This window comes from Engystomops pustulosus, chromosome 5, assembly GCF_040894005.1.
Source record: "Engystomops pustulosus chromosome 5, aEngPut4.maternal, whole genome shotgun sequence".
NCBI lineage: Eukaryota > Metazoa > Chordata > Amphibia > Anura > Leptodactylidae > Engystomops > Engystomops pustulosus.
In genome coordinates, this window is record NC_092415.1 from 110,571,256 (window position 1) to 111,110,566 (window position 539,311).

General features: G+C 43.9%; 4 protein-coding genes and 1 long non-coding RNA gene across 10 annotated transcripts; 1 reads left to right on the forward strand and 4 right to left on the reverse strand.

Moving 5' to 3' along the window:
- Positions 1-23,060: 23,060 nt before the first annotated feature.
- On the reverse strand, positions 23,061-383,356 carry ADAMTS16 (ADAM metallopeptidase with thrombospondin type 1 motif 16). Of its 5 annotated transcripts, XM_072152917.1 has the most exons (23): positions 382,959-383,356; positions 382,760-382,862; positions 345,008-345,324; positions 303,660-303,960; positions 293,650-293,849; positions 284,148-284,231; positions 252,908-253,067; positions 249,092-249,197; positions 247,998-248,135; positions 203,704-203,857; positions 194,649-194,744; positions 153,763-153,911; positions 146,749-146,921; positions 145,137-145,267; positions 144,333-144,456; positions 140,554-140,798; positions 132,824-132,965; positions 130,696-130,822; positions 60,778-60,979; positions 57,475-57,666; positions 48,206-48,430; positions 36,186-36,330; positions 23,061-24,713 (listed from the first exon to the last, which is right to left on the reverse strand). In XM_072152917.1, the coding sequence occupies exons 1-23, from the start codon at positions 383,010-383,012 to the stop codon at positions 24,598-24,600; spliced, it is 3,684 nt and encodes a 1,227-aa protein (XP_072009018.1). In that variant the 5' UTR covers positions 383,013-383,356; the 3' UTR covers positions 23,061-24,597. The 5 variants fall into 5 exon arrangements, 3 of the variants coding, with proteins under 3 accessions (XP_072009018.1, XP_072009020.1, XP_072009019.1); XR_011855811.1 differs by lacking the exons at positions 23,061-24,713; positions 36,186-36,330 and adding an exon at positions 50,664-50,846 and having other exon boundaries at positions 48,329-48,430; XR_011855812.1 differs by lacking the exons at positions 23,061-24,713; positions 36,186-36,330; positions 60,778-60,979 and adding an exon at positions 50,664-50,846 and having other exon boundaries at positions 48,329-48,430.
- LOC140133903 (zinc finger MYM-type protein 1-like) lies at positions 50,853-53,666 on the reverse strand. The gene has a single exon (XM_072154591.1). The coding sequence runs from the start codon at positions 53,664-53,666 to the stop codon at positions 51,375-51,377; it is 2,292 nt and encodes a 763-aa protein (XP_072010692.1). The 3' UTR covers positions 50,853-51,374.
- On the reverse strand, positions 273,163-276,268 carry LOC140133153 (uncharacterized). Of its 2 annotated transcripts, none has more exons than XM_072152916.1 (3): positions 274,228-276,268; positions 273,846-273,978; positions 273,163-273,767 (listed from the first exon to the last, which is right to left on the reverse strand). In XM_072152916.1, exons 1-3 carry the CDS (start codon positions 275,472-275,474, stop codon positions 273,471-273,473), a joined length of 1,677 nt encoding a protein of 558 aa, XP_072009017.1. In that variant the 5' UTR covers positions 275,475-276,268; the 3' UTR covers positions 273,163-273,470. The 2 variants fall into 2 exon arrangements, with proteins under 2 accessions (XP_072009017.1, XP_072009016.1); XM_072152915.1 differs by having other exon boundaries at positions 273,163-273,773.
- A 31,453-nt stretch (positions 383,357-414,809) lies between the features above and the next one.
- On the forward strand, positions 414,810-479,779 carry LOC140134153 (uncharacterized). Its single transcript, XR_011856091.1, has 3 exons — positions 414,810-414,945; positions 478,204-478,280; positions 478,493-479,779. It is a non-coding gene; the product is annotated as an uncharacterized lncRNA (long non-coding RNA).
- LOC140133904 (uncharacterized) lies at positions 430,231-434,808 on the reverse strand. The gene has a single exon (XM_072154593.1). The coding sequence runs from the start codon at positions 434,732-434,734 to the stop codon at positions 431,810-431,812; it is 2,925 nt and encodes a 974-aa protein (XP_072010694.1). The 5' UTR covers positions 434,735-434,808; the 3' UTR covers positions 430,231-431,809.
- Positions 479,780-539,311: the final 59,532 nt, after the last annotated feature.

Sequence of the window (539,311 nt, forward strand, 5' to 3'; positions counted from 1 at the left end):
GGTGGAGGTGGACTTTAAAAACCCGGAGCCAAGCAAGGTAAATGTCGGACTCTGAGTTGTGCCTTTTCAGGTCGGTATTACTATATGTGTGTGCAGGGGGCCATTACTATATATGTGTGTGCAGGGGACCATTACTATATATGTGTGTGCAGGGGGCCATTACTATATATGTGTGTGCAGGGGGCCATTACTATATATGTGTGTGCAGGGGGCCATTACTATATGTATGCCGCTGTAATGGAGATCGGGTGATGCCCTGATATAGAGCTGCACCCGATCTCCCAGAGAGGAGAGGCTCCGTACTGCTCTCTACCTCTGCCTACAGGTACAGGACCTGCGGTGATGACTGATCACATGCTTCTTACGTCACCACAGGTCTGATACTGCCGTGCTGCGCTGGGACAGGGTAAGAAGAAGGGGAATGAGGGAACTGTGTGTGTGTGTATCTGGATGGATGATGCAGAGCTGTTTGTGTACCTGGATGGATGGTGCAGAACTGTTTGTGTACCTGGATGGATGATGCAGAGCTGTTTGTGTACCTGGATGGATGATGCAGTGCTGAGTGTGTACCTGGATGGATGATGCAAAGCTGAGTGTGTATCTGGATGGATGATGCAAAGCTGAGTGTGTATCTGGATGGATGATGCAAAGCTAAGTGTGTAACTATGGATGATGCAGTGGTGAGTGTGTAATTATGGATGATGCAGTGGTGAGTGTGTAACTATGGATTATGCAGAGCAGAATGTGTAACTATGGATGATGCAGAGCAGAGTGTGTAACTATGGATGATGCAGAGCTGAGTGTGTAACTATAGATGATGCAGAGCAGAGTGTGTAACTATGGATGATGCAGAGCAGAGTGTGTAACTATGGATGATGCAGTGGTGAGTGTGTAACAATGGATGATGCAGAGCTGAGTGTGTAACTATGGATGATGTAGAGCTGAGTGTGCATCTGGATGGATGATGCAGAGCTGAGTGTGTATCTGGATGGATGATGCAGAGCTGAGTGTGTATCTGGATGGATGATGCAGAGCTGAGTGTGTATCTGGATGGATGATGCAAAGCTGAGTGTGTATCTGGATGGATGATGCAAAGCTAAGTGTGTAACTATGGATGATGTTGAGCTGAGTGTGTATCTGGATTGATGATGCAGAGCTGAGTGTGTAACTATGGATGATGCAGAGCTGAGTGTGTAACTATGGATGATGCAGAGCTGTTTGTGTAAATATATGTCTGTCTGTGCTGTGCTTTAGTGAGCCCAACAGGGATATTTTAATTGGTGTAAAATATATTTTTCCTTCTTTTGGAAGCCTAAATATGGGGTGCGTCCTATGGTAAGAAGCGTCTTATAGTCCGAAAAATACGGTATATATGTGTGCAGGGGACCATTACTTTATGTGTGTGCGCAGGGGACCATTACTATATGTGTGTGCAGGGGACCATTACTTTGTGTGTGTGTGTGCAGTGGGCCATTACTATATGTGTGTGTGCAGGGGCCATTACTATATGTGTGTGGGCCGGGGACCATTATTATATATGCGTGCAGGGGGCCATTACTGTATATGTGTACAGGGGACCATAACTATATATGTGTGTGCAGGGGGCCATTACTATATATGTGTGCAGGGGGCCATTACTATATATGTGTGTATTTATACACACTGGGTATATGTTGTAATATACTACAGGGGAGCCAATTGTCCCATTTGTCTTCCTAAATGTTTCCAATAATACTTAATTTATATTTTCCAGTTAGTAAAACAGATCCAGGCTTTGGCAGATGGTACAAGGCTGGATGTTTTCGAGCAAATTGTTTCCTAGCTGTTCATGAATAATGAGAAGGGAAATCCAATCTTGACAGGAACCGTATCCATTGATTTTTTGGTGTTCTTTAAAAGCATCACTTGCTTCACAATGAACAATCATATAATTGTCCCTTCACTTCTTTTGTTATGCTTAGTGTAAGGTTCCTCTTCACACCCCATTTCTGCTATATATGTAATGACCATGTAGCTTCTTATTTGGAGAAAGTGCCTTGGTTTATTAATAAGTGGAAATAAGATTTACATACTGTAGGTCACTTACAGCAGAGCAATGTGTTAAAATCTTCTTCAGAGTTTCATAGTTCCTTGATATTAAATAGAACTATATACACTCACCGGCCACTTTATTAGGTACACCTTGCTAGTAACGGGTTGGACTCCCTTTTGCCTTCAGAAGTGCCTCGAATCTTTGTGGAATAGATTCAACAATGTGCTGGAAGAATTCCTCAGAGATTTTGGTCCATATTGACATGATGGCATCACACAGTTGCCGCAGATTTGTCGGCTGCACATCCATGATGCGAATCTCCCTTTCCACCACATCCCAAAGATGCTCTATTGGATTAAAATCTGGTGACTGTGGATACCATTTAAGTACAGTGAACTCATTGTCATGTTCAAGAAACCAGTCTGAGATGATTCCAGCTTTATGACATGGCGCGTTATCCTGCTGAAAGTAGCCATCAGATGTTGGGTACATTGTGGTCATAAAGGGATGGACATGGTCATCAACAATACTCAGGTAGGCTGTGGCGTTGCAACGATGCTCAATTGGTACCAAGGGGCCCAAAGAGTGCCAAGAAAATATTCCCCACACCATGACAACACCACCACCAGCCTGAACCATTGATACAAGGCAGGATGGATCCATGCTTTCATGTTGTTGACGCCAAATTCTGACCCTACCATCCGAATGTCGCAGCAGAAATCGAGACTCATCAGACCAGGCAACGTTTTTCCAATCTTCTACTGTCCAATTTCGATGAGCTTGTGCAAATTGTAGCCTCAGTTTCCTGTTCTTAGCTGAAAGGAGTGGCACCCGGTGTGGTCTTCTGCTGCTGTAGCCCATCTGTCTCAAAGTTCGACGTACTGTGCGTTGAGAGATGCTCTTCTGCCTACCTTGGTTGTAACGGGTGGCGATTTGAGTCACTGTTGCCTTTCTATCAGCTCGAACCAGTCTGCCCATTCTCCTCTGACATCAACAAGGCATTTCCGCCCACAGAACTGCCGCTCACTGGATGTTTTTTCTTTTTAGGACCATTCTCTGTAAACCCTAGAGATGGTTGTGCGTGAAAATCCCAGTAGATCAGCAGTTTCTGAAATACTCAGACCCGCCCTTCTGGCACCAACAACCATGCCACGTTCAAATCACCTTTCTTCCCCATACTGATGCTCGGTTTGAACTGCAGGAGATTGTCGTGACCATGTCTACATGCCTAAATGCACTGAGTTGCCGCCATGTGATTGGCTGATTAGAAATTAAGTGCTAATGAGCAGTTGGACAGGTGTACCTAATAAAGTGGCCGGTGAGTGTATATATATATCACATATAAATTTGATAGATGCTCCTCTAGCATACAATCCATAACCATTTTACTCCAACTCCATTGTCACTAGAATGGTTTATTGGTAAATAATTTATTTAATGAAGCTCAAGAATAAATTCCTGAAGCATGGAAGAAATCAGAACCTGAATCCATTAGGGATTGGATTCTTAGGGTGGAGAATACCAGAAGACTAGAGGAGTTTACAGTCTTCTTACATCACAAATATGTAACATTTTGTTAATTTTTGAATTTGTGGTTCCAGTTAAAAAAACAAACAAAAAAACTAGAGATTCTGAAAGGCATACTGAAGCAAAATATCAAATAAGGGGACTGTAGGACATTGGGATAGAATATCTTTTGCTTTTTATTTTTTCCCTAGGGAGGTGTGGGGAGGGTAATGTTTGTAAAATGTATGTATAAATGTTAAATTTATACATAAAGAAGTTAAAGTTAAGTCATAAAGAAGTTAAAAAAGAACTATTTCAGGGACATGTGGTAGCAAAATGCTTCTTGCCCTTCCTGCTCTCTAACATTTACAAAATTAATTTCATAGATTAAAGGGGTTTGCCCATTAAAGAAATTTCTCAAATTTTAATCCCCAGTGCTGATTACTCAATAAAGATCATTTTAACCCCCCACTTTACAACATTACTTTATTGTTTTATTGCTGTTTTAGCTTCTATAACTCAGTGATGGTCACTGTAAAATTGCAGAGTGTGGGTGGGGACTTTCTGTGCTATGAAATGCTGTGTGCTGACAATGTGTTTAGATTATCAGGGTACAGGGTTTATTTATACTTCTATTTAGCTTCCGAACATTCTACTAGCAGCTGACACATATAAAAAGTGAGATGAGACTGATTAGAGATGAGAGCTGATGAGATCCATGTGATGGATATAAAACACAATGACAGTCTCAGCTGTGCTAATTCACATAATCAATAAACATACAGTAAGCTCTGCTATAGAGACCTTATCTGTCTGTAGATTCTAGAGTAAGTCTCTTCACACTGCTGCTTGCCGGCAAAAAGTGTCTGTGTTTGAGATGGTCTTGTAATTCAGGGGGTAGGGGTAGGAGGCAGAGAGCACTGCAGTGTGCAACTAAGAGAAGCTATTCATGAGAAGATTTACAATTTTTGGTGTGGCCAGGGACAGCCAAAATTGGAAACACTAGGACTGATAGAGACAGGTTGGAATTATATCTGTGAAATGCTGTATTTTTGTTAACAGTGAATTAGGGAATGTGTTTTTTTGTTATTTTGAGTATATTTAAGAGTATTGTCTTCGTGGAAATACTCCTTTAAACAAAAAAAAAATATGTCTTTCTCCCTCTTCAAAATACTTTCCAACTTGGTTTGTCTTATTTCTGTACAATAAAGTGTTATCTAGCAAACATTAAAAGCTGATCGCTTTTGCCCTAACAATTTGTCACACTCTTTTAGCTATGGACATGGAAAGTTGTAATTTAATCTTAATGGACATGCTACATTGAGGAAAGTTATAATTCCAGATCCAGATGGGGAAAATGTCCATCAACTTACATATATAAAAGCGCTGAAATAATCAAGAACAGTTTTATATATCCACAAATAGAGGCTAAGAGACAACTAGTGAACAAAGTGTGATATACTATTATTAATGTACTGGTAGTCTGTAGAGATGAGCGAGCACTGAAATGCTCGGGTGCTCGTTATTCGAGACAAACTTTTCCCGATGCTCGAGTGCTCGTCTCGGATAACGAGCCCCATTAAAGTCAATAGGAGACTCGAGCATTTTTCAAGGGGACCAAGGCTCTGCACAGGAAGCTTGGCCAAACACCTGGGAACCTCAGAAAAGGATGGAAGCACCACGGAAATGGACAGGAAACAGCAGGGGCAGCATGCATGGATGCCTCTGAGGCTGCTTAATCGTACCATTATGCCAAAATTATGGGCAACAGCATGGCCATGACAGAGTGACCGAATGAGGCTAGATAGCATCTAAAACATGCAATAATTGACCCTGACACTATAGGGGACTGCATGCAGAGGAAGCAGCGGCAGGCTAGAGAGTGTCATGGCGACATACCCTAAATGAACTCAGGCTTCACCAAAGGAGGTGAGCAAGAAGTGCTGAAATGATTTCCTATGTGAACAAAAGGTTGACGGTATATTTAGTCGATAACACAGCATGGTGGCGACATAGTGACCAAGTTCCATAACATATCTGGTGAAGCACCCGAAAAATGAGCCTAACACAGCTCTTTTGATAAGGGGACGACATGTGGAGGCAGCCATGGAGACGACTTCCATGATTAAGAGCGACAGTATGGGGCATCCATATTGCACTGCTATGATTGCAACTTCAGGTGTTCTGCATGGCGGCGACAGATGGGCCGAGTTCCACTATGTATCTGGTGAAAGACCTGAAAATTCTGCCTGACACAGCTCGTTTGATAAGGGCACCATGTATGGAGGCAGTGAAGTAGTAGTAGATTAAAGGTGCTGCAGTTAAAACTATGTTAGTTGGATCTTGGTATGGAGCTGGCGCTCCGCTGCCAGGCGAGCTTTCGCCAATCCAAGCCCCTGTCTCTCGGCTACTCCCCAAACAGCACTTCTAAGAACCTTTTGTATAAGATCAAGTGTAGTAATGTTCTTATATAGTAGAGTACTATAGCTAGAGCCAGTTGGCCCTGGCAAAAAATAGCCAGTTTCCTCTGCTTTAGTGTACAAAGAGGAGGAGAAGGAGGACAATGAAGAGGAGAAGTGCATACATTATTCAGGTTGAGCTTCTTTCACCTGGTGGAGAATGGAAATCCTGAGAAATCCAGGCTTTATTCATCTTGATAAGCGTCAGCCTGTCAGTCGACAGGCATGTACGCTTATCGGTGATGATGCCACCAGCTGCACTGAAAACCTGCTCGGACAACACGCTAGCGGCAGGGCAGGCAAGAACCTCCAAGGCGTACAGCGCTAGTTTGTGCCACATGTCCAGCTTTGAAACCCAGTAGTTGTAGGGAGCTGTGTAATCATTTAGGACGATGGTATGGTCAGCTACGTACTCCCTCACCATCTTTCTGTAAAGATCAGCCCCACTCTGCCGAGACTGGGGACAGGTGACTGTGTCTTGCTGTGACATAAAACTGGCAAAGGCCTTGTGAAGCGTACCCCTGCCAGTGCTGGACAAGCTGCCTGCTCGCCTTCTCTCCCTCGCTACTTGTCCCGCAGAAGTACGCCCTCTGCCGCTAGCGCTGTCAGAAGGGAAATACTGTTTCAGCTTGTGCAGCTTGGTATTCATGCATTCTCACACTCCTTTCCTCTCCAGGAATGAGAGTGGAAAGATTTTGCTTGTATTGTGGGTCCAGGAGAGTGAATACCCAGTAATCGGTGCTGGAATAAATTCTTTGAACGCGAGGGTCACGGGATAGGCAGCCTAGCATGAAATCTGCCATATGCGCCAGAGTACCAACACGCAAGAATTCACTCCCCTCACTGGCCTGACTCTCCATTTCCTCCTCCTCCAACTCCTCTACTTCTGCCCATACACGCTGAACAGTGAAGGACTGAACAATGCTCCCCTCTTCTGTCTCGCCAACATTCTCCTCCTCTTCCTCCTCATCCTCCACCTCCTCCGATATGCGCTGAGAAACAGACCTGAGGGTGCTTTGGCTATCAACAAGGGAATCTTCTTCCCCCGTCTCTTGTGATGAGCACAAACCTTCCGACTTCATGCTGACCAGAGAGTTTTTCAACAGGCCAAGCAGCGGGATGGTGAGGCTGATGATGGCGGCATCGCCACTGACCATCTGTGTTGACTCCTCAAAGTTACTCAGCACCTGACAGATATCAGACATCCATGTCCACTCCTCATTGTAGACTTGAGGAAGCTGACTGACCTGACTACCAGTTCTGGTGGAAGTTGACATCTGGCAGTCTACAATCGCTCTGCGCTGCTGGTAAACTCTGGATAACATGGTTAATGTTGAATTCCATCTCGTGGGCACGTCGCACAACAGTCGGTGAGCGGGCAGTTGGAGGCGGCGCTGCGCTGCCCTGAGAGTGGCAGCATCTGTGCTGGACTTCCTGAAATGCGCACAGATGCGGCGCACCTTCGTGAGCAAATCAGACAGATTGGGGTATGTCTTGAGGAAACGCTGAACTATGAGATTTAACACATGGGCCAGGTTCAGCGGTGCCAGCCACAGATCAGTCTGCGCCGTGATGATCTGTAATAGCTCTTGGGCGGTGTGCCTTTAATCGCCTAGGCTCAGCAGTTTGAGCACCGCCTGCTGTCGCTTAGCGATGGCACTGCTGCTGTGCCTAGAGCTACCATCTGATGGCGGTATGCCCACGGATGGTAATTCGGAGGAGGAGGTGGAGGAAGGGTGGGAGGAGGAGGAGGCATAGTAGGCCTTTGAGACCTGGACCGAGGTAGGCCCCGCAATCCTCGACGTTGGCAGTATATGACCAGCCCCAGGGTCAGACTCGGTCCCAGCCTCCACCAAGTTAACCCAATGTGCCGTCAGCGATATACAGTGGCCCTGCCCGGCAGCACTCGTCCACGTGTCCGTGGTCAGGTGGACCTTGTCAGAAATGGCGTTGGTCAGGGCACGGATGATGTTGTCTGACACGTGCTTGTGCAGGGCTGGGACGGCACATCGGGAAAAGTAGTGGCGGCTGGGGACCGAATACCGAGGGGCGGCCGCCATGGGGGTTCTCTACCAGCCTATAGGGCAGCATCTCCAGGCTAAGCAGTTTGGAGATGTGGACGTTGAGGGCTTGGGCGTGTGGGTGGGTTGCACTATACTTCCTTTTGCGCTCCTTTTGCGCTCCAGCGTCTGGGGTATGGAGAGCTGAACGCTGGTAGATGCTGTGGAGGATCGTGGAGGCGAAGATGGGGTTTTCGCACGGGAGGTGTTTGGGCCGGGGTCCTGGGCAGGGGGCTGACTAGCAGACACAGGTGAGACAAGAGAATCGCGGCACTCACCAATGCAGTCTTCAAATTTTATTCACAGATATGCAGGTAATACAGGACGCCGACAAGCGGCAAGGCGACGGGCCGTTTCGCGCTCAGTAGCGCTTTCTCTAGCCTCTGACGTCATCCTTCCGGGGCGTGCGCATTATAAGCGCGAGCCCCGAGAGGTTGTCATACATACAAACTTGGACGATCGTCCATAACATACAGTGTGTTTAAAAACAATAACAGTTAAGAAGATACAGAAGAAAAGCACATTTTTCCTGTGTAGAATTCAATAAGTTTTTTTGCAGATTGACTAGCAGATTACACAGGGGAAGGAGCAGTGGTGTGCCCGGCCGGAGGTGAACGGGCTTGGTGCCATTGAGTGGGGTGTTTAGCATTCATATGCCTGCGCATACTGGTGGTGGTTAAGCTAGTAGTGGTGGAACCCCGGCTGATCCTGGTTTGGCACAGGTTGCACACCACAGTCCGTCGGTCATCCGGTGTTTCTTTAAAGAACCTCCAGACTTCTGAAAATCTAACCCTCGCCACGGGAGCTTTACTACGTGAAACATTTGGCGCTGATGCACCAGCTCTGGCCCTGCCTCTCCGTCTGGCCCCACCACTACCTCTTCCAACCTGTTCTGGTATAGGACTCGCCTCCGTCTCAGAAGCACTGTGTTCACCCGGCCTATCAACCCAGCTTGGGTCTGTCACCACATCATCCTCCGATCCCTCAGTCTGCTCCCCCTCGGACTTCCTGCCCTGACAACAACTTCACCACTGTCTGACAACCATGTCTCCTCATCGTCCGACACCGCTTTACACATCATCTTCCACTACGTCAATAATGTCATCATCACCCACAGACTGCGACCGGTGGAAAACCTGGGCATCGGAAAATAGCTCAGCAGCAACCGGACAAGTGGTTTGTGACTCTGGGAAGGGTCCAGAAAACAGTTCCTCAGAGTATGCCGGTTCAAATGCCAAATTTTCCTGGGAGGGGGCAGACTAGGGGGAAGGAGGCTGAGGTGGAGGAGTGCTGATTTCAGTGACATGGGTGGACTGCGTGGAAGACTGACTGGTGAACAAATGGCTAGAAGCATTGTCCACAATCCACGACATCACCTCTTCGCACTGTTCTGGCCTCAACAGTGCTCTACCACGAGTCCCAGTAACTTGAGACATGAACCTAGGGAGTGTAGCTCTGCGGCGCTCCCTCATCAGCAGGTGGTGTCTCACCCCGCCCAGGACCACGGGGTCTGACCCCTGCAGTAGTTGAACGCCCACGTACACGCCCTCATCCTCTACCCTAAGCCCTCGGGTTAAACATTTTCAAAATTAAAGTGTAAACTGTAAATTTTTTTTGTTTTTTGTTTTTTTGTGTTTTTTTTTTTAAACAAAACGATGCTATCCTATTGCTATGGCTAGTTTCTAAACTACACTGACAGCACACAACTGGATTTTGTGCTGTGCCTGATGACTTTGAGTTCTAAAAAATATAAAAATATGGATATGTGTGTCACTAAGAGCTAAACACAACGGTCGCAAGTCTCCCTGCAAATTCCTCACAATATGGTACTAGCTGCACTACTAGTGCCAGCAAGCCCAGCCACAAGCAAATCAAAAAAAAAGGAAAATATAACGCTATTGTAGTTCTAAGTAAGCCGTTGGGGTTCTCCTATGGCGATTTTCTAGCCTACACTGAAAGCACACTGCTTTGCCAGATTACTTTGCGTTATAAAAGTAAATAAACGTAAAAAAAGTAAATGAGCAGACTGTGCCTAATTCAAATCAAACCCCTAATAAATTGTCCCACTTCGGTGTTTGAGGTGGATATGTGTGTCACTAAGAGCTAAACACAACGGTCGCAAGTCTCCCTGCAAATTCCTCACAATATGGTACTAGCTTCACTACTAGTGCCAGCAAGCCCAGCCACAAGCAAATAAAAAAAAAATATATAACGTTATTGTAGCCCTAAGAAGGGCTGTTGGGTTCTTGTAGAATCACTCCTGCCTAACACTATTCTAATAGAACACCCTAACGCTTTCCCTGACCAGCAGCAGCTCTCTCCCTAACGGCATCCAGACAGAGAATGATCCGAGCAGCGCGGGCAGGGGCTAGTCTATTCCAGGGTCACCTGATCAGGCCAGCCAACCACTGCTATCGACGTGTAAGGGTACCACGTCATGCTGGGTGGAGTGCAGAGTCTCCTGGCTTGTGATTGGCTCTGTTTCTGGCCGCCAAAAATCACAACGGCGGGAGATGCCATTTTCTCGAGCTGGCGAAATACTCGTCCGAGCAACGAGCAGTTTCGAGTACGCTAATGCTCGTACGAGCATCAAGCTCGGACGAGTATGTTTGCTCATCTCTAGTAGTCTGATGTTTTTTTCAGGGGATCAGTTTAATGAATTGAATAAAGGTAGTATTCTAGCATCGTGTTTTTCAAACTATGAGTCCCCAAATTCTTAAATGGGGTTTTTAGAACTTTAATATCAATAGCCTATTTTTTGTATAAGCCATCATTAGTTGCTACCTGTGCAATTAAAAAATAACAGGCAAAATAGTGTTCCTGAGTTTAAAGAGAAACCAATAAGCCACAATAGGGGTCTTTTAATCCAGTAGTTTTGCTTTCATAAACAAACTCAGTAATAATGGCCTAAGTAATAAATGCTGACCAGGTGACAACCCTAGTATAAGAACAGTGGGGGTCCGACACCCAACGTAGAGAAAATGAAGAATTCACGGTCCAGCCAGGCTCCGAACACCAAGGAATTTTTATTTTTATTCAATTCATGTACAAAACTTCAGTAATCCACTCGGATAGACAGTATCGCCTACGCGTTTCAGACAGTATCCCTGTCCTTAGTCATGGCTATATTACAAACACAGGTTGCTACATATAAAGCTCAGTACAATTGAGGGTACCACCCATTTTTTACCGCCCACTTCCGTTACCGCCCCCTCATAAGAGGAAATATAACAATAAACAATAAGTAATAATAAGGATTCTAGGTATATCTGATGTCCAGTAATAATGTACTTGTGAGCAATTCATACGTCCAAATTGCATTTTACAGAGGAGTCCATATAACCCGATACCGATGCTATGGGCGGAACATAATCGGTCATGTGACTTGGATCGCGTGACTGATCATGTGATTTTGTGACGTATCTTGTTTGAAGTTGCCTAGCAACCCGAGTGTATGCAGATCCTGGACATAAAAGTACCGGCCAACAGGTAAATCGGGCGGGGAAGAGCCATGGTGGAGGGTAGTTCCGTCGGCATCGCAGCGGAGGTCCCAATTGGTATCCCCAGAACAACTAGGTTCGGTTGCACGTAGCAGAGATCTTCGCCGCACGGCCGAGAGAACCCCTCGACCAGGGTGGGTGGCATCGAATCTGGGACAAGCAAAAGACATAATGTTAAGCAACCTGGGAGTATAACAAATTAAAATCAACAATGTAAAAAGAGAAAATTACATAATATCTTACTTAAAATAGGGTATGGACATTGGAATATAACAATGATAAGTACATTGCAGTTGAATAAGAGCAGTCTTGGGTCATCACCACTAGAACATATAATTATTTGTGAATTTTGTGGGAAAAACACAAGATTAGTAATGGTACATTAATTCTTTTTTCATATTGAGACCCTGAGGGTGACACGTTTCTAAAGAGAAGATCCAAAATGCCTCTCTATTAGCCAGGCGGACTTTCATGTTTCCCCCCCTAGTATTTATGTGGACCTTCTCTATAGCATAGGTTGTGAGAGAGCTAACCTCCCCTTTATGGGCAACAACAAAATGTTGTGAGGCACCTGAGAGGTTGCGGCCCATGGGATTCTTAATGTCACGTACATGTTCCAGAAATCTGGTTTTAAACTTGCGGGATGTATGTCCAATGTACATGAGGTTACATAGATTGCAGTGTATAATATATACTACATTAGTAGAATTGCAGTTTAGAAGCTTTTTGATAGTAAATACTTTTGAGCCATCACTAGAGGAGAATGTTTTCTTTTTGTTTTCTTCAAAATTGCAGGTTTGACACCGGGTAGCTCCGCATCTAAAAAAGCCTTGAGTGGAAAGCCACGTTGGTTTAGGTCGTGTAGAAAACAGGGAGGGGGAAAGTAAATTCCCCAAACTTTGGCCTCTCCTGGAGACAATTCGACACCCATTCTCAAGAATATTTTCAAGTACAGGGTCTGTTCTCAACAGGGGAATGTGTTGGTTCACAATATTGGAAATAGCCTTAAACTGAGGACTATATTGTAGAACCAAAGTGGGAGTGTACATAGAGTCAGGGTGTCTGGTTTTACTACAATTTAAATCGTTTGATTGTTGTGGGTAAATAAGATTACGTCTACTTTTGTTCAAGGCTCTAGTAAAGGCTCTTTTGAGTGACCATTTTGGGTAGCCTCTGTTTCCGAGTCTGTCGCATACTTGTGTTGCCTCTTGCTGAAAAGTGGATGTATCGCTACAATTTCTCCTAATTCTTATTAGTTCTCCTACTGGAATGGCCTGTATAGTGTGAGGTGGGTGTTGAGATTTTGCATGTAGGATTGTATTGCCCGCTGTCGGTTTGCGGTAAGTGTTAGTAGTGATTTGGTTATTGTCCACAGTGCCGTGTAAGGATAAATCAAGAAAGGAGATGTTCGTGGGATGAGTAACATATGTAAAGCTTAAATTGAATGTATTATCATTGATGTAGTTTGCAAAGAGTGGTATGGCAGGCACACCACCACGCCATATAATAAGGACGTCGTCGATGTACCTGCCATACCACTCAATGCACTCGAGGAAAGGGTTGTCCGGGGAGTAGATGGTAAGTTCCTCCCACCAAGACATTGTTAAATTGGCCAGAGATGGAGAAAATTTGGCCCCCATACTCACCCCCTTTGTCTGGAGATAAAACGTGTCATCGAACATAAAAAAATTATGTGTGATGAGAAAATGACAGGTCATAATAACAAACTCCTTAAAGTCTGGTGTATATGTAGTATATTTGTCCAAATGGAATTGAAGTGCCCTAAGGGCAACACTGTGGGGAATGGAGGTATATAAAGACACTACATCACAACTCAACCAATGAAAGTCGTCCTTCCAATGAATTTTATCTAATGACCGCAAGACATCACGGGAGTCTTGAAGAAAACCCGGGGCTCGTCGTACCAAGGGTTGTAGTACCCAATCAAGCCAGCTGCACAGATTCTCGCCAAGGGACCCGATGCCCGAAACGATCGGACGCATGGGGGGCGGTGTGATCCCCTTGTGGGTTTTTGGAAGACCATGTATTATGGGTATCACCGGGTCCTCCACGAAAATCTGCTCCAGCTGGCTTTGTGTGAGAGCACCCAGGCTCACACCCTCCTCCAGGAGCTTTTTCAATTCTTTGTTAAAACATTTGGTTGGGTTCTCATGCAATTTTCTGTATGTACAAACATCATTAAGAAGTAATAAGATTTGTTCTTTATACATGGTTTTGTCCATCAATACAACTGAACCCCCTTTATCGGACATTTTTATAGTGACATCCTGCCAATCAAGAATTTCCTTTAAGGCTCGTCTCAGGGGAGGAGGGAGATTGTGAACCCTACGTTCTTGAGAAGAGGGGGAATCTTTCAATAATTTGAGGTCTCTCTCCATTCTCTCCTGAAACAAGTCCATGCAGTCTACACGAGAGTTAATTGGATAAAATCTTGGATTTCCAACCCTGAAATCACCAACATATTTGTCACAATTATGGTTTACAACATTGTCACTTAAAGACATTAAACATTGTAATGTAAGCTGGTCCCTGAAATCCATAGCCACAAATGCATTTTGACTTACTTGAGGATTTTGGGAACTCTCAAGGTCTGAGGCGGATCCTTTATTTACATCGAAAAAATGACGTTTAACCGTTAAGTCTCTGATGAATTTGTTAATATCGCATAAAGTAGAATAAATGTCAAAGTCCTTGTCAGGTACAAAGTTAAGTCCTAGTGAAAGGACCTTGATTTGATCAGACGAAAGTGTGTGTCTTGATAAGTTGACTACATCCAGATCGCTTACTTCGGTTTTTTGCTTCTCAGAGTCCAGGAGGGGATGCCATTTATTCCTACGGTGTTTCCGCCCCCCTCTGCGTTTTTTGGGGACCTTTTATTTCTTTTCTTTTTGAAGTATGACGTAGATTTAGGGGTATTGTTGCCTTGTTCAGACTCTGACTCCTGAGTTAGATATTCAGAAGAGTCCTGGTCAGATGACAAAAAGCCCACTTTTTGCGTTTTATCACGTTGATACCTTTTGTGCGGTTTTCTGAGAATAGATCGGGGAGTATGAGGCGGTCTTTCCCACCGTCCCCACTCATACACCTGTTGGTTTTCATAATCAAATTCGTCCCTTTGAAACTTTATCTTTTTAGTTGTGGCGATTTTCTCTTCAATGCAGGAAATGTGTTGCGTCAGTTGCTGCATTTGAGAATCGAATTCCTGTTCCGTAAGGTTGTGTTTTACATTTGTTTTAGCCTGATCAATATCAGCTTGTAGCTCTTTCAATTTGATTTCTTCATTGTTAACAATTAAGTTCATGAGTTTCAGCGAACATTCCGATAATATGGCATTCCAGTTTGTGGTAAACTCATCTGAGTAGACAACTGAGGGGATCTTTTTCAATCTTAAACCCCTCGGGATAAACTCTCTCTCTATGTACGCTTTGAGAGTGGTTTGGTCCCACCAAATACGAGTTTCGTGTTCCATTAGCTTCTCAAGCATTTTATAATTGTCTCCAGATCCAAGATGTGAGCCGCGTGCATCACTCTGGCTTGAGAACACTGACACCCAACACCCATACTGAAGGCTTACAGAAAATTCCTGCTGTCCCACGATATGTTGTTTTTATAATCAGCAGTAGCATTCTATTTTTTTAAAAGTGTTTATTTTTGGGTTTTTTTGTAACATTTGTAAGAACAACAGTAGTCCAACTTAATACAGAAATACAGTATCATACATACATTGCGGCATCAATATTTTGACAGGAGTGGCGTGCCTTGGCCTTATAAACCTAATTAGACACAAATATTTCTGCTAGATATGATATAATATAAATGGAATGCTACCGCAGCCCATGCTACCTACACACTCATACAACACACATACAGCAACAACAACACCATACATTCGCTTCCGCCCCCCTTGACACATCAGGTGGGATTAAAAGTGTTAGAAACAAGAGTCAATACCCTTGTGAGGGTCAAAGTAATGATTATGTGTCCATAATAATTATATGCTTTATGATTGTATACATGTGCCCTTTGCCCTATATTTTTGTACACTGTCTGTTATGAAATACAGAGCTTTTCCCTTACATCAGTTTTAACCAGACATGCAACTGTCAGCGAAACTCAAGTCTTATGATCAAAAAGCAGATGTTTGTTAAGAATAGCATCAGCATCCAGACTAGCGGTCGATTTACTGTAGACAACGGTGACTGGAAATTCCCCTGGCATAGCAACCAAGGCCTAGTTTTGAGGACCAATCAGCAGGGGTCGGGGACCAGACATATATGCTTAGCTATAACCAATTATAATGATTTTAATGTATGTAACCACACCTTTTTGTAAGGGTATAAGAAGCTATGTATCAGGAAATAAAGACACAGTTCATTTCTCTTTTCTGTACGGCAAGTTAGGAGCATGAACTTAGGATAAAACAGAACTTCAGTCTTCTGTCTTTTCTTATCAAAACGTGCACGCATGCTCAAATAATTTGGGGTGTCTGAGAGAAGAGTGTATTGGCGGTTTTGCGCTGCCCCGTCAAATGGTGCCGAAACCCGGGACGTTGCCAGCTGATACCGTTCACCCGAGGACCCGAGCCAGAGGACGGGGGACGAACGCTTGTCCACACCAATAGAGGACCGCGCTGCCTCACTGAGTCACGGTAAGTTAATGCATATTATATATGTGTTGGACTTCCCTGTGACCATTGGTGTGGAATAAGTTAGTAGCTTCTGATACTCTTCGGGTCTAAGGGCTGATTGTCTGAATGGTGAGACTGACATAACGGTGATCACTGAGCTACGTTTAGAACTGATACATAGTGACACTTCCCTATGGTGTGTCACTGAATCACCACGCCTCATTCTCTCAGGCACTGAGTCAGACCTCTGGGTGGAAAGTCAAAGTAAAAGGCTTCATTGTGACATATAGAGTCTCTGCCCCCCTTCTGTAGAAGCTGGGGAGGAAGTTTGCAGACTGAGAATAGTACAGATTGACATCCTCTGTTCTGGGGACATTGGGCACTGGTTACGTGTCCGGGATTGTTTTTATTATTTTATAAGGGGGGAGGGAAGGGAAAGGGAATTAAGGTGGTCTAGGTTAGAGACCGGGAAAATAGCATTGGCTCACTAGGAGACCGGCTGATTAAGGTACCGAGGGAAGCACGGTTTTTGAGCTTTAAATAGCTCTAACAGGTGTGTGATCAGAGTTTTTTTGGTAGCGTAGGGACTTTATTATTTTGCTGACACACGACGGTGAGCCGGGGCCCCTGCGTTGAGTGAGTAGCTACACCAACGTGTACCTTGTTGGAACATGATGTTAGGTGTGTTTAAGAAAGTGCATACACTCCCCGAGGGAGCAGAGACTGCAGTCAGGTTTGTTGAAAAACGGGAAGGAAAAAAAAAGTATGTTAATAATTGTGTTAGGTTGTACAAGTATGTTGATATGCCCTCAAAGGGAAGGCTGTAGCCTTCAGTGTGGAAACAAATTCTAACCACAAGTAGAGGTGAGTTAGAAGATAAGGGCATATTGGAAGCCGCTCAGGCTCACTACAGAGTGGCCAGAGCATTGCAAGTTGAAGGATGGTCAGAAGTGCAGGGAGATGATTGTTCAACAAAAGCAGAAGTGCTATATGGATATGTGAAGCTTTCAGATAGAGATGTGAAATGCGGAACCAAAATGGCGACAGTGCCATTTGCCCATCCACAGCCCTATAATGGCGGCCAACCCGGTTTGGAAGGGTGGACCTGTAGAGTGTGTGGTTTACAAAACCTGGAATGGGCGGAGTCATGATAAGAATTAGAAGAATTAGAATTAAAAGGACGTTTTTCTGGAGGGAACCACTGGTGCGCTAGCGATAGTTCAGTGCAGATAAGTGAAAGATGTAAGTAGACAGAAGGTTGTTGAGTTAAGTAGGACTGATGGAAAAGTGCAAGTCGATATGATGGAACAGAAGGGCTGGTAGCATTGGTTTGAAAGTTTTGGGATGTGCTAAAGGATCTGATGAATGTACAAGTGAGGAAAAAAAAAAAAAAAAAAAAACTTGATTAGATTTGCAAATAGATATTTAGAGCCTCTGACTTTGACAGACGGACACCAGGACAGAGTGACAGGAATCCTTCAGAGTGCCCGTTGAGAAAGAGACAGGTGATAAGGGACATTTCAGAGATTTTGATGTGTAGAGAATTTGAGAAAAAGAGATTTTATTCCTTGACGGCTAAATTTCTCCATAGCTGTTTGTAATTGGTGTCTGAGAACTGGCCTTGAAGCGATCAGTGTTGTGCTTAGGAGAGAACAGACAGTGACTTTGCAAGTGCAAGTTTACAAGAAGGGGGGGGGGCGACAGAGGGAACTCACTGTGATTGAAAGACAGAGGGAAACAGAGACCAGTGTTTCACAGACCACACCAAAGTATGACTGACAAAAGTTTCGATTCCGGACGAGCCCAGCTCAAGGGGGTGTGCTTCCACTTGCTGGGAGGAGACATTACTGAAGTGACTAAAGTGAGTGGCCATATTCTAATAGGGGGGCGGTAACTAACGAGGACGTCAGCAAGTACATCCCCCCAGACAGCTTCTCTTATTGTCAAACCCTCCCCTGCTAACTCAGTGATGATTTTAACCCATTCACAGTCAAGAAAAAGACCCAGAAATAACAGCTGGATACATGTAGGATGGTCCATGATCTCCAAGCTGCCAATGAATGTCCCACACTGGCAGCAGTCCCCGAGAGTGACAAATTATTCACTGTTATTGATTTGGCAAATGTTCTCCTTTCTATGCCCCTGCATGAAAATTGCCAGTACCTATTTGCCTTTACCAGTTCAGTATTCCAGTATATCTGATGCAGATTCCCACATGGGGGGTAAAACTCACCCAGCAAATACCCCACGGCCCTACAGGGAGTAGACTGGCAGACTAGCCCCTTACTGGATGTTCTCCTTTTCAGTATGCGGAGGACCTACTGTTTTTGTTTCCCAGGATGCATTTATTGACCTTATGTGTTTTCTGTTCCAGAAGGGTTGCAAAGTTTCCAGAGACAAGCTCCAGTACTGCCAGGAGAAGGTGGTTTTCCCAGGCCACTGCTTCTCAGCCACAGGCAGACACCTGGCACAGGGAAGAAAGCTGGCTGTCCAGAATATGCCCCTGCCCTGAGGCCCTAAGCCTCTTCACATGTTTCTAGGACTGGCCAGCTCCTGCAGGCCTGGGATAAGGTCTGCTGCCCCCAGCCTGATGTTGCCCCTTGATAAACTGAATTGCCTCTTCCCCATTTGCCCTTAGTCAGGAGGCAATTGATGCATTCCATATCCTTAAGCTGTCAAATCCTGTCTGCCCCGGCCCTAGGCACATCCCACTGAACCAGATATTTTATTTTATTTCGCTTTGAGTATCCAGTCCATGCCACAGGTGTCTTAGCCCAGGAACATGGTGGCCTCCTCATTGGCCCACTATTAGGCCCGGTTAGACTCAGTCGTGAGGGGGGCCCCTCATGTGTCAGTAGCTGCAGCCAGCAATCTGCTCAGCAAGGCCAGTGACCCTAGACCCTAGATCACTCAGTTACAGTGCAAACCCCACATACCTTGCACAGTGTCCTTACCCAAGTATAGCTCAAGCATCTGAGCAAAGGCCAGACAGCTCAGACTCCAGTGTGCACTCCTGATGCCCCAGGACACACTGATAAGGTGCACAGCTCTGAATCCTTCATTCTGTCACCAGTCTTCCAGGATTCAGAGGGGGGGAGAGAAGGGTGATTAATGCAGATGTTGAGTTTTTTCTCATAGATGGCTCCAGGTATGCAGGAGAAGACAGATGGTTCTATGCTGGATATACAGTGGTCAGTGGCGCACATGAGGTAGTACAAGCAGAACCACTCCCTCCACACAGGTCAGCGCAGGAGGTGCAGTGACGGCACTCAGGGAAGCGCTACAGCTGGTGGAAGGTAAAAGGGCAAACATCTATACTCAAGGTATAGTTCTGGGGTCTAAACACGACCATATGGAAGGCTAGAGATTTCCTCACCTCTGCAGGGAACCCCTTTAAGCATGGCACACTGATTAAAGAGCTTAAGGATGCTCTCTTACTTCCAAAAGAGGTGGGGATAGTAAAAGCAAAAGCACACACAATTTGGTAACTCTACAAGCCAAGGGCAAGGATGTGGCTGACAGGATGGCGAAGGCAGCTGCACAGATGGAGCCCAGAGACTGTCCTGAAGTCTCAGCGGTGAGTTCTGAGCTAAAAGTTTGATCCACAGGTGTTCCAGTCCCTGGTGGCCCGAGTGTCATCAGAAGTGAAGGAAGTGTGGAGGAAAGCTGGAGCCCAGATGACGATGGGACCTGGATGCTGGGAGAGAGGGTGTGCCTGCCCGGAGCCCTGCACCCGACAGTAAGTCAAGTAGCCCACAGACACACACACATATCCAAAATGGCCATGCTAGTGCTCATAAACCGCAAGTGGTTTGCCCGGGCATTACTACCCGTCACTAGACTAGTGAAAGCCTTTATAGTCTGTGCCCGCCACAACCCGGGTAAGGTGGTAAAGACCCCACAGAAGGTGACACCCAAGCTGCTGTATCCCTTCCAAAGACTGCAGATGGATTTTATCCAGCTACCAAAAAGTGGTACGTAGGAATACGTGCCTGTGTGCATTGATCTCTTTCCAGGGTGGCCAGAAGCTTCTGCCATGACCAAGGCTATTGCTGGAGCCGCAGCCAAGAAGGTGGTGAGTGAGATTTTTCTGCAGGTTTGGACTTCCAGAGACCATAGAGTCCAGTCGCAGAACCCACTTCACTGGACAGGTAAAGACCTGAAACCTTGTCCCTCCTGGGTGTAGAACAGGCGAGTGCTTTCCTGCTGCCCACCATTCAGTTAGGACCACCTCCAACAGAAAGATGGGATTGTCCCCCTTTGAAGTACTTTTTGGCTGCGCACCCAGACTAGGCCCCTACTTCCCACAGACCCTATAGCTGATGGCAGGAAACAAGGTGGAACATGCCACACAGCTGAGCCAGGCCTTGGAAAAGGTCGGCAAAAGTGTTTCTGATTCCTTTTTCAGATCCAGACAGAGACCTCAGGACGCATAACTTGAAGCCCGGAGACTACGTGGTGGTAAAGAGACACTAGAGAGAGAGTCTGGAGCCTCGCTACGATGGTCCTTTCCAAGTCCTGCTGACCAATGACATGTCTGTGCAGCTAGAGGAAAGCCACGCTTACTATTGCAAACTTACTTATTCTTCCTGCTAGCTGGTCTCTTCTGACTGACTGTATGCTCAGGGACACCCCAACCATGACTATCATTGTATCTGTAGGGCTGACCAGGATACCCCCAGGGTAGGAGACTTTACCTACGGTTGGTGCAACAAGACAATGACCTTCTTTACCATTGACAGCACAGGTAACCCTGTATTAGCAGTGTCTGATGTGTACTGGATTTGTGGGGATAGGAGAGTCTGGTCAGGCCTAGAGGCTGGGAAGGTGAGTGTACGGTGATAAGATTTGTGCATTCCTTCCTCGTGATCCCCAGGGATAAGGTTGATCAGACACATAAGAAAAGGTAGAGAATCCCAAAGGATTCTGAAGGTCTAAGAGAAGCACCAAGATGACATAGTTTATATAGATACACCAAGGGAGCACCAAGGGGGGTCCCAGATGAGTACAAGGCCCACAATCAGATATGGGCAAGTCTAGAGTCCATTATTCCCCAGAGAGCGATGAGCAAAAATGTTGGTTTGGTTAACTGTTTTTATTGTGATCAACAGAGATTTGTGAATTATATTCGAGATGCTTCCCAGAACCGCATGACTCTGGACATGATCTTTGCTGAGAAGGGAGGAGTCTGTAAGATGGTGGGAGTGGCTTGTTGCATGTACATCCCAGATGACATCGGACCCTATGGATCCATTAACCATGCTTGTGAAAAGATTGAAGGACTGTCCAGGGAACTCAAGAGAAACTCTGGGGTGGACACTTTGTCATTCACTTTGTGGTTGGGGGATTGGAAGGGTTTCCTTTAAGTGGGGGTGATATTGGGGATTGTGATTTTGCTTTTGTCACTTATTGCGGGTTGTGTGGTCCCCCTCATCAAATCCACCATGTCCCTGATGGCCGTCCAGGTAAGAACCACGACAGGAGTGCCCGGAGTGGAGGATGATGCTGCCTGTTGGAGAACCAGCCTGTTTACAAACCTATGAACTAGGGGAACTCAGTGATGTGATTTGAGTGTGCAGACCTGTAACCCCTGAGTGACCAGCCTCCAGGGGATCTGGTGAAGAGGTAACAAGTCCAGCAGGTAAGGGCTTAGCCTACCTGTGGGTACCTGGAGTTTGAGGAGGTCACACAGGATGGAATTACAGGCCAGCAAAGCTCAAAAGGGGGGAATTGTGAGGGTCAAAGTAATGATTATGTGTCCATAATAATTATATGCTTTATGATTGTATACATGTGCCCTTTGCCCTATATTTTTGTACACTGTCTGTTATGAAATACAGAGCTTTTCCCTTACATCAGTTTTAACCAGACATGCAACTGTCAGCGAAACTCAAGTCTTATGATCAAAAAGCAGATGTTTGTTAAGAATAGCATCAGCATCCAGACTAGCGGTCGATTTACTGTAGACAACGGTGACTGGAAATTCCCCTGGCATAGCAACCAAGGCCTAGTTTTGAGGACCAATCAGCAGGGGTCGGGGGCCAGACATATATGCTTAGCTATAACCAATTATAATGATTTTAATGTATGTAACCACACCTTTTTGTAAGGGTATAAGAAGCTATGTATCAGGAAATAAAGACACAGTTCATTTCTCTTTTCTGTACGGCAAGTTAGGAGCATGAACTTAGGATAAAACAGAACTTCAGTCTTCTGTCTTTTCTTATCAAAACGTGCACGCATGCTCAAATAATTTGGGGTGTCTGAGAGAAGAGTGTACTGGCGGTTTTGCGCTGCCCCGTCACCCTTACACAGCTTTACGCGGGGTGTTACACCACCTTGCCCAAATCAGGTCAAATTTTTGCGGACAACCTCTGTGTTGATAGACTGTGTAGTGGGGTACAAACTTTTTTATTAGTAGGATCCACCGCTTTAAGGTGGGGGTGTCATGATCTTTCCATGACATTACGACTACCTTACGTGCATAATAAAGGGCAAATCTACAGAAGATCTTATCATAATGTCCATGAACTAACTCATTAATTATACCCAGGAGGCAAACTTTGGGTGACAGGACTCGGGGCATGTCAAAGTGTGAATGCAGAAATTCCATAACTGCGGCCCAGAATGGCTGAACCCTGCTGCAGGACCACACACAGTGGAGAAAGGACCCACTGGCAGCCTGACATCGGAAGCAAGTGTCCTCCTCTATAACGCCTATACGATGTAGTTTTTCAGGGGTATAGTAAATGCGATGAAGGAACTTTGTTTGGACCAGAGAGTCCCTAGCGCTTACAATGTTTTCAAAGAAGGATGATTGAACTTCTTTCCATTCCTCATCCAAAAGGTCTGGGATATCTTCCCTCTAGTGGAAAAGGGCCTTATCGAAGGGCCTTCTACGCGTGGACTGAAGAAGAGTGTAAGATTGGGTGAGTGGTCTAGACAACTCCGGGGAACTCAGTAGTTTTTCTAGAGAAGTCAACTGTACAGACAAGTTGAGGGAGCCAAACTGTGCTTGGAATGCATGGCGCAGCTGGAGGTAGTGAAAAGAAGCTATTGTCGGTAGGCTAAATTGCTCACTTAATTAGCAGTAGCATTCTATGATAGGCAATAGGACAGTGTGCTTTCCATGAGCACTTTGGATAGCATTCTTATGGGCTATAGAACACAGTAGACACCGTTATGGCTGGCAGCGTCATGAAGGGACCATTAAGATACCTATGTTTTTTGCCAAGGAGGTGCTCTAAATTAAACAACAGTCCAAATGTTCAATATTGTCAAAAAAGATAGGAAAACAATTGGCATTCACTACAGTACTCCTTGTAAAATTTTTTCCTTTATTTCATCCTTTTAAAAAGATATGCAACTAACACAGGGGAGAGGGTGTACAGCCGGAGCACTTTTCTGGGACAAGTCTTTACGCGCATCTCCAAGCGCTTCATTTTGCCTGGGCACCAGCAATCTGACGGGCTAGGTAAGCTATGAGCATAGGTTCATAATCAACCAACTCTCATAACATTAAAACAATCACCAAATATTTTCATTAAAAAACAATTTTCATTAACAAACAAGTTCATAAATATTTATCAATAAACTTTACACAGTGTCACCCTTGCAGAGGTATTCACAATCATGGTAAAGCTGTTATTATACTCTCAAATACATTAAAGATTAGTGAAGATTGTAGCACCAAAACTGTAATCCAGTTATTTTCTGCATTACTATACGTATTTTCTGATTTAATCCTAAATACTGACATTTAATGTGAAGGAGCCGAATATTATTACTAAGCAGTGATATCATGAATTGATGTAGTACCTTTACAGTGACAAGTTACATTTATGAAAAAGGAGAAAAATCTCTTTAAAATTACACAGAACTGAAGGATAAGACATTTCCAGTGTCCTTAAATATGCTAGCACCAATAAAACACACTGGTTAATCAAGACGGCTGCCAGTATTACAGTGGAAGCATTGAATGCAGTCAATGCAAAATGGTTAGATTTTACAGCAGGTGATAATAAGCGCAGCATGGACATTTCCTTATGAGCACTTGCATCCAGCTGTCGGAAGTGCTCTGTAATGACAACTTGGAAGGGAACACTGATGGGTATAAGACAAATGTTCATTTTAGCCACAACCCTCATACAAAACAAGTCAGGCAAGATGAGCCTTTTACATTTGTTCTGCCCTTCTTTCATGCAGTTGTCCCAAGTGCTATCCAACATGAAACAATCAGAGTTAAGTGACCAGTATACAAGGGAAAAACTTTTACAGTATTACTTAAAATACTATTTTCTACCTATAGTTTATGGGCAGAAAATGCTTCCATCATGAATATTGGATCTTAAGTCATATCTTCGTTCTTTCCAGTATTCCAGTAAGTTTGGTATTACAGACTTGACTTGAAGCAAGATCTACAACACTGCATGCCATAGAATTTGTGCCCACATACTCCATGCTGAGGTACCAGATGACACCAGTTATAAAAATCTTTACAGGGCATATCTGGAAATAAAGAATAAATGGTTTAGGTTTTTAAATACATGCTAGATCATCTGCAATATTTTTCATATATCATTTTAAAGATATTCCAAGTGCTGCATTTTTTGACAGAGCTGAACTCTTGAACCCTTAAAGGGAACCTGTCACCAGGAGACCTCGATTTTAGCCCTCCACACTTCCCCATAGAGCACTGCATGTACACTGCTAAACATCTTTTATCGCAAGAATCGGCTTTACAGAGAAAAAGATAACTTATATTTTACCTTTGAAAGACCTGTGCAGTATGACTACTCCAGTCGTCAAATGGGCGGGGTTGAAGAGGAGTATATTCCCCCCCACCCTCGGGAAACGTCTCCTCAGTGTCTCATTTTCAAATCAATATTTCCAACCCCTCATCTTCATTTGAACGCCCCCTTGCTCGGCCCTACTGTTGACGTCACCTACTCACGTCCCGCCTGCAACTCTCGCTGACCGCAACTCTCGCTGACCGCGTCTGGCATTCTCGTGCCTGCGCGGTCAGCATCGCTTGTGCTGTGCGCACAGACATGCGCAGATGAAGCAGTGCCAGCCGCAAGGTCCCCGAATTCATCTGTGCATGCGCCACACTACGCTGACAACTCGCCCTAGGTAGTGTGGCGCATGCGCAGATGAATTCGGGGACCTTGCGGCCGGCACTGCTTCATCTGCGCATGTCTGTGCGCACAGCACAAGCGATGCTGACCGCGCAGGCGCTAGAATACCAGACGCGGTCAGCGAGAGTTGCGGTCAGCGAGAGTTGCGGTCAGCGAGAGTTGCAGGCGGGACGTTGGTAGCAGGGCCGCATCTGCCATGAGGCGAGATGAAAATCTCGCTTTAGGCGGCAGAATGCGGGTCCCTGTAAAGGGCGGCGAAATTCGTCGCTCTAAAGTGGGCGATTCGGGCGTCCATTAACGCCCGAATCGCCCACCAGCTAAATAAATCGCGCCTGTCTCTTTAAGACACAGGCGCGATTTATATGCGGAGCGACGCAGCGCCTTTCCGGCAGCTGCGTCGCTCCGTTCTAAGCAGTGACACAGGCGCCATGACGTCATGGCGCGGCGCCTGTGTCACTGTGCGGAGCCGCGTCTCACAGGAGAGCACACCGGAGCCGCGGCGAGGGAGCAGCTGCCTGCAGGTGAGTAGGATTTTATTATTTTTCATGTATTTAATTAATTGTGGCTGATAATTAATACTGCGGGGGAGGGGGGGGGGGCTATATATATCATATGGGGCCAGAATTATTTTAAACTGGGGGGGGGGGGGAATCATGGAATGCTATTTTATTTGGGGCTATAATTATTTCTTTATTACTGGGGGGGATGCAATATATATTTATATTATTTGGGGCTATACCGTAATTATTTTATACTGGGGGGAATGCTATATATATATATTATTTGGGGCTATGATTGTTTAATACTAGTGGGATGCTATAGATATTATATGGGGCCAGAATTATTTTATACTAGGGGGGGGGGGGTGCTGTATATATTATATGGGGCCAGAATTATTTTATACTAGGGGCGGGGGGGTTCTGTATATTTTATTTGGGGATTTGGAGCTATAATTATTTTATACTGGGGGGGATGCTATAGATATTATTTGGGGCTATAATTATTTTATACTGGGGGGATGCTATAGATATTATTTGGGGCTATAATTATTTTATACTGGGGGGGGATGCTATATATATTATTTGGGGCTATAATTATTTTATACTGGGGGGGTGATGCTATAGATATTATTTGGGGCTATAATTATTTTATACTGGGGGGGGGATGCTATAGATATTATTTGGGGCTATAATTATTTTATACTGGGGGATGCTATATATATATTATTTGGGGCTATAATTATTTTATACTGGGGGGGATGCTATAGATATTATTTGGGGCTATAATTATTTTATACTGGGGGGGGTGATGCTATAGATATTATTTGGGGCTATAATTATTTTATACTGGGGGGGGGGATGCTATAGATATTATTTGGGGCTATAATTATTTTATACTGGGGGGGATTCAGTATATATTATATGGGGCCAGAATCATTTTATACTGGGGGGTGCTGTATATATTATATATCACTATATCACTAAGCTGGGGGGTTGTATATGGGATACAGTATATTACTATGCTGGGGGGGCTGTATATCGGGTACAGTATATTACTTAGCTGCAGGGGCTGTATATGGGATACAGTATATTATATGTATATAGATTTTATCCCTATATAATGAAGGGATGTGTTATATGTGGGGTAGCGTGCGGTCATTTGTGTTGTGAGGGGTATATATTATTTAGGAGCGCAGTGTTGTTTTCCAGGAGACTTTATACTGTAAGTGACTGTGGTATTTTTAGGGACGCCGGGTGGAGATGCTGCACGGAGCTGAAGATATCTGCCCGTGAATTCAGCCGTGATACGTCATGGATTGGAGAACCCGGAATAAAGTCCTCCTGATGGAAGAGATTGTCATCTATAAGGTACTAGATGCCACTAATGACTCCCAGATCCTGTAGTCAGTCACACAGTGTCAGGGAGCTGTCTGTAGGGTTGTTAATTGTTAGTAAAGTTTAAGGATTTACTTAACAGGGAGTGGGGGGGGGGGGCAGCATTTTAATATTCGCCTCAGGCAGCAAATATGCTAGAATCGGCCCTGGTGAGTAGGTGACGTCAACAGTAGGGCCGAGCAAGGGGGCGTTCAAATGAAGACGAAGGGCGGATGAGGGGCGGTAATATTGATTTGAAAATGAGACACTGAGGAGACGTTTCCCGAGGGTGGGGGGGAATATACTCCTCTACAACCCCGCCCATTTGGCGACTGGAGTAGTCACACTGCACAGGTCTTTCAAAGGTAAAATATAAGTTATCTTTTTCTCTGTAAAGCCGATTCTTGCGATAAAAGATGTTTAGCAGTGTACATGCAGTGCTCTATGGGGAAGTGTGGAGGGCTAAAATCGAGGTCTCCTGGTGGCAGGTTCCCTTTAACACCATTCACAGCACATGTATATAAGTACAGTTACATCAGACACCCAACAACAAAGATAATTACAATAATATTCTGTCTACCTAATTCCTCAATACAGTGGTTAATAGCACCCAGAGCATCTGACATCAGCCATTTCACTCTTGTGAATGAATAACTATTGTTATCTAATTATTATTAGAAATCTACTTTATTAACTCTGGTGACGTCTACTTAGCACTTGGAGTTCGTTTTGTGCTGAAAAACTCTGCTTATACACGAGTATATACGGTACTCACAAAAATAACTACCGTATATACTCGTGTATAAGCCGAGTTTTTCAGCACAAAAAATGTGCTGAAAAACGTCCCCTCGGCTTATACACGAGTCAATACTTTAAAAAAATAATTAAAAATGGACTAAAAAAAAAAACTTATTTACTCACCCTCCGGTGGCCCCGATGCGCAGCGCTGCTCCCCCGATGTCATCGCGGCTCGTCTTCAGGCTTCCCGGCTCCTCTTCTTGCTTCCGCACCGTCTTCTGTCTTCTTTAACATCTTGCTGGGCGCCGCTATTGTTCTTCTCCTGTGCGGCGCCTTGTATGACGTCAGCAGCGGCGCAGCGGCGCCCAACGCGATGTTAAAGAAGACAGAAGACGGTGTGGAAGCAAGAAGAGGAGCCGGGAAGCCAGAAGACGAGCCGCAATGACATCGGGGGAGCTGCGCTGCGCATCGAGGCCACCGGAGGGTGAGTAAATACGTTTTTTTTTTCTAATTCTGGGCTGACTGTATACTAGTGGGGGGACGCTGTATACTACTGGGGGGCAGGCTGGGTGGCTGTATACTACTGGGGGCATGCTGTATACTACTGGGGGGCAGGCTGGGGTGGCTGTAAACTACTGGGGGGCATGCTGTATACTACTGGGGGGCATGCTATATACTACTGGGGGGCAGGTTGGGGTGGCTGTCTACTACTGGGGGCAGGCTGGGTGGCTGTATACTACTGGGGGCTGGCTGGGGTGGCTGTATACTACTGGGGGCTGGCTGGGGTAGCTGTATACTACTGGGGGCTGGCTGGGGTAGCTGTATACTACTGGGGGCTGGCTGGGCAGTGTGCATACTACTGGGGGCTGGCTGGGCAGTGCTGTGTACTACTGGGGGCTGGCTGGGGCAGGCTGAATACTACTGGGAGCAGGCTGGGGCAGGCTGTATACTACTGGGAGCAGGCTGGGGCAGGCTGTATACTACTGGGGGCAGGCTGTATACTACTGGGGTGGCTGTATACTACTGGGGGCAGGCTGGGGTGGCTGTATACTACTGGGGGCTGGCTGGGGTGGCTGTATACTACTGGGGGCTGGCTGGGGTGGCTGTATACTACTGGGGGCTGGCTGGGGTGGCTGTATACTACTGGGGGCTGGCTGTGGTGGCTGTATACTACTGGGGGCAGGCTGTATACTACTGGGGGCAGGCTGTATATTATAGGGGGCTGGCTGGCTATATACTTGGCTGGGTCTGTGACCAATGCATTTCCCACCCTCGGCTTATACTCGAGTCAATAGGTTTTCCCAGTTTTTTGGTTGTAAAATTAGGGGTCTCGGCTTATACTCGGGTCGGCTTATACTCGAGTATATACGGTAAATAAAAAGGCCTTAATAAAAGACATTGCTGAACACGTCAGTCTTATTCTTGTGTGTCCGGCTTGAGTTTCGCTAGTGTGGCTTCATCTGGGGCTTAGCTACCATCTTGTTTAACCACCCTTTATGTAATCCAAGCAATCATTTGTTTTCTTACATGCAATTTTGTAAACACATCCTAGAATCATAAAACATAAAGATACATATAACCACATAACCAATTTTAACCTCTTATGGACAAACCCATCTCCAATTAATCATCCTAAAACCAATTTAAAAACCACTTTAACTCAAAATCCACATAGAGACCTAAAGGAATTAACTTTTTTTACTGTACAAATCAAGAAAGTCTCTCTTTGGCTCATTTTTTAAATTGAATTTCCCCCCTCCAGTGTTTATTTACTTTCTACATCAAAATGAAATTTACCTACCTTGGGATTTTGGTTATGAACTTCTGCATAATGTGCTGACAAGGAATGATCTAATTTTCCTTTCCGTATGTTTGTAACATATTTCTAAAGTTTCTTATTATCTTGTTTATGACCCCCGTGGTATCACAGGTAGTACAATCTTTCAATCAAAATTCTTTTTTTCCATCTCATGACTTGTTATACCTCCTACTACTCTGATGTTCCCAAAATTCTTACATGGTTTACATTTAAGACACGGATAAAAACCAAAACTGTACACAATATTCCATGTGTGGTCTGACCAGGGATTTGTATAAGGGCAAAACGATGTCTTCATCATGAGAATCAATTCCTCTCTTGATGCATCCCATGATTTTATTTGCTTTAGCAGCAGCCGCTGGTAACTAAAATTAAGTTTACCGTCCACCAATACCCCCAAGACTGACCCCTGTGGCACTCCACTGGTAACGTCAACACAATCTGAGAATGTGCCATTAATGACGACCCTCTGTTTTCCAATCAGATTAGTCTGACAGGACCGATCTCTCATAAACCCATGCTGATACTGGGTTATAAGGTTATGTACAGTAAGATACTCCAGGATAGCATATCTAACAAACCCCTCAAATATTTCCCCACAACAGAAGTTAGACTCACAGGTCTGTAGTTTCCAGGATCGCTTTTTGATCCTTTTTTGTATACTGGTACCACATTTACTATGCGCCAGTCCTGTGGAACATAACCAGTCCTCAGGGAATCTTCAAATATTAAAAATAATGATCTGTCTATCACGGTACATAATTCATGTAGAACCCGGGGGTGTATGCCATCTGGCCCCGGTGATTTATCTATCTTAATGGTTGTGAGGCAGCGCCATACCTATTCCTGGGTTAAACTGTTCACATTCCAAAGAGAATTTGCATCAATTCTCATTGTGTCTTCCACCAGGGGATTTTCCTGGGTAAAGACAGTCAAGGAGGCGACATTCAGTAGATTGGCCCTTTCCTCATCTCCTTCCACCATGACCCCCATGTTATTCCTAAGAGGGCCCACACTCTCCATTTTTAGTTTCTTATCATTTATATACTTAAAAAATAATTTGGGATTATTTTGCTCTCCCTGGTAATATTTCTCTCAGTCTCTATCCTCTAGCCTTTATCTGCTTTTTACAGGATTTATTTTTCTCTCCATAATCCTGTAATGCCTCATTGCTTCCTTCATGTTTTAGCACCTTAAATACCTTATCTTTCTCGCTTATTGCTTTCCTTGAAAGACTAATTAGCCATATTGGCTTTTTCTTGTTCCTCTTATGATTTTTCCATATGGTATGTGTGTCTCACAGGTCTTTTTTTACAATATTTGTGAAAAAGTCCCATTTTTTTTGGGGGGGGGGGGTTGTCTTTGAAAACATTATCCCAGTTTATGCCTATAAGGTCTTGTCTTAGTTGCTGAAAATTTGCCCTCCTGAAGTCTAGTGTGTTGGTTGCCCCTCCACTAATGCTCTTAGTAAAGCGTAATACAAAATCAATGATATTATGATTACTATTACCCAGTGTGATAAATTGAGAGGTGTCATTTGGGAAAACCGCTATCTGTCATACAGGCAAGGGTGTGTGGTAAAATCCCTGGATTTGTCTGCAGTAACCCAAGGGTTAATGCAGGCATGTGGTAAGCAGGAGTAGTCTGTTTGGTCTATGTTGGCCTAGCTAGCATAGACACCTTTGTAATGTCCATACTGGGTCTGCTTATTATGGAGTAGGGGTAGGCTGGTAGTGGGACTCCTACTCCATCCGGGCTTCGGTCCTGGGTTTCTGTATAGCCCACAGGTGCGGGTCACAGACCTCGTTAGAGCCTGATTTAGTCTGCAGGCCAGAAGCAGTAGGAGAGGCACTACCTGGAGAGCTGAAGACTGGACCATGTTCACACAGCAAAGGTAACTGAGTGCCTCCTGATTTTCTGCTGGCCAAGAGCGTGTGCCAGGCAGCCTGGTACATGTACAGTTAGGTGCTCTTAATGTATTAGGCAGTGCCCAGCCGGGCAGGGTTTATTTTTGTACTTTGTTATCTGCCTAAGCCAAGGCTGAATTTGTGTTTTTGACAAAGAAGTGTGAATAAACTCTCGATTTTTGGACTTTAACTCTGCGTATGTCCCTGCTTCCTCCACTGCTACAAAGCATCTACCAGAGCAATTCTCCACACCAGGTTCCCCCCAACCTATAAGGTCCAGCAGTGCCCCCCTCTTGCTGGCTCCAGGACTAGTTGTGACAGGCTATCTTTGAAGGACCTGCAGGTTTCTGCCCCCCAGTCAATATCTGGGTAATTGAAGTCCCCCATGATAAGTCCTTCACCATGCTTTGAAGCTGCATCCATTTCACTTATCAGCATTTCCTCTGCTGCTTCCATTATATTTGTAGCCTTAGAACAAACCCTAGTAATATTTTATTATTCTTTTTTCCTCCCCTTATTTCCACCCATAGGGACTCCACATTTTCATTTGCATCACCTATGTCCTCTCGCACGACGGGCTTGAGGCAAGAATTCACATATTAAAAAAACCCTCCCCCTTTTTTATTTATACGATCATTTCTAAAAAGACTATAACCATCTATAGTAACCGCCCAGTCATAGTTACTGTCAAGCCATGTCTCGCTAATACCCTTGCTCTATTTCTCTGGCTGCTCTGTCTTTGATCTACTTCTTATATTGTTTCACTATGATTCTCTCCTTAAGCATATTAGCTTGGATTGTGTAGTCCGTGCATTTGGTACAGTTTCTTTTTATGTGTTTCAGTTGGTCTTGGTACGTTATTTAGCCATGGTTTATAATGACAGCTATTTGATTCCATGTAACTGTTACAGTACGTTTTTGTGTACAGGTGATGTTTTTCCTTAATAATTTCAAAAACTGAAAAAGTAAAATGTAGATTGTGCTGATTATCATTCATATATATTTTGATGGATTCACATTTTTGTATTTATGTCGCTCTGCCATACAATTAGTATATTGTTAATAAATCAAATAGTGTAAAAATGGATTGGTGCAGCTGAAGACCTCTCTTCCACCGAGATGGCCATTTACAGATTCACATAACTAGGGGCAAATTTAACCACCATAGCTTTACCACCAGTCTGAAGGTAGAAAGATCTATTCTATCAAAAGTAAATATTCTGTAAACCAAAGAGTCCTAATAAATTTTTGTTTCTAGCATCTAATAGAATTATTTCTAACACTTTCTTAACCACTTCGCGACCGCCCGCCCTGTATTCACGGCGGCGGTCAGGTCGCGCTGCATGGAGAGGGCTCACGGACTGAGCCCTCTCCACAGCCGGTAAGTCTTTGCTGCATATTGCAGCAAAGGCTTACTGGTAACACCTGCGATAGGTGATAGCTGCTGGCAGCCTCAAAAAGATAGCGGCGCATGGGCGCCGCCATCTTACCTGGGATCGCCGCTCCCCGTGACATCGGGGGGGGGGGGGGGGAGGGCGACGATCCGTTTCCATGGTAGCCTCGGGTCTTCCGAAGACCCGAGGCTATTTCGTTTTAACCCCTTCATTACAATGTGCTGATAGCACATTGTAATGAATGAGGAGGAAAATCCCCATATACTGGCATACTGTAGTATGGCAGTATATGATAGGATCGATCAGGCAACCTAGGGTTAAAGTACCCTAGGGAGTCTGAAAAATAGTAAAAATAAAAAAAAGTAAAAAAAAAAAATTTATAATAAAAAAACCTAAAATTTCAAATCACCCCCCTTTCCCTAGAACTGACATAAATATAAATAAACAGTAAAAATCATAAACACATTAGGTATCGACACATCCAAAAATGCCCGATCTATCAAAATATGATAACGGTTTTTCAATGAGTTTAACCCCGTAACGGAAAATAGCGCCCAAAGTCGAAAATGCCACTTTTTTGCCATTTTGAAAAATATAAAAAAAATATATAAAAAGTGATCAAAAGGTCGTACAGTCCTAAAAATGATATCATTGAAAATATTATCAAATTTTGCAAAAAATGACATCGCCCACAACTCTGTACACTAAAGTATAAAAAGTTACCGTATTTTCTGGACTATAAGACGCACTTTTTAGCAAGAAAAAATCTTGCTAAAAAGTCCCTGCGTCTTATAGTCCGGAGGTCAGGAGTCCAGCACTGCCAGATCCTCCTGACCTCTGTAAGGCAGATCGGGTGATGCTCTGATACAGAGCTGCAGCCGATCGCCCAGAGAGGAGCCTCCGATGTCCTGAAGGACCTGTGGTGATGTCAGAATCATGTGACTGATCACATGATTCTTACATCACCACAGGTCTCATACTGCCATGCCGCCCTGGGACAGGGTAAGAAGAAGGGGAATGGGGGAAGAATATGTGTGTATATGTATAGGTTAGCAGAGTGTGTGTATAGGTGGGCTGAATGTGTGTATAGGTGAGCAGAGTGTGTGTATAGGTGAGCAGAGTGTGTGTATAGGTGAGCAGAGTGTGTGTATAGGTGAGCAGAGTGTGTGTATAGGTGGGCTGAATGTGTGTATAGGTGGGCTGAATGTGTGTATAGGTGAGCAGAGTGTGTGTGTATAGGTGAGCAGAGTGTGTGTATAGGTGAGCAGAGTGTGTGTATAGGTGGGCTGAATGTGTGTTTAGGTGAGCAGAGTGTGTGCATAGGTGAGCTGTGTGTGTGTATAGGTGAGCTGTGTGTGTATGTGGATGGATGATGCAGAGCTGAGTGTGTATAGGTGAGCTGAGTGTGTATGTGGATGGATGATGCAGAGTTGAATGTGTAAATGTATGTCTGTGTGCGCTGTGCTTTAGTGCGACCAACAGGGATATTTTAATTGGTGTAAAATATATTTTTCCTTTTTTTTAAGCCTAAATCTGGGGTGCGTCCTATAGTAAGAAGCATCTTATAGTCCGAAAAATACGGTATTAGCGCCAGAAGTTGGCAAAATCAAAAAAATAATTTTTGTAGAGGAGGTTTTAATATTTGTAAATGTATGAAAACATTATAAAACCTATACAAATTTGGTATCCCCTTAATTGTACCGACCCAAAGAATAAAGTAGACATGTCATTTGGGGCGCTCAGTGAAAGACGTAATATCCAAGACCACAAGAAAATGGCGCAAATGCGCTTTTTCACCATTTTCACTGCATTTGGAATTTTTTTCCCGCTTCCGAGTACATGGCATGGAATATTTAATACCATCACTATGAAGTGCAATTTGTTACGCAGAAAACAAGCCACCACACAGCTCTTTATGTGTAAAAATAAAAAAGTTATAGATTTTTGAAGGTGGGGAGTGAAAAATGGACATGAAAAAACAGGAAAGGGCCCGGTCCTTAACCGGTTAAATTTGTCTGCGGAGTTGTTTTTTGTCCATGATGACTAGGGCATGTCTGCTTGTCTGCTTGTTTTATTATGATTAATAAAACAGTTAAATGTTTCTACACAGTCATTATTTGAAACATTCAGAATAAATCATGATTTTTTCTTTAAACCACCTTATTACTTTATGTTTTTGTAGAACATCACTTTTCACAAGGGCTGAAATTTACTTGAAGCCTTTGGTCAAAAGGCTAACATGGGCTGAAGTGGTGTTTTTACTTTAGTTAAAAATCCCATTACCATCCTGCATTTGGAGAGATAGACATAGCAACAGTTTTTATTTTTATCTTTAAGGGAACCCGTCATCAGCAATTGGTCTATTAAATCACTTCTAGAATATTGTCAAGCAGTGTAACACCATCTGTTTCTTTCATGGCCCAATGTGGTGGCTTCATCCAGAAAATCCTGCTCAGCAGCTTGACAACATACTAGTAGTGGTTTATTAGGTCAATTTCTGCTGACACTTTCCCTTTAAATGTAAACCGTGTTAGTATAAAGGGAACATCAGTGTAGCAGGGAGTATAACAAGTTTTAAGTCATCAGATGAAAGCAAAGAATTTTTATTGAATGATTGTACTACCTTAGAACATTTTGCAAAAGTTTATAACCAGAATCCCAAGGGAAGTAAATTTCATGTGAAATTGGATTTGTAAACTAAAAAATTAATTCCTTTGCCTCTCAAGATCCGAGGCTGTCATGCACCCGCTGATGACGTCATTGGGGGGGGGGGGGCATTGTTCGTATCCAAGATGGCGGCGCCCACGCAGGGTGGTAATATGCAGCAAACGCCCATCTTTTGTGGAGAGGACTCATAAAAGAGAGTCGCATGTCGGTAAGGGGTTAAAAGATAGAAGTTGATACATCACATGATGGACATTAAAAGATCTTAATGAAACCCATAGACTAATTAGGTTGCATGGGAGATTCAACACAGAACTATTGTGCCATGAAAAACTGCACAGCTAGTTGCACTAATGTGTTTGTGATTTTTAATTGAAAAAGGCTCCTAATAGAATAGTATGCTGGCGCCAACTATTTCAACCTTAATAAATAGTGGACACCACTTACCTTTTTTTTCAGGGGGACAAAATTCAGTGTTGCATTCTTGTGATGATATTGGTTTTTGACTAAAAAGGCAACCATTGGAAGATCTTCCATGACTAAGACAATGTACTGTACGTTCCTGAATTCCTCCCCCACAGCTCACAGAGCACTGAAAGAAAAGACATCTGAATGACACTGAAGACACCGAATCAAAAATAGCCAAAAGGGGTTTGCCCAATAAAGAAAGTTCTCAAATTTTAACTATCAGTGATATTTACACAACAAACATAATTTTTACCCCTTTACTTTACAGTTTTACTCAGTTTTTTTTGCTGTTTTAGCTCCTATAACTCAGTGATGGTCAGTGCAAAATTCGAGAGTGTGGTGTGGGAGATTTGGCCCAGTAGAGACCGTGGTAGCGGGGTGCTGTGATGCAGTTCAAGACAGTGACACCAAAGTACAGTCCAAAACAGGTCTCGCCTGCGTTTATTGTAGCAGCAAAATAAAACAGCCTTTACATTCAGGCATTAAACAAACAAAATCCTACCCGTCAGGGTGCTAACTATACAGGTGTTCACTAACTCACCACTATACAAAATCACTTGGCTGCTCCAGGCACAGAGGTCAGGGCTGTGTGCTCTCCAGCCTCCTTCCAGAGAGAGACAACACTTCCAGCTCTGCTGAGCAGTTTAACCCCTTAAGGACGGAGGGTTTTCCGGCTCATTTCTCGCTTTCCAACTTCAAAAATCCATAACTTTTTCATTTTTCCGTGTACAGACCTGTGTGAGGGCTTATTTTGTGCGTAACAAATTTTACTTTCCCGTAATGTTATTTATTTTAACATGCCGTGTACTGCGAAGCTGAAAAAAAATTCCAAATGTGGAAAAATTGAAAAAAAACCGCACGTGCGTCACGTTCTTGTGGGCTCAGTTTTTACGACTTTCACTCTTCGCTCCAAATAACACGCCTACTTTATTCTTTGGTTCGGTGCGATCGCGGTGATACCAAATTTATATAGGTTTTATTGTGTTTTAATACATTTTCAAAAATTAAACGAATGTGTACAAAAAAGAAAAAAAATTTTTTGCCATCTTCTGACGCTAATAACTTTTTTATACTTTGGCGCACGGAAATGTGTGAGGGGTCATTTTTTGCGAAATGAGGCGACGTTTTCATTGCTACCATTTTGAGGTCTGTGCGACATTTTGATCATTTTTTATTTCATTTTTTATGTTATGTAAAAAGGTGTAAAAGTCGCATTTCGGACATTTGGGCGCCATTTCCCGCCTCGGAGGTCACCGCCGGCCGTAACCGTTTTTATATTTTGATAGATCGGGCATTTTGGGACGCGGCGATACCTAATATGTCTGTGATTTTTACTGTTTGTTATGTTTTATATCCGTTCTAGGGAAAGGGGGGTGATTTGAACTTTTAATATTTTATAAATTTTTTTTATTTTTTAAACTTTTTTTTTTCTTTTTTTTTCACTATTTTTTAGACCATCTAGGGTACAATAACCCTAGATGATCAGATCGCTCCTACCATATACTGCAATACTACAGTATTGCAATATATGGCGTTTTTGCAGGTCTTACATTACAATGAGCCACTGGCTCATTGTAACGAACCTGCATAAACCATGTAGCCTCGTGTCAAGAGAAGACCCGAGGCTACCATGGTAACCGATCGCCGCCCCCCGATGACGTTCGGGGGCGTGGCGATCGAAAAAAAGATGGCGGCGCCCGCGCGCCGCCGTCTTTTAAACGCCGCCCGCGACTTTGCGGGCGGCGTTTAGAGGGTTAATAGCCGCGATCGGTGCAAGCACCGACCGCGGTTATTAGCGGTGGGGGTTTTGTGCAAAATGCAAAAACCCCCACCTCTGTATGAAGAGGACTCAGCCCGTGAGCCCTCTTCATACTTCCCTTATACCTCTGCGCCGTAGAGCTACGGCGCAGAGCGTTAAGGGGTTAAAAAAAAGACTGATTGGGCTGCTCCCATCACCTGTGTCCAAGGTGCTGGACACCCAACCTCAGCACTAAGGCCTTGCATAATAGCAAAACCTAGGGGAAACATACCGCCCATCCACAGTTAACCCCTTCAGTGTCTCACATACCCTCCCCCTCTGTTTGACCCTGTGGGGGCGAACACTTTTGGCCATCAGACAGTGGGTACGAGACAGGGCATCGGCATTCCCATGCAGCTTTCCCGCTCGATGTTCTACCGTGAATTTGAAATTCTGCAACATTAGGAACCACCTTGTGACCCTGGCATTCCTCTCTTTGGCCTGACTCATCCAGGTGAGGGGAGAGTGATCGGTCACTAGTGTAAACTGTCGCCCTATCAAGTAATACCTCAGGGATTCCAGAGCCCATTTGATCGCCAAGCACTCCCTCTCAACTATACTGTAGTTCTTCTCAGGAGGTGTGAGCTTGCGGCTCAGGAATGTCACGGGATGTTCCTCACCCTCCACTCCTTGGGACAGGACAGCCCCTAAGCCCACGTCAGAAGCGTCAGTCTGCACAATAAAGGTCTTGGTGAAGTCAGGGGTGATCAGTACCGGTCCCTCGCACAAAACCGTCTTAAGTCGCTGAAACGCCCCCTCAGCCTCTTCACTCCACTTTACCATCACCGCCCTGCTACCCTTGGTCAGGTCAGTCAGGGGTGCCGCTATGGTAGCAAAATCGGGGATAAATCGGCGATAATAGCCCACTATGCCTAGGAAAGCCCTCACTTGCTTCTTGCTCATAGGTCGTGGCCACTGCTGGATCGCCTCCACTTTATTTACTTGGGGTTTGATGACACCTCGCCCAATACGGTACCCCAGGTAACGGGCCTCTTCCAGACCCAGTGCACATTTTTGGGGGTTCGCTGTCAACCCTGCTGCCCTCAGGGAGTCTACCACTGCTTGCACCTTGGCCAGGTGACTCTCCCAATCGTTACTATAAACTATGATGTCATCCAGATAGGCTGAGGCATATCTCCGGTGAGGTTTTAGCACGAGATCCATTAACCTCTGGAATGTGGCGGGAGCCCCATGTAGCCCAAAGGGGAGTACCACGTACTGAAAAAGCCCATCAGGGGTAACAAAAGCGGTCTTCTCTTTGGCCCTGTCAGTAAGGGGTACCTGCCAATACCCTTTTGTCAGGTCAAGGGTGGAGAAGAACCTAGCCTGTCCAAGTCGTTCTATCAACTCGTCAACCCTGGGCATGGGATAAGAATCAAATTTGGACACCTCGTTCAACTTCCTAAAGTCATTGCAGAACCGTAGGGAACCATCAGGTTTGGGAATCAACACAATAGGACTCGACCAGTCACTTTTAGACTCCTCGATAACCCCCAGGTCTAACATCTGCCTGACTTCTTCGGATATGGCAAGCCGGCGCGTTTCCGGGACCCGGTAGGGTTTTTGGTGTACCCGGATGTGGGGTTCGGTTACGATGTCATGCTTGATGACTGAAGTACGTCCTGGTAACTTAGAGAACACATCCACATTTCGGAGCACAAACTCCTTCGCTTCCTGAATCTGGGCCCTGGAGAGGGACTCCGGGATCTGTACTTCAGGCACCTTGGCATCGGGTACACCTACCTCCGGTGTCACCTTCTTGGGGACAGACGCTTTTTCTACTCCCACGGCTATCATTGACTCTCTTTCCCACCATGGCTTTAGGAGGTTTACGTGGTATATCTGTTCGGGTTTCCTCCTCCCCGGCTGAGATACCTTGTAGTTAACCTCCCCCACTTTCTCCATGACCTCATATGGTCCTTGCCATTTTGCCAAGAACTTGCTCTCAACGGTGGGCACCAGAACTAGCACTCTGTCGCCTGGGTTAAAGGTCCTGAGTCTGGCTGACCTATTGTAGACCCTAGACTGGGCCTCTTGTGCCCTTGTCATGTGCTCCTTTACAAGGGGCATTACCGCCGCTATGCGGTCCTGCATAAGGGAGACGTGTTCTATCACACTACGGTGGGGGGTCCTCTCCTGTTCCCAGGTCTCCTTGGCTATATCCAAAAGCCCACGTGGGGAACGGCCATATAACAGCTCAAAGGGTGAGAAACCCGTGGAGGACTGGGGAACTTCACGTATGGCAAACATCAAATAGGGCAACAAACAATCCCAGTCCTTCCCATCCTTGCTGACCACCCTCCTTAGCATCCCCTTCAAGGTCTTGTTAAACCTCTCGACTAGGCCATCTGTCTGAGGATGATACACAGAGGTGCGGAGCTGTTTAACCTGCAGTAACTTACACATCTCCTTCATTACCCTAGACATGAATGGGGTACCCTGGTCAGTCAAGATTTCCTTGGGGAGGCCTGTGCGTGAGAATACCTGGAACAGCTCCCTAGCAATATTTTTGGAGGAGGTGTTCCTTAATGGAATCGCCTCGGGATACCGCGTAGCGTAGTCCAGTATAACCAGGATGTATTGGTGCCCCCTTGAGGATTTGACTATGGGGCCAACCAGATCCATTGCAATCCGTTCAAATGGCACCTCTATGATTGGTAGCGGGACCAAAGGACTCCTGAAGTGGGACACCGGGGCAGTAAGTTGACACTCAGGGCAGGAGCTACAATACCGGTTTACCTCCTCCCACACCCCGGGCCAGAAAAATCTCTGCAGGATCCTCTCCCGGGTCTTCTCAGCACCTAAGTGCCCTCCCAGCACATGTTTGTGTGCCAACTCTAGCACCAGCCTACGGTGAGATTGGGGTACTACAAGTTGCTCAACCTCCTCACCCCGTATCTGGTCGACCCTGTATAACAGCTCCCCAACAATCACCATTCGGGGGTATATTTTGTCAGCCCCTGGTATTTGGAGTACCCCATTTATCACCTTAACATTCTCCCGTGCTTTAAACAAGGTAGGGTCCTGTAGCTGTGCAGCCCCAAAATTCTCACGGGAAAACTCAAGGTCCGGCATGTCGGCCACCTCCTCGTGGCCCTCGACCTCACCAGCTAGGACCTCTAGGGGAGAGAATTCATCACATGGGGTCACCCCTACTGCTGGTGTGGGTACATCGGCCTCAAAGGGTTCAGGGGCCAAGGCCGGACATACCTGACGTCCATTATCTGCAACAGCACCTGAGGTGGGTCTTCGTCTCCAGAGGTCCCAAAACACCGGTAAGTCTCTGCCGATAATAGCCTCATGAAACAGGGTCCCCACCACCCCCACTTCATGGGTAATAGTACCACAAGGTGTATGCAGGTTGATGACAGCAGTGGGATATTCGCGAGTGTCCCCATGTATACACAACACTCCCACTTTACGCCCACTGTACAGTCCAGGATCAACCAAAGTTCCCCGCACCAGAGTAACCAGACTCCCTGAGTCTAGCAAGGCTTCCACCGTGTGACCACCGATTGTGACCATACACACTTGGGGTTCTGCATCCGTGACTGACTCGGCAGCCAGAACCGGCCGGGCAAACAGTGACATTCGCCGGGTCTGGTTGCAGTCCATTGGCTCCACTGACAGGGGACAGTTGGCAGCAATATGGCCCATTTCATGGCATCGCCAGCACTGGATACGGCTATGACCTCTGTCACGAGCCTCACTGGGTTTCTGTGTATCCAAGCCCCCCAGTGTACCCCCTCCCAACCTGACCTGTTTCCCTTTTTCTGCAGTAGCAGTCCTACCAGATGGTTTAATGGCCTTGTCACTGGCACTGCTTCGTGTGGGAGGGATAAGTAGAAGATCCTCCGTAGCCCAATATCTCTCTACTAGGGACACGAGTTCCTCAGCATTTGTGGGACCGGCCTGTCCAACCCACCGCTGGAGCCGAGAGGGCAGAGAACGGGTGAACTTGTCAAGAACCACTCTCTCGACCATCTGTGCTGGGGTGCAGTCATCGGGTTGTAGCCACTTCCGGACAAGATGGATCAGGTCATGCATTTGGGAGCGCGGGGGTAGTTTTTCAGAGTATGCCCACTGGTGGACCCGGCTGGAACGAACTTGAACGGTGACCCCAAGACGAGCCAGAATCTCCGCCTTTAGCTGGGGGTACTCACGGGCCTCCGTTTCACTCAGGTCGTAGTAGGCCTTCTGCGATTCGCCGGTCAGGAACGGTGCCAGGACATCTGCCCACTGCTCAGCTGGTAACTCCTCTCGCTCAGCTACTCGCTCGAACACAGTGAGATAAGCCTCCACGTCGTCGGTCGCCGTCATCTTTTGTAAAGCCTTCTGCACTGCAGCCCGTGCGGAATGCTGGACAACCGGGTACCCTTGCAGACCAGTATGGGACCCCTCAGTAGTCGTCGCTTGCGGTGCTGCCATAACGCCAGAAAACTTTTCCATCATCAGCTGGAACATGGCTCGGGACTCTTCCTGCTGCTGGCGGGACCTCTCCTCCTGCAGCTGGAACATGGCTCGGGACTCTGCCTGCTGTTGCTGGAGCATGGCTCGGGACTCTGCCTGCTGTTGCTGGAGCATGGCTTGCTGCTGTCGGGACCTCTCCTCCTGCTGCTGGAGCATGGCTTGCTGCAGCTGTCGATTAGCCTGGGAATCTTCCTGCTGCTGCTGCCAATTAGCTCTGGCCTCCTCCTGCTGCTGGCGGGATCTCTCCTCCTGCTGCTGGAGCATGGCTTTAATAAAGTCCTCCATCTTGGCTTTATCCTGCAATTTGCCTGCTGCTTTCACCCAGGCCATGCAATGTTGCAGGATGTAGCGAGCCTTTCAGGTGTGTGTCTTTTTGAACTGCCCGCAATCCGAAGCACCATATGTGGGAGATTTGGCCCAGTAGAGACCGTGGTAGCGGGGTGCTGTGATGCAGTTCAAGACAGTGACACCAAAGTACAGTCCAAAACAGGTCTCGCCTGTGTTTATTGTAGCAGCAAAATAAAACAGCCTTTACATTCAGGCATTAAACAAACAAAATCCTACCCGTCAGGGTGCTAACTATACAGGTGTTCACTAACTCACCACTATACAAAATCACTTGGCTGCTCCAGGCACAGAGGTCAGGGCTGTGTGCTCTCCAGCCTCCTTCCAGAGAGAGACAACACTTCCAGCTCTGCTGAGCAGTTTAAAAAAAAGACTGATTGGGCTGCTCCCATCACCTGTGTCCAAGGTGCTGGACACCCAACCTCAGCACTAAGGCCTTGCATAATAGCAAAACCTAGGGGAAACATACCGCCCACCCACAGTTAACCCCTTCAGTGTCTCACAGTGGTCAGACACTCTCTGATCCATCTAGTTCTGTGAGCTGACAATTTAGTTACATTACCAGGGCCTACACTTTTATTTAGCTTCTGAACATTAACTAGTATAGCCCCGGTACCCCTGAGGACGCCACGTGCAGTGGCGAAACATGTCGGGGGGGCTAGTCTGTGATTTACTATTTTAGACTCAGCAGAGTGCCGAAGTGGTCCGCAATCTAGCGCTTATACAAATCGAATGTGTGATGGAATGACTGGAAACTATCTATAGGGCAAGAGATAGGAATTTTACTCCCACCTCCCCCCCCTCCCCTTAGCTGGTTGAGGCCATGCAGTAGGAGTGTTGTTGGGCTTTGGATGTACCGCATCACAGTCTACATATAGGAGATCTGAGGGATCATATGGGAGTGAGACCACACAGCTGGGTTATAATCTTATGACCAATTGCCCTATATGTTCCACACCATCACCCTTTTCCATCTTTGTGCATCTGTCTGATAGTTTTAGAATTTCACCTATAGTTAAATGATCTCTGATCCATCACTGATTTTTTTTTTTTAAAACTAATTAGAAATAAAAGTTAAATTTTATGTGACAAATGGGTGGTACTGTCCTTACAGGACAAATCCAGTTTCCTTCTTGATATTGAACAGAACATACACCCAGTCACCCTGGTCAAAACAAATAGCTTGATCATCAATTCTTTGTTAACTAGTATCTGACACATAGAAAAAGGTAGATGAGAGATGATGAGGTCCATGAGATGCATTTAATACACAATGGGGGACATTTCTACTAGTCAAATTGTCTAATTTTTGTAGTTTTTGCGAGTTTTCGCTGCGACTTTTGCTGTCATTTTTCGAGTGCACCTTGGTCTGCACCATGTGCAGTGTGCCTTATGCATCTTTATTTTCCAGATGTTCCATGCGACTTTTCACTTATGTTTCGCTTTTTTTGCTTATTGTTTTGACTTTTTAGGAACAAATCTGCACCTGGTCCAGGGCAGGTGCAAAGGAAGGATTTTTTTATGGACCCTATTTTAACATGTAAATTGGAATTATTTGAAAAATCTTGTTTGAAAAATCTGAAATTTTAGCATTTACATTTTTTAAGTTTACTGGTTATTTCTAAGGGAGAGGTCAAATGTAGCGTTTTAATTGCACTTTGAAACCTATTACAACAGCTGAGGAGAGGTAATTTGCCCAATTACATTACTGTTAACATTTGCATTTACAAACATGTTAACATATATGTTTAGAACATATAATTTAGCGAGTTTATAACATGCAATGGTTACATCTTAGTCTCCTAATTTCCTATTAAGAATATTTACTAAGGTATCTAACTTGGAATAATTCCTATTTAGTATCAGACAGTCTCTTTATCTCTGTTAGGGAAGCCCATTTTTCACTGAATTGTTTTACATGTAATACCTCACCTCCGGTAGTTAATATCTTTTCATATCTATAGTAGGTGGTAAGTATCTCGATTATATTTTTCAGGAGTGGAGGTTCACACTGTTCCATTTTGATGTAAATTCAGCACAAGTGGCTGTGAAAAGTTTATCTATTATCAATCTTATTTTTATTGAAATGACCTCAGCAGCCAGATTCAGCAATGCTACCTGTGGGCTGGGCAAATCTCAATACCAGATATGTTAGTGACAATAGTAAAAATACTATCCCAAAGTTCCTTTATTCGGGGGCAAGACCACAGAACATGTTAAATGGCAGCCGTCCTCCCACTCCTCTCCAACATTTATCACTATAAGTATGAATCCAGTAAGTAGGCAGTACTCCAAAGAAAATAGAAAGGGGTGAGTCTTTTATTCCATCAGTACAACGTATCGGTGTAGGCACACACCTTTGTCAAGCCAGACAAGCTTGACAAAGGTGTGTGCCTACACCGAAACATTGCATTGATGGAATAAAAGACTCACCCCTTTCTACTTACTTCGGAGTGCTGCCTACTTACTGGATTTATATATTGGGACCCCAGCCAAGGGGTTTCGGGCTATTTGCACCCACCCAGGTTTGTGCTGCTCTGAACTTTCCTTTTAAGTATGGGAAGACACTGCAGGAAACAGAAAGAAGAAACTATTCATAAGTCCTGCCTGACCCTAAAGTCAGAAGATTTATGGTCCCGGGGCAACTGAAATTGTGTACACCAGTACTGATAGAGACAGGTTGGAATTATATCTGTGAAATGCTGTATTTTTATTAATATCAGTAAATTAGAGAATTTGTTATTTTGTTATCCTGAGTATATTTAAGAATCATTTCTTTGTCTGAATAATCCTTTAAAGACTTTCTGCGTTTTACAGTACAAGGTTTTTCCCACCTAATCTTGTAATTCTTCCATGGCGGCATGCAAGTCAAAAAGTATTTAATTTTGCATGTTGTACTTGGGAAGTGGGAAAAAAAATGCAGTGAAATTAACGAAAAAACACATTTGAGAAAATTTCTTGTGGGCAATGTTTCTTTATGGTTTTCACTGTGTGCTGAAAATTAGTAATCAGTACAATTACTAATGATGAAATCAGTACAATACTAAATTTATATTGGTTTTAGATTTGGACATATTCTGATTTACCTTTTCATAATTTGTTGTATGGAGCTTTGTTAAGTGTCATTATTTTGTAAGGCGAGCTAACGTTTTTATTACTACCATTTTGGGAAGTGTACGACCTTAAGCTCATCATTAATTATAATTTTTGTGATTTGCAAAGTCTCCAAAAAAGGCAATTTGGACATATAGGTGCTATTTTCTGTTATGGGTTCACCACTGGTTATATCTTTTGATAGATTGGGATACCTAACATGTTTATGATTTTTATTTATGATGTTTATTTTTATATCACTTCTAGGGTAAGGCAAGTGTTTTGAAATATTGGGTTCTTTTGTTTTTTTTATTTTTAATTTTTTTTCTGTTTGTAAACATCCCCCTGGTACTGTAGGGCAGGGATGGGCAATTAATTTTCCCATGGGGCCACAGCAGAAATTGAAATGGTTAGGGAAGGGTGGACGAATATACTTAACTCAGTTCTACCCAATACCTTTATACCGTTTACAGCATATAACCTATCCCAACAAAACGGTAAAATAAAACATTACAATGAAATGGAGGACCTAATTTCATCATTATTTAATGGTGGGGATAGGGCCACTCAGGGATAGTTAGAAGGCTGAGTGTGGCCCATACAATGCCCAGATCAGCTCTAGGGAGTCTGATCCTTCCTACCATATACTGCAGTCATACGGTTTGATCAAAGATTGGCTTACAATCTTCAGAACTTTTATACAGTCTCTGGCCTCATGGCGATGGATCGTTGCACCCTCATGATGTCATGAAGAACAAAGATCCCTGCCAAAATGTTGGTGCCTGCGCCCACTTTTTAATGCAGCAAACACCAAGGATGTTTGAAGAGAGCTCAGACTGTGATGTACTGTACTACTAGGTCACTTGCTGTTAAGGTGTTAACATGATGTGTTTTGATGTATACACAAAGAAATCCAGGACCACTACAGGCAATGGCTATTGGAAAGTAAAACTGCAGCTTTACTCAGCAAAGTGCTACTATGAGACCCTCCTTCCAAGATAAAAATATTAAGAATTACAGAACTGGGCTGTCAAGATTAGAACCCCCTTGAAAATTTTTAATTAGTTTAAATGGTTATTTCCTGCAAAGTTTGGTATTCAAAACCTCCAATTTTCCTGCAAGCTCAAATTCAATTATGTTTATATGTTAAATCCCCTTTGCATGTTTAAAGAAAGAAACTAATAAATTAAATAGATCACATTTAGTTAAAAACTTCATAAATATTGTAAATTGTGTTCAAAAGCATCCAGAAGTTCTGTATCCAATAAAGATAGTATATCACCACTGCTAAAATCTATCTCTCATAACAATTGGCATTTATGCAGTAACACACAATATCCTTAGAAACAATGTGATTCCTTACACAGCACTGGACTCCACTGATGGACAGCTACTAAATAAGACATTAAGAATCCATACAAAAATGTATCATGAGCTCAAGAATTATGATTTGCTGGATATATGACCTGATCATTAGTCACTTTTATGAGACATGAGTAAAAATATGATATTCAAGCATTTTGGAAAGAATATTCACTTATTGTGCTTTTGTTTATAGAGCAGCCTAAAATGATGATAGTAGAGTGCCATATATAATATCTACTATACAGATTACTGTATTCATGATAATATGTTTCATACATATCACTTATCCTATATATTTTGTAGCATATTACTTTAAAAAGCGTCTAAAGGCAGTTTTGACCAAAAGCTGCTGACAGTGTTAGGTAGCAGCCCTGTAGATCTGTGTAACCATACCATTGTGTAAGCAGTTAGTAGCATCAGTACTGTGAAAACTGTGTTCATGTTCCAGGATTGCAGGTGCATTGAGGGCACTAGGAGAATAATTGCATTTTTCTCAGCATTGTTGCTACTAACAATACACACAAATGTATACTTACTCAGATCTCCAGGGTTTCTACCCAGCACTATCTGAAACTTTGTATGGTCAAAACTGCTGGAAAACTGAGAAAAATTATTATCTGGCAGGTGCAGAGGGTGATTCAAAATATTAAATAATGTCTACAGCAGCAGAAGGGTATAAGGGAAACCCCTGATACAGACATGAAACGGGCCTGAGGCTGTACTCACAACTCTCCTGCAAACTGCTCACAGTTTTCACACTACTGCAAATCACTGGCCAGGAGTAACATCAAATACCACGCCAAACAGGAAAAGTGAGTGTAAAGCTTTTAGATTTTTTTTTTTTACATCAGCGTGTGATCTCTGTCAAAAAACCTCAGTTTCAAAGACAACCTATTTTGTGTCAGAATAATGAAACATACTACGTTACCTGAGACCATGGAGAAAAGTACCAAGCTCCTTGGGGATGAATAAGTACAGACTGAAATGTAGATCTTGGACAATCATGCTGTTGACAGACTTTTCCAAGCTCCACACTTGGTTTATCTAGGTGTGAACATCTTCTTGTGAATAGATCTCTTGTTTTCCCTGAGACATGCTTTTCTATACATTGAAATGTTCTTTTCTGAACGCCTTTGCCGCATGTAACAGAGCACTAACGAAAAAAAACAAATGCACAAACTTACCACAAAAATAGACATGAATTATAAGAAGAAACTACTAAAATAGGTATTCTGATCTGATCCTTTTATGGACTATCAACATATAGTGAATCCCACTAGAGGTGTCCCTGCAGAGCCGACAGACACAACTTAAACCTGCTTTTTTGGTTATGAATAGCAGATTCACATGCCCCCCCAATCTATCACCTTCTTATCACCAAAAATGTAATTGTTGCATTGCCAGGAACACTGGTAGTGGATCCTCTATACCACCACAATGATGTAAGCTGGCAACTTGGGCCCGCCGCAAAGCAGGTTGGACTTGCTGCGGCGTGGTGCCACCAGGTTGTTCCGGTGCGCTACTTTGTCCGCGGCCAAGGCGCAGTACAGAATTGTAAGGCAGGAGGTCGAGATGGGCAGCACAGAATCGGAGATGGGGATGTAGCAGTAGGCCAGGACAGGCAGCACAAGATTAGAGTCAATAACGGAATCGGGGTCACAACAGGAAAATTGGAATACAAGCAGAGGGCATAGACAAGCTTTCTCTAGGGCTGTGAGGCTGAGGGACATGATAAGCCTTCTGTTCTACCACTGAAGGGGATATTCACAATGTGGTAAAAATCTTCTTCTGCAGAGGTATCCACATTTTCTCAGTTAAAGAGATTGTTTTGTTCTCTTGTGTCTCAGAACAGATTAATGGGGTGCTAGGCATCAAACCTTCACCAATCAGGTCATCCGGGACGGTGTTGACAGCCAAGAAGCTGTCAAGACTACAGTAATAAGACATTTATATGTTTCTTTTAATTAATACCTTTGCACAAAACCTTTTCTCATATAGCTTTTTTGAGTATAGCTGCTGTCCAGCATAAATAGCTTTTTATTTTTCTTGTCAGGTATGTTGTATGATGAGTTTCTATTAGTGGGAAGAAGTGACACTTTAAATTTTGCTACTGTGGTGAAGAAAATGGTCTTTTTCAATAATATATTTTTGGAGGACGACAAAGGAATTTTTTCCCCATTTTTTCCATTACTGGCTGCATGTCATAACAATAGTATACTGTAATCACAATTGTAGGGTGACAATGTCTTACAGAGGAACCTGGGGCACCCATAGATTAGATGCCGTGTTCGCAACAGGATATAGCATCTAAGGATTTAACTGCCAGGATGAAAATTCCTCTGAGCCTGGGGACTCCGGCGCCCAGGCTAAGAAACTCTTATATAAACAGTGTATGTGGCAGTAAGATTCTAATTACAAACATTTTTATTTTCACTGGAGAACCCTACAATTGTTAAATAGGCATGCAATTTGTTTGCCAACAATTTTATCCAAAAACTAAAAATGATGAAAAATACAATGTTGTTAAAAAAATGCTGTTCAAGCTTTCAAGGCCATCTGCCATCATCATACCATAAAGTTTAGAACATGCATGCTAGAAGCAACAGTGTAAAGTAATAGAGCTATATGATATAGACTATAAATTTGTATATATCAATGTATAATACCTCTTAAAAGGTTACTCCCTCTTGGATTAATCTTTGATAATGATAAAGGTTGCCAAAGTATAAAAAATGAAAGCTGTATTTTTAATGTATCCCAAATCTAAATTTAGACCTCTATCTATTATGCTAATATGCTTAGCTGTTCATATTCTCATGACTAAATTTGCGTTTGATCTTGCAACCACTTTTCAAATCAGTCTGCAGTATGGTAAATCCATAACTAGGATTACCGTAGTAAAAGTACATACCCCAGTGTTATATTATAGAGAAAATATCTAGGAAAGAACAATGGCTTTCACTTGGAGTACTAATGTGACAAAGGTAAAAAAGCATAGATTGAAGTGTATTTCTCAATGATGGATACAAGGGGTGGATTAAGACTACCAGGAACCCTGAGCTGTATGAATATTATAACCCCTACAAGTTTAGAATTTACTTCCTACATATGAAACTAGAATCAAGCTTTTTGGGGAACGGAGGATGCAGGGGCGTTGCTAGGGTCTCAAAACATCCGGGGCACGGGCCCCAGGAATTTTGAAATAAGTTACTGTACTTCTTTTACCCATTTTAAACCTGTAGTCAATATACTAACAATGTAAAATGTTCAATACACCAACCCACACATAGCACAACCAATAAACCATCATAAAATGCTGTACAAACTTTGGGGAACAGTTGGCATAAGCAATTCATAAATATATCATAAAATTGATTAAAACTTACCAGAATAAAGATTCTGCAAACGAAAGATGCATTGTTTGTGGTTCCTGAAGGTCTCATTACCATGAATTATCTAGAATCCATGTTTCTTTTTAATTTTGTAGTAAAAACTAGCTCATTTAAATGCAATTGTTGGAGGAGTAATATGAGTCTGTTATATGGTTTGGACAGAACACATTCAATCTACTGTAAGATAATGTGAAGTAGGAAAAAAACGTCATAAAAAAGTGCCATTGCTGAAAGTAGCCATAACAATAGGAATCTACCTTACACTGCACTTGAATAAATGTTCACTTTAAGGGCTCATTCAAACATGTATGTGGTGCATCTGCAAAAAATACATCTGCTTTCTATTTGTTTTTTGTCAGTATTATATCGACCGCCGTTTATTTTCACATATGATCTACTTAGCAAAAGAAAAAGGACATGTGAATAGCCAGAAAGACAATTAAGGGTCAGTATGCTATCTTTGCAGCATAATGATGTGAAAAATGGATGAATCATTATACAACAGGCTTAGCTCTTTGAATGCATCCTACAGTCAAAATAGATATCATGACCTACAGTAACAAGAGAAGCCGTTGAGAACCATTTATTAAATATACTGCAAACCTATGTGCCAAACATAATATCACAACATAGTATACAAAAATGTTGTTAATTTTGCACAACCAACTGACTTCACTACAATAATAAATTTGAAGGGTAGATAAACTATTTCTTGTGAACTAGTAGGTGACGCCTTTTGTGTTTATTGGCAAAACGATCAATGACGGCTTCATCTGTAATTGAATTGAGGATTTTTTTCTCTACTGAAAGGATGGCTAGATGATTGAGTCTGGACTGACCCATTGTCTGTCTTAGCCAGTTATGAAGTCGTCGTAGTACTGAAAATGACCGTTCACAGCTGCAGCTACTTACTGGGATAGTCAAGACTATTTGAATAACTTTCTTTAGCGTTGGAAACATAAGTGGATCCAAGTCATCATACAGAGTGTTCATTGTGAAATTTGTTTCAACTTCATATTTCCTTGACAAAAATTTTTTTGCCACAAGCACTTCTTCTTGTTGTAGTTCAATTTTATAATGTTTAGCCAATGCATGCAAGTCAGAGGAAAGAAAATTTTTGGATTGTGGATTGCATGCTTGAATCCCATTGAGAATGTCTGGTTTTATGCTAGAAAATCGGTTGTCCAGTTCAGAGAGCATTCTGTCTAAACATGGATAAAATAAATGTTGTGTTAGTGCATCTAGCATATTTAGCTCTTCCCTCATGCCACATGTTGCTTGAGCTACAAAGTCATCCATTTTTTTCTGTTTTCTCCGTGGTGCTTTGGGTTCTGGAATGGGTATGTTGTTTGCATTAAACAAAGCTACTGATTCATTGTATATTTCAGTTCCTTTTTCAAGTGTTCTCATATTGTATAATGTTTGGTACACTGCCTCTTTATAATTAACTGCAGTTGCTAAGTCTAAATCTTCTTTTTGCAGTAATCTATGGAAACCTTCGGTTGTAGACAGAAGGGAATTAAACATAAACAGGCAAAAAACTGTAGACAACTTTTTCATGCAAATGAGTAATCCCATTGCGACAGGTGATCTTATTTCTGAAAGGCATTGAACAACAGGAGAGTAATTTACAATAACTGCCTTTACGGATCGAATCTGGCAGGACCAGCGGGTGTCTGAGAGTTGGACAAGCTGGCTTGCACCTAACCCTAAACTGCTCTGAACATCAGTAAATTTGTTATGATGTACAAGGGAGGTTGTAAAAAATGCATATAATGTTTCTAAAGTTTCAAAAAAATCCTTAGCTTCTGGTACTGCTTTGCAGGTATAACAAAGAACAAGATTTAGCTCATGGGCATAGCAATGAACATAGATGGCTTCTGGATGATTTTCTTGAAATTTGGCTTGTACCCCACCACTTATGCCACTCATAACAGCTGCACCATCATAGGTTTGTGCAACACACAGTATCTTTTCTAATCCATGTTCCCTGAGACTATTCTCTATGGAAGCTGCTATAGTCTGGGCATCAAATTCTTTTAACTCTTTGAATCCAAGAAAATGTTCCGTAGGTACGCCATTTTCAGGTGTAACACATCTCACACAAAGTGCTAATAATTTTCTGTAGCGACCATCCCTGGCTTCATCAGCCATTACAGAATACATTCCTGCTTTCTTAACATTGCTAACTAATTTGGCAATAACTTCATCTGCACAGGACTCAAGAATTTCATTTTGTGAAGATGGAGATGTGTAGGTAGCATTATTCGGTGGACTGTAGTTTTGTAGAAAGGGGTCAAATGTCTTCAATAAATTTAAGCACTCTAAAAAGTTCCCTTTATTTAGACTGCCATCAGTCTCATCATGGCCATGAAAGGGTATTCCACTTCGGCCAAAAAATTGCACTATGCCAATTAGCCTGGCCATATAGTCACGCCTCTCCCTTATCTGACTCTCTGAAGCAATATTAAGCTGATCTACTATGCTTCCATGTTTTTGATAGTCTTTAAATGCACACCAGCCCTGTGTACTAGATATATGTGATGTTGAAAGTTCATGTTCTTTAAAAGAATCCAGAGCTCGCTTCCAATTTTTGAAGCCTCCATGACTAAGTAATGCATCTTTATTATATCGTTTCTGTTGATGACCAAATTGTCTACATGGGAAACAAAAGGCTGCATTTTGCTCAACAGAATACTCAAGCCAGCTATGCTTCTCAAACCAGTGATATTGGAAAGAACGTTTACGCTGCCCATATTGTTCAAAAGGAAACTGTGCTAGCTTCGGTTGCATTGGGCCTTTCTCACGTTCACCAAGATCTGAGGGCAAGACTGCACTTGTCAGGGCTTTAGATCTGCATGCTGGTTCTGTATCCTCTATCTCATCTGTCTCAGTTGCAGAGTTAGAACTGTGCTGTGCTTCATTTTGTTTTCCCTGTTCCTGGGATATGGTGCGTGTAGCTAAATTTTTTCCAGGAAAATAACTTCTAATATCCATATTTAACTATATGCTGCACTGACATAAAAAAAAAAGAAAAGAGAAACTGATTCCTATATATATATATATATATATACTGTGGGGAAACTAATTATTTCATACACTGATGTTTTTGCAAGTTTCCCACTAACAAACAAGAGATCTGTAATTTTTATCATACAATTTATAACTTTTTTATTTTTCCATGTAGAGAGCTCCGGCCAGCTTGTTTTCTGCATAACAAATTGCACTTCATAGTGATGGTATTTGATATTCCATGCCGTATACTGGGAAGCGGGAAAAAAATTCTGAATGCAGTGAAAATGATGAAAAAACACATTGCGCCATTTCTTGCGGGTTTGGATTTTACGTCTTTCACTGTGCGCCCTAAATGACAGGTCTATTTCATTCATTGGGTCAGTATGATTACGGGGATACCAAATTTGTACAGGTTTTATAATGTTTTCATACATTTACAAAAATTAAAACCTCCCGTCCAAAAAAAAATTCTTTATTTTGCCGTATTCTGGCGCTAATAACTTTTTCATACTTTGGTGTAAAGAGCTGTGGGTGGTGTCATTTTTTGCGAATTTTGATGACGTTTTCAATGCTTTTATTTTTAGGACTATGTGACCTTTTGATCACTTTTTATAGAATTTTTTATTTTTTTCAAAATGGAAAAAATGTCATTTGCAACTTTGGGCGAAATTTTCCGTTAGGGGGGTTAAACACAGTGAAAAAACGTTATCATATTTTGATAGATCGGGCATTTTCAGACGCGGCGATAACTAATGTGTTTATGATTTTTACTGTTTATTTATATCAGTTCTAGGGAAAGGGGGGTGATTTGAATTTTTAGGTTTTTTTATTATAATTTTTTTTTAACTTTTTTATTTTTAATTTTTACTATTTTTCAGACCCCCCTAGGGTATGATCCTACCATATACTGCCATACTACAGTGGCACAATGTAACAGATAGCCTAAAACATGATAGCCTCAGATCTTTGAGTGACCCGAGGCTGTCTTGGCAACGGATCGCTGCTCCCTGATGACGTCACGGAGAGCGACGATCGGAGCCAAGATGCCGGCTGCGATCAAAGGGTTAACAACGGATGTTTGCTTCATTGTGAAGCAAGCACCCAGTGAGTATGAAGAGGGCTCAGCATGTGCAATAATTTGTACAGGTACGTCTTATTGCGCTATGGGGTTAAAAGACAAATTCTTGCTGGTTGGTTGATTAAATACTTATTTCATGCAATAAAATGCTAATTTATTATTTAAAAATTATACAGTGTGATTTTTTTTGTATTTTTTTAGATTTTGTCTCTCAAAGTTAAAGCGACCTATGAAAAATTTTTTAGACCTCCTCATTCTTTGTAGGTGGGAAAACATGCCAAAGCAGCAGTGGATCAAATTCTTATTTACCCCTATATACACAAGTACTGTGAATAACTATGTACAACTAAAATGGGTTACCCTGAATGATACCGCATTAGACACTGGGGTCAACTGATGTAAGGCTCCCCATCAGTCATATTAAAAGTTAAAATGTATTTTTAGGGTTTTATTCAACTTAGTCCCTTAGCAAACAAGCCATTTTAGATCTTCAGGACGCAGCCAGATTTTTCAAATCTGCCATGTGTCACAATACGTAGATATCATTTAACCCCTTAAGGACGCAGGGTTTTTTTCGCTCATTTCTCACTCTCCACCTTCAAAAATCCATAATTTTTTCATTTTTTCGTGTACAGAGCAGTGTGCAGGCATTTTTTTTTTCGTGCATAATAAATTTCACTTTCCTGTGATGTTATTTAATATTCCATGCCGTATACTGGGAAGCAGGAAAAAAATTCCAAATGTGGAAAAATGTTTAAAAAATGCATGTGCGTAACATTCTTGTGGGCTCAGTTTTTACGACTTTCAGGGCACGTTCACACGTTGCGTTTTGACCTGCATTTTCATTGCGTTTGTTACGCATATACAACAGCTGAAGAGAGGTGTTTTGCCTAATTACATCACTGTTAACATTTCCGTTTACAAAACGCATCGTAAATGTGATGTTAACGCATGCGTCAACAACGTGTTAACATATGCGTTTTGTTAACGCATGTGTTAACATTGCATTTACAAATGTAAACGCTAATGTAATTAGGCAAATCACCTCTCATCAGCTGTTGTATATGCGTTTCAAACGCAATGAAAACGCGACCAAAACGCAACGTGTGAACGCGCCCTCACTCTGCGCTCCAAATAACACCTTTACTTTATTCTTTGGTTTGGTGCAATCGTGGTGATGAAATTTATATATGTATGCCCTATAGTCATATGTTTGTGTGTTGATTTTCACTTTTTCAGATTATATGTGATTTTTACAGTGGATGGGGCATTTAGGGGACTTTTACTATTTTTTATTAGCTATTATTTTTACAGTTTTTTTTTCTCTTGTACCTTCACTTCTCACTGTACCTCCACAATACAATGTATTAACCCCAGTGTAACCCCAGAATCCCCAGTGCCAAGGGCTATACTTGTCAGGGAATAGTGCACTTGTCAGATTCTGTGTATTGTGGGGGTACCATGGTGCCATAAAGTTTATTATGGCAGTACAATGTTCATATATACGGTTTATTCTGGAGTTACAGTGGTCAGTTTCTGAAAAAACCCTTATAACTACATAACACCTTATATCTGACCACAGTAACTTCAGAATAAACCGTATATATGAACATTGTACTGCCATAATAAACTTTATGGCACCATGGTACCCCCACAATACACAGTATCTGACAAGTGCACTATTCCCTGACAAGTATAGACCTTGGCACTGGGGATTCTGGGGTTAATACATCGTATTGTGGAGGTACAGTAGTGACTTATAGTTTCTTGTAGGGGTACAGTGCTCATATACATTTTGGTGGTTTAGTATATATCCTTGTATCTGACCACTGTACCCCCCTGTATATACACTGTACCCCACTGAATACACTGACAACTAAATCACATTACTGTACATTAAATTACATTACGAGCGCCCCCACAGCTGTTACCTCTCCTGTCACTGTCAGTCCACTGTACAAATGACAGAAACCTGTGGCGCGACGGAGATCACAGCAGCTGATTGGAGCTCAGCTAATTGTTGATGTTAAGCTGCATTGGCTGAGCTCCAATCATCTCCGACTGACCTCTCAGCTGCTGGGCAGATTAACTCATGCCGGGCTGAGCTCCAATCATCTCCGACGGACCTTTCAGCTACTGGGCAGATTAACTCATGCCGGGCTGAGTTTAGAGCCGGCAAGACATTCGGGGCACCGCTCTTTAGATCCGGGGCACGAGCCCATTTTGCCTGCTTTCCATCTGCAATTTCAAGACCTATGAAGAACCTTCCAAGGTCCTGAAATGGACCTTGTGGCTCTTTCTCAGTATAAAATTTGGTGGTTTGTTTGGGTGGCCATGGGTCCCCTAGGAGGCTGGGGCCCCAGGCTACTGCCCAAACCCATTTTATAATCCATTACTGGGCAGAAGTGATTTAAAATGATATGCTCACTTTATCTGTGTGAGTAAATAGCTTAACAATCATATATTTTTGATGTAGTGCAGTCTGGTCCTCTGGATACATATTCAGCACAGGTATACGGTGGAATGACCATTTAAAAATGCCAACACTGAACATTCTTAGGAAAATCAATAGGTGCATATGTATGTAGATGGCGCCAGTTGTTCTTCACAATATTCATCATTGTTTGCATTTCAAAGCTACTTTGACACTCTAGGAAATCTAAGTGAAAATAGCATATGCCATTATAAATGTTACTAATGGCACTGTCTTACCTTTGACCAGCTTGTCACCAACCATTGTAGCTCCTTGGATTTGCAGCGTTTAATATGACAATTCTCTTGAGTTTTGGGCTTAAACTCAGATGTGCAGGCCGAGTCATGGAGAATCTGAGCTTGTAGGAAAGGGTAAGAACTCTTGCAAACCACAGATCGCTTTCTCCAGCCTTTGCCACAGGTTTGAGAGCACTAATAACATAGCAATAACCGTGCATTAATGGTTATTTTCATTTGTAGTCTGTACATATGTTACAATGAGAGAACAGCAAAAATGCCCTAATATTATTATATGTTGTGTATAATACCAGCCTATTTCTGTGGCTTTTGACTTCTGTATATTACTGCAATATCTGCATTGCAGATATTTATATATCTGGTAGATATTTATAGAAGATCTACCCCTCTATTATAATACAGCACTAATATAAAAAAGGATACCTCTCAACCACTTAAGGCAGAGCCCTTTTCATACACTGTGGGTGTTTATTGCAAAATGCAGCAAACTCCCACCACTAACATCCGATAACATTTTGAGACCCCGTCAGACCGTTTTCGTGATTTGTGGGGGCCACCGATCAGCAATTTAGCCCCTATCCCGTTGATAGGGCCTAACTTGATTGGAGGGAAAACCTCTTTAAAGGGTTTAATATATTTGGGTTTCCATCCTGTCCTATTTGAACCGTGGATTAGACAAGATTAAATCCTGTCCTTTTAGATGAGAAAAGTCTTTCCCAAAAAGACTTTGGCAGCTCAAGCACATATACTTCGGCAGCTCAAACTTGTGTAACCATAGTATCTAATGGGAAAGGACAAAAACATTATAATGAATAGCAAATACGCTGGAGATAAAAAGTAGGGAACAACACACAATTTCCTAAATGTCAAGGTTATTGTGTATTCCTATGTGCAAATTTTCTAACGAGTGTAAATTAGCAGTATTTTAAGATTATTTCATAAATTGTATATAAATTCTGAAGCAAAGAATAAAAACAAACCATATTTAACTGGCAGCCTTATTTTCCTATTTTCACCGACCTGCAAAAATTGTGTTCCATTCCAAAGTGAATGAAACCCTCCAGCAGCAGGTTGGCTAGATCAGTGATTTTCAACCAGTGTGCCGTGGCACACTAGTGTGCCGCGACACATGGTCGGGTGTGCCGCGGGGAAAGTTCCCCAAACTATGGTGCCCCCTGTGTTTTGTTTCACGATGAGCAGTCACAGCTTCTTACAATGTAGGAGACGTGTACAATAACACATGCGCAACAAAATGACGTCACCGAGGCCGGTGCATCATCCATTTGCCCACCGCCAAGGTAATGCCCACCAATAATGCTGACTATATGAGCTTTTGCCTGAGTATATGAACTGTAGGCAGAATACTCAGCATATGAGCTGGTACTTTTAGTACTCCAGCAGTATACTGCATATAACAATGAGAAATGTAAAATGAGAAATACTATAGTCATGAGGCTGGAGTACTACAAATACCAGCTTATATGCTGAGTATATGAGCTGGCACTTGTACTCTGGCCTCATGGCCATAGTACTTCTCATTGTACCCCTTTATTTTGCAGTATATGAGCCACATAATAATCAGCACCATATACTAAAAACAGGGAGAAACTGAGAACTGTTGAGGAAGAGCTTCGTGTGCATCTTTCCACCATTCCTGCCAGGATATCCCTTTTGTGTTTATCGAAACAGGCCCAGGTTTCACACTGAGTGAGTAAAATAAATTTAGAATCTATATTATTAACTTTATGTATAATATGACTGTTTTAGTGTCATTTTGTGCTATTTTGGTTGGTGATGTGCCCCAGGATTTTCTAAGTATAAAAAGTGTGCCGCGGCTCAAAAAAGGTTGAAAATCACTGGGCTAGATCAAGGCCAAAGGGGTGAAGTTGGTGGTTCTAAGTCTGTGATTTGTAGAATATTCCATCACTCAATTTCCCCTGCCCATCATTAATTGGCGCTGGCCATTTCCCATGAGGCTATTTATACCTGCCTCTCCCATCTAACCCTGCCAGATCTTTGTGCCTCACAGCCTTAGAGAAAGCTCTGTTGCGATTTGCCTGCGTTCCAGTGTCTCCTGCGTTCCAGTGTCTCCTGCGTTCCTGACTCCCTCCGTGTTTCTGTGTTACCTGACCTCCTCCGTGTTCCCGTGTACCAATGTTCCTCCGTGCTGCTGTCATGTGTGCCGTGTTCCCGTACCCCTCTGCTTGGACCTCCTGTTGCTGACCCCAGATTGGACTCTGACGTTGCATCTATGCCACCTGCCCTGACCCTGTGCCTGGACTGTGACCTCAAGTTTGACTGCTGTTTCTGTACTTCAACCTACACCTGAGGAACAACCTGGTGGTACCACGCCGCAGCTTGTCCAATCCGCTTTGCGGCGGGCTCTGGTGAAAACCGGGTACCACTTAGACTCCGGTCCCAGGTAGTGGCTTGAGTCATCGTCCGCAGTGGTCCAGAGGATCCACATCCCGTAAGCCTGACATCCCCCAAGAAGACAGGTTGCCCTCAAATGACAAATACAAGAGAGGACAGGATAATGCAGAGATAATGCAGAGTTATCTAATTGTTAACTGCTGCTGGAATTGGTTGTCACTAGAGCACTGAACAGGATAAGGATCTGTCTTCATCATACAGGGTCTCGACTTTTTTGTGCATTTAAACTGAAAGCCCACTCTGTACAGTTTAAACCTATCATTAGCAGAACAAATCAAAAGGCTAGTTTCATTTTTGCAAATGAAAATGTTGTATGGATCCACAGTTCCTTTTAGTGATGAAAGCAACTTTAATTTATTTGGATCTGATGAGAAACAGTATGTTTGTCGACAAACTGGGGAAAGACGGAACAAAAAGTGTGTAAAGAACTGAACGGTGGTGGAGGAATGGCCCCACACAGCAAAATGGGTAAAGCCGTTCCTTGAAACAGGAAACATTAAAACAATGAAATGGACAGTCCAGAGTCTAGATCTAAACCCAATAAAAAACCTCAGGAAAATCCTTGGAGACAAAGAATGGCCAACAACAGTCAAAGCACTGAGGAAGAGACTGGAATGTTGGTGGACCAGAGCAATGTGAGAGACTAGTGATGTCCTGTGACCGTAGATGTTCTGAAGTAATTCAAACCAAACAACTGTACAACATTTCTGAAAAAATCAAGTCTTCATACATTGTTCTCCAATTTTGATCTACAGTGTATGTATGTTATAAGCATTTAAATGAAGAACAGTGGAATCTGGAAAAAAGTTAAATTAAAGTTACCCTAATTTACAAAATGAAATGTTTTATTACCTCTGACCAAGGTCCAATACTCCATGCTTGGGGACAGCTCTGAATATTACACGTTTGTCTGTTGGGTGGTGGCACTGTGGCACACAGTTTGTTAGGCACTGTTTCCATTTTGTAGTTTGCCTTCTGTTTACAAAAAATTTGTCTAAATTGTTCACCAGTTCCACATGTGTGACTACATGATGACCAGTTTCCAGCAGACCAACTGTTAAGAAAAAATTATAAATATTTTTTAGTTTCACTAGTACATGAAGGTAACTGCAATTTTAAAATTCACATGTTGTGCATGAAGCCTAGTCTGCAAGCATCATGTTAAAGAAAAGAGAGAAACTGAGCTGATTGATGCCTTGTGAAAGTATTCTGCCCCCCTTGAACTTTTCTACCTTTTGCCACATTTAAGGCTTCAAACATAAAGATATAAAATTATAATTTTTTGGTGAAGAATCAACAAAAAGTGGGACATAATTGTGAAGTGGAACGAAATGTATTGGATAGTTTAAACTTTTGTAAAAATAATAAACTGAAAGTGGGACGTGCTATATTATTTGGACCCTTTACTTTCAGTGCAGCAAACTCACTGCAGAAGTTCAGTGAGGATCTCTGAAAGATCCAATGTTGTCCAAAATCACTGATGATGATGATAAATATAATCCACCTGTGATGGGCGTTGCTGCATATCGCAGTAAAGACCCATCGTTAACACCCGCGGTGGGTGCTTGCACCGATCGTGGGTGTTAACCGCCGTCGCCGGCGGCACTTAACATGTGGCGGCGCATGGGCCACCTTACCCTCGATCGTCGCTCCCCCAAATGTCATCTCGTGAGACCCGAGGCTATCTGCTTTCTGAGTATTCGTTACAATGAGCCAGTGGCTCATTGTAACGTATACTGTGCTGAAATGCCATATACTGCAATACATTTGTATTGCAGTATATGGTAGGATCGATCGGACCATCTAGGGTTAATGTACCCTAGATGGTCTAAGAGATAGTGAAGAAAAAAAAAAGTTTAAAAATGTAAAAAGTTAATAAAATATTAAAAGTTCAAATCATCCCCCTTTCCCTAGAACTGATATAAAACATAATAAACAGTAAAAATCACAAATACATTAGGTATCACCGCGTCCCAAAATGCCTGCTCTATCAAAATATAAAAATGGTTACGGACGGCGGTGACCTCCGAGACGGGAAATGGCGCCCAAATGTCCAAAACGAGACTTTTACACCTTTGTACATGACATAAAAAATGTAATAAAAAATTATCAAAATGTCGCACATTCCTCAAAATGGTAGCAATGAAAAAGTCGTCTCATTTCGCAAAAAATGACACCTCCCACAGCTCCATAACCCCAAAGTATGAAAAAGTTATTAGCGTCAGAAGATGGCAAATTTTTTTTTTGTACAGATTCGTTTAATTTTTGAAAATGTATTAAAACACAATAAATCTGTATAAATTTGGTATCACCGCGATCGTACCGAACGAAAGAATAAAGTAGAGGTGTTATTTGCAGTGAAGAGTGAAAGTCATAAAAACTGAGCCCACAAGAATGTGACACACATGCCTTTTTTTTTTTCAATTTTTCCAGATTTGGATTTTTTTTCTGGCTTCCCACTACATGGCACGGAAAAATAAATAACATCACGGGAAAGTAAAATTTGGTATGCACAAAATAAGCCCTCACACAGCTCTGTACACGGAAAAATGAAAAAGTTATGGATTTTTGAAGGTGAAGAGCGAGAAATTAGCGAAAATACCCTGCGTCCTTAAGGGGTGAATCAAATTTCTGTATAAATACACCTGCTCTATTATAGTCTCAGGGTTCTATTTAAAGCGCAGAGAGAATCAAGAAGACCAGGGAACACAGCACGCAGGCCAGTGATACTGTAGCGGAGAAGTTTAAAGCCGGGTTTGGATACAATAAGATTCCACAAACTTTAGACATCCCAAGGAGCACAGTGCAAGTGATCATATTGAAATGGAAGGAGTATCAGACCACTGCAAATCTACCAAGATCCAGTCGTCCCTCTAAGCTTTCATTTCAAACAAGGAGAAGACTGATGCAGCCAAGAGTCCCATTATCACTCTGGATGAACTGCAGAGATCTACAGCTGAGGTGGGAGAGTCTGTCCATAGGACAACAATCAGTTGTACGCTACATAAATCTGGCCTTTATGGATATCTTTGAGAAATGGCTTTCTTTTTGACACTCTTCTATAAAGAGCCTCTTTTAAAGTTTGCCACAAGCCACCTGGGAGACATACCAAACATATGGAAGAAGGTGATCTGGACAGATGAAACCAAAATCAAACTTTTTAGCGACAATGCAAAATGATATATTTGGCGGAAAAGAAACACATCACCCTGAACACAGCATCCCCATTGTCCCCATGGTGTTGGCAGCATCATAGTTTGGTCCTGCTTTTCTTCAGCAGGTACAGGGAAGGTGGTTAAAACTGATGGAGCCAAATACAGGACCATTCTAGAAGAAAACATGTTGGAGTCTGCAAAAGGCCTTACACTGGAATAGAGATTTATCTTCCAACAAGACTATGATCCGAAACATGAAGCAAAATCTACAATGGAATGGTTCATAAATAAAAATATCCAGGTTTTAAAATGGCCAAGTAAAAGCTCACAATCTTTGGAAAGAGCTGAAAACTACTCTTCACAAAACCTCTCCATCCAATCTCACTGAGCCCGAGCTGCTTTCCAAGCAAGAACGGGCAAGTATTTCGGTCATTCAATGTGCAAAACATATCCCAAGTGACTTTCAGCTTTAATCACAGCCAAAGGTGGCGCCACAAAGTATTAACCTAAGGGGGCTGAGTAATATTGCACGACCACTTTTCAGTGTATTATTTTTTACAAAAGTTTAAAATATCCGATAAAGTTTCTTCCTTTTCACTACTCAAGATCAGACAGATGGAAAGACAGATGTTATATTGAAACAATAAACTTTATTTTAGTGTAGTCAAACAGAATCATAAAACCAATTAAAATTCCCACGATTGGGGAAAGAACAATTGAGCCCCCAGTGTTCAGCCTCAGTACAGAGTACATAGAAGGTGTGACAAACAGTAGTACATAAATATTGGCATAAATATAAAGTGCTTTGTGAGGATAATGTAAGTCACATTACCAGATAACAAATGCCAGGCTGGAGAGACCGGGGGGTCACAGGTGCCCCACGCGTATCGCCCGTCAAGCAGGCTTCCTCAGGGAGTAGTGGGTGAGAGTTGCTCACCTCTTTAAATATGTTTCAGCTCTGTCAGAGCACGGACGCCGGAGTGAAGAACGCCCACTTTCGGTTGTAGAACCGGAAGTGAGGTCAGTGGAACGCACCGAGCGCTACATGGAACGCACAATGCGTTCCCAATAGTCATATGTGCGTGTCACATATGACAAAATGTGTTTCGCCTTGTTGAAATGAAAAAGAGGTGAGAATAAAAATAGCATGCCACCAATCTGATAAAAGCGCCAGCATAAATGCATATGGGTGGAGGAAAGGGTATATTAGTAAGACTTTATAAAATTGTCAGTTCATAATGGTAATGAGATAAAGTAGGTGAATTTATATAGAAGAAAGTGTAAACGCTGTTTCAAATATTTCATTCATCAATATGTGCAAAATAAGCCATGTACAGAGTTAAGGTGCAGTCTTAAAATATAAAACAAACAAAAATATTAATATTATAAAAAAAAAAAAAAAAAAAATTTGTGCAAAAAAGCAAAAAGCAATCCTACCTCGTGGTTGATGATCGTGTATAGGGCCTCGACATCCAGCGTGACCAGAAGGATTGGAGATGTAGCTGTGAACCGGTTCAATTGTTGGATCAGGTGCATGGTGTCCCGGACATAGGAATTCAGCCTATGCACCTGATCCAACAATTGAACCGGTTCACAGCTACATCTCCAATCCTTCTGGTCACCCTGGATGTCGAGGCTCTATACACGATCATCGACCACGAGGTAGGATTGGGGGCAATTGCCTACTATTTGGACAAACAGTGGTCTACCGACAGACGGCACGACTCTTTCCTCTTGGATCTTCTATCCCTGGTCCTGTACCAGAACTATTTTGCATTTGACCACGCTTACTACAAGCAGGTCTCTGGGACAGCCATGGGCGCCAGATGCGCCCCGTCCTACGCAAACCTGTTTTTAGGATGGTGGGAGAAGAAGGTCGTCTATCGCCTAGAGGCTTTCAAGCACAGGGTGGTTGGATGGTACCGGTACATAGACGACATTCTCCTCCTATGGATGGGTTCAAGGGAAGAATGTTAAGGCTTCATCCTGCATCTTAACACCAATCCTTGGCACATCAGACTCACCTCCCATATCTCAGAAACCTCAGTTGACTTTCTGGACATTACTATCTCTTATGATCATCCCATCCTTTCTACTTCATTATTTCGGAAAACAACCGCCACCACATTTTTCCAGTTTCCACCCACAGCATATGAAGAACGGAATCCCAACAGGACAATTTCTGAGATTAAAACGAAACAGCAGTGCTGAGTCTGATTTTAAACTTCATGCCAGGGACCTGGCTTCCCGATTCAGGGATCGAGGATATCCGAAAAAAATCATCTCAGGAGCCTTCACACGTGCGAAGAACAGTAACCGCAGTGACCTACTTCAAGCTAAAACTCGCCTTGCGGATTCCAAAACAAGGTTAGTCACTGTTTTCAATAATCAGTGGAGTGAACTATACAACATTCTACACCGCAACTGGGGAATTCTCAAGAGTGACGAAAGACTTATTCCCTTCCTTTCAGAGAAACCGCAACTCACTGCATGGCATGCAAAAACCTGAAAGATGCCTTGACCAATAGTCATCTCCAACGATCGTCTGTTCCCTTGGGTAGAGGAAGGGTTCGTCTGGTTCGTTTCCTTGCGGTAACTGCTCCATCTGCTCCCATTTGATCCGGACCACAGAATTTGATGATCCTACCCGCCATGGTAGATTTAGAATCAGAGAGTACATCCACTGTAAGACGAAAGGCGTGATTTATGTTTTACTTTGCCCCTGCCCAAAATTGTATGTGGGTCAAACCACCCAAGAACTACGCAGAAGATGCCAACAGCACCTCTTGACCATCAATACCGCGGTCGCCGATTTACAAAAGGGCAAAACCTTAACATCAGTAGCCTCCCACTATTTACAGTATCATAAAAGCCGTACTCAGGATCTTCATATCATCGGTCTAGAAAAGATACAACATAACTTCCGAGGCGGCAATATTATCCCTCAACTTTTGAGGAGCGAATCAAGGTGGATCTACACTCTGGATACAGTAGCCCCAAGAGGCCTCAACGAGGAATTACTATTCACAGGTCATTACAAGAAATAATTAACACTTATTTTGCACACTTGTTTCAGTTATGTGTACTTATGTGGGCACTTCTTTGCCTTAACCTGCACCAGGAACATTGCGGTTCCTTGGTTGTGTTCTCTTTATAAACCTTGCACTTTCACCCTGTCTTCATCCCCTAGAGTTTCACTTTGTGTAATCTCTCATCATGTCGATCTCACCACTATCACATCACCTTATTCTTTGACTCACTCTTTTTGCATACTCAGTCTCTCCATTTACTATCACTCCTGGACCCCCTAATTGAATTTGATGGGCCCCCTACATTTGTGTGTTTTTTCACATGAACTAATATGGTTTTCTCTTTTTTGTCTTTCACTCGGATCTAGGTATCACGCCACATCTACTTACTAATTGGTTGTTTTCCTTGAAGATGCCCCTTCCCCCTACTCAGTGATTTGACCTAGTGTATTCCTGCAAGACCTGGACATCATATCCATCAACCTCTTGGATCTTTGTATGCTTTCCATCTGTGCTTGTAAATTGACATTCCTCCTTTCGTCCCCTGCATCAGCATCTCCCCCTCCTTCTCTCTTGATTGCATCAACAATTCTCATCCTTAAAAATCAATGTCCATACTATTGTTGTTTCCATTAGGACATACCTCTCTCTCTAACATTAGGTTGGATCTCTGCCATTACTAATTATACATGTATATATTTATATCTATTAATGCATCATTTATTTACTAGTATATTGAGATCATTTTAGGAATCCATATATACATATACTAGTACTCTATTTGCTGATTATTCTACAGGGTAATTTTCTCATTCAGCTCTGTCGGGGCACGCCTGCCCAAACTTTTTTCGCCAATTTTGACATAGATTTTCTCTTTGACCATATGTCCATCCATCTTGGTCGGCCACCATTATATTTACTTACCTTACGTACCAGCATGTGCATTTTGAGGTAGTATTTGTCTGTTGCTTTTTAAGATTATCCGTCTTATGGGCTGTTCCGGCCCGGTTTTGTAGTGTTGATACATCTCTATTTTATAATTTTCGCCGATTGTTATGTCCTCAACGGGCATTTGCTATAATGCATCACTCTTTTGCTGTGTGTATTGCACCATTGTTCCAGCAGTATTTGTTTCACTTTTTCTGGTGACTTGATCCGTTTTTTCTAATATTTAATACGACTTTAGATCTCTCTGTGATCTTCAATCGCTTGTAATACTCGGAACATATTGTCGACCGTTGAAATATAGTCGCCCATAATACTTCTAACACATTGTCGACCATCGAAATACAGTCCTCACTATATTTTTTATGCCGTATGCTGGTTTGATATTTGATACGAGTCATATTTGTAGCATATCGTTGTTATATATTATAATATATATATATATATATATATATATATATATATATATATATATATTATGTTATATATACTATAACATATTATAGTCCGTACCATACTTTTCACGTCGTATTTCTGCTTGACATTGATATGATAAACTTCCAGGCAACCTTTGCTGGTCCATTGTTTATACCAGCACACTGGGATTTTCTGTATTTTGCTTCTATGGTTCTTACTATTTTGTTAGTGACACCGCCAGTGTCCGTTATTTGCTTTTTTGCACAAAAATAATTTTTTTTTTTTTTTTTATAATATTAATATTTTTGTTTGTTTTATATTTCAAGACTGCACCTTAACTCTGTACATGGCTTATTTTGCACATATTGATGAATTACTTAATGAAATATTTGAAACAGCATTTACACTTTCTTCTATATAAATTCACCTACTTTATCTCATTACCATTATGAACTGACAATTTTATAAAGTCTTACTAATATACCCTTTCCTCCACCCATATGCATTTATGCTGGCGCTTTTATCAGATTGGTGGCATGCTATTTTTATTCTCACCTCTTTTTCATTTCAACATGGCGAAACACATTTTGTCATATGTGACACGCACATATGACTATTTGGAACACATCGTGCGTTCCATGTAGCGCTCGGTGCGTTCCACTGACCTCACTTCTGGTTCTACAACCGGAAGTGGGCGTTCTTCACTCCGGCGTCCGTGCTCCGACAGAGCTGAAACATATTTAAAGAGGTGAGCAACTCTCACCCACTACTCCCTGAGGAAGCCCGCTTGACGGGCGATACGCGTGGGGCACCTGTGACCCCCCCGGTCTCTCCAGCCCGGCATTTGTTATCTGGTAATGTGATTTATATTATCCTTACTAAGCACTTTATATTTATGCCAATATTTATGTACTACTGTTTGTCACACCTTCTATGTACTCTGTACTGAGGCTGAGAACTGGGGGCTCAAATGTTCTTTCCCCAATCGTGGGAATTTTAATTGGTTTTATGATTCTGTTTGACTACACTAAAATAAAGTTTATTGTTTCAATATAACATCTGTCTTTCCATCTGTCTGATCTTGATTTATAGTTTCAGATGTTGTTACTATTATCTTTTGACCCATTTTTTTTGCAAGTTCCTTTTCACTACTGTGTCCCTGTTGTTTCTACACCAAACAATTACAATTTTATATCTTTATGTTTGAAACCTGAAATGTGAGAAAAGGTGGAAAGGTTCAAGGGTGGCGAACACTTTTGCAAGGCACTGTAGTTTTGCTAAGAGGAGACAATGTAATTTGTATTTTTTATCTCAATTCTTTCTTAGATTGTCCAGTAAGCAGTCCTATCAAAGACTAACTGATATTCCACTATGAAAAAACCTTCACAACGGCACTTGACAGGAGGGATTGCCCACCTCTCCAGGGACAGGAAACAACTTGGAATCAATTTAAAGGTGTCCCTCCTCCTTGTTACTCAGTGTTTTCCGAGGAGTTTAGATATTTGAATACTTTATTTACAAACGAATATTACATAAATCAGTTTTTCTTCTAGTAAAAATAGCATTTCTTTGCAAGTGTCTAATAGTTCTCACTTTTGTTGATATCCAGTCTGGCAGAACTTTTTTTTAACCTGGATGGGTGAGTCTCCAGGTCAAGGAAAGAAGAAACAGAACAAACACACAAAGAGCTAACCTAGTGTAGTAGGTTAGTCAGTGGGTGATAACAATTGAATAAGATGCCTTCTCACCTTGTTGCATAAGGAATATGCATATATATCAATAGCAGGCAGAAATACAGGATCGCAGTAGAAATGTGCTGCAAGCCGAAAGGTAGTAGTATATACCAGCGCTCAAAACATCTTTGGCAGTCAAACATATTGTCCAGCGGATAAAAAATGTTTATTAAAACAATAAAAATTATACAGCAACAGGTTTCATCTCAGTACTTGAGCCTGTTGGGCATAAAATTACATACATAGTGTCACCTTAATATACACATGTTAATCCATGAAAAACCCGGGATATATGTCATCCATCCGGGTCATATAACAATAGTTACTAGTTGACGGTCAATGAAAGCCTGAAATAGATCACGTGTTCAGATTCAACTCTTGTAATCCCATTCCGCTGAAAAAAAAGCTGAAGGTTTTCAAGTGTCGTTGCAAGGCTATGGAAGCCTAGACTGGACAAAAAAAGCTCATGTCTGCCAGTCTGGCCTCCCATATCATTTACTTTGACACATTTAAGTTTGAGTTGTATCTCCTGATTATATCTCTTAATAGATATGAGTTATGTCTTCTAATCTGCCTCTAAAACTGAGGAAAGGCGTAAATTGACTATATAATGCATACGTAAAAGATTCTATTTATCAGGGGTTACCGTAAATACAGCTAAATGGTTAATAAAAAGACATGGTATAAAACATAGCTATGTTGTATACAAAAGAGAGGGGAATGTAATACATAAAAAGACGAGAACATACTGCTACATAGATTCAATGACTTTGGGGATATAAAGTATTAAGTTTAAAAATCCAGTATGATTCCCTCCCATTTGGTGTTGGTTAGTGAAATCTGCTCTATCAAGGTTAAGATTAGATGGTGGAAGGAACAGTTTTTATCTACATCTATATTTTATCTATATCCACTATCCTTTGGACAATTGGGAAGAATTGTACCAAGACACATGACTATAAGGACCACTTTTTAATCTTAAAGAAGCGTTTCTCAGAGAAAAGATTCCCAAAAAAGATAATAATAGAAGCGTGTGAGAGAAATCTGGGACGTCAACAAGATGATTGTTTGATATCCAGACAAACAACAACATCTGAATATTAATCTGACATGACTTATGGCCATAACTTTAACATGTGAGCTTTTTTGTCCCATCTAGACTTTGGTAGCTTTCGGCTTTTTTCGGGGTATCGGGATTGCGAGATCCGAATCTGAACAGGTGATCTATTTCAGGCTTCCGTTGATTGTCACCTAGTAAAACTAAATGCTTAGTAATTAAACATATTCTTTCGTTTGCCATAATACTTATCAATATAGTTAAACACTCTAATATCAGAAATCCCTCTTTTTTTGGCTAGAGGTTTTATATAAGACATTATTATTGTCTGTTATTATTATATAACCAGGAACATATTGATGACATCACATTTCCTGGGATTTTCACGAATGAACACGTGTATATTAAAGTGACACTTACCCGGTCCATTCGCGATCCCGTGGTGCGTTGTCCGACGCTGATTCGGGTTCTGCTGGGATCCACTAAGGTCGTGCGCCCGATATCCACTAGGTGTCGCTGCTGCGCTGAAATCCGCCGGAGTTCACCATCTTCGTCTCGGTGCACGTAAGTGCTATTCTTGCAACACAATTTTTTAAAAAAATTCTGCTGTTTTTCTGAATCCGTCGGGTTTTCCGATGGCCACGTCCCCCCGATTTCTGTTGCGTGATAGCCGGCGCCGATGCGCCAAAATGCCAAGGCAAGTCGGCGCAAATCGGAAATGATCTGGAAACCCGACGAAAATGCGTGATTCGGACCCTTAGTAAATGAGCCCCTATTTATGTAAAACCTGTTGCTGTATAATTTTTGTTTTAATAAACATTTTATATACACTGGACAATATATCCGACTGACAAGGACTATTTTAAGCCCTGGCATATACCGCCTTACTACCTTTGGGCTTGCATCACTTTTGTTGAGACAGCCATAAAAGAAAATGTTTTCAGGGAGAACTCCAGATTCTCTATTAGTTTTGACAGGAATTGGGCTGCTATATGGGATGATTTTTATGCCATTTAGATCTAGAAAGGCTGATACCTCTGCAATCACTTTGAATATTCCTGGGGTATCACACGGGTGTGGTACTCTGAGCTGAAAATGCTTGATCATCCACATCATGTGGACGGCAAATATAGCAAGTGCTGCAAGTTCTTTTAGATTGGAAAATGGCTATAGGCTTTTTCGCAGATGCAGTTAACATAAAGTCTTTCTTGTTCAGGAGAAAAGTTGCCAATCCCCTTCTTTCCAGATCTTCCATTCTTTCAATATTCGACCTTGTATGTGTGCATGAATTGGTAAAACCTTTGTTTTCCTATCTTCTAGACCCGGAAACATACAATCTTGCACAGAAAGCAGTTCTACGAGGTCTTCCAAATTCATTGTTGCCCTGACTGCTCTTATGACTCTGTGTCTTTTATTTGGAAGAGTGTTCAACCCCTTAAGGACGCAGCCAATTTGTAGCTTAAGGCTCAACCCCATTTTTTGGATTCTGACTTGCGTCTCTTTATATGGTTATAACTTTTGAACACTGTTACTTATTAAAGCAATTCTGAGACTTTTTTTTCCCCACATGTTGTACTTCATTTTAGTGGTAAAAGTTGGCTGATAAGTTTTGCGTTTATTTTCCAAAAAAAGAAAAAATGATGAATTTTGAAAAATTTCACTTTTTTGAAATTAGAAATCATTACATTTTCAGGTAGATAGATTTACCACCCAAATAAGTTGCTGAATAACATTTCCCATATGTCTACTTTACATTTTCATAATTTTTGAAATGTCTGGATAATTTATTTTGATGTTGCGCCGCTTACAAATCGAATACCGATTTTACATATTTTCGGAATTTACTCTTTTGCAGATAAATACTGTTTTGAATGAAATTTTACATATTTAGCATCAAAACCCCCTATATAATTAACCCATTTTCAAATCTGTACCCCTCAAACTATCAGAAACCGCTTTTAGGAAGATTGTTAATCCCTTGAGATCTTCATAGTAATTGAATCAAAAAGGAGGTGAAATTTAGAATGGTCAAATTGTGCTGATTATACATTCATTTAGCCCTAAAATTTACACATTTCCAAAAGATAAAAATAGAAAAACCACCATACAATTTGTTCTGCAATTTCTTCCGAGTACAGTGAGCCCCAACATGTGGCTGTGACTTGTTTTATGGGTGCACAGCGAGGCGCAGAAGGGAAGGAGCACCCTGCAGCTGCCAGGATTTTAGTTTTCTCGTTGCCTCCTTTTGTGGGCTATAAAATTTTCGCTTTTTCGTTATTGGGGCCATGTGATGGCATTTTTTTTTGCAGGATGAGATGCTTTTTCCAGTGTTGCCATTCTGGTGTTGGTATCACCTATTGTTGAAAATTTAGGAACTTGTTTTTGAGGGCCGGAGTAGAAAAGTATCAATTCTGGACTGGACTTTTTTTTTCGTTTTCACCGTATAGCCTAATAATCATGTTATCTTTATTTTACAGGTCGATACAATTATGGGGATACCATACATGAATATTTTTTCTTAGGTTTTACTAAATTTGTCAAATAAAACCCTAATGTAGGAAAAATCTATCATTTTTGCATTGCCGTCTTCCAAGTGGCATAACATTTTTACTTTTTTGGCTACAGAGCTGGTTGATGGCTTGTTTTTTGCGGGACATGATGTACTTTGCACCACTATCATTTTGGAGTACATATGTTTTTTTTATCATTTTTTATTGCATTTTTTGTAAGATTGAATAGGTAAAAATGAAAATTTTTGGTGTGTTTTCAACAGTTTTTTTAACGGCGTTCATCATACGGGTTCAATAATGATTTACTTTTATTCTACGGGTTGTTACGGACACGGTGATACTATGTATGTGGGTGTTTTATTATGATTTAGACTTTTTTTGGGTTATAGGTCTCTTTATATGTTATGGGGCTTATGGGCATTTTTAGTGATTTATTACTTTCATTTTTATTGAAAAACATTTTTTTTAACTTTTCTTTTTACTACTTCCACCATGGGACATGAACAAGCAATCATCTGATTGCTTGTTCATGATAATATCCTGCAATACTTATGTATTGCAGGGTATTATCAGTGTCAGCCTATGCACTTGCATAGGCTGGCACTGTGCCAGTAAGATGAGGTCACAGACGTCATTTTACTGGCAATGCCTGCAGGCAGTGCTGGGTACCAGATCGGACCCCAGCACTTCCATAGCAACGATCGGCACCCCCCAGTGGCATGTTAGATGCCGCGGTTGGGCTGACCGCGGCATTTAACGGGTTACACACCTGTGGTCGGAGCCCACTCTGATCACGGGTGTTTCACTGGGGTGCCGGCTATTAGTTATAGCCGGCACCCAGTGTTTCCTGATGCCGGTTCGGCTCCGATCCAGAGCCGAGCCAGCATCAGCTCCGCCACAGAGCGCTAAGGGGTTAAACTTGCCAAATCTTCTCCGTCACCTACATCTTGGGAGAGAATCACTCCCTCTCCCCGGAATCTGGATCAGTAGGTCTCAAAGAATCTTCAAAATGAACCAGAGTTAATGTGGATAGGTCTGGCAAATTTTTATGTTTCCCTATAGCAACACTATAGATTTGTCCGCTACCATGCTTTGCATGCATATAGAACATAACCCCTTCTTGTAAGATGAAAAGAAGGACTTCTAGCAGATTCCATGTTTCTTGATTGAAGTATTCAGTGGAGTGGTCTCCTAAATATATACACATATTTTTTGCCCCCTCAGGAATTTGAGGAACCTGAACTGCCCATGCCTACCCTCCAGGAGGGACTTACACCTTGGAGCCAGGAAGAAGGCCAAGCCCCTTGCAAATTCTGCTCCCTGCTGTAACCCTCCAACGCCCTGCCATATGACGGACGCTGGGATCAGCGGGACTGCAGAAGCAGGATTCCAAGTATTCAAGGGACAAGAAACAATTGAGGAACATTGGAGGGGGGCCCTTTAAATTGCTTCCAAGTTGTATTCTGTCCCGGGAGAGGCAAGGAATACCTCTTATCAAGTGCCATGGTGAAGGTGCTAGAAAAAGATCAAGTTCTTAAGGAGTAGCATCTGCTAGATGGAAAAAGCAAGTTTTAAAAATATTTTTTTCTTATTTTGCAGGAGTCATCAATTACTTCACAATGGATTACATTAGAAGATTATACCTATAAAATAGAACATCACTACATCAACTACTGATTATAGATGAAGTCACCACTTATACACTATACCTCCCTCCTCGCATCATGCCACGAAAACAATACAGTAGACCTCAATAAATTGGCTGTATACAATTGCTTGAGGCCGCTATAAAGAATATTAGTAAATGCAGTTAACAGAGCAGACTGTGTCAACCCAAAAGTTTTAAAATCCAGTCTTCACAGAGACCTACAAAGTTTTGTCTGGGGTTACATTTATAAAATATACACTTTTGACTTACATAAAAATGTAACTTAATAAAAACCTCCAGAGCCTATCTTGCATGTAACCCGGGGATTGCCTGTATTTTTTTTATATTATATATCACCCTGACATAAATATATATATGAACCCTGACATAAATTTATAAAGCAGGTCCATCAAACAACTTCACATACATTCATACATACATGTAAACATAGCACTAGGCCCCATGCACAAACCGTATTGGGGGCTGCTCAGATTAGATTGTGACACTCATAGAGGTCTATTACACCCAGTAATGATGCAACACTTTTGTATTGCCACAAAAGAAAGAGCAGATCCTGTTTCTGCCCGTTTTGTGACACAGCCTCCCACCTATGTATGGCGATGGGAGCGATGAGTAGTGCTCACCCCTCCCATCTCCACCCGGCCTTGTTATGGCCTGGCAGTACACACAGTTCTGTGCGTGGGGCCTTATGCTGGAAAATACAAGAAAAAACTATTAGTTAAAATACTACTAATAATTGTCATGGGTGCTCATGTTCCTCCATGTACCCTCGCTGCGGCTCCTCCGCCGGACTCACCTGTCCCAGTTCCTGCTTGTCATCGGGCTGCGGTGCGTGTTCCCACCTCCTAGGACGCGTGCACTGGCTGTCAAACATTTAAAGGGCCATCGCACCACTGATTAGTGCGCTGGCTAAACATCTCCACCTTATAATCCGGCACCTCCCTTCCTGCCTAGCCAGATCTTTGTGCCTCACAGCCTGAGAGAAAGCTTCCTAGCGAGTATTCCTGCGTTCCTGTGTATTCCTGTGTTCCTGTGTATTCCTTCGTTCCTGTGTGTTCTTGCTCCTGAGTCCTGTGTTCGCGTATTACCAATCTTCCTCCGTGTTGCTGTGTTCCTGTGTCCCGTGTGCCTGACCTCCCGTTGCTGACCCCGGACTGGACTTGACCTAACGTCTCTGTGGCCTGCCTTTATCCTGTGCCTGGACCTGACCACGAGACTGTCTTCCGTTAAGGTACCTCAACCTCGGCTACCACCGCGGGCTAGTCACACATGTGGAACGACCTGGTGGTACCCTGCTGCAGCAAGTCCAACCCGCTTTGCGGCGGGCTCTGGTGAAGACCAGGTGCTACTTAGACTCCGGTCCCAGGAATTTTTGAAAATAGATACATTTCTAATTAATATTATACAATGTACATGCAGTATTTATAGCCAAGATTCACAAACAAGCAGTGAGAAAGTTTTAACCCTTACAGGACCCTTTTTAGTTTTTGTGTTATTGCTTTTTACTCCCCTCATTCCAAAAGCAATAACTTTTTAATTTTTAAGTTGTAAATTGATGTAAATTGTAGTTTTTAGTGCAATTCCAAGTACAGTGAAATTGACAAAAATTACATTTGTGGCGTTTTCTCTTGGGCTCTATTTTTATGAGTTTTATTCTGTGCTACAAATGACACTTTATTTTTATTCTTTGGGTTGCTACTATCACAGCAATACCACATTTCTATAGGTTTTATTGTTGACATTTTGGTACGTGGTGCTACCTATCATGTTTATGATTTTTACATTTTATTTTTATATGTGTTCTATGGAAAGGGGGGTGATTTAAACTAACCTTTAAAAAAATGTTTAAATATATATTTTTTTAAATTGACTTTTTTTTTTTTTTACTATTATTTCAGAAGTTAACCCTGCAGGGTCTGATTGCTTATACTATATACTGCAATACCACTGTACTGCTGTATATAGCAATTTTACTGCTGATCTTTTATAGCTTGCAATATGCTGGCTATAAGAAGTCAATGAGACTGTAGCCAGCATTCAACTAATGGGCGTCCAAAATGGCGACACAAATGGGAAGTTAGGTGCCATGGTCGACTGTAGCATTTAACAGGTTAACTACCACAATCGGTGCCAGGACCAACCGTGCAGAAACGGTCCTAGTCCTAGACTCTAGACTCAAAATTAGGTATACACTGCACAACGCTTTGCTCCCAAGGTGCACCTCACAACTGACACATGTTACATGAACTTAACTTCTCAATGTGTTAATGTTTTGCAGGCTGGTCCCGAGGCAGGAAGCACTCTGGTTCCCATTCTTTCCCCATCCCAGATTGCCCCACATGATTCCTTACCTACAATTGCCTTTTCCTACTCAATTTCCTCCGCTCCCGCTTCCTCATCCATTTAGCACAACACCTGCACCACTGGTTTGGTCAACGCCATGGAAAAATATCAACAGGCCTTGCTGAATCTCATCTGTCTGGGCAAAAAACCACATACCACCAAGGAAACTGTGGACTGGGATCCAGTAGCCGACAGAAAATTGTTTGCTTCCTACGAACCTCAAGTTTGGCAAGGAGGTGTATGACGACAGCGAGGTTGGTGCACGTCCCTTGCCTTGCGCATGTACTGAACTTGGTGGTCCTAAGTTTGCTGGGCAGCTACATAGTCCTGCTGGAATGGTAGCTTAGGTGCATGACTTGTGTTTACATTTTCTGCATTCACACCCTGCTGCTGCCCGCCTATCTACACTGTAGAGGAACTTGGCCTGCCCAGCCACCAGCTCATATGTGATATACAAACTTGGTGGGATCCTTTTTTGCATATACTGGAAATTCTGTGTCAGCAGCAGCAGACAATTGTTGAATTCCAGCTGTAGATCGCCAAGCTGAGTGATAATAGTTATTAACAGCACTTCACCACCAACGACTGGGCCACATTTGTTCACCAATATGGTGGGCACTAGAGATGAGCGAACATGCTCGTCCGAGCTTGATGCTCGGTCGAGCATTAGGGTACTCGAAACTGCTCGTTGCTCGGACGAATACTTTGCCCGCTCGAGAAAATGGCAGCTCCCGCCGTTTTGCTTTTTGGCGGCCAGAAACAGAGCCAATCACAAGCCAGGAGACTCTGCACTCCACCCAGCATGACGTGGTACCCTTACACGTCGATAGCAGTGGTTGGCTGGCCAGATCAGGTGACCCTGGGATAGACTAGCCGCTGGCCGCGCTGCTCGGATCATTCTGTCTCTGGATGCCGCTAGGGAGAGAGCTGCTGCTGGTCAGGGAAAGCGTTAGGGTGTTCTATTAGCTTACTGTTAGGCAGGAGTGATTCTCAAAGAACCCAACAGCCCTTCTTAGGGCTACAATAACGTTATACTTTTTTTATTTTAATTTGCATCTTTTACCATTTTGTGAGGAATTAGCAGGGGGACTTGCTACCGTTGTGTTTAGCTCTTAGTGGCACACATATCCATAGCAAAGACCGAAGTGGCAAAATTCAGTAGGGGTTGGATTTCTATTAGGCAATAACTCAGTGTCATCTCATCTGGCATAGTAGTGTGCTTCCTTTGATACTTGGCTAGAAAATAGCCATAGGAGAATACAAATAGCTTCTTGAAGCCTACAGTAGCGTTCTATATATTTGATTTCTGGTTGATCTGCTGGTGGCTGTAGTTTCTGCAGTGCATGTACTTGCCAATTCTGAGCAATTTGTAGTGAGACTTGCGACCGCTGTGTTCTGCGCTTAGTGGCGCACATATCCATAGCAAAGGCTGAAGTGGGAAAATTCAGTAGGGGTTGGATTTCTATTAGGCAATAACTCAGTGTCATCTCATCTGGCATAGTAGTGTGCTTCCTTTGATACTTGGCTAGAAAATAGCCATAGGAGAATACAAATAGCTTCTTGAAGCCTACAGTAGCGTTCTATATATTTGATTTCTGGTTGATCTGCTGGTGGCTGTAGTTTCTGCAGTGCATGTACTTGCCAATTCTGAGCAATTTGTAGTGAGACTTGCGACCGCTGTGTTCTGCGCTTAGTGGCGCACATATCCATAGCAAAGGCTGAAGTGGGAAAATTCAGTAGGGGTTGGATTTCTATTAGGCAATAACTCAGTGTCATCTCATCTGGCATAGTAGTGTGCTTCCTTTGATACTTGGCTAGAAAATAGCCATAGCAATAGGATAGGATTGTTTGGTTCTAAAAACTCAAAAAAAAACAAAAAACACAAAAAAAAACAAAAAACACAAAAAAACACACAAAAAAAAAAAAAAAAAGTAAAAAAAAAAAAAAAGTTATAACTCTCATTTTAAAAATGTTTAACCCCAGGGCTAGGGGTAGAGGACGAGGGCGGGGACGTGGGCGTCAAACTACTGCAGGGGTCAGAGGCCGTGGTCCTGGGCGGGGTGAGACACCACCTGCTGATGAGGGAGCAGGGGAACGCCGCAGAGCTACACTCCCTAGGTTCATGTCTGAAGTTACTGGGACTCGTGGTAGAGCACTGTTGAGGCCAGAACAGTGCGAACAGGTGATGTCGTGGATTGCTGACAATGCTTCGAGCAATTTGTCCACCACCAGTCAGTCTTCCACGCAGTCCACCCATGTCACCGAAATCCCCACTCCTCCAGCTCCTGCACCTCAGCCTCCTCCCCCCCAGTCTGCCCCCTCCCAGGAAAATTTGCCATTTGAACCGGCATACTCTGAGGAACTGTTTTCTGGACCCTTCCCACAGTCACAAACCACTTGTCCGGTTGCTGCTGAGCAATTTTCCGATGCCCAGGTTTTCCACCAGTCACAGTCTGTGGGTGATGATGACCTTCTTGACGTAGTGGAAGTGTGTAAAGAGGTGTCCGACGATGAGGAGACACGGTTGTCAGACAGTGGGGAAGTTGTTGTCAGGGCAGGAAGTCCGAGGGGGGAGCAGACTGAGGGATCGGAGGATGATGAGGTGACAGACCCAAGCTGGGTTGAGAGGCCGGGTGAACACAGTGCTTCTGAGACGGAGGAGAGTCCTCGACCTGAACAGGTTGGAAGAGGCAGTGGTGGGGCCAGACGGAGAGGCAGGGCCAGAGCTGGTGCATCAGCGCCACTGTCAACTAGTGAAGCTCCCGTGGTGAGGGCTCTTGCGGCGAGGGCTAGATCTTCAGAAGTGTGGAGGTTCTTTAAGGAAACACCGGATGACCGACGGACTGTGGTGTGCAACATTTGCCAAACCAGGCTCAGCAGGGGTTCCACCACTACTAGCTTAACTACCACCAGTATGCGCAGGCATATGAATGCTAAGCACCCCACTCAGTGGCAACAAGCCCGTTCACCTCCGGCCGTGCACACCACTGCTCCTTCCCCTGTGTCAGCTGCTAGTCAGCCCCCTGCCCAGGACCCTGGCCCAAAAACCCCATCGTCGCCTCCACGATCCTCCACAGCATCCACCAGCGTTCAGCTCTCCATACCCCAGACGCTGGAGCGGAAACGCAAATATAGTGCAACCCACCCGCACGCCCAAGCCCTTAATGTGCACATCTCCAGATTGCTTAGCCTGGAGATGCTGCCCTATAGGCTAGTAGAGACCGAGGCCTTTCGCAACCTCATGGCGGCGGCCGCCCCTCGGTATTCGGTCCCCAGCCGCCACTACTTTTCCCGATGTGCCGTCCCAGCCCTGCACCAGCACGTGTCAGACAACATCATCCGTGCCCTGACCAACGCCGTTTCTGACAAGGTCCACCTGACCACGGACACGTGGACGAGTGCTGCCGGGCAGGGCCACTATATATCGCTGACGGCACATTGGGTTAACTTGGTGGAGGCTGGGACCGAGACTGACCCTGGGGCTGCTCATATACTGCCGACGCCGAGGATTGCGGGGCCTACCTCGGTCCAGGTGTTTCAGGCCTACTATGCCTCCTCCTCCTCCCACCCCTCCTCCACCTCCTCCTCCGAACTACCATCCGTGGGCACGGCGCCATCAGTCGGTAGCTCTAGGCACAGCAGCAGTGCCGTCGCTAAGCGACAGCAGGCGGTGCTCAAACTGCTGAGCCTAGGCGACAAAAGGCACACCGCCCAAGAGCTATTACAGGGCATCACGGCGCAGACTGATCTGTGGCTGGCACCGCTGAACCTCAAGCCGGGAATGGTTGTGTGTGACAACGGCCGTAACCTGGTGGCGGCTCTGCAACTCGGCAGACTGACACATGTGCCATGCCTGGCCCATGTGTTAAATCTGATAGTGCAGCGTTTCCTCAAGACATACCCCAATCTGTCTGATTTGCTCACGAAGGTGCGCCGCATCTGTGCGCATTTCAGGAAGTCCAGCCCAGATGCTGCCACTCTCAGGGCAGCGCAGCGCCGCCTCCAACTGCCCGCTCACCGACTGTTGTGCGACGTGCCCACGAGGTGGAATTCAACACTGACCATGTTATCCAGAGTTTACCAGCAGCGCAGAGCGATTGTAGACTGCCAGATGTCAACTTCCACCAGAACTGGTAGTCAGGTCAGTCAGCTTCCTCAAGTCTACAATGAGGAGTGGACGTGGATGTCTGATATCTGTCAGGTGCTGAGTAACTTTGAGGAGTCAACACAGATGGTCAGTGGCGATGCCGCCATCATCAGCCTCACCATCCCGCTGCTTGGCCTGTTGAAAAACTCTCTGGTCAGCATGAAGTCGGAAGCTTTGCGCTCGTCACAAGAGACGGGGGAAGAATATTCCCTTGTTGATAGCCAAAGCACCCTGAGGTCTGTTTCTCAGCGCATATCGGAGGAGGTGGAGGTGGAGGAGGATGAGGAGGAAGAGGAGGAGAATGTTGGCGAGACACAAGAGGGGACCATTGTTGAGTCCTTCACTGTTCAGCGTGTATGGGCAGAAGAAGAGGAGTTGGAGGAGTTGGAGGAGGAGGAAATGGACAGTCAGGCCAGTGAGGGGAGTGAATTCTTACGCGTTGGTACTCTGGCGCATATGGCAGATTTCATGCTAGGCTGCCTATCCCGTGACCCTCGCGTTCAAAGAATTTATTCCAGCACCGATTACTGGGTGTTCACTCTCCTGGACCCACGGTACAAGCAAAATCTTGCCACTCTCATCCCTGCAGAGGAAAGGAGTGTGAGAATGCATGAATACCAGCAGGCCCTGGTGCACAAGCTGAAACAGTATTTCCCTTCTGACAGCGCTAGCGGCAGAGTGCGTAGTTCTGCGGGACAAGTAGCGAGGGAGAGTAGGCGAGCAGGCAGCTTGTCCAGCACTGGCAAGGGTACGCTTTACAAGGCTTTTGCCAGCTTTATGTCACCCCAGCAAGACACTGTCACCTGTCCCCAGTCTCGGCAGAGTAGGGCTGATCTTTACAGAAAGATGGTGAGGGAGTACGTAGCTGACCATACCATCGTCCTAAATGATCACACAGCTCCCTACAACTACTGGGTTTCAAAGCTGGACATGTGGCACGAACTGGCGCTGTACGCCTTGGAGGTTCTTGCCTGCCCTGCCGCTAGCGTCTTGTCCGAGCGGGTTTTCAGTGCAGCTGGTGGCATCATCACCGATAAGCGTACACGCCTGTCGACTGACAGCGCTGACAGGCTGACGCTTATTAAAATGAATAAAGGCTGGATTTCTCAGAATTTCCAATCTCCACCAGGTGAAGGAAGCTCAACCTGAATAATTGATCCACTCCTCCTCCTCCTCCTCATTTTCCTCCTTCTCCTCCTCTTTGTACAGTAAAGCAGAGGAAAATGGCTATTTTTTGACAGGGCCCACTGGCTCTTGCTATACTTCATGCATTTAATTTTTCTGGAGGGCCACCTACCCGGTCCTCTGTTTGAAACAATTTTTGTGAGTGCCACATACAGGCACTCAATCTATTCCATTTTTCTGGAGGGCCACCTACCCGGTCCTCTGGTTTGAACAATTTTTGGGACTGCCACATACAGGCACTCAATCTATTCCATTTTACTGGAGGGCCACCTACCTGCTCCTCTGGTTTGAAGAATTTTTGGGACTGCCACATACAGGCACTCAATCTATTCCATTTTACTGGAGGGCCACCTACCTGCTCCTCTGGTTTGAAACATTTTTGGGACTGCCACATACAGGCACTCAATCTATTCCATTTTACTGCAGGGCCACCTACCTGCTCCTCTGGTTTGAAGAATTTTTGGGACTGCCACATACAGGCACTCAATCTATTCCATTTTACTGGAGGGCCACCTACCTGCTCCTCTGGTTTGAAACATTTTTGGGACTGCCACATACAGGCACTCAATCTATTCCATTTTACTGCAGGGCCACCTACCTGCTCCTCTGGTTTGAACAATTTTTGGGACTGCCACATACAGGCACTCAATCTATTCCATTTTACTGGAGGGCCACCTACCTGCTCCTCTGGTTTGAAACATTTTTGGGACTGCCACATACAGGCACTCAATCTATCCCATTTTACTGGAGGGCCACCTACCTGCTCCTCTGGTTTGAAACATTTTTGGGACTGCCACATACAGGCACTCAATCTATTCCATTTTACTGCAGGGCCACCTACCTGCTCCTCTGGTTTGAACAATTTTTGGGACTGCCACATACAGGCACTCAATCTATTCCATTTTACTGGAGGGCCACCTACCTGCTCCTCTGGTTTGAACAATTTTTGGGACTGCCACATACAGGCACTCAATCTATCCCATTTTACTGGAGGGCCACCTACCTGCTCCTCTGGTTTGAAAAATGTTTGGGACTGCCACATACAGGCACTATCCAAATTAAATTGTCTCCATAGCAGCCTCCACACGTTGTCTCCATTGCTACCTCCAAAAGTCGTCCATATAGCTGCCTCCATACATCGTCCCTTTATCAAACGAGGTGTGTCAGGCAGAAATTTGGGTTGTTTTCATGGATTCCACATCAAAGTTGTTAACTTTGTCGCCACCCTGCTGTGTAATCCACAAAATATACTTGCAAACTTTTACCATTTAGGGATATTATTTCAGCGCTTCTTGCGCATCTGTTTACATTCCCCTCACCCGCCATATCCTAAACTTATAAGAACGCTACTACACTTGATCTTATACAAAAGTGCTGTTTGGGGAGTAGCCTAGAGACAGGGGCTTGGATTTGCGAAAGCTCGCCTGGCAGCGGAGCGCCAGCTCCATGCGCATCATGCGCTTCTTGCGCATCTGTTTACATTCCCCTCACCCGGCATATCCTAAACTTATAAGAACGCTACTACACTTGATCTTATACAAAAGTGCTGTTTGGGGAGTAGCCTAGAGACAGGGGCTTGGATTTGCGAAAGCTCGCCTGGCAGCGGAGCGCCAGCTCCATGCGCATCATGCGCTTCTTGCGCATCTGTTTACATTCCCCTCACCCGGCATATCCTAAACTTATAAGAACGCTACTACACTTGATCTTATACAAAAGTGCTGTTTGGGGAGTAGCCTAGAGACAGGAGCTTGGATTGGCGAAAGCTCGCCTTGCAGCGGAGCGCCAGCTCCATGCGCATCATGCGCTTCTTGCGTATCTGTTTACATTCCCCTCACCCGGCATATCCTAAACTTATAAGAACGCTACTACACTTGATCTTATACAAAAGTGCTGTTTGGGGAGTAGCCTAGAGACAGGGGCTTGGATTGGCGAAAGCTCGCCTGGCAGCGGAGCGCCAGCTCCATGCCAAGATCCAACTAACATAGTTTTAACTGCAGCACCTTTAATCTACTACTAGTTCACTGCCTCCATACATGGTCCCCTTATCAAACGAGCTGTGTCAGGCAGAATTTTGGGTTGTTTTCATGGCTTCCATGTTAACTTTGTCGCCACCCTGCTGTGTAATCCACAAAATATACTGGCAAACTTTTATCATGTACCGATATTATTTGAGCACTTCTTGCTCACCTCCTTTGGTTCCTCTCTGCCACCCATTGGTTTGAAGCCTGAGTCCATTTAGGGTATGTCGCCATGACACTCTCTAGCCTGCTGCCGCTGCCTCTGCATGCCGTCCCCTATAGTGTCAGGGTCAATTATTGCATGTTTTAGATGCTATCTAGCTTCATTCTGTCACTCTGTCATGGCCATGCTGTTGCCCATAATTTTGGCATAATGGTGCGTTTAAGCAGCCTCAGAGGCATCCATGCATGCTGCCCCTGCTGTTTCCTGTCCATTTCCGTGGTGTTTCCATCCTTTTCTGAGGTTCCCAGGTGTTTGGCCAAGCTTCCCTGTGCAGAGCCTTGGTCCCCTTGAAAAATGCTCGAGTCTCCCATTGACTTCAATGGGGTTCGTTATTCGAGACGAGCACTCGAGCATCGGGAAAAGTTCGTCTCGAATAACGAGTACCCGAGCATTTTAGTGTTCGCTCATCTCTAGTGGGCACCAATTTTAGCGCTGCATAGCCATCTTTCAAGCCTGCTTCAAAAAGCTCTTCTGGCCATGATGGAGGATGTAGTGGTGGCACAGGGGGAAGAAGATGAGGAACAGGTGTCAGGCCAGCTCACACATGGTTTGTAGGGTGGGTTGCTGCACTGTTCAGCCAGGTTACACTTTTGGAGGAGGATGAGTTTTTAGAGTAACACCTTGAGCAGCTCACGGATGTCAATAAAGCTTGGCTGGGGAGATGCAGAGGAGGAGTAGGAGACAATTCCCACGGAGGACAGCTCGTCCATTTCTCTGGGTAGCCTGGCCCAAATGAGCCACTATATGATCCAACACCAACACCAAAGTAGCCAGGTTAAACATCAGTTCCAAGTACTATTGGCCACCCTGCTGGATGTGGTAGCTTTCTTAATTCCAAAAGCAGAGCGTGAGAAAAACGAGGGAGTGCTAGCACTTCATGGAGAAGGACGTGTGATCTGCAGGTCCCTCACCTGGTCACCTTTTGTGCGCTCCATAGGCATCACCACCCGGGTAGGACAGACCAGAGAAGGTCCCAAACGGGGCAAGACCCCTCCAGGACCCTTATCAACCCCGGGCCACTTTCTCCACGTGCATGGACTGGCACAAATCGATCAGCGGCAGCCGGCACCCCACCCTCTGTTCCGCTCTCGGCGAGATGACAACCAAACTCCTCCAGGCCAGTCGCCTTCTCGGGACCCGGCTCCACAGAGAAAGACACCAGTAAGGAGCTCTCCCCCAAACACGGCGCCCCTTACTCGGGAACAGATAGAAACCCTGCCCCGCCTTCCATCTTGGGCAGCAGTGGCAGGAGTGAATGGCGCGGTCTCCCACTTACACATGCATCAGGAGGGTGTAGGCCGCACTGAAGCCATAGATGACGGAGGGGCTGTAGAGACCCCACAACCGGAACTGTATACACTGGGGAACCCCAGCATGATGGAGTTTCCTCCCCTCCTCCACAGGCCAGAGACTTTTCCCCCACCAGAGCACCCCACCGCAGCCTCCCCCCTACACAGTCATCAGGAGGGTGGAGAGCCATTTAGGGGCATACATTGGCTAACGGCTGGGGAACCCCCCAAGAACCCCCCTGAGCTAAACAAAGAATGCAGGCCCAAAGGCAGGCCCTCTGATCCAATACAGCAGGTCATCTTCAGAGAATACGTTGCAACGATTATTTCAAGAGGCAAGGCATCTCTACAACCAACATGCCAGACACCAGCACGGAGGCAAATTGGGCCACTTTATTAGGTACACCATGCTAGTAACGGGTTGGACCCCCTTTTGCCTTTAGAACTGCCTCAATTCTTCATGACATAGATTCAACAAGGTGCTGGAAGCATTCCTCAGAGATGTTGGTCCATATTGACATGATGGCATCACACAGTTTCCACAGATTTGTCGGCTGCACATCCATGATGCGAATCTCCCGTTCCACCACATCCCAAAGATGCTCTATTGGATTGAGATCTGGTGACTGTGGAGGCCATTTGAGTACAGTGAACTCATTAAAATATGTAGGGGACCTAGCACAACCTAAACTTTATACAATGTCTATCGGCACATATATAGCAATATATGAACTGGAAAGAAAAAAGAGGAATGTGCCGTATGACAATACAAGAGTAAACCTTTATTCAATACAAAACAAAGCAAATCTCCCAGCATAGGGATGATAGAAGACATAAAAACATTTAAAAATGTACCAAGTACATATCAAACCATATAGTTGGTACTGCCAGGTAAGGCAGTCCAACAAACCATTTCCTCCACCGACAAAAAGGAGGTATAAGAACCACCCTTGATGGTATATAGGTCAAACAAATAATATCTTAGTAGGCACACAATACAAGCTCTAATATAGATAATACAGTAGTAGAAATATCACAATGGTCTTAAAAGCAATGTGCTATCCCTATTGTATCTAAAGGTAAGTCAAGAAGAGCGTATATGTGAAGTGTCCATACATTACAAGTCAGTAAGACAGGTCAGGAGGCTGTGTGGGACAAAGTCCCATGCTGTCCACAGTCAGGGTGGTTCGGTCGGTGAATTGGAAAGGGAGGGCTCCCCACGCGTTCCGTCCCCAAATGGAGACTTCCTCAGGGGTTGAAGTGCCCTTTCAGACATCAGACCCCCATATATACCCCCCGTCGTACCTGCAAACACCTGCCAGCTTGATTAGCATGTCTACCGGAAGTGACGTCTTCCAGCGCCGAAACCGGAAGTGACGTCTTTAAAGTAGTCTCTAGTATTCTTTATATCGCCGAATCTCACTAAATGCCACAAATGATCCAACCTTTAAAGACTGCACTAGTCCTTGTGTCCATTGTCCCTTGCGAACCAGAGGAGGACATGCGCAATGAGTATTTGTATATCTGTTGCTTAACAACCAAATCTCGCGACACTTACTGAACTTTGACACTGGATGACATCACTTCCGGTTTCGGGGCTTGAAGACGTCACTTCCGGTTTCGGTACTGGAAGACGTCACTTCCGGTTTCGGCGCTGGAAGACGTCACTTCCGGTAGACATGCTAATCAAGCTGGCAGGTGTTTGCAGGTACGACGGGGGGTATATATGGGGGTCTGATGTCTGAAAGGGCACTTCAACCCCTGAGGAAGTCTCCATTTGGGGACGGAACGCGTGGGGAGCCCTCCCTTTCCAATTCACCGACCGAACCACCCTGACTGTGGACAGCATGGGACTTTGTCCCACACAGCCTCCTGACCTGTCTTACTGACTTGTAATGTATGAACACTTCACATATACGCTCTTCTTGACTTACCTTTAGATACAATAGGGATAGCACATTGCTTTTAAGACCATTGTGATATTTCTACTACTGTATTAACTATATTAGAGCTTGTATTGTGTGCCTACTAAGATATTATTTGTTTGACCTATATACCATCAAGGGTGGTTCTTATACCTCCTTTTTGTCGGTGGAGGAAATGGTTTGTTGGACTGCCTTACCTGGCAGTACCAACTATATGGTTTGATATGTACTTGGTACATTTTTAAATGTTTTTATGTCTTCTATCATCCCTATGCTGGGAGATTTGCTTTGTTTTGTATTGAATAAAGGTTTTCTCTTGTATTGTCATACGGCACATTCCTCTTTTTTCTTTCCAGTTCATATATTACAGTGAACTCATTGTCATGTTCAAGAAACCAGTCTGAGATTATTCCAGCTTTATGACATGGCGCATTATCCTGCTGAAAGTAGCCATCAGATGTTGGGTACATTGTGGTCATAAAGGGATGGACATGGTCATCAATAATACTCAATATTGGTACCAAGGGGCCCAAAGAGTGCCAAGAAAATATTCCCCAAACCATGACACCACCACCATCAGCCTGAACCGTTGATACAAGGCAGGATGGATCCATGCTTTGATGTTGTTGACGCCAAATTCTGACCCTACCATCCGAAGGTCGCAGCAGAAATCGAGACTCATCAGACCAGGCAACGTTTTTCCAATCTTCTACTGTCCAATTTCGATGAGCTTGTGCAAATTGTAGCCTCAGTTTCCTGTTCTTAGCTGAAAGGACTGGCACCCGGGGTGGTCTTCTGCTGCTGTAGCCCATCTGTCTCAAAGTTCGACGTACTGTGCGTTCAGAGATGCTCTTCTGCCTACCTTGGTTGTAACAGGTGGCTATTTGAGTCACTGTTGCCTTTCTATCAGCTCGAACCAGTCTGCTCATTCTCCTCTGACCTCTGGCATCAACAAGGCATTTCCGCCCACAGAACTGCCGCTCACTGGATGTTTTTTCTTTTTCGTACCATTCTCTGTAAACCCTAGAGATGGTTGTGCGTGAAAATCCCAGTAGATCAGCAGTTTCTGAAATACTCAGACCAGCCCTTCTGGCACCAACAACCATGCCACGTTCAAAGGCACTCAAATCACCTTTCTTCCCCATACTGATGCTCGGTTTGAACTGCAGGAGATTGTCTTGACCATGTCTACATGCCTAAATGCACTGAGTTGCCACCATGTGATTGGCTGATTAGAAATTAAGTGTTAACGAGCAGTTGGACAGGTGTACCTAATAAAGTGGCCGGTGAGTGTAGGTATTGCAATTACAGGAAAACGTGGCCACTCAAGCTGCCATCATACGAGAGATGAACCGACACATTGAGGATCTTGCTATTTGGGGGCGCTGCAACAATATTAGAATCCGGGGAGTGCAGAGCCAAGAGGAGCTGAGAATGTTAAAGGACTTCTGGAAGCTTTATTCAATCAAATCCTTGACCGGCCCTCCAGCTCATAAGATTAAATTTGATAGGTCCCATAGAGCCCTGGGCCTGCGCGGCTCAGCAATGAGCACAAGAGAATGTGCTGCGTAATGGACTATGAACTCAAAGAACAAATGATGAATGATGCTTGTTCAAGCTATTCTTCACCCAATACAGTGTAATACAGATTCACGTTAAATGCCCGTGACACGCCGGGGTCGTGCTCTTAGGGTTTAACACCTGAAATCTCCGATCGCCAGTGTTAGAGGCGGGCGTCCCACCATGCAGTAATGCAGTAATGCTACGTCAAATGTCGGGAATGGGTTAAAACCATTGCTGGCCAAGCTACGTGAAAATGGAATCCCATTCCCCTTTGCTTTGATGGCTACTAGAAACGGTCATACAGCACTACTGCACACCTATGCTAATTTACACACCTTCTGTCGTGCAATCGACATGGAAGTCCGGGATATCCAGGACTGGGATGTATTGTCACCCCCAGCGGCCCCACCCCCTAAATGGTCCCAGGTGCAAAGAAAAAGGAATCGCCCATCACCTTGTCACGCAGCCAAAAGGACTCAAACACTTGAATCTCATTACCTGGAGAATTTTTCCCTTAGCCTCGGCCCAGAAGGGTCTCGGTCCTACATTGAAGCTATGCTGACTGGAGGGCTTTGTAGATGAAAACCTTTTACATAAATATAAATTTAAGTTGAAGACATGCCTCCTTTACCAAATGGCATCCCTGGTTGGTGTTGTGGAGGCCGTGGTTCTCTTACGGTATCCACAGACCACCATTAAGAACGCCCTCACCAAAACCAGTCTACATAGACGCTGCTTGATTATGGCTGACACTCCACGTATTATTTTGTCTTTGTTACATCTCCTTTCGCACCGATCCTCTTGTGTTTTTCCCCAGGTACCACTATCCGCTATCAGACAGGAGATGGAGACCATCCCCCAGCATGATGAGATTTTCAATTTGTGATGACATCCATCCCACCGGGGATGAGAGGTACCATTGGCTTCCCCTTAACCCGCCGCCAGCACAATGGTTAAACTACTGACATTAAATGTAAAAGGGTTAAATTCGAATGCTAAAAGACGCATGGCCCTACTGGAGATGCAAGCACAAGGGGCAGAAGTGGTGATGCTTTTTGATGCTTCAGGCTCCTGCATACATGGCTACGGGAGAAAGACACCAGGGAGGTGTAGGTTTACTAATTGCGGCCTACTGCAACATTACTAGACTCTAAGCGTAGATATGCCATCATACACGGTTCACTCAAGGGGATCCCTATCACACTATGCAATGCCTATGCCCCCAACACGGGTCAATTAAGATCCCTCAAACATGTCTTCAGGCGATTATATAAATTTCCCCCAGCAATACTACTCATGGGGGCTGACTGTAATCTATCCTTTTCAGCACACATGGATCGCTTAGCGGCACAAAACATACCGCCCTCCCCCAATTTCCTCAGACTTGCAAGAGATTTCCGTGTACTTCTCAGACAACAAGGCCTTTATGATCTATGGAGGGTAGATAATCCAAGGGACCGCTCCTTTTCCTTCTATTCCCACATGGGAATATTCGCCACATGGCACGCACATACTAGAATAGATTACTTCTTTGGCTCCATACAAATTCTGCACATTATGAAAAAAGCTTAGGCCCAATCACATGGTCAGACCAGAGCGTGGCACTGGAAACTCAATGGGGGTCATTTACTAAGGGCCCGATTCATGTTTTCCCGACGTGTTACCTGAATATTTCCGATTTGCGCCGATTTTCCCTGTATTGTCCTGGGATTTTGGCGCACGCGATTGGATTGTGGCGCATCGGCGCGGGCATGCTTGCGACGGAAATCGGGGGGGCGTGGCCGTGCGAAAACCTGACGGATTCGGAAACACCGCTGCATTTAAAACAATAAGTGTCGCTTGGGACGCGCTTACCTTCACTTGGTCCAGCTCGGTGAATTCAGATGCTTTTCGGCGCAGCAGCGCCACCTGGTGGACGGTGGAGGAACTGCCTTGATGAATCCCGGCCGGACCCGAATCCACCGCAGAGAACGCGCCGCTGGATCGCGAACGGACCAGGTAAGTAAATCTGTCCCAATGAGTCCCTTTTGAAGAAGCCCCTCCAACGGGATGCGTTGGCCACGGTCATCACAAATCATTTCCAGACCACAGCTGAATCAATGTCATTGCTGACTTGCTGGGAAGCCCATAAGATGATGGTCAGGGGGGAATGCATTTCGCTGGTAGTGGCTATGAAAAAAGAACACACAAAGACTCAGATAGAATTACAGGCTCGACTCTGCTCCCTGGAAAGGGCACTTCTTATAACCCTGACTGGACCCCTCCTCAAAAAAGTGGTAGAGGTTAGGGCCAAATAAAAAGAGCTAACAATCGTACGCACAGATAAACTCCTGCTCTACTCTAAGCAAAAATATTGAAAAATATATGAAAGCGGCAATAAAGCAGATACCCTCTTAGCGAGACAATTGTCAGAGAAATCCAGCAGATCAACAGCCCATTCCATCTGACGCCCAGACAGATCCATATCCTATGATCCCCAGGAAATATCAGATATTTTTTATGCTTACTTTTCTAAACTATATAACCTACCAAACTCGCTACCACTCGAACCTGTCTTATGTGACTCCCAAACTGACTCTTACTTGCTGTCATGCAACCACACCCCCTGCCCTCCCCAAACGCACTGACCTCCCTTAATGCTCCTATTGAAACTGAAGAATTGATCGAGTTCTTGAAATCTCTCCCCAATGACAAATCCCCGGGTCCGGACGAACTAACATGCTTATACTAACAAACCTTCCAATCACCCCTTACCCCCTCACCTACTTCTACACCTAACTGTACAACACCTTTCTCCAGGGGACATTGGTCCCACAGGAAATGTCTCATTCACACATCACTCTAATTTCCAAACCTGATAGGGACCCATTGGATTGCTCAAACTATTGGCCCATTGCATCATTAAATGCAGACTATAAGATTTTCACAAAAATAGTAGCCAACAGGCCAACAGCCAACAGGCTAATTCATAAGGATCAAATTGGGTTTGTCCCGTCCCGTCAGGCAGGAGATAACACCAGGCAGACCATAGATCTGATTGAGGTAGTGAACCAGTTGAAAAGCAAAGCCCTTCTCTTAAGCCTAGACGCAGAGAAGGTGTTTGACCGCCTAGGATGGTCTTTTATGCTATGGACTATGCGGGCCTATGGTTTGCATGGTCCATTCTTAAATGCCATAGGGAATCTGTACTCTCTCCTCTTCCGCCTCAATCAAATTACCCCATATTAAATCACCTAGATTCTCAACACGCAACGGGACATGCCAGGGATGTCCTTTATCCCCTCTCCTTTAAATTTTATGCATTGAACCATTAGCGGTAATTATTCGACTATCTGTAAATGTTAAGGGAGTGCTAGTCAGGGACAAGGAATTTAAATTCTCTGTTTGCGGACAACATCCTATTGACTCTCAGCCAACTACATACATCACTCCCCAACCTAAACAGATTGCTAGATACCTATAGCAGAATATCTGGACACAAAGTCAACATTAATAAAACTGAAGTCTTACCTCTCAACTTCCAGCAAAATACACTCGCCTTAGTGAAAGCCAATTACAGCTGCAAATGGCAAACATCATCCTTAAAATAGCTGGGCATTCGACTCAGCCCCGCTTATAAAACACTATACTCTCAAAATTATCCTTCCCTTTTGACTCTGTGAAGAGCCTATTGCACAAGTGGAGCACACTACCGATTTCCTTCTTTGGCAGGATCTCGGCAGTCAAAATGTCTATCCTCCCAAAGTTAATGTGTTATGTCTAATCCTTACCGACCCCAATCCTCCTCAAAATACTCCGAGGCATACAGGCCTCGCTTATGCACTTCATATGGGCACATAAGCGCCATAGGTTGGCACATACGCTTATGGTACAATCCAAAGATAGAGCTGGTCTTGGGGTGCCGGGCCTGATTAAGTATTATTGGGCAGCACATTTGCTTAGAGTCCCAGCATGGTCCACTCTCCTCACGTATTCCAAATGGTGGAGATAGAAAAATTGTGGAGTATTCCAGTACACCCCAACACCTAACTCTGGGCAACGGCCACTCCCCACCTGCACTATCACTTCTAGGCCACATGAAACACACTAAATCCATATGGCTAAAATGCTGCAAATTATTTCCCTTGGAATCTACCCATTCCCCTATGACAGTGATGGTGAACCTTTTAGAGGCGCGGAGGCTCTGCAGTGATGTCTATGGAGTAGCGTATAGACATATGTTTAGCAGGACAGGAGGAGGTTCATCAGCGGCGGCGCGCATGCCCACAGGAACGGCTCTGCATGGCGCATGTGGCACGCATGCCATAGGTTCGCCATCGCTGCCCTATGACATCCTTCTTGTACAACCTACGTCTCCCGTCGAAACTCACAGGTCCCATGTCCCGGCCATGGCACCTTAAGGGCCTGTTTCGCTTTGCTGACATCACTGATGGCAGCTCCAAAACTATACTAGATTTCCCCGACCTCATGGATAGATTTAACTTACCATCTTCAGGTATGTAAAGCTACTTACAAATCAAATCATTTTTATAGCTAAGAATGATTACATGAAAAATGGGAATCTTTCCTGGGAAGAGAACTCCAACTGGAGACATGGCAGCAAGTATGGGACAGGGCAGTTAAAGCATCTGAGTGCATTCAATATAAAGAAAACCAGTATAAGTTGTTAATGCTTTGGTACTACCCACCTGAATTATTACATCATATATACCCTGATTCTCCTGATGTTTGCTGATGTGCCACACATATTCTGGCTTTGCCCAACAATACAACCATACAGGACCACGGTTACTAATATCCTATCCTTAGTTCTTAAATGTGAGATCCCCATGTAACCTAGTTCCTGCCAACCCACAACACCTTCCCGAGTAGAGAAGAATACAAGAAATGCTCCCTCTAGAACACCTCACAGCACTTCTGCACAATACTGTAGAAACATTTGATATGGGCCCCTTGGGATGATTACTCGACTGGTCAAAATGTCTGTTAAAATGATAGCTTCCATGCCAGGAAGTGCCCACTAGTTAGCTACCTTAGATACTACCATACCACCTATACATACCCTTTCCCTTATGTCTCTAGTCCGTTGTCTGATTCCCCCTTTTCGATTCTTTTCTCTGTTTGTTGAAGATACTTTTTGGGAAATTATCTTGGAGGCATTTCTCTTCTCCATACATATTGGTCTGTGTCAGTTGACATGACCCTGTTATTTTACTTTGGTGAAACACTGACAATATGATGATAAGTTGCTTCTTATGCTTATGTAACATTATGAATATTGTAAATGCCAGAAAAAAAGGAAAACTCAATAAAAACACAGTTATTAAAAAAAAAAGAAACAAGGGAGTACAAACGCGAATTGGTGCAGGCACTTCTGGCAGAGTTCTCATATGACATTGATAGCTCAGGGAGCAATGGGAGGAGGAAGTTGCCAGCACAACAGGGACACCAGCACAACCTTGGTAGAGAGAGTGAGAGTGTACACATTGTGAAATGCCATATTTATTTCTCCTCGACCTCCACCACCACCAGATATGTCCCAGAAGGCAGACTTTGACTCACATGGTGGATGATTATCTTTCCACACATCTACTGGTACTAAAGCATGGGTTCTCACCTTTCAATTTTTGGGTGTGAAAATTGGATATGTGGCCAGAGCTTGAACTCACAGCCTTGCAGGTGCTCTCCTGCCTTGCGGCAAGTCTGCGGCCAGAGCGTGTGTTAAATGATTGCCAGAGAAGATATTTTGTAGATGTGCCTTGGAAATACAGGGTGAGTCTTTCACTTGTCATCACCGACCAGAAGATATAACTATCTACAGCCGACATGAACATCCTCGCATTCATTAAGATGAACCAGACATGGACCCCATACAACTTGGCTGTGCCAGGGTCTGAATACGTTGGTAGAGATTGAAATCTGCATTATCAGAATTTAAACTTGAAACCGACAGATTCTGCAATACCTGAAATTAAACTTAAAATTGACAAATTCTGTAGTTCTTGAAATTTACAAATTCTGCAGTAGCTGAATTCTAACTGGGTCTGAATACCCAGAGAGCCTTTAAAGAGGCAATGTGAAAACCAAAACCCTTCCTCTCACTGTGCTTAAAGGTCAGCAAATGACCTCATAAACTGACAACAGAATATTGTGAAGCTGCACAACACCTTCTAGTTTTTGTTTCTTTCATGCTCCAGTGTGGTGGCATCATCCAGAAAATCAACTTTGAAGTGAGCTGTAAACTGCTTGCTTAAAGGAAACCTACCACTTCTGAAGGTAGGTGTGAGATGTAAACACCAGGCACCAGCTCACCCTGAGCTGGTGCCGGAGCTTACCTTAGCGAGTGTTTTAAACCGCTATATCGCGGTTTAAACACATTTTGATTTACAGCCCCGAGGCAGCTTCGGCGCTGCGCGCAGCCGTGCACGCGTGACGCCTCCGGCACTTCGTATGGAGGCGCGCGCCGAAGTTACCTCGCGGACGTAAATCAAAATGTGTTTAAACCGCGATATAGCGGTTTAAAGCACTTGCTAAGGTAAGCTCCGGCACCAGCTCACCCTGAGCTGGTGCCCGGTGTTTACATCTCACACCTACCTTCAGAAGTGGTAGGTTTCCTTTAAAGTCAAGGAGGAGAGCTTAGCACTGGAAGCAAGCTTTGAACACATCCTCCTCTGGGATTGAAATCATGCGTCTGACTTCAGGAGATCTGATTAGTTAAGTCTCTATTTGTAGGACAATAAATTACAGTGGAGGGAACTTTTTGAGGAAGAGAGATCTTGACTTGTTAAAATCTCTCACTACTTGACTATATACAAGAACTTATAAACATGATGTGGAAGGTGTTCATCTACTTGACAACATACTGGTTGTCAGGGCTGTGAGTCTGTGGACACTCTGGACCATCGCGGGAGATAATACTAGCCGACACCTTGGACCGGAGTCTAAGTGGCACCTGGTCTTCACCAGAGCCCTCCGCAAAGCGGGATGGTCTTGCTGTGGCGGAGTACCACCAGGTCATTCCAAAGGTGCGACTATCCCGCGGTGGCAGCCAAGGTAGTAATGCAGGAGACAGTCTGTACCCAGGATGAAAGCAGGAGAACAGCACATGAAGGCACACTAGGACTCAAGTCAGGAAACACAGGAGCTGGCACATGGATCAGAAACGGACTGGCACACGTATCAGGAATAGAGATGAGCAAGCACTAAAATGCTTGGGTGCTCATTATTCGAGACAAACTTTTCCCGATGCTCGAGTGCTTGTCTCGAATAAAGAACCCCATTGAAGTCAATGGGAGATTCGAGCATTTTTCAAGGGGACCAAGGGTCTGCACAGGGAAGCTTGGTCAAACACCTGGAAACCTCAGAAAATGATGGAAACACCACGGAAAAGGACAGGAAAAATCAGGGGCAGCATGCATGGATGCCTCCGAGGCTGCTTAATCGCACCATTATGCCAAAATTATGGGCAACAGCATGGCGATGACAGAGTGACCGAATGAGGCTAGATAGCATCTAAAACATCCAATAATTGACCCTGACACTATAGAAGACGGCATGCAGAGGTAGCGGCAGCAGCGGCAGGCTAGAGAGTGGCATGGCGACATACCCCAAATGGACTCAGGCTTCAAACCAATTTTAAAAATTCCTTTTGGCGAGGATAACGTGTAGCGCTGTATGTATCAGTATTTTGCCTGGTTAAGGAGGCAGAGAGGAACCAAAGGAGGTGAGCAAGAAGCGCTGAAATTATTTCCTATGTGAACAAAAGGTTGACGGTATATTTAGTCGATAACACAGCATGGTGGCAACATAGTGACCAAGTTCCATAATGTATCAGGTGAAACACCCAAAAAATAAGCCTGACAGCTCGTTTGATAAGGGGACGACATGTGGAGGCAGCCATGGAGACGACTTCCATGATTAAGAGCGACAGTCCATATTGCGCTGCTATGATTGCAACTTCAGGTCTCCAGCAGGGCGGCGACAGATGCGCCGAGTTCCTGAAAATTCTGCATGACACAGCTCATTTGATAAGGGGATGATGTGCTGTATTTCCTCTCGAGCTCCAGCATCTGGGGTATAGACAGTTGAATGTTGCGCATGGAGACATTGGTGGATGCTGTGAAGGATCGTGGAGGCGAAATGGACAGGAAACAGGAGGAGCAGTATACATGGATACCTCTGAGGCTGCCTAATCTTGGAATGGAGCTGGCGGTCCGCTGCCAGGCAAGCTTTCGCATGTCCAAGCCCCTGTCTCTCGGCTCCTCCACACCCAAAATGGGCCTGGGGGCCAGAACCGTTTACACAAAGCAGGCGGGGGCTACAAACAGCACTTCTAAGAACCTTTTGTATAAGATCAAGTGTAGTACTGTTCTTATAAGTAATTGGCTTGGTTATGGCGGGTGAGGGGAATGTAAACAGATGCGCAAGGAGCACTGAAATAATATCGGTAAATTATAAAAGTTTGGCAGTATTTTTTGTGGATAACACAGCAGGGTGGTGACAAAGTTAACAAGTTTGATGTGGAAGCCATGAAAACAACCCAAAATTCTGCCTGACACAGCTCGTTTGCTAAGGGGACGATGTATGGAGGCAGCTATATGGACGACTTTGGGAGGCAGCTATGGAGATGATTTGGGGAGGTAGCAATGGAGACAATTAAATTATGGATAGTGCCTGTATGTGGCAGTCCAAAAAAGTTTTCAAACCAGAGGTCCGGGTAGGTGGCCCTCCAGAAAAATTAAATACATAGAGTACTATAGCTAGAGTTGCCAGTTGGCCCTGGCAAAAAATAGCCAGTTTCCTCTGCTTTAGTGTACAAAGAGGAGGAGAAGGAGGAAAATGAGGAGGAGGAGTGCATACATTATTCAGGTTGAGCTTCTATCACCTGGTGGAGAATGGAAATCCTGAGAAATCCAGGCTTTATTCATCTTGATAAGCGTCAGCCTGTCAGCGCTGTCAGTCGACAGGCGTGTACGCTTATCGGTGATGTTGCCACCAGCTGCACTGAAAACCCGCTCAGTCAACACGCTAGCGGCAGGGCAGGCAAGAAACTCCAAGGCGGACAGTTCGTGCCACATGAAACCCAGTAGTTGTAGGGAGCTGTGAGATCATTTAGGACGATGGTATGGTCAGCTACGTACTCCCTCACCATCTTTCTGTAAAGATCAGCCCTACTCTGCCGAGACTGAAGACAGGTGACAGTGTCTTGCTGGGGTGACATAAAACTGGCAAAGGGCATGTACAGCGTACCCCTGCCAGTGCTGGACAAGCTGCCTGCTCGCCTACTCTCCCTCGCTACTTGTCCCGCAGAAGTACGCCCTCTGCCGCTAGCGCTGTCAGAAGGGAAATACTGTTTCATCTTATGCACCAGGGCCTGCTGGTATTCATGCATTCTCACATTCCTTTCCTCTCCAGGAATGAGAGTGGAAAGATTTTGCTTGTATCGTGGGTCCAGGAGAGTGAATACCCAGAAATCGGTGCTGGAATAAATTATTTGAATGTGAGGGTCACGGGATAGGCAGCCTAGCATGAAATCTGCCATATGCGCCAGAGTCCCAACTCGCAAGAATTCACTCCCCTCACTGGCCTGACTGTCCATTTCCTCCTCCTCCAACTCCTCTTCTTCTGCCCATGCACGCTGAACAGTGAAGGACTGAGCAATGCTCCCATTTTCTGTCTCGCAAACATTCTCCTCCTCTTCCTCCTCATCCTCTTCCACCTCCTCTGATATGCGCTGAGAAGCAGACCTGAGGGTGCTTTGGCTATCAACAAGGGAATCTTCTTCCCCCGTCTCTTGTGACGAGCGCAAAGCTTCTGACTTCATGCTGACCAGAGAGTTTTTCAACAGGCCAAGCAGCGGGATGGTGAGGCTGATGATGGCGACATCGCCACTGACCATCTGTGTTGACTCCTCAAAGTTACTCAGCACCTGACAGATATCAGACATCCACGTCCACTCCTCATTGTAGACTTGAGGAAGCTGACTGACCTGGCTACCAGTTCTGGAGGAAGTTGACATCTGGCAGTCTACAATCGCTCTGCGCTGCTGGTAAACTCTGGATAACATGGTTAAAGGGGTATTCCCATCTGGGCATTTACATTTAATTAAATTCATTTGCCATATGTAAACATTTCTTCAATTGGATGTTATTAAAAAAAATGTTCCTGTGTGAAGATAATTTCTCATAAATGTAGTTATTCTGTCCCTTAGAAACGAAATACTTTCCTCGGATACGACCACGTCATACTCTGGCAGCGGTGGCCAGACTTGCGTTATAGAGTCCTGCCAAACCACCAGGATTCAGCGATCATTACCACAGGACGGCGGTGCGACATGTAGTAACTCCCGGACATTTTATATACAATAACCTTTTGTTTCTTTGTGCACTCAATCTATCAGACGTGGCCGTATCCGAGGAAGCTAGCTCGTTTCTAAGGGATAACATGGCTACATTTATTAGAAATTATCTTCACACAGGAACATTTTTTTTTAATAACATCCAATTGAAGAAATGTTTATATATGGCAGATTAATGAAACTGAATGTAAGTGCCCAGATGAGAATACCCCTTTAATGTTGAATTCCACCTCGTGGGCACGTCGCACAACAGTCGGTGAGCGGGCAGTGAGAGGCGGTGCTGCGCTGCCCTGAGAGTGGCAGAATCTGTGCTGGACTTCCTGAAATGCGCACAGATGCGGCACACCTTTGTGAGCAAATCAGACAGATTTGGGTATGTCTTGAGGAGCCACTGAACTATGAGATTTAACACATGGGCCAGGCATGGCACATGTGTCAGTCTGCCGAGTTGCAGAGCCGCCACCAGGTTACGGCCGTTGTCACACACAACCATGCCTGGCTTCAGGTTCAGCGATGCCTGTAATAGCTCTTGGGCGGTGTGCCTTTTATTGCCTAGGCTCAGCAGTTTGAGCACCGCCTGCTGTCCCTTAGCGACGGCACTGCGGCTGTGCCTAGAGCTACAGACTGATGTCGCCATGCCCATGGATGGTAATTCGGAGTAGGAGGTGGAGGAGGGGTGGGAGGAGGAGGAGGCATAGTAGGCCTGAGAGACCTGGACCGAGGTAGGCCCCGCAATCCTTGGCGTCGGCACTATATGACCAGCCCCAGGTTCAGACTCGGTCCCAGTCTCCACCAAGTTAACCCAATGTGCCGTCAGCGATATATAGTGGCCCTGTCCGGCAGCACTCGTCCACGTGTCCGTGGTCAGGTGGACCTTGTCAGAAACGGCGTTGGTCAGGGCACGGATGATGTTGTCTGACACGTGCTGGGGCAGGGCTGGGACAGCACATCTGGAAAAGTAGTGGCGGATGGGGACCGAATACCGAGGGACGGCCGCCGCCATGAGGTTGCGAAAGGCCTCGGTCTCTACCAGCCTATAGGGCAGCATCTCCAGGCTGAGTAATTTGGAGATGTGGACGTTGAGGGCTTGGGCGTGTGGGTGAGTTGCACTGTATTTCCTCTTGCGCTCCAGCGTCTGGGGTATAGAGAGCTGGACACTGCGCATGGAGACATTGGTGGATGCTGTGGAGGATTGTGGAGGCAAAGGTGTGGTTTTCACAAGGGAGGTGTTTGGGCCGGGGTCCTGGGCAGGGGGCTGACAAGCAGAGGCAGCAGATGACACAGGGGAAGGAGCAGTGGTGTGCCCGGCCAGAGGTGAACGGCCTTGGTTCCATTGGGGTGTTTAGCATTCATATGCCTGCGCATACTGGTGGTGGTTAAGCTGGTAGTGGTGGAACCCCTGCTCATCCTGGTGTGGCACAGGTTGCACACCACAGTCCGTCGGTCATCCGGTGTTTCTTTAAAGAACCTCCAGACTTCCGAAAATCTAGCCCTCGCCACGGGAGCTTGACTACGTGAAACATTTGGCGCTGATGCACCAGCTCTGGCCCTGCCTCTCCGTCTGGCCCCACCACTGCCTCTTCCAACCTGTTCTCGTCGAGGACTCGCATCCGTCTCAGAAGCACTGTGTTCACCCGGCCTATCAACCCAGCTTGGGTCTGTCACCTCATCATCCTCCGATCCCTCAGTCTGCTCCCCCCTCTGACTTCCTGCCCTGACAACAACTTCTCCACTGTCTGACAACCGTGTCTCCTCATCGTCCGACACCTCTTTACACACTTCTTCCACTATGTCAACAATGTCATCATGACCCACAGACTGCGACCGGTGGAAAACCTGGGCATCGGGAAAGAGCTCAGCAGCAACCGGACAAGTGGTTTGTGACTTTGGGAAGGGTCCAGAAAACAGTTCCTCAGAGTATGCCGGTTCAAATGCCAAATTTTCCTGGGAGGGGGCAGACTGGGGGGAAGGAGGCTGAGGTGGAGTAGCTGGAGGAGTGCTGATTTCGGTGACATGGGTGGACTGCGTGGAAGACTGACTGGTGGACAAATTGCTCGAAGCATTGTCAGCAATCCACGACATCACCTGTTTGCACTGTTCTGGCCTCAACAGTGCTCTACCACGAGTCCCAGTAACTTGAGACATGAACCTAGGGAGTGTAGCTCTGCTGCGTTCCCCTGCTCCCTCATCAGCAGGTGGTGTCTCACCCCGCCCAGGACCACGGCCTCTGACCCCTGCAGTAGTTGGACGCCCACGCCCTCGTCCTCTACCCCTACCCCTCGGGTTCAACATTTTCAAAATTAAAGTGTAAACTGTAACATTTTTGTGTGTTTTTTTGTGTGTTTTTTTGTGTGTTTTTTTGTATTTTGTGTTTTTTTTTTAACAAAACAATCAGAAGGAATCACACAGCAACCACAGAAGATGATTATGATTGCTATGGCTAGTTTCTAACCTACACTGACAGCACACAACTGGACAAAAAAAACTAAAAAATAAAATAAAAATCGGCAGACTGTGCCTAATTCAATCAAACCCCTAATAAATTGTCCCACTTAGGTGTTTGAGATGGATTTGTGTGTCACTAAAAGCTAAATAGAACGTTCGCAAGTCTCCCTGCAAATTCGTCACAATGTGGTACTAGCTGCACTACTAGTGCCAGCAAACCCAGCCACAAGCAAAGAAAAAAAATATTCTAGCCCTAACAAGGGCTGTTGGGTTCTTGTAGACTCACTTCTGCCTAACAGTAAGCTAATATAACACCCTAAAGCTATCCCTGCAGCAGCAACTCTCTTCCTAACGGCATCCAGACTGAGAATGATCCGAGCAGTGTGGGCAGGGGCTAGTCTATTCCAGGGTCACCTGATCAGGCCAGCCAACCACTGCTATCGACGTGTAAGTGTACCCCGTCATGCTGGGTGGAGTGCAGAGTCTCCTGGCTTGTGATTGGCTCTGTTTCTGGCCGCCACAAATCTAAACGGCGGGAGATGCCATTTTCTCGAGCTGGCGAAATATTAGTCCGAGCAACGAGCAGTTTCGAGTACGCTAATGCTCGAACGGGCATCAAGCTCGGACTAGTGTGTTCGCTCATCTCTAATCAGGAACACAGGAACAGACTGGCACACAGGACAGGAACACAGAATACACAGGAAAGCAGGATACACAGAAACACAGGATACACAGAAACACAGGATACACAGGAACGCAGGATACACAGGAGGGCTTTCTCTTCAGGGAAATGGCTTGCAGATACGGCGGGGAATGATGGGAGCCACGGGATTAAATGCAGCCCCGGAGATGGCCAGCCCCAATCACCTGTGCGCTGGCACTTTAAATCTTGCAGTACCATCGTGTGCGGGGCCTAGTCCGGATGAGAGCGGGAGCGTGGAGATGTAAGACCACAGGAGCGGGGCCGGGCAGCGGAGAGGAGCACGGGTGCACCCGTGATCCGCGGTATGGTGTGCCCGTGACACTGGTAGTGTATTATTAGGTCAATTTCTGCTGAAAGGTTCCCTCTAATCCATTTAGTAAATAACTGAGTATGAATACCCAAAGCACCTATAACCGCTGTGACATTAACAGCATTGTTTTTTATACATTTTTTCTATTTTTGTTATATTTATATTTAGTTATATTTTAGTACTTTCACTAGCCCTTTTTGAGCAGGGCAACTGCCCGATAACTTGAAGAATTTAGAAAAACTTCCTGCTCTCCAGCAAGGTACTAGCAGACAAACTCTTCTTTATGCACCATGATTAAAGCTTGTTAGGTCAAGGAGAAATGCATTGGTCATGGGGGTACGCCTGACTGGCTAGGGAAGGTGCCCTGGGACTAGTGGCTGGGGTTTTATGGTAGTAGGGGGAGGGGGGTTGTTGTGCTGAGTCATTTACCCCTCTTTTGTCTACCTCATAAAGTTTTCCCCTCCCACTTAGACATAGGATTTTTTAAAGCTGCTCCTCTCTACCTCTTCTGCAGATTGTTGCACCAGAGCGGCCCTGCCTCCCCTTTTTAATTGAGGTTGTTCATATGTTTATCTATGTTTGTTATTTCTTATTACATGCACTAAGTCACAGCTGGCAGAAAGTGGAAATTTGGAGGAGAACTTTCGGTTGGCAGACTTGCCGGATGGGAGTCCAGCTGGCATACAGCAGCCGAGCCTGATGAGACTGAAGCGATAAAGTGCCTTAAGAGTTTTGAAATGTTATACAGAAAAATAAAGCTGTGACCTTTTTTCACCCAGCAAGGAGTAGTGCTTTGTGTTATTTATGGGTATGTTGGATAAAAGGGGTTTATTCTTTATCATTGATGGGCCCATGTTTGGTTGTATGTGGTATGCTTAAGTATCATGCCATCCAGTCTCATGTTCCTACCTACCTGTATTTGTGACTTTCATCTAAAATCCTAACAAAGAAGAGTTTGCTACAACCTTGCTGGAGTTCTGGAGGTTTTTCCAAGTTCTTTAAGTTTTACCCTGCTTCATGGATAACAATGTGCACCTGCACAGCAAGCAGCATTTTTGGGTGGTAAAATTCGAGTACCCATTAACTTCAATGGGGTGTCGGTCAAAGTTTATGCCGAAGTCCGGGTCCCGAAATTTCTTCCTATTAATTTGCCTTTGTACCCAAATTTTGACCCACTTGCTCAGCAGAGAGGTTAGACAGGACAAAATATAGGTCCCAAGAAGGGGATGGCAGTTGCCATTTGGACTGTAATTAGTCAGCTTTGAAAACATTTTTGATTAAATGATTGCCAGAGAAGATATTTTGTAGCTGTGCCTTGTAAAGACTGGGTGAGTCTTTCACTTGTTGGTGAGGTGGGGTCCTGCATGGGGTGGTGTGCCTGGCTCCATTAGACATGAATCTGTGGTCTACGACCTGTGTATGTCGCCAGTGTAATGGTCAGTGAGGTCGTTGGCAAGAGTCAGCAGTGGTGATGTCGCTGGAGCGGCATGGTTGCAGCATTGGTGTGTGGTTATTGTTGTAGTGGTTTTGTTTACCCCTATGGTATAGGAACAATCATCGCAAAGTAGCTACCAGCTGATTATGGTAGAAATATTCTACTCAGAAAAAGGAACAACTATTCTCTTGAATGCAGGAGTCACATGAAAGTGATTGAAGGACAATTACATGGCCCATTGACTAAAGACTGGCACAGCATGGACATAGGGAGTAATGAGGAAAGAAAAGCCTAAATACATCTAGTTAAGCTTTTTCTTAATTAAAAAAAAAAAAAAAACAGGGGATCAGGAGGGATAAATAGATTAACCCCTTCCCGCACCCTGACCTAATTCTATGCGGTAGCCGGGATCCCGCAGTAACAGCCGGGATTGTGATTATCTCAATCTGTCTTTTTTACGCTATAGTGACCCTCCGTGCAGGGCAAGGACCCCAGGGCCGCCTATAGTAGCAGCCTGTTAGGATCGTGATTACAGCACGATCTAACAGTGCAGCTGTCAGTCTATGCAGGATGCATAGGCTGACTACTGTATGTAATATGCTGCAATACGTTAGTATATGATCATTTGTTCATATCCCACCTTGGGACAAAATAAAGCAGCAAAAAAAAGTTTAAAAAAAAGTGCAATTAAAAAAATTATTTAAAAAGAATAAAAGTCCCCTGAAGTCCCATCCCATGCAATAATAAAATAAAACATTAAAATGTGAAAATCACCCCAAAAAACAGCACATCATAACGTCCAGTTCAATAAACAACCCGTACAATAAAATAAAATTGGCACTGAACCTGTACGTGAACGCCAAAACCTCCCCAAAAGAACTTTATAAAAACTATGAAATCTGACCTCATAAAAAGTGCATAAAAAGTGATCAAAAAGTAACATTTAGCCTGACATGACACCAAGAAAAAGTACAGCTTGTCCAGCAAAAAATAAGTTCGGAAACAGCTCTGTAAACAAAAGAATATAAACGTTATGCCCATTGTTTCAAGGCGATGCAAAAACAAGCAAATTTCTGTTCTATGTTCTGCAAAACAAGGTAACTATAAAAATAAATGATAAATGGGGATCCCCGTAATCGTGATGACCCATAAAATAAAGTTAACACATTATTTTTATGGTACGATGAACGTCTGGGAAAAAATATATTAAAAACAAGAATTAATGAATTTTTTAACCACCACCAACAAAGAGTTAATAAAACCTGATTATTAGCTATTCAACCCTCCCCATAAATGATTTACCTGAAAAGTTTATCTTATCCACAAAAAATGAATCCCCATATGTCCAAATTACAAAAAAATAACCAGCAGGTGGTGTGTGCAAAAAAGATGGAGGGAGAGGTATTGAATCTCCCTGGGGCAACCCCTTTGGTGTCTGTAGTATGAGTCCCTGGGTAATGGATAGGGCACCCTTGGTGTTACAGCCGTGTCCAGGGAACAGACGGAGGCAACGTTGTGCAAAGATAACTAACAGTTCTTTATTGGAACAACTGTAGGCAATGGGCCAAACGATCTAAAAACAGATACCGGATTACTGGAGGGCTTCTGGATTACTGGAGTGGTCATGGAGTAAGGGATAGATTCACCAGCCTGGAAGTAACTGTAGGCTCGGATGAAGCTGTGTCCAGATGTGGATTCTGCAGCTTGTCCTGGGATTAGTTCTGTGTCTGTGCTAGTGATGCACAGACACTGTCTCCTTCTTTCAGTTTGTGTCCTGGAAGATGTGCTCTCTAGGAGAGCTGGAGCTGCTCATATGTTGAGAGCATGTGCTCAGAAGCAAGGCTCAGGCCTAAGAGAGCTTGCCCCTTCCTGTCCAGGGGTTTTGTTAAACTCTGGTCATGTGGTGGCTCACTCTCCAATCACACTCCAGTTTACAGGTTGAAATACAATTGGATGATAACTTTCAGATAGTATTTACATGCTATAATTACTTATTCTCTCCTGTCACAGGACATGACATGGAGGTCTGACATGGAGAGGGACACTTTAGCAACACCTACTTAACCCTTTGCATCCGCAGGGGTGTTGCACCTACATTTTCTTTTAACCCCTGTGAAACATCTAAAGGGTTAACACACTTCTTAAAGTTGATTTTTCACACATTGAGGGGTGTAGTTTCTAAAATGGCATGATATATGGGGTGTTAGGCCTCTCAAAGTCACTGAAAGCTGAGCAGGTGCTCAAAAAATTGCACCAACAAAAACAAAAAAAGAGAGGATGCATAAAAAGCCACTTCAATGTAAAGCAAACATTTGGGAAATGTTATTTATAAAGTTACTTGGGTGTTATGACTATGCAACACCCCTGTCAATACATGGGCAAGGGAGTAGTTGCAAACAGCGCCCTCTCCAGGTAAAGAGCTGACAGAGGGAGTCGCGAACCCTCCAGGAAGGTTCCAGAACCAGAGTTTTAGGTATTAGCAGAAGATATCTTTTTTGGACAGTTGGGTTACCCCAAGTTCCACCTTTAGGATATGTCATTCTTCTGTCTCCTCCTTATAGGCAGGGCTATCTATGTCTTAAAGGGGTTGGCCACTTTTCAAAAAATCTGTTCCATTAGATATGTCTCTGCATTTATTTGTACTTGTGACCTTATTTGATAGCTTCAGCCTTTCCCTGTTCTCACCATGATGCCCTTTGAATATATACAAAACTTCCTCTCTCTCACTGTTCTAGGCCGTCCTCATGCCATCTCCTACTATAACTTTCTACTCACAGTCCATCCTGACTGACAGAGACAGGAACAGGAGGGGCATGATGTCATACATTTTCTGCTCCAGCTCTTCCTATTCATCAGTGCTTAGACATGTAAACAAAGAATCATGGATAGTTTGCACACAGCACAAAAGTAAGTAGCATGAATGATTAATTACTTCATGAACATTCAGGGTTTATTATTGAGGCAGTAAAGGCAAATGGGCAACTTATGTGGGCAACATCTTTAAAATGGAACCTGTCGTCCCCTTATCCTGGAGGAGACATGAGCATAAAAATATGCAACAAGGATCTCTGGGGTACATGCATTATACATCACAAGGTACGGTTGTTAGGTTTAGGGGGGATTGGTAAGTTCTACCTAACTTGTCTTTATGTGATTGTGCCTAGGCATGTTAACCCATTTGTGCTTGTGTTGCCTGAAGGATGATCAGAAAACAATGGGGCAGATTTATCAAGCAGTCTGAAAGTCAGAATATTTCCAATTGCCCATGGCAACCAATCACAGCTCCCCTTTAAAATATTCATGAGCACTGGTGAAATGAAAGCTGAGCTGTGATTGGTTGCCATGGGCAACTGGAAATATTCTGACTTTCAGACTGCTTGATAAATCTGCCCCAATGTGTCCATACAAATTAAAATATCAATTTAGGGAAAATAATAAATAAACAATAAATTAATCCATCACATAATATTCTATTAACTAGTTTGGTAGCTATCACCATATGGGTGATGATAGTCTGTTGCACGGTGGGAATTTACCTATCCCTATCAGCAGTAATGCAGTGGCAGGTGAAGATGCTTAATGTCTAAAGGAAAGCCAAGTCATAAATCTAGTGAACACCAACTGCTCATATGAAAAACACATCTCCATACAGGAAAACAAATACCACAGTTACATAGCAAACTGGGATAAATGGCCCCAACCATCAAGGGTGAACTTTGGTATACACCTCCCAGCATCAGGTCACAGTTGTATTGTTTAACTATTAAGATGTTATTGACTGTTTTTCAATATTACACTCCACACACTATTCAATAGCAAAACTATTATTCTCATATGAATAAGGAAAAATGGATGTATTATAAATACAATATATTGAGATACTATAAGAGGAAATTAATACATGTTTATGTCACTCATTATATTTAATTTTGATAAGATATATACTACAACACTGCATCTTGTCGTAATGTATTTGTACTTTTGTTTTTGCTTGTTAAAAAACTCAATAAAAACTGTTTAAATAAAAAAAATAAATAAAATAAACGCTTTGTTGAACCTGAAAAAAAAAAAAAAATTCTATTAAGCCAAACTCACAAGGATAACCCCTGGCAGAAAAACAGAGTAATCTATAAAAATAAATAAAATATAAGGATGTGATACACATAAAACAATTTAACGGAATTTAAGGAAGTCCTTGGTATCCCCCTTCCACTTGTGCACTTGTCCATTCATTACTTTCATAACAGTAGAATGTAATTCAATATTACATTCATGTTTTATGAGCCTATCATTTTTGGGTATTTAAATGTATTTATCCTTTAGTTCATTGCCAAAAGTCTAGAACAACTATATGTTGTGCCCAGTGGTGAGATTAAAATTTTTAACATCAGGCTTTCTGCTTTGCAAGTGAGAATTCTACTCTAATCAGCAATTACAATATTTTAAATTCACTTTATATTAATATGATTTTAAAATTAACCTTTTTCCATCCAAATGTAATTTAATTTATATTTTCTCAACTTTATAGCCTTCTAGCCTGGAATTTAAAATACACATTTAGTTCACTATGAACAAAATTGTTTACATACCTAACTGCAGAGAAAATTTTTGTATAGATCTATATGCTCTCATGTACAGACAAATATAGACTTTTCGATATCCCATAAATACAAAAATTTTGTTTAGATCCACAAAATTTATAAAAATTGATGAAAAGTTCATACAGTCCTCAAATTGGAAGCAATATAAATGTCAGCCCATCTTGCACCTTACACAGCTCTGTATACTGAAGTATGAAAAAGTTATTAGCATGAGAAAATAGCGAAATGAAAAAAAAAAAACCTCTGCAGCAATGAGGGTGGGGCAAGTGCTCCTTCAAAATGCAACAACCTTTGAATCTCCAGCACTCCGATAAGGGGCTCCAATAACACACCCATAGCCTTTCTGGCTCAATAAAATAATTTTAATCCCCTGCCAACATGTGATGTAGTAGTGCATGGGGAGGGCTGACTTTTGCTTAATATTGCAGCAAAGGCTTACTGGTAACACCCGCGATCAATGCTAGCACCGATTGCATGTGAGAACCCCCTGATGGTCGCCGGCAAAGCTGCCCGGGGCCTTTAAAACAATGGCGGGCCATGGGCACCGCTATCCTGTCAAAGATCGTCGCTCCCCATGACATCATCGAGGAGCAGCGATCGATCGTCATGGCTGTCTCGTTTTAACTCTTTCATTACAATGTGCAATCCTCATATCTTTTGTTTACGCTGGCCCCGCCCACTAACAGACCTCACTGAATGGTGGGGTGCGTGAAATGGTGAGAAGATCTGCAGTTTCCCACACAGTGCTCACAGCTTAATACACCATGCAGTGCAAGGGACAGCATTCTGGAAAAGAGATGAAGTGGACAGGAAGAGGACTTCCTGTTTGCTCAGGCAGAGAAGGAAGTCATCAGTTAAAAGAAGGAGGCATGGTTCAATGGCAGCCTGGAAGTAAACTAGACTCTTCTCTTCAGAAGGTGACTCATGTCTACGCATTTGCATATCAGAAAAATGGCAGTAATTAAGGCACAGTGCCACAGTGGCAGATAATTTTATGGAAAAGTATGATATGGAAAATAATTTTAACCCTTAATCAGCAGGTATAACTGGTGTGAGGGGTAAAATTCTGGTGATTGGTCTTCTTTAAAGAGATACTCCAGTTATTTTTTTCCACACATGTTCATTGTACAAACTTGTTACTCCCAAACATTAGGTATTAATTTCATTATTGCATTTTCCTTGGACTCATCTTGTCCGTCAGGTCATGTGATCTCATTCAGATTTTTCCAGAACTATATAGATTTTGCTTATCTGATCGGAGGTCTCTCTCTCTTCCTGATGATGCATTTGCCTCACAGGCTCTCCACAGGAGGAAGCACACACTCTATGATAGCAACTGATAATCATAGAGTTATAATTAGTTACAGAGTTACAGAGTTATAATGATGGAGATTATACTGCAGCATCCTGAATATGCAAAGTTTCTAGAAGAACATAGGAGAGGTGGTACACACTGAAATTGCAACTGAGAGTGACATATAAGTGCTTATTGAAAAGGTTGATACTGTGTTTTGTTTGGTGTTATAAAATCACATCATAATTCATCAATCGTTTACTGTTATAGATTACTATTTTATATTACCTAGTAAACTATATTAAATATAATTCCTCTAAAGGTAATATGATTTTACTGTAAATTGTGGGATTTTTTCCAGGTGTGGATGAATCAGGAATTGCTATTGTTTATGGAAATGGAGACAGTGATTATGTTAACCATGATCTTTAAGGTCATCAGTGTTATTAGGAAACACCTGTTACTCCATAAACAAAGGGAAAAATAGACTGCAGGATTTGGTGATTATGTGGGAAAAAAATTATATGCTTGAAAAGTGATGAATATTAGTGAGGTAGCTGCCAGAATTTCTACTACTGCTATAAATCTAACATATCTGTCTAAGCACAACATTGGCCAGCAGAATTGGAAATTACTGCTTGTACATGCTTGGTTGAAATGATTCCACTAAGTTCTTTTTCCTCATGATGTAATAAAAAAGAAGTGAATGTTAAATCTTAGAGATTTATACTACTAGACTATTTGTTGCTATCCTCTAGTTGATATTCACAGAACACATTTTGGTAGGGAACATTGTAAACTTCTCAATGCTGACATTGTTTAGTGGAGAAAATGACTAAAAATAATTTTAGCAAATTGGATTGTTATACAACAGAAGCTCAAAGAACTAAAAAAAACTATTAGGTCAATAAGTACACTAGAAAAATGTAATAATATATATTAACAGAGAAAAAAGTGTAATCCACATGGTCTTTATGGCAGCGAGGTAAATTGAAAAATAGTTATTTATTTATACACATAAAACTTAAACATTTCGGGGGTGGACCACCCCCTTCATAGGGTCTGTAAATTACACTCTTAGGGGAGTATTGATGGAAGAAGAGTTGGTGGTTTCCCCAGTCAGTGCTCACCAGAGACCTTACCAACTGCATACCGGTCTAGCTATAAAGCTTCTATATAGCTTGCACTGCACTCTTCTTCCATCAATATTACCTTCCCTAAGAGTGTATTTTACGGACATGATGATGGGGTGGTCCACTCCTGAAACCCGTAGTCCTTCTTACGTATAAATAAATAACTATTTCTACAAACTACCTTGGTGCCTTAAAGACCGTTTGGATATCCAATCTCACCCATTTTTTTCCCTCAATCTATACAATTTTTCACAACCTAGAATGCTGTTTTCTTCCTCCCTAATTAAAGGGAATGTGTTGTCAGTTTCGACCATGCAAGACAGCAAACAGTGTTAAGTAGCAGCCCTCTTCTTAAACAAAGAGCAACATTCACAGCCAGTGTTTGATAATGTCCAATAAATGTCTTGGTTAATTTAGATTTAACCCCTTAACGCTCTGCGCCGTAGCTCTACAGCGCAGAGGTATAAGGGATGTATGAAGAGGGCTCACGGGCTGAGTCCTCTTCATACAAAGGTGGGGGTTTTTGCATAATGCATAAAACCCCCACCGCTAATAACCGCGGTCGGTGCTAGCACCGATCGCGGCTATTAACCCCCCCCGTTGCCGCCGGCAAAGTCGCCGGTGGCATTTAAAAGACGGCGGCGCGCGGGCGCCGCCATATTTTTTTCGATCGCCACGCCCCCGAACGTCATCGGGGGGCGGCGATCGGTTGTCATGGTAGCCTCGTGTCTTCTTTTGACACGAGGCTATCTGGCAGCTGCAGATTCGTTACAATGAGCCAGTGGCTCATTGTAATGAATGTGCTGCAAAAATGCCATTTATTGCAATACAGAAGTATTGCAGTATATGGTAGCAGCGATCTGACCATCTAGGGTTAATGTACCCTAGATGGTCTAAAAGATAGTGAAAAAAAAAAGAAAAAAAAAAGTTTAAAAAATAAAAAAATTAATAAAATATTAAAAGTTCAAATCACCCCCCTTTCCCTAGAACGGATATAAAACATAATAAACAGTAAAAATCACAAACATATTAGGTATCGCCGCATCCCAAAATGCACGATCTATCAAAATATAAAAACGGTTACAGGCGGCGGTGACCTCCGAGGCAGGAAATGGCGCCCAAATGTCCGAAATGCGACTTTTACACCTTTTTACATAACATAAAAAATGAAATAAAAAATGATCAAAATGTCGCACAGACCTCAAAATGGTAGCAATGAAAACGTCGCCTCATTTCGCAAAAAATGACCCCTCATACATCTCCGTGCGCCAAAGTATGAAAAAGTTATTAGCGTCAGAAGATGGCCAAAAATTTTTTTTCTTTTTTGTACACATTCGTTTAATTTTTGAAAATGCATTGTGAGACACTGAAGGGGTTAACTGTGGATGGGCGGTATGTTTCCCCTAGGTTTTGCTATTATGCAAGGCCTTAGTGCTGAGGTTGGGTGTCCAGCACCTTGGACACAGGTGATGGGAGCAGCCCAATCAGTTTTTTTTTTTTAAAACCGCTCAGCAGAGCTGAAGTTGTTGTCTCTCTCTGGAAGGAGGCTGGAGAGCACACAGCCCTGACCTCTGTGCCTGGAGCAGTCAAGTGATTTTGTATAGTGGTGAGTTAGTGAACACCTGTATAGTTAGCACTCTGACGGGTAGGATTTTTTGTTTATTTAATGCCTGAATGTAAAGGCTGTTTTATTTTGCTGCTACAATAAACGCAGGCGAGACCTGTTTTGGACTGTACTTTGGTGTCACTGTCTTGAACTGCATCACAGCACCCCGCTACCACGGTCTCTACTGGGCCAAATCTCCCACATATGGTGCTTCGGATTGCGGGCAGTTCAAAAGACACACACCTGAAAGGCTCGCTTCATCCTGCAACATTGCATGGCCTGGGTGAAAGCAGCAGGCAAATTGCAGGATAAAGCCAAGATGGAGGACTTTATTAAAGCCATGCTCCAGCAGCAGGAGGAGAGGTCCCGCCAGCAGCAGGAGGAGTCCCAGGCTAATCGACAGCTGCAGCAAGCCATGTTCCAGCAGCAGGAGGAGAGATCCCGCCAGCAGCAAGCCATGTTCCAGCAGCAGGAGGAGAGGTCCCGACAGCAGCAAGCCATGCTCCAGAAACAGCAGGAAGAGTCCCGAGCCATGTTCCAGCTGCAGGAGGAGAGGTCCCGCCAGCAGCAGGAAGAGTCCAGAGCCATGTTCCAGCTGATGATGGAAAAGTTTTCTGGCGTTATGGCAGCACCGCAAGCGACGACTACTGAGGGGTCCCATACTGGTTTGCAAGGGTACCCGGTAGTCCAGCATTCCGCACGGGCTGCAGTGCAGAAGGCTTTACAAAAGATGACGGCGACCGACGTGGAGGCTTATCTCACTGTGTTCGAGCGAGTAGCTGAGCGAGAGGAGTTACCGGCTGAGCAGTGGGCAGATGTCCTGGCGCCGTTCCTGACAGGCGAATCGCAGAAGGCCTACTACGACCTGAGTGAAACTGAGGCCCGTGAGTACCCCCAGCTAAAGGCGGAGATTCTGGCTCGTCTTGGGGTCACCATTCAAGTTCGTTCCAGCCGGGTCCACCAGTGGGCATACTCTGAAAAACTACCCCCACGCTCCCAAATGCATGACCTGATCCATCTTGTCCGGAAGTGGCTACAACCCGAGGACTGCACCCCAGCACAGATGGTCGAGAGAGTGGTTCTTGACAAGTTCACCCGTTCTCTGCCCTCTCGGCTCCAGCGGTGGGTTGGACAGGCCGGTTCCACAAATGCTGAGGAACTTGTGTCCCTAGTAGAGAGATATCGGGCTACGGAGGATCTTCTACTTATCCCTCCCACACGAAGCAGTGCCAGTGACAAGGCCATTAAACCATCTGGTAAGACTGCTACTGCAGAAAAAGGTAAACAGGTCAGGTTGGGAGGGGGTACACTGGGGGGCTTGGATACACAGAAACCCAGTGAGGCTCGTGACAGAGGTCATGGCCGTATCCAGTGCTGGCGATGCCATGAAATGGGCCATATTGCTGCCAACTGTCCCCTGTCAGTGGAGCCAATGGACTGCAACCAGACCCGGCGAATGTCACTGTTTGCCCGGCCGGTTCTGGCTGCCGAATCAGTCACGGATGCAGAACCCCAAGTGTGTATGGTAACAATCGGTGGTCACACGGTGGAAGCCTTGCTAGACTCAGGGAGTCTGGTTACCCTGGTGCGGGGAACTTTGGTTGATCCTGGACTGTACAGTGGGCGTAAAGTGGGAGTGTTATGTATACATGGGGACACTCGCGAATATCCCACTGCTGTCATCAGCCTACATACCCCTTGTGGTACTATTACCCATGAAGTGGGGGTGGTGGGGACCCTGTTTCATGAGGCTATTATCGGCAGAGACTTACCGGTGTTTTGGGACCTCTGGAGACGAAGACCCACCTCAGGTGCTGTTGCAGATAATAAACGGCAGGTATGTCCAGCCTTGGCCCCTGAACCCTTTGAGGCCGATGTACCCACACCAGAAGTAGGGGTGACCCCATGTGATGAATTCTCTCCCCTTGAGGTCCTAGCTGGTGAGGTCGAGGGCCACGAGGAGGTGGCCGACATGCCGGACCTTGAGTTTTCCCGTGAGAATTTTGGGGCTGTACAGCTACAGGACCCTACCTTGTTTAAAGCACAGGAGAATGTTAAGGTGATAAATGGGGTACTCCAAATACCAGGGGCTGACAAAATATACCCCCGAATGGTGATTGTTGGGGAGCTGTTGTACAGGGTCGACCAGATACGGGGTGAGGAGGTTGAGCAACTTGTAGTACCCCAATCTCACCGTAGGCTGGTGCTAGAGTTGGCACACAAACATGTGCTGGGAGGGCATTTAGGTGCTGAGAAGACCCGGGAGAGGATCCTGCAGAGATTTTTCTGGCCCGGGGTGTGGGAGGAGGTAAACCGGTATTGTAGCTCCTGCCCTGAGTGTCAACTTACTGCCCCGGTGTCCCACTTCAGGAGTCCTTTGGTCCCGCTACCAATCATAGAGGTGCCATTTGAACGGATTGCAATGGATCTGGTTGGCCCCATAGTCAAATCCTCAAGGGGGCACCAATACATCCTGGTTATCCTGGACTACGCTACGCGGTATCCCGAGGCGATTCCATTAAGGAACACCTCCTCCAGAATTATTGCTAGGGAGCTGTTCCAGGTATTCTCACGCACAGGCCTCCCCAAGGAAATCTTGACTGACCAGGGTACCCCATTCATGTCTAGGGTGATGAAGGAGATGTGTAAGTTACTGCAGGTTAAATAGCTCCGCACCTCTGTGTATCATCCTCAGACAGATGGCCTAGTCGAGAGGTTTAACAAGACCTTGAAGGGGATGCTAAAGAGGGTGGTCAGCAAGGATGGGAAGGACTGGGATTGTTTGTTGCCCTATTTGATGTTTGCCATACGTGAAGTTCCCCAGTCCTCCATGGGTTTCTCACCCTTTGAGCTGTTATATGGCCGTTCCCCACGTGGGCTTTTGGATATAGCCAAGGAGACCTGGGAACAGGAGAGGACCCCCCACCGTAGTGTGATAGAACACGTCTCCCTTATGCAGGACCGCATAGCGGCGGTAATGCCCCTTGTAAAGGAGCACATGACAAGGGCACAAGAGGCCCAGTCTAGGGTCTACAATAGGTCAGCCAGACTCAGGACCTTTAACCCAGGCGACAGAGTGCTAGTTCTGGTGCCCACCGTTGAGAGCAAGTTCTTGGCAAAATGGCAAGGACCATATGAGGTCATGGAGAAAGTAGGGGAGGTAACCTACAGGGTATCTCAGCCGGGGAGGAGGAAACCCGAACCGATATACCACGTGAACCTCCTAAAGCCATGGAGGGAAAGAGAGTCCCTGATGGCCGTGGGAGTAGAAAAAGCGTCTGCCCCCAAGAAGGTGACACCGGAGGTAGGTGTACCTGATGCCAAGGTGCCTGAAGTACGGATCTTGGAGTCCCTCTCCAGGGCCCAGATTCAGGAAGCGAAGGAGTTTGTGCTCCGAAATGTGGATGTGTTCTCTAAGTTACCGGGACGTACTTCAGTCATCAAGCATGATATCATAACCGAACCCCACATCCGGGTACACCAAAAACCCTACCGGGTCCCTGAAGCGCGCCGGCTTGCCATATCCGAAGAAGTCAGGCAGATGTTAGACCTGGGGGTTATCGAGGAGTCTAAAAGTGACTGGTCGAGTCCTATTGTGTTGATTCCCAAACCTGATGGTTCCCTACGGTTCTGCAATGACTTTAGGAAGTTGAACGAGGTGTCCAAATTTGATTCTTATCCCATGCCCAGGGTTGACGAGTTGATAGAACGACTTGGACAGGCTAGATTCTTCTCCACCCTTGACCTGACGAAAGGGTATTGGCAGGTACCCCTTACTGACAGGGCCAAAGAGAAGACCGCTTTTGTTACCCCTGATGGGCTTTTTCAGTACGTGGTACTCCCCTTTGGGCTACATGGGGCTCCCGCCACATTCCAGAGGTTAATGGATCTCGTCCTAAAACCTCACCGGAGATATGCCTCGGCCTACCTGGATGACATCATAGTTTATAGTAACGATTGGGAGAGTCACCTGGCCAAGGTGCAAGCAGTTGTAGACTCCCTGAGGGCAGCAGGGTTGACAGCGAACCCCCAAAAATGTGCACTGGGTCTGGAAGAGGCCCGTTACCAGGGTTACCGTATTGGGCGAGGTGTCATCAAACCCCAAGTAAATAAAGTGGAGGCGATCCAGCAGTGGCCACGACCTATGAGCAAGAAGCAAGTCAGGGCTTTCCTAGGCATAGTGGGCTATTATCGCCGATTTATCCCCGATTTTGCTACCATAGCGGCACCCCTGACTGACCTGACCAAGGGTAGCAGGGCGGTGATGGTAAAGTGGAGTGAAGAGGCTGAGGGGGCGTTTCAGCGACTTAAGACGGTTTTGTGCGAGGGACCGGTACTGATCACCCCTGACTTCACCAAGACTTTTATTGTGCAGACTGACGCTTCTGACGTGGGCTTAGGGGCTGTACTGTCCCAAGTAGTGGAGGGTGAGGAACATCCCGTGACATTCCTGAGCCGCAAGCTCACACCTCCTGAGAAGAACTATAGTATAGTTGAGAGGGAGTGCTTGGCGATAAAATGGGCTCTGGAATCCCTGAGGTATTACTTGATAGGGCGACAGTTTACACTGGTGACCGATCACTCCCCCCTCACCTGGATGAGTCAGGCCAAAGATAGGAACGCCAGGGTCACATTGGTGGCTCCTAATGTTGCAGAATTTCAAATTCACAGTAGAACATCGAGCAGGAAAGCTGCATGGGAATGCCGATGCCCTGTCTCGTACCCACTGTCTGATGGCCAAAAGTGTTCGCCCCCACAGGGTCAAACAGAGGGGGAGGGTATGTGAGACACTGAAGGGGTTAACTGTGGATGGGCGGTATGTTTCCCCTAGGTTTTGCTATTATGCAAGGCCTTAGTGCTGAGGTTGGGTGTCCAGCACCTTGGACACAGGTGATGGGAGCAGCCCAATCAGTTTTTTTTTTTAAAACCGCTCAGCAGAGCTGAAGTTGTTGTCTCTCTCTGGAAGGAGGCTGGAGAGCACACAGCCCTGACCTCTGTGCCTGGAGCAGTCAAGTGATTTTGTATAGTGGTGAGTTAGTGAACACCTGTATAGTTAGCACCCTGACGGGTAGGATTTTTTGTTTATTTAATGCCTGAATGTAAAGGCTGTTTTATTTTGCTGCTACAATAAACGCAGGCGAGACCTGTTTTGGACTAAACCTTGGTGTCACTGTCTTGAACTGCATCACAGCACCCCGCTACCACGGTCTCTACTGGGCCAAATCTCCCACAGTATTAAAACACAATAAAACCTATATAAATTTGGTATCACCGCGATCGCACCGAACCAAAGAATAAAGTAGGCGTGTTATTTGGAGCGAAGAGTGAAAGTCGTAAAAACTGAGCCCACAAGAACGTGACGCACGTGCGGTTTTTTTTCAATTTTTCCACATTTGGAATTTTTTTTCAGCTTCGCAGTACACGGCATGTTAAAATAAATAACATTACGGGAAAGTAAAATTTGTTACGCACAAAATAAGCCCTCACACAGGTCTGTACACGGAAAAATGAAAAAGTTATGGATTTTTGAAGTTGGAGAGCGAGAAATGAGCCGAAAAACCCTCCGTCCTTAAGGGGTTAATATTTTAACAGTCTTCCTCATCTTTCTGTTCACACCTAAAAATTGACCCACAGCAACTTGCTATTGCAAGGCTTTAAGCAGGAGGTGACCGCTGAGCTTACAGTGTCATTAGCAGGTTGCAAAAAAGATACAGAGAGACTGTATGAGCCACAAGAAGGCAGAGAAATTGAAATCCTTCGATGACACACTAATGATCGCTTCATTGTGGTTAATGCCCTCCAATCAATACCACACAATGATGATTGACACCACACAACTCCAGGCACATTCAAGGGAGGTAATAGACACCCAAGTGTAATACCAGACTATACAAAATGGTTTTCGTCAGTGTGGTCTGCGTAACAGACAACCTAAAGGTTACCAGACTAGATCACTATCATTTGTATTGGTCAAAAAGCATCACTAGATGAGGGACCCCAATGGTGTTCAATGATGAAAGTTGCCAATTGCCAACTATATTTGAAATTCAATGAGAGCGATATGCCACTTTGTGTCCAATCAATACACAACTGCCGAACACTTATGGTACAGTGAACACCCATACTATTTACATATCATCATCTTTATGGATGACAATGCATCTGCTCCTTGAGATAAAGAATTGCTAGTGGAACCTATTAAAACCTATGGGATCAGCATGAAGAAGTTTGTTATTTTGTATCCCAGATCTTCAATGACACAAGAGTTGCCCTTAAATAAGTTTGCCTCAATGAAATCCAAGAAAGCAGAGTATCTTGTTTTTGTTGCCTGAGATTATAGAGCTACCATTTAAGAATAAGAATGTGCAACATCCCCCACCGGGGCCTAGCCTTTTCTTGGGGCCTGTAGTCAGCCGGGGCCCGCAGTACCCGAGTGGCTGGCGGTTGCGGCCTAGGCACGCTAGTGTCACGGTGCCTGGTATGGGGAACGGGAGGGCTGTCCTACAGCCTGGCAGGTCTCCAGCAGGGTGGTGTTGGCAAGAAATGATGAGGGAGAGGCTGCTATAGCGGTTCTCCCTGGGGCAACCCTTTGGTGTCTAGAGTATGAGTCTCTGGGTGGTGGACAGGGTGCCCGTGATGGTGACAGCCATAGTAGCAGGGACCAGACGGAGGCAGACATTGAACAAAAATAACTTACAGTTCTTTATTGTGACCGAAAGGAACAGAAGCAACATGCCTTGACAGAATGGTAGGATGCTGGAGATGTAGTTGGAGGGAGCCACAGGATGAATCATCAGCCTGGATGCAAAGGGAAAGCTGGGAAATAGCTGTGTCCTTGTAGGATGCTTCAGCTTTATCCTGGATTGCTTCAGGTATCACCCTTGAAGGTAGGATGATACCCCTTTCCTCACTCACTAACTCACTATTAGCTCCACTCTTCAGGCAGGGAGCTGGGCTCACCTGCTCTTGGTCTGGTGTGCTGGCTGCACAGACTTGCTTAGCTGAACTGAGCTGTGTCAGCTTTAGCCTAAGACTGACTTCACTGGACTCATTCCAGTCGTCTTCTGCTTTTAGAAGTTTCCTGACCAGGGGTTTTGTTACTCCCACTGGTCAGGTGGTGGCTACTCCTCCAATTACATCTCAGCTCACAGAGAGTGTAACACATGTGATTGGCTGACACATATGACATCACACAAAACACTTAACCCCTGCCTTACCAGGCAGGTTCTACCACTGCAGTGTTCCCCTGTGTTATCTAGGGACTATGTAGTGACATGTTGTGGGGCCGATCAGACCCTACACAGGCTGCAAGCTACATGGTGGGACGTATTCGCTAACACAGCTCTGCCTTGCATCGGCGAGGGTGTTGCAAATGGATTTGGTTGACCTTATATTAAAAGACTGCTAGGTGAGATGAGTATAACCCAACTATAGTAGGTTATGCCATATATTTTCCTGAGGTGGGTCACCTAAGGTGGTGGCACCAACTGTAACCCTTTTCCTTTGGCCAAGGAACTGATGATGCAATGAGTGAATCCAGCAATTAATCCAGACAATTCATTTATTTATATGTACCAAGAGGTGTTTTTTTCTGTACATGTATACAGTGGGGAAAAAGTATTTAGCCAGCCACCAGTTCTGCAACTTCTCCCACTTACAAAGAGGAGAAAGGCCTGTAAGTCAAATGTTGCTAGACATTAATGAGGGGGAACAGGACTGATCCACCTCTCTATATGTGCATTAAAAGTAATAAAGGAGCACTTGTGCAATACACTAATGAAATGTTTTTGTCTATTACCTATTTGTATTTGCTATTGATCCATTGTACCTGATCTATTGGAACTGTACTCCTTGATTTTGTGTTGTATTATTCTTTTGCAACAAAAAAGGTCCTTTTGACCTATAAAAATGTACTTTTATTTCATTTACTATATAAAAAACATCAAGTGAGATCTATAACATGTGTATAGGTATACACAGTTTTTACAGTAGGCTAGGATAGTAATAAGGCGAGCTTGTATGTAAATGTGGTAACGTTTTAATATTTATTTCAAGGTGGTGTTAGCAATTGTGGGGTACTGTGGCCCTGTAGATAATCTTAAAGTATGTAAAATCTCCAGCTGAGGCTTATATAGAGGTTTTGGTACAAAAGTGCTATGTACCGACAATTTACACTTATTGTGCTGTTGAGACTAAAATTCATGGATGAATTCACACTCTGTGAATATCATAGGTTTACAATTTGGGGATGCTTAGCCCCTAAATAGACCCTCAAGTTATGATAAACCTCTAGCTGGAGTTCATATAAAGTAAATAGATTACTCTTATTGTCCTGAAGGCTAGGACTTGAAAGTGAATTTACGTTCAGCGAATTTACTATATATTTGTGTCTTTAAATTCAGACTTTCAGCCGAAATGTAAGTCTGTCTGTGGCTGAACACTCGGCATTCACCTCAATAACCCTAAATCAATGGTTTATCAGGCAGCATTCACCTCAATTTTTAAATTGTAGATTTAACACCACCGTGGTCGGTGGTCCTTGATTTTAACTCATGCACACATTCATACAATTCAGTCTCGCACTGGTCCTATTAATTATAGAAAGACAATGGTCTAGCTGTCGCTGCAGTTCGACCCTAGATCAATATTCACCCTTCACCTTAACACCACTCATTAAAATGCAAAGGCTCAAGCAGCCACCCTGACATGTTTTGCCATCGACATGGCGTCCTCGGGCGATAAAGAAGAACTGCTTGGTAGAAACACGACTTGTCGTTTGGAGAAGAGTGAATGCTGAGGTGCATCCAAAGAACACCATACCTACTGTGAAGCATGGGGGTGGCAACATCATGCTTTGGGTCTGTTTCTCTGCAGAGGGACCAGGATGACTGATCAGTGCATATGTAAAGTGCATTTGGTTTCGTAAGAAGAATTTCAAGGTCCTGGAGTGGCCTAGCCAGTCTCCAGATCTCAGCCCTTTAGAAAACCTTTGAAGAAAGTTTGTAAGTTCATGTTGCCTAGCGACAATCTTAAAATATCACTGCTCTAGAGGAAATCTTCACAGAGGAATAGGCCAACAAACCAGCCAACCTTGTAAAGACTTAAAGAAAACGTTTGAAATATAAAAAGTATTAAGATGAACTTTCGTTATTGACCACATATTTATTTTACACCAAAATGTGACAAAAAAAAAAAAAATCAGACCGTGCACAATTGGTGGCTAACTAAATACTTTTTTACATACTGTACATGTATTTATGTATGGTAATGATGAAATCAATTTTAGTGTTTGGTTTTTATAAATGGTTAATAACTTTTTATCAAAATTTGGATAAACCAATAGTACAATGGTCACTAGAAATTTCTTATGATTGCAAAGTGCTTCCTTTTCTACTTAGTTTGCATCTTGATGTCCATCCTACTTTGTTCTTAATCTGCTTTTCAAATCTGTAAGGGGGGTATGTATTATATGCCGGCAGTCCTGCGCCAGCGTATGATAGTGGCTATGCCCCCCGCGTCCCGTCAGATACATCAAGAGGCTTAGGTATCTTGATTTATCTCGCGGGCGGTATGACCACTGGGCAAAACTACTGCAGGTGCGACCTGGTGTAGTTTTACCAAGTCCCTCTACGCCCCCTCCGTGCCCACATGGCGTGGTAGTTTCTGTAACAATCTACACCAGTAGAAGCATTGATAAATCTCCTCCCAAATGTGTATGTGTGTACCTTACCCTACAAGAGCTACACATTTTTCATTCTGCCATCTCTTTTGCATATATGACCACTGGACTGTTACTTTGGACTAGTGGCATGGTATGTATCATGTTGTTTCAATAAATTATTAACCTATTTAAATGATGGACCATACACGAGGTACTGAAATTCATTGCCATGTTTAGATTTTGTAAAGGACTCACAATTAGAGATGAGTGAGCACTAAAATGCTCGGGTGCTCGTTATTCGAGACGAACTTTTTCCGATGCTCGAGAGTGGCATGACGACATACCCCAAATGGACTCAGGCTTCAAACCAATTAAAAAAATTCCTTTTGGCGAGAATGACATGTAGCATTGTATGTATCAGTATTTTGCCTGGTTAAGGCGGCAGAGAGAAACCAAAGGAGGTGAGAAAGAAGTGTTGAAATGATTTCCTACGGTATATTTAGTCGATAACACAGCATGGGGGCAACATAGTGACCAAGTTCCATAACGTATCTGGTGAAACACCCAAAAAATTAGCCTGACAGCTCATTTGATAAGGGGACGACATGTGAAGGCAGCCATGGAGACGACTTCCATAATTAAGAGCGACAGTATGGGGCATCTATATTGTGCTGCTATGATTGCAACTTCAGGTCTTTCACCTGTCCAAGCCCCTGTCTCTCGGCTCCTCCCCACCCAAAATGGGCCTGGGGACCAGAAGCGTTTACTTTGAAAAAAGTATAATTTTCAAAGCAGGCGGGGGCTACAAACAGCATTTCTAAGAACCTTTTGTATAAGATCAAGTCTAGTACTGTTCTTATAAGTAATTGGCTTGGTTATGGTGGGTGAGGGGAATGTAAACAGATGCGCAAGAAACGCTGAAATAATATCGGTAAATGATAAAAGTTTGCCATTATATTTTGTGGATAACAGAGCAGGGTGGCGACAAAGTTAACAAGTTTGATGTGGAAGCCATGAAAACAACCCAAAAATCTGCCTGACACAGCTCGTTTGCTAAGGGGACGATGTATGGAGGCAGCTATATGGACGACTTTGGGAGGCAGCTATGGAGATGATGTGTGGAGGTAGCAATGGAGACAACGTGTGGAGGCAGCTATAAAGACGACGTGTGGAGGCAGCTATAAAGACGACGTGTGGAGGCAGCTATAAAGACGACGTGTGGAGGCTGCTATGGAGACAATTAAATTTGGATAGTGCCTGTATGTGGCAGTCCAAAAAAGTTTTCAAACCAGAGTAGCAGGTAGGTGGTCCTCCAGAAAAATTAAATACATAAAGTACTATAGCTAGAGCCAGTTGGCCCTATCAAAAATAGCCAGTTTCCTCTGCTTTAGTGTACAAAGAGGAGGAGAAGGGAGGAAAATGAGGAGGAGTGCATACATTATTCAGGTTGAGCTTCTTTCACCTGGTGGAGAATGGAAATCCTGAGAAATCCAGGCTTTATTCATCTTGATAAGCGTCAGCCTGTCAGCGCTGTCAGTCGACAGGCGTGTACGCTTATCGGTGATGATGCCACCAGTTGCACTGAAAACCCTTTAGCGGCAGGGAAGGCAAGAACCTCCAAGGCGTACAGCGCCAGTTCGTGCCACATGTCCAGCTTTGAAACCCAGTAGTTGTAGGGAGCTGTGTGATCATTTAGGACGATGGTATGGTCAGCTACGTACTCCCTCACCATCTTTCTGTAAAGATCAGCCCTACTCTGCCGAGACTGGGGACAGGTGAAATCTGCCATATGCGCCAGAGTCCCAACTCGCAAGAATTCACTCCCCTCACTGGCCTGACTGTCCATTTCCTCCTCCTCCAACTCCTCTTTTTCTGCCCATACACGCTGAACAGTGAAGGACTGAGCAATGCTCCCCTCTTCTGTCTCGCCAACATTCTCCTTCTCTTCCTCCTCATCCTCCTCCGATATGTGCTGAGAAACAGACCTGAGGGTGCTTTGGCTATCAACAAGGGAATCTTCTTCCCCCGTCTCGTGTGACGAGCGCAAAGCTTCCGACTTCATGCTGACCAGAGAATTTTTCAACAGGCCAAGCAGCGGGATGGTGAGGCTGATGATGGTGGCATCGCCACTGGCCATCTGTGTTGACTCCTCAAAGTTACTCAGCACCTGACAGATATCAGACATCCACGTCCACTCCTCATTGTAGACTTGAGGATGCTGACTGACCTGACTACCATATCTGGTGGAGGTTGACATCTGGCAGTCTACAAACGCTCTGCGCTGCTGGTAAACTCTGGATAGCATGGTTAATGTTGAACTCCACCTCGTGGGCACGTCGTGAGCAGGGCAGTTGGAGGTGGTGCTGCGCTGCCCTGAGAGTGGCAGCATCTGTGCTGGACTTCCGGAAATGCGCACAGATACGGCGCACCTTCGTGAGCAAATCAGACAGATTGGGGTATGAACTATGAGATTTAACACATAGGCCAGGCATGGCACATGTGTCAGTATGCCGAGTTGCAGAGCCGCCACCAGGTTACGGCCGTTGTCACACACAACCATGCCTGGCTTCAGGTTCAGCGGTGCCAGCCACAGATCAGTCTGCGCCGTCATGCCCTGTAATAGCTCTTGGGCGGTGTGCCTTTTATCGCCTAGGCTCAGCAGTTTGAGCACCGCCTGCTGTCGTTTAGCGACGGCACTGCTGCTGTGCCTAGAGCTACCGACTGATGGCGCCATGCCTACGGATGGTAATTCGGAGGAAGAGGTGGAGGAGGGGTGGGAGGAGGAGGAGGCATAGTAGGCCTGAAACACCTGGACCGAGGTAGGCCCCTCAATCCTTGGCGTCGGCAGTATATGACCAGCCCCAGGGTCAGACTCGGTCCCAGCCTCCACCAAGTTAACCCAATGTGCCTTCAACGATATATAGTGGCCCTGCCTGGCAGCACTCGTCCACGTGTCCGTGGTCAGGTAGACCTTGTCAGAAACGGCGTTGGTCAGGGCACGGATGATGTTGTCTGACACGTGCTGGTGCAGGGTTGGGACGGCACATCTGGAAAAGTAGTGGCAGCTGGGGACCGAATACCGAGGGGCGGCCGCCGCCATGAGGTTGCGAAAGGCCTCGGTCTCTACCAGCCTATAGGGCAGCATCTCCAGGCTGAGTAATTTGGAGATGTGGACGTTGAGAGCTTGGGCATGTGGGTGAGTTGCACTGTATTTCCTCTTGCGCACCAGCGTCTGGGGTATAGAGAGCTGGACACTGCGCATGGAGACATTGGTGGATGCTGTGGAGGATTGTGGAGGCGAAGGTGTGGTTTTCGCACGGGAGGTGTTTGGGCCGAGGTCCTGGGCAGGGTCTGACTAGCAGAGGCAGCAGATGACACAGGGGAAGGAGCAGTGGTGTGCCCGGCCGGAGGTGAACGGCCTTGGTTCCATTGAGTGGGGTGTTTAGCATTCATATGCCTGCGCATACTAGTGGTGGTTAAGCTGGTAGTTGTGGAACCCCTGCTGATCTTTAAAGAACCTCCAGACTTCCGAAAATCTAGACCTCGCCACGGGAGCTTGACTACGTGAAACATTTGGCGCGGATGCACCAGCTCTGGCCCTGCCTCTCCGTCTGGCCCCACCACTGCCTCTTCCAACCTGTTCTCGTCGAGGACTCGCATCCGTCTCAGAAGCACTGTGTTTACCCGGCCTATCAACCCAGCTTGGGTCTGTCACCTCATCATCCTCCGATCCCTCAGTCTGCTCCCCCCTCGGACTTCCTGCCCTGACAACAACTTCACCACTGTCTGACAACCGTGTCTCCTCATCGTCCGACACCTCTTTACACACTTCTTCCACTACGTCAACAATGTCATCATGATCCATAGACTGCGACCGGTGGAAAATCTGGGCATCGGGAAAGAGCTCAGCAGCAACCGGACAAGTGGTTTGCGACTCTGGGAAGGGTCCAGAAAACAGTTCCTCAGAGTATGCCGGTTCAAATGCCAAATTTTCCTGGGAGGGGGCAGACTGGGGGGAAGGAGGCTGAGGTGGAGGAGCTGGAGAAGTGCTGATTTCGGTGACATGGGTGGACTTCGTGGAAGACTGACTGGTGGACAAATGGCTAGAAGCATTGTCCGCAATCCACGACATCACCTCTTCGCACTGTTCTGGCCTTAACAGTGCTCTACCACGAGTCCCAGTAACTTGAGACATGATGAACCTAGGGAGTGTAGCTCTGCGGCGTTTCCCTGCTCCCTCATCAGCAGGTGGTGTCTCACCCCGTCCAGGACCACGGCCTCTGCCCCCTGCAGTAGTTGGACGCCCACGCCCTCGTCCTCTACCCCTACCCCTAGCTTTCGGGTTCAACATTTTCAAAATGAAAGTGTAAACTGTAAATTTTTGTTTACCTACACTCACAGCACACAACTGGATTTTGTGCTTTGCCTGTGATGACTTTTAGTTTTGAAAAAAAAAATTGGCAGACTGTGCCTAATTCAATCAAACCCCTAATAAATTGTCCCACTTAGGTGTTTGAGATGGATATGTGTGTCACTAAGAGCTAAATAGAACGTTCCCAAGTCTCACCGCAAATTCCTCAAAATAAGGGACTAGCTGCACTACTAGTGCCAGCAAGCCCAGCCACAAGCAAATGAAAAAAAAATAAAATATAACGCTATTCTAGCCCTAAGACGGGCTGTTGGGTTCTTGTAGACTCACTCCTGCCTAACACTAAGCTAATGTAACACCCTAACGCTATCCCTGCAGCAGCAGCAGATCAAGCAGCGCGGGCAGGGGCTAATCTATTCCAGGGTCACCTGATCAGGCCAGCCAACCTGATCAGGCCAGCCAACCTGCTATCGACGTGTAAGGGTACAACGTCATGCTGGGTGGAGTGCAGAGTCTCCTGGCTTGTGATTGGCTCTGTTTCTGGCCGCCAAAAATCAAAACAGCGGGAGATGCCATTTTCTGGAGCTGGCGAAGTATTCGTCCGAGCAACGAGCAGTTACGAGTACGCTTATGCTCGAACGAGCATCAAGCTCGGACGAGTGTGTTCGGTCATCTCTACTCACAATACAAAATACATACATTATTGAACAGATCTCTCTGAGCTGATGAGGCCACCAACCCTGAAAAGCTCCATCAGGGTAACTCTGCAACGGATTCAAAATTCAATTTTGCCAATAACAAGCTGCAAAATGTTTCACCAGATTCACCAGACCCATATCCATTTCTTTCTTGGCCTGGCTTTGTGCACATCAGACATTTCTGCTTTAAAGTTGTAGTATTATGACATCAGTTGGAATTTATTTAACATGACAAATATATTTGTCTCAAGTGCATTGTAAAATATGCTGTGTAACACCATTAGCATAAATTCATAAAGTCTTCTGCATTACCAAAGTCTCTTAAAGCCCCACTGTGCCCAGTGTATACTAAAGTAACTAGCAGATATCAGACTGACAGCATATGTTCCTTTCTAAATCAATTCCCAGTAAGTTGATGCTGCTCTCTGCTATCTCCAGTGTGTTACATTACACTGATTATCCCCAATGTCGCCATTTTTCATTTGATGTAAGCTATGAGAGTAATTAAGAGCAGAAAGAGCACCTCAGAGACTCTTATTTTAATAGGAAGACTCGAACATATACATATAGATTGCTGGAAATGAAGTTGCTATTGAAATGTTCTGACTATAACTAAAGCTAAAGGAAAATAGCTAGAAAATACATTTAAATTAAATAAAAAACAGCAAAAACATACATTTTCCATATTTGTATGCACATCTGGCTATATTACACATTACTTACTTACATACACTTTTTCCTTACAGCACTTTTTCCAAAGATCTACCACTATACTGGCTTCTTTCTTTCACTGGTTTTCTATAAATTACATAGAGCCTGAGCACAACATCACATAACCAGCAAAGACAGAACTATCTCTAGTAGCTGGAGGTGCACTGTGGTTATACTCCTCATCTATGTTCTCCTCATTAAACGGAGAAACCATAACTGTACAAGTATTTCCGGGAAGGCATGGATGTCACCTTGTTCATAATAACTGTGACAGGCAGTGAAGGATTAAGTGTCCCATGGGCCCTGGGCTGTTCACACAACTAAGGTACCCCAGCATCCAAACCAACATGTGCCTGGATGTTAGGGCTACTACTTTATATGCTCTATAAACTCTAAATCCTCTATATCCTCAATCTTGTAGTGTTCATAAAAGTAATTTAATGACCAACTTCAATCATGAATACCCTATTCCAGTGATGTCGAACCTTTTAGAGACCAAGTGCCCAAACTACAACCAAAACCCAATTATTTACCCTGATGTGCCAACGTGTCATTTTAAGCAATAACTTATTGCTACCTGTTCTTCCACTTCTTTAATTGTATTGGCCACCTGAGGCCACCAAAACAGTTTAAACAAGGTGGGCAAATTCAGACTACCATTGTAGCTTCTCTCCAGGGTCTCTCTGTTTAGAAAGAATGGTGGGTCCAGCAGGATGACCTCCAAAGATAATGCAGTTCTATCAACACCTTCTCACTTTTCAAGCAGTTCCAAACAGCCAATGAAGTTTTGCTGTAAAATAGTGCTGAGCGCAGCATCTCATAAATTGCCTAGGACTGCATGAAGATTTAATGGATTTGTTCCTGTTTGGTGAACTCTGTCCTGGGGTGATGGCCTGAGTGCCCACAGAAAGGGCTCTGAGTACCACCTCTAGCACCAGTGCCATAGGTTCGCCATCACTGCCCTATTCAATCTTATACCCTATCTATTTAGGAAAGCCTATCACTTCATGAAACCATCCGAAACTACCGTCCAGAAAAGTTCTCCCAAACCGTGTAGGAGATCTGGACAGCTATACCTGGCTGGTCCAGCCTCTGTGGGCTCTGCAGCTGAATTCCCTCCTTCCACCCCTGGAAGCATCCCAAGGCCTAATCTCCTCCCCCTGAAGACACCACCGCACGCAGTCCCTATTGTTTTTTATATCAGGGACCCTATAACCCCCAACCCATATAATGTGTCGTTTTCAGAAGCTCCTGGTCTAAAATGCCCACTTTACTGCAATTCCTCCCTTTTCTGTAACTCCCTCCTGATAGTGCTGCTTTTCTGCTCTCTTGTCTTTGGCCTTTTCACTATGATGAAAAAAAATCTTCATACAGTAAATACTCGCTTATAAGCGAAGGCTTATATAATAATGTGTCTACTAAAATGTCCAGCAGGAGCCGCACCTCACAGCAGAGCCCACGTTAATGTAATGTCCACTGCAGAGCCCCCCTTTAATATGTCCACAGCAGAACCCCCTTTAATGTAGTGTCCAAAGCGGAGCCCCCTTTACAGAAATGTCCACAGCAGAGCCCCCCTTTAATATGTCCACAACAGAGCCCCCCTTTAATATGTCCATAACAGAGCCCCCCTTTAATATGTCCATAACAGAGCCCTCCTTTAATATGTCCATAACAGAGCCCTCCTTTAATATGTCCATAACAGAGCCCCCCTTTAATATTATGTCCACAGCAGAGCCCCCCTTTTATGTAATGTTTACAGCAGAGTCCCCCTTTAATGAAATGTCCACAGCAGAGGCCCCCTCCAATGTAATGTCCACAGCAGAGCCCCCCTTTAATAACTCATAACCACTATGTAAATATCATCCTGACACTGTTTGGATCTGTATAAACTATGTTCATGTCTGTGTTTTGAAGACTATGAGCACAACCATTAAGGTTCATCAAATGAACACCAAAATTCTGGAGTAATTTGAGCCAAAAAAATCACTTTACTGACTAGTACAAAAAGGATTGAAAAAAAGTGCAGTCCGCTAGACCAACTATAGATGTTGCAAAGTACTACTTGACAGTTTTAAATTGCACCAGACTTATCAAGCATCAGACACAGTGATAAATTGGATGCAGCAGAAGATTGTCTAGTCGTCCTCTGCACTGGTATAATGTGTGACACAAATCTACCCCCTTGATAATCTCCCCCTTGTGTTCCATCATTTATTATCTGTGCAGATTTCTGACTTACCTTGGACTACAGCTTTGTAAATTGCAGGGAACCCGACCTGTGATTGGTCGACTCTTTGCATTACAAAAAGAAATATTAACCTGAATCCGCATATCTCTGTAGCATGCTTCTTTGGTGTTCATGTAACCTACAATGGATTCAAAATAAAAGTATACTTATACCAGTTGGCAATTTTATATTGTACTAAAGTAAATTGTGGCATTGTGCAGTTTTAGGCGTTGTGCACATGAACATCAGCTAGCATTTTTTTTTTACAGCCAACGCACATGCCCACGGCCATTGCTTGCTTAACGAAAGTGTGGTATAAGGTGTAGTATAATCCACTTGGCTTCTTATAATGGTTTTCCATTCAGTAAATTATACACCACAGACAATAAAAGTGGCTGTTCTGGCTATAAGATAGTTGAGGCTAAAAGAACATAAAAAGATAATTAACAACATACATAATTAGTTGCAAAAATCTCATCATCCAATTTCCGCACCAACTTTTCTGTCACACATAAATGAAAAACAACATAATACTATTCTTTGTTTCTGCTCATTGACATCTCTCATTAGCAAAATGCTAGGTCAAAGACAACGCAGAAAGGGTTTCTGGGTGAGGGCCAACTCCAAACAAACATTATATTGTTCTATGGTGCAGCAATTAAAGAAAGCATAGAAATCATTAAAGCTGCCCTATCTCACATATGATAACCTTGTGCATATCATAAGATCTTGATTTCTCACTTCTTTGAGAGGCACCTAACTATCTCTTACAGATGTATGACAAACCATTTGACTGTTCCAGATAGTAGGCATATGAACTGTGAGTCTGACTAAGGGGTTTGTAACTCACAGTCTTTATGATTTTAACCCTTTCTAAGCCAGTCATTTTGTAACAATAGGTTGAGAAGAGACTTTGTTCAAAATCTGATCTGAACTCCTTCCCCCAAAAATAACTATTGAAATAATAAGCAACATTTTAAGCTGTTAACCTGCTGATCAGTGGAAGTCTTACTAAGTGGACCTGAACAAAATGCTGCCATTATTACCTATGGAACTGCAGTAGATTGGCAAATGCAATATTATTGTTGCATGAAAGCACTGGCAACCAACAGTAATGGACCCGAATCTGAACTCAAAAAATCTTTTAAGATCCAGTAACGAACAAAAGCCTCCAAAAGTAACACCAATGATAAATACTGTATATCATTATTCTCCATTAAAATGAGTAAGCACTGAGGAAAATTTGGAAAATAAAGTAGCAGCCTTGGTCTCTAGAACAATGTCAAAAGAATAATACAATTTTTCTGCCTGATCCGCATCATATAAAGAACATTTAGGTCAGCCTCCATTATTATATCCAAAAAAAATAAGGAAAAGTGATATACAGTCAAGAGAAAAAAAAAAATCTTTGGTTTTAAATTTTGCATATAAGTATAAAATTACTAAAAAGCTCCTGGTCCTAGAGTGCACTAATAATTTTCCAACTACACCTATTAGAGTTCAACTCCTATGGTTTATTTACAGTGTACAATTTGCTTGGGCTAAAAAGCTTTTGGCTCTTTTAGTGTCATTAGAAATCTATATGGTGATGATATCTGCATTCTCAAAACATTTACATCCATATTAAAATTGATGAAGGTTCCAAAAAATCTTAATATTAAATTCTTTCTATTCTATATATAGAATCAATCATCAAACTTATTGAAAGCACATCTTAAAAACATAATCAAATAAGGTAGTTTCAAGAGATACAGATCATTTTTTTAGTAGTTTGGGAAAATGTATAGCGAAGCATGTATGAGAACAAATATACTACATTTTTGTCTGGTATATCATTTGGTAGCAAATACAAAGCTTGCTATATTCAGGAATATTATTGGCTACCACTCACCTATAGGATCAGAGGTCCTTACATGACATGCGTTGGTCACTTACAAACTCCCAAACACAGGAAAACTTTTGTTTAATAAAATATATTGCAGTTTGGTTAAACATTATGTTACACTTTTAATGAAAGGTGCTTGCTTAAAGTCTTAACTCAAGTATAAATAAAACCAAAATGTGTTTTTAACCTGAAAACTAAAATTTTTACTAATAAAATGATCTGTGCAGTAAAGAAAATGCTAAAACAACACTGTACCTCCTCCGCATGATGCAGAACATTCTGAGCGAATAACTGCCCATGTGTAGTTGTGCTTTTTTTGAATAGGCCTCTTCTCATTCTCTTGTTTGGGGATTGAGAACTCCCACATTATTCCAGGGTTTTTACCTTGCAGTAGAATCTAGAATAATAGATGATATGTTTCAGTTTATTGGTGCATGGTTTGTGTTATGCATGCAATTAAAAAATTGTAGGTTACAGTTGAATACTAGTGGTACGCCACATCTTGCCTAAAGCTGCTTAGAGTACATCCAGCACTATTTATCTTATCCAAATCTAATTTCCCATAACAGATGTAGTTATTTACATGACTGTTCTATATGGTTTGGATACTCATAAAAGGGAATAATGTGGCAGAGAAACATACACTTTATTTAATCTGTAACTTTGGGGGTTTGGGAAACAACTATGGATTCTGTCTAACCACAGGAAGTGGGACATCTGACTCCTGTTCTCCAGATAGGTGTGTAATCCTTGTGTAATCCTTTAAGACCCAGTTGATAGAGAGTGAAAAGTTGAGTATTTTGAGATTTTATGATCTCTACATACCACTATTAACTTTTGATAAAGAAACAATTTATAGTACCTGCGCCAACAAATTTAGAACAAATTAAAAGAAATTAAAAGATTGACATGAAAGTGTGCGTAGAGTAACGCAGCTATGGTGCCTGCATTACACACTATACTCATACACAAAGCCGCTACTCCTAGGTAACTGTAGCTAAGACGAAATGGGATTAACCAATCGCAGTTCGGTGTATTGATGTACGTGTGTGTTAGTAAAGGTTGGTACCTGCACTGAAGCTGCAGTTGTTACTCTCAGACTGGATGATCCGGGAAGAAAACTTTCTTTGCACAATTGTAGTATAGTCCGTCCTGTCACTGCGTCATGCAACTAATCCATTTGGAGTTTGTCGCAAGCAAACTGGACAGTACTCACTGCGTGAGGAGTGGAGCTCCGGCCGGTAGCTACACACTCCAAGCACAGTTCCGGTGAGTTCCGTACGGTGACGTCACCAAGATTACGGAAAGTCCGCCAACGCGTTTCAGAGACCAGTGCTGTCTCCTTCGTCAGGACTGTCCGTCACTGTGTGAGCAGTGTGTTTTATACTACTGTCAGATCGAGTCAGTAAAGCAGGAAGTGTGTGAGTGTAAACAGTCATTTGACACTATTCCATATATGTATAGTAATGCTATCAGCTAAAAACTTAATTCCTTTATTATTTATTTCTTTGCAATTTTTTTTAAAACAAAATATACTAAAAATATGTATAGACAATTAAAAATTCTAAAGAAATCCGGACTCATGCCGGACTTACAAATCAATTACATAGGAGACTGCATAAAATTCATCCTTAATCACAATTACTTTAAATATGAGGATTCATTTTATTTACAGACCTGGGGTACGGCCATGGGGACCAGATTCGCACCAAGTTACGCCAATTTATACGTGGGAAGATGGGAGGACACCTACATTTTTTCCACGGGCGGACTTGCTGCAAATCTGGTCCTCTGGCGTAAATTTATCGATGACGTGGTGTTTGTGTGGTCAGGGGGAGAGGAATCACTTTTAGAATTCTTCAACAATATGAATAAAAACGAGTACTTCCTGGAATTCACGGCCACCTTCAGCCGGGAGTCCATTAATTTTCTTGACATAACCATTTACATTGAAGATGTGACGATTGAAACCAGGACATTCAACAAACCTACAGATAGTAACAGCTTTATCCGAAAAACCAGTGGTCATCTTCCAATTTGGCTAGATGCCATACCAAAAAGTCAATTTCTGCGCCATCGCAGAAATTGTACAGACCTAGAAATATTCAAAGAGGAAGCAATAATGTTACAACAAAAGTTTATCAATAAAGGATACAATGAAACTCCTCTCAAAAATACTGAAGCAATGGTTACAAAAATATGCAGATCTGAATTATTGAAAGATTGAGAAATGACAAGAGAAGAAAACACAAATAGGAAGGAAATAATGGAAAAGAACCAGATAGACGTGCCCATCATAACTCAGTACACACAGGACCAAAAAATTCTTAAGAATATTATAGCTCGCCACTGGAATATTTTGTCCCAGGATAAAATAATAGGCCAATACCTATCAAAGAAGCCAAAATGTATTTTTAAAAAAGCTAAAAACATTGGAGGCCTTGTGGCCCCGACTGTAAAGTTTGTAAAAAATTCTGTGACATCTACAAAGGAAAAAAATTTCCTACAAAATAAAGGCTTCTTCCCATGCAAACAATGTATGGCATGCAAGATCACCAAAAATAAAAAAAACCATTAAAACATTTGGTCCTAGCGATTGTATGGATAAGTACAAAATTAAAAGTCAATTAACTTGCCGAACAAAGGGAGTTATATATTGTATTATATGCCCCTCTAATAAACTGTATATCGGCCGAACAAAGAGAATGCTGAAAGATCGCATCAACGAACATAGAAGAAATATCGAGAAACGAGTTGAGGAACACCCTTTATCAGACCACTATAAAAAATTCCATCAGGGACAATTTGAAAAAACACTATTTTTTGCCATAGAAAAAGTTCAGAGAAACTGGAGAGGAGGAGACTATGTCTCAAATGTCGCGCTCAGAGAGTAAATGGATCTTCTCACTGGTCCCAGTTGGGTTGAATAAAGAGATAGAATTATTTGCATTTGAGTAAAAATAATCACAGCCCATACAGAGAAGACATCATTAGGAACACGGACACACTCCCAATTGCAGCCTCCGATCCATATATATATCCTTTTATATATTTCTAATTTTTAATTGTCTATACATATTTTTAGTATATTTTGTTTTAAAAAAAATTGCAAAGGAATAAATAATAAAGGAATTAAGTTTTTAGCTGATAGCATTACTATACTTATATGGAATAGTTATATGGAATAAATTTACGCCAGAGGACCAGATTTGCAGCAAGTCCGCCCGTGGAAAAAATGTAGGTGTCCTCCCATCTTCCCACGTATAAATTGGCGTAACTTGGTGCGAATCTGGTCCCCATGGCCGTACCCCAGGTCTGTAAATAAAATGAATCCTCATATTTAAAGTAATTGTGATTAAGGATGAATTTTATGCAGTCTCCTATGTAATTGATTTGTAAGTCCGGCATGAGTCCGGATTTCTTTAGAATTTTTAATTGTCTATACATATTTTTAGTATATTTTGTTTTAAAAAAAATTGCAAAGAAATAAATAATAAAGGAATTAAGTTTTTAGCTGATAGCATTACTATACATATATGGAATAGTGTCAAATGACTGTTTACACTCACACACTTCCTGCTTTACTGACTCGATCTGACAGTAGTATAAAACACACTGCTCACACAGTGACGGACAGCCCTGACGAAGGAGACAGCACTGGTCTCTGAAACGCGTTGGCGGAACTTTGTCCCTCCGGACTTTCCGTAATCTTGGTGACGTCACTGTACGGAACTGACTGGAACTGTGCTTGGAGTGTGTAGCTACCGGACGGAGCTCCACTCCTCCACAGTGAGTACTGTCCAGTTTGCTTGCGACAAACTCCAAATGGATTAGTTGCATGACGCAGTGACAGGTAGGACTATACTACAATTGTGCAAAGAAAGTTTTCTTCCCGGATCATCCAGTCTGAGAGGAACAACTGCAGCTTCAATACAGGTTAATATTGGTTAATCCCATTTCGTCTTAGCTACAGTTACCTAGGTGTAGCGGCTTTGTGTATGAGTATAGTGTGTAATGCAGGCACCGTAGCTGCGTTACTCTACGCACACTTTCATGTCAATCTTTTAATTTCTTTTAATTTGTTCTAAATTTGTTGGCGCAGGTACTATAAATTGTTTCTTTATTTTGAGTGGTCCCTTGTTTTAAGCGACCTATATTGTAGATCGAGGGCAGGTCACGATCTATTGTTACCAGCGACAGCCTCTACCAGTACACTCATTAAGGACTTTCCCACACAGCAAGCGCCAAACCCGATCATTAACTTTTGGAATTATTAACTCTGACAATATGACAATTGGCATTTATTGAAGCGTCCAGGCAGCTTTTACAACATCTTTACAGTTTGATAAACTCTGACCTGAAGAATATTCTGCAATGACTTCAAAAGAAATTTGGTCACCTCCTACCCCCTCCTCCTGCATCACAACTTGGAAACAAATAAACTGAATGGCCCTGTGACCTAGTTAATCAATGGGAGGTTCTGAGACCTGAACTAAACAGAGATCTTATTAAAACAATATGAGATACAGGAAATAGTGTTCACGCTATGGGGGCTTCTAAGAAAAGCTGGGGTGTTCCATATTTCTGCCACCCCTAGGGAATCAGGATTTACTTTAATTTGTATGTTTTTGTTATTTCTATCCCTTTTTATTTTATAACAGTTTTGCCGTGTTGTGTGTCATTTTATTTTGTAATTCTTTTGTTTTTAACATTTTTTTATGCACTGACGAACTTTTTGTTATTAAAGATTTTCACTTTAATTTTGGTTCCTGTATGCTCTGCGAACTCATAGCCTTGTGAAGAATGGTTAGCTGTGTGACTGCTAGAGAACTGAGTGTGCATGTTTAGTGGTGTGACAAGGTGACTGCTTGAGAAGCAAGAGCGGATGTAGAATGGGATACTTATTGGTCCCAGTATAAATAAGTGGTGGTAGCGAATCATATCCAGAGTGCTGGAGCTGTGTGAGGTGTGATTTATGCTCAATTTGTGACCTGAGTGAAAGGTGAGCGCAAGTTTGAGTAGGCTAAATTAACCTGTACAGTCACACCTCAAGTCACGTGATGACAGAGCGGCGTCCTCACCGTGACATATATATACTTAAAGGAAACCTACCACTTGTAGTGGCAGGTTTCCGATGGCAATACCGGGCACCAGCTCAGGGTGAGCTGGTGCCGGAGCTTATTTTAGTTAGTGTTTTAAACCGCGGTATCGCGGTTTAAAACACTTTTTAAACTTTATAGCCGGCGCAGGCAGGTACGCGCTCGGCGCTTACCGTGCACGCGGCTACATAGGAAGTGAATGAGAGCCGCGTGCACGGTAAGCGCCGAGCGCGTACCTGCCTGCGCCAGCTATAACGTTTAAAAAGTGTTTTAAACCACGATACCGCGGTTTAAAACACTAACTAAAATAAGCTCCGGCACCAGCTCACCCTGAGCTGGTGCCCGGTATTTCCATCGGAAACCTGCCACTACAAGTGGTAGGTTTCCTTTAACTCCACCTAATAATTATCTTTTAGTATTGAATGGCAGTAGGTTTTACATTTCCTAGCACCATTTGACTGCCAGATGATTAATTTGAATGGGAAAAAGTTAATAGCTAAATTACGTTACATCACTTAAACTGTATTAAGTACTTGTTTGGACATTCTGTACTGAATCTGCAATCTCAATTTCCTTGCTACATGAAACAAAAAAAAGCTACGAGTACAGACCAAGCTGCCAATATAATTATTAGCCTGTTTCATAAAACAAATATTGATTTACAAGCGCATAACGTCAGACTTTCTGACAGCTTAATACAAGATCTACTATTTATTTGGTACAGGCAGTATCACTTAGACTTCGTGTCATACATTGCTGGTGAAAGGGAATGCATTATAGAAGAAGGTTAATATGTGTATTGTTCTTGTAGTGTAGCTAATCCCTCTGCACATCAAATGGTCAAAAATTTAATGTGATAAACTTTATAATTCATCAGATTTTTAGCTCAGTTTTACATAGATAATGTGCTGTTTTTCCATCATCTTTGTGGTCCATGTTTTCACCAATGTTAGTGTTGTCTTATTTTTATAAACTCAATGGTAGTCCTCTTCCAATATCATACCAAAACATAAAAGACGCAAGTCAAGTAAGTCCAACCTTTAAGAATTACACAAATGTTTTTACTCCATACCCCGTGATATTTTTTCTCTCCAGAAAGGCATCCAGGCCTCTCTTGAACATGTACATAGAGTCCGCCATAACAACCCAAATTTTGTAATCTGTCATTGTATTCTAGTCCCCCCATTCCCCTAATAATCTTGGTTGCTCTCTCTGCGACCGTTCCTGTTCTTCTATGTCCTTTTCATACAGTGGTGCCCAAAACTGTACACAACATTTCATGTGTGGTCTGACCAGGGATTTATATAAGGGCAAAACTATGTCTTTATCATGAGAATCTTTTCCTCTCTTGATACATCCCATGATTTTATTTGCTTTAGTAGCAGCTGCCTGGCTCTGGTCACTAAAATTAAGTGTACTATCCACCAATACCCGCAAGTCCTTTTCAGCTTCAGTTTTACCAAGCAATTGATTGTTTAGAACATAATAATACTTTTTGTTTCCATAGCCCAAGTGCATAACTTTACATTTATCTACAGTAAACCTCATCAACCATTTCTCTGCCCACTCTTCAAGCTTCCACAAATCCCTCTGTAATGCTAAACTATCGACCTCAGTATTCATTACTTTACACAGCCTAGTATCATCTGCAAATATTGAAACTTGACTGAGTAAACCCACTACAAGGTCATTAATAAAAATATTAAAAAGAAGTGGCCCCCCAATACTGACCCCTGTGGCACTCCACTGGTAACATCAACCCAATCTGAGACTGTGCCATTAATGATGACCCTCTGTTTTTTATCACTAAGCCAATTACTTACCCAAATACACAGATTTTCCCTTATTCCCAGCAGTCTCATTTTATGTACCAACCTTTTATGCGGCACGGTGTCGAATGCCCTTGAAAAGTCCAGATGTACAAGTATGCATTCCCACTATGAAAATAAATTGCTACCCCTGCACTTAGCTGCCGTTATCCCTCCGCCCCAATGCGCTTTTCACTTGATGCTTCTTCAGGGGGCGTGTTCATGGTCAAACTCTGCATATAGCGCCTAGCCTGCTACCATTCCATGCAAGAAATGTTGCAATTCCCTTATTAGGTGTTGAAGTACAGATATTAACTTGGCCCAGTTATCCCCTACCATGTCACTGTGGACCAATAGCCCCCCAATAATGCAGGCATTTCTTGGTTTTGTTATAAAGAATCTAAGGGGTTTATTCACCATGTGCTGGTGCTTGAAGTATGATGAAGTCTCCAAAGGATACATCAGGATACTCCAGTGACCTGATGAATCAGGTGATTGGCTTTCCCTGCCTGGAGTTGAACTGCTCCTTGACCAACAAACAATGAGTCTTAAACGTTCCGAGGCAATAGCGGGTGCCCAGACATGGGGCAGGAATGCTCCACAATAGCCCACTAAGCCACTGGCCACACCACTTCATGGCCATCTGATGTGGAGGTAGCATAAAGGGGAAATTATTGCAATTACTGGCATTCATTAGTAACAAGCCAGGAATTGCCAGGTAAAGACCTGGAGGAAGGTGATAGCAATTAATGTGTTTGTAAAACAGGAAACATCTGATGCATTAATCATTGATTAGCTGGTGGAGGCTTTAGAGGATTTTCTCAAAAGTAAAGAGTGTCTCTGGGACCAGACATTTTCCTTCCAAGGATGTGTGGGAAGTAGAGAGATTATTGAACCCATAACTGCATTAATTCAAAAGTCTGGTTGAAACCTTAACAGACAAAAAAATCATATATACAATAGTGTAAATTTCTCAGGAATATGCATTCTCTATCATTGTGCTTGGCAGAGCCTACATGTGTTTGCAGACAGGTTCAGAAGAAATAGCCTTTAGCCACATGGGAGAAGAAGGACTTACTTCTATGACTATAGTTTCATTTGTTGGTCCAGCAGAAATCAAAGTCTCTGGATTATTGTAACGTCTTTTGTATTCAAAAACTGATCCAGCAAATATATATTGGCCTGGCCAGTCAATGGTCCAGTATCCATTTAGGTAGTATCTTTTCTGTGTGTTACGTACGGAGATGTAAGAGGTAGAAATATTAATTTCAGAAACACGAATGCCACGAGCTCCAGCAGGAATTGTGACCAATGGGTAGTATTCTAAAACAAACATAATATATATATATATAATTCTATGTATGAACATCAAAATACATTTTTCAAGCGATATATAGTGTAAAATGAAAAAGAATCAGTGGCATCTGGTTAAAAAAAATAACATGGGCTATATTCCCTTGCCACTACGTTTCAGCTTCTAACCGATACCTTTGTCAAGCTTCAGTTAGAAGCTGAAACATAGTATAGTGGCATTGGAATAAAGCCAATTTAAATACTTTCAATTTTTTATTTTATATGTGAGGACTTGCCTTACCTCTTTGACCAGCACCCTCTTTTCTGTAGCAGTGCTGCAATAGTTTTTGTATTATATATATATATTATATATATCCATGCATACTGCTCAAAAAATAAAGGGAACACTTAAACAACACAATACAACTCAGAGTAAATGAAACAGTCTATTTAGCAAGTAACACTGATTGACAATCAATTTCACAGGCAATTAGCAAGATACACTCAAAGAAGTGGTTTTGAAGGTGGGGACCACAGACCACTTCTCAGTACCTATGCTTTCTGGCTGATGTTTTGGCCAATTTTGAATGCTGATGGTGCTTTTACACTCATGGTAACATGACACAGACTCTACAATCCACACAAATGGCTCAGGTAATGCAACTCATCAAAAATGGCACATCAATGCGAGTTGTGGCAAGAAGGTTTGTTGTGTCTGTTTGCTAGTGTCCAAGGCTGGAGGCGCTACCAGGAGACAGGCCAGTACACCAGGTGACGTGGAGGAGGCCGTAGGAGGGCAACAACCCAGCAGCAGGACCGCTACATCTGCCTTTGTGCAAGGAGTAACAGATGGAGCAATGCAAGAGCCCTGCAAAATGACCTCAAAAAGGCCAAAAAATTGGCATGTCTCTGCACAAACGGTGCAGAAACCGACTCCACGAGGATGGTATGAGGGCCGGACGTCCACACATGGGGGTTGTGCTCACAGCACAACAACTTGCAGGACACTTGGTATTTGTCAGAGAACACCAGGATTGGAAAACTTGCCACTGGCTCCCTGTGCTCTTCACAGATGAAAGCAGGTTCATACTGAGTACATGTTACAGAGTATGGAGATGCTTTGGAGAGCGATCTTTTGCCTGCATGACAGTGGGTCAGTAATGGTGTGGGGTGGCATTTTTTGGGAGGTCCGCACAGCCCTCCGTGTGCTCACCAGAAGTAGGCTAACTGCCATTAGGTACAAAGATGAGATATCACCTTATGAGACCATATGCTGGTGCAGTTGGTCCTGGGTTCCTCCTAATACAGGACAACGCTAGACCTCGTGGCTGGAGTGTGTCAGCAGTTCCTGCAAGATGAAGGCATTGAAGCTATGGACTGGCCCACCCGTTCCCCAGACCTGAATCTGCTTGAGCACATCTGGGACATCATGTCTCACTCCATCCAAAGTTGGACCAGTCTGTAGTGTATTTTTCCACTTTAATTTTGTGTGTGACTCCAAATACAGGCCTCCATTGGTTAATAAATTTGATTTCCATTGACAATTTTTTTGCAATTGTGTTGTACATTCAACTTTGTTCAAAACAAAGTATTCAATGAGAATATTTCATTAATTCAAATGTAGGATGTGTTATTTCAGTGTTCCCTTTATTTTTTTAAGCAGCATATATATTTATATATAAAATCCAAAAAATGAAGCAGCACTCCAGATACAAAAAGATTAAAAGTGAAGTACAGTTTATTCCAAAACTGTCGATGTTACAGTGTGTTACCACTTTTCTCAAGCATTGTGTACTCCATAGTGAAGAAGCATAAATACCATATGTGTGAGTGTCTTATCATTAACTCTTAGTAAGCCATAGCAATACATTTATATTAAAAAATATCAATTTTTACAATAAATACATGTCCAAAATAAGTGCAAAAGGTAAATAAAGTGCAAGTGCTAGATAAATACCAACATAAAATCCTAAAGAATATGATCGCATGACCTATTTGTGAATCAGCTGGTGCATATATTAGTTATCGGTACCTGGCTTCTAAATATGTATGTGCATGCGCAGTCCGGACAGCCCTAACAAGTCAATTATCAGTATTAAAAGATAATAATCATGATAGATCTATTAAAGGGACCCTTCCCCACAGTATGGTGACAGTAGAGTCATTGTAGAACCCTGACTTTCAGATGAACCCTAGTTACAGACAGACCTCTCTGCCCACTATGACCTACGGTGAAGCTCTTGTGATGTTTCACTTTAGTCCCAGGCTGCATTGATCCCCTGTAAGGTGTCTGTAATAAAGCTTTATTATTCATCCTTGTTCTTATTCAATCCCCAAAATTTTTTTTTTGGAGCTACAATTATATAATTTACCAGTTCCACTTTACATACAGATTCAACTTATGAATAAACCTAAAGATTTTATCTTTTATATAACCCAAGGACTGCCTGTAACAAAGTTTTTGCCAGATTTACTAATATCTTCTAAGGTTTAGACAGTATGAATTTAGACTAGATTATTACCAGATTTGATGCAATAAAGTCATGTTTACATCCGCTTCCATATTTTTTTGGTTTACAGAATTTCTCTACATTTTGTTTTCAAATTCAGTTTATTGTTTTTTTTAATATTTTCATGCATAAACGCAGTCATATAAAGTGAAACATTAAAAAAAGGGGAACAGGGAAATATGCCACCCTGATTTAAAGAGTACACATATTTATTACAAAAAGAAACATTTAAATATCAAACATGAGATTAGGCGGCCTTAAATCATCTACCTGAAATCAAAAACAGCAAAAAGTCCAAGGGAAGAAAACAGGAAGGTGGGATGCAATGTATAATTTACTTCAAAGAAGGGGAGGAGAGTGGACTATTCTCCTCCGTTAGGTGTCGTTTGACACGTTGGTGTCAAAAAAGGAGAACTAACAAGACCAAAGCTGCTTACAGCTACTGTGTTTCCTCTTGTTGTATGCAGATAGTTCCTCTAATTTAGCTAGTTGAGTAACTTTACGTATCCAATGCCCTGCTGAGAGGGCCAGTACGGAGAGATTAAAATTTGGCAATTAGATGATGTTTCCATAATTTCCTAGAATACAAATTAGACTGTGTACAGTAGGAGAGGAGATGATGGAAAAGAGAAATTATGGGGTAATGTAAGGGGAACCTAGGCAGATTTTCTGCATTAGAGTACAAACTTGTTACCAGAAATATCTGATTGCAATCCCACTATAAGTGGACATAAGAGCCTACAGCTTTGTTACATCTCCAACAAGTCTCTAGGATATCACTGTCTATTATATGTAGAGCATATGGAGTTTTGTATCATCTGGACTTTAACTTAAAACATTGTTAAGTTAATTTTTATATTCGACTAGCTGTTCTTTAAACTTTTTGAACTTTGTGAATTCAGTGGAGACTGGGGTGATAAATTACATAAAAGTTTTTCATGACAGTCTTTCACATAAGTTTTTGTGTAGCAAGCATGGATTTTCTTCTAAACTTATTTTCTAATTTGATGGCGTTATATAAATAAAGATTATTATTATAGTACATTTTACTTACGATTAGAGTAGTGCTGTTTCTTATACTGGCTTCTATAGGTCTTGCAAGTTGAATTGTCTCCTTTGCATACACCACATAAATCATATACAGCATTAGATCCAAGGGTCTGGTCACAACCAATGGTCTGCCAAAAAAGGGCTGTTAGTAAGTTTCTTCTAATCTAGTTATCTCAAATACCATTAAATCATATTTTTTACTTTATCAGTTATAAACATAATTGGTAAATAGTCATTAGACAAATTAGGTAGATGTGATATTTTAAATAAATGTTGACAAATTTTGTCACCAAATATTAAAATGTTGACTTACATTTTTAAGCAGACTTTGCATATTAACAAGCTCTAGTATTATGAAAAGGTCAAAAATTATAAATTATGAATAATTAAGCATTTATTGGTATGCACTAAAAACACAAAAAAGCATAATATGTGCGTACAGATTCAGACCATCAGAGAATACAGGTGGCTGAAAACTTACACCCACTACAGTCCAGGTAAGAACCGAAACATGCACACTTACAACGGGTATACAATGTAATGCAAATATGAAAAGATATAAATAGACCGATCAATTTCACCACTATGTGTGCTGCCAGGTGAAGTCGCCATTTTGGACACAGGCACAAGGTTGATAGGTAACAGTTGTTGTACTATTATTATGCATGAATATACATTAATACCATACAATACCAGCAAAAACAAGTGGTATGAAATGTTAACAGTTCTAAACATACTATGCACAGAAATGCCCACAGAAACAGCAACATATGTCCTCATATTCTGTGTGGACTCTGTTCCCTCTTACCTCACAGATGCCATCAATGCATACATTGTTACTGTGTTCAGAACATCGTGTTCCATCTTTCACTTTGTTTGATAAGGAAAAAAAGAAATCAAAGCCTTCCGCAATACAGTACAGTTTACAGTAATCTTGTTCTGCAATTTAAAAAACTGTATAAATAACAACATAGTAGCAATGTTTAATGATTTTGGTGGTTAAAACTTATGCTTTGTGAACAGTAGGGTTAAAGGAAAGTAGATCTGATGGTAGATTCCTCTTGCCTTCCTCTGCCCTAATCTGTAATTTAATAATCCTGGAACCCAACCAAACTAGTTGAAAAACTTTATTTTAGTAATATGTAAATTAACTGCTCAGCAATTTCCGTCAGCTACATTGAGATGTATGGAGCAGAACGGTCATGCACGGCTGTCTGCTCCATTACTCTTTGGGAGCAACTAGTAGTCCAACTAAGGTAACTGGGAACCCCAACGGACCCCTTGTTTTCGGAATCTGTAAGGGGCTCATTAATGAGATCCCCAAGGATCAGCAAGTTAGGCCCTGTCCAGTGGATAGGGCCTAACTTTGATTGGTAGGCAAACCCATTTAAAGCAGATCTACCATCAAACTCAAGCATGATAAACCAAGGACATGTACTCATAGATCCAGGCACTGTGAATGTGGTTATCACCTTAAATTTGTTATCCATAAAATAAATTTAAAATTATGCTAATGATGGGTGATGGTGGGTGTTACCAGAGCCCCTCAAGCTGCAGAGTCACAGGCTGTTACAATGAACAGCATATCTCATACTCCTCCCTCTAGCAGCAGCAAGCAATTCAGGGGGAGGGGAGTCCTACTCGAGGGGCACTGGGAACACCAACCACAGTCCCTCAGACTCACTAGCATAATTCTAAACGTTTATTTTAGATGGAAGAGGCGATGGATAACAAATATAAGAAGATAACCACAGTCACGGATCTATGATTAAGTTTCCCTGGTTTATCATGCTTGATGTTGATGGTAGATTTTCTTTAAACCCAACCTGCACGATAATAATAACAAAATTGTACTAGGGGTTGTTACAAGTCTCTAAATACTATGGAACATGCAAAGAATGTATTTTAAAGAGAGAGAAAATAATCAAATAACAAATCTATTCAATGCCTTCTATCTCCTATGAATGACATGATTAGAAATAACTAGAGATGAGTGAACTTAATATCCACATTGTTTGTGTGTGCTAGACATAATACCGGATTGGGGTCCAGCTAGCCAATCTAGCAAATTGATGCCCCTTACGACTAGCCATGGCTATGGTTGATCAGGAGTGACCACCCTTATATAACAGTGACAATCATGTAGATGAAATTTCAACAAAATATTATCTGCACAGAAATTGAATGTGGACTCAAATTGTGAAATAGCAGGATGCAAAATCTAATGCAGATTTTCTCTGTGGACTTTACCCCACTTGTACTGAATACAGATTCACCTTATATTTTCATCCAGATACAGCCAAGGATGAGAAAAAGTAGAAAAGTTTGTATAACTTTTAAATGTATAGCTCTCATACAGCTGGCACAGTATTACAAATCACAGAACAAGACAAAATAACGGTTACAAACAATAATGGTACCTTCCATACGAGTGTAGGGCTTCCAGTTGTAGTACCAGCCTCGGAAAGGTTTACTGTTATACTCTGCACACTGTTGGGCTCTATAGTCAATGCTATTTTTAGGACATTTCTGAGTGTTGCAAAGTTTAAATGATCGGGAAGAACCTTCACAGAATTTTCCACCATGAAATGGTCTACACCAAAATAAGAAAAAAATTAAACATTTATCTGATTTGGAAAATGACTGACATAGCTATATATTGAAAATACATAAAACATAAATCCTGCAGTATGATGGCTCAGGGTTACTATGGCTCATCTACCTGCCCCAATTAAAGAATAGGTGCAGTTTGCCTGTGGAGTGTGCAGAGTACCTGGCTTACCAGAGTGCATTAACTTTTTTTGGTGCACCTTTAACATGGAGTATGCAAAACAATCCTGTCAGACACTGCATGATAAATGTGGCACATGGTCTGACTGTGCACTAGAACACTCCTTCTGATGCAGAATTTTGTGTCACGTCGGGGATAGTGCACTTTATAAATAAATGTGCAGACAGTTTGCACTGAAATGAATGTGCAAAGTTAGACAGAAAACTGGTACTAGGGTTTTAATAAATGTGGGCCACTGAGTTGCAAGATTCCCAAAAACTTGTGTTGAAGGATGACTGTGTGGACAAAGGACCATGAGTATGTGGATGACGGACCATCACTTGAGTTCTACGATGATGATGAAAAGCCAACTGCTGTGGCTTTCTGTGATATACAGATGGAAAAGGAGGGCAGCAGTAAGGGCATAGCGGTAGAAAGTGCCAGGGGTGATGATGAGGTCCCAAACCCAACCTGGATCAAAGGCAATGATAGTTTGGATGAAGAAGTGGTAGCACAACAGTCAGCCCACAAGCACGACTTTTCCTGCTACTGCAGAGCGCATCCATGGACTCACTAAGCCTGCCCACCGGGTTTCTGCGGTGTGCCACTAGTCTATGGCAGTGGATAGTCTCAACAATCTGAGCACCCAATGTATTACCAGGTACCAAGGTGAGACACCATCACGCCTGTTCACACTATAGCTTTCTATCTCCAAATAAAGGAGAGAATGAGGATATTTGGGCCATGTCCTGCACAAGCTCTGAGTATTTCCAAAATGCTGGTCTTTGAAATGCTCAGAAAGGTGCAGGTGAAGAGTGTAAAAAAATCATATGGCAGCAGTGGTCCTACAGGCCATGTCTATACTGCACCAAAAGGTTGTGGACAAAATCAGGTGTGCGCTGCTCAGTGCCATTAGTCCTCAGGTGCACATTACATCACCTTAACAGGTGGCTGATCCCAAGGCAGGAAGTGCTTTGTTTCTAATTCTGCCATCACCCAGGATTGTGGAACAGCACTCTTTGCCTCTAGTTGCCGTCTCCTCCTACCCCACTTTCTCCTCTCCCGCTTCCTCATCCACTAAGTGAAGCCCTGCCTGCACCACCAGTTTTAGCAAAAAATGTGGGGAAATGGCATCAGGTCGTGCTGAAACTCATCTGTCTGGGCAAAAGACTACACATCACCATGGCCGATTCTAGCCCTCCTGCCCCCATTCCCGGAAGCCTAAACCTGATCCCCTGCTATATTCGTCTCACTCAATTTATAGCAAAATCTTTAACCTCTTACCACATTTGGACATTACTGTACATCCAGTTGCGTAGGGGGGACTATGAGCCCTCTTCATACTCAGGTGTTTGCTGCACAATGGAGGAAACACCCTTGGCTAACACCTGTGATCGGGGGTGTAAACCCTTTGATTGCTGACGGCAACATATTATAATGTTTTTTCATGCCACTTATTTGCCATTTTGCTAAATATAAGATCAATAATTCAATAAAAAGTGATCCAAAGGCCGTACAGTCCTCAAAATGGTAGCATTGAAAATGTCTTCAAAAGTCGCAAAAAATTATACCTCCCACAGCTCCGTACACCAAAGTATGAAAAAGTTATTAGCGCCAGAAGATGTCAAAATGAAGAATTTTTCAATTTTTGTAAATTTATGAAAACATTATAAAACCTATACAAATTTGGTATCTCCATGATTGAACTGACCCAAAGAATGAAGAAGATATGCCATTTCGGGCACTCAGTGAAAGCTGTTAAATCCAAGCCCACATGAAAATGGCGTGAATGCGGTTTTCCATAATTTTCACTGTATGCAGAAATGTTTTCCTGCTTCCCAGTACGTGGCATGGAGTATTAAATACTATCATTATGAAGAGCAATTTATTAAGCAGAAAACAAGCCATCACACAGTTCTTTACATGGAAAAATAAAAAAGTTATAGATCTTTGAAGGTGGGGACTGAAAAATGAAAACGCAAAAACAAAAAAGGGTTAAACAGCGCCCACACCGTAATCAAGCAATTACGACAATGTAACTACACAGACTAACACCTCACCTCAGATGTCAGTCAGTGACATCTAGTACATTACAGGTGACAAACAGCTCCATCAGGAAGAGAACTTTATACCATTTCTTGCAGCCATGGTTTATCACTGTTGCTTTCATCCTCAGACGTCTTCAACATGCAGCACATTTCTACACTGTGTCCTTAACCCCTTAAGGACGCAGCCTGTTTGCACGTTAAGGCTCGGTACTTTTTTTAGGAATTTGACCAGTGTCTCTTCATGTGGTAATAACTTTTCAACACTTAAACATATTCCTGTGATTTTGAGATTGTTTTCTTGTGAGACATTGTAGTTTATGTTAGTAGTGTCATTTCGGTGATCCGTTCCCCTTTTGGGGGGTAAAAATTCAAACATTTAGGAAAAAATTAAAAAAAATTACTATTTTCAAAGTTTCAAATGTTATACTTTTTAGACAAAAAGGGACACCACAATTTTTTTTTGTAGAAACCTTTTGCCATTGGTCTTCTTTTTATATCCATTATTTGTTTTACGTTTCCATATTTTTATGGATGTGAGAAGGTTTGAAGTTTTAGTAGCAACTTCTCAGTTTTTCTTGAAATTTGAAAAATGCTAACTTTTTGGTGATCAATTCAGTTTGGAAGTGCCCTATAAAGGCTTCTGTACTACATACAATTTAGATTTTCCAGCTTCGCAGGGCCCGTGATGTGCCAGTGCAATGGAAACCCCCAACAAATGATACCATTTTGGAAACTAGACCCCTCAAAGAATTTATCTGCGGTTATAGTGCAGAGAAACAATAGTATTGCAATTTATCAAATATACCATTGAAGTGACAAAAGTATTTTGCCCAACTCATGCCACTAGGGAAAAACACATCAAAAATCATTCTGTGGGTTACCCCGGTTAGGGCAATACCCCATAGTCTCAATAATCTGTAGGATGGAGACACGGCAGGGCTAAAAAGGGAATAACTTGTTGGAGCACAGACGTTGTACATTTTTTCTTCTTTTTGGCATCATGAAAGATTTGTAGATGCCAATAGGGGCCAGTACAGTAGAAACCCCTAAGAACTGACCCTATTTTGGATACTACACCCCTCCTCGAATACTGGGGCAGAAATCTACAGGCTGGGCACATGGCAGGGCTCAGAAGGGAAGGTGCGACATGCAACATGATGTATAAAGCTGCGCATAGTACATCAGGGTAACAACAGGGTACTCTAAAAATCCAGGAATGTATGATAAATTCGGAAGCAATCTTTCATACATGGCCCTGGTTTTTCTGGGCATGTCTCACAGTGATGAATGGTGTCCTTCCGAATACAGTTTTTGGAGCACACCCTTCACCTCTTCTGTGACCTTCCTTTCTTGGAAGTTTGGGAACTACTCCTGGAAAGTGCTGCCCTGGTACAATACGTGATGTGGCCTCACTTCCAGAAGTGTGGCCTCGCTTCCAGAGTCGCTGCATAGTGCCCTGCTACCTTTTAAGTTTTTGCCCGAGCAGTGACTTAGGGAGACCTCTCTGATTTCTGCGTACAGTGCCGCATGTCGCAATATTTCTGGAAGCGAGGCACTTGAACAGGGTAGTGCTGGTGTATAAATTGTCCAGGTAGAGGTGGCAGCCCTGGTTCAGCAGTAGGTGCACCAAACCCCACACTATCTTCCCTGTAACACCCAGGAAGGGGGGTGGGCATTCTGGGGGCACAATAGCGGAGTCCCTCCCTTCATATACCCTGAACTTGTAGGTATACCATGATGAACTTGGGCACAGCTTTTAAATCTTCACGCCATGCCTTGACCTCTTACTGGGCAGGTACTGGTGGAATTGAAGTCTCCCTTTGAATTGTACCAGGGATTCGTCTATGCTCACATGTTTGGCAGGGGTATATTTACCTGGGCAAACTTGGCACTAAAATGATCTAATATGGGCCTGACCTTAAATAAACGATCATAACTGGGGTCACCTCTGGGTGGGCACTGTGTGTTGTCGGTGTAGTTCAAAAACTTATGGATGGCTTCAAAGCGCTTCCTGCTCATTGCCATGCGGAACATCGGGGTGTGGTACAGTATGCCTGTGCTCCAGTAGTCCCTGATTGCGGGCTTCTTTACAATCCCAATAAGAAGTATTATGCCCCAATACAGGGGTCCACCTGTAGGGTTGTGCATAAAATGAAGTGGGGTTTTGGGCAATATGCTGTGCAGCGTAGAGATTGGTCTGGAATACAATTAAATACAACAGCTCCTCATCAAAAAAAAACTTTAAAAAGTCCACAGCTCTGAGCCCTGCCGTGTCAAAATTGATTCCAGGTTGGCCCAAAAAGTCAGGGACTTGAGGGGTAAAATTATCTGGGGCTGCCCATGTGGGGTCAGTTGACGTCCCAGGCACTTTAATCGCAGAAGTCCCTGGAACCATACGGTGCCTTCCTGGGGGTCCTTCCAGGTCACTGGAAGATGAGCAGGAGGATGATGATAGGTAAAAGGGGACATCATCCCCACTAGCTGACTCAGCGTACAGAGAACGTACACCAGAAAAATTAGATGGTTTGCACCCAACTACAGGGATAAACCATACCAATAGAAAGGAAGTTGATCAATATAATGATAAAAATACAAAATGTATTGAAGTCAATTTAAAAATAGAACATCACAGCAGGGTAGTTACTTATAGGCTTACAGTAAATAGGAGATATGAAGTGTTTAGTGCACAGCCAGAAAGTGCAATACATCACAGGCGGTCATAGTAAGAAACAAGTAGATAAATACATCAAGCGCGCAGAGGGTACAAGTAACAGAATACCTGGTAAGTACGGCGTATAGAGGCACATAAAAGGGGGGACGCTGCCCAGCATCTCCCCGACAGGTGTTTCGTCCGTCAGACGCGCTGGATTTATTTATCTACTTGTTTCTTACTATGACCGCCTGTGATGTATTGCATTTCAATACACAATAGAAACGCATCATGTAAACGGAGCCTTAATAGTCTATATACAGCCCCCCACACAGTGACTGTATACATCCCCTCTCTCACACACAGTCAATATACAGCCTTTACACAGTTTATATACACACCCCCACACACAGACTATATGCAGTACAGCTCACCACCACAATGTTTCCAGAATTTTGCCATTAATAAAATAATAAAATGAATGCTTACCTCCATGTTCCCATGCCGCTACAGTCTCCCCTCTTCACCCGGCTCAGGTCTCTGTGGAGGGATGCCTGGGTGCTCCAGACCTTACAGACCGGTTCAACATCTTTTCTGCGCCGCTCTGCACATCAATGGCATCGTTGAGACACATATGCCATTGATACTTCTCACACAGTGCGTGATTTGCCACTGGCTGGTCCGTACTTGTGGTGGGTGTTTCAGATGGCTGCCCAAATCACCCACAAGGGGAAATTCTGTTGCCTCCCTCAGGGCTGGTTCATGTTCTGCCTGAAGAACATGTTTTTGTGTCCCTATTTTTTAATTTCCAAATGTCTGTTTCTATTTCTTTATAAGATATTGAAAAAAATTATAGGTAGAATAGTAGAATATAACTTTACATATGCTCGAATGGCAATAGTTCAATTCCAGCTCAAAAACGTCCCTGTGACTTGAAGTAGTGACCAACAACACTTCACCACCAATGACTGGACCTTCTTAAAGGACATTTGTGGCCACCAATATGGCCAGCACTGAACACCATTATCAGTGCTAGCATCCCCATCTTCTGCCTTCTCGATAAAGCTCCTCTTCAGGAAGAAGAAGAGGTACAGGTGTCTGGCCAGTCCACACATGGCTCGCATGGTTGTTTGCTGGGCCAGGGGACAGTTTTGGAAGAGGAGGAGGGGGGAGTTGTTTTTCTCTCAGAGTGAGCATCTCTCACAGGGTTTACCAAGACCAAGGTGAATGTGGAGGAGTCGTCACCTTCCACCAAGGACAACTTTTTCCTGCCTCTGGGCAACTTTGCAACTTTGCCCACCTAAGCCAGTACATGCTGCAGTGTCTGTGAAAAGGATAGTCAACAGGGCTGTTGGATCCACTATACAAGATTAGTGTAGCATCTTTAATTCCACCAGTAGATCATGACAGGAAAATCAGGGAGTACAAGTTGGTGGAGGCACTACTGACATTGTTCCCACCCGACATTGAGAGACTGTGTTCAGGGTCTGAAGTCTGTGATCTGTAATCAGAGTCAAGTCCATGTCCTGACCCAAATTATTTAATGCTCATCACATACGGTTGATTAAACAACAATTGTTAAATCAAGCCCAGCTGTGGAAAATATTGGAGTTAATGGATTTGGCCACTTTGATATGCAAGACCCTATTAGGGTGTTATACTTAGCCTGGTGAAATTTCTTTTTAGTGGTCAACCTCTTCCACTCTATGTATTCTTCATAGATGGGCTTGACTTTACAATTCAAGAGACAATCACTACTGTGTTATAAGGTCTCCTTGGGTTAAATTATGTTTCAGCTATTTATTTGTGTTAATGCATGTGCTGATTTTTTATACCAAATCTTGATCAGTATTTTTCATCAATATTTTGAAGCTAAAATCATAAATAGAACATAAAACAAATACATCTTGCGTATACACAATTTCTGGGGGATAAAATGAAAATGCAATTAAAAAATTATAAATACCGTGGGTTATTACACTGACGTTCTTTATACGAGACACCTCCACCACATGTTCTGGAGCATGGTGACCAGCTGGACCAGTGAGACCATTGACCATTTGTGGGCTTGGGACCTTCATCGCCATGTTTCACGCACTGACCTCTTCGGCACCACTACAAAACATCATCAATTCAAATGAAGTTTTTTTTACAACCCTTACAAATTTGTTGAGAGAACTTTAGTTGGTGGAGAAAAGGCCACAAATGACTATAGAAAAACAGTTTTTTTCCAGTTGAGAAAAGGGGTATGTCTATATCAAATTTTAAGATTTTTTGGCTGCACAAAACAAGATGTCATTTGAAAAACAGAACATCATGCACTATTATAGAAGCCATGACAAGTATCTTAATAATTATAATTTTTGGGAGACAACAGAATATATTTCATACCTAGAGATAGGTGAAAGAGATGCAATCAGGTTCGCCAAATTCTCAGAGAAAATTAGATTCAAACGGAATCATAACGAATCATGGCATGTGACCCAATGGTACGTCACATCACGAGTGCGGGTGTATGGAGAGGGATCACGGGCTGAGCCATCTCCATAACCGGTAAGTCTTTGCTGCATATTGCACACGGGTGTTAACCCGCCGATCGCTGCCGGCGGCTTCAAAAGAATGGCGGAGCATTAAAATTTGCGAAAAGTGACACCACCAACAGCTACGTACAACAAATTTAAAAAACAGTTATTAGCGCCAGAAGATGGAAAACTTAAAAAAAATTTTGTAAATGTATGAAAACATTATAAAACCTATACATATTTGGTATCCCTACCGCCATACAGCGAGGGACACTGCCGTCACACAGCGAGGGACACTGCCACCACACAGCGAGGGACACAAATAGTATTCTGTCAGTCGCACATGCGCCACAAACAGCGTTTTTAAGTCGCGCATGCGCCACAAATCGCCACAGATTGCGCAGGCGCCAAGGGAACCCTCTCTTGCCTCCGCGATACCGGAAGTGATGCACTACGACATCCGGCAGATGACACGCATCGCGGCCACATGGAACACACGGTTCCGGTTAGCGCCCGACCACAGCTGTTGCAGGACCGCTTTGAGGGCTGGGCGGACTATTTATTCTGTGCCCCCACACTACCTGGTTACCCCTGAGGAAGCCTGGTGACCCAGGCGAAACGCGTGGGGATTAGTGCCCCCAGCGCCACATTTGGATGTTCTTTATCCAAGGTAATATACAGACTATTTTCATCTTTATATATTTTTTCAGATGCTATATTGATTACATCTTGATATATACCATCCACTAAACTTACTGTGTTTTACTAAGATATAGCCTGTATATACCCTCTTTACATTATAGACCACTGTGCGCTGGGGACAAGGGTACTTTGTACAGCACCTTAGGTGCTTTTTAATTGTTTTTATTCTTTCTTTGTGTATCTATGTTAATTAATAAAATTGTTATATTTATCCGTCCATGGGCATCCGCTTGTTTCTCTATTTCTCTACATATTTGTTCTGGATGTTCTCCTTTATCCTTTGACCCATAACTGTTGGGCAAACAGCGAGGGACACTGCCGCCACACAGCGAGGGACACTGCCGCCACACAGCGAGGGACACTGCCGCCACACAGCGAGGGACACTGCCCCCACACAGCGAGGGACACTGCCCCCATACAGTGAGGGACACTACCCCCATACAGTGAGGGACACTGCCGCCACACAGTGAGGGACACTACCCCCATACAGTGAGGAACACTACCCCCATACAGTGAGGAAGACAGCCATATAGTGAGGGACACTAGCCCCAAACAGTGAGGAACACTACCCCCATACATTGAGGAAGACAGCCATATAGTGAGGAACACTACCGCCATACAGTGAGGAACACTACCCCCATACAGTGAGGAAGACAGCCATACAGTGAGGGACACTAGCCCCAAACAGTGAGGAACATTACCCCCATACAGTGAGGAACACTACCCCCATACAGTGAGGAACACTACCCCCATACAGTGAGGAAGACAGCCATACAGTGAGGGACACTAGCCCCAAACAGGGAGGAACACTACCGCCATACAGTGAGGAAAACTACCCCCATACAGTTAGGAACACTACCCCCATACAATGAGGAATACTATTGCCATACAGTGAGGAACACTACCCCCATACAGTGAGGAACACTACCCCCATACAGTGAGGAAAACTACCCCCATACAGTGAGGAAAACTACCGCCATACAGTGAGGAACACTACCCCCATACAGTGAGGAACACTACCCCCATACAGTGAGGAACACTACCCCCATACAGTGAGGAACACTACCCCCATACAGTGAGGAAAACTACCCCCATACAGTGAGGAAAACTACCCCCTCTATTTCTCTACATATTTGTTCTGGATGTTCTCCTTTATCCTTTGACCCATAACTGTTGGGCAAACAGCGAGGGACACTGCCGCCACACAGCGAGGGACACTGCCGCCACACAGCAAGGGACACTGCCGCCACACAGCGAGGGACACTGCCCCCACACAGCGAGGGACAGTGCCGCCACACAGCGAGGGACACTGCCGCCACACAGTGAGGGACACTACCCCCATACAGTGAGGGACACTACCCCCATACAGTGAGGAAGACAGCCATATAGTGAGGGACACTAGCCCCAAACAGTGAGGAACACTGCCGCCATACAGTGAGGAACACTACCGCCATACAGTGAGGAACACTACCCCCATACATTGAGGAAGACAGCCATATAGTGAGGAACACTACCGCCATACAGTGAGGAACACTACCCCCATACAGTGAGGAACACTACCCACATACAGTGAGGAAGACAGCCATACAGTGAGGGACACTAGCCCCAAACAGTGAGGAACACTACCCCCATACAGTGAGGAACACTACCCCCATACAGTGAGAAACACTACCCCCATACAGTGAGGAAGACAGCCATACAGTGAGGGACACTAGCCCCAAACAGGGAGGAACACTACCGCCATACAGTGAGGAAAACTACCCCCATACAGTTAGGAACACTACCCCCATACAGTGAGGAACACTACCCCCGTACAGTGAGGAAAACTACCCCCATACAGTGAGGAACACTACCCCCATACAGTGAGGAACACTACCCCCATACAGTGAGGAACACTACCCCCATACAGTGAGGAACAGTACCCCCATACAGTGAGGAACACTACCCCCATACAGTGAGGAACACTACCCCCATACAGTGAGGAAAACTACCCCCATACAGTGAGGGACACTACCCCCATACAGTGAGGGACACTGCCGCCACACAGTGAGGGACACTACCCCCATACAGTGAGGGACACTACCCCCATACAGTGAGGAAGACAGCCATATAGTGAGGGACACTAGCCCCAAACAGTGAGGAACACTGCCGCCATACAGTGAGGAACACTACCGCCATACAGTGAGGAACACTACCCCCATACAGTGAGGAAGACAGCCATATAGTGAGGAACACTACCGCCATACAGTGAGGAACACTACCCCCATACAGTGAGGAAGACAGCCATACAGTGAGGGACACTAGCCCCAAACAGTGAGGAACACTACCCCCATACAGTGAGGAACACTACCCCCATACAGTGAGGAAGACAGCCATACAGTGAGGGACACTAGCCCCAAACAGGGAGGAACACTACCCCCATACAGTGAGGAACACTACCCCCATACAGTGAGGAAAACTACCCCCATACAGTGAGGGACACTACCCCCATACAGTGAGGAACACTACCCCCATACAGTGAGGGACACTACCCCCATATAGTGAGGGACACTACCCCCATACAGTGAGGGACACTACCCCCATACAGTGAGGGACACTGCCGCCACACAGTGAGGGACACTACCCCCATACAGTGAGGGACACTACCCCCATACAGTGAGGAAGACAGCCATATAGTGAGGGACACTAGCCCCAAACAGTGAGGAACACTGCCGCCATACAGTGAGGAACACTACCGCCATACAGTGAGGAAGACAGCCATATAGTGAGGAACACTACCGCCATACAGTGAGGAACACTACCCCCATACAGTGAGGAACACTACCCCCATACAGTGAGGAACACTACCCCCATACAGTGAGGAAGACAGCCATACAGTGAGGGACACTAGCCCCAAACAGTGAGGAACACTACCCCCATACAATGAGGAACACTACCCCCATACAGTGAGGAACACTACCCCCATACAGTGAGGAAGACAGCCATACAGTGAGGGACACTAGCCCCAAACAGGGAGGAACACTACCGCCATACAGTGAGGAAAACTACCCCCATACAGTTAGGAACACTACCCCCATACAATGAGGAATACTATTGCCATACAGTGAGGAACACTACCCCCATACAGTGAGGAACACTACCCCCATACAGTGAGGAACACTACCCCCATACAGTGAGGAACACTACCCCCATACAGTGAGGAACACTACCCCATACAGTGAGGAACACTACCCCCATACAGTGAGGAAAACTACCCCCATACAGTGAGGAAAACTACCCCCATACAGTGAGGAAAACTACCCCCATAAAGTGAGGGACACTACCGCCACACAGTGAGGGACACTACCGCCACACAGTGAGGGACACTACCGCCACACAGTGAGGGACACTACCGCCACACTGTGAGGGACACTACCGCCACACAGTGAGGGACACTACCGCCACACAGTGAGGGACACTACCGCCACACAGTGAGGGACACTACCGCCACACAGTGAGGGACCCTACCGCCACACAGTGAGGGACCCTACCGCCACACAGTGAGGGTCACTGTGGCCACACAGTGAGGAACACTACCGTCATACAGTGAGGGACACTACCGCCACACAGTGGGGGACACTACCGCCACATAGTGAGGGTCACTGTCGCCACACAGCGAGAAACACTACCGCCATACAGTGAGGAACACTACCGATCTGATCTGTGTTCCGATTTTGTGCTGCATTTTTTATCTCTGCTGTGACCAAGACCATTATTAGTTTGTAAAGCTTGTTTTGTGTTCTCACTTTGGCATGTGTAGGGACTGCCTTCTAGTTGTGTGGGACAGTGAGGGACACTACCTCCATACAGTTTAGAATACAGCCATACAGTGAGAAACACTACTCCCATAGAGTGAGAAACACTACTCCCATACAGTGAGGAACACTACCCCCATACAGTGAGGAACACTACCCCCATACAGTGAGGAACACTACCCCCATACAGTGAGGAACACTATCCCCATACAGTGAGGAACACTACTGCCATGCATCTGATCTGTGTTCCGATTTTGTGCTGCATTTTTTTATCTCTGCTGTGACCAAGACCATTATTTGTTTGTAAGGATTGTTTTGTGTTCTCACTTTGGCATGAGTAGGGACTGCCTTCTAGTTCACCTAGGATATGCTGATGCAAGCAGGCAGAGGATAGTTAAGGGCTCTGTTCAGGGCTCACTGTCTTGTTTGTCCTCCCCAAATCCAGTCCCTTCATTACAAACACTCTTGAAAAACCCCACAAAAAAATCAAGTCACTTTACATCACATCACTATAGTTTATACTTCTCCAAAGTTTTGCAAGTTTTGTATGCATAGCGAACCTGAAGATATTGCTGGCTTAGTCCATGCCTCAATCCTATAGGTACAGTTGAAAAACTATTTAACACAATACAATAACCTAGATCAAAAGTATGCAAATGGGCCCTTTCCCTTTAAAACTTACAGTTAGGTGTGTACTTAAGTCTGTCTGCAGGACCCATTTGCATGCTTGAGAGAGGGGGAGGACTCCCGAAATGTAGCAGGCGTGAGCACAAGCCGATCTCATCTGCCCGACTAAGTTTCTGCTAAATGTTTGGAGTGGATTGCTGTCTGATGAACTTTTGAAGGATTACGAATGGACTTTACATTCATGCACAGTATCAGTTTTTGGTATGTGTCATTTTGTATACAAATGCTTAGATAAAGAAAGATATTTTGCATCACTTATCTGGATATCTGATTGTCTTCTCGGTCAGGCCTAAAACTTAACTTTTAATAATTGAGTAAAAATGTAACTTAAACTAAACTAAATTCACACACATTTTTAAAACTGCAGAGGAGGGTTGCAGATAATGGTATGGTGTCGCCTATGAGGTGAGTATCAACTCAGAATATATTGTATGTTAGTCGATCCCTGCAGTGATCGTACTCATTTGCAACCACACACTTGCGCTTAAAACACACACTCTAGCCCCCCCGACATGTTTCGCCGGTTAGACCAGCGTCATCAGGGGATCGGGGCTACTAGTTTGTGGGAGGAGCTAAGGCTGGTATAAATGACTTCTAGGTGGGACTTAGACACGTTGTTAGCCAATAGGAGGTACTTTGTTCTTATTGTGTCCCAGTAACCGTTGCCGACAGGTAAGTCGGCCAATGGGTACCGGGTATATGTATAGTGTCCCTCCTGTTATACAGGAAGTGACCTGATAGTTATGAGACCATATTGCGATTGGTCAGCTGGTCAGTTAACCCTTTATATTTATTTTTACCCCCATCCAATAAAGTTTCTCAACGGAGGTGTATGTGTATTGACTGCGCGTACCTCAATTGGTCATCCACCTCGCATCATCCGTTTGCGCCCTATCCTTATTGGTGAGGGATGCAGCCTATAGGATCGCAATCTTACTTACCACAAATTCTCGCGAGGGTTACGTGCTGATGTCAATGTGCGCATGCGCGTGGAGATAGAATTCTTTTCTCCACCCTATTCCTCCGTGCTAGATACTGTTGTGGGCATTGCGCATGCGTGAGGAGATAGAATGTTTTACTGCCCTATTCTTCAGCACTGATTGTCGCTGTCGGCTTGGCTCATGCGCACAGAGAGAAAACATATTTTATCTTTACTTTCAGCCGCCCCATTTGCTCAACAATGAGCAACACTCACTAGGACTGAGAGAGTGGTCATTAGTGGTATGAATATAGTTTTATTATTAATAAATTGCTTGGATGTTTTTTTCGGAGGGGATGAATATGCTTGAGTATGCTTGAGTATAAATCGTGTCTTTGTACGACTATTGTGCCCACGTAAGTCTTTTTTATTCTTATTTATTTATTTATTATTTTATTATTTTATTATTATGTTATTCTTCATGGGATCATCGTGGTATTATAAATGTAATATCTGTATCATGGTTGGATTAGCTTGTCTATACACTGGCAAACCAGGGTAGCTAAAGGGTCGAATTTGTTAACATACAAGGAGCCATTGCATAATATGCCTGTACGTGGCTAGGGTGCCCACATAGGTGCCCGGGAGAAGAAAGTCCCTGGTGCAATAGATGAATCACTTTAGGGGCCTCATTTAAATGATGACCTGCATTAGATATCCTCATATGAGTCATATGTATAACAGATAAACTACGATGTGTCCCCTAGAGTAACTTTTGTCATTATTGTGCCTTTATTGTAATAACTCCCAAAGTTGTGTGATTCTTGAGCATCAGGTAAGTTATTAATCATGTCTTTAGTTGTACCAACATTCTACTGCCAACAGATTAATTTAATCTACAGAAATGCCGAATAGGAGAAGCCTTCATTTAGGCCTCCAGGGTTTAGAGTATTTAATTGGTGAATCCATTTCGCTTCAGTTTGGAGTAACTTCCGATCGATGTTACCGCCTCTGGGTCCCAAGGTGACTTTGCATAGGCCCCAAAATTGAATAAGATTGGGGTTGCCGCGATGGAATTCTTGCATGTGCCTTGCTATGGGTACATCTGCATTAGTACGTATCGAGCTCAAGTGCTGCGAGATCCGGCGTCTAAATTCTTGTGTGGTCTTGCCCACGTATAGCTTGGGACAGGGACAGGAAGCTACATATACGATGTTCTTGCTTCTACAATTTATGAGTTGTTTGATTGTATATTCCCGATTGTCAAGTGGGTTCTTAAATGATCTGATTTTTCCCCTGTGGACGATGCAGTTTTTGCCCTCAAGTACTTAAAATCAGATCATTTAAGAACCCACTTGACAATCGGGAATATACAATCAAACAACTCATAAATTGTAGAAGCAAGAACATCGTATATGTAGCTTCCTGTCCCTGTCCCAAGCTATACGTGGGCAAGACCACACAAGAATTTAGACGCCGGATCTCGCAGCACTTGAGCTCGATACGTACTAATGCAGATGTACCCATAGCAAGGCACATGCAAGAATTCCATCGCGGCAACCCCAATCTTATTCAATTTTGGGGCCTATGCAAAGTCACCTTGGGACCCAGAGGCGGTAACATCGATCGGAAGTTACTCCAAACTGAAGCGAAATGGATTCACCAATTAAATACTCTAAACCCTGGAGGCCTAAATGAAGGCTTCTCCTATTCGGCATTTCTGTAGATTAAATTAATCTGTTGGCAGTAGAATGTTGGTACAACTAAAGACATGATTAATAACTTACCTGATGCTCAAGAATCACACAACTTTGGGAGTTATTACAATAAAGGCACAATAATGACAAAAGTTACTCTAGGGGACACATCGTAGTTTATCTGTTATACATATGACTCATATGAGGATATCTAATGCAGGTCATCATTTAAATGAGGCCCCTAAAGTGATTCATCTATTGCACCAGGGACTTTCTTCTCCCGGGCACCTATGTGGGCACCCTAGCCACGTACAGGCATATTATGCAATGGCTCCTTGTATGTTAACAAATTCGACCCTTTAGCTACCCTGGTTTGTCAGTGTATAGACAAGCTAATCCAACCATGATACAGATATTACATTTATAATACCACGATGATCCCATGAAGAATAACATAATAATAAAATAATAAAATAATAAATAAATAAATAAGAATAAAAAAGACTTACGTGGGCACAATAGTCGTACAAAGACACGATTTATACTCAAGCATACTCAAGCATATTCATCCCCTCCGAAAAAAACATCCAAGCAATTTATTAATAATAAAACTATATTCATACCACTAATGACCACTCTCTCAGTCCTAGTGAGTGTTGCTCATTGTTGAGCAAATGGGGCGGCTGAAAGTAAAGATAAAATATGTTTTCTCTCTGTGCGCATGAGCCAAGCCGACAGCGACAATCAGTGCTGAAGAATAGGGCAGTAAAACATTCTATCTCCTCACGCATGCGCAATGCCCACAACAGTATCTAGCACGGAGGAATAGGGTGGAGAAAAGAATTCTATCTCCACGCGCATGCGCACATTGACATCAGCACGTAACCCTCGCGAGAATTTGTGGTAAGTAAGATTGCGATCCTATAGGCTGCATCCCTCACCAATAAGGATAGGGCGCAAACGGATGATGCGAGGTGGATGACCAATTGAGGTACGCGCAGTCAATACACATACACCTCCGTTGAGAAACTTTATTGGATGGGGGTAAAAATAAATATAAAGGGTTAACTGACCAGCTGACCAATCGCAATATGGTCTCATAACTATCAGGTCACTTCCTGTATAACAGGAGGGACACTATACATATACCCGGTACCCATTGGCCGACTTACCTGTCGGCAACGGTTACTGGGACACAATAAGAACAAAGTACCTCCTATTGGCTAACAACGTGTCTAAGTCCCACCTAGAAGTCATTTATACCAGCCTTAGCTCCTCCCACAAACTAGTAGCCCCGATCCCCTGATGACGCTGGTCTAACCGGCGAAACATGTCGGGGGGGCTAGAGTGTGTGTTTTAAGCGCAAGTGTGTGGTTGCAAATGAGTACGATCACTGCAGGGATCGACTAACATACAATATATTCTGAGTTGATACTCACCTCATAGGCGACACCATACCATTATCTGCAACCCTCCTCTGCAGTTTTAAAAATGTGTGTGAATTTAGTTTAGTTTAAGTTACATTTTTACTCAATTATTAAAAGTTAAGTTTTAGGCCTGACCGAGAAGGCATCTCTCTGCCTCAGGGCAGAATAGTTTATTAAGGTTATAGAAAGCCTTGGCAGTCCTAAATGGGCTAATCCTCGTGTTTAATTTCTGATATCTGATTGTCTGCATGAGTGGCAGTAGCCCTCCACCACACTTACTACACCAAAATGCCTTCCATTCTGTCCCAAAGAGTCACTATGCCTTCTCTTTGAGAGGCAGGGATTAATGGAAAATAATCATCTCCATTCTTCACATCTACATTTTCATTTATAGTGGTTGTTGTTAGAAGTTTAGTGAAGTTCACTCAAAGTAGCAGCATGTTTGTTTCAGTGCTGTGAGCACAATTATTGTGTCACTGTATTTTCTGCTCACCAAACATTCAGATTTTGCACAGGTCTGACTGTTCATGGAGCAGATAATATAGTTATTTGTAGAAAATGGAGAGACTTTGCAAAGATCCTCTTGTACCTAGGCCTGTGGCCAGGACAGGGGGGAATCCTCTACGCCTAGAGGAGAGGCGATTTTACCATCACCATAAACAAAGGTTCTTTACAGTAAGAGCAGTTAGACTATGGAACTTTTTGCCACAAGATGTTGCAATTGCTGAAAATTACAACATGTTAAAGAGGGACCTGGATGCCTTAATGGGGAGCAATAATATCACAATAATTTCTCTGCATAGTGTCATTTGGCATCAGTCTTGCAGTGTTTTTGCCTTCTTCTGGGTCAACATGGTGTAATTTAAAAGAAACCAACCACCATGGATCTACTTATTAAGGTAGATCCGATGGCAGGTTCCTCTAATGTAGAGTAGTATAGCCCTTTATAGGGCTAATTCTTTTGTGGCCCATAACTTTTATAAATTTTAATTCCCCCAATATTAAAATTTTCTAAAGAGGCTAATATACTACTTTATATTAGAGGAACCTGCCACTGGATCTACCTTAATAGGTAGATCCGTGGTGGTAGGTTTCCTTTAATATGATGAACTGATGTCTTTTTCTAACCTTATTTAATATGATCCTATGAAACAGCATAAGAGATTGGCGGTGAACATAAGAGATGTTACTAGTGATCGTCCAGCACAGAGAAAACCTACAAGCCTACAAGTTAGGCGATACGCGTGGGGCGGTTTTCTCTGTGCTAGAGGATCACTGGTAACATCTTTTATGTACTAAGCTTTATAGCAAAGTTTTATTGTCTATGTGTTGTTTCCATTCATAAGTGTGTTACTGAAATTGTGTTGGGTCACCTCTAATGTACTGTTTGGCATTTATCCCTATATAATATTTACCATTTATACACTTACAAGGTCTTTCCCCTCACACAATTTCAATTTTTATACCTGTTACCTTGCTTTTGTACATGGAGCACACATTTTATAATGGCTTTTTCTATCATGTACACTCGTCCATGCACAGTAGGTATTTTTACCATGATTTGTGTTTTTAATTGTTTTTGATATTCTATTTTTGGTTGCTCAATAAAATTACTTGATTACTTGTACGCATCCTCTTTTTCTTTGTTTTTTATGTACCTATTTGCTTGAGATGCGGTTTTGAGTTATCTCTTCACTCACTTTTTGTATAGCAACGCATCGCCACTCCCTGATGACGTCACATGGAGAGACAATCCAAGCCAACATGGCGGCCCCCAAGCACTTTACTGGTCACATTTTGGCGGTTATACATTCATTTAGCCCTAAAATTTACACATTTTCAAAAGATTAAAAGAGAAAACCCAGCTTAAAATTTGTTATCCAATTTATCTTAAGTACAGAGACCCCCCACATGTGGGCGTGACTTGTTTTATGGGGGCACAGCGAGGCGCAGAAGGGAAGGAGCACCCTGCAGCTGCCAGGATTTAGTTTCCTCATTGGCCCCTTTTGTAGGCTATAAATTTTTAGCATTTTCATTATTGGGGCCATTTGATGGCATTTTCTTTTGTGGAATGAGATGCTTTTTCCGGTGTTACCATTTTGGGGTTGGTATCCACAATTGGTAATTTTTTTTGAGGGCAGTAGTAGAAAAGCATCAATCCATATTGGATATTTTACTATTTAACAGCATTCATTGTGCGGGTTCAATAATTATTTACTTTTATTCTATGTGTTGTTACGGATGTGGTGATACTATATATGTGGGGTTTGTGTTCTGATTTAGACTTTTTTGCACATTATGGGGCAGATTTATCAAGTGTATGAAAATCAGAATATTTCCAGTTGCCCATGGCACCATTCACAGCTCCCCTTTTAAATATTCATGAGCACTAGTAAAATGAAAGATGAGCTGTGATTGGTTGCCATGGGCAACTTGAAATATTCTGACTTTCAGACACTTGATAAATCTGCCCCTATATGTTTATATGTTATGGGGCTAATGGGCATTTTTATTGATTTATTCATTATTCATTATTGAATAACATCTTTTTAACACTTTTTGTTTTCAATAAACTTTATTGAGATTAGTAAATGACAAAGTTCAGAGTATTCACTAGAAGTTCAGATATAAACCAAATCAATAAATATATCTTAAAGCAAACAAAGGCATTATGCATCCAAAAGCACAGTCAGTTTGCTTATTAATAGCCTCACCATGTACAAAACAAGATTAATGTTGATGTAAAGGCCAACTCCCTTTATGGGATGCATAGAAAAAGTGTCATTTAAGTCGATGTCTCTATGAAATAGATACTAACATTTACCACACTAAACATATAGGATGCAAAAAGACAAAGGAAAACACACTAGGGAAAGAGGGGGATGAGAAAAGGAGAGAACAATGGGAGAGAACACATAAGGGAAGAAGAAGAGGGGAAAAGGGAATGCAAATAAATCAAAAGTAATTCCAAGTTATCTACTGTTTAGTTAGTACCTGGGAGGTAGATGACATAATAGAGATCAACATCTCCCACTATCCAAGAGGCAAATTCCGTTGAACTGCGGAAATCAATCCACGGGGTCCAAATCTTAGTGAATCTATCAATCTGTGAGTCCGCCAGCCCCTCCATGGCTCTCATCTCCTCCATTCTCATGATGTGATTCATGGCTTCTGCCCACTGATCCCTTGTTGGGCAAACACTGGACTTCCAGAGTCTGTTAATAATCTGATGTGTGGCAGAAATGCAGTGCCTCAAAAAGCCTTTTTTTTATTGCCGAAATGGAGCCAGGAATCATAGATAGAGATGAGCGAACATGCTCGTCCGAGCTTGATGCTCGGTCGAGCATTAGGGTACTCGAAACTGCTCGTTGCTCGGACGAATACTTCGCCCGCTCGAGAAAATGGCAGCTCCCGCCGTTTTGCTTTTTGGCGGCCAGAAACAGAGCCAATCACAAGCCAGGAGACTCTGCACTCCACCCAGCATGACGTGGTACCCTTACACGTCGATAGCAGTGGTTGGCTGGCCAGATCAGGTGACCCTGGGATAGACTAGCCGCTGCCCGCGCTGCTCGGATCATTCTGTGTCTGGATGCCGCTAGGGAGAGAGCTGCTGCTGGTCAGGGAAAGCGTTAGGGTGTTCTATTAGCTTACTGTTAGGCAGGAGTGATTCTCAAAGAACCCAACAGCCCTTCTTAGGGCTACAATAACGTTCTACTTTTTTTATTTTAATTTGCATCTAGTACCATTTTGTGAGGAATTAGCAGGGGGACTTGCTACCGTTGTGTTTAGCTCTTAGTGGCACACATATCCATAGCAAAGACCGAAGTGGGAAAATTTAGTAGGGGTTGGATTTCAATTAGGCACTAACTCAGTGTCATCTCATCTGGCATAGTAGTGTGCTTTGATACTTGGCTAGAAAATAGCCATAGGAGAATACAAAGAGCTTACTTACGCATACAGTAGCGTTCTATATATTTGATTTCTGGTTGATCTGCTGGTGGCTGTACTTTCTGCAGTGCATGTACTAGCCAATTCTGAGCAATTTGTAGTGAGACTTGCGACCGCTGTGTTCTGCACTTAGTGACGCACATATCCATAGCAAAGACCGAAGTGGGAAAATTTAGTAGGGGTTGGATTTCAATTAGGCACTAACTCAGTGTCATCTCATCTGGCATAGTAGTGTGCTTTGATACTTGGCTAGAAAATAGCCATAGGAGAATACAAAGAGCTTACTTACGCATACAGTAGCGTTCTATATATTTGATTTCTGGTTGATCTGCTGGTGGCTGTACTTTCTGCAGTGCATGTACTAGCCAATTCTGAGCAATTTGTAGTGAGACTTGCGACCGCTGTGTTCTGCGCTTAGTGACGCACATATTCATAGCAAAGACCGAAGTGGGAAAATTTAGTAGGGGTTGGATTTCAATTAGGCACTAACTCAGTGTCATCTCATCTGGCATAGTAGTGTGCTTTGATACTTGGCTAGAAAATAGCCATAGGAGAATACAAAGAGCTTACTTACGCATACAGTAGCGTTCTATATATTTGATTTCTGGTTGATCTGCTGGTGGCTGTACTTTCTGCAGTGCATGTACTAGCCAATTCTGAGCAATTTGTAGTGAGACTTGCGACCGCTGTGTTCTGCGCTTAGTGACGCACATATCCATAGCATAGACCGAAGTGGGAAAATTTAGTAGGGGTTGGATTTCAATTAGGCACTAACTCAGTGTCATCTCATCTGGCATAGTAGTGTGCTTTGATACTTGGCTAGAAAATAGCCATAGCAATAGGATAGCATTGTTTGGTTTTAAAAACTCAAAAAAAAAAAAAAAACACAAAAAAAAACAAAAAAAAGTTAAAAAAAAAATAAAGTTATAACTCTCATTTTAAAAATGTTTAACCCGAGGGCTAGGGGTAGAGGACGAGGGCGGGGACGTGGGCGTCCAACTACTGCAGGGGTCAGAGGCCGTGGTCCTGGGCGGGGTGAGACACCACCCGCTGATGAGGGAGCAGGGGAACGCCGCAGAGCTACACTCCCTAGGTTCATGTCTCAAGTTACTGGGACTCGTGGTAGAGCACTGTTGAGGCCAGAACAGTGCGAACAGGTGATGTCGTGGATTGCTGACAATGCTTCGAGCAATTTGTCCACCGCCAGTCAGTCTTCCACGCAGTCCACCCATGTCACCGAAATCGCCACTCCTCCAGCTCCTGCACCTCAGCCTCCTCCCCCCCAGTCTGCCCCCTCCCAGGAAAATTTGGCATACTCTGAGGAACTGTTTTCTGGACCCTTCCCACAGTCACAAACCACTTGTCCGGTTGCTGCTGAGCTATTTTCCGATGCCCAGGTTTTCCACCAGTCACAGTCTGTGGGTGATGATGACCTTCTTGACGTAGTGGAAGTGTGTAAAGAGGTGTCCGACGATGAGGAGACACGGTTGTCAGACAGTGGGGAAGTTGTTGTCAGGGCAGGAAGTCCGAGGGGGGAGCAGACTGAGGGATCGGAGGATGATGAGGTGACAGACCCAAGCTGGGTTGAGAGGCCGGGTGAACACAGTGCTTCTGAGACGGAGGAGAGTCCTCGACCAGAACAGGTTGGAAGAGGCAGTGGTGGGGCCAGACGGAGAGGCAGGGCCAGAGCTGGTGCATCAGCGCCAAATGTGTCAACTAGTGAAGCTCCCGTGGCGAGGGCTCTTGCGGCGAGGGCTAGATCTTCAGAAGTCTGGAGGTTCTTTAAGGAAACACCGGATGACCGACGGACTGTGGTGTGCAACATTTGCCAAACCAGGCTCAGCAGGGGTTCCACCACTACTAGCTTAACTACCACCAGTATGCGCAGGCATATGAATGCTAAACACCCCACTCAGTGGCAACAAGCCCGTTCACCTCCGGCCGTGCACACCACTGCTCCTTCCCCTGTGTCAGCTGCTAGTCAGCCCCCTGCCCAGGACCCTGCCACAAAAACCCCATCGTCGCCTCCACGATCCTCCACAGCATCCACCAGCGTTCAGCTCTCCATACCCCAGACGCTGGAGCGGAAACGCAAATATAGTGCAACCCACCCGCACGCCCAAGCCCTTAATGTGCACATTTCCAGATTGCTAAGCCTGGAGATGCTGCCCTATAGGCTAGTAGAGACCGAGGCCTTTCGCAGCCTCATGGCGGCGGCCGCCCCTCGGTATTCGGTCCCCAGCCGCCACTACTTTTCCCGATGTGCCGTCCCAGCCCTGCACCAGCACGTGTCAGACAACATAATCCGTGCCCTGAGCAACGCCGTTTCTGACAAGGTCCACCTGACCACGGACACGTGGACGAGTGCTGCCGGGCAGGGCCACTATATATCTCTGACGGCACATTGGGTTAACTTGGTGGAGGCTGGGACCGAGTCTGACCCTGGGGCTGCTCATATACTGCCGACGCCGAGGATTGCGGGGCCTACCTCGGTCCAGGTGTTTCAGGCCTACTATGCCTCCTCCTCCTCCCACCCCTCCTCCACCTCCTCCTCCGAACTACCATCCGTGGGCACGGCGCCATCAGTCGGTAGCTCTAGGCACAGCAGCAGTGCCGTCGCTAAGCGACAGCAGGCGGTGCTCAAACTGCTGAGCCTAGGCGACAAAAGGCACACCGCCCAAGAGCTATTACAGGGCATCACGGCGCAGACTGATCTGTGGCTGGCACCGCTGAACCTCAAGCCGGGAATGGTTGTGTGTGACAACGGCCGTAACCTGGTGGCGGCTCTGCAACTCGGCAGACTGACACATGTGCCATGCCTGGCCCATGTGTTAAATCTGATAGTTCAGCGTTTCCTCAAGACATACCCCAATCTGTCTGATTTGCTCACGAAGGTGCGCCGCATCTGTGCGCATTTCAGGAAGTCCAGCACAGATGCTGCCACTCTCAGGGCAGCGCAGCGCCGCCTCCAACTGCCCGCTCACCGACTGTTGTGCGACGTGCCCACGAGGTGGAATTCAACACTGACCATGTTATCCAGAGTTTACCAGCAGCGCAGAGCGATTGTAGACTGCCAGATGTCAACTTCCACCAGAACTGGTAGTCAGGTCAGTCAGCTTCCTCAAGTCTACAATGAGGAGTGGACGTGGATGTCTGATATCTGTCAGGTGCTGAGTAACTTTGAGGAGTCAACACAGATGGTCAGTGGCGATGCCGCCATCATCAGCCTCACCATCCCGCTGCTTGGCCTGTTGAAAAACTCTCTGGTCAGCATGAAGTCGGAAGCTTTGCGCTCGTCACAAGAGACAGGGGAAGAATATTCCCTTGTTGATAGCCAAAGCACCCTCAGGTCTGTTTCTCAGCGCATATCGGAGGAGGTGGAGGTGGAGGAGGATGAGGAGGAAGAGGAGGAGAATGTTGGCGAGACACAAGAGGGGACCATTGTTGAGTCCTTTACTGTTCAGCGTGTATGGGCAGAAGAAGAGGAGTTGGAGGAGTTGGAGGAGGAGGAAATGGACAGTCAGGCCAGTGAGGGGAGTGAATTCTTACGCGTTGGTACTCTGGCGCATATGGCAGATTTCATGCTAGGCTGCCTATCCCGTGACCCTCGCGTTCAAAGAATTTATTCCAGCACCGATTACTGGGTGTTCACTCTCCTGGACCCACGGTACAAGCAAAATCTTTCCACTCTCATCCCTGCAGAGGAAAGGAGTGTGAGAATGCATGAATACCAGCAGGCCCTGGTGCACAAGCTGAAACAGTATTTCCCTTCTGACAGCGCTAGCGGCAGAGTGCGTAGTTCTGCGGGACAAGTAGCGAGGGAGAGTAGGCGAGCAGGCAGCTTGTCCAGCACTGGCAAGGGTACGCTTTACAAGGCTTTTGCCAGCTTTATGTCACCCCAGCAAGACACTGTCACCTGTCCCCAGTCTCGGCAGAGTAGGGCTGATCTTTACAGAAAGATGGTGAGGGAGTACGTAGCTGACCATACCATCGTCCTAAATGATCACACAGCTCCCTACAACTACTGGGTTTCAAAGCTGGACATGTGGCACGAACTGGCGCTGTACGCCTTGGAGGTTCTTGCCTGCCCTGCCGCTAGCGTCTTGTCCGAGCGGGTTTTCAGTGCAGCTGGTGGCATCATCACCGATAAGCGTACACGCCTGTCGACTGACAGCGCTGACAGGCTGACGCTTATTAAAATGAATAAAGGCTGGATTTCTCAGAATTTCCAATCTCCACCAGGTGAAGGAAGCTCAACCTGAATAATTGATCCACTCCTCCTCCTCCTCATTTTCCTCCTTCTCCTCCTCTTTGTACAGTAAAGCAGAGGAAAATGGCTATTTTTTGACAGGGCCCACTGGCTCTTGCTATAGTACTTCATGCATTTAATTTTTCTGGAGGGCCACCTACCCGGTCCTCTGTTTGAAACAATTTTTGTGAGTGCCACATACAGGCACTCAATCTATTCCATTTTACTGCAGGGCCACCTACCTGCTCCTCTGGTTTGAAACATTTTTGGGACTGCCACATACAGGCACTCAATCTATTCCATTTTACTGGAGGGCCACCTACCTGCTCCTCTGGTTTGAAAAATGTTTGGGACTGCCACATACAGGCACTCAATCTATTCCATTTTACTGCAGGGCCACCTACCTGCTCCTCTGGTTTGAAACATTTTTGGGACTGCCACATACAGGCACTCAATCTATTCCATTTTACTGGAGGGCCACCTACCTGCTCCTCTGGTTTGAAAAATTTTTGGGACTGCCACATACAGGCACTCAATCTATTCCATTTTACTGCAGGGCCACCTACCTGCTCCTCTGGTTTGAAACATTTTTGGGACTGCCACATACAGGCACTCAATCTATTCCATTTTACTGGAGGGCCACCTACCTGCTCCTCTGGTTTGAAAAATGTTTGGGACTGCCACATACAGGCACTCAATCTATTCCATTTTACTGCAGGGCCACCTACCTGCTCCTCTGGTTTGAAACATTTTTGGGACTGCCACATACAGGCACTCAATCTATTCCATTTTACTGGAGGGCCACCTACCTGCTCCTCTGGTTTGAAAAATTTTTGGGACTGCCACATACAGGCACTCAATCTATTCCATTTTACTGCAGGGCCACCTACCTGCTCCTCTGGTTTGAAAAATGTTTGGGACTGCCACATACAGGCACTATCCAAATTAAATTGTCTCCATAGCAGCCTCCACACGTTGTCTCCATTGCTACCTCCAAAAGTCGTCCATATAGCTGCCTCCATACATCGTCCCTTTATCAAACGAGGTGTGTCAGGCAGAAATTTGGGTTGTTTTCATGGATTCCACATCAAAGTTGTTAACTTTGTCGCCACCCTGCTGTGTTATCCACAAAATATACTGGCAAACTTTTACCATTTAGGGATATTATTTCAGCGCTTCTTGCGCATCTGTTTACATTCCCCTCACCCGGCATATCCTAAACTTATAAGAACGCTACTACACTTGATCTTATACAAAAGGTTCTTAGAAGTGCTGTTTGGGGAGTAGCCTAGAGACAGGGGCTTGAATTGGCGAAAGCTCGCCTGGCAGCGGAGCGCCAGCTCCATGCGCATCATGCGCTTCTTGCGCATCTGTTTACATTCCCCTCACCCGCCATATCCCAAACTTATAAGAACGCTACTACACTTAACTTGGTGCAGGCTGGGACCGAGTCTGACCCTGGGGCTGGTCATATACTGCCGACGCAGAGAATTGCGGGGCCTACCTCGGTCCAGGTCTCAAAGGCCTACTATACCTCCTCCCACCCCTCCTCCACCTCCTCCTCCTCCGAATTACCATCCGTGGGCATGGCGCCATCAGTCGGTAGCTCTAGGCACTGCAGCAGTGCCGTCGCTAAGCGACAGCAGGCGGTGCTGAAACTGCTGAGCCTAGGCGATAAAAGGCACACCGCCCAAGAGCTATTACAGGGCATTCCACATCAAAGTTGTTAACTTTGTCGCCACCCTGCTGTGTAATCCACAAAATATACTTGCAAACTTTTACCATTTAGGGATATTATTTCAGCGCTTCTTGCGCATCTGTTTACATTCCCCTCACCCGCCATATCCTAAACTTATAAGAACGCTACTACACTTGATCTTATACAAAAGGTTCTTAGAAGTGCTGTTTGGGGAGTAGCCTAGAGACAGGGGCTTGGATTGGCAAAAGCTCGCCTGGCTGCAGAGCGCCAGCTCCATCCCAAGATCCAACTAACATAGTTGCAGCACCTTTAATCTACTACTAGTTCACTGCCTCCATAATAATAATAATAATAATCTTTATTTATATAGCGTCATCATATTCTGTAGCGCTTTACAAATCATAGGAAACAAATACAAATGTAATGTAACAGAGCACAACATTTGTATGGAACAACAGGAGTGAGGTCCCTGCTCGCCAGAGCTTACGGTTTATGAAGATGATGGGGTAACACGAGGTAAAAGAATATTTAATGGTCAAGCCATTCTTCTTAGGGAATAGAAAAAAATATAATAAATGGAATTGCTGTCGCTTGAACCACTCAGCCGTCATCTTATATACCAGGTCCAGGGTGAATGGGACTGCAGAGAAGTCTGGTGCCTGTTGGTTGCTGGATAACAGATGGGAGGACGACACAGGACGGGTTAGTAGAAGAGTTAAAACTTCATGCAGTTAATGAGTGTTATAGGCTTGCCTAAAGAAATGGGTTTTAAGAGCACGTTTGAAACTTTGGAGGTTAGGTATTAGTCTGATAGTCCGGAGCAGAGCATTCCATAGAATTGGTGCAGCTCTAGAGAAGTCTTGGAGACGCGAGTGGGAGGTCCGCACTAGGGTAGAGGTTAATCTAAGATCACTGGCGGATCTAAGAGCACGGGTTGGGCGATAGACTGAGATAAGAGAGGAGAGGTAGGGGGGTGCAGCATTATACAGAGCTTTATGGATGAGGGTTATTATTATTTTAAACTGTATTCGAAAGGAGACTGGCAGCCAGTGCAGCGACTGGCATGAACTGTAAGCATACATGGTCCCCTTATCAAACGAGCTGTGTCAGGCAGAATTTTGGGTTGTTTTCATGGCTTCCATGTTAACTTTGTCGCCACCCTGCTGTGTAATCCACAAAATATACTGGCAAACTTTTATCATGTACCGATATTATTTGAGCGCTTCTTGCTCACCTCCTTTGGTTCCTCTCTGACACCCATTGGTTTGAAGCCTGAGTCCAATTAGGGTATGTCGCCATGCCACTCTCTAGCCTGCTGCCGCTGCCTCTGCCTCTGCATGCCGTCCCCTATAGTGTCAGGGTCAATTATTGGATGTTTTACATGCTATCTAGCTTCATTCTGTCACTCTGTCATGGCCATGCTGTTGCCCATAATTTTGGCATAATGGTGCGATTAAGCAGCCTCAGAGGCATCCATGCATGCTGCCCCTGCTGTTTCCTGTCCATTTCCGTGGTGTTTCCATCCTTTTCTGAGGTTCCCAGGTGTTTGGCCAAGCTTCCCTGTGCAGAGCCTTGGTCCCCTTGAAAAATGCTCGAGTCTCCCATTGACTTCAATGGGGTTCGTTATTCGAGACGAGCACTCGAGCATCGGGAAAAGTTCGTCTCGAATAACGAGTACCCGAGCATTTTAGTGTTCGCTCATCTCTAATCATAGACAATAGCCCAATCTCTGGAAGTTGTGTGATAGTATCTGACCATAGTTTATTATAAAGTGTAAAGACAGCTCCCCACAAGTCTCTGACCACGGAGACTTGTGTGGCTTGCGACACAATTTAAAAGTTAAGTCCCAATCACTTGGATAGTCCGACGGCGCCGATGCCCCAAAATCCAGACAAGCAAATTTAAAGGACAGGCACTACCCATGTATACACGTATATGTGGGCCCATGCATTCCAATAAGACTATATAATCCGAACAAAGCAAGAAAAGGGTAGGATAGGTACACAGGGTTGAACATAAAGCAACAACATTTTTTACTATTTATGCACAAAAGGTAAGACACAATCACCACAGGACAACAATAAATATAAAAACACTTAAAAAGTACGCCAGGGAGGTGTACATGACTGCCAAGAGTACAGATGACCATATAGAGCTAAAGTGCAAACAGTATAATGCATAGAGGTTAAAATAACCAATGCAGCAAAGCTCAAGTGTAACAATACCTACATGCCTAGTATATACAATACCATATTTAGTAAAGTGTAGCAAGTGTGCAAGGCAGGCAGGTATAGGCAGTAAGTGAGGGGGGTAGGCAGACCCCACGCGTATCGTCACCTATTTGGAGACTTTCTCTGCGGTAAGTGCCACCAGAGTACAGATGACCATATAGAGCTAAAGTGCAAACAGTATAATGAATAGAGGTTAAAATAACCAATGCAGCAAAGCTCAAGTGTAACAATACCTACATGCCTAGTATATACAATACCATATTTAGTAAAGTGTAGCAAGTGTGCGAGGCAGGCAGGTATAGGCAGTAAGAGAGGCAGTGCCCCAAAATCCGATCGTGTGTGCGAAAACGGAAATTGTCGGAATATCCGACGATAGTGCGGTCATAGTATAGTATCATAGTATCATAGTATATAAGGCTGGAAGGAGACGCAAGTCCATCAAGTCCAACCTTCAAGAATTAAATAAATGTTTTATCCCCATAACCCGTGATATTTTTGCTCTCCAGAAAGTCATCCAGGCCTCTCTTGAACATGTACATAGAGTCCGCCATAACAACCTCCTGCGGCAGAGAGTTCCATAGTCTCACTGCTCTTACAGTAAAGAACCTTTGTCTATGGTGATGGTAGAATCGCCTCTCCTCTAGGCGTAGAGGATGCCCCCTTGTTCTGGTCACAGGCCTAGGTATAAAAAGATCTTTGGAGAGATCCTTGTACTGTCCGTTCAGGTATTTGTACATTGTAATGAGGTCTCCCCTCAGTCGTCTTTTTTCTAAACTGAATAATCCCAAATTTTGTAATCTGTCAGTGTATTCTAGTCCCCCCATTCCCCTAATAATCCTGGTTGCTCTCCTCTGCACCCGTTCCAGCTCTACTATATCCTTTTTATACACTGGTGCCCAAAACTGTACACAATATTCCATGTGTGGTCTGACCAGGGATTTGTATAAGGGCAGAACTATGTCTTTATCATGAGAATCTATTCCTCTCTTGATACATCCCATTATTTTATTTGCTTTAGCAGCAGCCGCCTGGCTCTGGTCACTAAAATTAAGTTTACCATCCACCAATACGCCCAAGTCCTTTTCAGCTTCAGTTTTACTAAGTAATTGACCATTTAGAACATAATTATACTTTTTGTTTCCATGGCCCAAGTGCATAACTTTACATTTATCTACATTAAACCTCATCAACCATTTCTCTGCCCATCCCTCAAGCTTCCACAAATCCCTCTGTAATGCTAAACTATCGACCTCAGTATTTATTACTTTACACAGCTTAGTATCATCTGCAAATATTGAAACTTGACTGTGTAAACCCACTACAAGGTCATTAATAAAAATATTAAAAAGAAGTGTCCCCAATACTGACCCCTGTGGCACTCCACTGGTAACAGCAACCCAATCTAAGAATGTGCCATTAATGACCACCCTCTGTTTTCTATCACTAAGCCAATTACTTACCCAGATACACAGATTTTCTCCTACTCCCAGCAGTCTCATTTTATATACCAACCTTTTATGTGGCACGGTGTCAAATGCCTTTGAAAAGTCCAGATATACAACATCCACAGCGTCCCCCAGATCCAGTCTTGAACTTACCTCCTCGTAGAAACCAATCAGATTAGTCTGACAGGACCGATCTCTCATAAACCCATGCTGACGCTGGGTTATAAGGTTGTGCACAGTGAGATACTCCAGGATAGCATCTCTAATAAACCCCTCAAATATTTTCCCCACCACAGCAGTTAGACTCACGGGTCTGTAGTTTCCAGGATCGCTATTTGATCCTTTTTTGTATATTGGTACCACATTTGCTATGCGCCATTCCTGTGGAACATAACCAGTCCTCAGTGAATCTTCAAATATTAAAAATAACGGTCTGTCTATCACCGTACATAATTCATGCAGAACCCGGGGGTGTATGCCATCTGGCCCAGGTAATTTATCTATCTTAGTGGATGCGAGGCGGCGCCGTACCTCTTCCTGGGTTAAACTGTTGACATTATAAAAAGAATTTACATTATTCCTCATTGTGTCTTCCACCAGGGGATTTTCCTGGGTAAAGACAGTTGAGAAGGCGACATTCAGTAGATTGGCCCTTTCCTCATCTCCTTCCACCATGACCCCCATGTTATTTCTAAGGGGACCCACACTCTCTGTTTTTAGTTTCTTATCATTTATATACTTGAAAAATAATTTGGGATTATTTTTGCTCTCCCTGGCAATAATTCTCTCAGTCTCTATTTTTGCGGCCTTTATCTGCTTTTTACAGGATTTATTTTTCTCTCTATAATCCTGTAATGCCTCATCACTACCTTCACGTTTTAGCACCTTAAACGCTTTATCTTTCTCGCTTATTGCTTTCCTTACAAGACTAGTTAGCCACATAGGGTTTTTCTTGTTCCTTTTATGCTTTTTCCCATAAGGTATGTGTTTCTCACAGGACTTTTTCAGAATATATGAGAAAAAGTCCAATTTTTTGGGGGGGCTTTTGTCTTTGAGAGCATTATCCCAGTCTATGCCTTTAAGGTCTTCCCTTAGTTGATGAAAATTTGCCCTCCTGAAGTTTAGAGTGTTGGTTGCCCCTTCACTAACGTGCTTAGTAAAGCGTAATACAAAATCAATGATATTATGATCACTATTCCCCAGGTTCCCCCCAACCTGTAGTTTTGATACCCTATCAGGTCTGTTGGTTAGGATAAGGTCCAGCAGTGCCCCCCCTCTTGTTGGCTCCAGGACTAGTTGCGACAGGTAATTGTCTATTGTTGTTGACAAGAACCTGCTACCTTTGAAGGACCTGCAGGTTTCTGCCCCCCAGTCAATATCTGGGTAATTGAAGTCCCCCATGATAAGTACTTCACCATGCTTTGAAGCCGCGGACCCTTAGTAAATAAGAACCATTGAATCAAATAGTCATAATGGTGCCTCCTGACTTTCCTCTGATGACAGCTTTTGGTGGCGACCCACAATTTTATTAAATTAATATTATGGTTTGTATTATAAAAAGTTATACAACTTTCCAATACACTAAAAAGTGTCCATTCCTTACAATTTTCTAGATCTCTGCTTGCTGTCATTCTATAGAAATCTTTTATGTTTACTTCCGATGCTCAGCTTGTTATAACCCACAGCTCTGATTACTCTCTATGATACTAACGAGCCGTGCACCTGTGTGACCATGGTCAAATTTTGAGGGTGTGGTCACACGTCGCGTTTACTGCATTCATTTAAAAACGCATTGCTACAGCTGAAGGGAGATTTGCCTAATTAAACAGCTGTTAACGCTTGCATGTACAAAATGAAAGTGTTAACGCTTGCATTTACAAAATGAAAGTGTTAACGCATGTGTTAACATCGCGGTTAACACATGCATTTTGTAAACGCAGGTGTTAACAGCTGTTTAATTAGGCAAATCTCCCTTCAGTTGTAGCAATGCGTTTTTAAACGCATGCAGTAAACGCAATGTGTGACCTCACCCTGAAGGTTAAACTTGTTCAACAACTGTCATTCACCAGTCAGTACAAGTCTTTTATCTGATAACCCCTTAACGACTTGGCCTTTTTTAGTTTTTTCACTTACATTTTTCACTCACCACCTTCAAAAATCTGTAACTTTTTTATTTTTTCATGTACAGAGCTGTGTGATGGCTTATTTTCTGCATAACAAATTACACTTCACAGTGACAGTATTTAATATTCCATGCCGTGTACAGGGAAGCGGGAAATCATTCCAAATGATGTGAAAATGGTAAAAAAACACATTTGCGATGTTTTCTTGTGGGCTTGGATTTTACAGCTTTCACTGTGCGCCCCAAATGACATGTCTACTTTATTCTTTGGGTCCGTGCAATCGCGTGGATACCAAATTTGTATAGGTTTTATAATGTTTTCATACATTTAAAGGGAACCTGTCACCAGGGACCTCATTTTTCACTAAAGACATATTGTAAAAGCCCATGACACCAGCAGTGCAAATCTGCCTTTCTGCCTTTTCTAAGCATTTGCATTACAATATAATTGTGTGTTATAACTTACTCTTGCATCCTGACAAAATCCTGGGGTAGTCACAGGGGCTGGCATTTCAAAAAACAACATGTGGCTTGTCTGTTACCCACTCCTCAGAGCTTGGCCCCCACCTTTGTGCTCCTGTCTAGATCCTCCTCCTGCTTCTTCTCAGGGGTCACAGCCTGGTCAGCCTGACATCAGTGGCGGGGGGACAAGCTGTACAGGAGCACAAACATGGAGGCAGCCTGCAGCTCAGACAAGTCACCAGCCCCAGCCCCTGGACGCGTTACTCCATGCGCAGAAGAGAGAAGGAATGAGCCAGGAGGAACACAGAGCCTGAGGTGAGTTTCATTTTTTTTTAATGCTGTCCACGTCCCCTCTGTCAAGAAGAGGGCAAGATAGAGCTGCAGCACAGCTGCCGGCTGGTTAAAATCAAAAAGGGACGACAGCCGGCCGGTTAAAAATAAAGGAGGGGAATGATATGAGCAGCAGGAGGGCAGATTAAATATAAAAATGGGCATTATATGGCACCAGGAGGGCATTAAATAGCAGCTGGAGGGCATATTAAATATAAAAAGGGTCATGATATGGCACCAGGACCGCATAGGGCATACGGGGGCATGATATAGCAGCAGGTGGGTAGATTGAAGGGGTTTTTCCACGAAAGTAAAATTCTCACATTTCAATCCCCTAGCAATGTTAACCCAATAAAAGTAATTTTAACCCCTTACTTTCTAATTTTACTCAGTGTTATTGCTGTTTTAGTTCACTGTCTAGGCTGCTCATTGCAATATTCCAGAGTTTGGACGGGGCCTCTCTAAACAGACACATTACTGTATTATCCATCAAGTTCTGTGGGATAACAATGGGATTACATTATAAGGGTACAGGTGTATATACTCTTTCAGAGGCGGACTGGCAATGTAACCCACCGGGAGAAATCCTGGTGGGCCGATTGGTCTAGTGCCGATGGGGCTGGTCTGAGACTGGTCTGGGGCCGGTCAAAAAGTAATCTACTTACCTACTACTCATCTACTGATGCTCCTCCGAAGCTCCAGTGATGTGGCCCGGCCGGCAGTGACAGGTCCGTGTGGACCGGTGTTGCACAGACTGTGACGTCAGCAAGCAGCGGATGTCATAGTCTGTGAGCCATTGACGGACCTGTCACTGCCGGCCAGACGGCATCAGCCAAGCTTCGAGGGAGTGTTGGAAAGGTGAGTAGATGTTTTTTAATTTTAATGTGTTGGGCAGGGGACTGGCTGTATACTGAGGGGGGAGGGGCAGGCTGGCCATATACTGGGGGGGGCTGTATACAGGGAAGGGGATGGCTGGCTATATACTGGGGGACTGGCAGGCTGTATATTGGGGAGGGGCTGGCTGGCTTGATATATACTGGGGGGACTGGCTGGAAATATAAAGGGTGGGCTGGCTGTATAATGGGAAGGGGCTGGCTATATACTGGGGGGACTGGCTGGCTGTATACTGGGAAAACTGGCTGTATACTGGGGGGGCTGGTTGTATACTCGGGGGCCTGTCTGACTTTATGCAGGGGGGCTGGCTATATATTGAGGGGACTAGATGGGTATATATAGGGAGGGCTGGCTGGCTATATACTGGAGGGACTGGCTGGCTGTATACTAGGGAGCTGGCTGAATACTGGGGAGGCTGTCTGGCTATATGTATTGGGGGCTGGCTATATACAGGGAAGAAGCTGGCTGGCTATATAATTGGGGGGGGGGGCTGGCTGACTATATACAGGGGGGCTGGCTGTTTCCTGGGGGCTGTACGGCTATATACTGGGGGGCTGGCTGTATACTAGGGGGTGTCTGGCTAGATACGGGGAGGGCTGGCAGTATACAGGGGAGGGGATGGCTGGCTATATACTGGGGGAACTGGGTGGCTTTATACTGGGAAGGGGCTGGCTGGTTATATACTGGGGGGGCTGGCTAACTATATACTGGGGGGTTGGTTGTATACTGGGGGGACTGGCTGGCAATATACAGGGGGGCTGCTATATACTGGGGGCTGTCTGGCTTTATACTTAGGGGACCTGCTAGCTGTATGCTGGGGAGGGGATGGCTGGCTAGCTATATACTGGGGGAACTGGCTGGCAATTTAAAGGAGCCTGGCTGATAATGGGGAGGGGCTGGCTATATATTGGGGAGACTGGCTATCTATATACTTGGGGTATGGCTGGCTGTATACTGGGAAGACTGGCTGTTTATTGGGGGGCTGGCTGTATACTCAGGGCCTGTCTGGCTATATGCAGGGGGGCTGGCTATATACTAAGGGAACTAGAGGGCTATATATAGGGGGTGCTGGCTGGCTATATACTGGAGGGACTGGCTGTATACTAGGGGGCTGGCTGAATACTAGAGAGGCTGTCTGGCTATATGCAGTGGGGGTTGGCTATATACAAGGGGGTCTGGATTTATACTGGGGGGTGGTGTTCTATGGCATAGTAGTACTAGGAATAGTAGATATATTCCTGCACATAGGGGGCAGTATTATAGTAATTATGAGAAAAAATATGAAAAAATACCGGCAACAGGCGAAAAAGTAAAAGTAACAAATTTTATTACAAAATCAGTGTTAAAAAGTGATCAATGGAAGAAGAAAAATGGTTACGTGTTACGGACCATTCAGATGAGGTCCTTATTCATACCTGCATTCATCTAGTGTGAGACCGAAAGAAAACATGTCAGGAAAGAGAGACCTCCCTCCTACGGAGCCAACATGAAGGAAGACTAATTAACAACACATGGCTAAGAACAGAAAACATAAAAACTAGGTAAATAAATGTATAATCGCTTTTGTAATTTAAACTTGCATTATAGCAGGTGCATAAGGAAAAAATCCACCCAGTCTCCTTCATATGTAGACTTCTAACCCTATCGCCACCTCTTTTATTTTAAGGGACATGATCAATAGCCGTAACTCTGAGACTAGAAATATTACCCGAATGAGTATCATGGAAATGTTTAGACAACCCAGTGATGGTTACGAGTGCTAGATATAGTACGTGGGTTAGCACCAGTAATGTGCTCTGATAACCAATTTTCTGCAAGTACACCCAACATATTGAAGATTACAAGAAGTGGATTCGGCCAAAAACACCACAAATGTAATTTTGCAATTCATATGTCTATGAATTTTGAAATGTTTACCATTGGCAGCAGAAGTGAAAGAAGATGTTTTATGCATAAATTTGCAAATGTTGCATCTGCTGCCTCCGCAGCAGAAACTGCCTTTAAAACTTAACCAAGTGGTGGTGGCATTAACATTAGAAAAGATGTTGGGCGATAACACAGTGGCTAGTGTAGGAGCGCGACGTTATACACACATAATGCCATGAATAAATTTTTTTTTAAAAGGGTATCTGTTTCAAGAATAGGTATTTTCTGATAATAGAAGTATTAAGTGCTAAACGTCAGTTTAGAAGACATGCAATATTTAGTGAGCTTGTCTAAGAGATGATGAGAGCGGGCATGTAGATCAACGATGCGTTTTGCACGTTCACAACCGGCACGAGTGTATCCTCTATGATTGCGGCGATTAGTCATAACCTGACTTTCAGTTTTATACGTAGCATCAATAGATGATACACGCTTTGCTAAAATGAATTCCCTGATAGGTAGATTGCGGGTGGTGTGGCGTGGGTGACAGCTTTCTGCTCTAAAAGTGGTGTTTACACTATTAGGTTTATGGTACAGGCAAGTATGTATCTTAGTTTGTTCTATGTGACCTGTAAGTGTGATATGCAAAAAGGAAATGTAAAGAATTTTGATTAATATAGGTAATGAACGACTGTCTCCCGGTGCGAAGATCACACCTGCTGTACCATTTGATTCAATGGATGTAAGGGTTAGAATGGTGGAATAAATATTTCTCCACCCAAAACGCCATGTAGAGGTTGGCGAGGGAAGGAGGTTGGCGAGGGAAGAAAAACGGGCGCCCATAGGACTGCCGGAGACCTGCAAGAAAAAATTGTCATCAAACATGAAATAATTATTACATAATAAAAAAGTTAATACTGTAACTATAAATTCTTGCAGGTCCATGGCATTATAGTAATTATATTCCTATACATAGGGGGCAGTATTATAATAGATATATTCCTGTACATAGGGGGCAGTATTATAGTAATTATATTCCTATACATAGGGGCAGTATTATAGTAGTTATATTCTTGTACATAGGAGGCAGTATTATAGTAGTTATATTCTTGTACATAGGGGGCAGTATTATAGTAGTTATTTACATTTGAAGATACAAGAATCCAGCACAAATCTTCATATAATTGAATTCCTTTATTGAGACATCATTTAAAACATGATGGCTAGACAAAAATCCCCCTTGTCTTGGCTAACATTAGAGTTCTAGACACGAGATATTTAAAATACAGACTAGCCAATCATAGAGCATGCTAATGCAACGTCACATCCTCTCATATCCATGCATATAAAAAACATTTATATTGCACGTTTAACATAAAGAGGCAGATTTACTTACCCGTCCCTGCGCGATCCCTGAGGTGCTTTGTCCGACGAGGATAAACAGCTGCTGCGATTTACTTACAGCGTGTGCCTGATATCCTGCATCTGTTGCTTCCCCGCTCAGGTCCGCCGGAGTTCACCTTCTTCTTCCCACTGCATGTAAGTGCATTGCTTGGGACAGAATTTAAATGTTGAATCCCACGGTTTGTCCAAATCAGTCGGATCATCCCACGGCCCTTCCCCCCGATTTGTGTCGCATGAAAGCCGGCGGAATTGAGCCAAAATACGATCGCGTGCGCCAAAATTCCCTGTTAAATGCAGCGCAAATAAGAAATCGCCGGAAATGCGGTCTATGGACCCTTAGTACATGTGCACCATAGTATTGTATAAGAGACAAAAATGTAACAATTAATATATAGAAATCAAATCATCTCTAAAATTCATAACATTTGGGGTGCAGGCAGGGGCGCACCTGCCATGAGGCGAGTTGAGATTCTCGCCTCAGGCGGCGCGCCTCCTGCTAGATGAGGGGGCGGCGTCGGGCTCCCATCTGCCGGCATGTCCTCTGGCCGCCACATGGATCTGCCCATCGCATCAACCCGCCTGCTGGCCGGCACGCTCCCCCGCCCATCAAATCCACCTGCCCGCACATCGCCCCGCGGCCCGCCCATCAGATCCACCAGCATGCCGGCAGTTCCCCATGCGGCCCGCCCATCACATCTTGCCGCATGCCGGCACTTCCCCTTCGCGGCCCGCCCCCAACACATCGCCCCGCGGCCCGCCCATCACATGTCCCCGCATCCCGATACCTACCCCGGCGGCCCGCCCCCAACACGTCCACCCGCGCGCACATCGTCCTGTGGCCCGCCCATCACATCTCCCCGCATGCCGGCACTTCAACCCACGGCCCGTCCATCACATACACCTGCCCGCCGGCACTTTCCCCCGCCCGCCAGCACAGGTACCTACCCCAGCCCAAAGTCCCCCGCCCTCCAAATGCCCGCCGGCACATCCACCTGCCGGCACAGGTACCTGCTCCAGCACTAAGTCCACGCTGGTTCCCCCCAGGCTCCGATTCACCACCCCCCCTCTCCGGACCGATTCCCACCTCCCCGGCAACCCCCCACCCCCTGGAGGACAAGGCTGATGATGAAAGAAGAAAAAAGGTAAGATAACTTCTATGTATGTTTGTATATGTAAGTATGTATGTATGTATGTATATATATATATATATGTCTGTATGAATGTCTGTATAGATGTGTGTTTGTATATATGTATATTCTGTAAATGTATGTGTGTGTATATTTGCTGTATATACTGTTTATATATGTGTATTTGCTGTATGTATACTCAGTATGTATGTGTGTACATTCAGCGTGCCACCATGTAAAATATACTATATGGCAGCACCCTGTATGTATTATATGGTATATGGCGGCACGCTGTATGTATTATATGGTATATGGGGGCACGCTGTATGTATTATATGGTATATGGCGGCGCGCTGTATGTATTATATGGTATATAGGGGCACGCTGTATGTATTATATGGTTTATGGTGTCATGCTGTATGTATAATATGGTATATGGTGGCACGCTGTATGTATAATATGGTATATGGTGGCACGCTGTATGTATAATATGGTATATGGTGGCACGCTGTATGTATAATATGGTATATGGGGGCACGCTGTATGTATTATATGGTATATGGCGGCACGCTGTATGTATTATATGGTATATGGCGGCACGCTGTGTGTATTATATGGTATATGGGGGCACGCTGTGTGTATTATATGGTATATGGCGGCACGATGTATGTATTATATGGTATATGGCGGCACGCTGTATGTATTATATGGTATATGGCGGCACGCTGTATGTATTACATGGTATATGGTGGCACGCTGTGTGTATTATATGGTATATGGCGGCACGCTGTTTGTATTATATGGTATATGGGGGCACGCTGTGTGTATTATATGGTATATGGCGGCATGCTGTATGTATTATATGGTATATGGGGGCACGCTGTATGTATTATATGGTATATGGCAGCACGCTGTATGTATTATATCGTATATGGCGGCACGCTGTGTGTATTATATGGTATATGGTGGCACGCTGTATGTATTATATGGTATGTGGCGGTACGCTGTATTAATTTTATATTATATGGCAGCACGCTGTATGTATTATATGGTATATGGCGGCATGCTGTATGTATTATATGGTATGTGGCGGTACGCTGTATGTATTATATGGTATATGGGGGCACGCTGTATTGATTTTATATTATATGGCAGCGCGCTGTATGTATTATATGGTATATGGCGGCACGCTGTATGTATTATATGGTATATGGCGGCACGCTGTATGTATTATATGGTGTATGGCGGCACGCTGTATGTATTATATGGTATGTGGCGGTACGCTGTATTGATTTTATATTATATGGCAGCACGCTGTATGTTTTATATGGTATGTGGCGGTACGCTGTATTTTATATTATATGGCGGATTGTTGTATGTATTTTGTGCTTTGTAGTAGCTCGCTGTGTGTATTCTGTAATACGCGGTAGGATGTTCTATGTATTTTGCATTGCTTTATTTTCACATTAAACCAATATGATAGCGTCTGGTCCTGACACTCCATGATATATTACATATATGGAGTCCGGGGGGGGGGGCGTCTTTTTATAGCTCGCCTCAGGCAGCAGAAAGGCTAGGTGCACCCCTGGGTGCAGGTATTAAAGATAAATATCCAAAATGCCTCAAGTTTGCGGAGTTTCTCCACCCAGTCCCCACCTCTGTCTGGTCTTTTAACCCGTTCTAGACCAAGAAAGGAGAGAGTATCCACAGACCTTCTATGTTTTTCAATGAAGTGGCGAGTGGCCCTAACACTCCACTTTTTTTCTTTGCTACATCAGATATGTGTTAACTTCTACGATCCTTATTTTTTTCTTAAGTTTTTCCCCTCCGGGAGACACATTTCACAACATCTTTTAGCACCTCTTGTCGAATAGGATCATAATTAAGAATGGGTAAATATTTATGAATAATGGAGCATATTTCTTTATAATTATTACTGTATTTTGTAGAAAAATCAGATTTTTAGTGCAATCTATGGTTTTCTTATTTGATGTGAATATATCTTTCTGTGTGAGGTGTCGGGTAATATTTTCAGCTCTATGTTTGTATAGGTTATTTTTTAATTGATCTTTTTGTAACAAAAAAGTGTTGTCTCTAGAACAGTTCACCCTCAATCTGTGCAACTCCCCCACCAGAATTGATTTAATAGTATGGGCTTGGGTGGCAGCTAGTGGCTTCAAGAATAGAGTTCACAGATTGTGGGTTTTTGTAGGTCTCTGTGTGAACTGTGCCCAAAACTGAATCCCCTTCAAGGGTTAAATCCAAAAAGGAGATAAATTGACTAGATTGTTCTCCAGTGAATTTTAGGTTACATCAATTGTTTATATATTTATAAAATGCACCAAATTGACTGGTCCCTGCCAAATAATGAGGACATCATCTATAAATCTGCCATACCATAATATTTGTGACATAAATGGGTTGTCAGAGTAATAAATGAAGTCCTTTTCTCCCCAAGCCATGAAAATATTTGCTATGGATGGGGAAAACCTTGACCCCATCGGGGCGCCTTCAATTTGTAGAAAAAAATCATTATTAAAACTGAAGGAGTAATTGGTTTGAAAATGATATTCTACTGCCATAATATTGAATTCTTTTAGTTTATCATCACATCCACTGTATTTCTCCAAGTGATGGGACAATGCCTTAATGGCTAGGTGGTGAGGTATACATGAGTAGAGGGCAACAACTTCGCATGTCAACCATGTATAGCCCTTAGAATTTTAGAAAGCAATTGTAGTATTGGAGGTATAAAAAGTAACTTCTTACAAACAAAGAATGCCCATATATGATATTAGACGTAATAATAATATACTAATACGTAAAACTGACAAAGAAAGAGCTCTGGTAGTATTAGACTCTAAACTATATGAAAGAACTATATACTCCATGCTTCATCAGGAAGAAACATACCAAAAATTAAAAGAGGATCCTGTTGATATGTTTAGTATTAAACTTTCTAAACTTTTACAAGAAGGAGTTAGCATGGGTGCCCTTAATACTAAAGAATATGAACATATTGCAGCTACACATCCTGTTACCCCCATCTTCCATGGCCTCCCAAAGATTCACAAACCTATTTCCCCCCTCCACTCAGGGCAATAATTGCTGGCATGGGTTATTTAAATGAAAACCTCAGTAAATGGGTTGATATCCACTTATAGCCATTGGTATGCAGAATTCCAGGTTTCCTTAAAGATACTTCATAAGTTTTCCAGGCCATGAAATGAGATTAAATGGCAGGAGGGCAATACATGGGTGACATGCAACATTGTTGCCCTCTACTCATGTACACCCCACCTCCTAGCCATAAAGGCATTGTCCCATCTCCTGGAAAAATACAGTGGATGTGATGATAATCTAAAAGAATTCATTATTATGGCAGTAGAATATCTTTTTTAAACCAACTGATAATGCGCACCAAACTACACGACAAGCTGCACAGATGGCGCACAAAAAAAAAAAAATAGATAAGGGCACCCCTACAGCACTCTGGAAAAAAAAATAATACCAGGCACAAAAAAAAACAAAAAAACCTATGTGCACTGCACAAATGCACCTAGCCTGCCCTAAGACAACCTAACTACTGCTAAAGATACTGTGCAGTGCTATTCACACGGCACACTGAAAAGTGCGTCCAGTGCAGAACAACGCTAACACAGCGGACTGAAAAGTGCATTTGGGTTCTTAAGGGACAGACAGGAGATGTGAAAAACGGAAGACAAGGGAACACACAGGACGCAGGAGGGAACAGATAATGAACAATAAGGATCAGATAGGAAAATAGTGTTTTGGTGCAAACAGTAACGCTCTACTCCTCTCTCCAGCGATACCAAACCAAAATGGAGCTGCTGGAGGAAGAGGATTGAGCTAAAAATAGGTTTTCAGCCTATAAATGCTTCAATAGCCCAATCAAGGTTGACTGGCCATTTGCAGCGATCCGGTTGGTCGGGTGACGTCAGCAGGAGGTTCTCCTGCCTCCGCCACGTGCGTCCCACCGCGATGCTTCCATGTCACGTGAAGTGGTGGCACTGAAAAGCCCGGCTGCCTTAACGCTAATCGCAGGAGCACTAAGGGATTAATGACTTGGCGGATGATTCGGGTTCTACTGGGATTCACTAAGGTAGTTCCTCTGACGTGCACCAGGTGTCGCTGCTGCACTGAAGTTCATCAGAATGCACTTAACTTCACCGTCCTATCGTGGGTGCAGGTAAGCGCGTGTCAAGCGACAGTATTTTTTAAAAAATGCGGTGGTTATTCTGAATCTGTCGGGTTTTCGTACGGCCACGCCCCCCGATTTCCGTCGCGTGCATGCCGGTGCCGATGCGCCACAATCCGATCGTGTGTGCCAAAATCCTGGGGCAATTCAGGAAAAATCGGAAATTTTCGGATAACCCATCGGAAAAACGCGATTCGGGCCCTTAGTAAATGACCCCCAATAGGTCACACTAATCAAGCTGTTCATTTTACCTGTGCTCATGAATATTTTAAAGGGGAGCTGTGATTGGTTGCCATGGGCAACTAGAAATATTCTAACTTTCAGACAGCTTGATAAATCTGCCCCAATATTTCATATTCCATGCCGGGAAGTGGTAAAATGTGTGAAAAAGGCATTTGCACCATGTTCTTGTGGGCTTAGTTTTTACATCTTTCACTCTGCTCTCCAAATTATGTTTCCTTTATTCTTTCAGTCTGTACGATCATGGAGATACCAAATTTATATGGGTTATCTTGTGTCTTGATACATTTAAAAAAAAAAATGAAAGCCTTCTTTACGAAGAAAATTCTTAAATTTTACCATCTTCTGAAGAACTTTTTAATACTCTTATGTACGTTGTACTTTTTAATACTCTTATGTATGTTGCAGGACATTTTCTTTGCTGTAATGATCTTTTGATCATTTTTTATTAAGATTTTTCTATGTTGCAAAATCGTGAAAAAAGTGGCGATCTGAACATTTGGGCAGTATTTTTCCGTTGCAAGGGAATAACTTATTATATTTTGAAGTGGCAATTCCTAACATTATGATTTTATTTGTTTATTGTTATATCAGTTCCAAGGAAAGGGGGATCGCGGGTGTTACTGGTAAGCCTTTGCTGCAATATGTAGCAGAGATTTACCGGCTGTGAAGGGGGCTCGACCCGCGAGTCCTCTCCAAGCACCGGGACCCGGCGCAGGTCGGGAAGGGGTTAATTATACAGCATGCACAAACTCAGACTAAGCACTACCACGCCCTTTTAGGCGCACAGTTTTAAAAGTGTCTAATAAAGTGCAACTGTAACACAAAAGTGGCGCAAAATACTTAATACAAATAATTTAATACATAAATACATGTGCAAGCTCCAAGGACCTTCTTTTTAGTGCAAAGACAGACAAAAGACTGGCACAGCAAGAATAATACATTACTCAGAAATATAAAGGGAACACTTAAACTACACATACTATAAAAAAGTTAAAGATCGGTTAAAGTTAAAAGTTAAAAAAGTTAAATACGGTGGGGAGTGAAAAATGCTAATTAAAAACAGGCAAGGTCTGGACAAACCTCTATTTGTGTATAAAAAAGGCAGATGAACTTGTAAGATCAGATATACGTGCTCCAATACAACAGAAATTATGTACACAGAAGAAAAGCACATATGGGTGCCTGTCATGTCAACACTGTACCTCCATTATCAAAGGGTTAGAGGTTAATCACCCCCGGAAAGGTTTCCCTATTCCTTTAAAAGGATTCTTTACGTGTTTATACGTTAAAATGCCCTTGCGGGTTAGTATACATTCGTTTACAAATGTGAAGCTCATCCAGTATAGCACAACAATGTGGGTTATGGCAAGGAGGTCTGTGGTGGCCAGAAGCTGGAGGCGCTACCAGGAGACAGGCCAGTACAACCGGTGATAGGGAGGGGGCCGTAGGAGGGCAACAACCCATCAGTAGGATCGCTACATCTGCCTTTGTGCAAGGAGAAACAGGAGGAACACTGCCAGAGACCAGCAAAATGACCTTGGCAGGCCACAAATGTGCATTTGTCTGCACTAACGGTTATAAACCAACTCCATGAGGATGGTATGAGGGCCCAACAGAATTTGCCAGAGAACACCAAGATTGGCAAATTTGACACTGGTGCCCTCTGCTCTTCACAGATGAAAGCAGGTTCATACCGAGCACATGTTACAGAGTCCGGAGATGCTGTTGACAGAGCGATCTCCTGCCTGCAACATCCTTAAGTTTGGCAATGAGTCAGTAATGGTGTGGGGTGGCATTTCTTTGGAGGGCCGCATAGCCCTCCATGTGATCGTCAGAGGTAGCCTAAGTGCTATTAGCTACCAAGATAATATCCTCAGACCCCTTGTGACATATGCTTGTGCAGTTGGCCGTGGATTCCTCCTAATGCTGGACACTACTAGACCTCATGTGACTGGAGTCTGTCAGCAGTTTCTGCAAGATAAAGGCATTGAAGCTATGGACTGGCCCGGTCGTTCACCAGACCTGAATTCGATTGAGCACATCTGGGGCATCATGTCTCACTCCATCAACTGTCACGATGCACCACAGAATGGGCAGGAGTTGGCAGATGCTTTAATCCAGGCCTGGGATGAGATCCCTCAGGAGACCATCCACAACTTCATCGGGAGCATGCCAAGGCATTGTAGGGAGGTCATATAGGCATACAGGCATGTGGAGGCCACACACATTTTCCACTTTAAAATCCAGGCCTCCATCAGTTAAGAAACTTGATTTCCATTGATTTTTTTGTGATTTTGTTGTCAGCACATTCAACTTTGTAGAGAACAAATTTTTCAATGAGAATAGGTCATTCATTCACATATATGATGTGTTATTTAAGGGTTCCCTTTATTTGGGCAGTGTATATATATGGGCCACTGTGATAAACCAAGGCACAGTTCACACCAACATTTAAATCTCCATTCCCTACCTCCATTAAAAAAATAAAGAACGGAAGTTTAACACATCAGTTAAAAATCTTAAGGACATCAATGTAGGCAGTCGTGCATTTTACATCTGTTTTGTGACAAAAAAAGTGTGCACACTAACACTCCTAGCTGTTCATGCCACGTATGCCGCATACTAACATCTAAATTTCTTTCTCACACTATATATATATATATATATATATACACATATATATACACATACAAACATCTATAATCTATCATCCATATAGATACACACACACACATAGAAAGATAGCTAGGTAGATAATCCAAATACAGCTTGAAGGCTCCATTCACATGAACGTATGGGGGACGTATATACGGCGTATTTACGTCCCCCATATACTTCAATGGCCTTCAATGGTGTACAGGAGACGTACCATTTCGTAGCCTGTTGAAAGTTAGGACATGTCCTATCTTTCTACAGAATACGGCGCTGAGCCCTATGTTACTCTATGGAGAGGAGCGGGGGGGGGGGGGGGTCCGTATAGAGAGCAGCGCTTAGCCTAAGTTGTTCAGTAAGTTACTGTTTGTTGGAATCTACCATCAAGATCAAACATAGATAAACCAGAGATACTTTTAATAGATCTGATAGGGATTTTTTATGCAGGGCCCCAACAGCCCTCTTGAATTCTGTAAGGAGAGTCCTAATTAACCCTTTGAGGGAGGATGACATAGCTGCCGGCAGCGAGATGACAGAGTAAATGAAAGACACAGTCCGGTCTTCCGATGCACTCAAAACCAACTGTTTATTTCAAAAAACCCCAGCTGTATTTTAATACAGAGAAATCAGCATTTTGGGTGTTGTATGAAAGGAGATAAGGCAATTCGATTCCATTGGACATCAGCACATTCTGGGAAAAAAAGTTAATTAATTGTGCTCAGTTATCAGAGACCTTGTACACAGATATTGTTTATACTAATTTGCTGAAAAGAATAAGATAAGTGTACTCCAGAATCATAATATAATCAAGGACAGACTGGCTTCTTATTAAATGTCAAAGGGTATTAGCTGACAGGCGAGCAAACAGGTTACATAAAATGAAGTTTGAATCATGACATTAACTTGACAATGGTCAGGGAACATGGCCGCTGTATCTAAGATGGCGGACAGTAGTCAAGATGGCGTCAGAAAACCAGTGCGACCTCCTTAACAGATCCATCTGTGGAATGCTACCAGAGCCCCTTTGTGATGTAGCTTCACAGACTTCTATACTGTGCAGCAGACAGAGGGAGGAAGTGCCATGGGAGCAATGAGAGGGGGAAACCTGATGAAAGTTAATTCAACAAGATAGGAGGCCCTGGATAACAAATATAAGAAAATTATCAAAGTCACGGTGCCTGAATCTATAAGTAATTGTCCCTGGTTTATACTAAATTATGGTAAATTTCCTTAAAATGAGTTACAATTAGGACGGGTGGTATAGATTGTTTGCTTGGAAGTCCCTTAGCTTCAAAGGTGTTAGCCTATTTTTCCAGATGTGAAGTGATTTATATCACTGTGAGTTCAGAAAATACTACAATTTTTTATGTTTTCCAATCACAATTTCCTGTCCTTATTTTATCTCTATTTTATCTCCACTCTCTGGGGTCATTTGAACACAGTCCAGGCTTCTCGTCACATGCTTAATCTATTAACCAACTGTATTGTTATATAGACGCACAAAGAGTATGGCTGTTGTTTCATCAATGTTTCATCATTTCATGGTATAAATGGAAAGAGACGCATGCCTTGAATAATATTTGAAAGCAATATATTTCAGATAAAAGATGTCCATCACTTATATGGAATGGTAAATCCTATAAATAATGTCTTATTGTAACCTTGCCTGTGATGAAAATTAGTTGACTGTTGAAAAATGAACAGAATATTCTAAAGTTTTAGAATAGGAAGTGTCAGACTATATTGGTTTGGTGCATAGATCATGACATGGGAAATTTAAGTAGTTCTCTTACATAAATGTTTATTCTCTGGCATATCAGCTTGTCCAGTCTGAATTGGACGCCAGAAGGACAGGCAGAAGACATCCCAATGTGGCGAGTGTATTTCCGGATATGCTATTGTAAGCTGAGTGCAGTAGCACAGTTTTGTTGCCCTGCTAGACCAAATTTCTTTTGGTCTACTTTCCGCCATTTTATAGTGCTTAAAAATGGCTACGACACATTAATTGTGTCGGAGTTTTCACTCCACCAAAGCCACGCCCCTTTTTGGAGCAGGTGGAAAAAGTCATTTTTTATGGTGCCACCAGCTAATAAATACATCGGAAAAAAGAACATGCGGTGGGCACCACAAAACTGGCAGAAACGCCATAGTAAATCTCACCATTGACAAAATGCTTTAAGACATTCACTCTATTACATAGGATATTTTCTTACCATATTGTGCCCACATGTTGTACCTTCTGCTGCTGGCATGAATTTTGTCTCACATTTTTTTCCAATTCTTTGACACCAAAGTGCTTTACAAATATCCTATTTTAGAATAAAACAGAAAAATAAAAAGCTTGGACTAATAAATATCTCCAATGGGTGCTGAGTTTTCCAATATAATTTCCTGTGGATCTACAGTTGGTATAGTAAGTATTCAGACCTTTTTAAATGTTTCACTTGTTGTTTCATTGCAGCCAATTAGTAAGATCCAAAAAGTTAATTAATGTACACTCTTGAAAAAAAACAGCAATGTAGATATTTTTTCAATTTCATTAAACCAGATAAACTAAAATGTTACATGGTTATAAGTATTCAGACCCTTTGCTCAGTATTGAGTAGAAGCACCTTTTGGGCTATTACAGCCATGAGTCTTTTTGAGAATGGATTTGGGGATCCTCTACCATTCTTCCTTGTAGATTATCTCCAGTTCTCTCAGGTTGGATGGTAAATGTTGGTGGAGGCAATTTTCAAGTCTCTCCAGAGATGCTCAATTGGGTTCAGGTCGGGGCTCTGACTGGACCAGTCAATGGTCAATCTTCGTCTTATCAGACAAGAGAATCTTATTTCTCATAGTCTAGGAGTCCTTCTTGTGTTTTCTTTACCAGCTCTGCCTGGTAGAAGACTAATGTGAGAGGAACAAAGTCAACTATCTCACTACTGCATCTCTGAAGCTCAGCCACAGTGATCTTGGGGATCTGCTTTACTAGAGATGAGCGAACATACTCGTCCGAGCTTGATGCTCGGTCGAGCATTAGCGTACTCGAAACTGCTCGTTGCTCGGACGAATACTTCGCCCGCTCGAGAAAATGGCAGCTCCCGCCGTTTTGCTTTTTGGCGGCCAGAAACAGAGCCAATCACAAGCCAGGAGACTCTGCACTCCACCCAGCATGACGTGGTACCCTTACACGTCGATAGCAGTGGTTGGCTGGCCAGATCAGATGACCCTGGGATAGACTAGCCGCTGCCCGCGCTGCTCGGATCATTCTGTGTCTGGATGCCGCTAGGGAGAGAGCTGCTGCTGGTCAGGGAAAGCGTTAGGGTGTTCTATTAGCTTACTGTTAGGCAGGAGTGATTCTCCAAGAACCCAACAGCCCTTCTTAGGGCTACAATAACGTTATACTTTTTTTTTTTTATTTGCAGCTAGTGCCATATTGTGAGGAATTTGCAGGGGAACTTGCTACCGTTGTGTTTAGCTCTTAGTGACACACATATCCACCTCAAACACCAAAGTGGGAAAATTTATTAGGGGTTTGATTTCAATTAGGCACAGTCTGCCATTTACTTTTTATTTTACGTTTATTTTTTTAATAACTCAGTGTCATCTCATCTGGCATAGTAGTGTGCTTTCATACTTGGCTAGAAAATAGCCATAGGAGAATCCAAACGGCTTACTTACGCCTACAGTAGCGTTATATATATTTGATTTCTGGTTGATCTGCTGGTGGCTGTACTTGCTGCAGTGCATCTACTAGCAAATTGTGAGCAATTTGTAGTGAGACTTGCGACCGCTGTGTTTTGCACTTAGTGACGCACATATCCATCGCAAAGACCGAAGTGGGAAAATTTATTAGGGGTTGGATTTCAATTAGGCACAGTCTGCCATTTCCTTTTTTATTTTACGTTTATTTTTTTAATAACTCAGCGTCATCTCATCTGGCATAGCAGTGTGCTTTCATACTTGGCTAGAAAATAGCCATAGGAGAATCCAAACGGCTTACTTACGCCTACCGTAGCGTTATATATATTTGATTTCTGGTTGATCTGCTGGTGGCTGTACTTGCTGCAGTGCATCTACTAGCAAATTGTGAGCAATTTGTAGTGAGACTTGCGACCGCTGTGTTTTGCGCTTAGTGACGCACATATCCATCGCAAAGACCGAAGTGGGAAAATTTATTAGGGGTTGGATTTCAATTAGGCACAGTCTGCCATTTCCTTTTTTATTTTACGTTTATTTTTTTAATAACTCAGCGTCATCTCATCTGGCATAGCAGTGTGCTTTCATACTTGGCTAGAAAATAGCCATAGCAATAGGATAGCATCGTTTGGTTTTAAAAACTAAAAAACACAAAAAAAAACAAAAAACACAAAAAAAAGTAAAAAAAAATTAAAGTTATAACTCTCATTTTCAAAATGTTTAACCCGAGGGCTAGGGGTAGAGGACGAGGGCGGGGACGTGGGCGTCCAACTACTGCAGGGGTCAGAGGCCTTGGTCCTGGGCGGGGTGAGACACCACCTGCTTATGAGGGAGCAGGGGAACGCCGCACTCCCTAGGTTCATGTCTGAAGTTACTGGGACTCGTGGTAGAGCACTGTTGAGGCCAGAACAGGTGATGTCGTGGATTGCCGACAATGCTTCGAGCAATTTGTCCACTAGTCAGTCTTCCACGCAGTCCACCCATGTCACCGAAATCGCCACTCCTCCAGCTCCTGCACCTCAGCCTCCTCCCCCCCAGTCTGCCCCCTCCCAGGAAAATTTGAACCGGCATACTCTGAGGAACTGTTTTCTGGACCCTTCCCACACTCACAAACCACTTGTCCGGTTGCTGCTGAGCAATTTTCCGATGCCCAGGTTTTCCACCAGTCACAGTCTGTGGGTGATGATGACCTTCTTGACGTAGTGGAAGAAGTGTGTAAAGAGGTGTCCGACGAGGAGGAGACACGGTTGTCAGACAGTGGGGAAGTTGTTGTCAGGGCAGGAAGTCTGAGGGGGGAGCAGACTGAGGGATCGGAGGATGATGAGGTGACAGACCCAAGATGGGTTGATAGGCCGGGTGAACACAGTGCTTCTGAGACGGAGGAGAGTCCTCGACCAGAACAGGTTGGAAGAGGCAGTGGTGGGGCCAGACGGAGAGGCAGGGCCAGAGCTGGTGCATCAGCACCAAATGTGTCAACTAGTGAAGCTCCCGTGGCGAGGGCTCTTGCGGCGAGGGCTAGATTTTCAGAAGTCTGGAGGTTCTTTAAGGAAACACCGGATGACCGACGGACTGTGGTGTGCAACATTTGCCAAACCAGGATCAGCAGGGGTTCCACCACTACTAGCTTAACTACCACCAGTATGCGCAGGCATATGAATGCTAAACACCCCACTCAGTGGCAACAAGCCCGTTCACCTCCGGCCGTGCACACCACTGCTCCTTCCCCTGTGTCAGCTGATAGTCAGCCCCCTGCCCAGGACCCTGGCACAAAAACCCCATCGTCGCCTCCACGATCCTCCACAGCATCCACCAGCGTTCAGCTCTCCATACCCCAGACGCTGGAGTGGAAACGCAAGTATAGTGCAACCCACCCGCACGCCCAAGCCCTTAATGTCCACATCTCCAGATTGCTTAGCCTGGAGATGCTGCCCTATAGGCTAGTAGAGACCGAGGCCTTTCGCAACCTCATGGCGGTGGCCGCCCCTCGGTATTCGGTCCCCAGCCGCCACTACTTTTCCCGATGTGCCGTCCCAGCCCTGCACCAGCACGTGTCAGACAACATCATCCGTGCCCTGACCAACGCCGTTTCTGACAAGGTCCACCTGACCACGGACACGTGGACGAGTGCTGCCGGGCAGGGCCACTATATATCGCTGACGGCACATTGGGTTAACTTGGTGGAGGCTGGGACCGAGTCTGACCCTGCGGCTGGTCATATACTGCCGACGCCGAGGATTGCGGGGCCTACCTCGGTCCAGGTGTTTCAGGCCTACTATGCCTTCTCCTCCTCCCACCCCTCCTCCACCTCCTCCTCTGAACTACCATCCGTGGGCATGGCGCCATCAGTCGGTAGCTCTAGGCACAGCAGCAGTGCCGTCGCTAAGCGACAGCAGGCGGTGCTCAAACTGCTGAGCCTAGGCGATAAAAGGCACACCGCCCAAGAGCTATTACAGGGCATCACGGCGCAGACTGATCTGTGGCTGGCACCGCTGAACCTGAAGCCAGGCATGGTTGTGTGTGACAACGGCCGTAACCTGGTGGCGGCTCTGCAACTCGGCAGACTGACACATGTGCCATGCCTGGCCCATGTGTTAAATCTGATAGTTCAGCGTTTCCTCAAGACATACCCCAATCTGTCAGATTTGCTCACGAAGGTGCGCCGCATCTGTGCGCATTTCAGGAAGTCCAGCACAGATGCTGCCACTCTCAGGGCAGCGCAGCGCCGCCTCCAACTGCCCGCTCACCGACTGTTGTGCGACGTGCCCACGAGGTGGAATTCAACACTGACCATGTTATCCAGAGTTTACCAGCAGCGCCGAGCGATTGGAGACTGCCAGATGTCAACTTCCACCAGAACTGGTAGTCAGGTCAGTCAGCTTCCTCAAGTCTACAATGAGGAGTGGACGTGGATGTCTGATATCTGTCAGGTGCTGAGTAACTTTGAGGAGTCAACACAGATGGTCAGTGGCGATGCCGCCATCATCAGCCTCACCATCCCGCTGCTTGGCCTGTTGAAAAACTCTCTGATCAGCATGAAGTCGGAAGCTTTGCGCTCGTCACAAGAGACGGGGGAAGAAGATTCCCTTGTTGATAGCCAAAGCACCCTTAGGTCTGTTTCTCAGCGCATATCGGAGGAGGTGGAGGTGGAGGAGGATGAGGTGGAAGAGGAGGAGAATGTTGGCGAGACACAAGAGGGGACCATTGTTCAGTCCTTCACTGTTCAGCGTGTATGGGCAGAAGAAGAGGAGTTGGAGGAGGAGGAAATGGACAGTCAGGCCAGTGAGGGGAGTGAATTCTTACGCGTTGGTACTCTGGCGCATATGGCAGATTTCATGCTAGGCTGCCTATCCCGTGACCCTCGCGTTCAAAGAATTTATTCCAGCACCGATTACTGGGTGTTCACTCTCCTGGACCCACGGTACAAGCAAAATCTTTCCACTCTCATCCCTGGAGAGGAAAGGAGTGTGAGAATGCATGAATACCAGCAGGCCCTGGTGCACAAGCTGAAACAGTATTTCCCTTCTGACAGCGCTAGCGGCAGAGTGCGTAATTCTGCGGGACAAGTAGCGAGGGAGAGTAGGCGAGCAGGCAGCTTGTCCAGCACTGGCAAGGGTACGCTTTACAAGGCTTTTGCCAGCTTTATGTCACCCCAGCAAGACACTGTCACCTGTCCCCAGTCTCGGCAGAGTAGGGCTGATCTTTACAGAAAGATGGTGAGGGAGTACGTAGCTGACCATACCATCGTCCTAAATGATCACACAGCTCCCTACAACTACTGGGTTTCAAAGCTGGACATGTGGCACGAACTGGCGCTGTACGCCTTGGAGGTTCTTGCCTGCCCTGCCGCTAGCGTCTTGTCCGAGCGGGTTTTCAGTGCAGCTGGTGGCATCATCACCGATAAGCGTACACGCCTGTCGACTGACAGCGCTGACAGGCTGACGCTTATTAAGATGAATAAAGCCTGGGTTTCTCATAATTTCCAATCTCCACCAGGTGAAGGAAGCTCAACCTGAATAATTTATGCACTCCTCCTCCTCCTCATTTTCCTCCTTCTCCTCCTCTTTGTACAGTAAAGCAGAGGAAACTGGCTATTTTTTGACAGGGCCCACTGGCTCTAGCTATAGTACTTTATGCATTTAATTTTTCTGGAGGGCCACCTACCTGCTCCTCTGGTTTGAAAACTTTTTTGGACTGCTACATACAGGCACTCAATCTATTCCATTTTTCTGGAGGGCCACCTACCTGCTCCTCTGGTTTGAAAACTTTTTTGGACTGCCACATACAGGCACTATCCAAATTAAATTGTCTCCATAGCAGCCTCCACACGTTGTCTCCATTGCTACCTCCAAAAGTCGTCCATATAGCTGTCTCCATACATCGTCCCCTTATCAAACGAGGTGTGTCAGGCAGAAATTTGGGTTGTTTTCATGGATTCCACATCAAGGTTGTTAACTTTGTCGCCACCCTGCTGTGTTATCCACAAAATATACTGGCAAACTTTTATCATTTACCAATATTATTTCAGCGCTTCTTGCGCATCTGTTTACATTCCTCTCACCCGCCATATCCTAAACTTATAAGAACGCTACTACACTTGATCTTATACAAAAGGTTCTTAGAAGTGCTGTTTGGGGAGTAGCCTAGAGACAGGGGCTTGGATTGGCGAAAGCTCGCCTGGCAGCGGAGCGCCAGCTCCATGCGCATCATGCGCTTCTTGCGCATCTGTTTACATTCCCCTCACCCGCCATATCCCAAACTTATAAGAACGCTACTACACTTAAGTTGGTGCAGGCTGGGACCGAGTCTGACCCTGGGGCTGGTCATATACTGCCGACGCAGAGAATTGCGGGGCCTACCTCGGTCCAGGTCTCAAAGGCCTAGTATACCTCCTCCTCCTCCCACCCCTCCTCCACCTCCTCCTCCTCCGAATTACCATCCGTGGCCATGGCGCCATCAGTCGGTAGCTCTAGGCACAGCAGCAGTGCCGTCGCTAAGCGACAGCAGGCGGTGCTCAAACTGCTGAGCCTAGGCGATAAAAGGCACACCGCCCAAGAGCTATTACAGGGCATTCCACATCAAACTTGTTAACTTTGTCGCCACCCTGCTGTGTAATCCACAAAATATACTGGCAAACTTTTATCATTTACCGATATTATTTCAGCGCTTCTTGCGCATCTGTTTACATTCCCCTCACCCGCCATATCCCAAACTTATAAGAACGCTACTACACTTGATCTTATACAAAAGGTTCTTAGAAGTGCTGTTTGGGGATTAGCCTAGAGACAGGGGCTTGGATTGGCGAAAGCTCGCCTGGCAGCGGAGCGCCAGCTCCATGCCAAGATCCAACTAACATAGTTTTAACTGCAGCACCTTTAATCTACTACTAGTTCACTGCCTCCATACATGGTCCCCTTATCAAACGAGCTGTGTCAGGCAGAATTTTGGGTTGTTTTCATGGCTTCCATGTTAACTTTGTCGCCACCCTGCTGTGTAATCCACAAAATATACTGGCAAACTTTTATCATGTACCGATATTATTTGAGCGCTTCTTGCTCACCTCCTTTGGTTCCTCTCTGCCACCCATTGGTTTGAAGCCTGAGTCCATTTAGGGTATGTCGCCATGCCACTCTCTAGCCTGCCGCTGCTGCCGCTGCATGCCGTCTTCTATAGTGTCAGGGTCAATTATTGGATGTTTTACATGCTATCTAGCTTCATTCTGTCACTCTGTCATGGCCATGCTGTTGCCCATAATTTAGGCATAATGGTGCGATTAAGCAGCCTCAGAGGCATCCATGCATGCTGCCCCTGCTGTTTCCTGTCCATTTCCGTGGTGTTTCCATCCTTTTCTGAGGTTCCAAGGTGTTTGGCCAAGCTTCCCTGTGCAGAGCCTTGGTCCCCTTGAAAAATGCTCGAGTCTCCCATTGACTTCAATGGGGCTCGTTATTCGAGACGAGCACTCGAGCATCGGGAAAAGTTCGTCTCGAATAACGAGTACCCGAGCATTTTAGTGCTCGCTCATCTCTATTCTTTACCTTTCTCACCAAAGCTCTTCTCCCACGATTGCTTAGTTTGGCTTGACGGCCAGGTCGAGGAAGAGCTGTCGTCGTCCCAAACTTCTACCATTTAAGGATTACGGAGACCATTGTGCTCTTAGGAACATTGAGTTCTGCAGAAATTCTTTTGTAACTAAGGCCAGATCTGTGCCTTGCCGCAATTCTGTCTCTGAGTTCCTTAGACCTCATGATTCTCAAGTGCTCCGACATGCACTGTGAGCTGTATGTCTTTCATAATCAAATCCAATCAGTTAAATTAAACATAGCTGGACTCCAATGAAGGAGTAGAATCATCTCAAGAAGCATCAGAAGGAAATGGACAAAATTTGAGTTAAATATGAGTGTCACAGCAAAGGGTCTGAATACTTATGACCAAATGAAATGTCAGTTTTATAAACAGGAAAACTGACATTTCATTTAAGTTAATAAATATTTCAGTTTTTTAGATGGGGTGCAGATGGGGCGTACATTAATGAGCCCAAACTTGGCTGCAATGAAACAAAGAGTGAAACATGTAAAAGAGTCTGAATACTTTCCATACCCACTGTAAACCAGGTCCATGGTTGATCATGTGATGTCACACAGCTCTGATTACTCCCTATGATACAAATAAGCCGCAATGGACATATTTGGGTCCTTTAGAAGTAAATGTAGAAACTTACTAGCTGAGATCTAGAAAACTGTGGGGAATTTATACAAATATTGTAAAATGTTTCACTTTCCATTATACACAATATGTATTTGCTGAAAAAGGAACACATCTTTAATTAGTTGAAATAAAATGATCACTATATGACATTAACTCGTCCCCATCTTCCCACTGACGAAAGATGCCAGCGGACGTGGGTCCCGAGTTTCCAAATGTCTTTCAATGTTGCTGCGATTCCTCCTGCTCCCATGCTGATTGCAGGAGCGGGTTTCCAGATGTCAGACAAAGCGAGAGACCCTGGAAAGAAGGTAGAAGTGATTTATTACTGCTTACGCCTTGTCCTTTCTTCACTACCTAGCTCTAAAGTGCTAAGCAGTGAATGCAGGAGCTCTCATTGCCACTGGCTCTATAGACCCAGTGGTCATCTGAAGGAGTTATTCAGAGCTTCTGGATCTGATCAGACATCAGCCCCCCCAAAGTACTAAAAAGGAAAAAAAAGGTTCTTTATTGTTTTTATTTTAACTATCCATGTGTGCCATGACAAAAATGCCATAAATATTGGTTTATTGGGTACTGAAACTATGCCAGTTAGGCTATTAACTGTCAAATGGCGGGTCCTGGGCTGCAGCAGGCAGTATGGCTCCACCCATCTGTCAGTAGAGAGACAAAAATAGTGAAATTGATTTGGCAGAAATGATGAGGAAGAAAGAAAAAATGCTACTTTGCAATTCCCTTCACAAAAAAACTAGTGTATGCACATACAATTCTCAATTCAGGACCATGTGACTTCATCTCAAGGAATTGCAGATTTAGTGTCTCAATACCGCAAAATATATGAAGAACCAAATCTAAGAAGAGCTAAATGTGCATGGGCAGATATCTTGCCTTTTTAAAGTCCAGCATACATAACTTGGCCTTCTCTCCAAACTGCCACTTGCATTGTGTGTTGGCATCATACAATTCTCCTGGCAGCTTTTCAGGATATTTATATTCTTTCCCTGGCTTAGGATCATCAGCAAGGCAAACGGCTTGGGAAGAACTGCAAGAAAAAAATTGCCAGTAATGTAGAAATATTTCATTAATTGTCTACATAAATATACAATTAGGAGACAATTATTAATAGCTGCTTAATTATTTATTCCATAATCATCACTCGCTCCAGCCTCCTGAAAAATCCTGGAAACACAGCGATGCACCGCCGGGACACTTCTACCCCAGATGTGACCTGATCAGGCGCAAGCTACAGGCAGTGCACAGGTGTGGGGCAGCAAAGCCCCACGTTGGCCCGCTGCACAATCTGGAACCTCCCCATCCACACGCATTTGTTCAGGCATACAAGCTGTGATAAATGAGGCCCAATGTGCCACTGGCAGAAGTGACATAGCCTGGAGTCTTGTATAAACTCCAGACTCTCATAGCATTTGATCATATCTCCCTGATAACATTACAGGTGAGCGATGATCAGAGCCAAGCCTGCAGGTGTAAAAATGTAAAAATTGACAGTGAAGCAATGTTAAACAATTCTCCCTTATGTGTTATATTTGTTTTGGTATTTAATATAACTAATATTGGAAAAACAGAACAGGGCTCTGTTCTACATGCTCTTCTCTTTTCCCTCTATCGCTCCTATCATACTGAAAACCAAATCTGCTAAGGGTTTGTATCATCTTAATGCTGATGATACCCAACTGTAAACTTCTGCACACAAGATCATACATACCTTACTGTAAAACACTAGAGATTAGATCTCTGCAATTTCTAACATTATGGCCTCCCTGTACCTGAAGCTTAATGAGTAACCACCAGTAAGACTAGTCACGTTTCGCAACTAGAGCAAGCGATTTGATGTTCCAGATACAATACACTCTAAAATAAGTAGGGCCAGGGTATTTTGGATCTAGAATAGATTACAAAAATAATCATTAATATATATAAAATATATATCATTAATAGCTATGCACATGTACTAAAAAAGAACTCATCTATAAGAACTACAGATGTTTGGTGCAGAATTAAATCTTAACATGAATTCACAGCTCAGGTTCATGCCCTGGGAGTATCGGAAAAAACTTCTACATGCCGAACCTCACCCGATGATTTTCTAGAAGTGTTTTGGAGCATTGGAAACGGGCCGATCCTTTGGTAGCATATTTTTATGGTAACTTTCAATATCGTTAATATGTTCTAAAAATCCTATTTTTAGTTTTTTGACAGTAGATCCTATATACATTAAACCACAGTGCTTACATCTATTTGCATAATTGACATATGTACTATTGCAATTAACTTAACGTGAAAGTATTAGATGTTACCTTAAACATTTTAGTTGGAACAACATATTGACAAGTTTTACAAGGATGAGAACAGCATCTGTAAAATCCCTTTTAGTGTAACCAAGTTGTCTCTTTCTGGCCCCTGGGAGGGCACATGCTTGGTAAAATTAGATTACCCAAGGCAGGCCTTTCCTTGGTACAATTTTACAGCCATTAGCCATTAGTATTTTAGCCTAATCTTGATCCTCTTAAAATACTGAGGTGATTATCCTCTATATTTTAAATACCGTATATACTCAAGTATACGCCGACCCGAGTATGAGCCATGGCACCTAATTTTAACACAAAAAATTGGAAAAATCTATTGACAAGTATAAGCCGACGGTGGGAAACACATTGGTCACATGCCCCCAGTATATAGCCAGCGCCTGCCCCCAGTATATGGTCAACAGCCTATGTCCCCCAGGATAAAGCCAGCAGCCCTCTAATATATAGCCATCCCCCTGTCCCATTGAATATAGCCAGAAGCCGTTTGTATATTATCAGTAGCCCCTTTGTATATCGCCAAGGCCTGCCCCCCAATATATAGCCAGCAGCCCCCTTTTATATAGCCAGTGCCTGCCCCCTTGAATATAGCCATCAGCCCTTTGCGCCCAGTATGTAGCCAGCAGCTCCCTTGTATATAGCCAGTGCCTTCTCCCCAGTATATAGCCAGTGCCTGCCCCTGTAGATGCTATTTTCTAGTGGTATAAAGGACCTCCGATGACGTCATGATGATGTGACCAGGCCCTTGTGTGGGAGGACCAACTAAAATTTACACAGGAAGTCTGGAGATTCTGTGGAGAGGTGGCTGCCATGTGCTGCTGAGGAGAGAAGGAGAGGCAGATGTGAGGGTATGTGAGGGTGCAGGCTGTGTGCCATGGAGGGAACGTGGGGGTGCAAGCTGTGTGCCATGAAGAAAATTTGGGAGTGCAGGCTGCGCGCCATGGAGGAAATGTGGGGGTGCAGGCTGTGTGTGACATGGGGGGATGTGGGGGTGCAGAATGTGTGCCATAGAGGGTATGTTGGGGTGCAGACTGTGTGTGACATGGAGGGTATGTGGGGGTGAAGGCTGTGTGCCATGGAGGGAATGTGGGGGTGCAGGCTGTGTGTGACATGGAGGGAATGTGGGGGTGCACGCTGTGTGTGACATGGAGGGAGTGTGGGGGTGCAGGCTGTGTGGGACATGGAGGGGGGTGCATGCTATATAAGGAGGAGGGGCTGTGGTTGTGGTTGTTCCCATAAATGATGAGTGCAATTATTTTGTTACTTTACTTTTATGAACCTTCCTTATTTTTTCCTCTTTCAGATCAGTGGACTGCGTTGAGGATGAGGATTTTTTTGTTTTATGAAATGGTCACTCAGGTTATCCAGAAAGTTTTTTTGTTTGAAAATGCTAAATTACATATTGCAGTCATCAGATATAATAAAGCAGCAGCATTACCAGGGTAGGAGCCCCTGTTGATACCAGCCTGCACCCACCCCAGTGCTTTACTCTCAGATAACCTCACTTGTGATAGTAAGAGAGTTGAGCTTTTTTTATCTTTCTTATTAGTGGCCGCCGCGTGCGACCGGAATTGAGAGGAGCTCCTGTGCACCACCCTGAATTGCCACTTTCATGTTAGCCTTTAAGAATATTACTTAACTAAATTTAAAAAAATATAAATATATAAAAAGATCTTGTTGCACAGCACTGTTACCACTGGTAGTAAGAAATTATTAAAATTAAAATATTTATTAACCCCTTATCACCGACACTAGTTTTCAGCTCAATGACCAGACTCGATTTTTAAAATCTGCCCAGTGTCACGATAATTGGTTATAATTTCGGAACACTTTAACATATCGAGGAGATTTTGAGAATGTTTTCTCGTGATACATTGTACTTCATGTTATTTTTAAAATTTAAGTGATAGGTTTTGCATTTTGGTCTGAAAAAAAAGGAAAATTTGGCAAAAGTTCGTAAAAATTCTTCGTTTTCCAAGTTTGAAATGTTCTGCTTTCCGGACAGGAAGGAAAACTACCCAAAAAGCTTGATAATTTACGGAATGTCTGCATTATGTTGAGATGATATTTTATGCGTCCTCATTTTTCTAGGATGTTATGAGGCGCAGGACTTTAGGTGCGATTTTTCTCATTTTCATGAAAATCCCTAAAACTCACATTTTGAGGGACAACTCAGCTTCCAAGTGACTTTGAAAGGCCTAAATAATAGTTAAACCCCATAAATTACCCCATTATAGAAATGTCACCCCTCAATATATGTAAAACAACTTGAGTCTATTAACCCTTTAAGTGTTTCACATGGGTTAAAACAATGTGGACCTGCGATTTAGAAACTTTAGAATTTTTGGGGAAAATAAATTCATTTAGGCCAAAACTGATGGTTTCATAATAAATTAAATGATGAAACGCTCTGCAACATTTGATGCCCAATTTCTCCCGAGTGTAATGATACCCCATATGTGGTGGTAAACTGCTTTATGGGTGCAAGGCTGGGCATAGAATGAAAGCAGCGCCATTCACATCAGATTTATATTGCCACATTGTACAAGCTATAAAATTTATTTTTTTGGTAATGCGAACATATGAGGGCTTATTATTTGCAGGATGAGATACAATGTATAGATTATAAAATCTCACGAATAAGCTTAAGACCCCCCAAAATAATTAACTATTTCAAGGGGAGAATAATATTTTATGTTTATTCTCTGCTTCATTAGGATTGCAGTGATACCTCATTTATATAGTTTTTCTTATCTTTGCCCAATTTTACTGAGCAAAACCAATATTGGAGGAAATCACATTTTTCAGGGCCATAACTTCTGTATTTTTCCGTTGTCAGATCTGGTTGAGGGCTTATTTTTTGCATAAAGGGTTGTTCTTTTCAGTCGTATCATATTAGGGAACGTAACTTTTTTTTATCACTGTTCAGAGAAGTTTTTTGAGGTTTTTTTTTTACGTTGTTCACCGAGTGGGTTCAATATTGATTTAGATTAATTGTACAGATTAAGACGGATGCGGTGATACGAAATATGTACGTTTTCTTGTGTTTTTGTGTTTTATATACTTTATTTGCATGTTATGTGCGGGGAGATTATGAGACTTTTATTTTATTTATTTAATAATTATTATCAAATGATTTTTACTTTTTTTTTAACATTTTCTACACATTCTATATTTGGGCTTGAACAAGCGTTCATCCGATTGCTTGTTCAAGCCCTTACACTTCAATACACTTGTATTGCAGTGTAAATTGTAAGTAAACTGAACATGCGGAAGACAGAACCCGGCGAGAAGAGGAGCCGGAAGCCTCGGGGCACTTGTTGGACCCCGGGGCAGCGGCAGGAGGGATCGGATCCCCCGGTAAGCACATACTGGGGGGGGGGTCCAATCCGCGGGGAACATACTTACACGCCGCGGTCATGCTTGACCGCGGCGTGGAAGGGGTTGAACACCCAGGATCTGAGTTTTTCCGATCTTGGGTGTTAGTGCTGGGTCTGGGCTGTGATATCAGAGCCCGACACCGGCACTATACTGACCGGATGTCCCAAAATCTTCTGATGCACCGCCGTAGAAAGGCGTCGCGTCAGAAGAAGCACCCTTAATGACCGCCTAGAATCCAGATAGGGCGGTCATTAAGGGGTTAAATTTATTTTGTGTGTTCTATGAGCTTATGAGATATTATATAAATAAAATTTTACATCATGCTGTCTTGATTTTTTTTTTTAGTACATGAGTCACTTAAGGGGAACCTGTCATCACATTTGCACATATACAGTCAGTGACTGGTTCCTATAGAGCGCTAATAACTGACTGACACCCTTTGCTTAACCCTTTCCAGCTCTGCGTCCGATCTGAGCCGAACCGGCATCGGAGCATACGGGTGCCGGCTGTAACTAATAGCCAACACCGCAGTGTAACACCCGCGGTATAACTTTTTCGGGGGGCGCCGATCGTTGCTATGGCAATTCTGGGATCCGATTTGGACCCCAGAGTTGCCTGTAACAAATACCTGAAAGATGGCGCCTCTGACGTCATCTTACAAGCACAGTGTCAGCCTATGCATGTGCACAGGCCGACACTGCTAATACCCTGCAATACATCAGTATTGCAGAGTATTATCATGAACAAGCAATCAGATGATTGCTTGTTCATGTCCCATGGTGGAAACTGTAAAAAAAAGTTATTCAATAAAAAATAAAGAAATCAATAAAAATGCCCATAAGCATAAGTCTAAATCATAACACAAACCGCACATATATAGTATCACCGCGTCCGTAACAACCTGTAGAATAACAGTAAATAATTATTGAACCCGCACAATAAAAGCGTTAAAAAAAACTTTTATAAGCCCTCCAAAAATTATGATTTTTACCTATTCAATCCCACAAAAAATGCGATAGTGATAAAAAAAACATATGTACTCCAGAATGATACTGGTGAAAGTACAACATGTCCCACAAAAAAGCCATCAACCACCTCCGTAGCTATAAAAGTAACAATGTTATGCCACTTGGAAGACGGCAATGTAAAAATGCTAGATTTTTTCCCACATCAGGGTTTTATTTGACAAATTTAGTAAAAGGTAAGAAAAAATATTCATGTATGATATCCCTGTAATTTTTTATAGACCCATAGAATAAAGGTAACATGATTATTAGGCTTTAAAAAAGTAAAAATCCAATACAGAATTGTTGCTTTTCTACTCCTGCCCTAAATATTCAACAATAGGGGATACCAACCTCAAAATGGTAACACTGGAAGAAGCATCTCATCCTGCGAAAAAGAATTCCATCACAATAACGCAAAAGCTGAAATTTCATAGCCTACAAAAGGGGCCAATAAAGAAACTAAAATCCTGGCAGCTGCAGGGTGCTCCTTCCCTTCTGCACCGCATTGTACGCCCATAAAACTAGTCACGGTCACATGTGGGGGGTCTCTGTACTCGGGACAAATTGTAGAACAAATTTCATGGTGGATTTTCTCTTTTCATCTTTTGTAAATTTGTAAATTTTAGGGCTAAATGAACGTATAACCGTCAAAATTTGACCATTCTAAATTTGACCTCCATTTTGATGTAATTACTATGAAGATCTCAAGGGGTTAACAATCTTTCTAAAAGCTGTTTCTGATAGTTTGAGGGGTGCAGATTTGAAAATGCGTTGATTATATAGGGGGTTTTGATGCTACATATGTAAAATTTCATTCAAAACTGTATTTATTCCCAAAATAGTAAATTCTGAAAATCTGGAAAAGCGATATTCGATTTGTAAGCCACGTGACGTCAAAATAAATTATCCAGACATTTCAAAAATTATGAAAATGTAAAGTAGACATATGGGAAATATTATTCAGCAATTTACTTAGGTGGTAAATCTATCTGCCTGGCAAATTTTTTTAAAAAAAACAATTTTTTCTTTGTTTTTGTAAATAAACGCAAAACTTATCAGCCAAAAATTTACCACTTAAATGAAGCATAACATGTGAGGAATAAAACAATCTCAGATACTTTGATAAGTAACAGTGTTCAAAAGTTATAACCATATAAAGCGACGCAAGTCAGAATCCAAAAAATGGGGCTGAGCCTTAAGCTACAAAATGGCTGCGTCCTTAAGGGGTTAAAATTGTTTCGCTTATATCCACAGAAATCACCTTTTATCTTATATTACCTGGCATCAGAGGGGGACGTGTCCTGCTCGGCCGGCCTCTCACATCTACTCCTCCCCATAACTTATCCCTCCTTACTGGTCATAGTTCATGTCATGTGACCAGAGCGACATCTCATATCCTTTAGCATCTTAATAATAGCAAACCGTATGTATCTGACTACATGAAGTAACAGCAGCCTTCATGGAGTTCTACTTCTCTCTATCCTCCATGGTGGCTGCTGTGATTTCATGTAATCACATACATGGTGCACAATTTGCTATTCTTAGAAAGCTGATAGACCTGCGATGATGACACCGGTCACATGTCATGAATGTAACAAAATGCACCGTGTAAAAAGATTGACATAATATTTCCCATCTGTACATAGAGCTTTATATGTCTGTAGTTGAATATTAGCAGATAGCTCCTAAGAACAAGGAGGAAGAGCAGTGATTTGAAGAGACACAGAATAATGGGGTGTGGTTCACTGGTATTTCAGACTATTCTCCTGTCTCAGGAGAGTCAGAAAAGCTAGTTTGCATATCAGAAAAATGGCTGTAATTTAGGTACAGGGCCTCATTAGCAGCTAAATTTAGGTGATATAGGGAGGACTTGTAACCCTTTATCAGTAGACAGTGTTAGTCAGGGGGGGGGGCAAAATCTGGTAACAGGTCCCGTTTAAATTCCTAAAGTGGCGGCATTGGCTGCTGCTGGTGGATCCTGTGGCTTCCAGCATTTTTAATTACCTCTGTATGTACTAAATGGTACACGGGGCTTATTCGCAACTAATCCTCTGCCATGCGCACTGGTAGGGATGTTGCATTTGCTTCCAGATTCTTCCTCCCAGTAACCTCATGGGGGAGCAACAATCGTTTGCATTATAGTGTGCCAGGCAGAGTCAGAGCTGGAGATCTAATGCAAAAGTTATTAGCGTCAGAAGATGGCAAAATGAAGAATTGCAGAGTATTATCATGAACAAGCAATCAGATGATTGCTTGTTCATGTCCCATGGTGGAAACTGTAAAAAAAAGTTATTCAAAAAATAAAGAAATCAATAAAAATGCCCATAAGCATAAGTCTAAATCATAACACAAACCGCACATATACAGTATCACCGCGTCCGTAACAACCTGTAGAATAACAGTAAATAATTATTGAACCCGCACAATAAAAGCGTTAAAAAAAACTTTTATAAGCCCTCCAAAAATTATGATTTTTACCTATTCAATCCCACAAAAAATGTGATAGTGATAAAAAAAAACATATGTACTCCAGAATGATACTGGTGAAAGTACAACATGTCCCACAAAAAAGCCATCAACCACCTCCGTAGCTATAAAAGTAACAATGTTATGCCACTTGGAAGACGGCAATGTAAAAATGCTAGATTTTTTCCCACATCAGGGTTTTATTTGACAAATTTAGTAAAAGGTAAGAAAAAATATTCATGTATGATATCCCTGTAATTTTTTATAGACCCATAGAATAAAGGTAACATGATTATTAGGCTTTAAAAAAGTAAAAATCCAATACAGAATTGTTGCTTTGCTACTCCTGCCCTAAATATTCAACAATAGGGGATACCAACCTCAAAATGGTAACACTGGAAGAAGCATCTCATCCTGTGAAAAAGAATTCCATCACAATAACGCAAAAGCTGAAATTTTATAGCCTACAAAAGGGGCCAATAAAGAAACTAAAATCCTGGCAGCTGCAGGGTGCTCCTTCCCTTCTGCACCGCAGTGTACGCCCATAAAACTAGTCACGGTCACATGTGGGGGGTCTCTGTACTCGGGACAAATTGTAGAACAAATTTTATGGTGGATTTTCTCTTTTCATCTTTTGGAAATTTGTAAATTTTAGGGCTAAATGAACGTATAACCGTCGAAATTTGACCATTCTAAATTTGACCTCCATTTTGATGTAATTACTATGAAGATCTCAAGGGGTTAACAATCTTTCTAAAAGCTGTTTCTGATAGTTTGAGGGGTGCAGATTTGAAAATGCGTTGATTATATAGGGGGTTTTGATGCTACATATGTAAAATTTCATTCAAAACTGTATTTATTCCCAAAATAGTAAATTCTGAAAATCTGGAAAAGCGATATTCGATTTGTAAGCCACGTGACGTCAAAATAAATTATCCAGACATTTCAAAAATTATGAAAATGTAAAGTAGACATATGGGAAATATTATTCAGCAATTTACTTAGGTGGTAAATCTATCTGCCTGGCAAATTTAAAAAAAAAAACAATTTTTTCTTTGTTTTTGTAAATAAACGCAAAACTTATCAGCCAAAAATTTACCACTTAAATGAAGTATAACATGTGAGGAATAAAACAATCTCAGATACTTTGATAAGTAACAGTGTTCAAAAGTTATAACCATATAAAGCGCCGCAAGTCAGAATCCAAAAAATGGGGCTGAGCCTTAAGCTACAAAATGGCTGCGTCCTTAAGGGGTTAAAATTGTTTCGCTTATATCCACAGAAATCACCTTTTATCTTATATTACCTGGCATCAGAGGGGGACGTGTCCTGCTCGGCCGGCCTCTCACATCTACTCCTCCCCATAACTTATCCCTCCTTACTGGTCATAGTTCATGTCATGTGACCAGAGCGACATCTCATATCCTTTAGCATCTTAATAATAGCAAACCGTATGTATCTGACTACATGAAGTAACAGCAGCCTTCATGGAGTTCTACTTCTCTCTATCCTCCATGGTGGCTGCTGTGATTTCATGTAATCACATACATGGTGCACAATTTGCTATTCTTAGAAAGCTGATAGACCTGCGATGATGACACCGGTCACATGTCATGAATGTAACAAAATGCACCGTGTAAAAAGATTGACATAATATTTCCCATCTGTACATAGAGCTTTATATGTCTGTAGTTGAATATTAGCAGATAGCTCCTAAGAACAAGGAGGAAGAGCAGTGATTTGAAGAGACACAGAATAATGGGGTGTGGTTCACTGGTATTTCAGACTATTCTCCTGTCTCAGGAGAGTCAGAAAAGCTAGTTTGCATATCAGAAAAATGGCTGTAATTAAGGTACAGGGCCTCATTAGCAGCTAAATTTAGGTGATATAGGGAGGACTTGTAACCCTTTATCAGTAGACAGTGTTAGTCGGGGGGGGGGGGGCAAAATCTGGTAACAGGTCCCGTTTAAATTCCTAAAGTGGCGGCATTGGCTGCTGCTGGTGGATCCTGTGGCTTCCAGCATTTTTAATTACCTCTGTATGTACTAAATGGTACACGGGGCTTATTCGCAACTAATCCTCTGCCATGCGCATTGGTAGGGATGTTGCATTTGCTTCCAGATTCTTCCTCCCAGTAACCTCATGGGGGAGCAACAATCGTTTGCATTATAGTGTGCCAGGCAGAGTCAGAGCTGGAGATCTAATGCAAAAGTTATTAGCGTCAGAAGATGGCAAAATGAAGAATTTTTTTTTTTGTACACAAGATGTTAATTAAAAAAAAAAGCCGTAAAAACAGCCTACAAGAAAATGGTGCAAATGTGTTTTTCATCAATTTCACTGCATGCCATTTTTTTTCCAGCTCTCTAGTACACGGCATGGAATATTAACTACTGTCACTAGAATGGACAAATTCTGCCTCCCGGTCCGTCACAGACACCATGACGTCAGCCGCAAGCTGACATTATAGTGTGAGCCGATGCGGCGGACGTCACAAAGACTGTGACGGACCGGGACCCGATGTCGGAGCCGCGATGGATGCCAGTGAGCGTCAGAAGGTGAGTTCACTTTTTGTTATTTTCCTTTACTCGAGCATAAGCCAAATTAGGGTGTTTCAGCACATTTTTTGTGCTGAAAAACTAGGCTTGTGCTCGAGTATATTTGGTAATTATTAATACGGCTGTGTGTGTGTCCGTGTGTGTATATATGAGCGATACCCCAACTTAATTCTGTAATCGACAACTTAGATTAAGGTCTACTTGTTTGTCGTTGTCTTCATCAGGTTTGTATATATGTATTCCCCCTTGCCCTACCCTATCCCACTCCCCCCCCCTCCTCTACTCTTTCTCTCTTTCCCACTTTAACTTCTACCTCTTGGATATCATCTTGACTGATTGGCCGCTATCTTTCTGCTCTTTCAATGTCAAGGTTCTCAATGCCCCAGCTAAGAGGGGACAAATATTATACTGGTGCAATAAACAGAAGGTTCTTCTAGCCCTCGTTCAAGAAACCCATTTTGTAGCCAATGCTGTGCCGGCCTGCCCAACATATCTATACTCCAAATGGTTCCACTGCCCACATCGAAAGACAGGTGGGGTCTTGATAGCATTTCAAAAATCTCTCCTAAATGTTTTGATAGACCTTAAAGGGAACCTACCACCCCGATTATACCTATAAAGGTAGAAGGGGTGGTAGGTGGATGGATGGGACGTGAGAATAGCCCTTTTTTGGGCTAATCCTCAGGTCCCGGGTGTCTTTTACAAAACTTTATTACATCTATATGCAAATTTTTTTATGTGGCTACTGGGGCGTGGAGTAGCCGGACATTAGGCTACTACTCCACCTACCAGGAAATCTTCGGCGCTTAGCTCCTGGTAGCTGCGCGCCCTCGTCCGAGTCCCCCGGCTACTGCGCATGCGCAGTAGTTCCGGCCACAGAGCCGCGGCCGCGCAGCCGAAGGCCTGCGTTCTGTGCATGCGCAGAACGCATGGGACCTGGACGAGTAGCTGGTAGCTGCGCGCCGAAGATTAACTGGTAGGCGGAGTAACGCGGCTACTGGGGCGTGGAGTAGCCGCAACTAGTAGCCTCATGTCCGGCTACTCCACGCCCCAGTAGCATAAATTTTAATAAAGTTTTGTAAAAGACACCCGGGACGTGAGGATTAGCCCAAAAAAGGGCTATCCTCACGTCCCATCTATCCCCCTACCACCCCTTCTACCTTTATAGGTAGAATCGGGGTGGTAGGTGCCCTTTAAATATGAAGATAATATATGATATGATCTAATAAAAATCAGCATTGATGGTGCTGTTTTTACCATTGCTATCGTCTATTTCCCCAACTCAAAGCAGGTCTTTTTTTCTTGTCACAGTCCTTCATTCCCTGGCAGAATTTGCAAATGGTTTGAATATCGTTCTGGGGGGAGACTTTAATATTGTAGGTGCCCTGTCTTCTTTGCCAAATGCTGCAGGCAGAAAATTGAATTTCGAGGTTGATATGTGGCACACATTACACCCGTCTAAAAAAGACACACACAATTCATACCACAGGCTTGACTACCTATTCCACTCACACAGATTACTGGACATGTTGCCAAGGTGCTCCATTGATACATTCTTGGGGTCTGACCATGCACCTGTCTTTGGATCACTAGAAGGTTTACCTTTTCTGGGCCAAAAAGGGACATGGCGGCTCAATGATCAGTTGTGCACTGAGGAGGTGAAGGCCGCAATTCAAACCGCATCGGAGAGCCCCCCTCCTCTTAGCGACTCTACACCAGTCTCTATATGGGAAACCCTTAAAAGCAAATTACAAGACATTCTCATATCCCATGGGGCCAGAGTGAAATGAGAGAGGGTCCATAAACTTAAGGCATTGCCAACATCTTTAGCTGATAAAGAATGTGCCAACAAATCTACTCCCTCTGAGATTCTGAAGGCTGAAATTTCCTCCATACGACAGGAAGTTTTGTCCATTCTCCATCAACAATATTGTTGCACCAGAGAGCATATGCAGAAGGGCTTCTTTGAATATGGGGATAAATGTGGAGCATGGTTAGCCAAAGCAATTCATCCACCTACCCATTTCCATCCAGTACCCATATACTCTCTATAAACTCTGGATGAATTTTCCAAATTTTACTCTGAGCTATATAATATTGGAAACAACCAATCTGGGTCCTCCAATCTCCCCACCTCAGTTATCGATAGCTATCTGGAGACAAATTAATTGCCCAGTATTCCAGATGCAGAGGCCTCCTCCCTGGAAAATGACTTCTTGGAAGAAGAGGTCGCATTCGTCATAAAAAATCTTAAAACTGGTAAAAGTCAACGCCTTGACGGTTTCTCTCCTAGATTTTACAAAGTATGTAAGCTGAAAATAATAACTAAAACTTTCAATGTGATTTCTGAGAATTGCCCTTTTTCAAACCAAGCCCTGCAAGCTTACATTACGGTGATACCCAAGCCGGGAAAGGACCAGACACATAGGGGCTCATTTACTAATGGTCCGCGGACCGCATTTTCTGATTTCCATTTTGCACCGAATTGAACAGGGGTTTTTGGTGCATGCGAGCGGATTTTGGCGCAATTTGCGGCAACTTTCATGCGACGTAAATCGGGGTGTGGCCGTCAGGCAGCCTGACGGATTCAGACTACGCACGGGACTTAAAATTCAAATTGTGTCGCAAGACACGCACTTACAAGCACCGGGAAGAAGAAGGTGAACTCCGGCGGATGCAGGAAATTGGGCGCACTAACTATGTGAATCGCGCCAGACTTCATCTTCGTCAGACCGTCCGGATCGGGGATCGTGACAGGACTGGGTAAGTAAATTTGCCCCAATCTGGTAATTGCCCCACAATATCCCTGCTAAATGTGGACAATAAAATATTTTCTAAGCTTTTAGCACTCCAACGTCAGCCCTTCATCCCCTCCTTGATACATAAGAAAAAGTGGGGTTTGTTATGGGACTCGAAGCCAGAGACAACACAATCAAAACCACCTCTCTAATTTCTGAGAATTGCCCTTTTTCAAACCAAGCCCTGCAAGCTTACATTACGGTGATAAGCCGGGAAAGGACCAGACACACTGGGGAAGATTTATCAAGCGGTCTGAAAGTCAGAATATTTCTAGTTGCCCATGGCAACCAATCACAGCTCCCCTTTAAAATATTCATGAGCACTGGTAAAATGAAAGCTGAGCTGTGATTGGTTGTCATGGTCAACTAGAAAGATTCTGACTTTCAGACAGCTTAATAAATATGAACATATAATCCAGCACACCTCCAGTCGGCACGGCACCCACCTTGTTCGAGAAGGCACAGGTCACAAATAAACAATTCGATGGTCCAGCCAAATTCCAAATGTCGTTGATCTTTATTTCATTAAAATCTTTACATCCACAGTGCTATTACTTTTCCCACCAACACGTTTCAAACGGTCACGGCGTTCTTAGTCATGGTCTGCCTGAGCTCAGTCCTGTGTGCAAATTTATCCCTTGAATAATTGAATCACCTGAGATAAAGGGTGGAGGTGTGGGCGTGATCGATTTGCACAAAGGTACTGTGTCCAGACAGAAAACATCATACATTACACCTTTTTGTGGAAACATAACAAACAATATCTGACATATCTAACAATATAGTTTCTTTAAATACATAGGAAAATGTAAAATGATGGAAACCTTTTGATGCTGCCGGTTGCCTGGATAACTGAGGCGTCGCTAGAAATGAGCATGTGATCAATCATGAGATCTTCTGTCTAATAATGTTGCCGGTTGCTAGGGTAGCTGGGGCGTCGCTGGAAACGAGCATGTGATTAGTCATGTGATACTCTGGCTGATGTAACTTGTTGACTGCCGGGTGATCCATTTCACTATTTGATCATATATAGTAAGCATTCTTCCTTTGAATGATAGATATTGGCTAGATCCATAACTTGGGGGCCTAATAGCTTAATAAATATGCCCCATTGTGGTAATTTCCCCCAATATCCCTGCCAAATGTGGACAAAATATTTTCAAAGCTTTTAGCGCTCCAACTTCAGGGAAGCCAGGGATCAAAACCACCTCTCAAATAGCAAGGGCACAGACCTCTGGAACCCCCATGTGTCTATTATCCATACCGTTCAAAAAGCCTTTGATCGCGTACACTGGGGGTTTCTGGAGGCAACATTGCGTTCAACTGGCCATCATATAACTGAGACAATATGGCTCTATATCGGGGTCCATCTGCTAAAGTCATGGTCAAGGGGGCACTTTCACTGCCACTTTCCATCTCAAATTGGACTAGACAGGGATGAACTTTATCACCTTTTCTATATATCTTAGTAATGGAATCCCTGGCCGTCACTCCTCGGAACAGATGACATACTCTTATCTCTTAGATCTCTCTTCCAGCAATACTGATGGAGTCTGACACCTTTGGGAAACTCAGTAACTTCAAAATTAATCTACAGAAGTTGGAGATGCTAAACTAGTCACTCTCTCCGACAGAAGTATCACACTTAGCCTCAGTCTTCCCTTTCAATCATGAGCCGTTATTGAAAGCCATAACTGTTGATCTAAGTGGCAATCATTGGCCCTATCTTGGTTTGGGAGAGTTATAGTACTAAAAATGGATATTCTACCCCAACTCCTATATCTATTCCAGACTGTACCCATGGACATCCCTCGAAACTTCTTTTTGTTCCTCCATCAATTGGCTCGATATTTATATGGCGAAGTTCCCTCCCTCGAATAAGAAGAAGTCTCCTTATACAACCCAGGATAGCAGGGGTGGGTGGGGATGCCGGACTTCATATCCTACCATAGAGCAGCCATAGGCTCCTGTGTGCTGGATCTTTTCCACCACAAACCAAAAAAAGCTTTGGGTCAGTTCAGTAATGGAACTATCATCCCCTACATTTGTTGGTTTTATTCCTGGTTACCACAATCCAGTGCACTACAGTCTCTCCAGACATCATCTGCCCTGAGCGGGATTTTACAAGCTTGGAGAAAATTTGTTTTTAACTACAAATAGTTTCTGTTCCGGGACCCTTAACCCCATTGTTAGGTAATCCACAATTTACTCCAAGGACCCAAGCTTGCTCTCTCCTGGAGATAGATAGGGCTTCCTAGAATTAGAGATGTGGTAGATGAAGGTGAAATCCGCCCTCTAGTGGACATAGGCACTGGAAATGTGCCATGGAAATGCAATTGCGGCACTTCATCATCTCTCTGGCACCCATACCAACTCTTACATCTACCCTTACTACATTTGAAGAACTATGCCTCACTAAAACTCAGCTCCCCCATACCATTTCACTATTGTATGGATTGTTTTTGACAAGGGAGACAGGGGACTCGAAACCATACTATGTCAGGACCTGGGAGACGGCTCTGGATAAAGAACTTATCACAGAGCAATGGTCTACTGTATTCCTCATGACTCATCTTCTCTCGCTGTCCTGCAGACTTCAGGAACTTAACTTTAAGATTCTCTCACATTGTTACTGCACCGTTTAAGCTGAGACAAGTCAGATTTCGAATCAGTGCTGGTGATGCGAGAGCGGCACAGGTACAATGCTACATATCTGGTGGAGTTGCCCTCTCATCGCCCCCCTGCGGCAGAACATTAACCAGCTATAAAATGCATTGACCAAATCATGTGACCTTTACAGCGGAACAGGCCCTACTTTCTGCTCTCTCAGGACCTTTCAAAAAAAAAAAAGGATCTTCTTCTTGTAGTTACTCGTCAGATTACACCCCACTGCTGGAGATCCTAGGTTCCTCCCTCCAGGGTTGCTTCCCTGAACCACATCTTCAGAATGGAGGAGCTGAGGGCCATTGATGGTGGCAGAATCACACAATTCTACACTACATGGTCCAACTTGATAACTTTCAGGGAATCTCACTCCTTTGCAACTTAGGTCACATGTGGGTCAGTGCCCTAAGGTAATATCATGTAATACTTTCTCCTTCCTTTATCTATTTTCTTCTTTGTTCTCTCCTTTACCTTCTCTTTCCCCAAACACCCAACTTGCCCCCTTTTTTTTTATTTAACCCAATGTTCAACCCTATCCTTAACTATCCGAATATTTATCGGAGGCGACAAGTTTATATTCAGGGCTTGTTACATCCCATATGATCTGCTAAATGCCTTAATTGCCTTATTTTCTAACCCGAACGTGAATTCATTCTACTTGTCATCTACTTCCGAGGCACAGGTCAATTGTACTGATCATTCTACAACTGCTTCCTGATTAGGATTGATATGTTTATTGTATTATGTTTGTTTCAATAAATGTTTATTGACTGTACAATAATTTAAAAAAATGGAAACTGAAACAGAAGTGTGCAACTTTGTGGGGCTACAGCAGATTAAGGAGGTGTGGATAGGGCTAGGTTATCATTGGAGCTTCTTCTCGGAGTCCCACAATTCTTTCTGCCCGGGGGACCCTGTAAGAATCCTTCATGGATAATCTGCATTTCCCCTCCTTCTTTCAACACTATTGGCATCCTTAGAATGCTGGTACGATTTAAAGCTGTGGCAGAGGAAATAGGAATAAGTTCCTACTTAAATTGCCTTATTGGCACTTTGTGATAACTAAGTGGTTTTCAATTTAGTTTGGGCACTCAGTCTCTAAAAGGTAGGTTGCCCTGAGGAAACCAAAAATACGGTAATGAAATAAATTGTAGAAAATTCTAAAAACCTAAAAGTTGAAGTTCATAAGGTCATACAGTCCCCAAAATGGTTAGCAATGAAAACATCAGCTCATTCCGCAAAATTGACACCTTACACTGGTCCAAACACTGAAGAAAAAAGTTATTGGCCTACGAATATGGCCAAATAAACAGAAAAAAAAAAAACTAAAGAAAATGGTGCAAATGTGTTTTCACATAAATTTTACCACATTTGGGCGAATTATAAGGAGTTGCCCTCACAGTGGGGCACATTTACTTACCCGCCCGTGTCGCAATCTCCGATCCGGACTGTCCGACAATGCCACAATCCATGTAGATCATGCGCCCTATATCCTGCATGTGTTGCTCCCCCGCTCAGGTCCGCCAGAGTTTACCTTCTTTTTCCCAGTGTATGCAAGTGCATGTCTTGTGACACAATTTAACAATTTTGACACAGCCCTTTTTTAAATGCACCACGAATCGAAAATAGTGGGAATACCCGGCGAAAATGCCGTCCATGGACCCTTTGTAAATGAGCCCCAGTGTGTTTGTGTTAGGGGAATAAACTGAGGAGATATGGTAATTATGGTGGAAAGGGAGTGAGGGTTCAGAGGGGGTAGTCATTGTAAGACTTTGAGAGCTAATGGTATGTTTTGGGGGTGGGGAGCTTGCATTTAGCAGAGCTATCTTTGTGAACATAGCAGAATCTGTGTCCATGAAAGTATCAGAGCTGTCTGTAAGAGGGAACACTTAAGAGATTTCTATGTGTGCATGTAGCGGAGCTATTGCAGAGAAGTGTGTGTGTGACCACCAGAGAATTTTTAATGAGAGCCAAATATATTGAACTCTTTACTTAATATAAAAATCTGTGGTGTGTCTTATGGTCTGAAAAATATGGTATATATTTGTCAGTAATTGAACTTAGAGCATAAGAGGTACAAGATTCTCTAATAAAGTGGAAAACAGCCAGAAATGAAATCCAAGAAATGCTTAAAAATGACAAAACACTGACAGCTGGGTAACCAAGATAAACTTTGGAAGATTTATAATATATAGTCAGTTCACTGGGAAACTTTATATGTGTAAAGTGAAAAGAAACTTGTACAAACATGTTTTTTAATCTCTATGGTTACAGGAAAAAGAACAATGCTTAGTGGTTTTTGTAAGGACTATTGATGGCATACTTTACAGGGGGTAGCAAACACAATACAAATGTTTCACTCGGCTGATTATATTTATTAATAATTGCAGTACAATGCTATGTAAATTCATTGCCTGCAATGATGAATGAAATCTAAACAGACACAATGCTGGAGATGTAGTGTCCTCTTAAGGACACAGCTCATTTTCACCTTTAGGATTTTTCAAATCTGCTGTGTGTCACGATGTACAGTTATAATTTTAGTTTATTTTAGACTGCTTTTACATGGCATGCTCTACTTTACACTAATGCTATAGTGAAAATTTGGTAAAAATGTCTGATTTCTACATGCTATGCTCATCTTACAGTTAGTCTAACCGCCCAAATTGCTAACTAATATTAACCATATGTCTGCTTTATGTTGATATAAATTTTAATAAGTTATTTCATTTCATTTTATTAGGATGTTAGGAGGCTTACAGTCCAAATAGCGCTTAACCAAGTAGATTTTTACATTTTGACAATAAGGAGCACCATAGAGCTTTTAGAGGGGAGATTTTAATTATGTTTTCCGGTGCCATTATGCATATGAAAAGTTACCTGAGGTACCAGAATAGTGAAGCCTCCACAAAGGGAAACTACACCACTCCGAATTTATCAAAGGTTATATTGAGCTTTTTACCACCACAGATGTTTTATAGAAAGTACAACACTTGCTGGTATAAGTGGAAATCTTTTCCCAAAAAAACCTTGCTTAAACCCTTAAATTTTTATTTTTTAGAAGGGGTTAACAGGTAAAAGCACCTCATAGTTTTCTAGAATGCAGTAATATCCTACAAGTGGTCACAAACTGCTGTAGGGGTGCACTACAGGGCTCGGAAGGGAAGGAGCGTCTATTGGCTTTTGTAGGGCAGATTTAACTGGAACCGATTTCAGGTGCTATGTCCCATTTGCTGAGCCCCTAAGATAGTATTACTGTAAAAACCTCCTAAAGTGGACCCATTTTAAAAAGTAGCCACCTCAAGAAATACAGTAACGCTATATTTGGGGCCAAATACCCCAATGTATGCCGTAATCGATTTTTACCCCATATTTGTGTTTTATACACCAAATACTATAGAGAACATGTTTCGTATGTGTTATGGGTCAGTTACAGCTATGGTGATATCCCTTTTATAAAGCTTTTTCATGTCTGACTTTTTCTATGTAAAAAAAACTCATTTGGAGAGAAAATCCCTTGATTTTGCATTGCTGTCTACTAAGTGGTGTAACCTTTTTATTTATTTTTTTGCTGATTGAGCGGTTTTACTTGTTGTACTTGTTATTGGTATCATGCAGTGGTAAATGCTAATATCCATCCAGCTAGCCAAGCTAGTAATTCAGGCTTTATTTTGTACTATTTTGTTAGGATTCACGATGGGCCATCAGAAGCAGCTTTGCTAGAAACAGTATCCACTGCAAACATTCCCCTAGAACAAATCCAACATGCTCAACCCACAGGTGTGGGACTGTTTGTTCATGAACAGTTTGCAGTATACTTGATGTCACCAGAGGGGGCCATTCCTGGGCAGATAGCAACAATTGCAAGTGGCAGATATTAGTTTGGAAATTATATTAATTTATTTTCCTTGCAAATTTTTGGGTACGTTAAGCATGAGGCCCTTTGATGTGGTTTGCAGCCAGATCTTGTTGCAGTGAGCTCTGCAGATTTTTGTGGCAGATAACCTTTAACCCCTTCCCGACATTTGACGTAATAGTACTGCATGGCGGGAGGTGCGTTCCCGCAAAATGCAGTACTATTACGTCAAGCTTCTGGCGCCAGGCTCCTGAACGGAGCCGGCGCCAGAAGCTGCGGGTGTCGGTGCCGTAAAAGTGACTTTTTTGGGAAAATTTTCATTTCTTTCCTTTTTGGGACCTAATTGAAGCAAACACCTGTAGGGGAAAATACACATATTACACCTTGCTAAATTCTCCAAAGGGTGCAATTTCCAAAATGGTGACACTTGTTGGGGCTCCCCTCTGTTTTGGTACCACTAGGGCTCTCCAAATGCATCCTGACACATGTAAAGGATGATTGTCAAATCTGGCTTCTAAAAGGCCAACGGCCCTCTTTCCCTTCTGAGCCCCACTGTGTACCCATACAACATTTTATATGCAAAAGTGGCGCAGTTCTGTGCTAAGGAGAAATAGTTGTACACATTTATGGGGTTGTTTCATTTTTTATCCCTTGTGGCTTACAAAAATTTGGGGTAAAAGTGACTTTTTTGAGAAAATTTTCACCTTTTTTCCCTTTTGGGGCCTAATTGAATCAAACAACTGTTGGGGCAACTACACAAATTACACCTTGCTAAACTCTCCAAGTGGTGTACTTTCCAAAATGGTGTCTCTTGTTGGGGCTTTCCTTTGTTTTGGTACCATTATGGCTTTCCAAATGCATCCTGACACATGAAAACTTTTTCAGCCATATTTGCCCTGCAAAAACGAAACAATGCTCTTTCCCTTCCAAGTGCCCCCCTGTGCCCGTACAGCAGGGTACAGTGACAAAATGGGTATTTGCATACTCAGGAGGAATTGCCCTCAACATTGTAAAATGCATTTTCCTTTTTAACCCATTGTGAAGGTGCAAATTTTAGTGTTCAATGAATCTATAGTAAGATAAAATTACATTTCTCTAATTTCACTTTCATTTATCTTCCACCCTCATGAAACGCTCATAGGGTTAACAAAATTCCTAAAGGTTGTTTTGAATATTTTGAGGGGTGTAGTTTCTGAAATGGTGTCATTTGTGGGGGTTTCCTGTCATGTAGGCCTTATAAAGTCACTTCTAACTAAATTGACCCTCCAAAAGTAGGTTTTGATGATTTTCATGAAAATCTGAAAAATTGCACCTAAAGTTATAAGCCTCCTAACATCCTAAAAAAAGGAAAAGATGTTTGAAAAATGACGCCAAGTTAAAGCAGACATATGGAAAATGTTAATTATCAAGTTATTTTAGTGATATGCCCAACTTTTCAAAAAGTAGAAAATTTTGAATTTGGAAAACATTGTTTTTTTCAAAAATGTTGCCAAATTTCCATTTATTTCATAAATAAATACTAAATATATTGATTACATTTCTCAACCAACATGAAGTACAATGTGTCATGAAAAAACAATCTCAAAATCAACTGGATATGTTAAAGCGTTCCAAAGTTATAACCACTTAAATAGACACATGTCAGATTTTAAAAAATGGGCCGTGTCAGGAAGGTGAAAAGTGGCTTCAGCGTTAAGGGGTTAAAAGAAGCATCAGAAAAGCGAGTGTGTGAGCTTGGCGGCGAGTGTGCACTGATCCCAAGTGTGTGCAGTGTCTTAAGTGTGACTTAGGTTTAAGGGACGGAGTACTTTTTGGATCCAGCAACAAATAGATAAGTGCATCTACATTTTTATTTGCTGATATTCATTGTGTGATTTTTATTGCAACCAAGTAGATCTGAAGGTATTTTACTTGCATAATCTGTATATTGTGTGGGGGGTATAGGGAGGCATTCACCTTGCTTATCTAGACAGTATAGTCACAGGTGCTGCCTAATTAATAGTGGGGTGTGGCTATCTAATTAGCAGCCTTTATATACTTCTGTGGTCAGTTTGTTTAGTGGTTTGCAGCCAGATCTTGTTGCAGTGAGCTCTGCAGATTTTTGTGGCAGATAACCTTTAAAAGAAGCATCAGAAAAGCGAGTGTGTGAGCTTGGAGTCGAGTGTGCATTGAGCCGAAGTGTGTGCAGTGTCTTAAGTGTGACTTAGGTTTAAGGGACTTAAGTTTGAGGGGCTTTAGCAGGTAACTGCTGTATTTTGTGTTACTTCGACGGTAAATTCTTCTTTCTGTGCATATTTCTATTGTAATCCCCATTAGAATAATGGACTCCATAAGTGGCATTGCTATACAGTGTACATCCTGTGCCATGTATGCTTTCCTTGAACAGCCGTTCGAGGGGGAATACTGCTGTGTGGGGTGTGTGAAAATTGCTCACCTGGAAGCCCAGATTCTGGATCTAAATGAGCAAGTTTCAAGGCTGCGGGCAATTGATAATATGGAACGAAGTTTGCTGCTCCTGGAGCACAAACTCTCTGGGGAAGATGGGTGTGGGGAGGGAAGTATGGAGGTGCAGAGTGAGGGGGCAGCAAGTTGGGTAACATGTAGAAGGCGGGGTAGAGGGAAGAGTTGTAGAGAGTCTAGTCCTGATCTGGTGCACCCCAATAAGTTTGCCAGACTGGCGGATGAGGGGGATATCAGCTCTGAGGTAGCAATGCCGCAGAAAGACGTGGCCACTAGCAACCAGGGGAATGTCTGCTCCAGTAAGAAGGGTAATGGGAGCACAGGCAAGGTCAGACAGGTGCTGGTAGTGGGAGATTCCATTATTAGGGGAACACACAGGGCAATCTGTCACAAAGACCGTGCATACCGAACAGTGTGTTGTTTGCCGGGTGCTCGGGTTCGGCATGTTGCGGTTCGGGTTGACGGATTACTGGGAGGGACTGGTGAGGAACCAGCGGTCATGGTCCACATTGGCACTAATGACAAAGTAAGAGGTAGGTGGAAGGTCCTTAAAAATGATTTCCGAGATTTAGGCCATAAGCTCAGGGCAAGGACCTCAAAGGTAATTTTCTCCGAAATACTGCCTGTACCACGTGCCACACCAGAAAGGCAGCGGGAGATCAAGGTGGTAAATAAGTGGCTCAAAAGTTGGTGTAGGAAGGAGGGTTTTGGGTTCACGGAGAACTGGACTGACTTTTCTGTTGGCTACAGGCTCTACAGTAGGGATGTTTAGTGAGAAGAGTGTGGCAAGAGTGGACAGGGAAACAAAAAGCGCTAATAGTGTCACACCGTTTTAGAGCTAAAGTTTGGGTAGTAGCGAATATTGAGCTCACCGTGTGGTGTTGTGCTAGAATAGGCACAACACTATGAGATAGCGTGTAGAGTCACGGAAGGTCTGGTGCAGCCTCTTGATGGATAGACTTCTGTTTGGTTTGGCCAAACCACTCAGGATTTTCTTGACAGATTTGTAGGATTAGTAATCCAGTAAGGTGGCGCACTCAGAGTGGAGTTAGTATATAGATTTTAATAAAAGTCTAAAAACACAACGCGTTTCGGGGTCCAAGAAACCCCTTTATCAAGTGAACAGAGACTAAGAAGGTACATAAAAAACATATAGGGTAGAGAAGTCAAAATTTAGAAAAAACATTTCGTTTAGTTCAATGAGCATATGTTCGTGAACATGTAAGAAATAGATCTATATACAATAAAATATGTCAAAATCTTATATATAAGACAATATTTAAATACATGAATAAATAAATAAATATATGTAAACATATGAAAGATAAAAAGTATAAAGATAAAAAGTATAAATGCATAAATCTGTATAAATTTATGTTTATATACGGAGGGTGTACCTTTCGAATAAGCGGCATTTACATTAGGGGGTGACCAGCTATGAGGGGTCTTTTTGGGCTTACCTATAATGAAGAGAAGATTCGGGTGCTCCGATCTCTTTAAAGACGTGGCGGGGTATGTCGGCTTTTATCTCCTTATGTCGGGGAGCGTCTCATGCCATAATTTCTTGTGCGCATGCGCAGGTGATCCTGGTAACCAAAAAGATGTCGGCCAGGGAGGTTGCGACAGATAATTGGGCGCATGCATGCAGAAGGTTCGTGTATGAGCGGTATTGTCGACCGCAGAGGTGGCGACAAATATTGGGCGCATGCGCGCAGAAGGTTCACGTCTGGACGGTATTAGGGTATGAACGGGGGATCATAAATAGCACTGGACAATCAGTAGGAAGGTCAGATTTAAACTATCGCTGTGTTTTTGTTAGATGGGTTTTTTTTTAAAAAAGTCAGCTTTAAAGATATTTTCAAAAGAATGCATAAAATGGGTATATGAATGGGAACTGATTGCTGGGATGCTTGAATGGGACGATAATAGATTAAATATAGCACAGGTTAATGTGGAGAGGGGAATGAAGGAGATTGTCGAATGATATTATAAATGGTGTTAAAAATTGCTACTTTCTAGGGTTTCATTCAGACCATTAGGGACTAGGCTGTTCATCTTAAAAATCCAATACATTTCCCTTTGGCAGAGTTTATTGTATCTACTGTTTCCAGGTGGAACCTGTTCTATGGGGGTAACAGTAAAAGATGAAAAATCGTTTTGATGATACAAGTGCCCGTGTCTAGAGACACTATGTTTCAAGAACCCATTTGTAACATTACTGCGATGTTTATTGATCCTTGCATTTAATTGTTGGATTGTGCGTCCAATATATTGTAGCCCACATGGACATTCAAGCATGTAGATCACGAAAGGGGTACAGCAATGGGCACAAAATTCGCCCCGAGTTTCGCCAACCTATATATGGGTGAATTCGAGTTCGAGTTCATCATGAACAACCCAAAATGGTGCAACAACATTATATACTACAAGAGGTATATAGATGACCTCCTGTTGATTTGGAAAGGAACTGAGGAAGATATACAATCCTTCGTAACCACTATCAATCAGAACGACTGGGGTCTCACATTCACACAATCAACATCAAAAACAAAAATAGAATTTCTTGACCTATATCTTCAAATAGAAAACAATAGAATCACCACCGAGACCTTCTTTAAGAAGGTCGATAGTAATAGTTTTCTACATTTTAACAGCTCACATCATTACAAATGGAAAAAGAATATCCCGTTTAGCCAGTTTAGAAGGATAAGAAAAAACTGCTCTGAGACCAAGAGTTTCCAAGCTCAAAGCAAAACACTTATCAATAGATTTAAGGATAAAAAGTTTCCTAACAAAATTGTCACAACAGCCTTCAAAAGGGCTGAGCAACTGTCACAAAAAGACTGCCTTGTCTCCCGAAAAAAGCCTTCATCGGAACATACACCACACAAGAACCGCAAGCTGAATTTTATTACCACCTACAATGATAACCATCAATACCTAAGAAGAATCCTTGAGAAGCATTGGCCTATTCTGTTGGACGATGCCTACCTAAAACCTCAAATCTCCACCCAACCCATCATTACCTATAGAAGGTCCCAAACCCTAAAAAATATTCTAGCCCCAAGCAAGCTCCGGAATACCAACGACAAAAAAACTATTAACACTTTCCCTTCCAAATCCATTGGGAGCTACAAATGTGGCCAACCCAGTTGTAAATGTTGCCTGAATATAAGCCATCGGGCCAAACATTTCAAATGTAATACCACAAACGAAACGTTTAACATCAACTCCTTCCTAAACTGTGCGTCTACTTTCGTGATCTACATGCTTGAATGTCCATGTGGGCTACAATATATTGGACGCACAATCCAACAATTAAATGCAAGGATCAATAAACATCGCAGTAATGTTACAAATGGGTTCTTGAAACATAGTGTCTCTAGACACGGGCACTTGTATCATCAAAACGATTTTTCATCTTTTACTGTTACCCCCATAGAACAGGTTCCACCTGGAAACAGTAGATACAATAAACTCTGCCAAAGGGAAATGTATTGGATTTTTAAGATGAACAGCCTAGTCCCTAATGGTCTGAATGAAACCCTAGAAAGTAGCAATTTTTAACACCATTTATAATATCATTCGACAATCTCCTTCATTCCCCTCTCCACATTAACCTGTGCTACATTTAATCTATTATCGTCCCATTCAAGCATCCCAGCAATCAGTTCCCATTCATATACCCATTTTATGCATTCTTTTGAAAATATCTTTAAAGCTGACTTTTAAAAAAAAAACCCCATCTAACAAAAACACAGCGATAGTTTAAATCTGACCTTCCTACTGATTGTCCAGTGCTATTTATGATCCCCCGTTCATACCCTAATACCGTCCAGACGTGAACCTTCTGCGCGCATGCGCCCAATATTTGTCGCCACCTCTGCGGTCGACAATACCGCTCATACACGAACCTTCTGCATGCATGCGCCCAATTATCTGTCGCAACCTCCCTGGCCGACATCTTTTTGGTTACCAGGATCACCTGCGCATGCGCACAAGAAATTATGGCACGAGACGCTCCCCGACATAAGGAGATAAAAGCCGACATACCCCGCCACGTCTTTAAAGAGATCGGAGCACCCGAATCTTCTCTTCATTATAGGTAAGCCCAAAAAGACCCCTCATAGCTGGTCACCCCCTAATGTAAATGCCGCTTATTCGAAAGGTACACCCTCCGTATATAAACATAAATTTATACAGATTTATGCATTTATACTTTTTATCTTTATACTTTTTATCTTTCATATGTTTACATATATTTATTTATTTATTCATGTATTTAAATATTGTCTTATATATAAGATTTTGACATATTTTATTGTATATAGATCTATTTCTTACATGTTCACGAACATATGCTCATTGAACTAAACGAAATGTTTTTTCTAAATTTTGACTTCTCTACCCTATATGTTTTTTATGTACCTTCTTAGTCTCTGTTCACTTGATAAAGGGGTTTCTTGGACCCCGAAACGCGTTGTGTTTTTAGACTTTTATTAAAATCTATATGCTAACTCCACTCTGAGTGCACCACCTTACTGGATTACTAATCCTACAAATCTACAGTAGGGATGGGCTGCACCTCAATGGGGAGGGGGCCGCTGTTTTAGGGGAAAAAATGGCTAGAAGGTTGGAGGAGTGTTTAAACTAGAGACCTGGGGGGAGGGCAACTACACTTGTGCAGGGCAAATAGACAGTGTACATAGAGAGCTGGGAAGAGTCATAGTCCATGGGGGAGGAAGGGGGGCTGGAATGAGATTGGGGAATAAGGACAAAAGGAATACGGACAGGGAAAACCTTATAAAGTGTATGTTCACAAATGCCAGAAGCCTCACAAACAAAATGGAGGAACTGGAACTCTTGATGTTGGAGCGGAAATATGATATAGTGGGTATCAGCGAGACATGGCTGGACAGTAGCTATGACTGGGCTGTTACTATAGATGGTTATAGTCTTTTTAGAAAGGATCGTATAAATAAAAAAGGTGGAGGGGTTTGTTTATATGTGAGTTCTTGCCTCAAGCCCGTCCTGCGAGATGACATCAGTAACGCAAATGTGGAGTCCCTATGGGTGGAGATAAGGGGAGGGAAAAAGAATAATAAAATATTACTAGGGGTTTGTTATAAGGCTCCAAATATAATGGAGACAACAGAGGAAATGCTGATAAGTGAAATGGATGCGGCTTCAAAGCATGGTGAAGTACTTATCATGGGGGACTTCAATTACCCAGATATTGACTGGGGGGCAGAAACCTGCAGGTCCTTCAAAGGCAGCAGGTTCTTGTCAACAACAAAAGACAATTACCTGTCGCAACTAGTCCTGGAGCCAACAAGAGGGGGGGCACTGCTGGACCTTATCCTTACCAACAGACCTGATAGAATATCAAAACTACAGGTTGGGGGGAACCTGGGGAATAGTGATCATAATATCATTGATTTTGTATTACGCTTTACTAAAAGCGTTAGTGAAGGGGCAACCAACACTCTAAACTTCAGGAGGGCAAATTTTCAGCAACTAAGGGAAGACCTTAAAGGCATAGACTGGGATAATGTTCTCAAAGACAAAAGCCCCCCCCCCAAAAATGGGACTTTTTCTCATATATTCTGAAAAAGTCCTGTGAGAAACACATACCTTATGGGAAAAAGCATAAAAGGAACAAGAAAAACCCTATGTAGCTAACTAGTCTTGTAAGGAAAGCAATAAGCGAGAAAGATAAAGCGTTTAAGGTGCTAAAACGTGAAGGTAGTGATGAGGCATTACAGGATTATAGAGAGAAAAATAAATCCTGTAAAAAGCAGATAAAGGCCGCAAAAATAGAGACTGAGAGAAATATTGCCAGGGAGAGCAAAAATAATCCCAAATTATTTTTCAAGTATATAAATGATAAGAAACTAAAAACAGAGAGTGTGGGTCCCCTTAGAAATAACATGGGGGTCATGGTGGAAGGAGATGAGGAAAGGGCCAATCTACTGAATGTCGCCTTCTCAACTGTCTTTACCCAGGAAAATCCCCTGGTGGAAGACACAATGAGGAATAATGTTAATTCTTTTTATAATGTCAACAGTTTAACCCAGGAAGAGGTACGGCGCCGCCTCGCAACCACTAAGATAGATAAATCACCTGGGCCAGATGGCATACACCCCCGGGTTCTGCATGAATTATGTATGGTGATAGACAGACCGTTATTTTTAATATTTGAAGATTCACTTAGGACTGGTTATGTTCCACAGGAATGGCGCATAGCAAATGTGGTACCAATATACAAAAAAGGATCAAATAGTGATCCTGGAAACTACAGACCCGTGAGTCTAACTGCTGTGGTGGGGAAAATATTTGAGGGGTTTATCAGAGATGCTATCCTGGAGTATCTCACTGTGCACAACCTTATAACCCAGCGTCAGCATGGATTTATGAGAGATCGGTCCTGTCAGACTAATCTGATTGGTTTCTACGAGGAGGTAAGTTCAAGACTGGATCTGGGGGACGCTGTGGATGTTGTATATCTGGACTTCTCAAAGGCATTTGACACCGTGCCACATAAAAGGTTGATATATAAAATGAGACTGCTGGGAATAGGAGAAAATCTGTGTATGTGGGTAAGTAAATGGCTTAGTGATAGAAAACAGAGGATCGTCATTAATGGCACATTCTCAGGGATCCTCTACGCCTAGAGGAGAGGCGATTCTACCATCAACATAGACAAAGGTTCTTTACTAGAGATGAGCGAACATGCTCGTCCGAGCTTGATGCTCGGTCGAGCATTAGGGTACTCGAAACTGCTCGTTACTCGGACGAATACTTCGCCCGCTCGAGAAAATGGCAGCTCCCGCCGTTTTGCTTTTTGGCGGCCAGAAACAGAGCCAATCACAAGCCAGGAGACTCTGCACTCCACCCAGCATGACGTGGTACCCTTACACGTCGATAGCAGTGGTTGGCTGGCCAGATCAGGTGACCCTGGGATAGACTAGCCGCTGGCCGCGCTGCTCGGATCATTCTGTCTCTGGATGCCGCTAGGGAGAGAGCTGCTGCTGGTCAGGGAAAGCGTTAGGGTGTTCTATTAGCTTACTGTTAGGCAGGAGTGATTCTCAAAGAACCCAACAGCCCTTCTTAGGGCTACAATAACGTTCTACTTTTTTTATTTTAATTTGCATCTTTTACCATTTTGTGAGGAATTAGCAGGGGGACTTGCTACCGTTGTGTTTAGCTCTTAGTGGCACACATATCCATAGCAAAGACCGAAGTGGGAAAATTCAGTAGGGGTTGGATTTCTATTAGGCAATAACTCAGTGTCATCTCATCTGGCATAGTAGTGTGCTTCCTTTGATACTTGGCTAGAAAATAGCCATAGGAGAATACAAACAGCTTCTTGAAGCCTACAGTAGCGTTCTATATATTTGATTTCTGGTTGATCTGCTGGTGGCTGTAGTTTCTGCAGTGCATGTACTTGCCAATTCTGAGCAATTTGTAGTGAGACTTGCGACCGCTGTGTTCTGCGCTTAGTGGCGCACATATCCATAGCAAAGGCCGAAGTGGCAAAATTCAGTAGGGGTTGGATTTCTATTAGGCAATAACTCAGTGTCATCTCATCTGGCATAGTAGTGTGCTTCCTTTGATACTTGGCTAGAAAATAGCCATAGGAGAATACAAACAGCTTCTTGAAGCCTACAGTAGCGTTCTATATATTTGATTTCTGGTTGATCTGCTGGTGGCTGTAGTTTCTGCAGTGCATGTACTTGCCAATTCTGAGCAATTTGTAGTGAGACTTGCGACCGCTGTGTTCTGCGCTTAGTGGCGCACATATCCATAGCAAAGGCCGAAGTGGCAAAATTCAGTAGGGGTTGGATTTCTATTAGGCAATAACTCAGTGTCATCTCATCTGGCATAGTAGTGTGCTTCCTTTGATACTTGGCTAGAAAATAGCCATAGGAGAATACAAACAGCTTCTTGAAGCCTACAGTAGCGTTCTATATATTTGATTTCTGGTTGATCTGCTGGTGGCTGTAGTTTCTGCAGTGCATGTACTTGCCAATTCTGAGCAATTTGTAGTGAGACTTGCGACCGCTGTGTTCTGCGCTTAGTGGCGCACATATCCATAGCAAAGGCCGAAGTGGCAAAATTCAGTAGGGGTTGGATTTCTATTAGGCAATAACTCAGTGTCATCTCATCTGGCATAGTAGTGTGCTTCCTTTGATACTTGGCTAGAAAATAGCCATAGGAGAATACAAACAGCTTCTTGAAGCCTACAGTAGCGTTCTATATATTTGATTTCTGGTTGATCTGCTGGTGGCTGTAGTTTCTGCAGTGCATGTACTTGCCAATTCTGAGCAATTTGTAGTGAGACTTGCGACCGCTGTGTTCTGCGCTTAGTGGCGCACATATCCATAGCAAAGGCCGAAGTGGCAAAATTCAGTAGGGGTTGGATTTCTATTAGGCAATAACTCAGTGTCATCTCATCTGGCATAGTAGTGTGCTTCCTTTGATACTTGGCTAGAAAATAGCCATAGGAGAATACAAACAGCTTCTTGAAGCCTACAGTAGCGTTCTATATATTTGATTTCTGGTTGATCTGCTGGTGGCTGTAGTTTCTGCAGTGCATGTACTTGCCAATTCTGAGCAATTTGTAGTGAGACTTGCGACCGCTGTGTTCTGCGCTTAGTGGCGCACATATCCATAGCAAAGGCCGAAGTGGCAAAATTCAGTAGGGGTTGGATTTATATTAGGCAATAACTCAGTGTCATCTCATCTGGCATAGTAGTGTGCTTCCTTTGATACTTGGCTAGAAAATAGCCATAGGAGAATACAAACAGCTTCTTGAAGCCTACAGTAGCGTTCTATATATTTGATTTCTGGTTGATCTGCTGGTGGCTGTAGTTTCTGCAGTGCATGTACTTGCCAATTCTGAGCAATTTGTAGTGAGACTTGCGACCGCTGTGTTCTGCGCTTAGTGGCGCACATATCCATAGCAAAGGCCGAAGTGGCAAAATTCAGTAGGGGTTGGATTTCTATTAGGCAATAACTCAGTGTCATCTCATCTGGCATAGTAGTGTGCTTCCTTTGATACTTGGCTAGAAAATAGCCATAGGAGAATACAAACAGCTTCTTGAAGCCTACAGTAGCGTTCTATATATTTGATTTCTGGTTGATCTGCTGGTGGCTGTAGTTTCTGCAGTGCATGTACTTGCCAATTCTGAGCAATTTGTAGTGAGACTTGCGACCGCTGTGTTCTGCGCTTAGTGGCGCACATATCCATAGCAAAGGCCGAAGTGGCAAAATTCAGTAGGGGTTGGATTTCTATTAGGCAATAACTCAGTGTCATCTCATCTGGCATAGTAGTGTGCTTCCTTTGATACTTGGCTAGAAAATAGCCATAGGAGAATACAAACAGCTTCTTGAAGCCTACAGTAGCGTTCTATATATTTGATTTCTGGTTGATCTGCTGGTGGCTGTAGTTTCTGCAGTGCATGTACTTGCCAATTCTGAGCAATTTGTAGTGAGACTTGCGACCGCTGTGTTCTGCGCTTAGTGGCGCACATATCCATAGCAAAGGCCGAAGTGGCAAAATTCAGTAGGGGTTGGATTTCTATTAGGCACTAACTCAGTGTCATCTCATCTGGCATAGTAGTGTGCTTCCTTTGATACTTGGCTAGAAAATAGCCATAGCAATAGGATAGGATTGTTTGGTTTTAAAAACTCAAAAAAAAACAAAAAACACAAAAAAACACAAAAAAACACAAAAAAAAACAAAAAGAAGTAAAAAAAAAAAAAAAGTTATAACTCTCATTTTAAAAATGTTTAACCCGAGGGCTAGGGGTAGAGGACGAGGGCGGGGACGTGGGCGTCCAACTACTGCAGGGGTCAGAGGCCGTGGTCCTGGGCGGGGTGAGACACCACCTGCTGATGAGGGAGCAGGGGAACGCCGCAGAGCTACACTCCCTAGGTTCATGTCTGAAGTTACTGGGACTCGTGGTAGAGCACTGTTGAGGCCAGAACAGTGCGAACAGGTGATGTCGTGGATTGCTGACAATGCTTCAAGCAATTTGTCCACCACCAGTCAGTCTTCCACGCAGTCCACCCATGTCACCGAAATCCCCACTCCTCCAGCTCCTGCACCTCAGCCTCCTCCCCCCCAGTCTGCCCCCTCCCAGGAAAATTTGGCATTTGAACCGGCATACTCTGAGGAACTGTTTTCTGGACCCTTCCCACAGTCACAAACCACTTGTCCGGTTGCTGCTGAGCAATTTTCCGATGCCCAGGTTTTCCACCAGTCACAGTCTGTGGGTGATGATGACCTTCTTGACGTAGTGGAAGTGTGTAAAGAGGTGTCCGACGATGAGGAGACACGGTTGTCAGACAGTGGGGAAGTTGTTGTCAGGGCAGGAAGTCCGAGGGGGGAGCAGACTGAGGGATCGGAGGATGATGAGGTGACAGACCCAAGCTGGGTTGAGAGGCCGGGTGAACACAGTGCTTCTGAGACGGAGGAGAGTCCTCGACCTGAACAGGTTGGAAGAGGCAGTGGTGGGGCCAGACGGAGAGGCAGGGCCAGAGCTGGTGCATCAGCGCCACTGTCAACTAGTGAAGCTCCCGTGGTGAGGGCTCTTGCGGCGAGGGCTAGATCTTCAGAAGTGTGGAGGTTCTTTAAGGAAACACCGGATGACCGACGGACTGTGGTGTGCAACATTTGCCAAACCAGGCTCAGCAGGGGTTCCACCACTACTAGCTTAACTACCACCAGTATGCGCAGGCATATGAATGCTAAGCACCCCACTCAGTGGCAACAAGCCCGTTCACCTCCGGCCGTGCACACCACTGCTCCTTCCCCTGTGTCAGCTGCTAGTCAGCCCCCTGCCCAGGACCCTGGCACAAAAACCCCATCGTCGCCTCCACGATCCTCCACAGCATCCACCAGCGTTCAGCTCTCCATACCCCAGACGCTGGAGCGGAAACGCAAATATAGTGCAACCCACCCGCACGCCCAAGCCCTTAATGTGCACATCTCCAGATTGCTTAGCCTGGAGATGCTGCCCTATAGGCTAGTAGAGACCGAGGCCTTTCGCAACCTCATGGCGGCGGCCGCCCCTCGGTATTCGGTCCCCAGCCGCCACTACTTTTTCCGATGTGCCGTCCCAGCCCTGCACCAGCACGTGTCAGACAACATCATCCGTGCCCTGACCAACGCCGTTTCTGACAAGGTCCACCTGACCACGGACACGTGGACGAGTGCTGCCGGGCAGGGCCACTATATATCGCTGACGGCACATTGGGTTAACTTGGTGGAGGCTGGGACCGAGTCTGACCCTGGGGCTGCTCATATACTGCCGACGCCGAGGATTGCGGGGCCTACCTCGGTCCAGGTGTTTCAGGCCTACTATGCCTCCTCCTCCTCCCACCCCTCCTCCACCTCCTCCTCCGAACTACCATCCGTGGGCACGGCGCCATCAGTCGGTAGCTCTAGGCACAGCAGCAGTGCCGTCGCTAAGCGACAGCAGGCGGTGCTCAAACTGCTGAGCCTAGGCGACAAAAGGCACACCGCCCAAGAGCTATTACAGGGCATCACGGCGCAGACTGATCTGTGGCTGGCACCGCTGAACCTCAAGCCGGGAATGGTTGTGTGTGACAACGGCCGTAACCTGGTGGCGGCTCTGCAACTCGGCAGACTGACACATGTGCCATGCCTGGCCCATGTGTTAAATCTGATAGTGCAGCGTTTCCTCAAGACATACCCCAATCTGTCTGATTTGCTCACGAAGGTGCGCCGCATCTGTGCGCATTTCAGGAAGTCCAGCCCAGATGCTGCCACTCTCAGGGCAGCGCAGCGCCGCCTCCAACTGCCCGCTCACCGACTGTTGTGCGACGTGCCCACGAGGTGGAATTCAACACTGACCATGTTATCCAGAGTTTACCAGCAGCGCAGAGCGATTGTAGACTGCCAGATGTCAACTTCCACCAGAACTGGTAGTCAGGTCAGTCAGCTTCCTCAAGTCTACAATGAGGAGTGGACGTGGATGTCTGATATCTGTCAGGTGCTGAGTAACTTTGAGGAGTCAACACAGATGGTCAGTGGTGATGCCGCCATCATCAGCCTCACCATCCCGCTGCTTGGCCTGTTGAAAAACTCTCTGGTCAGCATGAAGTCGGAAGCTTTGCGCTCGTCACAAGAGACGGGGGAAGAATATTCCCTTGTTGATAGCCAAAGCACCCTGAGGTCTGTTTCTCAGCGCATATCGGAGGAGGTGGAGGTGGAGGAGGATGAGGAGGAAGAGGAGGAGAATGTTGGCGAGACACAAGAGGGGACCATTGTTGAGTCCTTCACTGTTCAGCGTGTATGGGCAGAAGAAGAGGAGTTGGAGGAGTTGGAGGAGGAGGAAATGGACAGTCAGGCCAGTGAGGGGAGTGAATTCTTACGCGTTGGTACTCTGGCGCATATGGCAGATTTCATGCTAGGCTGCCTATCCCGTGACCCTCGCGTTCAAAGAATTTATTCCAGCACCGATTACTGGGTGTTCACTCTCCTGGACCCACGGTACAAGCAAAATCTTCCCACTCTCATCCCTGGAGAGGAAAGGAGTGTGAGAATGCATGAATACCAGCAGGCCCTGGTGCACAAGCTGAAACAGTATTTCCCTTCTGACAGCGCTAGCGGCAGAGTGCGTAGTTCTGCGGGACAAGTAGCGAGGGAGAGTAGGCGAGCAGGCAGCTTGTCCAGCACTGGCAAGGGTACGCTTTACAAGGCTTTTGCCAGCTTTATGTCACCCCAGCAAGACACTGTCACCTGTCCCCAGTCTCGGCAGAGTAGGGCTGATCTTTACAGAAAGATGGTGAGGGAGTACGTAGCTGACCATACCATCGTCCTAAATGATCACACAGCTCCCTACAACTACTGGGTTTCAAAGCTGGACATGTGGCACGAACTGGCGCTGTACGCCTTGGAGGTTCTTGCCTGCCCTGCCGCTAGCGTCTTGTCCGAGCGGGTTTTCAGTGCAGCTGGTGGCATCATCACCGATAAGCGTACACGCCTGTCGACTGACAGCGCTGACAGGCTGACGCTTATTAAAATGAATAAAGGCTGGATTTCTCAGAATTTCCAATCTCCACCAGGTGAAGGAAGCTCAACCTGAATAATTGATCCACTCCTCCTCCTCCTCCTCATTTTCCTCCTTCTCCTCCTCTTTGTACAGTAAAGCAGAGGAAAATGGCTATTTTGTGACAGGGCCCACTGGCTCTTGCTATAGTACTTCATGCATTTAATTTTTCTGGAGGGCCACCTACCCGGTCCTCTGTTTGAAACAATTTTTGTGAGTGCCACATACAGGCACTCAATCTATTCCATTTTTCTGGAGGGCCACCTACCCGGTCCTCTGTTTTAAAAAAATTTTTGGGACTGCCACATACAGGCACTCAATCTATTCCATTTTACTGGAGGGCCACCTACCTGCTCCTCTGGTTTGAAACATTTTTGGGACTGCCACATACAGGCACTCAATCTATTCCATTTTACTGCAGGGCCACCTACCTGCTCCTCTGGTTTGAACAATTTTTGGGACTGCCACATACAGGCACTCAATCTATTCCATTTTACTGCAGGGCCACCTACCTGCTCCTCTGGTTTGAACAATTTTTGGGACTGCCACATACAGGCACTCAATCTATTCCATTTTACTGGAGGGCCACCTACCTGCTCCTCTGGTTTGAAACATTTTTGGGACTGCCACATACAGGCACTCAATCTATTCCATTTTACTGCAGGGCCACCTACCTGCTCCTCTGGTTTGAACAATTTTTGGGACTGCCACATACAGGCACTCAATCTATTCCATTTTACTGCAGGGCCACCTACCTGCTCCTCTGGTTTGAACAATTTTTGGGACTGCCACATACAGGCACTCAATCTATTCCATTTTACTGGAGGGCCACCTACCTGCTCCTCTGGTTTGAAGAATTTTTGGGACTGCCACATACAGGCACTCAATCTATCCCATTTTACTGGAGGGCCACCTACCTGCTCCTCTGGTTTGAAAAATGTTTGGGACTGCCACATACAGGCACTATCCAAATTAAATTGTCTCCATAGCAGCCTCCACACGTTGTCTCCATTGCTACCTCCAAAAGTCGTCCATATAGCTGCCTCCATACATCGTCCCTTTATCAAACGAGGTGTGTCAGGCAGAAATTTGGGTTGTTTTCATGGATTCCACATCAAAGTTGTTAACTTTGTCGCCACCCTGCTGTGTTATCCACAAAATATACTGGCAAACTTTTACCATTTAGGGATATTATTTCAGCGCTTCTTGCGCATCTGTTTACATTCCCCTCACCCGGCATATCCTAAACTTATAAGAACGCTACTACACTTGATCTTATACAAAAGGTTCTTAGAAGTGCTGTTTGGGGAGTAGCCTAGAGACAGGGGCTTGGATTGGCGAAAGCTCGCCTGGCAGCGGAACGCCAGCTCCATGCGCATCATGCGCTTCTTGCGCATCTGTTTACATTCCCCTCACCCGCCATATCCCAAACTTATAAGAACGCTACTACACTTAACTTGGTGCAGGCTGGGACCGAGTCTGACCCTGGGGCTGGTCATATACTGCCGACGCAGAGAATTGCGGGGCCTACCTCGGTCCAGGTCTCAAAGGCCTACTATACCTCCTCCCACCCCTCCTCCACCTCCTCCTCCTCCGAATTACCATCCGTGGGCATGGCGCCATCAGTCGGTAGCTCTAGGCACAGCAGCAGTGCCGTCGCTAAGCGACAGCAGGCGGTGCTGAAACTGCTGAGCCTAGGCGATAAAAGGCACACCGCCCAAGAGCTATTACAGGGCATTCCACATCAAAGTTGTTAACTTTGTCGCCACCCTGCTGTGTAATCCACAAAATATACTTGCAAACTTTTACCATTTAGGGATATTATTTCAGCGCTTCTTGCGCATCTGTTTACATTCCCCTCACCCGCCATATCCTAAACTTATAAGAACGCTACTACACTTGATCTTATACAAAAGGTTCTTAGAAGTGCTGTTTGGGGAGTAGCCTATAGACAGGGGCTTGGATTGGCGAAAGCTCGCCTGGCAGCGGAGCGCCAGCTCCATGCCAAGATCCAACTAACATAGTTTTAACTGCAGCACCTTTAATCTACTACTAGTTCACTGCCTCCATACATGGTCCCCTTATCAAACGAGCTGTGTCAGGCAGAATTTTGGGTTGTTTTCATGGCTTCCATGTTAACTTTGTCGCCACCCTGCTGTGTAATCCACAAAATATACTGGCAAACTTTTATCATGTACCGATATTATTTGAGCGCTTCTTGCTCACCTCCTTTGGTTCCTCTCTGCCACCCATTGGTTTGAAGCCTGAGTCCATTTAGGGTATGTCGCCATGACACTCTCTAGCCTGCTGCCGCTGCCTCTGCATGCCGTCCCCTATAGTGTCAGGGTCAATTATTGGATGTTTTAGATGCTATCTAGCTTCATTCTGTCACTCTGTCATGGCCATGCTGTTGCCCATAATTTTGGCATAATGGTGCGATTAGGCAGCCTCAGAGGCATCCATGCATGCTGCCCCTGCTGTTTCCTGTCCATTTCCGTGGTGTTTCCATCCTTTTCTGAGGTTCCCAGGTGTTTGGCCAAGCTTCCCTGTGCAGAGCCTTGGTCCCCTTGAAAAATGCTCGAGTCTCCCATTGACTTCAATGGGGTTCGTTATTCGAGACGAGCACTCGAGCATCGGGAAAAGTTCGTCTCGAATAACGAGTACCCGAGCATTTTAGTGTTCGCTCATCTCTATTCTTTACTGTACGAGCAGTGAGACTGTGGAACTCTCTGCCGCAGGAGGTTGTTATGGCGGACTCTATGTACATGTTCAAGAGAGGCCTGGATGCCTTTCTGGAGAGAAAAAATATCACGGGTTATGGGGATAAAACATTTATTTAATTCTTAAAGGTTGGACTTGATGGACTTGCGTCTCCTTCCAGCCTTATATACTATGATACTATGATACTATGATGTACCGTAGGTTGCACGCTTACAATTTGTTTTTGTTTTGAAAAAAAAAAAAATGTTGTTAAGAGAAGAAAAATAGTATGTTATCAAAAGGCTTTTTCAATAAAAGTAAAGACCTCATAAATTCCAAGGGCAAGTTTTTAGGTGTATGTAATTTTTTGAATTATAAGCAAATAACTACCATGGATTTCATATTCAGAAAAAACTGTCAACTAAGGCTAAACATAGGGTTGTTTCAGAAAAATAAAACAAATATCCTTTTTAAGGAAACTAGATGTTGAAGGACCAGAACCTTCTTTTTTATGAGGGACCAGAATACTGAACCTGAGGTCGTGGTGGTTACTGAACCTGAGGTCGTGGTGGTTACTGAACCTGAGGTTGTAGGGGATACTGAACCTGAGGTTGAGGTGGATACTGAACCTGAGGTTGAGGTGGATAATGTCAGATAGGGCTGCTGTGGTGGATATTGATGTTCAGCATTACCAGAAGACCACCAATAGTGATTATTAAGGAGGATGCCTTAAAGGGGTTTTCCCACGAAAGAAAATTCTCACATTTCAATCCCCTACTGATGTTAACACAATAAATATCATTTTAACCCCTTACTTTACAATGTTACTCTGTGTTATTGCTGTTTTAGCTCCTATCATTCCCTCGACTATATAAAAATTGTCTTAGATGCATGCACAAGCACAGATCCAATGTTATATGGAGTCTTTGCTAGCTAGTGTTCCTTTGTAGTACTCCATTTATTGTGTTACTTGATTTATACTTAAGCAGTTGAAAATCACTATGTAATGTGCACACTGGTTTAACTGATTTGTTTTGGGGAACTTACATTTCCAGGAAAACAGGAGTTTACCCAGCTTACTATTTTGTAAAATGATAATTTGATAGTGCTCCTGTAGCGAAAAACATAGCAGGCACAATATCCTCCCTGTCACTAAGCAAATGGGCATAAAGAGAGACTTTTAAGAGGCACTATAAAACAATCAAATACTTCAAGAAAATATTCCAGTCATTGAACTGGCAGTTTAAAGATCCTGGGAACATTGGAGAAAGGGGATTCAATAAAAAAATATAACAAATGTTAGTCTCTGAACAATGGGGGACATGTATCAAACTTCTGGCTTGCCTTTTTCTTTAATTTTTGAGACTTTTGATGGTTCTTATGCTCATTCGCAACTTTTTTTGCGCCATTGTTTCATTTTCTGCAGTGTTCTCTGACTTATCAGCTTTATCCAGTAGTAAAAGTTGCAACTTAAAAAAAAAAAACATTTTTGAGAAAATTTACGGCTGACCCTGACCAGGCGTAGAAATTAGCTGGGAAACAGTTTGCAACTTTTGTTTTAAAAAGTCACTACAGACTAAACGCCACATGTATCAAGAAAGAAAAACCGCTAAGATATATCTGACCAGCAGGAAAGCCAAGAAAAGTCTCAAAAACAAATGGAAAAAACTAGACTTATGATACATGTGCCCCAATGTATCATAACTAGAGATGAGTGAGCACTAAAATGCTCGGGTGCTCGTTATTCGAGACGAACTTTTCCCGATACTCGAGTGCTCGTCTCGAATAACGAACCCCATTGAAGTCAATGGGAGACTCGAGCATTTTTCAAGGGGACCAAGGCTCTGCACAGGGAAGCTTGGCCAAACACCTGGGAACCTCAGAAAAGGATGGAAACACCACGGAAATGGACAGGAAACAGCAGGAGCAGCATGCATGGATGCCCCTGAGGCTGCTTAATCGCACCATTATGCCAAAATTATGGGCAACAGCATGGCCATGACAGAGTGACCGAATGAGGCTAGATAGCATCTAAAACATGCAATAATTGACCCGGACACTATAGGGTACGGCATGCAGAGGCAGCGGCAGCAGCGGCAGGCTAGTGAGTGTCATGCCAACATACCCTAAATGGACTCAGGCTTCAAACCAATGGGTGGCAGAGAGGAACCAAAGGAGGTGAGCAAGAAGCGCTGAAATGATTTCCTATGTCAAAAAAAGGTTGACGGTATATTTATTCGATAAAACAGCATGGTGGCAACATAGTGACCAAGTTCCATAACGTATCTGGTGAAACACCAGAAAAATGAGCCTGACACAGCTCGTTTGATAAGGAGATGACATGTGGAGGCAGCCATGGAGACGACTTCCATGATTAAGAGTGACAGTATGGGGCATCCATATTGCTGCTATGATTGCAACTTCAGGTCTCCAGCATGGCGGCGACAGATGGGCCCAGTTCCATTATGTATCTGGTGAAACACCTGAAAATTCTGCCTGACACAGTTCGTTTGATAAGGGGATGATGTGCTGTATATCCTCTTGTGCTCCAGCGTCTGGGGTATAGAGAGTTGAAAGTTGCGCATGGAGACATTGGTGGAGGCTGTGGAGGATCATGGAGGCAAAATGGACAGGAAACAGCAGGGGCAGTATGCATGGATGCCTCTGAGGCTGCCTAATCTTGGGATCATGGAGGCAAAATGGACAGGAAACAGCAGGGGCAGTATGCATGGATGCCTCTGAGGCTGCCTAATCTTGGGATGGAGCTGGCGGTACGCTGCCAGGCGAGCTTTCGCCTGTCCAAGCCCCTGTCTCTCGGCTCCTCTCCACCAAAAATGGGCCTGGGGGCCAGAAGCGTTTACTTTGAAAAAATTATAATTTTCAAAGCAGGCGGGGTCGTTTGAATATTTCACCTAGGAATAATGGAATAGCATAGCGGTTCTATTTTTAATAGTTTTTTCGTAAATGGTTCCATGATTAAGAGCGACAGTATGGGGCATCCATATTGCACTGCTATGATTGCAACTTCAGGTCTCCAGCATGGCGGCGACAGATGGGCCGAGTTTCATTATGTATCTGGTGAAACACCTGAAAATTCTGCCTGACACAGCTCGTTTGATAAGGGGACGATGTATGGAGGCAGTAAAGTAGTAGTAGATTAAAGGTGCTGCAGTTAAAACTATGTTAATTGGATCCAAGACCCTGTCTCTCGGCTCGTGGACAATGTGTGGAGGCAGCTATAAAGACGACGTGTGGAGGCTGCTATGGAGACAATTTAATTTGGATAGTGCCTGTATGTGGCACTCCCAAAAATTGTTTAAAACAGAGGACCGGGTAGGTGGCCCTCCAGAAAAATTAAATACATAGAGTACTATAGCTAGAGCCAGTTGGCCCTGGCAAAAAATAGCCAGTGTCCTCTGCTTTAGTGTACAAAGAGGAGGAGAAGGAGGAAAATGAGGAGGAGGAGCGCATACATTATTCAGGTTGAGCTTCTTTAACCTGGTGGAGAATGGAAATCCTGAGAAATCCAGGCTTTATTCATCTTGATAAGCGTCAGCCTGTCAGCGCTGTCAGTTGACAGGCGTGTACGCTTATCAGTGATGATGCCACCAGCTGCACTGAAAACCCGCTCAGACAACACGCTAGTGGCAGGGCAGGCAAGACCTCCAAGGCGTACAGCACCAGTTCGTGCCACATGTCCAGCTTTGAAACCCAGTAGTTGTAGGGAGCTGTGTGATCATTTAGGATGATGGTATGGTCAGCTACGTACTCCCTCACCATCTTTCTGTAAAGATCAGCCCTACTCTGCCGAGACTGGGGACAGGTGACAGTGTCTTGTGGTGACATAAAACTGGCAAAGGCCTTGTAAAGCGTACCCCTGCCAGTGCTGGACAAGCTGTCTGCTCGCCTACTCTCCCTCGCTACTTGTCCCGCAGAAGTACGCTCTCTGCCGCTAGCGCTGTCAGAAGGGAAATACTGTTTCAGCTTGTGCACCAGGGCCTGCTCATGCATTTTCACACTCCTTTCCTCTCCAGGGATGAGTGTAAAGATTTTGCTTGTACCGTGGATCCAGAAGAGTGAATACCCAGTAATCGGTGCTGGAATAAATTCTTTGAACACGAGGGTCACAGGATAGGCAGCCTAGCATGAAATCTGCCATTTGCGCCCAACTCGCAAGAATTCACTCCCCTTACTGGCCTGACTGTCCATCTCCTCCTCATCCAACTCCTCTTCTTCTGCCCATACACGCTGAACAGTGAAGGTCTGAGCAATGCTACCCTTTTCTGTCTCGCCAACATTCTTCTCCTCTTCCTCCTCATCCTCCTCCGATATGCGCTGAGAAACAGACCTGAGTGTGCTTTGGCTATCAACAAGGGAATCTTCTTTCCCCGTCTCTTGTGACAAGCGCAAAGCTTCTGACTTCATGCTGGCCAGAGAGTTTTTGCACTGTACTTCCTCTTGCGCTCCAGCGTATGGGGTATGGAGAGCTGAACGCTGTGCATGGAGACACTGGTGGATGCTGTGGAGGATTGTGGAGGCGAAGGTGTGGTTTTCGCACGGGAGGTGTTTGGGCCGGGGTCCTGGGCCGGGGGCTGACCAGCAGAGGCAGCAGATGAGACAGGGGTAGGAGCAGTGGTGTGCCCGGCCGTAGGTGAACGGCCTTGGTTCCATTGAGTGGGGTGTTTAGCATTCATATGCCTGCGCATACTGGTGGTGGTTAAGCTGGTAGTGGTGGAACCCCTGCTGATCCTGGTGTGGCACAGGTTGCACACCACAGTCCGTCGGTCATCCGGTGTTTCTTTAAAGAACCTCCAGACTTCCGAAAATCTAGCCCTCGCCATGGGAGCTTCACTACGTGAAACATTTGGCGCTGATGCACCAGCTCTGGCCCTGCCTCTCCGTCTGGCCCCACCATTGCTTCTTCCAACTTGTTGTCATCGAGGACTCTCCTCCGTCTCAGAAGCACTGTGTTCACCCGGCCTATCAACTCAGCTTGAGTCTGTCACCTCATCATCCTCCGATCCCTCAGTCTGCTCCCCCCTCGGACTTCCTGCCCTGACAACAACTTCACCACTGTCTGACAACCGTGTCTCTTCATCGTCCGACACCTCTTTACACACTTCTTCCACTACGTCAACAATGTCATCATCACCCACAGACTGCGACCGGAGGGAAAACCTGGGCATCGGAAAAGAGCTCAGCAGCAACTGGACAAGTGGTTTGTGATTCTGGGAAGGGTCCAGAAAACAGTTCCTCAGAGTATGCCGGTTCAAATGCCAAATTTTCCTGGCAGGGGGCAGACTGGGGGGAAGGAGGCTGAGGTGGAGGAGCTGGAGGAGTGCTGATTTCGGTGACATGGGTGGACTGCGTGGAAGACTGACTGGTGGACAAATGGCTAGAAGCATTGTCCGCAATCCACGACATCACCTGTTTGCATTGTTCTGGCCTCAACAGTGCTCTACCACGAGTCCCAGTAACTTGAGACATGAACCTAGGGAGTGTAGCTCTGCGGCGTTCCCCTGCTCCCTCATCAGCAGGTGGTGTCTCACCCCGCCCAGGACCACGGAAATGGACAGGAAACAGCAGGGGCAGCATGCATGTATGCCTCTGAGGCTGCTTAATCGCACCATTATGCTAAAATTATGGGCAACAGCATGGCCATGACAGAGTGACCGAATGAGGCTAGATAGCATCTAAAACATCCAATAATTGACCCTGACACTATAGGGGACGGCATGCAGAGGCAGTGGCAGCAGCGGCAGGCTAGAAAATGTCATGCCAACATACCCTAAATGGACTCAGGCTTCAAACCAATGGGCACATTGGACACATTTTTTCAATGCAATGTATCATCAACATCATGGAAAAGAGAAATGAAAAACATAACAATACCTCAAAAATGTATACAAGTACTGTCGGCTACAGGGAGACCACGAGAAAACCCCATTATGTCCTGCCAATGTTGGAGACATTATGTTGCCTTCTGACTTCTTACACTCATTTCCCTCTCCATCGTGGACCATCCCAAAACTGGAAAACAACATAGAAATAAGTGAATTGCTTTACATCGGTTGGATGTACCCCCCACAAAGACCGTTTTTCCTTCAGGATGTAGCACTTTTTAGGAATATAGTATTCTAAAAGCCCATGCTTATTTTTCCATCATTGTAGTTGGTTGAGGTTTAATTATTTGTGTGAAACTGTACTTTTTGGTGGTGTCCATTTAGGGTACTTATAATCAAATAATTATATTTTATTAAGTCTTTCAGGAGGCAATGAAAAAAAACTTGCAATTCCTCAAGCTTTGGAGCCAAGTCCGCGCAGCCGCCGACTCTGCATAGATAGTCTATGCAGACCGCGGACAAGTGCGCGCAGCTCCTGGCAGATCTTGTAGTAGGAGGATCCAAAGAGGCTACTGGGATGTGGAGTAGCCGCACCGTGTAGCTTCAGCACCGGCTACTCCATGTCCCAGTAGCCTCTTTCAGATATTTGTAAATTAGGCGATAAAAGATTTATTAAGTTACAGGCCACTCAATGATTAGCCCTAAAAAGGGCCCCCATGTCATTCATTAATTGAACCTGCCACCGGATCTACCTTAATAGGTAGATCTGAGATGGTAGGTTTCCTTTTAGCTTCCGATTGTGAAGAGTTGTGAGGCACATAACTGCTACGACCAGTAACAACGTAGGAGGTCCAACACTGGTTACCTACAGGGATACATGTTTTATTATGTTATTTGTGCACCATGGGGGTACTTGAAAGTTTAAAAAAGAAAGATTTTAGACAATTGATTTAATAAAATTGCATTAGCCAAACTAACCACTTCACAGTGACCTTATGCTGTTAGCGTCCTTAATCTTATTGTTGAGACATTACACAAGATACATTGCACAACATCCACAGAAGACCCAGCACCCCAACAACCCCATTCTCCTGGACTCCAATACCACATTCAATATGATATAGAAATATAAAAACAGCTTACTTGTGACCTGACTCGTGAGCGATGGTAAATGCGAGTCCTAGCCCAGTGTCCTCATTAATAGTGCAGCTACGATATTTACTGCACATACCACTAATTGGAGCAAAACCTGTAAAATCAAAATGGACATAGATATTTCACCCACTACAATATATACAGTATAGTTGTACCCCTTTTAATTTATGCAGTATAGTGTGCAGAAAATGGAAGCATAATGTCAATGCAATAAACTAATAAATGTTGCAGCAAATACAGATTACTGTTTGGATGTTATACCATTTTTCAATACAATTTTGCTATGAATTTCTCAGTTATTAACTTCCAGTGGCTATAAATCTGTCTATGATCATGTGATAGATAGTGATGAACAAACATGGCGTGTCCCACACCTACGACCCCGAAGCGGGAAAATGTTGTTCAGGCTTTGGAAAACCGCGGAAAGCTGGTTGATTGACTGCCGAGGTCCCAATTCACCAGCTTTCAGCCCCATAACAGCCACAACCATGCTGAGAAAGCGCATGGCTGTGATTGGCCAGGCAGGAAATGCAACTCATTGGCATTACTAGAGTGTGGCTGAAGGGATAAGGTAGAGGAGGTGGAATCGGAGACACCTCCCACAAAGGACAGCTTGTCCTTGCTTCTGAGCAGCCATGCCCACGAGACAATACATTCTGCAGTACCTGCTCAACGACACCTGGATAGTCAACATTGACAAATACTGGGTGACCACCCTTTTGGATCCATGCTACAAGGATAGCATAGCATCCTTATTTCCACCGGTAGTGCGCGAGAGAAAAAGCGCACTACCGGTGGAGGCAATACTGGCACAGTTCCCATCCGGCATTGAGAGATCAGCGGCAGCACAAGGAGGCGGAAGTTGCCAAGTAGCAGTACAGCCTCTCTTTCATTAAGATGAGCCAGGCATGGATCCCACATGACTTGGTTGTGCCAGTGCCTGAGTGAGTGGTTAGAGAATCCAATTAAGTCAAATACCGCATCAGCTAGTTTAAAAATTTAAATTGTCAAATTCTGCATATCCTGAATTCCAAATTGAAGATGATGAAATACTCCTTGAGCAGGATTTTAACCCCAGTGAGAGGAAGGTATGTGGATTTCCCATAGCTTCTTTTATCTCTATGAGAATAACTGGGTCTGAGCACCTTAAACCACCATGAGAGGAAGGGTTTATGGGTTTTTCCCATTGCTTCTTTTCACGTTATGAGAATAACTGGGTCTGAGCACCTTTAACACCCAGAGGAAGGCTTTGTGGTTTCCCATCGTTTCTTTAATCGACTATGAGAATAACTGCATTTGAACACACAGATCGTTTTAGGCTTAGTGACATCAACAACATTTTATTTATTTTTTTACATTTTTAGTAGGATTATTTATATATTTTTTGTGTTCTTATTTTAAGGGCTTTCCATAGCCCATATATAACAGGGCAATTGACCTGTTATTAGCATAATTTTGCAGCCCCCTACAGCCATACAGCCATTTAACCCTTTCAAGACCTGGCCCTTTTTTGTTTTTTCATTTTCATTTTTCACTCCCCATGATCAAAAATCCTTAACTTTTTTATTTTTCCATGTCCAGAGCTGTGTGACTTGTTTTCTGCGTAACAAATTACACTTCATAGCGATGGTATTTATTATTCCATGCCGTGTACTGGGAAGCGGGAAAAAAATTCTAAATGCAGTGAAATTGATAAAAAAGTGCATTTGTGACGTTTTCTTGTGGGCTTGGATCTTACGGATTTCACTGTGCACCCCAAATGACATGTCTACTTTATTCTTTGGGTCGATGCGATTACAGGGATACCAAATTTATATAGGTTTTAGAATGTTTTCATACATTTAAAAAAATGAAAACCTCCTGTACAAAAATTTTTTGGGGATTTTGCCATCTTCTGGCGCTAATAACTTTTTTTTACTTTGGTGTACAGAGCTGTGGGTGGTGTCGTTTTTTGCAGATTTTGATGAGGTTTACAATGTTATCAATTTTAGGACTGTTCGACCTTGTGATCACCTTTTATTTATTTATTTTTTTTAAATGACAAAAAGTGCCATTTTCGACTTTGGGCGCGATTTTCTGTTACGGGATAAAACGCAGTGAAAAACAGTTATCATATTTTGATAGATCGGGCATTTTTGGATGCGGCAATACCTAATGTGTTTATGATTCTTACTGTTTATTTATATTTATATCAGTTCTAGGGAAAGGGGGGTGATTTGAGTTTTTAGGGTTTTTTATTATAATTTTTTTTTTTTACTTTTTTTTATTTTTACTATTTTTCAGACTCCCTAGGGTACTTTAACCCTAGGTTGTCTGCCATACTACAGAATGGTAGTATATGTGTATTTTACTACTCATACATTACAATGTGCTGATAGCACATTGTAATGCATGGGTTAACCCGAAGTAGCATTCTTTTGAAGCCGCTGGCAGCTTTGCTGGCGCCGATTGCGGGTGTTACCGATAAGCCTTAGCTGCAGTATGCAGCAAAGACTTACCGGCTATGGAGAGGGCTCAGCACGTGAGCCCTCTACATGCACCCGCGGCCAACCCGTGACGTGCTATTACGTCAACAGGTTAAGGGTATTAAGGTTTGTTTGCTTTCAGGTTTAATTTCGGATCAAGTCCAAGTCCTGAACCTAATTATTTTCTGGATGTTCAAACATACTCGACGAACCCGAATTTCAGCAAACCCACTCCTCACCTAGTGACAGACAAACAGGTACACGGCTCTGATAACTGACAGATGCAACTGCAACACGTCATGAAGCTGTCTGTCCATCACTTTTTGCTATGGCCTGGATTTATTTCCTGGAAGTGTAATAAGAGCTGAGATAAAGAAAAGTAGAGAAATTCATATTGAATATATATGGGAAAAGGTAATATCATTTCATTATACAAACAATACCTTTTTTGGCTGAAACCTGAACCCTCTTAATTACTTTACAAACTAACTGTTTTAGTCCTTCATAACCAAGACATTTGAGTATCCTCTGTCCAAAACCAAGAGGCTTGTGCTCCCCCTTATTCCACATGACAATTCATAAGGGGTAGTTTAGCACAGTTTTTTTTCTTATGTTTGTCGTTGTTTTGAGGCAGTTGTAGCACAACAATTACAAACATAGCAACTTCCATTGCGCCACATAGGACAGTGCAAAGTTACTTTGGCATCTACCCTGCTTGCGCTAAATTCATTATTTGCAGCCATATACTATTTGACTGAATTCATGAATAGCAATTTATACAAATTCCCATTAAGGCGCAAGTTTTGGTGCAAATTTATGCCAGTCCCTACACTGGTCTATGTTGTTACTATTGATGGGGTTTATTGCGACTTTTCATGTGACGGTTGTAAACATCCCACACAGCCAAAACACTGCTAGCAGATTTATCGGGGCCAAAGCCACTTTAAAGGGGTTGTGTGAGGGTATAGAAAAAACCTTTGGGTTGCCGGGATGGGGTGGGGTAAAAGAATAAATAAACATGTACTTATGACACTGACCAGTGCTGCGATGTCTCAGATCCTTGCCCCACGTGGGCACAAAAGTCACGCTGCATTCAGCTTCTGGCCGGCCAAGATGGTCGGCCACACGGGTGGACGTGGCGAGTTACCTCGGCCAACCGGAAACTGAATGCAGGGCAGCATCCATGCTCCTGTTTGTTTACATGCGGCACGGACTGGAAAAATCGCAGCACAACATTGATCCCCATAATCTACTTTCAATGATATATTTCAATGGACAGTAGAACTACAGACTCCAAGAAATGCTGCACTGTGGAATAAGTGTGGTAAAAAAAACCCACCTAATGTGTCACAAGGTTCATTCTTCCAGGAACATATATCCAATCCAGTAAGAAGGATGGCATGATCATGTCGACTGCTATCTTTTCCCATGAGCCCAGACTGCCATTGGCAAAAGCTGCTTAGTGTTTGATCGGCATGATGATTTATTACCAGACCAGGCTGAGACAGAAATAATGAATACACTGTATTACACATAAATTATGACATCTATGACAGTACTAAGCTAGCTGTCATGATTCACACTTGTACATTGCTTTTCATTCATACATTGCTTAACAAAGCACATCATACATCATTTAATAAAATGTGTGATGCAATAGGCTATTAATACTTACTGTTAAGGTTGTGATAAATGTCCAATGTTCTCAATAAAATGATTAGTGATCAGAATGCCTAATATGTGTGAGTAAAGCATTGACTGTCTTTGTAATGTGTAGCCTATGCTTCAGTAAGCATAACAAATGATATCGCCCTGTGTATATAGAAGAGTTCACAAATAGAATAGTGCTGTTAACACAATCAGACTGAACATGCTGTGTGCGAAACTTGTGGAGATGGGTGCACTGAGGTACCACAGAGGACAGTCCTAGCACCTTTGCCGTTTTGTGTTTATACGGCTAACATAAGGCAGAACATACACTCACCGGCCACTTTATTAGGTACACCATGCTAGTACCGGGTTGGACCCCCTTTTGCCTTCAGAACTGCCTCAATTCTTCGTGGCATAGATTCAACAAGGTGCTGGAAGCTCCTCAGAGATTTTGGTCCATATTGACATGATGGCATCACACAGTTGCCGCAGATTTGTCAGCTGCACATCCATGATGCAAATCTCCCGTTCCACCACATCCCAAAGATGCTCTATTGGATTGAGATCTGGTGACTGTGGAGGCCATTTGAGTACAGTGAACCCATTGTCGTGTTCAAGAAACCAGCCTGAGATGATTCCAGCTTTATGACATGGCGCATTATCCTGCTGAAAGTAGCCATCAGATGTTGGGTACATTGTGGTCATAAAGGGATGGACATGGTCAGCAACAATACTCAGGTAGGCTGTGGCGTTGCAACGATGCTCAATTGGTACCAAAGAGTGCCAAGAAAATATTCCCCACACCATGACACCACCACCACCAGCCTGAACCGTTGATACAAGGCAGGATGGATCCATGCTTTCATGTTGTTGACGCCAAATTCTGACCCATCAGAATACCATCCGAAGGTCGCAGCAGAAATCGAGACTCATCAGACCAGGCAACGTTTTTCCAATCTTCTACTGTCCAATTTCGATGAGCTTGTGCAAATTGTAGCCTCAGTTTCCTGTTCTTAGCTGAAAGGAGTGGCACCCGGTGTGGTCTTCTGCTGCTGTAGCCCATCTGCCTCAAAGTTCAACGTACTGTGCGTTCAGAGATGCTCTTCTGCCTACCTTGGTTTTAACGGGTGGCGATTTGAGTCACTGTTGCCTTTCTATCAGCTCGAACCAGTCTGCCCATTCTCCTCTGACCTCTGGCATCAACAAGGCATTTCCGCCCACAGAACTGCCGCTAACTGGATGTTTTTTCTTTTTCGGACCATTCTCTGTAAACCCTAGAGATGGTTGTGCGTGAAAATCCCAGTAGATCAGCAGTTTCTGAAATACTCAGACAAGCCCTTCTGGCACCAACAACCATGCCACGTTCAAAGGCACTCAAATCACCTTTCTTGCCCATACTGATGCTCGGTTTGAACTGCAGGAGATTGTCTTGACCATGTCTACATGCCTAAATGCACTGAGTTGCCGCCATGTGATTGGATGATTAGAAATTAAGTGTTAACAAGCAGTTGGACAGGTGTACCAAATAAAGTGGCCGGTGAGTGTATGTATATATTATATATTCATTAAGGGGTGCTATATATTTGGTCAGGGTAGCACTGTATGTAAAATCATGTAACATAATAACGGTAGGATATATTGGATTTATTAATTATATGATACAATAGATTACTTTGCATCATGTAAACCAAATGTTGGGGAGGGGCTGTATTAATAAATTAGAGGTGTTGTATATTGATGGGGGTGCTGTGCATGCTATAATTCCAGTAGAATATATACATATATAATGAAGGGATGTTTTATATGTGTGGATCATGTGGTCAGTTGTGTTGTGAGGGGTATATATTATTTAGGAGCACAGTGTTGTTATCCAGGAGACTTCATAAAGTAAATGACAGTGGTATTTTTAGGGACGCTGGGTGGAGATGCTGCACAGAGATGAAGGCATCTGGCTGTGAACTCAGCAGTGATACATCATGGATTGGAGAGCACGGAATAAAGTCCTCCTGATGGAAGAGATTGTCATTTATAAGGTACTAGATGCCACTAATGACTCTCAGAACCTGTAGTCAGTCACACAGTGTCAGTGCGTTGTCTGTAGGGATGTTAATTGTTAGTAAAGTTTCAGGATTTACTTAACAGGGAGCCGGGAGGGGGGGGGGGGGGGCATTTTAATATTCGCCTCAGGCAGCAAATATGCTAGAATTGGCCCAGGGTACAGATGTATATACACTTTCATCTGGTGTCTGACATTGTAATGGTTTCTTACACACAGAAAGTGATGAGACAGATCAGAGATGAATGAGATGCCTATTTCATGGAGGGTGACAGACTTTTACACTGTTACACTGTGAGCCCTGCTACATCTCACAGACATGTGCCTGCCTTCCCCTGCCCCTGGATCACTTATCTCCTTGTAGTTTGCAGCTCCTCTCTGCTCACCATGTGCTGAAAGGAAGTGAATCAGTGAGTCCTTGCAGGGGGCGTGGCTACAGGCTTAGAGCAGAAAGACACAGAAACTCAGCAGCATGGATTCACACAGGAATTCAAGATGGCGGCCCGACAATAAAGTCAGAAGACACTGTGCCGTGTCTAGGGGCAACTGAAATTGTATACACCAGGACTGACAGAAATAGGTTGGACTTATATCTGTGAAATGCTGAATTTTTGTTAATAACAATGAATTAGAGAATGTGTTATTTTGCTATCCAGAGTCCCGAGTGCTATACTGAGTAAGAAACTTGTCTTCGTGGGAATACCCGTTTAAACGCTTGCCCCAAAAACCTGTTTTACCCTTCTGACAGAGCCCTATTATTAAAAGTTACAAGTTATATTGAAACCCACGTTATGTTGTGCACTTTTTTTCAAAATAGCCCTACATGTACAGTCATGGCCAAAAGTTTTTAGAATGATACAAATGTTAATTTTTACAAAGTCTACTGCATCAGGTTTTATAATGGCAATTAGCATATACTCTAGAATGTTATAAAGAGTCATAAGCTTAACAGCAATTTTAAGGCCTGCCTTAAAAGGAGCAGATAACATCGTTTCAGTGATTGCTCCATTAGCACAGTTGTGGGTGTTGATGAGGACAGGGATGGATATCAATCTGTCATGATTAAGTAAGAATCACACCACTGGACACTTTAAAAGGAGTCTGGTGCTTGGCATCATTGTTTCTCTTCTGTTAACCATGGTTATCTATAAAAAAAACATGTGCAAGCACAAAACTGGCCTAACAGGGAAGAGTATTGCAGCTAGAAAGATTGCACCTTAGTCAACAATCTATCGCATCATCAAGGAATTCTAGGAGAGAGGTTCCATTGATGACAAAAAGGCTCCAGGGCACCCAAAAAGGACCAGCAAGCACCAGGACTGTCTCTTAAAAGTGTTTCAGCTTGGGGATCGGGCTACTGGCAGTGCAGAGCTTGCTCAGGAATGGCAGCAGGCAGGTGTGAGTGCATCTGCAAGCACTTTGAGGCGGAGACTCTTGGAGCAAGGCCTGGTGTCAAGGCAGCAAAGAAGCCACTTCTCTCCAGAAAAAACATCAGGGACAGACTAATATTCTGAAAAAGATACAGGGAGCGGACTGCTGAGGACTGAGGTAAAGTCATTTTCCCCCTCTCAACATGACAGCACCCAACCAGAGAGAGAGGGATCCGCCTCCAAGGACAGGAAATCCGAACTTTAAAAGGTGTAGTATACCCCATCTCCTTCAGTGGCTTCCTGTTCCTGACGGGGGATCCAGGGCGCCTCGGTGAGGCTCCGAATCGCAATGAGAGGGGGAATGGGAGTTTCCCGGTACCCCGACGGGGTTAAAACAGTGAAGGCTGCGAGTCACAGCGATAGTCTGTGGGGGTCGATGGAGTGTTGGCGGCTGAGGGAGACAGCCTCTCTCCGTCTCCGGAACACAAGCCGGGAAGGTGGCGTCGGCTCCACTTCCGTTAGAGACCGGAAGTGACACACTGGACGGCGTCCCACGTGTTGGATGACGTCAGTAGCGGGAGATTCAAATGGGAGATCCCACACAGGAGTCCTGTGTGTAATTCTGCACCCACAGCCGGCCACAGGATCTACTCCAACAGTCTGATATTGTGTTTGAGGACGCTGGGTAAAGTACTCTCCACCAGACGAGATGAGTTCTAACGAAGGTGGTAGAGAATCTGTGGACACCACTACGAGGGAAGAATCGCATAGGGTAAAATCCACTGTAAAATCATGTTCCAAGGGTTAGGAGAAAAAAAAGAAAAAATTTTTTCCCATTCATGAGAACATTTCTTCCCTTATCAAGGCGGAATGGAAGAAATCAGACAAAAAAGTATTTGTCCCGAGGGCAATGAAAAGGAAGTATCCATTCCCGGAAAAGGATACAGAAGTATGGGATAAAGCGCCAAAGATGGATGTTGAGGTATCCAAAGTCTCCAGAAAAAGCACACTCCCAGTGTAAGATTCAGGCTTACTCAAGGATCCCATGGACAAAAAGGCAGATCGTTTTCTGAGATGTTCCTGGGAGGCTGCCACAAGCACGTTTAAAATAATATTGCTGCAACATGCGTCTCCAGATGACTATTTGTATGGCTTTCCCAACTGGAAGAAAAAATTAAGACAGGTGCTTCAAGATCGCATCTCATTACAGAAGTTACCACTGCACAGAGGGCCTCAGCCTTCTTAGCAGATGCTTCGGTGTACGCTCTTCGGTTGTCAAGGGCTTTATCAAATTCAGCAAGAAGGGCTTTATGGCTGAAGAATTGGGCAGGTGACCTAGCATCAAAAAGCCATTTATGCAGTATCCCTTGTGAGGGAGAATTCCTGTTTGGGTCCACTCTAGATAATACCTTAGAGAAGGCGGCAGACAGGAAAAAGGGGTTCCCCAGTGCAAGACCTCAGGAAAGAAAATTTTTTCGTTCCTCAAGGAGATTTAGATCCCCACAGAGATCCGGAGATAAGAAGGAGGTCTGACGATCCTCTAGAAAATCTAGAGGCTTCATGTTCTCAAGACTCCAGCAAAAGCCCCAGTCAGCAATGACTCCAGGGGACCAGTAGGGGGAAGACTTTCCTTGTTCAGGGAGGAGTGGATGAAGATCACAAGGAGTGGCTGGATCCTGGGAATTATCCAGGTTGGTCTAAGGCTACCCTTCCTATCCCCCCCCACAATTCTTCAAGATAACATCTGTGTCTGGGCGAGTAGCTCAACAGACTCTAGAGACAGAGGTGAGGTCCCTGTTGGAGAAAAATGTGCTCAGCAAGGTTCCACTTCAGGAGCAGGGAACGGGATTCTACTCAACTCTGTTCTTCATAAAGAAACCAGATGGCTCCCTCCGTACCATCATAAATCTGAAGCCACTGAATCGCTACCTGCGGGAAGACAGGTTCAAGATGGAGTCCATCAACAGTAAACTTGCTTTTTCAGGGCTGTTATATGGCTTCTATAGATCTGGCAGATGCATACTACCACGTCCCCATTCATCCAGACAGCCGGAAATACCCGAGAGTGGACGGTAGTATTGGATGGCAGGATCAAACACCTTCAATTCAGGGCACTGCCCTTTGGAGCAGCTATAGCTCCAAGAGTCTTCACGAAACTAATATCCAAGGTGGGAGCCTATATCAGGGAATCTTTGTACCATACCTCAACGACTTTCTGCTGATAGGAAGCTCAGTGGAGAAATTGGAGGTCGAGATAAAAGTGGTGCTGGAGATTTTACACCGCCTAGGTTGGATGGTGAATCTGAAGAAGTCCTCCCTTATACCCGCCAAGTCAAAGATCTTCCTAGGCATCCGGTTGGATTCCAGTTACCAAAGATCCTTCCTTCCACAGGACAAGGTTCTGAAAATAAGAGCCTCAGTGGAAAGGTTATACAGAGAATCATCCCCTACAATAAGAGAAATAATGAGGATTCTGGGTCTCTTCACAGCAGCAATTCCAGCAGTATCTTGGGCGATGTTTCATGCAAGACAATTACAACTATTCATGTTAAAGAAATGGAACGGGGACCAGTCCAGTCTAGACTGCAGGATGGTGCTTCCTCAGAAGATTTTAGAATCTCTAGATTGGTGGTTAAGGGAAGAAAACCTCCAAGTAGGCAAACCATGGTGAGAGGAGAATCCTCTATCTATGGTTACAGATGCAAGTTCCTGGGGTTGGGGAGCCCAGGTGAAGGACCTCCTGTTCCAGGGGACATGGAGCGAGGAGTCCCAGAGGATGTCTTCAAATTACAGGGAGTTAAAGGCCATTCTAGAAGCGATCAAACAATCATTGCCGGTAATTCAGGGGACAGAACTGAAGATCGCTTCGGACAATGTGACGGCAGTGGCATTTGTGAATCGCCAAGGAGGTACCAGGAGCGAATCTCTAATGAATCTTTTGAATCAGATCTTCAGGCTGGCAGAGACCATCTTAAGATTTGTGTCGGCGATCCACATAAGGGGCAAGGACAATCTGGAAGCGGACTTCCTAAGCCGTCATCTTCTGCGACAGGGGGAATGGTCCCTAAACCAAGAAGTTTTTTTCAAGATAGCCAGGCTCTGGGGTTGGCCAGAGATAGACCTGTTCGCCACAAGGAAGAACAGACAAGTCAGGCTCTTCTGCTCCCTAGACCCGAAGGATCAACCGTTGAGTCTGGATGCTTTCTCGATAACATGGGACTTCAACCTCTCGTATGCATTCCCGCCTCTGTCAGTCCTTCCTAGAGTTCTGAGGAGAATAAGGCAAGATCAGGCCAGAGTCATTCTTATAGCCCCCTTCTGGCCCAAGAGGGCATGTTTCTCAAAACTGAGAGAACTATCGGTGTCAGATCCTTGGATCCTCCCAGAGAGACAGGATCTTCTCTCCCAGGGACCAGTATTTCACCCACAGATTGCGAGTCTCCATCTGATGGCCTGGAATTTGAGAGGCGCATCTTGAAATCAAAAGGCCTCTCAGATAAGGTATTTACAACCCTGAAAAAGAGTAGGAAGGTGGTTACCTCTAAAATTTATTTTAGGGTCTGGAGAGTGTTTTCAGATTTCTGCAGTCTGGAGCAGATAGATTTAGGTCATCCAAATGTGGCTAAAATACTAGATTTTCTGCAGGATAAGGGTTTAAAGCCGGCCACACTTAAAGTGCAGATTTCAGCCCTTAGCTCCCTGTTCGATTCTCCCTGTAGCCTCTCATCCCTGGAAAGCCCGATTCAAAAATGCAGCATCTCGTATGACTCCATTTAAGAGATGTACAGTGCCCCCATGGGACCTCACACTGGTCTTAAATTATTTACTAAAAGAACCATTTTGAGCCATTTAACCATTTTAATGAGCATGACTATAAGGTAATTTTCCTGGTGGCAATCACTTCACTTAGAGTGGGAGAAATCTCGGCTCTATCCTGTAGCGCACCTTTCACTAAGGTATTAGATGATAGAGTGTTGCTTATGACAGACCCGGCCTTTTTACCTAAAGTAGCCTCTAGGTTTCATAGATCCCAACAGATTAGGCTTCCACCCATCTGTAGTAACCCATCTTCGGATAGAGAGAAAGAATTCCGTAAACTAGATGTAAAAAGAGCTATTGAAATCTATTTAGCCAGGTCTGAAGAATGGAGGAGTTCTGACAGTCTATTTGTCCTTTTTGGAGGCAAGAATAAGGGGAAAAAGGCCTCAGCTATGGTTATATCCAGGTGGATCTGGCTGACTATTAGTTCATCTTATGTGGACGCAAAGCAGCCGGTACTGGAGGGATTAAAAGCCCATTCTACTAGAGCAGAATTTAGAGAGGTGTCAGTTAGCCAGATTTGTCAGGCTGCCACTTGGTCCTCTCCTCACACTTTCTATAGGCACTATAGATTGAACTTAGAGGGTGCACAAGAATTATCTTTTGGGCAAAGAGTACTAGCTCCGGTGATCCCTCCCTAACTTTTCGATGCTATTCTCTCTGGTTGGGTGCTGTCGTGGCGAGAGGGGGGAAAACGGTAATTACTCACCGTTAATTGTGTTTCCTTGAACCACGACAGCACCCTGGATATTCCCACCCTTGTAATTTTTTTTTTCTCTCTCCTCACACTTTGGGTGTTTAGTAATTTATGTGTGTGTCACACGGGTCTGATGATGAGGTTGAATGAATACGGTGGTCAGAAATAACCAAGCATTAAGTCCCATGCAGTCTCTGTAATCCACTGTAGGAGATGGGCGTACCGCACCTTTAAAGTTTGGATTTCCTGTCCCTGGAGGCGGAGCCCTCTCTCTCTGGTTGGGTGCTGTCGTGGTTCAAGGAAACACAATTACCGGTTTCTCTGATGAATCCCCTTTCCAATTGTTTGGAACAAATGGAAAACAGTTTGTTTGGAGAAGACAAGGTGAGCGATACCACCAGTCTTGTCTCATGCCAACTGTAAAGCATTGTGCAACCACACATGTGTGGGGTTGCTTCTCAGCCAAGGGAATCAACTCTCTCACAGTCTTGCCTAAAAACACATCCATGAATAAAGAATGGTACCAGAATGTCCTCCAAGAGCAACTTCTTCCAACCGTCCAAGAGCAGTTATCAACGGTGATAACTAAGTTGCTCAGGGAACAAAACAGAAATTTTGGTCCCATGGCCTGGAAACTCCCCAGACAAAAAAAAAAAATTGTGACATAATGAAAGCATTGATTGTGCAGGAATGGACTACTTATCAGTCAGGATTTGGTCCAGAAGCTGATTCTAACTGTCAATAAAAGCTTTTGTTACTCATAATATGATTGCATTTGTCTTTCTATATGTGATCAAACATCTGACAAACACACATAAAAACCAGAGGGCAACAGATCATGTGAAAATATAATATTTGTGCCATTCTTAAAACGTTTGGCATGACTGTACTGCAATATAGGTCTGCTTTAATTTGGTTACATTAAATAAAATATATCCAAGCACTTTGTCTAGCTCCTACACAAAGTGCTTGTATAGTGCAAAACAGGCAGGATGTTATTTTGTACTAAAATTTTAGATACTGCACCCCTTAAAATATATTAAACAGGTTTTAGGAAGTGTGTTCATGCTTTAAGTGTTTCAAAGGGAGTTAAAAATTAATTGGCGAGATATTTAGAAAACACCACATTACACCCCGAATGGAATTAATTAGAGATGAGCGAACACTAAAATGCTCGGGTACTCGTTATTCGAGACGAACTTTTCCCGATGCTCGAGTGCTCGTCTCGAATAACGAACCCCATTGAAGTCAATGGGAGACTCGAGCATTTTTCAAGGGGACCAAGGCTCTGCACAGGGAAGCTTGGCCAAACACCTGGGAACCTCAGAAAAGGATGGAAACACCACGGAAATGGACAGGAAACAGCAGGGGCAGCATGCATGGATGCCTCTGAGGCTGCTTAAACGCACCATTATGCCAAAATTATGGGCAACAGCATGGCCATGACAGAGTGACAGAATGAAGCTAGATAGCATCTAAAACATGCAATAATTGACCCTGACACTATAGGGGACGGCATGCAGAGGCAGCGGCAGCAGGCTAGAGAGTGTCATGGCGACATACCCTAAATGGACTCAGGCTTCAAACCAATGGGTGGCAGAGAGGAACCAAAGGAGGTGAGCAAGAAGTGCTCAAATAATATCGGTACATGATAAAAGTTTGCCAGTATATTTTGTGGATTACACAGCAGGGTGGCGACAAAGTTAACATGGAAGCCATGAAAACAACCCAAAATTCTGCCTGACACAGCTCGTTTGATAAGGGGACCATGTATGGAGGCAGTGAACTAGTAGTAGATTAAAGGTGCTGCAGTTAAAACTATGTTAGTTGGATCTTGGCATGGAGCTGGCGCTCCGCTGCCAGGCGAGCTTTCGCCAATCCAAGCCCCTGTCTCTAGGCTACTCCCCAAACAGCACTTCTAAGAACCTTTTGTATAAGATCAAGTGTAGTAGCGTTCTTATAAGTTTAGGATATGCCGGGTGAGGGGAATGTAAACAGATGCGCAAGAAGCGCATGATGCGCATGGAGCTGGCGCTCCGCTGCCAGGCGAGCTTTCGCAAATCCAAGCCCCTGTCTCTAGGCTACTCCCCAAACAGCACTTTTGTATAAGATCAAGTGTAGTAGCGTTCTTATAAGTTTAGGATATGGCGGGTGAGGGGAATGTAAACAGATGCGCAAGAAGCGCTGAAATAATATCCCTAAATGGTAAAAGTTTGCAAGTATATTTTGTGGATTACACAGCAGGGTGGCGACAAAGTTAACAACTTTGATGTGGAATCCATGAAAACAACCCAAATTTCTGCCTGACACACCTCGTTTGATAAAGGGACGATGTATGGAGGCAGCTATATGGACGACTTTTGGAGGTAGGAATGGAGACAACGTGTGGAGGCTGCTATGGAGACAATTTAATTTGGATAGTGCCTGTATGTGGCAGTCCCAAACATTTTTCAAACCAGAGGAGCAGGTAGGTGGCCCTCCAGTAAAATGGGATAGATTGAGTGCCTGTATGTGGCAGTCCCAAAAATTGTTCAAACCAGAGGAGCAGGTAGGTGGCCCTCCAGTAAAATGGAATAGATTGAGTGCCTGTATGTGGCAGTCCCAAAAATTGTTCAAACCAGAGGAGCAGGTAGGTGGCCCTGCAGTAAAATGGAATAGATTGAGTGCCTGTATGTGGCAGTCCCAAAAATGTTTCAAACCAGAGGAGCAGGTAGGTGGCCCTCCAGTAAAATGGGATAGATTGAGTGCCTGTATGTGGCAGTCCCAAAAATGTTTCAAACCAGAGGAGCAGGTAGGTGGCCCTCCAGTAAAATGGGATAGATTGAGTGCCTGTATGTGGCAGTCCCAAAAATGTTTCAAACCAGAGGAGCAGGTAGGTGGCCCTCCAGTAAAATGGAATAGATTGAGTGCCTGTATGTGGCAGTCCCAAAAATTGTTCAAACCAGAGGAGCAGGTAGGTGGCCCTCCAGTAAAATGGGATAGATTGAGTGCCTGTATGTGGCAGTCCCAAAAATGTTTCAAACCAGAGGAGCAGGTAGGTGGCCCTCCAGTAAAATGGAATAGATTGAGTGCCTGTATGTGGCAGTCCCAAAAATTCTTCAAACCAGAGGAGCAGGTAGGTGGCCCTCCAGTAAAATGGAATAGATTGAGTGCCTGTATGTGGCAGTCCCAAAAATTGTTCAAACCAGAGGACCGGGTAGGTGGCCCTCCAGAAAAATGGAATAGATTGAGTGCCTGTATGTGGCACTCACAAAAATTGTTTCAAACAGAGGACCGGGTAGGTGGCCCTCCAGAAAAATTAAATGCATGAAGTATAGCAAGAGCCAGTGGGCCCTGTCAAAAAATAGCCATTTTCCTCTGCTTTACTGTACAAAGAGGAGGAGAAGGAGGAAAATGAGGAGGAGGAGGAGGAGTGGATCAATTATTCAGGTTGAGCTTCCTTCACCTGGTGGAGATTGGAAATTCTGAGAAATCCAGCCTTTATTCATTTTAATAAGCGTCAGCCTGTCAGCGCTGTCAGTCGACAGGCGTGTACGCTTATCGGTGATGATGCCACCAGCTGCACTGAAAACCCGCTCGGACAAGACGCTAGCGGCAGGGCAGGCAAGAACCTCCAAGGCGTACAGCGCCAGTTCGTGCCACATGTCCAGCTTTGAAACCCAGTAGTTGTAGGGAGCTGTGTGATCATTTAGGACGATGGTATGGTCAGCTACGTACTCCCTCACCATCTTTCTGTAAAGATCAGCCCTACTCTGCCGAGACTGGGGACAGGTGACAGTGTCTTGCTGGGGTGACATAAAGCTGGCAAAAGCCTTGTAAAGCGTACCCTTGCCAGTGCTGGACAAGCTGCCTGCTCGCCTACTCTCCCTCGCTACTTGTCCCGCAGAACTACGCACTCTGCCGCTAGCGCTGTCAGAAGGGAAATACTGTTTCAGCTTGTGCACCAGGGCCTGCTGGTATTCATGCATTCTCACACTCCTTTCCTCTGCAGGGATGAGAGTGGCAAGATTTTGCTTGTACCGTGGGTCCAGGAGAGTGAACACCCAGTAATCGGTGCTGGAATAAATTCTTTGAACGCGAGGGTCACGGGATAGGCAGCCTAGCATGAAATCTGCCATATGCGCCAGAGTACCAACGCGTAAGAATTCACTCCCCTCACTGGCCTGACTGTCCATTTCCTCCTCCTCCAACTCCTCCAACTCCTCTTCTTCTGCCCATACACGCTGAACAGTGAAGGACTCAACAATGGTCCCCTCTTGTGTCTCGCCAACATTCTCCTCCTCTTCCTCCTCATCCTCCTCCACCTCCACCTCCTCCGATATGCGCTGAGAAACAGACCTCAGGGTGCTTTGGCTATCAACAAGGGAATATTCTTCCCCCGTCTCTTGTGACGAGCGCAAAGCTTCCGACTTCATGCTGACCAGAGAGTTTTTCAACAGGCCAAGCAGCGGGATGGTGAGGCTGATGATGGCGGCATCGCCACTGACCATCTGTGTTGACTCCTCAAAGTTACTCAGCACCTGACAGATATCAGACATCCACGTCCACTCCTCATTGTAGACTTGAGGAAGCTGACTGACCTGACTACCAGTTCTGGTGGAAGTTGACATCTGGCAGTCTACAATCGCTCTGCGCTGCTGGTAAACTCTGGATAACATGGTCAGTGTTGAATTCCACCTCGTGGGCACGTCGCACAACAGTCGGTGAGCGGGCAGTTGGAGGCGGCGCTGCGCTGCCCTGAGAGTGGCAGCATCTGGGCTGGACTTCCTGAAATGCGCACAGATGCGGCGCACCTTCGTGAGCAAATCAGACAGATTGGGGTATGTCTTGAGGAAACGCTGCACTATCAGATTTAACACATGGGCCAGGCATGGCACATGTGTCAGTCTGCCGAGTTGCAGAGCCGCCACCAGGTTACGGCCGTTGTCACACACAACCATTCCCGGCTTGAGGTTCAGCGGTGCCAGCCACAGATCAGTCTGCGCCGTGATGCCCTGTAATAGCTCTTGGGCGGTGTGCCTTTTGTCGCCTAGGCTCAGCAGTTTGAGCACCGCCTGCTGTCGCTTAGCGACGGCACTGCTGCTGTGCCTAGAGCTACCGACTGATGGCGCCGTGCCCACGGATGGTAGTTCGGAGGAGGAGGTGGAGGAGGGGTGGGAGGAGGAGGAGGCATAGTAGGCCTGAAACACCTGGACCGAGGTAGGCCCCGCAATCCTCGGCGTCGGCAGTATATGAGCAGCCCCAGGGTCAGTCTCGGTCCCAGCCTCCACCAAGTTAACCCAATGTGCCGTCAGCGATATATAGTGGCCCTGCCCGGCAGCACTCGTCCACGTGTCCGTGGTCAGGTGGACCTTGTCAGAAACGGCGTTGGTCAGGGCACGGATGATGTTGTCTGACACGTGCTGGTGCAGGGCTGGGACGGCACATCGGGAAAAGTAGTGGCGGCTGGGGACCGAATACCGAGGGGCGGCCGCCGCCATGAGGTTGCGAAAGGCCTCGGTCTCTACTAGCCTATAGGGCAGCATCTCCAGGCTAAGCAATCTGGAGATGTGCACATTAAGGGCTTGGGCGTGCGGGTGGGTTGCACTATATTTGCGTTTCCGCTCCAGCGTCTGGGGTATGGAGAGCTGAATGCTGGTGGATGCTGTGGAGGATCGTGGAGGCGACGATGGGGTTTTTGGGCCAGGGTCCTGGGCAGGGGGCTGACTAGCAGCTGACACAGGGGAAGGAGCAGTGGTGTGCACGGCCGGAGGTGAACGGGCTTGTTGCCACTGAGTGGGGTGCTTAGCATTCATATGCCTGCGCATACTGGTGGTAGTTAAGCTAGTAGTGGTGGAACCCCTGCTGAGCCTGGTTTGGCAAATGTTGCACACCACAGTCCGTCGGTCATCCGGTGTTTCCTTAAAGAACCTCCACACTTCTGAAGATCTAGCCCTCGCCGCAAGAGCCCTCACCACGGGAGCTTCACTAGTTGACAGTGGCGCTGATGCACCAGCTCTGGCCCTGCCTCTCCGTCTGGCCCCACCACTGCCTCTTCCAACCTGTTCAGGTCGAGGACTCTCCTCCGTCTCAGAAGCACTGTGTTCACCCGGCCTCTCAACCCAGCTTGGGTCTGTCACCTCATCATCCTCCGATCCCTCAGTCTGCTCCCCCCTCGGACTTCCTGCCCTGACAACAACTTCCCCACTGTCTGACAACCGTGTCTCCTCATCGTCGGACACCTCTTTACACACTTCCACTACGTCAAGAAGGTCATCATCACCCACAGACTGTGACTGGTGGAAAACCTGGGCATCGGAAAATTGCTCAGCAGCAACCGGACAAGTGGTTTGTGACTGTGGGAAGGGTCCAGAAAACAGTTCCTCAGAGTATGCCGGTTCAAATGGCAAATTTTCCTGGGAGGGGGCAGACTGGGGGGGAGGAGGCTGAGGTGCAGGAGCTGGAGGAGTGGGGATTTCGGTGACATGGGTGGACTGCGTGGAAGACTGACTGGTGGTGGACAAATTGCTCGAAGCATTGTCAGCAATCCACGACATCACCTGTTCGCACTGTTCTGGCCTCAACAGTGCTCTACCACGAGTCCCAGTAACTTCAGACATGAACCTAGGGAGTGTAGCTCTGCGGCGTTCCCCTGCTCCCTCATCAGCAGGTGGTGTCTCACCCCGCCCAGGACCACGGCCTCTGACCCCTGCAGTAGTTGGACGCCCACGTCCCCGCCCTCGTCCTCTACCCCTAGCCCTGGGGTTAAACATTTTTAAAATGAGAGTTATAACTTTTTTTTTTTTTTTACTTTTTTTTTTTTTTTTTGTGTGTTTTTTTTGTGTTTTTTGTTTTTTTTTGTGTTTTTTGTTTTTTTTTGAGTTTTTAGAACCAAACAATCCTATCCTATTGCTATGGCTATTTTCTAGCCAAGTATCAAAGGAAGCACACTACTATGCCAGATGAGATGACACTGAGTTATTGCCTAATAGAAATCCAACCCCTACTGAATTTTGCCACTTCAGACTTTGCTATGGATATGTGCGCCACTAAGCGCAGAACACAGCGGTCGCAAGTCTCACTACAAATTGCTCAGAATTGGCAAGTACATGCACTGCAGAAACTACAGCCACCAGCAGATCAACCAGAAATCAAATATATAGAACGCTACTGTAGGCTTCAAGAAGCTATTTGTATTCTCCTATGGCTATTTTCTAGCCAAGTATCAAAGGAAGCACACTACTATGCCAGATGAGATGACACTGAGTTATTGCCTAATAGAAATCCAACCCCTACTGAATTTTCCCACTTCAGCCTTTGCTATGGATATGTGCGCCACTAAGCGCAGAACACAGCGGTCGCAAGTCTCACTACAAATTGCTCAGAATTGGCAAGTACATGCACTGCAGAAACTACAGCCACCAGCAGATCAACCAGAAATCAAATATATAGAACGCTACTGTAGGCTTCAAGAAGCTATTTGTATTCTCCTATGGCTATTTTCTAGCCAAGTATCAAAGGAAGCACACTACTATGCCAGATGAGATGACACTGAGTTATTGCCTAATAGAAATCCAACCCCTACTGAATTTTCCCACTTCAGCCTTTGCTATGGATATGTGCGCCACTAAGCGCAGAACACAGCGGTCGCAAGTCTCACTACAAATTGCTCAGAATTGGCAAGTACATGCACTGCAGAAACTACAGCCACCAGCAGATCAACCAGAAATCAAATATATAGAACGCTACTGTAGGCTTCAAGAAGCTATTTGTATTCTCCTATGGCTATTTTCTAGCCAAGTATCAAAGGAAGCACACTACTATGCCAGATGAGATGACACTGAGTTATTGCCTAATAGAAATCCAACCCCTACTGAATTTTGCCACTTCAGCCTTTGCTATGGATATGTGCGCCACTAAGCGCAGAACACAGCGGTCGCAAGTCTCACTACAAATTGCTCAGAATTGGCAAGTACATGCACTGCAGAAACTACAGCCACCAGCAGATCAACCAGAAATCAAATATATAGAACGCTACTGTAGGCTTCAAGAAGCTATTTGTATTCTCCTATGGCTATTTTCTAGCCAAGTATCAAAGGAAGCACACTACTATGCCAGATGAGATGACACTGAGTTATTGCCTAATAGAAATCCAACCCCTACTGAATTTTCCCACTTCAGCCTTTGCTATGGATATGTGCGCCACTAAGCGCAGAACACAGCGGTCGCAAGTCTCACTACAAATTGCTCAGAATTGGCAAGTACATGCACTGCAGAAACTACAGCCACCAGCAGATCAACCAGAAATCAAATATATAGAACGCTACTGTAGGCTTCAAGAAGCTATTTGTATTCTCCTATGGCTATTTTCTAGCCAAGTATCAAAGGAAGCACACTACTATGCCAGATGAGATGACACTGAGTTATTGCCTAATAGAAATCCAACCCCTACTGAATTTTCCCACTTCAGCCTTTGCTATGGATATGTGCGCCACTAAGCGCAGAACACAGCGGTCGCAAGTCTCACTACAAATTGCTCAGAATTGGCAAGTACATGCACTGCAGAAACTACAGCCACCAGCAGATCAACCAGAAATCAAATATATAGAACGCTACTGTAGGCTTCAAGAAGCTATTTGTATTCTCCTATGGCTATTTTCTAGCCAAGTATCAAAGGAAGCACACTACTATGCCAGATGAGATGACACTGAGTTATTGCCTAATAGAAATCCAACCCCTACTGAATTTTCCCACTTCAGCCTTTGCTATGGATATGTGCGCCACTAAGCGCAGAACACAGCGGTCGCAAGTCTCACTACAAATTGCTCAGAATTGGCAAGTACATGCACTGCAGAAACTACAGCCACCAGCAGATCAACCAGAAATCAAATATATAGAACGCTACTGTAGGCTTCAAGAAGCTATTTGTATTCTCCTATGGCTATTTTCTAGCCAAGTATCAAAGGAAGCACACTACTATGCCAGATGAGATGACACTGAGTTATTGCCTAATAGAAATCCAACCCCTACTGAATTTTCCCACTTCAGCCTTTGCTATGGATATGTGCGCCACTAAGCGCAGAACACAGCGGTCGCAAGTCTCACTACAAATTGCTCAGAATTGGCAAGTACATGCACTGCAGAAACTACAGCCACCAGCAGATCAACCAGAAATCAAATATATAGAACGCTACTGTAGGCTTCAAGAAGCTATTTGTATTCTCCTATGGCTATTTTCTAGCCAAGTATCAAAGGAAGCACACTACTATGCCAGATGAGATGACACTGAGTTATTGCCTAATAGAAATCCAACCCCTACTGAATTTTCCCACTTCAGCCTTTGCTATGGATATGTGCGCCACTAAGCGCAGAACACAGCGGTCGCAAGTCTCACTACAAATTGCTCAGAATTGGCAAGTACATGCACTGCAGAAACTACAGCCACCAGCAGATCAACCAGAAATCAAATATATAGAACGCTACTGTAGGCTTCAAGAAGCTATTTGTATTCTCCTATGGCTATTTTCTAGCCAAGTATCAAAGGAAGCACACTACTATGCCAGATGAGATGACACTGAGTTATTGCCTAATAGAAATCCAACCCCTACTGAATTTTCCCACTTCAGCCTTTGCTATGGATATGTGCGCCACTAAGCGCAGAACACAGCGGTCGCAAGTCTCACTACAAATTGCTCAGAATTGGCAAGTACATGCACTGCAGAAACTACAGCCACCAGCAGATCAACCAGAAATCAAATATATAGAACGCTACTGTAGGCTTCAAGAAGCTATTTGTATTCTCCTATGGCTATTTTCTAGCCAAGTATCAAAGGAAGCACACTACTATGCCAGATGAGATGACACTGAGTTATTGCCTAATAGAAATCCAACCCCTACTGAATTTTCCCACTTCAGCCTTTGCTATGGATATGTGCGCCACTAAGCGCAGAACACAGCGGTCGCAAGTCTCACTACAAATTGCTCAGAATTGGCAAGTACATGCACTGCAGAAACTACAGCCACCAGCAGATCAACCAGAAATCAAATATATAGAACGCTACTGTAGGCTTCAAGAAGCTATTTGTATTCTCCTATGGCTATTTTCTAGCCAAGTATCAAAGGAAGCACACTACTATGCCAGATGAGATGACACTGAGTTATTGCCTAATAGAAATCCAACCCCTACTGAATTTTCCCACTTCAGCCTTTGCTATGGATATGTGCGCCACTAAGCGCAGAACACAGCGGTCGCAAGTCTCACTACAAATTGCTCAGAATTGGCAAGTACATGCACTGCAGAAACTACAGCCACCAGCAGATCAACCAGAAATCAAATATATAGAACGCTACTGTAGGCTTCAAGAAGCTATTTGTATTCTCCTATGGCTATTTTCTAGCCAAGTATCAAAGGAAGCACACTACTATGCCAGATGAGATGACACTGAGTTATTGCCTAATAGAAATCCAACCCCTACTGAATTTTCCCACTTCAGCCTTTGCTATGGATATGTGCGCCACTAAGCGCAGAACACAGCGGTCGCAAGTCTCACTACAAATTGCTCAGAATTGGCAAGTACATGCACTGCAGAAACTACAGCCACCAGCAGATCAACCAGAAATCAAATATATAGAACGCTACTGTAGGCTTCAAGAAGCTATTTGTATTCTCCTATGGCTATTTTCTAGCCAAGTATCAAAGGAAGCACACTACTATGCCAGATGAGATGACACTGAGTTATTGCCTAATAGAAATCCAACCCCTACTGAATTTTCCCACTTCAGCCTTTGCTATGGATATGTGCGCCACTAAGCGCAGAACACAGCGGTCGCAAGTCTCACTACAAATTGCTCAGAATTGGCAAGTACATGCACTGCAGAAACTACAGCCACCAGCAGATCAACCAGAAATCAAATATATAGAACGCTACTGTAGGCTTCAAGAAGCTATTTGTATTCTCCTATGGCTATTTTCTAGCCAAGTATCAAAGGAAGCACACTACTATGCCAGATGAGATGACACTGAGTTATTGCCTAATAGAAATCCAACCCCTACTGAATTTTCCCACTTCAGCCTTTGCTATGGATATGTGCGCCACTAAGCGCAGAACACAGCGGTCGCAAGTCTCACTACAAATTGCTCAGAATTGGCAAGTACATGCACTGCAGAAACTACAGCCACCAGCAGATCAACCAGAAATCAAATATATAGAACGCTACTGTAGGCTTCAAGAAGCTATTTGTATTCTCCTATGGCTATTTTCTAGCCAAGTATCAAAGGAAGCACACTACTATGCCAGATGAGATGACACTGAGTTATTGCCTAATAGAAATCCAACCCCTACTGAATTTTCCCACTTCGGTCTTTGCTATGGATATGTGTGCCACTAAGAGCTAAACACAACGGTAGCAAGTCCCCCTGCTAATTCCTCACAAAATGGTAAAAGATGCAAATTAAAATAAAAAAAGTAGAACGTTATTGTAGCCCTAAGAAGGGCTGTTGGGTTCTTTGAGAATCACTCCTGCCTAACAGTAAGCTAATAGAACACCCTAACGCTTTCCCTGACCAGCAGCAGCTCTCTCCCTAGCGGCATCCAGAGACAGAATGATCCGAGCAGCGCGGCCAGCGGCTAGTCTATCCCAGGGTCACCTGATCTGGCCAGCCAACCACTGCTATCGACGTGTAAGGGTACCACGTCATGCTGGGTGGAGTGCAGAGTCTCCTGGCTTGTGATTGGCTCTGTTTCTGGCCGCCAAAAAGCAAAACGGCGGGAGCTGCCATTTTCTCGAGCGGGCAAAGTATTCGTCCGAGCAACGAGCAGTTTCGAGTACCCTAATGCTCGACCGAGCATCAAGCTCGGACGAGCATGTTCGCTCATCTCTAGAATTAATCAATGGGTAAAGTGAGCATTTTAAAACTACAGGTGTATCATTAAATTGGTCTGAAAAAAATGTGTAATAAAAAGTTAAACAAAAATTGTGAATTAGACTCACCGGTAATTCGGTTTCCATCTAGTTCTCCATGACGGCCCACTAGGAGGATGACCCTTGACCTCTGTAGGGACAGGAAGCAGAGAGGTTAAAAGCCTCCCCCCCACATCCTCCCGCCAGTGTCTACCAAATAACTACACCGGTGGAAGATACAACATATTTTTATTCTGTCTTGTTTGAATCACATACAGAATTTTCAATAAAGTGAAAGAAACATGGGAGGGAAAAATATATAGGCCGTCATGGAGGACTAGATGGAAACCGAATTACCGGTGAGTCTAATTCACAATTTCCATAACGTCCCCCATGACGGCCCACTAGGAGATCTACAAAATTATTAGAGTTAGGGTGGGACCACAGCCTGGAGAACCTTCTGACCGAAGGCGAGATCCTGTGAGTTGGGTAAGTCCAGCCGATAGTGTTTTGCAAAGGTGGACGAAGAAACCCAGGTGGCAGCTCTGCAGATTTGTTCAAGAGAAGCGCCCCTCTTCTCTGCCCAGGAGGCGGATATGGCTCTGGTGGAATGGGCTTTAAGGTTAGGAGGAACTTCTTTCCCTTGTTCTGTGTAACAAGAGGCTATGGCAGTCTTTAACCATCTGGCGATCGTGGTTTTGGATGCCTTTACCCCTTTGTTCTTCCCCTGAAACTGAACAAAGAGATTGTGATCTTTGCGCCAGGGTTTTGTAGCTTTTAAGTACTCTAAGACTGAGCGCCTTACATCCAGGGAATGCCACTCCAATTCCTTGCTTGAAGAAGGATTCCCGTAGAATGATGGAAGAATTATTTCTTGATTCTTGTGAAACCTGGACGCCACTTTGGGAACAAAGCTTGGATCCAGAGTCAGAGTTATCCTGTCAGGGAGAATACACATATAGGGTTCTCTAATAGAAATGGCTTGGAGTTCCCCCAGCCTTCTAGCTGAAGTCACAGCTACCAATAAGGAAGTCTTTAAAGTTAAGTTTTTTATACTAGCGTCCTTTAAAGGCTCAAAGGGAGGTCTGGAGAGAGCATCCAGAACCAGGGAGAGATCCCAGGAGGGAACCCGCTTCAGAATCTGGGGCCTAATTCTATTTGCAGCAGCAATAAATCTTTTGACCCACCTGTGGTCCGCCAGGGGATGGTCGAAGAATGCGCTCAGAGCCGAAATTTGGACTTTCAGAGTGCTAGTAGAAAGACCAATTTCTAGTCCTTTTTGCAGGAAGTCTAGTACCTGTAAAATATTTGGGTTAGACTGAGAGGGGGGATTAGCCCCACAAAAGGTCACAAACTTTTTCCATATCTTATGATATATGGCGAAAGTAACCTTTTTCCTACTTGCCTTCAACGTAGTTATTACAGCTCGAGAGAGACCTTGGGACCTTAGGAACTCGAACTCAGGATCCAAGCCGCCAGACGGAGTCTTCCTGGATCGGGATGGAAAATCGGACCTTGGTATAGAAGGTCCTTCTGAATCGGTAGAATAAAAGGTTGCTGGACAGATAGGGACCTCAACAGTGGGTACCAGCTTCTTTTTGGCCAGTTTGGGCAGATCAGGATCACCCTTGACCGGTCGAGCAAGATTTTTCTGAGTACTCTCGCAATTAGGGGAATTGGGGGAAAGGCATACATGAGACTTCCGCTCCAACGATGGCTGAACGCGTCCAAGTGGTCTCTGGACTCGCCGGCCTCCAGAGAGAAGTATTGTTGGCATTTTGAATTCTCCCTCGTGGCAAATAGGTCTATTTGGGGCATGCCCCAGACGCTGGTTAGATGTAGGAAGATCTCCTGGTTGAGACACCATTCGTTCGGTAGGATCTCTCTCCTGCTGAGATAATCCGCTTCTCTGTTTAGGGATCCCTTCAAATGAGTGGCAGAGATGGAAAGGATGTTTTCTTCTGCCCACTGGAAGATGGTACGAGCCAGACTCGATAATACTGGGGATCATGTACCCCCTTGTCTCCTTAAATAGGACACTGTCGAGACGTTGTCCGAGAGAATGTGGATATGATGATCCCTCAGATAGGCTGTGTTCGATCTTAGCGCTTCCCAGACCGCTCTTAACTCCCTGTAGTTTGAGCTGTTTTTTGCTTGGGCTAGAGTCCAGGACCCTTGCTCGTAGTGGGAAGGAAGGATTGCTCCCCAGCCTGAGCTGCTTGCGTCCGTCACTATGGTGATGGTTGGGAGGTGGTGCCAACATACCCCTTTCTCTAGGTTCCTTAATTCCATCCACCACAGCAGGTCCCTCTTTACAAAGGAAGGAATCCGGATCTTCTTGTCTAGACCTGAAGACTTCCTGTTCCAGAAAGTTAGGATCCAATTCTGAAGGATCCGAGTATGGCTCTGACTCCAGGCGACCGCAGGTAGGCATGCTGTGAGGAGCCCCAGGATCTTCATCGCCTGTCTGACTGGTACAGAGTCCTTCCGTCTGAATGAACGAATCTGATGCTTTATGTTGGATATTTTCTCCTGAGGAAGAAAAGACATTTGGTGAGTTGAGTCTAGAATGATCCCTAGAAAGGTCTTTCGAGTGGAGGGTACTAAACTTGATTTTTTCAGGTTGATTAACCACCCCAACTCTGTTAAAATTCTTAGGGAAGACTCTCTTGCCAAAATTAGTTTTTGTTTGTCTTTCCCTATAATTAGCAAGTCGTCTAGGTAAGGGATGATTGATATGTCTTGTAGTCTTAAAAAGGCTACCACCTCCACCATGATCTTGGTAAAGACCCTTGGAGCCGATGAGATACCGAATGGAAGTGCACGGAATTGAAAGTGTAAGACAGAGCCCTCGGGAGAGAGAACCGAGAATCTTAGGAATCTCTGAGATGAGGGGTGAATAGGTACATGATAGTATGCATCTTTTAGATCTAAAGTGCACATATAGGAGTCTGTGTGAATAAGTTGGGTAGCTGTTCTTACCGACTCCATGCGAAATCTTCTGTAAACGATGAAGCGGTTTAGTTCTTTCAAGTTGATAATTAGGCGATTTGATCCATCTGGTTTTTTGACAAGGAACAACGGGGAGTAGAATCCCAATTTTTCTTGTTCTTGAGGGACCGGCACCACCACTCCCATGTGGATTAGATGAAATACTTCCTGCCAAATGAAGGAATGTGTAGAGTGAGAGAGAGATGGTAAGGGAGCGACAAACCTTGGAGAAGGGGGGGGTGATGAGAACTCTATCCTGTAGCCCGATTCCAAGATAGACAGAACCCAGGGATTCGAGGTGACCTTTGTCCACTGGGATAGGAATCCCAGGAGACGCCCCCCCCCACTCTGGCGTCATTGTTTCTTGTTTCCTGGACCCTCTGGGAGGTTAGAGAAAAGGAAACCCCTTCCCCTTCCTCCTTTGGGATAACTCCACCGTCCTTGCTTACCTTTGCCACGGTAAGTCTCTCCGGTGTTCCTAAAAGGACGAAAGGAAGATTTCTTGGGTATTGTTTTGGACTCTGGAAATCCCCTTTTTCTGTCAGACGCCTTTTCAAGTATAGCGTCCAATTCGGGTCCGAACACAAAGTCCCCGGAGAAAGGAATGCTGCACAATTTGGATTTAGAGCGGATGTCCCCGCTCCACTGTTTCAGCCATAAGGCCCTCCTGGTGGCATTGGTAAGAGCTCCTTCTTTTGCAGCAAACCTTATTCCTTCGGCAGATGCGTCAGCAAGGAAGGCAGTAGCTGATCTTAACAATGGTATGCTTTCCAGTAAGTCTTCTCTGGGAGTACCCTCCCGGATATGGGACTCTAATTTCCCCAGCCAGAAATATAGTGTTCTTGCCACCGAGGTGGCTCCTAAGTTCGACTTTAGGCTTAGCATGGAAGTTTCCCATGCTTTCTTTAAAAGAGCTTCAGATTTCCTGTCCATCGGGTCTCTTAACTGAGCCGAATCTTCAAAGGGCAGGTCCATCTTCCTAGAGACCTTGGAAACCTGTACATCAACTTTGGGGAACGAGTCCCAATCCTTTGACTCTTCAGGGTCGAAGACTAAGCGTTTCCTGAAATTCTTAGAGACCGCGATTTTTCTCTCAGGGTCTCTCCATTCCTGACTAATTAGTCCCCTAAGGGTATCGTTGAGGGGAAAAACACGCTGTTTCCTGGCTTTGAGTCCCCCAAATAGTTCATCTTCACGAGAAAGAGGGGGTTCCTCGTCCTCGAGGTTCAATGTATCTCGCATATCTTTCAGAAGATCGTCCAGATCCTCATTTTGGAATAAGTAGCGGGAGCTTGTTGCCTGCTCACGATCCTGATGATCCTGGTCTCCCGCCAGAGAGCAGGAAGGAGAGTCTGAAATGCACCCCTCTTCTTCCTCTGAGGAGGAAGCCGATACTATCCGAGCTTTCTTACGTGGGGGGGCTCCCTGCGTAGCCGCCGCCACTGAAGAAACCACTTTCTCGTCTATAAAGGACTTAAGCTCGTCCATAAAAGACGTTTTCTCCTCCCGCATAAATTCTTCGATGCAAGGTTTGCAGATCGGTTTCTTATAGCCTTCTAGTAGGGTACGGAAGCACATACTGCATCTTTTAACAGGAATCCTGCTTTTTTCAGGTTTTTCTCTACTCTTTTCAGACTTTCCTGATTTCTCTTCCTTGCCTTTCCCCTTAGAAACTTGCTCCTAGGGAAGGAAGGCAAAGAGACAATGACTTGGAGCTCACAACAAAAAATAATTGTATATGTTGCCATACAGCACCACTCACGTGCACCGGGGGGTGGAGTAGGCCCAAGTCTGCCTCATCAGCCATTATGATGTCTGGGACGGCCAGCCAAGAAAGAAACAAGTCATAGACCTCAGACCAACTGACTACCCGCTTTTGAGGATTTAAATACCTTCATGGGGAGCCCATCCCCCTGCCGATGGCCTCCTCCGCGTCCCGCGCCCGGTCCGCGGTCACTTCCGGTCGCGACCGGAAGTCGTCATCGATCAGGGGGAATTCTGGGAAACGTAGTTCCCTGCGTCCGCGCGAGAGTCTGGAGGACCAGCCCGCCGGAGAGGACGCCAGCCGGACAATGTTTCCGTCCAGGGAGAGCCCGCAGCCGCCGGGCTAACCGAGGATCTGTCCGGAGGGGAACTTGGACCGCAGTCGGCGTAACCCCAGGTAAGGTTGGTAAGTATGGAGATCCTTCTCCGTTTTTTTTTTTTTTTTTTTTTTTTTTTAAAACGTCCCCCCCCCCCCTAGGAGGAGAGAGACCCTCTCTTGACCTGACCCCTGTAGGGACAGGAAGACACTGGCGGGAGGATGTGGGGGGGAGGCTTTTAACCTCTCTGCTTCCTGTCCCTACAGAGGTCAAGGGTCATCCTCCTAGTGGGCCGTCATGGGGGACGTTATGGAAATAAGCCACATTAATGCTTCATGCACAACAATTGTTTGGGACCATGTGGTAACAGTTGTTTCAGTGGCTAGCATAGGTCCACATTTACTTCTATGTACTTGGCTATGGATTCCATGTCCCTGTGCTGGACCAGACAACCGTATTTTGGCATTGGCATGTGCATGATTTACTGGATTTGGAATGTGAGCGATGCAACAGATTGGCCACGAACAAGGGACCATGTAATAATGAAAACTTGTCCTCTAGGACCTTTTGAGCGCAAAACCCCAATAAGAGAGAACAAGGCCATCTCCACCAGAGGGAATTAAGCCATGAAAGCATAGCATAAATGTAGACAGTAAAACATTTCCCGCTAAGGAAATTAAAAGGGGATACGAATTGCCTCCACAGAAAGGTTCTGAACTTGTGAAACATTGACCAGGTCCTTATCAGTCCATCAAGACTCATCAAGCGAGTAAGCCAAGTGGGGCAACCTTGGGTGTGACAAAAGGGGGATATAAAAGGGAAAAGGGTATATGAAAATAAATATGAAAAGTAGCTAGGTTTATATTCAAACGGTTCCAGAATTGGCCACAGAGAGCATAGGTAGGGAAAATGGACTAAATGCAACTTGATATCAGGTATTATTAAGAGCCAGATTATCAATATACAAACTTACAGACCCAGGAAGTAGAAAACAGCTCATTCACAAGGAACTACCCTATCATTCAAGGAGCTATACAATAAAGATGCCCATTTGATGAATTGGGGGCCGAAACCAAACTACTCCAACATGTCAAGAAGGGAAGGGCATCCCACAGAATTAAAGGCCTTGGTGCATCTCGAAAAGCCAAGGCCTAGTCCTGCTGCTTCCACCAACCCACCTGAGAAATGACTTTGGCAAGTCTAATGTTATCTGAAGTACAAGGGCCTGGTTGGGGTGTATAATCTCAGTTATTGCTTGCTTAAGCGATTCACCATAATCTTGGTAACACTAATTAAGAACTTAATAGTCATTATTAAGCTGCTATATAGGGAGATATGGGCGTCTGGGTCCTTACCTGATTTTAATAAGACTACAATAGTAGCATCATTCAGAGAAGGTGGTAGGCTACACCAATCAGATACTTCCTGATAAACAGACTGTAGATGGTCAACACTCTCAGAATAGAAGTTTGCATAGGACATAAAATCAAAATATGCAGAGATCTGCAGGGATATGGGAAAACCTAGACACAGACACCATCTAAGTTTCTGTTACATTTGCAAAGTCTACCCCATGTATGTATCCGATCACATAAAAATCACAGCATGTCTCCATAGAGGATGGAAGGAGTAAAAATCCATGGACTCAGGAGGTCAGAGGTATGGTGCAACCTTTCAACTTTCATACTTCATCATGAAGTGCTATTGATATTATCTACTTTATCTACAATTGCTCTATGGCAGTGATGGCGAACCTTTTAAAGGCCGAGTGCCCAAACTGTAACCCAAAACCCCGCTTATTTACCGCGGGGTGCCAACTAAAAATTAAAGCAGTAACTTATTGCTCCCTTTTCAACAACTTTCAATCATATTGGCCTCCTGAGGAGAGCAACACAGTAGAAAGATGGACAATTTTCATCATTTTAACTTCTTTCCAGTTTCCCTCTGTACACAGATAATTCGGCCCTGTCTATTTCTCCTTCTTCCTACAGTCTCAAAGTAGCGAAGTAAGTATCAAAATATGACTGAAAGCAGCATCTTTTAAGTTGCTTGGAACTGCAGGAAGATTCTTTGAGTCCTGTCTGGTGTGCTGGGGTGATGGGGTGATGGCCCGGGTGCCCACTAAAAGGGCTCTGAGTGCCGCCTCTGGCACCTGTGCCATAGGTTCGCCACCACTGCTCTATGGGAACCTGTCACTTTCTGTATTTGTGAAAATGTGGTGACAGGTTCACTTTAACATGAGAAAGCACCGCACTTACATGGAGTCCCCAGGCCCTTCATGTTGCAAGAAAGGACAGAACACCCCAACATCTTGATTATCAACAGCCTTATGACCAGCCCTTTTGGAGGACTTGAAGGATTTTGGGTTTGTAAAGATGCAATATTCTAGAAATCATACACATAGAATGACCAACATCTCTTGCTATGACTGATAGGGTCACCCCTTTGGCCTTCATCTGTACAACCTGCAGCCAGAGGGTTTCGGTCACTTTGGAATGGCACACCATTTTTGCAAAGTCAGTGAAACAAGGAAAGTTAGGCTAGTTAAATAGGGTTTGCCAGTTAATTAAGGAAATTAGCACATTAACACCAATAACTTGCAGTTATCTGGAAATTTTCTCTAATTTTGATTGGTGTTCTTTTGTGCTTTAGAATATATATATACAATTTATAACTTAAACTACTGCTATTGTACACATTAGGAAATATTAAAGGAAACCTACCACTTGGGATAGGGCTTATAAGCTGGACATGCCGTGCACCAGCTCAGCGTGAGCTGGTCCCGGCGCTTATCTCCATTATGTTTTTAAACAGTTTTAAAGTGTTTTAACAGTTTATTAATGTTTATATCCTTACTGGCTTTCCCGCACTGGGGTCCGCGCTCGGCGCACCATGCGCGCGACCGTGCGTGCATCTGAATAGGAAGTGGTAGCGGGCATGGTGCGCCGAGCGCGGACCCCGGTGCGGGAAAGCCAGTAAAAATATAAACATTAATAAACTGTTAAAACACTTTAAAACTGTTTAAAAACATAACGGAGATAAGCGCCGGCACCAGCTCACCCTGAGCTGGTGCACGCCATGTCCAGCTTATAAGCCTTATCCCAAGTGGTAGGTTTCTTTTAACATAGCACTACACAATGACCTTGATATTTAGGATATTGTGTGTTGTTCTCTAATTTTGCTCTCCAGTGTAGATAACAATAGCTTGTGGGTCAATGAAAAGAAGTTTCCTTCAGATTGATTCCCCTATGAAGGCACAACAACACAGAGTTATCAGTACCGCGTGAGAGGAAGACCTTAATGCCCAAAACAATGGTTGCACGGCAGGCAGTCATCCGCTTCTGCAGGAGAGGGGAAGAAAATGTATTATTATCCCTTTATTATCTGCAGTCTGGTTAGTAAAGCCATGGAATGGATCAAATTTCTTTCTATCAGCTTCTGCTTCACTTGTACAAAGGATGCTCTCTAGCGTTATAGTCAGGATAGAAATCAGAGAATATATATATATATATATAGTTCTGTTCTTAAAATGGAGCTGACTAACACATCTATAAGTGGTGTCCTGATCTTTGCAATTAAAGGGAAACTGTAACCAGGGACCTCATTTTCGCTAAAGGCAGGTTACAGAAGCCCATTACGCCTGCAGTGCACAAATGTCTTTCTGCTTACTTTGCACCCTGGCAGAATCCTCTGTGTAGTCCCAGGGGTTGGGCTTTGGTTTGGATGCATTTCAAAAAACAACAAGTGACTTACAAGTCTGTGCTGCAGACTCCTCAGCTCTCAGTCCCCTCCTGAGTGGTCCTGTACAGCTCCTCCCTCACAAAGGTAGGGACCGAGAACTGAGGAAAGAGCAGCATAGATGTCACATGTTGTTTTTTGAAATGCATTTAAACCAAAGCCCAACCCCTGGGACTACACAGAGGATTCTGTCAGGGTGCAGGATAAGTTAAAACATACACTCACTGGCCACTTTATTAGGTACACCTGTCCAACTGCTTGTTAACACTTAATTTCTAATCAGCCAATCACATGGCGGCAACTCAGTGCATTTAGGCATGTAGACATGGCCAAGACAATCTCCTGCAGTTCAAACCGAGCATCAGTATGGGCAAGAAAGGTGATTTGAGTGCCTTTGAACGTGGCACGGTTGTTGGTGCCAGAAGGGCTGGTCTACTGGGATTTTCACGCACAACCATCTCTAGGGTTTACAGAGAATGGTCCAAAAAAGAAAAAAACATCCAGTGAGCGGCAGTTCTGTGGGCGGAAATGCCTTGTTGATTCCAGAGGTCAGAGGAGAATGGGCAGACTGGTTCGAGCTGATAGAAAGGCAACAGTGACTCAAATCGCCACCCGTTACAACCAAGGTAGGCAGAAGAGCATCTCTGAACGCACAGTACGTCGAATTTTGAGGCAGAAATTGGACAGTAGAAGATTGGAAAAACGTTGCCTGGTCTGATGAGTCTCGATTTCTGCTGCGACATTCGGATGGTAGGGTCAGAATTTGGCGTCAACAACATGAAAGCATGGATCCATCCTGCCTTATATCAACGGTTCAGGCTGGTGGTGATGGTGTTATGGTGTGGGGAATATTTTCTTGGCACTCTTTGGGCCCCTTGGTACCAATTGAGCATCGTTGCAACACCACAGCCTACCTGAGTATTGTTGCTGACCATGTCCATCCCTTTATGACCACAATGTACCCAACATCTGATGGCTACTTTCAGCAGGATAATGCGCCATGTCATAAAGCTGGAATAATCTCAGACTGGTTTCTTGAACATGACAATGAGTTCTCTGTACTCAATGGCCTCCACAGTCACCAGATCTCAATCCAATAGAGCATCTTTGGGATGTGGTGGAACGGGAGATTCACATCATGGATGTGCAGCCGACAAATCTGCGGCAACTGTGTGATGTCATCATGTCAATATGGACCAAAATCTCTGAGGAATGCTTCCAGCACCTTGTTGAATCTATGCCACGAAGAATTGAGGCAGTTCTGAAGGCAAAAGGGGGTCCAACCCGTTACTAGCATGGTGTACCTAATAAAGTGGCCGGTGAGTGTACAATTATATAGTAATGCAAATGCTTAGATAAAGCAGAAAAGCATCTGTGCTATGCAGGTGTGATGGGCTTCTGTAACCGGTCTATAGTGAAAATGAGGTCCCTGCTGACAGGTTCCCTTTAAGCACCAGGTGATACAACCCAGTAGGCACATTTCACTACGTAGGCAATGGAGTACAGGGCATCTGGTAAAAGTTCTGTAAGCCAGCTTTCCATTATAAATTCTTCTGGGGCTCTGCAGTATGTTGAGGTGAGGGAGCTGAGGAAGTAGATGCTTGGTCAGAGCTAGGCATGTGTCATGTTAGTGCTGCAGACAAAATCTTTCAGCTGTTCAGCTACCAAGGAATCCTCATGGAGGGTCTTTTGTTATGGCTGCAAGTGTCACCACTCTTACCACGCTTATCCCTCAGGTTGTTGGTATTTTGAGCCCACTGGGATTTAGAATGGGTAAATTAGGATGACAGCAAGGAGCTAGTGAGGCACACATCCTTTCACATTGGCCCACAACCCCCCCCCCCCCCTCCTTCTGCACAGTTTAAAATGGCTTAATGCAGAGTTATGTAAAAATGTGTTAAAATAACCTTGCTACTTGACCATTCCTGGTCCAGCTACCAGCTCATAGGCCTTTTAGGCTGTTGTTATATATAGTGCTGTTCCTGGTGAGTGATTGCTGTAGGCCACTGGTCTCAGTGGTGACCTCTACTGTACACTTACAGCATGTCACTGACTGATCTTTGAAGGCACTTGTCATTTGTATTGGGCTCACTGCTGAAGCCATTGATTTGCTGTAGCTGTGACCTGGCACCTTATATTACAACAGCCTAATGGGAGTTTTAGGAATTTGCACCTGGTAATGTTCTTGGAACAGAGGGGACAGGTAAGCATAAATGCATCTATGAGTAAAACCTAAGAAAACCCTTTAAGGTTTGCAAAAGTGTAATTGTTCTTTAATAAATAAGAAACAACTTTACCTGCTCATCTTCCAGTAGAATAAGACCAGTTATGGCAATGTTAATGTTCCCACCAATTGTTCCATCTTTGAACAAAGCGGATACCTAAAACACAAGGCATTTAGAACTTAAACATTACAGACTGAAGTAAAAAGTGTGACAAAATTCTGTAACAAAAGGGGGTATTCAGGCTTGTATGCCAGTTTTCATTCTTACAACCCCAGATATGATTGCAATTTCTGGCACACGGCTTTCCCCCCTTTTTACCACCTGCACGCCAAGTGTTTAAGCCCCACACTTGCTACAGCCAGCAAACTTACAGCTGCCCCACCAAATACATCAGGAGGCTGGAGGTGGCATAAGATTAATCCCCCATTGGCTCTATTCATACCATTTATAAAACATTATGTTGTATTTTGTAGTTGTTTGCTTAACATTATCATTTTGTTGTAGTACTGACTAGATGCAACAATGTTTCCATAACTGAACTCATTTACCTGCAGTCTTTTTAGACACCATCCAGATTCTCAGATTTCTATGTTTGTCATAATACATCAGGAGAACATTAACCTGCTAGGAGGAGTGTGTAATAATCATCCTCACTCTATTTTCCTGATAAATCATCACTTGACAGAGATCATAAATCAATCTAAGCAATCATAAATCTACAGCCAGGAGATTGCCTGTCATCCCCATTATTGTAGTTGTGTACTAAGGCCTCAATCACATAGCCATTCTTTTTTGCCTTATGCCAGAAACCAGCAAACATCCCTATTTAGTTCTATGGGCTCAAGCACATGACAGTGGATTTCACAGCCCTGTGCATGAGCCAACTGCGTAGGTTTTTTCCACTGTCATCAAGTGCATGTGCTTCGTATCATATGCAGCGGTTGTCTTTTCAAAATAGATGTACGACTGCTGCCAGCATAGCTGAAGGGTAGAGGTAGGGAACCTATGGCTCTGGAGCCAGATGTGGCTCTTCAGATGGCTGGATCTGGCTCACAGACAAATCACTGATTAATAGAAATGGGCACTGTGTACATCTAAGACACACATAGAGCTGATCACTGGATGCAGGCAGGTATGTTACCGCTGCCTGCATCCTTTGTGTGACACAAACACGCCTCCAAGACGACCGCTGTCTAGATAAGGAAAAGAAGGGTAAAGGTGTTGGATTGGCTAAGCAAGTCTCCTAACCTGAAGCCTATTGGGCATCTGTGGCCATTCTCTAACAGACGGAGGAGTACAATGGGGCAGATTTACTTACCCGGTCCAGTCGCGATCCATTCGGGTCTTCCGGCGATTCACAAAGGTAGTTCCCCCGATGTCCACCAGATGTCGCTGCTGCGCTGAATTACATCGGAATGCAGTCAAGTTCACCAAGCCGGCCGGGTGCAGGTAAGCGCGTGTCAAGCGCGCGCGTGCGGCAAAATCTCGGGGCAATTCAGGGAAAATCGGCGCAAAACTGAAAAATTCGGGTAACCCGCCGGAAAAACGCGATTCGGCCCCTTAGTAAATGACCCCCAATGTCTAGCATTCATCACATCTGTAATGTCATCATAGAGGAATGTAAGAGGATTACAATGTCAACCTTGGAAGCTCTAGCGAACTCCATATACAAGAGAGTTAAGTCACTGCTTGAAAATAATGAAGACCACACAAAATATTAACACTTTGAGCACAATTTGGGAATTTTTCTCAGTATTTTCAAACAGTTTTGAAACAGTTGGAGTCAGTAAAGGGCCACAGAAGTCTTTTACCATTGATGTGACATCACCACTGCAAGTAGTATTTATGATATCGTGTTGGACTAACGCAGAGTAAATGAGTATATGTTATTTTTTAGACCATCCTCTGCTATACAAAAAATGCCTAACAAGCCCTCTAAGATCAACTCAAAAATTGCACACTTATTTCAACGGTTTATATTTTTAACGATTTAAATAATTAGCCTGCTGCTTTATCATAGGTTTATACACTCACCGGCCACTTTATTAGTTACACCTGTCCAACTGCTCGTTAACACTTAATTGATGCCAGAGGTCAGAGGAGAATGGGCAGACTGGTTCGAGCTGATAGAAAGGCAACAGTGACTCAAATCGCCACCCGTTACAACCAAGGTAGGCAGAAGAGCATCTCTGAATGCACAGTACGTCGAACTTTGAGGCAGATGGGCTACAGCAGCAGAAGACCACACCGGGTGCCACTCCTTTCAGCTAAGAACAGGAAACTGAGGCTACAATTTGCACAAGCTCATCGAAATTGGACAGTAGAAGATTGGAAAAACATTGCCTGGTCTGATGAGTCTCGATTTCTGCTGCGACATTCGGATGGTAGGGTCAGAATTTGGTGTCAACAACATGAAAGCATGGATCCATCCTGCCTTGTATCAACGGTTCAGGCTGGTGGTGGTGGTGTCATGGTGTGCGGAATATTTCCTGGGCACTCTTTGGGCCCCTTGGTAGCAATTGAGCACCGTTGCAACACCACAGCCTACCTGAGTATTGTTGCTGACCATGTCCATCCCTTTATGACCACAATGTACCCAACATCTGATGGCTACTTTCAGCAGGATAATGCACCATGTCATAAAGCTGGAATCATCTCAGACTGGTTTCATGAACATGACAATGAGTTCACTGTACTCAAATGGCCTCCACAGTCACCAGATCTCAATCCAATAGAGCATCTTTGGGATGTGGTGGAACGGGAGATTCGCATCATGGATGTGCAGCCGACAAATCTGCGGCAACTGTGTGATGCCATCATGTCAAGATGGACCAAAATCTCTGAGGAATGCTTCCAGCACCTTGTTGAATCTATGCCACAAAGAATTGAGGCAGTTCTGAAGGCAAAAGGGGGTCCAACCCGTTACTAGCATGGTGTGCCTAATAAAGTGGCCGGTGAGTGTAGATTCCTATCCTTAGATAGACAAACTTTTTACTCTAATGTTAATATTAATTATTTTTAGATTTTTGTAAAATAATCAGATTATCTCCCCTAAAAGGGGGTTAGTCAATAATTAAATCTGGATAATTATGTAGAGTTTATGCCCCGTGAGGTGAACTGTACCGGTATTCCTTTATGTGTTTTAATCTTAGACTCTACTAATAGTATTGATTAGTTATATGGATATACTGGTAGGTTGATTAGATTGATAGCTCCATTGTGGACAGGGACCAATTTGACAAGCTTTGTGTAGCACTGCGTAATCTGTGTGTTCTATATAAATAAAGGAATTATTATTGTTATTTATATGGATTTATAGGAATTTTATTTGTATGAAGAGTCATTGTTTTAGATTTTATTTCTTTTGAGATTCCATGTGTGTTTCAAAAAATCCCTGGATTAAGTAAGTGTCCCTGGATTATCATGCATGAGCTCGCTCAGTTTTGGCTTGTGATTCTAAGTGGCTAGTGAACTTAAGTGAGTTGAAAAAAGCGGAGTTTTGTGTGTGTTAAGAGTGAATCTGTTGTTTGGGTGATTGTGGACTGAGTATACAGGTAATAGCAAGGCACTTTTCTTAGTGTCACAATTTAAATAGATTTTTTTTTTTTTTTTTTTCCTTTCTTTGCCTGGTCTGCTAATTGGGAGGAGGGATTAGTGTTCACACCTGATAAATTAAGGTCTAGCAACTCACTTTTGAGCTCGCTCAGTTTTGGCTTGTGATTCCAAGTGGCTAGTGAACTTAAGTGAGTTGAAAAAAGCGGAGTTTGAAAAAGAGAAGTCCACAGAACTGTAAGTAATCTACATTTTATATCTCTTGATTTATATACTCATCACAGTTTTGTAACTTGGATATGGCTAGCAAGATTGGTGGTATGCTCCAGTGCACACTCTGCCACATGTATACACTGCTGGAGCAAGAGTTCGAGGGTGAATACCGCTGTGACAGATGTGCCCATATTTTTCTACTAGAAGCTCGTGTTAGAGATCTGGAGGAAGATATTGCACGGCTGCGAGCAATTGACAATCTTGAGAGGAGTATGCTGCTCACTGAGCAAGCAATAAGCGGGGTAGAAGTGGAGGGTGGAGAGGAAAGCCAGCAGGGCCAGGTGGGTAGCTGGGTTACTATAAATAGAGGGAGTAGGAAGGGGTCAAAGAAAAGGAAGGCCAACTCTGACTCTGAACATCCAAGCAAAATTGCAAAATTGTGCAGTGATGTAAGGACGTCAGTGTCAGAAATGGCAGCCCTAGCGGATCCTGCTCTCCCTCACAGCCGGGGGAGCAGACCAGCTAGTAGTAGGGTGGATGGGAGTGCAGGCAAGCCAAGGCAGCTAGTGGTTGTAGGGGACTCTATAATCAGGAAGACGGATAGAATAATTTGTCGCCAAGACCGCCTCAACCGAATGGTTTGCTGTCTCCCTGGTGCCAGGGTTCGGCATGTGGTGGAAAGGGTGGATAAATTACTGGGAGGGGCTGGGGATGACCCAGCTGTCGTGGTCCATGTTGGTACCAATGACAGAATAGATGGTAGGTGGAGGAGCCTGAAGAATAATTTTAAAGAACTAGGTTCAAAGCTTAAGAAAAGGACCTCCAAGGTAGTATTCTCCGGAATCCTACCTGTGCCATGCGCTACACAGAGCAGACAGCGGGAGCTCAGGGAGTTAAATGCATGGCTCAGATCCTGGTGTAGAGCAGAGGGATTTGGGTTCCTAGAGCATTGGGCTGACTTTTCACTGGGGTACAAGCTGTTTTCTGCAGATAACTTGCACCTAAGTGGAGGGGGGGCTGCTGTGCTGGGGGAGAGGATCCTAGCAGGGGTGGCGGAGTATTTAAACTAGGATCGGGGGAGGAGGAAAAGGAAGACACTGAAGGGGTAGACAGGTCAGAGAGGGGGCAGGTTATGTTGGTGGGTGGTGAGGTGGGCGGTGTATGTGGGACCAAGGCGGTGGATAAGGAGATCCACAAGTTACAGAACGGTGGTGAGGATATATGTACCAGTAAATTTACTTTAAATCAGACAAATAACTGTGGAAAATTAAATTGTATGTTCACAAATGCCAGAAGTATCTCAGGCAAAATGGGCGAGCTTGAGGCTCTGATATTAGAGGAACAGTTAGATGTTGTTGGTGTAACAGAGACATGGCTTGATGCATCGCATGATTGGGGTGTTAATATTCAAGGTTTTACACTCTTTCGGAAAGACAGGGCAAATAGGAGGGGAGGTGGTGTATGTCTGTATGTCAGAAGAGACTTAAAAGCGATTGTGAATGAGTCAGTGGTCTCAGAAGAGTGTGAGGAGGCTGAAACTTTGTGGGTTGAAATTCAAAGCCAAGAGAGCTTTGAAAAAATTATTTTGGGTGTAATTTATAGAGCCCCTAACATCTCTGAGGAAATAGAGGGTCACCTATATAAACAGATGGAGAGGGCTGCACAGGAGGGGACCGTAGTGATAATGGGAGACTTTAACTTTCCAAATATAAATTGGGGTCAGGGCTCGTCTTCATCTACGAAGGGGAAACATTTTATGAACATTCTTCAGGATAATTTTATGGTGCAGCTTGTAGAAGATCCCACAAGAGGTGACGCATTGTTGGACCTTGTGATTTCTAACAATGAGGAGATTGTCCAAAATGTCAGTGTCAGGGAACCCCTTGGGAACAGCGATCATAATATAATTATTTTCCTCTTAAACTTTAAAAAGCAGAAACAGGTGGGAAAATCGAAAACTTTGAATTTTAAGAGGGCTAATTTCCAAAAATTCAGGGCTGCAATACAGGATATAGACTGGGATCAGATACTGTCACATGGTGATACTAATGTTAAATGGGAGAAATTCAAATCTATCCTGGGTTTTTATACTTCTAAATTTATTCCAATAGGTAACAAGTATAGACGGGCTAGATCACATCCCGCGTGGCTTACAGCTACAGTTAAAAGGGCAATTAATGAGAAAAAGAGGGCATTTAAAAAATATAAATCTGATGGGTCACCAGAGGCTTTCAATACTTACAAAAAACTTACCAAAATCTGTAAAAAAGAAATCAAATCAGCCAAAATACAAAATGAAAGACAGGTGGCTAAAGATAGCAAAACAAATCCCAAGAAATTTTTTAAGTATATCAATGCAAAAAAAAATGGGTCAGAACAGGTTGGACCCCTTTATTCTGAAAATGGGGCATCGGTGACTGGAGACCAAGAGAAGGCGGAGTTACTTAATAGGTTTTTTAGCTCCGTTTATACAATAGAAGAGAGAACTTGTGACTTGGGTGGTGCCAGTGCGGGTCATGCACCCTGTAATATACTAGACTGGCTAAATGTAGACATTATCCAATCTAAGCTCAATAAAATCAATGTGTACAAAGCTCCTGGACCAGATGGGTTACACCCCAGAGTTCTTAAAGAACTCAGTTCTGTTATTGCTGTACCACTGTCTAAAATCTTCAGGGATTCCGTAATGTCTGGTGTGGTGCCAAGTGACTGGCGCAAGGCAAATGTGGTGCCAATATATAAAAAGGGCTCTAGAACTTCGCCAGGCAATTACAGACCTGTAAGCTTAACTTCCATTGTGGGGAAAGTATTGGAAGGGTTAGTAAAAGACTACATACTGGAGTATGTGACATCAAATAGAATAATAAGTGATAGCCAGCATGGGTTTACTAAGAATAGAAGTTGTCAAACTAACCTTATCTGCTTCTATGAAGAGGTGAGCAGATGCCTGGATGGAGGAGCAGCTGTGGATATTGTGTTCTTGGACTTTGCAAAGGCATTTGACACTGTTCCTCATAGACGCCTGATGGGTAAAATTAGGGCTATTGGTTTGGCAGAAATCATTTGCAATTGGATTGAAAACTGGCTGAAGGATCGTATCCAGAGAGTTGTGGTCAATGATTCCTACTCGGAATGGTCACCAGTTATGAGTGGTGTACCTCAGGGTTCTGTGCTTGGCCCACTACTATTTAATATATTTATTAATGATATAGAGGTAGGAATTAATAGCACTGTGTCTATTTTTGCAGATGACACCAAACTGTGTAGTGTAATACAGTCTATGGAGGATGTACATAGGCTGCAGGGTGACTTGGACAAACTGAATGTTTGGTCATCCACTTGGCAAATGAGGTTTAATGTGGATAAATGTAAGGTTATGCACCTGGGGGGCAATAATCCAAAGGCAAAATATGTCCTTGGGGGAGTAAATCTGGGAGAGTACCTTGTTGAGAAGGACCTGGGGGTACTAGTAGATCATAAATTGAATAACAGCATGCAATGTCAATCAGCTGCCTCTAAAGCTAGTAGGATCTTGTCGTGTATCAAAAGTGGTATGGACTCTCGTGATAGGGATGTAATATTACCCCTGTACAAGGCACTGGTTCGGCCTCACCTGGAATATGCTGTCCAGTTCTGGGCACCGGTCCATAAAAAGGATGCCCTGGAGCTGGAGAGGGTTCAACGTAGAGCCACAAAAATGATAAGGGGTATGGAGGGTCTTAGTTATGAGGAAAGATTAAAACAACTAGATTTATTTAGTCTGGAAAAGAGACGACTACGAGGGGACATGATTAATTTATTTAAATATATGAATGGTCCATACAAAAAATATGGTGGTAAGTTGTTTCAGATTAGATCAAATCAAAAGACGAGGGGGCACTGTCTCCGTCTGGAGAAAACAAGGTTTAATCACCGGAGGCGACAGGGCTTTTTTACTATGAGAACTGTCACTCTGTGGAATAGCCTGCCTCAGGCGCTGGTCACAGCAGGGACAGCAGAGAGCTTTAAGAAGGGTCTAGATGCCTTTTTACACCTAAATAACATTGATGGTTATGTTATATAGAATTGTTTCCCCTAAATCCCTTCCTCATCCAATCCCTTCCCTCCCTTGGTTGAACTTGATGGACAAGTGTCTTTTTTCAACCGTATAAACTATGAAACTATGAAACTATGATTTTGATGTAAGATTTCCTTTAAATCCTCAAATGCCAGTTGCATTCGGCCCAGGAGAAAAAACAAACAGATATAAAAAGCAGGCGCACAAAGCCAGACTTATGATAATTGTGTCCTCTTAGAGATTTTTTTATCTGGGGCTCAAACCCCTAATCATTGTAAAGGTGACTTTCAAGTTATAGAGTCTTTGTATTCCAGCTTGGAATGGAGTAAACCAGGAAAGACACACTGTCCTTTCTGAAGATTAGCTCAAGGACTCCTTTATTCTCTTTGGCACTGAAACTCTTATCTGGAAAGTCATAACACACTCTGCAAGGGGCGTGCTAGTACACAAACAGGCAATACTATTGGGTGGTTTGACCCTGGAAATTCAACACTATTGGATGTAAGCACACAAAGGAATGTAGAACCATTGGCTGTCTTCACATAAACAAAATGCCCAGGTGTTCACCTGGATACCTTCCTCTAGGTGGTGCTAGCGAGCACTAAGTCTTTGTGTGCTGAGGGACTATCCCCACCCAACAAGTTTTCACTACACAGTTATATGAAATGAATGCTGAGTCTTTAAAATGTCCAGTGTGATATCCTTAACAGTCCTGATTATGTTAGGATAGTATATAATAATTAAGGGTATATAGCAGTGATGGCGAACCTTTTAGTGTCAGAGTGCCCAAACTGCAACCCAAAACCCCCCTTATTTATTGCGAGGTGCCAACCAAAAATTAAAACAGTAACTTATTGCTCCCTGTTCTTCAACAACGTTCAATCATATTGGCCTCCTGAGGACAAGATGGAAAATTTGCATCATTTTAGCTTCTTTCCAGTGTCCCTCTGTACACAGAAAATTGTGGGGCCAGCAGAAGGTTTCCAAACCCAAGTAGCGAAGTGCCCACAGAAAGGGCTCTGAGTGCCGCCTCTGGCACCCGTGCCATAGGTTCGCCACCACTGGTATATAGTATATCAATTAATTTATTGAAGGGTTGTGGTGTATTATTTTATATATGTCAGAGCAGAGTATGGTCAATTGTGTTCTAAAGGGGTTTTCCCATGAACAAAAGTTAGGCCCTATCCACGGGATAGGGCTTAACTTGCTGATCAGTGGGGGTCTCAGTGATGCCTCAAAGGTGAACCTTTCATGGTGACTTGGGACACTATGGACCAGTCTTAATTCAACATTTTTTATATATGGCTGGAAGCTCTCCCATTCACACACAGCACCCCCTTTTACCGCATTCTTCAATGACTGTCAATGATGTGGCACCTACATACACACACCAGTAAAAGGTGTGTGACTGTTAATGTATACAAACTAAAGCTGGCAGGGAAGGATACTGCCTTTATTATATAGTAAAGCTCGCCTAGCCAATGCTCAAATATATTTGCCTTTAATATAAAAAAAGATCTCAAAGATAGTCTACCAATACACATTTTAAATCAACTGTCCATTGAGCAATTCTGAACAAAACTATTTAAAAACTAGTTACAGTAAGCCCACATTCATGTTTGTACTGTAACTTAAGATGAATTTCAATATTTCTACAACTATTGGTGATGTGTTACGACAAAGTGCAACAGGAAAACACTGTAAAAATGATTTACCCCAAAGGTGACTCATGTGAAAGAATTGCAATCATACCATATTGAGAATTGTCAAAACGTAGGTAGTGATGTTATCATGTCCATGATTTTGCATCATTGTTTTGTCAATGACAACAAGAGTTTCCACATTTAATAGTCTGTTCCTCTGTGACTTTGCTAAAGACCGTTTTACCCTTCCTGGGTATTTGTATTCATCAGGTAAAATGTAAATGTCTTCTTTGGGAGGTTTAGGCATGACTGAGAAAAAAGGTAAACAAAATAAATGAATCCAATGCTTTATGTATTAGCTCAGTTATAACTGTGATAGGTGCATTGACAAACTTAGTTCTGGCACAGATTGTGAAATGTGTACGGAGACTATATATTTTAAGGAAAATTTTAATCCAGTACTAAGCAGGTGTACATCAAAATTTACTCATTAAAGGGGTATTCTCGTCTTGGCATTCACATTTAGTTTACTTAATCTGCCATATAAAATCTAATTGAAGAAATGTTTATATTTAAAAAATGTTCCTGTGTAAAGATAATTTCTCATAAATCTAGTCATATGGTCTGTTAGAAACAAGACTGATTCCTTGGATCCGACCATCTCTGCTGGAGGTATTGTATAAGGAAACAAGTTACTGTATATCCTACAGCCGTCCTGTCATATCCGAGGATGCTATCTTGTTTCTGTGAGAAATTATCTTCACACAGGAACATTATTCTTAATAACATCCAATTGAAGAAATGTTTACATATGGCAAATGAATTTAATTAAATCGGAACGCCCAGATGGGAATATCTCTTTAAAGTATTCTTTATTAAAAAAAAAAAAAAAAAAAAAATTATATATATATATATATATATATATATATATATATATATATATATATACATACATACATACATACATATACATATATTACCGAAGACCAAGATGTTTAAAAGAAATCTTTTTTTTTAAAGAAATCTACTATTTTAAATCTTTACAAACAACACACCTATATTCCAAAAATATAAAGCAAAAAACAATGTCACATGATCCACATGGACCAGTTTGATATTACTAATTTTTTTTATGTAATTCATACTTATTATTTGTTGAACCAAACATTGTTACATTTTAAATTTAGGATTGTTCTTTTGTAAATGAGAACTGAATTGTTATCAAAAACATAAAAACTATTCATAGTGCAGAGAATGCGACTCGACAGTCGCCTTTACCAAACATCTTACCATTCGTGAGATTAGTATGGCATGAAACAGAGAGTATACAGTGATTGCTGGGGGAGCTGTATACAGTTATTGCTGGGGGAGCTGTATACAGTGGTTGCTGCGGGAGCTGTATACAGTGGTTGCTGGGGGAGCTGTATACAGTGATTGCTGGGGGAGCTGTATATAGTGATTGCTGGGGGAGCTGTATATAGTGATTGCTGGGGGAGCTGTATACAGTGATTGCTGGGGGAGCTGTATATAGTGATTGCTGGGGGAGCTGTATACAGTGATTGCTGGGGGAGCTGTATATAGTGATTACTGGGGGAGCTGTATACAGTGATTGCTGGGGGAGCTGTATATAGTGATTGCTGGGGGAGCTGTATATAGTGATTGCTGGGGGAGCTGTATATAGTGATTGCTGGGGGAGCTGTATATAGTGATTGCTGGGGGAGCTGTATACAGTGATTACTGGGGGAGCTGTATACACTGATTGCTGGGGGAGCTGTATACACTGATTGCTGGGGGAGCTGTATATAGTGATTGCTGGGGGAGCTGTATATAGTGATTGCTGGGGGAGCTGTATATAGTGATTGCTGGGGAGCTGTATATAGTGATTGCTGGGGAGCTGTATATAGTGATTGCTGGGGGAGCTGTATACAGTGATTACTGGGGGAGCTGTATATAGTGAGTGCTGGGGGAGCTGTATACAGTGATTGCTGGGGGAGCTGTATATAGTGATTGCTGGGGGAGCTGTATATAGTGATTGCTGGGGGAGCTGTATATAGTGATTGCTGGGGGAGCTGTATATAGTGATTGCTGGGGGAGCTGTATATAGTGATTGCTGGGGGAGCTGTATATAGTGATTGCTGGGGGAGCTGTATACAGTGATTGCTGGGGGAGCTGTATACAGTGATTGCTGGGGGAGCTGTATATAGTGATTGCTGGGGGAGCTGTATATAGTGATTGCTGGGGGAGCTGTATATAGTGATTGCTGGGGGAGCTGTATATAGTGATTGCTGGGGGAGCTGTATACAGTGATTGCTGGGGGAGCTGTATACAGTGATTGCTGGGGGAGCTGTATATAGTGATTGCTGGGGGAGCTGTATATAGTGATTGCTGGGGGAGCTGTATACAGTGATTGCTGGGGGAGCTGTATATAGTGATTGCTGGGGGAGCTGTATATAGTGATTGCTGGGGGAGCTGTATATAGTGATTGCTGGGGGAGCTGTATATAGTGATTGCTGGGGGAGCTGTATACAGTGATTGCTGGGGGAGCTGTATATAGTGATTGCTGGGGGAGCTGTATACAGTGGTTGCTGGGGGAGCTGTATACAGTGATTGCTGGGGGAGCTGTATATAGTGATTGCTGGGGGAGCTGTATATAGTGATTGCTGGGGGAGCTGTATATAGTGATTGCTGGGGGAGCTGTATATAGTGATTACTGGGGGAGCTGTATATAGTGATTGCTAGGGGAACTGTATATAGTGATTGCTGGGGGAGCTTTATATAGTGGTTGCTGGGGGAGCTGTATATAGTGATTGCTGGGGGAGCTGTATATAGTGATTGCTGGGGGAGCTGTGTACATTTTATACTACATGGCTGTACGCTGTATGTATTTTGCATTGCTTTATTTTCACACCAAACCAATATGATGGATCTGGTCCTGACACTCCCTTATATATTACATATATGTTGGGGGGGGGGGCGTCTCTCTATGGCTCGCCTCAGGCAGCAGACAGGCTTGGTACACCCCTGGGGGCGAGAGTATTCTTTTGAAAAATCACACGCGGAGTAGGGACTTCCCGAGGGTGAGGGGGAAACCACACAGCACATGTTATTCAAAGGTAATATATAAGCTCTGTAAAACTGATTTTTCATACAAAAAATGTTTAGCAGTGTATGTGCAATGCTCTATGGGGACAGAGGGGGTGCTAAAAAGGGGTCTCCTGGTGACAGGTTCCCTTTAAATCCTCCAAAACCCAGAAAAAGGAGTCAATTACCACAATTGATAAACATTATATAAATTCAGTATAAACCCACTATAATTACAGTGCCTTATTTGGCTTCTTTTTGTGTGAGCTTTTGCATTTTCTCTGTTTCATGCCATACTAATCTCATAAATGGTAAGAAGTTTGGTAAAGGCGACTGTCGAGTCGCATTCTCTGCGTTTTTATGTTTGTCTGAGTTTTTATGTTTGTGATAACGATTCAGTCCTCATTTACAAAAGAGCAATCCTGAGTTTAAAATGTAAAGTGTGAATTACATTAAAAAAAAATATAAATATCAACTACCCCTCTTCAACCCCGCCCAGATGGTGACATGACAAGCCACACAGCACATGTCAATCAAAGGTAATATATAAGTATTGTAAAAACGATTTTTCAAACAAAAATGTTTAGCAGTGTATGTGCAATGCTCTATGGGGACAGGGGGGTGCTAAAAAGGGGTCTCCTGGTGACAGGTTCCCTTTAAAGAGAGCCTATTATCAAGGAGGTAATGCTTACATGGACATGTTCCAATAACCCACATGTTCATTTAAAAAATGCATTTGTCAGCAACATGAATAAATCCAGTGGATTTTTTAATCAATTAAAAAGCACTGGATTTATTCTTATCGTTGCCAAAGGCATTTTTGACATAAACATGCCACAGACAACCTCTTCATAATTACCAAAGCGATTTTATTTTTGTCACGTTACACTTCATGATAGTGCTAAATTTTGTTTGCTTGAGAAAGACACTGTGGCCCACATTTACTAAAGCCCATGCACCATGTCTGATTTGGCACATTTTTTTTTAGTGCAAACTGCTTGCACATGTATTTATAAAGTGTCTGCTCTATACCCAATGCAACACAAAATTCTGCACTGAAAGGGGTGTTTTCGTCCAATTATAGGAAGCATCAGATTCTTAAAGAAGGGGCACCAGAAATTTTTTTTTCACCTTTAACTGCGTTGTCTACTTTTACATATTCTCAATGTTATTATTTCCTGATCTTGTAAGGATAAATGCACAAGTTTGTTAAAGAATACGGCTGCAGTACAGTACATAAGCATTTTTCCGTGTCAACAATGTACACACAGTTAAGTTAACAGTTCCGGTTAATTTTGAAATGGAGGTTAAACAACCCCCTGTTTGAAAAGTTCCAAAAAAGGATGGCAAGTGTCTATTCTGAACATAAATATGCCAACTGTATTCTGTTAACTTAAAGGAAACCTACCATCAGAAATCATGGTAGATCTGATGGTAGGTTCTTATTAATGTACTAATGGGGCGAATCGATTTTAACGAAGTGGAATTCTATATGAATTTCACCAAAAATTTGATTCATCATGAAGCCGAATTTTACAATGATTCTCGGGAACAAAGTTTTTTTCCCCCTCTTTTTTCAGCTAGATGGGCGCGAGCACAACGTGTTACATGGGGCAGAGAACTCTGGGAAGGAGAAAGGAACACCCACAATGACATCTGCAGACCTGTAAACCAATCAGCAGCAGGCAGGCTTATGTGATGTCACACAGGCTCTGTCGGCTATTTGCAATCCCCGCATTTTACACTGCATGTGCTGTCTGTAGCGTCTAGCTGCTGCTACTGTACTGTGCAGTAGCGATTCTTGCTCCAATCTCTGTATGGATCTGTATAACCCAAATAGCAGTTCTGTTTAGTGACAAAATCGAATAGGGAGAAATCTGTTTCACATTCATGCATCTGCAGTAGTGATTTGTGGACGTCTCACTGGTTGTCAGTTGTGGGGAATCTATATAAAGCAAATTCCCATACCTTTTTGGGGCTATAGTTTAGAGCCAGATTTACGTGTCAAATCCACGTAGTTTATAAACCACTATGTCAGACAGATAGATGGCAGGTGGAGCAGGCAGAGGTTAAAGCACAGTAAGGGGACGTCGCAGCAGGGGTGACTCTGTGAGGCCAGAACTGCCGTTGTCATCTAGCGGCAGTGTGTTGATCAACAACCCAAAGGTTGTTGAATGGATGACTACTTCATCCAATTCCTTAAAAATATCACATCTGACAACCCCAGCCAAGAGTCCGTGGGTTCCTCAGATACAACAATTAGTTGGCATGGCCCAGGAGCAGGTCAGCGGCCCTCATCTGTCCTCAACCAGCCTCTGTACTGTTCCTTTCCCCCAGCCAGAGAGCTACTAGGTGGTCTGGGCTCAGCACCACTATTCAGCGAGGACAAAGTGTTGAGGACAGTCAGCAGCTGCTTGGCAGTGAAGAGGTGGGGCAGACTTCCGCTGCTTCCTGCAGTAGGCAGGCTGTGCATACTGACACCGGTGAGGAGAGTAGCATTGACCGGGAAATGAAAACTGACAATGATGTAACCGATCGCACTTGGGAGCTGGGTGTAGCAGGAGATTCATCATCGTCAGGCGAAGAGAGTCAGCTTGCGTGTCAGGCAGCAAGTCGCTACTGTGGCCGTGAGTCAGCAGGGTGGCAGCAGTGCGAGGACGGGAGCCAAACGTCTGCGGGGTACAAATCAGATTCGCAGGTCCAAGTAAGCAGTGGCACAGGGGGTCAGCGAGGCAGCGGCAGTAGTAGTGCAGAGTGTTGGCGGTAAAATTACCACCTCGGCGGTGTGGCAGTTTTTTGTAAAGACACCAGAGGAGCCGAGCGTCGGTATATGTCGTATCTCCGGGTAGAAAGTGAAGCGTGGCCAGGGAGCCAACGTTGGCACCACGGCCCTGCGCCAACACATGCAGTGTCACCATTCAATGGCCTTGGAGAAACGGGTGTCAAATGTGGTCCATCCTGCAGGCGAAACAACAGCAGCAGCACCTAGTGCCACACATGCTGTTTCAGCAAGTCAAGGCTCTGCCGAAGGAAGCTGTTTGTCTTTCACATCATCTCCCGGTCCAGATGCTCCTGCTCCTTGCTACGTGTAGGTCCTAATTAAATGAAACACCTTTATGGACAAATGCACATATTACACCTTGCTAAATTCTCTAAGGGGTGTGCTTTCCAAAATTGTGACACTTGTTGGGGTTCCCCTCTGTTTTGGTTCCACTAGGGCTCTCTAAATGAATCCTGACACATGTAAAGGATATCTGTCAAATTTGGCTTCTTAAAGGCCAACGCCCCTCTTTCCCTTCTGAGCTTTACTGCGTAACCATACAACATTTTTTTTGCATGTGTGGGGCAATTTTATACTCAGGAGAAATACTAGTACACATTTTTTGGGGTTGTTTCATCTTTAATGCCTTATGGGATACAAAAATTAGCCGTAAAAGTGACTTTTTTGGGAAAATTTTCATCTCTTTCCTTTTAGGGACCTAATTGAAGCAAACACCTGTAGGGACAAATACACACATTACACGTTGCTAAATTCTCCAAAGGGTACACTTTCCAAAATGGTGACACTTGTTGGGGTTCCCCTCTGTTTTGGTACCACTAGGGCTCTCCAAATGCATCCTCACACATGTAAAGGATGTCTGTCAAATCAGGCTTCTAAAAGGCCAAAGCCCCTCTTTTCCTTCTGAGCCCTTCTGTGTACCCATACAACACTTTATATGTACAAGTGGTGCACTTCTGTGCTTAGGAGAAATAGTTACACATTTATGGGTGTTGTTTCATCTTTTATCCCTTGTGGCTTACAAAAATTTGGGGTAAAAGTGACTTTTTTGAGAAAATTTTCACCTTTTTCCTTTTTGGGGCCTAATTGAATCAGGGGCAAATACACAAATTATACCTTGCTAAACTCTCCAAGGGGTGTACTTTCCAAAATGGTGTCTCTTGTTGGGGCTTTCCTCTGTTTTGGTCCCATCAGGCTCTCCAAATGCATCCTGACACATGAAAACTTTTTCAGCCATATTTGCCCTCCAAAAAGGAAACAACACTCTTTCCCTACCAAGTACCCCCCTGTGCCCGTACAGCAGGGTACAGTGACAAAATGGGCATTGGCATACTCAGGAGGAATTGCACTAAACATTGTTAAATGCATTTTTCTTTTTAACCCATTGTGAAGGTGCAAATTTTAGTGTTCAATGAATCTATTGTAAGATAAAATTACATTTCTGTAAGTTCATTTCATTTTTCACCCTCATGAAATGCTCATAGGGTTAACAAAATCCCCTAAGGTTGTTTTGAATATTTTGAGGGGTGTAGTTTCTAAAATGGTGTCATTTGTGGGGGTTTATAAGTTATAAGCCTCCTAACATCCTAAATAAAGGAAAAGATTTTGGAAAATGATGGCAAGTTAAAGCAGACACATGGAAAATGTTACTTATCAAGTTATTTTAGTGATATGGCCAAAATTTAGAATTTTGAAAACATCGTTTTTTTCAAAATTTTCACCAAATTTCCATTTATTTCATAAATAAATACTAAACATATTGCTTAAATTTCTCAACCAACATGAAGTACAATGTGTCACGAAAATACAATCTCAAAATCACTTGGATATGTTAAAACGTTCCAAAGTTATAACTACTTAAATAGACACGTCAGATTTTTAAAAATTGGCCATGTCAGGAAGGTGAAAAGTGGCTTTGGCATTAAAGGGTTAAATGTTAAATCCTGCGCTCAGTCCGAATCCGTCGGATCGTCCGACGACCCGCCCCCCGATTTCTGTTAAATGAAAGCCAGCGCCTATGCAGCAAAATCCGGTCGCATGCAACAAAATCCCCTTCTAAATGCCTGTTCCGGAGGCACAACCCCAAAAAAGTCGGAAAACCTGATGGAAATGTGGCCACGGGACCCTTAGTAAATAAGCCCCATTATGTTTAGCTGAATCATAAGTCAAGTTGCAGTTCTATTATAAAAGTGAGCACCATTTCTTTCATAAAAGGAATTCAACTTGCGATTTTATGCTGTTCCATTCAAAGTTTTTCATGAATTTCTTTATAAAACAAACTGTCACAGTTCTGTGTTGCCATCATCATGTTTTATGGGCTGTTTCAGGCACTGCTTGGTTTGTTCTTTTAAATTTTTTTTCCAAGTGGCTTAGTTTTAAATTTTGCCCCATTTGTGGATTGCACATTGTAGAAATGATCCTTCACTGTGTGAAGTTAAGTGAGCCTTGCTACTTGTTTAGATGGATCAGTTGCATCCTTCATCTCTCATTGCATTATCTATAAGCATAACATGTTGTGGTAAAAGTATAAAATAAGACCAATATTTATTGAGTGAAACTTTCCCCCAGTCCTTAAATTACAATTAGAACATGAATGGAGACAAGATGTCTGTAATTTCAGTTTGTCGAGGAAACCTACACATCAGGGAAAATCCACACACAGTGGTGGATCAAAATAATTATAGGGTCGAGTTCACACCTCACAAATATTATGTTATAGATGTGACACTCTAGTAAGGATAAAGACACTAGGCCAAATATCTCTCTACCCCCCTCTGTGTTCCCTCTCCACCATGAGTAGCAAATGCTTATTGATACAGACTTTCCCATGAGTGTGTACCATGACTGCTTAGGATGTCAAAACGATACTTCAAAGTCAGCCTAGTCATAATTCATAGATTTCAACTCTGTCTTAATCTATGTAATGGGTCCTTAGTTACCTCTGGGGTATGGAGCGCCAAGGATTTTGGAGTCAGAAAGTCAAGCCAAATAGGTTTTAGACAATTGGTCTAACATTTCATAATGGTGTTTGGTATGGTTGTATTTGTAAATTCATGCTGGGGAATGTAATATCTTCTTCTTAGGAGACCCCTGGAAGATGATATGGCATAACATGTTCATAAGCCCACACCCTGGTACAGGTTTAACCATGCCCCTTTCAAAATCACAAAGAGGGCAAGAATTCTTAGCTGGGTTTCACAGCTGTGGGTAATTTCACTATTGCAGTAGTAAAGCTATTTGTTTTATTCCCTTTTTATTTTACTGTCTGTCTATGTATATATTACATGAATATTGTTTTGTAACCCTTTTATCTGATGTATCTTTTATGTTTCATGCGTGTACTGCACTTTATGTATAACATTTTAAAACTTAATTAGGATTAAGTATCTGTTCAGATAATTGGATTTCCAAATTGTTGAGGGACTTATTTGCCTTCTCATTTATTATATTAATCAAAGAAAGAAAGATGAGTAGTGGCAGTGATTTCAGTGAGTGCTAAGCATAAGAGAGTATGATTCAGAGTAAAGGTCCCATCTTGCATAACTGGCTCTCTAGCGTAGGTGCACCCTGTCATGTCACTCAACAGTGGGGGGTTTGTCACACATATCTATAGCAATTCAGTGGCTTGCAGAAAGTTGGTGGAATATTTTTCATTGTAATAAATGTTTTATATACTAATTGGCTAAAAATGATTTTTATGGTATGTGTTGTCACATATTAATTGTAAAATTATATTTATTTATTTTACTTATTATTACAATAAAAGGAAGCCTGTCATGTGGATCTAGAACCACAAGCCACTACCAGCCTATTAAATAGGATAGTGAGCAGATCAAAATGATGTCCTTTCATTTTCTGGTTGATTCAGAGTAACAGCTGAAAAAAAGAACTATGAACTCTGAATAAGTCATAAGAAGTCACAATGGTGGAGAACCCTTTCCCTCATGGCATCAATGATGTCCCAAAGACCTACTATATCATCATAAGCCATCTGCAGCAGCTAGCACCCACCTGAACTATGGTACATCAATCAAGAATAGAAGGGAATCCCAGTATTACTCTTCTCCAATCCTGAGATTCTGTATATGTTATTAGAAAACTGCATTAAAAGTTCTTTCTCTAAACTAAATTTCTTACAATATAGGACAACAATGTTCACCTGTTTTCTAGAACAGTGACAGGATAATGGTGTTTGAGGGCCTAAATCATCATGACAGGTTCCATTTAAAGTAAAAATATAAAAATATGTCCTTACATACATTTCTTGCGTCTTCCACAGTAGTGCTGGTTGTTACGTCTTCCTTGTCTGCGGTCCATGTGCCGATTTTCTCGATACAATAGATTTGTATAACTGTTGTAAATCCCATTATTATCTTCCAGTTCTTGGTGTCCTCCAGATAGAGATACCACATTTTCCTTGTACATTCGTTTGTCAATTGATCTTTTATATAGAACATGGGGCTGATGACCATCTGAAGTGGAGTAGTTGTGTTTGAGTGCAATATGCTCAGGCAGTGGTTTTAAAAAATAGTCAGTCTCTTCTGTTCTTATTAATCCTGACTAAAAACAGAAAATGTATTTAATCACAAACATCAAAGTCAAAGTAAGTCAACTAAAATAAGAACTATTCAAAACTATAAGTTAACTGGGTTTTTCTGTTTAAATACATTTTATAAAGGTGAAAATAATCTGTTGCAATATAGATTATAAAGTGTCTGAAAAACCCCACCTTGGCTTATACACAAGTCTATAAGAAATTAAACTTACATACTCACCTTCTGGCGCAGCTCCCTGATGCTCCGTGCAGCTCGCTGCAGCTTCTCTTTTTTCTTCTTTCTGCTGTACTAGCTGGCAAAGCAACGGCCATGCTGTGCTTTCCCTAGAGTTTTCATTTTGGTGAGTTTTCACCTTTTTAATTGATTTTATTTATCTTCTGTCCAGTCTTTTTGTAATGATAATGAATAAGGAGAATATTTATTTAATGGCATGTTTTTTTGTTGCAGTTGAAGATATTGTAGTGTGACATTGCTCGAAGATTGTGGCTAAAAAAATTGTTATTCTATCTGCGATACTGCATTGTTATAAATTGGGCAAATAAAGAAGTTCCTACAATGGAAATGTGGATATGAACTGTAAATTATTCACTGCAATGTGAGAAATTTTCACCTCTGTGCAGAAGTTCAAGGAAACTGATAACATTTGGAAAAAATTGTGTAATCATATGAGAGAAGCGGAACACTGCAGTATACTGCAGCAGTGGTGCAAAGAGCACCACCCTGGTGAAAAGGTGGATCCCTATTCTTTAGACTAGTCTATTGATCTGTAGTTTAGAAGCTTGTAATTTTGCAGTATTCCAAGCAATGGCCAGGACATAGGTCCAATTTGGAAGTGATCCCTTGTTAAGAAGGGGTGGACTGGGAAATTAAAGTGGCCCAGGAAAAATATCTGAATTTGGCCTCATGCTGTGGGTGGAGTCAAATGAAGTGAGGTTATGTAATGTGGGTGGAGTTCTGAAACTTATAGGCACAGCCACATAGTTGGCAGATGATCGTAATGTAAAACAAGAATAACTTCTTGCCATTTAGGAGGGCCAACATTCAATTAGGTAAAGAATAGCACTGTTAGATCGGGCTGGAGCTCCTGATGTGTCTGAGAGCGGTGGAAAGGCAGGGACTACATGCACCGATTTATCATAAGAGTGTAAAAGAAACTTAGGTGTGAACTTACTTACAAGTATAATCATAAACTCATGTAAATCAGTGGAAAAGATCCCGATTAGCCAAATATAAACACATGCATACAGTACATAAAAATATACAAACTCAAATGTAAATGTTCATACAATGTAAGTATAAATGAAGCAAACTTCACATACTTTTTATGAAGACTAACTGCATTGGAAGAAGAATCAATGTCCAGATGAGCTGCTGCAGCTGTCTGGAGAGGCTGAAAGATGCATGCTGGTGTGTTTAAACTCCTGAACAGCCTACTCTGTCCTGGCTGCATCCTGCTGTTTGAAGTCTGCTTTATGTTTGTGAGGGAAGGAGTCACAGTAGTACTGTGACTGGCAGCAGAGCAGAACTCCGCTTTGCTTTCATCATGCATCAGGCACAAAGGTGCTGCGGACCCCAGAACTTCTTAGTAAGAAAGCTACTGTGCATTGGCTGCCCTCCTGCACTTGGTCCCAATATTAGTTTGCTGACTGGGAAGATTACCGGTGGAAATAATGACCAGTCTACCTTTGTATGTAAGTATTTATTAGTCAGAAAGGGCAATCTCTAGCAATCTTTACAGGATTACACCATGAGAGTGAGGAGTAGGCCATGTCTGACCGATATTAGCATGGAGGAAAGTCGTGTATACAATAAGGCACCCAGTGATTAGGATTACCTAGTTCCGCCGCAAGAGCAGTATTAGAATAACGTCCCTCATCACTCAGTAAGTCTAAGATTTCGGAGGAGACAGGCCAGATTGTATCCTTTTTAACGTTGGGCAGCTTTATCCCAGCTTGTTCTTTAGGTTGCAACTTACTTTAGAAGCTCACAGGAAAAAGGTGAAAGACAAATGGAGAGACAGTTATTATCACTAATGTTCTGTGATGTAAAGTAGAAATGGATGAGAAATGAAGCCTTGTATACATACTATTGATAAGGGTTTAGAGAATGTATGCCCTGACTAAGCCTATTTGGTCTGTTACCCTACTATGGCATCCCCAGCATACACAGTTTTTTGTCATCTATCAGCAATATGACTTGGGATGGGTGAAGCACCAGGTGTGGCCTAATAGTGTATAACACTAATAGTACTAGGGAATACTAGTCAAGGCTGAGCAGCCCTTGACTAAAACAACTTGCCAGTGGCTAATCAGATTGGGCAATATGGTCTCTAGTCAGTTAGCCATCATTCTAGATATGGTTTTTCAGAGCCATGTTTCTTGAAAGTTACTTTAATGTTTATAGAAAAGAAGAAAAAGGATCAGCACCTTCGGATAACAGATGAGCCAAATACACTTAAGATAATGAAGGATATATTTATCATACGACGGTTCATGATAGCCCCACCGCTGCATTTTCGCAGCGCAATACATCAAGACGCTTCCACCTCTTGATGTATCAGGCAGGGTGCTGCGCAGTGTTTATTCTACACCAGGCCCTGAAAAGTCACCAGCAGCAGCAAATGCGCAGGTGCGGGGACAGTAATGCCCAGCGACGGCCCACTCCCAGCCGGCCGTGCCCCCCAATTCACGCCCCAATGCCGTGAAGGTGGCAAAATAATCACAAGTGTTAGCAATAAGCTAGCATTTTATTGTTTCAGGGCTGCTACGCCACTGACATGGTGTAGAGGCCCTGATAAATGTGTCCCAATGTGTATATAAGCAAAGAGACAGTGATGTGTCAAAAATGCAGTACATTTCTATTGTATCATACAGATAAAAACAAAAAAAGACATGACAACACCAGAACAGATAAAAGCAATTAAAAGGTAAAAAAATACCATGTTCTAACAAAATAGAGAAGTTTCATATGATAATGCAAAACTTTCATGAAAATATTTAGTATAGTAATATATCATATACAGCACAGACCACAGTTTGGACACACCTTCTCATTCAAATAGTTTTCTGTATTTTAATGACTATAAAAATTGGGTATTCACACTAAAGGCATCAAAACTATGAATTAACACATGTGGAATTATATACTTAACAAAAAGTGTGAAACAACTGCAAAATATGTCTTATATTCTAGTTTCTTCAAAGTAGCCACCTTTTGCTTTGATTACTGCTTTGCACACTCTTTACCTGTTGAAGCTCATCAAAAGAATGCAGTCACCAGAAAAGGTTTTCACATCACATGTGTGCCCTGTCAGGTTTAATAAGTGGGATTTCTTGCCTTATAAATGGGGTTGGGACCATCAGTTGTGTTGTGCAGAAGTCAGGTGGATACACAGTCCTACTGAATAGACTAGAATTTGTATTAGGACTAGAAAAAAAAGTAGCTAAGCAAAGAAAACGGGTGGCCATAATTACTTTAAGAAATGATGGTCAGTCAGTCCGAAAAATTGGGAAAACGTTGATAGTGTCCCCAAGCGCAGTTGCAAAAACCATGAAGTGCTACAAAAAAACTGACTCACATGAGGACTGCCCCAGGAAAGGAAGAAAAGAGTCACCACTGCTGACTGAGAAGGATAAATTCATCCGAGTCACCAGCCTCAGAAATCGCAACCAGGTCAATACCACACAGAGTTCTAGCAGCAGGCACATCTCTACAACAACTGGCAGGCTTTGGTGGTAAAATAGCTGCTAGCTGCCACTGGTAAGAACAGGCAACAAGCAGAAGAAACTTGTTTGGGCTAAAGAACACAAGGAATGAAAATTAGACCAGAGGAAATCTGTGCTTTGGTCTGATGAGTCCAAATTTGTGATCTTTGGTTCCAACCAGTGTGTCTTTGTGCGACGCAGAAAAGGTGAACTAATGGAGTGTACATGCCTGGTTCCCACCATGAAGCATGGAGGAGAGGGTGCTTTCCTGGTGATGCTGTTGGGGATTTATTCAAAATTGAAGGTATACTGAGCCTGCATGGTTTAGTTGGACCATCATTTATTTTATTAACAGGACAATAATAATTCCTTTATTTATATAGCGCACACAGATTACGCAGCGCTGCACAGAGCTTGCCAAATCAGTCACCTGAAACAAACCTGGTGGCTATGTAAGGGCTATTTGACTAAGAAGGAGAGTGATGGGGTGCTACCCCAGATGACCTGGCCTCCACAGTAACCAGACCTGAACCCAATCGAGGTGGTTTGGGGGGAGCTGGACCGCATAGTGAAGCAAAAAGGGACAAAAAGTGCCAAGCATTTCTGGGAACTTTTTAAAGACTGTTGGAAGACCATTTCTGGTGACTACCTCTTGAAGCTCATCAACAGAATGCCAAGAGTGTGCAAAGCAGTAATCAATGTAAAAGGTGGCTACTTTGAGGAACCTAGAATATAAGACATCTTTTATTTTGTTTAACACTTTTTTGTTAAGTATATAATTCCACATGTGTCAATTTATAGTTTTGATGCCTTCAGTGTGAATTTTTATTGTCATAAAAAAAAAAGAAAATTCTTTGAATTTTTGTCTGTACTGTACTGTAACTCCAACCTGTCTCTATCAGCCCTGGTGTACACAATTTCAGTTGCCCCTGGTTCTTCTGACTGAGGGTCGGAAGTCATCTTAGTTTTCTGTCTGACAGCTGTGGAGCTGAGATTTCTGTCTCTCTCTGCTCTCTTCTCCCCTTGCATTCCAAGATGGAGCTCCCTCACTGATACACATACACTGACCTCCTGCTGGCAGTAGCGTGAGGAGTGTAAACTACACACAGATAAGTTCTTTATCTGGGGAGGGGAAGGAAGGCACAGCAGATCTAGAAGTTTGTTGGGGAATAGCATAGATGTAGAAGAGCTAAATGTGTCATTGTGTGTAACAGGCATTTCATGGATCTCTTATGGCTGTCATTTGACATTTTCTAATACAGCTTCTCAGAACACTGCACATGGGTCGCAGGGGAACCCAGGACATGCACGTTCTTACTAGTGCAAAGTCAGAAAGAAAACTGGTGCAAACACTTTAATAAATGTGGGCCACAATGTACAACAAAAATTTCTCTTTTTTTTTCTTTCATTTAGCAGAATGCTCTATTTAACCACTTGCCAACATGTGACGTAGTATTAGATCACATGCCGGCTGTGGGTGTATGGAGAGGGCTCACGGGCTGAGCCCTCTCCATACAAGGTGGGTGTTTGCTGCATATTGCAGCAAACTCCCACCGGTAACACCCACTGTCCTCTGGCAAAGAATGCAAACCCTGGTGCGGCATGGGCGAGGGACGCCGACCGGTTGACATGATAGCCTCAGGTCTCTGGCAAACCCGAGGCTGCCAGTGGCTCATTGTAGTGCATACTGTGCAAAAATGCCATATACTGCAATACAGTAGTATTGCAGTATATGGTAGGAACAATCAGAGCATCTACGGTTAATGTACCCAAGTGGGTCTAAGAAATAGCAAAATAAAAAAATTATATATAACAAAAAACCCTAAAAATTCAAAATCATCCCCCTTTCCCTAGAACTGATATAAATATAAATAATGATTAAAAATCCCGATCAAAATATAATAACGGTTATTCCCGGTGTTTAACTCCTTCATCGAAAATACCACTTTGCAATTTTCAAAAATATTAAAAATTCTATAAAAAGTTATCAAAAGGCCATACTGTCCTACAAATTGTAGCATTGAAATCTTCACAAAAGTCGCAAAAAATTACCCCACGCTCCATTCACCGAAGTATGAAAAAGTTATTAGTGCCAGAAGATGGCAAAATGAAGAATTTTTTTTCTGTACAGGAGGTTTTAATTTTTGTGAATGTATGAAAACATTATAAAACCTATACAAATTTGGTATCCCCATAATCGTACCGACCCAAAGAATAAAATGACATTTTGGCGTACACTAAAAGCCGTAAAATCTGAGCAGAAAACAAGCCCTCACACAGCTATTTACATGGAAAAAATTAAATAAAAAAGTTATGGATTTTTGAAGGTAGAGAGTGAAAAATGAAACGCAATAACCAAAAAGGCCTCCGCGGGAGGGGGTTAAAACTCACTGAAAAACATGCAGATGTATTTATATATTTTCTTACGTAACCAAGTTAAAATATCTGAAACAAAATATTTAATACAATTAATTGTCAGATGGTTTTGGAGATTACTTTATGCATAGTTATTCACTTCTTCTGTTCACAGGTAAGCACTACTGAAGTAACCATTAGTTGATTTTTCATATTGTGTTTGGGGAAGGGGATGTTGTAAACATTTTTCTTATATACTTCATAAAGAAATTCTGCTTAGTTTGTACAGAGAAAAGCTGCAATGTGTGTACGATGTTATCTCTGCGTTGTGTTAACCCTTTCTGCCATCTCCCAGGCAGCAGCATGCTATGAGCAGTATTTTCACCCAGCTGATAATGCAGGGATTAAAACTCCCATATAATAGCTGTTTAACAAAAGCTTTTCAGACACAATCTCTATGGGAGGCAGTTACTTGATTTTTTTTACAAACACAGAAGTATATTAGAAAAATATTCACCACAACCCCCATCCCCACACACACACACACAAAATATAAAGTATCTATAACAAATAATATAATAAATCTAGGACGGTGTTGAATATTTGTTTTCAAGTTGGCAAGAAAATTTAAATCAGATGGACAATAAAACTACCTTAGTCTTTTCAAAATGTTCATGGTATCATTTAAAAGGGGTCAGGTTTTTACCTATGTCTAAAGGAGTCATGTGGGTGGTTGCCAGATGAGGGGCATGGTTTTTTTTTTTGGTACTTCCTTTACTTGTTACTGTAGTAAAGACTAGATAATACCAGTGGTGTCCTGACATATTTAGTGTTGATAAACTTTTAGTTTGAATACATCTTAAATAGAATAAAGCATCTATTTTAAGAAAATATTTTTCAGATCATGAATAACAAGGATAACTTTACCACAGCTCTAAAATTCAAACATTTGTTAACTTTAGATACCATTTTAAGTTAATATGGCTAGTATAATGTGGTTCATTATTAAGGTCATAACATAATTATCTTCAGAATGTTAACAAAGAATGTTCATCCACTTAAGTGGCTCAGGGTCAGATTTGAAACCCTTTGTAGAAAATGTAATTTTGATATATTTTTAGAAGCCTTTGTTAATTATTAAGTATATAAGAAATGGTTCCTTTTTATAGTGCTATGTATATTTGGGAACTGGCAATAAAACTACTTTTACCATATGTTTTGATAAAATATCACCTATAATTCAATCTTGGTCGTTTTCTGAACATAAATTACATGGCAGAATAACATGCTCATTGTTCATTCATGTGCTGCCTGCAAGAATTTCAGAGAGACCAGCAATTAGCCGAGATCAATGCAAATAATTTTAGTATATAATTGGGGCAGTACATTCCATGGTATAGCAAAAGTCTAGTATCAAAAAACTGTGACTTAGAAATAAAAGTATAATAAGCAATAATAAGACTAATAGATAAACCATGCTAGTTCAAAATTTGCTTAAAGGGAACCCGTCACCACTATTTTCACAAATACAGGTAGTGGCAGGTTCCTATAGAGCTCTAGTAACTATCTGACACCCTGCTTTTAGCTAAAAATTGTTCCCCTCAGATCCCCATAAAATCAGAGTTATAATCTTGCCTGGTATCTATGCAGCTTTGGAGCGAGTCCACGGGGGGAAGTAGCCTAATGTCATGTGACCAGGGTGACAACATCAAAGGTCCTTGAGCTACTTAATATGAAAACTATACCCCGTGTACATATCTGACCACACAAAACCATCACAGCAGCCTCCATGGACTTCTACTGCTCTCCATGCAGCCTGCTGTGATTTCATGTGATAAAATATGCTGTGATTTCATGACATATATGCTTAATGTACAGTTCCTAATGCTATAAAAGCTATAGGACCTACGATGATGTCACCCTGGTCACATGACATTATAGCAGCATACAGAGATAGGGATGGAGAGAAGCTGCTGGATTCAGCCCGAGGAGGCCACGCCCACCTGGACTCCATGTAGCCATGCTTAGTTACCAGATAAAACTATAAAGTTGAATATATGGGAATCTCAGGGGCATAATTTTTAGCTACAAGCAGGGTGTCAAATAGTTTTTAGAGCTCAATATGAACCTGTCACTACCTGTATTTGTGAAAATAGTGGTGACGGGTTCCCTTTAAAGAACTCTCCACAAATAGAAAAAAAGTGTATGACCAGAGATGTTCATGAAACAGTTCTACTGTATTCTGTACAGTTTGATTTCCTTTAAACCATACCAATCACATGGATTAAGTGGTTTTAACCCAAGCATACTGAAACAGGATCCATTCTTCATTTAGCCTTTTTATAGCTTAAGGCTCAGCCCCATTTTTTGTGTTCTGACATGTGTCACTTTATAAGGTTATAACTTTTGAACACTGTTACTTATCAAAACAATTCTGAGACTGTATTTTCCTCACATGTTGCACTTCATTGTAGTGGTAAATGTTTGCTGATTTTGCATTTATTTACAAAAGAAAAAATGAAGAATTTTTGAAAAATGTGCCATTTTCTAAAATTCTAAATCATTGCATTTTCAGGCAGATAGATTTACCACCTAAATAAGTTGCTGAATAACATTTCCAGTATGTCTACTTTACATTTTCATAATTTTTTAAATGTCTGGATAATTTACTTTGATGTCATGCGGCTTACAAATCGAATATCGATTTTCTGTATTTGGAGAATTTACTATTTTGGGGATAAATACTGTTTTGAATGAAATTTTACATATTTAAACACCAAAACCCCCTATATAACCAACCCATTTTCAAATCTGCACCCCTCAAACTATCATAAATAGCTGTTAGGAAGATTGTTAATCCATTGAGATCTTCATAGTAATTACATCAAAATGGAAGTGAAATTTAGAAATCAAATTTTGTCATACATTCATTTTGCCATAAAATGTACACATTTGCAAAACATAAAAAGAGAAAACCCATCTTACAAATTATTATGCAATCTTTCCCTAGTACAGAGACACCCCCCCCCCTTCCCCACGTGTGGCCGTTACTTGTTTTATGGGTGCACAGTAAGGTGCAGAAGGGACCTGCAGTTGCCAGGATTTTCATTTCCTTATTGGCATTTTTTTTTTGTGGGATGAGATGCTTTTTCCAGTGTTCTCATTTTGGGGTTGGTATCCCCTATTGTTGAAAATTTAGGAACTTTTTTTCTTTGAGGGCAGGAGTAGAGAAGGATCAATTCTGTATTGGATTTTTTCCTTTTTTTTTTTCGTGTTCACCTTATAGCCTAATAATCATGTTAACTTTATTCTATTCAATACGATTATGAGGTTACCATACTTGAATATTTTTCTTACGTTTTACTAAATTTGACAAATAAAACCCAAATATGGGCTATGGAGCTGGTTGATGACTTGTTTTTTGCAGGACATGTATTTTGCAACAGTATCAAATCGGGAGTACATATGTTTTTTTTATCACTTTTTATTGCATTTTTTGTGGGATTCAATAGGTAAAAATCATAATTTTTGGCGGGTTTTTAACAATTTTTTTAAACGGAATTCATCGTGCAGGTTCAATAATTATTTACTTTTATTCTATGGGCTGTTACGGATGAGGTGATATTATATATGTGGGGTTTGTCTTATGATTTAGACTTTTTTGTGTTATATGTCTCTTTATATGTTATGAGGCTTATGATTTCATGATAATACTCTGCAATACTGACACACGGGAGCCTCTGAGGCTCATTTGCATATTTTTAGGTTTAAAATCCTTTTTCACAATTAATAAGCCATTAACTTCTAAATGCAGAACAGATTCAGTTTTAGAGGATACCCACTAAAGTGTAAGTATGCTTGGTTTAAAACCACTAAATCCATTCGGTTGATTTCCTTTAACATGCCAGCTACTTTGACTGTATATATGAAACTATATGAAATAGGAAATTGGTTAAAGTACTTTTAACAGAAGTTGTTGCAAAGTACAAAATGCTGAATAAAGTACCTTATTTCATTTCGCTGTGCCCCTCAAGTGAGTATGATTTTATATACATTCATTCAAATGATATGGCCCTAAAAAGTTCCCCAGGGGGGGGTAAATTTTTATTTTCAAAATGTAACACATCCCAAAGAAAATAAGATTACTGTATATTTGGCTATAATGAGCAAATTCACATATAAAATTAGGAAGTGGTAGCCTTGACTCATTCCTATATCAAGGACCTATACCTTGCTGACCCAACAAATATTGACGCAGAAACATTTTTTTGCTCTCTTACCATGCCTGGGGTTACAGACAATTATAGGGAGAAGGTCTCCATGCTATTGAGATTAGATGCCAAAAAGGCCTTTGATAAAATTATCTTGGACTTTCATTTAGGCAACTATGGGGCGCAGGATTTTTGGTAGGACTTTTCAGAGCCCTACTATACATGGGCTCCCACACTACGATAACAGTCAATGGCCAAAACTTTCCGCTGTGAGACAATTTTTGGGGAACCAGACAGAGCTCACTCCTTCTGTTTAACCTCCCCCTATTACATATCCTTCCCCCCTGATAAAGGCAGTAGGACTTTTCACTTCCAACAACCCTACTTTCAGGGTCAAAACTACATTAGGAAACAATAATATTTGGGGATCAACCCTACAGTACAACTTACAGGACAGTAATCATCCACATGTGTACAAGACAATGCGGTCTGTGCTGTCCTAGTGCACTACTTGTACACTTTACATAGTGAGGTAGCTTTTGTTGTTTAAGATAACTGCCCTTAGCATTCTGAGGCCCAACACATTTCTTTCTACACCTTGTAGGTTGAGGGGTTTTTGCACTGCCATCTTCATTTTTGCAGGAACAAGAACTAGAGAGCGGAGATCAGCTAGGCGCTAAGCATGTCTCCAAGGAACCAACAGATAGAGTTTCAAAAATAGTATTTTATTCATACGAAATAAAATTTAAATAAAATGGTATAAAAAGTCTCTGCTACGCGTTTCGGCTCTGTACGAGAGCCTTCGTCAACTTCATTTTTGGAGAACAAATTGTTGTCATCTCTTGCATAACCAAGAACTGCAAATTTACCATTTCCTTTCTAACCAAGATTAGTCTTCCTTTTCTTCTTTATTGAGGATTAGCATTTGATCCCATAACTTGGACTTTGGGGTGTACACTTGCCCCTTTACCTGGATAATACACTTGATTGCAGTTAACATTGAGAAATGGTGGACTGACTTCTTCCAATGGTTTACCTCTGGATTTCTTAGAAGGAACGGAGTGGAATGGAGTAGGGGTTATTCAGCTTCATATCCATGTACTGCTGTGGTCTCCACAAGTTCTTCCACTCTTCAAGTTGGTCTGGCTTCAGCCTGGTCACATTTTTGTGAGATTATTGGTGCAGAATCACAGGTGAATATCATGCATTTCTTGTCTTGGCCTTGGAACTTATACATATGAGCATCCAACTCGCTTTCTTTGTCAAGCTCCTTTTTACGGGACAGACAATGCAAGACATCAGTAATTTCAGTATGCTTCTGCAATATGTGCCTCTTCACTGCAGGTTTTTTGGCAAAGCGAACATAGCAGAAACAGCATTCATAAGGTTTTCCACCTGAAAAACTTTATTTTTCAAAAAAGTCTTTTCAGTTTGTATGTGACTTTCTTGGCATTGTGCACACTCATTTATAAAATAAACCTCCTCATGGACCTTAGGTGCAACAGACCTCTGGTAATTATTGGATATTTTACCTTCTTGGTCATCAACCAATGGCAATGACAGTGGATCCTGACATTCCACAGATTCCGGGGTACGAAAGCATTTTATGGAACATACACTCACCGGCCACTTTATTTGGTACACCTGTCCAACTGCTTGTTAACACTTAATTTCTAATCAGCCAATCACATGGTGGCAACTTAGTGCATTTAGTCATGTAGACATGGTCAAGACAATCTCCTGCAGTTCAAACCGAGCATCAGTATGGGGAAGAAAGTTGATTTAAGTGCCTTTGAACGTGGCATAGTTGTTGGTGCCAGAAGGGCTGTTCTGAGTATTTCAGAAACTGCTGATCTACTGGGATTTTCACGCACAACCATTTCTAGGGTTTACAGAGAATGGTCCGAAAAAGAAAAAACATCCAGTGAGCGGCAGTTCTGTGGGCGGAAATGCCATGTTGATGCCAGAGGTCAGAGGACTGGTTCAAACTGATAGAAAGGCAACAGTGACTCAAATTGCCACCCGTTACAACCAAGGTAGGCAGAAAAGCATCTCTGAACGCACAGTACATCGAACTTTCAGGCAGATGGGCTACAGCAGCAGAAGACCACGCCGGGTGCCACTCCTTTCAGCTAAGAACAGGAAACTGAGGCTACAATTTGCACAAGCTCATCGAAATTGGACAGTAGAAGATTGGAAAAACGTTGTCTGGTCTGATGGAGTCTCGATTTCTGCTGCCACATTCGGATGGTAGGGTCAGAATTTGGCGTCAACAACATGAAAGCATGGATCCATCCTGCATTGTATCAACGGTACAGGCTGGTGGTGGTGGTGTCATGGGGTGGGGAATATTTTCTTGGCACTCTTTGGGCCCCTTGGTACCAATTGAGCATAGTTGCAACGCCACAGCCTACCTGAGTATTGTTGCTGACCATGTCCATCCCTTTATGACCATAATGTACCCAACATCTGATGGCTACTTTCAGCAGGATAATGCGCCATGTCATAAAGCTGGAATAATCTCAGACTGGTTTCTTGAACATGACAATGAGTTCACTGTACTCAAATGGCCTGCACAGTCACCAGATCTCAATCCAATAGAGCATCTTTGGGATGTGGTGGAACGGGAGATTCGCATCATGGATGTGCAGCCGACTAATCTGCGGCAAATGTGTGATGCCATCATGTCAATATGGACCAAAATCTCTGAGGAATGCTTCCAGCACCTTGCTGAATCTATCCCATGAAGAATTGAGGCAGTTCTGAAGGCAAATGGGGTTCCAACCCGTTACTAGCAAGGTGTACCTAATAAAGTGGCCAGTGAGTGTATATCAGTAGGCCAATATACATTGTCAGGCTCTTTATAGGCCTCATCACCATGGCAAACCGGGTCTACAATATTGGCACTTACAGCCCACTTGAGCTAACCTCCTCATTACATGTGGCCGCACCTTTACGTGCCTGTTCACACTCTGCATTTACCTCAATAGTCTCCCTGAAAGGAGCCTGAAATGAGAAAAGTCTTTGCTGAATATGAACTCGACCTCTAGATCTGCAAGGATTTCAAGTCAAAGTCCCCAAACTAGTTTTAAACTAAATGCATACACAGTTCTTCCAGTCCCGAGCTTGCTACTCAGAAACATCAAGATGCCTGCGGTCAGTTGTAGCCAAATTGCACGGTGTGGAAAGTGAATTTACTGGTGTGCTGGTGAATTGTGCCAATTTGCCTCAGGAGACGACAATCTTGGACCTAATGTATGCTATGGCACAAAATAGCACATGAACTGTGTTGCAGCAGGATTTTAAGGGCAAGTAGCCCCATGTGAGAGACTGTCTCTTATGCTTGTGGTGTCTGAGAAGAGAGACACGGACCCATAGATCGGTGTTTGCTGCTGGAAACACTGTGGGGCTGCAAAAAGTTTGTTGGTGGGTGGAATCTCTCAATTTGTGAGGCTAAACTGTCTTCAGGAGGTGTCAAGAAGGATAGGGAAAACCATATAAAGTGTATATACACAAATGCCAGAAGCCTCACAAATAAAGATGAGCGAGCACTAAAATGCTCGGGTACTCGTCTCGAATAACGAGCCCCATTGAAGTCAATGGGAGACTCGAGCATTTTTCAAGGGGACCAAGGCTCTGCACAGGGAAGCTTGGCCAAACACCTGGGAACCTCAGAAAAGGATGGAAACACCATGGAAATGGACAGTAAACAACAGGGGCAGCATGCATGGATGCCTCTAAGGCTGCTTAATCGCACCATTATGGACAACAGCATGGCCATGACAGAGTGACCGAATGAGGCTAGATAGCATCTAAAACATGCAATAATTGACCCTGACACTATAGGGGATGGCATGGAGAGGCAGCGGCAGCAATGGCAGGCTAGAGAATGTCATGGCGACATACCCTAAATGGACTCAGGCTTCACCAAAGGAGGTGAGCAAGAAGCGCTGAAATGATTTCCTATGTGAACAAAAGGTTGACTGTATATTTGGTCGATAACACAGCATGATGGCGACATAGTGACCAAGTTCCATAACGTATCTGGTGAAACACCCGAAAAATGAGCCTGACACAGCTCGTTTGATAAGGGGACGACATGTGGAGGCAGCCATGGAGACGACTTCCATGATTAAGAGCGACAGTATGGGGCATTCATATTGCGCTGCTATGATTGCAACTTCAGGTCTCCAGCATGACGGTGACAGATGGGCCGAGTTCCACTATGTATCTGGTGAAACCTGAAAATTCTGCCTGACACAGCTCGTTTGATAAGGGGATGATGTGCTGCATATCCTCTCGTGCTCCAGCGTCTGGGGTATAGAGAGTTGAAAGTTGCGCATGGAGACATTGGTGGACGCTGTGGAGGATCGTGGAGGCAAAATGGACAGGAAACAGCAGGAGCAGCATGCATGGATGCCTCTGAGGCTGCCTAATCTTGGGATGGAGCTGGCGGTCCGTTGCCAGGCGAGCTTTCGCCTGTCCAAGCCCCTGTCTCTCGGCTCCTCCCCACCCAAAATGGGCCTGGGGGCCAGAAGCGTTTACTTTGAAAAAATTATAATTTTCAAAGCAGGCCGTGTAGTTTGAAAATTTCACCTAGGAATAATGGAATAGCATAGTGGTTCTATTTTTAATTGTTTTTTCGGAAATGGTTCCATGATTAAGAACGACAGTATGGGGCATCCATATTGCGCTGCTATGATTGCAGCTTCAGGTCTCCAGCATGGCGGCGACAGATGGGCCGAGTTTCACTATGTATCTGGTGAAACACCTGAAAATTCTGCCTGACACAGCTCGTTTGATAAGGGCACCATGTATGGAGGCAGTGAAGTAGTAGTAGATTAAAGGTGCTGCAGTTAAAACTATGTTAATTGGATCCAAGACCCTGTCTCTCGGCTTCTCCCCAAACAGCACTTCTAAGAACCTTTTGTATAAGATCAAGTGTAGTAGTGTTCTTATAAGTTTGGGTTATGGCGGGTGAGGGGAATGGAAACAGATGCGCAAGAAGCGCTGAAATAATATCGGTAAATGATAAAAGTTTGCCAGTATATTTTGTGGATTACACAGCAGGGTGGCGACAAAGTTTACAAGTTTGATGTGGAAGCCATGAAAACAACCCAAAATTCTGCCTGACACAGCTTGGTTGATAAGGGGACCATGTATGGAGGCAGCTATATGGACGACTTTTGGAGGCAGCTATGGCGATGACGTGTGGAGGTAGCAATGGAGACAACGTGTGGAGGCAGCTAAAAAGACGGTGTGTGGAGGCTGCTATGGAGACAATTTAATTTGGATAGTGCCTGTATGTGGCAGTCCAAAAAAGTTTTCAAACCAGAGGAGCAGGTAGGTGGTCCTCCAGAAAAATTAAATACATAGAGTACTATAGCTAGAGCCAGTTGGCCCTGGCAAAAAATAGCCAGTTTCCTCTGCTTTAGTGTACAAAGAGGAGGAGAAGGAGGACAATGAGGAGGAGGAGTGCATACATTATTCAGGTTGAGCTTCTTTCACCTGATGGAGAATGGAAATCCTGAGAAATCCAGGCTTTATTCATCTTGATAAGCGTCAGCCTGTCAGTCGACAGGCGTGTACGCTTATCGGTGATGATGCCACCAGCTGCACTGAAAACGCGCACGGACAACACGCTAGCGGCAGGGCAGGCAAGAACCTCCAAGGCGTACAGCGCCAGTTCGTGCCAATGTCCAGCTTTGAAACCCAGTAGTTGTAGGGAGCTGTGTGATCATTTAGGACGATGGTATGGTCAGCTACGTACTCCCTCACCATCTTTCTGTAAAGATCAGCCCTACTCTGCCGAGACTGGGGACAGGTGACAGTGTCTTGCTGGGGTGACATAAAACTGGCAAAGGCCTTGTAAAGCGTACCCCTGCCAGTGCTGGACAAGCTGCCTGCTCGTCTACTCTCCCTCGCTACTTGTCCCGCAGAAGTACGCCCTCTGCCGCTAGCGCTGTCAGAAGGGAAATACTGTTTCAGCTTGTGCACCAGGGCCTTCTGGTATTCATGCATTCTCACACTCCTTTCCTCTCCAGGGATGAGAGTGGAAAGATTTTGCTTATACCGTGGGTCTAGGAGAGTGAATACCCAGTAATCGGTGCTGGAATAAATTCTTTGAACGCGAGGGTCACGGGATAGGCAGCCTAGCATGAAATCTGCCATATGCGCCAGAGTCCCAACGCGCAAGAATTCACCCCCCTCACTGGTCTGACTCTCCATTTCCTCCTCCTCCAACTCCTCTTCTTCTGCCCATACACACTGAACAGTGAAGGTCTGAGCAATGCTACCCTCTTCTGTCTCGCCAACATTCTCCTCCTCTTCCTCCTCATCCTCCTCCACCTCCTCCGATATGCGCTGAGAAACAGACCTGAGGGTGCTTTGGCTATCAACAAGGGAATCTTCTTCCCCCGTCTCTTGTGACGAGCACAAAACTTCAGACCTCATGCTGACCACAGAGTTTTTCAACAGGCCAAGCAGCGGGATAGTGAGGATGATGATGGCGGCATCGCCACTGACCATCTGTGTTGACTCCTCAAAGTTACTCAGCACCTGACATATCAGACATCCACGTCCACTCCTCATTGTAGACTTGAGGAAGCTGACTGACCTGACTACCAGTTCTGGTGGAAGTTGACATCTGGCAGTCTACAATCGCTCTGCGCTGCTAGTAAATAAAGTCGGTGAGCGGGCAGTTGGAGGCGGCGCTGCGCTGCCCTAAGAGTGGCAGCATCTGTGCTGGACTTCCTGAAATGCGCACTGATGCGGTGCAACTTTGTGAGCAAATCAGACAGATTGGGGTATGTCTTGAGGAAACGCTGAACTATGAGATTTAACACATGGGTCAGGCATGGCTCATGTGTCAGTCTGCCGAGTTGCAGAGCCTCCACCAGGTTACGGCCGGTGTCACACACAACCATGCCTGGCTTCAGGTTCAGCGGTGCCAGACACAGATCAGTCTGCGCCGTGATGCCCTGTAATAGCTCTTGGGCGGTGTGCCTTTTATCGCCTAGGCTCAGCAGTTTGAGCACCGCCTGCTGTCACTTAGTGATGGCACTGCTGCTGTGCCTAGAGCTACCGACTGATGGCGCCATGCTCACGGATGGTAATTCGGAGCACTCGTCCACGTGTCTGTGGTCAGGTGGACCTTGTCAGAAACGGCGTTGGTTAGGGCACGGATGATGTTGTCTGACACGTGCTTGTGCAGGGCTGGGACGGCACATCGGGAAAAGTAGTGGCGGTTGGGGACCGAACACCAAGGGGCGGCCGCCGCCATGAGGTTTCGAAAGGCCTCGGTCTCTACCAGCCTATAGGGCAGCATCTCCAGACTAAGCAGTTTGGAGATGTGGACGTTGAGGGCTTGGGCGTGTGGGTGGGTTGCACTATACTTCCTTTTGCGCTCCAGCGTCTGGGGTATGGAGAGCTGAACGCTGGTGAATGCTGTGGAGGATCGTGGATGCGAAGATGGGGTTTTCGCACGGGGTCCTGGGCCGGGGTCCTGGGCAGGGGGCTGACTAGCAGATTACACAGGGGAAGGAGCAGTGGTGTGCCCGGCCGGAGGTGAACGGCCTTGGTGCCATTGAATGGGGTGTTTAGCATTCATATGCCTGCGCATACTGGTGGTAGTTAAGCTAGTAGTGGTGGAACCCCTGCTGATCCTGGTTTGGCACAGGTTGCACACCACAGTCCGTTCGTCATCCAGTGTTTCTTTAAAGAACCTCCAGACTTCTGAAAATCTAGCCCTCGCCACGGGAGCTTGACTACGTGAAACATTTGGCGCTGATGCACCAGCTCTGGCCCTGCCTCTCCGTCTGGCCCCACCACTGCCTCTTCCAACCTGTTCTGCTATAGGACTCGCCTCTGTCTCAGAAGCACTGTGTTCACCTGGCCTATCAACCCAGCTTGGGTCTGTCACCTCATCATCCTCCGATCCCATAGTCTGCTCCCCCCTCGGACTTCCTGCCCTGACAACAACTTCACCACTGTCTGACAACCGTGTCTCCTCATCGTCCGACACCTCTTTACACACTTCTTCCACTACGTCAATAATGTCATCATCACCCACAGACTGCGACCGGTGGAAAACCTGGGCATCGGAAAATAGCTCGGCAGCAACCGGACAAGTGGTTTGTGACTCTGGGAAGGGTCCAGAAAACAGTTCCTCAGAGTATGCCGGTTCAAATGCAAAATTTTGCTGGGAGGGGGCAGACTGGGAGGAAAGAGGCCGAGGTGGAAGAGCTGGAGGAGTGCTGATTTGGACTGCGTGGAAGACTGATTGGTGGACAAATGGCTAGAAGCATTGTCCGCAATCCACGACATCACGTCTTCGCACTGTTCTGGCCTCAACAGTGCTCTACCACGAGTCCCAGTAACTTGAGACATGATGAACCTAGGGAGTGTAGCTCTGCGGTGTTCCCCTGCTCCCTCATCAGCAGGTGGTGTCTCACCCCGCCCAGGACCACGGCCTCTGACCCCTGCAGTATTTGGACGCCCTCGTCCTCAACCCCTAGCCCTCGGGTTAAACATTTTCAAAATTAAAGTGTAAACTTTAAAAAAAATTTTTTTGTTTTTTAAACAAAACGATGCTATCCTATTGCTATGGCTAGTTTCTAACCTACACTGACAGCACACAACTGGATTTTGTGCTGTGCCTGATGACTTTGAGTTCTAAAAAGAAATAAACGTAAAAAAAAAAAAATCAGCAGACTGTGCCTAATTCAAATCAAACCCCTAATAAATTGTCCCACTTCGGTGTTTGAGGTGGATATGTGTGTCACTAAGAGCTAAACACAACGGTCGCAAGTCTCCCTGCAAATTCCTCACAATATGGTACTAGCTGCACTACTAGCCACAAGCACAAGCAAACCAAAAAAAAGTAAATATAAAACGTTATTGTAGCCCTAAGAAGGGCTGTTGGGTTCTTGTAGAATCACTCCTGCCTAACACTATTCTTTTTTTTTTTTTTTTTTTATATATTTTTATTTCACACTAATTAATACATCACATACATGGAATGAAAAAAAAAAAAAAAAAGATAAAAAAAAAAAAAAAAAGATACAAAAAAAAGATAGAAAAAAAAAAAAAGATAAAAAAAAAAAAAAAAGATACTGCCTAACACTATTCTAATAGAACAACCTAACGCTTTCCCTGACCAGCAGCAGCTCTCTCCCTAGCAGCATCCAGACAGAGAATGATCCGTGCAGCGCGGGCAGGGGCTAGTCTATTCCAGGGTCACCTGATCAGGCCAGCCAACCACTGCTATCGACGTGTAAGGGTACCACGTCATGCGTCATGCTGGGGGGAGTGCAGAGTCTCCTGGCTTGTAATTGGCTCTGTTTCTGGCCGCCAAAAATCACAACAGCGGGAGATGCCATTTTCTCCAGCTGGCAAAATACTTGTCCGAGCAACGAGCAGTTTCGAGTACGCTAATGCTCGAACGAGCATCAAGCTCGGACGAGTATGTTCGCTCATCTCTAGTCATTATCCTATATCCGGATGATATCGTAATTGTTTGCTCCGAACAGTTCAATATCTTTTATACACTATATTTTCTTTAACATCTTGCCACCCGAGGACGAACTATATTGTCCTCACGAGCTGAGCTCTCTCCATACACAGCGGGTAACGGCTGTATAAAACGGCCAACACCCGCACGTCACTGCCGTTAGCTGACACCGATCGCGGCAGTTAACCTGTTAAGTGCCTCGGTCAAACCCGACCGCGGCACCTAACTTACCGTTACATGAGCGCTGCCTTGGATGGCTTATCGCCGACCCCTGGAACGTCACCGGAAGGCGGCGATCGGTTGCTATGGCAGCCTAGAGTCTCATTGAGACTTGTAGGCTTGCCAGGTGCAATGATTTATAATAGCCAGCAGAGGGCAGGCCATTAAAAACCATAGTAAAATAGCTATATAATGCAATACAATAGAATTGTAGTATATAGTATTAGCAATTGGACCCTGCAGGGTTAAATTACCCTGGAGGATCTAAAATAATGGTAAAAAAAAATTAAATTTTTTTTAAAAAATATGAAAAAATAGTAAAAAAAAGTTAAAGTTTAAATCACCCCCCTTTCCCTAGAACTGATATACCATATATACTCGTGTATAAGCAGAGTTTTTCAGCACAAAAAATGTGCTGAAAAACATCCCCTCGGCTTATACAGGAGTCAATTCTTGTAAAAAAATAATTAAAAATGGACTAAAAAAAAAAATAAACTATTTACTCACCCTCCGGTGGCCCCGATGCGCAGCGCTGCTACCCCGATGTTATTGCGGCTCCTCTTCTGGCTTCCCGGCTCCTCTTCTTGCTTCCGTGCCGTCTTCTGTCTTCTTTAACATCGCGTTGGGCGCCGCCATTGTTCTTCTCCCGTGCGGCGCCTAGTATAACGTCAGCAGCGGCGCGTCATACTAGGCGCCGCACGGGAGATAACAGTTGCGGCGCCCAACGCGATGTTAGAGAAGACAGAAGACGGCGCGGAAGCAAGAAGAGTAGCCGGGAAGCCAGAAGAGGAGCCGCGATGACATCGGGGGGGCAGCGCTGCGCATCGGGACCACCGGAGGGTGAGTAAATAGTTTTTTTTTTTTTTAATTCTGGGCTGACTGTATACTACTGGGGGCATGCTGTATATTACTGGGGGGCAGGCTGGGGTGGCTGTATACTACTGGGGGCATGCTGTATACTAATGGGGGCAGTGCTGTATACTAATGGGGGCAGTGCTGTATACTAATGGGGGCAGTGCTGTATACTACTGGGGGCAGTGCTGTATACTACTGGGGGCAGGCTGTATACTACTGGGGGCAGTGCTGTATGGCAAAACATACAAAACATACTACTGGGGGCAGTGCTGTATACTACTGGGGGCAGGCTGTATACTACTGGGGGCAGGCTGTATACTACTGGGGGCAAGCTGTATATTATAGGGGGCTGGCTGGCTATATACTTGGCTGGGTCTCTGACCAATACATTTCCCACCCTCGGCTTATACTCAAGTCAATAGGTTTTCCAAGTTTTTGGTGGTAAAATTAGGGGTCTCGGCTTATACTCGGGTCGGCTTATACTCGGGTATATACGGTAAATATAAATAAACAGTAAAAATCATAAACACATTAGGTATCATTGCTTCCCAAAATGTCCGATCTATCAAAATATATTAGCAATTTTTCCCAGCATTTAACCCCGCAAATTGGTGCCCAAAGTCGAAAATGCCACTCGTTTGCCATTTTGAAAAATATAAAAAATTCTATAAAAAGCGATCAAAAGCCCACACAGTCCTCAAAAAGAAAGCATTAAAAAGTCATCAAAAGTCGCAAAAAATGACACCACCCACAGCTCCGTGCACTTAAGTATGAAAAAGTTATTAGAGCCAGAACATGGCAAAATGAAGAATTTTTTTTTTTGTACAGAAGGTTTTAATTTTTTTAAATGTATGAAAACATTATAAAACTTGTACAAATTTGGTATCCTCGTGATCGTACTGAACCAAAGAATAAAATAGACATGTGATTTGGGGTGCTCAGTGAAAGCTGTAAGATCCAAGCCCACAAGAATTCGGCACAAATGCGTTATTTCATCATTTTCACTGCATTCTGAATTTTTTTCCTGCTTCCCAGTACACGGCATGGAATAATAAATATCACCACTATGTTACGCAGAAAACAAGCCCAAACAGAGCTCTTTACATGGAAAAATAAAAAAAAAGTTACAGATTTTTGAAAATGGGGAGTGAAAAATCCACAAACACAAAACATCCAGAACAGCTCTTCAAGGTCCATGATTACTATGTAGTGAGATTCATATGCAACATCCCCCACCGGGGCCTAGCCTTTTCTTGGGGCCTGGAGGCAGCCAGGGCCCAGAATACCGGAGTGGCTGGCGGCTGCAGCCTAGGCACGCTGAGGTCACGGTGCTTGGTATGGGGAACGGAGGGCTGTCCTACAGCCTGGCAGGTCTCCAGCAGGTGGTGTGTGCAAGAAATATAGAAACAATAAACAATTAAATAGGAGTCTGTGGCAGCGACGCAGCTCCCTCCACCTCCAACTCTTCTGGGGCCCGGTCATCACCTCATTGGTAAGCAGCTGCTTAAGGTACATCTTCCGTGGGAGCCCCCGGATGGGGCGCATCCACCGAATCATCTCCCACCATGGAGGACCCTTGAGATCTGTGCCCGCCTGCAGCTGCAGAGACAGCCGGGCTACTCTCCTGGACCAGACCCGACACATGAATGGCGATGGGACCCACGCTGACGATCACCGTAGATGCAGCACTCACGTGGGTCACTGCCTGGGAATTTGCAGCCTGAGAGGAACCAGAAGACTCTGGCCATCTCAGGATCAGGGATCCGGATCACACCAGCCGCCCAGGGTCATCAGGGCCCCTGCAGCAGGAATAACTCGATCCAGTCCTCGGCCCTCAGATTGTGGAGTCGCTCCGACAGATCAGGCCGCTTGATGGACCGACGGGGAATAAAGACCTACCGTCCCGTGTAGCCTTGGGTGACAAAACCAAAGCCTCGCTGCTGGTCAAAGCAGAGGAACTGGCCTGTGGTACTGTTGTGCTGGAAGCCCTTCCTTGAGCGGCCTGCCATAAACCACTGGGCCTCCCTCTCCCGACGTTGCTGGCCCGAGACAGCATCTCGGAGATGCCGGTGGAGAGCCTCACAGTCTCGGGCATCACAGGTATGCAGACAGGAGCCAGAACTGGAGCAGACACAGCCGGAGGATCTGTAGCAGCAGCCGGAGCGGTAAGGTATGCTCGACCGCAGTATGCCCTGGAACAGGCTCCGGAGTAGGAGTCGAGGCCTCCCCACGTGGCGCCGCCGCATGGGCCCGGAGAACCATCATGGTACCCAGGAGAGGAAGCAGGAACCGCCCGGGTAGTCCATGGCGCTTCATCACGGAGACCACAATGACGGTCTCAAACACTTCTAAGAACTCTGGTGCCTCGGCAGAGGGTAGAAACCAAGGACCAGAAATGATACTGACCTCTCTGCACAAAGTCCACAGGAGTTCTGGCTTTGTGATAAGGTGTGGCAGGAAATCCACTTTGCGCTAGAGGGTGGAGTCGATGTCTTTCCCGCCAAGAATTGTGGCAGGCTCTATTTCTTCCTGCACCACAGCAGGCGGGGTTTGCGCCATCCGCGCATGGGTGGAGCTTGGTTAGTCACCCGGATTTCCCGCCAGTGAGGATTTTGGCGGGCTGGAGCTCCTTGCTGCGCCACACAGTCTTCCAGAGGTTAACATTTTAGGTGCTGCAGCGCCGGATGTAGTAGAGCTGACAAAGTTCTTTGGCAGGGATTAACCTCCTGAGTGCTGGAGCAACGCTCAACAGCATGTGGCGATGCAATGACACAGTCTATGTTGTAAAGCACAAATCACGTGGGCTTAAACCTGGATGGCAGCAGGGTTAGGCAGTACAGTTTTTCAATAAAAGGACAGTATATAGGCACAGAAGTAGATATCCGATTTGTGACGCTACTTGCAACATCCCCCACCAGTCTTTTCTTGGGGCCTGGAGGCAGCCGGGGCCCAGAATACCTGAGTGGCTGGCGGTTGCGGCCTAGGCACCCTGATGTCACGGTGCTTGGTATGGGGTCCTGCAGTCTGGCAGGGCTCCAGCAGGTGGCTTGTGCAAGAAATATAGAGGGAGAGGGTGATGTACTGGTTCTCCCTGGGGCAACCCGTAATATATGTCCCTGGGTGATGGACGGGGAGCCCTTGGTGGTGATACAGCCATATCCAGGAATCAGACGGAGGCAACTTTGTGCAAAACAACTCATGGTTCTTTATTGGAACAACTGCAGGCAACGGCCTTGTCACAGTTCGGAGTGGATGAACTGTCAGAGTCTCTTTGGGAGCAGAGTCTGTGGACCCTCTGGACCACCACGGGCGGTGATGGAGCTAGCCCCAACCCGGTACCGGAGCCTAAGTGGCACCTGGTCCCGCAAGGCGGGGTGGTCTTGCTGCGGCAGGGTGCCACCAGGTCATTCCATGGGTGTAACTAGGCCCACTGTGGCAGCCAAGGTAGTACAGCAGGAAATGCAGGAAACAGTCCAAACCTGAGATGACAGCAGGAAACATGGAGGAACACTGGTAACGCTGGCACACAGAGGAGCACTGGTAATGCTGGCATGGACTGAAGATTCCGCTGGACAGGAATCCTGGAAGGCACAGCAGGACAAGAACCCTAGAAGGCACAGCAGGACAAATGAATGGCAGGAACATGGAGGAACTCTGGAAACACAGGAACACAGAGGTACACTGGAAACACAGGGAACACTGAAGGGCTTTCACTTAGCAGAAAATGATGCTGAAGATACAGGAGTGTCCGAGAACCCTGGAAGGGCTTTCACTTCAACTGGAAACACACTAAGAAGCGAGGTCTGGAAAGCTTGGAAGTTCCTAGAGAATGCTGAAGATCTGGCGGGGAGTGAAGGGAGGTGCCGAATTATAAGGGCGAGCCAGATTAGTGAGCTCCAATCACGTTTAACCCAAGCTTTCCAGTAGATTTAACACATTTCTAAATGGTGCCAGTAGTTAGTGCAGAATGTTCTGCAGATAAGAAACCCTCATATGGCTTGTAAATGGAAAATGCATTAGCACAAATTATTTTTTAACCCCACAATGACTGCCTGATCGACTTTTGATGGCTGTCATTTAGGGCACTATTTAAGGGTACTGGTTAACCCCTTAGACACTTCGCTCAAAAACTGATCGCCCTCTGTCACCCATCGGCACCCTGGGATAACTAGATACCTGTTAGCACACTGCACTACACAAATAGTTCAGTGTGCAACAGCCCTGCTAACGTATAGGCAAGGGGATAGTTGCTACCTGTCAGGCTCCATATAGTGAATCTGATCAACTCACTCAAGGGATAATGCAGGGCGATCTCAGTTAATTTTCAGCTGTAGCCTCTGTCTGAACAGGCAATAGTTAAGTGGGTGTAGAATGTTATCCAATTATGTGGCTGTATAGTAAACTGGAGTGTGATTGGAGAGGTGCTACCACCTGACCAGGGGAGAACATAAAACCCTGTGCAGTGGGAGCACAGGGCTCTTTTCCACCAGCTCTCTTGGAGAGCACATGCTTTACAATAATGTACTGAGTGAAGAGAGAGACAGTGTTCAGTACACCTTCAGTGCTGACACTTAACCTAATCCCAGGACCAGATTCGGGAAGCCCAAACACATCTCCATCCAAATTCTCCCCGCCTGGTAGTGCCTCTCCATGACCATTCCATTATCAGAATCTGCTGTTAACCTTTTAGGCCCGTTGCCTGCGACCTATAGTTCAACAAAGAACCGCAAGTTAATTTGCACAACTTTGCCTCTGTCTGATCCCTGGATAAGGCTGTCTACCACCATGGCCTCCCCATCCATTACCCAGGGACCAATCTTACAGACACTCAGGGTTTGCCATAGGGAGAATCAGTATATCAGCCTCTTCCTACATATTTCTTGCACACACCACCTGCTGGAGACCTGCCAGGCTATGGGACAGCCCTCCAGACCCGATACCAAGCAGTGAGACATCAGTGCACATTAAACCGCAATCACCAGCCACTCCGGTATTCTGGGCCACGGCTGCCTCCAGGCACCAAGAAAGGGCTATGCCCCGGTGGGGGATGTTGCAAGTACATTACATAAGAGATCAAATGAGTTCATGTGAGTGTCCCATTCTGCAACAAAGTAATAGAATTTTGTGGCGCAGCTACACTTAGGCATCATGCAACACAAATCAGGGGACGTAATCGTGCTTAGTCAGATCGTGAACCTGATTTACCGTGCAAAGTCTGTTGCACTCCCTATGTTAAAGTTGCATTAACATGCATTGCATGTTAAAATTGGTAAACTCTGTCAGGGCAGTGCAGGGAAGCACCGGATTCATGAAGAACGGGCACCAGAAATCAGGAAACTGGCGCTCTCTGCATCATACACAGGCTTAATTGCATTTAGTGCCGTTTGCACTACTCTTAGTAAATGTTCCCCTATGTGTCAGCAGAGGCGAGTTCAACATTCATTTAGATAGCATGGGAGCTATTACCACAGCATCTGAAGAATTCCCCGTGGGTTCAGCACTCCTTCCCAGCTCCCTACATGCTGCTACCAAAGTAGTGGGAAGGGAGCTGGGTAAGAGAGGTTTTGCTCCAGGATTGTAATCCTGGGGTGAATCCTGCACTGGCTATTCATGTCCAAAGTGTATTTTGTCCCACTAATGGTGGAGCATGCTGTAGTCAAGGATTGAAAGAGGATATCCAAAAAAAATGAAAACTGCTGAAACTTTTTGTTGCTGTATCTCACCCTCCCTACTAATCTGTCTTGTAAATAAAGGACCCAGAGTAGTATAATTTTCAATAAATGACAATGACACATTAACTCTAGGTTATGGGGTTTTCCCCTTCCAAGAGCTGGCATGTTATTAGATCATGTGACGAGGGGTTGACTTCAAGCTGCTGTTTAACCCCCCTCAGTCACTGCAGCTGCCAAAAGTAACATATTTGTACTGACCTACATATGCACTATTTGACAGTTTGGCAACCCGTGCTTGATTAAAAAAAAAAAAAAATAAGACCAATGATTAAAGGGGTTGTCCACTTTCAGCAAATAATTGATATGGTTTGTGTAAGGAAAAGTCATACAATTTTCCAATATACTTTCTCTATCAGTTCCTCAGTGTTTCCTAGATTTCTGCTAGCTGTACCTCTATAGAAAGCTTACTTCCAATAGATAGAATCTGTCCATGGCTTGTGATGGACAAACGAGACGTAATTATCATACAGCTCTGATTACTCTCTATGATAATAACGGCTCGTGCACCTGCGTGACCATCACACAACAGGGACAGATTTATATCCACCAGAAGTAAACACAGAAGTTTCTACAGCCGGACAGCGAGCAGATATGAGGAATGAGGAATTGATACACAACGTATATTGAAAAATTGCACGACTTTTCATTATACAAATAATATCAATTATTTACTGAAAGTGGCCAACCCCTTCAGAGTGAATTTATGCAGGTGTTTTAATAAATGGCTAAAAAAATTAAATAATATTTCCAATGCTAAAAACAATTATATTGTCAAATTTACATTTACAATGAACGGAATATATCCTCTCTCTCACAATTATGTCCCCACTCCCCAGTAATTTCTACTTCTAGTAACAAAGCAATTTAACATGCATTAAGGCATTCATTAAAAGACATCTGCTCCTCCTCTGAAAGAAAACTGGCCAACACTTAAGATCAATCACCTTCTCAAAGAAACAACAGGACATTTTAGTTAGAGCTGGAGTTGGAAAAGTAAATAAAATTGAAGAGATCTTCTTTGAGAACTTCACAGGACTGGTCATTATCTATGGCGTTCCCATGGTAATGGGGTTGTTACGGACATTGTTTGAACAGTTAGAATACAAAAAAGAAAGTGTTATATGGACATAACCGCTGCAAATCTACAGCAACAGAACAAAATTGTGTGATAAAACTCTCATGAAATCCACAATTCTACAGATTAAAAATATTTCTCAAATTTTATTCTGTGCACTTAATCATATCACTACAATTATAAAAATACACTTCTAATCAGCTTTTGGGCAGAGAAAACCATACTGTTTTCCCTTCAGCTATACATGGAAGCCAGTTACTGGCTTTCTTTATTCTGACACAAAGCTGAGAACTCCCTCTACGATGTTCCTAATGGGTCTTATGTACAGGGTTTATCATGTTGACAAACCCTTTTTAATGTTACAACCTATAACACAAAATGAAGAGGTTTCAGATGCCAGCCACAGGATAAAATAATAATATTAACCCCTTAAGGACGGAGGGTTTTTCGGCTCATTTCTCGCTCTCCAACTTCAAAAATCCATAACTGTTTCATTTTTCCGTGTACAGACCTGTGTGAGGGCTTATTTTTTGCGTAACAAATTTTACCTTTCCCGTAATGTTATTTATTTTAACATGCCGTGTACTGCGAAGCTGAAAAAAAATTCCAAATGTGGAAAAATTGAAAAAAAAAACGCACATGCGTCACGTTCTTGTGGGCTCAGTTTTTACGACTTTCACTCTTCGCTCCAAATAACATGCCTACTTTATTCTTTGGTTTGGTGCGATCGCGGTGATACCAAATTTATATAGGTTTTATTGTGTTTAAATACATTTTCAAAAATTAAACGAATGTGTACAAAAAAGAAAAAAATTTTTTTCCATCTTCTGACGCTAATAACTTTTTCATACTTTGGCGCACGGAAATGTGTGAGGGGTCATTTTTTGCGAAATGAAGCGACGTTTTCATTGCTACCATTTTGAGGTCTGTGCGACATTTTGATCATTTTTTATTTCATTTTTTATGTTATGTAAAAAGGTGTAAAAGTCGCATTTCGGACATTTGGGCGCCATTTCCCGTCTCGGAGGTCACCGCCGCCCGTAACCGTTTTTATATTTTGATAGATCGGGCATTTTGGGACGCGGCGATACCTAATATGTTTGTGATTTTTACTGTTTATTATGTTTTATATCCGTTCTAGGGAAAGGGGGGTGATTTGAACTTTTAATATTTTATTAATTTTTTTTATTTTTTAAACTTTTTTTTTCTTTTTTTTTTCACTATCTTTTAGACCATCTAGGGTACATTAACCCTAGATGGTCAGATCGCTGCTACCATATACTGCAATACTTCTGTATTGCAATATATGGCATTTTTGCAGCACATTCATTACAATGAGCCACTGGCTCATTGTAACGAATCTGCAGCTGCCAGATAGCCTCGTGTCAAAAGAAGACACGAGGCTACCATGGCAACCGATCGCCGCCCCCCGATGACGTTCGGGGGCGTGGCGATCGAAAAAAAGATTGCCCTGTTTGCGAGCATCATCCAGAAAATTCAAAGTTCAAATATTAATGTTGATGTTCAGCTGCTTGACAACATAGTAGTAGTGGTTTATTAGGTCAATTCCTGCTGGCAGTTTTCCTGTAAGAAATTATTAAAGAGGTGATTTTTGTTATGTATCTTTTGTGACCTTTATCATGCAAGATAAAATTAGATTCTTTACTACAGGCAGTCCAGGGGTTATGTTCAAGATAGGTTCTGTAGGCTTGTTCTTAAGTTGAATTTGTATGCAAGTCGGAACTGTATATTTTATAATTGTAGCTCCAGACAATTTTTTTTGGTCTCTGTTACATTTGGATTTTAAAGATGTTGGGTTGTCAGAAGAACCAGGATTAATAATAAATCTTCATTACAGACACCTTTAATAACTGTTATAGCTGTTTATTGTAGTCGAAGGCTAAAGTACAGTATATTACCAATTACCAGAGGGCTGTTACTAAAGGTCGTCTGTAAGTCAGGTGTTCTTAAGCAGGTGACCGCCTGTATATCGATGCATCTGATCACAAATTCTGTCAGTTTCTGTTATGATTATTGCATAAAAAGTAGAGATGAGCGAGCACTAAAATGCTCGGGTACTCGTTATTCGAGACGAACTTTTCCCGATGCTCGAGTGCTCGTTTCGAGTAACGAGCCCCATTGAAGTCAATGGGAGACTCGAGCATTTTTCAAGGGGACCAAGGCTCTGCACAGGGAAGCTTGGCCAAACACCTGGGAACCTCAGAAAAGGATGGAAACACCACGGAAATGGACAGGAAACAGCAGGGGCAGCATGCATGGATGCCTCTGAGGCTGCTTAATCGCACCATTATGCCAAAATTATGGGCAACAGCATGGCCATGACAGAGTGACAGAATGAAGCTAGATAGCATCTAAAACATCCAATAATTGACCCTGACACTATAGGGGACGGCATGCAGAGGCAGCGGCAGCAGCGGAAGGCTAGAGAGTGGCATGGCGACATACCCTAAATGGACTCAGGCTTCAAACCAATGGGTAGCAGAGAGGAACCAAAGAAGGTGAGCAAGAAGCGCTCAAATAATATTGGTACATGATAAAAGTTTGCCAGTATATTTTGTGGATTACACAGCAGGGTGGCGACAAAGTTAACATGGAAGCCATGAAAACAATCCAAAATTCTGCCTGACACAGCTCGTTTGATAAGGGGACGATGTATGGAGGCAGTGAACTAGTAGTAGATTAAAGGTACTGCAGTTAAAACTATGTTAGTTGGTTCTTGGCATGGAGCTGGCGCTCCGCTGCCAGGCGAGCTTTCGCCAATCCAAGCCCCTGTCTCTAGGCTACTCCCCAAACAGCACTTCTAAGAACCTTTCGGATAAGATCAAGTGTAGTAGCGTTCTTATAAGTTTGGGATATGGCGGGTGAGGGGAATGTAAACATCTGCGCAAGAAGCGCTGAAATAATATCCGTAAATGAAAAAAGTTTTCCAGTATATTTTGTGGCTTACACAGCAGGGTGGCGACAAAGTTAACAAGTTTGATGTGGAATGCCCTGCAATAGCTCTTGGGCGGTGTGCCTTTTATCACCTAGGCTCAGCAGTTTGAGCACCGCCTGCTGTCGCTTAGCAACGGCACTGCTGCTGTGCCTAGAGCTACCGACTGATGGCGCCATGCCCACGGATGGTAATTCGGAGGAGGAGGAGGTGGAGGAGGGGTGGGAGGATTTGGAGGTATAGTAGGCCTTTGAGACCTGGACCGAGGTAGGCCCCGCAATCCTCTGCGTCGGCAGTATATGACCAGCCCCAGGGTCAGACTCGGTCCCAGCCTGCACCAAGTTAAGTGTAGTAGCGTTCTTATAAGTTTGGAATATGGCGGGTGAGGGGAATGTAAACAGATGCGCAAGAAGCGCATGATGCGCATGGAGCTGGCGCTCCGCTGCTAGGCGAGCTTTCGCCAATCCAAGCCCCTGTCTCTAGGCTACTCCCCAAACAGCACTTCTAAGAACCTTTTGTATAAGATCAAGTGTAGTAGCGTTCTTATAAGTTTAGGATATGGCGGGTGAGGGGAATGTAAACAGATGCGCAAGAAGCGCATGATGCGCATGGAGCTGGCGCTCCGCTGCTAGGCGAGCTTTCGCCAATCCAAGCCCCTGTCTCTAGGCTACTCCCCAAACAGCACTTCTAAGAACCTTTTGTATAAGATCAAGTGTAGTAGCGTTCTTATAAGTTTAGGATATGGCGGGTGAGGGGAATGTAAACAGATGCGCAAGAAGCGCTGAAATAATATCCGTAAATGGTAAAAGTTTGCCAGTGTATTTTGTGGATAACACAGCAGGGTGGCGACAAAGTTAACAACTTTGATGTGGAATCCATGAAAACAACCCAAATTTCGGCCTGACAAACCTCGTTTGATAAAGGGACGATGTATGGAGGCAGCTATATGGACGACTTTTGGAGGTAGCAATGGAGACAACGTGTGGAGGCTGCTATGGAGACAATTCAATTTGGATAGTGCCTGTATGTGGCAGTCCAAAAAATTTTTCAAACCAGAGGAGCAGGTAGGTGGCCCTCCAGAAAAATGGAATAGATTGAGTGCCTGTATGTGGCAGTCCAAAAAATGTTTCAAACCAGAGGAGCAGGTAGGTGGCCCTCCAGAAAAATGGAATAGATTGAGTGCCTGTATGTGGCAGTCCAAAAAAGTTTTCAAACCAGAGGAGCAGGTAGGTGGCCCTCCAGAAAAATGGAATAGATTGAGTGCCTGTATGTGGCAGTCCAAAAAAGTTTTTAAACCAGAGGAGCAGGTAGGTGGCCCTCCAGAAAAATGGAATAGATTGAGTGCCTGTATGTGGCAGTCCAAAAAAGTTTTTAAACCAGAGGAGCAGGTAGGTGGCCCTCCAGAAAAATGGAATAGATTGAGTGCCTGTATGTGGCAGTCCCAAAAAATTGTTTAAAACAGAGGACCGGAAAGGTGGCCCTCCAGAAAAATTGAATAGATTGAGTGCCTGTATGTGGCACTCCCAAAAATTGTTTAAAACAGAGGACCGTGTCGGTGGCCCTCCAGAAAAATTAAATGCATAAAGTACTATACCTAGAGCCAGTGGGCCCTGTCAAAAAACAGCCAGTTTCCTCTGCTTTACTGTAGAAAGAGGAGGAGAAGGAGGAAAATGAGGAGGAGGAGGAGTGGATAAATTATTCAGGTTGAGCTTCCTTCACCTGCTGGAGATTTGAAATTAGGAGAAATCCATGCTTTATTCATCTTGATAAGCGTCAGCCTGTCAGCGCTGTCAGTCGACAGGCGTGTACGCTTATCGGTGATGATGCCACCAGCTGCACTGAAAACCCGCTCTGACAAGACGCTAGCGGCAGGGCAGGCAAGAACCTCCAAGGCGTAGAGCGCCAGTTCGTGCCACATGTCCAGCTTTGAAACCCAGTAGTTGTAGGGAGCTGTGTGATCATTTAGGACGATGGTATGGTCAGCTACGTACTCCCTCACCATCTTTCTGTAAAGATCAGCCCTACTCTGCCGAGACTGGGGACAGGTGACAGTGTCTTGCTGGGGTGACATAAAGCTGGCAAAAGCCTTGTAAAGCGTACCCTTGCCAGTGCTGGACAAGCTGCCTGCTCGCCTACTCTCCCTCGCTACTTGTCCCGCAGAACTACGCACTCTGCCGCTAGCGCTGTCAGAAGGGAAATACTGTTTCAGCTTGTGCACCAGGGCCTGCTGGTATTCATGCATTCTCACACTCCTTTCCTCTCCAGGGATGAGAGTGGAAAGATTTTGCTTGTACCGTGGGTCCAGGAGAGTGAACACCCAGTAATCGGTGCTGGAATAAATTCTTTGAACGCGAGGGTCACGGGATAGGCAGCCTAGCATGAAATCTGCCATATGCGCCAGAGTACCAACGCGTAAGAATTCACTCCCCTCACTGGCCTGACTGTCCATTTCCTCCTCCTCCAACTCCTCCAACTCCTCTTCTTCTGCCCATACACGCTCAACAGTGTAGGACTCAACAATGGTCCCCTCTTGTGTCTCGCCAACATTCTCCTCCTCTTCCTCCTCATCCTCCTCCACCTCCACCTCCTCCGATATGCGCTGAGAAACAGACCTAAGGGTGCTTTGGCTATCAACAAGGGAATCTTCTTCCCCTGTCTCTTGTGAGGAGCGCAAAGCTTCCGACTTCATGCTGACCAGAGAGTTTTTCAACAGGCCAAGCAGCGGGATGGTGAGGCTGATGATGGCGGCATCGCCACTGACCATCTGTGTTGACTCCTCAAAGTTACTCAGCACCTGACAGATATCAGACATCCACGTCCACTCCTCATTGTAGACTTGAGGAAGCTGACTGACCTGACTACCAGTTCTGGTGGAAGTTGACATCTGGCAGTCTACAATCGCTCGGCGCTGCTGGTAAACTCTGGATAACATGGTCAGTGTTGAATTCCACCTCGTGGGCACGTCGCACAACAGTCAGTGAGCGGGCAGTTGGAGGCGGCGCTGCGCTGCCCTGAGAGTGGCAGCATCTGTGCTGGACTTCCTGAAATGCGCACAGATGCGGCGCACCTTCGTGAGCAAATCAGACAGATTGGGGTATGTCTTGAGGAAACGCTGACCTATCAGATTTAACACATGGGCCAGGCATGGCACATGTGTCAGTCTGCCGAGTTGCAGAGCCGCCACCAGGTTACGGCCGTTGTCACACACAACCATGCCTGGCTTCAGGTTCAGCTGTGCCAGCCACAGATCAGTCTGCGCCGTGATGCCCTGTAATAGTTCTTGGGCGGTGTGCCTTTTATCGCCTAGGCTCAGCAGTTTGAGCACCGCCTGCTGTCGCTTAGCGACGGCACTGCTGCTGTGCCTAGAGCTACCGACTGATGGCGCCATGCCCACGGATGGTCGTTCGGAGGAGGAGGTGGAGGAGGGGTGGGAGGAGGAGGAGGCATAGTAGGCCTCAAACACCTGGACCGAGGTAGGCCCCGCAATCCTCGGCGTCGGCAGTATATGACCAGCCGCAGGGTCACACTCGGTCCCAGCCTCCACCAAGTTAACCCAATGTGCCGTCAGAGATATATAGTGGCCCTGCCCGGCAGCACTCGTCCACGTGTCCGTGGTCAGGTGGACCTTGTCAGAAACGGCGTTGGTCAGGGCACGGATTGTGTTGTCTGACACGTGCTGGTGCAGGGCTGGGACGGCACATCGGGAAAAGTAGTGGCGGCTGGGGACCGAATACCGAGGGGCGGCCGCCGCCATGAGGCTGCGAAAGGCCTCGGTCTCTACTAGCCTATAGGGCAGCATCTCCAGGCTTAGCAATCTGGAAATGTGCACATTAAGGGCTTGGGCGTGCGGGTGGGTTGCACTATATTTGCGTTTCCGCTCCAGCGTCTGGGGTATGGAGAGCTGAACGCTGGTGGATGCTGTGGAGGATCGTGGAGGTGACGATGGGGTTTTTGTGGCAGGGTCCTGGGCAGGGGGCTGACTATCAGCTGACACAGGGGAAGGAGCAGTGGTGTGCACGGCCGGAGGTGAACGCGCTTGTTGCCACTGAGTGGGGTGTTTAGCATTCATATGCCTGCGCATACTGGTGGTAGTTAAGCTAGTAGTGGTGGAACCCCTGCTGATCCTGGTTTGGCAAATGTGGCACACCACAGTCCGTCGGTCATCCGGTGTTTCCTTAAAGAACCTCCAGACTTCTGAAAATCTAGCCCTCGCCGCAGGAGCCCTCGCCACGGGAGCTTCACTAGTTGACACATTTGGCGCTGATGCACCAGCTCTGGCCCTGCCTCTCCGTCTGGCCCCACCACTGCCTCTTCCAACCTGTTCTGGTCGAGGACTCTCCTCCGTCTCAGAAGCACTGTGTTCACCCGGCCTCTCAACCCAGCTTGGGTCTGTCACCTCATCATCCTCCGATCCCTCAGTCTGCTCCCCCCTCGGACTTCCTGCCCTGACAACAACTTCACCACTGTCTGACAACCGTGTCTCCTCATCGTCGGACACCTCTTTACACACTTCTTCCACTACGTCAACAAGGTCATCATCACCCACAGACTGCGACTGGTGGAAAACCTGGGCATCAGAAAATTGCTCATCAGCAACCGGACAAGTGGTTTGTGACTGTGGGAAGGGTCCAGAAAACAGTTCCTCAGAGTATGCCGGTTCAAATGGCAAATTTTGCTGGGAGGGGGCAGACTGGGGGGGAGGAGGCTGAGGTGCAGGAGCTGGAGGAGTGCCGATTTCGGTGACATGGGTGGACTGCGTGGAAGACTGACTGGTGGACAAATTGCTCGAAGCATTGTCGGCAATCCACGACATCACCTGTTCGCACTGTTCTGGCCTCAACAGTGCTCTACCACGAGTCCCAGTAACTTCAGACATGAACCTAGGGAGTGTAGCTCTGCGGCGTTCCCCTGCTCCCTCATAAGCAGGTGGTGTCTCACCCCGCCCAGGACCACGGCCTCTGACCCCTGCAGTAGTTGGACGCCCACGTCCCCGCCCTCGTCCTCTACCCCTAGCCCTCGGGTTAAACATTTTGAAAATGAAAGTTATAACTTTAATTTTTTTTTAACTTTTTTTTGTTGTTTTGTGGGTTTTTTTTTTTTTTTGTGTTTTTTAGTTTTTAAAACCAAACGATGCTATCCTATTGCTATGGCTATTTTCTAGCCAAGTATTACAGCACACTACTATGCCAGATGAGATGACGCTGAGTTATGAAAAAAATAAACGTAAAATAAAAAAGGAAATGGCAGACTGTGCCTAGTTGAAATACAACCCCGGGCCCTAATAAATTTTCCCACTTCGGTCTTTGCGATGGATATGTGCGTCACTAAAACACAGTGGTCGCAAGTCTGACTCCAAATTGCTCCCAATTTGATAGTAGATGCACTGCAGCAAGTACAGCCACCAGCAGATCAACCAGAAATCAAATATATATAATGCTACTGTAGGCGTAATTAAGACGTTTGTATTCTCCTATGGCTATTTTCTAGCCAAGTATTACAGCACACTACTATGCCAGATGAGATGACGCTGAGTTATGAAAAAAATAAACGTAAAATAAAAAAGGAAATGGCAGACTGTGCCTAGTTGAAATACAACCCCGGGCCCTAATAAATTTTCCCACTTCGGTCTTTGCGATGGATATGTGCGTCACTAAAACACAGTGGTCGCAAGTCTGACTCCAAATTGCTCCCAATTTGATAGTAGATGCACTGCAGCAAGTACAGCCACCAGCAGATCAACCAGAAATCAAATATATATAACGCTACTGCAGGCGTAATTAAGACGTTTGTATTCTCCTATGGCTATTTTCTAGCCAAGTATTACAGCACACTACTATGCCAGATGAGATGACGCTGAGTTATGAAAAAAATAAACGTAAAATAAAAAAGGAAATGGCAGACTGTGCCTAGTTGAAATACAACCCCGGGCCCTAATAAATTTTCCCACTTCGGTCTTTGCGATGGATATGTGCGTCACTAAAACACAGTGGTCGCAAGTCTGACTCCAAATTGCTCCCAATTTGATAGTAGATGCACTGCAGCAAGTACAGCCACCAGCAGATCAACCAGAAATCAAATATATATAACGCTACTGTAGGCGTAATTAAGACGTTTGTATTCTCCTATGGCTATTTTCTAGCCAAGTATTACAGCACACTACTATGCCAGATGAGATGACGCTGAGTTATGAAAAAAATAAACGTAAAATAAAAAGAAACTGGCAGACTGTGCCTAATTGAAATACAACCCCGGGCCCTAATAAAATTTCCCACTTCGGTCTTTGCGATGGATATGTGCGTCACTAAAACACAGTGGTCGCAAGTCTGACTCCAAATTGCTCCCAATTTGATAGTAGATGCACTGCAGCAAGTACAGCCACCAGCAGATCAACCAGAAATCAAATATATATAACGCTACTGTAGGCGTAATTAAGACGTTTGTATTCTCCTATGGCTATTTTCTAGCCAAGTATTACAGCACACTACTATGCCAGATGAGATGACGCTGAGTTATGAAAAAAATAAACGTAAAATAAAAAGAAACTGGCAGACTGTGCCTAATTCTACTCAAACCCCTAATAAATTTTCCCACTTTGGTGTTTGAGGTGGATATGTGTGTCACTAAGAGCTAAACACAACGGTAGCAAGTCCCCCTGCTAATTCCTCACAATATGGTACTAGCTGCAAATAAAAAAAAAAAAAAATTATAACGTTATTGTAGCCCTAAGAAGGGCTGTTGGGTTCTTTAAGAATCACTCCTGCCTAACAGTAAGCTAATAGAACACCCTAACGCTTTCCCTGAGCAGCAGCAGCTCTCTCCCTAGCGGCATCCAGACAGAGAATGATCCGAGCAGCGCGGGCAGCGGCTAGTCTATCCCAGGGTCACCTGATCTGGCCAGCCAACCACTGCTATCTACGTGTAAGGGTACCACGTCATGCTGGGTGGAGTGCAGAGTCTCCTGGCTTGTGATTGGCTCTGTTTCTGGCCGCCAAAAAGCAAAACGGCGGGAGCTGCCATTTTCTCGAGCGGGCGAAATACTCGTCCGAGCAACGAGCAGTTACGAGTACGCTAATGCTCGATCGAGCATCAAGCTCGGACGAGTATGTTCGCTCATCTCTAATAAAAAGCCAATGCCGACTTTTGTGTGAATTACATATAGTATTTACTGTAGGCCTTTAACAGTGGCTAGAAAATTGGCATATGAATGCTATGGCCTTTGATTCCCATCAGGTAGTGGAGTTGAATGCGTGATGCACTTCTCATACAGTCACACATGGACCACAATGTCAGTCCAATAAATTTGAAACAGAACCTTACTGTATATGGTTTAAGTTTCTAATAATCTGCCTCCTTTGGGCTTATTTCATATCCAGTTACATTTTTTCACTAGCACAATAGCAGTTAACTAAGACAGGAATGTAGGGTTATTAAATTATCTGGGTTGCAGACATGTGGATGGCTTTATTAATGGTTTACACTGCATCTTAAATATTCTGTTAATACCGGTATATATTGTTCATTTACTTTTCACACATGCCTAAAACAAAGTGCCATAATGTCTTCGGTCTTTTCCTTTCTTGGTCTGCACCACTGCTTACCTAGCAAAATGACCCATTCAAAAATATATTTTAGGGATAGGGTATAATCTATTAGGTACAGTAGTGGGAGGCTACTGGTAGTGGTAGATATCACAGCTGTGTTTACATTGCATTTTAAAAGGCATTACTAGGCCATTGCTTTCCCCAGAATATAACAATAGGTCATCTTTTTGCACATCTCCTGTGTGTTTCATTCCTTTGACATTCCTCATAGAAGTCTAGTCCCAACTGTGTGCTACCAATTGCTGGCATCCGTACACACACTGACAGCCCATGCTGATTTCACAATTTCAGGGAACCTAAAGAATCCTTGGCTATACTTTTTGTCATCCCAACTGCAACATTTGCGTGGGTGGGGAGATCCCTCCGGAGGCTTAGCCTATAGGGTACTGATGAGAAGGTAACAGAGTTATTAGGTATGGAAGAATATATTTTTGTTCCCCTATCTGGCCAAATATATTGTATCCAAAACTAGGCAAACTTAAACAAATTGGATTAGTAGAGGAGTTAAATACTTGAAATTTTTTTTGATGGGGCAATATTGAGGACATTTGAACAACTACAGAAAGAATTTAATATGCCACAGTCTTGTTCTTCTGAATTTTTCCAACTTCATCATACAATTACGCAGCAGGAATGCACAATATCAATTAAACAGGCCACTAATAACCCAGTATTACACGTGGTAAGTACAAAAGGAGACACTAGGGGGAGCATCTCATGGCATTATTCCCACCTTAGGGAGAGATTTCTTATTAAATCTCCATTGAGGGTTCGTGCTGAATGGGAAACAGATATTGGAGAGATAACAGATGATCAATGGCAGTATGTGTTAGACTCTCTCCCTAAGGTCTCGATCAATGAGGCACACAATCTTTCTAATCTTTACCTTTTCCACATACTTTATACTTTTACTCTGGTACAGTTTTTTAAGATGAAGTGTAGGAGAGATAGATGTTCCAAATATGATGTGGCCAATGCAGACCTTATTCATTTAAAGTGGAACTGCCCTAAAATCCGTAGATAATGGGAGAAAATTCTCAACCTAATTGATAGGATTTATACAACTAATGTTCCAAGACCACCTCTAACATGCATTTTGGGGTATGTTGCTGATCTTAATATAGTAAAGGGTCACAAGCTTGCCATTTTACGTTTACTATATTTAGCTAAAAATTTAATTGCCTAGAATTTATTACTAGAGTTAACTTATTCCTACGATTGGAATTTAAATTTGTTTATCAGAAAAGAAATGCCCTCAAGAAATTTGGATCAATATGGCACACCGGACTTGCGTTGATCAGAGAAAGAATGATTGGTAGAATCCCTGGTTGAGAGCTTAAGTATAATAGTGAAAAGTGATACAGCAACACTGTGACCCTCAACATTATACACTGTACACTCATTGGCCACTTTATTAGGTACACCTGTCCAACTGCTCGTTAACACTTAATTTCTAATCAGCCAATCACATGGCGGCAACTCAGTGCATTTATGCATGTAGACATGGTCAAGACAATCTCCTGCAGTTCAAACCGAGCATCAGTATGGGGAAGAAAGGTGATTTGAGTGCCTTTGAACGTGGCATGGTTGTTGGTGCCAGAAGGGCTGGTCTGAGTATTTCAGAAACTGCTGATCTACTGGGATTTTCACGCACAACCATCTCTAGGGTTTACAGAGAATGGTACGAAAAAGAAAAAACATCCAGTGAGCGGCAGTTCTGTGGGCGGAAATGCCTTGTTGATGCCAGAGGTCAGAGTAGAATGGGCAGACTGGTTCGAGCCGATAGAAAGGCATGACGACTCAAATCGCCACCCGTTACAACCAAAGTAGGCAGAAGAGCATCTCTGAACGCACAGTACGTCGAACTTTGAGGCAGATGGGCTACAGCAGCAGAAGACCACACCGGGTGCCACTCCTTTCAGCTAAGAACAGGAAACTTTTCTTGGCACTCTTTGGGCCCCTTGGTACCAATTGAGCATCGTTGCAACGCCACAGCTTACCTGAGTATTGTTGCTGACCATGTCCATCCCTTTATGACCACAATGTACCCAACATCTGATGGCTACTTTCAGCAGGATAATGCGCCATGTCATAAAGCTGGAATCATCTCAGACTGGTTTCTTGAACATGACAATGAGTTCACTGTACTCAAATGGCCTCCACAGTCACCAGATCTCAATCCAATAGAGCATCTTTGGGATGTGGTGGAACGGGAGATTCGCATCATGGATGTGCAGCCGACAAATCTGCGGCAACTGTTTGATGCCATCATGTCAATATGGACCAAAATCTCTGAGGAATGCTTCCAGCACCTTGTTGAATCTATGCCACGAAGAATTGAGGCAGTTCTGAAGGCAAAAGGGGGTCCAACCCGTTACTAGCATGGTGTACCTAATAAAGTGGCCGGTGAGTGTATATACTTGAACTGTACTGTATTACAATACATTTATATATTTATTATAATATACATTTAGCAATTTACCAAACTCTGGTAAAAAAAAAAAAAAAAAAACCTTGGTTAAAAAAAGGAAAAAAAAAATCACTTGCGATTAGGAGATATGTAATTGGTTAATTATATCTAATCTAAACTTGGTACTCGCTTGAGGGATGAAAATGTTTTTTAATGCAAAAAACTAATTTAAAAAAATGAGTCATGTAAATCTTTATATGCATATTAGGTCCAAAGTGTGGCATCTCTGAATTAGCTGCTCATTGAAGAGCAAATCAAGCTTCCATTTCAATAATCTTCATATAATTTACAATAAACATAGTAGACATCGAAAACAAAAATTTTTCCACATTCGAAGAGCAAGCACCGTATTATGTTACACTTACCAGGCCACTGCATGTTGAAATAGCAACTGTTGAGTGCTTTCGGGACAGCAGTGTTCCCTGATAAAAACAGTAGTCATGGGATGAATACACTTCTGCAGACTTGGTCCTTCCATTTTTAAATGTCTGTACTGTAAATCCTGGAACCATTAAGTTATTTGCAGCTTTTAATTCCAGATGGAAATCCTTTCCAAATCCATGAATTTTAAGATGAACAGGTCCCATTTCTGCTGATCTCTTGCTTCTATGATGGTGGTTAATGTCATGTGTGATGTAGTTCCCATCTCTGTCCACTTCATAAGCCTCAACAATATCAAATTCTGTTAGTAACAGGAAATGAAAGTAAAGTTAAAATACAATTCAATCAATCAATCAATAAATGTGAAAGAATAAAATTATCGAAAAATGTGTTATTCCACGGTAACATTATTAATGTTTGCATTGCAGAGTGCGATACTTGTCTATTATAAATATTTCACACTTGTGGGATTTATCTGGTTTCCTGTATTGATGACTCCAAATATTTTTCTTCACATCCCTTTTACAGTATGGCAGAACATACATCCCACAAGAGATAGGCATATCAAATGATGTACAAATATACCATATTTTTTGGACTATAAGACGCACAAAAAATCCTTCTATTTTCTCGGAAATCAAAGGTGCGCCTTATAGTCCAGTGCGCCTTATATATGAACCATACTTACAGACAACAGCTGCCTTGAACTGTGCACAGGTCTGCCACCTGCCGGTCATACATCCTTATAATCCGTTGCGCCTTATATACAAACCTAGACATTTTAGCAGGCATTTATTGATGGTGCGCCTTATAGTCCGAAAAATACGGTAGTTCTAACTGCAAAATGGAAGACAATAATACACCAAGATTGTCTCATTTCTCATGTACACAACCTAAAGACTATGAAAGTGGTATACTATTCCACCTATTCTATTCACATGCAGCCATTTCCATTACCTATAGAGAATGATATAGGCTACACAAAAATCACAACAAAATTAGATGGCTCAACATGTCTCTTTGGCAGTGTTTTTTAATCCTCAGGTATTTGTAGACTTCTATTTAAAGTTCTGACAATTGGATGTTAGTCATTCCATACAGGTGGTCCATAAAGAAGTTTTTAAGAGCCCTGAATTTAAAGGGATGTTTAAAGGGGTATTCCTATCTGGGCATTAACATTTAATTTAATTCATTTTCCACATGTAAACATTTCTTCAATTGGATGTTCCTGTGTGAAGATCATTTCTCATAAATGTAATCATGTTGTCCCTTAGAAACGAAATGGCGTCCTCGGATACGACTACCTCACATTTTGGCACCGGTGGCCAGATATGCGCTATTGAGTCCTGCCTGACCACCTGGCTTCAGCGATCATTACCATAGGACAGCTGTAGTATGTGCAGTAACTCCCGGACATTTCATATACAAAAACCTTTTGTTTCTTTGTGCAATAACTCAGCAGAGGTGGCCGTATCCAAGGAGTCAGTCTTGTTTCTAAGGGACCATAAGACTACATTTATGAGAAATTATCTTCACACAGGTAAATATTTTTATAATAACCTCTTATTGAAGTAATGTTTATATATGGCTGATTAATGAAACTGAATGTGAATGCCCAGACGAAAATACCCCTTTAATGATCCGTCTCTAAAAGGGATGTTCTTCTTTCAGCAAATAAATGTTATTGTTTGCACAATAAAAAGTTATATAATTTTCCAATATATTTCTTTATCAATTCCTCATGATTTTCTACCCAAGATCGAGGGACCCAAGATCAAGGGACCTGAGATCGAGGGACTTAACCATCACCATGACTGCCTCAGGTCTTTAGAAGGCCCAAGGCTGTCTTGTTTCTGGCAATCTATTACAATGTGTGATTTGCATATTTGCAATCAATGGCAGTATCAATCAGACAACCTAGGGCAGTGATGGCGAACCTTTTAGAGCCCGAGTGCCCAAACCTCAACCAAAAGCCACTTATTTATTGCAAAGTGCCAGCGCAGTAATTTAAGCAGTAATTTATTTCTCCTTGTTCATTGACAACTTTCAATCGTTCTGCCTCCTTAAGACACCAACGCAGTTGAAAGAAGGAGGGCAAATTCACCTATCATTGAAGGAAGGTTCTGCAGGAAGATTCTTTTGAGTGCTGTCTGGTGAACTTCATTCTGGGGTGATGGCCTGGGTGCCCACAGAGAGGGCTGTGAGTGCCGCCTCTGGCACCAATGCCATAGGTTCGCCACCACTGACCTAGGGTTATACACAGAAAATGAGTTATCCCAATCAGTACACGGAGATAGAGTAATACAAACTTAGCAAATAGCACAGAAAATGTACAAAGTATGGATCACTAGGTAAACCTTAACAGATTCTTCATCTGGGGGTGGTTATCCATGTCACCGGAGTTTGTTTGTGATTCAATATGGGTAAGAAACATTACTTCTTTTGACAAACTATTGTTCTGAGCATTACTGGGAGCTTTTATTTGCAATTTGGTTAATTGTGACTATAGATTTTTAGTCATACTTTAAATTGATGCTCGCTTCTAGTGCTCTGTTAATGTTTACCCAGTGATCCCTCCTTTCTAAATTTTTAGTCCTATTTGCGTGTAAGTTTGTATTACTCTATCTCTAGAGTACTAATTGGGATAACTTATTTTCCGTGTTCTAATACCTGTGGTTAGTAAACATTTTTTACTGGTTTATTATATCTATAAAGATTGATTTTTAACCAATATAAAAGTAATCCTTGTTTTTTGGGTTATATCTAGAGATGAGCGAGCACTAAAATGCTCGGGTGCTCGTTATTCGAGACGAACTTTTCCAGATGCTCGAGTGCTCGTCTCGAATAACGAGCCCCATTGAAGTCAATGGGAGACCCGAGCATTTTTTTAATAAAACTGAACAGTAAAAGAACAGTGCAAAAAAAATTCCAGGTGTTTGCAGATGTTTTACTTGTAAGAACACATTGAAATAACACTATTCTTCACTTTGCAGGTGTTCGCGCGTGTCTCCCGCTAAGTTAGGAGATGTGCACGAACATCTGGAATGTGAAGAATAGTGTTATTTCAATGTGTTCTGCACTTAAATGGTCCTGTATTCACTGTTTTTAATGTTTTAATTCTATTCTTCACATTGCAGGTGTGCGCGCGTGTCTCCCGATAGGTTCGGAGATACGCCCGCACATCTGCAAAGTGAAGAATAGTGTTATATCAATGTGTTCTGCCCTTAAATGTTCGTGTTTTCACTGTTTTTAATGTTTTAATTCTATTCTTCACATTGCAGGTGTGCGCGCGTGTCTCCCGATAGGTTCGGAGATACGCGTGCACAGCTGCAAAGTGAAGAATAGAATTAAAACATTAAAAACAGTGAATACAGGACCATTTAAGTGCAGAACACATTGAAAGAACACTATTCTTCACATTCCAGATGTTCGTGCACATCTCCTAACTTAGCGGGAGACACGCGCGAACACCTGCAAAGTGAAGAATAGTGTTATTTCAATGTGTTCTTACAAGTAAAACATCTGCAAACATGTGTAATATTTTTTTTTTACAATAAAAATACTTTTATTCAATTTAATTGATTAATTTACTGCTCGATCTCGAGCCGGCGAGATACTCGTCCGAGTAACGAGCCGGTCCGAGTATGCTAATACTCGACCGAGCAGTATACTCGGACGAGTATACTCGCTCATCTCTAGTTATATCCCCAGTAAAATCATAAACATGTTAAGTATAAATGTGTCCCAAAATGTCCAGCCTATCAAAATATGATGACAATTATTTGAAGTGTTGAATCCCTTAATGGAAAATAGCACCCAAATATCCGAAACGCCACTTTTTCCCCCCATTTTGCAACATATAAATAATTTAACAAAAGTGATCAAAAGGTCTTAGTTATCAAAATTGTAATAATGAAAATTTAAGCTCATCTTGCAAAAAATAGCACCTTACGCAACTCCATACACCGAAGTATGAAAAAGAGTAATGTCACTCTGGTCACATAATATGAGCTGTGACCAGTAAGGAGGCATAAGGCAAGGGGAAGATTAGATGGGAGGGTCTGGCCGAGCAGAACACGCACCACTCTGATGCCAGGTAAAAAAAAAATAAAAGGTGATTTAAGTGGATGTAAGCAAAACAATTGAGCTAAAAGAAGGGTGTCAGTCAGTTAATAGGGCTCTATAGGAACCTGTCACTGGCTGTATATGTGCAAATTTGGCTTCAGGTTCCCTGTCACGTCATAGTACTTCCTGGTGCTGGAGGGGGGTGTATGAAGAAATCTCAGGAGCTGAACTCTCTTCATACATAGCGGGTGTCGACTATATAATACAGCTGCACCCGCCTGTTACTGCCATGGTCGGTGCTGGCACTGATCACGGCAGTTAACCTGTTAAGTGCGGAGGTCAAACCCGACCACGGCACCTAACATACCATTTCTTGGGCGCCGCCATCTTGGATGGCCGATTGTCAGCCCCCCTTCATGACATCATCAGAGGGCGGTTATTGGTTGCCATGGTAGCCTACACTCTCATTGAGACTTGTAGGCTTGCCATGTGTAATTATCTTTAATAGCCAGCAGATGGCAGGCTATTAGAGATCAGCAGTAAATTTGCTATATACTGCAGTACAGTAGTATTGCAGTATATAGGATGAGCAATCAGACCCTGCAGGATTAAAGTTCCTTGGAGGGTCTGAAATTATGGTATTTTTTTTTTAATTTAAAAAAAAATATATATAAAAGAAAAATGTAAAAGAATTAAAAGATTTAATGACCCCCCCCCCTTTCCCTAGATCATATATAAAAATAAACAGTAAAAATCAAAAACATGATAGGTATCACCACGCCCCAGAATGCCTGTTCTACCAAAATCTAAAAAAGATTATGAGAGCCCGTAAACACTGTAACAGAAAATAGCGCCCAAATCGCCACTTTTTCCATCCATGAATATTTGAATAAAGAATTAATAAAACAGTCATATTTGGGCCCCAAATTCATATAAATTAATACAGCACGCACTGCAAAAATGAACACCAAATAACACCTCGCATAGGTCCATACACCAAAGTGTGAAAAAGTTATTGGTCTCAGAATTTGCCAAAATGGCAAATATTTTTTATGTACATTGTTATGTATATTTTAATTTTTCAAAATCTATTAAAAACTAATAAAATCTATATAAATTTGATATCCTGTGATCTTCCCGACTGAAAGAATAGAGAGAAAATATCATTTGGAGCGCAGAATAAAATACGTAAAAACAGAGTCCACAAGAAAAACCCCACAAATGTGTTTTTTTTTCAATTTCACCACACTTGAAAGCTGAAAAAAATTCCAAGTACATTGCGTGGAATATTTACCCCTTAAGGACGCAAAACAATATAAATCATCCTCATTAGCGGGCCATTGCCGCATGAAGACGATTTATATCGTCTTTGGGATCGCGCTGGCACACCGCAGCAGGAATTACATACAGCCTGGTCCCTGCTGCGTCTGGCCGACATGGAGATTGTTTAACTCTTTAACTGCCACAATTGCGATCGCGGGTGATGGGGGGTTGCCATGGCAGCTGGAGGGGCCTGACAAAGACCTCCGTGTCTGCCATGTACGGTGGCCTTTGAGATCCAGTGCAAGACTGGGTCTCATAAGCAAAATGCCAGTTAAACACTGACAAGCACAATACATTGCAGTACAGAAGTACTGCAATGTATTGTATAGGGGATCAAGATATCCCCAGTGTAAGCCCCCTAGTGGGACAGTAAAGTAAAAAAAAAATGTATACATAAATAAAATAATGACAAAACACCTCCCTTTCCCATATTTACACTTTTATATACAATAAAAGAATTAAAATGACCCCCTAAACACAAAATTGGTATTGTTGCATCCGTAGCGACCTTGGCCAAGCATCTATTACATTGGTATACCCTTATTGTCAGGTGTATAAAAAAATAAAAAAACTAACTAAAATTGCAATTTAGTGCTTCCTACCACCCAAAACAGGTAATAAAAACCAATCAAAAAGGTTAGAAGTACCATATAATAGTACCAATCCAACCGTTACCTTTTCCTGCAATAAACAAGCCCTAATAATCCTCTTTTGATTGAAGAATAAAAATGTTATCGCTCTCAGAATAAGGAGGCACTTAGGCAAATGCGGTTTACATAAAAAGGTGTTTTTATTTGCTAAAGTAGTAAAATATAAGAAAAGCTGTACATGTTTGGTATCTTTATATGTTTAAATTAAAAAACAAGTACAGTTACAGTTACAGGAGAGAGTTAATAAATTTGATTCATCAGGCTATTTTTACCATAAAAATAAACACATTGGAAAATTCAAATCTTCCCACAAAAAAACAAGCATTTATTTGCCCATGTCAGATAAAAAATAAAAAAGTTATATCTTTTGGAATTTGAGCAGGAAAAAAAATGTAAAAGAGGTCTGTGTCCTTTTTAGGCCTGTAAGGGTGAAAATTGCTCATTTGAAGCCCAAATTTTGGATATAAATGACAAAGTTACAAGGCTGCGTGCAACTGACAATATGGAGTGGAGTGTGCTGCACAAACTCACTGGGGATGATCGGTGTCGGAATGGTAGTATAGAGGTTCAGAGTGAGGGGGCAGCTAGTTTGGTAATATGTAGAAGGTGGGGTAGAGGTAAGCGTTGCAGGAAGTCTAGTACAGATCTGGTACACCCCAATTAGTTTGCCAAGCTGGTGGACGAGTGGGATATCAGGAAAGGGGTAATGTTGCAGCAGCAAGACATGGCCTGTAGCAACCAGGGGTCAGTTTGCTCCAGTAAGAAGGGTAATGGGAGCACAGACAATATCAGACAGGCACTGGTAGTGGGAGATTCTATTATTAGGGAAACAAACTGGGCTATCTGTCACAAAGACCGTGCATACCGAACAGTGTGTTGTTTACCAGGTGTTCAGGTTCGGCATGTTGTGGATCGGGTTGTCCAATTACTGGGAGGGGCTGCTGAGACACCAGTCATGGTCCACATTGGCACCAATGACAAAGTAAGAGGTATGTGGAAGGTCCTCAAAAATGACTTCAGCGATTTCAGCCATAACTTGAGGTAGTCTTCTCCTTAATACTTCTTGTGCCACATGCCACACCAGGAAGGCAGCGGGAGATCAGGGAGGTAAATAAGTGGCTCAAAAGTTAATTTAGGATGGAGGGGGTTTGGGCTCATGGAGAACTGGGCTGACTTTGCTGTCGGCTACAGGCTCTACAGCAGGGATTGGCTGCATCACAATGGGGAGAGACTGCATCTGTTTTGGGGTGAAAACGGTTATAAAGTTGGAGGAGTATTGTACAGAGCAAGAAAGTGTAGATAGGGAACTTGGAAAAGACATGGAATATGGGGGAGGAAGGGGGGCTGAGGTGAGATAAGTGAATAAGAACCAAAAGAATAGGGAAAACTGTATAAAGAGCATAAACACTTATGACAGATGCCTCACAAAAAATTAAAGAAGTGGAAGTCTTAATGTTGGAGGGCAAATGTGATATAGTGGTGAAACATGGCTGGACAATAGCTATGACTGAGCTGGTAATTTAGTTAATTATATGATCATTTCTAAAATATATATACAGGTGGTCCCCTACTTAAGGACACCTGACTTACAGACAACCCATAGTTACAGACAGACCCCTCTGACCTCTGGTGAAGCTTTCTGAAAGCTTTACTATTGTCCCAGACTGCAACAATTAGCTGTAAAGTGTCTTTAATGAAGCTTTATTGATAATCCTTGGTCCCATTACAGCAAAAAATGTTTAAACTCCAATTGTCACTGGGGCCAAAATTTTTTTTTCTGGATCTACAATTATAAAATATACAGTTTCGACTTACATACAAATTCAACTTAAGAACAAACCTCCGGACCCTATCTTGTACGTAACCCGGGGACTGCCTGTATATATATATATATATATATATATATATATATATACCGTATATACTCGAGTATAAGCCGACCCGAGTATAAGCCGAAACCCCTAATTTCAACACAAAAAACTGGGAAAACCTATTGACTCGAGTATAAGCCGAGGGTGGGAAATGCATTGGTTACAGCCTCCCAGTATATAGCCTGCCCAGCCCCTGTAGTAGGAAAAAAAATAACACTGTACTCAGACAGAAGAGGACCTACAGGTGATGTCAGAAAGGTGAGTTTTGATTTTATTTTTTAGTTGACTCGCGTATAAGCCGAATTAGGGTTTTCGTGCTGAAAAACTAGGCTTATACTCGAGTATATAAGGTATATATATATATATATATAAAAGTGGGAGGGTTTTTTAATATGAAATCTTGCCTCACTCAAGCCTGTCCTGCGAGAACACATTGGTGATGAAAATGAAAATGTGGCATCCTTATGGGTTAAGAGGGGAGGAAAAAGGAATTTAAAAAATGTTATAAGCATTTGTTATAAGGTTCCAAATATAATGGAGGCCAAACAGGAACTGTGGGTAAGTCATATAGATGCAGCCTCAAAAGTACTCATCATAGGGAACTTCAATAACCCTGATATAGTCAGAAACCTGTAGATCCTTCAAAATGCAACAGGTTTTTTTGTCAATAATAAAAGACAATTACAATTACAAAATTACAGGTTGGGGGCCACCTGGGTAATAGAGACCAAATTGATTTTGGTCACAACACTCTTAGCTGATGAAAATGTGCTCTCCTGAAGTTAAGGGAGAACCTTAATTGCACAAACTAGGACACAGTACTCAAAAACAAAAGCATCCAAAATAGGGACATTTTCAAAAATATTCTAAAAAGGTCCTGGGTAACACATATGCCATGTGGGAAAATGCATACTAGAAACAAGAAAAAAAAAAGATTAACTAGTACAGTAAGGCAAGCAAACAAGAAAGATGAGGCATTTAAGTTGCTAAAAGATGAAGGTAGCAATGAGGCATTACAGGACAGAGAGAAAAATCAATTCTGTAAAAAAAGTGTTAAAAGCAGCAAAAATAGAGACTGAAAGAAATATTGCCAAGAAAAGCAAAATATTCCTAAATTATTTTTCAAGTGCATAAATGACAAGAACCTAAAAAAGGAGACAGTGGGTTCCCTCTGAGGTATAACCTAGGGCTCATGCTGGAAAGAGCCAATCTATTGAATCTCACCTTCTCGACTGTTTTTACCCAGGAAAATCCCACGGTGGAGGATATGAGAAGTAATAATATAAATTATCTTTTGAATGTCAACAGTTTAACCCAGAAAGAGGTTCAGCGCTGCCTCAAAACCAGTAAAATAGACGTACACCCCTGGGTACTCCATAAATTGTGTACTGTGATAAATAAACTATTATATTTTATATTTAAATATTTATTAAAGTCAGGTTCTGTTCCACAGCACTGGGGCATAGCAAATGTGGTGCCAATGTACAAAAAATGATCAAAAAGCAATACTAGAAACTACAGACCTGTAGAAAATATTTGTGGGATTTGTTAGAGATACTATCCTGGAGTATTTTACTGTACATAACCGTATAACCCAGAATCAGTATGGATTTTTTAGGGATCAAACTAATCTGATTGCCTTCTATGAGGTGGTAATTTCTAGTCTGAGAGGCTGTGGATGTTGTGTATCTGGACTTTTTCCAAGGCATGAATGGCACATACTGTGAGGCAAGAACTGCCGTTGTCATCTAGCGGCAGCGTGTTGATCATCAACCCAAAGGTTGTCGATTAAGGACTAAGTCATCCACTTACTTCCAAAAAAACATCTGCCAACCCCAGCCTAGAGTCCCTGATTCGTCAGATACAACAGTTAGTTGGCATGGCCCAAGAGCAGTTCAGCGGCCCACACTTGTCCTCAACCAGCCTCTGTCCTGTTCATTTCCCTCAGCCAGAGATCTACTAGGTGGTCTGGGCTGCTGCCACCTCCCCACACTATCATTGTGCCACACTGTGGCCTACCAGGTTGCTGCCGGCTCTAGAATTTGGAAGCTGGAGGAATGTGCGGAGAAATGTTTATGCATTTGTGGCAGGATAACATAAAAAACTATTATGTTCTAAACAGTCAATTTCTTGGTAAAACCGAAAAAGACTTTGGGGGTATTGGTGGGTGGTAAACTTCATGTTAGTGACTAGAGCCAGGCAGCTGCTAATAAAGAAAATAAAATTGTTGGATGTATCAAGATAGAAAGAGTTTCTCAAGACAAGGACATTGCCCTTATACAAATCACTGATCAGACCACTCATGGAATATTGTGTACAGTTTTGGGTAGCAGTCTAAGAAAAGGACACATTAGAACTGGAACGAGTACAGAGCAGAGCAACCAAGATAATTAGGGAAATGGCAGGGGGGTTGGGCTAGAATAGAATGACAGATTGCTAAAATTTATTTGGGTAATTCATCTTAGAAAAAATACAACTGAAGGGCAGACCTTATGTACAAATACCTGAATATGGATCTCTCCAAAGATCTTTTTATACCTAGGCCTGTGACTGGGACAATGGGCATCCTCTATGCCTAGAGGAGAGGTGGTTCTACCATCTCCATAGACAGGGATTATTTACATGTTCAAGAGAAGCCTAAGTGCCTTTTTGAGGAAAAATATCATTGGTTATGTGGAAAAAACATTTGTTTAATTCTTAAAGGCTGGACTTGATGGACCTGCATCTTTTTCGAATCTTATATATACTATACTATGAACAGTGCTCCCACACAGAAGCCAATACAGTCATAGTGGCCCACACAGTAGCCAATAGCCCCAGTGTCTATAATCCCATGAATAATATTGTCAGGATCAGCGGTAGTGGATCTTGTATACCACCACGAATGATGATGTAAGCTAACACCTGGGACCAGAGTCTGTTTCCTTCCTTGATTAATGATCACCACATTTAATAATCCTCCCTCAATGCCCCTACAATAAGTATCCCGTAAATGTGACCCATACACAAAATCATGCCCCAACACCAAATGTCCACTGATTATTCTGAATAATTCCCACTGAAAGGAGCCCTCACCTAAAAATAACCTTATAATCTTAACTTATGCCCCCAGAATGTCCCCTACACAGTGATGACCCCAAGTCACAATTGCCCCAACAGTAAGTAAATTATGACCCAGACTAAAGCCCCCTTATTGTTCCCCCAATACACACTGTATGATCACTATAGCACTTCTCCTGCTTCAGACCCTGGTAGCAAGCTGTTTGAAGCTCAATGTAGTGATGACTTTGACTTATGCAGAGCTCACTGCCACATAGTAATGATGGCCACCACCAATGCTGGAGACATCAAAGAGAGTGCTATGCATCAGCCTTTGTGACCTGGTGATGTTACGGTGTGGGAAGGTGTGTCTAGTCAATACAGAACCAACTTACACTTTGTAAATGGTACAGTGACAAGCTTAAACTGCTTGAATAACATCATGAATCCAGCCATTGTGCTTCTGCAGGAATATCATGGTCCTAATTTCATCTTCATAGCTTTCATAGCCGATGGAGACAGGTATACTTCATATGATGTGACCTGTATTTTCATTGACCAAATGCAACCTTAAACCTTCACCAGAAAGTCAAATACCCTTAACTTTTTGTGAATAGCATAAATTTACTTTGCATTTTCCATTCTTTTTCCCCCCACTGTAAAGTCTCAATAACTCAACTGTCTAAATAACAGTAAAATTTTACCGACTTCTCAGATGTTGTCGACAGATGTTGTCTGACCAAAGCATCTGAGGAATCAATGGCCTGCAACTGGATTTTTCTATAATCATGGAACTGCCACATGCTCTCTGCTATGTAAAACAGGAGATATTCAGCAGTTTTGGGGTTCACTCAAAACTGAACAGACATCATCTGCTCCCCCCCTGTACCTAAGGCAGCGGAGCGCAGGAGCTATTTTCTTTTGGGTCCTATGGTTTTGTTGCTCTCTAAGCACAAGCTACTTTGGCATGGGGTGAGCAGCATTGACTACTGCAGAAGAACTGTGACTACTGGGCATGGAGGCAGGCAGCACTGGCTACTGGGACATGGGGACAGGCAGTACTGGCTACTGGGTCAGCACTGTGACTTTTGGGCACGAAGGCGGGCAGCGCTGGCTACCGGGACATGGGGGCGGGCAGCGCTGGCTACCGGGACATGGGGGCGGGCAGCACTGACTACTGGAGCATGGGGCATGCAGCATGGGCTACTTGGGCAGCACTTTGACTACTGGGCATGGAGGCAGGCAACAGTGGTTACAGAAGCAGCACTAGAAACTGGGGCAGCACTGGCTACTGGTGCAACACTTGCTACTGGGGCATGAGGCAGGGAGCACTGACTACTGTTGCAGTACTGGCTATTAGGGCATGGGGCAGGTAGCACTGGCTACTATAGCAGGACTTTGACTACTTGGGGGCAGATTTGCGACTACTTGAGGGAAGCACTGGCTGCTGGGGCATGGTGACAGCACTGTAACTACTTGGGGCAAAACTGGCTACTGGAGCATGGGGGAAGCCATGTGACTACTTGGGGTAGACCTTTGACTACTGAAGGCAGCTCTGGCTACTGGGGGCAGGTGCTGTGACTATTGCCACTGTTATGGCATAACTATGATCTCCAGATGAACAACAGATCACTATTAACAAATTTTCACAAATTAACATGACCTTAAAGGGAACCTGTCACCAGGAGACCCATTTTTAGCACTTCCCCAGTCCCCACAGAGCATAGTAAATACACTGCCAAAGTGTTTTTGTATTAAAAATTGGTTTTACAGAAAAGAAGATATGTTATATTGTACCTTTCATTAGCATCTGCTGTTTGACTAGGCAGTTGCCTTTTGGGAGGGACTGGAAAGGAGCAGTTTCCCCCCACCCTTGGGGGACAGCTTCTCCATGTGACCTTTTCAAATATATGAAAACACCCATCACTGGGCTTAGCAACGCCCCCTGCTCCTCTACAGCCAATCCCGAGTGTGGGGAGTTATTCATATATTTGAAAAGGTCACATGTTTCCCAAGGGTGGGAAGGAACTGCTCCTTTCCAGCTCCTCCCAAAAGGCAACTGCCTAGTCACACAGCAGATGCTAATAAAAGGTACCATATAACATATCTTTTTTTCTGTAAAACCAATTTTTTATACAAAAACACTTTGGCAGTGTATGTACTATGCTCTGTGGGGAATGGGGGAGTGCTAAAAATGGGTCTCCAGGTGACAGGTTCCCTTTAAAATCAGGTTTTAGGAATCCCATGGACATGACATAACCTTTTCTTTTCCCCATTTTCTCCCCTACCACAACCATGTATATGCCTACCATGCGCTGGTATACAACAAAAAAAATTGGTCATAAAAAGGTAGAGGAATGAAGTAGAAAATTCAATTGTCATAAGTAAATCGTAACTTTTAATCATTGCTTCTAAAATACATTAAAAACCACTTGGTAAAGTGTGGTTAGGGATACTCAGCCTTGTCATCATGCAGTCTTAATCCATCTACCCATTTAGCATCGTGCAATCAATGGACTAATCTCATAGGACACAGTCCCCCCTCAATGCCTCACATAACTCGGTTCATCATTTTGTAGCCCTGGACCAACAGTAATCAGGACATAAAAAAGGTAATTGGATTGATCTCACCCGTCTTCAATGCGTGGTCTCCTGATCGAGCGGTGCCGATCCAGATGTACAGGACCTATTATGCCCTACGATCAGCTGATGTCCTGACCCTGCAAAATACTCCCGCCCTGACAAGAACGGTCACAGTACTGTCCCTGGCGGATTCTGTTTGTCCCTAAGTTCTAATCCCTACGCATTTCATGTGTTGTGTGACACACTCATCAGGGGAATGAATTAGTATAGTGGACAGTGCAGCATTGATTCTAAGTACAGCTGTTCTAGCTCCACTTCAACGGCTTAAAATGAATTAGAAACGAGCAGTGGCTCATAGTATACACAATCTAGCATGGTGATTTGGTGTATTGGTTGTGGGCGCCACAGTCTCGCGCACTTACCACTTTTAAAGTTGATATCGACCTCCCCTGTATCCATTCCCGAACCCGATAGGCTAAGGACACTGCTCCGTCATAGAGTTGGGAGGAGTTACGATCAGGCAGACTCAGCATGGGCATGCAGTCAGCCTCCCTCGTCATCATACCCAATACGCCCCCTCTCCTCTCCGTTAAGATGCTTCATTCCATGCGTCATGTAAGTAGGAGGGGAAGGGTGTGCTGTTTTGTGGTAACATAGACACATCTGAATTATGCTAAATGCTCGCTTTATCACTGCATATTCACTATATGAGGGCATGTTCCATTCCACACATTATTTGCCCTCAATATATGTATGCATTTTAGCGCAGCCAATTGGATTATAACTGGCAAGGTAAGTTGAACATATGTTTATCAACAATATGCAGAATAAGACTTTCAAAAAGAGACTACATAAAAGAACAACCATTACAATTACTCTGAAACTACAAGTGGAGTTAGAACAGCCATACTTAGAATCAAGGTAGCAGCGTCTACTATACTAAATCATTCCCCTGATGAGTGCATCACACAACACATGAAACGCGTGGGAATCAGATATTAGGGACTATCAGATTCTGCCAGGGACAGTACTAGGGGCCGTCCTTGTCACGGTGGGAGTATTTTGCGGGGTCAGGACATCAGCTGATCGTAGGGCATAATAAGTCCTGTACATCTGGATCGGTACCGTTCGACCAGGAGACCAAGCATTGAAGATGGGTGAGATCAATCCAATTAACTTTTTAATGTCCCGATTACTGTTGGTTCAGGGCTGCAAAATGATGAACCGTGTGATATGTGTTATTGTTAAGCATTAGGACATGGTGAGGCATTGAGGGGGGACTGTGTCGTATGAGATTGGTTCATTGATTGCACAATGTTAAATGGATAAATGGATTAAGACAGCATGATGACATGCATTTTTATTGACTAGGTGGTTGATACTATACCGAGTGGTTTTTAATGTATTTTAGAAGCAATGATTAAAAGTTACAATTTACTTATGATAATTGAACATTCTGCTTGATTCCTAATTGATTTTTTGGATGTACTTTGACTTGAGAAACAAGATGGCCAACAGGGTAACTTTTTCTGGCTTGTCTTGATTTTACAAGGATAAAAAGGTGGAGGAGTTAAAGATAAAATGAGGAATCTAACTTTTTTGTGTTTCTTTAGAACTGAGTTTGGGTGGGATAAAGTTGACGTATCCTTCACATAGGAGAAGATCAAAGAGAATCCCTTTGACCAAAGACGTCATGTGTGAGTTGCCAGATTTACAGTAAGTGCTGGAATTACACATTAGCTCACAATTCTGCACTCAGTACACAACACAAAGCTTGGTTTTGGTTCTGTTTTCATGTACTTATTTATACATGTCATATACACTCACCGGCCACTTTATTAGGGTACACCTGTCCAACTGCTCGTTAACACTTAATTTCTAATCAGCCAATCACATGGCGGCAACTCAGTGCATTTAGGCATGTAGACATGGTCAAGACAATCTCCTGCAGTTCAAACCGAGCATCAGTATGGGGAAGAAAGGTGATTTGAGTGCCTTTGAACGTGGCATGGTTGTTGGTGCCAGAAGGGCTGGTCTGAGTATTTCAGAAACTGCTGATCTACTGGGATGTTCACGCACAACCATCTCTAGGGTTTACAGAGAATGGTCCGAAAAAGAAAAAACATCCACTGAGCGGCAGTTCTGTGGGCGGAAATGCCTTGTTGATGCCAGAGATCAGAGGAGAATGGGCAGACTGGTTCGAGCTGATAGAAAGGCAACAGTGACTCAAATCGCCACCAAGGTAGGCAGAAGAGCATCTCTGAACGCACAGTACGTCGAACTTTGAGGCAGATGGGCTACAGCAGCAGAAGACCACACCGGGTGCCACTCCTTTCAGCTAAGAACAGGAAACTGAGGCTACAATTTGCACAAGCTCATCGAAATTGGACAGTAGAAGATTGGAAAAACGTTGCCTGGTCTGATGAGTCTCGATTTCTGCTGCGACATTTGGATGGTAGGGTCAGAATTTGGCGTCAACAACATGAAAGCATGGATCCATCCTGCCTTGTATCAACGGTTCAGGCTGCTGGTGGTGGTGGTGTCATGGTGTGGGGAATATTTTTTTGGCACTCTTTGGGCCCCTTGGTACCAATTGAGCATCGTTGCAACACCACAGCCTACCTGAGTATTGTTGCTGACCATGTCCATCCCTTTATGACCACAATGTACCCAACATCTGATGGCTACTTTCAGCAGGATAATGCGCCATGTCATAAAGCTGGAATCATCTCAGACTGGTTTCTTGAACATGACAATGAGTTCACTGTACTCAAATGGCCTCCACAGTCACCAGATCTCATCTTTGGGATGTGGTGGAACGGGAGATTCGCATCATGGATGTGCAGCTGACAAATCTGCGGCAACTGTGTGATGCCATCATGTCAATATGGACCAAAATCTCTGAGGAATGCTTCCAGCACCTTGTTGAATCTATGCCACGAAGAATTGAGGCAGTTCTGAAGGCAAAGGGGGGTCCAACCCGTTACTAGCATGGTGTACCTAATAAAGTGGCTGGTGAGTGTATGTCTGTATACATATACATACTTGGCCATTATGATAAAAATGGTTGTCCAGACTTTTATATTTCTTATTTGCCAGTGGAGCGGGGAGGGTGTAGAAACAAGAAAGCAGTTGTACTTACCCCCTCTGATGTTCACAGAGATGCAGCAGTGCCGTCATGACCACAGGGTGCTCCCTCTGTAGCCTCTGCCTGTCTAAGCATTGCCTGTAGCGGATGCTTGTCTGGTTGTAATGTTACTGCTGCATCTCTGTATACACATAAAATCCAAGGGTGATGTGAGCCACAGTGCTGGACCGGAGCGCCAGAGACCAGATAGCTTTAGTTGGCTTAGGGTAAGTGGGACTAGGTTTAGTTGGCTAATGGCTAGTAGGTACACTTAGGTGGTTACATATAGTAACACAATTCATGCACAGTGTGGAGTAGTTTCTCCGGATCGCATGTGCACATGTAAAACCCATGGTGCATATTCCCGATTGCATGAGTTTCAGTGAAAATCCATATGCAATCGGTAGAAACTCCTCACCATGGAGATGATGATGCGCTGCAATTCACATGCATTGATCAAAATGCATCAAACACATTAGTGTTTTTTAAGTAGCAACATGTGTTTTGTCTTAACATTAACCCCTTCCCACACCTTGCTGTAACTGTATGCAACATCCCCCACTGGGGCCTAGCCTTTTCTCTAAGCCTGGAGGCAGCAGGGGCCCAGAATACCAGAGTGGCTGGCATTTGCGGCCTTGTGGTCACGGTGCTTGGTTTGGGGACCGGAGGGCTGTCCCACAGCCTGGCAGGTCTCCAGCAGGTGGTGTGTGCAAGAAATTAGATGAGGGAGAGGCTGATGTACTGGTTCTCCCTGGGGCAACCCCTTAATGTCCATGGTATGAGTCCCTGGGTGGTGAATGGGGGAGCCCTTGATGTTACAGCCGTATTAGGGACCACACGGAGGCAACGTTGTGCAAAAATAACTTACAGTTCTATATTTGAACCAACAGCAGGCAACGGCCTAAACGATTCCGTACAAATGGCCGGATCACTGGGAAGGATCCGGAGTACTGGAAGTGCTCATGGAGAGTGAACCTCAGGAGTTTGGTCATCAGTCTGGTTGCAGATGCAGGCTGGGATGTAGCTGTGTCCAATGCTGGAAGCTGCAGCTTTAGTCCTGGATTGGTCGAGTGTCAGCCCTGATGGTGGACTGACACTGTGTGTGCTCAGGTAGATGATCTAGATGCTCCTCAGTCAGGAGCTGGAGAGAGCTTGTCTCTTCCTGTCCAGAGGTTTTGTTACTCCCTCTGGTCAGGTGGTGGCTCACTCTCCAATCACACTCCAATTCACAATGAAGCATGTAACTGGGTGATAACATTATTAAATAAGATTAACCCTTGCCTATCCAGGCAGTATTTACTGCTGCATATTACCTCTTGGTGTACTGAATGGTACAAGGGGCTTATTCGCAACCACTCCTCTGCCATGCGCATTGGCAGGGGTGTTGCATGTACGTCATAAGGTGCGGGTAGTTATTGCACCATGACGTACAGTTATATCATGGTGATCACCCAGGTTTAAAAGCTTAGCCAGGTTCCCGCAGTAACAGCTGGGATCGCAACTATCGTTGTGGTATCTATAGGGCATTACAGGGACGATTGCCACCCAGTGCGGGGCATGGAGGTGACAATCATTACTGTGACCTCTGGTTAAGCTCTCTGGATGCTTTACTTTAGTCCCAGGCTGCAATGATAACCTTTAAGGCGTCTGTAATGAAGCTTTACTGAAAATCCTTGTCCCCAGAGAGCACAAAATTTTGAAAATACAAAAAAATGTTTTCTTGGATTTACAATTATAAAATAAACAAGTTCCAACTTACATACAAATTCAACCATACCTTTTGGGACAAAAAAAAAAATTCTAAACTGCGCCCATTGCCCCACCCCCGAACATATTATTATATCGACTTTAATGGCCCCAACATAGAATAATGCCCCTTCCTGTGGCCAACCCCCTAAGCACCCATATAAAACCCAAAGAAATGCCACACCATTACTGACCCACTGCCAAACCAAAGGCAGTGAGCAGGCAGCAGCCTCTCCACAGACTCGTGTCTTGTCACATGTGCTCAGTTTCAGCATACTTTCAACTGTGAAGAGCACAGGACGCCAGAGGCGAATTAGCCAATCCTGTTATTCTCTGGAAAATGGCAAGCGTCCTGCATGGTGTTGGACTGTGAGCACAACCCCCATATGTGGACGTCGGCCCCTCATACCATCCTCTTGGAGTCGTTTTCTAAACTATGTGCAGACACATGCACTTTTGTGGCCTTCTGGAGGCAATTTTGCAGGGCTATGGCAGATCTCCTCCTGTTCCTCCTTGCACAAAAGCAGAGGTAGCAGTCCTGCTGCTGGATTGTTGCTGTCCTACGACCACCTCGACATCTCCTTGTGTACTGGCCTGTCTCCTGGTAGCGCCTTCAGCCTCTGGACACCATGCTGACAGACACAATAAACCTTCTGGCCACAGCTCACATTGATGAGCCATCCTGGATGAGCTGCACTGCACTTGAGTGGGTTGTAGAGTCTGTCTCATGCTGCCACGAGCACCACCAACATTCAAAATTAACCAAAACATCAGCCAGAAAGCATTGGTACTGAGAAGTGGTCTGTGGTCCCCACCTGCAGAACCACTCCTTAGTGACCTGCTAGAGCTGCTTCCTCTGTGTGTCTTGCTAATTGCATTCAGAATTGTTTGTCAACCAGTGTTCACAGAAGTTTGATTATTTGGAGTTATATTGTGTTGTTCCCTTTATTGAGCAGTGTATATCCACTTGCTGGATGTTAGAAAGTTCATGTGCTCTGTATGAGTGTAGCTTTTATATATGTGCTCTGGTTGCACCATTATACATGTACATTATGTTTGAACATATCTTTATCCGGTATATTCACTTGGAACATGTCATGCACACAGTTAATTAGTCCTGTTCACGAAATGCAACCTCACAATACACACCTCAGTTATGGCAAAATATCATGATATGTGATGCAGAACCTTACAAGACACACCTGAGCTGCTGCAGATCTGCATAAGACACACCTGAGCTGCTGCAGATCTGCATAAGACACACCTGAGCTGCTGCAGATCTGCATAAGACACACCTGAGCTGCTGCAGATCTGCATAAGACACACCTGAGCTGCTGCAGATCTGCATAAGACACACCTGAGCTGCTGCAGATCTGCATAAGACACACCTGAGCTGCTGCAGATCTGCATAAGACACACCTGAGCTGCTGCAGATCTGCATAAGACACACCCGAGCTGCTGCAGTTTCTCATAATGCCACACCTGAGATAAAAATTCGCACTAACATATTTCTAGAAGGGTAATAGTACTCCTCTTACTATTTTTGAGGAATATTTTTAGCCGGGAAGGAGTATGAAATTTTCAGTAATACAAGTATATAACTCATAGCTGTACATAATGTTGATAGACGCTAATTATATAAGAAAATCATGTGTCAGTACCTTCTGTGTTTAAATAGCAAATTGAGGAAGTTATAGTGATGTTACATCATGCATTGCCCAGACTGGAGCTGACGCCACCAACCCCCCCAACCACAGTCGCCGAAACCTCCCACCACCACAATGCGGCCCGCCGAAACCTCCCACCACCAGACTGTGGCTAACGCCGCTGACACCAAACGACAGACTGCGGCTAAAGCACAATGTATCCCCGTCCCCGTGTGACCTGACTGTGGCAGCCGCCGCCGAGCCCCAGTGGCCAGACTGCAGCTGACACTGCAAATCCATAATAGTTGCTTTGTAAAATGCTTTTTTTAAAAGGAATTTTGGTTTATTTTTTTTGGTGTCTGTGTTGGGGGGAGACGTTTTTTTTTTAGGTTTTTTATTAATTGAATTTGCGTCTTTGTCATTTTTTACGTGATTTTACTGTTTATGCAGTCCTGTTTCACATACACCTTATGCCACCTCAGCACCCGCCAGACACGCAGTCCTATATAACATAAACCTCATGCCACCTCAGCACCCGCCAGACACGCAGTCCTACGTAACATTCACCTAATGCCACCTCAGCACCCGCCAGACACGCATTCCTACGTAACATACACCTAATGCCACCTCTGCACCTGTCAGACATGCAGTCCTATGTAAAATACACCTCATGCCAACTCAGCACCTGCAAGACATGCAGTCCCATGTAACATACAGGTCTTCCCTCACCTTATCACATCCACTCCTGTCAAGCCCCCTCACCTCCATACACATGTATGCACACAATACCTGTACACATTCTACTTGCAGGCAGCAATTACAGCTCTACTTCCTGTGAGGAGACTGAAGTAAGCCACGCCCCTTTCAGGAGGCTCCGCCCCTCCCGTGACATCACGGCTACCAGTGCTGTAGTGTGTGCTGAGCAGAGCCGGCCCGCGCGCTGCCAATGTAATGTCCTGCACACCATTGCTGTGTGCTCCGGACTGCTCAGCCCACACACTACAGCCAGGGATAATTGCCAAGCGTACTTTTACGCTTGGCAGTTATTCTGGGGAGTAATGGCGCCTCATCATGCGTCTATGACGCTTGGTGAGGCGTTAATGCGATCTCTGCCTGAGACACCATAGAATATAAGACATGCCTGAAATGCTACAGAATATAAGACACACCTGAGCTGCTACAAAATATAATAAGACACACCTGAAATGCTACAGAATATAAGACACACCTGAGCTGCTGCCGATCCTCTTAAGACCTGAGCTGCTGCAGAAACTTAATTAGACACGCCTGAGCTGCTGCAGAACATAACAATTCACACCTGAGCTTCTCAAGTACCTCATCAGTGCACACCACATCCCTTGCTTATTTGAACCTATCCCCATCCTTTCTTTTCTTGGCTTATTTATTGTTCAGTCTGCCCCTGAATATTGGACATTTTGCAACTTCCCTCTTTTATGTAAAATCTCACCCGTTTGCCTATAAAAAATTTTACACTCAGATAACTCAGATAAAGTCAGATAACTTTTCACATGAAATTAGTCAAGTTTAGGGGTAACCCTATCTTGGTTTCCATAGTACCCAGAAACTTTTTGGAACATATTAAACGTAAAAATCTTATCTTTTAAATCTGTCCAAGATTACAGCTCTGTGAGCTACAGAACTGGACGTACATGCAGTTAAAAATAAAAAAAAAGCAAGAACTGGATCTCTATCTGCAGCTTACATTTCCAACTATGGCCCATATTTATCAAAATGTGGTGCAAACTGCCCTTGTGCCCTCATCTGCAATTTATGCCAGTTAATTCAATAATGGCGCACAGTGTTCAATTATCTGGTGCAATCAGTGCCATCAGCTTTGGAAAGTCTTCACACAGTTGCACCATTTTCTTTTTGGTGTACTTTCATTATACAACGGGCGACACAATTGTGTTGAGGTGCCGTAATAAATGTGTCGCAAACTAGGAACACACACTAACACACCCCTTTCGGTGAACACTTATCAAAAGTGTCAAAATAATAGTAAAACCCCATAAATTACCACACTATAGAAAGTTCACCCCTCAACGTATGTAAAACAACTTCTACTAAGTCTATTAACCCTTTAAGTGTTTCACATGGGTTAAAAAATATGGACTTGCAATTTAGAAACTATAGAATTTTTTTGGAAAATACATTTCATTTAGGCCAAAACTGACATATTCAGAATAAATTAAATGATGAAACGCACTGCAACGCTTGATGCCCAATTCCTCCCGAGTGTACTGATACCACATATGTGGTGGTAAACTGCTGTACGGGCGCACGGCCGAGTATAGAATGAATGGAGGCGCCATTCACAGCAGATTTGTATTGTCACATTGTACGACCTATACATTTTTTTTTTTTTTTTGGTAATGCGAACATATGAGGGCTTATTTTTTTATGGGATGAGATACAATGTATAGATAATTTATTTTGGGAGTCTAAAGCTTATTCATGAGATTTTATTAACTATTTCAAGGGGGACACAAACAAAATCATAGTATCATAGTATCATAGTATATAAGGCTGGAAGGAGACGCAAGTCCATCAAGTCCAACCTTCAAGAATTAAATAAATGTTTTATCCCCATAACCCGTGATATTTTTTCTCTCCAGAAAGTCATCCAGGCCTCTCTTGAACATGTACATAGAGTCGGCCATAACAACCTCCTGCGGCAGAGAGTTCCATAGTCTCACTGCTCTTACAGTAAAGAACCTTTGTCTATGGTGATGGTAGAATCGCCTCTCCTCTAGGCGTAGAGGATGTCCCCTTGTCCTGGTCACAGGCCTAGGTATAAAAAGATCTTTGGAGAGATCCTTGTACTGTCCGTTCAGGTATTTGTACATTGTAATGAGGTCTCCCCTCAGTCGTCTTTTTTCTAAACTGAATAATCCCAAATTTTGTAATCTGTCAGTGTATTCTAATCCCCCCATTCCCCTAATAATCCTGGTTGCTCTCCTTTGCACCCGTTCCAGCTCTATTATATCCTTTTTATACACTGGTGCCCAAAACTGTACACAATATTCCATGTGTGGTCTGACCAGGGATTTGTATAAGGGCAAAACTATGTCTTTATCATGAGAATCTATTCCTCTCTTGATACATCCCATTATTTTATTTGCTTTAGCAGCAGCCGCCTGGCTCTGGTCACTAAAATTAAGTTTACCATCCACCAATACGCCCAAGTCCTTTTCAGCTTCAGTTTTACTAAGTAATTGACCGTTTAGAACATAATTATACTTTTTGTTTCCATGGCCCAAGTGCATAACTTTACATTTATCTACATTAAACCTCATCAACCATTTCTCTGCCCATCCCTCAAGCTTCCACAAATCCCTCTGTAATGCTAAACTATCGACCTCAGTATTTATTATTTTACACAGCTTAGTATCATCTGCAAATATTGAAACTTGACTGTGTAAACCCACTACAAGGTCATTAATAAAAATATTAAAAAGAAGTGGCCCCAATACTGACCCCTGTGGCACTCCACTGGTAACATCAACCCAATCTGAGAATGTGCCATTAATGACCACCCTCTGTTTTCTATCACTAAGCCAATTACTTACCCAGATACACAGATTTTCTCCTATTCCCAGCAGTCTCATTTTGTATACCAACCTTTTATGTGGCACGGTGTCAAATGCCTTTGAGAAGTCCAGATATACAACATCCACAGCGCCCCCCAGATCCAGTCTTGAACTTACCTCCTCGTAGAAACCAATCAGATTAGTCTGACAGGACCGATCTCTCATAAACCCATGCTGACGCTGGGTTATAAGGTTGTGCACAGTGAGATACTCCAGGATAGCATCTCTAATAAACCCCTCAAATATTTTCCCCACCACAGCAGTTAGACTTACGGGTCTGTAGTTTCCAGGATCGCTATTTGATCCTTTTTTGTATATTGGTACCACATTTGCTATGCGCCATTCCTGTGGAACATAACCAGTCCTCAGTGAATCTTCAAATATTAAAAATAACGGTCTGTCTATCACGGTACATAATTCATGCAGAACCCGGGGGTGTATGCCATCTGGCCCCGGTGATTTATCTATCTTAGTGGTTGCGAGGCGGCGCCGTACCTCTTCCTGGGTTAAACTGTTGACATTATAAAAAGAATTAACATTATTCCTCATTGTGTCTTCCACCAGGGGATTTTCCTGGGTAAAGACAGTTGAGAAGGCGACATTCAGTAGATTGGCCCTTTCCTCATCTCCTTCCACCATGACCCCCATGTTATTTCTAAGGGGACCCACACTCTCTGTTTTTAGTTTCTTATCATTTATATACTTGAAAAATAATTTGGGATTATTTTTGCTCTCCCTGGCAATATTTCTCTCAGTCTCTATTTTTGTGGCCTTTATCTGCTTTTTACAGGATTTATTTTTCTCTCTATAATCCTGTAATGCCTCATCACTACCTTCACGTTTTAGCACCTTAAATGCTTTATCTTTCTCGCTTATTGCTTTCCTTACAAGACTAGTTAGCCACATAGGGTTTTTCTTGTTCCTTTTATGCTTTTTCCCATAAGGTATGTGTTTCTCACAGGACTTTTTCAGAATATATGAGAAAAAGTCCCATTTTTGGGGGGGGCTTTTGTCCTTGAGAGCATTATCCCAGTCTATGCCTTTAAGGTTTTCCCTTAGTTGCTGAAAATTTGCCCTCCTGAAGTTTAGAGTGTTGGTTGCCCCTTCACTAACGCTCTTAGTAAAGCGTAATACAAAATCAATGATATTATGATCACTATTCCCCAGGTTCCCCCCAACCTGTAGTTTTGATATCCTATCAGGTCTGTTGGTAAGGATAAGGTCCAGCAGTGCCCCCCCTCTTGTTGGCTCCAGGACTAGTTGCGACAGGTAATTGTCTTTTGTTGTTGACAAGAACCTGCTACCTTTGAAGGACCTGCAGGTTTCTGCCCCCCAGTCAATATCTGGGTAATTGAAGTCCCCCATGATAAGTACTTCACCATGCTTTGAAGCCGCATCCATTTCACTTATCAGCATTTCCTCTGCTGCCTCCATTATATTTGGAGCCTTATAACAGACCCCTAGTAATATTTTATTATTCTTTTTCCCTCCTCTTATCTCCACCCATAGGGACTCCACATTTGCGTTACTGATGTCATCTCGCAGGACGGGCTTGAGGCAAGAATTCACATATAAACAAACCCCTCCCCCTTTTTTATTTATACGATCCTTTCTAAAAAGACTATAACCATCTATAGTAACAGCCCAGTCATAGCTACTGTCCAGCCATGTCTCGCTGATACCCACTATATCATATTTCCGTTCCAACATCAAGAGTTCCAGTTCCTCCATTTTGTTTGTGAGGCTTCTGGCATTTGTGTACATACACTTTATATGGTTTTCCCTGTCCCTATTCCTTTTGTCCTTATTCCCCAATCTCATTCCAGCCCCCCTTCCTCCCCCATGGACTATGACCCTTCCCAGCTCTCTATGTACACCGTCTATTTGCCCTGCACAAGTGTAATTGCCCTCCCCCCAGGTCTCTAGTTTAAACACTCCTCCAACCTTCTAGCCATTTTTTCCCCTAAAACAGCGGCCCCCTCCCCATTGAGGTGCAGCCCATCCCTACTGTAGAGCCTGTAGCCCACAGAAAAGTCATCCCAGTTCTCCATGAACCCAAACCCCTCCTTCCTACACCAACTTTTGAGCCACTTATTTACCTCCTTGATCTCCCGCTGCCTTTCTGGTGTGGCACGTGGTACAGGCAGTATTTCGGAGAAAATTACCTTTGAGGTCCTTGCCCTGAGCTTATGGCCTAAATCTCTGAAATCATTTTTAAGGACCTTCCACCTACCTGTTACTTTGTCATTAGTGCCAATGTGGACCATGACCGCTGGTTCCTCACCAGCCCTTCCCAGTAATCCGTCAACCCGATCCGCAACATGCCGAACCCGAGCACCCGGCAAACAACACACTGTTCGGTATGCACGGTCTTTGTGACAGATTGCCCTGTGTGTTCCCCTAATAATGGAATCTCCCACTACCAGCACCTGTCTGACTTTGCCTTTGCTCCCATTACCCTTCTTACTGGAGCAGACATTCCCCTGGTTGCTAGCGGCCATGTCTTTCTGCAGCATTGCTACCCCAGAGCTGATATCCCCCTCATCCACCAGCCTGGCAAACTTATTGGGGTGCACCAGATCAAGACTAGACTCTCTACAACTCTTCCCTCTACCCCGCCTTCTACATGTTACCCAACTAGCTGCCCCCTCATTCTGCACCTCCATACTTCCCTCCCCACAACCATCTTCCCCAGAGAGTTTGTGCTCCAGGAGCAGCAAACTTCGTTCCATATTATCAATTGCCCGCAGCCTTGAAACTTGCTCATTTAGATCCAGAATCTGGGCTTCCAGATGAGCAATTTTCACACACCCCACACAGCAGTATTCCCCCTCGAACGGCTGTTCAAGGAAAGCATACATGGCACAGGATGTACACCTTGTAGCAATGCCACTTATGGAGTCCATAATTCTAATGGGGATTACAATATAAATATGCACAGAAAGAAGAATTTACAGTCAAAGTAACACAAAACACAGAAGTTACCTACTAAAGCCCCTCAAACTTAAGTCCCTTAAACCTAAGTCACACTTATGACACTGCACACACTTGGGATCAGTGCACACTCGCTGCCAAGCTCACACACTCGCTTTGTTAATGCTTTTTTTTAAAGTTATCGGCCACAAAAATCTGCAGAGCTCACTGCACAAGATCTGGCTGCAATTTTTATTTTGGATTGTTAGCATTTTTTTTCCCCGGCTCACCGTAATGTAAAAATAATATTTTATCATTATTCTCTGGTTCACTACGATTGCGGTGTAATCTCATTTATATAGTTTTTCTTATTTTTGCTCAATTTTCCTGAGCAAAACCAATATTGGAGAAAATCGCATTGTTTTTACTATTGACAACTTTTCAGGGCCATAACTTCTGTATTCAGATCTATTCTGTTGTCAGATCTGGTTGAGGGCTTATTTTTTGCGAAAACAGTTGTTCTTTTCAGTCGTATCTAGAGATGAGCGAGCACTAAAATGCTCGGGTACTCGTTATTCGAGACGAACTTTTCCCGATGCTCGAGTGCTCGTCTCGAATAACGAACCCCATTGAAGTCAATGGGAGACTCGAGCATTTTTCAAGGGGACCAAGGCTCTGCACAGGGAAGCTTGGCCAAACACCTGGGAACCTCAGAAAAGGATGGAAACACCACGGAAATGGACAGGAAACAGCAGGGGCAGCATGCATGGATGCCTCTGAGGCTGCTTAATCGCACCATTATGCCAAAATTATGGGCAACAGCATGGCCATGACAGAGTGACAGAATGAAGCTAGATAGCATGTAAAACATGCAATAATTGACCCTGACACTATAGGGGACGGCATGCAGAGGCAGCGGCAGCAGGCTAGAGAGTGGCATGGCGACATACCCTAAATGGACTCAGGCTTCAAACCAATGGGTGGCAGAGAGGAACCAAAGGAGGTGAGCAAGAAGCGCTCAAATAATATCGGTACATGATAAAAGTTTGCCAGTATATTTTGTGGATTACACAGCAGGGTGGCGACAAAGTTAACATGGAAGCCATGAAAACAACCCAAAATTCTGCCTGACACAGCTCGTTTGATAAGGGGACCATGTATGGAGGCAGTGAACTAGTAGTAGATTAAAGGTGCTGCAGTTAAAACTATGTTAGTTGGATCTTGGCATGGAGTTGGCGCTCCGCTGCCAGGCGAGCTTTCGCCAATCCAAGCCCCTGTCTCTAGGCTACTCCCCAAACAGCACTTCTAAGAACCTTTTGTATAAGATCAAGTGTAGTAGCGTTCTTATAAGTTTAGGATATGGCGGGTGAGGGGAATGTAAACAGATGCGCAAGAAGCGCTGAAATAATATTGGTAAATGATAAAAGTTTATTAGTATATTTTGTGGATAACACAGCTGGGTGGCGACAAAGTTAACAACTTTGATGTGGAATCCATGAAAACAACCCAAATTTCTGCCTGACACACCTCGTTTGATAAAGGGACGATGTATGGAGGCAGCTATATGGACGACTTTTGGAGGTAGCAATGGAGACAACGTGTGGAGGCTGCTATGGAGACAATTTAATTTGGATAGTGCCTGTATGTGGCAGTCCCAAAAATTTTTCAAACCAGAGGAGCAGGTAGGTGGCCCTCCAGAAAAATTGAATAGATTGAGTGCCTGTATGTGGCAGTCCCAAAAAGTTTTCAAACCAGAGGAGCAGGTAGGTGGCCCTCCAGAAAAATTGAATAGATTGAGTGCCTGTATGTGGCAGTCCCAAAAAGTTTTCAAACCAGAGGAGCAGGTAGGTGGCCCTCCAGAAAAATTGAATAGATTGAGTGCCTGTATGTGGCAGTCCCAAAAAGTTTTCAAACCAGAGGAGCAGGTAGGTGGCCCTCCAGAAAAATTGAATAGATTGAGTGCCTGTATGTGGCAGTCCCAAAAAGTTTTCAAACCAGAGGAGCAGGTAGGTGGCCCTCCAGAAAAATAGAATAGATTGAGTGCCTGTATGTGGCAGTCCCAAAAAGTTTTCAAACCAGAGGAGCAGGTAGGTGGCCCTCCAGAAAAATAGAATAGATTGAGTGCCTGTATGTGGCACTCCCAAAAATTGTTTAAAACAGAGGAACGGGTCGGTGGCCCTCCAGAAAAATTGAATGCATAAAGTACTATAGCAAGAGCCAGTGGGCCCTGTCAAAAAATAGCCAGTTTCCTCTGCTTTACTGTACAAAGAGGAGGAGAAGGAAGAAAATGAGGAGGAGGAGGAGTGGATCAATTATTCAGGTTGAGCTTCCTTCACCTGGTGGAGATTGGAAATTATGAGAAATCCAGGCTTTATTCATCTTAATAAGCGTCATCCTGTCAGTCGACAGTCGTGTACGCTTATCGGTGATGATGCCACCAGCTGCACTGAAAACCCGCTCGGACAAGACGCTAGCGGCAGGGCAGGCAAGAACCTCCAAGGCGTACAGCGCCAGTTCGTGCCACATGTCCAGCTTTGAAACCCAGTAGTTGTAGGGAGCTGTGTGATCATTTAGGACGATGGTATGGTCAGCTACGTACTCCCTCACCATCTTTCTGTAAAGATCAGCCCTACTCTGCCGAGACTGGGGACAGGTGACAGTGTCTTGCTGGGGTGACATAAAGCTGGCAAAAGCCTTGTAAAGCGTACCCTTGCCAGTGCTGGACAAGCTGCCTGCTCGCCTACTCTCCCTCGCTACTTGTCCCGCAGAACTACGCACTCTGCCGCTAGCGCTGTCAGAAGGGAAATACTGTTTCAGCTTGTGCACCAGGGCCTGCTGGTATTCATGCATTCTCATACTCCTTTCCTCTGCAGGGATGAGAGTGGAAAGATTTTGCTTGTACCGTGGGTCCAGGAGAGTGAACACCCAGTAATCGGTGCTGGAATAAATTCTTTGAACGCGAGGGTCACGGGATAGGCAGCCTAGCATGAAATCTGCCATATGCGCCAGAGTACCAACGCGTAAGAATTCACTCCCCTCACTGGCCTGACTGTCCATTTCCTCCTCCTCCAACTCCTCCAACTCCTCTTCTTCTGCCCATACACGCTGAACAGTAAAGGACTCAACAATGGTCCCCTCTTGTGTCTCGCCAACATTCTCCTCCTCTTCCTCCTCATCCTCCTCCACCTCCACCTCCTCCGATATGCGCTGAGAAACAGACCTAAGGGTGCTTTGGCTATCAACAAGGGAATCTTCTTCCCCCGTCTCTTGTGACGAGCGCAAAGCTTCCGACTTCATGCTGATCAGAGAGTTTTTCAACAGGCCAAGCAGCGGGATGGTGAGGCTGATGATGGCGGCATCGCCACTGACCATCTGTGTTGACTCCTCAAAGTTACTCAGCACCTGACAGATATCAGACATCCACTCCTCATTGTAGACTTGAGGAAGCTGACTGACCTGACTACCAGTTCTGGTGGAAGTTGACATCTGGCAGTCTACAATGGCTCGGCGCTGCTGGTAAACTCTGGATAACATGGTCAGTGTTGAATTCCACCTCGTGGGCACGTCGCACAACAGTCGGTGAGCGGGCAGTTGGAGGCGGCGCTGCGCTGCCCTGAGAGTGGCAGCATCTGTGCTGGGCTTCCTGAAATGCGCACAGATGCGGCGCACCTTCGTGAGCAAATCTGACAGATTGGGGTATGTCTTGAGGAAACGCTGAACTATCAGATTTAACACATGGGCCAGGCATGGCACATGTGTCAGTCTGCCGAGTTGCAGAGCCGCCACCAGGTTACGGCCGTTGTCACACACAACCATGCCTGGCTTCAGGTTCAGCGGTGCCAGCCACAGATCAGTCTGCGCCGTGATGCCCTGTAATAGCTCTTGGGCGGTGTGCCTTTTATCGCCTAGGCTCAGCAGTTTGAGCACCGCCTGCTGTCGCTTAGCAACGGCACTGCTGCTGTGCCTAGAGCTACCGACTGATGGCGCCGTGCCCACGGATGGTAGTTCGGAGGAGGAGGTGGAGGAGGGGTGGGAGGAGGAGGAGGCATAGTAGGCCTGAAACACCTGGACCGAGGTAGGCCCCGCAATCCTCGGCGTCGGCAGTATATGACCAGCCCCAGGGTCAGACTCGGTCCCAGCCTCCACCAAGTTAACCCAATGTGCCGTCAGCGATATATAGTGGCCCTGCCCGGCAGCACTCGTCCACGTGTCCGTGGTCAGGTGGACCTTGTCAGAAACGGCGTTGGTCAGGGCACGGGTGATGTTGTCTGACACGTGCTGGTGCAGGGCTGGGACGGCACATCGGGAAAAGTAGTGGCGGCTGGGGACCGAATACCGAGGGGCGGCCGCCGCCATGAGGTTGCGAAAGGCCTCGGTCTCTACTAGCCTATAGGGCAGCATCTCCAGGCTAAGCAATCTGGAGATGTGCACATTAAGGGCTTGGGCGTGCGGGTGGGTTGCACTATATTTGCGTTTCCGCTCCAGCGTCTGGGGTATGGAGAGCTGAACGCTGGTGGATGCTGTGGAGGATCGTGGAGGCGACGATGGGGTTTTTGTGGCAGGGTCCTGGGCAGGGGGCTGACTATCAGCTGACACAGGGGAAGGAGCAGTGGTGTGCACGGCCGGAGGTGAACGGGCTTGTTGCCACTGAGTGGGGTGTTTAGCATTCATATGCCTGCGCATACTGGTGGTAGTTAAGCTAGTAGTGGTGGAACCCCTGCTGAGCCTGGTTTGGCAAATGTTGCACACCACAGTCCGTCGGTCATCCGGTGTTTCCTTAAAGAACCTCCAGACTTCTGAAGATCTAGCCCTCGCCGCAAGAGCCCTCGCCACGGGAGCTTCACTAGTTGACACATTTGGCGCTGATGCACCAGCTCTGGCCCTGCCTCTCCGTCTGGCCCCACCACTGCCTCTTCCAACCTGTTCTGGTCGAGGACTCTCCTCCGTCTCAGAAGCACTGTGTTCACCCGGCCTCTCAACCCAGCTTGGGTCTGTCACCTCATCATCCTCCGATCCCTCAGTCTGCTCCCCCCTCGGACTTCCTGCCCTGACAACAACTTCCCCACTGTCTGACAACCGTGTCTCCTCATCGTCGGACACCTCTTTACACACTTCCACTACGTCAAGAAGGTCATCATCACCCACAGACTGTGACTGGTGGAAAACCTGGGCATCGGAAAATTGCTCAGCAGCAACCGGACAAGTGGTTTGTGACTGTGGGAAGGGTCCAGAAAACAGTTCCTCAGAGTATGCCGGTTCAAATGCCAAATTTTCCTGGGAGGGGGCAGACTGGGGGGGAGGAGGCTGAGGTGCAGGAGCTGGAGGAGTGCCGATTTCGGTGACATGGGTGGACTGCGTGGAAGACTGACTGGTGGACAAATTGCTCGAAGCATTGTCAGCAATCCACGACATCACCTGTTCGCACTGTTCTGGCCTCAACAGTGCTCTACCACGAGTCCCAGTAACTTCAGACATGAACCTAGGGAGTGTAGCTCTGCGGCGTTCCCCTGCTCCCTCATAAGCAGGTGGTGTCTCACCCCGGCCAGGACCACGGCCTCTGACCCCTGCAGTAGTTGGACGCCCACGTCCCCGCCCTCGTCCTCTACCCCTAGCCCTCGAGTTAAACATTTTTAAAATGAGAGTTATAGCTTTAATTTTTTTTTAACTTTTTTTTGTGTTTTTTTTTTTTTTTTGTGTTTTTGAGTTTTTAAAACCAAACAATGCTATCCTATTGCTATGGCTATTTTCTAGCCAAGTATGAAAGCACACTACTATGCCAGATGAGATGACACCGAGTTATTAAACAAAATAAACGTAAAATAAAAAAGGACAAATGGCAGACTGTGCCTAATTGAAATCCAACCCCTACTAAATTTTCCCACTTCGGTCTTTGCAATGGATATGTGCGTCACTAAGCGCAAAACACAGCGGTCGCAAGTCTCACTACAAATTGCTGACAATTGGCTAGTAGATGCACTGCAGCAAGTACAGCCACCAGCAGATCAACCAGAAATCAAATATATAACGCTACTGTAGGCGTAAGCCGTTTGGATTCTCCTATGGCTATTTTCTAGCCAAGTATGAAAGCACACTACTATGCCAGATGAGATGACGCTGAGTTATTAAACAAAATAAACGTAAAATAAAAAAGGACAAATGGCAGACTGTGCCTAATTGAAATCCAACCCCTACTAAATTTTCCCACTTCGGTCTTTGCAATGGATATGTGCGTCACTAAGCGCAAAACACAGCGGTCGCAAGTCTCACTACAAATTGCTGACAATTGGCTAGTAGATGCACTGCAGCAAGTACAGCCACCAGCAGATCAACCAGAAATCAAATATATAACGCTACTGTAGGCGTAAGCCGTTTGGATTCTCCTATGGCTATTTTCTAGCCAAGTATGAAAGCACACTACTATGCCAGATGAGATGACGCTGAGTTATTAAACAAAATAAACGTAAAATAAAAAAGGACAAATGGCAGACTGTGCCTAATTGAAATCCAACCCCTACTAAATTTTCCCACTTCGGTCTTTGCAATGGATATGTGCGTCACTAAGCGCAAAACACAGCGGTCGCAAGTCTCACTACAAATTGCTGACAATTGGCTAGTAGATGCACTGCAGCAAGTACAGCCACCAGCAGATCAACCAGAAATCAAATATATAACGCTACTGTAGGCGTAAGCCGTTTGGATTCTCCTATGGCTATTTTCTAGCCAAGTATGAAAGCACACTACTATGCCAGATGAGATGACGCTGAGTTATTAAACAAAATAAACGTAAAATAAAAAAGGACAAATGGCAGACTGTGCCTAATTGAAATCCAACCCCTACTAAATTTTCCCACTTCGGTCTTTGCAATGGATATGTGCGTCACTAAGCGCAAAACACAGCGGTCGCAAGTCTCACTACAAATTGCTCACAATTGGCTAGTAGATGCACTGCAGCAAGTACAGCCACCAGCAGATCAACCAGAAATCAAATATATAACGCTACTGTAGGCGTAAGCCGTTTGGATTCTCCTATGGCTATTTTCTAGCCAAGTATGAAAGCACACTACTATGCCAGATGAGATGACACTGAGTTATTAAACAAAATAAAAGTAAAATAAAAAAGGAAAAATGGCAGACTGTGCCTAATTGAAATCCAACCCCTACTAAATTTTCCCACTTTGGTGTTTGAGGTGGATATGTGTGCCACTAAGAGCTAAACACAACGGTAGCAAGTCCCCCTGCTAATTCCTCACAAAATGGTACTAGATGCAAATAAAAAAAAAAAAAAAGTAGAACGTTATTGTAGCCCTAAGAAGGGCTGTTGGGTTCTTGGAGAATCACTCCTGCCTAACAGTAAGCTAATAGAACACCCTAACGCTTTCCCTGACCAGCAGCAGCTCTCTCCCTAGCGGCATCCAGACACAGAATGATCCGAGCAGCGCGGGCAGCGGCTAGTCTATCCCAGGGTCACCTGATCTGGCCAGCCAACCACTGCTATCGACGTGTAAGGGTACCACGTCATGCTGGGTGGAGTGCAGAGTCTCCTGGCTTGTGATTGGCTCTGTTTCTGGCCGCCAAAAAGCAAAACGGCGGGAGCTGCCATTTTCTCGAGCGGGCGAAGTATTCGTCCGAGCAACGAGCAGTTTCGAGTACGCTAATGCTCGAACGAGCATCAAGCTCGGACGAGCATGTTCGCTCATCTCTAGTCGTATCATATTAGGGAACGTAACTTTTTTTTATCACTTTTTAGAACATTTTTTGTGATGGTGTTTGATGAAAAATTTTATATATTATGGGAAGTTTTTCGAGTTTTTTTTTTACGTAGTCCACCGAGCGGGTTCAATATTGATTTAGATTTATTGTACAAATTAATACGGACGCGGTGATACCAAATATGTACGTGTTTTTGTGTTTTATTTACTTTATTTGCATTTTATGTGTTACTGGGGAGATTATGGGACTTTTACTTTATTTAATTATATTATAAAAAGATTTAATTTCTTTTTTTTTAACTTTTTTACATTTTCTACTTCTTGGTTTGAATAAGCGATCATCCGCAATACACTTGTATTGAAGTGTATAGTGTAAGTAACTGAGCATGCCGCGCATGCTCAGTTACTTACAGCCGGGTCCTGCCAGGAAGGCAGAACCCGGCGTGGAGAGAAGCCTGCATCCTTGGGTCATTCGTCGGGACCCAGGGCAGCGGCAGGAGGGATCGTATCCCCCGGTAAGCACACCGGGGGGGTCCGATCCACGGGGGGACACTTGCACGCCGCGGTCATGCTTGACAGCGGCGTGCAAGGGGTTAAACACCCGGGGTCGGAGATTTTCCGATCCCGGGTGTTAGTGCCGGGTGTGGGCTGTTATATCACAGCCCGACACCGGCACCAGCGAGACCCGGGGTCCCAAAATCTTCTTCTGACACGCCGCTGCAGAAAGGCGTACGCGTCAGAAGAAGTACCCTTAATGACCACCGTAAAAAGCCGATACGGCGATCATTAAGGGGTTAAACAATTTCCAATCTTCCGCTCTGTATATCACTGCAAATAGTGTAGATTTGAACTGTGTTAGCCATGGGGAGCAGAAGAAGAGTGAAGAAATCAAGTGACACCTTTTTGAGACTGAGTATATTTGATGGCTGCAAAGTGATATTTTCACTTAGAGTATATGCTCCACATCAATTAAAAACCAATGACGAGAGACAATTTAAAGAGGACATATCACACAAATTTTCAGCACTAGGAGCTGCTTACTAAAGTGTGCTTGAACAAACGCTGCACTGTACTGCGGCAGGGTACAGTGTAATTGTCGGACAGCTTGCAAAGCTGTCCGACGTATTGATGAGGGGGCGGGGTTAAGGCATGGTTAGGGGCAGTCACCACCAGCCTATGGAACGAGCGGAGCAGTCCGGGGAAGAGGCAGCGACGATTACATTGTACCCCGCCGCAGTATTTGATAGCGTTACCGGAAGTTTCCGGTAACGCTATCACTCTAACACTGCGGCGTTTGTTCAAGCACTAGGAGCTGCTTAATTTAGTAAACAGCCCCTTTAACACCTTGAACATGTACAGACTCACAGCTAAATCTAAAGTATTAATCAGATAATACATGTGCAGCCTCCATAAGGTTAAAGAGAACCAGTCAGGCAAAAATAACCCCCCTAAACTAAATATATTTTCATAAAATGCCATTAGAAAGCCTTGCCTCTACCCCTTCATTGTCCCTCTACACACCTGTAAACTGAAGCAATGAGTTCCTAAAGCTGTATGCAAATGACCCGTGAAATGTCCAATGACTCATTAGCATATTCAAGCTGTCTAGCTTATTCATGAGTGGGAGGTACAGCCACACCCCCAGTGCTTGACTGACAGCCTGTATAATAGTGTGTTGGCTCCTCCATGTGCTTGCTAGTGGCCATGCCCCTTGCAGCCTGTGTGTGTGTGTGTATAGGAGAGATACAACAGCTCCAGGCAGCCATGTTACAGCAGAATATGTAAGATTCATGTGTAGCTGATGTCTGTGTCTCTCACCTGTATATTAGGAGGATGCAGCATGTCAGCAGATGCAGCACACACACTAGCAATGCTTTACTATACATTACACACAGACATGAGCAGGGGGAGGAGAGAGGAGGGGTAACAGGAGTGACATCACTACCTCTCACCATGCGACCAGCTTGATTTACATAATAAAGAATAGATGATTTTATAATGATTAATGTATGAAATAACTAGATAAAGGCTGGGATAGGATCCTTGTGAGCTGCTCCAACAGGTAGTAGTGACAAGACTAGAAACACATATGATGACAGGTGTCCTTTAAGTTACTGATTAATTAGAATTTATGCCAACAGAATCATGGGAAGGAACTACATTTTGAGTTGATAAGGGATGTAAAGTCATAAAGAATTATAGATTTGGGATAGATACCTCAGTAAATTATTACTGTAAAATAAATGTAATTGATCATACATCCTTCATCTTACCATGCAACATGGTAATATTACTATTTCAGTATGAAATCACTGTTAGATGAAACCAGATGAAATAAGGCATTCATTTAGCTGAACAGCATGATCTAATACATAATTAATCACACTCATCTATTCAATAAACCTCCATATTATCTGAATAAAACATGCAACTCTTTTATTGGTTTTACCCTTGTTATGAACGAATACTTTCAAAAAAGTCTAATAAAATAAAGAAAAAAAGGCTTCCACTATATGTGTATACACTTTAGGATACTAAACACATTGTGACTAAAAAAAATTATAGGGGATATATTTTGCCCCTAGCAAGCAAAAGATTCCAAAGCAAGTTGCAAATAGTAGTTCAATCAGTACCCCCTAGTGGTTGTTAATCAATGCAACATCAGCTACATAACAGGATACTGTAAATGCAGAATGTTCTTGTACCAATTTAATATCTTCCTTTATGAGCTTCTTTAAAGTATATTTGTGCTAAATGTAAACTTGGCAGATGATTCATACTGTTTACATGTTGGAATGTATAATGACTTCTTACTATACAATACAACAGGTTTTTAATAAAAAATAATTGTGAGTTATGTGGCACACAGAACAGCAATAAAATTTAAAAAGATGCATTTAACAAAATTGGTACATATTATACCCTCCAAATGTGTTTACTGTACATAGACTGCGACCTACACTACCAAAAGAAATACATTTCCTACAAATATCGTAGTAAGTAACAAAGTAAATCACACAATCTATTGAGCTGCACACACAGAGCAGACAGATCATTATGCAAAAAGAAATGTGGCCTTGGCAGAATTACTAGAATGTTACTGCAGCAACTACTGTCAGGAGTCAGTCAAAGCGCTCACAAAGCAGGACTCTCTGGAAATAAAGTGTTCATAAAGTGTGTCCAGCACCATCTATGGCAGTGAAAGCAATGTAGATTGTTAATATTGACCTTCTAGTTGCATCCCAATATAATGATTGCACATCAATATTAGTGGTTGTAATTTTTCAGTAGAAACTTAGGAATACTATGCAATGCTTGTTTAGTTACATCTATGATATGTTGTCAAAGGTTTCTAGCAACCCATAGTTAAAATGTTAAACAGTACCTAGAATGTATACTATGGAGTAAGACCACTTGCACAGCTAGAACATATTTAGGTAGGCTGATACTCACCAGCATGCTCAGTTACATCCAATATATCATTGTGTAGAGCCATGGATAAGGACAGGCTTCCCTTTGCCTGAGATGTCCTGTGTACAGAATATACAGGTGCATTCTGGAGGTGCCATCAAGGAAAAGAAAAAAATGTGCTGTTCAGTTATCTTGCTGGTACTAGGACATCTAATAAAAAGGAATAAAGGACCAGACTCACCTTACATAACGCAAGTGCAAGAAGCAGGGGATATATACCAACAATAATAGCCATATCTCCTGCATATATCCTGCAGTCTGTAACCAGGTAGCTCCCCTTATCTCTCCAGCGGTGGTCTCAGATATGCTTATTTACTTATATATATATGCTTACAGATAAGCATATAGAATTCATTACTGTGTACAATGATTTCAATTTACTTAGCTATAATGTTAGCCTCATACTCTACAAAGTCTTATGTAGTCTAGTGATCCAGCAATGTATATTGTGGCTAGAATTACAGCGGCTGCTGCTGTCTTGATCTCTGTCTGGAACAAGGATTCCTATTACTCGTCCAAGTCCCCATGTGTGTGAGTGCAGCAGCTCTTCCAGCCGGCTCCTGCAAACCAATCAGTGCCTGCTCTGTGCAGGGGGCTGTGCAGCTCTGCTGGGCTACTGCTATTAACCCCTCATTGCCTGCTGATTGCAGGTACAGGGGACAACATAGGAGAACATACATAATTATCACCCAGCACTGACATTTGTTAGCAGCAGATATATTGTACATGTAGCAATCCAAATAGTTATCTTATAGGTAATATAATGTCCCCACATACTTTGATATATGGATGGACTTTGTGGAGAGTTGGAATTTTAGTTATTTCAGCAAAGTAAGAATTTTACAGTTTTACTTGGAAATAACATTAAAACCCATTAGATATATACAACCAGAATGTGATTTCACTGCAATATCTTGTAGTGAAACACATGTGATTGGTAATCTGCACCTGGTGTTCTGTATTGTTTAAATACATGCATTGCATCAAGAAACGCAACATTAGCACAACGTGTGACCGCACTCTAAGGGCGCGTTCACACGTTGCGTTTTGGTTGCGTTTTCATTGTGTTTGAAACGCATATACAACAACTGATGAGAGGTGATTTGCCTAATTACATTACCGTTTACGTTTGGAAACGCAATGTTAACGCATGCGTTAACAAAACACATGCATTAACGCGTTGTTAACGCATGCATTAACATTGCGTTTACGATGCGTTTTGTAAACAGAAATGTTAACAGTGATGTAATTAGGCAAATCACCTCTCCTCAGCTGTTGTATATGCGTTTCAAACGCAATGAAAACGCAGGTCAAAACGCAACGTGTGAACGCACCCTTAAGGACACTGCCAGTTTATAGTTTTGGATTCAGTTTTGGATTCAGACATGTGTCACTTTATGGTTATATGGTTATAACTTTCAAACACTATTACTTATCAAAACGATTCTGAGATTGTATTTTCCTCACATGTTGTACTTCATTTTAGTGGTAAATGTTGGCTGATAAGTTTTGCGTTTATTTACAAAAAAAAAAAAATGATGAATTTTTTGAAAAATTTGCCATTTTCAAAATTTGAAATCATTGCGTTTTCACGCAGTTAGATTTACCTCCTAAATAACTTGCCGAATAACATTTACCATATGTCTACTTTACATTTTCATAATTTTTGAAATGGCTGGATAATTATTTTGACATCACGCGGGTATCGATTTTCCATATTTTCAGAATTGACTATTTTGGGGATAAATTCTGTTTTGAATGCAATTTTTCTTATTTAATGTCAACCCCCCCCCCCCTATATAATCAACCCATTTTCAAATCTGCACCCCTCAGACTATCAGAAACCACTTATGGAGGTGAAATTTAGAATGGTTACATTTTGTCGGTTATATGTTCATTTAACCCTAAAATTTACACATTTCCAAAAGATAAAAAGAGAAAATCCACCTTACGATTTGTTATGAAATTTCTCCCGGTTACAGAGCCCCCCCACATGTGGACGTTACTTGTTTTATGGGCGCACAGCGAGGCACAGATGGAAAGGAGTGCCCTGCAGCTGCCAGGATTTTAGTTTGATACTATATATGTGAAGTTTGTGTTATGATTTAGACTTTTTTTTGTGTTGTATGTCTCTTTATATGTTATGGGGATTATGGGCATTTTTATTTATTTATTGCTTTATTTTTTTTAATAACATTTTTTTTTGTACTTTTTTACTATTTCTACCATGGAACATGAACAAGCAATCGTCTGATTGCTTGTTCATGATAATACTCTGTGATACTGATATGGCAGGATATTAGCAGTGTCAGCCTATGCTGACCCCCCAAAGGCAGGTTAAATGCAGTGGTCACGCTGGCATTTAATGGGTTAAACACCCACGATCGGAGCCCACTCCGACCGTGGGTGCTACATTGGGGTGTCAGGTGTTAGTTACAGCTGGCACCCGTGTATCCTGATGCCGGTACGGCTCAGATCTTGAGATGAACCGGTATCAGCTCTGCTTCCGATATATTGGACGGTGAGCATTAAGTCACTGCGCTCACCATCCGATATATCAGACACAGAACTCTAACAGCTTAAGACTAGAGATGAGCGAACATACTCGTCCGAGCTTGATGCTCGTTCGAGCATTAGCGTACTCGAAACTGCTCGTTGCTCGGGCAAATACTTCGCCCGCTCGAGAAAATGGCAGCTCCCGCCGTTTTGCTTTTTGGCGGCCAGAAACAGAGCCAATCACAAGCCAGGAGACTCTGCACTCCACCCAGCATGACGTGGTACCCTTACACGTCGATAGCAGTGGTTGGCTGGCCAGATCAGGTGACCCTGGAATAGACTAGCCCCTGCCTGCGCTGCTCGGATCATTCTGTGTCTGGATGCCGCTAGGGAGAGAGCTGCTGCTGGTCAGGGAAAGCGTTAGGCTGTTCAATTAGAATAGTGTTAGGCAGAAGTGATTCTACAAGAACCCAACAGCCCTTCTTAGGGCTACAATAACGTTATACTTTTTTTTTTTTTTATTTGCAGCTAGTACCATATTGTGAGGAATTTGCAGGGGGACTTGCTACCGTTGTGTTTAGCTCTTAGTGACACACATATCCACCTCAAACACCAAAGTGGGAAAATTTATTAGGGGTTTGATTTCAATTAGGCACAGTCTGCCATTTACTTTTTATTTTACGTTTATTTTTTTAATAACTCAGCGTCATCTCATCTGGCATAGCAGTGTGCTTTCATACTTGGCTAGAAAATAGCCATAGGAGAATCCAAACGGCTTACTTACGCCTACAATAGCGTTATATATATTTTATTTCTGGTTGATCTGCTGGTGGCTGTCCTTGCTGCAGTGCATCTACTACCAAATTGTGAGGAATTTGTAGTGAGACTTGCGACCTTTGTGTTTAGCGCTTAGTGACGCACATATCCATCGCAAAGACCGAAGTGGGAAAATTTATTAGGGGTTTGATTTCAATTAGGCACAGTCTGCCAGTTTCTTTTTATTTTACGTTTATTTTTTTAATAACTCAGCGTCATCTCATCTGGCATAGCAGTGTGCTTTCATACTTGGCTAGAAAATAGCCATAGGAGAATCCAAACGGCTTACTTACGCCTACAATAGCGTTATATATATTTTATTTCTGGTTGATCTGCTGGTGGCTGTCCTTGCTGCAGTGCATCTACTACCAAATTGTGAGGAATTTGTAGTGAGACTTGCGACCTTTGTGTTTAGCGCTTAGTGACGCACATATCCATCGCAAAGACTGAAGTGGGAAAATTTATTAGGGGTTTGATTTCAATTAGGCACAGTCTGCCAGTTTCTTTTTATTTTACGTTTATTTTTTTAATAACTCAGCGTCATCTCATCTGGCATAGCAGTGTGCTTTCATACTTGGCTAGAAAATAGCCATAGGAGAATCCAAACGGCTTACTTACGCCTACAATAGCGTTATATATATTTTATTTCTGGTTGATCTGCTGGTGGCTGTCCTTGCTGCAGTGCATCTACTACCAAATTGTGAGGAATTTGTAGTAAGACTTGCGACCTTTGTGTTTAGCGCTTAGTGACGCACATATCGATCGCAAAGACCGAAGTGGGAAAATTTATTAGGGGTTTGATTTCAATTAGGCACAGTCTGCCAGTTTCTTTTTATTTTACGTTTACTTTTTTAATAACTCAGCGTCATCTCATCTGGCATAGCAGTGTGCTTTCATACTTGGCTAGAAAATAGCCATAGGAGAATCCAAACGGCTTACTTACGCCTACAATATTGTTATATATATTTTATTTCTGGTTGATCTGCTGGTGGCTGTCCTTGCTGCAGTGCATCTACTACCATATTGTGAGGAATTTGTAGTGAGACTTGCGACCGTTGTGTTTAGCGCTTAGTGGCGCACATATCCATCGCAAAGACCGAAGTGGGAAAATTTATTAGGGGTTGGATTTCAATTAGGCACAGTCTGCCAATTCCTTTTTATTTTACGTTTATTTTTTCATAACTCAGCGTCATCTCATCTGGCATAGCAGTGTGCTTTCATACTTGGCTAGAAAATAGCCAAAGGAGAATCCAAACGGCTTACTTACGCCTACAATAGCGTTATATATATTTTATTTCTGGTTGATCTGCTGGTGGCTGTCCTTGCTGCAGTGCATCTACTACCATATTGTGAGGAATTTGTAGTGAGACTTGCGACCGTTGTGTTTAGCGCTTAGTGACGCACATATCCATCACAAAGACCGAAGTGGGAAAATTTATTAGGGGTTGGATTTCAATTAGGCACAGTCTGCCATTTCCTTTTTATTTTACGTTTATTTTTTCATAACTCAGCGTCATCTCATCTGGCATAGCAGTGTGCTTTCATACTTGGCTAGAAAATAGCCATAGCAATAGGATAGCATCGTTTGGTTTTAAAACTAAAAAACACAAAAAAACACAAAAAAAAGTAAAAAAAAAATTAAAGTTATAACTTTCATTTTCAAAATGTTTAACCCGAGGGCTAGGGGTAGAGGACGAGGGCGGGGACGTGGGTGTCCAACTACTGCAGGGGTCAGAGGCCGTGGTCCTGGGCGGGGTGAGACACCACCTGCTGATGAGGGAGCAGGGGAACGCCGCAGAGCTACACTCCCTAGATTCATGTCTGAAGTTACTGGGACTCGTGGTAGAGCACTGTTGAGGCCAGAACAGTGCGAACAAGTGATGTTGTGGATTGCCGACAATGCTTCGAGCAATTTGTCCACCAGTCAGTCTTCCACGCAGTCCACCCATGTCACCGAAATCGGCACTCCTCCAGCTCCTGCACCTCAGCCTCCTCCCCCCCAGTCTGCCCCCTCCCAGGAAAATTTGGCATTTGAACCGGCATACTCTGAGGAACTGTTTTCTGGACCCTTCCCACAGTCACAAACCACTTGTCCGGTTGCTGCTGAGCAATTTTCCGATGCCCAGGTTTTCCACCAGTCGCAGTCTGTGGGTGATGATGACCTTCTTGACGTAGTGGAAGAAGTGTGTAAAGAGGTGTCCGACGATGAGGAGACATGGTTGTCAGACAGTGGTGAAGTTGTTGTCAGGGCAGGAAGTCCGAGGGGGGAGCAGACTGAGGGATCGGAGGATGATGAGGTGACAGACCCAAGCTGGGTTGAGAGGCCGGGTGAACACAATGCTTCTGAGACGGAGGAGAGTCCTCGACCAGAACAGGTTGGAAGAGGCAGTGGTGGGGCCAGACGGAGAGGCAGGACCAGAGCAGGTGCATCAGCGCCAAATGTTGCCCGTAGTCAAGCTCCCGTGGCGAAGGCTAGATTTTCAGAAGTCTGGAGGTTCTTTAAAGAAACACCGGATGACCGACGGACTGTGGTGTGCAACCTTTGCCAAACCAGGATCAGCAGGGGTTCCACCACTACTAGCTTAACTACCACCAGTATGCGCAGGCATATGAATGCTAAACACCCCACTCAGTGGCACCAAGCACGTTCACCTCCAGCCGTGCACACCACTGCTCCTTCCCCTGTGTCAGCTGATAGTCAGCCCCCTGCCCAGGACCCTGGCACAAAAACCCCATCATCGCCTCCACGATCCTCCACAGCATCCACCAGCGTTCAGCTCTCCATACCCCAGACGCTGGAGCGGAAACGGAAATATAGTGCAACCCACCCGCACGCCCAAGCCCTTAATGTCCACATCTCCAGATTGCTTAGCCTGGAGATGCTGCCCTATAGGCTAGTAGAGACCGAGGCCTTTCGCAACCTCATGGCGGCGGCCGCCCCTCGGTATTCGGTCCCCAGCCGCCACTACTTTTCCCGATGTGCCGTCCCAGCCCTGCACCAGCACGTGTCAGACAACATCATCCGTGCCCTGACCAACGCCGTTTCTGACAAGGTCCACCTGATCACAGACACGTGGACGAGTGCTGCCGGGCAGGGCCACTATATATCGCTGACGGCACATTGGGTTAACTTGGTGGAGGCTGGGACCGAGTCTGACCCTGCGGCTGGTCATATACTGCCGACGCCGAGGATTGCGGGGCCTACCTCGGTCCAGGTCTTTCAGGCATACTATGCCTCCTCCTCCTCCCACCCCTCCTCCACCTCCTCCTCCGAACTACCATCCGTGGGCATGGCGCCATCAGTCGCTAGCTCTAGGCACAGCAGCAGTGCCGTCGCTAAGTGACAGCAGGCGGTGCTCAAACTGCTGAGCCTAGGCGATAAAAGGCACACCGCCCAAGAGCTATTACAGGGCATTCCACATCAAACTTGTTAACTTTGTCGCCACCCTGCTGTGTAATCCACAAAATATACTGGCAAACTTTTATCATTTGTCATTTGTCATTTACCGATATTATTTCAGCGCTTCTTGCGCATCTGTTTACATTCCCCTCACCCGCCATATCCCAAACTTATAAGAACGCTACTACACTTGATCTTATACAAAAGGTTCTTAGAAGTGCTGTTTGGTGAGTAGCCTAGAGACAGGGGCTTGGATTGGCGAAAGCTCGCCTGGAAGCGGAGCGCCAGCTCCATCCCAAGATCCAACTAACATAGTTTTAACTGCAGCACCTTTAACTACTAGTTCACTGCCTCCATAATAATAATAATAATAATCTTTATTTATATAGCGCCATCATATTCCGTAGCGCTTTACAAATCATAGGAAACAAATACAAATGTAATGTAACAGAGCACAACATTTGTATGGAACAACAGGAGTGAGGTCCCTGCTCGCCAGAGCTTACGGTTTATGAAGATGATGGGGTAACACGAGGTAAAAGAATATTTAATGGTCAAGCCATTCTTCTTAGGGAATAGAACAAAATATAATAAATGGAATTGCTGTCGCTTGAACCACTCAGCCGTCATCTTATATACCAGGTCCAGGGTGAATGGGACTGCAGAGAAGTCTGGTGCCTGTTGGTTGCTGGATAACAGATGGGAGGACGACACAGGACGGGTTAGTAGAAGAGTTAAAACTTCATGCAGTTAATGAGTGTTATAGGCTTGCCTAAAGAAATGGGTTTTAAGAGTACGTTTGAAACTTTGGAGGTTAGGTATTAGTCTGATAGTCCGGGGCAGAGCATTCCATAGAATTGGTGCAGCTCTAGAGAAGTCTTGGAGACGCGAGTGGGAGGTCCGCACTAGGGTAGAGGTTAATCTAAGATCACTGGCGGATCTAAGAGCATGGGTTGGGCGATAGACTGAGATAAGAGAGGAGAGGTAGGGGGGTGCAGCATTATACAGAGCTTTATGGATGAGGGTTATTATTTTAAACTGTATTCGAAAGGAGACTGGCAGCCAGTGCAGCGACTGGCATGAACTGTAGGCATACATGGTCCCCTTATCAAACGAGCTGTGTCAGGCAGAATTTTGGGTTGTTTTCATGGCTTCCACAACAAACTTGTTAACTTTGTCGCCACCCTGCTGTGTAATCCACAAAGTATACTGGTAAACTTTTATCATTTACCAATATTATTTCAGCGCTTCTTGCGCATCAGTTTACATTCCCCTCACCCGCCATATCCTAAACTTATAAGAACGCTACTACACTTGATCTTATACAAAAGGTTCTTAGAAGTGCTGTTTGGGGAGTAGCCTAGAGACAGGGGCTTGGATTGGCGAAAGCTCGCCTGGCAGCGGAGCGCCAGCTCCATGTCAAGATCCAACTAACATAGTTTTAACTGCAGCACCTTTAATCTACTACTAGTTCACTGCCTCCATACATGGTCCCCTTATCAAACGAGCTGTGTCAGGCAGAATTTTGGGTTGTTTTCATGGCTTCCATGTTAACTTTGTCGCCACCCTGCTGTGTAATCCACAAAATATACTGGCAAACTTTTATCATGTACCGATATTATTTCAACGCTTCTTGCTCACCTCCTTTGGTTCCTCTCTGCCACCCATTGGTTTGAAGCCTGAGTTCATTTAGGTTATGTCACCGTGCCACTCTCTAGCCTGCCGCTGCTGCCGCTGCCTCTGCATGCCGTCCCCTATAGTGTCAGGGTCAATTATTGGATGTTTTAGATGCTATCTAGCTTCATTCTGTCACTCTGTCATGGCCATGCTGTTGCCCATAATTTTGGCATAATGGTGCATTTAAGCAGCCTCAGAGGCATCCATGCATGCTGCCCCTGCTGTTTCCTGTCCATTTCTGTGGTGTTTCCATCCTTTTCTGAGGTTCCCAGGTGTTTGGCCAAGCTTCCCTGTGCAGAGCCTTGGTCCCCTTGAAAAATGCTCGAGTCTCCCATTGACTTCAATGGGGCTCGTTATTCGAGACGAGCACTCGAGCATCGGGAAAAGTTCGTCTCGAATAACGAGTACCCGAGCATTTTAGTGCTCGCTCATCTCTAGTTAAGACCCCTCACAGTTGAATCTTTTTATTTCCAGAATAATATAGCAGTTACTAAGAAACTGCAGTAATCTGATTTGTTCCTGTATCTAGTAACTGGAATGCTGTAGGGGGAACCTCCATTGCAACATTGTTTGTGGCTTTAACCATTTGCTCACTTGTGCTTATACTAAATAATAAAATTACAACAACGCACACTGCTTCTGCTGAGCAAGCACTCAACAATGCTTTGAAGACAGCAATATTGGAATTTATCAACAAAAAATTCTTTATGTTAGAAGCATATTTTATCCGTCCTCTCCTTTTTCTAGGATGTTATGAGGCTTAGAACTTTAGGTGCGATTTTTCAAATTTTTATGAAAATCGCCAAATCTCACATTTTGAGGGACAACTCAGCTGTCAAGTCATTCCAAAAAGCCTAAGTAATAGTAAAACCCCATAAATTACCCCACTATATAAACTACACCCTTTAATGTATGTAAAACAACTTCTATTAAGTCTATCAACCCTTTAAGTTCTTCAAATGGGTTAAAACAAAATGGAAATGGAACAAAATGGAATTTTGTATTTTGGAATTACAGGCGGTCCAATACTTAAGAGCACCTGACTTACAGACGACCTCTAGTTACAAACGGACCTCTGGATGTTGGCAAGTTACTGTACTTTAGCCCTAGACTACAATAAACAGCTATAACAGTTATCAGAGGTGTCTGCAATGAAGCTTTATTGTTATTCCTGGTTCTTATGACAATCCAACATTTTTAAAATCCAATTGTCACAGAGACCAAATAATTTGGCTGGAGCTACAATCATTAAATATACAGTTCCGACTTACATACAAATTCAACTTAAGGACAAACCTACAGAACCTAACCTGTATGTAACACAGGGACTGCCTGTACATTCATTTAAGCCAAAAATTACACTTTCATAATGACTAAAATGATGAAACGCTCTGCAAAGTTTGATGTCCAATTTCCCCCGAGTGACCCATATGTGGTGGTAACCTCCTGTTTGGGTGCACGGCCGGGTATAGGATGAAAGCAGCGACATTCACAGGAGATTTGTATTGTCACAATGTACACAATGTACACAACTTGATGTTGATCCATGTTCAAATAGTGTTTTTGGTCATCGCCCATGCGCGTACACCTCACTCATTTGACGTGTGGCCTATCTTTGGTATCCCTTTGAAGTTTTTCTAAGTCAATGATAACTACATGACACTGTGGTTATGTGTGCATTGCAGTTTTAAGTACTGTAGCTGTATAAGTTTACATTATTTAAATGTTTGCCTTCGACCTTACTGTATTGGTAATGTACACTAAACCTTAACATGTATCACAAAGCAACTATGTCAAATTTATAGGGACACATTTAGAGCAGCTCATATGACAGATGAATGCTACACCGTTGTTTCGGAAATAAAATATTTTTGCTTTCTGCATCCATGTGATCCCTTACTCTTATCAAAACTTGACCATCTTGCTGACATCAGTGGACGTGCCTATGTGTTTCCTTGAAATAAAGCAGCAGTGGACTGCCAGACGCAAGTGATGACAATGGGTGGTTTTTAAAAAAAAAAAAAAAAAACGGCAATAAAAAAGGATTACTTATGTTTGTTTTTTTTTTTTTTTTAAAGGAAAAAATTTTATTTTACAAACATAACCCTTGCAAATTAAACAGGTAATAGGGAGCAACTACTTTAAGGTCCTATTGCTGTAACATCAAACTGATATGTCAGTCTGAAAAAATACATATGATCCTTATTTGTACAGCTGATAAACCTGTAATTATCATTTTTCAAAAATTTGACAAGTCAGCCTTTTGTTTGCAACACATGAACATTTGTCAATATTTAGAACTGTTACAGCAATATGTATTTCTTTAAAGTCTCCACAGACCTTTGGTGAAGCATGTTGAATAATTGTTTTATTGTATTCGTTTACTTCTTGTTAGGGATCAACGGCCATGGATCTTTTCCCATTGTTGGCTCATTTTGCTAATGAGGAAGTCGGTGATCAGCCTTTGGTGGCGACCCAACATAGGCGGCCACGTCTGTTCCACGAAAGATTTGAATTGAATACATTGCTAGATAAGGAAGTTATTCGCCATTTCAGATTAGATCGTACAGCTATTCATAATCTATATGAGCAGATAAAAGAATTATGTGATCGCAAAACAAAACGTTCACATGCTCAGGATGGCCTCTTAAAATTACTTACAGTCCTGTATTATTTGGCAAGTGCAAGCTTTCAGCACTGTGTGGCGTCCAGGTTTGGAATAACCCAACCAACCTTCAGTAGAAATTTGCACGAGATTGTTGGTCTATTGCACAACTTAGCACCTACTTACATAAAGTTTCCATGTGAAGATGAAGAAATTAGACATGTGGAAGATGAGTTTTATCAATTCACCGGGATGCCAAATGTAATCTCTTTAATTGATTGCACACATATTGCACTAGTGCCACCGGCAGCTTGTGAGGATATCTACCGAAACCGGAAATTTTTCAGATCCATCAATGTGCAATTTACATGTGGTCCAAATTTGATGTTCACGGATGTTGTAGCTAAGTACCCAGGAGCCACACATGATGCATTTATTTTTGAAAATAGCTGCCTTTGTAACTTAATTGAGCAGTCCTGTTTTGGTGATGCCATTCTTTTAGGTAAACTACCTTTCATAATTTGCCCAAAAATTCATGTTGAATTTCAATTGCTAAATCAATGACATATTGCTTGGCAACGATTAGTATGATCCCTAATTACTAACCTTTTTTACAATTGTAGGTGACAATGGGTACAAATTAACACGGTGGATGATGACCCCGTACCTCTCACCAATATCCCAGCAAGAGAAAAACTTCAATCGGGCTCATTGCAAAACCAGATCACGCATAGAATGTGCTTTTGGACTTTTGAAAAGCCGTTTCAGATGCCTCGACCATTCTGGGGGGGCTTTTCTATATGCACCCGAGACTGTATGCAAAATAATAATTGCTTGTGCTGTTTTGCACAACATCTGTATAGCTCGCAATTTGGACATTGACATTGCAAATGACCTGCTTGAACAAATTCCTTTCCAAGGTGATACGGAAAGGTTTTAGACCCCAGCGGGTCAACTGGTGCGTCGACATATTACCGAAACTTATTTCTAGATTGGTGAATAAAAGTATTAGTAAAATATGTTTATGTTGCAATGTAAATGTTAATTTCAATGTGTTTGTGTGCTGAATAAACACATAAATGAAACGTATTTTGACATACTTTATACACATTACACAATATACGACACCTGGCAAACAGTGGTAGAAAATATATACTCAGTAGTGAAATAAATAATATCATATGCTATAGGTTTATTTATATAAAGCATATACAACATGGTAAATACTAATGGATAGACAAGCAGTAGACTGTATTTGACATTTTGACACCCATCTTTCAAAATTCACAATGCCAAGTAAGCTACAGTAATGTGGAGGAAACCAACTGCAAAAAACATTACCTTGGGTGTAATACAAAGCCACATACAATTAAGTAGCATTGTACGTGTATCGTACAATTTAGAAAAAGGTCCCTTTAAGCAGAAAAAAAATGAGGGTTTATTTTAGTCAAGGCCAAACGAAAATTTTGTCTAGTGTAAAGCCGCATGTCTGTATGTGAATTTTTTTTGTATACTAATATTGAAAGTTCAGTCTTACAAAGTAAACTGCAGTTTGAAATGTAAAATCTATGGAGAATCAGCTAATAATGGACCAAAAAAAACACGCACCTAATAGGAACTCACCACGGGTCTAGTCTACATTGAGGAATTAGCAAGGCTGCATGTCTACTGTACAAATGTGTAAGCTTTTCAAAATATAATTTTGAATTCTTGCTTCAAAAAAGGATAAACTGCAAATATTGCTGACAAATATTTTGGCCAATTAATACAAGCGCCTTGGTGGTCTTTAACTTAATAGTTGTTTACTAAAATTCACTGGCATATGTTATTGTATATATATATCAAGAAATTCGTTATTTAGGAAAAAAATTTGGCCTTCAAATGGGAAAATGCTTTTAACCCCTTCCCGACATTTGACGTAATAGTACTGCATCGCGGGAGGTGCGTTCCCGCAAAATGCAGTACTATTACGTCATGCTTCTGGCCAGAAGCTGCGGGTGTCAGCTATATATTATAGCCGACACCTGCCTCTAACACCCGTGATCGTAGATTTATCCGATCGCGGGTGTTAACTCCTAACACGCTGCGGTCGCGCTGACCGCGGCGTGTTAGGGGGAATTTAAAGTGAATCGGACCCCCCCGCGGCGCTTACCGGGGGGGTCCGCTGTTCCGATCGCAGCCCCGGGACTGCCGGTGCCCGGGGCTGCGCGATCTCCTTCCTGTAGCCAGGTCCTGTCAGAAGGCTGTAACATTATTGGACCTGCTCGGTGAACGCTGTAAAAACAAACCCCGAAAAACACGACAAAAATGTACATTTTTCATAAAATCTCTGCACAAAAAAGTGATCAAAAAAAGTTATGTGCGCCAAAATGGTACCACTGAAAAGAACAACTCAACACGTAAAAAATAAGCCCTAAACTAGCTCTGTCAACCAAAAACTATTATAGTTACGTCTCCGAATAGATGGCGATGCAAGAACAAATGAGATTTCCTCTATATTAGTTTTTATCCAGTAAAATTGTAAAAATAAATAAACTATATAAATGAGGTATCACTGTAATCGTAGTGATCTGTAGAATAAAGATAATATAGTATTTTTAATGTACGGTGTACGACCCCCAAAAAATACAAAAAGAAAGGAAACCAAAATTGACAATTTTCTTTTCCTCCATACATTCAAGAGTTAATAAAACCTCATCAATTAGCTAATGACCCACTAAAATGAAGTATTTGTAAAGTGCATCTCATGTCGCAAAAAATAAGCCATTATATGTCCAAATTGCCAAAAAAATAAAGATTGTATAGCCAATAAAAAGTGACAATGCATAATCTGCGCTGAATGGCGCAGCTTCCCTTCGTTGCCCTGGCGTGTGCCCATACAGCAGGTTACCACCACATATGGGGGATAGGGTATCAAATTTTGTGGAGCGTTTTGGTATTTTATCCACCGAAAATGTAAATTTTTTGAAAAATACATTAATTTAGCCCAAAAAATTTCCCTTTCAAAATTGCATCCGATTTTGTTTTAACCCCTGTAAAACAATTAAAGGGTTAACAAACTTCATAAAAGTTGTTTTACATACGTTTAGGGGTATAGTTTCTATAATGGGGTTATTTATGGGGTTTTACTTTTATTTAGGTCTCTAAAAGTGACTTGAAACCTGAGCAGGTCCCTCAATAGCAGGATTTTGCGTTGTTTATAAAAATGTGAAAAATTGCACCAAATGTTCAAAGCCCCGTAACATCCTACAAAAATAAGACTATGCATAAAAAACCATGTCCACATAAAGAAGACATTCGGTGAATGTTAGTTATTAAGTATTTTTGCGGTTATGACTATGTATGGAAAAAGTAGAACATTTTGAAGTTCGAAAATCAAGAATTTTTCCAAATTTTCACCAAATATCTGATTTTCTCATAAATAAATGCAAAACATACCACCAAAATTTTTCAACTAACATGAAGTACAATGTGTCACAAGAAAACAGTTTTAAAATCACTTGGATATGTTTAAGCGTTCCGAAGTTATAACCACTTATAGTGACACAGGGAAGATTTGAAAAAATGGGCCGTGTCACGAAGGTGAAAAGTGGCTTCAGCGTTAAGGGGTTAAAAAATATAACTGCAACCCCCGTACACAATCACACTCTGGCTGTCCTGCACAGCAAAGGAATTTGCAAACTAAGTCTGTTTTTTGAGTAAAAATTAAAAGGGAAAAAAAAATTAAAAAATTGAATATATGAAGATCAAAAGCAAATAGTGCATTTAAATTAAGATCTTTGGAAGTTATGCACCAATGTAAGGCAACAATAGGTGCCTGCGGAGTGCTTATGCACAACAATGTTTACTTGCTACGTTTTTTGGGGGGCAGAATGGATTTTGACACCGTTTTCAGGTCCCCCGTATTTGTGCCAGAGCTGAAACGTGCTTCAAGATTTGCATTCTTTGCAGTACTACCTAGCTCCTTTTTGACAGCAAGTAAAAAGGAAGCATTTGTTAATTTGCTTTCTGAACTTTGGCCATAGTTACCTTCAAATATCTGTGTTTCGTCACTATCAAAAAGCATAAGGGTATGTTCCTTGTTATGTCCTGTATTTAACTGCACTGCAGGCATGTGTACAGCTGTTTGTAACTGATTTTCATGGAGAGTCTGCTGTTTCTAAACGTTTTTTCCTAATTGTGAACTTTGGTGAAGATTTGTTTTGGAATTGCTTTCGAGCATACTACGTTTATTTGGAATCACAGTATACTTTAAAGGCATTCCTAAAGATTTACCTTTGTTTATGAAAGTAGAAATATGTTGGTTTTTTTTTTCTCCTGCTATGTCCAAAGTTGTACAATGTTGCGAAACATGTGAAGTAGACTTTTTTTTTTTATTGCCACTTTCCTCGAATGTTAGTGGTGAAGTCAATACTCCATTTTGCACATTAGATGGAGTTTCCTTATTCTCTCCCTTAAGTTTATTAAGTGGAACATTTTTGATAAAAGTGACATTTGGCAATTGTAACGAGTGGTTAGACATCATATGTTTGCGTTGCGTCTATTTTGGGGGAACTTAGATTTTGCAAATGATCATCGTGAACTGTTGACCCAGAACAATTATTATACTGTGTAAATGTTTGGTCAGTGTTAATGGAACTAACTTGGAAAGAATTATTATTATTGGTAATGCTGTTATGCGTGTCAGTTGTGGCAGGCTGAAAGCTAGAGTTTGCTACATCACTAAATGGCATTGGTGCAAAAGTAATTTCATTTGCCCGTTGCAAAAGAAATTTAGTTAATGAATGTATACTTGTGGCAATATTTGACAAATGGAGGCTTATATTCTGAACAGCTGAAAACATATTTTGCTGGTTAGTAAGCATACTTTTACAAAATTTTTCATTCTGACAGACGTACGACTGTAGATATTGTGGAGTATTTCCAATTGCTCGTGTCTGCTGAACATTTGTAGAGTTTAGCTGGGTACTAATGTCATCCGTGTTGGATTGATTGTCTTCCAAGGGCAATTCCGTAAGGTTTGTGGTATTGCTTGGACTATTTTCCTCCTGGTTGAAGTCTTCTGCAGTGTGTAAAGAATCTGCATTGAAAGCCATAAAAAAAAAATTTTTAATTAGAAGCCAAATTTCTAAGCCATAAATTTATACAGCTTTTTAAGCAAAAATTTACATCTTATTACGTGCTAGCAAATAAAGCAGACATCATACACATAACCCAAAGAGAACATCTGTGTATTAGCTTTCTTCAATGATGCTTATAAATTTGTAGCCACACAGACTTTGCAAGTGGCTGCAAAACAGCAGATGTTATAAAACCATTAAGCTGTTCATGTCTAGCTTATCACCCTGCTCATTTTCAGTACCAACAGCCTTGTAAACGTGACACCAATGTGTGCTGCAAAAGCTCATTTTTTTGCACAATGTTAGTGGCAGCTAGTAGCATAGTGGCCTCATACTGGAATGCCTCTAGACGTGCGTGTAGCCCTTTTTACCACTCCTGTTTCGCTGAAGGAAAAACTTGAAAGTGATTGCAAATCTGTTCCAGTGGAAGCATGTATTAATACTATTCTTACAATTTTTTGCAAAAAACATGTGCAGTTCTTGAGGCTTCAGTAACGTTCATTGTTGGAGGGCTAAAAAAGTGCACAACAATTTGAAAGATTCATTGCAAAAACACTTGTGCAGCAACATAGATTATAAAAATTAAAATAGTGTCAAATTCTTCACAGAGCAATCTGAAAACCCTAGCAGAAAGGGAAATATAATAAATTTATGTTTACAGGCGGTCCCCTACTTAGGAACACTCGACTTACATACGACCCCCTAGTTACAAACGGACCTCTGGATTTTTGTAATGTATTCTACTTTAGTCCTAGGCTACAAAGATCTGCTGCAACAGTTATCACAGGTGTCTTGATGCTTTATTGTTAATCCTGGTTCTTATGACAACCCAACATTTTTAAAATCCAATTGTCACAGAGACCAAAAAATTTCTGGCTGGGGTTACAATGATAAAATATACAGTTCCAACTTACATACAAATTCAACTTAAGAACAAACCTAAAGACCCTATTTTGTTTGCAACCCGGGGAATGCCTGTATATCCTTTAAAAATGTGGCAGAAAACTTATAAAAAAAGTTAATTTTTAAAAAAGGTGTACACCACAAGCAACACAATTTTACATGACACATATTTTAAAAATAAATATATACCAACTCTGTTTTGTAAGTTATCAAAATTACCGATGCCTTTGATTTGCGCCAGATGAAACGTTCGGCCAAGCAACTCTTCCGCTGGATCGAGTTTGGATGATGAGGGAGCCCCCCCCCCCTGTTTTTTTTACAGTAATTTGAAATTTGCGCAAGTTTTTTTTTGGTGATTCTCCGCAAGTCATACCAGCGCTTCTCCAGCTCACCAACTGTTCTTTTCTCATATCCCTCCGAATTAATTTTTATCTGTATACTGTGCCACTTTCTGTTTTTCTCAGCAAGCGGCTGAGAAAACAGGCTATCATAGTTCTCTATTACCTGTAGAAAAAATATGGTGCAAAAGACATTGCCAATTAGTGTACAGAGACATGTTGCTATTTTAACCAATATCACTTAAATCTGTGCACATTGCTGCAAGATACAAAATGATCAGATTACAAAATAAAAAAAGTAAAAAAAAAAATGCACCACAGTAAACTACATCGGTCAATGGTGCCTACCACGCAAAATAGCCAAGACTTTTCTCAGGTGCGACGGCAGAAAGCAAAACCACCAGCTAAATAATGTGGGAGGGCTAAAGAATGACATGGCGTCAGCTCTGTTCACGAAAGTTAATTTCATACAACCTACAGCGCATATTTTAATATCTAAGGGGCGAATGTCCAATTAAAACTGTTCACACATCTAAGAAAACAATTTCCGTAGTATATGAACAAAAAAAAACATATTTCAGTCATAACAACTTAACATACTTACCTCTTCCACTAAGATTAGTTTTTCCCTTTCGGCGAATTTGCGTTTCTTTTTCTTATGCTCCCCATCAGACTCAACTTCGTCACAGCTTACAGCTTCCTCTGGTCTGGCCTCGGGCCCACGTGTGGATCGGCCCACGTGTGGATCCTCATGAGGCAGTACGTTGCGCACCGCTTGAGCATGGCTGCGGTGTAACGGATGACAAACCACACTCGGAACTCAGGAGTGGGTTTCCGGACCTTCGGGCGTCTAATTCGGACTGCACAAGTTGCCGAACTAGATCTGCAACGCCATTACTGCCCAAGTGTGCCATCCGTGCGATGATGTGCTGTCTTTCCGACTGCACCACTGATTTTTGTCGTGCCGGACCATTTGGACCTTTGGACTGAAAATACTGCCGGAGACAAAAATTTGTCGATTCAGCGCCAAAACATTAAATGCACGAGTACTGTGCACTACCAAGTCCGACCCGGCGCCAATGCAACTACCGACTGTGTAAGTAAATTTGCCCCACTGTCCTTTCTGAAGATTGGGAGGCAAACAAGGGGAGACCAGACAGCGCTCATAGAGTAGTATTATTTAGACAAACAGTTGGTATTGTTGAATACGATAATTGGAGAGAGGCTCACCAGATTTGGTTATGCTAAATTAGGCACAACACTATTTGACGTTTGGGCTGGTGAGGAATGTCAAGGGTGCTGCCTTTCTGAATATTAGCTCAAGACTGCTTTATTCTCTTTGGCACTGAAACTCTTATCTGGAAAGTCATAACACACTTTGCAAGGGGCGTGCTAGTACACAAACAGGCAATACTATTGGGTGGTTTGACCCTGGAAATTCAACACTATTGGATGTAAGCACACAAAGGAATGTAGAACCATTGGCTGTCTTCACATAAACAAAATGCCCAGATGTTCACCTGGATACCTACCTCTAGGTGGTGCTAGCAAGTCTTTGTGTGCTGAGGGACGAACCCCACCCAAACTTTAGTTTTCACTACACAAAGTTATGTGAAATGAATGCTGAGTAGAGATGAGCGAACATACTCGTCCGAGCTTGATGCTCGATCGAGCATTAGCGTACTCGTAACTGCTCGTTGCTCGGACGAATACTTCGCCCGCTCAAGAAAATGGCAGCTCCCGCCGTTTTGCTTTTTGGCGGCCAGAAACAGAGCCAATCACAAGCCAGGAGACTCTGCACTCCACCCAGCATGACGTGGTACCCTTACACGTCGATAGCAGTGGTTGGCTGGCCAGATCAGGTGACCCTGGGATAGACTAGCCGCTGCCCGCGCTGCTCGGATCATTCTGTGTCTGGATGCCGCTAGGGAGAGAGCTGCTGCTGGTTAGGGAAAGCGATAGGGTGTTCTATTAGAATAGTGTTAGGCAGGAGTGATTCAACAAGAACCCAACAGCCCTTCTTAGGGCTACAATAACGTTATACTTTTTTTTTTATTTGCTTGTGGCTGGGCTTGCTGGCACTAGTAGTGCAGCTAGTACCATATTGTGAGGAATTTGCAGGGGGACTTGCTACCGTTGTGTTTAGCTCTTAGTGACACACATATCCACCTCAAACACCAAAGTGGGAAAATTTATTAGGGGTTTGATTTCAATTAGGCACAGTCTGCCAGTTTCTTTTTATTTTACGTTTATTTTTTTAATAACTCAGTGTCATCTCATCTTGCATAGTAGTGTGCTTTCATACTTGGCTAGAAAATAGCCATAGGAGAATCCAAACGGCTTACTTACGCCTACAGTAGCGTTATATATATTTGATTTCTGGTTGATCTGCTGGTGGCTGTCCTTGCTGCAGTGCATCTACTAGCAAATTGTGAGCAATTTGGAGTGAGACTTGCGACCGCTGTGTTTTGCGCTTAGTGACGCACATATCCATCGCAAAGACCGAAGTGGGAAAATTTATTAGGGCCCGGGGTTGTATTTCAATTAGGCACAGTCTGCCATTTCCTTTTTTATTTTACGTTTATTTTTTTCATAACTCAGCGTCATCTCATCTGGCATAGTAGTGTGCTTTCATACTTGGCTAGAAAATAGCCATAGGAGAATCCAAACGGCTTACTTACGCCTACAGTAGCGTTATATATATTTGATTTCTGGTTGATCTGCTGGTGGCTGTACTTGCTGCAGTGCATCTACTAGCAAATTGTGAGCAATTTGGAGTGAGACTTGCGACCGCTGTGTTTTGCGCTTAGTGACGCACATATCCATCGCAAAGACCGAAGTGGGAAAATTTATTAGGGCCCGGGGTTGTATTTCAATTAGGCACAGTCTGCCATTTCCTTTTTTATTTTACGTTTATTTTTTTCATAACTCAGCGTCATCTCATCTGGCATAGTAGTGTGCTTTCATACTTGGCTAGAAAATAGCCATAGAAGAATCCAAACGGCTTACTTACGCCTACAGTAGCGTTATATATATTTGATTTCTGGTTGATCTGCTGGTGGCTGTACTTGCTGCAGTGCATCTACTAGCAAATTGTGAGCAATTTGGAGTGAGACTTGCGACCGCTGTGTTTTGCGCTTAGTGACGCACATATCCATCGCAAAGACCGAAGTGGGAAGATTTATTAGGGCCCGGGGTTGTATTTCAATTAGGCACAGTCTGCCATTTCCTTTTTTATTTTACGTTTATTTTTTTCATAACTCAGCGTCATCTCATCTGGCATAGCAGTGTGCTTTCATACTTGGCTAGAAAATAGCCATAGGAGAATCCAAACGGCCTACTTACGCCTACAGTAGCGTTATATATATTTGATTTCTGGTTGATCTGCTGGTGGCTGTACTTGCTGCAGTGCATCTACTAGCAAATTGTAAGCAATTTGGAGTGAGACTTGCGACCGCTGTGTTTTGCGCTTAGTGACGCACATATCCATCGCAAAGACCGAAGTGGGAAAATTTATTAGGGCCCGGGGTTGTATTTCAATTAGGCACAGTCTGCCATTTCCTTTTTTATTTTACGTTTATTTTTTTCATAACTCAGCGTCATCTCATCTGGCATAGCAGTGTGCTTTCATACTTGGCTAGAAAATAGCCATAGGAGAATCCAAACGGCCTACTTACGCCTACAGTAGCGTTATATATATTTGATTTCTGGTTGATCTGCTGGTGGCTGTAAAAAAAAAAATTCAAGTTATAACTCTCATTTTCAAAATGTTTAACCCGAGGGTTAGGGGTAGAGGACGAGGGCGGGGACGTGGGCGTCCAACTACTGCAGGGGTCAGAGGCCGTGGTCCTGGGCGGGGTGAGACACCACCTGCTTATGAGGGAGCAGGGGAACGCCGCAGAGCTACACTCCCTAGGTTCATGTCTGAAGTTACTGGGACTCGTGGTAGAGCACTGTTGAGGCCAGAACAGTGCGAACAGGTGATGTCGTGGATTGCCGACAATGCTTCGAGCAATTTGTCCACCAGTCAGTCTTCCACGCAGTCCACCCATGTCACCGAAATCGGCACTCCTCCAGCTCCTGCACCTCAGCCTCCTCCCCCCCAGTCTGCCCCCTCCCAGGAAAATTTGGCATTTGAACCGGCATACTCTGAGGAACTGTTTTCTGGACCCTTCCCACAGTCACAAACCACTTGTCCGGTTGCTGCTGAGCAATTTTCCGATGCCCAGGTTTTCCACCAGTCGCAGTCTGTGGGTGATGATGACCTTCTTGACGTAGTGGAAGAAGTGTGTAAAGAGGTGTCCGACGATGAGGAGACACGGTTGTCAGACAGTGGGGAAGTTGTTGTCAGGGCAGGAAGTCCGAGGGGGGAGCAGACTGAGGGATCGGAGGATGATAAGGTGACAGACCCAAGCTGGGTTGATAGGCCGGGTGAACACAGTGCTTCTGAGACGGAGGAGAGTCCTCGACCAGAACAGGTTGGAAGAGGCAGTGGTGGGGCCAGACGGAGAGGCAGGGCCAGAGCTGGTGCATCAGCGCCAAATGAGTCACGTAGTGAAGCTCCCGTGGCGAGGGCTCCCGCGGCGAGGGCTAGATTTTCAGAAGTCTGGAGGTTCTTTAAGGAAACACCGGATGACCGACGGACTGTGGTGTGCAACCTTTGCCAAACCAGGATCAGCAGGGGTTCCACCACTACTAGCTTAACTACCACCAGTATGCGCAGGCATATGAATGCTAAACACCCCACTCAGTGGCACCAAGCCCGTTCAGCTCCGGCCGTGCACACCACTGCTCCTTCCCCTGTTTCAGCTGATAGTCAGCCCCCTGCCCAGGATCCTGGCACAAAAACCCCATCGTCGCCTCCACGATCCTCCACAGCATCCACCAGCGTTCAGCTCTCCATACCCCAGACGCTGGAGCGGAAACGCAAATATAGTGCAACCCACCCGCACGCCCAAGCCCTTAATGTCCACATCTCCAGATTGCTCAGCCTGGAGATGCTGCCCTATAGGCTAGTAGAGACCGAGGCCTTTCGCAACCTCATGGCAGCGGCCGCCCCTCGGTATTCGGTCCCCAGCCGCCACTACTTTTCCCGATGTGCCGTCCCAGCCCTGCACCAGCACGTGTCAGACAACATCATCCGTGCCCTGACCAACGCCGTTTCTGACAAGGTCCACCTGACCACGGACACGTGGACAAGTGCTGCCGGGCAGGGCCACTATATATCGCTGACGGCACATTGGGTTAACTTGGTGGAGGCTGGGACCGAGTCTGACCCTGCGGCTGGTCATATATTGCCGACGCCAAGGATTGCGGGGCCTACCTCGGTCCAGGTGTTTCAGGCCTACTATGCCTCCTCCTCCTCCCACCCCTCCTCCACCTCCTCCTCCGAACTACCATCCGTGGGCATGGCGCCATCAGTTGGTAGCTCTAGGCACAGCAGCAGTGCCGTCGCTAAGCGACAGCAGGCGGTGCTCAAACTGCTGAGCCTAGGCGATAAAAGGCACACCGCCCAAGAACTATTACAGGGCATCACGGCGCAGACTGATCTGTGGCTGGCACCGCTGAACCTGAAGCCAGGCATGGTTGTGTGTGACAACGGCCGTAACCTGGTGGCGGCTCTGCAACTCGGCAGACTGACACATGTGCCATGCCTGGCCCATGTGTTAAATCTGATAGTTCAGCGTTTCCTCAAGACATACCCCAATCTGTCTGATTTGCTCATGAAGGTGCGCCGCATCTGTGCGCATTTCAGGAAGTCCAGCACAGATGCTGCCACTCTCAGGGCAGCGCAGCGCCGCCTCCAACTGCCCGCTCACCGACTGTTGTGCGACGTGCCCACGAGGTGGAATTCAACACTGACCATGTTATCCAGAGTTTACCAGCAGCGCCAAGCGATTGTAGACTGCCAGATGTCAACTTCCACCAGAACTGGTAGTCAGGTCAGTCAGCTTCCTCAAGTTTACAATGAGGAGTGGACGTGGATGTCTGTTATCTGTCAGGTGCTGAGTAACTTTGAGGAGTCAACACAGATGGTCAGTGGCGATGCCGCCATCATCAGCCTCACCATCCCGCTGCTTGGCCTGTTGAAAAACTCTCTGATCAGCATGAAGTCGGAAGCTTTGCGCTCGTCACAAGAGACGGGGGAAGAAGATTCCCTTGTTGATAGCCAAAGCACCCTTAGGTCTGTTTCTCAGCGCATATCGGAGGAGGTGGAGGTGGAGGAGGATGAGGAGGAAGAGGAGGAGAATGTTGGCGAGACACAAGAGGGGACCATTGTTGAGTCCTTCACTGTTCAGCGTGTATGGGCAGAAGAAGAGGAGTTGGAGGAGTTAGAGGAGGAGGAAATGGACAGTCAGGCCAGTGAGGGGAGTGAATTCTTACGCGTTGGTACTCTGGCGCATATGGCAGATTTCATGCTAGGCTGCCTATCCCGTGACCCTCGCGTTCAAAGAATTTATTCCAGCACCGATTACTGGGTGTTCACTCTCCTGGACCCACGGTACAAGCAAAATCTTTCCACTCTCATCCCTGGAGAGGAAAGGAGTGTGAGAATGCATGAATACCAGCAGGCCCTGGTGCACAAGCTGAAACAGTATTTCCCTTCTGACAGCGCTAGCGGCAGAGTGCGTAGTTCTGCGGGACAAGTAGCGAGGGAGAGTAGGCGAGCAGGCAGCTTGTCCAGCACTGGCAAGGGTACGCTTTACAAGGCTTTTGCCAGCTTTATGTCACCCCAGCAAGACACTGTCACCTGTCCCCAGTCTCGGCAGAGTAGGGCTGATCTTTACAGAAAGATGGTGAGGGAGTACGTAGCTGACCATACCATCGTCCTAAATGATCACACAGCTCCCTACAACTACTGGGTTTCAAAGCTGGACATGTGGCACGAACTGGCGCTGTACGCCTTGGAGGTTCTTGCCTGCCCTGCCGCTAGCGTCTTGTCCGAGCGGGTTTTCAGTGCAGCTGGTGGCATCATCACCGATAAGCGTACACGCCTGTCGACTGACAGCGCTGACAGGCTGACGCTTATTAAGATGAATAAAGCCTGGATTTCTCATAATTTCCAATCTCCACCAGGTGAAGGAAGCTCAACCTGAATAATTTATCCACTCCTCCTCCTCCTCATTTTCCTCCTTCTCCTCCTCTTTGTAGAGTAAAGCAGAGGAAACTGGCTATTTTTTGACAGGGCCCACTGGCTCTAGCTATAGTACTTTATGCATTTAAGTTTTCTGGAGGGCCACCGACCCGGTCCTCTGTTTTAAACAATTTTTGGGAGTGCCACATACAGGCACTCAATCTATTCAATTTTTCTGGAGGGCCACCTACCTGATCCTCTGGTTTGAAAACTTTTTGGGACTGCCACATACAGGAACTCAATCTATTCCATTTTACTGGAGGGCCACCTACCTGCTCCTCTGGTTTGAAAAGTTTTTTGGACTGCCACATACAGGCACTCAATCTATTCAATTTTTCTGGAGGGCCACCTACCTGCTCCTCTGGTTTGAAAACTTTTTTGGACTGCCACATACAGGCACTCAATCTATTCAATTTTTCTGGAGGGCCACCTACCTGCTCCTCTGGTTTGAAAACTTTTTTGGACTGCCACATACAGGCACTCAATCTATTAAATTTTTCTGGAGGGCCACCTACCTGCTCCTCTGGTTTGAAAACTTTTTTGGACTGCCACATACAGGCACTATCCAAATTAAATTGTTTCCATAGCAGCCTCCACACGTTGTCTCCATTGCTACCTCCAAAAGTCGTCCATATAGCTGCCTCCATACATCGTCCCCTTATCAAACGAGGTGTGTCAGGCAGAAATTTGGGTTGTTTTCATGGATTCCACATCAAAGTTGTTAACTTTGTCGCCACCCTGCTGTGTTATCCACAAAATATACTGGCAAACTTTTATCATTTACCAATATTATTTCAGCGCTTCTTGCGCATCTGTTTACATTCCCCTCACCCGCCATATCCTAAACTTATAAGAACGCTACTACACTTGATCTTATACAAAAGGTTCTTAGAAGTGCTGTTTGGGGAGTAGCCTAGAGACAGGGGCTTGGATTGGCGAAAGCTCGCCTGGCAGCGGAGCGCCAGCTCCATGCGCATCATGCGCTTCTTGCGCATCTGTTTACATTCCCCTCACCCGCCATATCCCAAACTTATAAGAACGCTACTACACTTAACTTGGTGCAGGCTGGGACCGAGTCTGACCCGGGGGCTAGTCATATACTGCCGACGCAGAGAATTGCGGGGCCTACCTCGGTCCAGGTCTCAAAGGCCTAGTATACCTCCTCCTCCTCCGAATTACCATCCGTGGCCATGGCGCCATCAGTCGGTAGCTCTAGGCACAGCAGCAGTGCCGTCGCTAAGCGACAGCAGGCGGTGCTCAAACTGCTGAGCCTAGGCGATAAAAGGCACACCGCCCAAGAGCTATTACAGGGCATTCCACATCAAACTTGTTAACTTTGTCGCCACCCTGCTGTGTAATCCACAAAATATACTGGTAAACTTTTATCATTTACCAATATTATTTCAGCGCTTCTTGCGCATCTGTTTACATTCCCCTCACCCGCCATATCCCAAACTTATAAGAACGCTACTACACTTGATCTTATACAAAAGGTTCTTAGAAGTGCTGTTTGGGGAGTAGCCTAGAGACAGGGGCTTGGATTGGCGAAAGCTCACCTGGCAGCGGAGCGCCAGCTCCATGCGCATCATGCGCTTCTTGCGCATCTGTTTACATTCCCCTCACCCGCCATATCCCAAACTTATAAGAACGCTACTACACTTGATCTTATACAAAAGGTTCTTAGAAGTGCTGTTTGGGGAGTAGCCTAGAGACAGGGGCTTGGATTGGCGAAAGCTCGCCTGGCAGCGGAGCGCCAGCTCCATGCCAAGATCCAACTAACATAGTATTAACTGCAGCACCTTTAATCTACTACTAGTTCACTGCCTCCATACATGGTCCCCTTATCAAACGAGCTGTGTCAGGCAGAATTTTGGGTTGTTTTCATGGCTTCCATGTTAACTTTGTCGCCACCCTGCTGTGTAATCCACAAAATATACTGGCAAACTTTTATCATGTACCGATATTATTTGAGCGCTTCTTGCTCACCTCCTTTGGTTCCTCTCTGCCACCCATTGGTTTGAAGCCTGAGTCCATTTAGGGTATGTCGCCATGCCACTCTCTAGCCTGCCGCTGCTGCCGCTTCCTCTGCATGCCGTCCCCTATAGTGTCAGGGTCAATTATTGGATGTTTTAGATGCTATCTAGCTTCATTCTGTCACTCTGTCATGGCCATGCTGTTGCCCATAATTTTGGCATAATGGTTTGATTAAGCAGCCTCAGAGGCATCCATGCATGCTGCCCCTGCTGTTTCCTGTTCATTTCCGTGGTGTTTTCATCCTTTTCTGAGGTTCCCAGGTGTTTGGCCAAGCTTCCCTGTGCAGAGCCTTGGTCCCCTTGAAAAATGCTCGAGTCTCCCATTGACTTCAATGGGGCTCGTTATTCGAGACGAGCACTCGAGCATCGGGAAAAGTTCGTCTCGAATAACGAGTACCCGAGCATTTTAGTGCTCGCTCATCTCTAATGCTGAGTCTTTAAAATTTCTGACAGTATGTAAGATGGCATTCAAAGACCAGTGTGATATCCTTAACATTTCCCCCCTTTTGAGTCTTGCATGGCCTGTAACTTTGTCCTGGGTGACCTCCTCAAACTCCAGGTACCTACAGGTAGGCTAAGCCCTTACCTGCTGGACTTGTTAACTCTTCACCAGACCCCGTGGAGGCCAGTCACTCAGGGGTTACAGGCCTGCATACTCAAATTACATAATTGTGTTTCCATAGTTTATGGGTTTATTAACAGGCTGGTTCTTCAACAAGACGGTATCCTCCACACCGGCACTTCTCCAGTCATGGTTCTTACCGCCTGGAAGGCCATTTGGGACATGGTGGTCTTGATGAGGGGGACCACGCAACACGCAGTAAGTGACGAGAGCAAAATCACAATAGCACGTCACGAGTCGGCCGCGGGTGCATGGAGAGGGCTCACGCGCTGAGCCCTCTCCATAGCCGGTAAGTCTTTGCTGCATATTGCAGCAAAGGCTTACCGGTAACACCCGCGATCGGTGCCAGCATCGGTGACGTCATCGGGGAGCAGCGATCCGTCGCCATGGTAGCCTCGGGTCTCACAAAGACCCGAGGCTACTTCGGGTTAACCCATGCATTACAATGTGCTATCAGCACATTGTAATATATGAGTAGTAAAATATAGTAAGTAGTAGTAAGTATATGATAGGATCGTACAGACAACCTAGGGTTAAAGTACCCTAGGGAGTCTGAAAAATAGTAACAATAAAAATAAAAAAAAAGTTTAAAAAAAAAAATTATAAAAAACCCTAAAAACTCAAATCACCCCCCTTTCCCTAGAACTGATATAAATATAAATAAACAGTAAAAATCATAAGCACATTAGGTATCGCCGCGTCCGAAAATGCCCGATCTATCAAAATATGATAACGGTTTTTCACTGCGTTTAATCCGGTAACGGAAAATCGCACCCAAAGTCGAAAATGCCACTTTTTGTCATTGAAAAAAAAAAAATTCTATAAAAAGTGATCACAAGGTCGAACAGTCTTAAAATTGATAACATTGTAAACGTCATCAAAATCTGCAAAAAAACAACACCACCCACAGCTCCGTACACCACAGCATAAAAAAGTTATTAGCGCCAGAAGATCGCAAAATCCCCCCAAAAAATTTTGTACAGGAGGTTTTAATTTTTTTAAATGTTATAAAAAACATTATAAAACCTATGTAAATTTGGTATCCCCGTAATCGCACTGACCCAAAGAATAAAGTGGACATGTCATTTGGGGCGCACAGTGAAATCCGTAAGATCCAAGCCCACAAGAACACGGTACAAATGCTTTTTTTTAACCAATTTCACAGCATTTGGAATTTTTTTCCCGCTTCCCAGTACACGGCGTGGAATAATAAATACCATCTCTATGAAGTGTAATTTGTTATGCAGAAAACAAGTTGTCACACAGCTCTGTACATGGAAAAATAAAAAAGTTATGGATTTTTGATCAAGGGGAGTGAAAAATGAAAAAACAAAAAGGGGCAAGGTCCTGAAAGGGTTAAAGGAAACCTTTCCAATCCCCCAACTACAAAGTGAAGGACAAAGTGTCCACCCCAGAGTTTCTCATGAGTTCCTTGGACAGTCCTTCAATATTTTCAATGGATCCAAGGGGGCGATGTCATCCGGGATGTACATGCAACAAGCCGCTCCCACCATCTTACAGACTCCTCCCTCCTCAGCAAGGATCATGTCCAAAGCCATGCGGTTCTGGGAAGCATCTCCGATATAATTCACAAATCTCTGTTGATTACAATAAAAACAGTTAACCCAACCAACATCTTTGCTCATAGCTATCTGGGGAATAATGGACTCTAGACCGGCCCATATCTGATTGTGGGCCTTGTACTCATCTGGGACCCCCCTTGGTGCTCCCACTGTATCTGTATAAACTTTATAATCTAGGTACTTCTCTCAGACCTCCAGAATCCTTTGGGATTCTCTACCTTTTCTTATGTGTCTCATCAACCTTATCCCTGGGGATCACGAGGAAGGAAGGCATAAACTTTATCACAGTACACTCACCTTCCCAGCCTCTAGGGCTGACCTGACTCTCCTATCCCCACAAATCCTGTACTCATCAGACACTGCTAATACAGGGTTACCTGTGCTGTCAATGTTAAAGAAGGTCATTGTCTTGTTGCACCAACCGTAGGTAAAGTCTCCTACCCTGGGGGCATCCTGTCAGCCCTATAGACACAGTGAAAGTCATGGTTGGAGTGTCCCTGAGCATACAGTCAGTCAGAAGAGACCAGCTAGCAAGAAGAATAAGTTTGCAATAGAAAGCGTGGAAGCATACTGATTTCCCTCTAGCTTCACAGACGTGGCACTGGTCAGCAGGACTTGGAAAGGACCATCATAGTGAGGCTCCAGACTCTCTCTCTGGTGTCTCTTTATCACCACGTACTCTGCATCCTGAGGTCTCTGTATGGATCTGAAAAAGGAATCAGAAACACTTTTGCGGACCTTCTCCTAGGCCTGGCTCAACTGTGTGGCATGTTCCACCTGGTTTCCTGCCATAAGCTATAGGGTCTGTAGAAAGTAGGGGCCTAGTCTGGGTGCACAGCCAGAAAATACTTCAAAGGGGACAATCCCATCTTTCTTTTGAGGGTGGTCCTAACTGAATGGTGGGCAGCAGGAAAGCACTCACGCCATGGTTTCCCTGTTACTTCCATGGCCTCCTGGATCTCCAACTTAAGAGTGCTGCTTAGTTTTCCAATCCCACCACTAACTTGGGAAGGGCAAGGGGTGTGAAGGGCCTGTACACACAGAAGGGACATGGTTTCAGTCTTTACCTGTCCAGTGAAGTGGGTTCTGCGACCGGACTCTATGGTCTCTGGAAGTCCAAACCTGCAGAAAAATCTCACTCACCAACTTCTTGGCTGTGGCTCTGGCAGTAGCCTTGGTCATGGGAGAAGCTTCTGGCCACCCTGGAAAGAGATCAATGCACACAAGCACGTATTCCTACGTACCACTTTTTGGTAGCTGGATAAAATCCATCTGCAGTATTTAGAAGGGATACAGCAGCTTGGGTGTCACCTTCTGTGGGGTCTTTACCACCTTACCCGGGTTGTGGTGAGCACAGACTATACAGGCTTTCACTAGTCTAGTGACAGGGGTAGTAATGCCCGGGCAAACCACTGATGGTTTATGAGCGTTAGCATGGCCATTTTGGATGTGTGTGTGTGTGTCCGAGGGCTACTTGACTTACTGTCGGGTGCAGGGCATTGGGCAGGCACACCCTCTCTCCCATCGGCATCTGGGCTACAGCTTTCCTCCACACTTCCTTCACTTCTCATGACTCTCAGGCCACCAGGGACTGGAACACCTGTGGATCAAACTTTCCAACTCAGAACTCACCGCTGAAACTTCAGGACAGTCTCTGGGTTCCATCTGTGCAGCTGCCTTTGCCATCCCGTCAGCCACATACTTGAGCTCTTTAACCAGCCTGCCATGCTTAAAGGGGGTCCCTGCAGAGGTGAGGAAATCTCTAGCCTTCCATATGGGTTCATAGTCGTGTTTAGACCCCAGAACTATACCTAGAGTATAGATGTTTGTCCTTTTACCTTCCACCAACTGTAGCACTTCCCTGAGTTCCATCACTGCACCTCCTGTGCTGACCTGTGTGGAGGGAGTGGAGGTAGCTTGTACTACCTCATTTGCGCCACTGACCACTGTACATCCAACATAGAACTGTCTGCCTTATCCTGCAGATCTGGAGCCACCTTTGAGAAAAAAACTCAACAGCTGGGTCAATCCCCCCCTCTCTGAATCCTGGAAGATTGGTGATAGAATGAAGGATTCAGAGCTGTGCACCTTATCAATGTGACGGGGCATCAGTAGTGCACACTAGAGTCTGAGCTCTGAGTAGTTGCTAGCTCCTAGGGCTGCTGTCACTGTGCCCTGCTGTGTGCACAGGGCCTGAGCTCTGTCTCCTAGAGTGTGGGAAGTCACTTCAGTAATGTCTCCTCCCCGTAATGCCCACTTGGGTCGGGCTGTCAGCGGACCGCAACGTTCTCTCAGTCTCACTTTGGCGTGGTCTGTGAAACTACTCTATTCCCTCTGTACGTCAATGTGTCAGAGTCCCTCCGCCACATCTCCAGCCCAGTGTTCTGTGCTTTCTATAAAGTTCTGGCCAGACTCCAACTTCTCAACAAAAGTCAAGTACACTTGTGTTGGTTTTTAATCAAAAAGGAACAAAAATCAGTCATAGGCTCTGTAATACAGTTGGGGGGCTTGTTCTTGCTTAGTCTGTTTGTGGGGTACACAGGAGGACGTTACATCAAACTGTCTTTTTTAGATTGTCAGCTCTGTTGCCCCCACTTAACACAGATCGCTTTCTGTGTGCTTCAAGGCCACTTCTCACACACAGATAAGGCGGCTCATGCAGAGCCCTAGACTTTTGGAGAACTTCAGACGTCAAGGCCACTTACATGTCAGTTCTTCACAAAACAAAATGCAGCAACACAGCCCCTGAGATCTCCCTCTAGTTAACCCCTTAAATGCCAGAAAGCAGGTACCAGAGACATTGCAACACATTTCATAGTAATTTTTTTGCAATTGTCAGAATCAAATAAGTTTTAATAATACCCAAAAAAACAACGTCCCACACTCCAAGACCCTTAGCAGACGCCCGAAACAGTGAAATATCACCAGTCGACATTTTATTTCAAAACATCTACCAGGATGCCTGGAGCATGCTCGGCTGCTATCCTACAAGAAACACCATCTATTACAACAACTTCCACTTAAATTTTGTGTTTTTAGCTATTTTTGCAAAGAATTACCTCTTTATTCCTGCAGTCAGGAACCGAGGAAACAAGATGGCCGCCGCACTCTGCATTGAGACTACAAGTCCCATGATGCTTTGCTCCCACCAAGCAGAGTGTGCTCGTGCACAGAATACACAACACAGCAGCGATTGGCTGCTGGTGCTGTGGGCTTGTGCTTGTGGAGGAGGCGGGGGCGGGACCGCTGCACTGCTGCACTGACTGAAGGCACGTGCACTGTATACTAAGTCGGCTGCTACAAACAAGCTTTACCTCCTGTGGTGCACAGATGCGCGCACACAGGAGCAGGGAGTGTGGAACTGGCTGCAGATCACAGGCAGCTGAACACGCATGCCCGGCCAGGGAGGGTACAGTCTACATGTCGTCCTAGGAGATCAGGTAGTATAAACAAAAGCTAACCTTATAAGATTCCATTATGTCTAAAAGTAACTAAAATCGCTGATAACATTGTATTTATGTATTGAGCTGCTGTGTACTTCCTATGTGGACGTAGAAACTGGTCCATGGCTCTCTGGAAAGTGGCGGGGGCCCCCTGCAACCCAAATAGCATTCGAACGTACTGCTGATATCCCTTAGTGAGGTCTAGGGTGCTAATTTACCTTGCTGGCCTTAATTGCTCAATTAGCTCATCCACCCTGGGCATGGGGTAGGCATCCACTGTAGATACCTCATTGAGTCTGCAGTAGTCCTTACAGAATCTCCATTCACCATTTGGTTTTGGCACTAACCTATGGGGCTGGACCACCCGCTTTTGAACCTCTCAATCACTCCCATTTCTAACATCCTCTGGACCTCTTTGGAGATTAGCCTCAGGGATCCTGTATGTCTTTAAGTTTACCTTGACATGAGGCTCTGTGAGGATTTCATGTTCTATCATATTGTTACAACCAAGGCTTTCCGTGAAGAGATCCTTGTTCCTCTGCAGCATTTCCCTATAATGTTGTTTTTGGGAGGGGGATAAGGTCTCTGAAATTTTTTACAACTTCGATGGATGACTCTGATTGAGTCTCTAGGCAAGAAACCTTGGGGGAAGTCTCTCTCTTTCCAGGGTTTGATTAGATTGACATGGTAGATCTAAAAGTGCTTCCATGGCTGATGGAACCTTTTCTACTATTTCATAGGGCCCCTGCCATTTCGCTAGGAACTTGCTCTCCACAGTAGGGACTAACACTAGTACGGGATCTCCAGAATTCAACTGTCTCACACGTGTAGATCTATTATAGACCTTGGCTTGTGACTCTTGGGCCTGAAGAAGATGCTCTTTTACAGTTGGCATCACCTTGGACATCCTCCCCTGCATCTGAGCTACATGCTCAACCACACTCTTATAGGGCATAACCTCACTTTCCCAAGTTTCTTTTTCTACATCTAAGAGACCTCTGGGGGTGCCTGCCATAAAGTAATTCAAAGGGTGAAAATCCGGTGGAGGATTGGGGCACTTCTCTGATTGAAAACAAAAGATGAGGTAAAAGACAGTCCCCGTCTCACCCATCCTTCTCTACCACCTTTTTCAGCATGGACTACAGGGTTTTGTCAAATCGCTCCATGAGACCATCTGTCTGGGGGTGGTAGACTGGTGTGCGTGACTTCTAACACCTTACAAAGGTGAACGGGGTTCCCTGGTCCGTTAAGATCTCCTTGGGAATCCCTGTGTGGGAAAAAACATAGAATAATTCCCTGGCAATATTTCAGGAGGAGGGGTTCCTTAGGGGGACAGCCTCGGGGGAACGTGTTGCATAATCCACAATGACCAGGATGTACTGTTCCCCCCGAGCTGACTTCACTAAGGGTCCTACCAGGTCTATTGCTATCCTTTCAAATTGGACCTCAATAATTGGCAAAGGGACCAGAGAGCTGTGGAAATGTGCTACTGGGGATGTGACCTGGCAGATAGGGCAGGATTGACAGCAATCACTAATTTCCCGGGTAACATCCTGGCCAATAGAATCGCTGTAGTACCCTCTCAAGTGTTTTGTCCACCCCTATGTGACCTCCCAACATGTGTGAATGGGCCATATCCATAACCATACGCCTATATAGTACTGGGACTAGTAGCTGCACCATTATCTCATCTATTATCGTAGTCACCCGATATTTTTTTTCATTTCTTTATTCAATTACAAAAACAGTTATATTATTTGTTATCCAATATGCATATAAATTCAACTTATATTATCAAAAGATGATACATGAATACAGTATTCCATAAACTGCTACAACAGATAAGTGACTAAGAAGATTTCAATACTTAATTGATGGACATACCGTAATTAACACTCAGTCTTCAGCTAGGAATAATTGAGTACTTTTGCTTGTAACACCCCCTTACCCCCTCAGTCAGCAGAGAGAGAAAAAAAACCCAAAATGCTTCTATACTTGGCTGTTCAATAATTTAAGACACATTCGGGCCGAGCACCTTTTGGTTACATAATCATCTCTTATACCAAATTCCATCTTTCCCTACATTCTTCAATTGATGGCTTTTCCAGGAACTTCCAGGCATAGGCAAGCGTACATCGAGCCACTTGCAGAGCTATTCCCTAACCATTTAATCGAATATAGAGAACCAATAATATCACAAGTATTCCCTAATACTAAAACGTGCTAGGTCCTAGGGATCATCAAGCCTGAGATACGGCACACCTCTGTTTGTACTTCTTCCCAGAATTTCAATACCCATCTACAATTCCACACCATATGGAGGAAGTCAGTGTCATGTTCTTGGCATTTCAGGCATTTTACTGTTTGAGTCCTTTTGAAGCGGTTTAAGATTCCCGGGGTATAATATAATCTATATGTAATTTTAAACTGAATTAATCTAACCACCTACCATGCTGCCATGAATCACTTAAGTGCTTAATGATAAATTTATATATTTTGGATAGTAATCCCCCCCCCCCCCGAATTTTCCCAAGAAAGTCCATTATATAATAATTGACTACTTTTAAACTCTTCTTCTCGCCTAAACCCATTATTCTGTGAAATAATTGTAAATGGTGAAAATAATTTGTATTACTAATATTATAAAGTTCCTTTAGTGTATCAAAGGAGATGAATCTTCCTTCTGTGAAAATTTGTGAAATTAAATGTATACCTTTGTTTTACCAAAAATTTCTACCATCAAAGTAATCTAATTCTCTCAAGTCCTGATTTTGCCATAATTGACGAGAAATTGGGCGGTAAGATTCCACCTCCAATTCTTTTTTATTTGGTCTTTAATATCAAGGCTATGATAGCGTTTCTCATAGAAATTGTCAATCCACCCTCCTGCAGGGAATCATTTAATACTTTCGAAAGGATGAACAGTTGTTATTGCGGTGCACAATACAGAGCTACTCACGAAGCAAGACCGGTCCACAAAGTCTCAATGATAAAGAATTTTTTGAGAAAATAAATTTTCCTCTAGCCGGAGCTCCAAAGTTCTTCTTATTCTTCTCCTGTAGTGTTAGATATCCATTTGTTGAAATCCAGCATTAATAATGAAAGATCCTTCTGATGAAATTATGCCTCAGTTCAGAACAGCACTACCGTGTATATTCCCCTTACGTCTCTTAAATGATTCTTGTCAAGCTTCGAGGTTGTGGATCCTCTGGACCACTGCGGACGATGACACAAGCCACAACCTGGGACCGGAGTCTAAGTGGTACACGGTTTTCACCAGAGCCCGCCGCAAAGCAGGTGTGGTACCACCAGGTCGTACCACAGGCGTGACTTGTCCGCAATGGCAGCCAAGGTCGAGGTACAGAAACGACAGGCAATCTCGTAGTCGGGGACAGGCAGGAGGTCAGGACGGGCAGCACAGGATGGGAGTCAGAGACGTAGCAATAGGTCCAGGCAGGCGGCCAAGGAGCGAAGTCAAAAGCAGAACCAGGGTCACAACGGGTATTCACAAAAACAGCACACGGCATAAACAAAGCTTTCTCTAGGGCACAAAGATCCGGCAGGGATCACAGGAAGAGGCAGAAATAAATAGATTACCTGAAATGGCCAGCGCCAATTAGTGGCGCGCTGGCCCTTTAAATCTGCAGAAGTTGGTGAGCGTGCGCCCTAGGAGCCGGGGACGTGCACGCACGGCCGAGGAGGAAGGAGCCACGGCAGCCGGAACAGAAGAGGCAGGACAGGAGCCGGGACCCGCAAGTTGCGCTTGCGGTGCGCAGGCGAAGGGCGAGAGGCACTGGTGACCCCGCGGTCCGCAATATGGATCGCAGGACCACCCGTGACAGTACCCCCCCCCCCCCTTCAGCCTCCCCCTCTTCCTGGGCTGAAGGAATCTCTGCAAGAGGTCCTGGTCCAAGATATTGTCCTTGGGCTCCCAAGATCTCTCCTCAGGCCCGAACCCCTTCCAGTCAACCAAGAAGAACCACTTACCCCTCAATGTCTTCATATCCAGGATTTCCTTAATCTCATAGTTGTCAGAAGAGTCGGCCACAGGAGCAGGAGGGGAGAGTTGTCGGGAGAAGCGGTTCAAGATAACAGGCTTAAGCAAGGAGACATGGAAAGAGTTCGGGATGCGCATGGTGGGAGGGAGATGCAGACGCAGACTGGATTGATGCGATTCAGCACTTCGAAGGGACCCAGGAAGCTTGTAGCCAGGAATCTTAAGTCGGACATACTTGGAGGACAACCAGACTTTCTCACCAGGATTGAAGACAGGAGAAGGCCTGCGTTTTTTAACGGCCTGGGACTTGATTCGAGCCGAAGCCTGTAGTAAGGAAAGACAAGTCTGTTCCCAAATGGTCTTAAAGTCCTGCAAAAAATGGGGCGGAACCCGCGGATATAGAGTCCAAGGAGTTATAAGAGAACTATGCCCACGGTAAAAGAGTGGACCAATCGTCCTGACGGGCAGAAACAAAATGGCGTAGATAGCAGCCCAAGGTCTGATTAACTCTTTCCAATTTCACCTGAAGTTGGTTGCAGAGAGAACGCCAGAATTTCGAGACAAACTGAACCCCACGGTCAGAGACGATGTGCTGGGGAAGTCCATAGAGTCTGAAGATGTGATGGAAGAACTGGCTGGCAAGACGTGGAGCAGATGGTAAATCTGGAAGAGAAAAAATGGGACATCTTCGAAAATTGGTCAGTCACCACCCAGATGATGGTATTGCCAGAAGAAGGCGGTAGGTCTGTAATGAAGTCCATGGCGATATGAGTCCAAGGACAGCTGGGTATCGGCAACGGCATAAGAAGACCAGCAGGCTTGAGACGTGGCGGCTTATTCCGGGCACAGGAAGCACAGGAGCCCACAAAATCCTGAACGTCCTTGGCCAGATCTGGCCACCAGTAAAACCGGGAAATAAGGGCGATAGAAGGCTGCACTCCAGGGTGCACAGCCACACGTAAGCAATGTCCCCAAGACAGAATCTTCCTACATAGAGCAGGTTGTACGTATGTCTTGCCAGGGGGTAGTTGACGAAGATCCACAGGCGCAGCCAGTACCAGTTGGTCAGGAGGGATGACATGCTGAGGAGCCGGTTCCTCCCCAAGGACATCCGAGGCACGAGAAAGGGCGTCACACTTGATGTTCTTCTCGGCAGGGCGGAAATGAATGAGGAAATCGAACTGGGCGAAGAAGAGTGACCAGCGGGCTTGACATGGATTGAGTTGCTGAGCAGTTTGGAGGTAGAGAAGGTTCTTGTGGTCCGTATAAATGCTGACCGGAAACCGAGCTCCCTCTAAGATGTAATGCCACTCTTCTAAGGTGAGCTTAATCGCCAACAGTTCACGATCTCCTAAGGAATAATTCCTCTCAGTGGAGAAACTCTTAGAGAAAAATCCACAGGTGACAGTTCGACCTTTGAAACCCTTCTGCGTGAGCACTGCACCGGCCCCTACTGAGGATGTATCTACTTCCAGATGGAAAGGCTTCTCTGTGTCGGGACGTACCAGTACTGGGGCTGAAGCAAACTTGGACTTTAAGTTCGTGAGGGCCTCCTCCGCAGACGAAGGCCAGAGTCGGGGGTTAGCACCGTTCTTGGTGAGCGCCACAATAGGGGATACCACCAAGGAGAAGTGTGGGATGAACTGCCGGGAGTAATTAGCGAAGCCTAGAAACCGCTGTAGAGCGCGTAGTCCTACTTGACGGGGCCACTGAAGAACCGCAGACAACTTTGCAGGATCCATCTGGAGGCCTCTGTCAGAGATGATATAGCCAAGAAACGGGATACTCCGCTGATGGAATAGACACTTCTCTATTTTGGCGTAGAGGCGATTGGCCCTTACACGACTGAGGACTTGCCTACATGAACTTGGTGGGTCTCAAGGTCCGGAGAGAAAACCAGGGTATCATCCAAATAGACCACAACGCATAAAGCAAGTCTCTAAAAATGTCGTTAACAAATTCCTGGAAGACGGCAGGTGCGTTACAAAGTCCAAACGGCATTACCAGGTACTCGAAGTGTCCATCACGTGTATTAAAGGCGGTCTTCCACTCATCTCCCTGGCAGATATGAATGAGATTGTAGGCCCCTCGAAGATCCAATTTGGAGAAAATCTTTCAATAAAGACAAGTAGTTGATTAATAATGTCTGGAGAATAGGGCGGGGGACATACATGAAGGAAAGCAAACAGCGCAGTCCCTCCAATATCCCCTCAATAAAAATATACCAACCATATTCATCAAGTTTTCAAGATGTTATGGTCAATTCTTTAATGGACAAGTAAACCAGCCCCTCTGGACAGTGCAGTGTGACATGAATGGTACTTAATACCAATACAGTTGCATTTTACTCTCCATAGAGTTTCCTGGGTGAGATGGGATTCAGTGAGGACCACTATAGCAGGTAGATGTCTATGTATGCAGTCGAATATGGCTATTCTTTTAATGGAATCCCCGAGTCCTCTGACATTCCATGTCAAAATTTTAAAACCTCATTCTTCAAAGAAAAAAAAACAAAAAATTCTGCTGACCCACAAAATTGACCCACAAGTCATCTTGCAAATTTCTACACATCCCACCTCACTCCTCCATACCCCAACACCCACAGGCAGATCGCCCACATACTTAATTTGTTCCTATATTCCAATAAATACTTAGTGGTTATTAGAACAATGTAGTTACTATATACATTGGTCTTCCATAACGGATTTTATTCTACCTTGTCTGACCAATACCTGATAAATTACCAGCCTTTAGAATCTAACCACTCCATACTTCCTCTGGAGTATTAAGAAAAATTGACTTGTCTTGATATATGACTCTAAGCTTAGAGGGGAACAATAAAGAATATTTAATGTCGGCTTTCTGTAATCTCTTTTTAATATCATTAAAGTTTTCCCTTTTTGCCTGCGTTGCTTTGGAGTATTCTGGGAAATACAACTCTAGAATAATTCCCCTTTTTCTCTCATTCTTCTCAGCACTGTGTCTCTATTTAGATGATAATAATTTAACTAGCAAATGTCTTGCGCCGGAGCTGGCACTCTGTGAGCCCTCTCTATACAAAAGAACGGTGACAGGTAATCTTTGTAGATTGCCTCCTTTATCCTATTCTCTATGAACTACACTGGATTCTTTCCCTCCTCCCCCTCTGGCATTCCAATAATACGTAAATTAGCTCTGCATGATCTATCTTCCATCTCATTTAATTTATTCTGCAGCGAAGTATTCCCTTCTTTTAAGATGTTGACGTCTTTATGATTATGTCATTATCTTTCAGTTTTTCCCTTATTTTTTTAAGATCACCCCTTACCACCGATATTTCGGTATCACATTTATTGGTTAGGTCCATGATAGATGCTTTAGTCCTTTATTGTTGGTAATATTGCTGAAACAGAGCTTTTATACAACCAGATATTCTCCTCTCTACCAGTTTCTACACCCACTTCTTCTACAATTGAGTTGCTATGGCAAGAGATCTCTGCTTCAATTTCCTTTGCTCCAACCTTAGAAGGACCTTTAGTCTCACCGGTCAATTTTTGATTAACTTTAGTTCTGGTCTGTGGAGATTGCCACATTTTATCCAATTTATTTTTACCCTTACAAGATATTTTTTCTTTGGGTAAAGTTGTTCCTTGGGATTTACGCTTATCTGTTTTATCCCCTTTTGGAGCCATGCTTTACAATTGGCAAAAATTGGGGCGCCTCTATTTCCCAAGTTAAACTCCCACAGAAGATCTATTAAACTATTGTTTATAGTGATAAAGATATAATATATATTTATATAATTATATCAAATCAGGCAAAGTGAGATAACGGATAGCAAAAAAAAAAACATCAATCCATCACTCCAGCCCACAATTCTAAGTGCATTTAAAGAAAAACAATTCAGATGTTAATCTATATAATCACAAACATGGAAAATCTCACATTGTTATATTAATAACATTATTCACACTGTACAAGGAAATACATAGGGTGACCTATAGACCAGCAGAGGAGAAAAAGCGCAATTCAGATGATATTAGCTATATTTAGCCAGCAACACACAGTCCTCAAGGAAGGTTGGATATTATTTGTTAGTATAGGTAGCAACAAGTTGGTTTTGTTGCGCTACATGTCCGTGGATAGACTCAGCAGAATCCAAGAGGATCCCATACGTCTCCTCCACCCTCCAACGAGAAGCCCTCCAACTCCGATTCCAGATCAGCTTGTACCCTTTTCTAGAAGGGAGATCCAGCGGTCTGGTGGTCGGCCAGTAAAGGCAACTTTCTGCCCGTAATGCTACCTCTTATGAGCATGCACGCTATTGGGGCTGGCAGTATTGGGGCTGGGGACACAGGATTTCTGCATTGGGCAGGGAGGAAGAGCGCGCAGCACCTCACGTCATGCTGCTTCCGGCCTTGAGGCACCCCATTTACATTCTCTAGCGCCCCTTTTAAGGTCATGTCCCAGAGTTTACATTTAAGTCAGGGACAGCTGCCTCCTCTGAAGTTTAATCTTCCTCATTCTCCCCAATTAGGTCATTCAGAGGAAACCCTGGCGTCTCCTCAGGATTCCCAACAACAGGGTTGACTGGGTTCTCTGGGGAAATTTGCAGAGCTGCCTTGGCCCATAGATCCCAGAACAGGGGGTAATCACGTCCAACAATTACCTCATACATCAGTTGCTAAACAACCCCCACATTATGCGACATAGTTCCCTGGTCTGTCCCAAGCATAAACTGAGCCACTGGGTAAACCTCGGTGTCCCCATGGTGCATGTGACACCCAGATTGTTCCTGGCGACCATCATGTGAGGGAGAGTGGCAGAGATTAGAGTGACCCAATAGTCCCGTTAATCATCAGGGTACACATCTGTGGTCCCTCCCTCTTGGGCAAAAAGGAAACTGCTAATTCGGAGGAGGGATTAGTGTTCACACCTGATAAATTAAGTGGGAGTAACTCAGTTTTGAGCTTGCTCAATATTGGCTTGTGGTTCTAAGTTGCTTGTGAGCATAAGTGGAGTTGAAAAAAGCTGATTTTTGAGTGTGCTAAGAGTATACTCTGTCCACAATCACCCAAACCGCAGATTCACTATAAGCACACACAAAAATCCGCTTTTTTCAACTCCACTTATGCTCACAAGCCACTTAGAACCACAAGCCAAAATTGACCTGTGTCTTTTTCCAACCTAATATACGATGATGCTATGAAATATCTTGAACTCTGTGGTGAGACTTAGGGATTGTAAAAACCCTATCTGATCTTCAGAGGCTTTTCCAGGATGAAAATTATAGCCTAGTTGCAGCAGAATTTAAGGCTCTTCTGTAGCCCTGATTTTGCCTGCGGGAAGTAGGTCCTCTCTGTTGCAAATCATCCAACCGTCTTGAGATGGTCTTGGCAGAAATTCTTTCATGATTGGGGAAAAAGTACTAGGCTTTGCCGGAAATGACTCTAGGAGGTTATATAAGACTTCCACAACCTCCTGATCCAATAGATAATTTGAAAAATTAGCTTATCTCCATTTACAACTTCCTTTTATTTAGGATGTGTAAGTGATTAGGTTCCACTTTTTTCACACACAAATTCACACTAGGTGCGATTATTTCATCTCCAACTGGAAAATTCTCAATAATTGGAGACATTGGCATTCCTTCCATCCTACAGGTTCTGTGTTAGGGAGGAATTCAGAGGAACATACACTCACCCGCCACTTTATTAGGTACACCTGTCCAACTGCTCGTTAACACTTAATTTCTAATCAGCCAATCACATGGCGGCAACTCAGTGCATTTAGGCATGTAGACATGGTCAAGACAATCTCCTGCAGTTCAAACCGAGCATCAGTATGGGGAAGAAAAGTGATTTGAGTGCCTTTGAACGTGGCATGGTTGTTGGTGCCAGAAGGGCTGGTCTGAGTATTTCAGAAACTGCTGATCTACTGGGATTTTCACGCACAACCATCTCTAGGGTTTACAGAGAATGGTCCGAAAAAGAAAAAACATCAAGTGAGCGGCAGTTCTGTGGGCGGAAATGCCTTGTTGATGCCAGAGGTCAGAGGAGAATGGGCAGACTGGTTCGAGCTGATAGAAAGGCAACAGTGACTCAAATCACCACCCTTTACAACCAAGGTAGGCAGAAGAGCATCTCTGAATGCACAGTACGTCGAACTTTGAGGCAGATGGGCTACAGCAGCAGAAGACCACACCAGGTGCCACTCCTTTCAGTTAAGTATCAGGAAACTGAGGCTACAATTTGCACAAGCTCATCGAAATTGGACAGTAGAAGATTGGAAAAACGTTGCCTGGTCTGATGAGTCTCGATTTCTGCTGCGACATTCGGATGGTAGGGTCAGAATTTGGCGTCAACAACATGAAAGCATGGATCCATCCTGCCTTGTATCAACGGTTCAGGCTGGTGGTGGTGGAGTCATGGTGTGGGGAATATTTTCTTGGCACTCTTTGGGCCTCTTGGTACCAATTGAGCATCGTTGCAGCGCAACAGCCTCCCTGAGTATTGTTGCTGACCATGTCCATCCCTTTATGACCACAATGTACCCAACATCTGATGGCTACTTTCAGCAGGATAATGCGCCATGTCATAAAGCTGGAATCATCTCAGACTGGTTTCTTGAACATGACAATGAGTTCACTGTACTCAAATGGCCTCCACAGTCACCAGATCTCAATCCAATAGAGCATCTTTGGGATGTGGTGGAACGGGAGATTCGCATCATGGATGTGCAGCCGACAAATCTGCGGCAACTGTGTGTTGCCATCATGTCAATATGGACCAAAATCTCTGAGGAATGCTTCCAGCACCTTGTTGAATCTATGCCACGAAGAATTGAGGCAGTTCTGAAGGCAAAAGGGGGTCCAACCCGTTACTAGCATGGTGTACCTAATAAAGTGGCCGATGAGTGTATTTCAACAGTATTAATAAATATGTTGTCAGCTTTTTTATAGGCCTTGTTGGCAATGTCTACAAAATGTGAACATGATTGGGGCTCAGTACACACTTATCATGGTCATAAGTTCTAACTTTACTATGCCATGGAGGAAGGCCATTTTCAATCTTAAGCATTTTCTGGTTTCACAGCAAACTGTTATGGCAGCGTCACTATCTGGGTCGCCATCATTTACAACACACATCAGTTTTGCTACCTGCCAGTTTTGCTACCTTTGATAACCCACAACTTCTCGGGGGACACTGGAGCTCAACCCCTTTTACCTTTGGATGCACATCTATCAGCATGTTCACACTCTGTGTTCACCTGAACAGATGGTTTGATCTAAGGTTAAGAGTCTAAGGTTAAAGACTGTATCAAACCATCTGTTATTAATATCACATAGTTAATTCAACTTTATACTGCAAGTTTACTATGCTATAATGTACCATCTTATCACTCTTTGGGTTTAAGCCATCTTGGTCAAAGTTCAGTCAGCCAGACAGTAAAATGATTTCAGGATTTACAGGATATGTTCAAAGCATTTTGTAAATTGAATTTGCATAGATTTTTCTGTGATAACCCAATGTATAGCAGGGCAGAGAGACTTGTTGAAATCCAGAGTATGATTGGTCCATTGGTTTTTGCACATTGCCGTTTTAACATGATGTTGATAGCAGTTATATTGATCTGCTGTTTAATTTACATGATATACAAAATACCTATGGGGGATCTGAAACAACAATTTTTTGCACTTAAGTCACCCGGCCAGTCACCCTATTGAAAACTTTGCCCAGCAAAGTAATGTTAAGGCTTTTGTTTACCCCAAGGCAGCAAATAATTTAGCGGGCAATTAACAAAGGACTCTGAAATTTGTTAAAATTCACAGGGATTTTTTGATAGAACTGACCATCAAGGGTGGAAATATAGAGGTGAAGTCATACATGTTCAATTGTGTTCAATTATGTACAATTATTCGTCAAAAATCCAACCTTCCCTGTGTGGTATTTTTTACAGAAAATCCACAAAACGCTTGCCAACCCATTGGGACGCACAATTGTGGCAGGTATGGGCTTATTTACAGAACCTATATTGCAATATTTAGACTGGCTATTATGACCTCTGTTCAATGCCATCCCCTTGTATCTAAAATATACAGTGGGTAGAGAAAGTAATCAGACCCCTTTAAATTTTTCACCCTTTGTTTCATTGCTGCCAATTGGAATCAAAAAAGTTCATTTCTTTCTCATTAATGTACACTTTATACGGAAAATGTAGACATTTTTGCTGATTTATTCAACAAGAAAAGTTTAAATATCACATGGTCATAAGTATTCAGCCCCTTTGCATAGTAGTGAGTAGAAGCACATTTTGAGCTAGCACAGCCATGAGTCTTCTTGGGAATGATGCACAATGTTTTTCACACCTGAATTTTGGGATCCTCTGCCATTCTTCCTTGCATATCCTTTCCAGTTCCTTCGGGTTGGATGGTGAACATTGGTATCTGGCTGGACCAGTCAAGAATGGTCACAGAGTAGTTCTGAAGATACTGCCTGGTTATTTTAGCTGTGTGCTCATTGTCTTGTTGGAAGCTGAAGTTTTGGCCCAGTCTGAGGTCCAGAGCACTCGGGAAAAAGTTTTCATTCAAGATATGTCTGTTCTTGGCCAAATTTATCTTTCCTTCCATTGCTATCAGTCATCCTGTCCCTGCATCTGAAAAACATGCATGATGCTACCACCTCCATCTTTCACTGTTGGGATTTTATTTGGCAGGTGATGACAGTCCCTGGTTTTCTACACATATATCATATAGAATTTACACATAAGAGTTCAATCTTCGCCTTATCAGACCAGAGAATCTTATTTCTCATAGTTTGGAAGTTATTCATATGTTTTTTTCAAACTGTATGCAGGCTTTCATATATCTTGCACTGAGGAGAGGCTTCCGTTGGCATAGTCTGCCCTAAATCCCCGACTGTTGGAGGACTGTAATGATAGTTGACTTTGTGGAACTTTCTCCCATCTCCCTACTGCATCTCTGGAGCTCAGCCACAGTGATCTTATTTCTCTTACCAAGGCTCGTCTCCCACGATTGCTTAGTGTGGCTGGATGGCCAGGTTGAGGAAGAGTTGTGGTGGTCTCAAACTTCTTCCATTTAAGGATTATGGAGGCCACTGTGGTCTTAGGAACCTTGAGTGCTGCAGAAATTTTTTCGTAACCTTAGCCAGATCTTTTCCTTGCCACAACTGTGTCTCTGAGCTGCTTGGGCAGTTCCTTAGACCTCATAATTCTCATGTGCTCTGACATGCCCTGTGGAGGGTGTGGGGAATTGCTCTGGTAGTTGACAGGTAGCAGTGCAGGAAGCAGTGACACACGCAGGTTTAAAAGTCCAACTTAAGTGTTTATTCACACTTGCAAAACAGAACACAAATTCAGCCTTGGCACATGCAAAAACATTATAAAAGTAATTCCTGCCCGGCTAGGCGCTGTCTAATACATTTGGCGGACCCTAGCTATCCGGGTACCAGGCTGCCTGGCACACGCTCTTGGCCAGCAGCAAGACAGGAGACCCTCAGTTACCTTTGCTGTGAGAATGCAATCTCGCTTTCAGCTCTCCAGGTAGGGCCTCTCCTACTGCTTCTGGCCTGCAGACTAAATCAGGCCCTAACGAGGCCTGTGACCTGCACCTGTGGGCTATACAAAAGCCCAGGACCGAAGCCCGGGTGGAGTAGGAGTCCCACTACCAGCCTACCCCTACTCCATAATAAGCAGGCCCAGTATGGACATTACCAATGTGTCTGTGTTAGCTAGGCCAACACAGACAAAACAGACTATTCCTGCTTATCATGTCTGCATTAACCCTTGGGTTACTGCAGACAAACCCAGGGCTTTTACCACCAGCATTTCATCTGCCTGTAAGACAGATAGCGGTTTTCCCACACAACACCTCTCACTTTCTCACAAGGGTCAGAAGGAAAATGACAGTGACAGTTGGTCTTAATACCTATGTGTTTCTTGTTTAATAAATTGGCAAAAATATATATATTTCAGGTTTTTTTCTGTCAAGATGGGATGGAGAGTATACATTAATAAGAAAAAAAGAACATTTTGAGCTTACAAATTGGCTGCAATGAAACAAAGATTTAAAACTTACTTCAAAAGATGTAGAGAGTCTTTATACCCGGATCCCTCAGTATCTGGGAGTGGAAGCTTTTTATATAGTAAAAGCAAAGGAAGAGAAATACATTGACTTTGTTTTTGATGCTCTTAAATTTATTTTGTTCCATTATGCGTTCATGTTTGATGGTAGGTGGTATGTTCATAGAGTTTGCACTGTGAAGGGCACTGCAGTGGCATACACCTAGTCAATATTTTTCTTGCTGTGCTTGTGTCTACTCTCAGCGCAACCCCTTCATCAGACATGTGCGTACCAGTTTTTGTTATGTGTGTATATCTTTATCATTTGGGGAAGTTCACATGAGGAATTTATGAGTTTCATTGCATACCTCAATTATATAAATATGCAGTTTACCTCTACTTTTAGAGGTAAGGAGTTTGACCTTTTGGATGTAAGGGTTAAAGAGGGAGGTTTGTGTACCCACAGCAACACAATAGTTTCCACCCCACTTATGTCACAGATTCCTTACAGCCAGTTTTTTCATTTTTGCATCTGAATAGTGACAATTCCGCTTTTCAAATCCAAGCTGTGTGTAATAGGACGCTGGTAGTTCTATAAATCGTTATGCAATATAACGATTAATATCATTACCTTCCTCGTTGTACTGTTTACTATATTCTATATCTTCTGTTTCTAGTCTCTGTATTGTACACTATAATTTACCACACTCAGGGTTAATACTAATAATATTTATTAACACACTAGAAGTATACAATGTTAATCACAATACCCACAAAACCCACAGAATCCAACCCACCACAATGCATATAAACACACACACACACAATATAATAATCCACACACCTAACTATCCCTATTATTACAGAGAACAAAGGGGGACAGGGAGATTAACAGGAAAGCAGGGGTACAGAGATAGATTTAGGTAGATAGGAAAGCAGGGGTACAGAGATAGATTTAGGTAGATAGGAAAGCAGGGGTACAGAGATAGATTTAGGTAGATAGGAAAGCAGGGGTACAGAGATAGATTTAGGTAGATAGGAAAGCAGGGGTACAGAGATAGATTTAGGTAGATAGGAAAGCAGGGGTACAGAGATAGAGAACAAGGGAGCCGGGGTACAGAGATAGATTTAGGTAGATAGGAAAGCAGGGGTACAGAGATAGATTTAGGTAGATAGGAAAGCAGGGGTACAGAGATAGAGAACAGGGGAGCCGGGTACAGAGATAGAGATCAGGGGAGCCGGGGTACAGAGATAGAGAACAGGGGAGCCGGGTACAGAGATAGAGAACAGGGGAGCCGGGTACAGAGATAGAGATCAGGGGAGCCGGGGTACAGAGATAGAGAACAGGGGAGTTGGGGTACAGAGATACAGGTACTCAGCCAAATCCGGGAAGGTGCTATAGTGTCTTCTCTGTGGTGATCCTCTTAGCTGGTGGTGATGGCAGATTCCTTCTTCTTTCCTAGTTGGTCTGTAGGGAAGATATTTCTTCCTCTATCCTCCACTATCATCCCCTTATAAGTCTCTCCTCTGTCCCTTCCCCCAAGATGGTGGACAACAGATGTATATCCCTTCCTATCCTGTATTTCCAATACAGGGTGTGTATTTAGTCACCCATCCAGCCCCCCCTCAGGTGGGAATAACAGAGATCCCGGATTTCCATCCTGGTATAGAGGTGTGAAGTGTCTCTAGATAACTGTCCCTGAAGAGTTTGAGTGACATTCCCATAGTAAAAGGGGGTTGACATCCTGCTGTCCAAGGATACAGATGTGTGAGATTGCCCTCACCACATCCTGAGTAAGAAAGCAGCTGTGTTCTTTCCCAGGGGAATGGAATATGACAGAGGGACATTTTATACATATATATATATATATATATATATATATATATATATATATACACATCTACATACACAAATACCTACGTACATGGATAGACACTTCCCTTTACAATCGCCCTGTTGTCGGGGACTCGACAATTAAAATTTGAGGGAAGTGTTGTGTTGAACCGTATTTGCCTATTCAACCATATTTATCCCTGGTAGTGATTCAGGATGGAATGAAGTATAATTTTGCATTTAGGTACCAAGACATCACTTTCCCACAGAGCCACCTTCCTGCCCGTCACCGTAACCCAGTATCCTCTGCCCACAGAGAACGTCATCTGCTTCTTGTCTCTTCCTCTCTGAATCACAGTCCTTTACTATGGTATGAGTCTCTTTGGTTGACCTTGTCTGTATTGCCAGTCTCCTGCTGTAGCCAATCTCAATTGTCATCCTGACCAATGTCCCACATGCAGGTTTGAGAGAAAGGCCATTTACTCATGCTTGAGCATATGTAGCACTACCATTAATCTGGTGTTATGGTCATGTAGAGTCATCATCCAATTTTCCACAGCAACTTTTCATCAGAGGTGTTGAAGAAGAACAATGAAGAACCTTGATTGGAGTGGTATCCGTGGACAGAAAACCTGGATCTTTACCAAGGCAAGACAGCAGACTAGAATGGGAGGCGATGTCTCAGAACCTAAGGTCAAATTGTGGGGAGGGGCATTGCCTCCCATGTCCCCAATACCTGACATTCAATCCATCCTGTTATTAATCATACCATATATAAAGTTAAAAGGCAATTACTCACCATAGAGTGGGAATACCTTACCTATCCCTAAGGTCCCTACACATAATTAAAACACAGGCATACTATTTGCACCGAACACACAAATTCCCATCACCCTAAAAATCCAAATATACAAATTATATATAGAAAAGATTGTTATCATCAAGTCCTTAATCCCTGCCTTCGAATCAGTTCATGATGTTCTGCCTGGCCCAATTGTATTTGGTTGGCCAGGCCTTTCATTTTCTTGTATATAAAAAAATAGTCCGATATACATAATAGTGACCAGGACGAGGAGAACTATGACTGGGTGAATTAGCATATTAAAGAATGAAGTTGCTTTGGGGCTGTAGCCAAACAGACTTTCCCACCAGGACACTGTAGAGTCTTTTTCCAGGGCATGGACAATCCCTGTAATCTTCATCTGATCATGTTTTAGAAGAATGGTGGCTTGATCTTCAGAGTCTTTGAGTCTCTTAATTATCCCTTCCTCTTGGCTGAAGTCTAACAAAAGATGTTTAAGTTTGTTGCCAAAACCAAGAGGGATTTTCTGAAGTCTTAGGGGAGTATCTGGACGGATATCGAGTCTCTTTTCGGGGGTAATCGGTGTTCTTCCCTTTTCACCTGCAATATCGATACCTAAAACTGGATAAGAAGTACAATATGCTCCTGGGAGGAGTTCTCCTCTTTCGGTGCAGTTAGTTGAATAAATGGTATATGACATATTCGTTGTTTGATACCAACACCAATACCCTTGACCCACATATTTTATATATGATGGAGGTACCGCTCTGGTTTTCACCTCACAGGAACCCTCAATATCCCAACACTGGTGTCTAAACACACGATCAGAACTACCTTGGCAGAGAATAGCATCCTCTTTTCTCCAACATCCATCTGTATCAAACAGATACGGTTGGCCTGCCTCATATGTCAGGATATCTGAGGGGAGCTGTGGGTGAAGTACTGTTGAGTTTTTTATTACCGTACCCAGGTTAATGACATTGTACCCTTGTCTTACTTTACCAGAGGTGGGTGCCAAAGATGAAGCGGTACATGTGAGATTTTGGCAACCATGCCACTGACTGACCCACCAGTTGGTATGATTAACTGCAAAAGGGGAAATATAACTACTCATCCTTTGCCATAGGTTAAATGGGTAGTGGCTACTATGTAAAGAGGATATAATATGTTTAAGGTTATCAGAGAGTTCACTTTGTACTTGAGTACATGTCAGGGCAAGTTGTGTTCTATCCTGCTCTTCTAGGAGACCTACAACTAGCTGTCTAAACTTCTCTCTTAGTGCAGAAGATAGAGAAGTAGTTGCATCTATGTGTGAGTGTTGTAAACCCTCCAGAACCTGATTTACATCAAGCTGGGTCCTGAGACCTTCCCCAGCATGCTGTGCCAGATCTCCAAGTTTATTCCTTAATACTTCTAGATCCATAGTGTTTAGCGCCCCTATTCCCATTGCACCTCCTCCCAGACCCATTGCAATCAAATCCCTTTTCCCCCTGTACTTCCTTTGTCTGAGATCATCTTTTCTTACCTCTTGTCCTGATTCTACCCATCCTCTAAGCATATCAATTTGGTTTCTCACAAACTCCTCACATCTATGATCCCAATGGTCCACCCTGAAATCATCTACTGATATCCTCCAAGTGTATAAGACAAACTTGGTTTCTGTGATGATTTTCCAGGGGGATGATAGCTGAGGTGTTATGGGATCTGCCAATTGATATGTAGGGATGTTACAAGACTCCAGATGTGGTTTTATTGGCTTGAGACCTTCTGTTTCATAAGGAATCCTTACCACTGTTACACATATTTTTCCTCTTCCTTTGAATTGATACCACTGGTCTCCGTCTCCAGCCTGTAACACTAGGTTCCGAACAGGTTTATTTTTAGCAAGGTAAACCCATTGAGTGAATGTCCAGCACCCTTCATCGACAGCCTCACAAAATGGCCATTTGAACGAACCATCTATATTGATATCAAAGTTAATATCTCTGCCTCTAGGATCTTTCCAATCGGAAGATACATATATACCCCGATATTCCTCAGACATAGGAGTTCCATCCATCCATACATCAATTATTGGAGAATCCACTCCATTGCATAATATATCCCATCTCCATGGGTTAGTATCTGACAATACCATCTGAGTATCTGGCTCCCAGTGTGCATAGGTAACAAAATAGTGTCCTGTAACTTCTTGTACACATCTGTCCCTCATGATGGTAATCATAAATGATCGTATGGAAGGGGATCCCTCTACCTGAGTATATCTTTGATCTGCTGCATCTGTCCGCACCTTCAAAACTGCAGCTCTATAAAAGCCTTCAAGTTTTACGGGACCACTTTGATCATTCCATAGAACTTGCCCGGATTGACTGCAGAATAACTTTAACATCATTACACTGGTCCGTAAATAGTCAGTGGACACATGTCCTTGTGCATATATGGATTGTCTAGTAAGAAACATCTGGGAATCCCTTAACATACAATATGCCTTCAGAGTGCCTTTTACAGGGATAGGTCTATCAAAATAAGTCCTTACTCTCAAGCCATCCTGACCCCTATGTTTTAGAAAAATAGCTTTAAGGATATACCATCCACTATACTCTGCTCCAGTGACATCTTCAGGACTCAGAATTCCTTCTTTGGTACACAAGACTTTGGTTGTATTTCCCACTACTGACTTGTAAGGATGTAAGTGGGGATTTCTTGACACCCATCTAAGAGATTTGATAGGTGTCAGGTCTGAGTCCTGGAAATGTCTATATTCTTTTAGGCAGAGAGCATGTAAATCATGTTGTATGGCAGATACATTCTCCACCGGGGTATAATGCTGAACTATGCCATTGGTAAAACCTTTCCTCTGGAAACCATACAGATACCACTGTCCTGGTATAAATGTGAAATTGCTGTATGGTTCTAGGATTTTTCCTTCTAGACATTCTACTGTGAGGAGACTTGGTGATCCGAGTGATCTCACATCTGGATCAGAAGTCTTTTCCAAATTATCCCCCATGGAGGCTGAATCCACCAACATCATGCTTACCACAATTATTACAAACTGGAGGTTAGTGCTTTCCACATGACCCTTATACTTCATGATTCCTGATTTCGCAGTGTTTTTCCATTCTTTGACCTGCTAAGGGAAAAGAAATTTAACATAACTTGCTTAACTTGGTATTGTAATGTTATATATTGATAATAAATGTTTGTGATACACCTTCGACCCCCCCCCCCCTCTCCCAACTATATATGTTAGATCATTATTGAGTTGGGAAGGCTTTGGTAGCTTTAGCTTGGTCAATGTGGATCCAAAAAGCTTCTTGACGCCTTTGTGAACGTTTTTTTGTTGTTATAGGCCTTTGTACCTTGAGCATGGTGTCTCCCATGGTTTCAAGGACCTGATAAGGTCCTTCCCAGTTTGCATCCCAGGGACCAGCCCTTCGGAACACTTTAACCATTACCCTATCACCTACAAAGGGCATGGGAGTTTCTCCCTGTAGATATGGTTTGTGCATTCGTATTGCTGCATGAGGCAATAACTCCTTCAGGTTCTTTTGAACCTGTTGAAGAAAGACATCTCTGGCAATGGCATCCTTTATTGGATTTGAAATATGTGGCTCATTTGGAAAACATAGTGGCATCTTGCGCCCTGTCATTAGTTCAAATGGTGTGATGCCTGTTGTGGTTGACTCTGTGGCGCGGATACCCATTAACACAGCTGGAAGACAGGTTACCCAAGAGCAACCCTTTTCCAACAGCGCTTTGGAAAGCCGTGTTTTGATGGTTCGGTTCATCCGCTCCACAATACCTGCTGATTGAGGATGGTAAGGCACATGAAATCTCTGTTTTGTGTCAAGAAGACCGCAAAGAGCTTTCATGACCTTACCAGTGAAATGAGTTCCCCGATCCGATTCGATCACCCTGGGGATACCCCATCGTGACAGAACCTGTTCCCAAAGGACTCGAGCAGTAGTGGCAGCAGAATCATTTACCGTTGGGATGACTTCTACCCATTTTGAAAAGACATCCACCACCACCAATGCATAGCGATAATTTCGGCTGCCTGAGGGTAATGGTCCTATGTAGTCAATTTGTATTGCAGACCAGGGTCCCTCTGCTGGGGGGATTCGCTGCAATACTGGTTTCAGGGCTGGTGCCCTTGGGTTTACCTGTGCACACACTAGACATTGTTGTATGATATCTTCTACCGTCTTTGACATGCTTGGCCAGTATAATTTGTCTTTGAGGAGGGACAAAAGTTTGTCTCTACCTAGATGTCCCATTAACTGGTGGTTTAGTCGTGTCAACTCTGCTTGAAGATGTTGTGGGATAACCGGTAGAGGGAGCGAGGCAGTTCCAGTGTCATAACACAAGATACCTTGTTGTATTGAAAAGGGATCTTGTGGGTTGGTAAAATGTACCAGTAATAGAGGATCCTTAGCTTGTTCCTCCTCAAATGACACTGGACTATCTTTGAGGTGGGTACTCCTTACTGCAATTTGGCGTGAGGGTAGTTCTTCCACCTCTGGTTCCCGTAGGATCCCGGAAACAGCAGCCAGTTTGGCTGATTCATCTGCTTTGTCGTTGCCCAAAACCAATGGTTCATTCCCCTTCTGGTGTGCTGGAATTTTTATGATGGCGGCCTTTCCAGGGTGTGTCATGCCCCATTCCCACAACTCCTTCAGGATAGAGACATGAGCCAAAGGTTTGTTCTGGCTGTCCACAAATCCTCGTCTTTTCCAAGTATCCAGGTGTAGGGTAAGTGACCTGACTACATATGAGCTGTCGCTATATATAGTGCGGTTTCCAAGAGGCTGAAGAAGAAGGGCTTCTCTGACAGCCTCCAGTTCAGCCCGTTGTGCTGACATGTAACCTGGTAGCTTGACAAGGCTCTGTGTACCGGTGGTTTCATCCAGTACCGCAAACCCTGTCATATAGGTACCATCTAAACAGAATCGAGAGCCATCAACAAAAATTACTCTGTCATCTGGATCTGTGGTTGATCTGAACAGTGGTGGGGTCGTGCCTTGTGTTGGTACTCCACAATCATGTTCAGTCCCTGTCACATTTAACAACTGAGATAGAACATATTTGGCTTTGTGGTTGACTGTGAGATTCCGACCACTCAGATCCATGATCCACCTCCCAAATCTTTGTTGAGAGACTCCGGGGAGTGTATCTCGTAGTAAGAGGGCTAATGGAGAATGTGGGGTCTGTACAGTGAGGGGCCTGAAGCCTACAATATGCTCTGTTGCTTTGACCGCATAGTGTATGGCTGCCAGTTGTTTGGCACATTCATCAAACCCTTTTTCAACTGGTGAAAGGAGCCTGGAGAAATATCCAAGAGCTCTATGATCATATCCTATCTTTTGTAGTAGGACAGCTGAGATAGACTCTGTACCCGCATGAGCTTGTATGGCCAAATCCCCTTCAGAGTGAGGGGTGGCTAGTGCTGGAGCAGAAGAAAGATCTCTTTTCAAAGTTGAAAAGGCTTCCTCCTGTATCTCTGACCAATCCTTGAGGGACGGCTCTTTCCCTTTTAAGAGTTCGTAAAGTGGCTTTGCTTTGGCAGCAAAATCCTCTATGAACTCTCTCATGAAGTTGGCTACTCCTAGGAATTTACGTAAATCTTGTAGAGTGGCTGGTCTGGGTAACTTTACCATGGCTTCCACCCGGGCAACCATGATGCCCTTGGTTCCATAGGAGATCTGAACACCAAGGAAAGTGACTTCTACTCTTGCCAAATTTGCCTTGTGCGGACTCAACTTGAGCCCAGCTCTGGCCAAAAGTCTCAACAGTTCCTTCAATAGAGACAAATGTTCTTCCATTGTCTCTGTGTGAAGAAGTAAGTCATCCACATATTGTAGCAGGCATTCTGGCCGTGAGAATACACTCAGTATTGCTGCCAAAGCCTGGTGAAAATATGTAGGACTACTGTGGAGTCCCTGAGGCAGTACACAGAACATGTACTGTTTGTTCACTACGGTGAATGCAAACTTGTACCTGCAATTCTCTGACAACTCGATGGAGAAAAAACCATTGGCCACATCAATGGTTGAGAATATTCGACTTTTGCCGCTTATTCTCGCCATTATGTCGGGGGTCTGTGCCACTAGCGGTGCAGACATAGGTGTGTACTTATTGAGGACACGAAGGTCTATTGTAAGCCTCCATGCATTTTCTGAACCCTTCTTTTTCACTGGCCACAGGGGATTGTTGCACTTAGAATTACACTCTATGACCACACCCTTTGCTTCTAAGTCTTTGACTGTTTCCAGAATCGATTGTGTTGCTTCTGGTGGGAATCGGTATTGACGTTGAGGTGGTGGGTCAGGCCCTTGAATGTCCACCTGAACACCAACCATTCTCCCACAGTCATTTTTGCTTTGAGCCCATAGCTCTGGAAGTTCATACACAATAGCTTCAAGGTCTTTATTGTGTGAAACATCTGGCCATTTGTGCTCCAACATATTTTTGGAGTTACAATACAGTTTGCCAAATCAAGGATCCATCCGTTCTGTGTCATTACATCAGTGCCAATGATATTGTCAGAACCAGGGTAATACCACATTGGGACTTTCAAGATCATGTGCCTGGCAAGTTGAATCACAACTTCATCTACCCTGTGGGCTCTCACCCCCCCTTGTTGGTGATCAAAACCGATCACCACACACTGAGGGCTGTTGGGGTGTAAATCATGTTTGATATTGGTAATAGAAATTTCTGCACCAGTGTCAAGCATGATCATGGTATCTTGGTCTTTTATTCTGGCTTTTATGTGGGGTCTCCCTGAAGAATCCAATATGATATGACATACTGGAGCCAGATCTTTAGGGATCCCTAACCTTCAATCGATCTGTACCAGACTTTCAGTAGGAACCTCTGTGGTACATACTGCTACCTGATTTGGGCGAATCTGTGAGTTCTGTATGGACATGTGAGATTCCACACAAAGTTTTTCAGGGGCTGTTTTGTCTGGGGCATTTACAAGTGCCACACGTTTTAGTGTCTGGCCCTGTAAATCTCCTTGATCCTTATATGTCTGTTCCCCCATTTGTTTAGCAAACTCCGGTTTCAACTTGAAACCATTATTATTGCCATTTTTATCTGGGTTTCTACTATTTGAACGCACTCCTTGTGGACAATTCCTCTTCATGTGACCATATTGTAAACACAGGAAACAGCGTATGTTTCCTGTCTTTTCCAATGGTGGGGCTGTGGGGTAAACAGACGTGTGTGGTCTAACCTGTTGTCCACGTTCATCTTGTGATCTAAATGGGAAATTCCTACGCTCCCTAATTTTCACAGATTTTTTATTGTGCAGTATGTCTTGTCTATACTGCTCAATAATCATTGCTGCATCCGTGAGCGATGGTTCCTTCGCTGCACTTAGCCTGATTGCAGTATCTAGATAGGGGAATTTGTCCACAAACATGCGAACCATGCCTTGTGGAATTCCAATACCATGATCCTTTGTAACTTTCCTGTACATTGCTTCAAACCGGCTACAAAGAGACAAAGGCTCATCCTGTATAGTGGGTTTGAATTTTGTCAGGATGTCTGGCGTGACATCCCAATGCCCTGTTGACAATCTCATGAGTATTGAAAGGCGTTCTTCCTCATCATGAAAATGCCCATTCCTGGGGACTTTCCTACCCGTTGCCTCATACCTCTGGTTTAGGTGTGTAGGCAACCACAACTTAAACAGCTCCATACGATATTCTGGGGCAACCGAATATTTTTTGCAATGACCCTCAAAAATATCACATGCTGTAAATGGATCCACATTTGGATCATACTTGGGGATCTCTTTACAGATCCGTAACAGGAAATTTATCCTCTCCATATTATTATGGTTAGGATAAAGTTCCAAAGCCCTGTCTGGACACGCAGGTAGATTGGAAGCAGTATTTACAGTTTCCCACCCGCTGTCCAATCCCCATGTCGAGTCCTGCCTGTGGGAGTGTCCACTATGTCTCTGCTCCAAAGATGTTGGAGAGAAATTTAGAGCACGCTCCACTTGAACCCTAGTATCTGTCATGGGAGACATATGTTCCATTGTCCCAGTCTCCCCCTGCACTGTTTCAGAAACACAAACTTGTTTCTTAGGTAAGGGTACCCTGCTGTTAGCATTTGAACGTGATAAATCAGAGATGATCTGTTGCAAGTTCACAATGCTTTGTGATTTTACAGCTAGATCCTCCCTTAGAGTTGCTATCATTGCATCAGTTGATGCCAATCTGTTTCTGAATTGATTGTTCTCAGTGTACAATCTTATAAGTTCTTTGTCCATGTCAGAATAATAACTATCTTTCTCAGACAGTCTAGATTCCAACACACAAATCTCCTTGCCTCTCTCAATTGTACATTGGGCCTTTTCTTCTAACTGAGTTTCTAAAGTAAAAACCTGTTTACAGTTCTCTACACAACAATGGCAGTGGAAGTTGCCCTTAGGGACTGCTTCCTCTGTCTTTCTTGTGTTTGCAAGCATCTCAGCATGTTCCGGCTTCCAAATGATATCCTCATAAGTGTAAACTAATTTTGCCAACATTTGAAGCCGTTTGGACGTTTTATTAAAAACGCTGCGTTTACTTATATATGCCTTATCATGTGCATATGCCTGATCTAACAAAGCAGACCATAACATTTCTCCTGACTTATAGGAATTGGGTGGTACTGGGGTGAATGTACTATTTTTACATAAATCTTTCAGTGTAGTAAAATCCATGCCTACCTGTTCTGTGGTCATCTTGGTTGCTCTTGTTCTTCTTGTCTTTCTGCTGCTTGAAAAAGGTCCTTCTTTAACTGGATGCCTTTCACCGACCAGCTGAACTTTTCCTGAAGAACACTGACGTTGATGCTGCAGGATCTGCGATGAATCGTCCAATTTACCCTGTGACTCTTCTAGCAATAGTCCCGTGCACAAATAGTTTATTGCAAAGGAAACAGAAAATTATTAATAATCATACAACAGTACACAAAAAAATTAAAATAGGTTCTCTGTTATTAATTCTTTCTTGTCCTCTCAAGCACAGCTGTGATACCTGTCCGAACTTCAAGGCCTTGCACACAGTATAACACGACACTACACCGTGTACCAATGTCACCTGTCCGTGCTTCTACCTATCTTAGTTCACAGTATAAAGCAGCTTAACTTAATGAACACATAAGAACAAATTAATTAACAGTCGGGCCTGGCTCGCCAATGTTGTAGGACGCTGGTAGTTCCTCGTTGTACTGTTTACTATATTCTATATCTTCTGTTTCTAGTCTCTGTATTGTACACTATAATTTACCACACTCAGGGTTAATACTAATAATATTTATTAACACACTAGAAGTATACAATGTTAATCACAATACCCACAAAACCCACAGAATCCAACCCACCACAATGCATATAAACACACACACACACACACAATATAATAATCCACACACCTAACTATCCCTATTATTACAGAGAACAAAGGGGGACAGGGAGATTAACAGGAAAGCAGGGGTACAGAGATAGATTTAGGTAGATAGGAAAGCAGGGGTACAGAGATAGATTTAGGTAGATAGGAAAGCAGGGGTACAGAGATAGATTTAGGTAGATAGGAAAGCAGGGGTACAGAGATAGATTTAGGTAGATAGGAAAGCAGGGGTACAGAGATAGATTTAGGTAGATAGGAAAGCAGGGGTACAGAGATAGAGAACAAGGGAGCCGGGGTACAGAGATAGATTTAGGTAGATAGGAAAGCAGGGGTACAGAGATAGATTTAGGTAGATAGGAAAGCAGGGGTACAGAGATAGAGAACAAGGGAGCCGGGGTACAGAGATAGAGAACAGGGGAGCCGGGTACAGAGATAGAGATCAGGGGAGCCGGGGTACAGAGATAGAGAACAGGGGAGCCGGGTACAGAGATAGAGAACAGGGGAGCCGGGTACAGAGATAGAGGTCAGGGGAGCCGGGGTACAGAGATAGAGAACAGGGGAGTTGGGGTACAGAGATACAGGTACTCAGCCAAATCCGGGAAGGTGCTATAGTGTCTTCTCTGTGGTGATCCTCTTAGCTGGTGGTGATGGCAGATTCCTTCTTCTTTCCTAGTTGGTCTGTAGGGAAGATATTTCTTCCTCTATCCTCCACTATCATCCCCTTATAAGTCTCTCCTCTGTCCCTTCCCCCAAGATGGTGGACAACAGATGTATATCCCTTCCTATCCTGTATTTCCAATACAGGGTGTGTATTTAGTCACCCATCCAGCCCCCCCTCAGGTGGGAATAACAGAGATCCCGGATTTCCATCCTGGTATAGAGGTGTGAAGTGTCTCTAGATAACTGTCCCTGAAGAGTTTGAGTGACATTCCCATAGTAAAAGGGGGTTGACATCCTGCTGTCCAAGGATACAGATGTGTGAGATTGCCCTCACCACATCCTGAGTAAGAAAGCAGCTGTGTTCTTTCCCAGGGGATTGGAATATGACAGAGGGACATTTTATACATATACACATCTACATACACAAATACCTACGTACATGGATAGACACTTCCCTTTACACTGTGGAACTAAAATATGTCTGTGTATTTGGGGTTATCTGAACTCAGTAATAGAAAAAGCTCTGAAAATAGCTATGGAGATCCCTAGGAATACCTCATTACCCTATAGCAGTGATGGCAAACCTTTTAGAACCTCAGTGCCCAAACTTCAACCAAAAGCCACTTATTTATTACCAAGTGCCAGCGCAGCAATTTAAGCAGTAATGTATTTCTCCTTGTTCATTGACAACTTTCAATCCTTCAGCCTCCCAAGGACACCAACACAGTTGAAAGGAGGAGGGCAAATTCATCTATCATTGTAGGAAGATTCTGCAGGGTGATGGCCTGGGTGCCCACAGAAAGGGCTCAGAGTGCCGCCTCTGGCACCCGTGCCATAGGTTCGCCGCCCCTGCCCTATAAGAAAGATCCTAGAAAGAATGATAGTGAAAAAAGTCTTATTTCCTTGACAATAGTCCACATGAAGGGGCAATCCACAGTTCATTTCATATACATTTGAATCTTCTTAACCCCTTAACGCTGAAGCCACTTTTCACCTTCCTGACACGGCCCATTTTTACAAATCTACCCTGTGTCACTATAAGTGGTTATAACTTCGAAACGCTTTAACATATCCAAGGGATTTTGAAATTGTTTTCTCGTGACACATTGTACTTCATGTTAGTTACAAAATTTTGGTGGTATGTTTTGCATTTATTTATGAGAAAATCAGATATTTGGTGAAAATTTGGAAAAATTCTCAATTTTCAAAATTCAAAATGTTCTACTTTTTCCACACATGAGTCATTACACCAGAAAACATAATAACCAACATTCACCAAATGTCTACTTTATACCTCTGTGGTTTTTTATACATAGTCTTATTTTTGTAAGCTGTTATGGGGCTTTGAACGTCAGGTGCGATTTTTCACATTTTCATAAAAAAAGCAAAATCCTGCTATTGAGGGACCTGCTCAGGTTTCAAGTCACTTTGAGAGGCCTAAATAAAAGTAAAACCCCATAAATTACCCCATTATAGAAACTATACCCCTAAACGTACGTAAAACAACTTTTATGAAGTTTGTTAACCCTTGTTTGTTAACCGTACGGGTCCAATAATGTTTCTGACTTATTGTACAGATTGTTACGGACGCGGTGATACCAAATATGTGGGGTATTTTGGAAATTTTCAGTTTTTTTCACTTCATTAGATGTGTATAGGGAATGTTTGTGTTTAGGGGGACTTTAACTTTATTTAATTAATTATTTTTATTCAAAAGTGTGTTATTAGTGTTTTTTTTACCTTTTTTCTTTACTTTTACAGGTAAGCTTGAACAAGTGATCCATTGATCACTTGTTCAAGCTATTCTTCACCTAATACAGTGCTGCGCATGCTCAGTGTGTCACAGCCGGATCCTGCCAGAAGGCAGGACCCGGCTCCCGGCAGGAGGATCGCGCAGCCCCGGGCACCGGCAGTCCCGGGGCTGCGATCGGAGCAGCGAACCCCCCGGTAAGCGCCGCGGGGGGGTCCGATTCCAGCTAAATGCCCCTGAGAAATCTCCGATCGCGGGTGTTAGAGGCAGGTGTCGGCTATAATATATAGCCGACACCCGCAGCTTCTGGCGCCGGCTCCGTTCAGGAGCCGGCGGCAGAAGCTTGACGTGCTATTACTGCATTTTGCGGGAACGCACCTCCCGCCATGCAGTAATAGTACGTCAAATGTCGGGAAGGGGTTAAGAACCTAAACTACTTAGGAACCTAGACATAACCCCAAATAGACCTCAAATTTCATTTAGAAGGAGCCCTACATTGAAGACACATCTAGTGAAAAGTAAATAATCTACTCCCAGACATATCTGGTTAAGTGATGGAATACCTAAAATGAATCATAAATATGGACACTGTAATTTTTGCAGATACAATATGTATATCAATGGGAGGTGTCACATATTAAGGATTTTATTAGCTTTAGAACCTCTTTTGTAGAGTATGCTATTTTTTTGTCCACAGATTCTCCATTGGAAAAACTATGGAGAACAATTAATTTCATTCTATTTCCTCACAGAATGGCTGTCATAGATTAATTGACCATATGAAAAGGTGCCATTCAGTTGACCCTACTTCTCTTCCCTTCTCAGTATCAAAGAGTGGAAAGGAACCCTAGAAGTGGAGATCATTCAAAGGATCTCTTACTCCAAAAATGCACAATGGATTTTGAGATTTAATGCATTGGTCTACCTAGTAATGACTGAAACAACTTAGGTGTTTTTTTTTAATATGGGGTATGAACTCCTTTTTGTATATGATCAACTGCACTTATTCCTTGTGTCTTTTAACTATGGAACATGGTATTGGTGTTTTTATGTAATCATTCACGGGAACAATACTCTTTCAGATGTTTATTACTATGCATTGTGTACATGTCACCATGGTGATATCCCGGGAGTAACGCTTAATAATAATAACAATTCTTTATTTATATAGCGCACACAGATTACACAGCGCTGCTCAAAGCATGTCAAATTGTATGTGCATGCCCCGATAGGGTAATGGAAGAGGCTACAGAAACTGCTCCAGGGTACAAAAATGGTCCATAAGTTCAGCCGCAAGTCAACATCATGTTAATCCTGTTAACACTGAACAAAGCTTTGAAGTTTTAAAGAGAAATCAGTGATTGCCACGTTTTGATCTTCTGCTACACACAAATTCTGACTGTATGGCCAAGCACCTTCAACTTCTCTTGGGAGCTCAGTGCATCTATCGATCCCATAAGCCAGGTGTCAAAGAAATTTTGGGTTACATTGTGAGTTGCATAAGCAGTGCCAGTGTCTTCCTTTTATTTTGATATTACTAAACTCTGCCCCCCATCACCACTGTCAATGCTGATAATTTGAAGATGACACCTCTCTTATAGCTTTGAAAGAGTTCACTGAATAAAGAAATATGGCTGAGAGTTTTAAAATCTATTTTTTATTCACAGTTGCATTAAAAAAAGTTAATTTTAAAAACACGCAAAGTGTAATGTGTCTTGCGGTCACTAGATAAAAGCAACATATCTAATATGTTCAAGTCAAAAATACTGGTATGGTCCCAAACCAATATAACTACGTGTGTAACAGGAGATTGTTCGATGGCTAATGCTTGCTCTAACTCCCAAAACTAACTGCATAAGTCGCTATGCTCGTCTAGCATGGACAGGCTAGCCATAGCCCTATCTCACACTAGTACACAATATGGCCGCCTTCACACGAATGCATTCACAAGATTACGGCCATACATACGTCCCCCATAGACCAGCAATGTCCGCACAGTGATACGTTGCTGCATATGTGCAGCACCACACCGCTTTGTAAATGGGCAAAAGTTAGGACAAGTCCTATCTTTCCCCATGTTACGGGCTGTATGAAATGCATTGTAATGGAGAGGGGAGATGCAGAGACACAAAAGCCGTCTTATCGGCTATGAACGAATTCACATGGAACCCTAATGATACCTGGCTATCTTGTGACGTCGCATCGCTTTATACATTCATACCGCACAGACTAGCATGCCATGCTGTAGCCTATCATCTACAAAAATACAGCACGTATTCTGCATCACTACAGGACTACATTGTATCAGTTTTGTCTTTTTTGTTGCAAAATAACTTTTTCCATTATGATGATGTTTTCTATCTGCAGGTCACCGGCTGCCCTATGGGTGCCTGTTTCTCCCCATCCTTAGCCAATCTCTACATAGCTTTTTGGGAGGAAAGACACCTATACAATGCCAACAACCCATTTGTTCACATGATAAAATGGTATGGTAGATACATCGACAACTGCCTCCTGTTGTGGACTGGGCACCGGGAGGCAGTCGTCGACTTTATCTCCTACATCAATGCCAACGATCTTAGCTTATCTTTTACTTTTGAACTTGGCAACAATTATATTTCCTTCTTGGACGTCATGCTCATTGGTAACCCGGACGATGGTACAGTTCACACAGCCCTTTACCGCAAACCCACCAGTGGTAACACACTCCTCAGAAAAGATAGCTGTCATCCAGCTCACATTACAAAAAATCTACCTATAGGAAAGTTTATTAGAGCCAAACAAGTGTGTTCTGACTATATTTCTTATGAAACCGAGGCCATTAATATGACATCTCACCTACATCAAAGAGGCTATTCTAATTCTGATTGTCTATGAGCCCAAAATATTGTGAACGCAAAACCTCGTTCACACTACTTAACTGAAAAACCAAATAAGAGTAATACTGCCATCTCCAAACCAGTTTTTTGCACTCGTTTTTCTCCTATGTACACTCAAATTGTAAATACTGTAAAAAAATACTTACCCATCTTACAATGCGATCCCACGCTTAATCAAATCCTCCAAGATGGCATCATGTATACATCCAGACGTGCTCCGATTCTGGCCAATATTATCTCTCCAAACACTTTCACTGCTTCTACCCAGAGCAGTATGCGGCTATCGTATAAGGGCAGTTTTTGCTGCAGGGGTTCTCGATGCAATATTTGCAAATATATGAAAAAAAACCATGTACTTTCACATCCGTGTCCACCAATACTAATTACAACATCAACAGACACATGAATTGTGAAACCTCGCATGTCGTTTATTTAGCCGAGTGTGTTACCTGTAAACTGCAATACGTAGGCTGCACTTACAGGAAGCTTAAAGATAGGCTTTCTGAACATATCACTGGTGCCAACCCGAATACCATCCGCAGCCGCAATTTAACAGACCTATCGATGCATTTTTTCCGAGACACACATCTGGGAAATATGACGTCCCTCAAAGTGTGTGCCATCGATCATGTCCCTCCACAGAAACATGGCGGTGACAGGGTTAAAACCTTACATCTTAAAGAAGCCAAATGGATTCTGCTGCTTGATACCAGACATCCTCTTGGTCTTAACTACCAAAGTGACCTTCTATATATTTACTAATTTTATTATTTTCTCTGCCTCTCTATATAAGTGCTTTGGTCTTTGTGGTTATACACGGTTGTTTTTTCACACATATCTTTTGCATCTTTTGTATATTCTGTGCCTGTGTTCATTTGAATATCATCACCTGTTACTGAGTATTGAAGAGGCGTAACCCTCAATGGTTTACTTCCTTTTCCTTTAAATACCAGTTCATTGCTTTACCTCTTAGGTATGACTAAGGACCCACCTTCTAGGGTCTGAAACGCGTAACCTGCTACCATGGTATCCTTGTTTTAACCATTGTTTTTTCAATAAAGCCTTTTTTTACCACCCACTGACTTTTTTCGCCTGCTGCCGATGGACATCATTTTTCATTTAGTCACCCCTCTTCCTCTCCTTAGTGGCTGTCCGGAGCCATGCGGGCATATGTCAGTGTAAATGCAGCCTAAGATAACCTAGATGACCCAGTGCGTATTCAACAACTATCCTCAGGGGTCGATAGTGTTTTGATTTTACATTAGATAACATAGATTTGTATTTGATAAAATAAGGAAGCAGCGTGGGTACTCACTGCCGCTTTGATATTAGCGGCGCCAGGATCTGGAAGACGCTGGGTATTTAAGTTTTAAGCCCCTCCAAGGGTGTGTACTCTCCCTCCATACCAGCCAATCCTTCTAGACTCCCGTCCATCTTCATGACTGCAACTGAGGTCCATTCATGGGAACACAGCTCGTTCCGAGTTTTGTCTGCAACATCTCTGCACTGGACAATACACGGTGCAGACCGCTTTTCAAAATTTTGGCAACATTTGGAATACTCTCACACAATTGCCAGATATATGCAAAGTCTCTTTGCAGGATGAATCCCACCTCAAAATCATCACATTTTACAAGTCTTTGCTTTTCAGACCCAAAACCCGTTTCAAATTAAATTATAACAGTCTCACCAGTCTTCACAAGTCTTCACAAACCTAATAGGTGTGCTCTCGAGACATCATGCAGACAGTGCAGATCAATGGAGAATGAGATTGTACCCACCACCAGCTCACATATCTGTGTAAAATTTTTTGGCCTCCTGACCAGATAATAAGGTGTAATAAGATGCAAAGGCATCTACTCTTTTGCATCTTTAGCATGGCTCTTTCCCCTACAGGGATGACACAGTACCCTGCTGTTGGTTTCCGTAAGCAACCACTTCTTATTACTGCAGTCGAGACTTTTTCACATTTGGCCACTGGACATCCACATATTATCCATTCTCAGACATCTGGATCTTGGCTCAGGTTGGTTGTGCTCACAAGTTATTTCTCTGTACCTCTTGACACATCACAAACAATTTGGACCATGGCAAAGCCCACTTGGAGTGGATACCTCCACATGTGCACTTTGCATTCTTTGACCTTTGAACATGACTAATTGTGCTTATAGTTTCTTGAATTCCATCATTATATCCTTGGCAAAAATTGTAAAAGAGGCAGCAACACTGCATTCAGTAGCAAACTTTAGTCTCTCTGTGTGTCTCTCTCCTCAGACACAAACATGCACACCACAAGCTTTTGAGACAGTCTCTCATATGAGCTACTGGCTCTTAAAATTCTGCAGCAACACAGTTCATGTGCTATTTTGTGCCATAACACGGCTCCACCATATCTATGGGATTAGGTTCAGGATCTTATCTCCTGGTGTAGATGGGCAAACACAGTCCACACTGTAAAATTTGGGTTAAACTGACCTTGGACAGTTTTATTGAGAAGGATGTAAAATAAGCAGAACAAGCAAAAAGAAATCCTAAACCTTGCTGGCTTTAACTACACACAGTGGTCTCCTATCTCACCAGGTGCTGGCTACTACCTTTCAACACAAAAATTTCACAGATTATTGTCCACAAATGCTATGGCTCCACCGGTCTTTGGCTTGACCTGTTTCTTCCTCAGAGTGGAGCCACTGTGGGATGTGTGCACCAGGAATTTTTGGAGCATTTAGAGCTACCTGCTAATTTCTGCTCATTAGTGGGATCTCACACCACTTTCACACTTCCATCCAGCTTTTCCAAAGGCAACAAATATGTTTTGTACTCAAATTTGCAAGAAAAAGTGGATGGTTGTTATCCCATCTGGTGGCATGTATTCTTTTTGCCTTAAATTACACTATTTGTTTTTGATGAGTAGTCTAGGTGCATGTGCAATAATATAATGTGATTTACTATGTATGGATAGGGGAAGTATAGTGCTAGATGCCGGAATATTGTATCAATTGCAACGGCCTACTCCGAAGGTTTGTACTAAATATTTCTAGGGTATTGCTATAGTCGGTATTGCAGCTGGTTTATCTCTGCCTGGAAGGCACATATTAGTATTGTGACCAATCAGATGTAATGTTTATTTCAACTGTTAAAAGGTTGCTGGATAACACATTTACTCCCCGCCTCCTAAAATGAAGTATTTGCTTCCAGGCCTAAGATTTGCTGACTCAGGCCTGGGAGCAAATACCAGGCCAAAGCAGACGTCCACCCTCTGGGCTCTGCTCCAACCCTCCTTTCCAAGGCTGAAGTGTGCACACATTTCTGAGGACCTGAGTGAGATCCAACCAGCTACCTCCACACAGCTGAAGTTTTGCTGCTGTTGTGGCCATTACCTGTTGCAAATAAAGAACTAAGTAATCCTTCATCAACATGCCTCTGAGTGATTCTTGGATCAGGCTGTATACCACCAAGGGTCCCCCATCCTCCATCACCAGGGACCCCTATCTATACATCGTGTTTCCCCCTTGGAGAAACCTATGCTTTCAGCGTCTCCCTTCATTTTCTTGCACACAACACCTGCTGGAAACCTGCCAGGCTGTGGACGAGGCCTCCATTCCTGATACCAAGTCCCATGATCATTGCCATGCACTAAGTTGTACTAGCTGGCCACTGTGGTATTCAGGACCCCAGCTTTCTCCATTCACCAAAAAAGGCTATGCCCTGCTGTGGGATGTTGCACAACTTGCACCGGAAAAGCTGTGGTTCACATTTATTGAGGGTTTACACCATTTGACTGACTTGTCTGAAAGAGGAGCTTGTCCTTGGCAAAAAGGGGCATGGCCTCACATGCAATAGCGTTTTCTCTCCAGAAAGGCATCCAGGCATCTCTTGAACATGAACATAGAGTCCACCATAACAACCTCCTGTGGCAGAGAGTTCCATAGTCTCACTGCTCTTACAGTAGTTTTATTTTTCAGGCACACACACACGTTTTTTTAAATGCACGTTTAAATCTCAGCATGCTCTACTACATGCGTGAAAGATGCATCAAAAGCGCATTGCACTCCGAGACACATGCAATTCCTATTCAAGTGCAATACATTTTTCACTGATCAATTGCCATAGAAAAGATGAGTCTTTTTCATGCACATTTTCTGTGAAAACCACATTGAAAATGCACTGAAAACACCAGGAAACGTGCATGAAAAATTGAGACACTGAAAAAACTCTGACTGAAAACTGATTGAACTCTGATTAAAAAAAAGTCAGTTTTTTACTGACCCTGATCGCTCTCTGATTAGACTCTGATGTGATCTGCAACGTGAGAGTGAAAGAGGCCTAAGGCCCCTTCCACACGGGCGTTTTTCACGCGCGAGTTCTGCGCGTGCATTTGACGTGCAGAACTTGCATTGCACTCTGCCCCATTGTATTCAATGGGTCTTTCTTCATTAGCGTTGGTTTTCACGCGTGTGCTTGCGTTCATTTTCACGCGCGTCAAAATCGCAGCATGCTCTACTTTTGCGTGTCACGCGCGTTTTTCCCGCCCCATTCAAGTCTATGGAGTTGCATCAAGAACGCATTGCACTCGCAATCATTGCAAGTGCAATGCGAGTGCAATGCGTTTTAAACGTAAGGGTTGCTAGGTGACCAGAATAACAGTATTTCCCCTGCTCGAGAACGATCATTTAATTAAAAAAACACAATGAAGAACAGTGAAGAATAGAATAAAAACAGTGAACACAGTGAACACAGTGAACACAGGATCATTTAAGAGAAAAACACAGTGCAGAACACAGTGCAGAATAGATTACAGATGTTCGGCACATCTGCTTACTTGTCGGGAGATACGCGCGGAACGGTGCGGCCAAAATAGCATGTGAAGAACAATATATATGTGTGAAGAACACATTGCAGATGTATTTAAACATCTGCAATGTGTTCTTCACACACATATATATTGTTCTTCACATGCTATTTTGGGCGCACCGTTCCGCGCGTATCTCCCGACAAGTAAGCAGATGTGCCGAAAATCTGTAATCTATTCTGCACTGTGTTCTGCACTGTGTTTTTCTCTTAAATGATCCTGTGTTCACTGTGTTCACTGTTTTTATTCTATTCTTCACTGTTCTTCACATCTGCTAACTTGTCGGGAGATAATATACACAGGGAACAGTGAAGAATAGATCGCAGATGTTTGCAACTTATCAGAAGACATTATTTTTCAATTAAATAACACATTTTAATCCCAAACCATGGTCCCTTTGAAAAATGCTCGAGTCTCCCATTGACTCGCGCGTGAAAAACGCGCCGAAAACGCAAAAAAAACGCTAACAACACGCGCGTGAAAAACGCAAAAACGCTAATTACTCCAAGGAAAAATGGAACAAAAACGCAGCCAAAAACGTCAGTTTTTCACGCATTGCACCCTGACGTGAAATGCAACGCAAGTGTGGAAGGGGCCTTAGGCAACGCATGCTGCATCGGATCGCATAATTTACTAAGTAGCTGTGGCTTTTCTTAGAGATGATGTATGGTGTGAAGCTGAGAATGTCACTGTACCAAGACACATTACATCACGATCCTATCTTGTAGCTCACACATTCCTTTTTGACCTGCTCATGACATGTACTATATTACATACAGCTTTCGCTGCTCCTATGAAAGTATATACTAGTGACACCCTAAATTTCCTAAACTAATAACTATATCACATACCAACAAAGATATGTAATTAGAGTGAAGTATCAAAAAAACAACATAAACCTTTTATTTTATTTTTCAACATAGTCCCCTTCTCCCAACTTTCCTGCCATTTTTTTAACCCCTCCATAAAATAGGATTTGTTGAACTCTCCAAAATACGTGTCTGTCTCGGCATTGACTTCATCGTTTGAGCTATATTTTTTTCCCGTGAGCCATTTCTTCATGTTAGGTAACAAGAAAAGGTCGCAGGGACCCAGATCGGGTGAATACTGGGGGTGTGGCAGCAATTCATAACGCAATTCATGCAGTTTGGCAGCAAAAACTCCGGATGAATTTCCTGGTGCGTGTTGAAACAACGCCTTCTTTTTCGCCAATTGCGGCTGCCAACGAATCATCTAAAATATAAATTGCCATTCCCGTCGACACACCTACAGCCTCTGCTACTTTGCGCACTTTCGTTCGCCGATCAGCGAGTATCATGTCGTGGACTTATTGAATGATTTCCTCGGTAACCACGTCTGCCGGGCGTCCTGGTCGCTCCTCATCAAAAACGGATGTTCACCCATGTTTAAATTTGTTGAACCAATACCTAACAGTGGTCATAGTCCCCATAAACAGCATCCAACTTTGCTTTTTTCTCCTTGCATTTTTTCCCATCCAAAAACAAAAAGCGAATTATCGAACGATAATGCTCCTTTCCCATCTTAGCGAACATCACGAAACACGTCTTACTCAAATGGCTGCCAAATTCAAACTAACCTATCAATCAGTCTGCAATTTGTTTTGCCGTTGTTTGATAGATGGCACCACACAATGATAACACCAACTTCCCTCAGGAATGCCCTCTGTCATCAAACACAGGTACTTACCATCTCTCCTATAAGAATAACAATAAAAGTGTCATTTTATTTATACACTGGTGCCTTGAATCCCAAAATTTTGTAATCACAGTCAGAATAATTCATTAATGGCTGGACAGTTGACAATAAGGTAGTTATAATCATTTGGATAATAGGATATTTTGTCAAGTAGGATGGGAATGTTGGACAATATTAGGAAATTACTTGAAATGTTTACACACCAAATTGGATAATTTGCAGTGCAGCTTTATAAGGGCTATTTCACATTGGCGTTGTTTATCACATCCGTGGTTCAGTGATTCCCAGGAATCTCTCACAAATCCATTGAGTCTTATAGGTGTTTTCACATTGGCTTGTATTTTCACTGATCTACTGTGAAAAGAGACACAACCAAGGGATGCGCAACTGAAGTTGCTCTCTCTCTCTCCTATAATTATTGCCCCTATGGACAAGAATATAACTAATTTAATACTGCCCCCTATGCACAAGAATATAAGTACAATAATACTGCCCCCTATGTACAAGAATATAAGTACAATAATACTGCCCCCTATGTACAAGAATATAACTACTATAATACTGCCTCCTATGTACAAGAATATAACTACTGTAATATAGCCCCCTACGTACAAGATGATGCTACAGGTCTTTTGAGGTGGTCTGTGGATTGTCCTTGACTGTTCTCACCATTCTTCTTCTCTGCCTTTCTGATATTTTTTTTGGCCTGCCACTTCTATCCCGTGGTCTTCCATTTCCTTACTATGTTCCTCACAGTGGAAACTGACAGGTTAAATCTCTTAGACAACTTTTTGTATCCTTTCCCTGAACAACTATGTAGAACAATCTTTGTTTTCAGATCATTTGAGAGCTGTTTTGAGGAGCCCCTGATGCCACTCCTCAGAGCGGATTTAAATAGGAGAACAACTTTCAAATGGCCACCTAAAATACCTTTTCTCATGATTGGATAAACCTGGATATGATGTTCAAAGCTCATAGAGGTTATTAAACCAATTTAGTGCTTCAATGAGTCAGTAAAAAGCCTTTAGGAGTATTCAAATCAAGCAAATGATAAGGGTCAATAATAATAATAATCATTCTTTATATAGCGCACACAGATTACGCAGTGCTGCAGAAAGCATGTCATAATGGTCCCTGTTCCCATGGGGCTCACAATCTAAACAACCTAACAGTATGTTTTGGAGTGTGTGAGGAAACCGGAGTACCCGGAGGAAACCCACGCAAACACGGAGAGAACGTGCAAACTCTTTGCAGATGTTGACCTGGGTGGGATTCGAACCCAGGGCCCCAGCACTGCAAGCCAGAAGTGCTACTCACTCAGCCACCGTGCCGCCCATACTTTTGCACCTGTCAAATTTTGTTTTAATGCATATTGCACATTTTCTGTTAATACAATAATGCAGATGGTTAGTACAATAATAGGGCAGATGGTAAAGTGCACTTTGAGGGAATTGTTCGCTATGTGCAGTGTAGGGGAAGACAAACCGCCCATTGTCCTGGAGACAGGTTGGTGTCGGACTGGGTACACAAAATGAAAGCTATACAGTTACTTGGTAGTTAACGCGCCTAAACCAACTGCTTGATAGGGAAATGTGTGGTTCTGTAATCCACTCCTTGCACCAAGGCCTGAATATTTGTTCAGTGGGGAGATGGCCATGTCTCCCGAACATGAGGTAGTACGGAGTGTATCCAGTGGAGCAATGGGTAGTCTTGTTGTACAGGTACACTAGCTTCGGTAGAAGTTTTGGCCAGTCAGCCCTTTTTGCAGGGGTCAGAGTCCTCAACATGTTGATGAGGGTCTGGTTAATTTTCTCATTACCCTGCAGGTGGTAGGCTGTGGTCCTCAACTTCTAACAGCCATAAAAGGCACACAGCTCTTGGAACACCATCCCCTGGTCAGTGAGGATTTTATCCAGACTGCTGTAGGGGAGGATGAAGCTCTTCCACAAGGCTGCTGCGTTGGTCCTGACTGGCACTGACTACAAACTTGGTGTAGTGGTCGATTATAGTCATTGCGTAGGTATGACCGGACCTGCTGGGCTCCAACTTCAAATGGTCCAGGGCCAAGATCTCCAGAGGATGTTGGCTTACAATGGGATGTAAAGGGGCCCTCTGATTGTGTCACTCTCCCTGAGCAATGGCACACGCTGGGCACTTCCGACACCAGGCCTCGATGTCTGGCTTCATTTTCACCCAGTAGAAGCACTTCTAGAGGGTCGCTTCAGTCTTCTGAACACCAAAGTGTCCTGCCACAATTGGGATAATTCCCTGTCAGTCCTTTGCTGACGGATTCTTTCAGGCACTCGCCTACTAGAGAGATAGTCTATCACTTCTCCTATGGCGCAGGTATCAGCCTGGAGACTTATCCAGAGATCTTTCTCTGCACCTGGGGCAGACTTTTCTTGTCGCATAGCAGGCACTGCTTCAAATGTTAAGAAGTAAACTTTCTGGGCATCTTGATGTACAAAACGGGCCTAGAACACCGGCATCTCAATGTCTTCTCACTGAGCATCCATGGAGGATCCCTCCCACTGGTCAGGGAGACGGGACCAAAGCATTGGCATTGTCATTGGTCTTGCCAGCCCGGTACTTGATGGTGAAGTTAAAGTTGGGTAATCTGGAGGCCCATCGTCGCTCCAGTGCTCCAAGCCGGGTGGTGTTCAGATGCGCCAAGGTTTTGTTGTCTGTGAAGACGGTGAAGAAGGAAGCAGCCAGATAGTCTTTGAACTTTTTAATCACAGCCCAGACTAACGCCAGGAACTGGGTGTAGAGTGTAAAGGGCAGATTATAATCTGGATATCCTAACACCGGAAGCACAGTCAGCCTTTGCTTCAGCATTTGAAACGCAGCTTTTCGTTCTGTTGTCCATTCGATGAGCGCTCAAGACCGTTGACTGTCTTTAGGAAGTCCCCTTAGGAGTTCTTGCAGGAGGGCAGCCAACTGGGCAAACTGCGGGATGAACCGCCTGTAGTAGCTGGCATGGTAGACGGGGTAGGCCAGTCGTGGACAGCTGCAACCTTCTCTGGGTCTCTCGATTCCATCAGCGCTCACCACATGTCCTTGGTACTTTACGCTAGGCTGTAACAGATGACACTTGGATGGCTTGACCTTCGAGCCATGCTGGGTCAGGATTTAGAAGACTTCAGTCAGATGTTGGAGGTAATCTTCATAGGTCTTGGAGTAGATGATGATATCGTCCAATTATAGTAGGACGGTCTTGAAGTTTCGATGTCCCAAACATATCTCCATTAACCACTGGAACGTGCCCGGGGCATTGCATAGGCCAAAGGGCATGTTGTTGAAGGTCATCTTCTCCCAATCATCAGGCGCCATGGCCACTTGCCAGTAGCCACTGGTCAGATCAAGGGTGGAGAAGAAGGCAGCTGACCCTAAGGCTGCAAGGCATTCCTCAATTCAAGGAAGCAGATAGGCGTCCTTTTGGTAATATTGTTGATCTTCCTATAGTCTACACAGAAGCGAAGGGTTCCATCCTTCTTCTTCACAACGACCAGCGGGGCAGCCCACGGCCTATGACTCTACTGGTTAACATTGGCTGTCTTCATCTCTTGCCCCAGCTTCTTCACCTCCTGGTAACGGGCTGGAGGAATTGGCCGATACCTCTCCTTGATAGGAGAATGAAAGCCAGTAGGAATGGTATGCTGAATCAGGGTAGTTTGCCCGAAGTCCAGCAGGTATTTGCTGAAGGCCTGGTGGTGCTTCATGACGACTTCCAGGACACCTTGTACTTGGTCTGCAGGAGTGATATCGTTGTCTGCAATATTGAGCTCAAGCCACCAGGATTGCACTACAGGCTCATCTTCAGCACTTTGTTTCACCTCCAACTGTTGCGAGGCAGACAGGGAGGTTTCCACTATATCTTCAAGGTGGAACCTGAAGAGAGTGGCTACAGTTTGGTATCTTCTCAGATCCACTGGGGAGTCTCCGACATTTAGCAGTCAAGATACTGTGACTAGGCTCCTTGCTGCCAGAATGGGTAGGTCTTCATAAGCCTTCATAAGTCCCAGGTTGAAGGTGGACTGGTTGAGGATCTTTGATCTGGACTCCATTGGGGCCAGCAAACTTCTGTTGCGCCACTAGGACTTGCATGGTCTCTTGAATCACCATCCGAACGTCACTGGGCATCGTTGGCAGGGAGTTCTGGAGAGCCTTCAGCACTTCAGGATAGCAGTTGTGAAGGACATTGGTACCCAGTACCAGGGAGCAGTTACTCTCTTCAGGCAATTGTGTCACCACTATGCCCTGTTTGGTTAACTCTCTGACTCCAGGTGTTCAGGGATTTTGCCATAGTTGGACGCCGTTTGGCCCGGGAGTCACTGGGAGCGGTTAGCTGTAAGGAACTGTCAGGCGGCTTATTTTCTTCTGGATGGGGCCGCTACCCCCAACTGCGCCAGTCGCTCGAGCCTTTTGCTCATTGTGTCTGCCTTTTGCTCATTGTGTCTGGTGACTTGTTCTGCTAGTAGAGAGACTTCTGCGGACACTGGAGGTGGTGTTCCTAGTTGCGCTGGAGGAAAGGCTAGAGCGGCATCTTCCAGATCCACAGGTTCAGACTCCTCCTGTGGTTCAGCAGGCAGGCATTCTCCCAGGATTTCGACGGCAATCTCCTTGATTTCAAGTAAAGAAGCCTGGGCATGTTGAAGAGACAGCATTTTTAAATGGTATTTATGATGTTTATCCAAAAGGCCCACTAATAAATTGTTCCCGCAGGGTCAGGCCGGAATTTTCAACCTCTTTAGGGTCAAGGCGAAGGATAGCCTTCCATGTCTCCTGTAGGAAAAGGGCAAAGTCGCTAAGAGATTTTTTTCCCAAAGAAATTCTGCTTCAGCTTAGAGGCAGTAAATTTTATCCAAGGTGGTGTACAACCTGTTGATATTTTTGAACACATTCCGGCATTTAGCTCGTTTCCAAGACTTAACTTCCCTGAGAGCAGGTCCCTTTAACTGGCCAGTTAGGATGCCCAGTTTCTGTTCTTGAGTGAAGAGTGAAGGTAACTAGCATCTTGGCTCTAAATTTGTAGAGATTGTGCAGCTTACCTTCATAGTGGGGTAACCAGGGGGCCCTGAGATAGTAGGGCATAATCACGGCCATAACTGTGCTGGCACTGGCTTTGATAGAACCAGTTGGGCTCTCTGGAGTGTTTGGCATGCTCCGATACCCTGAAAAGGACCTGGGTGACAGGAGTTGCTCCTCTTCTTGGGCTGATATGATTGGGCTAGTCTTTCTGAGCTTGAGGTGTTAAACAATGTCACTCAGGACAGCTGCGTTGTACGATGATCTCCTTTCCCGATGTCCGGCAGGCAGAAGGTGCTCAGCAAGGATCAACGATGCTCTCTTCCGGTGGCAGGACACGTGCATCGGTACTCCGGATGATGCGCACGAGGTCGGCAAGTTCAGGCGCGGCCTGCGCCAAACTCCATGATGGCCGATTAAGTCTCTTCGTTGCCGGGCCACGGGCGCCGGCTCCTCCTCCAAGGTACCCCGTGTCACACACGCAAGGGGCGGAGTTTAGCGAGTCGCCTAGGTTTCCCACTAGTGAGGATTTTGCCAGGAAGGAGCTTCTTGCGGCACCACACAGACTTCCAGTAGTTAAGACTTTCGGCGCTGACAAAGCTCTTTAGCAATGATTAGCCTCCTATGTTGTAGAACACAAATTCTACGTTGCCAGTCTATGTTGTAGAACACAAATCACTTGGGCCTTAACCCAGATGGAAGCAGGGTTAGGCAGCACAATCTTTCAACAAAAGGACAGTCTACAGTGTACAGCACCAGTTTAAAGGAAACCTACCACCACAAATCTACCTATAAAGGTAGATCGGGTGGTAGGTGAATCAATGGGACGTGAGGATAGCGCCTGCGCAGAACAGCAGGCCCGCGCCTGCGCGGTCACTGCTCCGAAGCCGGGGCTGCACAGGCGCAGGCCTGCTGTTCTGCGCATGCGCATACGGCAGGATCGTCGGACGGGGGCGCGCAGCTGCTCGAAGATGGTGAGTAGGAGGGGTAAAGTGGCTACCGGGGCGTGGAGTAGCCGCCTCGTGTAACCTCAAATGCGGCTACCCCACGCCCCAGTAGCCGCATAACAAAATTTACATATTAGGGTAATAAACGTTTCCAAAAAAGTGCGGGGACGCGAGGATTAGCCCTTAAAAGGGCTATCCTCACGTCCCATTGATTTACCTACCACCCGATCTACCTCTATAGGTAGATTTGTGGTGGTAGGTGCCCTTTAAGGCACAGAAGTAGATATCCTGTTTGTGATGCCACTTCCAACATCCCCCACTGGGGCCTAGCCTTTTCTTGGGGCCTGGAGGCACCTGGGGCCCAGAATACCGGAGTGGCTGGCGGTTGTGGCCTAGGCACGCTGATGTCACGGTGCTTGGTATGGGGACTGGAGGGCTGTCCTACAGCCTGGTTGGTCTTCAGCAGGTGGTGTGTGCAAGAAATATGGAGGGAGAGGCTGAAGTACTGGTTCTACCTAGTGCAACCCCTAAGTGTCTGTAAGATATGTCCCTGTGTGATGGATGGGGAGCCCATGGTGGTGACAACCGTATTCAGGGATCAGACTGAGGCAACGTTGTGCAAAATAACTCACGGGTCTTTATTGAATAACAGCAGGCAACAGGCCTAAATGATCTCACAGCAGAACTGGTACTGGAGTGGTCATGGACAGTAATTCTCAGGAATGGTTCACCAGCCTGGTAGTAGATACAGGCTGGGATGGAGCCGTGTCCAAGTTGTGAAAGCTGCAGCTCTGAGTCTCCTCACTCTGGTCCTGGGATTAGCGAAGTGTCAGCCCTGATGGTGGACTGGCACTGTCTCTCTCTCTTCACTCTGTATGCTGGCAAGAGGATCTGCTCTCTGGGGAGAGCTGGTGGTAAAGAGCAGGTTCCAGGGAAGGAGCATGAGGTCCAAGAGGCCTGTGCTCCCACTGCACAGGGGTTCTATTACTCTGGTCAGGTGGTAGCACCTCTCCAATTACACTCCAGTGTACATGGTGAAACACAATTGGTTGGAACTCACAGCCAATCAACCATTGTTGATTGTTCAGGAAGAATCTACAGCTGTTAATTACCTCCTACACCTACTGCACTATTTCTTAGGCGAGTTGTGCAGGCTCTCCTGCTGGGGAGAGAGGGCCCTATTCGCAACTACCCACTTTCCTATACATTGGCAGGGGTGTTGCAGATGTTTCTGTAACACAAGCTGGAAGATGATTAGAGAGGTGCCGCCTGATCAGGAGAGTATATAAACACCTGCTGGGTGAGCACATGTTGTTAGCAGTCAGTCACTCTAGCAAGAGCTAGAGTCTGCAGAAAACACCAGACCTCAAGGTCTGTCTGCCACAGTCAGCATCCTAACTTCAGGAACACAACCTGCTGGAGACCTGCCAGGCTGTAGGTCAGTCATCCGGTCCCCATACCAAGCACAGTGACCACAGTGTGCCCAAGGCCGCACTAGCCAGCCACTCTGGTATTCTGGGCCCTGGCTGCCTCCAGGCCACCAAGGAAAGGCTAGGCCTGGTGGGGGATGTTGCACATTGCACAGCAAATTGAATTTAAAATACTAACCATGACCAACAAAGCCATCCAGTCCATATGAATGATCTTAGCCCATGTCCTTAAGCACAATACACATTAACAGGCACAGTACCGTACTTCACCCTCCTGGGTTAGGAGCACCTTTTCAGTCCTTCCCACACAGCAGGGCCCAGCTCTGGTTCTGATATCCACTGTGTTCCACTGAGCTACACACACAGGTAGGGATCCACCAGGGGCGGACTGGCCATAAGACCCACTGGGAGAATTCCCGGTGGGCCGATTATTTTTGGGCCGGTCTGGGAATGGTGGGGCCAGTGGAAAAAAAAAAACACATGAAACTCACCTCTCCGATGCTGCTCCCCTACTTGATCCAGTCCGGCCGCGGTGACAACAACATACGTGCCGACGTCGCACAGACTATGACGTCGGCAAGCGGCACCAGCGCGTACGGACCTGTCGCCGCGGCCGGACTGGATCAAGTAGGGGAGCAGTGTCGGAGCATCGGAGGTGAGTTTCACTTGTTTTTATTTTTATGTACTGGTGGGGCTGATGCTGTATACCGGGGGCTGGCGGTGTATACTGGCTGTAAACCAGATGGGGCTGTATAGAAGGGTGACTGGCTATATACTGGGGCAGGGGCAGTCTTACTGTATACTATGGCAGGGGCTGTTTGGCTGTATACTGGGGCTATGGGCTGTCTGGCTGTATACTGAGGCTATGGGCTGTCTGGCTGTATACTGGGGCAGGGGCAGCCTGGCTGTATACTGGGGCAGGGGCAGTCTTACTGTATACTGGGGCAGGGGCTGTCTTCCTGTATACTGGGGCAGGGGCTGTCTGCCTGTATACTGGGGCAGGGGCTGTCTGCCTGTATACTGGGGTTATGGTCTGTCTGGCTGTATACTGAGGCTATGGGCTGTCTGGCTGTATACTGGGGCAGAGGCAGTCTGGCTGTATACTGGGGCAGGGGCAGTCTGGCTGTACACTGGGGCAGGGGCAGTCTGGCTGTATACTGGGGCAGGGGCAGTCAGGCTGTATATTGGGGCAGGGGCAGTCTAGCTGTATACTGGGGCAGGGGCAGTCTGGCTGTATACTGGGGCAGCGGCAGTCTGGCTGTACATTGGGGCAGGGGAAGTCTGGTTGTACACTGGGGCAGGGGCAGTCTGGCTGTATACTGGGGCAGGGGCAGTCTGGCTGCATACTGTGGCAGGGGCAGTCTGGCTGCATACTGGGGCAGGGGTAGTCTGGCTGTATACTGGGTCAGGGGTAGTCTGGCTGTATACTGGGGCAGGGGCAGTCTGGCTGTATACTAGGGGTCTGGCAGACTGAGTGGCTGTATACTGGGCGGACTGAATATACTAGGAGGAATGGCTAGTTGTATACTGGGGGCTGGATATATACTTCAGTGGGCTGGCTGTATGCTGGGGTGGCACGCTGGCTGTATACTGGGGGGGTTGGCTGGCTATATAGTGGGGGGGGTTGGCTGGCTATATAGTGGGGGGGGTTGGCTGGCTATATACTAGGGGGTGGCTGGCTATATACTGGGGGGGGGGGCTGGCTACTAGTAATAGTCGTTATATTCTTGTACATAGGGGGCAGTATTATAGTAGTTATATTATTGTACATAGAGGGCAGTATTATAGTAGTTATATTCTTGTACATAGGGGGCAGTATTATAGTAGTTATCCAAGAACAAAAACAGGGTGCGGACTCCAGCAATAAAATGTAGAATAATTCGTTTTTTTGTTTAAAAAATTCAAAAAATATTTATTGCATCTTCAGTTTAAAAACTTGCAGTGGCAAGAAAACAGGCATGGGTACACACGAGACATGACACAAAAACAGAGCTTGTGGTAAAGCGTTTCGGACTTGAGCTACCTAGTCCTTACTCATACCTAACTCAAGTAACTTGTTACATGGTTTAAATAACACCAAGTGGTCATCCTGGACAAGTTTCTGGTGAGGTCATGGGCAACACCCCTTCCACGGGCGTGGATGTAGCAACATGGGAAAGAATGGGAAAAGGGGGAGGGGAAACATGCATATGAAATAACGAATCTCAACAAAGAATGAAATTAATAGAAATACATGATGTCCTGTTTGAAGTTTAAACCTTTTGGAGATCGAGTTTCAAGGTTTAAAATCCAGAAAGCTTCTCGGGAGAACAGTGCTTTCTTCCAGTCTCCTCCTCTTTCAGGTTTGGAGACCTGTTCTATAGCTGTAACACACATTCTGTTCATGGATCCAGAGTGAATTTCTTTATAATGTTTGGAAATATCAGAGAGATTGCGTGTACTGGCTATAGTGCGGGGGTTAGCCCCTGTTATGTGTTCACTTATAAGATCTTTCAGCTTACGGGCGGTGCAGCCCACGTACTGAAGAGAGCATATTGGGCGCACTACCTTAGTGAATCCCAGGAAGACCCGGATCCTCGACGGAGAATATGGCGCTGAATTGCGACAGGACCGGGTAAGTAAATGTGCCCTATTATAACCCAAATTTGTTGCGTCCCTATAGATATCCTGAACACGGGATGACTTCCCCTGAACCATACATTAAACACTTTACAAAAAAAGGGAATTCATCAACTACATAATAAAAGTTAATATTTTTTATTTCAGCAAATTTAAAAACAAACCACTTACAAATAATCTTAGAAAAATTGATCCCAAGTATAAATAGAGTAAGACAAACAACAACAACAGTCTGGTATTACAATTTTACAAGTATTGGAAAAAGTCCTATGTTTCTGATCTTAATTTATAACGACACCTCTGTAGAGATGAGCGAACATGCTCGTCCGAGCTTGATGCTCGGTCGAGCATTAGGGTACTCGAAACTGCTCGTTGCTCGGACGAATACTTTGCCCGCTCGAGAAAATGGCAGCTCCCGCCGTTTTGCTTTTTGGCGGCCAGAAACAGAGCCAATCACAAGCCAGGAGACTCTGCACTCCACCCAGCATGACGTGGTACCCTTACACGTCGATAGCAGTGGTTGGCTGGCCAGATCAGGTGACCCTGGGATAGACTAGCCGCTGGCCGCGCTGCTCGGATCATTCTGTCTCTGGATGCCGCTAGGGAGAGAGCTGCTGCTGGTCAGGGAAAGCGTTAGGGTGTTCTATTAGCTTACTGTTAGGCAGGAGTGATTCTCAAAGAACCCAACAGCCCTTCTTAGGGCTACAATAACGTTCTACTTTTTTTATTTTAATTTGCATCTTTTACCATTTTGTGAGGAATTAGCAGGGGGACTTGCTACCGTTGTGTTTAGCTCTTAGTGGCACACATATCCATAGCAAAGACCGAAGTGGGAAAATTCAGTAGGGGTTGGATTTCTATTAGGCAATAACTCAGTGTCATCTCATCTGGCATAGTAGTGTGCTTCCTTTGATACTTGGCTAGAAAATAGCCATAGGAGAATACAAATAGCTTCTTGAAGCCTACAGTAGCGTTCTATATATTTGATTTCTGGTTGATCTGCTGGTGGCTGTAGTTTCTGCAGTGCATGTACTTGCCAATTCTGAGCAATTTGTAGTGAGACTTGCGACCGCTGTGTTCTGCGCTTAGTGGCGCACATATCCATAGCAAAGGCTGAAGTGGGAAAATTCAGTAGGGGTTGGATTTCTATTAGGCAATAACTCAGTGTCATCTCATCTGGCATAGTAGTGTGCTTCCTTTGATACTTGGCTAGAAAATAGCCATAGGAGAATACAAATAGCTTCTTGAAGCCTACAGTAGCGTTCTATATATTTGATTTCTGGTTGATCTGCTGGTGGCTGTAGTTTCTGCAGTGCATGTACTTGCCAATTCTGAGCAATTTGTAGTGAGACTTGCGACCGCTGTGTTCTGCGCTTAGTGGCGCACATATCCATAGCAAAGGCTGAAGTGGGAAAATTCAGTAGGGGTTGGATTTCTATTAGGCAATAACTCAGTGTCATCTCATCTGGCATAGTAGTGTGCTTCCTTTGATACTTGGCTAGAAAATAGCCATAGGAGAATACAAATAGCTTCTTGAAGCCTACAGTAGCGTTCTATATATTTGATTTCTGGTTGATCTGCTGGTGGCTGTAGTTTCTGCAGTGCATGTACTTGCCAATTCTGAGCAATTTGTAGTGAGACTTGCGACCGCTGTGTTCTGCGCTTAGTGGCGCACATATCCATAGCAAAGGCTGAAGTGGCAAAATTCAGTAGGGGTTGGATTTCTATTAGGCAATAACTCAGTGTCATCTCATCTGGCATAGTAGTGTGCTTCCTTTGATACTTGGCTAGAAAATAGCCATAGGAGAATACAAATAGCTTCTTGAAGCCTACAGTAGCGTTCTATATATTTGATTTCTGGTTGATCTGCTGGTGGCTGTAGTTTCTGCAGTGCATGTACTTGCCAATTCTGAGCAATTTGTAGTGAGACTTGCGACCGCTGTGTTCTGCGCTTAGTGGCGCACATATCCATAGCAAAGGCTGAAGTGGCAAAATTCAGTAGGGGTTGGATTTCTATTAGGCAATAACTCAGTGTCATCTCATCTGGCATAGTAGTGTGCTTCCTTTGATACTTGGCTAGAAAATAGCCATAGGAGAATACAAATAGCTTCTTGAAGCCTACAGTAGCGTTCTATATATTTGATTTCTGGTTGATCTGCTGGTGGCTGTAGTTTCTGCAGTGCATGTACTTGCCAATTCTGAGCAATTTGTAGTGAGACTTGCGACCGCTGTGTTCTGCGCTTAGTGGCGCACATATCCATAGCAAAGGCTGAAGTGGCAAAATTCAGTAGGGGTTGGATTTCTATTAGGCAATAACTCAGTGTCATCTCATCTGGCATAGTAGTGTGCTTCCTTTGATACTTGGCTAGAAAATAGCCATAGGAGAATACAAATAGCTTCTTGAAGCCTACAGTAGCGTTCTATATATTTGATTTCTGGTTGATCTGCTGGTGGCTGTAGTTTCTGCAGTGCATGTACTTGCCAATTCTGAGCAATTTGTAGTGAGACTTGCGACCGCTGTGTTCTGCGCTTAGTGGCGCACATATCCATAGCAAAGGCTGAAGTGGCAAAATTCAGTAGGGGTTGGATTTCTATTAGGCAATAACTCAGTGTCATCTCATCTGGCATAGTAGTGTGCTTCCTTTGATACTTGGCTAGAAAATAGCCATAGGAGAATACAAATAGCTTCTTGAAGCCTACAGTAGCGTTCTATATATTTGATTTCTGGTTGATCTGCTGGTGGCTGTAGTTTCTGCAGTGCATGTACTTGCCAATTCTGAGCAATTTGTAGTGAGACTTGCGACCGCTGTGTTCTGCGCTTAGTGGCGCACATATCCATAGCAAAGGCTGAAGTGGCAAAATTCAGTAGGGGTTGGATTTCTATTAGGCAATAACTCAGTGTCATCTCATCTGGCATAGTAGTGTGCTTCCTTTGATACTTGGCTAGAAAATAGCCATAGGAGAATACAAATAGCTTCTTGAAGCCTACAGTAGCGTTCTATATATTTGATTTCTGGTTGATCTGCTGGTGGCTGTAGTTTCTGCAGTGCATGTACTTGCCAATTCTGAGCAATTTGTAGTGAGACTTGCGACCGCTGTGTTCTGCGCTTAGTGGCGCACATATCCATAGCAAAGGCTGAAGTGGCAAAATTCAGTAGGGGTTGGATTTCTATTAGGCAATAACTCAGTGTCATCTCATCTGGCATAGTAGTGTGCTTCCTTTGATACTTGGCTAGAAAATAGCCATAGGAGAATACAAATAGCTTCTTGAAGCCTACAGTAGCGTTCTATATATTTGATTTCTGGTTGATCTGCTGGTGGCTGTAGTTTCTGCAGTGCATGTACTTGCCAATTCTGAGCAATTTGTAGTGAGACTTGCGACCGCTGTGTTCTGCGCTTAGTGGCGCACATATCCATAGCAAAGGCTGAAGTGGCAAAATTCAGTAGGGGTTGGATTTCTATTAGGCAATAACTCAGTGTCATCTCATCTGGCATAGTAGTGTGCTTCCTTTGATACTTGGCTAGAAAATAGCCATAGGAGAATACAAATAGCTTCTTGAAGCCTACAGTAGCGTTCTATATATTTGATTTCTGGTTGATCTGCTGGTGGCTGTAGTTTCTGCAGTGCATGTACTTGCCAATTCTGAGCAATTTGTAGTGAGACTTGCGACCGCTGTGTTCTGCGCTTAGTGGCGCACATATCCATAGCAAAGGCTGAAGTGGCAAAATTCAGTAGGGGTTGGATTTCTATTAGGCAATAACTCAGTGTCATCTCATCTGGCATAGTAGTGTGCTTCCTTTGATACTTGGCTAGAAAATAGCCATAGCAATAGGATAGGATTGTTTGGTTCTAAAAACTCAAAAAAAAACAAAAAACACAAAAAAAAACAAAAAACACAAAAAAAACACACAAAAAAAAAAAAAAAAAGTAAAAAAAAAAAAAAAGTTATAACTCTCATTTTAAAAATGTTTAACCCCAGGGCTAGGGGTAGAGGACGAGGGCGGGGACGTGGGCGTCCAACTACTGCAGGGGTCAGAGGCCGTGGTCCTGGGCGGGGTGAGACACCACCTGCTGATGAGGGAGCAGGGGAACGCCGCAGAGCTACACTCCCTAGGTTCATGTCTGAAGTTACTGGGACTCGTGGTAGAGCACTGTTGAGGCCAGAACAGTGCGAACAGGTGATGTCGTGGATTGCTGACAATGCTTCGAGCAATTTGTCCACCACCAGTCAGTCTTCCACGCAGTCCACCCATGTCACCGAAATCCCCACTCCTCCAGCTCCTGCACCTCAGCCTCCTCCCCCCCAGTCTGCCCCCTCCCAGGAAAATTTGCCATTTGAACCGGCATACTCTGAGGAACTGTTTTCTGGACCCTTCCCACAGTCACAAACCACTTGTCCGGTTGCTGCTGAGCAATTTTCCGATGCCCAGGTTTTCCACCAGTCACAGTCTGTGGGTGATGATGACCTTCTTGACGTAGTGGAAGTGTGTAAAGAGGTGTCCGACGATGAGGAGACACGGTTGTCAGACAGTGGGGAAGTTGTTGTCAGGGCAGGAAGTCCGAGGGGGGAGCAGACTGAGGGATCGGAGGATGATGAGGTGACAGACCCAAGCTGGGTTGAGAGGCCGGGTGAACACAGTGCTTCTGAGACGGAGGAGAGTCCTCGACCTGAACAGGTTGGAAGAGGCAGTGGTGGGGCCAGACGGAGAGGCAGGGCCAGAGCTGGTGCATCAGCGCCACTGTCAACTAGTGAAGCTCCCGTGGTGAGGGCTCTTGCGGCGAGGGCTAGATCTTCAGAAGTGTGGAGGTTCTTTAAGGAAACACCGGATGACCGACGGACTGTGGTGTGCAACATTTGCCAAACCAGGCTCAGCAGGGGTTCCACCACTACTAGCTTAACTACCACCAGTATGCGCAGGCATATGAATGCTAAGCACCCCACTCAGTGGCAACAAGCCCGTTCACCTCCGGCCGTGCACACCACTGCTCCTTCCCCTGTGTCAGCTGCTAGTCAGCCCCCTGCCCAGGACCCTGGCCCAAAAACCCCATCGTCGCCTCCACGATCCTCCACAGCATCCACCAGCGTTCAGCTCTCCATACCCCAGACGCTGGAGCGGAAACGCAAATATAGTGCAACCCACCCGCACGCCCAAGCCCTTAATGTGCACATCTCCAGATTGCTTAGCCTGGAGATGCTGCCCTATAGGCTAGTAGAGACCGAGGCCTTTCGCAACCTCATGGCGGCGGCCGCCCCTCGGTATTCGGTCCCCAGCCGCCACTACTTTTCCCGATGTGCCGTCCCAGCCCTGCACCAGCACGTGTCAGACAACATCATCCGTGCCCTGACCAACGCCGTTTCTGACAAGGTCCACCTGACCACGGACACGTGGACGAGTGCTGCCGGGCAGGGCCACTATATATCGCTGACGGCACATTGGGTTAACTTGGTGGAGGCTGGGACCGAGACTGACCCTGGGGCTGCTCATATACTGCCGACGCCGAGGATTGCGGGGCCTACCTCGGTCCAGGTGTTTCAGGCCTACTATGCCTCCTCCTCCTCCCACCCCTCCTCCACCTCCTCCTCCGAACTACCATCCGTGGGCACGGCGCCATCAGTCGGTAGCTCTAGGCACAGCAGCAGTGCCGTCGCTAAGCGACAGCAGGCGGTGCTCAAACTGCTGAGCCTAGGCGACAAAAGGCACACCGCCCAAGAGCTATTACAGGGCATCACGGCGCAGACTGATCTGTGGCTGGCACCGCTGAACCTCAAGCCGGGAATGGTTGTGTGTGACAACGGCCGTAACCTGGTGGCGGCTCTGCAACTCGGCAGACTGACACATGTGCCATGCCTGGCCCATGTGTTAAATCTGATAGTGCAGCGTTTCCTCAAGACATACCCCAATCTGTCTGATTTGCTCACGAAGGTGCGCCGCATCTGTGCGCATTTCAGGAAGTCCAGCCCAGATGCTGCCACTCTCAGGGCAGCGCAGCGCCGCCTCCAACTGCCCGCTCACCGACTGTTGTGCGACGTGCCCACGAGGTGGAATTCAACACTGACCATGTTATCCAGAGTTTACCAGCAGCGCAGAGCGATTGTAGACTGCCAGATGTCAACTTCCACCAGAACTGGTAGTCAGGTCAGTCAGCTTCCTCAAGTCTACAATGAGGAGTGGACGTGGATGTCTGATATCTGTCAGGTGCTGAGTAACTTTGAGGAGTCAACACAGATGGTCAGTGGCGATGCCGCCATCATCAGCCTCACCATCCCGCTGCTTGGCCTGTTGAAAAACTCTCTGGTCAGCATGAAGTCGGAAGCTTTGCGCTCGTCACAAGAGACGGGGGAAGAATATTCCCTTGTTGATAGCCAAAGCACCCTGAGGTCTGTTTCTCAGCGCATATCGGAGGAGGTGGAGGTGGAGGAGGATGAGGAGGAAGAGGAGGAGAATGTTGGCGAGACACAAGAGGGGACCATTGTTGAGTCCTTCACTGTTCAGCGTGTATGGGCAGAAGAAGAGGAGTTGGAGGAGTTGGAGGAGGAGGAAATGGACAGTCAGGCCAGTGAGGGGAGTGAATTCTTACGCGTTGGTACTCTGGCGCATATGGCAGATTTCATGCTAGGCTGCCTATCCCGTGACCCTCGCGTTCAAAGAATTTATTCCAGCACCGATTACTGGGTGTTCACTCTCCTGGACCCACGGTACAAGCAAAATCTTGCCACTCTCATCCCTGCAGAGGAAAGGAGTGTGAGAATGCATGAATACCAGCAGGCCCTGGTGCACAAGCTGAAACAGTATTTCCCTTCTGACAGCGCTAGCGGCAGAGTGCGTAGTTCTGCGGGACAAGTAGCGAGGGAGAGTAGGCGAGCAGGCAGCTTGTCCAGCACTGGCAAGGGTACGCTTTACAAGGCTTTTGCCAGCTTTATGTCACCCCAGCAAGACACTGTCACCTGTCCCCAGTCTCGGCAGAGTAGGGCTGATCTTTACAGAAAGATGGTGAGGGAGTACGTAGCTGACCATACCATCGTCCTAAATGATCACACAGCTCCCTACAACTACTGGGTTTCAAAGCTGGACATGTGGCACGAACTGGCGCTGTACGCCTTGGAGGTTCTTGCCTGCCCTGCCGCTAGCGTCTTGTCCGAGCGGGTTTTCAGTGCAGCTGGTGGCATCATCACCGATAAGCGTACACGCCTGTCGACTGACAGCGCTGACAGGCTGACGCTTATTAAAATGAATAAAGGCTGGATTTCTCAGAATTTCCAATCTCCACCAGGTGAAGGAAGCTCAACCTGAATAATTGATCCACTCCTCCTCCTCCTCCTCATTTTCCTCCTTCTCCTCCTCTTTGTACAGTAAAGCAGAGGAAAATGGCTATTTTTTGACAGGGCCCACTGGCTCTTGCTATACTTCATGCATTTAATTTTTCTGGAGGGCCACCTACCCGGTCCTCTGTTTGAAACAATTTTTGTGAGTGCCACATACAGGCACTCAATCTATTCCATTTTTCTGGAGGGCCACCTACCCGGTCCTCTGGTTTGAACAATTTTTGGGACTGCCACATACAGGCACTCAATCTATTCCATTTTACTGGAGGGCCACCTACCTGCTCCTCTGGTTTGAAGAATTTTTGGGACTGCCACATACAGGCACTCAATCTATTCCATTTTACTGGAGGGCCACCTACCTGCTCCTCTGGTTTGAAACATTTTTGGGACTGCCACATACAGGCACTCAATCTATCCCATTTTACTGGAGGGCCACCTACCTGCTCCTCTGGTTTGAACAATTTTTGGGACTGCCACATACAGGCACTCAATCTATTCCATTTTACTGGAGGGCCACCTACCTGCTCCTCTGGTTTGAAACATTTTTGGGACTGCCACATACAGGCACTCAATCTATCCCATTTTACTGGAGGGCCACCTACCTGCTCCTCTGGTTTGAAACATTTTTGGGACTGCCACATACAGGCACTCAATCTATCCCATTTTACTGGAGGGCCACCTACCTGCTCCTCTGGTTTGAAACATTTTTGGGACTGCCACATACAGGCACTCAATCTATTCCATTTTACTGCAGGGCCACCTACCTGCTCCTCTGGTTTGAACAATTTTTGGGACTGCCACATACAGGCACTCAATCTATTCCATTTTACTGGAGGGCCACCTACCTGCTCCTCTGGTTTGAACAATTTTTGGGACTGCCACATACAGGCACTCAATCTATCCCATTTTACTGGAGGGCCACCTACCTGCTCCTCTGGTTTGAAAAATGTTTGGGACTGCCACATACAGGCACTATCCAAATTAAATTGTCTCCATAGCAGCCTCCACACGTTGTCTCCATTCCTACCTCCAAAAGTCGTCCATATAGCTGCCTCCATACATCGTCCCTTTATCAAACGAGGTGTGTCAGGCAGAAATTTGGGTTGTTTTCATGGATTCCACATCAAAGTTGTTAACTTTGTCGCCACCCTGCTGTGTAATCCACAAAATATACTTGCAAACTTTTACCATTTAGGGATATTATTTCAGCGCTTCTTGCGCATCTGTTTACATTCCCCTCACCCGCCATATCCTAAACTTATAAGAACGCTACTACACTTGATCTTATACAAAAGTGCTGTTTGGGGAGTAGCCTAGAGACAGGGGCTTGGATTTGCGAAAGCTCGCCTGGCAGCGGAGCGCCAGCTCCATGCGCATCATGCGCTTCTTGCGCATCTGTTTACATTCCCCTCACCCGGCATATCCTAAACTTATAAGAACGCTACTACACTTGATCTTATACAAAAGGTTCTTAGAAGTGCTGTTTGGGGAGTAGCCTAGAGACAGGGGCTTGGATTGGCGAAAGCTCGCCTGGCAGCGGAGCGCCAGCTCCATGCCAAGATCCAACTAACATAGTTTTAACTGCAGCACCTTTAATCTACTACTAGTTCACTGCCTCCATACATGGTCCCCTTATCAAACGAGCTGTGTCAGGCAGAATTTTGGGTTGTTTTCATGGCTTCCATGTTAACTTTGTCGCCACCCTGCTGTGTAATCCACAAAATATACTGGCAAACTTTTATCATGTACCGATATTATTTGAGCACTTCTTGCTCACCTCCTTTGGTTCCTCTCTGCCACCCATTGGTTTGAAGCCTGAGTCCATTTAGGGTATGTCGCCATGACACTCTCTAGCCTGCTGCCGCTGCCTCTGCATGCCGTCCCCTATAGTGTCAGGGTCAATTATTGCATGTTTTAGATGCTATCTAGCTTCATTCTGTCACTCTGTCATGGCCATGCTGTTGCCCATAATTTTGGCATAATGGTGCGTTTAAGCAGCCTCAGAGGCATCCATGCATGCTGCCCCTGCTGTTTCCTGTCCATTTCCGTGGTGTTTCCATCCTTTTCTGAGGTTCCCAGGTGTTTGGCCAAGCTTCCCTGTGCAGAGCCTTGGTCCCCTTGAAAAATGCTCGAGTCTCCCATTGACTTCAATGGGGTTCGTTATTCGAGACGAGCACTCGAGCATCGGGAAAAGTTCGTCTCGAATAACGAGTACCCGAGCATTTTAGTGTTCGCTCATCTCTACACCTCTGTCATATTCGTCCATTGCTAGGTCCTTATTTTAGAAAAGTATATCAAAGGTTATTACCTTACTGCTGCGGCTGCCGTCTGCCCCTTGCCCCCACTTTGACACATATCTACCATCCACCACAACGCCTTGTGCCTTTCTACAACCCATTACAAAAAAAAATTCCTTGGTCCGTGGCTCTCAGCGTCTGTGATACTGCTAGTGAAGCCGAAGTAGTACACCCTGGCTTCACTGCACAAGCAAGTAGGTATACACCATGTACTATGTAGTTGGAATAGTACAGCCTGGCTTTACACCAGAAGTGCTGTAGGTACACAGCATGTGCTATGAAGCTGGAGTAGTGCAACCTGGCTTTAACAAACCAAATGTACTGGTTTGCTCTGACTCCTTTGAATTTGTTTTATCCATTATGAATGCAGGTCTCAGGATATACAGTAGGACCTATATTAAAATTTACTTACAAGACCAAGTGGCTGCATTTATAGGGAACCTATTGTCAGGTGACCCATTTTTAGCACCACCAGAGCATAGTACATACACTACCAAAGAGTTTTTGTATAAAAAAATAAGTTTTACAGAAAAAAAAATGTTATATTGTACCTTTTAATGCCATGTGCTCTGTGACTAGACACTTGTACCCTGGAAGTAGCTATAGAGGAGCAGTCTTTTTTTCTGTAAAACCTATTTTTTATACAAAAACTCTTTGGCAGTGTAGGTACTATGCTCTGTAGGGACTAGGGGGTGCTAAAAATGGGTCTCCTGGTGACAGGTTGCCATTAACAATTTAAAATGGGGTTTGGAACATGTAGATTCATTTAGTTAATTATTTTCACCAATATAATCTGTAGAATAAAAATAAATCATTACTGAACCTACATAATGAACACCGTATTAAAAAAAAACACTAAAAAATTGTTGATGATTTCATATCACAAAAAATTCAATAAAAAGTGATCAAAAAACATATCTGCTCCAGATTGGTGCAAAGTACTACATGTCCCGGAAAAAGCATGCCATCAACCAGCTCCATATGCAAAAAAAGTTTTATGCCATTTTGAAGACGGCGATGCAAAAATGCTAGATTTTTCCCCATATTAAGGTTAATTGTGAGAAATTTTGTACAAATATTTAAGTAAAGTATACATGTCATCATACTGACCCATTTAATAAAATTTATGTTTATTAGGCTATATGGTGAACACCAAAAAAAATACAGTAAAAAAAATCAATAACATAATTGAGGCTTTTCTACTTCTCCACCCCTAAAAAAAAGTTATTATGTTTTCAACAATAGGGCACACCAGCCCCAAAATGGTATCACTGGGAAATGCATCCCATAAAATTGCCCACATATGGCCCTACCAACGAAAAAACTAAAATCCACTAAGTTCTATAAGATAAAACTGGCAGATGCAGAGTGCTCCTTCTCTTCTGAGGCTCTCTAGGCGCCCATACAACAAGTAACATCCATTTTAATAGTTTGAAGGTTGTACTTTTGAAAATGGGAGGATTCATAGGAAGATTTTAATAATTTTATCATCATTTAACAATAAAAGGACTTTAAAAAAATTATGAAAACATAAAGTTGCGATATGGGAAACGTTAGTAAGTAACTCATTTGGGTAGTAAAACTATCAGTCTCAATAGCAGATCATTTCAAATTTAACAAATGTTTGTAATTGCAGCTGTCTACAGCCACCAAAGAAAGGTCTGGCCCTGGTGGGGGATGTTGCAAGTGGCGTCACGAACAGGATTATCTACCTCTGTGCCTTATCCTGGCACTTTGAACTGTTGTTTTATTTAACTGTGCTGCCTAACCCTTCTGCCATACGGGTTAAGGCCCTACTGTTTTACTGTGATTTGACTTTGCAAGATAGACTGTGTTATATTGCTACCTTGTGCTGGCTCCAGCACCAACAGTGTTTTGGCATTTTATTTATTTAGTTTATGTAGATCACAGTTCTACATCATAAATAAATTTTTTGTATTGTTCTATATTGTTAAAGACATAAATATATCTATTCCTTGTTTGCGCATGAGACTAAGTAAGATTCCCATGTGTCCCAGAGGCACATGGTGAGGGAGAGAGATAAAAAAAGAAAAAGAAAAAGGAAAGAAAGAAAGACAGAAACCAGGTACACAAGAAGCTTATATTTTACAAAAGTATGTGATTGTTTGATGCGTACATTACACGTTTTTCCCATTTGCCATCAAAATCAGTTGCTTTTAGAATGGCCATCTCATTCAGGACTTTTTCATATTGGTACACTTGCTTCAAGTTCTTCATAATTAATTTTAGATCTGCACATTGTGGTTCTTTCCACTAAAGTGCTATGGTCTTTCTTACTACTGCTAACATTCTTCCTATGGACCATCTAAAATCTACCGGAATTACCTCCATATTCAGATTCAGAAGAGCAAGTTCCAGACTCAGCTCTATCTCAAAACTCCATATCTCTTAAATCCGGTTCTCTACTTCCTCCCACAAAACCTTAATGCTTCTACAGTTCCACCATATGTGTAATAGATCCGCTCCCTTCTTTTCACAATGCCAGCAACTGTCAGTTTCTAGCTCAAAAAATTTTGCTAGTCGATGGTGATATATAACATCTTGTTTGTAAATAGAGAAAAGCGAACCGGCACAACAAAAGAAGGTCCACGGCCTGCTTTATTGAGTGACAAAATGCTAAAAACAAGGTCTGAAGTTCTCACCCAGTTGCAATTTCGATTTGTTTAGTACCCTACTGGACGTTAACAGACTGGGGCGTAACATCACAATAAGAAGGCATTTTGACAATGCGTTAACATCTAATGAAGTATCGACTGCCCCAGATACTCATAATGCGTATGTTGCGGATCTGATGAGCCCCGTAGTAGAGAGGGAACTAGTGGCTTTACACAGAAGAGTCAAAGACACAAACTTACAGCAGATACATCACAACCTATCTAAATCACAGAGACGAGCTTTACTACAGCTTAAGCAAGATCCTGATCTAAGTTTTAGACCAGCAGATAAGGGAGGAGCCCTGGTGGTCTTAGATGCTCCACTGTATAAACTTCTTAATGATAATATGCTGAATGACAAGAATACATACCGGAGTCTTGAATGCAACCCTACAGTCTATGTGCAGAAACGCCTGTCCATAATTTTGGACGAGGGAGTATCTGCAGGCATTTTAACACAAAAAATGAAAGATTATCTTTTTGTAAAGAATCCAGTCACCCCAGTTTTTCATTCGCTCCCCAAAGTTCACAAGAACATTTTTCCACCCCCCATGAGACCCATTGTGGCTGGCATTGGGGGAGTGGGTGAGAGACTGGGCGAGTAGCTGGACCATTACCTTCAGCCCCTTACTAGGGTTACACCTTCCTATTTAAAGGATACAAAACACGTGTTGAAAATTATGAGAGACTTTAGGTGGTGTGAGGAATATAGCTGGGCGTCATGTGACGTCACAGCACTTTATTCACCTATCCCTCACGACAAGGGCCTCTTTTTTCTACGCAGACATCTAGACAGATACAGTACCTTTAGTATGGCACTCAAAGAATACATCATCTCAGCCACAAAATTTTTACTTGAGAATAATTTTTTCTTATTTGATGGCAGGTATTATTTGCAAGTGGAGGGGGCCCCAAAGTTTTCCCCCTCCCTTGCAAATATCTACATGTCCCAATGGGAGGAACTTACCATTTTCTCATCTTCCAACCCACACCAGGCGTCTATAGTATGGTTTGGCCGTTATATAGACGACCTGGTGTAGGTTTGGAATGGTTCAGAATCATCCTTCCAAGATTTTGTTTTGTACCTCAATAACAACGATATGAATCTGAAATTTACTTCCTCCTTTGGTGGAAACTCTATTCCATTTTTGGACGTTACACTTATTGGGGATGGAGATAGGGTTAAAAGTGTTCCATATAGGAAGGAAATGGCAAGGAATGCCACACTATTGGCGTCCTCTTGCCATCCCCCACACGTTATTAATAACATACCCTATGGAGAAATGGTGAGACTTAGGAGGAATTGTTCGGACAATATGGAATTTGAGAGAGAGAAGGAAAACCTCAAAAAGAGACTATTCAATAGGGGCTATCAAAAATCTGTAGTATATAAGGCAGAACATAGAATAAAAGGTGTAGAACAACATGCTTTGTTGGTAGAGGAAATTGCTGAAACTATGTGTAAAAGTGGATACAATTGTGAGGGTGCTGTAACTAAGCACCCTCCCATAGTGTTTTCAACTGCGTACAGTAAACAGTTTAGAGAGATATCTAGAATTGTAAATAAATACATTCCTATCCTACTACAGGACCAATCTCTTTCTAGTGTTCTAGATGGAGGAGTCAAATGTGTAGCTAAAAAAGCTGGTACTTTGGGAAGCATGATATCACCAAGCCTTTTCAGTAGTCACACGTCTCAACAAACTTGGCTTAATACAGTAGGATGTTATAAATGTGGACACTCACAGTGCAAGGCATGCGCATATATATCAATAGGTGACAACTTCACTTATGTCACGAATACTACTTACCCGATAAAGTCCTATATCAACTGTAATTCCTCTAACACAATTTATGTGATAGAATGCTCTGAGTGCCGTAAACAATATATAGGACACACTACAGGCCCTTTGAAAGTTAGAATGAGACGTCATTTATCGGACATCACAAACGATGGAGTTGGTATCTCGGCAGCATCTAAACACTTCAGGGACATCCACAACAAATCCACTCGTTACTTTAAGTGGACAGGAATAGAAAAAGTCACACGCCCGATAAGGGGTGGAGACATTAAGAGAAAGATTTTTAACCGAGAGACTTATTGGATTTTTGTCATAGAAAGTAGAGCGCCACAGGGTCTGAACAAGAGACTTGACCTCATACTTACATACTGAGTAGATAAGTGATGTAATTATAACAGTATGTACATAGAATTGTATAGATACATAACATAATGCGTTGCATCCATGCCCTCATACAGATATGAATATAACAATATTAACTTGCACACTTTGTTTTACATAATCCAGCAGTATATGATCTGAGAAGTATATACATAGATGGATGAGGTTGGATGTCATGTTTACATTGCATGGATTCCTATATAGATCTATACAACAACAAACTAACGAAGTATGTAGTCTTGAGATCTAAGTGTTGATGTAAAGTTTTATGTTTACAATGTTTACAATCTTTCAATTTTGTCCCATTGTTACACATGTTTGTATGTATATGCGACTACTGTTATATACCACAGGTGGCAGTAAGGAACATTTTTATATTTATTTTCGATTTTATACTGTTTCTTGTAATGGTTATACTCACCAGCTACAGCATGACACATCTCCCGATCATGTGACTTGGAGGGGGCGTGTTCCATTTCTCCCCGGATCCTAGAGATCAGGTGATTCATTGTTGGGATTGAAGTTTCTCCCATGGCCCTCCCACTCACATGACCGGAGGGTGGGGAGCTAGATACCACTCAGCTGTTCAGGTCTTTTAAAAGGTGAGCATGTAGTGAATGCATACAGGTTATGACTAAGACGTTTTTCGTCGAAACGCGTTAACCGATTGTTCCTCGTGTTTGTTTTTAGCATTTTGTCACTCAATAAAGCAGGCATAGTTTGGCACAGCACAGCCGTGACCTTCTTTTGTTGTGCCTTATCACTTTTCTCTATTTTCTTTGTTTGTACCAGACGGCTATGGATGGGACTATGTTCGTGCAACAGGAGATGGCCGTGAAGTGTGCAGCCCAGAATGACTAGAAGGTTAGGTGAGCTGGCTTTTTTCACTTGTTACTACTGGTTGTAGTTGGAGTGGTATTTTTGCATCTTGTTTGTAACTTACGAAGAGTCTCAATATGGTTTGTACAGTAGAATATCTTATATGCTCGTGACACAGCTAGTTGCCACCTGATTAATGAGAATGACATTCCCAGATCCTTCTCCCAGTTTATCATATAACCCATTTTTTTTGACACCCAAGGCTTTGAAGATCCTTGTAGACCAGTGGTGGCGAACCTATGGCACGGGTGCCAGAGGTGTCACTCGGAGCCATTTCTGTGTGCACTCAGACCATCACCCCAGGACAGAGTTCATCAAATAGGACCAAATCCACCAAGTCCCAGGCAACTAAAGAGATGCGTTGAGAGCTATTTTAAAGCAACACTTCATTGGCTGTTTGGAACTGCGGGAAAAGTGAGAAGGTGTTGACAGAACTGCAATGTCTTTGGAGATCCTCCTGCTGGACCAACCATTCTTCCTCTACAGAGAGACCCTGAGGAGAAGCTACAACAAGAGTCTGAATTTGCCTTCCTTCTTTCAACCGTATTTGTTGCCTCGGGGGGGCGATACAATTGAAAGATGTGGAAGAACAGGTAGCAATAAGTTACTGCTTAAAATACCATATTGGCACTTCACGGGAAAATAAGTGGATTTTGGTTGTAGTTTGGGCGCTCTGTCTCCAAAAGGTTCGCCATCACTGTTATAGACAATAGAGATTTCTCCTTTACATGTGTCAGCCCCATATAAGAATTTATTAAACTTTGAACATTCTGGTGGAGCAATTGCCCTTTTCAATAGTTTATTTTTTATCTAGTTCTTTAGCCCTAAGTATTGCAAAAAAAATTAGTTGGACAACAACTAATCCCTGCATAATGTAGAAAGAGGGATCAATGCACCATTAGCAATTAAACCCTCTAATGTTCCGATCCTTAAATTATTCCATAAATGCAGATAAAGGATTAAACCGATCTCCTTCAAAAATTCCGATTTAATATCTCCATAATTTATATGTATTCGCAAATTCTCTTTGTTTTTTTTTATTCCAAATATGCAAGAGGTCCCTTGTTGTTCTTAGAAAAGTTTCTACCCTACATGATACTAAATATTTTAATTGTATGGCCCCTTTTACCATAATAGGACCAATTTCTGCATCTTCTATTTTAGTCCATGCATTATTACATTTGTTATCCCAAAAACACTTCAGTTGCTCAATAATATCTCACCTTTCTCTATTGAGGAGTTCATTATTTTTCTTTTATCCGCGACACCTTACCTGCCCATATAAATTTGAAAAACAATTTTTGTGGCGGTCTCAAGTATTCCTGTGGAAATCTAAGTGGTATGTATCTCACCAAATATAAAAAATGCAGTATTAAATACATTTTTATTATACAGGCAGTCCCCGGGTTACATACAAGATAGGGTCTGTAGGTTTGTTCTTAAGTTGAATTTGTATGTAAGTCGGAACTGTATATTTTATCATTGTAATCCCAGACAGAACTTTTTTGGTCGCTGTGACAATTGGATTTTAAAAATGTTGGGTTATCATAAGAGTCAAGATCAACAATAAAGCTTCATTACAGACACATGTGATAACTGTTACAGCTGTTTATTGTATCCTAGGACTAAAGTACAATAAATTACCAATGTCCAGTGGTCCGTTTGTAACTAGGGCTTGTATGTAAGTCGAGTGTTCTTAAGTAGGGGACCGCCTGTATTGATTCTTGCGACCCATGAAAGAGCTAGTTTAGCAAATTTGTCCAACTCCCCTATTAGTTTTAAATAAAGTTTTTTCATATTTAATTCAATAATCTGTTCAACTGATTTATCGATTAGGATACCTAATCCCTTCGTGGGCCAAACAAATTTAAATGCAGTTTTTATTGCAAGGCTTTCAGTCTTGGAAGCATGAAGCAGAATAATCGGAGATTTTTTTTCATTCAATTTACAAAGGGAGACCTCAGCATACTCATCTAAGACCACCCTCAGTTTAGTAAATATATGGCAATTTTCCAGGCTATCAGCGGCGTCAATCACTCAGAATAGTTCCTTTTCATAAATGAATATCTTTATTCATAGACTGAATAATACGGACCAGGCTCTTCCTCAGTTATATACAGCACCCTCAGTTTAGATAGAGATCTCATTGGTTCTTGATAGGTAACGATTACATCGTCTGCATATAATCCAATAGTATAGATACCTGACTTAGTAGCAATACCCTTAATTTCCTCATCTAATCTAATAGTTTCCGCCAGTGACTAAATATAAAGATTGAAGATGAGAGGTGACAAGGGGCAACCCTGTCGGGTACCATTTGTAAGGTACACTCACCGGCCACTTTATTAGGTACACCTGTCCAACTGCTCGTTAACACTTAATTTCTAATCAGCCAATCACATGGCGGCAACTCAGTGCATTTAGGCATGTAGACATGGTCAAGACAATCTCCTGCAGTTGAAACTGAGCATCAATATGGGGAAGAAAGGTGATTTGAGTGCCTTTGAACGTGGCATGGTTGTTGGTGCCAGAAGGGCTGGTCTGAGTATTTCAGAAACTGCTGATCTACTGGGATTTTCACGCACAACCATCTCTAGGGTTTACAGAGAATGGTCCAAAAAAGAAAAACCATCCAGTGAGCGGCAGTTCTGTGGGCGGAAATGCCTTGTTGATGCCAGAGGTCAGAGGAGAATGGGCAGACTGGTTCGAGCTGATAGAAAGGCAACAGTGACTCAAATCGCCACCCGTTACAACCAAGTAGGCAGAAGAGCATCTCTGAACGCACAGTACGTCGAACTTTGAGGCAGATGGGCTACAGCAGCAGAAGACCACACCAGGTGCCACTCCTTTCAACTAAGAACAGGAAACTGAGGCTACAATTTGCACAAGCTCATCGAAATTGGACAGTAGAAGATTGGAAAAACGTTGCCTGGTCTGATGAGTCTCGATTTCTGCTGCAACATTCGGATGGTAGGGTCAGAATTTGGCGTCAACAACATGAAAGCATGGATCCATCCTGCCTTGTATCAACGGTTCAGGCTGGTGGTGGTGGTGTCATGGTGTGGGGAATATTTTCTTGGCACTCTTTGGGCCCCTTGGTACCAATTGAGCATTGTTGCAATGCCACAGCCTACCTGAGTATTGTTGCTGACCATGTCCATCCCTTTATGACCACAATGTACCCAACATCTGATGGCTACTTTCAGCAGGATAATGCGCCATGTCATAAAGCTGGAATCATCTCAGACTGGTTTCTTGAACATGACAATGAGTTCACTGTACTCAAATGGCCTCCACAGTCACCAGATCTCAATCCAATAGAGCATCTTTGGGATGTGGTGGAACGGGAGATTCGCATCATGGATGTGCAGCCGACAAATCTGCGGCAACTGTGTGATGCCATCATGTCAATATGGACCAAAATCTCTGAGGAATGCTTCCAGCACCTTGTTGAATCTATGCCATGAAGAATTGAGGCAGTTCTGAATGCAAAAGGGGGTCCAACCCGTTACTAGCATGGTGTACTTAATAAAGTGGCCGGTGAGTGTAAATGGAGCTTGATGGAGTGAAGCCCTGGATTGGTTACTGTAACAGAAGGCTTACTATACAGCAACATTATTGCATCCAGATAGCACCCACTGAATCCAAAGTTTTCTAATGACGCATTGAGGAACCCCCCCTTAAGCATCTGCTATCTGGACCAAGTTAAGTAGCCTTCTTGTTGCATCTCTTGTCTGTTTCCCTCTAATAAACCCTACCTTATCGGGAGAAAGTAGTCTGTGTAATATGTCCGACATTCTCCTTGCTAAAATAGATGAAAAGATTTTCAGATCAGAAATTTAAAGTGAAATTGCCCTATAGTTAGATGGCATAAACGGGTCTTTTCCACTTTTATGGCTCATAATAATTAGCATTTCTTCAGGGATGGCTTCTCCCCTAAGGAATTTATTAAATAAGACTGTTAAATGAAGGATTAAGATCTTGCTAAATAATACACAATATTCATTTATTATTCTGTCTGGGCTGGGAAATTTGGCTTTTTTCAATGCTTTTATTATTTCATCTACTTCCTCTATACTAATAGATCTATTTAATTCTTGGTTCATCTGTTTATTGAGTGTAAGTAACGCCGCTGCTGAGAGGAATTTCCTTATCTTTTCCCTAGGGGGTTCTTTGTATTCTACTGCATCCCTCAAATTATATAATGACGAATAATAATGTCTAAAAACCTCCATTATCGCTTGAGGATCAAAAAGCAGTTCACCTCTTTCATTCAATATTTTCTCTATAACATTAGCCAGTTTGCGTTGATTTACCACATTACTTGATGTAATTCATAGTATCTCTATATCAACCAGCAATGAATCCATGAAAAATAATCGATTCTCGAATATGAGCCACGTGGTTTGGAGAAAAAAGTGTATCCTCTTTTGGTTCCGTGCTTATATCTCCAAACATCATGCAGATGGAATTCAAACATGATTCTTCTCACAGATCTCAGTTCCCTTTTATTTTCCCCAGAGACATCTAGTTCAGCATTCATGAAAATCAATCCCCCCCCACTATCATGTTTATATTTTTTAAGTTTTTCACAGATCATTAACTATGTTTGGGGCCTAAATATTAACTGAAGATACATTGCTGTCCTCGCACCATACTATTCAGAATTACGTATCTTCCTTCTGTGTCTATCTCAATATCGTTTATCATTATCCCCACTGTCTCATGAGCTGCTATAAAAACTCCTGCCTTTTTAGTTGGAACAGCAGCATGAATTATATAAGGAAATTTCGGATGGCTCATGTACCATGTATCCCTTGCCAATAGATGTGTTTCCTGACAAAAGGCTATCTGGCTCTGAGATGCCATCACTTCCCCCCACGCCAAATGGCGCTTTACCGGCTAGTTCAGTCCTTTTACATCAATAGAAATACATTCAAGCATCATCTAGATTCATGTACCATATAACCCGTCTCAGACTGTGGTAATAATCTTAATGTTGGTTTTCCCTTAAAGGGGTTGTGTCACCATAGCACATGGCTGTAATTGGGTCCAATGCATTGTGACAAGTACTTTCACCATTTACACTTATTACAAAATCTGCACCCTAAGGCCCCTTCCACACTTGCGTTGCAGATCACGTCAGAGTTTGATCAGGGTGCGATCAGGGTTTGGTCAGTGAAAAATGCACATTTTGCATCAGAGTGCAATCAGTTTTCAGTCAGTGTTTGTTCAGTGTCTCAGTTTTTCATGTGCGTTTTCAATGCAATTTAAATGCGTTTTTCACACGCAGAAAAAGGACTGAGCTCTATCTTTCCTATGGCAATTGATGCGTGAAAAACGCATTGCACTTGCATGTGTCTCAGAGTGCAATGCGTTTTTGATGCATCTCCATAGACTTGTATGGTGTGTTTTTCACGCGCATAACTTGCAAAAGTAGAGCATGTCGAGATTTAAACACGCGTTAAAAAAAACGCGCATGTGTGCGTGAAAAAGAATGCAAGTCTGCATTGCAGAATGCAGAGTGCAATGCAAGTTCTGCGCGTCAAAAGCACACGCTTGAAAAACGCAAGTGTGAAAGGGGCTTTACTGAGATAACTCCTTTTGTTCTGGTTGCTGGCACCCCCTGCTGGTAGCTGTGTCCCGTCCTGGGCAACAGCTGATCTGGCCGAGTCTGTGCACTAGGATTCCCCCAGCTTCTCTGCACTACAGATCACTCCACGGGCTCACAGCTCCTCCCCACACTGAGACAGCTGCAGCCAAGTGAGAGAGGAGGAGGGGCAGAGATTGTGCTGTGATGGCCACTGCTTACCAATTTCACAGGTGCTTCCAGCAGCAGATACAAGGTAACTGCAGGGTAGATGCTATTTCCTAGTGGTTTAAAGGAACTCTGATGACGTCATGACCATGTGACCGGGCTCTTGTGTGGGAGGAGCAACTTTAGAGTATACACAGGAAGCCTGGAGATCCGGGGAGAGGTGGCAGCAGCCATGTGCTGCCAAGGAGGAGAGGTAAGGAAGAGGCAGCTGTGTGACATGGGGGGATGTGGGTGTCCAGGATGTGTGTGACATGGGGGGATGTGGGGGTGCAGGATGTGTGTGACATGGGGGTGCAGGCTGTGTGTCACATGGGAGGATGTGGGGGTGCAGGATGTGTGTGACATGGGGGGATGCGGGGGTGCAGGCTGTGTGTGATGTGGGGGTGCAGGCTGTGTGTGACATGGAGGGGATGTGGGGGTGCAGGCTGTGTGTGACATGCGGGGGTGCAGGCTGTGTGTGGCATGGGGAGATGTGGGGGTGCAGGCTGTGTGTGACATGGGGGATGTGGGGGTGCAGGATGTGTGTGACATGGGGGGATGTGGGGGTGCAGGATGTGTGTGACAATGGGGGATGTGGGGGTGAAGGATGTGTGTGATGTGGGAGTGCAAGCTGCGTGTGACATGGGGGGGGGGGATATCGGGGTGCAGGCTGTGTGTGACATGGGGGGGGTGCAGGCTGTGTGTGACATGGGGGGGGGGGTGCAGGCTGTGTGTGACATGGGGGTATGTGGGGGTGCAGGCTCTGTGTGACATGGGGGGATGTGGGGGTGCAGGCTCTGTGTGACATGGGGGGATGTGGGGGTGCAGGCTCTGTGTGACATGGGGGGATGTGGGGGTGCAGGCTCTGTGTGACATGGGGGGATGTGGGGGTGCAGGCTCTGTGTGACATGGGGGTGCAGGCTCTGTGTGACATGGGGGGATGTGGGGGTGCAGGCTCTGTGTGACATGGGGGGATGTGGGGGTGCAGGCTCTGTGTGACATGGGGGGATGTGGGGGTGCAGGCTGTGTAAAGAGGATGGGGCCATGGGGGTTATGGTTGTTTAAATATTTTGGTCCTTTGCTCTTATGAACCTTTCTTATATTTTTCTCTTTCAGATCAGTGGACTGCGTTGAGGATGAGGATTTTTTTGTTTTATTGGCAATGGTCAGGATGGAGTTTCTGGTCTCTGCTGACCTCTGAGTGTCACAGGAGGGGCCGCATGTGACTAGAGGGGAGAGGAGCTCCTGTGCACCTGTAATTGCTGATCCCAGAAAAACACTTTCATGTAGCCTTTAAGAATACTATCTAAATTTTTTAAAATATCTACCGTATGTACTCGAGTATAAGCCCCTAATTTTAACACAAAAACTAGGAAAACCTATTGACTGAAGTAAAAGCCGTTGGTGGGAAATGTATTGGTCACAGCCCCCTGCGCACCAGTATATAGCTGTCCAGCCCCCTGCACACCAGTATTTAGCTATCCAGCCCCCTGCGCACCAGTATTTATTTTGCCAGCCATCTGCCCCCCCCCCAGTATATAGCCAGCTGCACCCTAGTATAAAGCCAGCAGCCCTTGTCCCCAGTATATAGTCAGCCAGCCCGCTCGCCCTATGCCCCCTAGTATATGGCCAGTGCCTGCCCCCCCCAGTCCGGTATATGGCCAGTGCCTGCCCCCCCCCCCAGTCCGGTATATGGCCAGTGCCTGCCCCCCCCCCCAGTCCGGTATATGGCCAGTGCCTGCCCCCCCCCCAGTCCGGTATATGGCCAGTGCCTGCCCCCCCCCCCAGTCCGGTATATGGCCAGTGCCTGCCCCCCCCAGTCTGGTATATGGCCAGTGCCTGCCCCCCCCCCCCCCCCAGTCCGGTATATGGCCAGTGCCTGCCCCCCCCCAGTCCGGTATATGGCCAGTGCCTGCCCCCCCCCCAGTCCGGCATATGGCCAGTGCCTGCCCCCCCCCCCCCAGTCCGGCATATGGCCAGTGCCTGCCCCCCCCCCCCAGTCCGGCATATGGCCAGTGCCTGCCCCCCCCCAGTCCGGTATATGGCCAGTGGATGCCCGCCCCCACCCCCAGTCCAGTATATGGCCAGTGGATGCCCGCCCGCCACCTTTAACCACCCCACCCCAGTATATGGCCAGTGGATGCCCCCCCGCCACCTTGAACCACCTCACACCCTGTATATATAGCCGGTGCCTATATAGCCAGTGCCTTGGCTTATACTAGTATATACAGTAGTATTTAAAAATCTTATTGTTCAGCACTGTTACTAAGGAAGTAAGAAGATATAAAAATTATTTTATTAATTTATTTTGTGTTTAATGAGGTTTTTTTGGCACTTGTTGTTTTTCTAGGCTGTATATATGAAATTATAATAATAAATATCTCTACAAAAAAAATTTCCCGATTGCATGTGTTTCACTGTACACAGAACTGGTATCGGCCTCTCTCGCAGTCTTTTCATTGTGTTTTTAAAAGAGCTAAACAAATGCTACATGTAAATGCAGCATCAAGTGCCTGGAGAGATCTGCTGATGTTTGCAAAGCCAGGTCATCGGACTGTTCACCATGTAAATGCTGATGACCTGTCATCTCATTGGCGACATCCTCCAGCGCAGAGTTCTCCAGAGAGATGCTGTGTAAATCCAGAATTCTTCCTGCAGTTTCAGGCCTCCCAGAATGTGCCAGCAGGTGTTAACCTGTTAAATCCTGGCAGCGCTGCCATCTTGGATCAGATTGTTGCTTCTAGTGATAACATCCTATACATACGGCATATGCAGCTATCTTGCCTGCTCTGCTATTCCTGCTGGTATAGAACTGTATTGCTATATTCCGGATTCTCCACCAACTGCTGGCGACTAGCAATGAAGGACCAGTTACCATCTGTAGCCACTGTTGATGCCTTTAAACTACTGCATAATAAACACAGTGGCCTAGATTTTTAATGGGCTAAACTGTCAGAAAATGCACTTAAATACACATGCAAAGTGTCCACAAATGTATTTAAGAAGCTTTTACAACACTTTTGTGGCACAGACACAAAAGTGTCTGACAGAATGGGCGGGCGCCAGAGGTGGAACTCAGTGCCCTTTCTGTGGGCACCCAGGCCATCGCCCCAGCACACCAGACAGGACATATTTTAAAGTGATACTTACTTTGCTACTTAGTACTTTAGGAAGAGGGAGAAAGGGCCGAATTATCTTTGGAGGACCTTCTGCTGCCCCCACGATTCTCTGTATAGAGGGACACTGGAAAGAAGCTATAATGATGCAAATTTTCCATTTTGTCCTCAGGAGGCCAGTATGATCGAAAGTTGTTGAAAAACAGGGAGCAATAAGTTACTGCTTTAATTTTTGGTTGCCACCTCGCCATAAATAAGTGGGGTCTGGGGTTGCAATTTGGGCACTCAGCCGCTAAAAGGTTCGCCATCACTGCCCTATAGTATGAAAAACTTATTAGCGTCAGAAAATGGCAAATTGAATAATTGACATTTTTTTTGTACACTAGATAATTTGGTGTCCCTGTGATCTTATTGACCCAAAGAATAAGTGTGAGGTGTTATTTGGGGCGCACAGTAAAAAAGGAAAAACAGCCTATATGAAAATGGCAAAAATGTTTTCTCCAGCAATTTCACAGCATTTGGCATTTTTTCCAACTTCCTAGTACATGGCATGGAATATAAACTACTGTCACTAGGAAGGACAAAATATTGCACAGAAAACAAGCCCTTATACAGCTCTGTACACATCATAATAAAAACATTATGGGGTTTTAAAAGAGGGGAGCAAAAAATACAAAAAAAAAACATCGATGTGTAGTGTTTAAAGTTATATGTCCTAGTACTGCAGGAGAAACAAGGAGAAGTGGAGTAACACTGAAGCGCCTGTTCTGTTCTCATATATTCTGAAAAAGTCCTGTGAGAAACCCATTCCTTATGGGAAAAAGCTTAAGAAGAACAAGAAAAAGCCAATGTGGCTAACTAGTCTTGTGAGGAAAGCAATAAGCGAGAAACATAAGGCGTTTAAGGTGCTAAAACGTGAAGGTAGCGATGAGGCATTACAGGATTATAGAGAGAAAAATAAATCCTGTAAAAAGCAGATAAAGGCCGCAAAGATAGAGACTGAGAGAAATATTGCCAGGGAGAGCAAAAATAATCCCAAATTATTTTTCAAGTAAATAAATGATAAGAAACTAAAAACAGAGAGTGTGGGTCCCCTTAGAAATAACATGGGGGTCATGGTGGAAGGAGATGAGGAAAGGGCCAATCTACTGAATGTCGTCTTTTCAACTGTCTTTACCCAGGAAAATCCCCTGGTGGAAGACACTATGAGGAATAATGTAAATTCTTTTTGGAATGTCAACAGTTTTACCCAGGAAGAGGTACGGCACCGCCTCGCTACCACTAAGATAGATAAATCACCGGGGCCAGATGGCATACACAACCCGGGTTCTGCATGAACTATGTACGGTGATAGACAGACCGTTATTTTTAACCCCTTAAGGACGCAGGGTTTTTCGGCTGATTTCTCGCTCTCCAACTTCAAAAATCCATAACGTTTTCATTTTTACGTGTACAGACCTGTGTGAGGGCTTATTTTGTGCATAACAAATTTTACTTTCCCGTGATGTTATTTATTTTAACATGCCGTGTACTGCGAAGCTGAAAAAAAATTCCAAATGTGGAAAAATTGAAAAAAAAATGCACGTGCGTCACGTTCTTGTGGGCTCAGTTTTTACGACTTTCACTCTTCGCTCCAAATAACATGCCTACTTTATTCTTTGGTTTAGTGCGATCGCGGTGATACCAAATTTATATAGGTTTTATTGTGTTTTAATACATTTTCAAAAATTAAACGAATGTGTACAAAAAAGAAAAAAACTTTTTTGCCATCTTCTGACGCTAATAACTTTTTCATACTTTGGCACACGGAGATGTGTGAGGGGTCATTTTTTGCGAAATGAGGCAACGTTTTCATTGCTACCATTTTGAGGTCTGTGCGACATTTTGATCATTTTTTATTTCATTTTTTATGTTATGTAAAAAGGTGTAAAAGACGCATTTCGGACATTTGGGCGCCATTTCCCGCCTCGGAGGTCACCGCCGGCTGTAACCGTTTTTATATTTTGATCGGGCATTTTGGGATGCGGCGATACCTAATATGTCTGTGATTTTTACTGTTTGTTATGTTTTATATCCGTTCTAGGGAAAGGGGGGTGATTTGAACTTTTAATATTTTATTAATTTTTTTTATTTTTTAAACTTTTTTGTTTCTTTTTTTTTTCACTATTTTTTAGACCATCTAGGGTACATTAACCCTAGATGGTCAGATCGCTCCTACCATATACTGCAATACTACAGTATTGCAATATATGGCATTTTTGCAGGTCATACTTTACAATGAGCCACTGGCTCATTGTAACGAACCTGCATAAACCATGGTAACCGATCGCCGCCCCCCGATGACGTTCGGGGGCGTGGCGATCGAAAAAAAGAAGGGCGGCGTCCGCGCCGCCGTCTTTTAAACGCCGCCGGCGACTTTGCCGGCAGCGTTTAGAGGGTTAATAGCCGTGATCGGTGCAAGCACCGACCGCGGTTATTAGCGGTGGGGGTTTTGTGCAAATTGCAAAAACCCCCACCTCTGTATGAAGAGGACTCAGCCCGTGAGCCCTCTTCATACATCCCTTATACCTCTGCGCCGTAGAGCTACGGCGCAGAGCATTAAGGGGTTAATATTTGAAGATTCACTGAGGACTGGTTATGTTCCACAGGGCTGGCGCATAGCAAATGTGGTACCAATATACAAAAAAGGATCAAATAGCGATCCTGGAAACTACAAACCCGTGAGTCTAACTTCTGTTGTGGGGAGAATATTTGAGGGGTTCGTTAGAGATGCTATCCTCGAGTATCTCACTGTGCACAACCTTATAACCCAGCATCATTGGTTTCTGATTGGTTTCTACGAGGAGGTAAGTTTAAGACTGAATCTGGGGGACGCTGTGGATGTTGTATATCTGGACTTTTCAAAGGCATTTGACACCGTGCCACATAAAAGGTTGGTATATAAAATGAGACTGCTGGGAATAGGAGAAAATCTGTGTATTTGGGTAAGTAATTGGCTTAGTGATAGAAAACAGAGGGTCATCATTACTGACACATTCTCAGATTGGGTTGACGATACCAGTGGAGTGCCACAGGGGTCAGTATTGGGGCCACATCTTTTTAATATTTTTATTAATGACCTTGTAGTGGGTTTACACAGTCAAGTTTCAATATTTGCAGATGATACTAAACTGTGTAAAGTAATAAATACTGAGGTCGATAGTTTAGCATTACAGAGGGATTTGTGGAAACTTGAGGAGTGGGCAGAGAAATGGTTGATGAGGTTTAATGTAGATAAATGTAAAGTTATGCACTTGGGCCATAGAAACAAAAAGTATAATTATGTTCTAAACAGTCAATTACTTAGTAAAACTGGAGCTGAAAAAGACTTGGGGGTATTGGTGGATGGTAAACTTAATTTTAGTGACCAGAGCCAGGCGGCTGCTGCTAAAGCAAATAAAATTATGGGATGTATCAAGAGAGGAATAGATTCTTATGATAAAGACATAGTTTTGCCCTTATACAAATCCCTGGTCAGACCACACATGGAATATTGTGTACAGTTTTGGGCACCAGTGTATAAATAGGATATAGTAGAGCTGGAACGGGTGCAGAGGAGAGCAACCAGGATTATTAGGGGAATGGGGGGATTAGAATACACTGACAGATTACAAAATTTGGGATTATTCAGTTTAGAAAAAAGACGACTGAGGGGAGACCTCATTACAATGTACAAATACCTGAACGGACAGTACAAGGATCTCTCCAAAGATCTTTTTATACCTAGGCCTGTGACCAGCACAAGGGGGCATCCTCTACGCCTAGAGGAGAGGCGATTTTACCATCAACATTGACAAAGGTTCTTTACTGTACGAGCAGTGAGACTATGGAACTCTCTGCCGCAGGAGATTGTTATGGCGGACTCTATGTACATGTCCCAGAGAGGCCTGGATACCTTTCTGGAGAGAAAAAATATCACGATTTATGGGGATAAAACATTTATTTAATTCTTAAAGGTTGGACTTGATGGACTTGCGTCTTTTTCCAGCCTTATATACTATGATACTATGTCCCTGTGCTAGCACCAGCTGTGCAGGGACATCACCTGCATGGACTTCAGAGTGCAGGTGCAGGATGAGGCCTGACCAATGGTTCTCATCTGGGGGCAAGCAGTTACTAGATTAATGAGATGGAGCACTGACACTTTGTGGGGAGGGCAAAATACTTCACAAGAGGCACTAATATTATTGAGGGGTTGGCACATAACATATGAGGAGCACTAATGCTATTCACTTCTAATGTCATAATGCACATAAAATAAAATTGATTAAAACATATTAGAAAAAATGAACTCTCCATTCACATCTATAGGAGTTCTTAAAAAACAGCCAAGTGAAACCCCATATCCTTGTTTTTCCTAGTGGGCAGAAAGATCTGGACCTTTAGCCAACTATGATTTACCCTGCTCATATAAAGTAATCTAAATCCTAGTGGGCAGAAGGACCTGGTCCTTTTATCCATATCAGTCACATTTCTATTGGGAAGAAGGACCTGGTTCTTTAGACAACTAGGATTTAGCCTGCTTATATAAAGACAGCTATCCCTAGTGGGCAGAGGGACCTGGTCCTTTTGTCCCAGACAGTCACAGCCCTAGTGGGCAGAGGGACCTCGCCCTTTAGCCAAGTAGGATTTAGCCTGCTCAATAAATTCAGCTAAATCCTAGTGGGCAGAGGGACCTGGTCCTTTTGTCCAAGTAAGTTAAATTTATAGTGGGCAGAAGGACCTGGTCCTTTAGCCCACTAGGATTTAGATTGCTTATATAAAGTAAGCTAAATCCTAGTGGGCAGAAGGACCTGTTCTCACACTTATAACCTGACACTGCACTGGGTCCTTTAGACAACTAGGATTTAGTTTGCTCATATAAAACAGGCTAAATCCTAGTGGGCAGAAGGACCTGTTCTTACACTTCTAACCTGACACTGCACTAGGTCCTTTAGCCAACTAGGATTTAGATTGCTCATATAAAACAGGCTAAATCCTAGTGGGCAGAAGGACCTGTTCTTACACTTCTAATCTTATACTCCACTAGGTCCTTTAGCCAACTAGGATTTAGATTGCTAATATAAAACAGGCTAAATACCAGTGGGCAGAGGGACCTGGTCCTTTTCTCCTCTAACAGTTTTCTGTATACAAGACATGAAAAAGTCGCATTTCTGACGCACTGCCATGATATTGTGACTTTTTGCCAGTTTTATATCCGGGAAGCCACTTTTTAAAATATGTGGTGGGACACAAGTAAGGACAGTACGCCAAAAGTACTATAGCCTGTATCAAAATACTAGCGCAGGTTATTGCTGAAATCTCTGCCAGGTGGGACGCGGTGTAGATGTCAATTCCGGTGCACAAGTGTTACATGAGAATTACTAAGCGGTTAGAACATCTTAGCAAATATGGAGCGTCGCGTCTGGAGGTTATTAAGACTTGCGCAAAATGGGGGTCATTTATCTAAGGGCCATATCCCATCTGCATTTTGACTTCTGTTTTGCAGTTTCTGGATGAATAAAAAATTTGTTGATTGCCCTGGACTTGCAATAGTATCCGTTTTTTTACTTTCCATTATTCATTTATTTGAGCAGATAGTAGGAATAAAACGGATGGCTACAAAATAATGATAAATAGAAACTAACTGACACTAACAAAAAAACTAGGTCTGCTAAAGAAATTCATAAAAAATAAAAAAAAAAGATACTTTATTATTAATGTAGCCATCTAGAAATCTGTTTAAATTACAATAATTAAAAAAAAACCCTGAAAAAATGGAAATTGTGAAACAGAAGTGCATGGGTAGAAGAAGCGTGTTCACACTATACAGAGCAAACACCCACGATGTGCACCACCAAAGGATTAAAGTGTATATGAAGGGGGATTTTAGGGGAAGAGGGAAAAGTTGTGAGTGTATCACTTTAAAATGTAACTTTTATTTGTTCTTATATTAAAATAACCAAGACTCGTGTGCGTCTACATACACCATGAGGTTCTGTGTGGCAATACAAACCACACTTAATCAATGTCACCGTGGCTATATACTGTAAGCCTGGGACAGTAATACAGGAGGAGGTCCCCTTAGTTTGAACAGTCCTCCTGTAGTCCAATGTCACGTCCTCTTAATAATTTTTATAAGAGGACAAGAGGAGACAGTGGTATATTGTTTGCATCATCCAGCGGCAGGTGCTACTATTCTGCAGGCCGCCTGAGAGCACAATGCTTCTATGTGTGAATACAGACACAGTGCCGCGCTGTGTCAGATTCCTTGCTGGTATCGATGCGCTGCGCCGAATGTCTAGACACAGTGCGCCAGCAGCTTTCTGTAGCTAGTCTCCGTGCACACACACGGTATGAATTGTATCAGGCGCAGGAACCCAGCGCTGCACTGGCTCACTATTGGTATATATGCTAGCACTGTCCCTCAGTTAATTGTCCCTATTCTGTGAGCATTGATTAGTGAAGAGTGTCCCGACACGTGTTTCGCCAGGTCACCCTGGCTTCTTCTAGGGGCTTTGACACTTGTTTCGCCAGGTCACCCTGGCTTCTTCTAGGGGCTTTGATACGTGTTTCGCCAGGTCACCCTGGCTTCTTCTAGGGGCGGGGACGACCCGGTTCGGCCATCTTTAATGATGTCATTTTTTTTTTTTTTTTGATTGATAGGTTAATTGTCCAATCGGAAGTCACCATTGGTATGGTAATAGTAAACAATGAAACCAGAGTTTAAGGAGCTTTGTAAATGTTAGAATGTTGTTATTTATGTTCTGGATTGTGTAACGACTGCATACCTTGTAACAAATATGGGATACGAGGTAATATATCCTCGCATCAATTATGTTAAAGCTTAAAAAACACACATGGCTGGTTTTAGTGTACTTGTAGTGACATGTTCAAATGTACTGTGTTTAACAGTATAGTAGCCTTGTTATAAGCATTATTCCCATGAACAGAGCCAAGGAAAATCGGCCCATAATTCTTGAAGTGGATATTTAATTCATTTATTCTGCTTCAAGGCTTCTGCCTGTGTTTTATCATAATTTCTGATGGAACTAAGATGTTCCCTTATTCTGATTCTCATCTCACGGATGGTTTTCCCTACATATCTCAGGCTACATGGGCACTGAAGGGCATAGACCACTGCAGGCGTAGAGCAGGTAATGTGTTCCTTGATCTCATATTTGAGGCCATCCTTATCTTCAAAGGATTTGGTTTTCACAAGAACTTGGCATGCTGTGCATACCCCGCAGGGGTAGAAGCCTGCAAATTTGTGACGGATGTTCCTCTTACTCTTTGTAAAGTGGCTTACTACCAATGCATTGCCTATTGAGCGACCCCTTCTATATCCACTTGAGACCCTATTGCCCACAATTTGAGCCAGGTCTGGGTCCAAGGAGAGGATCTCCCAGTGGCGGTTCAAAATCCGGTTCATCTCTTCCCATTTGTCATGCAAGGTTGTGATGAATCTAATCTGAGTATCCACCGTTTTTGTTTTGACCTGCAGAAGAGATGTTCTATCAGTGTGGAGCGCGACATTATAAGCTCTTTTAAGTAATGTCTCTGGCGGAGTCGCTCTTTAAGTAGAATCGCTCCCTCTGTAAATCTTGCTAGAGTGGAGCAGTTCCTCCGCAACCTTAGAAACTCTCCCTTAGGTATTCCATTAATAGTATGTGAGAGATGCGCACTGGTGGCATGGAGAAGGCTATTGGTTGCCGTTTCCTTCCGATAGATGTTGGTTTGGACTGAACCATCTTTCTCTACCTCAATGTTGATATCTAGGAAGGGAATTGATGTCCTGCTATATGAAAGAGTAAGTCTAATGTTATAGTCATTGGTATTAAGACGGGAGATGAATTCTGTAAGTTCTTCCGGACCCTTCCAAATAAACACTAAATCATCTATGTATCTTTTCCATAGCATGATGCATTGTGTATACTCTTCAAGTTCGTCACAAAAAACCCGCTCTTCCTCCCACCACCCAAGGAACAGATTGGCACCCATCGCCGTTCCCTGGGTCTGGAGGAAGAAGCGGGCATCAAAAATGAAATAATTGCGCCGGAGGACAAAGAATAGCACCTCCAATATGAACTCTTGACTCATGGCACTTTTGTCTCCATACCGTTTTAAAAAATATTTGACTGCATCACATCCTATTTGGTGTGCGATGCTGGTATAGAGACTTTCTACATCAACTGTAACTAAAATTTCGTCGTGTTCTAAATGAATCCCCTCCAGATCCTTCAAGATTTGCATTGTGTCCCTTGTGAATGAGGACAGGTCCAAGACATAATGGGGCACATTTACTTACCCGGTCCAGTCGCGATCCAGCGGCGGGTTCTCCGGCGCTGATTCGGGTTCTGCCGGGATTCACTGAGGTCCGTGCGCCGATATTCACCAGGTGTCGCTGCTGCACCGAGGTCCGCCGGAGTTCACCTGCTACTTCCCGGTGCATGTGAGTGCTTGATCTTGCGACACAAATGGCTTTTTAAATTCCGCGTTTTTTCCGAATCCTTCGGGTTGGCCGGTGACCACGCCCCCCGATTTCTGTCGCGCGAAAGTCGGCGCAATTGCGCCAAAAATAGATCGCGTGCGCCACAATCCAGTGAACTACAGCGCAAAGTGGAAATATTTGGGAAAAACCCGAAGGATTCGCGGCTGCGGGCCCTTAGTAAATGTGCCCCAATGTCTGAGTTCATTGTCCAGCCATTGGTCAAGCATCCAATACCAGACACAATGGGTCTGCCTGGTGGATTTAGCAGGTCCTTGTGTACTTTGGGCAACATATAGAATGTTGCGGTTTTTGGATGCCTGACTGAGAGAAAATCCCTTTCCTGAGAGGAAATGGCTCTGTTGTTCCATCCTCTATCTAGGAGGGCTCGATATTCTGCCAGGAATTCTCCAGTCGGATCATTCCATAGACGTCTATAGCATCGTTTGTCAAAGAGCTGTCTCTTGGTTTCCCTGACATATGCGTCTTGTGGCCAGATAACAATATTCCCCCTTTTGTCGGATTGCTTAAAGACTACATCCTCCCATTTTTTAAGTTCTTCTAAAGCATGTTGTTCCTCCTTCGTTATGTTGGTTGGATGATACTGGTTGTCTAATTTTTCAATATCACGAGATACCAAATCAATAAAAATCTTCACTGGGGGGCATGAATCAAAAGAAGGCACGGTTTTTGACTTAGGTCTTAATTTACGGTTAGGGGTATTAACAGGTAGTGAGATTTCTGACAGATCCTGTGTGGGGTTTGTTTGGTTTTCGGCTAATAGTTCTTCAAGGATGCATAAGGCTTCTGCATCCTGTGTGTCTCCAGTGGATCCCACTGTATCTTCTCTATTGGGATTTGTTTCCTTTTTGAGAAACATTTTTCTGTATATCAGTTTTCTCCCAAAAAGACGCAGATCCTTAATAATTTCAAATTTCCTCACAGGTGTAGTGATACAGAAATTGAAGCCCTTTTTCAAAATTGAGGTCTGGGCTCCTGTCAATGATGCGAGAGATTAATGATTTGCATTGAGCCTGCTGGCTGTCCTGGTTTTATTTCTTCCTCCCTCGTGCATTCCAGGTTTGGGTTTTTCCTCCCCTGGTTCCGTATCCCCATCTCTGTCTGTCCCGTAAAAAAAAAAGAATTGGGCTGATTATTGGGTGTTGGCCCTGATATGGTGTTCGGATTGACTTGATTTATGTTTGTTTGTGACAAATCCACTTCTGTTTCAGTGTCACAAGGAGTCGCTCAAATCTGAGCCGGTATCCCTAGCTCTCCCTTGTGGTCTTCTAAATCTCCTCCTCACTACGTTTGGTTTTGTCACTTGTGTATCCCAGTTGTAAATGCCCCCAGACCTAAAGTAAATGCCCCTAGAAGAAGCCAGGGTGACATGGCGAAACACGTGTCGGGACACTCTTCACTAATCAATGCTCACAGAATAGGGACAATTAACTGAGGGACAGTGCTAGCATACATACCAATAGTGAGCCAGTGCAGCGCTGGGTTCCTGCGGCTGATACAATTCATACCGTGTGTGTGCACGGAGACTAGCTACTGCAAGCTGCTGGCGCACTGTGTCTTGACACATGCGGCGCAGCGCTTCGATACCAGCAAGGAATCTGACACAGCGCGGCACTGTGTCTGTATTCACACATAGAAGCATTGTGCTCTCAGGTGGCCTGCAGAATAGTAGCACCTGCCACTGGATGATGCAAACAATATACCACTGTCTCCTCTTGTCCTCTTATAATAATTATTAAGAGGACGTGACATTGGACTACAGGAGGACTGTTCAAACTAAGGGGACTGTATTACTGTCCCAGGCTTACAGAATATAGCCACGGTGACATTGATTAAGTGTGGTTTGTATTGCCACACAGAACCTCATGGTGTATGTAGATGCACACGAGTCTTGGTTATTTTAATATAAGAACAAATAAAAGTTACATTTTAAAGTGATACACACACAACTTTTCCCCTAAAATCCCCCTTCATATACACTTTAATCCTTTGGTGGTGCACATCGTGGGTGTTTGGACTGTTCAAACTAAGGGGACCTCCTCCTGTATTACTGTCCCAGGCTTACAGTATATATAGCCACGGTGACATTGATTAAGTGTGGTTTGTATTGCCACACAGAACCTCATGGTTTATGTAGACGCACACGAGTCTTGGTTATTTTAATATAAGAACAAATAAAAGTTACATTTTAAAGTGATACACTCACAACTTTTCCCTCTTCCCCTTCACGCACTTCTGTTTCAGTGTATATGAAGGGGGATTCCCTTCATATACACTGAAACAGAAGTGCGTGACCTTTTTTTTTTTTTTTTATTGCAAACAACCAACAGACTCAGATGCCAGTTATATAACACAATGGGGGTCATTTACTAAGGGCCCGATTCGCGTTTTTGTGACGTGTTACCCGAATATTTCCGGCCTGGCCGAACGAAAGCTCAACGGATTCGGAAAAACCACCGCATTTTTAAAAAAAATGTGTCGCGAAATTTGCACTTACCCTCACTCAGCCGGCTCGGTGTATTCCAGTGCGTTCCGATGCTCTTCAGCGCAGCAGCGCCACCTGGTGGACGTCGGAGGAACTACCTTAATAAATCCCGTCCGGACCCGAATCCGTCGCAGAGAACGTGCCGCTGGATCACGAATGGGCCGGGTAAGTAAATCTGCCCCATTGCGCCAGTCTGAATAAATCTCCCATAATTTAATAATAATAATAACAACTAATAATAATAACTAATAATAATACTGCCTCCAAATGCAAGGGAAATAAAAAAAACCTTTTAAATTGCTTTTATAATCAATTGAACAATAAAGGTCCTTTAGCCAACTAGAAATTAGTTTTTCTATGTTGAAACAGCTAAATCCTAGTGGATATAGGGACCAGGTCCTTTAGACCAGTGATTTTCAACCTTTTTTGAGCCGCGGCACACTTTTTATACTTAGAAAATCCTGGGGCACACCACCAACCAAAATAGCACAAAATGACACTAAAACAGTCATATTATACATATAGTTAATAATATAGATTCTAAATTTATTTTACTCACTCAGTGTGAAACCTAGGCCTGTTTCGATAAACACAAAAGGGATATCCTGGCAGGAATGGTGGAAAGATGCACACGAAGCTCTTCCTCAACAGTTCTCAGTTTCTCCCTGGATTTAGTATATGGTGCTGATTATTATGTGGCTCATATACTGCAAAATAAAGGGGTACTATGGCCATGAGGCCAGAGTACAAGTGCCAGCTCATATACTCGGCATATGAGCTGGTACTTGTAGTACTCCAGCCTCATGACTATAGTATTTCTCATTTTACATTTCTCATTGTTATATGAAGTATACTGCTGGAGTACTAAAAGTACCAGCTCATATGCTGAGTATTCTGCCTACAGTTCATATACTCAGGCAAAAGCTCATATAGTCAGCATTATTGGTGGGCATTACCTTGGCGGTGGGCAAATGGATGATGCACCGGCCTCGGTGACGTCATTTTGTTGCGCATGTGTTATTGTACACGTCTCCTACATTGTAAGAAGCTGTTACTGCGCATCGCGAAACAAAACAAAGGGGGCACCATAGTTTGGGGAACTTTCCCCGCGGCACACCCGACCATGTGTCGCGGCACATTAGTGTGCCACGGCACACTGGTTGAAAATCACTACTTTAGACCACTAGGATTTAGACTCAACCTCTCCACCATGCACTGTCCCTCCATGTTACACTGCTGTCTATCTACCTATCTATCTATCTATCTAAAAAATAGGCAGCACTCCAAGGTTGTAGTCAAAAAACGTGAGGGTGAAGCTTTATTCCATGGCAACGTTTCGGTGGTTTAATCCACCTTTATCAAGCTTGATAAAGGTGGATTAAACCACCGAAACGTTGCCATGGAATAAAGCTTCATCCTCACGTTTTTGACTACAACCTTGGAGTGCTGCCTATTTTTTGGACTTATTTACAAAAGACCGTTTGCCACGGAACTTATGGCTTTGCACCACCTTACCATTTAAACCAGTAGTGCTGCTCAGGATTTTTCTTTTTTCTATCTATCTATCTCATATCTATCTATCTAGTGATTTAGTTGCAATTCCTTACAAAATACACCGAAAGAGATGCAATTAACGGCCCCAAAGTAACATACAAAAATACAAAAGTTTATTAGTAAAAGTCATAAAAACAACTAAAAAGGTCCATGTTAATGCAGCTAATTTTGTACAATCAATGCATACAAGTAGAGCAAAACAATGAAACACAGCATCATATTAGGTCACGCAAATAGTAAAGTGTAAATATGTCGGAGGTCTAGAAAAATGCAGGGACGGCAAACTCCATGCATAAACTCACTTCAAAGTGACTTCTTTAGGGGGCACCAGATTAAGGATTGCAGGGGGCACCAGATTCAGGATTTCTGTTGCACGTTCTTCATGAATCTGGTGCCTCTTGCACTGCTCCGACAGAGTGCACCACCTTTTGTCAGTGCACTCTTAACATGGGGTGTGTGACACATTTCAATTCGACTTTGCATGTTAAATCTGGCGCACGGTCAGACTGAGCACCGGAATGCCACCTAATTTGTGCTGAAAATCCTAATGCTCTTCGAGTCCACTTGGCAACATCATAGTGTGTACACCGCCATCGGCACACACTATGATGTCAGCATATGACATCATGGCGTATGCGATAGGACCGCGCGAGAGCTGAAGACAGAAAGAAACAGGCACTTGCTATATACGAGGGGACAGGCACTTGCTATATACGAGGGGGCAGGCACTTGCTATATACGAGGGGGCAGGCACTTGCTATATACGAGGGGGCAGGCACTTGCTATATACGAGGGGGGAGGCACTTGCTATATAAAAGGGGGCAGGCACATGCTATACACGAGGGGGTAGGCACTTGCTACATACGAGGAGACAGGCACATGCTATACACAAGGGGGGCAGGCACATGCTATACACAAGGGGGGCAGGCACTTACAATATACACGAGGGGGGAGGCACTGGCTATATACTGGGGACTGGCTGGCTATATACTTGGAGGTTGCTGGCTATATACTGGGGGCAGGGGGCTATTGGCTGTATACAAGGGGCAGGTGCTGTCAATACTAGAGGGTAGAGGCTGGGTATATACTGGGGGGGATTGTGCTGTCTAGATATATACTGGATGGAGGCTGTGACCAATGCATTTCCCACCATAGACTTATACTTGAGTCAGCGAGTCAGCAGGTTCTGCCTGTTTTTGTGTTAAAATTAGGTACCTCAGCTTATACTTGGGCGGGCTTATGCTCGAGTATATATACACACACACACACACACACACATTATACTGAGCTTTATATTTTTATACAGCTGTGAAAACATTATAGCTGAGCTGTGACTGATTGCTATGTACAACATAGACTGTGTTAGAATTTTTATAAATGAGGCTCAGAATATGTTATTGAATATATAGGTGTACATGTACAGATATATATATATTTTCTTTTTCAAGTATATATTAACAATGATTAAAAGAAGAGGAAGCAGTGTCAGGGCTTTCGTAGGTGACACACAGCACCAATAGCAGATTCCTGCTGTGCTGGGGATCAGTAAATGCAGGGACTATTTGAGCACAGCAGGTGGAAGGAGACTCTGAAGGCTGATCACTAGGCCCCTCCCACATCTGCTTCTGTGTGGAGCAGAATAGAGGCTGAACAAGCATCATAATAACAAATAGAAAGGTATTTTTACTTCCAGGTAACCATTACAAATAGATTTTTGAAATATTTTAACCTCTTTGACTACTTTTTGTAGTAAATAGTTTCATGGCATAACCCCTTTAAGAAGAAAGGTCCTATACAGAAAAAAACTTTAAAAAAAAGAGAGAAAAAAGGAGAGAAAAAAAAGACAAAAATGTACCAAGACATGCATTTTTAATAAACATATTCCTCATGTCTTCAGGGAACCCTTTCATGCTATCCTTAATTCTTAGGTTGCCGAAGGGGTCTTTTATTGATATTAAATGCACTATAGCAGGAAAGCAGTAAAGCAGTTAAAAGGAAAACCCCACTTATACAGAATGTTTTTATCCATGTATTCTTTCAGGTCTCTCCTCTTAGATAGGGTGGTTGTAGACAAATCTTGCAGTATCAGTAATTCCTTACATTTTTTCTCTTCCTTTTTTCTTTTGTTTTATAGCTTTAATTAGGGCTTCCTTTACATGAAAATAATGTATATGCACGAGCTCATCTCTTGGAATTTCTGAATTTAGTCCATTCGGTTTCCTGAGTCTGTGGGCTCTATCAATCATCAGATCCATCTCGGATGATTCTGGTAGAAGGACTTATTTCTCAATCCCATAAGAAATGCAACAAATCCCTATCCAACACCGTTTCCGGGATTCCTCTTATATGCAAATTATTCATTATTTTTAACGCCTGCTGGTTTACCTTGTCAACTGTAGGAGCCCATTGTTAACCTCAATCAGGGAATTACATGTTTAAGGCTATATTCACACTGCCGTTGCCCGCCCGTACCGTACCATATCAGGCAACGGCAGTGTACGGGGAGAGGAGGAGGAGGTGAGCACAGCTCACCCCCGCCCCTCTCCATAGCAACCTATGGCGCACGGAGCTGTATTACGGGGAAAGATAGGACAGGTCCTATTTTTTTCCCGTGTACGGAACAGTACGGTGCCGCACGTGTGCGGCACCGTACCGCTCCCGTAGGGTGCCGTGCGCCCATTGCTGCCTATGGGGGACGTATATCGGCTGTATATACGTCGGCCTTATATACGTCCCCCATACGTTAGTGTGAATGTAGCCTTAACAATGTCCGTGGTAGCCAACTCCACCTGACCAGTGCGAACTGCCAACTGACGCAATTCTGTTTGTATTTTCTTAACCATTGATTTGATTTATCTCTGAATGTTCATTTGAAATTTGTCAAACATTGCCTGAATACGTTTTTCATCCAGTGACAATGGTGATTTATCATCCACTCCACTCAACCTCCATTGCGCACCCGAATGTATAACTTTATCCTGTTGATCCACTGACTAATGGTGGAGAAGTTACACTCGGATCCATACCTAAACTTTTTTTGTGTTTTTCGCCTTTTTTTCCCGTGTAGCTTCTTGTGGCAAAATAATCTATTTGTTTAGGCGGGGTTTGAGACTTCTTTTTTGATCTTCCCATTGAAAGTCCACCTCTCCTTTAAGCCAGCTTCATAGTTATCACTATCCTTATTCTTAATTTATAGAAGATTATACACCTACAAATCATATGGGACAGGTATCCTACCACTCAAACAGTTCATTTATGTAGTATATCAGATGAAATTCAGACTCTTGCAAATTCCCCAATTGATGATTTAAAAACAATATTAGTTATTTAATACAGAATCTTACTTCTTCAATAAGTAGTTATTAGCGATGTTAATAATTAGATATAATATTCTGGGTTTTATATAGAGAAAATTTTAAATAAAAGAAAATATTTGAAAGTTAGTAATTAACCTTAAAGAGAGTTAATACTTGTATTCGCTTAAGGTTAGTAATAGGTAACAGTCATTTCAATATGGTACAGTGTCCTGTATAGTTAGTAAATAGTGTCACAGTTTATAATGCAATACAAGGCTTCCAAATTCCTTTTCATACATCCATGTAAGTAGTGTGATACATCATTCATGTTTTGGCTAAATTGCAACTCACTGTTTGTCGTTTTCGTTCTTGTGTTCGTTCTTCCTAGAACTTCGGATTAGCCTCATCCCTAGGCCACGAAGCAAGTCAATTGCAACTTTCTCTCCAACTCAACAATTATTCCATAAATATCAATCTCTTCCTAGGGGAGTGGGCACACTTGTCAATGGCTGCACCAGCGTATCACATCAACGCAGGTTCACTGTACTCTTCGGGGTCACGCTGAATAGCGATACCTGTTGATAATTCAACCACATGACATCTGCCCTACTAGCAGCTGTTATCAATGCTTTTGGAAGGCTAAATCGGGCCGTGTAGCAGTCATGTGCCGGCTGATCCTGTTAGTCCTCAACAATTCCACCGCTCTCTGCCGGATGACCAAGTAGCATGGGGTGCTTTGGCATGGGACACCCAACAGAGGTTCGCTGCAGCCCTTCTCTTCCCCGGAACGTTGCCGTGATCCTGCGCCGACCAGCAGCCACAGCTCCTCTCTGCCACCTGTTTTCTCTGGTGAGTTCCCGCTGTCACTGTCAGCTGGCCGGGTAGCCAAGACATTGCTGCGTTACAGCATCACAGCACTAGAATCTGTTGCCATCTCCACCTCACGGTGCCTTGGCTCAGCGCAGCTCAGCAAAGCCGCTCAGCAACTCTGCATCTCAGCTCGGCGTCTCTTCAGCTCGGCATCTCCTCTTCCAAGCACACGCCTTCTGTGTGTTATGTCATCACGCCCTCTCCAACACCAATGGTGTTAAATACCCGTTTTCAGTGCTGCTGCACTGAAAGCATTATTGTCTACAAACTCTGTGCTAAGCAGCAAGAAAATCCAGCTTGCTAGTAGGGAACCCACAGGCTGCATGCACCAAGCTCTGCCTTGTGTGTGAATGGTGCAAAACTTGCTCCAGAGCTCTGTGGCACAGGAGGAAATTCAGCCCGCCACAGCCCTTGCAAGAAAGACTCAAGTTAAACTCTCTGGTGCAAAGGCTTTGTGCTGCACCTCAGTGCAGGAAGAGACCTTGTCAGTACATCGTAGCCAGAGAGACAGTGATTTCAGTATGGCGGAACAACACCCACTCCGGGATTCTGTAGCCCAATCACCTGACACCGAGAAGGTGTCTCCGGAGCTGCCTACATCCCGCTAGCACACCCTGGGCTGGCTAACTAGAGACCGTTCATTCTCTGGGATTTGGTACGTCACCTGGACATCTCCCTGTATGCTGCGCGACCCTTACCAGAGACCCAAAGGGCACTCTCACTGTCTGAGTCACCCAGCACATCCCATTCCTCACTGCAGGCCTCTGACACTCCCGATACGGCTACCTGCGCTCCGACATCTAAAGAAACACCTTGCTCTGAGTGCTCATCGAGCTTCTGTCTGCCATAATGCTGGGACTGTCTGCTGTTTATGTATGTCGACCACTGCAGGCTTCTTGGTTCCTTGCTAGTTGACTACTGGTGATTGGGTGCTAGAGAACGCTCCTCTGGCATTGTCACCTTCTCTGACAAGCGCCACGGGTTCGGCTTCATTTGTGAAGATGACACTGGCCGGGGTGTGTTTGTGTCCCGCCGGTCTCTGAAGAGGTTCGACCTGCCGAGCAAGTACTCTTCTCCCTTCAACAGGACTCACAGGGCTACTGGGCTGCGGCAGTGGAGCGCACCCATGTTGCCTGGAACCCAAAGCCATGCTGAAACGACGAGAAACCCAAAGTCATCTTGGAAGCAGTACATCCCAGAGAATGACCTGCATCACCAGCGAATCTGGTGGTTACTGTGTCCAGCAATATAGAGTTTCCTGTTATCGTGTCCGGGATCCAATCTTCAGCGGGAGTCATTGTCACCACGGTTCCAGCAACGCTTCTGGCTCCTACTCCCTCTTCAATGCTGACCTCTGCTGAGGATGCCCTGGCTGCAGCTACCATTGATCCTAGGGTAAGCGCTGCTGTTCCAGTCCCTGCTGATGCGGATGATATCCTGGATGAACCTACAGTTCCAGTAACCACCACCGAGCGTCCTCAGCTGGCTGCAGTTCTGCCAAGGGATACGGATGATGTTCCTGATCAGGAATAATTCCCTGATTATTAAAGGTACACTTCCAGGTACTGCTGAGCCCAGTATCCCTTGATTTCTTCAGAGCCAGAGACTATCCTAAGACTTTTATCCCTGGTTCATAAGCCAGAGACTTTCTTGGACTTACCCCGGTTTTGCTTGAAAGCACCACTCTATACTGAAAGCAGACACTACCCCTCTACTAAGGACTGTGCCCCTCGTCACAAGAGGAGGTCCTCCTTTGCCTTTTCTCCTTCCTCAAGGACTGTGCCCAGAGAATGGACTCTATATAATTGAGCTCTCTGAGAGACTTTTAGTCATTTGTCTTCTTCTAGGAAAAAGGACATTAATTATTGATTACCATCAATATTAAGCTTTCCCTTTTCAGGTGAAATGGACATTCATTATTGATGCTCAACATATTATGCCTTTCTTTTTCAGGAAATGGACATTGCTTTTGTTGCTACTAGCCATATGTAACGTTATGTAACGTTCCCAAGTCATGTACCCATTGAGCTGCTTAATGCCAATTGCAAATTAATGCCAATTTAAGTTTGCATAAATATAATAATATAATAAGTACTATGTGTTAGTATGCATTGACCCTTTTATAGGCTTTGCAGCCAGGTGGAAAAGACTGTTGGACTGTCTATATCTGTGTTTATGTCAAATCCTGACCGCAAACTTAAGCCTCAAATCAAAGCTTCGAACTTGTGAGGCCTCTGTAATCCGCAGGTCTTTAGGTGACCGGGGGTGTCTAAGCAGTGAAACCTAGACATCATATGCTAAGGGTAAGACCATAACCATAACCACAACCGGTGGTTATCCAGGGCACAGACATTGAGGCAGTGAAGTCCTATAAGTACTTGGGTGTCCTCCTCAACAATAAACTGGAGTCGGCAGAGAACATAAACGCACTTCACAGGAGGGGTCAGAGCCGGCTACACCTGCTGAGGAGGCTGAGGGCATTCGGAGTGCGGGGGGCTCTTCTTAAGACCTTCTTCAACTCTGTAGTGGCACCAGCCATCTTCTTTGGCATAGTCTGTTGGGGAAGCAGCGCCCCCCACCTAACCAGTCCCTGCAAGTCCCATCCACAGACTAAACATCAAACTGCCGATCATTGCTTGTCTCTTTTTTGTCTTTTTATCCCCCTTTTCTTTTTGTTCATTTATCCCTAATATTATTGTTGTCATAGTTTGTACTTCACTCTCTGTACCCTCTCTGCTGCTGTAACGCGGTAAATTTCCCCACTGTGGGACTAATAAAGGATTATCTTATCTTATCTTATCTTATATGATGGCAGGTGTACTATATGTCATATCTCTATGATTATGCCACCTAGGTGATGTTTTCTCTGACAAATTTCAGGCCTTGGTGCAAGATGTGGATTACAGGACATGACACCACGCCTTACCTAAGAAAACAGTTGGTTTAAGGGTGATAGCTACCAACTGTATTGTATTCTATGTAATGTATTTAGTCCGATACCAATCCCGGTTCCAATAGCCAGGGCGGTGGGCAGTTTGTCTCGCCTACACTTCACATAGCCCTAGCACTAAAGTACACTTGATTTTTCGCACCTCCAGGTTGTAGCGTGCATTAACCTTCTGGAGGCTGTGTACTATTAGCCGGTCCCATAGCCAAGCCGTGGGCAGCTTTTTCAATTACCAAGGGGGTATGCAACAACCCTTGGTAGGTAGTTGTTGCAAATAGCACCTTCTCCATGTTAGGAGCTGCCTAGGGAGACTGATCACCTTGCTAGGAGGTCTCCAAAAGTGGGGAACTTTGTAATTCCAGCCGGAACCACTGCCTGTCAGGGCAAGAGTTAACATCTATTGTCTATAACCAATGATGTGATGTGTTCTTTTTGTAATGAAAGCTGGAAGCTGATTGGAGAGTGCTTCCACTTCACTAGGGGAGTATAAAAAACCCCTTGAGGGATGGAGCACATGGTCAGATGGTTTAGTCAGCATTCGAGAAGCAAGTCCAGTGTGGACCTCTTGTAGAGCTCCATCCAGACTCTGCCACTACCAGGAAGCAGAAGTGTCTCGGGCCTGCTATAGCCAGTCAGGAGACTAGGCTAGAGCAGAGGTCCACTGTCCGTACTCCATATCAAACAACCCAGCCTGAAGTTACTACCAGGCTGCGAGCAAACCTTCCTGCAGAAATTACCCCATTATAGAAGATACACCCCATAACGTATGTAAAACAACTTTCATGAAGTTTGTTAACCCTTTAATTGTTTTACAGGGGATAAAACAAAATCATGTGCAATGTAGAAATTTTCATTTTTTTGGCTAAATAAATGTGTTTTTCAAAAAATTTATAGATTCTCAGTGGATAGAATACCAAATCGTTCCACAAAATGTGATACCCAATTTCTCCTGGTAACCTGCTGTACAGGCACGCGGCAGGATATTGAAGGGAAGCTGCGCCATTCTGAGCAGATTATGCATTGTCACTTTTTAAAGGCTATACAATCTTTAATTTTTGTCAATTTTGGCAATGCCTTTCGGCAGCCTGTGCCAGAAGCTAGACGTAGTACTATGTCATGCAAATCCTTGCCGCCCGTGGCATAGTACTACGTCCAATGTCGGGAAGGGGTTAACATTATACATACTTTAACTGACCTGTGGGGAACCCAGACCCTTTTCTCTATACTTGCATGCCAGGTCTCGCTTCCGTGGGGGCATGTCTTAATTGGTCTGTCAGGGGATTTGCACTAAAACCTAAGAGGGTCAAAGACTCCATCACAGGCCATTAGGAGGACACTGTAAACATACACTCTGCTCCGACCCCCACACAAAAGGAATAAGGCCCTCTCAATGGCATCCTGAAGCACTGAAAAAAAATATTGAGGCCAATATCATTGACGTAAACAGCATCCTCCCTCATAAGGACTACCTTCTAGCTGTCTGTGATGGATGACTACGCCACATCTGGACCTCACAAACTTGGCGACAAGCCTGTTCAGCATCCACCGCGCCCTTCTGCTGGAGTCGGGGTTTACGACCGCCATTCCAAATAACTCTGGGCATGATCTCTGACCAAACAACCACCAAGTCTGTAAAGAAGGCTAAATTCAATTCAGCCAAATGTGTTAAACACATATCATTCACCCTCCAGCGTGCCACACAAGAACTGTGAGAAAAACTATTAGTCCAGCAGAAAGTTAGAGTGAACATAACATTTGAAACAATCTGACTTCCACCTGCCAATGTGCATAATGCCAGGATTCGAAAGTCCAGCGCATCAGCCATTGTTGAAGCGCACTGATGAAAGAATGAGTACCAAATTCAGATGCAGGGACCCCTGCCATCGAGAGCGTTCTCCTAAAAAGTGAGGTAAACTGGAATTTGGTGATCCATCCTTTTGGCACAAAAAAGTCTTTTGGACGCTGAGAATTACCCAGCAAATGAACCGGGCAAAAGGGGCCTCCCAACCTTCCAACTGACAACCAACACCCAGAGCCATATATGTCTGTTTTTGATTTCTCAATGACGTCCCTGACTAACAGAATTTCCCCATTGCCAAGACTAGCCAGTGCATGGCTAAAAGCAGCAACCAGTTCACTGACCCGCAAAGCGCAAAAGAATGCCAACGCAAAACTGCTCTGAAGCAACAAAAGCTCAAATGGTGAGGTGCACACTTCTGCAGTGGCAACACATATACGCTGCAGCAAAGAAAACAAAATAGGCCTATTGGACTGGTTCATCACCACATCCTTGCAATAGCAAGTGGACCTAGAAGTCCCTGGTGACATCCTGAATGCACCATAATTTAAGGAAAAAGGCAACCCCCACTAGGCGCTTCCTGACTGCTGCAATAGACAAGCCCTCCGAGCGCAGGCAGGCAAAGTAGCGAGGTGTATTGGCCTTAGCTGACGTTACCCAATCCCCCCCGTTTCACTGTCAGCAAACATTACCATTATCGCGTCACGCCTTACCATGACTGCTCCAAGTGCTCTCTCTGCCAAAGAAGATACCACATTAACTTCACAAAGAACATGCCTTGCCCTGAAAACTATATCCAGTTGCAAGCAGAATTGATGTCTCAGAAGTGCCAAAACCTGCAAAGAGCTGGATTTGAGATTGTTCAAGGATTAAACTGAACTTTCATTGTCAGGCCAAAAATCTTTTTACTCTCCATCTCCTTTCCCCAAAGCTCCACAGCAACTACGATTGGAAAAAGTTCAAGCAGGGTCAGGTTCTTTGTAAACCCACTCTCCAACCACTGAGGGCCAGCATTCGGCAGAAATTTTTATTGCCAAAAATAGCACCGTAACCCACCGATCCCACTACAGGTTCCAGGAATGCCAACACACCGCTATAGTCAGTCAAGACGGACCTCCAAACCCTTAAGTCCTCCTTCAGTACTGTCGTTAAGCATATATGATGATAAGGTTTGGAGTTACCGGCTGTAGCCAAAGATAGCCTGGAAAACAAGCGACCCTTAGGGAAAATTTTGCAGGCAAAGGCTAATAGACCCAGCACCAACTGCAAGCGCTGCATCACCACTTTGTCTGATAAGAGACAGAAATCGATATCACCCCACCAAATGTTCCAATTTATTGGCTGGGAGGCTAAGGGTCACATTATTTTAGTCAATCAAGATTCCCAAAACGGTCATCCGCTGTGAGGGTCCCTCATTCTTCTCAGCCAACAAAGGACTGCCAAAGTAACCTGCAAAGTGACGAACTAAATTCAGCAGCCATAAACAAACCTGAAAATCCCTGAAACCTATGAACAAGAAGTCATCTAAGTAATGGATGACCCAATTTGAACCAGACTTCAGGTGAATAACCCATTCCAAAAAACTGCTAAACATCTCTAACAATTTGCAAGAGATTGAACATCCCATCGGTAGACACATGTCGACAAAGAAAGAATCGTTAAGTTTTCAACCCAAAAGGAGAAAGCAAGATGGATGCACCTGGAGAAGGCAGAAAGCCGACTTAATGTCTGATTTGGCCATAAGGGCCCTGGGACCAGCTTTATTAACCAAAAGAACAGCTTTGTCAAAAGATGTTTAAGAAACGGCCACCTCCTCCAGGGAATATCATCGTTAACAGAGTCACCTAAAGGATACAAAAGATGGTGTATCAGCCTAAACTTACCTGGCTCTTTCTTTGGGACTAAACCCAGCAGAAAAACCCAAAGATTCTCAAATGGCAGGACAGCAAAGGAGCCCTACATTCTGCTTAACTCAACCTCTTTCAGCAACTTTTCTGCAACCAAATCCTTGTTGTCCCTCACTGTTTTTAGATTGTCTGCTAGCATTAAACTGGAATGTGGCACAAAAGGGATAACAAAACCGAAGGTGAAGCCACCAAGCAGCACTTTTGCCTCCTGCCTTGATAGTAGCTGTCGAGCCATGGCCGCATACTTTGAACCTGCACCGGAGTCCTCTTCACTGCTGCTGGTAGTGGATTTAAAGGGAAGATTCTGCCTTTTAAAGCATCTGAGAGCTGAGTGATCCCCATCGCAGATAGAGCATTCATGAATCCTTGAATCTACAGAAAGCAAAGAAGCTGCAGTCGCCTTTGTTAGAAAGCCAATAGGATCCCAGTCACTTGGAAGCTGCCTTGGCTTGTGAAACCCAAATGTTTCCTGAAGGAAAGGGAGCCTGAGGCTTCTCCGACATCATAAGCTGTGTTAGGGAAATATCCCCATCTCTGATGTGATGTGTGGGTCCAAATTATTGTATAGTACGAGCTGCTCAGTGAACCACTCAGACCTTCACATGTTGTTTGTGAGGATTCCAATTTATTTAGGTAGCAGACAGTTTTTATGGTCCTTGGGACAAAGGAACCTACGGAGCATGTCCACATTCCATTAGCCTTCAACAGGAGGTATCAGTGTAAAATGATCTGTGTACGCGGGGGATGGTACTAAGTATAGTAAAACACATGGTATGTGAACACAATAGAAAATGGATTCTATTCCCTCACAATCCTCCCTTTTGTGAATAATTTCAGGTACTGCTCAGGTGGTACATTGACATGTGCTAGTCACACATCCAGGACTTATCTGACCATAGTACAGCGCACACACTGTCACAGCTTTCTTTTGCATAGCCCATAGCCCATTATGATCACAATCTTTCTTAGTGATGCTGCAAGTGGTAAGAGTAACTATGTCCATAGCAGCATCAAGATACACAGATTCATGTTCCACAGTCTCTGGGTCCAGCACCATTCTTCTTCAGCTGTCGCAGTCTCGTTGTAGTTTATACACGTTGACGTGTCACAGGTACTTGGGATGACCCTTCAAAAGACTTTTCAGGTGTCACATCAGGACCATCTCATCACCTGGGTGCAGGTCCTCTGCTCTAGCTACTTTATCAGGTTCTGGAACTAAAAACAGATACTTGGTTATGCACCTAAGAAAAAATGTATCTGCAGATTTTGGACATCCCACCAATTCTCTATGACACCTCTGGACAACCTTAGGGAAATATATGTTCATCCATGGGGCAATTCTAAAAGCAACCTCAGTAGGTGAAAAGCCTTTTAATCCCTAGAGCTCTCGTCAACTATATTACTACCCCAACAGAGATTTTTACTTTATTCCTCGATATAGTCTCTAGAATAAGTGGACTAACATATTCCTCGATCCCTGGCTGTGGTCTTTACAGTTGCTTTAGTTACAGGATAGGGTTCAGATTACCCAGAAAAGAGGTCCACACACACAAGCACATGTTCATAGCTACTTACCTTTGGTAGCTGTGCTTAGCCAATCTGCAACCTCTGGAAGGGGTAAAGTGGCTTCGGAGTGTATATATGAGGGTTTTCACTACTCCTCCTACATTGTAATAAGCGAAAAACGAGATGCGTATAGATGACACAATATAAACTTTATTAGTGTAACATTTTACATACTTAAAAACCCAAAACAAAGGGATTGGGTACATATCACATGAGCTCCCCAGAGCAACCTCATGCATGAACGGTATACAAACCGTAATAAACACAATACATAGGCAAAAAATTATAAATAGTGCACACAGATGTTAATCAGGACCAAGGAAAATAGTTGGTGATATCAAAAAATATATTATATAATCAGTGTACAACAAGGTCCAACAGCAGGCCTGTTTCCTCTCCTCTGAGGTACTTGGCTTAAACTTAAATGAGAACAATAGAGAATGAGCAATATACTCCAGAAAAACACAGTATTGGGACCAATGCTGATGTATCAATGCTGTATAATAGAAGACATACAGCATACAAATTGCTTAGATCTTACTATAACCTATACAGTCATGCTGGGAGCACATACTGGGGCACATACTGGGGGCACATGCTGAGGGACAGTGTTACTGAGCAGAAGCATCACTAGAGCCAGTGATGTTGGAAGCTTCTGGGAGTGTTATAACTTCTGCCTAAAAAGCTCCTAATAATAATCTCAGTCATAGCTTCTGAATAGGACTAATAGTGTGGGATCATAGGGAGGTTTTACTCTTGGTTAAAACATTACAATTACAGAAGTTGCAGCGAATCAAACCCAAAATCTGCTTAGGGCCATCAGGGTTATCAGTCCTCAGTAATGAACACACATTCTCATTGTTCCTTTCTTCTCTTAACATTCCATCACTTGTACCCCTCCTCCCCCTCCTCCCCCTCCTTTGTTCACTGAGACAAGGGGGGGAGGCAGCCCCCTCTTTCTCCCTGTGGTGTCTGTAGTACTACGTGTCCCAGCATACCAGGATAACAAAGAAGGAATCTAACACACCATTGTAACATCTAAGTTCACTCCATCATCCTACACAAATTGCAAATACTTTTGACCACACCCTTCAAACTTTAGGTGTATTTATAAAGTTTTACACTACATTTCTGATTTTATTAAACATACATCACAAGATTTCTCAGGTCCAAGCCTGCAATGAACAATGTCCACAATTGTGTGCTGGACTTTCCTCACATCTGGTAACTCTGATGAAATACCATAAGCACTATACATAATATAGACAAAACAAATATTTATATCTTTGCCATAATCTGCAGGACTGTATAATGGAATAAACTCATAGAACATCTACAGTATCTGGCAAGGGTCACCTCAGGGAATCCAATTGGGACTGCACAGCCGTCCAGGAGTTCTCCCCACAGAAGACCAAAATCCATAACAAATATGTTACTACCCGGGTTTTTGGACTTTGAAGTTCTGAGAGGTGACTCTTAGATAAGAAGGCACAGTCTCCCACATTTATTCCCTGGGTACTATATCTTAGTTGTCCTTTAAAGTTACAGCAATAGCCAAATACAGCTAAATACAGCTGAGCGGACTGTGGGTGCAAATCCAAAGATCTTTAGGCAATGCATCATTCTCCATACCACTTTTCTACTAAAGTATATCAAAGTGAGATGCGCCCTACAGGAGAAACATCTGAAGACTATGGGGCAGATTTAATTACTCGGCCCATTCGCGATCCAGCGGCGCGTTCTCTGCGGTGGATTCGGGTACGGGCGGGGTTCATTAAGGCAGTTCCTCCGACGTCCACCAGGTGGCGCTGCTGCGCTGAAGAGCATCGGAACGCACTCAAGTTCACCGGCCTATTCCTAGTGAAGGTAAGTGCAAGCTCCGCAACACTTTTTTTTTAGATGCGGCGGTTTTTCTGAATCCGTCGGGTTTTCGTTCGGCCACGCCCACCGATTTCCGTCGCGTGCATGCCAGTGCCGATGCGCCACAATCTGATCGCGTGCACCAAAAACCCCTGGGCAATTCAGGGGAAATCGGCGCAAATCGGAAATATTCGGGTAACACGTCGGGAAAACGCGAATCGGACCCTTAGTAAATGACCCCCTATGTCTTTGTTCTGTGCAGAGCCTGCACTTTTTCTAATCTAGTCGTGACCGGATATATTCCAGTGGGGTTTGGGTCTAGGTGCCACACTGCACATGTCTCCCGCCAGTCTGGGTCTTTGTTTCCATACATCAATTCATCCACCATTTGGAGGTAGAACTTTTCCTGAATGTTGTCTTTTTTTTTTGTCTGTCCAACGTTTTTGTCCGTCATCGTCATAACACTCATACAACACACAATTTCCTATGGCTGTTTCTTTATAACCTCCTCTGGTCACTTCCTCTGTAACTTTTTTCTATCCACTTGCAATTTCTGTCGTATCATTATTATGCAACCAGCCTTTGTTCTTTTAAGAACCTTTCAATTTACTAACATCCAAACTACCATCTTTTGGCATACTTGTCCTTTTCCAACATTCGCTGCCATCCTTTTACAGCCTCTTTTCCCTCTCTCTCTTTCACGATTTGTAGTGCTGGTTTCCCTCCAAATTGCCTCTCATCCTACCTAGCAAATTTTCCCATAATTTTCTATATATCTCTAGTGCCGGCACACACTCGCAGTCACTCTTCCTTAGGGCAGTTTTAACCACTTTTATTTTATTTTTATTTTTTCCTAAACCTATGCCCATCAAGAAATTACCGTAGTCCCCTTCCTTCAAGCAGATTTGGATCCTACCACACAAAAAAAAAATTATAAAGTCTGACTGTCCAAACTCAGTCTCCTTTGTCTCAAGCAAATTACGATCCACCAACTACTTTTCAAGGCTGACTCTTTAGGAAGGGTCTATTCTAGGATGTTACATTCTTAAAACCAGTACAGTACAGTATCACAACAAAGCGCTATCAAACACATACCCATATACACTACCACACATCACATGGAGTTTTCAAATAATAATAACAAGATTCTTTGGACTGGGCAATATAGGCATGCAACTCACCGGACGTGGGGAAATCCAAACAAGGAGAGACAGAGCAAATTGTAAGAATAAGATTCTTACCTTTTTGTGCAGCTGCATGGTCTGTCTGTCCTGAAAGGATGATCCTTAAATTGTCCGGTAGGCGTCATGCAAACCCATCCCGGATTTCGGCAACCAATTTTGTTAGGGAAATATCCCCATCTCTGATGTGATGTGTGGGTCCAAACTATTGTATAGTATGAGCTGCTCGGTGAACCACTCAGACCTTCACATGTTGTTTGAGAGGATTCCAATTTATTTAGGTAGCAGACAGTTTTTATAGGTCCTTGGGACAAAGGAACCTACTGAGCATGTCCATATTGCAATAGCCTTCAACAGGAGGTATCAGTGTAAAATGATCTGTGTACGCGGGGGATGGTACTAAGTGTAGTAAAACACATGGTATGTGAACACAATAGAAAATGGATTCTATTCCCTCACAGCTGTATCCACACGTCAGTCGTCTTCGTCGGCCAACCAGCCTCCGGTCTGGTCGCTAAATGGGGGGCTAAAATCCTTGTTATATCTCCAGCAGGCTGAACCTCTATGGAGTTTTGGTGCAGTATATATAGTGTTCAAATAGACGAACAGATCTTGTGCTCAGTCAGGCCTCTACTATGCTATAATACTCTACATCACCACAAAGGCCTGCAGCCAGTTACTGAATGTCCTAGCGACCTTTGATTTCATCTCCTCAACCTTCTTGAATTGTTCCTCCTTATCCACTGTAAATTGATCAGAAGATACCAGCCAACAAATATCAACATATTCAAATTTTAAGATTTTTTTCTTTGAGGTCAGCTGCAATGTGTGCCTAAAGGAGCCACACCACAAAAATATGAATCTCTAAACAACATCCCAGCTGACCCAAAACCTGCGCAGGTGGCAACCATGTTACCTAGGGGGGGAGATGGCTAAAACCATCTAAAGGCCACCAACCACATCATCACCTTTCACAGATGATTTCTTCCATGCATTATTACAGGATATGCATTATCACATGTAGCCTTGTTTTAATGGGGGAGGGACTAAGCCTGGATGGCACATGACCGCGGCAGTGGGAGGCATAGAGGCTCGAGGAACTGACCTGGGAGGAGAGGGATCTAGCTGGGCTAATAAAAGAGTAAGGCATCCGGAGCCCTCTCTCCTCAGCTTCTCCGCAATGAGGGCCATGATCGGTCCAGGAAGGTTTCTTGAGCCAGAACAGTCCAAAAAAGCTCAGCTCTGCCCTCAGGAATAAATATCCTGGGCAACCTCCCCCCAGTGGCCAGCCTAACGAGCAGGAAGCGCCGTGATTCTTAAAGGTAAAGAGCATGGCCAGTCCTGCTGGCTTAAATAGCCTGCAGGCTGTGAAAGAAGAATCTCTCCTGCGCGACCCTGATTTACAGTCAGATCCTGAGGCAACCAAAATTTTATACACCAGGACTGATAGAGACGGGGTGAAATTATATCTGCGAAATGCTGTATTTTGTTTAATAACTGTGAATTAGAGAATGTGTTATTTTGTTGTCCTGATTGTATTTAAGAATCTTGTTTTCGTGGGAATAACCCTTTAAGTGATAAAATACTGTAAGTGGCCCACAAAATGAATGATGTTGTATAGATAATAGCTGGTAAATTTCACTGATCTTCATTCATCTTCTATTAAAGTCAAGTAGTGTTATTGTCTTGTCAGCAACAAGAAGAAAGAAGATGAGTGCTTTGAAATTTAATTGTATTTTAATTTCCCACTACACTGAACTGTAATAGAAGAAGATTGGTTTTAGACCAAGATGTGATCTCATGTCTTTCAGATAATGAAACGCTAATTAAAAGTAAAGTACAAGAACAGAATTTTGCGTTAATTACAGTTTTGTTATTTTAATAGGATATTTAATATGGCCCTGAGGTATAAAGGTATATATACCTACAACAATAGAATTGTTCATAAAATGTTTGTGTAACCTTGAGAAAATGTGCTTATATCATGTATCAACATGGGAAGATAGTTATTTTGTCTACAGGGAAAAAAGGCAGGGACTGGGACTGCAGGAGCAGAGGTCCACATGGATGCATCTAGAAGAGAGAAAGCCACCACCACGCTGCCTGCCTCACTTTACCCATACCCCTCTTAGTATACAGTCATGTCGGCTATCACATTAGTGAGATATTTTTGAAGGGAGGGAGAGAATCACTCTCTCTTTTCTGCTTATAAGCAGAGCAGAGAAGGAAAGAAGAAAGATGCAGGTACCTAAAGAGGAGGGGTCCTCTGGTAATAGCAGACAAAAATTATAAGCTACAGTTGTCCATTTCACTTTTGCTACACCTGCCCAACTCAGCCTTGCTACACGTGTCTAACGCAGCACTGCCACAACTGTTCAAAAGGTCCTACAATCCCCAAATGGTAATAACGTCATCTCCTCCTGCAAAAAAAATACACTTTAAACAGCTCCCTATACTGAATATTTAACATTTTTAAAAAGTATTAAAACATGATAAAACTATATAAATTTGGTACCTACGTGATCTTCCTGAGCCAAAGAGTAAAGGGGATGTGTTATTTGAAGCACAGAGTGAACACTGTAAAAACAGCACCCACAAGAAAATGCAGCAAATGCTTTTTTATGCAATTGTACAGCACTAGAGATTGGCGAATTTGTTAAAATCCGGTTTGTCCCGAATCGAATCATGAGGAATCACATTAAAAAATAGGTATTTCCTGGCAGCAGAGAGCCTGTAGGGTGTTATAGAATGTTGTGCCGTGCTTAATTATGCATAGGGAGCATGGTTTTAGAATGACACGCACCTGACAGTCGCCGCTCTTAGAATTACTTCACTTCCATGTGCACTTACAGAGGCCAATTTCACCAATTAAGTGAAACGGGAACGCATCCAGACAAGTTAATGGGATTAAAAAACAGAAATGCAATAATGGAGAAGGAGTTCAATGTTAAAGGGTTTAATATGATGCTCTGTAGGATGCGGAAACATGATTTGCACATAACCTTTTTTCGCAATACGGGAAGTTGAGTGGCTGCTCTACAGTTTCCCCCTTCCTGCCCAACATGGAATATAGTATCGATATAGATTTTCTCCAACCCATTTCCCCAAGCACTTCATCAAATGTATTTGCAGTAATTTTGCTTGCTAAATTTTGTGTCTTTGAATTACAAGCGTCACTAGCAGAATGTAGGGGAAGTCTTGTCTGTCTGGCAATGCGTATTCAGCAATGAGCTCCGTCCGGAATTTAAGTCTTGGCTCTGTGTCATGTATCAAATGTGGCATCCAATTGATGCCCTTTAGTTTCCAAGGTCTAAATAACCTACTAGTCCCTCCTGCTGGAAATTCCGGGTTTTCCCCCAGTGTGAGATGTTTTGACATCTGATAAGACATTCCGAAGTTCATCCCTCTGGAGGGCTTAGTACAGGTTAGGCGTTTAAGGCATATTCTTTGCTTTTTGCCCTCCCATATAAATCTGGTAAATGCTTTATTCATATCTCTTTTGTCTGCCATTTTCAATAGCAAGGGTAGAGTCTGTAGGGGGTAAAGTAGGCGCACAAAGCTTATCATTTTTTTAAGTTGTATTCTACCAGAGATGTTCAATGGTAGAGACTCCCGGTGCAGAAGCTCTGCTTTTATTTTCTGTAGGAGTGGCGGGGATGTTTTCCCTATATGTATCCCTAGATATTTTATGCTCTTGGTGGCCATCCTTAACCCATTTATAGCATGTTGTTCCGCAAACAGTAGTGGGTCAAGTAACAAAAGATCACTCTTGGCCCGGTTAATCTTAAACCTGCTACCTCCCCAAATATTTCAATTTGTGTCAGTATCCAGGGCACTGTACGCACTGGGTCCATTAGAAATATCAATTTGTCATCTGCAAACAAAGCGGATTTTACACTACTGTTACCCACTCTGATCCCCCCATTATTCGCTGGCAAGTGGAGGGCCTTTGCCAGTGGCTCCAGTGCCAAATCAAATAGAAGGGGTGACAAGGGATACCCCTGCAGCGTTCCTCTGTTTAGATGTATTACTCTGGATCTGCAGATAGATACCAAAAGGCAATATATGGGATCTAGATAGTACATCAACATCAATGCACAAATACCATGTTGCTACGAAATCAATACAAACTTTATTATGCAACAAATTGACACTCCAAAAGATATGATAAAAACATAATTAAAGCCACAGAAACAACTAGACAGGAGGGTGGTTGTTAATAAGTAATAGAAACAATGCATTCCACAGTGGGATTTCAGAAACAGGCACACAAAGGATGGTACAATGTAAAATGGTCAAAGTATTACCAATGCCCAAAACAGGGTACAATATTACCCATAAGTGCCTACCAATAAGATTCAAGTCACCAGACCACCACCAGCAGCCCGTGTGCGATATATTAGTCCATATCAGGCATGCCCATGTTTTAGATGGTCCAATAGTTATTAGACTTACCCAAGATTGTAATTTTTCCAGGTGTGTATAACGGTGCACACCCCAGGCGCTAGCACCCACATCCGGCCGGGGGAGGGGAAGTCCAGAAGACGAGGGCGCGCATGATCGCGCGTCATCATGAGCCGGAAGTCCGGACCCGCCACCAGGATGCGCATGCGCACCGGGGAGCCGCGCACCACCCGGCCATCTTGGATATTGTCAGAACATGGGCAGTACTCGTTAATTGGACAAAACCAATTGAGTGCCTACGATATGATCGATAGTATACAATATGATTTCATTTGTTTATGAAACGCATGGGCATTTACATAAATTAATACATAGTATATATAGCCAATTACAATATATGTGGATAAATGGATACACTTAACAACCATAAAATTTAAAGTTTGTAAAGATTTTGGCATTATTGTAAAAAACGTATTAATGCAGATAATATTAAACATAGATTAAAGTGACCTGTGCAATTAAAGTGAAAAAGTGCCAAAACTACCATAATAATGGTACTATGAAAGTAATGCTACTTCTATTATTGTGTAAAAAAATATATATATTTGATGTGTACAATAAGTGCATGTGCTTATGATGTGGAGATAAAACATCTATTACATATAGTGACTAGAGATGAGCGAACATACTCGTCCGAGCTTGATGCTCGTTCGAGCATTAGCGTACTCGAAACTGCTCGTTGCTCGGACGAGTATTTCGCCAGCTCGAGAAAATGGCATCTCCCGCCGTTTTGCTTTTTGGCGGCCAGAAACAGAGCCAATCACAAGCCAGGAGACTCTGCAATCCACCCAGCATGACGTGGTACCCTTACACGTCGATAGCAGTGGTTGGCTGGCCAGATCAGGTGACCCTGGAATAGACTAGCCCCTGCCCGCACTGCTCGCATCATTCTCTGTCTGGATGCCGCTAGGGAGAGAGCTGCTGCTGGTCAGGGAAAGCGTTAGGGCAGTGGTGGCGAACCTGTGGCACTCAGAACCTTTTCTGTGGGCACTCAGGCCATCACCAGAGATGAATCCAGGTATCTTCCTGCAGTCCCAGGCAGCCCAGGGCTTGCTGTGCACAGAGCTATTTTAAAGTGACAGCGATACCTGGGACTACTGGAGGAGTGGAAAGTCGTGGAGAGATCTGTATTATCAGTGTAGCTCCTGCTCAGGCCTTGAAAATTCTTCCTGTTTATGGGACCCTGGAGGGAAGCTACAATGATCATCCAAATTTCTTCTATTTTCTGCTTTATTGGTGTCCTCAGGGTGCTGGTATGAATGAAAGCTGTGACAGAGCAGGGAGTATAAATCACAATTTAAATTTATGTGTTGGCACTTTGCGATTAATAAGTGGGTCTTGCTTGTAGTTTGGGTACTCGGTCACTAAAAGGTTCGCCATCACTGCGTTAGGGTGTTCTATTAGAATAGTGTTAGGCAGGAGTGATTCTACAAGAACCCAACAGTCCTTCTTAGGGCTACAATAACGTTTTATTTAACTTTTTTTTGGTTTGCTTGTGGCTGGGCTTACTGCTATTAGAAGTGCAGCTAGTACCATATTGTGAGTAATTTGCAGGGAGATTTGTGTTTAGCTCTTAGTGACACACATATCCACCTCAAACACTGAAGTGGGACAATTTATTAGGGGTTTGATTTGAATTAGGCAGAGTCTGCTAATTTATTTTTTTTTACGTTTATTTCTTTTTAGAACTCACAGTAATCTGCCAAAGCAGTGTGCTTTGAGTGTGGGCTAGAAAATAGCCATAGGAGAACCCCAACGGCTTATTTAGGCCTACAATAGCATTATATTTTCCTTTTTTTTTGGTTTGCTTGTGGCTGGGCTTGCTGGCATTAGCAGTGCAGCTAGTACCATATTGTGAGTAATTTTCAGGGAGACTTGTGTTTAGCTCTTAGTGACACACATATCCACCTCAAACACCGAAGTGGGACAATTTATTAGGGGTTTGATTTGAATTAAGCCGAGTCTGCTGATTTATTTTTTTTTACGTTTATTTCTTTTTAGAACTCACAGTAATCTGCCAAAGCAGTGTGCTTTGAGTGTGGGCTAGAAAATAGCCATAGGAGAACCCCAACGGCTTACTTAGGCCTACAATAGCGTTATAATTTGTTTGTTTTTTTGTTTGCTTGTGGCTGGGCTTGCTGGCATTAGTAGTGCAGCTAGTACCATATTGTGAGGAATTTGCTGGGAGACTTTCGACCGTTGTGTTTAGCTCTTAGTGACACACATATCCACCTCAAACACCGAAGTGGGACAATTTATTAGGGGTTTCATTTGAATTAGGCACAGTCTGCTGATTTATTTATTTTTTACGTTTAATTCTCTTATAACCCAAAGTCATCTGGCACAGCACAAAATCCAGTTGTGTGCTGTCAGTGTAGGTTAGAAACTAGCCATAGCAATAGGATAGCATCGTTTTGTTTTAAAAAAAAAAACACAAAAGACACAAAAAAAAAAAAAAATTGAAGTTTACACTTTAATTTTGAAAATGTTTAACCCGAGGGCTAGGGGTAGAGGACGAGGGCGTGGACATGGGCGTCCAACTACTGCAGGGGTCAGAGGCCGTGGTCCTGGGCGGGGTGAGACACCACCTGCTGATGAGGGAGCAGGGGAACGCCGCAGAGCTACACTCCCTAGATTCATCATGTCTCAAGTTACTGGGACTCGTGGTAGAGCACTGTTGAGGCCAGAACAGTGCGAAGAGGTGATGTCGTGGATTGCGGACAATGCTTCTAGCCATTTGTCCACCAGTCAGTTTTTCACGCAGTCCACCCATGTCACCGAAATCAGCACTCCTCCAGCTCCTCCACCTCAGCCTCCTTTCCCCCAGTCTGCCCCCTCCCAGCAAAATTTGGCATTTGAACCGGCATACTCTGAGGAACTGTATTCTGGACCCTTCCCACAGTCATAAACCACTTGTCCAGTTGCTGCTGAGCTATTTTCCGATGCCCAGGTTTTCCACCGGTCGCAGTCTGTGGGTGATGATGACATTATTGACGTAGTGGAAGAAGTGTTTAAAGAGGTGTTGGACGATGAGGAGACACGGTTGTCAGACAGTGGTGAAGTTGTTGTCAGGGCAGGAAGTCCGAGGGGGGAGCAGACTGAGGGATCGGAGGATGATGAGGTGACAGACCCAAGCTGGGTTTATAGGCCGGGTGAACACAGTGCTTCTGAGACGGAGGCGAGTCCTATAGCAGAACAGTTTGGAAGAGGCAGTGGTGGGGCCAGACGGAGAGGCAGGGCCAGAGCTGGTGCATCTTTGCCTCCACAGCATCCACCAGTGTTCAGCTCTCCATACCCCAGACGCTGGAGCGTAAAAGGAAGTATAGCACAACCCACCCACACGCCCAAGCCCTCAACGTCCACATCTCCAAGTTGCTTAGCCTGGAGATGCTGCTCTATAGGCTGGTAGAGACCGAGGCCTTTCGAAACCTCATGGCGGCGGCCGCCCCTCGGTATTCGGTCCCCAGCCGCCACTACTTTTCCTGATGTGCCGTCCCAGCCCTACACAAGCACGTGTCAGAGAACATCATCCGTGCCCTGACCAACGCCGTTACTGACAAGGTCCATCTGACCACGGACACGTGGACGAGTGCTGCCGGGCAGGGCCACTATATATCGTTGACGGCACATTGGGTTAAGGCTGGGACCGAGTCAGACCCAGGGACTGGTCTCAAAGGCCTACTATGCCTCTTCCTCCTCCTACCCCTACTCCACCTCCTCCGAATTACCATCCGTGGGCATAGCGCACGGTAGCATCAGTCGGTAGCTCTAGGCACAGCAGCAGTGCCGTCACTAAGCGACAGCAGGCTGTGCTCAAACTGCTGAGCCTAGGCGATGAAAGGCACACCGCCCAAGAGCTATTACAGGGCATCACGGCGCAGACCGATCTGTGGCTGGCACCGCTGAACCTGAAGCCAGGCATGGTTGTGTGTGACAACGGCCGTAACCTGGTGGCGGCTCTGCAACTCGGCAGACTGACACATGTGCCATACCTGGCCCATGTGTTAAATCTCATAGTTCAGCGTTTCCTCAAGACATACTCCAATCTGTCTGATTTGCTCACGAAGGTGCGCCGCATCTGTGCGCATTTCAGGAAGTCCAGCACAGATGCTGCCACTCTCAGGGCAGCGCAGTGCCGCCTCCAACTGCCCGCTCACCGACTGTTGTGCGACGTGCCCACGAGGTGGAATTCAACATTAACCATGTTATCCAGAGTTTACCAGCAGTGCAGAGCGATTGTAGACTTCCAGATGTCAACTTCCACCAGAACTGGTAGTCAGGTCAGTCAGCTTCCTCAAGTCTACAATGAGGAGTGGACGTGGATGTCTGATATCTGTCAGGTGCTGAGTAGCTTTGAGGAGTCAACACAGATGGTCAGTGGCGATGCCGCCATTATCAGCCTCACCATCCGCTGCTTGGCCTGTTGAAAAACTCTCTGGTCAGCATGAAGTCGGAAGCTTTGCGCTCGTCACAAGAGACGGGGGAAGAAGATTCCCTTGTTGATAGCCAAAGCACCCTTAGGTCTGTTTATCAGCGCATATCGGAGGAGGTGGAGGAGGATGAGGAGGAAGAGGAGGAGAATGTTGGCGAGACAGAAGAGGGGACCATTGTTCAGTCCTTCACTTTTCAGCATGTATGGGCAGAAGAAGAGGAGTTGGAGGAGTTGGAGGAGGAGGAAATGGGCAGTCAGGCCAGTGAGGGGAGTGAACTCTTGCGCGTTGGGACTCTGGCGCATATGGCAGATTTCATACTAGGCTGCCTATCCTGTGACCCTCGCGTTCAAAGAATTTATTCCAGCACCGATTACTGGGTATTCACTCTCCTGGACCCACGGTACAAGCAAAATCTTTCCACTCTCATCCCTGGAGAGGAAAGAAGTGTGAGAATGCATGAATACCAGCAGGCCCTGGTGCACAAGCTGAAACAGTATTTCCCTTCTGACAGCGCTAGCGGCAGAGTGCGTAGTTCTGCGGGACAAGTAGCGAGGGAGAGTAGGCGAGCAGGCAGCTTTTCCAGCACTGGCAGGGGTACGCTTTACAAGGCCTTTGCCAGTTTTATGTCACCCCAGCAAGACACTGTCACCTGTCCCCAGTCTCGGCAGAGTAGGGCTGATCTTTACAGAAAGATGGTGAGGGAGTACGTAGCTGACCATCACACAGCTCCCTACAACTACTGGGTTTCAAAGCTGGACATGTGGCACGAACTGGCGCTGTACGCCTTGGAGGTTCTTGCCTGCCCTGCCGCTAGCGTGTTGTCCGAGCGGGTTTTCAGTGCAGCTGGTGGCATCATCACGATAAGCGTACACGCCTGTCGACTGACAGCGCTGACAGGCTGACGCTTATCAAGATGAATAAAGCCTGGATTTCTCCGGATTTTCATTCTCCACCAGGTGAAAGAAACTCAACCTGAATAATGTATGCACTCCTTCTTCTCATTGTCCTCCTTCTCCTCCTCTTTGTACACTAAAGCAGAGGAAACTGGCTATTTTTTGCCAGGGCCAACTGGCTCTAGCTATAGTACTCTATGTATTTAATTTTTCTGGAGGGCCACCTACCCGGTCCTCTGTTTTAATCAATTTTTGGGAGTGCCACATACAGGCACTCAATCTATTTAATTTTTCTGGAGGACCACCTACCTGCTCCTCTGGTTTGAAAACTTTTTTGGACTGCCACATACAGGCACTATCCAAATTAAATTGTCTCCATAGCAGCCTCCACATGTCGTCTTTTTAGCTGGCTCCACACGTTGTCTCCATTGCTACCTCCACACGTCATCGCCATAGCTGCCTCCAAAAGTCGTCCATATAGCTGCCTCCATACATGGTCTCCTTATCAAACAAACTGTGTCAGGCAGAATTTTGGGTTGTTTTCATGGATTCCACATCAAACTTGTTAACTTTGTCGCCACCCTGCTGTGTAATCCACAAAATATACTGGCAAACTTTTATCATTTACCGATATTATTTCAGCGCTTCTTGCGCATCTGTTTACATTCCTCTCACCCGCCATATTCCAAACTTATAAGAACGCTACTACACTTGATCTTATACAAAAGGTTCTTAGAAGTGCTGTTTGGGGAGTAGCCTAGAGACAGGGGCTTGGATTGGCGAAAGCTCGCCTGGCAGCGGAGCGCCAGCTCCATCTCAAGATCCAACTAACATAGTTTTAACTGCAGCACCTTTAATCTACTACTTGTTCACTGCCTCCATACATGGTCCCCTTATCAAACGAGCTGTGTCAGGCAGAATTTTGGGTTGTTTTCATGGCTTCCACATCAAACTTGTTAACTTTGTCGCCACCCTGATATGTAATCCACAAAATATACTGGCAAACTTTTATCATTTACCGATATTATTTCAGCGCTTCTTGCGCATCTGTTTACATTCCCCTCACCCGCCATATCCCAAACTTATAAGAACGCTACTACACTTGATCTTATACAAAAGGTTCTTAGAAGTGCTGTTTGGGGAATAACCGAGAGACAGGGGCTTGGATAGGCGAAAGCTCGCCTGGCAGCGGAGCGCCAGCTCCATCCCAAGATCCAACTAACATAGTTTTAACTGCAGCACCTTTAATCTACTACTAGTTCACTGCCTCCATACACCGTCCCCTTATCAAACGAGCTGTGACAGGCAGAATTTTCAGGTGTTTTACCAGATACATAGTGGAACTCGGCCCATCTGTCGCCGCCATGCTGGAGACCTGAAGTTGCAATCATAGAAGTGCAATATGGATGCCCCATACTGTCGCTCTTAATCATGGAAGCATTCCCGTAAAAACAATTAAAAATAGAACCACTATGCTATTCCATTATTCCTAGGTGAAATATTCAAACGACCCGGCCTGCTTTGAAAATTATAATTTTTTCAAAGTAAACGCTTCTGGCCCCCAGGCCCATTTTCGTTGGGGAGGAGCCGAGAGACAGGGGCTTGGGCAGGCGAAAGCGCGCCTGGCAGTGGACTGCCAGCTCCATCCCAAAATTAGGCAGCCTCAGAGGCATCCATGCATGCTGCCCCTGCTGTTTCCTGTCCATTTTGCCTCCACGATCCTCCACAGCGTCCACCAATGTCTCATTTCAACTCTCTATACCCCAGACGCTGGAGCACGAGAGGATATGCAGCACATCATCCCCTTATCAAACGAGCTGTGTCAGGCAGAATTTTCAGGTGTTTCACCAGATACATAGTGGAACTCGGCCCATCTGTCGCCGCCATGCTGGAGACCTGAAGTTGCAATCATAGCAGCGCAATATGAATGCCCCATACTGTCGCTCTTAATCATGGAAGTCGTCTCCATTGCTGCCTCCACATGTCGTCCCCTTATCAAAAGAGCTGTGTCAGGCTCATTTTTCGGGTGTTTCACCAGATACGTTATGGAACTTGGTCACTATGTCGCCACCATGCTGTGTTATCGACTAAATATACCGTCAACCTTTTGTTCACATAGGAAATCATTTCAGTGCTTCTTGCTCACCTCCTTTGGTTCCTCTCTGCCACCCATTGGTTTGAAGCCTGAGTCCATTTAGGGTATGTCGCCATGACACTCTCTAGCCTGCCACTGCCTCTGCATGCCGTCCCCTATAGTGTCAGGGTCAATTATTGCATGTTTTAGATGCTATCTAGCCTCATTCCGTCACTCTGTCATGGCCATGCTGTTGCCCATAATTTTGCCATAATGATACAATTAAGCAGCCTCAGAGGCATCCATGCATGCTGCCCCTGCTGTTTCCTGTCCATTTCCGTGGTGTTTCCATCCTTTTCTGAGGTTCCCAGGTGTTTGGCCAAGCTTCCCTGCGCAGAGCCTTGGTCCCCTTGAAAAATGCTCAAGTCTCCCATTGACTTCAATGGGGCTCGTTATTCGAGACGAGCACTCGAGCATCGGGAAAAGTTCGTCTCGAATAACGAGTACCCGAGCATTTTAGTGCTCGCTCATCTCTAATAGTGACCCAAACATAAGTCTGGAATAATTGTAGATCTTGTAAACATGAAGTGACTTAAGCTGTTTAAGCGCCCTAAATTTACATATTGATGAAAAAGTGCATGTGCTATTAATAAGATATATCTATAAACTATTTTTCTAAAAGTCTGAAAAAATCAGTATAAAATATACATTCAAAAAAAGTGCATGTGCAAGTTGATGAGGTATCGCTATACATGATTATTCTAAAAGCATGAATGGAATGTGATGTAGTAATAAATACTTTAGAAAAGTAAATGCAGTGTTGGGATAAAAATTTGAGAGAAAAAGTTGTCCAAAAAAAGTGATATAAAAAATGATGTATAAAAAAGAAAATAATATATAAAAAAGAAAAACTAATATCACCCAAGTGTGTGTGCGTAAAGTAATATGTGCTTGAAAAAAAATGTGTAGTATGGAAGAAAGGTCATAACAATTATGCCGTGATTAACCGGTTCACAACCGCCCGCCGTGTATTCACGGCGGCGGTCGCGTTCCGATGCATGGAGAGGGCTCGCGGGCCGAGCCCTCTCCATAGCCGGTAAGTCTCTGCTGCATATTGCAGCAAAGGCTTACCGGTAACACCCGTGATCGGTGCTGGCACCGATCGCGGTTGCTTTCTTGCTGATCGCTGCCGGCAAAGCTGCCAGCGGCTGCAAACAGATGGCGGCGCATGGGCGCCGCCATATTTCCAAGGATCGTCGCTCCCCGTGATGTCATCGGGGAACGGCGATCCGTCGCCATGGTAGCTTCGGGTCTGGCAGTATATGGTAGGATCTATCAGACAACCTAGGGTTAAAGTACCCTAGGGAGTCTGAAAATAGTAAAAATAAAAAAAAAGTTGAAAAAAAAGAATTATAATAAAAAAACCTAAACATTCAAATCACCCCCCTTTCCCTAGAACTGATATAAATATAAATAAACAGTAAAAATCATAAACACATCAGGTATCACCGCGTCCAAAAATGCCTGATCTATCAAAATATAATAACGGTTTTTCATTGCGTTTAACCCCGTAATGGAAAATCGCGTCCAAAGTCAAAACTGGCACTTTTTTGCCATTTAAAAAAAAATTTAAAATTCTATAAAAAGTGATCAAATGGTTGTACAGTCCTAAAAATAATATCATTGAAAACATCATCAAAAGTCTCAAAAGATGACACCACCCTCAACTCCATACAACGAAGTATGAAAAAGTTATAAGCACAAGAAGATGGCAAAAAAAAAAATTTGTACATGAGGTTTTAATTTTTGTAAATGTATGAAAACATTATAAAACCTATACAAATTTGGTATCCCTGTAATCGTACTGACCCAAAGAATAAATTAGATACATCATTTGTGGCATGAAGTGAAAGCTGTAATATCCAAGCCCACAAGAATACAACACAAATGCGTTTTTTCACCATTTTCACTGCATTTGGAATTTTTTTTTCCGCTTCCCAGTACATACCATGGAATATTCAACGCGATCACTATGAAGTGCAATTTGTTACGCAAAAAACAAGCCATCACATAGCTTTTTACGTGTAAAAATAAAAAAGTTATAGAGTTTTGAAGGTGGGGAGTGAAAAATGGAAATAAAAAAACGGGAAAGGGCCCAGTCCTTAACCGGTTAATAACATGCCCGATGCATATAATAAAAGACAACATTGCATAACAATGGATAGTTTGAATATGCAAATATGCATATAGGCAAACACTCCCAAAAGGAAGCGACGCGATTCAATTACGGTATATAATCCATTACAAATTAGGCTTGTATCCAAAACCATGCTCATCAGATGTTCATGACGATGCCATCATTCTGCTAAATGCACTCTATCCCTAAGATCAAGACACAAGTACCAAAATATAATCAGACCAAATATTGGAATCCAAAATCAATCACATGTCACTAGGGAACAATACATATACCACACCCCAGACCACACGATAATAATAAGGTCAAACTAAAACATATAAAATATATAATATGTTATAACGACTCCAGGCCAAAATCACACAAAAGGGGAGAAGGACAATTTCTCATTTAAACCCAATGGAGATGTGGTAGCCAGTTTGATTATCCATTTTAATTCAATTCTTTCAAGTTTTTTGAAAGTGTCGCCTCCACGGGCTCCAGGGATAATTTTGTCTATACCATATCCTCTTAGATCCTGCCATCTGCTGTTATGGCATTCAAAAAAATGTGTTGGAACGGGTTTCAATTTGGCTATCTTCTCAAGATCATTAGGTGAAAGCTTACCGGCCGTTCGGATATCTCTGATATGCTCTTGAAAGCGGATCTTCAATTCGCGTGTGGTCATCCCCACATATTTAAGTCCACATGGACACAGGATGATGTAAACTACTCCTGTGGTGCTGCAATTGATAAAGTGCACAATATTAAACTCACGACCATCTTCGGAGTCTGTGAATGTCTTTGTTCTTTTAATATGGGGGTACACTGAGCAATATCCACAAGGGACAGACCCCCAATCAGGGCCCTTGGATCCAAAGATATAATTGCTGGATTTCGGAGCTGTGTAATGGCTCCTTACCAAAGTGTTTCCAATGGTGTCAGCACGTCTAGAGATTGTTTGGGGTCTATCTGCTAGATGTCTTCTTATCTCAGGATCTGAAAGCAGAATCGGCCAGTATCGGTCAAAAATTGCATTCATCTCCCTCCATTGCGCATTATAGGGGTAATGATTCTTACCTTGTTTTCTTGTGTATTTTTACGTCGCTGAATGAACAGAGACTTCCAATCGGTTGACTTTGCTCTCAGGTATCCCTTCTGTATAGCAGAGTCCCGATATCCCCTTTGTTTGAAGCGATATTTCAATATCCGTGATTCCTCCTCAAACATATCTGTTGTGTCACAAATCCTCCGTGCCCTCAAAAATTGCCCTGTTGGAATAGATCGGATTGTATGAGGGGGATGGAAAGATTTAGCATGTAACAGAGCATTCAACGAGGTTTCTTTTCGGTATATGGTTGTATTTTAACGCTTATCAAGCTGAACATCTATCTGGATGTCCAAAAACTCCATGTGCTCTTGACTGATGTTACTCGTCAATCAGATGTTAAGATTATTACAGTTGAGATCTGTTAAAAACTGATCCAAACCTGCCCGTTGTCCTTGCCAAATGAACAGGACATCATCTATAAATCTCATCCATGATATCACCTGGCCTGATGCCCTGTCCATGGCCTCCTGTACTTCGTTCCTCTCCCAAAGACCTAAGAAGAGGTTTGCATACGAGGGGGCACATGTGGCACCCATGGCTGTCCCCCTCATCTGCATTACTCTGGATCTGCAGCCTGCCAACAGTATCTCCACTTTAGGGTTGGTGTTTAACCCTGAGATAAAGGTTCGTAAATGGCCTGAGAAGCCATATTTATCCAATACCAGGTCCAACCACCGCCAGTGGACTCCATCAAACGCTTTTTCTGCGTCTAGGGCCAATAATGCTCGTTTGCCCGCTGACAGTGGTTGGTGTGTCACCATATCCAGCACCACTGGATAACTGCCGCTCTCCCTTTCACAAATCCGACTTGAGAAGTGTGTATTATTTAAGGTAATAACTCAGCTAAACGATTAGCTATTATTTTAGCAACTAGTTTTAGATCTTGGTTGATCAACGATATGGGCCGGTACAAACTAGGTAGCAATGGATCCCTGCCTTCTTTGGGCAATACTTTAATGTAGGCAGTGTTTGCTGAGGAGGGGATTGGGGGTCCTCTCATAATTTTGGTGAAATAACACACCAGCTTGAGTGCAACTTGGTCTCTGATACCCTCATAAAATTCCGCCAGGAATCCGTCTGGCCGTGGTACTTTCCCATGTCCCAGCTCCTTTCTTTGTTTAAGCATGTCAAGTTGGTGCCAGATAGCATTGGTAGAGAGATCTGAGATGCTTCCGCCTTCGCGCTGTCAAACGTTGTTGTATCTTACAAGAGAAGAGAAAATACACCAAGCACCAATTAACACTGATTTCGTAAGACAGTTAATATAGAAGTTTTAATCGAGTTGTGGTCTCAATACATAAAAAAAAAAAATACACATCCTTATTCTCACATATTAAATTTCAATGTTATACATAAGCAACAATAGATAAAATACATAACAGTACTGAATATCAAACGATTATAAAAAAAAATCCTATATAAGTAGGCAGCAATATAAAGCTGCAAAAAAATAAACATAATGTTTATACCCAATTAGGACATTAAAAGGTATCACGGTGTGATCTCAGGCAGGGCAAAAAGGTAAGGTGGCACTCAAAGGGGCCCACATGCTTAACCTATACCTCAAAAATATGTTTAAAATGTAAAAAAGATAAAAAAGGTCTCATTTCTTGTTCCGTATAAGCATATCAAAGTCCATATATTCGATTAAATTGTATGACCAGTCACATGCTCATATGGTTCAGTTGTTGGATTGTGAGTCCACAATTGGATCTTTTAAGCTGCAGTCCACACAGGATGATTATACAATGAGTGTGGGCTTCAAATTAGGTGGCAGCCATTTGTTTGAATAAGTAGCTGGATGTGATAAATATCTCTTTCATCAGATATACTGGCAAGGTTAACCTTTATTTGGATGTTGTGCTTACCCTCAGTTGTTTAACAGTGAAAGTGTTTATTTACAATACAGTCCACTCCTCGAGGGAACCGCACCTGTGTGAAGGAGAGCAGCTCACACGGTTATGCGGGGAAGCCACTGCCGTCGGACTGTTAGTAAGTGTCCGTCTGATGGATCGTAGCTAGATTAGGTGCAGCATAAAAACTGATAAATGATGACAGTCCAGAACCACAAAAATGAGCGTAGATACACGGAACAAATGAGAGAGCTGTTAGACGCGTTTCCGAGCCATTCATTGGCTCAGTAGCTAATGAATAATTTGCCCATAATGCCTGCTTTTATTCACAAAATGTGTGTTATCGAAAACCTGACCTGGATCCACCACATTTTTAGAAAACCCGACCTGGATCCACCACATTTTTAGAAAAAACTTGTTGTGATACCTACAACAGAATAATACCCAACAATAACAAAACGAAACAATATTACACATATTAGTGTTGTAATTGGCCATATAATTATAGCTTAAATAAGTATATTGTTATTTGTATAGTGTCAATGAGTAACCATAGTATATTGTTATTATAGCAAGACCTGACTAGCATAGGTAGCTGTATACAACTGCAAACATCCCAGCTACTTATAATAAAAGCATTCAGATCTATTACACCTATAGATATGACTTATTATGAAAGTATCCTACTCTAGAACTGAACATATGTATAACCCGACAGAGTTGTGCGCACAGTGTGCGTCCGAGTGCTGGAAAAACAGCCGGACTGAGACACCAGTGTGAACACAACTCTACCGAGGGAATGTCATTTATGAAAGATGTAGATGCCTATCATAAGAAACCAAATAATTCCAATTCTGCATTGAGACCTTTTGAAATGATGGTATTAAAATTGTAAATCATGTTGGATTCCGCTTGTGACATCTTTGCTGTCAAGTTACCCCCCCTCCAATCTGAAGTGACAGAATGGATAGCACTGAATTTGGTATTTGTCAACTGACAATTATGAAATTTTTTCTAATGTAAGGACAGACTATGTAATTCGAAACCAGATTGTATATTTCTGAAATGTTCCCCCACTCTTTCTTTTAATTCACTATGGGTTCTTCCCACGTATTGTTTTCTACATGGACATTCTATAATATAAATGATTTTTGTGCTGTTACATGTTAATAGTTCTTTTATCTGAAATGAAAAGTCGTCACTATTAGATTTGAGAAGTTGTGTCCTACGTTCAAAGTGGGTAGACCTACAGCATATACATCTACCGCATCTGAAAAAAACAGTAAGTGAGAGCCATGTAGATGAAGAAGTAACTTTTTTTTGTTGTATCTTCATACAGTTTTGAATAAAAGTCGTGAAAGATATATAAAATATCTCTAGGGTCTTCATTTACCGTCCCATCTGTGTTTTTTGAGTCTGATGATGTGTGTGTGTGTCGTTTGTCCATTAGCCAGGTTGGCAAGTATTTTCCCTGACTTGTTTCCAAATCTAAACAGAGTTGCCTCAAATCAACTACGGTTTTGCGATTCTTACAGCTCTATCAATGACTCATGATGTGCCCTTGCTGCCTTCCATGCATTTAGGTTTTCTGTGATAGGGTGCAAAAGGTATTTGGTATAGGCCTCTCTGAGTTCTGTGCTACTGGTGGCATAGCGTTCCCTGTTTCGTCTTTTCAGTGCGCCTACGTGGTTCATGATCTTCCCCGTGATCTCCATTTTAGCCGCCTCTCAATACAATGCAAGTTCTATTTGACGTCCTACTTGTGCCTCTTCATATTCTGTCCATCACCCCCTTAAGAGTTGGTTAAATGATTAATCTCTGGAGAGGTGTGTCGGAAATCTCCAGCAGAAAGCAGTACATTAAAACCTTTTCTGGTTTCTCTGGACTCCCGTATCCTTTCCTACATATTCACTGTGTGGTCTATGTCTCAAGGTGGGGCAGGAGGGGAAGCACTAGAACTGGGGGCAGGAGAAGGGGAAAAACTCGAGGCAGCAGGGGGGGGGGCAAAACGGGGGGCAGGAGAAGGGGCAAAACTGGAGACAGCAGGAGGGGGCAGAACTGGGGGCAGGAGGGGAAGCACTAGAACTGGGGGCAGGAGAAGGGGCAAAATTGGAGGCAGCAGGGGGGGGACCAAAACTGGGGGCAGGAGAAGGGGCAAAACTGGAGGCAGCAGGGGGGGGACCAAAACTGGGGGCAAAACTGGAGGCAGCGGGGGGGGGGGACACACCAGAACTGGGGGCAGGAGGGGAAGCACGAGAACTGGGGGCAGGAGAGGGGGCAAAACTGGAGACGGCAGGGGGTTACCAAAACTGGGGGCAGGGGGGGGACCAGAACTGGGGGCCAGAGGGGGGGACCAGAACTGGGGGCCGGAGGGAGGGGGAACTAGAACTAGGGAGCAGTATTATGGCAGTTATATTCTTTACATAGGGGGGCAGTATTATAGTAGTTATAGTTTTGTACATAGGGGGCAGTATTATAGTAGTTATATTCCTGTACATACAGAGCAGTATTATAGAAGTTATATTCTTGTACATAGGGGGCAGTATTATAGTAGTTATATTCTTGTACATAGGGGGCAGTATTATAGTAGTTATATTCTTGTACATAGGGGGCAGTATTATAGTAGTTATATTCTTGTACATAGGGGGCAGTATTATAGTAGTTATATTCTTGTACATAGGGGGCAGTATTATAGTAGTTATATCCTTGTACACATTTGGCATTATTATAGTAGTGATAGTTTTGTACATAGGGGGCAGTATTATAGTAGTGATAGTCTTGTACATGGTTTGGGGTCACCGCAACATAAGGAACTGTATTGCGGGGTCACAGCATTAGAAAGGTTGAGAACCACTGCTCTACAGGGATAAGAGTGGAAAGATTTTGCTTGTCCAGGAGAGTGAATACCCAGTAATCGGTGCTGGAATAAATTCTTTGAATGCGAGGGTCAAGGGATAGGCAGCCTAGCATGAAATCTGTCACATGCGCCAGAGACCCAACGCGCAAGTATTCACTCCCCTCACTGACCTGACTCTCCATTTCCTCCTCCTCCAACTCCTCTTCTTCTGCCCATGCACGCTGTTAAGGACTGAGCAATGGTCCCCTCTTCTGTCTCGCCAACATTCTCTTCCTCTTCATCCTCCTCCACCTCCTCCGATACACGCTGAGAAACAGACCTGAGGGTGCTTTGGATATCAACAAGGGAATCTTCTTCCCCTGTCTCTTGTGACGAGCGCAAAGCTTCCGACTTCATGCTGACCAGAGAGTTTTTCAACAGGCCAAGCAGCAGGATGGTGAGGCTGATGATGGCGGCATCGCCACTGACCATCTGTGTTGATTACTCAAAGTTAAACAGCAACTGACAGATATCAGACATCCAAGTCCACTCCTTATTGTAGACTTGAAGAAGCTGACTGACCTGACTACCAGTTCTGGTGGAAGTTGACAATCTACAATCGCTCTGTGATGCTGGTAAACTCTCGATAACATGGTTAATGTTGAATTCCACCTCGTGGGCACATCGCATAAAAGTCGGTGAGCGTGCATTTGGAGGCGGCGCTGCTCTGCCCTGAGAGTGGCAGCATCTGTGCTGGACTTTCTGAAATGCGCACAGATGCGGCGCACCTTTGTGAGCAAATCAGGCAGATTGGGGTATGTCTTGAGGAACCGCTGAACTATGAGATTTAACACATGGCTTCAGGTTCAGCAGTGCCAGCCACAGATCGGTCTGTGCCATGATGCCCTGTAATAGCTCTTGGGCGTGTGTCTTTTATCGCCTAGGCTCAGCAGTTTGAGCACCGCCTGCTGTCGCTTAGTGAGCTACCAAGTGATGGCGCCATGCCCATGGATGGTAATTCGGAGGAGGAGGTAGAGGAGGGGTGGGAGGAGGAGGAGGCATAGTAGGCCTGAGAGACCTGGACCTGGCAGTATATGAGCGGCCCCAGGGTCAGACTCGGTCCCAGCCTCTACCAAGTTAACCCAATGTACTGTCAGCGATATATAGTGGCCCTGCCCGGCAGCACTCGTCCACGTGACCGTGGCTAGGTGGACGTTGTCAGAGACGGCGTTGGTCAGGGCACGGATGATGTTGTCTGACACGTGTTGGCGCAGGGCTGGGACGGCACATCAGGAAAAGTAGTGCGGCTGGGGACCGAATCCGAGGGGCGGCCGCCGCCATGAGGTTGCAAAAGGTCTCGGTCTCTACCAGCCTATAGGGCAGTATCTCCAGGCTGAGTAATTTGGAGATGTGGACGTTGAGGGCTTGAGCGTGTGGGTGGGTGGAACTGTATTTCCTCTTGCGCTCCAGCGTCTGGGGTATAGACAGCTGAAAGCTGCGCATGGAGACATTGGTGGACGGTGTGGAGGATCGTGGAGGCGAAGGTGTGGTTTTCGCGCGGGAGGTGTTTGGGCCGGGGTCCTGAGCAGGGGGCTGACTAGCCGAGGCAGCAAATGACACAGGGGAAGGAGCAGTGGTGGGGCCCGGCTGGAGGTGAAAGGCCTTTGTTCCATTGAGTGGGGTGTTTAGCATTCATATGCCTGCGCATACTGGTGGTGGTTAAGCTAGTAGTGGTGGAACCCCTGCTGATCCTGGTGTGGCACAGGTTGCACACCACAGTCCGTCGGTCATCCGCTGTTTCTTTAAAGGCAGTCTGGGGGGAAGGAGGTTGAGGTGGAGGAGCTGGAGGAGTGCTGATTTCGGTGACATGGGTGGATTGCGTGGAAGACTGACTGGTGGACAAATGGCTAGAAGCACTGTCCGCAATCCACAACATCACCTGTTCACACTGTTCTGGCCTCAACAGTGCTCTACCACGAGTCCCAGTAACTTGAGACATGAAGCTAGGGAGTGTAGCTCTGTGGCGTTCCCCTGCTCCCTCATCAGCAAGTGGTGTCTAACCCTGCCCAGGACCACGGCCTCTGACACCTGCAGTAATTGGACGTCCACGCCCTCGTCCTCTACCCCTCGCCCTCGGGTTCAACATTTTAAAAATTAAAGTCTATGATATAGACAAAACAGAAATATAAACTGTAATTTTTTTGTTAGTTTTAAAATTTTTTTTTTTTTTTATAGAACAAAATGTGCAGAAGAAATCAGACAGCAAACACAGAAGATGATTGCTATGGCTAGTTTCTAACCTACACTGACAGCACACAATAGGATTTTGTGCTGTGATTGAGTGTGTCACTTTAACTGTTGAAAAATGCTAATGTAGCCCTAACAAGGGCTGTTGGGTTCTTGGAGAATCACTCCTGCCTAACAGTAAGGTTCTTGTAGAATCACTCCTTCCTATCTGTAATCAACTAGAAGACCCTAACGCTATCCCTGACCAGCAGCAGCTCTCTCCCTAACGGCATCCAGACAGAGAATGATCCGAGCAGCGCGGGCAGGGGCTAGTCTATTCCAGGGTCACCTGATCAGGCCAGCCAACCACTGCTATCGACATGTACCACGTGATGCTGGGTTTACTGCAGAGTCTCCTGGCTTGTGATTGGCTCTCTTTCTGGCCGCCAAAAATCTAAATGCCGCGAGATGACATTTTCTCGAGCGGGCGAAATACTCGTCCGAGCACCGAGCAGTTGCGAGTATGCTAATGCTCGAACGAGCATGTTTGCTCATCTCTAATACCTATTATATAGCTAATGCATACTGTATGGCTGAATATGATTGTATGATTTGATAATAAACCAAAGTATGGTAAAAGTCTTTTTGTGTAACTTGTAAATCACTAGTTTCAATATTTTTATTTATTAGGTATTTTTATATTATAATTACTTAAGATTAGTGTTTAGCGAATTTGAACCCTCAAATTTGGGTCCACACCAAATATGGCTGGTTCACCACCCATTCATTAAACCTTGGCAAGCTGCGCGACTGACGGCAGAGCAGCCAATGAACACAGCATCTACAGACATGCCCTGTATGATTATGGCTGTGATTGACTAGGCAGGACATGTGGCCCTGCTGTGTAAGAGGCAGGGTCACATGTCCTGGTGCCATTACATGCCGGAAACAGACAGGGAGAAAATTTTCAGCTTAAATAATTTCACAATTCCCCTTTTTAAGGCAGATAGGGAGAGAAGGCTGTGACAAACAGATCAAAATAATTAGCTTTTTCATTGCAGTGTGAAGAAGTTTAGGGTAACCTTACTGCATCATCATCAATTAGAAAAATAGCAGCACTGATGCTGAAACTGTATATCTCTAAATTGCATCCCCCTTTTTTTTTTTCAAAATAGCAGTGCTACTGTTTTACTAAATCTATATATTCCTAAATTGCAGAGTCCGTATTTCCTGCAAAGGCATAACTACAGCCGTAGCAGCCATAGCGTCTGCGGGGCCTGTGAGCATCGGGGCCCGCGGCACAATCATAATGTCTGACAGTCTGCCTAATGTCACTTCCGCAGCGCCCATGTACCCCCCTCCCGGCCCAGGCCCTGGCACCTGCTATACTGCGCAACAGTGGCCACACTCGGCTTAAAGAACCATTCCCGCCCCTCTCGGTCCTCCTCCGCCCCTCTCTAAATTCCCATCACTTCCCTCCGGGGTCCCCTTCTCTTCCTGTGACTGTCCCCTCTGATATTCTGTCACCGTGTCCGCGGTCCGCCTACTGTCCGATCTGCCCGCCCTTGGTCACGTGACTGATGCAACCCACTGGCCATGACGTTGGGTCTCGTCAGTCACGTGACTAGAGGCGCACAGTGAACCCTGGTGGAGCTGTAGAAACCGAGAAGACGAGTCATCATTTTGGAGAGAAGAAGGAGAGAAGAGACAGGGAAGACCCGATCTCCACTTCTACCAGAGGGTGAGTATAAACGTTTATTATGTGTAAAGGGAGGCCACTGAGGGGTATTTTATGTATAAAGGGAGGCCACTGGCAATGCTTGAAGATGGTTCTATTTTTGAATCGAAACGCTTTTTAACGTAATTTTAATAATAAAGTCCGATGTTGAGTACAATATCGAGAGTACGCGCTTGTCGTACAGGTGCATGGAGCATCAGTAAAAGTTGGACTTTGAGATATCATCCAACGGTGACCCTGGAATGCAGAGGATGGGATTTTTCGTGGATAAGCTGCCAGGATACCCGCGTACAGATTCTATTCGCTCATTGAT

Bases quoted from the DNA above. Each gene is read 5' to 3' on its own strand.
- LOC140133904 (XM_072154593.1), bottom strand. From the start codon at position 434,734: ATGAAGTATAAGGGTCATGTGGAAAGCACTAACCTCCAGTTTGTAATA.
- ADAMTS16 (XM_072152917.1), bottom strand. From the start codon at position 383,012: ATGGCTATTATTGTTGGTATATATCCCCTGCTTCTTGCACTTGCGTTA. The intron at 284,232-293,649 runs GTATGATTGCAA...CTTGTGTTTTAG, and splicing joins TTTTGACAATTCTCAATATG to GTATCCGCTTTGTTCAAAGA. The intron at 146,922-153,762 runs GTATTTATAATT...ATTTTGGTGTAG, and splicing joins CGTCAGTGTAATAACCCACG to ACCATTTCATGGTGGAAAAT.
- LOC140133153 (XM_072152915.1), bottom strand. From the start codon at position 275,474: ATGCCTACCTGCGGTCGCCTGGAGTCAGAGCCATACTCGGATCCTTCA. The intron at 273,979-274,227 runs GTGGGTCAAAAG...TCTCCCTGACAG, and splicing joins CATCCCCTGGCGGACCACAG to GATAACTCTGACTCTGGATC. The intron at 273,774-273,845 runs GTAAGGCGCTCA...CTCTTTGTTCAG, and splicing joins TGGAGTGGCATTCCCTGGAT to TTTCAGGGGAAGAACAAAGG.
- LOC140133903 (XM_072154591.1), bottom strand. From the start codon at position 53,666: ATGGATATTAGAAGTTATTTTCCTGGAAAAAATTTAGCTACACGCACC.